The 512,951-nt window shown below is 37.6% G+C and overlaps 1 protein-coding gene and 1 non-coding gene across 4 annotated transcripts; one reads left to right on the plus strand and one right to left on the minus strand.

Annotated features, from left to right (window-relative positions):
* Positions 1 to 72,299: 72,299 nt before the first annotated feature.
* AGMO (alkylglycerol monooxygenase) lies at positions 72,300 to 464,390 on the minus strand. Of its 3 annotated transcripts, none has more exons than XM_025290925.2 (13): positions 464,067 to 464,388; positions 461,648 to 461,778; positions 449,280 to 449,431; positions 329,934 to 330,037; positions 300,539 to 300,634; positions 278,340 to 278,406; positions 277,885 to 277,950; positions 277,715 to 277,794; positions 273,264 to 273,398; positions 271,665 to 271,781; positions 260,072 to 260,154; positions 254,551 to 254,656; positions 72,300 to 73,041 (listed from the first exon to the last, which is right to left on the minus strand). In XM_025290925.2, exons 1-13 carry the CDS (start codon positions 464,190 to 464,192, stop codon positions 72,967 to 72,969), a joined length of 1,338 nt encoding a protein of 445 aa, XP_025146710.2. In that variant the 5' UTR covers positions 464,193 to 464,388; the 3' UTR covers positions 72,300 to 72,966. The 3 variants fall into 3 exon arrangements, with proteins under 3 accessions (XP_025146710.2, XP_006067057.3, XP_025146711.2); XM_006066995.3 differs by lacking the exon at positions 72,300 to 73,041 and adding an exon at positions 236,823 to 237,011 and having other exon boundaries at positions 464,067 to 464,389; XM_025290926.2 differs by lacking the exons at positions 72,300 to 73,041; positions 277,715 to 277,794; positions 277,885 to 277,950; positions 278,340 to 278,406 and adding an exon at positions 236,823 to 237,011 and having other exon boundaries at positions 464,067 to 464,390.
* Positions 464,391 to 511,862: 47,472 nt separating this feature from the next.
* TRNAG-CCC lies at positions 511,863 to 511,935 on the plus strand. The gene has a single exon. It is a non-coding gene; the product is annotated as a tRNA-Gly (tRNA).
* Positions 511,936 to 512,951: the final 1,016 nt, after the last annotated feature.

Consider the following 512,951-nt stretch of genomic DNA (forward strand, 5'->3'; position numbering starts at 1 on the left):
ATTGCAACACTCCAGGCCTCCCTGTCCATCACCATCTCCTGGAGTTCACTCAAACTCACGTCCATCGAGTTAGTGATGCCATCCAGCCATCTCATCCTCTGTCATCCCCTTTTCCTTCTGCCCCCAATCCCTCCCAGCATCAGAGTCTTTTCCAATGAGTCAACTCTTCACATGAGGTGGCCATTAAAATCCTGGAGGGTTTCAGAAGCCAGGTGGTAGCACTTAATTATCAAGGACATGGTGAACATAGTTAATTGGCTGACATGGAGTTAAGAAATTAATCGGAATAGTCTGATCCACAGAGATCTTTTTATTGAGGTATCCCTACAAGTGAAACAGATGGGCAGCCTATTAACATTGGATTTGATTCGTATAAGTGGAAAACTGTAGCCCAGATCTTCACCCCCACCCCCATCACTGCAAATATTTTGATTTGGTCTAAGACAGAGCCCAGGTGTCAGTCATTTTTAAAAGCTTACCAAGAGATTCTGTCATATATCTAACAATGGAAAACACCAAGTTAAGCTATTGATTTTTTTCATTTGACTGAATAAGTGGAAAAAATTGGCTGATATGAATGTCACTAGAGTGATTCCTTCCACCTGCTCTAAGATAAATGAATAAGAAATGAAAGAAATCTTGGGCATCTAAGATATAAGGATGAAATGTAGATATAGAGATAGATGGATAAAAACATTGATTTACATTTACGTAAAATTACACCTTACAACTTGAATACAGCCCCATGGATGAGGCAGTTGGTATCCCTGACTTGTATGGCTATATCCAACTACAGAGATGTTTTGATTATATACAAATAATGGGTACTATATGTATATAATTTTAAAATTTTACCTCATATATTATAGTATATATACATATATAATAATATAAATGTGGCCATGTTTAAAACCTTAGAAATGGTGACAAATGAAATTTAAAAATAGAAAACATGATGGCAAATGATTAAAATATAAGAATATAGTTGGCAAATTGGTTTGTGATGGTTACTAAACTTAAGACAAATTAGGAATAGTGCTACCTAACAATATATAAATAAATATACATATATTTTAAATTGATTTATAATAATTCCTGGCATGAGATGTTCTCACCCTGTCTTATAGAATATAATCACATCAAGTGAGGTATAGTTTTAATGATTATATCAAGAATGAATATTCTGATTCATATAAACAATTTTCTCTAACTTGATAGTTCTAATTTCTACAATGTTAAAACTGACCCCACCATCATTTCACTAACCCTGCTTTTTTCAATTTCTATCTGTCTTCCTTACCTACCTTAATTTCTAAGGTCAGTCAATATAAACACTCCCTTACATATGCCCTGAGTTTCTTTGCACCTCTCTGACATGGTCAAATTTACCTGGATTATTACACCCAATTTATGAACCCCTGAGCAGATGTAATTGAACATGGCTGGAGGGAGGCACATGACCTATTCATGATTCCACCTATAATAGAAGACTATTAACCTCAAATACACTGGCCCTTCATGCTTTCATACAATTATACTATACTTCCAAAGACAAATATCTCACGATTTCTTAATTCCCAATACTTCCCCACCAGCCTCAATCTAAGATATTAATTATTTTGTATCCTACAGAGAAAATTACTGGCAGCTGCGCAGTGCTAGAGCAATGCTGGAGCATTGCCTTTCTTTGGGGAATGCTCAAACTACCACACAATTGCACTCATCTCACACGCTTGTAAAGTAATGCTCAAAATTCTCCAAGCCAGGCCTCAACAATACATGAACCGTGAACTTCCAGATGTTCAAGCTGGTTTTAGAAAAGGCAGAGGAACCAGAGATCAAATTGCCAACATCCGCTGGATCATGGAAAAAGCAAGAGAGTTCCAGAAAAACATCTATTTCTGCTTTATTGACTATGCCAAAGCCTTTGACTGTGTGGATCACCACAAAATGTGGAAAATTCTGAAAGAGATGGAATTACCAGACCACCTGACCTGCCTCTTGAGAAATCTGTATGCAGGTCAGGAAGCAACAGTTACAATTGGACATGGAACCAAATAGGAAAAGGAGTACGTCAAGGCTGTATATTGTCACTGTGCTTATTTAACTTGTAAGCAGAGTGCATCATGAGAAATGCTGGGCTGGAAGAAGAACAAACTGGAATCAAGATTGCAGGGAGAAATATCAATAACCTCAGATATGCAGATGACACCACCCTTATGGCAGAAAGTGAAGAGGAATTAAAAAGCCTCTTGATGAAAGTGAAACAGGAGAGTGAAAAACCTGGCTTAAAGCTCAACATTCAGAAAACTAAGATCATGGCATCCGGTCCCATCACTTCATAGCAAATAGATGGGGAAACAGTGTCAGACTTTATTTTTCGGGGCTCCAAAATCACTGCAGATGGTGACTGCAGCCATGAAATTAAAAGACACATATTCCTTGGAAGAAAAGCTATGGTCAACCTAGACAGCATACTAAAAAGCAGAGATATTACTTTGCAAACAAAGGTCCATCTAATTAAATGGTTTTCCCAGTAGTCATGTACAGATGTGAGAGTTAGCCTATAAAGAAAGCTGAGTACCAAAGAATTGATGCTTTTGAACTGTGCTGTCAGAGAAGACCCTTGAGAGTCCCTTGGACTGCAAGGAGATCCAACCAGTCCATCCTAAAGGAAATTAGTTCTGAATATTCATTGGAAGGACTGATGTTGAAGCTAAAACTCCAATACTTTGGCTACCTGATGCTAAGGGCTTACTCATTTGAAAAGACCTGATGCTGGGAAAGATTGAAGGCAGGAGGAGAAGGGGATGACAGAGGATGAGATGGTTGTATAGAATCACGGACTCAATGGACATGAGTTTGAATAAATTCTGGGAGTTGGTGATGGACAGGGAGGCCTGGCGTGCTGCAGTCCATGGGGTTGCAAAGTGTTGGACACGACTGAGCAACTGAACTGAACTGAACAAAGAATATGGAAACAATCAGAAAAATAACTTCCACACATTACCAACACCACATCCCAGCATCTGCTCCCACATTCTCTGCTTTAATATCTTCTTCCATAGATGAATAATAATGGAACAGGTTAAACAAGGCCATTCTGCTTTTAAAAAAAATGGGTATTACTTCAGTACTGTTGAACTGGAAAAATAAGCTAACCAACTTAGATTTTAAAAACCTTCAATGAGTTCATTTAAAATCTGTGATGTAAGAAGTAGTAAAATCAAACAATTTATCATAATAAAGTAGATGTATCCTTTGCTAGGGGCTTCCTTGGTGGTACAGTGGTAAAGAATCTGCCTGCCAATGTAGGAGACATGGGTTCAATCCCTGGATTGGAAAGATCCCCTGGAGAAGAAAATGGCAACCCACTCCAGTATTCTTACCTGGGAAATGCCATGGACAGAAGAATCTGGTGGGCTATAGTCCACGGGGCTGGAAAGAGCCAGACATGACTTAATGGACTGAGCATGCCTACACATTCTTTGATAAGACACTTTTCTTACTTAGCTAACTTTTTGTAGCTTTTCTATTAAATCTGCATCTGATCCGACCTCAAATCTTCTTGTGAAATGTCTCAAATCAGTAACTCATAGTATAGTCTGAACTAAAAAGCTCAGAGTTTCAGTATATTTGTGATGAAGAGCTTCAGTGGAGATAGTATAACTGATTAGAACACTAACTGCACAACCATTGTTTCACACATATAGTTATGGGTGATGAGTGGCAGACAAAGCAAGATCAAAACCAACAAACCAAAAGTCCATTAACAGTATTGTCCTCTGCCTGCTGGTGGCTGATCAGCTTGCTCCCTACCTTTTTACCTGAGCCACTTATCTCTATGGTAGCTATGGAGTCTCCTTGGTAACGCTCTTCTTGTGTGACCCAAAAGGCACAGCTCAGATCTTTTTCCATAGCCTTTTGGGTTGTCAGTTTATCATGACAATAGAATTTTTCATCAGTCCATATTATGCTGCTTTTGGCCTAAATAATCTAGGATATAATCCTAGACAAAAGCTGGAGGAATTTAGTTTTGAGTCTAGTCACTTAACTTGAACCAGATAAAGCCTTTTCCTGTTTGTAAAATGTTTAATTCACTGATATATTCATCTGCTCTTAGGAAGGAAGCAAAAGATGGTATTGTACTCCTCTTCATCTCTTTTTCATATAATTTCTTACACAGAACTAAAGAGAGACATTTTTCAACAATGTGCTATAAGGAAGAATCAGTTCTGAGTCCATTTTGGATCTATTTCTTAGACTTGCTTTTTGTTGCTTTTGTTATTATAATCATACATACTGACCTGCCTCGAGGAACCCTGCCCCTCTACCTGAATATTAAACCAAAGTGCCTTTGTTCAGGATCCTGTCCACCTGTGGATGGCTACAGGAAGGAAGAAATTAACACACTCCTTCCCTAGGCTTGTCATTCTAGGAAACATTTGCAAGATTAATGCGCTTTTTACGTTGTTTCCCCACCTCCTTCCATCTTTGTTCTGTAAAGAAACTGGCATCCAGACCCCTATAAGATGGTTATTTCAAGACATTAATCTGCCATCTTCTCAGGAGTCCTTGTCTCAACATCTCTCAGATTTATTGGCCTGCTGTGCAACAAGCAGAGCAAGCTTGGACTCGGTAACAGTTGGAGTATAGCAGACTCAGGGGTAATAGCAGTTAACCATCTGCCAAGGTGTTAAAATGCTAGAATTGTTTGTAACTGGATTCAGATATTAAATGAATGTCCCTAAGGTCCGTCTAGTCAAGGCTATGGTTTTTCCAGTGGTCATGTATGGATGTGAGAGTTGGACTGTGAAGAAAGCTGAGCGCCAAAGAACTGATGCTTTTGAACTGTGGTGTTGGAGAAAACTCTTGAGAGTCCCTTGGACTGCAAGGAGATCCAACCAGTCCATTCTGAAGGAGATCAGCCCTGGGATTTCTTTGAAAGGAATGATGCTAAAGCTGAGACTCCAGTACTTTGGCCACCTCATGCAAAGAGTTGACTCATTGGAAAAGACTCTGATGCTGGGAGGGATTGGGGGCAGGAGGAGAAGGGGATGACAGAGGATGAGATGGCTGGATGGCATCACTGAGTCGATGGACGTGAGTCTGAGTGAGCTCCGGGAGTTGGTGATGGACAGGGAGGCCTGGCGTGCTGCGATTCATGAGGTCGCAAAGAGTCAGACACAGCTGAGCAACTGAACTGAACTGAAGAGTGGTGGATCCTACACAGCCTGAAGTCACCATCCCACTTAAACCATACAGGGTACCAGGGAGCTCCTGCCAAAGAGAACTTTAATGTAATAGCTGAGAATGAACAGAGAAGGACACAGAAATCAATCATGAGACTAGGGCTTGATATATTTTATAATAAAGTTATGAAGTACTATAGAAATTTAGAAAGTAGAAAGAAAACTATTTTTGGCGTATGATAGCCTCAGGAAACAAATGACCACTGAACTATGAACCACATAGTGGGAATATTTTTATTATGATGAAGACCAATATACTTTCACGTCCAAACTCAAATTTGCTTTCTAGTTCATAAGAACAGCATTCTACATTGTGTATAACTTTGTTGCTGTTGTTGTTTAGACGCTGAGTCATGCCCAACTCTTTGGCAACCTCATGGACTGTAGCCCACCAGGCTCCTCTGTCCACAGGATTTCCCAAGCAAGAATCTTCCCTAGTAGGGAGGTTGGGGATACAGTGAAAATGCATGAGTTTGTGTTCAGAACACAGGGGCTAGAACTGTGTTTTCCCTCTACCCTGCTTCCATGTCCTATTTACAAAGTGTTCAGTGAGGGAGGGGGGCTCTGAGGGGCTTCAGGTTAGGGTCAAAAACATGCTAGAGGTAGGTTTCTATTATCAGACTATTGTCAAGAGAGCCAGATGTTATTGCAAAGAAGTAATTTATTTTGATAATAAGAACTATACATAAAGGTGGGCCCTTAGATAAAAGGTTAATAGATCTTTCCCAACCATGTTTTATCTTTTGCCTCAGCCTCAACTCTAGAATACTTTAGCTATTATTAATCTCTTCTTTGCACAATGCTGCTTAAAAAAAAAAAAAAGAAAGAAAAAAACCTCCTATAATAATGTTTATGTTTGCTAGAGGTTTTACGTTTGTCTTTTAGACAGGGGGCATCTATATACATACAAACAACAGACTAGTCAGATCAGTTCAGTTCAGTCCATTCAGTCGTGTCCGACTCTTTGAGACCCCATCGATTGCTGCAGCATGCCCGGCTTCCCAATCACCAACTCCCAGAGTTTACCCAAACTCATGTCCATCAAGTCAGTGATGCTATCCAACCATCTCATCCTCTGCCTTCCCCTTTTCCTCCCACCTTCAGTCTTTGCCAGCATCTGGGTCTTTTCTAAGGAATCAGTCCTTCGCATCAGGTGGCCGGTATTGGAGTTCCAGCTCCAGCATCAGTCCTTCCAATGAATATCAAGGGCTGATTTCCTTTAGAATTGACTGATTGGGTCTCCTTGAAGTCCAAGGGACTCTCAAGGAGAGTCTCAAGAGAGTCTCAAGACTCTCAAGAGTCTTCTCCAACACCACAGTTCAAAAGCATCAATTCGTTGGCTCTCAGCTTTCTTTAAAGTCAGACTCTCACACCCATATATGACTACTGGAAAAATCAGAGCTCTGACTAGATGGACATTTGTCGGCAAAGTAATGTCTCTGCTTTTTAATATGCTGTCTAGGTTGGTCATAGCTTTTCTTTCGAGGAGCAAGCGTCTTTTAATTTCATGGCTGCAGTCACCATTATCAGTGATTTTGGAACCCAAGAAAATAAAGTCTGTCACTGTTTCCCCATCTATTTGCCATGAAGGGATGGGATTGGATGCCATGATTTTTGTTTGTTGAATGTTGAGCTTTAAGCCAGCTTTTTTACTCTCCTCTTTCACTTTCATCAAGAGGCTCTCTAGTTCTTCTTCACTTTCTGCCATGAGGGTGGTGTCATCTGCGTGTCTGTAGTTATTGATATTTCTCCCAGCAATCTTGATTCCAGCTGGTGCTTCATCCAGCCTTGCATTTCACATGATGTACTCTGCATATAAGCTAAATAAGCAGGTGATAATATACAACCATGACTTATTCCTTTCCCAATTTGGAACCAGTCTGTTGTTCCATGTCCAGTTCTAACTGTTGCTTCTTGACCTTGCATATAGATTTCTCAGGATGTAAGTCAGGTGGTCTGGTATTCCCATCTTTTGAAGAATTTTCCACAGTTTGTTGTGACCCACACAGTCAAAGGCTAGGCAAGTTAAACAAGTAAACCAATTGGTAGGTCCTTGGGGGAAGGACTGCAAATAAAAATACTTTACAAAAGAGTCACATAAAAAAAAAAAAAAAAGAGGTGTTCTGTCTCTTAAATATGCAGGAGATTCTGGAAGAAGCATAAAACTAAATAGACATGGGTATGAATTCTGTCAACCTGTGACCCTCAGACATGTTAGTTACTCACTGTGACTCTCAATTTTCTTATCTAAAAGTAGAGATAATATTAACTATTTTTAAAAATTATTGTAAGCATTAAAGACAATATCTATAAGTCATCAAAAACAGTACCTGGTATTGCCAAGATATTCTGTATATATTTTAATTTGCTATGTAAATGCTAGGATGCTAGGATTTCTTGTATTGATAACTAGGCTCAGGCATTCAGTGAAGTTGTATACTCTCTACTAAGAGCAAGCTGGGAACCAGCCACAAATTAAGCCCCCTTCTGGTGAGACACACAGCCTAACAGAAATTACACTGTTGAAAATTAGAGGACTTGGGCTTGGAATTAGAAATTACCACCTACTGATTATATATTTCCATAAAAACATGTAATTTCTTTGAATCTAAGTGTTTTCATATAAAACCAGTAGCATTCTACCTTGAACTGAAAGTGAAAATGTTAGTCACTTTATCGTGTCTGACTCTTTGCAACCCCATGGACTATGTAGCCTGCCAGGATCCTCTGCCCATGGAATCCTCCAGCATGAATACTGGAGTGGGTTACCATTCTCTTCTCCAGGGGATCTTTTTGACCCAGGGATCAAACCCATGTCTCCCGCATTGCAGGCGAAATCTCTACCATCTGAGCCACCAGGGAAGCCACACTATACCTTAGTAACACTGTAAAAAAAGAGACTTTTGTAAAACAGAATGTACACTGTATAGTGTATGAACTGTAATAATACCTAAATTTAACCAATCACAGAGCATGTATTTTGGCTAAATGGAAGTATAAAGGGCTTCCCAGGTGACTCAGCAGTATAGAAAGAGAAGCAGAAGATGCAGGTTTGATTTCTGGGTGGGGAAGATCCCCTGGAGGAGGAAATGGCAACCTACTCCAGTATTCCTGTCTGAAAAAATCCCATAGACAGTCGTGCCCGGTGGGCTATATATAGTTCATTATATTAAATTAATGAAAATTTTATAACAGCCCCTTATTGTAATCTGTTGCTGCTTGTAATCATGGGAAATAAAAGGATGTGTACTTTTGCTAGGTACCATGTAAAAATAAAACTCAAGTGACCAGATCTAAAAATGAAAGACCATCATGTAAATATATGATTCAAAGACTTTCCTTTCCCCAGACACCCTATCATAATGTAGCACTCTTATGGTCCCTTGTACTGAAATGACCAACATTTTCTCAACTTTGGAACTTACTATGAGTTAATATGTAAAAAAATTCTCAACAAATCTATTCTCTAGTAAAAGCATAAGGGTCTCCAGAATCTTTTCACATTGAGAAAAAGTTTAATTCCGCTTAATGGAAGATACTGAGAGAATCACGTTGCAAACTGATGAATGGAAACAAAATCCTCTCCTTTCAAAGACTGAGTGATGATAATCCAGTTTTGTTGGTCTAGAGACAATAATCCAAATGCTTCACAAAACCCTAAAGTAAAATTGAAGGCTTTAATCTAGAATTATTCCTAAGAATAGTGTACTTTAATATTCATAACTTGCTTTAATATTTATATTTTAAAGTCAATATTTTAATGAAATCACCCTTCTTTTATTCCCTACAGAATCTTTTAAACCTGATACTCTGTGGCTGTCAATCTACTGTTACTTAATTTTTCATTCTTGGAAATTAAGTTAAAGTGGTTGATCATAATTCATCTAATTTCTCTTCCTTCTTATGGTTTCTTTAGAAATTTAGAGTATTTTCTTCTTCACTCCCTCTTCCCCTGCTGACACTCCTGTGCTCAGCCTTCAGTTTTTGCCATTCATATTCTTATCTAAGTCCTCTTGTTCTAAATCACTGCTTGCAGTTTTGAGACACAACCATAGGGTTGAAAATGAATTTCTTGATTATTTTCTTCTCTCTGTTTTACAGCACAACTCCTGTCTTGCTTGCCCTGAATCGCAACAGGGCTAGCCAGTAATTTGCTTCTGGTTGGTAGGGCTTTTTTCCCTATGCACACCTTTTCAAAGGAGAAGATGGCTGGCAGCTACTCAAGCATGTGTGATAGTAGATATGCCTGGTTCCCTGGGCAGACAGAAGGAAAGCAGCCATGGACATATCTCCATGTACCTATCAGGGTGGAGGGGGAGTTTTCTAAGGGAAAGGAAAAAAAAAAAAGTAGCTTAGATTGATTGAAGCTCAAGAAATTACTCAGTTTTCAAAGAGAATATTCTTTGAATATTCTTTGAGATAACCCCTCCCTCCCTTTTTTTTTTACAGTTTTTATTTTATAATGTTATAAGTAGCTTGTGTTAAACTATGTGCCTACTATGAACTTTGTGATACTTCTTTTGAACATATGATTTGTCTTACTTTTTAAAATAAAATTTAGTTCTCGAATTAAAAAAAAAAAACTTATTTCTGATGATTTACAGTAATTTTAGACAAAGCTATGGTCCATGGGATCAGTTTGATTAGTTTTCTGTGATTGTGATTTTCATTCTGTCTGCCCTCGGACAGATAAGGATAAGAGGCTTATGGAAGCTTCCTGATGGGAGAGACAGACTGTGAGGGAAACTGGGTCTTGTTCTGATGGGCGGGGCCATGCTCAATAAATCTTTAATCCAATTTTCTGCCATTGCCTTCTCTAATGGACCGCATTTTGTCAGAATTCTCCACCATGACCCTTCCATTTTGGGTGGACCTACACAGCATAGTTCAAAGTTTCACTGAGTTAGACAAGGCTGTGGTCCATGTGATCAGTTTGATTAGTTTTCTGTGATTGTGGATATCATTCTGTCTGCCCTCTGAGGGATAAGGATAAGAGGCTTATAGAAGCTTCCTGATGGGAGAGACTGACTGGGGGAAACTGGGTCTTGTTTTGATGGGTAGGGCCATGCTCCATAAATCTTTAATCCAATTTTCTATGGATGGGCAGGGCTGGGTTCCCTCCCTGTTGTTTGACCTGAGACCAAACTATGGTAGAGGTAATAAAGAAAATGGCAACCACCTTCAAAAGGTCTATGCACACACTGCCACACTCAGTGCCCCTGACACTGCAGCAGGCCACTGCTAACCCATGCCTCTGACAGAGACTCCTAGACACTCATGGGCAAGTCTGGGTCAGTTTCTTGTGGGATCACTACTCCTTTCTCCTGGATCCTGGTGCATACAAGGTTTTGTTTGTGCCCTCCAAGACTCTGTTTCCCCAGTCCTGTGTAAGTTCTGGCAGTTCTGGAAGAGAGTTCCAGAAAAACATTTACTTCTGTTTTGACTATGCCAAAGCCTTTGACTGTTTGGATCACAACAAACTCTGGAAAATTCTTCAAAAGATGGGAATACCAGACCACCAAACCTGCCTCCTGAGAAATCAGTATGCAGGTCAAGAAGCAACAGTTAGAACTGGACATGGAACAACAGACTGGTTCCAAATTGGGAAAGGAGTAAGTCAAGGCTGTATATTGTTACCCTGCTTATTTAACTTATATGCAGAGTACATCATGTGAAATGCAAGGCTGGATGAAGCACCAGTTGGAATCAAGATCGCTGGGAGAAATATCAATAACTACAGACACGCAGATGTCACCACCCTTATGGCAGAAAGTGAAGAAGAACTAGAGAGCCTCTTGATAAAAGTGAAAGAGGAGAGTGAAAAATCTGGCTTAAAACTCAACATTCAACAAACAAAAATCATGGCATCCAGTCCCATCCCTTCATGGCAAATAGATGGGGAAACAGTGACAGACCTTATTTTCTTGGGTTCCAAAATCACTGATAATGGTGACTGCAGCCATGAAATTAAAAGACACTTGTTCCTCGGAAGAAGAGCTATCACCAACCTAGACAGCATATTAAAAAGCAGAGACATTACTTTGCTGACAAATATCCATCTAGTCAGAGCTCTGGTTTTTCCAGTAGTCATGTATGGATGTGAGAGTGGGACTTTAAAGAAAGCTGAAAGAAAGTGAAAGTGAAGTCGTTCAGTCATGTTTGACTCTTTGTTACCCCATGGACTGTAGCCTACCAGGCTCCTCAGTCCATGGAATTTTACAGGCAAGAGTCCTGGAATGGGTTGCCATTACCTTCTCCAGGGGATCTTCCCAACCCAGGGATCGAACCCAGGTCTCCCACACTGTAGGGAGACACTTTACCGTCTGAGCCACCACAGGATTAAGAATTGATGCTTTTGAACTGTGGTGTTGGAGAAGACTCTTGAAAGTCCCTTGGACTGCAATGAGATCCAAGCAGTCAATTCTAAAGGAAACCAGTTCTGAATATTCACTGGAAAGACTGATGCTTAAGCTGAAACTCCAATCCTTTGGCTACCTGGTGTGAAGAACTGACTCATTTGAAAAAACCCTGATTTGGGGAAAGACAGAAGGCAGGAGGAGAAGGGGACAGCAGAGCATGAGATGGTTGGATGGCATCACCACTGGATGGACATGGGTTGGAACAAGCTTGAGGAGTTGGTGATGGACAGGGAAGCCTGTTGTGCTGCAGTCCATGGGGTCACAAATAGTCAGACACAACTGAGCGACTGAACTGAAAGTAATTTTGGAATCAAAAAAGCCCTGTAAAAACGTATCCTTTGAAGAGACCAGTCCTCATAGGAATGTGAAGAGTGTCAGTAGCTCACCACCTGGGGCCAGCATGAGGAGTTTTTCCCTCAGGGGTATAGAATTACATATCCATCCAATTGCATTATGGGTGGTTTTGCCTTTTTTTGTAACCATCTGGTAGAGGCTACTTCACAGACAGGATATTGAGTAAGAGTTCTGTTCTGGTATGATAATAACCACAGGGGGGACCTGCAAATATTCATTTAGTGATAGTGTCTGCACTTAACTCAATATGGCCTTGTTGTCACTTGTCAAGGAAATCAAAGGCACATAGTGTGTATTGAATACCAGATAATATCTAAGTGTATCAGTCATGCTTCAGTAATCCCAATGGTTTAATTTAAAGAGAGAAATGGAAAACTTGTATTGTATAAAAGTTAAGGGTCTAGGACATATGTTCTAGAAATAGGAAATTATAAAATGCTACATATAATCCCCCCCCTTTTTGCAATTTTCTATGTTATTTCATTGGTGTATGAATTAAACTAGAAGTACGCTTTTGTTTTAACCAGCATAAAATATATTTACTTTGATATCTAACTATTTGGGTTTGTTTAGGGCAATAGTTCCCAAAATAATTATAATTATACTGTAGAAATTTTTTTTCTTTTTCTTTCCTCATGTTTAACATGAGATCTTACTCTTTTTCTTCCTGCATGTGGTCCAATATTTTCCTACTTTTATATACAATCTTTTATCCTTTTGTTTTTTTCTCTTACAATTGAAAATAATATTCTAGAACAATGGAACATTTTCATGAATGTTGGTATCATATTTTTAACATCGTTCCTCTACTCCTTCTCACCCTGCAAAAAATGATTGAGCCTGAAAGTCATTTTAAAAAATCCTCAAATATGAAAAAAAAAAATCTCTAGTTGCTGTGACTTGTGATCAAAGAAACTATAGTGCAAGGATTGAACAAGGAAAGGAATACTTTACCTGTGGCGGATTCATTTTGATATTTGGCAAAACTAATACAATTATGTAAAGTTTAAAAATAAAATAAAATAAAAAAAAAAAAGGAAAGGAATACTTGAAAACAAAGGAACAGGTTAGGATGCTAATATTTCAGTCATGCAATCCATGTAATTGTTGGCTGTTGGTTTTATATTGAAGGACATTCTGTGTATGCTTGAAGTATTGATTAAAAGATCAGAGAAATGAAAAAAAATAGTGTTAAAAATGACTTATCACTTAAATTTCAATGATATAACATCTGGCATATGTGTGTGCTATGAATATATATAATACATAGATTTATCAGGAGTGAGTAATGAGTGACAATGCTTTCCAGTCACATCTTGAGCATCACATCTGTCACGTTGTTAAAAATAATTGACTTCCTTGAACACAGAGCATTGGTTTATGAAAAATAATTCTAAAACATCAAAATAATTTAATGAGCTTAAAAACTCAAAATTCTCAATGACAATAGTCTCATCATTCTGTTTCAAATCTTTCTGCCTATAATTTTTTAACCACTTTGTTAAAGAGGAGGTAAGTGAAGAAAGAGACCAGGAGGAGAAGGTTCTTTCCATAGCTTCCTAAGAGTCTTGGTGTAAACACTGGTTCCATCAACCAATGGAAAACTGGTTATCCATAGAACAGTTTCTATCACTGGTGAACCAAACAGTGCTCCAGGAAGGGCAGAATATTGCTTAATTGCTTGCATAATGAAGTTAAGAGTTCTGCAATTTTTTGGATAAAAGGATATATGGTATTAGTCAACCCCTGGGCTCTAGAACTAGGTTAAGCTATATAAATTTATCACTGAGAATTTTTTATTACTTTCCCCAATTGGTTGATCCTTTTCCTACATTGAAAATTATTTTCTATTTGAATATGAAGGGCTTCTTCCACAGCCTTCAAATATGCAGAATTTCTTAACACTTTTTGTCCATTTGTCAATGACTTGTATCTCTGGAAATTTTTAGAATAAACTTTTCATCCACACTCTTCAGGAATTCCAAAATGCATGAAAAGTGAAAGTGTTAGTCGCCTAGTCATGTCTGACTCTTTGGGACCCCGTGTACTGCAGCTTTACAGTCTCCACAGACCATGGGATTCTCCAGGCAAGAATACTGGAGTGGGTTGCCATTCCCTTCTCCAGCAGATATTCCTGACCCAGGGATTGAGCCCTGATCTCCTACAGTGTAGGGAGATTCTTTACTGTCTGAGCCATCAGGGAATATACTGGAGCAATTATTTTTGATTCATTTTACTCGGAAAGCAGTTAGTACTTTTGATATGACAACCTATGTTTTTCAATTATGATTTTTTCCCCCCTGCCCATATTCTTTTATTAGTTAAATTGCTAAGTGTTTAGTGTATTCTAATTTTGAAGAGGAAATAATTCCCCAGGGATTTGGAGTGTGTTTTGTAGGACACAGGACTGGGTATATGTCCTGAAACAGATGGTAAAAGGCGTGAGGTCTTACTAGGGGTATAATCCTGTAGACATGTAGTGGGGACAGAAGGTAAAATCGAATGCAGGTCAGCATACAAATCAAAGATTGAGGACAGTGGACCGATTTGTTTTTCATGAAACAGTTTTACAGCAAGAGATTGATAGGAATGATAGTCCAAAAGAACTATTATGCTCACATTGAGGAGGTCATTCAGCTCAAGCTCCAGAAAATATTTTACCACCGGCAAGGGGAGGTCAGTGAATATTTTCGCTGGAGAGTAACATGACTTAAAGTATTTTTAAAAGAGTGATCTGATTGTGTTGAGGGGGAAAGATAGCAGAGAGATGAGGTAAGAGGCAGTAAAATGATACAGAAGACTTTTGCTGGAAAACTGTTGCTCTGCTTCACTGTTTTCTGAGAAGGACAGTCTCCTCATTTCTGAGTCCCCAAAACTCTTCTGCCCTTTGTTCAATGTGTAGCCTGGCCCTGTCAGGCTCTTACCCTCTGTATTCACCAAGTGTAATTTGACTTCCATTCCAAATCTGTTAGTGGCTCAGTCGTGCCCAACTCTTTGTGACCCCATGGGCTGCAGCCCACCAGGCTCCTCTGTCCATGAGATTTTCCAGGCAAGGATACTGGAGTGGTTGCCATTTCCTTCTTCAATTCTAGCTCAATTCTAAATTTGCCCACTTATTTCTCAGAGCCCCATCTCCTTCCTTCTCCCACTCCTTCCCCTTTGATCACATTTCTTTTTAAAAATATATCTATTATTGATACTTTATCTTGAATTGTTGTTGTTGTTTAGTTGCTCAGTCATTTCTGACTCTTTTTGACCCCCATGGACTGTATGTAGCCCGCCAGGCTCCTCTGTCCGTGGGATTCCTCAGGCAAGAATACTGGAGTGGACTACCATTTCCTTCTCCAGGGAGTCTTCCTAACCCAGGGATTGAACCGTATCTCCTGCAATGGCAAGTGGATTCTTTACCATTGAGCCTGTTACTTAATTCTGAACCTGTTTATCTAGACTGTCTTGAAGACAGGAAACTGTTTTAGTCACTTACAAACTCAGAAAAATTGCTTGTGAAATTTGAGTTAAATAGTAACGGCAAGGTACACGTTGTATGTCTGATGATTTTCCTTACTCCTGGCTGATTTAAGCAAAGAGTAACAGACACAGCATGTAATTAGATTCCACTGTACCACCTGCACGAGATAAATCATAATCATGACATCCTAAATACTGAAAATACTTTGAGGCAATGAGCTGCTGAATCAGTATTCATCAAGTTTAGGCATACAAAACAAAATTCCAATTATCTATGTGAGAAGTATATTCAATACAAAACTGCAGAGGCATAAATTAACATGAAAGCATTTAAAACAACATGGTTGTCTGGATGATACATTACAGCACATACAACCAAGCTTAGTTAAGCAGGGAGGAGCTGAACAGCCTGTTACCCAAATATTGACTTTTCAATACTTATCTATTCAGAAATAATGTACAGCTCGAGATAGTAAATTCTCAATTAACCTTAATGAAGCTGATCAACAGAAAATGAAACCTCTTCTAGTAAAGATAAAATATCCATGAAGGCAGAATTAATAAATGAAATGCACTACACATGCTGATTTCATAAATAAAACTCTTAAAAATTATAAAACAGCTTTTAAAATCAAGTTCTTTAAAATGTTACTAGGAAATATTTGCAGAGAAGGCAATGGCACCCCACTCCCCTGGAAAATTCCATGGATGGAGGAGCCTGGTAGGCTGCAGTCCATGGGGTTGCGAAGGGTGGGACACGACTGAGCGACTTCACTTTCACTTTTCCCTTTCATGCATTGGAGAAGGAAATGGCAACCTGTTCCAGTATTCTTGCCTGGAGAATCCCAGGGATGGGAGCCTGGTGGGCTGCTGTCTATGGGGTCACACAGAGTCGGACACGACTGACATGACTTAGAAGCAGCAGCAGCAGGTAATATTTGACATATAGAAATATTATACATGTATAATCTGTGAAGCTTAATAACAAAACAAACTTCCCTCTCAGAACTAACCACTCAAATCAAGATCTATAGCATTTCTAGCATCTCTTGCTTCGATCTATATCTTCCTACACTGTCCTCTGCATACTACCAAGGAGCCACTATATGCAATTTTATATTTATCATTCCCTTCTCATATATATTATCCTTATCATATATAATATGCAACTCTAGAATACGTACTTTTGACTTTATTTTTGAAGTCTCTGAAATATTATGGTATATGTCACTATCATTGACTTGCTTTTCACGCTTGTTTCTAAATTTCACACAAATTGGCAACTGTTACTATTGCTGCTCATTCATTTTTCACTGCTTACAATATTCATTCTCCTATAAGTGGGCTATTTAAATGCTTCCAGCTTTTTATTCTTGATAGCATTGCTATGAATATTTTCTGGACTGGTGTTGAGATACAGAATCTTTTGAGGGCAGGCAATGGGTGGAGGTTAGAAACAGAATTGTGGGATCATTTGGTGTATGAATAGTTGCTCTTACAAGACTGTGCCAAATTGATTTTCAGGGTATACCAACAATATGTAGGAGTTGCATTGATTCACATCTTTGCTATTAGTTCACATTTTGCCAAAATATATTCAAATATGGGCTATGCATTAAATATATTAGATCCTGGTCATGATAGAGAGCAGGAGGGAATAGATTAAAATTAGAGATTCAGGCTAAAAATCAGCAAAAATAAACTAACCAAAAGAGAGGTTGCACTTGACAATACTAAAAATGTAATATAACTTATATATTATGTTTAAGTAGATATACAAGTAGAAAAATATAGTACAGAAATAATAAAAATATGCCATGAAATGTAGAGAATAATTCATTAAATACTTGAAACTGACCTAGAAGGGATTAAAACAATAATGAATAAAAATTAATTTGGTTAGCTATAAGAAATTAGGTTTACACTTATTTTCTCTGCATTTTGAAGATATTCTAAGATCTGTCACATCCATATTGCTGTTGGCAAACACTGTCCATCAAATTGCTGAAATTTGTCCTCTAATATTTTTAAAGATCTGCTTTTATTTTTTTTCCCTTTTGTGTTTCCCTCTAATAGTTTTAAACATTAGTTACTTCTACTCTATCTTCAGCAGTAATAGAAACTGTCCAGTGGTCATTTTCTGAGATATTTCCTTTCTCTCATTTATTCTGTCCTTCTGGGATTTAAATTACATATATACTAGGATTTCTCTAAATAGCTAGAGCTCACTTTTGTTTTCAATCCCCTTGCTTCTTTGTGTCATACTGTAATTTCTTCAGATCTGTTTTTCAGTTTACCAGTCTCTCACTAGTTTTGTCTACTCTACAGTTAAAGCTATACATTGATTTTTAAAGTTATTTCAATAATTATATTTTTCTTTCTTAAAGCTTATTTTGGTTCTTCTAGATATCCCAATCATTTCAAAAAGTTTGTTGGTTTTTCCTTTTATTGCATGCATGCTCAGTTGTGTCCAATTCTTTGTGACTCCATGGACTGTAGCCTGCCAGTCTCCTCTGTCCATGGAATTTTCCAGGCAAGAATACTGGAATGGGTTGCCAATTCCTTCCCTAGGGGATCTTCCCAACACAGAGATTGAACCCGCATCTCTTGCATCTCCTGCACTGGCAGGAGGGTTCTTTAGCACTGAGCCACCTGGAAAGCCCTTCCTTCCTATTATGTTATGGTTTATGTTTTTATCTAAATATTTCATGTATAACTATTTTATATTTTATATATGATGATTCTGAAGGATGCATAACAAAATATGCCACTTTGGCACAAGGATTATTCTCAGTGAAAGGTACTTGAAAAACAGCACATGTAAGAAGAGCATTCTAATCTTCTCTCTTCTTGGTGGCGGGTGCGTGTATGTGTTCAGTCATTTCCAACCCTTGGTGACCCTATGGACTGTAGCCCATCCGGCTCCTCTGTCCATGGGATTCTCCGGGTAAGAACACTGGAGTGGGTTGCCATGCCCTTTTCCAGGGGATCGTCCCAACCCTGGGACTGAACCTGAGTCTCCTGTGTCTCCTGCATTGACGGGCGGATTCTTTATGAAGGAACCACCGAGGAAGCCCTTTCTTCCCAGAACAGGAGATAAAACCCTCATATAAAAATGTCTTCCCTGTACCAGGAGAAAAGAAACATTCTTTGATGGGTGCCAAAACCTAGAGAATTCTGTACAAACAGATCTTGCTAAAATAATTCTTACCTTCAATTAGCCTCCCTATATATCTTACTTTTTCATAATTGCCTCTTTTTGTTCAAACTAATATAAAAAATATTTAGGTTTTATTACTTCTTTGGATCTTCCTTTCATTCTGTCACATAAAACTGATATTTGTGTGTTTGTCTCTTGGTAATACACTTTATGTCAATTAAATTCTCCGGCCCATCTGAAAACCTGAACAAAGTAAAGGTTAAGATCTGCCTCTCATACAATTCTAATAGCTGAGGCAATGGGGGCTCCTGAAATAATGCTGATTTTTAACTCTCACTCCTGGTCCTTCATTTTCGTGTGTGTTTGGTGTTCCCTGATTATAGGCTTGTATTTAGTTGAATTAGGGATCTTTCAGAGTTGATATTTATTTCCTCCTCTCAGCAAACAGGGAGCTACCAACTGGAATTGATTTATTCACTGTTTAGTGTCCTGACCTTCATTTAAAGAGCCTAAGGACTCCTATCTTTGCACCAGCTTGCTGTGCAGTGACCTGAGTCCAGCAGTGACGGTGTTTATGTTGGGAGGAACCACACCTTTCGGGTATTAAACAGGCTCCAATCCCAATTTTGATCTTTTCTCTATCTGTGTTGCTTTTGTTTGCTCTCCTTGGAGATATCCTCAACTTTTGATTAACCCAATAATATAATAAAACCATGGGCTAGGCAAGATTTAGTTTATATTCCTAAAGGCCATTCAAAGCAATTACTGGGAATGAAATTTTACAAGTTGGACATTTTTTAGAGGTTAGTACACCTAATACATACTTCCAAGTAAACGTGCTGGCTACATTATTTGGGTTAATTTTCATAGTGATAACCATAGCACAAAATCATCTTGGTACATTAAACTGATTTTAGTGTCAAATAATACTGAATTTTTTGGTAAATTTTTAGAACTAAAATGGCAACCCACTCCAGTATTCTTGCCTGGAGAATCCCAGGGATGGAGGAGCCTGGTGGGCTGCCGTCTATGGGGTCGCACAGAGTCGGACACGACTGAAGCGACTTAGCAGCAGCAGCAGCACTTTTACTCCATCAAGTAACAGAGTTCCCTTAAAGCATGTGTTAAAAGACCTTGGACTTCCCTGGTGGTACAGTGGATAAGAATCTGTCTGCCAATACAGGGAACATGGATCTGGTTCCTGGTCCGGGAAGACCTCACCTGCTATGGAACAACAAAGAGTATGTGCCACCAGTACTGAGCCCTCACTCTAAGGCCTTCAAGCTGCAACTTCTGGGCCTGCGTGCTGCAACTCCTGAAGCCCACACACCCAGAGCCTGTGCTCCACAGCAAGACAAGCCACTACAATGAGAAGTCCACGCAGGGCACTAGAAGGTAGCCCCGCTCTCCATGGCTTGACAAAGCCAGCCAACAGCACCTAAGACCCAGTGCAATAAAAAACAAATAATTTTTTTAAAAGATCTTAGGAAGTCGGCATTTCTTTAGTTGGCATTTCTCCTCCTCTCAAAACATTGATTAGTGTGCTTTTGCCTGTGGACTTAGCCTTACGCTAATTTCCAAAATCAAAAATTATCTGGGCTACAGGGTATTCATTGAGTCCCAGCTGCTTATAATGTGAAAATGGAAAGGAAAGTGATAGTCGCTCAGTTGTGTCTGACTGTTTGCAACCCCATGGACTGTAGCCTGCCAGGCTCCTCTGTCCATGGAATTCTCCAGGCAAGAATACTGGAGTGGGTTGCCAATTCCTTCCCTAGGGGATCTTCCCAACAGAGATTGAACCCGCATCTTGCATCTGCACTGCAGGAGGTCTTTAAGCACCGAGCCACCTGAAGCCTTCTTCCTATTAGTATGTTATGTTTTATCAAATTTCATGTATAACATTTATATTTGATTATAGATTCTGAGGATGCTATAACAAAATATGAACCTATGTGGCACAAGGTTATCCAGTGAAAGGTACTGAAAAACAGCCACTGTAAGAAGTTTTAATTTCTCTCTTCTTGTGGGGGTGCGTGTATGTGTTCAGTCATTTCCAACCCTTGGTGACCCTATGGACTGTAGCCCATCCGGCTCCTCTGTCCATGGGATTCTCCAGGTAAGAACACTGGAGTGGGTTGCCATGCCCTTTTCCAGGGGATCGTCCCAACCCTGGGACTGAACCTGAGTCTCCTGTGTCTCCTGCATTGACAGGCGGATTCTTTATGAAGGAACCACCGAGGAAGCCCTTTCTTCCCAGAACAGGAGATAAAACCCTCATATAAAAATGTCTTCCCTGTACCAGGAGAAAAGAAACATTCTTTGATGGGTGCCAAAACCTAGAGAATTCTGTACAAACAGATCTTGCTAAAATAATTCTTACCTTCAATTAGCCTCCCTATATATCTTACTTTTTCATAATTGCCTCTTTTTGTTCAAACTAATATAAAAAATATTTAGGTTTTATTACTTCTTTGGATCTTCCTTTCATTCTGTCACATAAAACTGATATTTGTGTGTTTGTCTCTTGGTAATACACTTTATGTCAATTAAATTCTCCGGCCCATCTGAAAACCTGAACAAAGTAAAGGTTAAGATCTGCCTCTCATACAATTCTAATAGCTGAGGCAATGGGGGCTCCTGAAATAATGCTGATTTTTAACTCTCACTCCTGGTCCTTCATTTTCGTGTGTGTTTGGTGTTCCCTGATTATAGGCTTGTATTTAGTTGAATTAGGGATCTTTCAGAGTTGATATTTATTTCCTCCTCTCAGCAAACAGGGAGCTACCAACTGGAATTGATTTATTCACTGTTTAGTGTCCTGACCTTCATTTAAAGAGCCTAAGGACTCCTATCTTTGCACCAGCTTGCTGTGCAGTGACCTGAGTCCAGCAGTGACGGTGTTTATGTTGGGAGGAACCACACCTTTCGGGTATTAAACAGGCTCCAATCCCAATTTTGATCTTTTCTCTATCTGTGTTGCTTTTGTTTGCTCTCCTTGGAGATATCCTCAACTTTTGATTAACCCAATAATATAATAAAACCATGGGCTAGGCAAGATTTAGTTTATATTCCTAAAGGCCATTCAAGCAATTACTGGGAATGAAATTTTACAAGTTGGACATTTTTTAGAGGTTAGTACACCTAATACATACTTCCAAGTAAACGTGCTGGCTACATTATTTGGGTTAATTTTCATAGTGATAACCATAGCACAAAATCATCTTGGTACATTAAACTGATTTTAGTGTCAAATAATACTGAATTTTTTGGTAAATTTTTAGAACTAAAATGGCAACCCACTCCAGTATTCTTGCCTGGAGAATCCCAGGGATGGAGGAGCCTGGTGGGCTGCCGTCTATGGGGTCGCACAGAGTCGGACACGACTGAAGCGACTTAGCAGCAGCAGCAGCACTTTTACTCCATCAAGTAACAGAGTTCCCTTAAAGCATGTGTTAAAAGACCTTGGACTTCCCTGGTGGTACAGTGGATAAGAATCTGTCTGCCAATACAGGGAACATGGATCTGGTTCCTGGTCCGGGAAGACCTCACCTGCTATGGAACAACAAAGAGTATGTGCCACCAGTACTGAGCCCTCACTCTAAGGCCTTCAAGCTGCAACTTCTGGGCCTGCGTGCTGCAACTCCTGAAGCCCACACACCCAGAGCCTGTGCTCCACAGCAAGACAAGCCACTACAATGAGAAGTCCACGCAGGGCACTAGAAGGTAGCCCCGCTCTCCATGGCTTGACAAAGCCAGCCAACAGCACCTAAGACCCAGTGCAATAAAAAACAAATAATTTTTTTAAAAGATCTTAGGAAGTCGGCATTTCTTTAGTTGGCATTTCTCCTCCTCTCAAAACATTGATTAGTGTGCTTTTGCCTGTGGACTTAGCCTTACGCTAATTTCCAAAATCAAAAATTATCTGGGCTACAGGGTATTCATTGAGTCCCAGCTGCTTATAATGTGAAAATGGAAAGGAAAGTGATAGTCGCTCAGTTGTGTCTGACTGTTTGCAACCCCATGGACTGTAGCCTGCCAGGCTCCTCTGTCCATGGAATTCTCCAGGCAAGAATACTGGAGTGGGTAGCCATTCCTTTCTCCAGGGGATCTTGCCAAGCTAGGATTTGAACCCAATCTCCTGCACTGCAGGCAGATCATTTACCATCCGAGCCACCAGGAGGTTCAATATGAAGTTTCAGAACTCTCATAACATTCCTAATCCTTTGGTCCTTACTCACGTATGCATGCTAATGACAATAATGTAGAACATATGAGTCACAATCCACAAACCCAAGTACTCAGCAAATAGCCATCTTAAATATGTATTAAAATAATCAAATCAGAATGGATTCAAAGTCTCGGTACATGGCAGGTGGGAAATTCTAATTAAGCCATTATTAAGGCCCTGTTCTTGCTTAAAGTCCTGGTGAAATATGACCTGGAGAAGGAAGTCGGACCCACTAACACTTGAACCGTAGTACTCACAACTAAAACTGTGACCGGATAAGTGTGAAGAGAAAACTGTTTTAATGGTTTACTTGTAGTGCTCATGCTGTCCAGAGAAACTGGGAATTCTCATGTTCATTGTTCAGTATCCATAGTCTTTCTTTACAACCTTGGTTTTGATGTCTTCTCACCTACTGTCCAGAGAAGGCAATGGCACCCCACTCCAGTACTCTTGCCCGGAAAATCCCATGGATGGAGGAGCCTGGTAGGCTGCAGTCCATGGGGTCACTGAGGGTCGGACACGACTGAGCGACTTCACTTTCACTTTTCACTTTCATGCGTTGAAGAAGGAAATGGCAACCCACTCCAGTGTTCTTGCCTGGAGAATCCCAGGGACGGGGGAGCCTGGTGGGCTGCCGTCTATGGGGTTGCACAGAGTTGGACACGACTGAACGGACTTAGCAGCAGCAGCACCTACCGTCAGATAAGAGGAAATATTTCTCTCTTTTCTCGTGATGTTTCAAATTTTCCTTTTCTCCTCTACTTACATTCATAAACAACTCTCCAATTCCTTCATCCCAAGGCTTTTAGGCATCAAATGGGAAGAAAAGATGTATCTTTTAAATGACTTTTACTTTTGGCCTAGCAAGGCAATTTGTCCTGAGGCTTTGGTGCAACACCAAAGATCCCGCCTACGTCAAGGAAGGAGAGGGAGAGGGAGAAGGGCAGAGAGACAAGACCAAAGTATTATCTTGTCACAATAATTACTGCTAACATTTCTTGAATGCCTGATACGTGTAAGAGATGGAGCCAAGAAACTTACTGCCATCTCATCTCAAAATAATCTTATGAAATAGGTATTATTATTATCTTGGTTTCACAAAAGGCTAAAAAGAGTTTAAATCACAGGCCCTGATCTCACAGTTACTAAACTGAATAACCAGGATTTAAACCTCAACAATCTGACTATAAATTATACTGCCTTTGGTCATTGATTAGGCTCCTGCAATCTTGCTTGTTCCCTAGTTCTTCTTCTGTTGTTTTTTGGTCATTAAGTCATTTCTGACTCTTTGCAAACCCATGGACTGTAGCCTGCCAGGCTTTTCTGACCATGGGGTTTCCCAGGCAAGAATACTGGAGCAGGTTGTCATTTCCTTCTCCAAGGGATCTTCCCAACCCAGTGATTGAACTGCATTGGCAGGCAGATTCCTTACCACTGAGCCACCTGGGAAGCCCCAGTTCTTCTTTCAGTAACTACCTAGGTTATCCATCAGACAGGACCTAGCAACCAAACAACAACAAAGTTACCCATCTAGGAGTTTCAATTAGCCTTAGATGTCTGTCCGCCTTCTGACAGTTTTCTCCTAGGATTTGGAGTCCTTTTATTATTGAATCTCAGGCTGATGAATGGAAATCTCCTTGTCTGTTGACAGACATCTCTAACGTCAACTTCTGTTCATGGCCAGCCATTCCATAGAGTCCCCAAAAGTCATGCTTTGCAAATTTTTTGAAACAACTTGCTGCTACTGCCCTAAGGCCTTCTGTGACACACTGAGGAAGTAGCACAGGCTGCTCACCTTGTCTGTCCCATCGGTAGGGCTATGTTTTGTGCCTCTCTCTTTTCTCATTTTTCCCTTCACTAGACATCTGGTAGGACGCACTGGATGCCAATGTACAATGAATGAAGCATGTAGACTCCAGTCAACTGAGAGGTCCTTTAACAGTCAAAGTCATTTTGATCAATGAGTAAAATATTTACACTCTATATACATTTGGTCTTTGGTGTCATATTTATAATCAGAAGGAACTTTAAAATACACTTGTACTCAGTCAATTAAGTCTTACAGGGGAAAATAGCATGGAAACCTTCTAGTTAAAATATGTAAAACACACACCGTAAAACTTTCCACCACTATAAAATAGCTCGCCCACTGACATGTCATGTTTTCTTAGAATGGAAGGAGTGATGGGCAGATTTTGAGAATGACTTTAACTGTCCTGGCGAACACTATCCCAGTACTGCTCATTTTGCAAATGTTCAAATATGGTGATTAGGCAGAAATTAGAAAGCAAGAACATTTAAAAACAGATAAATAGCACATGGTAAATTATATAATAGAAAATTTCATAGTATAATCAAACTATGATAAAACGTGTATATACCACTGATCAACTGAAAAATCTCACATTTTTATTACTTGGCCAGTATAAAAAGATAAGTATCTGTGTCAAACTTGAATATCATATTTATAAATATTTCTCTTTCACATGCATAAACTGTTATCAGACCCAGAAAGAACACTGATTTTTTAAGGTCTGGAATCTTGGGCTAAAATTCGTGTCACTAGGCAGATGAGTATGCCACAAAAGTGCAGTCAAACTTTCTATAGGACAATCCAAAGAAACTAGCATCTGATTGACTTTCTCAGTACGTTCTATACCATATCTTTGATTTATAAGCAATAATTATGTTGTAGTTACTTAAATAACACTGGAGTACAGTACTTTATTCAAATGTTTCACAGAATAGAAATTAAAGGTTGAACATTTAATTAAATAAGCTCAAAAGGTCATTTATCTTTCACCCACGAAAGCACTATAAAATGCAAATAAGAAAAATAAACAAGTACATGACTCTTACAAATACCCTAACATTCTCAAGTGGTGTGTAAGTGTGGGGGGAGTGGTTCACACATATTTTTAGTAAGCAATAATAGATGTTTCCAAAATATATTATATTTACCTATAGCAGCACTTCCTCAATTATGATTATGTATTTACATACCTATCTATGCCTGCCTCTTTAAGACAGGCTACAAAGTTTTAGGAATCATTAGAATTTAAGTGCCAAGATGTTCTGAAGAGTCATTAGTGTTTGGAGAAATTTTAATGTCTTATTTGCAAGGGAACAGGACAGGTGGCATAATAACTTCATTTACATCAATAGGGTCAAAATATCACATGATTCCTGCACTAAAAATTTTAGAGATGAAATAAGATATTGAATAAATAATATTTCAAATGCCATCTTCAACTTGCTTCCTATTAATAATATTTGAAAAATAACTGCTTTCTGAATGCAAATGACTACAAAAACCTTATTAAATAAAGTTATTAAAAAGCCTACTCAAAAGAGAAAGGGGATATATATGTGTGTGTGTATATATATATAGCTGAATCACTTCATCATCGTATGGCAGAAACTAATGCAATATTGTAAAGCAACTATACCACAATAAAAAAAATTATGTAAAAGTAATAAGTCTAGGAAAGCATGAATACAATGAAATTTATTATTATAATAGTTTTAAGTTTGTTGTAGCTATATAAACTTATATATTCAGAACAAACAACAGAATAGAAATACATCAAGATATTAATGATGGTTATCTCTAGACAGTGGTATTATGGGTAACTGTCTTTTCTGTATTTTCCATGTTTTTTTAAAAAATAAATTGTAGTGTTTAAAAGAAAAATGAAATGCTGTCTTTTTTACCATATCTTAGATGAAACTATTCTCACCTTTCATGTTTATCCATGTACTTCACAATGTCAATTTCCATTATTCTCACAGTAGAAGATGCTAGGATTATTATCCGATGTCTCTTTAGGATATTCTGTAACAGAGAAATTTAATGATTATTACACGATAACACCATAGAGCAAATGCTATTATCTATATCTACTTTCTTCCAAAGCAGAGGAAATTGGAAAGCTCTGATTTCACCTTCAAATTTTAGGGATAGTATGATCTAAACTGTTGTTCATAAATACTGATTTAAAGGAAAATCTACATTAGAAAAGAAGGAAAGGTACTTTTCTTATTAAAATGTCTACAATTACATATTTCTTATGAAAACTAAAGTAAAGCATAGATCTAATCCTGTGCTCAAAACATAATGAAATCCTGATATACAATCATATAGTTAATTCTGACACACTTTATAATCTTTGAAACATAAACATTAAGTTGTGTCAAGTTAATGCTATAAAAATTTTAGATTTTTGGTAACTGACTCTTTTAAGTCTGCAAGATCAGTATTTTCTTATTGTAAATTTAACTTAAGTCACTAGTTTCTTAAAAGAAGCTGGAATCTAAATAATTTATATATGAAATGAAGCTTAACATGTGGCTCAAACATTGTAATCCCAAATGAATTACTAAAAGAAAGAAAGATAGAATTATTTAATATTGCATGAAAGGTAGGCTTACATACCATGCCTTTTAATAATCTCTTAATTTTTTAAAAAAAGGTTAGCTTTACGTTTTACAAAGTGATTTTGTCTAGACAAAGGAAATAATCAGCAATTTTTGTCAAAGTTCTTTTCATTCAAATGAAGTGATTAGATATATAAGTTGTCTTGGTTGTGAGAATGCATTACAATTTTATTAAAATTAAACCAAAAAAGACCATATCACATTGCCTTTATTGCTACTTAAAATGACCTATTTGAACAAGGTATAAAAATTCAGTGTTAAAGGCACAGTTTTTCTGGAGGGTGCATGCTTTATGGATAAAAGTATTACCACAGAACATCCCCTACAGTTTACTCTAGTGCTCTCATGATTTCAAAATTACTGAAGTATTTACAGCATATACTTGTTAATGTCTTCATAAAATATAAAGACAAAAGCTAGGTTTGCAGTAAAATTTCAGTGTGCTGGTAAATTTACATGCGCTTTTTAATAGTCACTCTATTATTTAGTTCATATTCTATAGTTCAATTAAGTATCACAGATATAAAATAGCAATGACTTAAACTTTAAAAGCATGGAAGTCCAGACTAATGAGCACTCTGCAGGCTCATTCCCTCTTGTTCCTCTGCTATCTCTAGGGTTGGATTCCTCTCCTCAGGGTCCAAGATTGCTCACTGCCACATTCACAATTTAGTCATTAAAAAACTGTGTGAGAGGCAGTCGACAGCACAGTCCTTCCTCTTATAAGTTTACATTTGGAACTTGCATTCATTACCTTTTAAGGTAGCTCATCGCTCATCATTTAATCTCAAAGCTGCAGCTGGCTACCAGGGAGACTGGAAATTGTAATCTCTACTCTGGATGGCTTTGTAATCAATTAACAATAAAGAACTCTGTCTCTATCAAAGGGAAGAATATATACCAGGAGCAAAGAAACAGCACTTGCTGTAGTCAGATTTGCATAAACTTTGAAAGTCTAGTCCCTCAAAACCACAATGAGATATGACCTTACACCTGGTTATTATGGAAAAGAAAAGAAATAGCAAGTTTTGGTGAGGATGTGGAAGAAAAGGTAATCCCTGTGCACCATTGGTGGAAATAAAAATTGGTGCATATCTGTGTAAAACAGTATGGAAGGTCCTCAAAAAATTAAAACTATCATATGACCCAGCAATTCCACTTTATGAGTATTTAGCTGAAGACAACGAAAACACTAACTCAAAGACATACATGCACCCCCATGTTCACTGCATTACAATTCACAATAGCCAGGATATGGGAGTAACCTGGGTGTCCATTGCTGTATGAATGAATAATGAATACATACAAACAGAATATTACCCAGTCATTAAAAAAGAATGAAAAAGAAGAAAGAAAAAACAGGCTTATAGAAGATTCACCGATCAGCTTGGAGGCTGCCAGAGCACTGTGGGGATCTAGTGGACATGAGTCTAGTCCCTGAAAAATTATAATGGTTAAAAGAATACTGAAACATAGAGTCCTTTCTTGATTTAGATATTATACTTGTCCTAGATCGATGATCATTATTTTGACTTTTATTCAATAATATGCCTGTCATAGGATCAAATTTAGGTGTCAATTTTGGAATCTTTCCCAACCCTGTAAGAGTGACGCCCCAACTAAAGCAAGACAGCTAAATTTGGGGGGTTTTTGCTATAGCAAAGATTCAAAACAAGTCACAGAAACTCAGGTGAGTCTTGTAAAGGCTACCAGAAGGAATCAGTTACTAAAGCTATTATAGTAACACTGTTTTTAGCAGTGTTTCTAATTTAACTTCAGTTACATTTTACATCTGTGCTTACCATTCATCTTACATTTCAGTTTTTCTTTCCAGAATTGTTTTCCTTTCATTTAAAGTACATATTTTGGAATTTCCATTATGAAAAGGTTCTCTAATGCCTCATTAAAAATAGTTTTAAAATTCAAAAAAAAGATTCTCTACTAGCAAATTTCTTGTATGAAATTTTGCTATATTCATGATAGTATTATGTTGACAGTTATTTTCTCTCAGCACATTACGACAATATTCCCTTGATTTCTATTGGCTTTCAAAGTTGCTGTTATAAACTCAGCCATCTAATGACTTTTTCTTTTAGTCTGAAGCCTCTCTCTGAGATTTAATTCTTAAGAAGTAACACTGTTATTTGACGTAGATTAAGACCTGTTTTCACAATTATATTAGAGTCACACACTTGAATTGTGGCCTACTTTATGAAGACAGATAATAGTTACGTTTATTTAGCACTTACCATGTGCCTAACGCTGCAGTGGAAACTTCTCACCATATTTGTCTAGTTCAGTTCTCACAATAAACCTTTTGCTGCACGCGCTCTTCTTGTCTCTGTTCCATGTTCGAAATGTGAGGCTCACGAAGTTTGGAGAATCTCTGCCATATCCCTCAGTTAGTGAGTGAGGCAGGAGCAGGGAAAAGACTGGATTCACCTGGACAACATAGCCCCGCTCCGGTGAAATTAATTCAACACTTGAAACTGATTCATCTTCTTAAGGTCAGAAGGTGCAGCGATTCGCAGCCCGTGGGGCTAAGCCAGAACTGCATTTCCCAGAATCCTTTTCTCAGAGGCCTCAGGTGAGTGGCCACAGGCGCGTTTTGCCTAAGGTTTGGAAGGCGTGAGGGAAGCGGTCGTTACCCATCATAGGGCATCCAGTTAGCTGTGGTCAGTGTCCCAAGTCCAGTGCCTACCAATGAATTCAAGATTGCCTCGCTGTTTCTTGCTCCATGTCCTACTCTTCCGCCAAGCAGCCAGCTGTGGTGGCAAAAGCAACCCCGTCCCCAGCCTCCTACCCCATAAGATGCAGAGGTCACAGCCCCGCAGAGGCTTCTCTGGGCTCGCGTGTCCTGCTTCCTCGGCTGCAAAAGGCTGCCTCCCGTAACCCCCGGCCAGTGTCCCCCTTGCCAGCCATGCTCGTCCTGAGGGGAGCTGGCCTCCAAACCCACTTTCCCGACCTTCTTTCTCCAGGCCTCCCACAACAGTGTGTGGTCCTACGCCTCCAATACATCCCTTATTCTATTATGCAGTAAGTAATCGCATATCCCTAACTGAACCCTGACTGAACCCAGAGGGAATATAGTATTGAAATACTGCTCAAGTACTGTTTCCAAAACCTTCTTGTGTGCTCTCCTTTAAGTACAGATATTCTGGTTGCTAAGTAAGGCCACGTTGTGACTTTTATGGGCCCAAACACTTTTGTCTTTGGGGTTCCTTTTCATCCATAAAAAAATATATTAAACATTATATTTTACAACTGTTGATATAAAGACAAATAGAATCCAAGTTGTTTTTTTCTTTTAACTGCCAATTTTGAAAGATATTAGAATACTCTTAAGATTCTAAAAGTACCCTACCTCCCCCAGTGGCTCAGCAGGTAAAGAATTCTCCTGCAATGCAGGAGACGGAAGTTTGATTCCTGGGTGGGGAAAATCCCCTGGAGGAGGGAATGGCAACCCACTCCAGTATTCTTGCTTGGGAAATCCCATGGACAGAGGAGCCTGGCGGGCGACAGTCCAAAGGGTCACAGGCAGTCAGACACAACTGAGCACACACATACACTAACACACCATGGACCCTAGGAATTGTGTCTACATGGCTAAAGGAGAAGCTAGTCCTGTTACTAGGTTTGACTAGGGACCAGGAATATGCATTTTAGTAACTCTCCCTTGGTGATTCTGCTCATTAGACAAGTTCCAGACATGCTACTAGAGGACTTGAGTGCCTCAGGACCTGAAGGAAACTGTGATCGTGTTGAAGGATAAACAACAAAACCAACCTTCATATGAAACCTTCATATTTGTGGGGAAGCGCTTTTTAAAAAGTATTTGTTATCTCGTCACTTAGTCGTGTTCAACTCTTTTGTGACCCCATGACTATAGCTTACCAGGCTCCTCTGTCCATGGGATTTTCCAGGCAAGAATTCTGGAGTGGTTTGCCATTTCCTTCTCTATTTAAAAAGTATATTGACAGCAAAATTTAGCTTTGAAAAATAGCAGACACCCCACCCTATGTCTTACGCTTATAACACATCTGATTTTCAAGTGTTGTTTCTTTCCCATGGATTGATCTTGCAATAGAATCACAATAGTGTTACTGCTGTAAGGAAATAGTTCTAGACCAATGAATTCATCTTACAAGCCCCCTCTGAGAATTAAAGTCCAAAAGCAAAAGAAAGTTATGATAAACTAGGCCTATTCATAAAGAAGAATTTCCCAGACTGCAGTGCTTATAAAGCTCCAGCATAAAATTGATTTGTTTTTATTCGTTTCCTGTCTCTGAATTAAATTTTAATCTCCTTCCTGCAGGGAAATAAACTGTATAATATATTCCAGGATTTAGGACAGTTCTTTAATCGATGGGGACTCCTTAAGAAATGCTAATGATGAAAACCAAGAAAACAAGCAAATTTAATATTTTATTCAACCATGAAAATAAATACAAAAGTGCTGAGCACAACTAAATATAGTACTCAGTACTACAAGTTGTTTTTGTGAAGCTATTCAGTATATTCTCTTAAGCCACTTATATGTGTATACATCTAATCTCGGTTATTAGATGCTTTCTTGATTATATATTTTTTTTGTATTTGATTCCCAATAGCACCTCTACATTACCATAAAAGTTGAGATCCCTCAAAGATAACTTTTTGTACTTAATTAAAGAAGAAATAATTTGAGACAGGTTACAAAAACATATTTCTAGTCATTCGTTGTGAGGGCTGGGAAATGGGATAAACTAGGATAAGGAACGTGCCTGCTAATTCAGGAGACGTAAGAGATGCGGGTTCAATCTCTATGTCAGGAAGATCCCTGGAGGAGGGCATGGCAACCCACTCCAGTACACATGCCTGGAGAATCCCATGGACAGGAGCCTGGTGGGCTACGGTCCATAGGGTGGCAAAGAGTCAGACACGACTGAAGTGACTTTGCATGCATGCAAAGTTTGCAAATATGAGGGAGCAAAATTTGCTGCCCCCACATGTGTCTTTTTGACATAAAGTTTATCTTCAGTTCAGTTCAGTTGCTCAGTCGTGTCCTACTCTTTGTGACCCCATGAACCACAGCACGCTTCTTTATAAGGGTGGTAGAAATACTAAAAATACTATTACGTATATTCAGATATCATTTTTCATAGAAACCTGAAAAGAGACAGAGGTTACTGGACATTTTTCTGATTCCTCAGGGAAATGGCAGTTGAGTTTTCCAAATATTTGAACTAGGCATACTTTGGGCTTCCCTGGTGGCACAGTGGTGTAGAATCCACTTGCCAACGCTGTAGACACAGGAGATACATGTTTGATCCCTGGGTCAGGAAGATCCCCTGGAGGAGGAAATGGCAATCCACTCCAGTATTCTTGCCTGGGACATCCAATGGACAGAGGAGCCTGGTGGGCTGTTGTCCATGGCATGACAAAGAGATCAACACCACTCAGTGACTGAATGCACGCACACGCGCGTGCACACACACACACACACATAATTTACTTCTTCCTTACATCTGCTTCCCAAGATGCTCTTGTAATGAAACATCAGAATACAAACAAGTTCATTAAAATAATATACAGGGTAGAGCACAAGTTGACAACTTTATGTGTAACTTAAACATTTATTTTGTAAATATGAATTACAAGAGTTATTTTGACTTTGAAATTATTTTAAATCTCAAAGTGATAAAACAAAATGGAATGACTTTTAACTTTTCTTTAGGAGGCTGCTTTTATTAAAATCGGTAGAAGGCAAGTTTTGATGTAGTTCCAACCTCACAAATAATGGTTTCCTGAGATCTCCATCTCCCATACCAAAGACCTCACTAGGAAGGGCCCTTAGGAGCCTTCTTTATACATGAGACTTACCATCTGTGTTGCACTGGTTATGCCAGGGGTAAATATTTTATTCAATTTTAACCAAATTCCCTCCAATAAAATGGAAATTGAGGTCAGCAGGTATTTTGCACCAGGTTAGGTTCCTGAAAGTGGTCAGGTCAGTATTGAAGTGAAGAACCTGTCTATTGAGAAACAAAAATGTTGAACTAGAGAAAGAACAATGTTGGAGATGTAAAAAAGCAGCCAGAATGAGATATATGGACTCAAAGATAGAAAAAGAGAAGAAATCAGAGAATGACTACCTGGATTCTCTAGTTTCGTCACTTCCATTATGAATTCCCAGTGTACATTTTTACTCTAAGTTTTCGTAAGATAGTTCCTTCCTCACAATAAATTCCCCCTTTTTGCACAAGCTTGTTCTAAGCATGTTTCCATAATATGAAGCCCAACTATCTCTAAGGCATCATCCTGTAATTATCACTTGCAAATATTGGCCAGAAAAGTATTTTATTTTCTTCCAACATTTTAATGCCCAATCAATTGCACATGTTTTTGTTTTCTCTATGCAATTTATCCAAGACACCAAATTGACCTGCATTCACAGGTATGAATAACAAACCATATGTTCAGAGGTACCATGATGGTTTTCTGATTCTGCTGCCTGTCCACATTTCCAAAACAAACAATAAACTAATAACCAAACATTAATTGAATATAATTATTTTAAAATATTGGAGCTGTGAAGAATGCAAAGAGAAAATAATGCAATTCACATGAGAAAACATAGTTTTTCAATAACAGACTGTCTTGACTATATGAAAAGGAGTGATCTATTCAGTATATGTGTAGAAAATGTTCCAAGTGGGGGTGGTTTAAACACAAAATTCGTTCCCTCTAATTTTCTGAAGGAGTCACATCATACAATAATTTAATCATCCTTTGGAGAGTTCATTATACAGTATTTGGATTTGAAAGTAATTTACAGTCAGTGGTTTGATTGAACTTTTCAAAATTATTTCTCTTCATATAAGGCAGAAATAATTGCTTGGTGTGGCACTCAGTAGTTTTACTTATACGTAAAATAAATTAGCTCTGACTGAACTAAGCAGAAAATGAATTTATCCAATACTGAGTAATATTCAGCCTAATGAGAAGGGCTGAAGAACTAAGATCGTAGGTGATGTACAGTGAATAATGCTTAAAGCTCTCCTGGAAAACTGATCTAGCCAGGACACTGTCTGCCCCCAGGCACTATTAACTGGAGCTCCCACAACCCAAAACTGGCTGCCGTGGATATTTTATAGGGCTCTCCACAGAGTCAGCACTTCACCTCAGGAACTTGGTTTCCCTGTACCTGACACTCTTTTGGAGAGAATTCTGTAGGTCCTGCTTCTTTGCATCATTAGGACACATTTCAGAGTCTAGCAGAGCAGACGATGCAAAGGATTCTGGGAAATAATAAGCATGCCATTTTCAACTTCAAAGGGACAGGTAGGCGCTACTCACTCAAAGGTCCAAGGAGTAGAAGATTCCCTGAACATAGAAAGGTGGTCACTATCCTGATTAGTCAGGAAGTGTGAGAACTGTCTGCTGTGCCAACGGCTAGTACAATTGATGGCAGTGTTGTTCCTTTTTCAGTGTTGTTCTTAGTGACTTTTCTCATCTGAAGTTGCTTTCTATGACAGTGATTTAGGGCAAGTGTAGCCAGAGGAATTCTCATCCCAAATAAAAGGTCACAAGTCAAAAGTATTTTTGTTTCATGGGTTTTACTGGTTTTCAGCACAACAAAAATATGAATTGGTAAAATAAAATATAGGGGCAATACTGAGGTGTAGCTGAAGTCATTTTTTCAAAGTGATCACATGTGTAATTCACAGTGACTGTGAGGATTTTCAGAATCTCTTTGGCCAATGTTTGAGCTTTGGATAGGCCACTTCCACTTTCTAACAGATGAAAAATGCATGCACTGATTTTCTGGTTTCCTTAATGTCTAAGGAAACAAAAAAAAACCCAGAAAAGTGGAAAAAAAAAATTCCTCAATAGGGGCTTCCCAGGTGGCACTAGTGTAAAGAACCCACAGGCCAATGCAGGAGAGATAAGAGGCAGGTTCAGTCCCTGAGTTGGGAAGATCCCCAGGAGGAGGAAATGGCACCCCACTCCAGTTCCTGCCTGGAAAAACCCCGTGGACAGAGAAGCCTGGTGGGCCACAGTCTATGGGGTCTTAAAGAGTCGGACAGGACTGAGCATCTTAAGCACATACAATATACACATTTGAAGACTTTATGGGAAACAACTATCGCGTCTGACGTACACCTGAAATGTGAAATGGTGACTGTAATTTGTTATTAAGAAGGAAAGATAAAAATTACTCCCAGGAACCTGGGGACATCAGTACAATGGCACAGAAGTGGATATAATCATATGAGAGGATTAAGCAATAGGTCCTTTGGAGAAGCGAGGGAATATATGGCCCCATAAGCGACCCTAGAGAGCCTTGCTGCTCAGACAAAAGGATTCCCTTATTCCTTACTCATGATTATGGTAAATTTGATTATTTTCATTAGTACTCTTCCTAAATTCCATACCAACTCTGGGCCAATGGAGTTGACTCTTTTCTAGGAGTTGCACTTTCGCTAGTGATAGAAAGAGTATCAAGCCAAATGAAGTGTGGTCATGAAATCACTGTTTGCTACTTTCCATTCACCTGTGTCCTCCAGCCCTTCCCAGAGATGTTCACACCAAGTGGCCAGAGCCCTTTAAACCAAAAGAAGAGCCATGAAGATACAGATGCCATGAGTATGAATTAATTATGATTTATTTACTGGTTTATGAAATGGTTTACTCCTAATTCTTACTGACATTTTTTTCTTCTACAAAAATAAAAAATAACCAGAAATCTCAGGAAATATATTGCAAGACAGTGTAACTTAATACACTAGGTGGTTAAAAAATCCAGAAACCAAAGATTTAATCTTGATTATGTCTCAGCTCATGATGAACTATGTGAAACAAGTACCTGAAATATCTCAGCTTTTCTGCTTCATTCTAGAAAAAGAATGATGTTTTCCTGCAAAGGTGGGGGGCAAATTTGCCACCACAAAATATATCTCTTTGGTAAAAGGATTATGCTTAAGAAATGGCAGACACAGGAGAAACTATGAAAACAGAGGTTTCCCTCTTATGAGTCATTTATTTTATTTTTTGACATCAAGGACAGCATTCTGCTTTATTGACTAAGCTAAAGCCTTCGAGTATGTGGATCACAAAAACTGGAAAGTTTTTAAAGAGGTGGGAATATCAGACCACCTTACATGTCTCCTGAGAAACCTGTATGCAGGTCAAGAAGCAACAGTTAGAACCAGACATGGAACAATTGACTGGCTCAAAATGGAAAAGAGTATGTCAAGGCTGTATACGTTTATCCTGCTTATTTAACTTCTATGAAGACTGCTGTTGTTGCTGCTGCTGCTAAGTCGCTTCAGTCATGCCTGACTGTGCGACCCCATAGATGGCAGCCCACTAGGCTCCTCTGTCTCTGGGATTCTCCAGGCAAGAATACTGGAGTGGGTTGCCATTTCCTTCTCCAATGCATGCATGCAGGCTAAGTTGCTTCAGTCGTGTCCGACTCTGTGTGACCCCATGGGCAGCACCCCACCAGGCTCCTCTGTCCTCGGGATTCTCTAGGCAAGAATACTGGAGTGGGTTGCCATTTCTTTCCCCATCTATAAAGACTACATCATGTAAAATCCTGGGCTGGATGAATCACAAGCTGGATTCAAGATTGCCAGGGGAAATACTAACAACCTCAGATATGCAGATGATACCACTCAAATGGCAGAAAGTGAAGAGGAACTAAGCCTGTTGATGAAAGTGAAAGAGGAGAGTGAAAAAGTTGGCTTGAAACTCAGTATTCAAAAAACAAAGATCATGACATCTGGTCCCATCACTTCATGAGAAATACATAAGGAAAAAGTGAAAACAGTGCCAAATTTTGTTTTCTTGGGCTCTATAATCACTGCACACAGTGACTGCAGCTGTGAAATGGAAAGATACTTGCTCCTTAGAAGGAAAGCTATGACAAATCTAGATAGCATTATTAAAAAGCAGAAACATCACTTTGCCAACAACGATCTGAATAGTTAAAGCTGTGGTTTTTCCAGTAGTCATGTATGGATGTGAGAGTTGTACCATAAAGAAGGCTGAGTGCCAAAGAATTAATGCTTTTGAATTGTGCTGCTGGAGAAGACTCTTGAGAGTCCCTTGGACTGCGAGGAGATCCAACCAGTCCATCTAAAGGAAATGAGTCCTGAATATTCATTGGAAGGACTGATGCTGAAGCTAAAACTCCAATACTTTGGCCACCTGATGCAAAGAACTGACTCCTTGGAAAAGACCCTGATTTGGGGAAAGGTTGAAGGCAGGAGGAGAAGGGGACAACAGAGGATGAAATGGTTGAATGGCATCACCAATTCAATGGACGTAAGTTTGAGCAAACTCTGGGATAGTGAAGGATAGGGAAGCCTGGTTTGCTGCAGTTCATGGGGTCACAGAGTCAAGCATGAACTGAGCACCTGAAAAACAGCAACATCAACAATCTGTCTTATACTACTTTACACACAGTCCCCATTCTTGAATTCTACTGCTTCTGTTTAGTTGCTAATTCATGTCTGACTCTTGTGACCCCAGAGACTGTAGCCTGCCAGGCTTCTCTGTCCAGGGATTTCCTCGGGCAAGAATACTGGAGTGGGTTGTCATTTCTTTCCCCAGGGGATCTTCCCGTCTCAGAGACTGAACCCACATCTCCTGCTTGGCAGGCAGATTCTTTACCACTGAGCCACCTGGGAAACCCCCATTCTTGAATAGCACAATTAAAAGCATACTATGCGTTTTATAATTGTTGTATTTAGAAAGCCATTAGAATCTCCAAACGTTAAAAAGGAAAGAAAAAACCAAAGAACATTTGAAAAGCAAAGCAATTTTAACACATTTGAACCGCTCACTGGGTTCTCAGATCTGACTGAAAACTGAAGTTCACATCTACCTGAAGTTACTTGACTAAGATCACTGTTCTGAGAGCTTGACAATCACTTCAGAAGCTTCTTCAAGGCCAATTCAACAAGAAATTTCCATCTACCATCAATATCTGTGTATGGCATCATGAACCTGTGTACCTTGTAACTGTGTAACAACAGGGATGTAAAATTCCCAGTCCTAGAGTTTTGCAAAATGTTTTAGCAATGCAAGTGTAACTGACTATTAAATGCTGTGTCCTAGGGGAACAGTTCTAAACCTTAATAAATATAATATGTAGACATTATGATTTATTGCTGCGTAAAGTGACCTTGGGGCTTCCCAGGTGGCTCAGTGGGTAAAGAATCCTCCTGCTACACAGGAGACATGGCTTCAATCCCTGGGTTGGGAAGATCCCCTGGGAGAGGAAATGACAACCCATTCCAGCGGGATTACTTGGAGAGTCCCATAAACAGAGGAGCCTGACAGGCTACAGTCCATAGGGTCACAAAGAGTCAGACACGACTCAAGTGACTTAGCATGCATGCAGGCAAAGTGACCTTGTCTACAGGTAACTGGTTATCTCTACGAAATTCAGTGAGCATACTGGGTCAAAGCAGGTCTCAGAAATGGTCCGGGGGCCAAACATATCTCAGCAAATACACACCTGTTAAGCATGCAGATATCCAAGGCAGATTCTGGTTGCACAGGGTCTAGCAAGCAATGCCAATTGCACTGACCTCAGTAGTCACAGGTCATCAGTGAGCATCGGTAGCCTCAGGGTACATATGCTCCATTTGATGATAGCTCTCCCTTTGCCTCCTGTGGCTACTGCAGGGAGAGGAGATAGCATACCCTGGCAAGTCTCAGGGGCTTTACTAAGCAGGTGCAACAGACGTAAGGATTCAAAAAAAAAAAAGGCAAAGAGAAAACAAAGGGAGTCTTGATAGTCCTTTTATATATTGATTGTTAGAGCAACGTGTCCTTTTTTTAAACTGTAAAGCATTAAAAGATCCTAGGTGTAAGAAATTGTGGTGCATATATACAATGGAATGTTACTCAGCTTTACAAAAAGAATGCATTTGAGTCAGCCCTAATGAGGTGGATGAACCTAGAGCCTACTGTGCAGAGTGAAGTAAGTCAGAAAGACAAATGTTGTATATTAACATATATATGGGATCTGGAAAAAATGGTACCGATGAACCTATTTGCAAGGCAGCAGTGGAAACGCAGACATAGAGAAGAGACTTGTGGACACAGTGTGGGAAGAACAAGGTGGGGCGAAAGAAGAGAGTGGTATGGAAGCATATATATTAAGATACATGAAATAGATAGCCAGTGGGAATTTGCTGTATGGCACAGGGAGCTCAACCAAGTGCTCTGACAACCTAGAGGGGTGGGAGATGGGAGGGAGGAGACATTTATATACCTATGGCTGATTCACGTTGATGTATGACAGAAAGGCACACAATATTGTAAAGCAAATATATTGCAATAAGAAATTTAAAAACAAAAAAAAAAAAAAAAAAACTGGTAGGACATTACCTGGTTAGCCAGCATCTGCTGTCAGAGATGTTAATATTCACAGAGCTAAGAAGGGATAGTGGAGGATGAGCTTTGGATTCAAGGGCTTGTCCATAGCATTGACTATCGCCCCCACCACGTGGTCTCCATTTGGTTCTTCAGTGGTTCATTATATGAGAGGAAGACTCTTTTTGGGCGCTTCTCAGGCAGGTCACAAGGAGTCAGACAGGACTGAGCACACACAGACAAGACTCTTTTCAAGGAAGTTGGCTATTTTTAAGCCTATGCATTTGCATAGAAAGAAGCAGTAGTGCGGGGGTCCAGCCCCGGTGGATCCAGGGAATTGGAAGCGGGGACGGCGTCGGCGAGGATCAGGAAATAACTGCTTAGTTAAACGTTAATTAAGGATATAAAAATTAATAGAATAAGGATAGCTCAGTGAGGAAATTCAGTGGAGAAAGAGGCTGAAATATGGATAGCTCAGTGAGGAAATTCAGTGGAGAAAAGAGGCTGAATAATTCAGCCAGAAGGTGACAGAAAGAACGACATGGGGAGACCAAGTTTCGGTGAACAAGGCCCGCACTTTATTTTCCAAAGTAGTTTTTATACCTTAAATTATGCATAGAGGATAATGGGGGAAGGGGTAGAGTCATGCAGTATGCCAGGCTTTCTTCCTGCAAACTTTTCATATGCAAACGTTTAGGTGATTTGCATCATCTTCTGGCCCGGAGGCCTGTTAACATTTTAAGACCCTTTCTTCAGAAAACTTATTTTTCTCTAAAGGTGATTAGTCAAGTGCCACCCTCCAAAAGCATTAGATAAAGTTGCATTCCTATAGGGCAAAGGTGTGGTGGGCTATAACAAGAAAAAGAATTAACTCAAGGGTCCAAGGCTGCAAACATTAAAGCTACTACTTACACCAATTATATTAATCAATACACTGCCAGGGACACAGCAGGTAAGGGATATGGAGACTTAACAGCAAACATTGGCCCAACAAGTGAAAAACCCTTCACCAATACAATTTCTAATCAATCTTTTAACTGCTCAAAGGAATCTGTATTTAGACAGTTTAGAACATCTCATGCATCTCACAGTTGGGAGGCTCTGAGCAATCACATGTGGCTGGAAAAACCTATTCAGGCAGGCTAGAGGACTTCCAAAGGAGTTTGTAAGTTGAAACACTATCACACCCAGGAACTTTATTAACTGGAGCTGTAAGTTAACTCTTTTTTTTTTTCAGAGAGAGGTAGTGGGGGACAGCCCCCCGTAAAGTCAGAGGTGTAGGTGAGAGCACAAAGCACAAAGTAGGCAGACTCTGGTTTTGGGGGTAGATGCTTGAGAATTTCCAGGGGAACTCCTGAGGCTCGATCCCGCCTTTGCGTATGCCGAGCCTCCTTCCTCATGACCTTTGCCACGAGTGGAGCTCCTCACCGCAGGCTCCCGGTATTGTAGAAACAGTTCCTAAAAGACAGAATGGAAAATACTCACAGGAGAGTATCCATGCTCAGTCACTAGATGGAGCCCACACTCAATTCAGTTTTGGGGTGTTAGAAACAAGACTCAAACCAACAGGAGAATTAGAATCCTTTAAAATCCTCCTGCCAATGAAGGAAACTCAGGAGACACAGGTTCAATCCCTGGGTTGGGAAGATCCCCTGGAGGAGGAAATGGCAACCCACTCCAGTATTCTTGCCTATCCTTGGACAAGATGTGCCTTGCAAATCCCATGGACAGAGGAGCCTGGTGGGCTACATTCCATGAGATTGCAAAGAGTCATAAATGACTGAGCATGCATGAAGATGCACAAATACAAAATATATTAGATGGGAAAGAAAGGTACTTAAAATAAACCCGGTGATTGGGGATGGCATTATACATATGTTGGAATTTTGCAAGAGGGTACTTTAGAAATTCCTGCTAGGCTATATGCAATAGCACAGTTGAAAATAATTTGGACTGGACCATGGGAAAAGATAATTTTTAGCCTTGGAGTTGCATTGATGAATATGCTGCTCTGACCTAGTTCAGAACCTTCTGAACTAGGAGTGTCGTTCTAGGGGTAAAATCCATCTGCTTATTACCCTTAGGAGGATAACCAGAAAAGCAGGGGTTGGTATTGGAGGAGCCCTCATGAAGGTAGATGCATTTTGACCAAGAGACTGCTGATGTACGCCGTTGAGAGAGGAAGTGAAGCCCCTGATTGACTCCAGGTCAGGGGCCAGCAAACCTTTCCTGTGAAGGCCAGACAGTATATATTTTTGGCTTTGCAGGCCAGATGGCCTTTGTCACAACTACTCAATTGTTCCAACATGTAGTGCAAATGTAGCCATAGGCAATATGTAAACAAGCAAGTGTGCCTATGGCCAGCGAAACTTTATTTATGCACACTGACATTTGAATTCCACTTAATTTTCATGTGTTACAAAAATTATTACTTTTTTGATTTTTTTAAAAACCATTTAAAGGGCTTCCCAGGCACTAGTGGCAAAGAACATGCCTGCCAATGCAGGAGACATAAGTGACTTGGGTTTGATCCTTGGGTTGGGAAGATCCCCTGGAGAAAGGCATGGCAACCCACTCCAGCATTCTTGCCTGGAGAATCCAATGGACAGAGGAGACTGGTGGCTACAGTCCATGGGATTGCAAAGAGCAGACATGACTGAAGTGACTTAGCAAACATAGCAATCATTAAAACACTGAAGTCCATTCTTTTTCTTAGATGTTATTTATTTATTTATTTTTGGCTGTGCTGAGTCTTTACTGCTGTGCTCGGGCTTTCTCTAGTTAGTTGCAGTGAGCAGAGACTACACTTCGTTGAGATCCGCAGGCTTCTCATTGCGGTGACTTCTCTCATTGCAGAGCACAGGCTTTAGGGTGAGGGCTTCCGTAGTTGCAACATATGGGCTCAGTAGTTGTGGCTCCTGGGCTCTAGAGCATAGGCTCAACCGTGCATGAGCTGAGTTGCTCTGGAGCATGTGGGGTCCTCTCAGACCAGGGATCAAACTTGTGTTCCCTGCATTTGCAGGTGGATTCTTAACTACTAGACCTCCAGGGAAGTCCCTGAAGCCTGTTCGTATCTCCTAGGCTATACAAAGACCGGCAGTAGGCTGGAATGGCCCATAGGCTGCTAGTGGCTGCTGATCCTTTTACTAAGTTGACAGGTAGCTTTAACTACTGCGTTAAAGTGGAGCTCTTTTTACCCACCATGATGTCTCCTTTTTTGATTTGAGCCATCTGTCAAAGCTATACTTCTGGTCTCTTGTTCTACCCTTTACTCCTTCTTGAGGATGTAGATTTACCAGATTGATGGATCATAGCATTAGTTCATATTTCTCAATTGTACAGGAGTAAACTATTGAAGGTCCTAAATGCAGGTAGACAGTGAATCACTGGTGTGTCTTCTCACTACTTCTCTGAGAGTCAGTGCAGAGGAAAGTGTGTCCCGTTTGTAGGCTTCGTCCCAAGGAGTTGTCTAACACACTTTGTTTCAGGCCTCTCCAGCCAGCCCATGTATCAGGGGAAATTGACTGGATCCTGATTAGACCTAAGCCTTCATTTCCAACTCCTCCAGCAGTAGCTGGTTCAAGAAACTTGGCTGAAGGCCATTGAGCATTTGTAACAAGTGATGGTAAATGTTACTACTTAGGGATGGGAACAGAGACCTGAGTTGACTCAAATCTTTTTTCAAAGTTGGAGGAGCTGTTTTTCTTTGTCACTGGGATATGAACAAGGGAAGTGTGTTGCCATGTAATTAATGCTGGCATTTATCTTGAGACCATAAAGGAAGCAAACCCAAGGACAAAGCTGGCAGGCTGAGGACACAGAGCTGAGAGATACAGAGAAAGCTTCTATAGCTGTGACTCATTCATGAGGACAGCCCATCTTACTGCTGGATGTCTTGTTTTGTAAGCAAATGCATTTATGTATTGTGTAAGACTTCTGTAGCTTATATATATATAATGAGCTAAGAAGAACGAAAGAGCCTCTTGATGAAAGTGAAAGAGGAGAGTGAAAAGGCTGGCTTAAAACTCAACATTCAGAAAACTAAGATCATGGCATTCTGTCCCATCACTTCATGGCAAATAGATGGGGAAACAATGGAAACAATGGCAGACTTTATTTTGGGGGGTGGTTTCTAAAATCACAGATGGTGACTGCAGCCATGAAATTAAAAGACGCTTGCTTCTTTGAAGAAAAGCTGTGACCAACCTAGACAGCATATTAAAAAGCAGAGACATTACTTTGCCAACAAAGGTCCAGCTAGCCAAAGCTATGGTTTTCCAGTAGTCATGTATGGATGTGAGAGTTGGACTATAAAGAAAGCTGAGCACAGAAGAATTGATGCTTTTGAACTGTGGTGTTGAAAGAGACTCTTGAAAGTCCCTTGGACTGCAAGGACTGATTTCCTTTAGGATTGACTGCAAGGAGATTCAACCAGTCAATCCTAAAGGAAATCACTCCTGAATATTCATTGGAAGGACTGATGCTGAAGCTGAAACTCCAATACTTTGGCCACCTGATGTGAAGAATTGACTGATTTGAAAAGACCCTGATGCTGGGAAAGACTGAAGGTGGGAGGAGAAGGGGATGACAGAGGATGAGATGGTTGGATGAGTTTGAGTAAATTCTAGGAGTTGGTGATGGACAGGGAGGCCTGGAGTGCTGCAGTTCATGGTGTCACAGCGAGTCAGACATGACTGAACAACTGAACTGAAGTGAATTAAAAGAGGATACAGTGATTTTACATTTGCTTTTCTTTTACACTGAATAAATAATAAATTATTAGTGAATAAAAAATGATGAAAATAGTCCACTTTCAAAAGACAACCAAAGTTAATATATTATCATGTCACTCCAGATGTTGCCCTAGGTATATATACATGGTTGGATGGCATCACTGACTCAATGGACATGAGTTTGAGTAAATTCTAGGAGTTGGTGATGGACAGGGAGGCCTGGCATGCTGCTGTCCATGGTGTCGCACAGAGTCAGACATGCATGTATTTTATGTTAACAAGGATATAAGATAAAATACATGCATGATGTTTACTTTTGTTTTTCAGCAACTTAAAAATTTTAAACAGTTTTAGATAAACAGAAAAGTACAGTCTTCCAGAGGCCTTCCCAAGTGGCTCAATGGTAAAGAATCTGCCTGACAATGCAGGAGACATGGCTTTGATCCCTGGGTTGAGAAGATCCCTTGGAGAAGTAAATGGCAACCCACTCCAATATTCTTGTCTGGAAAATCCCATAGAGAGAGGAGCCTGGCCGGCTGCAGTCCATGGGATTGCAAAAGAGTTGGACAGGACTTAGTGACTAAACAAGAACAGACTTTCCTTGTAACTTGTACCCAGTTTATTACATTAGTGTGGAATATCTATCACAACTAATAAACCAATATTGATGTATTGTTGTTACCTAAAGTCCGTACTAAATTCATATTCCATTAGTTTTTACCTAATGTCCTTTTTCTGTTCCAGATTTCTTTCAATGATACCACATTCTCAGACTCAGGAATGAGGAGGAAAGAGGTATAAATGGCTACCCTCTCAGCACAGAATGGCCAAGATCTCAGATAGAGATAAGAAGCTATCTATAGTGGATATCCCCCAAACACTAATAAGTGACTCTGATAAGGGAGTATCAATGGGTAGGGTTGAATCGGTTAAGTCATTCCAATTCATCTTTCTCCCACAGCCATCTCAGGACTCAGGTTGAAGATGGTACTTACTTTGTTACTTCTAGTCCACAGAGGTGGCCACAAGTGGGATTGCAGTAGTCATTCTGTAAGCCTCAGCAAAGTTGGAGGAGATTCATTGATATGTCTGGGTTGATGAAAGCATCATGACCTAAAGAAGACCTGATCTTTGACTTGGTTGTGGTGAAGAGCAGCATTTGTTGACAGACTGCAACCCTAAGACTTTCACTGGTGGTTGAACACATTCTCTTTTGAAAGTTAGAGTGGGAGAGACCCAAGAGAGTTCCTTGAACTCCAGTCCTAGTATTGTTGTAGCACTTGAAGGCTCAGTAAGCCAAGCTTGTTAGTGCCTCCACAGGCTGTAGACAAGAATGATACTTCTCCAGAATCCAAAAATAGGTGGAAAAGAACAAACAGGTGAGATGCTCGGAAACTGGGGAGTGCTCTTTTGCCTTTCTCTCCTTTGCATCCAAATACAAACTCCACCTAGTAAAGGTTTTATGTCTGAAACCTCTGACCAGCACAACTGATAGACACAAAAGCATAAGTGAGAAAATCTTAAAGATAACTACTTCTGAAATATCAAAATTATATCCCGTTACATCTACTTAAGAGGTAAAACATGTCTTTATATCTTCTCTTATCATATGTATTTTTTAAACTGAATTTGATTTTGCATTGAGTTCTGTTAAATAAAAGTCCTTATATCACAGCAGAAAGGCCAAATGCATGCAAAGGAACTCATTCAAAGGATAACCCTGTATAGATTTTTAAAAAACAAAAGTTAAAAACCAAGAAACATCATGGCACATTTTATTGAAAGAGAGAAAATATCTATTTTTATGAAATAAATTTTCCACCTCTTGGACTTTTATGTCATATTGATCCAAACATTTTAAAATCCACATTGATTTCTTTAGCAACATGCATAATATCAGTCCTCTGAAAACCAGGTTGAAATTAAGCTATATATCTAGTCCATTGATGATCTACCCAAGATTCAACATGAAACTATGACTGGAATGGGTAAAGGAATGAGTTTAATAAAATTAAATTTTATAAATGAAATATAAAACAGAGAAATATAAAATTACTAAATTGTACTACTTACAATTATAGACCTGTGATCATGTGAAATCAATGTGGCTATAAGAAAAAGGAATAAGAAATGAAAAAAGAAGCTGAGAGCTTAAGTTTGTGAAGTTTCTTATTTCATTTAACAAAGAGTCAATAAATAATGAAGGAATCTGGAAATGTAGCTTACAGAAAAAATGTTTTATTTATATTTCTTTAATATTACCTTCATATTTTCTCTTACGTTTAGAAGGATTTATCTTTAGGAATTAATATCTTTCAGTGTAAAGATACATTGATTTAAAGCACAGTAATTCCTTTGGCTTTATTTAAATTTCTTCTAGTTCTGTAAATGTCATATTAACTAAAATAACATGAAGAATATGATCACATTTTATCTTTCTTATTTATATCTCTGTTATTGATGCAAGAGTTCTGAACTGCTGTTTGTAAAAACTGAGGGCCAATATTTCTTGACAGTAGCATTTGGGGGATTCTGACTTCTTTTTTAGAATATTTACAATACTTCTATGTATTTTTGAATCGCTAGACTTGATGAAAAAAAAGTGAAAGTGGAAGTCACTCAGTCATGTCCAACTCTTTGTGACCACATGCACTAAACGGTCCATGAATTCTCCAGCCAGAAACCTGGAGTGGGTAGCCTTTCCCTTCTCCAGCGGATCTTCCCAACCCAGGATCAAATCCAGGTCTCCTGCATTGCATGTGGATTCTTTACCAGCTGAGCTGTGAGGGAAGCCCAAGAATACTGAAGTGGGTAGCTTATCCTTCTCCAGTGGATCTTCCCAATCCAGGAATTGAGCTAGACTTGATATTTGCCCCCAAGTACATAGATGCATATATGTATAAAATAAATAGATACTTATGCCATCCTTTTGTATATACACATTCATATATATGTAAATTTATGTAGTCTAGAAAAATAAAGGACAGTTTTTCTGGGCAGGAGAGGAGTGGTATTAAGGAAGGGAAAAAAGAAATGATCACTTTTTACTCTCTATATACTATATGCATTCAATCCTATATTACTTTTATAATTCTAAATGTCAAATTTTTAGTCAAGAAAAGAAAGAAGTTAAATTTTAAGAAGAGAACTTTTCTCCATCACATGCATGATTTTCTTATATTGATTAAAGCTCAAAGAAAAATGATGAGTTATTTGGTAAGGTCTGCAACCCAGTTCAGTGGAGAACCCAGTGGAGAAGATGTGTATCTTATAGGTTGTTTTACAAAACAAAACTCTGAGGTTCAACCTCAGAGTTTTGTGTTCTGTATTTCCATGGAAATGCCTGAGAATTAGTTCCTTTAGACACAAAATGCCCTTTGTAGAACTGGTATACCCATACCTACTTAATTGAAGAGAAGTTAAGTAGCAGTTATAGAATAACACGCATACTTTATTGAAAGTATTAGTTGCTCAGTCATGTCTAATTCTTTGCAACCCCAGGAACTGTAGCCTGCCAGTCACCTCTGTCCACGGAATTCTCAAGGAAAGAATACTGGAGCGGATTGCCATGCCTTCCTCCAGGGGATCTTCCTGACCCAGGGATCAAACCTGAGTCTCTTGCATTGCAGAAGGATCCTTTACTGTCTGAGCCACCAGGAAGCCCATGCTTTATTGGGCAAACATATTTTTGCTCAAGTGATGAACAGATTGGAAAAACCTAGCTAAACTATTTCCCAAATATTTTTAAAAGAATATTCACATGTTGAGTCAATGAAATTATTTCAAAACACTTCCTTTTTTATGTCATAGATTCATGATAGAAAAAAAAAATCTTTTTTTTAGAGCCTGATAGAGTACATTCTATTTTAAGTCAAACTTTCCTCTTTTCTTTCTCTGGGTAATGTTCAATTGTTAGTTTGAATCATGAACATATTACCTACAGTACAGGAATTTAAAGAGTATGTAATTATATTTGCAGTAACAACTACTGGCTTTTAAAAAAGGTCTATAATATTGAAAACTCATGTAAATGTGTTTTCAGGCAACTAGAAAATAATGTCGTTAAAATGATTAATCTATTTTACATTCTTAATTTTTAACTTAATTGGGATTTTAGATTTAATGAATCAGTTTGTATTTGCCTTCAAGAAACAAACATACACATATTCTCCTGTTTTCCAATAGATGTCAGTATCAAAAAAGAAAAGAGCTAGTCTAGTCATTTAATGTAACTGTCTTGCAGTACAAAGGAGAATATTCTTTTCCCTTCTTTATGGTTTCATGTACTCAGAATTGCCACGGCTGCTGCTGCTAAGTCACTTCAGTCATGTCCAACTCTGTGCAACCCCATAGACAGCAGCCCACCAGGCTCTGCTGTCCCTGGGATTCTCCAGGCAAGAACACTGGAGTGGGTTGCCATTTTAATTGCTAGAGTTGGTCTAAATGATTCAACAAGGGACAGTAGTTTTAAAACACACAATGGTTATTATTTTTTTGGGGGGTGATAGTAATTCATATAGTTAGTGTAGGTAGGAATTATGGTACTTCCAGTGAAGGAAAATATGAAGGAAACATCTAAGTGTTTTCTAAATAATCCCTAGTTCTTTCCTTGTGCCTCTTCTCTGTAGAAAGATCTAATTCCTCCTGGTTAGTTTCCATTTCCAAATGTTAATTCACAAATGGTTTTCTGTTCAAAAAAGGAGTTGACATATTTTTACATGGCCTTTGAAATGCACAGTGTTTTTTTTTTAAAAACAACAACACTAGTCCTTATCTCTGTTCTGTTTTTACTATCATAGAATTTTAATTTACCTTAAATGAGACATTATATTAAGAATAAATATTAGTTGCCAGAGTTTTCAAATTAATTCATCAACAACATATAGAATTCAAGGCTGAAGAAAATCAAGGATTTAGAATTTTGTCAAAAATGGGAAGGAATTTACTCTGAAATTTGTATTTAATCATATGTTATCAGAATAAATTAGGTCCCAACAGACTTTTTAAATTTATTTTTTTAATTGAAGGATAATTGCTTTACAAATTGTGGAATCAAGATTGCCAGGAGAAGTATCAATAACCTCAGATATGCAGATTACACCACCCTTATGGCAGAAAGTGAAGAAGATCTAAAGGGCCTCTTGATAAAAGTGAAAGAGGAGAGTGAAAAAGTTGGCTTAAAGCTCAACATTCAGAAAACTAAGATCATGGCATCCAGTCCCATCACTTCATGGCAAATAGATGGGGAAACAGTGGCAGACTTTATTCTTTTGGGCTGCAAAATCACTGCAGATGGTGACTGCAGTCATGAAATTAAAAGATGCTTACTCCTTGGAAGGAAAGTTATGACCAACCTAGACAGCATATTAAAAAGCAGAGACATTACTTTGCCAACAAAGGTCTGTCTAGTCAAAGCTATGGTTTTTCCAGTAGTCATGTATGGATGTGAGAGTCGGACTTTAAAGAAAGCTGAGCATTTCTAAGAATTGATGCTTTTGAACTGTGGTGTTGGGAAGACTCTTGAAAGTCCCTTGGACTTCAAGGAGATCCAACCAGTCTATCCTAAAGGAAATCAGTCCTGAATATTCTCTGGAAGGACTGATGCTGAAGCTGAAACTCCAATACTTTGACCACCTGATGTGAAGAACTGACTCATTGGAAAAGACCCTGATGCTGGGAGGGACTGGGGGCAGAAGGAGAAGGGAATAACAGAGGATGAGATGGCTGAATGGCATCACCGACTCAATGGACATGAGTTTGAGTAAACTCCAGGACTTGGTGATGGACAGGGAGGCCTGGCGTGCCGCACTCCATGCAGTTGCAAAGAGTCAGATACGACTCGGCGACTGAACTGAACTGAATAAGGACCTACTATATAGCACAGGGAACTCTATTCAGTACTCTGTAAAGACCCATATGGGAAAAGAATCCAAAAGACTGGACATATATATATATATGTATAACTAATTCACTTTGCTATACACCTAGAGTACAGGAATTTTAAAGAGTATTTAATTATATTTGTAATAATAACGCACCTGAAATTAACACAATGCTGTAAAACAAAACAAATAAACCCAAACAGCATAAGAAGGATTATAATGAAAAGAATAATACAAGATAATGAAAATGAATAGTGTCCTCCCAGTCAACTACAAGTTCTATCTCTTCAGAAGCAAATTCCCCTACTATTTTTTGGTTTCAGTTCCACTAGTATTTATTTTGATCTTTTAGTTTTCTTTTTTAACACTTTTTTTTGAAATCAGTAAAGATACACAATGTCTGGGCTTCCCAGGTGGTGCTAGTGGTAAAGAACCCACCTGCCAATGCAGGAAACTTAAGAGATGCAGGTTCGATCCCTGGGTTGGGAAGATCCCCTGGACGAGGGCATGGCAATCCACTCCAGTATTCTTCTCTGGAGAATCAAAGGAGCCTGGTGGGCTACAGTCCATAGGGTTGCATTGATTCGGACATGACGGAAGTGATTTAGCATGTATACATACAATGTCTATTAATAGAAATTAATTAGCTCACATATGTCATCTGCTACATCTCTCTCCCTTCTCTACATCAGAAAACTGTCTTAAACCTCCATTTTTCATCCATTTTCCATCATCAACAGCATCTTTTGATCCCTTTCTCTGTAAAATGGAAGACATTAGAGCTTCCACCAATACCTCCACTTTTCTCTCTTCCCCACTCTTTACTTTCTGTGTGATTCTCTTTTATAATTTTGATTTTAAAGATGTATAGATTCTCTTCAATAGCCAGTTATATTGTATACTATTTCCAAGAAGCATTCTAAGAATAAATATTGTTTATTTCTTTCTCCTGTTTGTGCCCATATTCTTTCCTGTGTCTCTCCATAGCAAAAATTCAGGGTAAAATTTATTTTATATTTATATCCCAAGAAATCCCCAATTATGCCCAAGATCATATTATCTACATGTCCCACTCCTTCCAGCCCTCCTGACTCTGCACATTTCCTTTCTGTTCCAATCTCTTGGTCCTCAGCTTCATCCTAAGAAATCCTCTTACTACCTTCTTGGCAATGTTGCATCTATTGTTTCCTGTATCATGTTTTTCTCTTTCTTGGTTTATTCCTTGTTTTGCCAGAGCACATTGTTGAAAAACTCACAAAGGAATTTTCCAGGGAAAATTTCTCTGAATGACTTAAAAGTCTTTATTCTATCTACCTACTTCACTGATATATTGCCTGATTTGGAATTCTAAGTTAAACCTCAATTTTCCCTCAGCCCTTTGAAGGCATTGTTACCTCATCTTTCCCCAGACTATTGCTATTGAGAAGGAAATCTGAAAAACATTTGGCCCATAACCTGGTCTTTCACTCTGGAAACACTTAAGACTGATCCTTAACTCACAGAAATTTCATGGTGATGTGTCTGATTATTAATCTTGTTCTGTTGTTTTGTTGTTCCTGCATGTATAAGTTGGTTGGTTTTTTGTTTGTTTTATGTGTTTTTTTGGGGGGGCGGGGGGGCTGGCTTTCCCCTTCTATCTAGTGTTTGTTAATGAGAATGAGGCTCTAATTAAAATGACTATGTACTTCATCCACAAGTAGAGATTTTTGTCTCTCCTACTTAGGTTGTAGGTGAATGGTCAAGGAGCCTTGTGTTAAGTTTTGAAACCATTAACAAAGGTCCGTCTAGTCAGGGCTATGGTTTTTCCAGTGGTCATGTATGGTTGTGAGAGCTGGACTATAAAGAAAGCTGAGCACAGAAGAATTGATGCTTTGAACTGTGGTGTTGGAGAAGATTCTTGCGAGTCCATTGGACTGCCAAGAGATCCAACCAGTCCATCCTAAAGGAGATCAGTCCTGGGTGTTCACTGGAGGGACTGATGTTGAAGCTGAAATTCCAATACTTTGGCCACCTGATGCGAAGAGCTGACTCATTGGAAAAGACCCTGATCCTGGGAAAGATTGAGGGCAGGAGGAGAAGGGGATGACAGAGGATGAGATGGTTGGATGGCATTACCAACTCGATGGACATGGGTTTAGGTGGTCTCCGGGATTTGGTGATGGACAGGGAGGCCTGGTGTGCTGCAATTCATCGGGTCACAAAGAGTCGGACATGACTGAGCGACTGAAGTGAACTGAACTGAAGGCCCAAATGAAGCAGACTTTGTTCTGGAGTACCAGTGCCTAACTTAATCAAAGTTCATTAGAGAAAAATGCTTATTTTCTTTTTTTCGGGCAGAATTACCCGGTGCTTGGCATTTTGTGCTAAATGCAGAGATGTCTTCCACATACAATTTTAATGGATTCTTATTTTAATTCTCACATTTCTTCCCTATCCATTTCTATCTATTGAAATTCTTCAGGGACAAATCGCCTTTTTTTCTGAGCGAGAGCCCCATATTCTTCACTGGATCCTATGCCTGACTACTTTGCCAGTCACTGCTCATCCATGAATAAGCTTTTGCCTCCCCAAAGCTTCTAGCTTTCTGATTCCTCCCTTACTATTCTCTTCTTTATTTGTAGATACATACTTTTTAATACCATTACACCTAACGGAATAGATTTTTAGAGGGAAGAAGATAGACTTTTTGGTTCAACATATCATCTGAAATTGGAATCCTTCCTTTTTTCTTTAATTTTAATATTCATTATAATGTAAAATTACTGGAGTTTTGGATAGCTATGTCCTGATTCTGTTGATTTTGTTTTATTTAAGAGGAAATTTTATTACTCTGTTAATAGTGAATTAGTAGAACTTAGTGACTTCCAAAGCTTCTGAGGGTGCTGTAGATCGATCTTTTAGTTATAGATGGACTTCTCAGGTGGCTCAGTGGTAAAGAATCTGCCTGCGATGCAGGAGATGCATTGGGTCGGACAGATCCCCAGGAGAAGGAAATAGCAACCTCTCCAGTAGTCTCACCTGGGAAATCCCATAGACCGAGAAGCTTGGCGGGTTACAGTTCATGGGGCAAAAGAGTCAGATATGACTTAGCAACTGAGCAAGCACACACACATAATTATAGATGAAAACATACATCATACAACCATGTTCATATCAGCATTGTCACAATAGCCCCAAAGTGGAAGCAACCCAAGTGCCCATCAATGAAGGAGGAACAAAATGTGTTATATACATATAATGGAATATTCACCCTTCAAAAGGAAGGAGATTCTGACACACAATACAACATGGATGAATCTTGAAAACATTATGCTAAGCGAAATAAACTTGTCACATAAGGACAAATATGGTATCAGTCCATTTTTATGAGGTGCCTAGAATACTCAAAATCATAGAAACAGAATATAGTATGGTGGTTTCCACGTATGGAGGAAGGAGGAGAGTTAGTGTTTAATGACCACAGACTTTCAGTTTTGGAAGATGAAAAGTTCTGGAGATGGATGGTGGGAAGAGTTACACAACAACATGAATATACTTAATGCCAGTGAACTGTACACTTAAAAATGGTTAAAATGGTCAGTTTTATGTTATATGTATTTTACCACAATAAACACTAGTAAAACATATTAAAGAATGTATTTCTTTGGTTCACATATGCTTTTCATTATTGATCATGATGGCATGTATTAGCAGTTGAGAATTCTGTATTTATATGTCTACTTTATCCTCTTTATATATTTTCCTTTCTCCTTCCTGACTTCAGAGAAAATAAAATTGCTCATATCCGAAACCCACACATTTGGAAGAAGATCCAAGTAAAGGGATCTCAGGGTCCCCATCCATCCTACAAGGTGAAAGAGAACAATAGACCAGGTGTTTGAAGTTTGCAAGTGTTAATTTTTTTTACCTCTCATGATAATCTGATGTTTCAATTTGCCACATATAAAATATTAATTTCATGTTTTAGATTATTCATTTTCCTGGGGAAAAAAAACAGGCTTAAACATCTTTATTTGTCTAGGTTTTGTTCTTGACTTTCAGTTCAGTGAGAGATGATGTAATATACCAGATTATAGATTCAAATGCTCCTGGTTCTCTTTTAGATCCTTCCATTTAACCACCATCATGGGCTTCCCTGGAGTAAGAAATGACAACCCACTCCAGTATTCTTGCCCGGAAAATTCCAGGGACAGAGGAGCTTGGTGGACTACAGTCTATAGGGTCACAAAGAGTCAGACACAACTGAAGTGACTTAGTACACACGTACATATGACTTTTAGCAAGTTGCTAACTCTCTCTCAAAGGTTCAGTGTTCTCAGGTACCAAATAGATAAAAATAACTACTTAATACTGTCAGTGTGAAGATTCAAGGAGTTAGCACAAAAGTCAAGAAATGGAGAACGTGTCAGCATCTGTGAATATTTGGGGGTCAAACTGAAGTTTGAGTGAATTAGGCCTTTTAGCGCCAAGGAATTATATTCAAGTAAAAACATGTATAAAACCAATCCTCTTTGATGCCACAGAGGCACAACAAAGACAACACAGGGATTTTTTTAGTTTATTAAACTCATAAAATTAGATACATGTTTCCTTTGAAAGTAGAGTTGTCTAAAACGTGATTGTCTTAGTCAAGTCCATATTAATTAGACAAAAAACAGTTGTTCTAATCATTCCTTTAAAAACACTCTTAAAAGTAATACCTCCTGGAGAAACAAGTTTTAATTTAATCTCTATCTCCACCAATCTGAATATTTTGACAATTTTCCTATATTTAATCTACATCTCAAATACCAGAATGCTCGCCTGAATTTGAATTTCTGGAGATTTAAAAGAAATAAAATGGCATTTCTCTTTGGAGAAAGGTGAAAGAAGGAAGGAAAGGAGGGAGTGAGGCAGGAACAAAGAGAGGGAGGGAGGGAGTAAGGAGAGAAGGAATGAAGGAATGAAGGAAAGAAGGAAGGAAGGATGGAGAGAATGAAGCCTATTTTTATAAGAAGAATCATGAGAGCTACTCACAAATTAATCTGACACTGGCATTAACAATAACATTTGAAGAATCTATTCTTCTAAACGTTCCCCAGAATACAAAGTAAAAAAAAATTCTATAAGATTAAAATTCATGACAGCATTTCTTTCATATCCATATTATAATTTACTGTAACATCTTTAAAAATACCTTCAGAGTGGTCATTATCTCACTTACTGTTAATCATGAATGCATGTTTTGGTTGCATATTGATTTTGTCTTTTTTTTTTTTTTTTTTTCAGAAAAATAAAAAAGACATGATACATGTAAGTCAGAAAATCTAAGGTCTTTTAGTTTGCTTGCCTGTTTTTTGGCAGTAAACACGTTGGGTCTCAACTTCATTCTAACTTTATGGTATTTTGTTGAAAAGGCTTCTTGTGAATACATTTCTGTTTTTGGTAGCTGAGTGAATGAGGCCTAGGATTTCTGAGTATGTTTGACATCTCCTAAACCACACATTTTGGCCATGTATGACATATGGCTCTAGGATAAGTAGTTCTTTCATGAAAGACAACAGGGCTTCTGCCTTCTGACGTCCAGTCTGCATCCCAGGAAGGCTCCCCTTCTCGTGGATGCCAGGTGTGAATGGTGAGGGGTGAAGGCAGAGGGTTTTCTGAAATGTAATCATCGCCAGGGCTAGAACTTTCTTCTTGAAGACTGGAATCCAGGAGCCTTGCTCACTAAGGCTCTGAACCAAACGTGAACAGTAAAAACCCATGCCATGGTCTCTAAAGAATGTGTATCTTGTTTTCTATGAGAAAAGTGTTAACAGAATTTCAATACCACCGCAACAGAGGCTTATTAAATTGGCCTAGAATCAAAATTAATTAAATAGGTTCCAAAAGTTCATGGTATGTATTTTTCTTGTCCAATTTTCTAAATATAGCTTTGTCCCACATAACTTTCAAAATTTTATATACTGAATTTTAATTGTCCTCATGCATAAGCTATTCAGTGGGCAAGCTATCAAGCCCCACATGCTGTAGACATAACCAAACCAACCCCTAAAACTCATCTGTGGGCATTTACATGTATGTCTATCAATATTCTTCTCGCTCTCAATACCTTGGTCATTACAGCTGAAGAGTCTCCCCTTTATCGGAAAAGTTCAGTCTAAGGCTTGTTGTCTCTTCACTCAAATTCTGTTGGTAATTTGCCACTTGGTGAAACTGGCTTCATGAGTTCCAGAAAACACTTGGCTCCCAACAAAACAAAGGCCCATTGCAAGCATTTTTGGTCAGTGGTGATTGAATGCAGATTGCAGGGTTGTTTTCCTAGACCACATTATGCTTTCAAATGTTTCTGCAGTAGTCGCATATTACTTTCATTATAATGATCATTATAATCATTTGCATTTTCAAGGCCCTTTTTGTCCCTGGTATCTTATGAGGAATTTACTCAGAGTTTAGCTTCCTTTTCACTGTGCCTGCCTCTGCTAAAAGCTTCTGGGCTTCCACCTAGCCATCTTCATTTGCGAATGTGCTAGGTTACTTCAGTTGTGTCCAGCTCTTTGTGACCCCATGGACTGTAGCCCACCAGGCTCTTCTGTCCATGGGATTCTCCAGGCAAGAATACTGGAGTGGGTTTCCATGCCCTCCTCCAGGGGATCTTTCCAACCCAGGGATCAAAATTGTGTTTCTTACCTCTGTCGCATTGGCAGGCGGGTTCTTTACCACTAGCGCCACCTGCCATCTTCATAAATGGCTGCAAAGGACGAACAGGAAGAAACCCATGAAAACCACCCAGCTTAGGTTCTATAGAGTGCATGTGTGTTCAGTCACTCAGTCGTGTCCAACTCTTTGTGACCCTATAGACCATAGCCTGCCAGAATCCTCTATCCATGGATTTCCCAGGCAAGAAGACTGGGGTGGGTTGCTATTTCCTTCTGCTGGTGGGGGGGTGGGGTGGAGGTGGGGTGGGGGATGGAATTTTTCCCAACCCAGGGATTGAATCCATGTCTCTTGCATAGGCAGGCAGATTCTTTACTGCTGAGCCATCACGGAAGCCCTGTATCCTTTCCCATACTCATAGGGGGAAAAATAAGAAATTGAAGGGCATGCTCTGATCTCTTTTTCACCAGCATTACTTAAAAGCTGTTTTTTACATGAATGTGACTGCTCTTAGATGTCTTATGTAACAGAAAAGGTAAACTGAAGGTTAGGCAAGTCAGGGGGATGCAGGGCCAAAGCAGCTCCCAGTTTTTCTCTTCAGTGTCTGCTGCCTCTACACCCACATGCTTCTTTCTCTCCACTTCTGGTGGTCCAAGGCCTAGTCTGCAGATGTTACTCCCACACAGTGGAAACATTCCCTCTTGTGTCTGCACACTTCCAGGCTTTGCTCATATGGGAAAAGGAAAAATTGGAGAGAAATAATGAATTTTCTGGATTGGTCTTATTTCCTTTTGTGCCTTTCAAAAGTGCTGAAACAGAAAAAAAATTACTTTAGACCTATTCACCTTTCCCACGCTGCTAGCAACAGAAATTGCTTTATAAAGTCATTTTTTTTTTTTTACTTTTAAAAAGTAGATAAATAATCTGATCACACCATCTTTCAGAAGTCTCAAGAGAGCTAGTCTACATTAAAAAAAACACTTTAATAATTTTATTTAAATTGTATTGTTTCTAAAATCAGAGTTATAAATGCTGCAGATTTGGAAAATGAGAGTGTCTGGGGTTTACTCTACCTAAAGCATATAGATTGCATCCTGCCTGTAATTTTCAAATAATTTTCATAAAGAGATGCTCTTCCTTGTTTGTGCAGCAGAGTATGAGACTAGTATGCTGAAAATGTAGCATACTCACAGCAAACAAAAGAAAACAGTTGCTTTAATTTTCTCCATTTCCCCTCCTTTCTCCCTGTAAAGCCAGCCATGTCTTTGCCCTTGAATGAAACTTGAGCAGCATCCATAAATGACCCAAGTCCTCTTTGAATCTATAATTTCTTTAGTCATTTTAGTCATACAAATATTCTCAGTTCAAAAATTAATATGTCAGTGTCCAGTTCTGAACTTTATCAGAGGTTCTTCCTCTCCTGTGACCTCTTCAATTCCAATTTGGCTTGCTGCAGGTGAGAAGTGTGTGATGAGTGTGTGAGTGAGTGTGTGTGTTGTGTAGGGGCGATACTAGGGGTTAGATCTTGGCTTCTTTTTAGTCTGTCACATTTTCCTCCTAAAGCCCAGAATTTAGTCATGGTTGAAGCAGAAGAGTAAGGAAAAAGCATTTCTGGCCACCATTGATTTCCTGCCATTTTCCCCACACCCTGGGGTGTTTAAGGCTAACTGTGTCCACTAGGATCTCTCAGGTCAATTCCTGACAAGAGTGATGACTCCCCAGCTGCTGCTCCTGGCTCCACCCTCACGCCAGCATCTGGCTGTACATTCCCAGGATCTCTCAGCCGGCATCCTGCCCCCCAACTGTCCTATGCCAGCTCTCACACTCACTGTGGTTCCTAGTTCATGGGAAAACTTGCGAATGAGATTCAGTGCCATGAATGTGGTTACTTCCCAAACGCAGTCACTGGCTGCTTGGCCAGACAGGGATGGGTCAGACCGGAGTCCACTGAAACATGCCACAAACTTCAGGGGATGAACAGGATGCACTTAACTGGACTTTCTGAAGCTTCACGTGCCAAAGTTGAGGGAAGGGGAAGGAAGCACCACCACCTTTCCCAACATGAAAGGAGGGACAGGTGGAATCTCCACCCCATCAAGCTCTCTCCAGAAATTCTTATATCCTCACTTCCTAAACTCATAAATCTTCTTTTGTGTGAGGAATCAAGAAACCGAGCCCTAATTTTAGATGATGGAGGTCTTTTCTAGTTTTCAATAATCTCACTTTGGAATTTAGGATTAGCTGGTCACTATTAATATTATCTTGTGTGCGTGTGTGCTCAGTCGCTTAGTCATGTCCTACTCTTTGTGACCTCATGAACTGCAGCCTGTTAGGCTCATCTGTCCATTGTATTCTCCAGGCAAGAATACTGGAGTGGGTTGCCATTTTCTCCTCCAGGGCATCTTCCTGGCCTAAGGATGAAACCCATGTATCCGGCATCTCTTGCATTGGCAGGCAGATTCTTTACCACTGTGTCACCTGTGAAGCCAACTATTATCTTGGGATTCAGCCAAAATGGAGGTTGAAGGAATATCAGTTTTACTTTGGGTTAATACATGGTCTTCAATAACTAGGGAGTTCACTAATTCATTCAGGACACATATTTATCATGTACCTCCTGTGTATCAACCACTATATCAGTAGTTGGGGAAGCAGCACTATGAAATAACCAGAAATCCCTGCTCTTGAGGACACAGTGGAAAGTACTAAGTATTTTCTGTTGATTTAAAGAAAATAAACAAGAAAAAGTAGGGAAACTAAGGCTTGCAAGTAATATGGAGAAAAATAAAGAGAAAAACTCTTTTGGGATGTTTATGAGACATTAGTGTGAGAAAACCTCAATCAGAAGGCATTTGATTAAAGACCTATTAAATTGAGAGGTCAAATTATACAAATAATATCACTTTGCTAGGGTTTCCATAACAATGTGCCTCAAACTGAGTGGCTGAAACAACAGAAATTTGTGATCTCACAGTTCTGGAGGCTAGAAGTCCAAAATTAAAGTGTCACTAGGGTTGGTTCCTTGCTAGGGTTGTGAAGGAATATATGCTGCACACCTCTTTCCCAGCTTCTGGTAGCTTGCTGGCAATCTTTGTATTCTTGACCAGTAGGGATATCACTCTGATCTCTGCCTTCATGTTTACTTGGCATTCTCCCTGTGTGTATGTTTGTCAAAATTTCCACATTATAAGGACACCAGTCATACTGGGTTAGGGTCCATGCTACTGCAGTATAACCTCATCTCAACCTAATTACTTCTGTTAACTATGATATTTCCAAATAAGGGCACATTCTCAGGTTTGCAGTAGGGGTGAAGACTCGAACACGTGAATTTTGAGTGGACACACTTCAACCAGTAATGCCTACAAGTGGAGGAACACATTTCAGTCAGATGAAAGCAAGAGTAAAAATTCCTAATGCAAGTTCAGGGAAACCTGAAAGATGAGGAGACCAGTATCGCTAGAGAGAAGTGAAGCAGGGGTGGGTGCCAGAGAAGATGGGTTCAGAGAAGTAGTATGAACTGGCAGGATTATGTAGGATCTTATAAGTCATAGTTTGCCGGTGCTTTTTACTCTGAGTAGATAAGTAGCTGTTGGAGGGTTTAAAGAAGAATGGCATTGTCTGACATATTTTAACAGAATCATTCTGGTTGCCTAGTGAGACTAAAGAGAAGAAAGTTAGAAACATGCAGACACATTAGAACAATACTGTAACACTAAGAAGAAAGGGTAATTGCTTGAACCAAAGTTGTGGCAGGTGGAAAGAACGTGAGAAGAGTAGTGTTCTGAATATATTTTGAGGTTTGTTGAACACATTTTGCGAGAGGTTTGTGGGTGGGTATGAGAAAAAAGAAGGTGGCTCAGATGGTAAAGAATCCACCTGCAATGCAAGAGACCCAGGTTCAAGGTGGGAAGATCCCCTGGAGAAGGGAATAGCCATTCCAGTATCCTTGCCTGGAGAATTCCATGGTTGAGGAGTCTGGTGGGCTATACAGTCCATGGGGTTGCAGAGAGTTGGACATGACTGAGCAGCTAGCATTTTCACTTTTATGACAATTCTAGAGTTTCTGGCCTGAGTAGTGAGAAGTGCTTACAACCAAGATACAAAGGACTGGAAAAGAGGCATAACAGGCAGAAACTGAACACAGTTTTCAATACCCGAAGGACACCTTTTAACTATCTAATTTAAGAGGTTCAGTGGCATAGTTACAGGGGATAACAGTGTAGATTCTATGGGTAAAAAATAAGGGCCTACTGTATAGCACAGACAACTTCATTCAATGTCTTGTGATAAATTATAATGAAAAAATATGAAAAAGAATGTGTATGTGTATAACTTAGTCACTGCTATACAGTAGAAATTAGCACAGCATTATAAATCAACTATAATTCAGTAACACACACACACACACACATTCTAGAATCAGACAGAATGCCTAGGGTCAAATCCTAGCAGTGCTATTACTGGTTGTTTGAACTTGTATAAAGTGCTTAATCTCATTCAGTTTTCTTAGGTGCAAGTGAGGATGACACCATCAACCTCAAAAGGCTGCTGTGAGAATCAAAGGAGTTAAAACTTGTAAAAAACTAACAGTAGTGTCTGGCACATATGAAGTGCCATACAAGATTTCTTTTTTCTCTTACTATGTTTGAAGAGGCAAAGACAATGGATAAGAGCCTATAACAAGAAGGGTAATTATGGGCTAAAGATACATATTTAGGGGTTTCAGTCTACGGATGATGTTAGCACTGTGATTGGGTGATGACACCTAGACAGTGAGTGCAGACATCAAGGAAACTCAAAGACTGAGTTCTAAGCCCTCAGCACTGAAAGGATTAGGGAAAAGAGAGATGAGAAAACCCAGAGAGAGGGGTCCGTGAGTTCAGAGAAAAACAAGGTGAGTGAGTTATTCTGTAAACTGAGGGAAGAAAGTATTTGAAGGTGGAGAGCATGGTAACTCGCAGTGCTTGCTGAGAAGTCCAGCAATGGAATGGCCTTGAACTGGTAATTGGACTTAACAATTGAGCATTGTGCTATTTCGGAAAGAGCAAATTCAGAGAGGCATTAAGGGTAGAAATTCCCAACGAGGGTGTGTCCATGGGAGAATGGGAAGAGAGAAATGAGAAACAAGGATTATAGATAACTCCTTGAAGGCAATTTGAGTACAGTCATGGAGATAAATGGGCTTCCCTGGAGGCTCAGAGGTTAAAGCATCTGCCTCCAATGCGGGAGACCGGGGTTTGATCCCTGGGTTGGGAAGATCCCCTGGAGAAGGAAATGGTAACCCACTCCAGTATTCTTGCCTCGAGAATTCCATGCACGGAGAAGCCTGTTAGGCTACAGTCCACGGGGTTGCAAAGACTCGGATACAACTGAGCGACTTCACCTTCACCATGGTGATAAATAGGGCTATCTAAAAGCAAAAGAGGAATAAACTAATATCTCTTTTAAAGTTGGGACAAATAACAGCATTTTTATACATTGACAGAAATAATACAGATAGAAGAAAAACTGAGAATTGCTAAAGCAGATGGAAACGGTGACTCGAGCACAGAGGTTAGCTTTATTTAAGAGCAGGAGTAGCTCATTAATAGACACAGGTTTGGGTGGTAGGTTAGATAGGTGAAGTTCTTTTTGTTTGTTTTGTTTTCAGTGAAAAAAGGAACAAGGTCATTAACCAATACTGAGGACATTTTGAAAGTTTGAGGTGTAGGAACCAGTCATCAAGGATTATGGAGGAGTGAACAGAGCTGAGGGAGGAGAGCATGATAGCTCAACAGAATTAAAAGCTCACTTGAGGTGTGCAGCCATGAATAGGTAAGGCCATTTTAATGGTTGTGTATTTATCCATTTTCAGCTACAAGAGGACAGACATGCAGAAGACCTATAGTTGGATTTAACCATTTTGGTGATGTATCAATACTAAGACCAAAAGAGCAGTTATAATGATCAACCATGAAATTCAACTATCTAGAAAATAAATACTGGCAACTCACTCCAGTTTGCTTGCCTGGAGAATTTCATGGACAGAAGAGCCTGGTGGGCTATAGTCCACAGGGTCGCAAAGAGTCGACACAACTGAAGCGACTTAGCACACACACACTTTATCTGTTTTAGATGTGTTCTCTTCATTATCCTATTTAATCCTGTGACCCACAGAGTCACAAAAAGTTGGACACGACTGAAGGGACTTCATGGACATACAAGAAAGTAAGTAAATACATGAGAAAGGGAGAGGAGGTGGAACGGCAGTAGAGATGCCTTGGTGGGGCAAAGGTTGCCATGGGGTACCCAAGGCAGTGAGCTGAAAAGAGAGAGCAGCGGTCAGAGATATGTTTGAACAAACTATGTGTGAATTACAGTTATTGTAATGACAACAACCTGATAGAAAGTGGACAACAAAATCACTGGGCCAAGGAGACCAAGGAATTGAGATGCTAGTATAATAGAGAGATCATTTACGTGATTGAATTACTGAGGATCACAGCAGGAGGGGAACCTGAGAAACAGTTGGTGAGCCGCCAGCAAAAGTCTTAGTGCTGCAGTCACTGCTGGTGAATTTGTCAAACAACAGAATTTTAAGGAGCAAACTCTTCTTTATATCAACAACATGTATATCACTTGTATATGTATGTATATATACATATATACAACATGTACATCACATATATACAACATGTATATCACTTTCCTCCCATACTCTCTGGGGTCTCACGAGATTGTGACAGTGATTTTGAATTATCCAGATGTCCAAATAAAGCCAAATTTTATATGGCCTTTGCCTCATATATTTCAGTACAGAGAGGTAAGTAGAGAAACAATTTCTTGTTGCATTTTTAAGCTGATAGGTTACATTTCTGAAAAAGTATAACAAATTCCTTAAATGAATATTGTTTACCATTTACATTTAATAATAACTTTAAAAGGTGCATGTTTTCCTGGTAGTCAGGAAGGAATTTCCTCCTGTGTTCTGGGACTTTCCCTACTGTTTCATGAGTCTGACTAGACTTATCAGTATCAAATGACCTGAATTTCCTGAGTTGTTTGTGTAGTGCCTGTACTCAAGGTTTCCCAGCGCTATTATGTAGTGGGCAATTATTTTTAATTTCAGAGGAAGTATTCAGTGAGGGACTACCTGAGATTTTTCTCTCCATAAGAATGAAAAGAAGGGCAAAGAAGTAATTTACCAACTAGTAAGTCAACATGTGACAATAAGTCTACAGAAGGTAAAGTAGACCAGACTTCATCTAAAACTGCTTTAACTTAACTAGTAGGAAAGATGAGAATAGGAGAAGAAATGGAAGGAACAGAAAAGAAAACACAAAGCAAAGAAAAGACAATAGGAATTAGAAAGGGAAGCATGTCTGAAAAATAAGAACAACAATTTGTAAATTGTTCTAGGATTCTTTAATCGATGAAGGAGGCTTTATTTTTAATGTTATAACTTTATAAAAAGACAAATACCATATGATATACTTAATATGTATAATCTAAAATATGGCTCAAATGAACCTATATACGAAACAAAAAACAGACTAATGGACATAGAGAATAGATTTTTGGCCAAGTGGGAGAGGAGAGGGTGGGGGATTGACTGGGATTTTGGGGTTAGTAGATGCAAACACTTACATTTAGAATGGATACATAACAAGGTCCTACTGTATAGCACAGGGAACTATATCAAATCCCCTGGGATAAATCATAATGGAAAAGAATATAAAAAAGAATGTATGTATGTATATATATATAAATTTGTGTGTGTGTGTATGTGTGTGTGTGTGTGTGTATGCCGCGTGCTCAGTTGTGTCTGACTCTTTGCAACCTCAAGGACCGACTGTAACCTGCCAGGTGCCTCTGTTCATGGAATTTTCCAGGCAAGAATACTGGAGGGGGTTGCCCTTTTCTCCTTCAGGGGATCTTCCTGACTCAGGGATCAAATTCACATCTCCCGTGTCTCTTGCATTGCAGGAAGCTTCTTTATCCACTGAGCCATCAGGGAAGCCCATAGTTACATTATATATATATACTTAGTCACTTTGCTATATGCAGAAATTAGCAGACTATTGTAAATCAATATTATAATAAATTTAAAAATTATAAAATTAAGGCATTTCTTTGGGGGAAAATTTATTTTTAAACTTAAAAGTTCTCCTGGATATTTTGTTGAAAACATTACATAGCATTCATATTTTAAAGGGACAGAAAAGGAACAATTTCTTTATGGAGAGTGGGAAAGAAAATTTCAAATTACTCAGGAACCAGTAATCATAAGCTCAAAAGGAAGCTTTTGAAATGTAAGAAATACTGCTGGGGCACAAAATCTCTTGCTAAATATCAGAGGATGTATTAATTTTATTTTTCCCATAGAAAAGAAATGTTTACATTTTAGGGTGCAAAGAACCACCCCCTATCTCTGAGGAGCTATTTATTTTTGTAGATGCTAGAATTCATCTCCTGAGGTCTGAATTCCTTAAGTCTGATAGGGAGCCCTGGGAGTAGCAGGTATTTTGATGCAGATAAACCTCAGCCCACAAATTAAAAAATACTACCCTATCAGACATCACAGATGAGACTGAACAACAAACCACTCAATATGAGTCCCTGTAAGAGAATTCTTCATGAATGAATACATTTAAGAGTTGTTTAATAAGTCTTCATCAGATTGAATGGACTCTTGAAACTGGTCAATGATTAACAAAAAAAAACAAACAAACAAAAAAACTACCCTTCAAGGATTTCAATATATTAGACCAAATTTGTATTAGTTAGTAAGGGTTTGTAAGGCACAACTGCTTTAATGCTTGTTATTTACTAAGTTAATATATTTAGAATTTAACTTCATTTGCAGCACTTCATCACAGGACACATCATGTTAGTGCTTAAGAACATGGAAGAATTTCCTGTCTTCAGAATATTATGAGCGGATTACACAGTGCTTACAGGTAGAGTAACTGTCTAAACTGTGCCAAACAAGATTTACCTCTCTAATTCATTTACACACACACAAATGTATGCATGTACACACACACGCACACACACACTTATTAATTAAATAAAAATCCATTCTATTACATTGCAGACTTATAGAAAAGTATATTTAAAACTATTTTCCAAATAAAATTCTTTCAAAAAATAAAAATAACTAACCATATGATCAAAACAAATTAAAAAAAAACCCTCCATACTGATTATCTAGATTCTAGATAGAGTTTTCTTAAAATGAGGACTGTCCTTTGAAATAAATGCTACTGCTTCATCAGCAAATTGATTTCTTCTAGCTTTCATACAATCAGTGGTCTCACTAAGCCTCTCTCCACCCTGTGAATAGTACAGACTGATAAACATTTTATACAAGCTATATACTTAGGATGAATTTTCTGGAAAAATTCAACACATCATTAAACATGCATTCATTTATTAAGTATTCTTTGACTTACTGATGCAAATTAGCAGCCTGATAATTTTGTTCCTGTATAGGATAAGGCACGGCTTCTTAGGATGTCACGTGGCCGCCGGATGCCATTGTTACACAGATTCCCCACATATCCTGTCTAGAAGGAATAGCCATCCTTAGACACTGATTGACTTGGCACACATCATTTTACTGGTGAAGCTGCACTTTGTCTGAATGGGGCAGAGCGGGAGGTACAGAAACCATGATATGTGAACATCTTTCATATGTAACTTTGTGTTGAAGTAAGAATTCTCTTTACAGCACATCTATCTTTCACATTATCACAAGAAGCCCTGGCTAAAGCCAAAAGTACAAAACTGATGTCTACCAAACCTAATCCAGCACATTTTAATTCTGCTATTAATAATATCTTATTAAATGAAATATCAGGAGCAAACATAGAGCTATGGCACCCATATTTGTTTGATCACATCTCTTTGCCTACTAGACTTCCCTCTTCTCCCCAATCTCAGGGATGCTTACCTAGGTTTTAAACTTTCAGTTTGTTTTTTTTCCCCCACAGGCTTGTAAGTATATCCAAAATAACCTTATACTAAAGTGATATTTTTCTCAGGGTGACATAGTGAAATATACATGCTTACTTAATTAATCATTATCATCCCAGTCTTTTAATTTTCTATATAAAAAATATTCCCTTACATTGTGCATTTCTCCTGCATATCTCTGAAACTCAAGGCTAGAATCTAGAGAAGTTTTCTTTCACTCTAGATTGCTTATAGCCTCTGTTGTTGTTGTTGTTTAGTCTCAGTTGTGTCTGACTCTTTGCGACCCCATGGATTGCAGAAAGGCAGGTTTCCCTATGTTTACTATCTCCCTGAGTTTGCTCAAACTTATGTCCATTGAGTCAGTGATGCCATCCAACGATCTCATTCTCTGTTGCCCCCGTCTTCTCCCCTGTAACTTTTTAATTAAAAGAATTTTGAAGAATATAGACTCTCTAGCAACACTTGAATCTTACTAAACCAGAATTCCAATGCTCTTACCAAGAGTTTTAATTTTAAAAAGATCCATGGATAATCCTGATACATAAAGACCAAGGCTGCTTCTTCCTGTTTTCTGTAATGTAAATCTATGCAAGTTAGAATTTTGGATATATTGCTGCTAAAACAAAAGGAGAACACACCCAAGGAATGAACTTATGATTGATGGATGCTGGCAAGACTGGAATGATTGGAAAATCTGACTAAAGAGATATTACACTTGCAGAATTCCGAAAAGAAAACACAACCCACAAGAGAAAACGATCAATGCTTGCTTATTTGCTTTCTTTTTGGCTAATGACTTTTCTAATTGAGCCTTTAGTGAAGGAGGAGTTATCTGTTATGCTGTTGAGAAGAAAAGGCAGCAGTCTGGAGCAAGATCTGAAAAAATATCCCAGTAACAGATGGAACATTGTTAATCTACTTTCCTTGAGGTATATTTAAGATGGGGCCTGACCCCTTCCACAATGCTGCTGAAAATCATGACATGGAAAGTATTTTTAGATTCTGAAAGCCAAACTAGCTCTGTGTTTTCTATCATTCCTTGGGATTCTGGATGGTCCAAACATAAAAATAAAAAAAGGAACATAAAAAGAGACCGCATTTTCTAGCTACTGTTGCTCTCCCTAATAAATCACATTACTATTCATCATAACATACACCATACTTTAAGAAATCCCACTCAGTGCTTCTGCTGAAGAGCGTACACTGAATTACTGAATTATGTGCGTGTGTCTGTGTCAGTCGTTCAGTTGTGTTCGACTCTTTGTGACCCCATTGGAGTATAGTCCGTCAGGCTCCTCTGTTCTTGGGATTCTCCAGGCAAGAGTACTAGAGTGCGTTGCCATTCTCCTCGCCAGGGGATCTTCCCAACCCAAGGATCGAACCCAGGTCTCCTGCATTGCAGGCAGATTCCTTACCATGTGAGCCACCAGGGAAGATTGAATTATACATAACCAGTAAAGTGAAGTGTGAGAACCTCCAATAAACCTTCATACAAGCTGATCATGTTAAATATAACAAAGTTTGCATATTTTGTGATTAACTGAACTTTGGATACCCAATGACAGATCCACATATGGCTGAATCTCATGGTCATGAGGTGATTAGCTTAAGATTAACCAAAATAACTAGAAAGCACAAGATGAAGGGAAAGTAAGTGACATAACAAATAGAGTGAGAGTAATGGGCAGTTTTATCAAATCAAGTATAGGAATGAATTTCTTTTAGACATATGGCAATCCTATTAAAAAAAACCCTGGGGTCTTATTGCTCTCAGATTATATGTTCTGTTCTCATTCATCTAGTCAACTAATTTGTCCTGTAACTAAACGGCTTATTTTCTGAACTTTGTTTTGTATCTTGGAGCATCAAATTGAATGAGAAATTTTCTGAACTTAAACTCCTGATACTGTATTCCAAAGGTTTACCTTGGGGATATGACATCATATAATGGTGAAACATGGCCTTCTATGTCAGAATTCAGAGGTTTTAAATTTTCTTCTGCCTATTGATTAAGCATGGTAAGCCTGAGCACATTTTTTAACTCTCCTCTTGCCTGGAAAATCCCATGGACGGAGGACCCTGGTGGGCCACAGTCCATGGGGTCGCTAAGAGTTGGACACGACTGAGCGACTTCACTTTCACTTTTCACTTTCATGCATTGGAGAAGGAAATGGCAACCCACTCCAGTGTTCTTGCCTGGAGAATCCCAGGGACGGGGGAGCCTGGTGGGCTGCCATCTATGGGGTTGCACAGAGTCGGACACGACTGAAGCGACTTAGCAGCAGCAGCAGCAGCCTTAGAATTCTCTTCTTTAAAATAGTTTCAACAGCACTTAATTACCAAGACAATAGAGAGTAAAAAAAAAAAAAAATTTGAGTATTACTCAATAAACCAGTGTATCTTTCCTCTCTCTACCTCTTCCTTTCAGTAGATTAGCAAACTTGAGAATACTCATAATTATTTCACAGTCAGTTGGCATTTCTCCAGTACAAGTGCTGAGTAATTGGTGAGTCCTATTTTTAGTGCTTTTCTCTTGAAAGAAAGAAGAGAGAGCGGTAAAGTGCTTCTAGTCAAGAGTAAGCTTAAATTACATGGCATCACTCAAGATTAATTTATAATATTAAAAATAGTTATATGATCTGTCATCATGTACTAGTGCTCAATAAGAGAAAACTAGACTGGAAAATTAACAAGGTGGAAATTAACAGGCCTTGGGCCTTGGGAACACTTTACCTGTCTGGGAATGGCTTCCGCTTTCAAAGGCCTGAAAACTCACTTGAAAATGTTTGCATCTTTAAGAAAAATCATTTTTAATCATAGTGAGAATAACTAAGAAAAGAAAATGGATAAATTTGAGTTCACTCAAAGAAAACTAAACTTCACCATAAAAATAACTTTTATCAATTTTGAATTCTTTATTTCCATTAACTACTCTTTATATATATATCCTAGGCCACTCCTATAAATTCATGTATATTCAGGTATATATACATATTTATACATAATTCATGGGGAAATCAGTAAACTGTCCTACCACATTAAAAACCTACTTAATGATTTGTGAAAGCTCTCTTTTCTTTGCTGTTCTTGAAGGCTGTAACCTATAGACTGAAGGGTATTTAGGATGTAGAATATGGGTATTCAGAGTTTTTGTGCTATGAAATTAGCAGTTTCAAGCCAGCAGATGGCTCCTTGATTTAATTGGATTCTAAATACACAAATTTCAGTAAGAACTGTTGGTAAGGGAAAAGGATAGAGCCTAATATTTGTTATGGGTTCAAGTATTTGCTCTAACTCTGTGTTAAATTAAGAAGTAAAAAAACGATGAATGAAGCAAAGCCAAATCCCTACTTCTAATGCTTGAGATATAATTTGTTAATTTTTCCATCATGCAAAATTTAACCTTCTTCTGTTTGTCCAGTTTTAAAATAAATGTGCTTCATGAATATGCACAGACACCTTGCAGTTCAATTCTTTTTACTACTTCCACAACTTTTCTCTATTCAAAACTTAAAAACCATATATTAAAAATAAGTCAGCCAACTGATCAGTATCTTTAAACCAGCAATGAGCAGAGGCAAAGCTCAGTGAAGGACAGTATTAACTGTTTTAGTGCTTATAGGTTTGGTAACTTAAACTGTGACTTTAAGAAATAAATGGGCAGAAGACCTGAATAGACATTTCTCCAAAGAAGACATTGTTGTTATTTGGTCTCTAAGTCATGTCCAACTCTTTTCTGACCTCATGGACTGTAGCTGCCAGGCTACTCCGCACATGGGATTTCCCAGGCAAGAATACTGGAGTAGGTTGCCATTTTCTTCTCCAGGGGATCTTCCTGACCAAGGGATTGAACTTGCATCTCCTGCATTGGCAGGCAGATTCTTTACCACTGAGTCACCAGGGAAGCCCAGAGAAGACATACAGATGGCCAAAGAACACAAGAAAAGATTCTCAACACTGCTTATTGTCAGAGAAATGCAAGCCAAGACTATAATGAGGTATCACCTCACATCAGTCAAAATGATCATCATCAAAAAATCTATAAAAATAAATGCTGGAGAGGATGCAGAGAAAAGGGAACTCTCTTACATTGTCAGTGGGAATTTAAAGTGTTACAGCCACTATGGAGAGTGGTATGAAATTCCTTTAAAAACTAGGAATAAAATTACCATATGACCCAGCAATTCCACTACTGTGCATGAACCCTGAAAAAACCATAATTCAAAAGGACACATGTACCCCAATATTCATAGAAGTACTATTCACAATAGTCAGGACATGGAAGCAAAGTATATGTCCACTGACAGATGAATGGATAAGAAAGTTGTGGTATATTTATACAATGGAATATTACTCAGCCATAAAAAGGAATGAATGTGAGTCAGTTGAGCTGAGTTGGATGAACCTAGAGCCTGTTATACAGAGTGAAATAAGTTTTAAAGAGAAAAACAAACATCATATATTGATGCATATATATGGAATCAGAAAAACAGCACTGATGAACATGTTTGCAGGGCAGGAATAGAGAGTCAGATGTAGAGAATGGACTTGTGGACACAGTAGGAGAAGGAGAGGGTGGGACGAATAGAAAGAGCAGCATCGACATATATACACTAGTGAAGTGAGTGAAGTTGCTCAGTGGTGTCCGACCCTTTGCGACCCCGTGGACTATAGCCCACCAGGCTCCTCCGTCCATGGGATTCTCCAGGCAAGAATACTGGAGAGGGTTGCTATTTCCTTCTCCAGGGGATCTTCCCAACCCAGGGATTGAAACTAGGTCTCCTGCATTGCAGGCAGACGTTTTAACCTCTGAGCCACCAGGGAAGCCCTATATATACACTATCATGTGTAAAACGGATAGCTGGTGGGAGGCTGCTGTATAACACAGGGGGCCCAGCCTGGCAATCTGTAAGGACCTAAAGGGGTGGGATGAGGAATGTGGGAGTGAGTTTCAAGAGAGAGAGCCGGTACACACATACTTAACAGTTGTTTTGCATTGCTGTACAGGGCTTCCCTGGTGGCTCAGAGGTTAAAGCATCTGACTCCAATGCAGGAGACCCAGGTTCGATCCCTGGGTCGGGAAGATCCCCTGGAGAAGGAAATGGTAACCCAACTCCAGTACTCTTGCCTAGAGAATCCCATGGACGGAGAAGCCTGGTAAGCTACAGTCCATGGGGTCTCAAAGAGTCAGACATGACTGAGCGACTTCACCTTCACAGCAAAACCAATACAACTTTGTAAAGAAATTATCCTTCAATATAAAAAAAGATTAAACAACAACAACAACAAACCTAAGAAATACTAGAAGAGGGAAAGTTGGTGAACCATTTCCTGTCAGCTCCATCCTAAAGAAACACATAGCAGATTTTTACAATTCCCATGAAAAATGTACACAGAATACCTGGGGTAATTTTATTTAAAGAGTATTATTAACATGATTGTGAGACAACTAAAAATAATGCAGAAATACTCCACACCCCTCAATTTGACAGAATTGGCCAAACATATTAGACATACGCATCACAAATAATCTGTTGAATAAATGAATTCTGACAAATCCTGTTCATTTTCATTTTAGTGATGTCATTTTGTGTAACGTTACTCCTTAGGTTATATGGCTTTCAAAGGTAAACCTAGCCTTAGGCAGACAACTCATGTAATACATTTTTATGACAACAAATATGTTTCCAAGCACAATTTTAGCAGACAGCAAGTGAAAAATTGTCAAACCAATGAAAATAAAATCTTCATTCTTTCAGCTGTTTTGAAGTTTTATTACTTCTTCTCATACTCATTGGCTTAGATGTTACCAGTGTACATAATATCATTCTATTTGACATCATTTTCTTTCCACCCTAGGAATAAAGTAACTGCAGCTGACTTTAATTTTAATAGAGAATGATAAATGTGAAAAGGAAGCAAGAGTATATAGATGTTATCTACCTTTCATTAGAAAAACTGTTCACACAATCATTATATAAGATAATTATATTTCCATAGAGAGTAGTAACATATTACAATTGTGGACAAATAATTAAAACAAGAGAATTGTATACAAACGTAAGTTATCTCCAAGGGTCTGAAACAAGTTGCTTCACACTCCTTACTCCCCAGAATGCAATGCAGATGGAAAAAAATATCTGAAGAAATAAAACACAGAGAGGAAGAACAATTAAAATGGATTCAACACTTCAGTTCAACTGAGTTAGAAATACTTTTCTAGGGGAAAGTGAATAAACGTATTTTAAGCAATTAAATTATTCAAATTTAACCTAGCAGTTGTTCAGTAATAGAATTTAGCCAATCCAGCTTAAAACACATTATATGAAGAGTAGGATTAAAAAGCTTTGTTTCTGCGGCTTAAAAAAAAAATACTGTCACAGATCTGGGTCATTTCTAGGGATAAGGCTATAAATTAGTGAATGAAACAGAACTGTCTTCTGGCACTTGGAAGATGTCTTCTGGCATTTGCAACATGCAACATACTGCATGTTGTTTGTATTGTACTAAATAACCTCATTATTTATATAGTTTAAGAAGCCTTTGGAAAAGGAGAAATAAAAATGTTATTAAGGAATCATTCCTCTCTGAGGCAATGTGACCTAGCATATCATGAACTTCACCCAATATGTATTAAATTTTAAAGACTGCTGACTTAACTTCTTAGTCTCTTGATCTTACCAGATATAAAACTGTAACTGCAAAATTCTCTTTAAAATTTAAGAAATTGCTGAATCATGATAGGCAGCCATAAGAGTTCACTGAGTTTATTCCTTTTGCTTTCAAGTGACACCACATAGTCCCAATAAATCATCAAAATTTAGCCAAATAAAATTGTTGAGTTCTTATAGTCATAACAAGAATAATTCAGCCATCCTCAGTAAGAGTTCACAGGTTGCAGAATTCCTCACTGTGTGTCATCTAAATGCCATAGTGACCCAAACACACACCTCTTTGACTCTTCTTGAGTTAACATCTAGGCACTAGTCATAGTCGTACACCTAGGAGGTTCCCAAAGTCAACCTTTCCCTTTATCTATGCATTAAATTAAGCTATATGATTACTTTCACGATCCCCATTTTAGGTGTTATTAGAGTGATGATGAAAAATGCTCAAACAGCTGAGGACATGTGGATAGCTGTGAAAGTTTCTCAATATTTTCTTTTATTGTGCAATCTTCTTCAAAAGATTAAAACAGGACCATGTGCCTCTTCCCTGAAAGATCACTATTACTGAGAGATCCAGTAAAATGTATACAAAGAAACATGTTTAAGTAAAAAGATGAAGGCATGGGAACAGTTTTGGGGTGACAGACTAAAATGAAGCCAAAGCCGTTGGCTGAAGCCAGTCATGCAGTCACAGAAAATACCTCGAACTACTGTGATTTTGCTATTAAAGCCTGGATATGAAAATAACAACAAGACCTTCTTAAACCTGGATATTTAGATTAGATGGATAATTAGATTATGGGTTGTTCAGTTTCATATGAACCTTCTTTTTCTACAGAACCATTATCCTTCATATTAACTAATGTGATAGTTTTATTCAAATCCATGTATTACTTCCAGCCTATAACATCGACAGTATAAAAAAAAGTAGCAAGAATAAAATAAAAAGTTATATTGAGGCAGGAGTTAAGAATAACATTAACATTCTGGAGTTGCCTCAGAAATCAAATACAGTTTATTTAAAGGCTGGTTTTGATTTTGTTTCTTTTGACTGTGATCCAAGTAAAATGACCTCATGGGATTTCTTATGGTGGTACCAAGCAAAGAAAAGGAAGTATTTGTGAAAGGTAGTAGACTGCACAGTGAATTACATTTATATATGAATATGGGTTACTGCTGACAGAGGGATAGCTGAGAAGACAGTTTTCAAATGGAACAGAGGTGATAAATCTATGATATCAGTGTAAATAGTTTAATTTAGGTCCCTAATATTAATTGAGCAACTTGTGCTGTGCAAGGCACTTGGATCTGAAATTTATTTGGCAGTAAAAGTTTTTATTGGTTTTGAATCTAATGCCTAGGGTCACATGGATTATTTCATTGGTTGAAGTCTAGGGAGTATGATTTCAGTGAAATCTGTAAAACTGTATGTACAATTTTGTGAGTCTGTCATAATTCTTCTCATCCCTACTCTCTACCTACTAGATGATCTGTACTTTCATCTTGGGTCTCTTAAATGTTAAGAACTTCTGATCTAACAAGAGAATAAAAAAGATTATAATTTAGTATATGCTTTTGCTGTTAATTCACTACTTCTCAACTGTATCTTTCTACTTTTGAAACTATAATTCCAGTCCTACTTTCTTAAGGATCTGTTCCTAACTGAAACACAGGGATCTTGTCTTTTCCAATTAACCAAAGTGCTTTTAGGGCTTTCCTGGTGGCTCAGATGGTAAAGAATCTGCTTGTAATGAGGGAGACCTGGGTTCGATCCCTGGGTTGGGAAGATCTCCTGGAGAAGAGAATGCCAACCCACTCCAGTATTCTTGTCTGGAGAATTCCATGGACAGAGGAGCTTGGCAGGCTACAGTCCAAGGGGTCACAAAGAGTTGGATACAATTGAGCTTCTTACCAAAAAATGCAATGTTGCACAGTTTGTGGTTTTGTTTTCTGTTTTTGGTTTCCTATTTTTTTCAGGCCCCTATGTGTTACCCCTCCAAATAGATGGAGAAGAAAAGCTAATGAAGAAAAGAGATCAGATTCACATTCAAGATGAATGTGCAATGAGACCCTTGCTTAGGCTGGGCACTGTCTTAGGTGCTTTTTACTAGATTATAATGTTTTATTTTCATGGCAAACTTGGAGAATTAGCAAACAGTTTGTTGGTGAGCAATGGGAACTCATAATTTATGTGTTTTACCAAGGAGTACATATTAAATATCAGAATATTAATCATGAAATATTAAATATCAGAACTGGCATGATGTTTTTTGTTTACTTAATGACCTCCAGAAAATCAAACTACACATCCTGGAAAATTAGTTCAGTGAATGTGTACATCAATAATGAATTCATTTTCTCTTTTAGTAATCACCTATATTTTTTGCCAGTAACTACTAGATTGCTAAGACCTTTTCACAATCAATATTTTAAGCATAAAGTGGATTTTTTTTATATATAATGAAATGCAAATTGGCACAGGATCATAGAAAGTAAACACAATGAATAGGACCTTCTCAAAATATTTATGACTGAACTAGACACCCTGTTTTACTAGAAAATAGTTAAGTAAGAAAACACTGATTTGCTTTTATATTTTTCAGTGTGTTTATGTATATAATAGATATAAACATGTATTTCATATATAATTTTAACATGGAAAATTACTTAACATAGACTCAGTATGATCACTTGATTACTACAGTCATTTCATTTAAAATTTTCCCTCATCCAACCTTTCTCTCAATTTTTGTATTAGGCTGTTCCTTTTAGTTCTCCATATTTGATCAGGTTAAATGTGTCATTCAAGTTTAAATATTCATTAAAATATTTCTCAATCAACAATTTGTACAATGAAGGCAGGAGAACCACTACTTAGGCTAGTGTAAGAGTAAATGGCAACCATAGCATTTTTTTTTTTTTTTACAATATTCTTCCTTAATCTCTAGATATGATGTTTCCGGATACATAAACAAACTCAATGAACACTTATTTTACTCTAGGTCTGGGCAAGTCCCATGATTTTAACAGCTGGATTCAAAATATGAAACAGAGGAAGTTCACTCTTGGTGTCAAGCCCTCCCCATGTAACACATCATTAGTGGCCCTTGTCTTCAGGCTATTTCCTTGACTTCCCAGAGCCCTGGACTCTGATGCTTGAACTTTGGCCTGTACAGATGCTCTCCACGTTTTCTCCACCCCTTTCCCCAAAGTTCATCATCTGGCAGGTAGGTGCCTAATCTGAGCCATTAATCTATAATAAAATGTCAGTGGGAACTGACATGTCATTGTGCTCCTCCCTGTTAGATAGAGACCTTATTAAAAATGGAGCAAATTTGGCATCTAATCTTTTTAAACTTTTAAAAATTGAAATATGGTTAATTTACAATGTTGTGCTAATTTCAGGTACACAGCAAAGTGATTCAGTAATACATATATATATATATATATATATATATATCTTCTTTTTCAGATTCTTTTCCATTATAGGTTATTATAAGATACTGAGTATAGTTCCCTGAGCTATATAGTTGGTCATTGTTGGTTATCTATTTTATATTCTGTAGTGTGTATATGTTAATCTTAAACTCCTAATTTATCTCTCATCCCTCCCCCTCTATCCTCTTTGGTAACCATACATTTGTTTTCTATGTCTGTGAGTCTATTTCTGTTTCATAAATAAGTTCATTTGTGTTTTATTTTTAGATTCCACATATAAGTGATATCATATAATAATATTTGTCTTACTTCCTTTAATAAGGTAATCTTTAGGTTCATCTATGTTGCAGCAAATAGTATGATTTCACTTTTTTATGGCAGAGTAATATTCTATTGCCTTCAAACTGTGGTACTGGAGAAGACTTCCAAGCCTCTTGGACAGCAAGGAGATCAAACTAGTCAATCTTAAGGGAAATCAACCCTGAATATTCATTGGAAGGACTGATGATGAAGCTGAAGCTCCAGTACTTTGGTCATCTGATACGAACACCTGACTCACTGGAAAGGTCCCTGATGCTGGGAAAGACTGAACGCAGGAGAAGAGGTGTCAGCGCATGGGATGGCTGGATGCCATCACCGATGCAATGGACATGAACTTGAGCAAATTTTTGCAGATGGTGAGGGCCAGGGAGGCCTGGCTTGCCGCAGTCCATGGAGTCACAAAGAGTTGGACACAACTGGGCGACTAAACAACAACAATATTCTATTGTATATATGTACCTCATCTTCCTTATCCATCAAGCTGTCAATGGAAATTCAGGTTGCTTCTGTATCTTGGCTACTGTAAACAGTGCTCCTGAAAATTGGCATGTATGTATCTTTTTGAATTATGGTTTTCTCTATGCTATGCTATGCTAAGTCACTTCAGCCGTGTCCGACTCTGTGCGACCCCATAGACAGCAGCCCACCAGGCTCCCCCATCCCTGGGATTCTACAGGCAAGAACACTGGAGTGGGTTGCCATTTCCTTCTCCAATGCATGAAAGTGAAAAGTGAAAGTGAAGTTGCTCAGTCATGTCCGACCCTCAGCGACCCCATGGACTGCAGCCTAACAGGCTCCTCCGTCCATGGGATTTTCCAAGCAAGAGTACTGGAGTGGGGTGCCATTTCCTTCTCCGATGGTTTTCTCTAGATATATGCGAAGAGTGGGACTGCAGGATCATATGGTAATACTATTTTTAGTTTTATAAAGGTACCTCCATACTGTTCTTCATAGTGGCTGCACCGATTTACCTTCTCACCAACTGTGTATAAAAGGAAATTGTTAGTTGCTCAGTCATTTCCAATGCTTTCCAATCCCATGGACTGTAGCCTACCAGTCTCCTCTGCCCATGGAATTCTCTAGGCAAGAATACTGCAGTGGGTTGCCATTCCCTTCTCCAGGAAATCTTCCCAATCCAGGAATCAAACCCAGGCAGATTCTTTACTGTCTGAGCCACCAGGGAAACCCAACAGTGAAGAAGGGTTCCTTTTTATCCACACCCTCTCCAACATCTATTATTTGTAGATATTTTAATGATAGCCATTCTCACTGGTGTAAAGTGATACCTCATTTTTGTTTTGATTTGTATTTTTCTAATAATTAGATATGTTGAGCATCTTTTCATGTGCTTGTTGTCTATCACTTTGCATTCTTTGGAAAAATGTCTGTTTAGGCCTTCTGTCCATTTTTTTTTTTTTGGTATTAAGCTATATGAGCTGTTTGTGTATTTTTTGAAATTAATCCCTTATCAGTAGCATTGTTTGTAAATATTTTCTTCCACTCCATATGCCATCTCTTCATTTTGTTTATAGACTAAATTTGTTGTGCAAAAGCTTTAAGTTTAATTAGGTCCCATTTATTTACTTTTGTTTTTATTTCTATTACTCTAGGGGATGGATCCTCCCAAAAATACTCCTGCAATTTATGTCAAAGAGTGTACTGCCTGTTTTCTCTAGGAGTTTTATAGTATCCAGTCTTACATGTATGTCTTTAATCCATTTTGAGTTTATTTTTATATAGGTGTAAAGGTATGTTCTAATTTTGTTATCTTACAAGTAGCTGCCCAGTTTTCCTAGCACCACTTTTTGAAGAGACAGTCTTTTCTCCATTGTATATTCTTGCTTCCTTTGTCATAGATTAATTGATCAGAAGTGCCTGGGTTTATTTCTGGGCTTTCTATCTTGTTCCATTAATCTATATGTCTATTTGGGTCATATATGTTTGGCCATATATAATTAATGGGTCTAGATTAACCCATTAATCTATATGTCTGTTTTTGTGTGAGTACCATACTGCTTTGATGACTGTAGCTTTGTAGTATGGTCTGAAATCTATATGGGATAATCTGTGTCAAATCTGCATGGAGCAAGTTTATAGGTGTTCTTTTTTTCCAACAACAATTGTTCACTTCCTATCTCTGTATCACATTTTGGTAATTCTCACAAATTTCACACTCATTATTGTTGTATTTGTTGCAGTGATCTGTGGTCTTTGATGGTACTCCTATAACTCACTAAAGGTTTAGGTTATGGTTAGTATTTTTAGCAATAAAGCATTTTTAATTAAGGTATGTAAAATTGTTAAAGACATGATTGAACTATACACTTAAGAGACTATAGTGTAAACATAATTTATATGCAGTAGGAAACCAAAGAAATTGTGTAACTCATTTAGTGCAGTATTCCTTTACTATGGTGTTCTGGAACCAAATCTTTAATATCTCCAAAGTATGACTGTACTTCACTGTGTACATTTTCAGCCAAATTTAGACTTCCATGTTGCTTTCCTAAAATTCTTCTGAAATGAATGTGCCTATTTAGTATCACTAACAAATCACACCCTACCTATAGAGTGAAGAGTATATTTTTATTTACAAATTCTTTGTCTGATATTGGTGAAGTCCATAAGATACAAGTTAACTGGCTATTTAACACAAGGGTAACAACCACAACAGCAGCATTTTTTTTAAGGGAAACACATTAAATATACAGAAGTTTTATTTGAATTATTTTCAAATAATTATTGAATTATTTGAAGAAAAATAAAACCAATTCTTTGTTAAGTATACTTTTGAACAATATATATTTTTTAAAGATGCCTACTGTCTACTATATAGATAGGAATTTAAAATTAGACCTGAATTGATAAAAAAAATCTCTATTTCCTATTAATGCAAGAGAATAAATAAACACAAACAGAACTAGAATAGAAAGTGAAGCCACATGTATTGAAGGTCCTTCTGAAATGAAAACATTTGACTATTGTTGTTGTTGGTTAGTCACTAAGTTGTATATGACTCTTTGCCACCCCATGGATGTAGCCTGCCAGGCTCCTCTGTCCATGGGATTTCCCAGGCAAGAATACTGGAGTAGGTTAGCATTTCCTTCTCCAGGGGATCTTCCTGACCCAGGGATCAAAACCTGGTCTCCTGTTTAGCAGGCATATTCTTTACTACTGAGCTGCCTGCAAAGCCCTAAAATATATTAGATAACAATATTTTTTTTCCCCTAGAATTTTGCAAGAACACAATTTGACAAATTCCAACTCAAAAGAAGTTGAGAACTATTGATTTTACTTCCAGTATATCCTATGTATGAACAAAATACTGAGTCATATGTAGACAAACAAAAGGCTTAAGAGAAATATTTCTAGACACTGCACCTTTTACTTGGAAGTCTTGTGTTCTCTTTTTTTATTTCTGTACCCTATGTAAGGGAAAGGATAATCACAGCTATGTTTAATATAAAGTCTTATAAAGATTCATTACTATTTAGACACTAAATCAAATAGTATAATTTTACATTTGCTTAAAAGTATATATTAATGTTACTAATTAAAGAAGAACAATATGAAAAGAAAATTCTTGTGAATGCCTATGTACTAACAGTGGCTTATTTGAAAAGAATATATGTTTTCCTCAATCATTAAATATTTTCTGAAATTAATGTTTAAACAACAGAATACAATAAACATACTACAATCATGTTTTTAAAAAGAAAACACAAAATAAACAAAGTTTTAAAATAATTCAGCTGAACTCCAAAACCAGAAAAATCAGGTATTTTATTATTTTTCTACTCAGTGCGGGGCAAAGATCCATGACAAAAAAAGTACTAAGTTAATTTAGACAACAAATGCAGAAGCTTTATTACAACCATTTCTTCAGTTCCCCAGAGATAACTAACTCCTATTGCATACAATAATTTATTCACTTCTTAAATCTAAATTGCTCAAGAACATGTTTTTCCTTTTCAGCAGTACTCCTATAGAATATCCTATTGTTTACTCAGACCACCTTGGAGATATCACAGTGACATTTGAAAGCCATAATATTAGTAAAAAGATTAGAGATCACTTCAGTTCAGTTCAGTTTAGTCACTCAGTCGTGTCCGACTCTTTGCAACTCCATGAATCGCTGCACACCAGGCCTCCCTGTCCATCACCAACTCCCAGAGTTCGCCCAAACTCATGTGCATTGAGTCGGTGATGCCATCCAGCCATCTCATCCTCTGTCGTCCCCTTCTCCTCCTGCCCCCAGTCCCTCCCAGCATCAGGGTCTTTTCCAATGAGTCAACTCTTCGCATGAGGTGGCCAAAGTACTGGAGTTTCAGCTTTAGCATCAGTCCTTCCAATGAACATCCAGGACTGGTCTCCTTTAGGATGGACTGGTTGGATCTCCTTGCAGTCCAAGGGACTCTCAAGAGTCTTCTCCAGCACCACAGTTCAAAAGCATCAATTCTTTGATGTTCAGCTTTCTTCACAGTCCAACTCTCACATCCATACATGACTACTGGAAAAACCATAGCCTTGACTAGACGGACCTTTGTTGGCAAAGTAATATCTCTGCTTTTGAATATGCTATCTAGGTTGGTCATAACTTTACTTCCAAGGAGTAAGGGTCTTTTAATTTCATGGCTGCAGTCACCATCTGCAGTGATTTGGAGCCCCCAAAATAAAGTCTGACACTGTTTCCACTGTTTCCCCATCTATTTGCCATGAAGTGATGGGACCGGATGCCATGATCTTCGTTTTCTGAATGTTGAGTTTTAAGCCAACTTTTTCACTCTCCTCTTTCACTTTCATCAAGTGGGATCCAAAACCTACCTACAATTCAGAGAATATACTGGAAGACAGTTGGCATGAACTAGCTACCGTGTATACAAAACCATCTGGTGGAAGCTGAATAAACCACAATTAGCATAAAGTGAAAATAGATGCTACATTTCTCAAAAACATCTGTGGACTCTTTCCTCTCTGAATTCAAAGTTATGAATAAAGTGTCTTTATAGATATATTATTTTAAATATTTCCAGTATTACCAACCATTCTCTATGAGTCCAGCCATCTGGTAACATGGACTTCTAAGTCCCTGGTGGCTCAGATGGTAGAGAATCTGCCTACAATGCAGGAGATCCAGGTTTGATCCCTGGGTCAGGAAGATCCCCTGGAGAAGTGAATAGCTACCCACTCCAGTATTCTGGCTTTGAGAATTCCATGGACAGAGGAACCTGGCCAGCTGCCTGTCCATGGGGTCACAAAGAGTGGGACATGACTGAGTGACTAACACTTTCACTTTCTTTGATTATTTAGTACATTCTTATCTTTCCTTATATGCAATGATGGATCTTCAATTTACACTGATTTCCTAAATATTTTCCCTAAATTTTCTAAATATTTTAATACGTATACTCTCAATATCCAGGCTTCCTTCTTCTCAGTTTTTTCCAGATTAGTTTTGTTGTTGAAGTTTTTCAAAAGGACAGGTACAAAGAAATACCCAACTTACCAGAAGTAACACATAGAGGAAAATTAGACAACCAAAGTTGATAAGACATGACTTATACTCAAAGTATGATCAGAATGCTTGCCTTGTCAAAACAGAAGCCTCACTTTATATTTTTCTAATTGTCCAATTTCTTAATGATAATGATGGAATTTTAGAAAATTTTCTTGAACTACAGTAAACAATATGGAGACATGAAGACAGAGTTATAATAAGGTCAAATTAATAACAGAACAGATATCACATGTGAGAATGATTACTCAGATGAATGATGACCATTCTTTTGGGAAAACATCTTAGGAAAGATATATTTTGTGGATACAGTCTTTTTACACTCATAGCCTTCCTCTTACACTTATTATGGAGCTACACATTTAAAAAATTTCTTTATGAATGTGAGAAGGGAAAAAATCAGGACAATGAAAAATGTTAAGGATAGTCTGTTTTGGTTTCTATAAAGTTGAGAATAAAACAAGAGTAGGAAAAATAAAGGAACTCAATGAACATTACCTAGTTTAACTCTGTGCTGAGACATTTTTATGTATTAAAATTAGCAATGGGTAAACCATTAAAAATAACCTGACTCCTTTAACTGTGCACTGACTTCACTTTTTTAAAAAGTATAATCCAATGAATTTAAAAATTACTTACTACTATAATTTTTACTTTTATATTTCTGCAAATAAGTCTAGTTATAACTAGAAATAAAATTTTATTTAGTTTTCCCAAATATCCCTCACATTGGCATAAACTTGTTTGCCTCATACCCAGTAAGTTTTGAAACTGAAGATTCTTGAATAAAATGTTGCTGGATTAATCATGGTCCTTAAGTGTCCTAACAGGACTCTCTGTAATGCTAAAAAAACATGATATTTAATCTAAAATTCAAAGTACCACACCTTTCTAGTGCCTTTTCTGACTACTAAAATGAAAAGCACTTACAGGTCAAAATCAGAGCTTTGCTTCAACAAAAATTATCAAGAAAATCATACAGTCCTAATCCATCAAAATGCCATTTTCCTGGTAAATGAGAATTCCCTGCCATATAACCCTACCACAATAGCACACTGATTCTCAGTGTATCCTACATAGCAGTGCTCCTGGCATGTCTCTGACATAAATCAACACAGAAATAACTTTTAAAACTTGATGTACAAAAATTTGTATCTGGAAGAGAATATATTTACGCCTGCAGAATATCATTCAACACTGCTCATCCAGGACTTTGACCCTACTGTTAAAAAAAAAAAAAAGTTCTTTGTACTTGTCTTCTATCTAGGAAACCAAACAAGTCTCTTAAAGAAATGAGATCATTTGTAGGGGGGTGGAGGGTTGGTGGGAAATGCCATGTTTACAGAAATAATAGTGATGTCTGGTTTTAAAAACAGGACAGTATATCTTGGAAGGATATGTTTTGCAAAGATCCTTTTGTATTGTTTTTGCTTGTGTCAAAGGAACGATTAGAGCCCCAGTAAATGGGAACTTCCCAGAGTAGGCTAAATAGAAGGCCAACAGCTCACATATGGCTTGCAGCTTGGGGGAGTTTCTCTCAATGTTCTGCCAGAGATGGGACTGCCCAAATGCTTTCTCGCGTAAGTCCTAAGTCATAAACCGCATCCTCCTAGTCCAGCCATGCCAAAACTGGACCCAAGGGGATACAGAGTCTTGGCTGATGGGAAACAATGACTGCTTCCTAAGGAAGCCACAGCTGCTTTCCTGCGAGACACCCAGATGCCTGAATTTTTCCTTACTTTCCATTTCTGACTACCTGTTCTGGCAACAGTTCCAACAAAGGGTGAGGCAGGCAGCAGGCACCCAGCTGTTTTCAATAAGCCTTGGCAATGTAGGAACTGATTACATAAACACTACAAGCATTCAAAGAGCATATTTTCTAGCTTTTAAGCTATAATAAAAATGGTGTGCGCCTGTACAAAAACCCTACATCTTCTCTGCTCCAGATAGTGATAATGACAACAGCAATGCTGATGATAAGGATAAACTAATAACGGCTTTAATTATGAAAGCAAGGATTATTAAAGGAAACATGATAACATGAGCTGCTGGGAACCAGTTCAAATTATACAGAGAGAATTGGAAAGATGTGAAATTTCCACATTACGGGGTTGGTCAATGTTTCTTTATGAAACAGCAAGGTCAAAATGTGCACTCAATTCACTTGATTTCTTAGTTTTTCCCACAACCCTGAGCAAAAAACAATCAGATGTTGCATTATCACATAGGGTTCTCTTTATTTTACTATTAGGTCCAAAGACCAAGAGAAGATGTTGATTTACATTTTAATTAAGATGAATTTTTTCTGGCTTAAAAAGTATAAATATAAATCTACTTCTTGGATTTGACAGTTGAAAACTGAAAGGTTTAAATAACTCACTCATGCCTATAGTTCACATATACAGGCTTATTATTTTTTAATTGTTTTCTATATTTGAAATATTAGATCAAGAATCTATATGAACAATGTAAGAAGTGAATTGGAGTTTCAGTAATCTATATTTCTACATGACTGCTCAATTTCCTTTACAACAAAGTGATAGCCCTGTTCCAAAGAACAGAATTGCATTATATTTTTTTACCTTACACATTACTCATTTATTCTTACCTCATTAACTCACAAAAATGAATGTTTGGCTAGGCCAATTCTCTTCAATATATCTATTGTTCTAGCCATAATTTTCTTACCTCCAAAATGCACTACATATTCTTTGATATGGATTTTAAATTGGACTCTTTCATAGAACAAATGCTACAAAATAAAAACAACAGAGGGAATGTTTTTCAAATTGTTCTAGAAAAAAGTTTTGGACAGAGTGATCAATTGCAAACCCAAAAACAAAGCTACTGACAGGAAATCTGAATATCAGGGATGAATGAGTGGAGGCTAAGAGTGATAAACCACATACACATTGGAAGTAACTTGGGACAAAAGTGACCTTAGTCAAACCGGAACTCTGGAAAAAGAATAAGAAGATTGGGTTGTCTCAACACAAATTATTTTACTCCAGAGATTACTTAGAATTTCAGTTTCTGCCTCTATAAAATGGGAAGAATAGTGTCCCTACTTTTCATAAGATTATGGTGAATATTGACTCATTTTCTCTAAATTTTAAAGCTATATAAAGATACAAGATAACTAAAGTATGTTACTTTTGTGCTAAAAAGATTCAATAAATTAAAAGTGAAAACCAAGTGAAAGATAAGGAGATATAAATAATAGGCAGAATTTGGAACATTAGAGATTTTATAAATGCCAGCTCTGGGTCATTGATGGTCATAGTTAAAATGATGCTTTTAAAACTTGCATATAATAACTGCAAGTAGAGTAGGATTTCAGTGGATTTAAGTACAATATAGATTGATCATTGTCTGGAGTATTTCCATTATGTTTCTCATCCTGTAAGAGCATGGAAGTTCTATGTTCCTGATGAATTTTCATAACGCCAACCTTCTGAACTATATCTTTTAATGTCTTAAAGTGTCCTTAATTCTTTATTTAAAAGTATGGAAAAGATAATAACTTTTAATCATCCTCCATCCCACACCTACTGCCAAACTACTGTTTTGATCTCTCATGTTACATTAAATTTCCTTTGCATAGCTAAAACTGTGTTAAAATAGTTGGCTTTTTATAGAGATGCTACCCAGAGGGATTCTGGGTAATATAATGGAAAATGTTTTTCTGAAAATTCTACAATAAATAAGTAATTCCATAATGGTGGTATTTCTTAAAATACTTATTTTTGAGAAATGTTAAAAGATTATTTATTTAGTGCTAGGTGTGGCATCCATAAGAAATAATAGCATGAGTCCTAGTTCAAAGGTGAATGTACATATAAAAAAATCACACTGACTCTGTCCCGATTGGGTACTATACAGTTCATGAATATTTATCACACTCTTGTTTTATGCCAGGCATATCACTGCTGACAGAACTCACTGGTGAGCAGTATAGTCCCTGAATTCATACAACATAGAACTTCATAGTTTTTCATGAACATACTTATTAAAGACTGGTGTATATATGTGTATATATATATATCCATATCCCTGGAGGAGAAAATGTTAACCCATTCCAGTGTTCTTGCATGGATAATCCCATGGACAGAGGAGCCTGGTACTACGGTCTGTAGGATCACAAAGAGTTGGACACAATTGACTGGCTGAGCATATATATATATATATATGGTGTGTGTGTGTGTGTGTATATCAGAGATCAAATTGCTAACATCTGCTGGATCATAGAAAAAGGAAGAGAGTTCCAGAAAAACATCTATTTCTGCTTTATTGACTATGCCAAAGCCTTTGACTGTGTGGATCACAATAAACTGTGGAAAATTCTTCAAGAGATGGGAATACCAGACCACCTGACCTGCCTCTTGAGAAACCTATATGCAGGTCAGGAAGCAACAGTTAGAACTGGACATGGAACAACAGACTGGTTCCAAATAGGAAAAGGAATTCGTCAAGGCTGTATATTGTCACCCTGTTTATTTAACTTCTATGCAGAGTACATCATGAGAAACGCTAGGCTGGAAAAAACACAAGCTGGAATCAAGATTCCCAGGAGAAATATCAATAACCTCAGATATGCAGATGACACCACCCTTATGGCAGAAAGTGAAGAGGAACTCAAAAGCCTCTTGATGAAAGTGAAAGTGGAGAGTGAAAAAGTTGGCCTAAAGCTCAACATTCAGAAAACGAAGATCATGGCATCCGGTCCCATCACTTCATGGGAAATAGATGGGGAAACAGTGGAAACAGTGTCAGACTTTAGTTTTCAGGGCTCCAAAATCACTACAGATGGTGACTGAAGCCATGAAATTAAAAGACACTTACTCCTTGGAAGGAAAGTTATGACCAACCTAGATAGCATATTCAAAAGCTGAGACATTACTTTGCCAACAAAGGTTCATCTAGTCAAGGCTATGGTTTTTCCTGTGGTCATGTATGGATGTGAGAGTTGGATTGTGAAGAAGACTGAGCACCGAAGAATTGATGCTTTTGAACTGTGGTGTTGGAGAAGACTCTTGAGAGTCCCTTGGACTGCAAGGAGTTCCAACCAGTCCATTCTGAAGGAGATCAGCCCTGGGATTTCTTTGGAGGGAATGATGCTGAAGCTGAAACTCCAGTACTTTGGCCAGCTCATGCAAAGAGTTGACTCATTGGAAAAGACTCTGATGCTGGGAGGGATTGGGGGCAGGAGGAGAAGGGGACGACAAAGGATGAGATGGCTGGATGGCATCACTGACTCGATGGACGTGAGTCTGGGTGAACTCTGGGAGTTGGTGAGGGACAGGGAGTCGGACATGACTGAGCAACTGATCTGATCTGATGTTATTTATAAATCTTTAGGTCAATTTTTCTTCACAATAATGAAGTTAAATATAAAATAAAAATGATTTACTAAAGCAAGGTCAATCACAGAGTTATGTTAACTCACTCACTGGACAAGTTTTTTAATGCTGGTATGCCTAAGTAGCTTCACCTGAAGAGTGTGGATAATCTTTCAGAGTTACTGGAGTAATTAAATTAATGTTCAGTTCAGTTCAGTTCAGTCGCTCAGTCGTGTCCGACTCTGCGACCCCATGAATTGCAGCACGCCAGGCCTCCCTGTCCATCACCAACTCCCGGAGTTCACTCAAACTCACGTCCATCGAGTCGGTGATGCCATCCAGCCATCTCATCCTCTGTCATCCCCTTCTCCTCCTGCCCCCAATCCCTCCCAGCATCAGAGTCTTTTCCAATGAGTCAACTCTTTGCATGAGGTGGCCAAAGTACTGGAGTTTCAGCTTTAGCATCATTCCTTCCAAAGAAATCCCAGGGCTGATCTCCTTCAAAATGGACTGGTTGGAACTCCTTGCAGTCCAAGGGACTCTCAAGAGTCTTCTTCAACACCACAGTTCAAAAGCATCAATTCTTCGGTGCTCAGCTTTCTTCACAGTCCAACTCTCACATCCATACATGACCACTGGAAAAACCATAGCCTTGAGTAGACGGACCTTTGTTGGCAAAGTAATGTCTCTACTTTTGACTATGCTATCTAGGTTGGTCATAACTTTCCTTCCAAGGAGTAAGTGTCTTTTAATTTCATGGCTGCAATCACCATCTGCAGTGATTCTGGAGCTCAAAAAATAAAGTCTGACACTGTTTCCACTGTTTCCCCATCTATTTCCCATGGAGTGATGGGACCAGATACCATGATCTTCGTTTTCTGAATGTTGAACTTTAAGCCAACCTTTTCACTCTCCTCTTTCACTTTCATCAAAAGGCTCTTTAGTTCTTCACTTTCTGCCATAAGGGTGGTGTCATCTTGATATCTGAGGTTATTGATATTTCTCCTGGCAATCTTGATTCCAGCTTGTGTTTCTTCCAGCCCAGCGTTTCTCATGATGTACTCTGCATAGAAGTTGACGTACTCCTTTTCCTATTTGGAACCAGTCTGTTGTTCCATGTCCAGTTCTAATTGTTGCTTCCTGACCTGCATATAGGTTTCTCAAGGGGCAGGTCAGGTGGTCTGGTATTGCCATTTCTTTCAGAATTTTCCACAGTTAATATAACATTATTACAATGTTTCATATGTGCAAATGCTTCAACAAATGTCAGTAGTTTAGTTGATGTTATTGATTTGTTATTGTCACTATTGATGTTTCTGCTGCTGCTCAGCCATGTCTGACTCTTTGCGACACCCTGGCAAGGCTCTTCTGTCCATGGAATATTCCAGGCAAGACTACTAGAGGTGGTTACTGTTTCCTCCTCCAGGTTGTCACTGTTTCCTCCTCCAGGGGGTCTTCCTGACCCAGGGACTGACCTGCATCTCCTGCATTGCAGGCAGATTAGTGTTTTCGAAAGTTTGTTTGAAAATACAGCATAATGGTTATTCCCCCCATTATATTTATCTTTATAATTTTTTACTTAAATCATTATCTGTGTATTCTAAGACATATAAAAACAAAATTTCTTTTCAAAGAAAAGATAAAACTATAAATTATAATTTTTACTTCTTTCATTCCAGTGGGTCTTCTTATCCATTCACCTTAGAAAACTCTATCATAAGGATAAAGAGTCTTCAAAGTAGCAAAGTTTGATGCCCTGGGAAAAACAAAGGTTTTTGAGAGCATTGAAACTTGGGTTCTTGTCCTTTCTGTCATAAAATGGTTGAGTCATTTTATTTTCTCAGGATATCTGTTTCTTTAGTTTCTTTTTCTGTTCAATGACAGAGTAAAAATAGAAAATTTCTAAAGTCTATTCTTAGTTCTATTATCTGAAAAATAATAGAATTAACCAAGACAATATTATAATGGTAGAAAGTTTCCAGAATAGTTCCCCCAAATATTTAAATTTATAATAAAAAGAACACAATATTTCTTCATCTTGCCCTAATTTACTGCCACAGTAAGGTAATGGAAATAACAGCAGAAATGACGGGGGGGGGGGGGGGGGGACTTAAAAAAAATCATTCTTTACACATGTGGAATATGTGAATAGACTGGCAAAGAATGGGAAACATGATTCCCAAATCGTGCATTTCTAAATATCAAGATCCCTAAGCTTCTTCCTGGATATAAGCTGACTTTCTGGCACTCTGATGCCTGAAATTTAGAAAGTTAAGACCTGCTATATTCATCTTTGAAAAAATAACTTAGCGGATATCATCAAAAAGGTACAGAGAAGTGGCCGCAGCAGTGATTCTTAGAAAAATTTGCAGAGGCATATACTGAAATAAAAACAAGTAACGGACAACTTTGAAAGCTATTGGCAAATGATGAGTTTTAAGGACAACAGTAATTTCAAAGGTAAAATACTTTGCCTGTTTGTGTGTATAGTCCAAGAAATAACAATCATATTTCAGGAAAGCTGAGGTGGGGGAAGAAATAAAGTTTCACCATTAATGGTGAAGTTAGTAAATGAAGCTTTCAAAACTTTTAGTTTTTACCTAGTCCATAATTCAGGGTCAATTTTTTCTCCAGTGAGAAAGAAAGATGAGAAGGGATAGGGGAAGAGAGATTATTACTTGAATTCGTTAAAACTGATGAATGGATACAGAAATTGTGGTACACATATACAATGGAATCTCAGCTATAAGAAAGAACACATTTAAGTCAGTCCTAATGAGGTGGATGAACCTAGAGTTTATTATAAAGAGTGAAGTAAGTCAGAAAGACAAATATTGTATATTAACACATGCATATAGAATCGAGAAGGATGGTACTGTTGAAGATATCTGCAGGGCAGCAATGGAGAAACAGACATAGAGAACAGATTTGTGGAAGGAGAAGGAGAGAGTGGGACAAATTGAGAGAGTAGCATGGAACCATATACATTATTATATGTGAAATAGATAGCAAGTGGAAATTTGCTGTGTGGGAACTAAACCCAGTGCTCTGACAACCTAGAGGGGTGGGATGGGGTGGGAAGGTTCAGGAGGGAGGGGACATATGTGTACTTGTGCCTAATTCATGTTGATGTATGGCAGAGATCAACACAATATTGTAAAGCAATTATCCTCCAATGAAAAAGAAAAGGAAAAAAAACACCAATATTATAAAAATTCTGGGGGAAATTTATAACCAATATAAGATATTGAATAAAGGAATAAATATACTCTAGTACAGGATGAGTTTTCAGAAAGAATCTTTGTAGCTATAAATGTGTTTATAATTATGCCAAAAGGTATATTTTCTGGATTCTGGGGAAATGTGTTAATAATTTTCATAAATAAGTAAAGGCAAATGGAACCTCTTTGGTTAGCTTCTGAAGTTAGCACATGCAACAAAAGTTGTACAGAGTTTAAAATTACCCTAGAAATTCCCTTAAATTACCCATAGAGTATAATACACATGGTTTTATGTAAACAAACCCTTTATGGTAATTCCTTCACGCACTCAAGTTTGAGAACCCTTGTGTTACTGAAGAGAGTAATCAAAGGAAAGTATGTAGATGTCTGATCATTTAAACCAATCTTGCCTTTTGATTAAGTGGAAAACTTAGCCAGAAAAAAAGAAAAGAAAAGAAAGGACAAGAGGGACGGAAGGAAAAAGGAAGGAAGGAAATGGATAATAAGCTGTAAATTGTTTCTGGTTATGTGTAGTTTATTCCTTTTTAACACTGAATCTCTACTACTCTAGTAATACATGTTACATGAATGTGTTTACTTTTGTGAGGGTCAAACAAATATATTGGAGTTCATCTAGGATTTAGCACTGAATTCCAAATTCTGAGAGCAGCACACATGCACATACGATGTTACTCATCTTTACCTTGATATGCAGGGGAATATTTAGCTTGACTTCTTTGCCATACAAAATTTTGTTTTAAAATGATGTTTTAACTCGTGGCTCAGATAGTAAAGAATCTGCCTGCAGTGCAAGAGGCCTGGGGGTGATCCCTGGGTCAGGAAGCTCCCTGGAGAAGGGAATGGAAACCCACCCCGGTATTCTTGCCTGGAGTATCCCATGGACAGAGGAGCCTGGTGGCTACAGTCACAAGGATTTGTACATAACTGAGCAACGAACACTTTAACTGCTCTCAACTGCCCTCAATTTCTACCTGCAGCTTTGACAGCAGTGATCATTTAAGACCTATGCAGGCAGAAGTTTTATTTCAAACATTCACATGAATAAATCCAATTCAAATTCTGTCACAGTGTGACATGTATCCACTCTGTTATGAGTTAACTGATTTTAGGATGGAATATTATCTTTTTCTTTACCTAATTATGATCGTCTACATTAAACCAGTCTATCACAGAGTATTTAGCACAGGGATTTCCCTTGTTATAAAGCTGGAATTATACAGAGAAACTTTACAGAAGCTCATGATGAGATGACTTCTCGTGACCCTTGAAAACTGCACCAGGATGAATATGGACGGAAGTGCATTATAATTGACTCAATTGTTCTATGTTGTTATCAGTAGAAAACAGGTATATTCAGAAATGTTACTTTGCTTTCTTTTTCCCTTTTTCTCTTTCTTTTTTTCTTTGCTGTGGTGACGTTGAGCTACAAGCTCCCACAGGACCTGAAGTCTCAACACAGCTTGGGTTGCGGACTGGATTTCTCCCACATGAGTTTGGTGGCCGGGTCAGTCAGAATGATATTAGTACATTTAATTTTCAAAACACACAGTGGAACAGATGTGTTTTATAGGGACTGCAAAATGAAGTTCAGAAATAAGGGGCCTGGGTAATGTTCCGGTACAATATGGTAAGAGATCATGGTATGAAACTAATTCCTGCCGATAATCATAACTCGTCTCTGTGAAAACTAGCTTATAATATTTGTGTATAGAACTGTGGAGAATATCAAAGCTACCAAGATTTAAAACAGTGCAGCAGGAGCTCCAGAACTTTATGTAAATTAACCCCACAACATGGAACACATTAACTTGAGGGTTTCAGGAATTTGGAACTCAGAATGCTTGGGATGTGGGTTTAATTGAAACACAGTCTTATGACAATCAGTTTTTCTCTGGAGACGGGATTTTTTTTAAGGTGCATGCAAACGTATAATTGAGCATTGACATATTACATCATAGTGATACATTTTAAACAACCCATATCTGCTTCACAGTATTTATTTCACTAAAATACCACTGGATATTTAAAGATTCCTCCTTTCGAGTCCAACCATCTGAATAAATGAACAGTACACGGAGGTGAGCCAGTCAACTCTCAGATGGGGCCAGGCCTCAAAGACTCACACATACACAAAGCAGTTCTTCTGGAAAAAATGTTTCTGGGTTTTCAACATAAATCAGGGTCAACACATAATACAATCATGCTCTAGTACATTTAGAAGCTGGAAAACAGTCTAACTAGGCCAGTGATGCTTCCAGCAAACCTTCAGGCCAAATAGCAATCAGAGAATTCATGGCTTTGTGCTCAAACCTCATCTCTGTTCAAGTCCATGAAGGGGTTGCCTGTTCTCATAGGGAAATTTTAAAGGGGAGTTAGAAAACTAAACTTTCTCCATAGCTATGATTTTAATGGATTTCTTTTTCTCTTATTCTTTTCCTTTCCTTTTCATTTCTTTTTTTCAAGTGTAGCCACAAATGTACAGATCTACTTGTGAGTAATACTAAATTCCAGCAGTCTTGATTTTCATACCATAACAATTATATTTTTTATGGTAAAGGAATAAGCCAAACTTTCTGAGTGAAATTCTATATGTATTACATATAAATAGGAATAAGATGAGATAAAATATAAAATTTAATAATTGTAAAAAGTTAGTCTAACAATATAAATTTGGTCAAATTGTACATTGGATTCAGAATATGTCAGATGAAATCAAGTATACTATTGTTTGCAGCTGCTCCGTCACTCAGTTGTGTCTGACTCTTTGTAATCCCGTGGACTGTAGCCCACCAGGCTCCCCTGTCCATGGGATTCTCCAGGCAAGAATACAGGAGTGGGTTGCCATTTCCTTCTCCAGGAGATCTTTCTGACCCAGGAATCGAACCCATGTCTCCTGCAGCTCCTACACTGCAGGCAGATACTTTACCACTGAGCCACCAGAGAAGCCCATAATATTGTTTATGTTCTTTTTATATAAAACATAAAACTAAGAGTTACTTATTGCATGGCAGAGTTGGAAATTCCAGGATCAACACACTAATACACATCTATAGAGCATGCATTACATCCCTAGTACCTACCTAGGAATGCAATGCATGCTCTATAGGTACTAGAACTAAAGTGAGAGTGAAATAAGATAAAACAACATGATCCAACAATCCCACTTCCAGTTATATATCATATCAAAGGAAATGAAATAATTATCTCAGAAAGATATCTGCACTCCCCTGTTCACTGTAGCCTCACAATAGCCAAGATAAGGAAATAATCTAAATGCTCATTGACAGAAGAATGGATAAAGAAAATATGATAAATTATTCAGCCAAAAATTTGAGAAACTCCTACTACTTGTGACAACATGTATGGATACATCCTGAAGGTATTACGCTAATTGAAATGTCAGACACAGAAAGACCAATATTGCATGATATCACTTACATGTGGAACCTGAGAAAAAGAAAGGAAGTTGAACTGAAAGAAAAATAGAATAGAAATATGGTTGCCAGTGGTAGGTGGGTCAGAGAATGAATGAACAAGGAGATGTTAGTGAAAGGGTACAAACTCACAGGTATAAGATGAATAAGATCTGAGGATCTAACGTGTAACTTAGTGAAAATAGTTGATAACTATGTAACCATATATACCAAATAACACTGTACTGTATAAACAAAATTGGTTAATAGAGTAGAACTCAACTATCCATGGGGATGGTTGTGGTAATGAATTTGATAGGGGACTTCTCTCACATTGCATACATACAGCAACTCTGTGTGTACACTTTAAATATCTTACAATGTTGTCAATATACCTCAAAATAACTGAAAAAATAAACTAAAATTTTTCGTTTTAAGTTTGGTTAGTGTTAAATCATGGATTTTTTTCATATTTCTGAAAAATTATAGCTTACAAGTATTTTTTAACTAAAAAGAGGGAGCTAATGAGACCCATGATTGTTCAGGATAAGTTCAAAGTAGAAATGATGTTCCCCTGGGCCTGAGCAGTGGACTGGACTCGGGGTGGAGAGAAAGAGAAGTAACACAATTGAAAGGAGGGGTCCATGGTCACCCTTGCTGTAGAGGGAGCTAGCCTCACTCTTCGAATTTATTTGAGAGTGAAAGAAAATTTGGAAAAGAAGTCCTTCTATAGGGGCTTTTCAAAACCAGACTGAAGAATAGATAACTCATTGATTGACTTTGTAGGAGAATACCATTACAGAAGTATGAGGTACATGAGATAAATTGAGTAGGAGATCATTCAAATCAGGAAAATCTGGTAGAATCGTGTGCAGTATGAGAAAGACTGATATAGGTTTATTAACTTTTGCTCAAGTTTGATTACATTCATGTATGGGTTATCAATGCAATATTAATCAACCTTCATCAGGCTATTTCTACTCATATGAGATTTGTATTGGACTAGTTAACACAGATCTCTGCACAGAAAATGACAATAGAGGATGCTGTGTGTACTGGGGCCACAAAACACAGTCTGGGAGATCAAGGCGTGTCTTGAAAGAAGGAAACGCCTGGAACATATTACTTCCTCAACTAACTCTTTATGAAGGAGTGATGGCACGATTAAACAAAATGCTCTTTAAACATCAGAGATACAGGGGAGTTTGCCAGTGGAAAAAAGAAGGGAAAACTGAGGGTCCAGAGACATGAATCCAGGGAGGAAAAAAGACCACTCCCTGAAAGAATTAAGAGACATTCAGGGAGGTCTAACCACCAAAGCACAGGAAAAGTGTAGAGAGAGGTAAGGTTTTCCTAAGACAGGGAAGGCAACTGAGGGATTTTCATCATGAAGTGATATGATTATCTTCGTTTTGCAGCCTCCGGCTGTGGTGTGGAGGGTAGTGCCTGGCACATTGTGGGAAAGACCTGTTAGGATGCTGTTGCCATAAAGCCGACGATGACAGTGGCCAGAACTAGGATAGTTTTGGCTGTGGGGATAGAGAGATAAAATATGGATTTAAAGGATTATATGGGATTTAACTATGAGAGTGAATGAGTTCCCCAAGGAATCTATACACAAGAAAATATTTTTATGCTCTCCTGATAATCCCTTGGCACGCTTTCAGAAAAACCAGACAGTTTATTACTTGTTTCCTAAATACACCCCAGATCTTTCCTGTTGTACTGCTCTCCTCATGCTCACTTCTAAGTCTCTTCTCCTCCAAGCCCATTTCTCTAAATCTCACCCATTCTTCAAGGTGTGCTTCAATGTGACTTCCTTCATGGAATCTTCCATAATCTCAGTTTTCAAAAATACAGAATCTGTAACTCCTCTAAACCTCTAGATTTTCCACTTTTGTTTCCTTTATTGCTTTTACTACACATTGCCTGCAGAGATGGCTATGGAATATCTTATGCAGCTACCCAGAAAAAAATATCCAACTCAATCTGTTTCCCTCTAAAGCTTCCTCCTTGGAAGAAAAGTTGTGACCAACCTAGATAGCATATTGAAAAGCAGAGATATTACTTTGCCAACAAACGTCCATCTAGTCAAGGCTATGGTTTTTCCAGTAGTCATGTATGGATGTGAGAGTTGGACTGTGAAGAAAACTGAGCACCGAAGAATTGATGCTTTTGAACTGTGGTGTTGGAGAAGACTCTTGCGAGTACCTTGGACTGCAAGGAGATCCATCCAGTCCATTTTGAAGGAGATCAGCCCTGGGATTTCTTTGGAGGGAATGATGCTGAAGCTGAAACTCCAGTACTTCGGCCACCTCATGCGAAGAGTTGACTCATTGGAAAAGACTCTGATGCTGGGAGGGACTGGGGGCAGGAGGAGAAGGGGATGACAGAGGATAAGATGGCTGGATGGCATCACTGACTCGATGGATATGAGTCTGAGTGAAGTCCGGGAGTTGGTGATGAACAGGGAGGCCTGGCGTGCTGCGATTCATGGGGTCGCAAAGAGTCGGACACGACTGAGTGACTGAACTGAACTGAACAGAAAGCACTTGATGTACTGTCTTAAGCATACCAAAGTTAGTCTTTACATGTAATACAATACAATTTATGTAATAAATAATACATTGTATCCATCTAGAAGGGCTTCCCTGGTGGCTCAGTCAGTAAACAATCGGCCTGCAATGCAGGAGACAAGGGATTCCATCCCTGGGTTGAGAAGATTCCCTGGAGGAGGGCATGGCAAACCCACCCTAGTATTCTTGCCTGGAGAATCCTCATGAACAGAGGAGCTTGGCGGCTACAGTCTATGGGGTTGCAAAGAGTTGGACATGACTGAGCGACTAAGAACATCAGTCTAGAAATATTATATTAAGTGTGGATTTGCAACTTATTTCTGTAGAAAATTAACCTCATTTTAAAACTTCAGCAATACGTGAACAGTGAACTTCCTGATGTTCAAGCTGGTTTTAGAAAAGTCAGAGGAACCAGAGATCAAATCGCAACATCCGCTGGATCATGGAAAAAGCAAGAGAGTTCCAGAAAAGCATCTATTTCTGCTTTATTGACTATGCCAAAGCCTTTGACTGTGTGGATCACAATAAACTGTGGAAAATTCTGAAAGAGATGGGAATAGCAGACTACCTGATCTGCCTCTTGAGAAACCTATATGCAGGTCAGGAAGCAACAGTTAGAACTGGACATGGAACAACAGACTGGTTCCAAACAGGAAAAGGAGTACTTCAAGGCTGTATATTGTCACCTTGCTTATTTAACTTATACGCAGAGTACATCATGAGAAACGCTGGACTGGAAGAAACACAAGCTGGAATCAAGATTGCCGGGAGAAATATCAATAACCTCAGATATGCAGATGACACCACCCTTATGGCAGAAAGTGATGAGGAACTCAAAAGCCTCTTGATGAAAGTGAAAGTGGAGAGTGAAAAAGTTGGCTTAAAGCTCAACGTTCAGAAAACGAAGATCATGGCATCCGGTCCCATCACTTCCTGGGAAATAGATGGGGAAACAGTGGAAACAGTGTCAGACTTTATTTTTTGAGCTCCAGAATCACTGCAGATGGTGATTGCAGCCATGAAATTAAAAGACGCTTACTCCTTGGAAGGAAAGTTATGACAAACCTAGATAGCATATTCAAAAGCAGAGACATTACTTTGCCAACAAAGGTCCATCTACTCAAGGCTATGGTTTTTCCAGTGGTCGTGTATGGATGTGAGAGTTGGACTGTGAAGAAAGCTGAGCACCGGAGAATTGATGCTTTTGAACTGTGGTGTTGGAGAAGACTCTTGAGAGTCCCTTGGACTGCAAGGAGTTCCAACCAGTCCATTTTGAAGGAGATCAGCCCTGGGATTTCTTTGGAGGGAATGATGCTGAAGCTGAAACTCCAGTACTTCGGCCACCTCATGCAAAGAGTTGACTCATTGGAAAAGACTCTGATGCTGGGAGGGATTGGGGGCAGGAGGAGAAGGGGATGACAGAGGATAAGATGGCTGGATGGCATCACTGACTCGATGGACATGAGTCTGAGTGAACTCCAGGAGTTGGTGATGGACAGGGAAGCCTGGCGTGTTGCGATTCACGGGGTCGCAAAGAGTCGGACACGACTGAGTGACTGAACTGAACTGAAGTTTTAGAAGTGATTGCAAAAACCAAGTCTAGAACTCATTATTAATTGATTTCAATGCATGCTTATTATTATTATTAACTTCATCATATATGGTCTTAATACATGTCCCTTAAAATAAACACAATTAATCTAATTTTCAATAAAGTAGGTTTCTAAAGTGATCGGTAGGCTTATAATGATGCTGTGTTTGTTAATGATAGTCATAAATTTTATAAAACAATGAAAACCATAAAAGTATTCAATAAATTTGGTAGAAGAGGAAAAATAAAATCAAGATATTCGAATTTTTCACAATTCAGTTTCCTTTTACATCACCCAAAGATTAGAGAGAGGCAAATTGGATAAACTTATTTTAAATTTTTCTGAATCAGTGTGCCTCCTTGGTACTGGGCCAATAGAAAATGTAGAAGAATCATTTGGCCCCTATCTGGCTTCTGGATATTGAGGACATGTGTGTCGGATCAGAGTTACAGGGTGATTTCCATGAATCTATTCCAACCCTTTTGGAATTAAAGTCCATCTGTCAGTTCCTTGAGCCAGAGCTCAGCTTTTTAAAGTCATCTATCAAAACTCTGGAAACTGGCTGATAATGCTGACTTCTGCAGAGGTGACTTTCATGAACTAACTCTACCTACATCATAATCACAGAAAGAGAGGGGAAAAAAATGACATGATTTTTTAAAAAATTGCTCCTGGCTTTTTTCTTTGAATTCTTTATTTCCCTCGCTGAGACAAAGGGCAAATAGTGGCAACCATATGCATAATTCTCTTTCCCCCTGAAAAATCAAATACAGAGTCTTGATTTCTCAGCAGTCAAGTCTGATATTTTTTCATCTTTCTGATGAGCTGGATATACTACTTTGCTTTTGTTTGCAGACATAATGGAAATAAACGTAGAATTCCTTTTAAAGAGAATAAACACATGGGAGCGCTTTTGAAAAAAACTATTGTGCGGTTGAATGCTAAACATGCCACTCATAAAATTAAATTTAAAATTTGCTTCCTTCAAGGAACACCCACTTACTCTCCTGGAGAAAAACTCAACATAAGGAACACAGTATTATCTCTCTTCCAATATCCATCAATTACCCTGTTATTGCTAGACACATGTTATGCAGTTTATCAATTTCGTAACAGTTTCTATCAATTTAAAAGTCAAAAATTCTTAATGTTCATATAGCATGACATTCTTTACCTTCAAATTATCTCAAAATTTACAAAGAAGATACAGAAAACTTAAATAATGATTTTCTGATTAGATATTGCATTCGGAGAATAAAATCTTTAATCTTCCCCATCATTGTTCTTTGAAATATTTCGGTCTGAAATGCTATCTTTGGAGGAGAAGGCTAGATGTAAGCTTCAAATTGGTCTACTTTGCTATGGTTCATTCACTCTATTAAAGCATTTTGGAATGAATAGTGTTTCTGTTATGAATACAATTATTCTGGGCAGTATCTGATAACAGTAGTTTTGGTGAGGTTACTCACAATTTGGTGATCAATTTAACCAACTAGTTTACAGATCTCTGAAATGTAGCCTCAATTTTGATTCTGAAATCAGACAACAAACTTAGACAAAGGCTAAAAATATTTAAAAAATAAAACAGAGGAAAAGAAAGAAAATGTGTGTGTGTATGAGAGAGAAACAGACAGAGAAACAGAGAGATAGTGTATGAATGAATGGAGATTTGGTGATTTTTAACATTCACCCAAATATTCCCTTAAAGCCAGAGCCTTTTTCTGTGTAAGCCCCCTTCTGCAACTTATTTGACTAATGATTAGAAATGTTCAGCAGTTACTAACAACCCTACTTGGATATTTGGTTACAGAGCAAATTGCTACATCTACCAACTTATCTTTTAATTTGTTTAAATAAATAATAAACTTTCCACATCTTCTTAATAATGAAAATTTAAACCTACAAAAATGGAAACAATATACCACAGGCATCTCTATATTTTACACTTAGCCATATATACTTTCTCTCCTGTCTATCCTCCTCCCTCTTTCTAAACACTTTTTACTATTTGAAATTACAATAGCAAGAAATCTTACACCTATACACTTTAGTATGTGTTTCCTAGAAACAAGGACTTTGTTCTACATAATTACAAAACAATCGCCACATGCAAAGAATTTAAACTGATGAAATAATTTACAATACGCATTATAGTTCTTCAAATATCTCCAAATATGCATGTGTGTATGTATGCATGTACATGGATTAATGTAAATCCAAGACATACTCAGAAAATCAAGCATTGTATTTATTTATTTTATTTATTTATTTATTTTAATTTTATTTTATTTTTAAACTTTACAGAATTGTATTAGTTTTGCCAAACATCAAAATGAATCCGCCACAGGTATACATGTGTTCCCCATCCTGAACCCTCCTCCCTCCTCCCTCCCCATACCATCCCTCTGGGTCGTCCCAGTGCACTAGCCCCAAGCATCCAGTATCGTGCATCGAACCTGGACTGGCAACTCGTTTCATACATGATATTTTACATGTTTCAATGCCATTCTCCCAAATCTTCCCACCCTCTCCCTCTCCCACAGAGTCCATAAGACTGTTCTATACATCAGTGTCTCTTTTGCTGTCTCGTACACAGGGTTATTGTTACCATCTTTCTAAATTCCATATATATGCGTTAGTATACTGTATTGGTGTTTTTCTTTCTGGCTTACTTCACTCTGTATAATAGGCTCCAGTTTCATCCACCTCATTAGAACTGATTCAAATGTATTCTTTTTAATGGCTGAGTAATACTCCATTGTGTATATGTACCACCGCTTTCTTATCCATTCATCTGCTGATGGGCATCTAGGTTGCTTCCATCTCCTGGCTATTATAAACAGTGCTGCGATGAACATTGGGGTACACGTGTCTCTTTCCCTTCTGGTTTCCTCAGTGTGTATGCCCAGCAGTGGGATTGCTGGATCATAAGGCATGTCTATTTCCAGTTTTTTAAGGAATCTCCACACTGTTCTCCATAGTGGCTGTACTAGTTTGCATTCCCACCAACAGTGTAAGAGGGTTCCCTTTTCTCCACACCCTCTCCAGCATTTATTATTTGTAGACTTTTGGATCGCAGCCATTCTGACTGGCGTAAAATGGTACCTCATAGTGGTTTTGATTTGCATTTCTCTGATAATGAGTGATGTTGAGCATCTTTTCATGTGTTTGTTAGCCATCTGTATGTCTTCTTTGGAGAAATGTCTATTTAGTTCTTTGGCCCATTTTTGGATTGGGTCATTTATTTTTCTGGAGTTGAGCTGCAGGAGTTGCTTGTATATTTTTGAGATTAGTTGTTTGTCAGTTGCTTCATTTGCTATTATCTTCTCCCCTTCTGAAGGCTGTCTTTTCACCTTGCTAATAGTTTCCTTTGATGTGCAGAAGCTTTTAAGGTTAATTAGGTCCCGTTTGTTTATTTTTGCTTTTATTTCCAATATTCTGGGAGGTGGTTCATAGAGGATCCTGCTGTGATGTATGTCAGAGAGTGTTTTGCCTATGTTCTCCTCTAGGAGTTTTATAGTTTCTGGTCTTACGTTGAGATCTTTAATCCATTTTGAGTTTATTTTTGTGTATGGTGTTAGAAAGTGTTCTAGTTTCATTCTTTTACAAGTGGTTGACCAGATTTCCCAGCACCACTTGTTAAAGAGATTGTCTTTAATCCATTGTATATTCTTGCCTCCTTTGTCAAAGATAAGGTGTCCATATGTGCGTGGATTTATCTCTGGGCTTTCTATTTTGTTCCAATGATCTGTATTTCTGTCTTTGTGCCAGTACCATATTGTCTTGATAACTGTGGCTTTGTAGTAGAGCCTGAAGTCAGGTAGGTTGATTCCTCCAGTTCCATTCTTCTTTCTCAAGATAGCTTTGGCTATTCGAGGTTTTTTGTATTTCCATACAAATTGTGAAATTATTTATTCTAGCTCTATTTAAATTTTATACTTCATTTAATCACCAACACCACTTTAAGATCTTATGGGCATAGGAGAAGCATAGCAGTTGGCATCTAATAACTTTGCAAACTTTAAATGAATGACCAAATTTTAAAGAAATCTTTGGCAAAACTAATACAATTATGTAAATTTTAAAAATAAAATAATATTAAAAAAATAAACTAAAAAAAAGAAATCATTGAAATTCAATTTCTGCTAAAGCCTAAAATATATGAAGAAAAGTCAAAATGGCACAGCAATTGGTATTTCTAATTTGATCACTGTTGTTGTTTGGTTGCCGACTCTTGGAATGCCACAGACTGTAACCCACCAGGCTCCTCTGTCCATGGGATTTTCCAGGCAAGAATACTAGAGTGGGAATCTTATCATTATCCCTTTCAATTTAGTACCAATATTAAATGTTACTAGAAATGCTGTTGTATGATATCCAAGACAAAATTCGCAGATAAAAATTTTGATCAAGTTATTGCAGTGATATCATTATACAGAAATTCCCCATCATATTTTCAAATAGAAATGACTGTTTTCTTTTAAAAAGATAATTTTCAGGAAAAAAAAAAGTGAATGTCATCTAGATATATGAATGAGCACTTGTTGGGGTTGAACTCTGAGGAAGCCAGGCAGATCTTATAACTGGATCAAAAAAGAAAATTAAAAGCAGGCACATTTACAAAATATCAAAATGAATGTGCAATAGTATCTAAAATTGATTTTTGTCATGTGAAAGAGGGAGCTAGACAGGACAGAATTTACAAGTCTACAAAAAGAGCCCTTTTACCTTGCTGTGAGTTATCTACAATTTATAGAGCTGTAAAATAGCTTCCCTAGAATAACAATCTGATACCTAAAAAATGTCTTTTCCAAGAGTCTAGACAATGTGTAGTTTTTATTTATGTTTTCTCTATATCTTTTCAAATACCTGCCCTTCCCTATTTAAAACTTATTATAACGATGACTACAATTGCCTGCAAAGAACAGCAATGTTATGGCAACTGAATTATTGAGGTCTGTACTATTAACTGAATCCTGACAAATAAATTATGAATATGCAATTAAACTTTTTATCAGCAGCTTTATAGGGAAATGTGCTAAAAATATGTGCTCTAAGTTACCAGTCCCAACCTTTTTGGCTCCAAGAACTAGTCTCATGGAAGACAAGTTTTCCATGGTACAAGTCCATGGCTCAGTGTTTGGGGACCCCTACTCTAAGCAACCCTGGCAGAAGAAATCATACCTTCATTGAAAAATAACTACTATTTGAAGTATTCTTTTGATGAACCTTTGAAATATAACATTTATTTTCAGACACGTGTCAGGGTTATTACATATGGTTAATAAGAAGGAAAGGGATCTAAGTCAGAGAGTCATTGTTTTTAAGGAGGTATGATGTTCCTTCTGATCTCCAGGCTTCCAAGGACTTCTAGAATAGGGGCATAGTAAACGAGAAAAGGATTTCACAGAGCCACACCGTTCTTTTGAACTATACCCCAGATCTTTGCCCTCTATCTTACATCCCTTCCTCATCACCCAATTCCCCTAGAAAAATATACTTGAAATTTCTCTTCTGCTGTTTGTCTGAGCACCGCTTTCCTAGTCTAACTTTAAGTGATTAGACAGGACTGTTGCTGGGCAATATGACACAGTGGTTGGGTCATGAATAGGCTCAAAGCAGTCAGCAAATTTGGCGGTATTAGAAGCAGGGTTCAATTATATCTTCAAAAGTCCTAAAAATTATTTTGCTTCATATTACATATCTAGTAATATTGGGGTTTATATTTAATTTTGTTTAATAAAAATATACACATGTAGAAATATTAAAAATAGGAATATTATAAAAAATATATATGCTAATCTGAATGATGGAAAAGGCAACCTAATGGTTTTTGTTGAACCTTTTTTTTTGAGGACAGTTGCTGAGGTTCAGTTAAGTTCAGTTCAATTCAGTTCAGTCGCTCAGTCGTGTCCGACTCTTTGTGACCCCATGAATTGTGGCATGCCAGGTCTCCCTGGCACCCCACTCCAGGAGTCTTGCCTGGAAAATCCCGTGGACGGAGGAGCCTGGTGGGCTGCAGTCCATGGGGTCGCTAAGAGTCGGACACGACTGAGCGACTTCACTTTCACTTTTCACTTTCATGCATTGGAGAAGGAAATGGCAACCCCGCCAGTGTTCTTGCCTGGAGAATCCCAGGGACGGGGGACCCTGGTGGACTGCCATCTATGGGGTTGCACAGAGTTGGACGCGACTGAAGCGACTTAGCAGCAGCAGCAGCAGGTCTCCCTGTCCATCACCAACTCCCAGAGTTCACTCAAACTCACATCCATCAAGTCGGTGATGCCATCCAGCCATCTCATCCTCTGTCGTCCCCTTCTCCTCCTGCCCCCAATCCCTCCAGCTTCTATTAGAATTGTTAGTCATACTTGCTCCCCCCAAAAAATCAACATATTCGTTCCTAAGGTCATTTATTATTCATATGAGTAAATAAATATGTCTTGGTTTATGAAATGTTAAGGAAAGACTAGCACAGACATAGTAAATATTTTAATGCATCTTCTCAAATATTTGAGTTCTGATTAAACTGATTGATATGGATTATAATATTCATCCTGAGCAATTTGCCTTTTTCTTGACAGTTTTTTTCCTACAGTTCTCCTCCTGCATGGGTATCTAGGCACCTAGCCTACTGTCTGAACTCATAGTACTTTCTCAATAAATATTTGATGAATGAATGAAAAGTCAGTTCCTAGTGTGATATACCTTTTCCCGTTGCATATTTCACATGTGTAAATGTGACCCAAGTTTGTCCTGGCTTTATTTGCCCCCGTCTTGTTCATCCTCTGCCCTAATAAAAACCAGCCCTTCTCACATCAGGTTTTATGGGCTAAAATCTTATCAAATCTGGGTCTGGACAATATCCAAAAAGCAGAACTTTGAGCTCAATGTTACTTGTTCATAACATCTGATAATGCACTGTTTACTTTAAGTATCACTGGCCTAGATCCAGATTTAAAGTCAGACTGGCACTCAAGGAGGTGACCTGCTCTAAAAATACCCAAAATAATTTACTCTTTGTTTATAGGGATTCTATAATATATTGTTTGTCCATTGTCAGATATGACCTAAGAAAAGTCAATTATGCTGTGAGATGTCAATTATTTTCTGACACCAGTTCTGAAAAGGATATTCTGAGTTGATTTCTAATGAGAAAACAGTAGATAAACAGTTAATCACAACAATCTTCTATAAGTCTTCTACAAGTTTGTTAACAAATCATCCTTGATGTTCCAGTCCATTTTACATAGCTCATTGAACCACACTACAACTTTTTTTCCCTTTTACACACACACACACACACACACACACACACACGTATATATTATTTTATGGGACTCCCCCAGTGGCTCAGGGGTAAACAACTCACCTGCCAATGCAGGAGACACAGGAGACCCAGATTCGATCCCTGGGTCAGGGAGATCCCCTGGAGAAGGAAATAGCAACCCACCCCGGTATTCTTGCCTGAGAAATCCCATGGATAGAAGAACCTGGCAGGCTACAGTCCGTGGGATTGCAAAGAACCAGACACAGTTGAGCCACTTAGCAGCAGCAGCATTTTATTTGACATTAGAGTGTAGCTGATTAACAATGTTGTGTTAGTTTCTGGTGCGGAGCAAAGTGATTCAGTTATACAAACACATCTATCCTGTTTCAAATTCTTTTCAAAGTATTTTTGTTATTAGAAAGTGAAAGTTGCTCAGTCATGTCCGACTCTTTGTGATCCCATGGACTGTACAGTCCATGGAATTCTTCAGGCCAGAATACTGGGGCGGGTCGCCTTTCCCTTCTCCAGGGGATCTTTGCAACCCAGGATTGAACCCAGGTCTCCTGCATTGCAGATGGATCCTTTACCAATTGAGCCACCAGAGAAGCCCAAGAATACTGGAGTGGATAGCCTATCCCTTCTCCAGTGGATCTTCCCAACCCAGGAATCAAACAGGGGTCTCCTACATTGCAGGTGGTTTCTTTACCAACTGAGCTATCAGGGAAGCCTTATTTTACTACAAGGTATGAGTAGAACTTTATGTGCTGTAACTGTAGGTCCTTGTTGGTTCTTTATTTTAAATATAGCAGTATGTACATGCTATACTTTTAAAGAATGGAAATATAGGGCCAAAATTTCTGTTTAGGTAGAGATGGCTTTTGAGAAATGAAAAATTCTCTCTGCATAGGCCATTCACTTTATTATTAGCCCTGGAGAAAACAGCCCAGTATAATGTCAGCTTGCTCACTGACCCACAGCAAATCATTCTGGCACCTAACTGCACACTAAATTACTCTCAAACTATTTTTAGGGCAAAAACATTGGATCCTCATCTCACAGATATAACTCATTATCAGAGTCACCTTCTGAAGAGTTTCATATCCATGAAAAATAATGCAGCAGAAGACACCATTATAAAAACAAAAAAAACAAACAAAAAAAAAAACAAGAAATGCCTTTTTCATACTATCTCCAACAACTTATCTAGCAGAAGAAAGGTAAAGATATTTAATTACAAAACTTTACAGGTGGTGCTAGGGGTAAAGAACCCACCTGCCAATGCAGAAGATGTTAAAAGCCAGTTCGATCTCTGGGTTGGGAAGATCCCCTGGAGGAGATCATAGCAACCCGCTCCAGTATTCTTGCCTGGAGAATCTCATGACAGAGGAGCCTGGCAGGGTACAGTCCATAGGGTAGCAAAAAGTTGGACATGACTTAAGCGACTTAGCATGCACGCATGCTGAATTAGTACCCGAGTAAAAATCCAAAGAAATGTGAAAACACTGCCTTATCTTCATCTATTTCCTTAGAACCATCTTACTTCTATTTTTACCCATTTTTCCTATTGTTTAAAATAAAACTCGTGTTTCTTCCCACAGGAAATTAAAGTCTATACTTTTCCAATATGTGATACTACAAGTCTCTACTTTGGTGGGCAAGTGATAAAATATATCTTAAATTAGCAGGGAGCTTGGGGCACATGTGGCCAAAACATGAGTTGAAGGTGCTCCAAATGTTGACAAAAAACACTTCACGACAGGCAGGGAATATCTCAAAAGCTCCACAGAGCTCAAGGAATGGTATTTAAAACCAACTCTGCAGGTTATTGGACAAGGCAATGGCACCCCACTCCACTACTCTTGCCTGGAAAATCCCATGGGCGGAGGAGCCTGCTAGGCTGGGGTCCATGGGATCGTGAAGAGTCAGACACGACTGAGCGACTTTCCTTTCACTTTTCACTTTCATGCATTGGAGAAGGAAATGGCAACCCACTCCAGTGTTCTTGCCTGGAGAATCCCAGGGATGGGGGAGCCTGGTGGGCTGCCGTCTATGGGGTAGCACAGAGTCGGACACGACTGAAGTGACTTAGCAGCTGCAGATTGTAAAACTGGAAAGGGGTTTAAAGGGAGGTTGAGGAAAGAGAGGCATGTTGTAGAAGAGGGGAGAAAGACAGGAAAAAAGGCTGGAAGGGGCTTGTGAAAGGGTCAACTAAAGGAGCCAAGAGACCCAACTCAAAATATGAAGAGTTAGGCAGAATGACATATTGGAAATGCATATAGGACAGCAAAGTGAAAGAGAACATCATTAAGAGACAAAGAAGAAGGGAAGACAATAACTAAAGGAAAATAAGTAAAAGATACCAAGAGATACAAATGATCATTAAAAAAAAAAAAACTATCTGGTATTCCTTTATGTTTTGCCATAGCAATTATCCGCCAAAGCTAAAATTACAGTATTCCTCTGTGATTCGCCTTAATAGACTCAGCCAGGTGCATTATCTGCAAGCATTTTCATTCAGGAGAAAAATTAGCCAATCATGAATCTGGATGTGAATTTTAGGGACAAAACTAAGTGAAAGCTCTCCAAATGATATTTATGCAGCGGGCCAATCAAAATTGCATAAATTACTGAATTCAATTGCCAGGAAAGGGGGTTAAATTTAATACAGCTAGACAGCTGAGCAGCTGCTTTCATGATTTAAATAAAAACAAGCTGAAACCTTTGCTGTCAACTCAGTGATATATGACTTGTAATGGGATGTTTCCAACCTTCACTTCCATATGGCTGCCTCCACTTTAGGTAATGCTCCTTGCCTTCAGTGCGACCAACTTCTCAGAAAACATCTGGGTCCCATTCCTGCTCTGTTAGCTGCAACGCTGCCTCCTACAAACACATATGATTCACTGGATAACATCTCTTCACTTGAGGATCAAATTAGGGCGTTCCATTGATAATTTTATCATGTTTACAACCAGAGATACTGCACAACATACAGATACTGCAAACACGGCACACATTCAATCCAGAAAATTCCTTCACATGGTGGCTGTTCATACTAGCGTAGATAGTATATATAAAATGAGAGGTGAACTTTAGTAGTTGGAATTAGAAAAACAAAGAAAGGCTAGCCCCAACAGAGTAGTCTAGTAGTCTTGTTACTGACCTACTCCTTTGTACTAGAAACTTCTCTTCATCTACACATTCCCCCTCTCCTTCCAAAAAATAAAGGGAAGGGAAGAAAAGAAGACAAACATTCTTCTGAAAGGTGGGTGTAGCACAAAAGAAAGATGAAATTTTCCAATTTCACAAAAGTTTCACTCAGGTCAAGGTCAAATCAAAAGGAATTTATCCTAAAATAAGAACAAAAATGCCAGAAATGACAATGGCTATGGACAAATGAAAAACTGAATATATGAAATATTCATGATTTGAACCAGGACATTTTGTGTCTTGCGAAGTGAAAGTGTGAGTCGCTCAGTTGTGTCCAACTCTTTTCGACCCCATGGACTGTAGCCGGCCAGGCTCCTCCATCTATGGGGATTCTCCAGGTAAGAATATTGGAGAGGGTTGCCAGGCTCTCCTCCAGGGGGTCTTCCCAACCCAGAGATCAAACCGAGGTCTCCCACATTGTGGGCAGATTCTTTACTGTCTGAGCCACCAGGGAAGCCTCTTGCAAAGCAAACCCCAAAGCCCACATTTCTGTGAAGATATTCACTACTGTAACATCCAAAACAAGGTAGATGTTATCCTGAAAAAGGGATTTGAAATAGTCACTTGATACATTAAGATCATGCCCCCAATAATTGGTTTGCAAGCTGTAACAATCACTAAAAACAAACCCTATGTCCCATTTTTAGTTCATGAAACGAATTCATATAACATACCATTTGCATGAATTTCTCGTTTTAATACAGCAAGTCTCTACAAGTAGGCACATACAAAAATTTAAATCAAATTTTCTAAGACGATTACTTTCCCCATTAAAAGTCAACAAAACGGAGGTAGAGAAGCAAGGGGAGGAGGAGGAAGAGAGGGGAAGAAAAAGAACAGAAGTAGAACCAGTGGCTGACTGGGGCTGACTGCAGAAACTGAGATTCTGTTTCAGGAAAGGAGAAAAAAAAAAAAAAAAAGCAGTAGCCGTTAAAGAAGAGGGTTTTTGTTTTGTTTTGTTTTTCTTGCAAAATTATACCAAGTTTCTTACCCTTCCCCCCAATAGTTAGTTAATTACAAGTTTTTCCTACTCTGAAAATTTTAAAGGTCAAAAAAGTTCACCAATGAAGACAACTGGGGAGTTCAGCTTCTGCCTAAGAACCAGCATGTAATTTTCTCGGCCTTACTGCAGGCCTTTCCAAAGACTCTTCCTGGCACCCCTCCAGTGGGAAAGCTGCCCTCCGCCACCAGCCTTGGTGCAGATGTTGGGGGCGTTGCAGTCCAGGACTCAGCCTTTCCCCTCCCCTCCCACTCACCTCCCCAACCCCAGCCCAGGTGGGACAAGCTCTTTCACATACTGAGGTTCAGAGCCCAGGCAACTTCATTCCCAGCTTTCTTGACCCCAGGTCTTGGGCAAAGGTCTTCTTTAGATGCCTCTGCTGAGACCTCCTGGTGGGGAAATGTCAGGGCAGCTTACAAGATTCCCTACTGTCTTAGAACCCTGGATTTTTTTTCCACTCTGAGCCCTTTCCCCTTGCTCTCTCTCCAACCCAGGGTGTCATAAAACTGCCAGAGCATTTTATTGGGGGCTCCGTCAGCACTGAGCCATGATCTACCCCCCAACTTCCATGTCTGTGCTGATCCACTTCACCCTCCACCTGTTCAAGGAGACTTCAGCACGGGGAGTCTGCGCCTCCTCTGGTTGTGGACGACTGCTCCTACCACTGTGGTTTGAAAGGCTTAATCAGCAATTCTGACACCTGGCAGCTCAGCACTCTCTCTTGCAGGTCAGCTGAGCCCCAGACAATAAGAATACACAAAATTCACTCATTTATAATTCAAAGCATCATCGGAAGAGGCTTTTCAGAGCATCACAAAATGCAAATTGATTTCTCATTAGTTCCTGAATATCTTAGTTTGATGGTTACAGTAGGGCAAACAGAGGTTACAGGAGAACAGGAATAGATCATTGCTGCCTTCTGTTTGGGCTTCCCACATGGTGCTAGTGGTAAAGAATCCCCCTGCCAATGCAGAAGATGTAAGAGACACTGGATTGACACCTGGGTAGGGAAGATCCCCTAGGGGAGGGCATGGCAACCCATTCCAGTATTCTTGCCTGGAGAATCCCATGGACAGACGGAGCCTGGCAGGCTATAGTCCACTGGGTTGCAAAGAGTCAGACATGACTGAAGCAACTTAGCAGGCATGCACCTTCTGTCACACTGAAAAACTTGCTCAGCTTCTAAGACACTTTTACGATTTTTTGTTTTACAATCAAAACCTATCAATAAGACACAGTGATGGATGCTTCTGCAATCATCTCTCACTTTCCCAGCAATGTGAGCCAATCTGTACCTGCTTGGTCTTCCACTTTCTCCACCTCATCATAAAGCATAGATCACATTGTCGTCTCTCACCCTTCATGAGCTTTCTTTGAAGTTCTAATTTATATTTAACATAATGCAAAATGTGCCGTGTATTTTATGATGTGATTATGTTTTAAGAGACAACTCACATGTTCAACATCATGCCCTTTAAGAAATTACATATTTGTGTTTATTCAATAGCTCTACATATTGTGACCGTAATCAACGGCTATACATATTTCATTTTGCAAAGCAAAACCTAGTGGAGCCAGTCAGACCTGGGTTAGGCTCCTAGCTCTTCTAGGCATTAGTGAATTGTCTATGGGGATAATATTACCATCTTGCTGGCTTGTGTGAGGGTAAAATGAAATAATGTGATATTCAACACCTATTTCTTCTCTTTCTTCTGCACCTCTTTTCATATGTAACTGGTTAAAAAGCTGCTCAACTTTGTGGCCCAGACATAGCATGGTGTCACAGCCAATGTAACACCAATCTGACAATCAAAAGTAACAGAGAGGTAGTTTATAATTCATTGCAAACTCTTCAAAAAATATCAAAGGGGGATTATGCACAGAAAATAAAAAGCTCAAAATCATTTTCACCATCTTTTCTTCCAAAGGCGTATTTGTCATATAAGTGTATCTGTTCTCTATCTCTCTCACAAAAATCTCCAAAGTGATTTAAAAAATTTTTTCATCCTCACATCTGCTGAATGTTTTCTTCTCTTTTCCTAAACTATCAAGCTGACCTCTTCAATGCAAAGCATTCGCCTCTCACCATTACTCCTTTGCTGACTTTGTCCGATGTCAGTCCAAGAATCTGGCTGCTAACATCTGCTCCTTACCAGGCACGGGACTTGGAGATGTGGAGTATCCACGTGCACAGGAGGGAATACGATTAGTGAAGCTAAGTGACTTGCACAAGGTCACACATTTGGTAAATGCAAGATTTAACATTCACTCTTAAAAATTTTATTTTTAAAGGAGAATAATTGCTTTCCAATGTTGTGTTGATTTCTGCTGTACAACATGAATCAGACGTAAGTATCTGTATGTCCTCTCCCTCTTGAGATCCCATCCCCACCGAGCCCTCTAGGTCATCAGAGAGCACCACTGAGCTCCCTGTGCCATACAGCGGCTTCCCACTACCCAACTATTTCATACGTGGTAGTGTACAGAGGTCAGGGCTACTCTCTCATTTTATCCCACCCTCTATTTCCCCCACTGTCTCCTCGTCCTTCCCTCCTCCTCCCCTTGGCTGTCCTAGTTCCAGTCCTTTCTTTTCATAACCCAAACAGCCTTAATCATGCATCAGCATGTCAGAATATGTGAGGCATAAAAATGTGAGTCTCGCACTCTTGCTAACTTGACTGACAACAGGATTCGGGAAGAGCTCAAAGTATTCAGTTAATTAACATCAACATAGTTTATGGAGAAAGGATTTCTGCCTTAAGAACTTAAAATGTCTGTGCTACACAATTTGAAGAATCTGTACTACGCAGCAGCGATTTAAAACAAAAGAAAAAATCGGCCAATTGGTAGAACCTGAATCAAAGGAAGTTTAGGCTAACAAAATTGCCCTAATTAACGTCCAGCACTTCAGTACTCTTATAAAAACACAATAATTACATCAAGATTTAACTTTAAATGTGCAAACCACACACACACACAAAAAGAAACAAAAAAATCCCATCTGGTTCAACCTATCATTTTAAGTAGGTAGTACTAGTGATAAGTGACTGCTGCTGCTGCTGGTGCTGCTAAGTCGCTTCAGTCGTGTCCAACTGTGTGCGACCCCATAGACGGCAGCCCACCAGGCACCCCCGTCCCTGGGATTCTCCAGGCAAGAACACTAGAGTGCGTTGCCATTTCCTTCTCCAATGCATGAAAGTGAAAAGTGAATGTGAAGTCGCTCAGTCATGTCCGACCCTCAGCGACCCCATGGACTGCAGCCTTCCAGGCTCCTCCATCCATGGGATTTTCCAGGCAAGAGTACTGGAGTGGGGTGCCATTGTCTTCTCCGGATAAGTGACTAGGAGGAAAAAACTTAAGATGCATTCAAAAGGAGACAAGAGGCTCAAAATGGCATCACTTACACTAAGTCCACATCACCAAAAACCCTGAGACTTAATAAGTAACCAAATAACAGTTTCAACACCCCCTCCCACCCCCCACAACATAATGTTAATAAGTCAGTCTGGAGTTTCCTGCCCAGCACCAGTGAGGGAATTTCCCTGATAGATCCCTTCCAACACTTAAGAAAGAAGTCCACCCCTTCCTTGTTCCTGCCACTTTCTGCCTACAAAAACCTTCCATTTAGTGCAGCTCCACAGAGGGAACTCCTATTTGTTAGACGGCTGCTGCGTCTGCGTCACTTCAGTCGTGTCTGACTCTGTGCAACCCCATAGATGGCAGCCCACCAGGCTCCTCTGTACCTGGGATTCTCCAGGCAAGAATACTGGAGTGGGTTGCCATTTCCTTCTCCATTTGTTAGATGGGATACTACCCAGTTCATGAATAACTCAATTAAACCAATAAGATCTTCCAATTTACTCAGTTGAATTCTGTCTTTTAAGAAGGAGAAGGAGGGGCTTCCCTGGCAGTCCAGTGATTAAGAGTTTCCTTCCAACACAGGAGGTGCAGGTTCCATCCCCGGTCAGGGAACTAAGATCCCACATGCCTCACAGCCAAAAAATCAAAACATAAAAAATAAACTATAAATATCAAAACATAAAACAGGAAGCAAAAAAAAATCAAGGCATAAAATTGTTACATTTTAATGTAACATTTGCTACATAAGATTGTAACAAATGCAATAAAGGCTTTAAAAAATAGTGCACATCAAAAAATATATCTTCATATAAAAACAAGAGAAAAGGAAAAGGACAGAAGAACTCCAAGAGAAATGAACAAACCATTTCAAAGAGGAAGCAGAGATTATAAAATATCAAATTGTGGCATAGGTGGAACTTTATATCATGTTTCTCTCCTAAAGTCACATTGTTCTAAAATAATTATCACTACTGTTTTTTGATTCATTATCAACTCTTAAAAAAAAATCCCAAGAATACAAAAAATTGAAGACATCAGAAAAAGAGAAAGGGGATTCAAAAACTCCAAATCTATAGATTTTTATATGAGCAGATTATTATTATTTTTGTTTTAAAACTCCATGAAAAAGTTTTATGACAAGTGTATTAAAAGGTGTGGGGAAAAACAAGTCCATCAAAAATGCTAGCCACTCCTGTGCACTCGTCTATCTGGGTGTAGGGAAACCCTAGGACTCACAATGTGTAGCAGGCAAAGTCCAGACAAGAAAACACAGCTCACTCCAGGGAGCATGATGGTGGTGGTGATTTAGTCGCTCAGTCATGTCTGACTCTTGCGACACCATGGACTGTAGCCTGCCAGGCTCCTCTGTCCATGAGATTCTCCAGGCAAGAATACTGGAGTGTGTTGCCATTTCCTTCTCCAGGGGATCTTCCTGACCCAGGGATTGAACCTGGGTCTCCTGTATTGCAGGCAGAGAAATCAAATATGGAAAACCAGTGACAAAAGTGATGGCAGAGAACAGAGCACCAGGGGTTGGGGAAAGGGGATTAGGCAATCATTGCTTCAGAGTTACAGCATTTTTGTTTTGGATGATGGAAAAGTTTGGAAATAGTGGGAATAGATATATAACATTGTGAGTATACCCAATGCCACTGAACCATACAACTGAAATGTTGACTTAAAACATGCTGAATTGTAGAATTAGAAATGGTCAAATTAATCAACTTTCTGTTGTGAAAATTTTACCACAGTTGAAAATAAAAGAATGAAAGAAGCAGACAATAAGTGACAGCAGAGAACAAAAGCCAAAGGAAATTGTGTGGCAAATTAACCACAGCAAGAAGACTTAGCTACCTAGGATGGAGGGCACCAAGGGAGTTACCAGAGTCTGGGAGACAAGGTCATAAGACTGCAACAACTGGAAAAGCTGTAACCGCCAAAGAGACACAACCACTGCTGAAGATGGTGTCCGGAGCAGTCAGAATTCTGAATTCTGCAGTCTTCCCAACTATCCGTTTCCCACTGCTGCCCTACAGCGGCCATGAAACTGTGTACAAGCCCCTGTGCCCTTGTCTTTTGAAGTAAAATGCTGACTCTCGAGTTAATGACTGGGAAACGTGAAGATGCAGAAACAAAGAACAGCTGTGGGGCTACAGAACTGGTAACAATTTAGACCATCATTCTGCAATACAGCAGAATCACTGAACTTTATCTGTACAGATAAAGGCCTGATACACATTCCTAAGTTGTTTTTATAGGAAGCAGCACTCTGCACCCCCTGCCAGATGAAAACTGCTGACCACAAGAATACAACCCATAAGGCTGGTTGGTGATGCTTGAAACTTCACCTTGAGGCAAACCAGTCCAAGAGTTGTCCATGAGCTGATCACACCCTGCTCCTTGAACACTATAAAACTCCTCACTAGCCCCTCCAGTGTGGATCACATGGTCTTCAGGGCATTAGCCCACTGTGGCCCCCTTTGCCTGGCAAAGCAATAAAAGCTACTCCTTTTCACTTCACCCAAAACTCTCTCTCTGTTTCTAGTTGGCATAGGTGAATAGAGGCCGAGTTTTGGCAACAGCCAGAACTCGGTGGAAGAGAGGCTAAGGAGCCCAGCAATGGACTCAGTGGGGTTCAGCCCCCTCAATCTAGAGCACAGCAAGGAAAAGGCAAGGAATGGATCTTGGAGAAACCAGCAAGTAAGCCTCAAGCCAACCTTCAAAGCTAGTGGGGTAAGTTTGGCATGTCCTAAAAACATCTCATCAAAAATAAGGATTTTGACCAAATTATAAAACACATTAAAGAAAGGAACATCAAAATAAATCTTCTACTAAAACTCAATGAGTAATAACAACTTTGGAAAGAGATTAAAAATAGTTCTTTCCATCCATTTACTTTTGGGACCACAAATGAATTTATGTTTACCAAATAGATTATAATGTCACTCTTCCAATGTGAGGCTCATAATTTCCTATTTCAAAGGAGACTTAGTTGTTCTCTTGCCATCTCTGCATGATGATGCTTTATTCTCTGTGAATGTCTCTCTCTCCCAAGGTTAGTGTCATATACTAATATCTGTTTCACCTGCCCACCACAGCAGGACCAAATATGTCTTGATTCACTTATCTGCTCATGATGCCTTCATTCACTTGGACACTGATCTTGCTTGCACTCAAACTATTTTCAAAATATGCCACCCAAGAAAGAGTTTACAAAACATCTCTTGGTGAGACACTTTCTTCCTTAAAAACCCACCCATGGCTTTTTTTTTTTTTTTTTTTTTACAGCATAAACTCTTAAAGTCTTTATTCTACAGTAAGGGTCAGCAAAATTTTTCTGGAAGGGAACACACAGCATATACTTTAGGTTTTGCAGGCCATAGGGTCTCTGTCACAACCATTCACTTCTACCATCCCAGTGTGAAAGCAGACTCAGACAATTTGTAAACAGAAGGGAGAGGCTATATTCCAATAAAACTTTATTTATGTACACTGACACCTGAATTCCACATAATTTATGTGTCATGAAATAGTCTTCTTTTGACTTTTATTCTACTATTTAAACATATAGGAACCATTCATAGCTTATTCAGTTCAGTTCAGTTCAGTCGCTCAGTCGTGTCCGACTCTTTGTGACCCCATGAATTGCAGCAGGCCAGGCCTCCCTGTCCATCACCAACTCCCGAAGTTCACTCAGACTCACATCCATCGAGTCGGTGATGCCATCCAGCCATCTCATCCTCTGTCGTCCCCTTCTCCTCCTGCCCCCAATCCCTCCCAGCATCAGAGTCTTTTTCAATGAGTCAACTCTTTGCATGAGCTGGCCAAACTACTGGAGTTTCAGCTTTAGCATCATTCCTTCCAAAGAACACCCAGGACTGATCTCCTTTAGAATGGACTGGTTGGATCTCCTTGCAGTCCAAGGGACTCTCAAGAGTCTTCTCCAACACCACAGTTCAAAAGCATCAATTCTTTGGCACTCAGCTTTCTTCACAGTCCAACTTTCACATCCATACATGACCACTGGAAAAACCATAGCCTTGACTAGATGGACCTTTGTTGGCAAAGTAATGTCTCTGCTTTTGAATATGCTGTCGAGGTTGGTCATAACTTTCCTTCCAAGGAGTAAGCGTCTTTTAATTTCATGGCTGCAATCACCATGTGCAGTGATTTTGGAGCCCAAAAGAATAAAGTCAGCCACTGTTCCCACTGTTTCCCCATCTATTTCCCATGAAGTGATGGGACCAGATGCCATTTCCTTTTCTGAATGTTGAGCTTTAGGCCAAGTTTTTCACTCTCCTCTTTCACTTTCATCAAGAGGCTCTTTAGTTCCTCTTCACTTTCTGCCATAAGGGTGGTGTCATCTGCATATCTGAGGTTATTGGTATTTCTCCCGGCAATCTTGATTCTAGCTTGTGCTTTTTCCAGCCCAGCGTTTCTCATGATGTACTCTGCATATAAGTTAAATAAGCAGGGTGATAATATACAGCCTTCACGAACTCCTTTTCCTATTTGGAACCAGTCTGTTGTTCCATGTCCAGTTCTAACTGTTGCTTCCTGACATGCATATAGGTGTCTCAAGAGGCAGGTCAGGTGGTCTGGTATTTCCATCTCTTTCAGAATTTTCCACAGTTTATTGTGATCCACACAATCAAAGGCCATAGCTTGTGGGCACCACCAAATTAAAAGGCAGACTACAGACCCTTCTTTACAATGTAACATTTCCTAAGGTCTGGCCCCTGCCCTCTTTTTAGTCATATGTCTTCCCATCCCCTATTCTTACCCTGTAGTTTAGTTATGCTGAGCTACATACCACTCTTTGAGCATATTATATATCGTCTTATTTGCTACAAGTTTCCTCTGCCTGGAATGACTCTTCTTTTTTCTACACATTCTGCAAATTGCTGTTCAAAGAGATCCTCCTCTGAGACTTCCATAGGCCATTGAGTCCTTTATCCAATATTTCTCATAACATCTCACTGCCTATAATAGTGTCTGTGCCCCAAACAAAGTTCTTACTATACTGAAGCCATCTGTGCATTTTCATTCCTATTACCCTTTAGCTTCATAGGGACAAAGAGTTTCCTTTTTTTGTTTGCGTTTTCATCCCTAGAATTTTGTAAAATACTCTAATGATTAATTGTGCTCTGAATGGAGTGCCAATTAAATAAAATTTCACTCTTCATCATAACAAGTAAAGTAACCACCATGAAGGTTGAGCTTAGCAGTATTTCCTCATCTAAGCACTGCGGATTAAATTATCACTAGAAAAGATCCTGATGCTGGGAAAGATTGAGGGCAGGAAAAGAAGAGGGTGACAGAGGAGGAGATGACTGGATGGCATCAACTCAACAGACATGTGTTTGAGCAAACTCCGGGGGACAGTGAAGGACAGGGAAGCCTGGAGTGCTCAGTTCATGGGGTCATAATTTAGTGGCTGAAGAACAACAACATCATAAGTAAAGAGTTCCTTCAAACCTGACTAGGCTCACAGACAACTACTACAATCCTTCCAGCATGCTGGCTCCTGTTGGTGTAGAAATAAGTTGTCATGTTTTGGCTTTATTTTGTCTTTGCTTTTCCCAGACATTAATTAATTATTGTTTTGGAAAACAGATCATAAAGGAGAAAAATAGAGATTGAGGTCACTATTGCCTCCAAGAGCCACAGAATCTTGGGAACATGCAGATTAAATGCCCAGAAACCATACTGGTGATGTTTAGTCAATTTTATTCTCTTTGGATAGAAGAAGGAAATAATTCAGTTGGGGAAGTAAATTAAAACATTGCTTTTTAAAAACAAGCTGGTAAACAAGGCAATATTGTGTTCCAGACCGCAAAATTGACATGATTTTTAAAGGAAAAACTGGGAGACTGGAGACGAAATTACACACCAAAAGTAATTTTTTCTTCTCTGCACTTTGATATCTTGTAGGAGAGGATTCCTAGAAACATTAGTGGGTGGGCAATCTGAGGAACAACTTTAAAACAGTGTTTCAAATATCTAAAGAAATATTAAATAAAGGAAATGAGATATTCTTTTCTATGTCTTGAGTAAGAGGAGCAAGTAAGAGGAAAGTAAGTTATAAGGAAAATAAGTTACACAGTTTTAAAACATTACCAGTGTATAACCAGTAGAGATTCAGAAAGGATTCCTTATTTGAAGACAATTTTTTCTGAAGGATTTTAAGGAAAACTCTATCTATGTCAGGTAGGTTGTTATTGTACAAGATGTTATTGTATTTTTCATAAATTTAGAGGGAAGTCATATTTATTAACAAAATATAGAACATCAAAAGACAACTTTTGATATGTAACTATGGTAAAAGAAGATAAGGATCTCTGTCTTGAAATATTTATATTAGATATTATATGTGAAAATACTGTGTTAAGATCACTGCTTTGAGTTAGACATAAGAGGTTATGTATAGAAACAATAACTGGCTCCAGAACTAAAGTGTGTAACTCAAAAGCTTAAAGTCACAGATGATATTATTGGCTAGTGTAATAAAGTGAAAGACAATCAACTAAGATGTGAACTATAAATACGTAATTTTAATACCAAGAGATTTGGGCATGCTGCCCTCCTTTTACCTATTAGAAGTTGTCCTAATTTAAAAGTTAGAGTCTAATTACTGGTTAGTGGCAAAAAGTTGGTCTGGGTCTTTTTTATACACCCTAGATTTTCATAGTACTTTTTATTCCAAAATCAAAATTCTCTTAAAAACTTTCCAAACACTGTAATTACATGAAAACAGACTGAAGGTCATGACAAGTGCAACCATTATCTAAAACCTGAACAACTAAGAAACAAGAAACAGCTATCTAAGAAATAGAAAATATTCAAACCCCAGTATAAAAAGTGAAGAGCTCTTCATGACGAAGGCAAAGAAAGAGCCACTGAATGCTTTTCTTCTAAAACCATTGTGTAACCAACCTCTAATTTGCCTTATAACTCTTGGAACTTCCTGAAAGATTATTTTGCTATGAAGCTCTGTCTCTGCACATATTCACACCAGACAATGGAGAGAAAACAAGGGCAAGTAGCTTCCAGAAGCAGCAGCTGAGCTCCAGAACATGTGGGTGGAGAAACTCTACCAATGTCGTCTGTTCTTTTCTTCTTGGGAGGGTCATGCTTATGTCAGAGTTTTCAGACATTTTCACCAGAAAAGATGAAAGAAACATTAAGGAAAAATAGAAGCTCATGCAGACAGCCTTATCCTTTGTGTCCCTTATATTCTTTGCATCTGTGAGAAGTAATATGTATACTTGGTATTTAAGATCCTGTCTACAGTTCTTGTGACAATGTCTACATAGCATACTTGAGTTAGATACAGAGATTTTTTTTTCCCTTGCCTATAGAACAATTTACATTTAAAATCTGACCACACAAAACTATGGAATTTCAAATCTGTTTCAGGATGTGGGATAAAAAATGTCAAGGAAACTAAAAGATATCCTTCTGTAAGAGTTCAGTGAAGATAAGAGTTCCTCTTGCAGGTGTAAAATATCCAACACTATCCTTTAAATAATAGTTATATACATACAGATTGACCAAGAGAACCTAAAGTGAAAGTCACTCAGTTGCATTTGACTCTTTGTGACCCCATGGACTATGCAATCCATGGAATTCTCCAGGCCAGAATACTGGAGTTGGTAGTCATTCTCTTCTGCAGGGAATCCACCTGCATTGCAGGTGGATTCTTTACCAGCTGAGCCACTAAAGATTCCCTCAGGCCCATCAGACTTTTGACAGTATTCATCCAGACTCCAGGCCCCTGATCTCCTTTTCAAAGTATTAGTTTAGAAAACTTGGAGTTGTAAAGTATTTCTCAGTGCCTTTGAGACGATAGTCTCATAGCCTCTCACCAGTCTTACTATGCAGACATGTCTTTCTCAGGGACCTGGAAGCCATTGTTCCGAAATGTAATCAACAAGACGGGAGCCTATCTCTAGTGTCTATGGGAAGGTAGCAGCCTAACTTCAGTAAGCGGCAATTATCAAACACAGATGGTCTTATTACACTGCCCAACCTCCCCACAAACATCCTCAGGTACTTTTCCTTAAACTCACTCCAGCATTTACAAACCCTCTCATGTTTGGTTTTAGGGGAAGTGAGTTCAATTTTGCTCCAGTATCTCAGTAGTCTCGAGCTCTATTGCAATATTTTTAAATCAAGACTTCCTTGCCATTTTTAACAAGTATTAAGTTATTCCCCTTCTACAATACACACGCCCATATACACACATGTATGCAGGCACACACGTATATTTTTAAAGCAAATTATATTTTAAATTATTCATAATTTTTAATGTTGTTAATAAAATTATTCTAAAGTTTAAAACATAATGTAAAATGATTATACATTCAAATTAATGTCTGAAAAATAAAGGAAATTCAAATGTATGCATTTCACAGAATTTGAGAAAATGAAAATTAGACAATTTGTTTTTAAAAATTTCCAATTTTTCATTCTATTATCATAAATAAAATATATCATAAAATACAATTAGTGGTCATGGAAAATTATAGGTGTAATTATTTTGAAAATAAAAATATTTTAAATGTCCTAAGGTATTTAATAATATTTTTAATTATACTAATTTAAGTAGAACAAACTCTTAATATTAATAATTTAATGACACATACCTCTATTACTACATGTCAGGTACTATTTAAAGTTGTTTTCATATGTATCAATTAATACAATGACTTTATGAAATAGGTCTTATTATATCCCGTTTTACAGACAAAGAAACTGGGGCACAGAGAGGTTAACTAACTTGCCCAAGGTTACACAGGTAGTGAGTAGCAGAAGTGAGATTTGAGTTTGGGAAATCTGGTTCTACATCTGTGCCCTTAGCCTGTGGAAGACCAACTCCCCAAATATCCGCAATACCACCTGTCAATAAGACATGGTAGAGTGGGCTGCTTATTGCCCTGCAGGGTAAAACACTTCCGGAGCTGTAGACAGAATCAAAGGTCAGAACATCAAATGAAAGTTAGGATTAAGGCTAGGCTTTTAGCTAGGGTTCGGAGAAGGCAATGGCACCCCACTCCAGTACTCTTGACTGGAAAATCCCACAGAAGGAGGAGCCTGGTAGGCTGCAGTCCATGGGGTTGCGAATAGTCAGACACGACTGAGCGACTTCCCTTTCACTTTTCTTTTTTTTTTTTTTTTTTAATTTGATTTTATTTAACTTTACAATATTGTATTGGTTTTGCCATATATCAAAATGAGTCCGCCACAGGTATACATGTGTTCCCCATCCTGAACCCTCCTCCCTCCTCCCTCCCCATACCATCCCTCTGGGTCATCCCAGTGCACCAGCCCCAAGCATCCAGTATCGTGCATCGAACCTGGACTGGCAACTTGTTTCATATATGATATTATACATATTTGAATGCCATTCTCCCAAATCATCCCACACTCTCCCTCTCCTACAGAGTCCAAAAGACTGTTCTATACATCAGTGTCTCTTTTGCTGTCTCGTATACAGGGTTATTGTTACCATCTTTCTAAATTCCATATATATGCGTTAGTATACCATATTGGTGTTTCTGGCTTACTTCACTCTGTATAATAGGCTCCAGTTTCATCCACCTCATTAGAACTGATTCAAATGTATTCTTTTTAATGGCTGAGTAATACTCCATTGTGTATATGTACCACAGCTTTCTTATCCATTCATCTGCTGATGGGCATCTAGGTTGCTTCCATGTCCTGGCTATTATAAACAGTGCTGTGATGAACATTGGGGTACACGTGTCTCTTTCCATTCTGGCTTCCTCAGTGTGTATGCCCAGCAGTGGGATTGCTGGATCATAAGGCACTAGTATGGCCACTATGGAGAACAGTGTGGAGATTCCTTAAAAAACTGGAAATAGAACTGCCTTTCACTTTTCACTTTCCTGCATTGGAGAAGGAAATGGCAGCCCACTCCAGTGTTCTTGCCTGGAGAGTCCCGGGACCGGGGAGCCTGATGGGCTGCTGTCTATGGGGTTGCACAGAGTCGGACAGGACTGAAGCGACTTAGCAGCAGCAGCAGCAAGGAGTGACTTGATTAGGATTGGCTGAAGATCCAGATACAATATAGTCTAGGATTGCTGGAAACAACAAACTAAAAATTTGAGGCAATTTGAGGCAAAAGATTTAAAGAATTGAGGGCACAAACTGTCTGTTGATGTTTTCTGTTAAAGACATCAGTCTGGACTTCTGTGAAATATCAAGCAATTTTCATGGGCTAACGTCATGCTAAAGAAGACAAGGGAATAGTAAAGTCACCCGGAAGTACATGCCAGGCTGTATGGAGGCCTGGCAATTTGGTCTTGCTGTCTAAGCTGGGTGCGGGAGTATATACTTTGGGTTCTTAATATCTCTTAAAAGACTACTATAGCAATTTATGTTTTTGTTGAAAGCAGTATGCCTGTTGAATAAATTAACTTTTTTAGGTTGATGCTTTAATATGTTTTTTAAAGCACCATTTATGTTAATAAACCAATCAGGATAAATGATAACTTAATCAATGTGTTTTATAAATAACTTAAGCTGCTGTAATTTGATTCTATGTAGATGTGTCTGCAAATTGACATATTTTGAACAACTTCCTGAATTTAATACAACTGTTTATGGACCTCAATGGCTTTTAGCCTTAAAAGCAAACCTTAGAGCTTAGTTTAGGACATGTTAGTACAGGCTGTTTTTCAAATGTGTATTTTCTTATCTGTACATTTTGCAACTAACATTTTCCCTTGTAATAATCTTTTTTCTTTTAGGGAGGGGTAGCACCACATAAGAGAAACAAAAGAATCTTAGGAGTGTCACCTTAGGAGGTTATGAAAAGGTTTGATGTTGTTTGGCCTGGGTGAGGTCATTTTAAAGTAAGTCTGTAGAGGCAGACAACTACTTGGAATTGGACAAAGGTCATGTGAAATGATAGTTTTGGGTTGGAAAACTCAGCTTTGGATTGGAAGTGAGACTTTGTGAATAAGTTAATAAATAAGTTATCTTAGTTGATTCACAATCTCATCACCAGGTGTGATTTTGGATTTTCTTTTTCTTTAGGTAGAGACTGCTGCTGCTGCTGCCAAGTCGCTTCAGTCATGTCCGACTCGGTGCGACCCCATGGACTGCAGCCTACCAGGCTTCTCTGTCCATGGGATTCTCCAGGCAAGAACACTGGAGTAGGTTGCCATTTCCTTCTCCAATGCATGAAAGTGGAAAGTGAAAGTGAAGTCACTCAGTCGTGTCTGACTCTTAGCGACCCTATGGACTGCAGCCCACCAGGCTCCTCCATCCATGGGATTTTTCCGGGCAACAGTACTGGAGTGGGGTGCCATCGCCTTCTTCTTTAGGTAGAGACAACTAGATTCAAATTCTCTTTCTGTTGATAGACCAGTAGTTTACATGAAAGGAAGTTCATAGGAATGAAATCAGATATCAAGTCAAATAAATTTTTAAATCACAATGTTTGGAATAAATTTTCATTTAGTAAGAAATAATATCAACAGTCTTAAGACTGAATGCTGGAGGAAAGAAGTCAAAGACCAATGAAGCTGGGCTGCTGACTTGTCATTATGAAAATCCAGTCCCTCATATGGACACATGTTAGTTCCAGAGACCAGGACAGAGAATTAAATTGTTCAATGAACAACTGATTTAAAAATTGCGTCATATAAAAGGGGTAAAGAATTTATATGATTAATCAATAAAATTGAAATTATATTAAAGAATGACCTAAGTATTTACATAATTACCACCATCCCCAGTGTATGGTTAAAAAAAAAGAAAAAAAAACTCTAGGAAAAGAAACATGATAAGCTAAATTATGTACAATATAAAATAAATATGTGAAATAAATGAATAGAAGCTATATTACCTGACAATTATAGTATCTTGATTACATTTAAAAAATAAAATGCTTTAATTTATTGAATTATAGAAATAAGGTAAGTAACCTTAAATGTAGATAATAGATACTACTACAGTATTTTATGAGATTCACTAATCTCAGATGGAGAAAAATTTTAAATCAGAAAACAAGCATTGTTGTTTGGACAGAGAGTATGGGACAGAATATGGGAATAGCTCAAAGGAATTTGTTATACTACTTTTAAGGCCCACTCTGTCATGATAGTTATAATTTTATAATACTTTAACAATTTAAATGAAAAAGGAACTCCTTAGTGTTAATACACACAGAATGGTCAGATCTCAAGGGACTGCTTTTACATCCTACTCACTAAATCCAAACCATCAGGAAAGTAATCTTCAATTTAAATGTAAGCAAAGTATCTTTTTTAGAGTTGGGTGGTAAACATTATTTGTTCTCCCAAGAAGCTACAGCATCATTATTTTCTAGACTACCCTATTATTGTGATATCATCTGGAGACCCAAAAGTGCATCTGGTTAAAATTGATGGACCCTTATTACACAGAAATCCTATGAACTAGAGTTTTACCCAGAAGACAGAGCAAAAAGTTAAATCAATGCAGATCCATTTTATTCTCTGTTGGGACTTGGAAGAATCTCTGTTTTTTTACTGTTGCCCCATGACCCATAGTTATGGATAGTGTCAACATCAGTTGACACTAAGCTGAGAAGAGTTTGTAGTGATCATGCTAGAGAGTTTCAAAGTAAGAAGCTACAAAGTGATCAAAACATAGGCCAATTAAGCCTTCAATTAGATTTTTAAATATTTTAAGTAGTAACATAAAAACCATTGAGTTGTTTGGTCAAAGGCAATTTTAGCAGTCATCTAAATCCAATTCCAGGAATGCAAAATCAGTATATTTTTCTCAAAGGATGGAAAATTTTGAGGCTACAATAGACAAAAATGCCCATAATTCCCCCAAACCATTTATTCAATTTCTCCCATTATTCTATTTATAGCTCAATTTCATATTTTCTAATCATTCCCTAAACTTCTACTTCCTGCCTCTGGGCTTTTGGTATTCTTCCTTATAGAATGTGCTTTCCCTGAATTACCATATTTAAGGATGTAAATCAAACAAAAAAACTCATCCTTGAAGTGAAGCGTTAGTCGCTCAGTCATGTCAAACTCTTTGTGACCCCATGGACTATAGCCTGCCAGGCTCCTCTGTCCATGGAATTCTCCAGGCAAGAATATTGGAATGGGTTGCCATTCCCTTCTCTGGGGGATCTTCCCAACCCAGGGATCAAACCCAGATCTCCTGCATTGCAGGCAGATTCTTTATTGTCTGAGCCGCTGGGGAGGCAGTCTTGAAACATCCCTCAATTCTTCTTAGCTATAAGTTATTTTCATCCTTTGTCCTTTCCTTATGTGTCTTGCTTATTTAACCTTGCACAAGGGGTAAAATGATGTGTCTATAGTAAATTATGTGTATAAGAAAGACACATATGCATAGAAACACATTTGCATAAAGAAATATAGATATACAAGCAATATCCATACTGAGAGGGAATAAATATTCTCAACATGGCACTCTATTTAACAACTTGATTTTTTGGATTATTTCTTCAAAGATGTATTCAAATATAAGAAAGAACATCTTGCATCACTATTTATGAACATTCTCTCCCTTATGTTTTTGTTAAGTTCTCCTAGAACAGGGGCCATACATTGTTCATCTTTTATATCCCTTACCTGATTGTGTAGTGTATGGATTGCATATATTACGGGTAATGCATGCCCCTCAATTTGCCCCCTGAGGGTATATTCTGAAATAAAACTAATGAAAATCAACACAAAGAGAGCAAATCTTCCCAATCTATAAAAGTGCTAATTTACATCATTAATGTGTTGATGATGAGACCAGGACTTCTTTCCCATCTTAATCCAAGACAATAAAGTATTGACAAATTCTGTAAGAGATAAAAATACAATGACTTTTGACTATCCTGAAAATAGTTGAGCTCTGAAGAATTGATGCTTTTGAACTGTGGAGTTGGAGAAGACTCTTCAGAGTCCCTTGAACTGCAAGGAGATCCAACCAGTCCATCCTAAAGGAAATCAGTCCTGAATATTCATTGGAAGGACTGATGCTGAAGCTGAAGGTCCAGTATTTTGGCCACCTGATGTGAAGAACTGACTCATTGGAAAAGACCCTGATGCTGGGAAAGATTGAAGGCAGGAGGAGAAGGGGCTGACAGAGAGTAAGATGGTTGAATGGCATCACCAACTCGACACACATGAGTTTGAGCAAGTGCTGGGAGTTTGGTGATGGACAGAGAGAGAAGCCTGGCATGCTGCAGTCCATGGGGTCGAAAAGAGTTGGACACAACTGAGTGACTAAACTGAACTGATCTTGAAAATAATAATACACACCACTGTTAGACTATAAAAAAGAAATCTGAGAATGTAGATAATGTAAAATAAAGGTTAGTCTGTGGATTATAAGGGTAACAGTGTCAATAGCAGATAATCAGAATATCCTAATGCTTTAATTGATCAGGTTATCATATATAATATGACATATTCCATTACAAATTCTTCATTTCCTTTTACTTTATTGCAATAAAAGATGTTTTCCCTCTCTATTGGTCTCCCACTTTACCAGATTCCGAATGTCATCACTGCCTAACTTTTTTTTTCCTTTTTTTCTTTAATACCTAGGACTTAAGAATATACTTCTCTTTTTCCTTTGACCTGAGGAAAAACTAAATACAGTCTAAATTAGAGCCTGAGCTAGACTAATTGACTGAGAGTGACTCTGAGGTTTGCAGGTTTCTACATAAGCCCTAGATTCTTAATTAGCTCAACAGGGAACAAAATAGCATTCAGTCTTTCTTTTCTCTTCTGATCCTCCCCCAACTTGGCAAGACAGTTTGCAGCCCATGAGGCTCAGTAAAAATAAATCACCATCACAGAGGTATGGTGCACCATAAATATTCAAAACCTAGAATCACAAACTTACAAATTGGAAGGGTTTCATAGATATGTCTAGAGTGCCCAGAGTTATGGACCATTTTCTCTACTGAAAAGGAGGAAAATGCCACAATGATTACTCATGACAATTTAACCACCTCTATTTTTAGTTAATTAAGAATATCTTTTAACCGTTAAGTACAAGTCTAATTTTCCAATCCAGAAATAACATAAATTCTTGTGTTTTCTCCCTAGGATTAGTACAGAAACCAGAGCTCAAAGGAATGATAGAGGAAGAGAAGGGAATCCCCAAAGCATTAAATAATAGGTCTGCATCTTATAGCTCATCATCCCTAGACAATCAGACACTACATAAATGTTTCCATTGTTCATTTCCTTTATTGCAGATACAATGAAACTGTCTAGTATGATTAAGAGATGTCTTACCATAAAAAATAGAGGCCTTTTCCTAGAATACATCATTGAAAGCATTTTTTTAAAAGCTGATTAAATGTCTCATCTGTTTCATCACAAACCCTCACTTACCAAAGATAAAGAAATCATGCAGTAATTCAAACTGTATTTTTAGAGATTAAGTTTTATGCCAAAATGATTACATATTCCAGCAATAGCTCTCTAAGGATGCTGGTTTTACAAAATAGCTTCCAGTGGTTAAAATAGATAAGCATTTCCAAACCAAATATGCTGCGTTTGGTACTCAGTAGGAATTTGTTGAACAAATGAATAAATTTGTAAACGCCACCTGCTATTAATTAAAACGGCCTAAAATATGTTTTACATGGTGACTTTTTGGGGGAAAGCTCACTAATAGAAACTTGTTTCTTTTTTCTGTTTTTTTTTTTTTAATTTAATTTATTTTTTAACTTTACAATATTGTATTGGTTTTGCCATATATCAAAATGAATCCACCACAGGTATACATGTGTTCCCCATCTTGAACCCTCCTCCCTCCTCCCTCCCCACACCATCCCTCTGGGTCGTCCCAGTGCACCAGCCCCAAGCATCCAGTATCGTGCATCGAACCTGGACTGGCGACTCGTTTCATATATGATATTATACATGTTTCAATGCCATTCTCCCAAATCATCCCACCCTCTCCCTCTCCCACAGAGTCCAAAAGACTGTTCTATACATCAGTTCTAATGAGGTGGATGAAACTGGAGCCTATTATACAGAGTGAAGTAAGCCAGAAAGAAAAACACCAATACAGTATACTAACGCACATATATGGAATTTAGAAAGATGGTAACAATAACCCTGTATGTGAGATAGCAAAAGAGACACTGATGTATAGAAACTTAAAGTTTCTTATATTTCTTAGCATATTAAAAAAAGGTGTCAGTTAACAGATGCTGACTTTGAAGTTTATGCACTCTCTGCAAATTAATGCTGCATTCTTTTCCAACAAGCTATCAAGCGAAGATTTCTCAAATTGTAATCATCCTCCTCCACCAATAACATATTTTTACATATTATATATTTTTATTTTCTTATCTCTTCTTACTTTCCATGATAAAGAGATCTCCAACTGGTGGGTTGTTCTCAATGCTCTGAACTCAATATCCAAACTCCTTCATTGTATACCTACTTGCATATCAAATACCTCATTGTTTTTCTTTTCAATCTAGAGTTTTTCATCTTCTATTCCACCTTTAAACAGGTTTAAGACTCCAAGTTTCCGTTTTTGCCCTCTTTCCCCTTGGTCCTTTCCCCCACTTTTGCCCTCCTTCTAAACCTAAGCTTCTGAAACGTGTATTCCATAGTCACTTGTTGTCCTTTCTGGCTTCTCATTCCCTGCCTTAACCCCAAAATGGGAATTTTTTTCTTACCCCTCCTCTCACCCTCTCCTGGACATGCCACCAATGCCACCTGGGCCTCTTGCAGTCTTTATCTTATGCAATTTCTATCAACACCTTTCTTGAAACTCTATCCCTTCGATTTCTGTGATACAATTCTCAGTTTTGCTCCAGATTCTTTGGTCCTGACTCAACCTCATTCTTCATCATGAGAAAATATACATTAAAAAAAAAAAAATGGAAAGCTCACTGGTAATTAAAGAGATGCAAATTAAAATATGATTTATAATGTGTTTCTGATGAAATTTACAAGGAAAAGAATTCATTTGCTAGCTGCAAATACAAATGGAAATAACCATTTCAGAAGGCATTTAGCTAAATGTTTTAAGAGCCTAAAAAAGGCATATATACCTTGACCTAAAATCATTCTATTGTTATGAATATGGCTTAAGGAAATAATTGTGACTATATGAAGAATTTTGTTTGTCAGGACATCGATCTCACAGCACTGGTTATACTAAGGAAATTGACAAATGACTAAAATGCTCAATAGTGGAGAAACAGATAAGTTATAGCTTATCAATACAAATAAATGCTAGACACCTTTTTAAAATAATGCAAATAATTATATGTACCTATGTTCTCACTACATTTTCAAGTTGAAAAGACAGGTTATAAAAATATATTTATTTATGAAAAGAGTATGTTTACAAATGTGTACGTGCAAATACATAAAATAGTGAAAGGTTTTGGATACAACTCTCTGCTGCCGTTTCACGTGATTGGTGGAAATACAGCTGATTTTTTTTTGAACTTTTTAATTAAAAAAAATTCTTAGAATAAACAAGTATTATTTTTGCCAGAGTGGAAAAAAATTAAAATATTTTCAAAGTGTTTGTATTTGAATAAACTAAACACAGTACTGAATTTTTAGTATGGAATTTTGAGCTTATAACTTGGATGAGTTTGTTTTTCTTTCTCTAAAGATATTCAGAGTTAATAAAATAAGTGAAGGTTTTTTCAAAATGTTCTTATTTTGCATATTGAATAGAATTGAAAAATAAAAGATTTGGCATGAAAAACTTGGAAAATTTTACACTGCAAAACAGTAGTGTCTAAGAGATGTTAGGGGAAACAAATCAATGCATTATGATTTCTGAGCTATTAGAGAAGGTAGTAAGTATATGCGGGCTTCCCTGGAGGCTCAGATGGTAAAGAATCTGCCTGCAATGTGGGAGAGCACTCTGAACTACATTTTTATTCCACCAACAACCAGCTACTAATGTTTATTGAGCAATATGTCCAAGCACCATGCTGAAGCCTTAATATAAATCATCTAGTAGGTCACTACACCATGTGAAATGCCGGGCTGGATGAAGCATAAACTGGAATCAAGATTGCCAGGAGAAATATCAATAACCTCAGATATGCAGATGACACCACCCTTAAAGAAGGAAGTGAAGAAGAACTAAGGAGCCTCTTGATGAAAGTGAAAGAGGAGAGTGAAAAAGTTGGCTTAAAACTCAACATTCAGAAAACTAAGATCATGGCATCCAGTCCCATCACTTCAAGGCAAATAGATGGTTAAACAGTAGAAACAGTGACAGACTTTATTTTGGGGGGCTCCAAAATCAGTGCAGATGGTGACTGCAGCCATGAAATTAAAAGACACTTGCTCCTTGGAAGAAAAGCTATGACCAACTTAGACAGCATATTAAAAAGCAGAGACATTACTTTGCCAACAAAAGCCTGTCTAGACAAAGCTATGGTTTTTCCAGTAGTCATGTATGGATGTGAGAGTGGGACTATAAAGAAAGCTAAGTGCCAAGAATTGATGCTTTTGAACTGTGGTGTTGGAGAAGACTCTTGAGAGTCCCTTGGACTGCAAGGAGATCTAACTAGTCCATCCTAAAGAAATCAGTCCTGAATATTCATTGGAAGGACTAATGCTGAAGCTGAAACTCCAATACTTTGGCCACCTGATGTGAAGAACTGACACATTTGAAAAGACCCTGATGCTTGGAAAGATTGAAGGCAGGAATAGAAGAGGACAACAGAGGACGAGATGGTTGGATGGCATGAGCCACTTGATGGACATGAGTTTGAGTAAGCTCTGGGAGTCGGTGATGGACAGGGAGGCCTGGTGTGCTGCAGTCCATGGGGTTGCAAAGAATTGCACACAACTGAATGACTGAACTGAACTGAGTTGGTCACTACAGCAAATTGATGAGGCAGGAGCCATTATGATTTCTATTTTAAAGATGATAAAAAGGAGATAATTGAATTTATTTTTGGTCATGAGGGTGAGTGATGGGGTTTGAACTTAATCTAACTCCAGAGTCTGAGTGTCCCATTACTTTGTGATATGCCCTCATATTTATCATATCAAAAGAGAAATTACCATTACCAGAATTTCTCATATATATATGATCCAGTTTTATAAATAGCATTATAAAGTTTAGATAGAATATTTTCCTGTCCATATCCTTTAATTAATTAAAGGATAATAACTTGGAGAAACACACATACATATATGTACCTACACATGAGTACATATATATAGATATATAAAACTTTTTATATATATGAATAGCTACTCTACTATTACCATTCACCATCAAAGCCATTTTCTAATTACCCTCAACATACACAGACACCTCACATTTTCAGAGTTCTAATGATAATGGAATATACTGTATACATAAGTAAAAGAAAATTGTGTGTAATGAAAAATAAAATATTTACCCCAACATGACCAAATGTTTTTACTTTATTACATTATATACTATCCGTTAAATATTTAATTATTCATTATTTCATTTTATAAAAATCAGGCATGCCAAACCATGCTCAGTTCAGTTCAGTTCAGTCACTCAGTTGTGTCTGACTCTTTGCGACCCCATGAATCACAGCACGCCAGGCCTCCCTGTCCATCACCAACTCCCGGAGTTTACCCAAACTCATGTGCATCAAGTTGGTGATGTCATCCAGCCATCTCCTCCTCTGTCATCCCCCTCTCCTCCTGCCCCCAATCCCTCCCAGCATCAGGGTCTTTTCCAATGAGTCAACTCTTTGCATGAGCTGGCCAAAGTATTGGAGTTTCAGCTTTAGCATTAGTCCTTCCAATGAACACCCAGGTCTGATCTCCTTTAGAATGGACTGGTTGGATCTCCTTGCAGTCCAAGGGACTCTCAAGAGCCTTCTCCAACACCACAGTTCAAAAGCATCAATTCTTTGGCACTCAGCTTTCTTCACAGTCCAACTCTCACATCCATACATGACCACTGGAAAAACCATAGCCTTGACTAGACGGACCTTTGTTGGCAAAATAATATCTCTGCTTTTGAATATGCCGTCTAGGTTTGTCATAACTTTCCTTCCAAGGAGTAAGCGTCTTTTAATTTCATGGCTGCAATCACCATGTGCAGTGATTTTGGAGCCCAAAACAAAAAAGTCTGACACTGTTTCCACTGTTTCCCCATCTATTTCCCATGAAGTAATGGGACCAGATGCCACGATCTTAGTTTTCTGAATGTTGAACTTTAGGCCAACTTTTTCACTCTCCTCTTTTACTTTCAACAAGAGGGTCTTTAGTTCCTCTAGACACAAACAATAAGAAATACAAATTGAGGTCAGTGGTAGAAGTCAAAGTATAAATGACAATTCAAAAAGTGTTTTGATAGAAGACTACATGAAGTAGTTAGAGGATGAATTCCCATCTTCACCAGAAAATGGATTGAGGGAACAGGGAGCTCAAGAAAGCTTCCTAGTGAAAGTAGGTCCAAACTCTTAACAAGAAGGAAGGGATTAGCAAAGGCAGGGAGTAAAAAGAATGTTCCAAACAGAAGAAATCCTGTGTATAAATGTAGCCCATGCAAAAGTAGACAGGAAAATCATTAGCTGCTATGGGGAGCTTAAATGTGTCAAAATTTGAGTCATAAAGTTCACAGTCTAGCACAATATGTAGTTCCCCCCACCCCCACCCCATTCTCAGTTCAGGTTCTAGTCAAGAAAGGAATCTTTTCTTCTGAGGATTATATGGATTAAACTTCTCTTGCCTTCAAAAGCTGGGATAGAATGAGAATCACACAGAACACAGAAAAGGCCTTTAGGAAATGACAGTCCCAAGGAGAGTGGAAAAACACAACAAGGGAGCATTTTAGAATAAGCTAGCTAGAATGGGGTGGAGAAAGCAGTAGCACCCCACTCCAGTACTGTTGCCTGGAAAATCCCATGGACGGAGGAGCCTGGTGGGCTGTAGTCCATGGGGTCGTGAAGAGTCGGACACGACTGAGAGACTTCACTTTCACTTTTCACTTTCATGTGTTGGAGAAAGAAATGGCAACCCACTCCAGTGTTCTTGCCTGGAGAATCCCAGGGGCGGGGGAGCCTGGTGGGCTGCCGTCTATGGGGTCGCACAGAGTCGGACACGACTGAAGTGACTTAGCAGCAGCAGCAGCTAGAATGGGGAGGGCAGAGAGTTTCATCTTGAAAGTGAACTTTTACTAATTGGAAATAGCTGTGCTAAGAAAAATTTCCATTCCCACTAGACTGTTGGAGCAGACAAGGGGTGCCTTGTGAGTCCTTAGTTCCTCCCTCTAAATGCAGAGATTTTTGTAGCTTCTCCTGATTCAGGTTCAGTGGTGATAAGTGCTGTAAGCAACTAACAACACTCATTGTGGACACTGAATTCGAGACTGGTGACACCTAAGACACATATTATCTTGTGGCTATTGCTGGTCCACAAAACAGACTGCATTTGGGGCAGTAGCAAGGAGTGATGCTGAACTGAGTAAGTAACTATTGTGGGACTGTTGTTCCACTATCTCAGGAGTCTTGAGTGTAGTACAGAGGCTTTACAAAATTATAACCAAGGAGACAACTTGATAATCCCATTCCTATAACGACAATCATCAGGTTGTGTTACAATGTCTTGTTTTATCGTCTGATTTCCTCACTAGACTCTAAGCCCTTTGATAACAAGGGAATACAAATTTCTGCACTTGCAGTGAAAAACTCTAAGCAAGTGAGTATCGATGAGGCATTTTTTTTTTCTTCCAGCATTTAAGTAACATTCAATACACTGAGAAACTTTCAAGACTATGAAGGATTGTCCAGAGAATTAAGAGCATTATGTGTCACAGAAACCAAAAGGTTTTTTTTTTTTTTTTTCAAAAAAGAGTTATTATTTCGTTGTGAGAAAAAGTCAGAATAGTCATGTAGAGAGCTGAATTAATGGCAACAGAATTCATCAATTGATGATCTTAATAGATATCAGTAAAGAAGGATAAGTACAAATTCAAAGTACAGTGGGTTTAGGAGTAAAGAAGTAAGAACAGAGAGCATGTTCTATTATAGGGGGAGGGTATAGAAGAGGAATAACAGTAACTAAAGCATGTATAAAGTTGGGATGTGAATAAAGATCTCCTTAAGATTAGACTGCCTAGAGAAAGATGCAAAAGTATTTAGTTATTTCAAGTGTGCAATAATCTAATTTGTCATGGTTTTCCTACCAGCCCCATGTCTGTTGTGTTGAAGAAATGATAGTTTTAATCAGGATAAAAGTTAATTTTTTAAAAAAAGCAATTTTGAAGTATGATACAGTTTTCCATGAAAAGCCATTGTCAGATAAAGGTGGACCCCCAAAAATGTGATAAAGCCAGGGTTAGGTTACTAGGAAGGCCATAGACATTTAGAAGAGTTATTTATAGAGAGACAAAGAGGAAAACAGAAAGCAGGTAATAAGATGTAAAAACTAAGGTATGTCTACCTTGCAAAAGTTCCGAGAGCCACACTCACACCTGGGTAATGGGTTAGAAATGTCCTCATTCAAAACTCTTTCACATCCCTAGATGTGAAATTAGGAAAGAATAATGACCTACTATCATGTTTAATGATTTCTAAAATTTAGCTCGAAAATTTTAGACTTATATAACATTTTCTCTTAGGGAAATGTCCAAAAAGTGTTTTAAATTCTGAATTATAATGTTTTTTGATTAACAACCTTTTCACAAGTTTGCATCTTTAGGTATTTATTGCAGGCTAAGAGACAGATGGCTGCATTCTACTCACAGATTTATGCTCAGTCTTTTAGTAACTGTGGTTCAAATCTTCAAAAATGTAACATAATCATGCTGAATTATCACATTTAAAAAATGATTATTAACTAAAATCCAATATTCATATTCTATGGCTGCACTAGGCTTTTCTAGATGATCTGGGAAACAAAGCCTGTGAAGATCTATTTTAAACCATCAAAATCCACTAATTTTTATTAATGACCATGTTAGTTGTCAAAAAGTATTTAGTAGGATATTCCCAGTATTATAGAAATAATCTTCAGACACTCAAGGAATGCTAGATTTTCTTCTTAAGGCATCACTTGAAAAAAAATTAAGGCTCACAATTTTAAAGAAAAGTTATTCTGCATGTGTGAAGCATTTACTAGATATAAAAATGATCTGTTTATTCTGTAAGAGGTAGCACCATAATCTGGTAGTGTTCAAGCATCATTCAGACTGTCTGATGCTTTGATAATATATTCCAGTAAGGGGAAGTCTCAGACGGAAATGAATCTAAAATCAAATTGAATCCCACACCTACAGTCTTATGTGCCTGAATTGACTTGAGTATATAAATCTGATGTTGAAGAAACTCCTGAGGTATCACTTGAAAACGTTTGAAAAGCTTCACCTCTGAATTTTATTGAAGGGTCAAACAGACAAAGTACAGTCCAATGAGGAAATGAAGAATTTATGTGTGAATGTCTAAGCCAGCAAGAATTGTTTCTGAACCAAAGTTTGCTCATATATACATCTATGTGCTTCTGATCCAAGCATGTTTTGTTTGAATATGCTATTTGACAGCTCAATAAGAACATTATGCATCCCAGTGTGGCTCAATATGCCTGTCTCTTTCTTTGAGACAGTCCTTTGATGTTCCCATCAGTCAGTCCCATACTACATGGCCTTGTTTCTTTGTCCATAGATGACAAATTCAAGGGTGGGCACCTGACCAAATATAAGCCAATTAGATCTTCTCTCAAAGAATGTTGGAATTTTGAGTTTAATCGGAGACTTTGGGTTTGTGCCAATCAGGTACTATCAAGGAAAATAAAAACTATTCTAGGTAATTAAATGCGTTTGAAATGCGCGGGGCATGAGCTTACCTGGGCCCTCAGCGGCATTTCCCAGCAGATGACTGTGGTCCCTGTGGCGGGTCCCTGAGGCCCGCCATTCTCATCAACCCCTGACCAAGTCCTGCATCCCCCGCGTGCGCTGTCTGGGCAGTTCGGAGCTTACTACCATGAAGGCGGTGAGGACTAAGGCACCCAGGAAACCACCAGTAACAAAGGATCCCAAACGAGTCTTAAAGACCCAGTTGCGGTGTACTGTAGGGTATGCCCACTGAGCCTTCCTGAGCAAGAGTGTTGCATAGAAGTAATCAATAATACAACAGTTCAGCTTCATACTCCTGAGAGTTACAGACTCAACAAAAATGGGGACTATAAGGAGACTCAGGATTCATTTAAACAAGTATTTGGCACTCATACCACCCAAAAGGAGCTCTTTGATGTTGTGGCTAATCCCTTGGTAGATGACCTCATTCATGGCAAAAATGGGGTTTTCTATATATGGGGTGGTGGCTGAGACAAGCTACCCCATGCCCGAGGTCAGGGGAGGAGGCTAAGAGGAGCTACCCCATGTCCGAGGTCAGGGGTACCAGCCAAGAGGAACAACCCCACGTCCAAGGAGCAGTGGCTGTGCTGGCCCAAGAGGGCAGAGAGGAGCTACTACACGTTCAAGGTCAGGAGGGGCAGCCATGAGGAGATACCCTTTGTCCAAGGTAAAGAGCAGTGGCTGCGCTTTGCTGGAGCAGCCGTGAAGAGATACCCCAAGTCCAAGGTAAGAGAAACCCAAGTAGGACAGTAGGTGTTGCAAGAGGGCATCAAAGGGCAGACACACTGAAACCATAATCACAGAAAACTAGCCAATCTGATCACACGGACCACAGCCTTGTCTAACTCAATGAAACTAAGCCATGCCGTGTGGGGCCACTGAAGATGGATGGGTCATGGTGGAGAGGTCTGACAGAACGTGGTCCATGGGAGAAGGGAAAGGCAAACCACCTCAGTATTCTTACCTTGAGAACCCCATGAACAGTATGAAAAGGCAAAATGATAGGATACTGAAAGAGGAACTCCCCAGGTCAGTAAGTGCCCAATATACTACTGGAGATCAATGGAGAAATAACTCCAGAAAGAATGATGGGATGGAGCCAAAGCAAAAAACAATACTCAATTGTGGATGTGACTGGTGATAGAAGCAAGGTCTGATGCTGTAAACAGCAATATTGCATAGGAACCTGGAATATTAGGTCCATGAATCGAGGCAATTTGGAAGTGATCAAACAGGAGATGGCAAGAGTCAGTGTTGACATTCTAGGAATCAGCGAACTAAAATGGACTGGAATGGGTGAATTTAACTCAGATGACCATTATATCTACTACTGTGGGCAGGAATCCCTTAGAAGAAATGGAGTAGCCATCATGGTCAACAAAACAGTCCAAAACGCAGTATTTGGATGCAATCTCAAAAATGACAGAGTGATCTCTGTTCATTTCCAAGGCAAACCATTCAATATCACAGTAATCCAAGTCTATGCCCCAAACAGTAATGCTGAAGAAGCTGAAGTTGAATGGTTCTATGAAGACCTACAAGACCTTTTAGAACTAACACCCAAAAAAGATGTCCTTTTAATTATAGGGGACTGGAATGCAAAAGTAGGAAGTCAAGAAACACCTGGAGTAACAGGCAAATTTGGCCTTGGAGTACAGAATGAAGCACGACAAAGACTAATAGAGTTTTGCCAGGAGAACGTACTGGTTATAGCAAACACCCTCTTCCAGCAACACAAGAGAAGACTCTATACATGGACATCACCAGATTATATTCTTTGCAGCCAAAGATGGAGAAGCTCTATACAGTCCGCAAAAACAAGACCGGGAGCTGACTGTGGCTCGGATCATGAACTCCTTATTGCCAAATTCTGACTTAAATTGAAGAACGTAGAGAAAACCACTAGACCATTCAGGTATGACCTAAGTCAAATCCCTTATGATTATACAGTGAGAAATAGATTTAAGGGACTAGATCTGATAGACAGAGTGCCTGATGAACTATGGACTGAGGTTTGTGAAATTGTACAGGAGACAGGGATCAAGACCATCCCAATGGAAAAGAAATGCAAAAAAGCAAAATGGCTGTCTGAGGAGGCCTTACAAATAGCTGTGAAAAGAAAAGTGAAAAAGCAAAGGAGAAAAGGAAAGATATAAGCATCTGAATGCAGAGTTCCAAAGAATATCAAGGAGAGATAAGAAAGCCTTCCTCAGTGATTAATGCAAAGAAATAGAGGAAAACAACAGAATGGGAAAGACTAGAGATCTCTTCTGGAGAAGGCAATGGCACCCCACTCCAGTACTCTTGCCTGGAAAATCCCATGGACAGAGGAGCCTGGTAGGCTGCAGTCCATTAGGTCGCTAGGAGTCGGACACGACTGAGCGACTTCACTTTCACTTTTCACTTTAATGCACTGGAGGAGGAAATGGCAACCCACTCCAGTATTCTTGCCTGGAGAATCCCAGGGACAGAGGAGCCTAGTGGGCTGCTGTCTATGGGGTCGCACAGAGTCGGACAGAACTGAAGAGACTCAGCAGCAGCAGCAGCAGAGATCTCTTCAAGAAAATTAGAGATACCAAGGGAACATTTCTTGCAAAGACGGGCTCAATAAATGACAGAAATGGTATGGACCTAACAGAAGCAGAAGATATTAAGAAGAGGTGGCAAGAATACACAGAAGAACTGTACAAAAAAGATCTTCACGACCCAGATAATCACAATGGTGTGATCACTCACCTAGAGCCAGACATACTGGAATGTGAAGTCAAGTGAGCCTTAGAAAGCATCACTACGAACAAAGCTAGTGGAGGTGATGGAATTCCAGTTGAGCTATTTCAAATCCTGAAAGATGATGCTGTGAAAGTGCTGCACTCAATATGCCAGCAAATTTGGAAAACTCATCAGTGGCCACAGGACTGGAAAAGGTCAGTTTTCATTCCAATCCCAAAGGAAGGCAATGCCAAAGAATGCTCAAAATACTGCACAATTGCACTCATCTCACATGCTAGGAAAGTAATGCTCAAAATTCTCCAAGCCAGGCTTCAGCAATACGTGAACCGTGAACTTCCTGATGTTCAAGCTGGTTTTAGAAAAGGCAGAGGAACCAGAGATCAAATTGCCAACATCTGCTGGATCATGGAAAAAGCAAGAGAGTTCCAGAAAAACATCTATTTCTGCTTTATTGACTATGCCAAAGTCTTTAGCTGTGTGGATCACAATCAACTGTGGAAAATTCTGAAAGAGATGGGAATACCAGACCACCTGACCTGCCTCTTGAGAAACCTATATGCAGGTCAGGAAGCAACAGTTAGAACTGGACATGGAACAACAGACTGGTTCCAAAGAGGAAAAGGAGTTCGTCAAGGCTGTATATTGTTACCCTGCTTATTTAACTTATATGCAGAGTACATCATGAGAAACGCTGGGCTGGAGGAATCACAAGCTGGAATCAAGACTGCCGGGAGAAATATCAATAACCTCGGGTATGCAGATGACACCACTCTTATGGCAGAAAGTGAAGAGGAACTAAAAAGTCTCTTGATGAAAGTGAAAGGGGAGAGTGAAAAAGTTAGCTTAAATCTCAACATTCAGAAAACGAAGATCATGGCATCTGGTCCCATCACTTCATGGGAAATAGATGGGGAAACAGTGGAAACAGTGTCAGACTTTATTTTTTGGGGCTCCAAAATCACTGTAGGTGGTGGTTGCAGCCATGAAATTAAAAGATGCTTACTCCTTGGAAGGAAAGTTATGACCAACCTAGATAGCATATTGAAAAGCAGAGACATTACTTTGGCAACAAAGGTCCATCTAGTCAAGGCTATGGTTTTTCCTGTGGTCATGTATGGATGTGAGAGTTGGACTGTGAAGAAGGCTGAGCGCCAAAGAATTGATGCTTTTGAACTGTGGTGTTGGAGAAGAGTCTTGAGAGTCCCTTGGACTGCAAGGAGATCCAACCAGTCCATTTTAAAGGAAATCTGTCCTGGTGTTCATTGGAAGGACTGATGCTAAAGCTGAAACTCCATTTCTTTGGCCACCTAATGCGAAGAGTTGACTCATTGGAAAAGATCATGTGGCTGGGAGGGATTGGGGGCAAGCGAGAAGGGGATGACAGAAGATGAGATGGCTGGATGGCATCACCGACTCGATGCACATGAGTTTGGGTGAACTCAGGGAGTTGGTGGTGGACAGGGAGGCCTAGCATGCTGCGATTCATGGGGTCGCAAAGAGTCGGACATGACTGAGAGATTGAACTGAACTGATGTAATTAAAACAGAGGATATTTCATGCAAGAAATGTGATATATGTGCAATGAAAGAGCTGTGAAACCAAATGGGGGGAGAATGAGTAAATGCACGATGGAAGTCACAGCAACCTGAGGTCAAGGGGACCTAAGAGAGGGAGTGGTATCACTAGAGTGCCTGGACAACAGTCAAAAGTCCTTGCTCTTATGGAGATAATACACTAGAATGTGAGGGAGAGAATAATTATCATGCCTATCAGGGGAACTTTTCAGTCTCTACTAAACATTCAGAATCAAAGGCCTATTCAGTCTACATAGCACAATGTAGGGCAAGAAATACTGCTTGCTGAAGGCCAGTGTCAGGCATTCCTCCCAGTGGGTCCTTGCAGCAGCCACACAGGAGACAGCTGACATATAAGGATATGAGTTCCCCATGGGGCAGATGTGGGTTTCCCTGGTGGCTCAGTTCGTAAAGAATATGCCTGCAATGCAGGAGACAGCCTGCAGGAGACATGGGTTCCTTTGCTGGGTCAGGAAGATCCCCTGGAGAAAGAAATGGCAACCTACTCTAGTATTCTTGCTTGAGAAGTCCCATGGACCAAGGAGCCTGGCGGGCAACAGTCTATAGGGTTGTAAGAGTCAGACATGACTTGGTGACTAAACCACCATGGGGCAGGTGCAGGAACATCCCACCAACACCACGCTGCCTCAGATCTCCATGCCTCACTCCTGTTAATGTGTCTTTAACAATTCCATGAGTGTAAACTTCAGTGTCCCTTGAAGGGATACCCTACTGACAAGACTCAAGACATTCAGAAAAGCTTAAAATATAATGTCCTTATTATGGCTCTATAGTTCATTCTTATTTTCTCCCAGTCCAATGGAATTTACCAATCAGGGGTAATAATTAGCAATAATGCTTCATGATATATGGACATCATATTTAAGTCTTCTCAGGAAAACAGAGTCAGGAGTTTGATGGAAGCTATGTGGATAAAAGAGTTTTGTTAACTCAACAATAAGCACAATGAAAACCTAAATTATATAGTATGTTAGAAGCTGTTAAGTATTATTGAGCAAAACAAAACAAAAAAAACTTGAAGAGGATAAGAAGTTCTTTAGAAGTTACAAATTCAAGGTGGTTACAATCTTGAATATGGTGGTAAAGTATGATGGACAGTCAAAAAAAGCAGTAATTCCCATCACTGTGAGAGTTATTAATTTTACAAATATTACCTCAAATACACATACACTGGCATCACAGTTTCTCTGATATGTTTTTATATTCTAAAAGCTAAATATTAAATATCATTTTTCCATTCAAATATTCACTTAAGTGTCTTTTTAGGAGAGGATGATTGTAATATTATTGTGATTTAGTTTTTCCAGTGTAGACTTGAAAATCATCTTCCCTGTCCCTTAAAGACCTATATATAAGAGAAAATGGAAAAATTTTTTAAAGTACAATGGACATACTTTAAACTGGACCACAGGATCTCTACCTTCTGATAGTCTTACAATTGTGATATCTTGTCTCCTTGACTGTGGATGGAGCCTGTGACTTATTTATAACAAAAAGTGGCAGAATATCAATTCGGGGATCACATTACAAATGATTATAATACCATTCCACTGTTAGCTCTGAGGAAGAAAGTGGCCATGTTGGGAAGGCCCATCCACAAAGGAGCTGAGGGCGGACTACAGGCCAAGACTCTGAATCTCTCACTCAACAGCCTGTGAATAACCGAATTTTGCCAACAACCATGTGAGCAGGGACATGAATAGAAAATCAAGATACATCATGAACCCTTAGATGTGACTTTAGTGTTGGGAGTTTGTAGCTGTGCAGAGGACACAGCTAAGCCATGACTAGACCGTGAGAAACTGTGAGAAAATAAATGACTGCTATTTGAAGCTGCTCAACTTGGGGTACTATGTTATCAATCAATAACTAATACCACAATGGACTTCATATCAACAAGCTGCTCCTTGTTGATAAAATAAGAAGTCAAGTACTTCTCAAGGGGAAGAGCATTGGGTGCTGCCAAGTGCCTCAGCTGTGTCTGACGCTTTGACCCCTATGGACTGTAGCCCACCAGGCTCCTCTGTCCATGGAATTCTCCAGGCAAGGATACTGGAGTGTGCTGCCATGCCCTCTTCCAGGGGATCTTCCTGACTCAGGGATCAAACCACGTCTCCTGAGTCTCCTGTGTCTCCTGAATTGGCAGGCGAATTCTTTACCCGTGAGCCACCTGGGAAGCAGAGGGAATAGAAAGCAAAAAATCCTTAAGTGGCAGAATGTTTTAAAAGTGAGTACATCTGAAATTTAATGAGCAAAGGAGAGAGTAAAAGGAGAAATTTATGTCAGAATTTATAAGCCATAGTAAGGCCTCTGAGATTGCAATTTTGAGTGAAATAGAGACACATTAATTAGAGGGTCTGAACAAAGTAGCATGTTATGAGTTAACATTTTAATAGCTTCATACTGACTGGTGTGCTGAGAATAGGCTGTAGGAGATCAAAATAGCAATAAAAGAGACCAGTTAGGAGGGTATTACAATAATATAGGTGAGAGATGATGGCGACTTGGATCAGAGTGAGTGATAGTATAAGTGGTGAGAAGTGATTCTGGTTATGTTCTGAAGCTACAGTCAACAGGAATTCCAGATGAACTGAATGTGGAGTGTAAGAAAAAGAAGACTCAAGGATGACTACAAAGGTTTGGGCGGAAATATATAAGACAGAGAAAACTAAGAGTGAGTAGGTATTTTGTATTTTTGTTTTTATTTTGTTTTCTTTTTCAGTAAGAGCATGATGAATATTAGAAGCTCAGGACATGCAAGCTTAAGGAACATGACATGTTAAGGTCTATTAAACATCCGTCTGGAAGTATTGTAGCAGTATTGTATCATTAATTCAAAGGGGAGCCACAGCCTTGTGGATAGATTTAGATATTTAAAATTGTGAGGCTGAATCAGCTTACTAGGGGGCTGAATGTAGAGAGAGAGTCACAGATTGAATGCTGGAGTACTCCAAGTGGATTTAGGAAAAGATGGAGCCAGCCACAGAGACTGAGAAAAGGGGGACCAATAAGTCAGAAGGCAAACCAAGGGACAGTAGCATTTGGAGAGCCAAGGAGAAAGAATGTTTCCAGGAAGAAGACATAATTGACTATGTCACATGATGCTGAGAGATCAAACAAATTGAGAACCATTGGATTCAGCAGAAGTTATTTATAAACTTCACAAACACAGGCTCAGAAGAGCAGCGAGATTACATTTGATAAATAGGTAGTAGCTAATGGTATAAAGAACAAAGATGAGTTTGTTACTACAGTTGTTTTGAGATGAGAGAAATAGCACAGGGTAATGGACAATGTGTAACAGAAATAAGAACTGCTGGAATGATCATTTATGTAGATGAGAAAGGATGTGGTTGGCTGAAAAGCAAAATCCTGGGTAGGAATAAAGAAAGTACATGTGTTGGAATAGGAGAGGTGGTATAAGATGGAGATATCAAGGCTGGTAGGTAGAAGTTTACCAACATTCTTTCATTACTGTTTCAATTTTGTCAGGTAAACAGGAAGTAAGACGATCAGCTAGGAATGATGACAGAGAATGGCTACTAACAGTTCACATAGAAACTCAATGATACATAATAATCATCTGGAAAAACAGGAAAGAGAATGGATGGAAAAGAAGGTCGCTTGAACCCAGCCCATTTTCCAAGGCACAGAACAGCAATATTTTCATACAGTAACTATGATTGTGGGGAACTTTTCTTTAACCTAATGGCTTTAGATTCCTCTGGATAAAGCCCAAACCCTACAGTATAAACAGCCCAGCATAATCTGACCCTCGCTTATACCTCAACCCTGGGTTCCTGTGCCCCTTCTATGCCGGGCACATTGAGCTAAGTTCTCTGAAAACCCTAGCCATGTTTATTTTGCCTTAGAATCTTCACAAATACCAGGTTGTTTCTTTCTCCCAAAATATTCTCTGAACCTCTCTGCTTCCATAGTCCTTATCATCCGTATCTTTAGCTAAGACTCCCTTCATTTCTTGGTTTTTAATACAATTTCCTCTAGCAAGTTTTCCCATAATCAATCCAGTCTACACTAGTGTCCCTCCTAGGCCCTTCCAGAACAATATTTACATCTTCATTCACATTACCACTCATAGCAAACTCTCAATTTCATGGGCAGGGGCCATGTCTATCAAGTTTATTCTTCTAAATTCAGTCTTGAGTACCATGCCCGTAAGTGACAGATGCTCAATAACCGATGGTTAAATGCATGCAAGAGTGGTGAAGTATACGTGAGTATTAATTTAAAAAGAGAAGGAATTCCCTGAAATAAAAGACATTTCAAAAAATAATAAAAAGAGAAATATCAGAAAAAGAAAAGCCATTCTTCAAATTTCCAACTTATTTACAAACACATAAGTCGTATGGAGAAATGTAGAGGAGTACGGGTCCCAATCTGTTACAAAAGTATGCTTATATTCACAGAAAAGGTCAGTCAAGTAATTCTATACATTCTTAAATTATATTGGAAAAGTAAAAACTGATTAACTACCCAAGAAATTATCATCAAGATACAAGAGAAACAGCAGAGAGATGCTCCATATGTTCTTCTAGTAAGTCTTTAAATAAAGAGGGACAATTCTCCATGAGGATCTTACATTTGTATTTCTACAAGATTCTATACATTTTAGATAAGAATGATAAAAGCAATTACCTCAACTTTTAATGCAGTTTTTTGGTTTGGTTTTAGTATGAATCATACTTAAAAAAAATTCTTTAAAGCACAACATGCATGATAATCCATGAACTCAAAAGAAGTGAAAATGTTTCCAATACGCTATTTACAGAAACCAGATGAACAAATATGGAATGTGTGTCATACAATGCACAGGACTCCTATCTCAGGCAGATTTCTACATAATTCAAGTATTAAAGTATGAGCTGGGTATTTGTTCTGGAAATATTATCATTGTTTAATGCTATCATTATAAAACAAAATTTGGGATTATTTTATTGAAATATCTATTCCTTTATCCTCATCTTATAACAAAGCAACATTTATTATTGTGATTGCATGTACATTTAAGCCACAGAAAAGAAGTTTAACTGAATTTCAATTCTCTTGATCGTAAAATAAAAAGAATATCTCTTTCTACTTAAGTCACAAAATGCTTTTTAACAATTTTCCCTCTGATTAAACATAAATACAATCTTCTTATGGCACAGAACTTCTTAGAAAATGTAAAGTAACAAGAAGAGTTGATCCAAAGGATGTGACATTTTACTTATAAACATAATTCACTTGAAATACTGTGCATTTGAGACATTATAGAAATATGAATGGCAGTTTGGCAATTAAAAGCCTGCCTGGCTGGAGCAGGGGTGGAAAGAGAGAAACACAGTGGAGAAAAGTTTCAATGGCTGCTCCACCTAAAGTGAAATCATATGCTTTCACCTTACTTTTTAAAATTTCTGTGTAAAACCAGTATGCACAGTGGAGATTACCAGCCATTTAACAATTTGTGCTAAAACATAAAGTTGCTGTTCAGCACCACACCCAATCACATATCCTAAAACGACTTATTTTATAGAGCTTTTCTTTGTAGTTAACCAAAGCTGCATTTTAAGTAATCTGTTTAGCATAATATGAAAACTCAGAATAATAAACTAAAAGCACATGAGTCTCCATTCCTCATTAAACATATAACATTCCTGATCCCAGTGCCATCCTATAACAGTGTGATGTACACTATCCATGTCAATGTCTGGTAGCAAGGTGTTATTTTAGGTTACAATTTTACAAAAGTTAACATATTATCTTCAGTTAATAATTGGTGTGTTTCTACTTTTTTATGGCTTCTAATTTTGAGGCACACAATCTGAAATGAATTTTTGAAGAAGGAATAGATTATGTGAGACCAAAGGTAATTTTTCCCATTAAAGGGTGTGAATACTATTGGGTTGGCCAAAAAGTTCGTTTGGGTTTTTTCATAAGATGTTACAAAAAATTTTTTTTGACCAACCCAATACTTTTCTTTAAACTTTTTTTGTCTCTCTCTTTTTAAAGGATCAAATGACCTAACTAGCACTGTCTACTGATTCATCATCTGCAGTTAAAAATACTGATTTTTACTGATGTTTTAGGTATGTTGCAAAATTCCTATGTACAGCTGGTATATCTTCTGCAATCTTTACTTACTTTTTTTTTTTTTTAAACAAAAGTGAGATCATGATGGATTTAACAGGAATACTTTCTGAAAATTCCTGTAGTCTTCACTGATAAGCACCAAGAAAATGCAGAGGTTGTTTGTGAATGAAATAATGAAATGATATATTGCCATGCAGGTTATTTCTATGCAGAAAAGAGTGAACATGAAACAGAATATCAATGGATAAAAAATGAACTAAATGGAGGTATGAAATATCAGAAAAGAGAAGAAAGCAACATATATTTTAGAGTTGTATTGGTTAACTATATGTATGCATCTTTAAATAATAATAGCTAAACACAACCTTTTTAAAAGATAGATAATTATCCATTTTCTTTTTCTTAATATATTTTCAAATGATAATTTTAGAAAAGCTCAAAAGATATTTAACTCCTTTCATCACACATCACAACTCAGTCCCAACTGGCAAAAATAAAAAGAATTTCTTCAAAGTAAAATAATTGGCATACACTCTATCTATCTTAAATATTCTGTAATAAAACCAAACCAAAACAAAACAAAACTGGATAGCCCCAGCCAAAAATTACCTTAAATTTTATTTGGGAGAAAAAGGTAAATTAGTTTAATTCATCATCTAGGCTTTTTTGTAGTATTAATTAGTATCTAATGCAATAAAGCAGATCTTCAAATAGATACTTTTATAAAATGATAATTTTTTTCGATCTTCACTTAAAAAGTAATTTTAATTAACTTCAAAGGGACTATTATTGTGGAAGCCTCTTTCTTTGTACTCTCTCATATAAAATTTTTATTGTGTAAAGTCTTTTCCTTTTGGACTGTGATTCATTTCTCTACCCATGTGGCTTATTGCTAATTCTACTTGTCCTCTGCTCACTGTTGCTTTCAGATTCTTTCCCAGTAGCTCACAGCTTCATAAAAAATGTTTTAGAGACATCTAAGAGAGAGATCCATTTTAAATATGGGGAGCCTTACTTCATGAGCTTTTATGAAATTATTCTTCTCACTAAAATAAATACTACAAATAAAATGCTTTCTATATTCTTCTTTCATATGTTTTCTCACCTGTGATAAACAGTCTTAAAAATTAGGAAAATATATGTACTTTAATAGTATAACAAATATATACAAACAGCATTAAAATATCTAGAGAAACAAAAAAAAAGGGCTCATTACAATCGATAATCTCAAACCAGATAAGATTTGAGATGGGTCGAAATTGTAACCATTTTCAAAAGTTCAAGGAAGGCACAATCTGATGTCTAAAACATTGAAATAACTAGACAATAAATATTTTCACTTTTTCTAAAACTATTATTTATGGAAGAGAAAATTTAGAGAAAATGGAAAATGTTCTTTCTTTGACCTCTTGGATAAAATCATTCCATTAGAGGTGCTTACTTTGTTTCGGAGAATTTTAGTAGGTGGGAGTTTGTTTCTCATTAAAGAGAAATCTCTTGAGATTTAGTTAAAAACATTTGCAAAAAATTGGCAAGTGTTTCTTGTGTAGCCAGTCCTCATTATTTTACTTAGAAAAAACCATTATTATAAAACTAATTTCTCTTTTGTTTCATGGAAAAATACACTACAGATAATTATAGTGAGATACATTGACTACACCAAAATGTGTTTTATACATTAAGCTAACGATAGTTGGACTTGTTCACTGAAAGAGACTTAGAAAATAAAGTCAAAGTATTTTTAAACATTTCATGAAAGAAAGTGAATTTCTTAAATCATAATAATTTTTAAAGCTAAAAAGACATCCAGATTATTATTTTGGGATGTCCCAACAGTGATTTCATTTAAACCAATCCATATTTGTTTTCATTCAATATTTTACTTATGGTCAAGACAGTTATTCAGGGACGAATTGGGTTATACAGTTTAGTACAACAGTTCACATTTTTCCACATCCACCCTTTGTTAGTGACTCATTATTGTACTATAGGCTCACCAAGGAGACCATTCAGCTTTCTATTTATCTATCTCAATTGGTAGAAGTTGGAGGATAAAAATGGGTGCACACATGCTGAGAAACATAAATTGACAATATCCAAGAGCAGTGATTAACAAATTGAAGGCAAAAATTTGTATCATAATGGAGGTCATAATTTCATCATACCTCAGGCAAAAAATGGTAACATTGTATTCCAAGATACTATAAATATAATGAAAGAAATATAATGAACTCTGAGATAATGCCAGAGGCAATAATATGTACTAGAGATAGTCAATATGTTAAAATTCACCCTAAATTAAATGTCTATATTATTCATCACAAAACCATAATCAAACATTTGTTGGACATTTATAATGGGTACCATACATAGGTACATGAGAATAAAGAAGGATTTTTTTCTTAATAGAAGCATTGATATGGTCATACCTAGAGAAATACTTATCTCTGGATCACTGTTTGACAACAGAAGCCCCATTAGTTTCCTTTTTTGTCTATTTTTATTAGACATTATTAATATAATGTTGAGAAAACAAAATCATTATAATCACAGGAAGTCTCAGTTGCCTTATACATATAGTGCTTATACATATATTTGCTTCCAGATTATCTTTTAAATTTTTTTAAGAAAATTAATGTTCTATTTTTTTATCTTTTCCTCACTATTTCTCAAGATCAATTGTTTCAAAATCAAACTTAATCTCTCACTGTCATTTTTGTCCTCCCCTCTATACATGTGATTGCTAACATGAAGTCAAAATTCCTTTTTAGGGTCTTTGAGGATTTGAATGAGTATCCACTGGCAATTATCAATGTTTCCAAAAGCTTAATGGAAATTTTATATGTCTTTTCCATAAAATGATACAGATATCCGGTCATTTTTGTTTATTCATTTGTTTGGTTTTAAAGGGGCCTGGAATTATACTAACTCAGGGTGTAACTATCAAATGATTAAAAAATATAAACAGATTACTTGATAAATATAGTCATTTAAGCTTTTCAAAATATAGAACCATGGGCAATAATTGATAATAAAGTATCAAAACATTGGGAACAATGTAACTCAGTCAACTATATCTCAGGACTTCCATTACTATTTGTCCCAATTTTATATTTCTACTGTATTCTCTGCCACCCATATTTCATCAGACAGAGTTGTATTTTCATTAAGTCATTTGCCCTGTTCAGGTATATACGATGTTGACTCTGAAGTCTTCTACTTGGCTCTCAAGACAACTCATGATTTGGTCCTATACCTGACACAAGATAGATTATTTTCCCTATCCTGTGTCATGACAGATTGTAGTCAATTTTTGAATAGGTGAGAACATTTATAAGTACAATGCTGAGGTCATATAGACTATTTTAAAAGTGAATTATATCAATTTGATCTAAAATACTCTGAGAACTTATCAATATGCACATATCTAAAAATACTTTCTTTAAATTTTTTTTTAAAAATTTATTTATTTAATTGGAGGCTAATTACTTTACAATATTGTAGGGGTTTTGCCATACATTTTCATGAATCTGTCATGGGTGTACATGTGTTCCCCATCCTGAACCCCCCTCCCACCTCCCTCCCCATCCCATCCCTCTGGGTCATCCCAGTGCACCAGCCCTGAGTACCCTGTCTCATGCATCGAACCTGGACTGGCGATCTGTTTCACATATGATAATATACATGTTTCAATGCTATTCTCACAAATCATCCCACCCTCGCCTTCTCCCACGGAGTCCAAAAGACTGTTCTATACATCTGTGTCTCTTTTGCTGTCTCGCATATAGGGTTATCATTACCATCTTTCTAAATTCCATATATATGTATCATTCCAATCCCAAAGAAAGGCAATGCCAAAGAATGCTCAACTGCTACTGCTAAGTCACTTCAGTCGTGTCCGACTCTATGTGACCCCATAGACGGCAGCCCACCAGGCTCCCCCGTCCCTGGGATTCTCCAGGCAAGAACACTGGAGTGGGTTGCCATTTCCTTCTCCAATGCATGAAAGTGAAAAGTGAAAGTGAAGTCGCTCAGTCGTGTCCAACCCTCAGTAACCCCATGGACTGCAGCCTACCAGGCTCCCCTGTCCATGGGATTTTCCAGGCAGGAGTACTGGAGTGGGGTGCCATTGCCTTCTCCAAAGAATGCTCAAACTACCGCACAATTACTCTCATCTCACACACTAGTAAAGTAATGCGCAAAATTCTCCAAGCCAGGCTTCAGCAATACGTGAACCATGAACTTCAAGATGTTCAAGCTGGTTTTAGAAAAGGCAGAGGAACCAGAGATCAAATTGCCAACATCCACTGGATCATGGAAAAAGCAAGAGAGTTCCAGAAAAACATCCATTTCTGCTTTATTGACTATGCCAAAGCCTTTGACTGTGTGGATCACAATAAACTGTGGAAAATTCTGAGAGAGATGGGAATACCAGACCACCTGATCTGCCTCTTGAGAAACCTATATGCAGGTCAGGAAGCAACAGTTCGAACTGGAAATGGAATAACAGACTAGTTTCAAATAGGAAAAGGAGTACGTCAAGGCTGTATATTGTCACCCTGCTTATTTAACTTATATGCAGAGTACATCATGAGAAACACTGGGCTGGAAGAAGCACAAGCTGGAATCAAGATTGCCAGGAGAAATATCAATAACCTCAGATATGCAGATGACACCACCCTTGTGGCAGAAAGTGAAGAGGAACTAAAAAGCCTCTTAATGAAAGTGAAAGAGGAGAGTGAAACAGTTGGCTTAAAGCTCTACATTCAGAAAACAAAGATCATGGCGTCTGATCCCATCACTTCCTGGGAAATAGATGGGGAAACAGTGGAAACAGTGTCAGACTTTATTTTTTGGGGCTCCAAAATCATTGCAGATGGTGATTGCAGCCACGAAATTAAAAGACGCTTACTCCTTGGAAGGTAAGTTATGACCAAACTAGATAGCATATTCAAAAACAGAGACATTACCTTGCCAACAAAGGTCTGTCTAGTCAAGGCTATGGTTTTTCCAGTGGTCATGTATGGATGTGAGAGTTGGACTGTGAAGAAAGCTGAGTGCCGAAGAATTGATGCTTTTGATCTGTGGTATTGGAGAAGACTCTTGAGAGTCCCTTGGACTGCAAGGAGATCCAACCATTCCATCCTAAAGGAGATCAGTCCTGGGTGTTCACTGGAAGGACCGATGCTAAAGCTGAAACTCCAATACTTTGGCCACCTCATGTGAAGAGTTGACTCATTGGAAAAGACCCTGATGCTGGGAGGGATTGGGGGCAGGAGGAGAAGGGGATGACAGAGGATGAGATGGCTGGATGGCATCACTGACTCGATGGACATGAGTTTGAGTGAACTCTGGGAGTTGGTGATGGACAGGAAGGCCTGGTGTGCTGCAATTCATGGGTCCCAAAGAGTCAGACAGGACTGAGTGGCTGAACTGAACTGAATACTGTATTGGTGTTTTTCTTTCTGGCTTACTTCACCAATGTTCATCACAGCACTGTTTATAATAGCCAGGACATGGAAGCAACCTAGACGCCCATCAGCAGATGAATGGATAAGAAAGCTGTGGTACATATACACAATGGAATATTACTCAGCCATTAAAAAGAATTCATTTGAATCAGTTCTAATGAGGTAGATGAAACTGGAACCTATTATACAGAGTCAAATAAAAATACTTATATGTAGGCATCAGAACTTTTCAAAATGTTTCACAAAACATATTGGCATCAGTGAATATTTTAGGTGCATTTGAACACAGGTAAAATAATTTTATCCATGTTAAATCTGATTCTTTGGAATGCATTACCAGATGAGTTTTCATTTAAAAAAGGTATTTGTCATAATTTATGCTTTTAATTATTTCACATTTTCAATCAACAGTTATATACACAATATTTTCTAGTGCTAGGAGAATCTTGAGTGACACTTAATACAACTAGAATGCTTATTGCCATTTCAAATAATAATTTCAAAAAAATCAATTTTGATTCAATTATTATGATTTGAGGTCCAGAAATATTGTACTAGTCTTTAAATATAATCCTTTCTAAACTTTGAGCTATGTTTCCCTAATTTAAACATGTAAAATATACAAATTTAAGCTAGAATTCTGCTCAGTCAAGCTTATATGGTAAATTGGAGTTGTGTTTATGGACTCATCTTATCATGAGGCATTTTTCCCCAACAGTAGCTTTTAATATAATAAATCTGATTGAAAACTATAAATTATATCTTATTTTCTTAAAATTTCCCATATTAAGGGATGAAGAACAATGATATACATTAAAAAAGGAAGAGGTTTTGCACCCAAATCTGTATATGCATTTACTTACTAGAAATTTAGACATACATGCATGCACGCATGCTAAGTTGCTTCAGTCATGTCCAGCTCTGTGTGACCCTATGGACTGTAGCCAGCCAGGCTCCTCTGTCCATAGGATTCTCCAGGCAAGGATACTGGAGTAGACATACATGGGGGAATAGAAATTCTACTTTCAACTTTATCTGAAATTTTCTTATGCTTTCATAAAGATTCTGGTCCACAGTTTTGTTTTTTAGTTTATTGCTGTGTTTACAATACTGCAAAATAAATTATTAAATGTGCTATAGTAACAGATTTTAGGAATTAAATCACCCTGGAGAAAAAGGAGAACTATGTATGGAGAAGAAGGAACATTTCCATCTTTATAAACAAAAGGCTTTTTTTTTTAAACATTCTTGGAGCTTCCATCAATTTTGGCAAATATCATACCAGCTGCATCCAACTTCTAAAGCTGGGAGCTTATCCAAAACTCTGGTAGTTAGAGGTCTGCTAAGTGTGTTGATGCTCTGTTACCTGACACTTTTGGCTAAATTTGAAACATTTTTTATTCATTCTTTATATTTTCTTTTCCTATTGTTGAATGTTAAGAGTAATGGAAGAGCTGCTTCTTCCTTCTTATTTACAAAAAAAAAAAAAAAAAAAAAAAAAACACAAAAAAACTGTCTTTTAAACTTCTATGTCCATACACAAACTAATTTACTGTACTTGAATTCAGAATTCAAATCATTAAAAACTTTCTGGTTCCTTGCTTTCCATTATATCAAAAAAGAAATTGCAGGTTTTTTTTAAAACTTCCAACCAGTTGCATATAGCAGATTTTTTAAGAATGTTGGCTGTATTCTTTTATAGGAACAAATGATGAATTATCATTTGTTATCCAGTTTAAAAACTTACAGTTGTCTCTACCATTAAGATTCTTATTTTTTTTTTAAACCATAGTAGTCACATTTTAAGAATAATATTTAATCATATATAGTTATAGACAAAAATCCAAAATATATCTAATAAGTATAGAGTTTTACTATAATAACTTTGGTTTAGTCATTATTTGGGTAATAAATGCTTCGTGGTTCACCAAGAGTACATACTCTCTGAAAAAGAAATTTACAAAACCATTTGATATATAGACTCCACTGAGACCCTATAACATTTCTTCAAGAATATATATTGCTTCATGAGTATATCTATGAAAAATTTGTTACTAGCTTCTACTGACTTCCTTGGGAAATACGTGTGCTTAAAAAGTAATTCAAAGAAAGGAAAGTAAGTATTATGCCTCAATTTACTGATCTGCTAAAATAGAGAAAATGATCTATGCTAAACTTTACTAAAGTACAAGGTGAATAACTGGGTACTCCTTCATTAGAAATCTACACAACTACTCTTTTTGACATTTTTACTTTTAAGTGTCTGTTATGCCATCACACGCAACAGTATAATTTTTTCAAGCATTTTCCAAAATTTGTTTTCTAAAGCCCTGTTTGCATAGAACATTAATAGCTGTTGAGGATGAAGGAGCTCAGAAAAAGTTTCTGAAATGTATTAACATAGGGAACTCTTGGGTTAAATAAAATCCATGAAGTTTTCTTTCTGTTGGACTGCTCAAAACCTAAGAGACAATAATAAAAAGCATTCATTATTATCTTCTGACAAGACTAAATTCAATGTCCCTCATGTGTTTTTCGTTGTTCTAGGTGTTGCCTAACCTGAATATATGGAGAAGGCAACGGCACCCCACTCCAGTACTCTTGCCTGGAGAATCCCAGGGACGGCAGAGCCTGGAGGGCTGCCATCTATGGAGTCGCACAGAGTCGAACACGACAGAAGCGACTTAGCAGCAGCAGCAACAGCAACCTGAATATAAGGAGAAGAAGTTGGGCTTACATGTGGTTATATGGAAGAATCAAGCCACTAGAAAACTGGTTCATATCATGAATTTGCATGTAAATAAGGTGAATTCTCTCTCTGTATTAGGTTATTATGTTCAGTGTTTTCAGAATAAGCATCTTAGCTGCAAGCACTTTTGCTGCAAATATTTTCAACCCATAACTAATTGGCCATAATGCAATTTTGCTCATGAAAGGTAAAATAACTGGTTGACAGTTTTGGGGTTGACAATTTGGTTTTAACTGGTTGAAATATTTGAGCACTTCCTACAGTTAGTGACAGTATTGATGGCTTTATCAAGCTGACAGATGACAATGACTTGCTCCAAGAGTTGGTTCCTTATTTTCAAGCACGCTACATTGAGGAGAAAGAGATCAAGAGCAAAAAATAACCCATTGGCCATAAGGCAATTTTGTCAGTGAAAGGTAAAAGAACTGGTTGAGAGGAGGGTATCAACTAGTTGAAATGAATGAGCGTTGCTTTCATTTAGTGACATTATTGATGGCTTTTTTGAGTGGACAGATGATAATGATTTGCCCAATGAATTTTGTTTTTTAATTTTTTTTTGAAATGCTATATTTGAGGAGAAAGAGGTCAAAGATGCTGAAGGCACAGAGTTGAACCCACATTTTCAATAGATCTATGAAACATTAATCACAGGATATGAGACAATATGCCAGGAGCAAACAAGTGTACAGAGGTCTTTACAAGGCAACATGAAGCTCAGTTACAAATATGCCTCCTGATGTGAAAGAGATGGGTATACCAGACCACCTGACCTGCCTCTTGAGAAACCTATATGCAGGTCAGGAAGCAACAGTTAGAACTGGACATGGAACAACAGACTGGTTCCAAATAGGAAAAGGAGTACGTCAAGGCTGTATATTGTCACCCTGCTTATTTAACTTATATGCAGAGTACATCATGAGAAATGCTGGGCTGGAAGAAGCACAAGCTGGAATCAAGATTGCAGGGAGAAATATCAATAACCTCAGATATGCAGATGACACCACCCTTATGGCAGAAAGTGAAGAGGAACTAAAAAGCCTATTGATGAAGGTGAAAGAGGAGACTGAAAAAGTTGGCTTAAAGCTCAACATTCAGAAAACAAAGATCATGGTATCTGGTCCCATCACTTCATGGCAAATAGATGAGAAAACAGTGGAAACAGTGTCAGACTTTATTTTTTGGGGGCTCCAAAATCTCTGCAGATGATGACTGCAGCCATGAAATTAAAAGACGCTTACTCCTTGAAAGGAAAGTTATGACCAACCTAGATAGCATATTGAAAAGTAGAGATATTATCTTGCCAACAAAGGTCCATCTAGTCAAGGCTATGGTCTTTCCAGTGGTCATGTATGGATGTGAGAGTTGGACTGTGAAGAAAGCTGAGCACCGAAGAATGGATGCTTTTGAACTGTGGTGTTGGAGAAGACTCTTGACAGTCCCTTGGACTGCAAAGAGATCCAACCAGTCCATCCTAAAGGAGACCAGTCCTGGGTGTTCTTTGGAAGGACTGATGCTAAAGCTGAAACTCCAATATTTTGGCCACCTCCTGTGAAGAGTTAACTCATTGGAAAAGACCCTGATGCTGGGAGGGATTGGGGGCAGGAGGAGAAGGGGACGACAGAGGATTAGATAGCTGGATGGCATCACCGACTCGATGGACATGAGTTTGAGTGAACTCCAGGAGTTGGTGATGCACAGGGAGGCCTGGCATGCTGCGATTTATGGGGTTGCAAAGAGTCAGACACAACTGAACAACTGAACTGAATTGAACTGAACTGAATATTTGGAAACTGATACATCTTGTAATGAAGAAAGAAATTTTAGTGAAAGTGTGGTGCTAAAAGAAAAGTTGAAGCAAGAAGCCAGAAAAACAAAATGCCAAAAAGAATGTATGAAATACCATGAACAAAAGACCTGGAAGACAAAGGCTTAGCACAGCCTCTAAATAAAATCTTTTGTTTGTATAGTATTGTCATGAGTCTATACATATTTTAAATGTATTCAAATATTTCATGTTTCACAATAAAGTCTTATTAATTTTGTTATTTATTTCTCATGTTTCTTTATGTCTTCTTTAATGTCTCATCTTACATTTTCACTGTTTTATCTTTATGGCAAAACTGCCTGATCGCCAATTTGTTATGAGTAAATGTTTGAGACAAAAATGATGAGGCAAAGATCTCTACTGCAAAGATGCTCACTGTGAAATTACCTAGAACCAAGGAAAGTCAGCATACTCACATTCTGTTACCAGATCATTTAAAGAAAACCAAACAAAAACCATTCAAATTTTACTTATGCAAGTATTTCCAAAACTTCTGTGATGATTTAAATAATTGGTTGAATGATGGTTAAGACAGAGATTTTTGATGCTCCATACTAGATATCTCAATTCATAATTTCTGGATGACTGGTCTAGGAATCTATAATTTTAATTTCCCCTCAATTTTTATTTAGAAAGAAGAGCTAGGAAATCACCTATTAGGACAGACAATGCAGGATGTTTAACCTAATTTAGCTCTTTTTACTGAGATAAATTTCACTCATTTTCACCCACAAAAAAATCAAACTTTATGAATTTTCTGGATCCCAGAAATTCCTCTAGTACTTGGAATACCACAAGATGTGCAAGTCAGATGATATTTACAAATCTGCCAGGTCCTTCGATGGTGCATGTTATATTTCTTAAGGTATTTGAATTTTTAGTTTATCTTGTTTAAAATGAAAATATTTAGAGTTTAACATAACTTCAAATAAGCTTATATACAAGTATAGAAGCTTATTTATAAGCATAGAAGAAGCTTATGTATAAGTATAGAAAAATGTAGACTAAACAAAAACTTTCTTTGACAATTATTATTTATTACACCTAAAAGGAAATCTTTAATACGTTCATCACCAATTATATATTCCAGAAACATGGAAATCTTTATAATACAGATGCTTTTGTCCAATCTATTACTTTTCACATTTTGTGCATTTAGAGACCTCTTAAGTATGACTCAATCTCTGTAACATGGAATTTTTTTCAAAAATATATAAAATATTCTCATTGCTTGACTATATATTAATGAAAAAGAAGCTCTTTATAAACCATGAAAAATATTATAACCTTTAAAGTTCACCTTTTGACTTTAAAAAAATCCATTGAACAGCTCTTAATAAGAACCATAGTAGGGCTACACAGTGAAGTAGATATAAATAATTTTAATACAAAGTCCCTCCCTTCAAAGGACAGAGTCTGGCAGAAGACAGCCATATAAACACATAATAAAGACATTATGTGAAAGTATCAGAGAAGCTGCAGGTCTATGAGCACCTAAGAAAACCTCAGAATGGATGCTACCCTAAAGGGGAGCAATAGATGGAAGGCAGGAGTTCACTGAATGAAGAAGAAGAAAAAAAATTATACAGAGGCAGTGGAGGAAGCACGGGGATTGTAAATAGGGAAGAAGGACTTGGGATGTAGATTGAGGCAACAGTGTGAGAAGCATGAACATGGCCACATGTTGAGATTTTAAGGTAGATGTAAATAAATTTATTTATGTAAATAAATAAAGGTAGTTGTAAATAACTGACTAAATGCCTTTCAGATGTATTTGGATCATCTCCCATAGACAATGAAGAGTCAAGGAATTTTCTTTTTTTTTGCTTTTTAAAAAATTTGTTTATTTTTTATAATTGCTTTATAGAATTTTGTTATTTTCTGTCAAACATGAATATGAATCAGCCATAGGTATACATATATCCCCTCCCTCTTGAACCTCCCTCCCATGCCTCCCCATCCCACCCCTCTAGGTTGATACAGAGCCCCATTTGAGTTTCCTGAGTCATACAGCAAATTCCCATTGGCCATCTATTTTACATATGGTAATATAAGTTTCCATGTTACTCTTTCCATACATCTCCCCTTCTCCTCCCCTCTCCCCATGTCCATAAGTCTGTTCTCTATATCTGTTTCTCCATTGCTGCCCTGTAAATAAATTCTTCAGAACCATCTTTCTAGATTCCATATATATTCGTTAGTATACAGTATTTATCTTTCTCTTTTTGACTTATTTCACTTTGTATAATAGGCTCTAGGTTTATCCACCTCATTAGAACTGACTCAAATGCATTCCTTTTTTAAGGCTAAGTAATATTCCATTGTGTATATGTACCACAACTTCTTTATCCATTCATCTGTTGATTGACATCTAAGTTGCTTCCATGTTCTAGCTATTGTAAATTGTGCTGCAAAGAACAATGGGATTCATGTGACTTTTTCACTTTTGGTTTCCTCAGGGCACGTGCCTAGGACTGGGATTGTTAGGTCATATGATGGTTTATTTCTAGATTTTTAAGGAATCATACCATCTTCCACAATGGCTGTATCAATTTATATTCCCACCAACAGTGCAAGAGCATTCCCTTTTCTCCACACCCTCTCCAGCATTTATTGTTTGTAGACTTTTGGATGATGGCCATTCTGCCAGTGTGAGGTGATATCTCATTGCAGTTTTGATTTGCATTTCTCTAAAAATGAGCAATGTTGAGCATCTTTTCATGTGTCTGTTAGCCATCTGTATGTCTTCTTTGAAGAAATGTTTGTTTAGGTCTTTTTCCCACTTTTTGACTGGGTTGTTTGTTTTTCTGGTATTGAGTTGTATGAGCTCAATTTGGAAATTAATCCTTTGTCAGTTGTTTCATTTACTGTTACTTTCTCCTATTCTGAGGATTATCTTTTCACCTTGTTTACAGTTTCCTTTGCTGTGCAAAAGCTTTTAAGTTTAATCAGGTCCCACTTGTTTACTTTTGTTTTTATATCCATTACTGTATGAGGTGGGTCATAGAGGATCTTGCTTTGATTTCTGTCATCGAATGTTCTGCTTATATTTTCCTCTAAGAGTTTTATAGTTTCTGGTCTTACATTTAGATCTTTAATCCATTTTGAGTTTATCTTTGTGTATGGTGTTAGGAAGTGTTCTAATTTAATTCTTTTACATGTAGCTGTCCAGTTTTCCAGCACCACTTATTGGCTGTCTTTGCCCCATTGTATATTCTTGCCTCCTTTGTCAAAAATAAGGTACCCATAGGTGAGTGGGTTTATTTTGGGGCTTTCTATCTTATTCCATTGGTCTATATTTCTGTTTTTGTTCCAGTACCATACTGTCTTGATGACTGTGGCTTTGTAGTACAATCTGAAGTCAGGAAAGTTGATTCTTCCAGCTCCATTCTTCTTTCTCAAGACTACCGTGGCTATTTGGGGTCTTTTGTGTTTCCACATGAATTGTGAAGTTTGTTGTTTTAGTTATGTGAAAAATGCCATTGGTAATTTGATAGGGATCACATTAAATCTGTAGATTGCATTTGGTAGTACAGTCATTTTCACAATATTGATTCTTCCTACCCAGGAATATGGAATATCTCTCATGTGACCCAGTAATCCCACTACTAGGCATATGCCCAGAGAAAACCATAATTCAAAAAGACACTTGCACCCCAGTGTTCACTGTAGCACTATTTACAATAGCCAAGACACAGAAGCAACCTAAATGTCCATCAACAGAGGAATGGATAAAGAAGTTGTGATACAAATATATAGTAGAGTATTACTCAGCCATGATAAGGCTGAAATTGAGTCATTTGTAGAGATGTGGATGGACCTAGATACTGTCATACAGACTGAAGTAAGTCAGAAAGAAAAAAAAATACCATTTATTAATGTATATATGTGGAATCTGAAAAAAAAAAGGTATAAATGATCATATTTACAAAGCAGAATTAGAGACACAGATAGAAAGAACATAAGTATCAATACCAAAGAGAAATTGGGAGAGAGGGATTAATAAATATATACTGCTGATACTATGTATAAAGTAGATAACTAATGAGAACCTACCATATAGCACAGGGAACTCTGCTCAGTGCTCCATGGTGACCTAGTGTTTTAGCTGCTCAGTTGTGTCTGACTCGTTGTGACCCCATTCTCCAAGCAATAATACTGGGGTGGGTTGCCATTCCCTTCTCCAGGGAATCTTCCCAGCCCAGGGATTGAACCTTGGTCTCCTGCATTGCAAGCAGATTCTTTGTCTGAGCCACCAGGGAAGACTGTTTACTTCCAACTTTACAAATAATGACATTTATTCTATGACTAGGTTTATAGTAAAGGTTCCTCAAAGAGACATATTGTCATCTTCATTTAAGATCCATCTTCCTTTCAGTCTCTGACCACTGGTATACCTGGCCTTGACTTAGTTAATGCCACTTAGGCTGGGCAAGTTTTACCCACTTCAAAGCTTGATGATTTTTTACAATGAAAAGCTAAGTAAGAAAAAGGAGAGACCTATAACTATAGGTCATTTTTCTGACAACACTGAAAGATTTCAGAGTATACCTAGCTAACCAGCTTAGGTAAAGTTTAAAAAGTTGGTAGACGAATTAGAGTAAGAGAAAGAGGCAGTTGTTCCTGAATGATTTCTATATAATCCTAATAAAGTGTGGATTATCCCATGATTTCTCCAAGCTATATAAAATTAAAAAAAACAAAAACACAAACCCAAGGTACTTGTTACAAAGGAGTGGTACATCACAGCCTGCAGTTTCGCTCCTCAAGCCAGTGATTAAAACCCATGCTTAGCTGTTCATAGAAAGACCGGTATTAACTGGTGAAAATCACATAAACTATGCCTGATTTTCTGCATTGTGTGCATGTTTAAGCCATGCTCAGCCTTTTATTCCAGTGAGCATTAAACTAATACTCTAGTCATTTTCTTTGTTTAAAAATAATGTCTCCCTCATTACCTTCAATTTCAAATATTTCCAGACTCTTAGAACTTTTACGTGGTAAACTGTTGTGTAATGACTAAAACATTCAGAATGCATGAAAATTCAATATCGCTTAAGGAATAGTGGTATTAACTAAAATCACATAATAAACTTTCAAGTACTGCAAAGATAAGCAGTCATTAGTACACAGGAGAAATGGTGCAGCTGAGGTATACATCAGGCAAAAAAAATAGCATACATCTAAATAGAACTGTTTTAAAAAGGAGAGTTAGTTGCTTAATATTGGTTAAAATGTATTAGTGAATAGGTATCTTAGTTTCAAGCATTTATATTTAATAATAAGCAAATAGTTCAAGTCTAAAATCTTGAACAGATTCAAGAAAATAAAGCATATTTTTCAAACTATGTAGCAAATCACCAGCAAACTCTACTAGATTAACAGTGTAACCAAGCTGGCATTTAATCATAGAGGAACAGATATAACATTTAAGAGTTATTTTTTCTTATATTATTAGAGCATATAGTATAAACTCACAACAGCTTGGTCATAACATGCTAGCATATTACATCATGCTGTAATACCTGTAATATTTTAATTACAATGAAACAAAAATAAAAACAGAAAAGCAAAAAAGTAAATTATCAAGTCTCATAATCCCAAAGTAATACATTAAAAAATTAGAATTAGTAATATTGCAAAATAAATATTCAGTTGCAATATAAATGTGAACTAATATTTTAATACATCAATAATATCAAAATATAACAAAATTTCATTTTCAATAACAAAAGTATAAACTACATGGGGATAATCCTAATAAAAAGTGCTATATACCTAAAGATAATCTGCTATATACATAAAGCAATATTAAAAATATTCCCTTAAAAATGTGTATAGTTTAAAAATATATAATGGGGGGATGGAAAAGCTGATTTTTTAAAGGTGTTGAATAGTTTCATATTTGTTTAGAGGCTTAAAATACTACTAAACATCACTGGAAGTTGTTTGAACTTTTACCAAATTAAACTAAAGTGTATCTGAAGTTTCATTATGATAAACAAAACATGACAAATGGAAAATAATTTATAGGCTGCATATAATAATTCAATATATGATAAAAAACATAAAAATAGAAAGTCAAGCTATTCATTCAAAAACTAGTACAACAATGATTATGAAACCATAATTTTAAGCCCATATCATAAATTTAATATCTAAATAAAATAATAAAAAATAATAGAAGAAACCATCATAAATTAAAATCTAATATAACTGAATTACTTTTTACAATCTCAAAAATAATAGCAAAAAATCTGATCTTGAAAGCTATGGACATAATTATAATTGCAAGAGAAAAGATGAACAGATGCTCACAAGTTTAAAATCTCTATTCTCCCATCTTTATTAAGATGTAACTGATGCACAACATTGTGTCTTCCCAGGTGGCCCTAGTGGTAAAGAACCTGCCTACCAATGCAGGAGGCATAAGAGATGTGGGTTCAACCCCTGAATCAGGAAGATCCCCTGGAGAAGGAAATGGAAATCCATTCCAGTTTTCTTGCCTGGAGAACCCCATAGACAGAGGAGTCTGGTGGGCTATATATAGTCCATAGGGTGGCAAAGAGTTGGACATGACTGAAGTCACTTAGCATGCATGCACACTGTGTCAGTTTAAGGTATACAAGTTGTTGATTTGACACATTTATATATTGCAAAATGATTACATCTACAGTGTTAGCTAATACCTCCATCACATCACATATCTACTGTCTTTGTGTGTGTGTGTGTGTGTGTGTGTGTGTGTGGTGAGAACATATAAGATCTGTTTTCTTAGTAACCTTCAGGGGCTTCCCAGGTGGTGCTAGGGGTAAAGTACGTGCCTGACAAGGAGGAGACTTAAGAGAAGCGGATTCGATCCTGGGGTCAGGAAGATCCCCTGGAGAAGGAAATGACAACCCACTCCAGTATTCTTGTCTGAAAAATCCCATGGACAGAGAGTCCAGGAGGGCCACAGTTCATGGGGTTGCAAAGAGTTGGACACGAGTGAATGACTAAGCATACAGCAACCTTCAAGTATAGAGTACACTATTATTAACCTAAAATCATCATGCTGTACATTAGATCCCCAGAACTTACTCATCTTAAAACTGTAAGTGTGAAAACTTTGACCAATATTTCTCCATTTCCTCTACTCTCCAATCTCTGGTAACTACCATTCCTGTCTTTATTTCTTTTATATTCCTGAAACATATATACTGATAGAAATATTGATAATATTTATGTCTATACTGTCATAAATAAATGAATGTATTTATTAATTAGATAATATATTTTTCCAGTATATATGTCAAACTACAAACTAGGAAAATATTTTCAGAGCATAATATGTTAATAAAAGGCTTGTATTACAATCTTGTATACAAAATATTTTCAGAGCATATGTTAATAAAAGACTTGTATACAATCTTGTATACAAAAGATAAAAGACTTGTATACAATCCTCATTAATATTTAGAAAACATACATCACTTAAAAGATAAATGGACTAAAAAACTGACCAAAATAAAAGTACTATAAATGTCCACTTATTCACTTAAATATTTACTAAGCATTTGCTATAGGGCTTCCCTGGTGGCTCAGTGGTAAAGAATGTGCCTGCAATATAGGAGAGGTGGATTCCATTCCTTGGTTGGGAAGATCCCATGGAGAAGAACATGGTGACCTACTCTAGTAATCCAGAATAGTCCAAAAGGGTCACAAAGAGTCGGACACAACTGAGTGACCGAACAATAACAACAAAGTACATGCTATATGACAAGCACTGTTTTAAATCTGAAGAAACAGCACCAAACAAATAGGCAAAAAGTGTTGCCCTTATTCAGGAAGGAGAGACACTAAAAAGATGAATAAGTGTGACATTATTGGCAGTAATTGCCACGGAGAACAATTTAGGGAGGAATGACAGGAGAGGTGGGAATGGGAAGGAGACTATAGCCTCCAACTCACAAAAATATGGTTAGAGAATGACAAGATGGTGTAAAATTTAATCCTCACTTTTAACACAATAACTTTGAATTAAAATAATATATAACTAAACCAATATTTCTACCATAGAGTAATGTATGATAAAGGAGGCAAAAACATACAATGAGGAAAAGAATCTCTTCAATAAAAGATGCTGGAAAATAGGACAACTACATGCAGAAGGATAAAACTGGACTAAATATATCAATATACAAGACCCTCAAGATGGATTAAAGATTTCAATGTCAGACCTGAAACTGTAAAGTTCCAGAAGAAAACACAGGCAGTATGCTCTGCTCTTTGACACCAGTCCTAGAAATATTTGGGGGGAATCTATCTCTTCAAACAAAGGCAACAAAAGCAAAAATAAACAAACGGGACTAAGTCAGCTAAAATGGTTTTGCATGGCAAAGGAAATCATCAACAAAACAAAAAGCAACTTACTGAATGGGAGAAGATATTTGTAGAGATTTATCTGAAAATGGTTGATATGCAAAATGTATAAAGTTACTCATATGACTCAATATAAAATAAAACAAACAAACAAACAAGCAACCCAATTAAAAAATGAGCAGAGGACCTGAATAGACATCTTTTGAAAGATGTACAGACGGCAAAGAGGCACATACAAGATGCTTAACAACATTAACCATCAGGAAAATGTGAATAAAAATTATAATAAGATATACCACCTCACATTTGTCAGAATGGCTATTATCAAAAAGACAAGAAATGACATGAGTTGGTGAGAATATGGAGAAAGGGGGAACTTGCACTGTTGGTGGGAATGGTGCTGTCAGTATGGAAAACAGTCAGAGGTTCCTCCAAAAATTAAAAATAGAACCCCATATGATCTAGCAATTCTACGCCTGGGATTCTTCCAAAAGAACCAAAAACTCTACTTAGAAAATATATATGCACCCCATGTTCATTGAAGTATTACTTACAATAACTAAGGTACAGAAGCAACGTGTTTCCTTTGACAGATAGATGAATAAAAATGATGTGGTATATATATATATGTATATTCTCAACTCTAAAACACAAAAATGAATCAAATGTTGCCATTTATGACAACATGAATGAACCTTTATTTTTCCAAGTAAAGTAAGTCAGAGAAAGACAAATGCCAGGTAACTGAACTTCTAAGTGGGATCCACAAAACAAAATAAAACAAATGAACAGACAAAACAAAAGAGAAAACAGGCTCATAGATTCAGAAAAGAAACTGGTGGTTGTTAGAGGGGAGGAGGGGGGAGGAAACATGAAAAAAAGGTGAAGAAGATTAAGAAGTATAAACTTTCAAGTATAAAATAAATAAATCAAGGGGATATAATGTACAACATAGAGTATGTTGTCAATAACACTGTAATAATTGTATGGTGACAGATGGTAACTAGACGTACTATGGTTATCATTTTCAATGCATAAAAAGTATTGCATCTTTATTTTGTACACCTAAAACTAGTATCGTATGTTACTAATAATACAGTAAAATAATAATGCACAGATGTGAAAACACAGAGGTGAGTGTCCATCTCTTATAGAAATGTATAATCTTATAATGCTTTCATAAAGTACAGTGTTATATTTATTACAATTCTTAAAAATGTTCATAAGATTTCATACAGAAATTCCAATTCTGGCAAGTTATTTGGAAGAAATAGTAAAGCCTATAAAAACAGCTCTTAGGAACCGCATACTCAGCACAGTTTAATGTATAACAATCAAAATTTGGAAGAAATTTTGCAAGTCCACATTCCATAAATAGGGGCTATTTACTCATAACATTATGGCATCATTATATGCATATTTTTGTGATCATTAAATAGTATGGTGTTGAGTTCTGAAAATATAAACAATACAATGTTAATTGAATATCAGAGTATTATACTGTATATAAAATTTTCTTAATTTGTCTTTCTTATATACAAACATTTATGAATGGAATAAAAATATTTCATGAAAAAATACACAGAAATAAACTGATTTAAGAGGATAATATTTTTACCCAGAATTAAAAAATTTTGTAGTGAATGAGACCATACAATGATCAAATTTAATCTCTCAACTAATAAAGTATTCTATATTGCGCCCAGATAATTTAGTTAATATCAGAGGATCACTCCCTACTAATATACACTTTTGTAGAGCTCACACTGTCCCAGCCTCTTGACCCTGCTCACAGTGAAACAGCTATCCATTTTCACCTTCTTTTTAAACTGTTCCTCATGTCTCAAGTCATGTCTTAAATTCCCCTTATTCAATAGTAAAATTAACTATTAACTATTGGCAATTAGTAATAATAAGCATAGTAACAACAGCAGTGAAAACACATCATAAAAGGACTGTAATTGAGAGATTTACTAGTAAAAGTATTTTAACAATATTAATTCGGTATTAGTCCTTCTCTACCCCAAACCACAGAGTAGTTTTATTTCTCTTTTCCAAATTAGGAAACCAGAGTCAGGAAGGCCAAATAACTTGCCACAGCAGCATGACTACGAAATTAGCTGAACTGAGATTTGTCCTTGGGCCTAAAAGAAGCCAAAACTAGGGTTTTGTGGTTTTTTCTCCATTTTTCCACATTACCATAGACTTCCTAAGATCTCTTAGATGGAAAAAACCTCTCCCTTCACTGTTTCTCAACTGTATTTTGATCCTGCATACAGCATTGAGTTTACAGGCAATCTTATACTTCAGATACCTATGTCTTATGGTCTCATACTGCCAAGCCATGTCTCTCTATCTCTATCTCTCAGACACACATACACAATGTATCACAGAGGAAAGGACTTCCTCAGTAAATACTTACTAAACTAACATAAAGCAAATCTCATTCTAACCTAACACTAGTCAGCTTTTGCTGTTGTTGCTGTCGTTCAGTTGCTAAGTCATGTCTAACTGTTTGCAACCCCAAGAACTGTAGCACACCAGGCTTCCCTGACCTTCAGTATCTCCTGGAGCTTGCTCAAACTCATGCCCATTGAGTTGGTGATGCTACCTAACTTTCTCATCCTCTGTTGCCCCCTTCTCCTCCTGCCCTTAACCTTTCCAGCATCAGGGGCTTTTTAAATGAGTCAGCTCTTTGCATTAGGTGGCCAAACTATTGGAGCTTCAGCATCAGTTCTTCCAGTGAATATTCAGTGTTGATTTTCTTTAGGATTGACTGGTTTGATCTCCTTGCAGTCCAAGAGACTCTCAAGAATCTTCTCCAGCCCCACAGGTCAAAAGCACCAATTCTTCTGCACTCAGCCTTCTGTATGCCCAACTCTCACATCCATACATGACTACTGGAAAAACCATAGCTTTGACTATACAGACTTTTATGGCAAAATGATGTCTCTGCTTTTTAATATACTGTCCAGGGTGTGTGACAGGTTTTCTTGTTAGCATTTCTAATTCCAGTGTTCAAGGTAACATGGGCATGAAATCCCTGGAATATACCATCAAAACCAACCACACTGACGCAGGGCTGTGAAGAATGTGGAGCAGTGAAAACGGAAAATACTTTTAATACTTCTAAAGGAATAGAGTATATAAATCCTAGGCAGTGCTACATTTTACTATTGTAGTTATTGGCAATATGGAATACAGTTTTAAATGGACTTTTTTCAAGTCAAATATCTTAATAGACATGGAGCTATAATTGTACAGTGCGGTAAATTTTCAGCATCTAATGACTCATGAAAGCTTGCCAAAACATGCAGATTTTGAAAGAAAAGGTTCACCTCTTTCCTGATTTACTACAGAGTGAATCACAGGCAAGCTAGTGTTGCTTTTGGCCAAGGACTTGAGGCTAAGACATATAAATGTGCAAAAGAGAAATATCTAACCAGCATATTCTCCTCCCTGGGCAACATTGATCTTATCATGTGAGAATGTACAAGATTTTCAGACAATTATGAAAGTATTTACTGCAGGAATATTTCCATGAAATCTTTTCAAGTATGAAGAGAGAATTATATGCATTTAATGAGTTGACAGGAAAGTAGGAAAACATCAGTGTGTGAGCTTTGTGTAAAGAATAAATGATTGTTGTTCAGTTGCTCGATCATGTCCAACTCTCTGTGACCCCATGGATTGCAGCAAGCCAGGTCTCCCTGTCCTTCACCATCTCCCAGAGCTTGCTCAGACTCATGTCCATTGAGTCTATGATGCCATCCAACCATCTCGTCCTCTGTTGTCCCCTTCTCCTCCTGCCTTCAATCTTTCCCAGCTTCAGGGTCTTTCCCAATGAGTCAATTCTTCACATCAGGTGGCCAAAGTACTGGAGTTTCAGTCTCAGCATCAGTCCTTCCAATGAATATTCAGGACTGATTTCCCTTAGGATTGACTCGGTTGATCTCCTTGCAGTCCAAGGGACTCTCAAGAGTCTTCTCCAACACCACAGTTCGAAAGCATCAATTCTTCTACACTCAGCCTTCTTTATAGTCCAACTCTCACATCCATACACAACAACTAGGAAAACATACCTTTGACTAATGGACATTTGTCGGCAGAGTATTGTCTCTGCTTTTTAATATGCTGTCTAGGTTTGTCATAGCTTTTCTTCTAAGGAGTAAGTGTCTTTTAATTTTATGGCTGCAGACACCATCCACAGTGATCTGAGAGACCAAGAAAATAAAGTCTGTCACTGTTGCCATTGTTTCCCCATTTATTTGCCATGGAGTGATGGGACCAGATATCATGATTTTAGCTTTTTGAATGTTGAGTTTTAAGCCAGCTTTTTCACTCTTCTCTTTAACGTTCCTCAAGAGACTTTTCAGTTCCTCTTAGCTTTCAGCCATAAGGGTGGTGTCATCTCTGTATCGGAGGTTACTGATATTTCTCCTGGCAATCTTGATTTGAGCTTGTGCTTTATCCAGCCTGGCATTTCTCATGAAGTACTCTGCATATAAGTTAAATAAGCAGGGTGACAATATACAGCCTTGATGTACTCCTTTCCCAATTTGGAACCAGTCCATTGTTCCATGTCTGGTTCTAAATGTTGCTTCTTGACCTGCAAATAGATTCTTCAGGAGGCAGGTAGTACGGCCTGGTATTCCTATTTCTTTAAGAATTTTCCACAGAGAATAAATTTTCCACCAAGAATAAATGCTAGACATTGAATTAACATGAAATTCAAATGAACAGGAAGGCTTTTCCCATTGGTTAAATATTTATTCTTAGGGGAGGTGCTAAATTCAATGTTGAAAGTAAATTTTTTAGTCCATTTTTAAATATGACTCTTTTCCAAAGGACCTAGCTTAACTCAAGACAAGTCAAGAAAACAGCCAAGTACATTTGATATGAAATATTTGGGTAAATCCATAAAAAGAGCATAAAGATTCATATCCTGTGAGCTTCTGAAGAATACCTGTTTAAAGCTAAGAAACAGACCTGCTACATATAAGAATTATTTTGGCAAACAATAAGCTAATTAATATTCCATATACGATGTGATTAATGTAATATACATTGTTGTTTGTTTGTTTAGTTGCTAAGTTTTGTCTGACTCTGCGACCCTATGGACCATAGCCCACCAGGCTCCTCTGTCCATGGGATTTCACAGGTAAGAATAATGAAGTGAGTTGCTATTTCCTTCTCCAATAAAATACATTAAGGATATTTAGTAAGTTCAACAAATAGTTTTTAACAAGCTAGCCCAGTTCAGTTCAGTTCAGTCGCTCAGTAGTGTCCGAATCTTTGTGACCCCATGGACTGCAGCATGCCAGGCCTCCCTGTCCATCAGCAACTCCCAGAGTTTACTCAAACTCATGTCCATTGAGTTGGTGAGGCCATCCAACCATCTCATCCTCTGTTGCCCTCTTCTCCCACCTTCAATGTTTCCCAGCATCAGGGTCTTTTCTAATGAGTCAGTTCTTTGCATCACGTAGTCAAAATATTGGAGTTTCACCTTCAGCATCAGTCCTTCCAATGAATATTCAGTACTGATTTCCTTTAGGAGGGACTGGATAGATCTCATTGCAGTCCAAGGGACTCTCAAGAGTCTTCTCTAACACCACAGTTCAAAAGCATCAATTCTTCCGCGCTCAGCTTTTTTTATAGTCTGACTCTCACATCTATACATGGCTACTGGAAAAACCATAGCTTTGACTAGATGGATCTTTGTTGGCAAAGTAATGTCTCTGGCTTTTTAAACAAGCTAGCCCACTGGCTTTAATTGTCCGCTGCAATGATTTTCCTTCACACTACTCTAGTTATTTAACATCTGATAAATTCTATCTTATAGTTGTTTCCTGTCTCTTTCACATTTTTCTGTTATCATTGCCACTTATTCCAAGCTATAGCCTCTTTTTGCTAATGAGAATTAAAGTATGTTACTACTTTTTTAATTGAAGTAGGGTTGATTTACAATATTATATTAATTTCAGATATATAACATAGTGATTCAATATTTTATAAAGTATACTTCATTTAAAATTACAAAACAATGTTTATATTTCTCTGTGCTGTAAAATATATCCTTTTTCTGCTTATTTCATTCATAGTAGTTTTTTTTGTCTCAATTCCCTACCCTTGTCCTGCCCCTCCCCAATCCCACTCCCCACTGGTAACCACTAATTTATCCTCTATAGCCTGTTAAATGTTATACTTGCCAGCCATCTAGTAGAGCAACACTAACATTTTAATTTTGGGCTTGAAACTCTTCATGACTATTGAGCTGAAATGCAAATGTGAACTTAGGGTTCACATCCACTATGACTTTATTCTTGTGCACTTATAAACTTCATCACTTTTGTCTCACTCAGATTGAACTATTTTCATTTCCCTTGACTTCCCATGATATTTCACACCTCATGTCTGCTTTTGTCATTGTCCTCCAGGCCTCCCTCCACTGCTATTTCTATTCATCTGCCAAGGCTCAAGTCAAGTGTTACCTCCTCCTCTTGTAATTGATCTCTAGCTATTTTCTCATCATCTCCCCAAATTGTTAGGTTCTTCTTCCCGTGTTTCTTTTTAAGATTAACCAGACCTGAAATTCAAAACCTGTTCCTTTTACTTGTGAGTTATTTATGTTGAGCAAGTTAATCTCACTAAGCTTTAGTTATCAGATTTATATAAAATCATACCATATGATATGTGTAGAATTGTTTTGATGAAAGAAAAGTACATGGTTTGGAGAATATCACTTCTTTTTCTCTTTGTTCTATACTCCCTGTTCATGATATTACTTTAAAAAGTACTTGTCCATTATTTTTCTTGGTGTCCTCAAATAGATGGAACTTTTTGAGAGAAGAAATGTGTATTTCTCAAATATGTATCTCAATATATAATCTAGGACTAATAATAGCTGACACCTATTTCTAATGTAAGCATCTACTAAGGGCTAATATTACACTAAGATTTTATGGATTAGAAGTATAAATTCAAGATATCCTTTGCCCTTGCTTACAGATAAGAACATGTCCAGAAAATATGGATAAACCATGCCATGAGGAAGAAAGCCATGAATATTATTAAATAAACACCGATAAACACTGGCAAATAATCCATCCTCATAGAGAGGAATGGGGGGAAAACAGAGGTGGAGGTAACTGAGTAGGAAATGAGGAAGATTTTAAGAAATTTGTAGCATTTGAATTTCTGGTTGGAGAGGTAGGATTTGAACATAGAGAAATCCAAGAGGTAATGGCAGAAACAATGTCAAATAGAAAGGAAAAACTAAAAGCACAGTGAGGAAATTCTGGGCACTTTTAGTTGCTAGCAAATAGGTACACTTGTTTAGAGTTCATGATAGTAAAACTAGTGAGTGTCTCTCATGGACACTAGATTGGCACCTAGATGGACAGTTCAACAGCTTAACCAGATTTGGATATGCTGAATGCATGGTGTATTCCCAGGCATAGCAGCTGCATGACAGGATTAATTTATCACAGTGGTTATTGACATTTCCAATGACATAAAACAGTGGCTGATACAGCCATTGTTCATTATTAATGGAGGTGAAGAAAATTTTTCAATGTCAAGAAAATAGTTTTGTACAGTTATCCTAAAATCCTTAGGGAGTAAAAGCACAGAAATCATCTTCAGAAGAAACAACTTATTTTATCTTGCTGGTATCATTTAAATATAACACTCACAGTGCCTTCAAGATTGAAGAGGAACAGAACATGACCTCATCTGATGAATGGAAGAAGCTATTTTTCTACCACTAACTGGCATGAGAAAGAGCAAAACTCCTGGAGGAAATTAGCAAATCTTAAAGGTGCGGATGACATTCTGTGCTACAGTGTTTGTCCAAAAAAAATGACACAAATTATGGCACTGAACTGTAAAGCCAAACAGCGGCAGACACTCTCTCTCTCCATGGCAAAATGCACATTTTTTCCCAGGGATTAATTGCTAAACATGCCAACGTTTAAGTGTAAGTTTGTAGTATATTCCAAATTACACTAAGGAGTCAGTTGAATCTCTCCTCTGATTTAAACACACACAAAGAGAAATTTTCCACTGGAGAACACAGGAAAACAAATTCTTATGTTCCCAGAAGCTATTGTATATTTAATAAGTCTTTCCCATATTTATATTATTTTAGTGATTGTATGTATTTGTGGGTGACATTAAAAGTTTCATTGATGGTAATTTGAATGCAGACAGTGAATGTAACCACAAAATAAAGGCAGATCATTTTTTTTTAAAATGCCAGAGTAGGAAACCAAAATCAAGTAATTCTCATAACATGATCTAAAAACAATCTAATAACTGGCAATTGAAGAATTTATCTTTCTCTCAACATCACTAATTATTAGAGAAATGCAAATCAAAACTACAATGAGGTATCACTTCACACCAGTCAGAATGGCCATCATCAAAAATTCTACAAACAATAATTGCTGGAGAGGGTGTGGGGGAAAGGAAAAACTTTTACACTGTTGGTACGAAGCTAAGTTAATAGAACCATTGTGGGGAAATGTATGGAGGTTCCTTAGAAACCTAAAATACAACTACTGTATGACCCAGTAATCCCACTATTGGGCATACACCCTGAGAAAACCATAATTCAAAAAGACACATGTACCGCAATGTTCATAGCAGCACTATTTACAATAGCCAGGACATGGAAGCAACCTAAATGTCCATCAACAAAGAAATGGATAAAAAGGATATAGTGGATATAATAATGGAATATTATGACTCAGTCATAAAAAGGAACAAAACTGTGTCATTTGTAGAGACGTGAATAGATTTAGACTCTGCCATACAGAGTGACTTCCCTCATTGCTCTCTGGGTAAAGAATCTGTCTGCAATGCAGGAGACCCAGGTTTGATACCTGGGTCAGGAAGATCCCCTGGAGAAGGAAATAGCAACCCACTCCCGTATTCTTGCCTGGAGAATCCCATGGACAGAGGAGCCTGGCAGGCTACAGTCCATGGGGTCACAAGAGTTGGACTTAACTTATCAACTAGCCCACATACAGAGTGAAGTAAGTCAGAAAGAGGAAAACCAATATCATATATTAATGCATATGTGTGGAATCTAGAAAAATTGTACAAATGAGCCTATTTGCAAAGCAGAAATAGAGACACAAATATAGAGAACAAGTGTATGGACACCAAGGGGGAAAGGAGGAGGTGGGGTGAACTGGGAGGTTGGGATTGACATATATACACTGCTGCTGCTGCTGCTGCTGCTGCTGCTGCTAAGTCGCTTCAGTCGTGTCTTACTCTGTGTGACCCCATAGACGGCAGCCCACCAGGCTCCCCTGTCCCTGGAATTCTCCAGGCAAGAACACTGGAGTGGGTTGCGTTTTCCTTCTCCAATGCATGAAAGTGAAAAGTGAAAGGGAAGTTGCTCAGTTGTGTCCAACTCTTAGCGACCCCATGGACTGTAGCCCACCAGGCTCCTCTGTCCATGGGATTTTCCAGGCAAGAGTGCTGGAGTGGGGTGCCATTGCCTTCTCCGCATATATACACTACTATGTATAAAATAGATAACTGATGAGAACCTCTTATATAGCACAGGGGACTCTACTCCAGGCTCTGTGGTGACAAACAGGGAATATCTGTATGCATATAACTGATTCGCTTTGCTGTACAGCAAAAAACTAACATAAGATTGTAGATCAACTAAACTTCAATTTTTGGAAAAGGATTTAATCTTTACAGATGAATATTTAAGCAAAACACAGAAATGAAATCAGAACTGACTTATCCACTAGGTATAAGAGCCACAATGCCAAGGGCCCAGGCTACTTTTAGGGGGTCAAACAAATGTTTTAATTTTAATGTTTTTAAGTCAGTAAAAATGAATATAATAACATTTAATATATAGCAATGAATCTATCCTAGATTATATTCATTTTACTATGAGCACAATTGTAAAATATAAATTTTAAAGAATTTTCTTATGGAAAAAGTGGTGCAAGAAGGCAAAAGAACCCATGAAAGTCAGAATGTAGTACTCCCTGAATTCTAGTACTGAAAGAAGGAAAATGATATTAAAGAAGAGGATACAGAGAGAGCTTCTCAACATTTCATGTAATATTTTATTTACCTAAAAATATTAAGCAGATGGGGCAGAATGAGATTTGATAAAACTCTTTGTTTACTTAAACACTTACTCTGTTTTCTCCATCATTTTTTAAAATAATTCATAATTAAAATGTTAATAAATGATCCTCTTGATTGAATGAATTATTTGCTACTTATCATTAGATTGTTTTAAGAGTAAAGTTTTAGAATGTCCCTTTAAGACAAGCTGTTAGTTTTGTCTCCATAAATATTTTTCATCTCTCAAACGAAAAAAATTTCTTTGGAAAGAAATATTTCATCTCAAGACAAATATGATTTTAAATTATAGAATTGTTCTTCTAAACCCCCAAAAAATGAAACAATGAATTTTTTGAAAATCATGTTGGTTATGGATTTTTTATAGAGTATTAATATTCCCTAATAAAATCAGTATGGTGACAAAAGGTATGGGGTATTTTTGCAAGATTTCCTCATTTTAAAATGTCTTATTTTGTTCCAACTTCAGAACTTAATAAAAACAAACTTAGGAATGTAAAAGAGATGGAAAATGTAAAAGTTATTTTAAAATTAAAATCACTGGAAATAAGAATAAAAAACACATAAATCAAGTTGACTGGTATAGGGCTTTCAGTTCAGCAGTAGTAACAGAAGAGATATTTATTTTCCAATATATTGGCTTATTTGAATTAGAGTCTATTTTTCATAGACTGTAAGCTCCATGAAAAGAAGCCTTTTTTGTTTTGTTTTGATCACTGCTGTACCTTCAGAATCTGAAGCAGTATCTGCCATGTAAATACTATGTTTTCAATTAATATATGTCAAATGAATCAATCAACTAGGATTGAGCTTCATAAAGAAGACAGGGTTCAAGCCATGAAATTGTTATTGACAGGAATAATTTTTTCTGCCCATATACATTCCTTCTTGACTGTTCTTATGAAAGATTAAAACAGGAGAATTATCTATATGTTTCTAATCAGTGCAAAACATCTGGCACCCTTGATTGTATTAGAAGTGAACATCTGAAGGACCTTAAAAGACAGACATTGGGGATATTCAGTGAAGAAACTGGAAGAACAAACCTCACAGGAAGAACAGAAGTAAGTACATTCTTAGAGCTACTTCTCAGAAGACAGCTCACAATGCAGATGGTTATGCGAAAAGTGCAGTCCACAGATGGTATTAAGGCCACAACACCAATGCAGAGAAACGGCTGGATAATATAGGCACTTTCAGAATTGGACATTCCAGTTAAAAAAAAAAAAAGAAAAATGAGTATCTGTGACCTACAGCATATTCTAAATATCAGTTGAGGTTTTTGTTTGTTTTGTATTTTCTTTTTGTATTTAAAATACATTAGATAGAAATAAAGATCAGTCTTTTCTCAACATTGTGCTAGATTAGTAGCAAGATGAATGATGCCTAAGTGTGTGTTTGGCAGTAAACGAGGAAGAGGCTGGAAAAAAAATAAAAAAGGAAGGGGTGGTGAACATCTGGGGTGGTTTCTTTTCTGTGAAAAGGAACAAGGTCATATCCCACCCAGTGAGAAGAAGTGACCCCCTCAAAAATGTAAGTGATCTTGCCTGACCTGTGACGCGAGCAAGAGGATGACCTCGGCTGCCTCACTTCAATGTGTGTTTCTTGTTAGGAAAAAAAAAAAAGCACGAGAGTTGTGCTCTGCCGTAAAAGAATGTGAGGGGTAGGAAGGTGCTGAAAAGCAGAAGAAAGAAGTGGAGCGTGGGGAACTTGATGCAAGCTATGGAAAAAATGGAATACGAAGTCAGATCCATCTTTTAAAAATATGAGGTAAAAAAGATAAAAGAAATGTGTGTATATGGCACTTCCCAATACTCAAAGAAATATGCACACAGGCACACACAGAGCTTATTTTTGTTCTTTGTTTAATTGTGGGAATCTATTCTTTTTCTGAGAATGTCTTCTGCTTCACATGAAAATAATGATCTTTTACCTGGAAGGGAACAAGGTCATGGGCATGTCCCTAATAGCTCAAAATATCTAACACTATTTTCTCTGAACTCCCAGAGTCCCAAGTCTAAAACATAAATACAGGTTCGTTCAACTTTCAGTCCTTTCACAAATAACAATACCAAGCCAACACCCATATCCAAGGCTTAACAGTACTATCCTCAGAATTTTTTTATTCTGTAAAACAAGTGGGCTCTTTGCTCAAAGTAGCTAAAAAATCCCTACAATATATACTAAAGGAAATTTAAATGGCTTGACTTACATAAACTCCTAACATTTGTTTCATCTTTTAAAGTTTCTTTCATCCCTTTCTCCTCTCTGGCCCTCTCTACTCCCTCAATCCCCTTGAGGACTTTTCCACTGAGTCCCATTTATTTAAGTAAGAATGCACCCAGCAAACAGCTGTGGAAGCGAAGTGCTGGACTGAGGCATATGGCCAAACCAGGACAGAAACACTGGGTACAATATTAAATCTACTGGTATAAGGACAGCCAAAGAATTTTGACTTCTCAATTAAACAGTGGTGATTCAGTGTTTGTAAATCCAGGGGAGATTTTACAATAGAAGGATTGGGGTTTTTTCCCAATTATTTTATAATAAAGATCTTACTTATTCAGATACTACTTATGAGGCAAAGATTCTGTTTATCTATTTCAAAAGCCCATGACTGAAACTTTACTGGGCCATGATGTTTAATAGTCCAGTGAATCCAAAGAAACAGAAATTTTCATTTTTTTAGGATGCTGCCTGCAGGAACTGAGATGAAACTCTTAATCAAGTTATTCAAACAGAGCTGAGAAGTGAGATGTCTTCCCCCATCTCCCCAAATATTCTTATGGAAATATGAGGCACTGTTCCTCTTCACTTACACAAAGCACCAACATTTAATAAGAAAGTCAACTCTGGCCAATGATTTAGCTAAACCCTGGGAAGCACACTGGATAACAATTTCCTCTCTCTTTCCCTTTTCCTCTGGGATTCCCTCCTGAAATCTTGAGGCAGACTGAGCCAGCTGACATTCAGTAGTGTAAAAGAAATGCAATATTAAAAGTAGGGAATTGTTTGGAAACACACACATTTTTACTAAGATGTTACTGTCCAGTGACACGTGGTTACACCTATCTTAAGTAATTACTCATCATCTCATCATGGATGTCCTGCCACATTCTTTCTTCCCCTTTCCTTTTTCTCCTTATGCTCCTGCTGTTCTCCACGAGAGGGCAGCCAGGGGCAAGGAGAAGGCAACTCTGTTAGCAACTCTGGTTTAGAAAAAGCAACTTGATAGGACAGGAAGTAAAAAATATTGTCTAAATCCAGATTTGAGGATTATCTGCAGATTTTTTTTTTCTATTCTTCCATAGCCCTAACTCTCTTTGATATCTCCCCCAATGGGGACTGACATTTATTGAAGTAAATTGACGTATTTTCTGTGTGTTTGGGTTCACTAGTGAAACATGAATGATCAAAGTTCAACATGTTGCATCAATTTCTTTTCACCTGGCAAGATGGGTGATTATGCCACTTTTTAAATCTTGTGATTTTATAGTTATTTCCTTTGACTCAGACTGTTACAGTAAATAATTCTTAATAATAATTCCCAATTTTATTCTCAGGAAAATTGCTTCAAAACTACATTCCTGTATACATGATCTGGACTATATATATATATGTGTGTGTGTGTGTGTGTGTGTGTGTGTGACTTAGAATTTGAAATGGTGATCTGGATTTTACTTTAGATATGTTAATTTACTGGCATACCTTAGTTATATATAATAACTTAATTTTTCCACCGTGCTATTGTAAAACAGTGACTGTAGTTCTAGAGAAATCATATAGAAGATTCTATGAATTACACTTGATTTCCTCTATAAAAAATACTAAAAATGCCTAATACGTGTATAATACCCCATCATGGTACTATGGGTACATGGATGGGCTGTAAATTTAAAGATTTTTTTTCACCTTAAAATTCTGAGTGACAAAATTTTAAAGCAGCAACAATCAAAAACCTGCAAGTATCTTATTTTTTTAGAAATTCCTAACAAAATAATCATTGTGAAAATTAGAAGAAAAAACTGTAACTTTTGATAAAACCAAGTTGTTAAAAATAATCAGAAAGCTACTTGAATTCATCCCTTAATATTGCTTTAATTAACTTACTTCCATTACTCATTCTACATTTTCTTTTACATCATATTATACTCATCTTAAATGGAACAAAAATCTTTTGATATGCACTGACATTGACTTCATTAAAATACAAAGTTTTGACAGAGAAGGATTTTCTTATTCCATACTAATAAATGGAGGGTTTTGAATTTCAATGGCTGAAAGGAAGTCAAATTTTAGTTATACGAATCCAGCGTAACTTCATTCATGGATCAAAAAAGACCTCTTGGGGCTTACAAAATCTTTATTATTTTCGAGCTACAAGAAATAGTTTGGTAGAGAGCTGGATAATGGAAAACATATTCTGTTCCGATCAGTCCACTTTGGGGTGCTTTCCAGCTGTGAGACAGTCTCTCAAACTTACAAGTTCTCCAAAATTCTCCTTGGCCAAGAGCCCAAATTTACTTATAACAGAATATGACTGTGTAAAAAAAGCATTACAAAATATAGCAATTTTTGTTACCTTGCTAAAAAGTTAAAATGATTTATGACACTGTTAAGAATTGTTAATGCTTCAAATGGTTAGATCTTAATGTTTAGAATTAGCACAATTTAAATTTTCACCTACTATTTTAGATCGTATTAATTCTTGTAGGCAGAAAAGTATGTTCCCAAACTACAACAGCACCACATTAGAAAAGGGCTAATGGAAATACATGTCGTACATTTGATGTGTAAAATATTATTAAGGTAAGTTATAATCACCATAACAAAGATAATGAATATTCTTTATATAAAATAGTTCACCATTTCTAAATGTATAAGTTACAATTATGAGAAATAAAAGGCACTAAAAAGCGCGTCAAATTTGGGAGAGTTTTGACATTAAAAGCTATATAGATGTCTACATTTAAACTTATTCAAACATCAAACAATGATAAAATAACTTCAAAGGAAAAATATAATAATTTTCAGTTTGTAATTACACACTTCTTTCATTCATTGCTAATAAGACAAATCAACCAGTAATGATGATGAAATACATATATTACACTATCTAAATCCTTGTCCCCTAACTCCAGTATTCTTGTGAAGAATAAAAACACAATTTATATTCCATCACAATGGATTGCTTTGGGATCCTAAAATTTAGGAATTCTTCTCTGACATGACTTGTCTTCAAACTGAACCCATTTATTTGGAGAAAACTGAATCACCCATTTTATCATATGGTAAAAAACTAAAACAGGTATATACTTTTGCTTATAGATACCATCGAAAATCTAAAAGTGATAGTGACAGTTTCTTATATAAGACTGTTTTCTTAGTTGGACAAAACAATTTAAAATCTAACACAATATGACTTTAATTTACTTGTTTTGAAAACTGATGCAGATGTTTTAAAATCACTAATTTATATTAGACTTTTTTTTTCTTATGACGCCTACAAGAAGGAGACATTGTAATTATCTAGTCATGTAATTGCATCAAACTGAGGGACAATAAAACATCTCCCAAGGTGATTGCTGCTATGCAGCTGGTTGCAATTACCACCTTCAAACTGACACCTAAATCTATACCTCCAGGCCTGACCTATTTTCTTGAGTTTCAGATTTGAAATTGTGATTCAGGTGTGTCATAGGTACCTCTGTATAAACATGCCAACAAGTAAACTCAGTATTTTTCCCTCCAAATCTTTGCCTTTTCCCAGGTCCCTATCTCAGTGATAGTAAGAACTTACCACTTCTAAAATTCAAGAGGCTATGCAAGACTCCTCATATATCCCCCACTTCTGACTAGTTAGTAAATGAGCCAGAGAGACTCTCTTTTAAAGCTGTCTCTAGTCAATACTATTTATTCTCAATGCCTAATGCTTCAGCCTACTTTAATTCCTACCTTCTAAATATCTAGAATTTTCCCACAAGACCTCACACCTCTAGGCTTGCTTGCTGCTTTTCTCACTGCTTCCCTCCTGCTCTCCATCCATCACGCACAAGATACCAGAAGAATCTTCCAAAAGAGCAAGTCCACTCACGTCACTTCTCCAGTTAAATTTCACTTCTTCTTGTTAACTACAGAGTAGGATAAATTCTGCTTCTCATGTTATGTATGTCCTCAACCCATCATATCCCATTCACTCCTCACACACACACACCCACCACTTCAACAGCTAGGACATGGAAGCAACCTAGATATCCATCAGCTGATGAATAGAGAAGGAAGTTGTGGTACATATACACAATGGAGTATTACTCAGCTACAAAAAGGAACACATTTGAGCCAGTTCTAATGAGGTGGATGAACCGAGGGCCTATTATACAGAGGGAAGTAGAAAGAAAAAGACAAATATTGTATATTATATACAATATATATGGGATATATATATGGGATCTAGAAAGGTGGTACCAAGGAAACTACATGTAAGGCAGCAAGTAGACACAGACATAAAGAGCAGACTTTGGGGCTCAGTGGGAGAAGCAGAGGGCAGGGTGATTTCAGAGAGTAACACTGAAACACATACATTAGCATATGTAAAATAGATAACCAGTGTGAGTGTGATATATGACACAGGGCACCCAAAGTTGGTGCTCTGTGACACCTTGGAGGGATGGAGTGGGGAGAGAGGTAGGAGGAGGATTCAGGATGGAGGGGAGACACATGTATGCCGATGGCAGATTCATACTCATGTATGACAAAAACCATCACAATATTGTAATTATCCCCCAATTAAAATTAATTAATTTAAAAAATGCATTACTCCCTAGATATACAAAAATTGCATAACTTTGCACATGCTTTCTTCCTATTTAAAAATGTGTTCTCTTTCACTTCTTCTGCTCAATTGATTCTCATTTTTCTTCTATAAGCCTTTGATCAAGTTTACCTCATTTGAGAAGTCTTTTCTGAACTACCAGTCAAGATTGGAAGGAAGGAAGGAAGTGAAGTAGCTCAGTCATGTCCAACTCTTTGCGACCCCATGGACTGTAGCCTTCCAGGCTCCTCTGTCCACGGGATTTTCCAGGCAAGAATAATGGAGTGGGTTGCCATTTCCTTCTCCAGTCAAGATTGAACATACCTTCTATTCCAATCCTGAAGCATCCTCTTAATATCTCCCTAAATCCTAGAGTTCGTCACCCTGCATAATAATTATTTTTTCATTTACATGTATCAATGTACCATAAGCTTCTTAAGGATAAAGTTAATATCTTTAAATGCATTTTCACCAGTGCTTTTTCTAACTCAATATATTATAAATCATAACTCAAAATGCTAAACAAAATCACAAAAGTACTTCTTGGCTAAGCAAAGCTCTTTGATATTCCTGTATCTGTTGATAATCATATTATTACATGACATATAATGAGAATATAATAAACATGATATGCTTTATTGTTTATAGAGGATTTCACATAACTCTTGGAAGCAGGAGATTCTTTCTATACACATTTTTCAGATAAAGAAACAAAGTTTCACATTATTTAAGTAATTTACCCAAAGTCCTTCAGTCAGTGTATCGTAAAATCTGTATTTAACCCAATTTTCATTCAATTTCAAAAATCACTGTCTTGCAGTTGGTCACAGAGAGTGACTGGCTTAAATGCACAACTTAAAAGCTTACCATTTCTTAATATTAAGCAGCTTTACTATGCATTCCATTATCCCAGACACTGGACTGGAGTACGGGCTGAAACAGCCACATCCAGCAAAATAGTCCATCAGCAGCATTCCCTTCAAGCAGTTATTTGTCAAATACTCAGGATAGAAGAGACACAGTCTCTTCTAGAAAGGCAAGCCTTGCTAAAAATCCTTAGGGGGAACATGTTAATTGCAACTGCAGGCACACGTTATAAAGAATTATCATTACCCTCCCTGAGCTGTTTTACAGCTCAGCAAGATGAGAAGAGCCAACATTTTTTCCATAGGAGAACATCTCCAAATTTTGGAGTAGGTACTAGCAAAAGATGATCAGCAGAGGGGAAATACTTGATATTCTCTTAACATCTCTGTAATAGTGATGATCTTCAACAATATCAAAGACCTATAAAATAAACTTTGTGGATTACAGGGAACAAAGACAACTTTAAGGGGCATTGTCCCAGCCACAATGAGAGGTACCTTTTTTTTACAGCTCCTCCTCCTCAGCATAAGATCTCATCTAGCCAATTTAAATCAGGTACTGTTTCTACTGAATTAAAAAAAAAATCATATTCAAAATGTTAGAGGAGGGTCTTTTCATTTACTATAAGTTATGATAATATTCTGTGAGCATATGCATGGGTATATAGGTTTGTGTGTATGTAGCCTCTCTAAAATAGAATGTTAAAGAGAGAAGGACCTTAGTTATTATATTTATTCTTTACCATTTTGGAGATAATATGAAGAAGACCAAGAAGGACTCACTGACTTGCCTGAGGCCCCTCAGCAAATGATCATCATTCTATTTAATAATCAGCCTTCCCTATATTTAATACCCATTGTCACACATTGGAAAGTATACTTGACTCCAGGATCAGTAATGAGGTTTAATTCTCCCAATCCCACTTTTGCAGGGTTCCAAATTAATGCTAAATAAATCTACATTCCTTCAACTTCATATAAATTTTATGATGAAACATATATATCATATGCTGTCTGGAAGGAAATCTTTGCTCATCATGACTTGTCATAGGATCCTGCCCTCAAGGTCCTCACATGGTCGGTGCCAGTCCTTTTAGGATTAGCAGCTGCTGTGAGCAAACACATAGCAGGAACACTGAGTAACTTGGCACACTTTAAATAGATCGAGTTTGGTTTGAATTTAAAGAATAATTTGATTCAGCAATGTTATTTAAACAAATGTAAAACCTCTCACAAAAATACATAGGAAGTAAGTGGTCAAAGCTGTGGTTATTTAGGTTTTTATTTGCTAAAAAATCAAGATAATATTTTTAGCAAAAATTTCCATTCCTTTCTTAGGTATAATTTTGGAGGAAGGGACCAGTTAAAATTTCAGTTTCTATCACTTTGCCAGAAATAAGCATATTTGGCAACCATTTGAAATATTTTTGTCTTTGAGCCTCAAACCAATAGGGGTTTAAGGTAGGGAGCATCAATCACTAATATTATAACAAACTGGTGTAGACAAAATGTCCTTATTTTCCTTAGTATCATGCTATTTCACTATAATATTGCTTTAATTAATTCATGTGTAAAGTAACCAGGAATATGGAGATAGTACCCTTGTTATTTGTAATATTTACACCGTTTATAAACAAAATTGAGAGCTTCTATTTCTGGGAAGATAGAGGATATTATTTTTCTATTACTGTTGTTATAAATTAGCACAAATCTAGTTGTTTAAAATAACACAGATTAATGATCTTACAGTTATGGAGGTCAGAGGTCTGAACTGGGTCTTGCTGTTCTAAAATCAAATATCTTGGCTGGGCTGCTTTCCTCTCTGGAGGCTCTAAGGGAGAATCCGTTTCCTTGCTTTTTCCAGCTTCTAGAGGCTGCCCACATTCTTTGGCTCAAGGCCCTCTTCCATCTTCAAAGCCAGTAACAACCAGTTGAGTGCTTCTCACATCACCTCACTCAGACTCCCCTGCCTCCTTTCACTTTATAAAGCCCCTGTGATTACACTGGGCCCACCCAGAGAACTCAGACTAATGTCCCCATTGCAAGGTCAAATAATTAACAACATTAATTCCATGTGCAATCTCAATTTCTCCTTGCCATAGCATATAGCTTAGTGTTTTCATAGGCTCATGAAATTGAAGGACTTGCTATCTTGGAAGGAAAGCTATGATATACCTACACAGTATATTAAAAAGCAGAGACATCACTTTTCCAACTAAGGTCTGTATAGTCAAAGCTATGGTTTTTCCAGTAGTTAAGTATGGATGTGAGAGTTGGACCATAAAGAAGGCTGAGTGCCAAAGAACTGATGCTTTCAAATTGTGGTGCTGGAGAAGATTCTTGAGAGTCCCTTGGACAGCTTGGAGATCAAATCAGTCAATCTTAAAGGAAATCAACCCTGAATTTCATTGGATGGACTGATGCTGAAGCTGAAGCACCAGTACTTTAGTCACCCAAGGCAAAGAGCCAACTCATTGGAAAAGACCCTGACGCTGGGAAAGATTGAAGGCAATAGGAGAAGAGGGTAGCAGAGGATGAGATGATTAGATAGCATCACTGACTCAATGGACATGAATGTGAGCAAACTCCAGGAGATAGTGCAGGACAGAGGAGCCTGGCATGCTGCGGTCTATGGGGTAGCAAAGAGTCAGACACAACTTAGTGACCAAACAACAACAACAATAATTCATAGGTTCTGGAAATTAGGACATGGTCATATTTAGGGAGCTATTATCCTGCCTACAACACAATGTTCGACAACCCTGCCACTAAAAGCAATTATGTGCTCTCTCTCCCTCTCTCTCTTTCTGTCTATTATATATATATATATATATATATATATATATACACACACATATGTACTTTTTTTTTATTCCTTGGTGGTTCAGATGGTAAAGAATCTGCCCACAATGTAGGAGACCTGGGTTCAATCCCTGTGTCAGGAAGATCCCCTGGAGAAATGAATGGCTACCTACTCCAGTATTCTTGCACAATAATTTTTTTAAGTATTGAAGAGTGAATGAAAGAAGTAGAGAACCTCAAATTCAAGAATTTGGGGCTGAAACATCTGTCATGTATGAAACATGACTGTTTTTTGACATCCTCATTTGGGTGAAAGGGAAATAAATGAAAATCCAACAACCATGCAAGGTGAGAAATCTAACATAAAACCAAGTGACCCCATCTACATTTCTACACCAAGACACCAGAAAGAAAATTGCTTAGGCCCTGAGCAGAGGTGAGAGGAAAAGTTTTTTTCTCCTTCTCTTTCAAGAAGGTGCAATCACAAGCCAACCTGTGCTCAGATAGGCAACAAAGTATGTATATAATATGGGACCAAAAAACTTGTCTGGTTGAAACTACAGACCTAGACAGACTAACCACTGTATAGTCAAAGCAGACACAAATTCTGCTATATATATATATATATATATATGTGTATATATATATATATACATACACATATATATATACACACACATACATATTTATAATTAAAGGTGGTGACCAACATATATGAAAAGCAATCAAGTTTGCAAGAAAACAAAGCATCATAAGTAGAAATAAACACAAATAATAGAAAGTTGAAACAGACCTGTTGAAATTACCAGACAGATACTCTAAAAGAATATCTCCTTTTGCCATATTGGAAAAAAATAAAAGATACATTTGGAAATATTTGCAGGAAATAAACTATACAGTAATACATTTTAAGATAACAATTCCTGATAATAAAAAAATACAATAACTAGAATTTTTAAGCTCAGCAGATGGGTTTAATATCATATTATAAAATCAAATTAGATACACATGGAGAAAGGGTTTATAAACTGTTAAGAACATTTTATCTAAATGTAGTGCTGAGAGAAAAAATAGATAATTTTTTTTTTTTGAGAGAGAGAGACAACTTAAAAGACGTGGAAAACTGTGAGAAGGCCTAACATATGTTTAATGAGAATTTCAAAAAGAAAGGAAGGGACAGTTGAGTAGAGGCAGTGTTTGAGTTGAAGGGATGAAGGCTGGAGATTTCCTATGTGCTCAGTTGCTCAGTTGTATTCAACTCTTTGACACCCCATGGATCTAGCCTGCGAGTCCTTCTGTCCATGGGATTTTTTAGGCAAGAATACTGACCCAGGGGATCTTCCTGACCCAGGGTTTGAACCCTCATCTCTTGTGTCTCTTGCATTGACAGGAAGATTCTTTATCGCTGGCACCACCTTTTCTAGCACCGATATAAAACACAATTTCTTAGTTTCATGAAGTCGATGAATACAAAGCACAATAAATAAAAAGAAAGCCAAGCTTAGACATATCACGCATACACTCAGTCGTGTCCGACTCTCTGCTTCCCCATAGACTGTAACCGCCAAACTACTCTGTCCATGGGATTTTCCTGGCAAGAATACTGGAGTGGGTTGCCATTTCCTCCTCCAGGGGCTCTTCCTGACCCACGTGTCAAACCCGAGTCTCCTAAAACTGTTGCCTTGGCAGGCAGATTCTTTACCACTGTGCTACCTGGGAAGCCCAGATAGATGTATTTTAATAGTTTTAAGATATATTAAAACTGTAAAATGCAAACTGTTTAAAGTTTCTAGGGCAGGTAAGAATAAAGGCACGTTGCCTTCAAATAATTGACAGTTTAAATGAGAACTGATCTCTCAAGAATAGTCACGGAAGTCCTAAGACATCCAAATATACCTTCAGTATACTGGAAGTAAACAGCTGCCAACCTAGAATTCTGTACTTGGGGGGAAGATTAGGAAAGATCTTTCAAGAATGGAGCTGTGAATTAAAATATTTTCAGACAAAAAAAATCTTGGAGAGTCCACTGCAGCCAACAGTCCCTGTAGGAAATTCTTTTGAAATTTATCAGAAGAAAAGCAATAGAGGTAGGTCAGAGATGCAGAAAAATCACAGAGAAGGAGATAGTTAATGTGTGGGAATGTCAACATGAACATTTACTATGTAACAAAATTATGATCGATGTCTTATGGGGTTAAGAAACAAAACAAGTTTTAGGTGAACAGAGAAAGCCCCTTTTGACATTTTTCATGGCAATAAAGGCATGTTTCTCACTCATCCCATGTAATAATAGTTTTAATAAAAATAAATCCTCCCTCACTGACTTTCTGTTCATTGTATTGCACACATATTGCTAAACATTTCACAGTTACCACCTCAGTCCTATGAGGTAACTACTATTAAACAAATTTATAAATAAGGAAACAAATAGGGAGTTTACATAGTATTTAAATATCCAAAACAACTAAGCAACTGTATCCAGATTTATCTTAGTTTTGTCAGTAAAAGTTTCAAGAAACCCATATCCTAACAGCCAGGTTTCCTGAAAAGAATGGGAAATTTTTACTAACAGATATGTCTATATTTTGGAGAGTGAAAGGATTTAAGGTTGTGATAAACACAAAATTTAGTTCAATAAAGCAACTCTTTCCTGAACTCAAACATAAAAAATAAAAATAAGAAAAAACAGTAATTTCATAGTAATATAGTGATATAATTCACAGAAAAAATAATTTATTTTGTTCAGCAACTTAGGAAAATAGGCAAAAAAAAAACCCCACCCTTGTAAAATATGCATGCTTAAAGTTTGTAAATGTTGATTTTATATACCTAAATCTAAAATTAAAATAGCTACATTGTACTATAAATCAAAATTTATCCTTCAAATATTTAATGAAATTTCTTTCATATTTAGATTAATCTGAGGGCTTTTCAACCAGTTCATTGGAATATAATTTAATTATTTTTATCCGTTTATTCTTTTTTTTAATCTTTTAATTTTATATTGAAGTATAGCTGATTAAAAATGTGATACTTCAGGTGGACAGCAAAGGGACTCTGCTCTACATATACATGTATCTATCTTGCCTTGGTTTATTCTTAAGATGTTGTTTATGATATCAAAAAACAGCATACAAATATTCAAAAAATATATTGCAGTATGTTGGGTAATGATCTGTACCTCACCAAAAAAAGAAAAGATGTCCATGCCCTAATCTCTGGGACTGTGAGTACATTGCCTGCCAGGGAAAAAGGGACTCTGCAGATATTATTTAATTATAAACCTTAAGATAGGAAAATCATCCTGAATTATCCAGAAAGACCCAATCTAATCACCCAAGTCCTTAAGCAGTGAAATTTCTCTGCTGCTGCTGCTAAGTCGCTTCAGTCGTGTCTGACTCTGTGCGACCCTATAGATGGCAGCCCACCAGGCTCCCCCATCCCTGAGATTCTCCAGGCAAGAACACTGGAGCAGGTTGCCATTTCCTTCTCCAATGCGTGAAAGTGAAGTTGCTCAGTTGTGTCCGACTCTCAGCGACCCCATGGACTGCAGCCTTCCTGGCTCCTCCGTCCATGGGATTTTCCAGGCAAGAGTTCTGGAGTGGGGTGCCATTGCCTTCTCCTGAAATTTCTCTGGTTAGAGAGAGGCAAAAGAGGAGAAAAATATGTAGCAGAAGAGGAAATCAGACATTTCAAGCTAGAGAAGGATTTGGTATGTCACTGCCATCTCTGCAAGGCAGAGGTCTTAAAGTAGAGGTTGGAGGGAAGTCTCTAGGCAATAATGACAGTGGATAGACAGCAAATAACCTAGTGGATAGAGAGCAAAAAGATGGGATATCAGTCCTACAACCGCTAGACTCTGGGTTCCACCAACAACCTAAATGAACTTTGCGTAAATTTTTCCTCGAGCTTCCCGATATGAACCCAGCGGAATGACACCTTGATTTTCCTGCTTGAAACCTGGAGTTGCAAGAGGAAAGAGTTAAGCCAGTCCAAGCTTCTGACACACAGAGCTGTGAAATAATAAATCTTAGTTGCATTACACCATTAAATTGTGGTCATTTGTTATTGCAACAAAAGATAACATACAAGAAGCAAAACACTTAAACTATAAATGAAGAACAACTGAAGAGAAAAGCAAAACTTATGTAGATATTTGCTCCATATTTGACTCTGAGCTATTCAGCAATCAACACAAGTAGAAAAATAAAACCTAGTTACAAAATTCACAGACATCAATACATAAGATAGATATAAATGAGTTTGTCAAGATTATATAACTATACCAGTAAACTTGGGTGCAATCTCAAAAACGACAGAATGAATTCTGTTCTCTTCCAAGGCAACCCATTCAATATCACAGTAATCCAAGTCTTTGCCCTGAACAGTAATGCTGAAGAAGCTGAAGAGTTCTACAAAGATCTATAAGACCGTCTAGAACTAACACCCCCAAAAGATGTCCTTTTCATTGTAAGGGACTAGAATGCAAAAGTGGAAAGTCAAGACATCCCTGGAGTAACAGGCAAATTTGGCCTTGGAGTACAAAAAGAAGCGGGTCAAAAGGCAAACAGAGTTTTGCCAAGAGAACGCACCGGTCATAGCAAACACCATCTTCCAACAACACAAAAGAAGACTCCACATATGGACATCACCAGATGGTCAATACTAAAATCAGATGGATTACATTCTGTGCAGCCACAGATGGAGAAGCTGTATTCAGTCAGCAAAAACAAGACTGGGAGTTAACTGTGGCTCAGATCATGAACTCCTTATTGCCAAATTCAGACTTACATTGAAGAAAGTAGGGAAAACCACTAGACCATTCAGGTATGACCTAAATCAAATCCCTTATGATTATACAGTGGGAGTAACAAATAGATTTAAGGGATTAGATCTGATAGATAGAGTCCATGAAGAACTTTGGACAGAGGTTCGTGACATTGTACAGGAGGCAGGGATCAAGACCATCCCCAAGAAAAAGAAAGGCAAAAGGGCAAAATAGTTGTCTGAGGAGGCCTTACAAATAGCTGAGAAGAGAAGAGAGGCAAAAGGCAAAGGAGAAAAGGAAAGATATTCCCATTTGAATGCAGAGTTCCAAAGAATAGCAAGGAGAGATAATAAAGCCCTCTTAAGTGATCAATGCAAAGAAATAGAGGAAAACAATAGAATGGGAAAGACTAGAGATCTCTTCAACAAAATTGGAGATACCAAGGGAATATTTCATGAAAAGATGGGCACAACAAAGGACAGAAATGGTATGGACCTAACAGAAGCAGAAGATATTAAGAAGAGGTGGCAAGAATACACAGAAGAACTAAACAAACAAGATCTTTATGACCCAGATAACCACGATGGTGTGATCACCCATGTAGAGCCAGACACTCCGGAATACAAAGTCAAGTGCGTCTTAGGAAGCATCGCTACGAACAAAGCTAGTGGAGGTGATGGAATTCCAGTTGAGCTATTCCAAATCCTAAAAGATGATGCTGTGAAAATGCTGCTCTCAATATGCCAGCAAATTTGGAAAACTCAGCAGTGGCCACAGGACAGGAAAAGGTCAGTTTTCATTCCAATCCCTAAGAAAGGCAATGCCAAAAATGTTCAAATTACTACACAACTGCACTCATCTCACATGCTAGCAAAGTAATGCTCAAAATTCTCCAAGCCAGGCTTCAACAGTACGTGAACTGTGAACTTTCAGTTGTTCAAGCTGGATTTAGAAAAGGCAGAGGAACCAAAGATCAAATTGCCAACATCCATTGGATCATCAAAAAAGCAGGAGAATTCCATGAAAACATCTATTTCTGCTTTATTGACTATGCCAAAGCCTTTGACTATGTTAACCACAACAAACTGGAAAATTCTGAAAGAGATGGTAATACCAGACCACCTTACCTGCCTCCTGAGAAATCTGTACGGAGGTCAAGAAGCAACAGTTAGAACTGGACATGGAACAACAGACTGGTTCCAAATCAGGAAAGGAGAACGTCAAGGCTGTATATTGTCACCCTGCTTATTTAACTTCTATGCAGAGTACATCATGTGAAATGCTGGGCTGGATAAATCCCAAGTTGGAATCAAGACTGCCAGGAGAAATATCAATAACCTCAGATATGCAGATGATGCCACCCTTATGGCAGAAAGCAAAGAACTAAAGAGCCTCTTGATGAAAGTGATGAAAGTTAAAGAGTAGTGTGAAAAAGTGGTCTTAAAACTCAATATTCATAAAACTAAGATCATGGCACCTGGTCCCATCACTTCATGGTAAATAGATGGGGAAATGATGGAAACAGTGAGAGACTTTATTTTGGAGGGCTCCAAAATCACTGATGATGGTGACTGCAGTCATAAAATTAAAAGACACTTCCTCCTTAAAAGAAAAGCTATGACCAACCTAGACAGCATATTAAAAAGCAGAGACATTATTTTGCCAACAAAGGTCCATCCAGTCAAAGCTATGGTTTTTCTAGTAATCATGTACGGATGTGAGAGTTGGACTATAAAGAAAGCTGAGCACTGAATAATCGATGTTTTTGAACTGTGGTGTTGGAGAAGACTCTTGAGAGTCCCTTGGACTGCAAGGAAATCCAACCAGTCCATCCTAAAGGAAATCAGTCTTGAATATTCATTGAAGGAGTGATGCTAAAGCTAAAACTCCAATACATGGCCACCTGATGTGAAGAACTGACTCACTGGAAAAGACCCTGATGCTGAGCAAGATTGAAGGCAGGAGGAGTCGGGGACGGCAGAGGACGATATGGTTGGATGGCATCAGCAACTCGACAGACATGAGTTTGAGCATGCTTCAGGAGTTGGTGATGGACAAGGAAGTCTGGTGTGCTGCAGTTTATGGGGTCACAAAGAGTCAGACATGACTGAGCTACTGAAATGAACCAAACCAGTTAACTTCCTAAAGAGGACCATAAGAAACAATGTCCTTTCTATATTCATAAAGAGAGTATAAAAGACCATCATAGCATTTTTCATAATTTTCTTAATTGTAGGGCAACTTCACAATACCTTAGCAGTTTGTGGTGGGTGATGCTGGTTTAGTTGCTAAGTTGTTTCCAATTCTTGTGACCCCATGGACTGTACCCTGATAGGCTTCTCTATCCATGAGTTTTCCCAAGCAAGAACACTGGACTATAAAGAAAGCTGAGCACCAAAGAATTGATGCTTTTGAACTGTGGTGTTGGAGATGACTCTGGAGAGTCGGTTGGACTGCAAGAGGTCAAACCAGTCAATCCTAAAGGAAATCATCCCTGAACATTCATTGAAGGGCTGATGCTAAAGCTGAAACTCCAAAACTTTGGCCACCTAATGCAAAGAACTGACTCACTGGAAAAGACCCTGATGCTGGACAAGATTGAAGGCAGGAAAAGAAGTTGGTTGTCATTTTCTTCTCCAGGGGATCTTCTGGACCCAGGGATCAAACCTGTGTCTCCTGCATTGCAAGCAGATTCTTTACGGCTGTGCTACAATGTCAATAAACACAAGACTTTTCTAATATCTGAAATTTCACTTATCTTTGAGAAATAATTTCTAAATCGTGTTCCAAGAAGCACTAATTTTGAGAGAGATTATTAAAAGCAGTACCATTGATTAGAACACCATGTACCAGTTACAGATGCCAGGGAAGGCTCCAACACGATGGAGGATAGCAAAGATATCACAATGCCAGCTACCAGAAAAGAGGTCCAAACACTTCTGCCCTTTGCATGTTAGTATAGGAGTTGCCAAGGAGAGCAGAACACAGTCAAATAACGCTTTAACAAGGAAGAGTCAGAGCAAGATCTGCACCAATAGAGGCATTAATTCCTACATGGCTGGTGGGTCCTCTTCGAAGTGGAAACAGAGTAATTAACCTAGCACCCCCTCTTTTGATGCAATAGAAGGACCTCTTCTCCTCCTCTATGGAATCTAAAATACTGAAGCCTGTCGAACATTGACACATATACTTAGGCATAACAAAGGAGTGCTAGTTGAGCCTGAAATAGGGCAAGACATTACTATTTCGGGTGAGAAAGTCTGCATAGGCTGTGTGGGCACTTTATCTCTAGTATAGAACTGTTTCAGGCCCAAGATCTATTCTTTTGTGGCTGCCTGGTGGCAGAGGGGGGAGGGCAGGGATAAAGACTGCCCATGCGAATGCTACCTTTCCCCAAAAATATCCAAAAACCTTTTTCATTAGTCAGATCCCTAGGTAAAGTGTATCTCAATTTAGTAAACATATTTTTTTGCTGTAAGACAAATTAAAGTCCTTAATAGGCTAAATATTTACTCTTTAACTTTGTTAGCAATATAATTTTCAGCAATAAAAAAAAATACAAGAAAAAAATTTCACAGTAAATTTCTGCATAACTTAATAAATCAGTCTATTTTAATGGTTTATTAACTGTCACTTAAATTATTTTTTTTAAATGTGGGCAGTATGTAGATAGCATAATTCACTGTCTGCCAATGCCATTCCAATTTCACGGCAGTAAAACCAAATTGCCTTCACATAAAGGCAACGTTTAGCTTTTTACTCTCTATAACTGGCAGGATGGACATAGGAAAAAAGAAATACATCAAGTAAATTCACATGTGGTATTGTTATTAAGCTATAAGTACTTTAAAAAGACTTTCAATTTACAGCTCTGTTTTTCCCCCAATAAGTCAAGTGAATCTTCCTTGTTACTGACCCTCAAAAGAGTAACTTTGACTTTCATTTTAGTAAATTCTGTCATTATTTAACATAAATAAGAGAAATATTCCATTATATTGAGGATCAATTTTAACTTAATCTTTGTCCTTTAATACTATTTTTGATTGGAACTGTAGATATACACTATACCTAACATATGTAAGATATAAATTTATGACCCTGAAAAGCAGTCAATTCCATAATCCTAGGACATTGTAAAAACTTATTTAACCAACTGCAACCCAACCACTGGCAGATGTCTAGATGAAACTAGAAGCTTGTATTTAGGGTTGGGACATAAAATAAATGCAGACTAGAATAAATCAATATGCACAAGCCAGTTTTCCTTATTAAATCAGCAGTGGGAATAGGCAGAAGGTTCAAATTCCACTCAAATTATTAGGTTCAATATCATCTTCTAATAAAAGAAATTTCCCAACCTACTGGTTGGTCAAACTTCCTCATCATTTAAAAAATCTGGTAAATCCTCTTAAAGATGAACTTGATTGGAGTGAACATAAACACATTATTACTAAAGCCACTAAAAGTAAATCACGGGCTTCCCTGGTGGCTCAGTGGTAAAGAACTTGCTTGCCAACGCAGGAGACACGGGTTCCATCCCAGAGTTGGTAAGAACCCCTGGGGGAGGGCACGGTAACCCACTCCAGTATTCTTGCCTGGGAGATCCCATAAATAGAGGAGCCTGGGGGGCTGCCGTCCACGGGGTTGCAAAAGTGTCAGACACAACTGAGCAACTAAATCACAAATAGCAAAGCAAAATATCTCAGAAGACTTTCATTCATTTATGAATTTCCAAATACAAAGTCAGAAGGATTTGATACAAGCATCTGGTATAGCAAGCAGGAAAAGAGAATATGCTACCCAAGAAGACAAAGATATTATTCAATGGATAGCACCATTTAATAATTTCCATGGGAAGGGATTCAGCAAGGTTTCCCTTTTGATATATACAAATAAAAAAAAGATTTAAAAGTCTCAGAATTGTCCACAATGTGAGGTTTATTCTAACACATGGCAATCAAGTTCAGGTTTTTGCTGTTAACAACAGAGCTTTGGATATACTGAATCTCTCAAAATGTTATTATTTAAAAATGGATCCATTTAAAGTTAAAAAATACCTGCTGCTCTTGAGTTCCTAATCCATATTTTCAGACAGGTAGAGATGTTTGCCTTAGACAAGTTCACAGAAATGGAATATTATAAAATTAAGAAAAATATGGAAAATCCAAAACTATCATTGTTCCAGCCTTAACAGAAATTTCTCTTATATGCCTTGTCAGGTTAATTTTAGGATTGGTTTGATAAGCATCATCCATAGAATCTGTTCACGAAGAACTTTAATTCCAATTTAATCATGGTATTGATTGAATTTAACACAAAGTGTTTTAAAATAGACTAGAATTATGTTCTACATTGCCTCAAAACACTTTTTCTTTTCTTGCCTTTACCCAGGTTCTTAAAGAAATTGATAAATATGCTTTTTACCTAACTAGTAATTCAGAAAACTATGAAATTAGTCTTCCTGAAGGTCTTCACATTAAATTCTCTAATGCTTTCCTAATTACCAAATTCAATTACCCTTTTCTCAGTACTTGTCCTATGTGGTTATCTTACAGTGTTAATCATTCTCTTCTTGAAACTCTTTATCCCTCTGACTTCCATGATCTTTTATTCCTACTTCCACCACTTGTTACCAAAATCTTTCAGTGGCTTTTTTTCTTAATCCCCCTTTTCCTCTACTAGCCTTGCCCTGATCTAAACTCCTACTAATCATTTCTATTCTATTTAAAATTGATTGTTGAAGTCTTTTCATGGAATTTCCTCTTTGAAGAATGGCAATCCTGGTAATCACTTTTCCAATGATGAAATTTAAAAAGTGAGACAAAATTGTTTTAAAAAATATGTTGGGGGAAATTAAAGAATGCTTTGTAGCATTATAAGAGCAATAAATGGGAGTAAATGGAAATCCAGGGAAGTGGGTCCAACATTCAGGATTCTCTTGCTCCTACAGAAGTTACCAACTGGAAGAGGATGGAGGAAGAACATCACAGTCTAAAGTCTCCCAAGTGACCCTGATAAATCAACTCTGAAACTGGACTGGGGATGAAAAGGATACATCCTAAGACTGACAGTGTAAACCAAGTAAGCCATGCTTTGCGTACTCTGAAGCCTGGTTTTGAGACAGGTATACAGAAAATACCATGCCTCAAGGTTGAATTAAGGCTATTAGGATTTTTAGAGAGTGATAATGGTAATTTAAGATCCTCTTTGGTGGATTTTCCTAGGACTCAAATTAATCTCTATAGGTTAAACTCTAAAATTTAATATCTATCACACACTTAAAAATCACCAGAAATACGAGAGAAGACTCCATGAGTGAGAAGCAAGATAAATGAAAGGCAACAGAATAGAATCTTAGGTGCTCAAAGATATTGCTATTATTTGACATAGATTATAGATACATATCTTTAAGGTTTTTAAGGAGATATATGCCAACAATAAACTGTGGAAAATTCTGAAAGAGATGGGAATACCAGACCACCTGATCTGCCTCTTGAGAAATTTGTATGCAGGTCAGGAAGCAACAGTTAGAACTGGACATGGAACAACAGACTGGTTCCAAATAGGAAAAGGAGTTTGTCAAGGCTGTATATTGTCACCCTGTTTATTTAACTTATATGCAGAGTACATCATGAGAAACGCTGGACTGGAAGAAGCACAAGCTGGAATCAAGATTGCCGGGAGAAATATCAATAACCTCAGATATGCAGATGACACCACCCTTATGGCAGAAAGTGAAGAGGAACTCAAAAGCCTCTTGATGAAAGTAAATGTGGAGAGTGAAAAAGTTGGCTTAAAGCTCAACATTCAGAAAATGAAGATCATTGCATCCGGTCCCACCACTTCATGGGAAATGGGGAAACAGTGGAAACAGTGTCAGACTTTATTTTTCTGGGCTCCAAAATCACTACAGATGGTGACTGCAGCCATGAAATTAAAAGACGCTTACTCCTTGGAAGGAAAGTTATGACCAATCTAGATGGCATATTCAAAAGCAGAGACATTACTTTGCCAATAAAGGTCCGTCTAGTCAAGGCTATGGTTTTTCCTGTGGTCATGTATGGATGTGAGAGTTGGACTGTGAAGAAGGTTGAGCGTCGAAGAAGTGATGCTTTTGAACTGTGGTGTTGGAGAAGACCCTTGAGAGTCCCTTGGACTGCAAGGAGATCCAACCAGTCCATTCTGAAGGAGATCAGCCCTGGGATTTCTTTGGAAGGAATGGTACTAAAGCTGAAACTCCAATACTTTGGCCACCTCATGCGAAGAGTTGACTCATTGGAAAAGACTCTGATGCTGGGAGGGATTGGGGGCAGGAGGAGAAGGGGACGACAGAGGATGAGATGGCTGGATGGCATCACTGACTTGATGGATGTGAGTCTGAATGAACTCCGGGAGTTGGTGATGGACAGGGAGGCCTGGCGTGCTGCGATTCATGGGGTCGCAAAGAGTCGGACACGACTGAGCCACTGATCTGATCTGATTGATCTGATGTCAACCTTGGGCTTCTCACGTGGCTCAGTGGTAAAGAATCTGCCTGTTAATGCAGGAGACACAAGAAATGTGGATTTGATCCTGGGTAGGGAAAAATCCCCTGGAGGAGGAAATGGCACCCCACTCCAGTATTCTTGCCCAGGAAATTCCATGGACAGAGGAGCCTGGAAGGCTACATACAGTCCATGTGGTCGCAAAGAATTGGACACAACTTAGCAACTGAGCACGCATAAAAAGACACATGCCAAACTTCAGTTTTGTGCTCGAAAATGGTTAAGTTACATTAAAAAATTGAAAAAGAACTAGCTAAATATAGAACTGAAAAATATAGTAATTCAGTGGTTTTTGTTTTGGAGCAAGTTAGACATGTGCGAAGCAAAATCAAATGAAGTAGAGTATAAACCTAAAAAAGTCAATCCAGACTAAAATTAAGGAGGTAGAGGACAGGAGTAGGGTGAGATGATGAGACAGTAGGGAGTGTAAAAGGATACAATAATGAAGTTTAAAATATGTTTAACTAAAGTTTCAAGATAAGGAGGCAGACAGAATGTATCAGAAGCAGAATTTAAAGGGATTAAAGGTAAACATTTCCTAATTGATGAAAGACATCAATACATAACTTTAAGAAACTCCAAGAATCCTAAGCAAATAAATAAAAAGAAATCTAAAAACAGATGTACTTTAATGAAACTGCAGAAAACCAAAGACAAAATCTTCAAAGCTGCCATAGAAGCTGTAACATTGTCACCTCTCTAGGAGAAAATACTAACATCTTGATTCTTTCCCAAGCCTTTTCAAACTAGAGAATTTGAGTACAATTGACTAGAGATTTTGCTTTTAAATATTGTAAGTGAATTGTAGCTAAGTTTATAAAAAGGATATTAAATCACTCAACCCTCTATTTACATATTAAAATGTTCACATTGCATTTTCATAAGTTGAAAATAATAAAGAGGAACATTAACTATAAACTTAGAGAGAATTTATTTCCTAAATGATTAGATTTTCTAGGTAGTTCAACATTCTTGTTTTCCTTGTCTTTACTGGGGAATGAACTAACAACCATTATTAAATGAGATGATAGATGTCACACAGTGTTATACGCGTCCTATTAAGTGAACTGATATAAATGAACTTGAAAAAACAATCTCCAAACTAGAACAGCAAGAAAAGCACAAACTTTCCCTTTCTGATCAAAGAAATCAAATTAAAAAAAAATGACTGTGTTTAACATCATTGTCAAATATATGTTACATTTGGGTTGTAGAGTAAATTTTGTTAGTCTTTAAAAACACAAAGTTTAAATGTTGTATGACTTACATTTTTTAACATGAAGCTAAATGTTATGGCAAATTGTCCAAAATAGCTGTGCTAGGAAATTCTCACTCCAGATCCACTCATTCCATTTCATTCAAGCCCCTATTCTGGCAGAATGATGGAGATTCCTCCAGGGAAGATTCTTTGTACAATATACAGTTCTTTTTTCTGAAATTCAAAAGCTCTGAAATTCAACTGTTGTATCTGGTGTATATGTGTATTTCTTATTTATCTGTTTACTTTTGCCATAGAATTTAACTAGAATCGACAGAAGACTGTTTATATTTTTCATTTAGACAAAAATTTGCTACAAAAAATATTGCTTGCTATAAAAAATCTTGATTGCTGGACTAAAGGATGCTGCCATAGACCCCCTTGGGGTGTTCCGTAATAAATGGTATATGTACCTTTTAAAAGCTCTAAAATATACCGATTCCAAAGACATAAAGCATTACGTTTCCAAGAGGGGTATGTAGCAGTGGGGAGGATTCGTTGTTGATAAATTTTTATGCAAACATCATCATCTCCAAGCAAGAGCAGGTATGTCCAAAATTAACTAAGAATAGAGCTCTGGAGAGTGCAGGGGCAGAAGACAATGGCATGATATAAAGAAAGGACTTTTGTCTCTACAGTTTGCATTTGCCCATAAGACAACTTGCTTAAAGTTTTGCATTTAACAGTGTAAGATAAATATATTTCTAAAAGACATACATCACTGCTATATTTAGAGGATATCTACTCAATAAAAACCATCTTCGGTAGAAAAAAAAAGACAAATAAGGCCTGAGATTTTGTTTCAGTACTTTTTTTTTCTTTAACTTGAACTCAGGGAGATTCCAAAAATATGGGTAGATTGGTTATTATTCTCCATAGGGTGCTAAGCTGGCTATTTTTCTCTACTTTAAACTTTCATACCAGACCCTCTCTTCAGAACTGAGAATCTTGGGCTATGACAATGGAAAATTACTATGTCTCTTTTTCCTACAGTGTTTTCTAAAGTAAAAAAGTTATTGAAAATGGAAATAAACTAAACAAAATAACTTAGACCTTTTTAAAAAAACAATCTAATTACTACAGGAAGCTTTATTTCCTTGTTAATAGAAATATAGGATTAGGAAGAAACATGCGATACCAAATCACATACTATCAAGTATCAATTGAAATATCAAACACACTTTATGAATCTTAAGGAAAATTGGCAGATATTTGTCATATCAATGAAGATAGACCAATAAAGTATGAATAGAATAAAAGCACAAGTTATCAAGACTGGTAAGTTCTGAATTAAATATATTAACTTTTTTCTGTATAAAGAAAATAGTAGGCTATATATACACAACTTTGAAAATAAACTTGTGTTACTAAAACAACAACAAAAACAGATAGCAATTGAGAATATCTAATGCTTAAATATGGAGAAGACAATGGAACCCCACTCCAGTACTCTTGCCTGGAAAATCCTATGGACGGAGGAGCCTGGGGGGCTGCAGTCCATGGGATTGCAAAGAGTCGGACACGACTGAGCGACTTCACTTTCACTTTTCACTTTCATGCACTGGAGAAGGAAATGGCAACCCACTCCAGTGTTCTTGCCTGGAGAATCCCAGGGATGGGGGAGCCTGGTGGGCTGCCATCTCCGGGGTCACACAGAGTCGGACACAACTGAAGTGACTTAGCAGCAGCAATGCTTAAATAAATAATTCATACTTCAAGAACACTGCAATCTTTGGAATAATAATTCTTTTAAATTTCCAATATAAAAAGACAATAAGCAAATGTATTAGTAAAAAATAATCTTGCTTTTCACGGTATAGTTAAGAGCAGGACAAAGTTATTAAATTATCTCCACAAAGAGATACAGGCAATTTACCTTGAGAAAAATGTTTGTTCCAAGTCAGAAATAAATTACTTCTGAATAGATATTGGGAGCATTAAGGTAAGTGAAATAAGTCAGACAGAGAAAGACAAATACTGTATGATTGCATTTATATATGGAACCTAAAAAAATGAACTCATAAAAACAGAGCAGATTGGTGGTTGCCACATGAATGGGGGTGGGGGAGAAGAAGTGAAGATTAAAGATATACACGTTCAGACAAAAGATAAATAAATTCTGGGGATCTAATGTCCAGTAATGATGACTACAGTTAACAGTGCTGTATTGTACACTTGAACATTATTCAGAGAGTAGATCTTAAAATTTCTTACTATAAAAAAAGATAACTCTGTGAAGTAATGGATGTGCTAACTAACCTAATGATTATGGTAGTCATTTCATATGTATGCTGTACATCTTAAAATTGCCCAATTTTATATGTAAATTGTCTCACAATAAAGCTGGAAAAAAATCTTGGCTCAAAAAAAGAAGCACGTTAATTCTGACCAAGTTTTTGTTTATATATTTGCACTGTCTTTTTAAAAATTATTTGATATGAAAGAACTGGGGCTTCTCTGGTGGCTCAGTGGTAAAGAATCCGCCTGCAATGCAGGAGACCTGAGTCAGGAAGATCCCCTGGAGGAGGAAATGGCTACCTACTCCAGTATTCTTGCCTGGGAAATCCGATGGAAAGAGGAGCCTGGAGAGCTACAGTCCATGGGGTCACAAGAGTCAGACATGAATGAGTGACTAAACAAACAGCATAAGAGAATTAGAGGAAAGCAGACTGGGAAAAAAGAACCATCAGAAGAAAAATCCCATTATCTTCCTTTTAAGGGGTTAAGAGAAAAATTGAAAGGAAATATACAGTGTATACAATATAAATATTTAATATGGAGATGGTAGGAGGGATGTTGTCAAATTATACTGATCCTTCCAGTTTTATTTTAAAATATTTTTCTTCATGGTTTCTTTCTTTAAACAATCAATATATCTCTGATTTCATGTTACAGAAACATACTGAAATATTTGGTAGGATATTGAAACACTTCCAATCTTTTATAATGTTTAGATAAAAAATAACTTAGATATTCACAGATCATTCAGGATAGGCCTATGCTACTGAACTGTTATGATGTTCTATTATGATGTACTATTATGATGCTATTTGTTGTTGGTGTTTTTGTTTAGTCATCCAGTCACGTATGATTTTTTGTAACCCCATGGATTGGGATTTTCCAGGCAAGAATACTGGAGTGGGTTGCCATTTCTTTTCTCCAGGGGATCTTCCTGACCCAGGGATCGAACCTGTGTCTCCTGCACTGCAGGTAGATTCTTTACTGCTGAGTGAGCCACTAGGGAAGCTTCATGATGTTATATTTATTTTAAAATGGTAATTATTTTCAAAACAGATATGAGATGTTTTCAAAAACTTTTTTACTATCTTTAAATTCATTTAACCATAGACAACAGCTTGAAAGTGAATATTTATTGATAAAGGCATAAAAAAAGAATGAAGATGGATTGTTTTTAGACTTTGAGAATACTTGATTAAAATGGAGTTGATCTTTGAAAAAAAAATGGGAAAAGTGGTTATTTACATAAGAGAAAATATCACCAAGACATTGAGCGCTAGGCACAAGCATTTAGAGTAGTTTGATGGGAAAACTTTGAATTATATTTACTTTCATCTTTCTCCCATGTCCCATATTCATAGACAAAGTATCAGATCAGATCAGATCAGCCGCTCAGTCGTGTCTGACTCTTTGCGACCCCATGAATCACAGCATGCCAGGCCTCCCTGTCCATCACCAACTCCTGGAGTTCACTCAGACTCATGTCCATCGAGTCAGTGATGCCATCCACCCATCTCATCCTCTGTCGTCCCCTTCTCCTCTTGCCCCCAATCCTTCCCAGCATCCGAGTCTTTTCTAATGAGTCAACTCTTCGCATGAGGTGGCCAAAGTACTGGAGTTTCAGCTTTAGCATCATTCCTTGCAAAGAAATCCCAGGGCTGATCTCCTTCAGACAAAGTATAGGATTTTATTTTTTTTTTTTTGGTGGGGGGGGGAAGACTGCTGCTACTGCTAAGTCGCTTTAGTCATGTCCGACTCTGTACGGCCCCATAGACGGCAGCCCACCAGGCTCCCTGGTCCCTGGGATTCTCCAGGCAAGAACGCTGGAGTGGGTGGCCATTTCCTTCTCCAATGCATGAAAATGAAAAGTGAAAGTGAAGTCGCTCAGTCGTGTCCGACTCTTAGCGACCCCATGGACTGCAGCTTACCAGGCTCCTCTGTCCATGGATTCTCCAGGCAAGAACACTGGAGTGGGTTGCCATTAGGCCAATGCTTCTATCAAATAATTATGCTTATCACCTTGCAGCAGTAACTTGGCACTAAGCTACCACCATCAGCCTTCTGCTCTGGGAAAGTCAATATCAAGGGAATGAGAATAGAAGTAAAGCCACAGCCTGGGCAATAATCCAAAAGAAACATCTAGAAAAGGAAAAATAATGGAGACAGTAAAAAGTATAATGGTTGCCAGGGATTAGGGAGGAAGGGATGGATAAATCCGGCACAGAGAATATTTTGAGCAGTGAAGATACTCTGGATGGTAATATAAAGATGGATACATGACATGTGTCCAAACTTATAGAATATACAACATCAAGTGAAAAGTGAAAGAAGTGTTAGTTGCTCAGTTGTGTCTGACTATTTGTGATCCCATGGACTGTAGACTGCCAGGCTTCTCTGTCCATGGGATTCTCCAGGCAAGAATACTGGAGTGGGTTGCCATTTCTTCCTCCAGGGGATTTTCCTGACCCAAGGATCGAACCTGGGTCTCTTGCATTGCAGGCAGATTTTTACCATCTGAGCCACCAGGGAAGCCAACATGAAGACTGGGCCCTAATGTAAACTATGAACTTGAGGTGATTTTGATGTGTCAACATGGGTTCATCAACTGTAACAAATGGACCACTCTGCTGGGAATGTTGATAATGGGGAGGCTTATGCTCGTGTGAAGGCAGAAGGCATATGGGAAATCTCTATACTTCTTAATTTTGCTGTGAACACAAATCTGCTCTTAAAAGATGAAGTTCCTTAATTTTTTAAAAAATCACTCTTGAGAAATATGGATATAGTTGATATAGTTGGTCTTGTGCAGAGATGTTTGAATTTTACATCCAAACCAAAATACATTTTAAATTAGAAATGACACATTTATTGTGAAGGTTAGAAGTAAATAAATTATATCAATTTTATCTAATATATCAGTATACTTTCAGATATACATAATTATAAATATTAACAAGTATACAGTTGATATTTATATATAAAATTTAATAAATACTTTTATCTGTAATAGCTTAATAAGTGAGGTATAAAGGCATCTCAGATTAAAATTTGCTATGAAAAGCTTATAAAATAGTTTAACTTCCTCCACAAAGTTCATAGCTGAACTGATACAATAGAGAGTAAACGATCCCACAAACACACACACACAATCATATGTATGGACACACAAGCAAATGGCAACACTTTAATTCATCAGGACTTTAAAATATATTTAGGAAAAAATTGTTAAAATAGAAAAAAATAACAAGACACTAAAACAAATATCATGTAAGAAGTAAAATGCTTAAATTGAAAATAGAGTTCAACTCAGTTTACTTCAGTTCCCATCTCAGTTTCAACTAGTCAACTTAGATTTTCATCCAATTCTTTCTTTGATTCTCTCATTGTTTCACTAGTTTGTTATTATTTTTTGTTCATAAGCTTTATCATTTCTGAACCATAAGATAACTTAATGACAGTTTGTGTCTGTCCTCTTTAATGACAAAAAATAAACCAAAAGAATAGAAACTTAAAAGAATGAATATTCACTGTAGGTTAAATTTTATAAAGCAGAAGAAATAAAATAGTCTCATGAGAAGTTGTACAAATTAAAATGTTGAAAACAAGTGTTTAACTTGGATATTACTATTTCTTAGGAAAAAATGTAAAACTTAATTCATAGTGTTCTCAAAATGCAAATTCTATTAAATAATTTTTTGAAGGCTCTTTGGGAAAATGGTAAAAACTTAGTTACCTTCTGCCACTAGATGGAGCCCGGGCATCTATATGGCAAAATTCTCACCAAATTTGCATTTGGCTGTATTTGACCACTTAGAACCTGACAAAGAGCAGTTTAATATGAATGGGGGAAGAGGAAATGGGTGTTTTTAGACTGTAGTATGTAGGCAAAATGTGAATTAAGTCCAATTTGATGTTACTTTGTCTCTTTAGAGTCCCTTTTCCTGAATATAGATTCTCCAACACAAAATCCACAGACCTCTTGTGTGCCTGCCTCTCAACATTCTATTTATTCTGCAAAGGTGTCTCTAGAGCTATCAACAATACTTTAAATGTTATTCTAACTCCATTTTTCTTCTTTTTTCTCTGAACCTGTTGATCACATGAAACATTTGTTCTTGATCATGGTCATATAATATCTCTTACATGTGGTTACAATGATTTCACTTAAAGAAGTGGCTTTCTCTCTTGTGAGGAGATGACAAAATTCTAGGATCACCTCTTTAGAATGGATATCAACTTCAAAAATGCAAATAGCCTACTTGAGACAAAGGGACATCGTCCATTTGTTGTGAATTGTGTTTTAGGCCTCTGGGAAGTAAGATAATCACAGAAGGGTTTCTATGTGCAAAAGGTATGGTGAAGAAGAAAATAAAAAAACAAAACAGAGTTTCGGTGCATCCTGTCTTCAATAATTAAGCTTGTCAGAATGCCAGGTATTACTTTGGAATAGATTCAAAAACTGTAGTCCCAGGACTAACATAGGAAAGATTTTGTGAACTGCCAGAAAGTTTGCAACTTTCCAGAGAATAAAATTGGTTTTTGTTGTCTCCATGCAAATTATTTCTATTCTTTTTGATCAATCCAGAAAGTTCACAATGTTTATATCTAGTATTTGTAATTTTGCTGAGGCAATGTATTGAACCTCCTGTTGTGTTATGAAACCCTTGTACAGGAATGAATCTCTTAGTTTAAGAGTAGGTCTAGTTAACAGCCTAGAACACACATGGAAACTCAGCTCTGTTCTCAACTTACTATGTATGGAAAAATGTTTTTTGACTTTCCTGACAAAGATCACCTAAATGATACTTTCTGTTTTATATCTGCAATTATAAGGACACCAGAAATGAAAAATGCCTGAGGCAAGAGTTCAGAGAAGAAGGGGAAACCAGTGTTGGAGGAGATAGCACCATGGGAAACGGAGACTATATCAGCCACTAAGAAGAGGACCTACACCTGGATTCCAGACAGAAAAGGAGCAAGTGTGGGGATGAGTAGACTGAGCCCCGGGTTTCTTCCTGGAGCCTCACTTGCTCACAAGGAAAGATCATTTGTTCAGCACCTACAACGTGTCAGCCACTGAGTTAAGGAGGCTGCATATCAATTAATGCACCTCGGTTATGGAACTTAGGAGTTCAATGGGGGGAAAAAAAGATTAGAAAAGAGACAACTATAGTACAGTGATAGAGGAAATATAAATTATAATGGGAGACTACAGGAAGGATATCTACCTTTGGGGTATGTATAGTGAATAGTTTGAAAGTAAAAAGACGAGAATCTTCCACAAGACAATGATAAGCGTATTTCTTAAGCTATTAAAAATTTCAGCAAATTAAGAAGAGAGAATTGTCATTGAAGAGCAAGGGAAGGGGACATTTCCTATTTCCCTCATGAGTAGCCTGTACTCAGGCTAGAGTAAACTATGAAAACTGCTTTCCTTCCAGGAGGAAGACACCAGGATAGCAACTGAAAGAAAAATCTGGTGTAGGAGAAACTAATCAAAAAGGATCTTACTATACTACACCTGATATCTACAGTCTCTGTGGACTTTAGAGAGGCAAAGGAAATTTACTATGTTTTTATTTCAAAATAGACAATCAATATTCCTTTTAACGCTAAGTTTTAGAGAGATTTGTTTCCCAGGAGGCACTAGAGATATGAGTTTGATCCCTGGGTTGGGAAGATCCCCCGAAGAAAAAAATGGGAACCCACTCCAGTATTCTTGCCTGGAGAATCCCATGGACAGAGGAGCCTGGTGGGCTACAGCCCATGGGGTCACAAAGAGTTGGACATAACTGAGCACACACAGATCCCCCCTTTGAGAGGTTAAGTCATATATCACCCTGCTCTTCTGCTCAAAAGTGTCCAATAGTTTGCCGCATATCCTTATCCTAGCCAACAAGTCCTGATGAACTCTGTTCCCATGTTACTTCTTTGATGCACCTTCTACTCCTCTCTTCTTCCACCAGTCCTTTCCATCCCAGTGCTCTTCTAGCTCTTCTTTGATTACACCACTCATTCTCCTATAACAGGGCTTAGAATCATCCTATTCTTTCTGCCTGGATTCCTGGTTCCTAAAATAACTGTATGGTTGTCCCAGTACCTCCTGAGAGTTTTCTGGAACACTTCATCTCTTGCTATCCTTTTACCCCCAGTTCCCTCTTCACTTCTCTTATTTTGCTATTCCTCATATCGCTATGTAACATACTATATATTTTATTATCCTATTTCTATATTCTTTCTTTATCTACTAAAATGGAAGCCCCTTGAGGGCACTGATTTTTTGTTTGTATTGTTTTTTACATATCTTTAGAACCTAAGGAAATTCCTGGCACATAGTATTCCCACTAAGATTTTTTTCAATGAATTAAATCATAGCTAATAAGACCAAGTTATTTAAAATCTCAGAAATATAAGAAGAGCAGTGCTGAGGACTTCCAGTTAAAGTTTGATAGTGCACAGGTAGAAAATTTCCACAGCTAACCAGAAGTTCCTAAAAGGTATGATGAGACACTGACTATAATCAACCAGCCTGGGGGCAGGTAAACAATGAATACTTGCTTCATGGAAAAATATTTGTTTCTGAAATGAGTATGACAAAACAAATATATGTTTACTTTCAGAGAAGAATAATCTAGCAGCTAGCTGATATCATTTTTATATAGTTACCATTTATTGACACTATGCTGCTGCTGCTGCTGCTAAGTCACTTCAGTCATGTCCGACTCTGTGCGACCCCATAGAGGGCAGCCCACCAGGCTCCCCCGTCCCTGGGATTCTCCAGCAAGAAAACTGGAGTGGGTTGCCATTTCCTTCTCCAATGCATGAAAGTCATCACTATTATCTGTTTTGGGGTCTTCCCAGGTGGCTCAGTGGTAAAGATCTGCCTACAATGCAGGAGTTGCAAGAGATGCAGGATCGACCTCTGGGTAGGGAAGATCCCCTGGAGGAGGGCATGGCCATCCAACTCCAGTATTCTTGCCCGGAGAATCCCATGGACAGAGGAGCCTGGCGGGCTACAGTCCATAAAGTCACAAAAAGTTGTACACGACTGAAGCAACTTAGCATGTATGTACACACTTTATCTGTTTTAGATATGTTCTCTTCACTATCCTGTTAATCCTCTCAAACCTAGTGTCCCCACATCCCCATTTTACAGAAAAGGGAAGAGTGATTATGGATAGGAAGTGGCAGCTTTGGATTCGAATCCACCTCTGGCAGTTAGGATGTTATCTGTTGCAGAAGCATAAGGGGGATTCATTTCCATGAATGTATTCTTCTAGTTGAGTTTGGTACAGAGTGAAGATGCAGCTTACTAAAGTTAATGGAGTATGAACCTTGTAGTTAATGTCAGAGACTGAAAATAAAACAGGACGTATATCTTGTGCTTAAGTGGTTTACAAACTGGTGGAGAGGGAATATCACTAATATATGGAATTACATAGCACCATTTATTTTTGCTACATTAAATTTAATGACAAATTATAGAACTTGTTTTTGAATCTATTAATTTTTAAACATCACATTCTTTTTACTGTAATCACAATGATAAACTGTATTATTTCACAGTGTTATAAAAGTAAAACATCCATCTGCCAACCTACTTACAAATAGTCTAAGAAAACAGAACCTTAGGCTCACAGCTTAATTGTGCTTCACTTAGAACCACTGATAAAAGTTAACTTCCTTTTGAGGAAGGAGAAAAAAATAGGAGCAACGGTCCTGGTTTCAGAAAGGGACTTTTGGTACTCGTTGAATTTCAACCCTAACAATAAGCCTCACGGAACCCCTCCTCTTCTGTTAATTTCAATACTCAAAAGAAACTGGTGACTCTGTAATAGAATCTGTATGTAAGAAATAATTTTGACAGTCATTTATGTTGCAATTTCTATATTGTGTAACTTCTAAATTAGGTCATAAAATGTATTACAGCTTCTCCTTTAACCTCTTAGATTGTTCACTCTGGGCAACCCAGAAGTCACATTTTAAAAACCTTTAGACAAACAAGATGAATTTGACAAGGAGAAACTGAATTACAAAGTCCATGACCAGTTTCATCTATTGAGCGTTGGAAGTGAGATCTCTGGTCCTAATCAAGCCTTTGGATAACTTCAACTTCACTCAACATATGACTGCTGCTGCAGGAGAGAGAGAGTCCAAGTAAGCACTGCCCAGCTATTTCTTTCCTGAATTCCTGACCAACAGGAGTGGTGAGAATACATATGATTATTATCATTAAGTCAGTAAGGTTTAGGATAACTTGTTATGTGACCAAAATAACTATAACACGAGTGATATATCATATGGAATTTATGAGGATAAAATGAAGAAACATAAATCAGGAGGCCAATATAGTGACCAGCACACAGTAGGCACTATGAAAGATTGTGATAGGTGCTATTATAATTTTGTGTTTTGAGGGGATGGTGCTTAAAAACAAAAAGAAAAAAAAGATAGAGAGGTCATGTCTCAGGACAGGCTGTGCTACCACAAGGATTTCTGAAACTTACAGTTAAGACTAAGCGCTTACTAAAACATATTGTCTCTTGTTGGGCAAGCTTGTGTTTTCAGCCCCCTGTTGAGGATGGTCATGTGATTAAGTCCTATCAATGAATGGGAGCACAGGTCATATGCGCTGCCTCCACCACGGCCCAAAGCCCTCTTGTGGACAATCGTCTCCTTTCCTTCCATTCTGCCTTCAGAATAGAGGGAAGTGAAACCATAAGATGTAAGGAGCCTGGAGTCCTGAAAGACCACATAAAAGACTATGCACCAAACAAAAAACTGACATCAGTCTTTTCATGAGCAAAAAACGGCCTTCTGTTGTAATCTGCTGATTCTCAGAGCTTATCTGTTGCAGTAGGTAATGTGATATTAATACATGCCTTCACTGGACACTGGTGTCTTCCTCCCTGTAAGGACTCCCCTGTCTATCACTAAGTTTACTCTGGGCCTGGCTGTGGTTTAATCATAGAAAGTCAACAATATATGAGGAAGTGGATGGATTTAGACTGTCAAAAGCATTGCCGAGGTCAAGATTTAGTTCACCAGGAACTCTCAATAAGTTACATCTTTAGGGACTGGATTTGGTATACTTCATTTACATTTTTCTCTAATGGATTCTCTCATTATATCCTCTTTCTGAAATTTCAACTTATTTTTTCTTGCCTGCTTTAGGTTCAGCTTCTGACTCATTTTAACCTGGTATCTTGATTTTTCCACTCACTAGTTGTATGACTCTGGGCAAGTAAAAATATGAAACAAAGCCATTCTGTATAACTCCAAGAATAATTAATACAAAATTAGATGAAGAAAATGAAGCCAATGTCCCAAGAGAGTGCCTAGTTCTTAGTAGAGGCTTAATAAATAATTATTACTATTCAAAATAAAATAACTTATCAAAATGACTTATATTTATATTCATTACCAAAATGAAAACATTTTAGTTTTTTGATACATAATGATAGAACTATATTTTCACATCTTGATTCTTTGGCAGATATTACAGAATAATATCAATGTCTCACATTATGGTCTAAATTACATGATGCTTTCTGGGCATATGAAAGATTAGTTCTGTATTCTTTTTCCCTTGGAATCTCTTTGGCAATTTCTCTGGAATCAATAGAAATTCTTGATGCATACTAGAAGGAAAAACTTATAGCCCAAACATACAACCAGAAAATTGAATTTATATTTTACCATAATATCTTGTACTAATGTGATGACACAGCTGACAAAATTTAACAAGCTTGCTGATATTTATTTCAGAGCACCACTTTGTGGCCTGAAATGGATACTTATCCCAGCAGGTGTCCAGGCTCAACAACAATCCACTTTCAAAGTTAAATGCAAATTACACACTGAAATTCTATAGAGAAAACAACTCTACTCCTTCCTCTCAAAAAACACCTTTTCTGCAATATTCTCTAATGAGAGAGCATTTAGCTGATACAGTGAATGAATTGGGGAAAAGATCCCTCTGGCTTAAAGGAACATCAAAGTCCATTTCATAAATGAGAAATAAAATGTAACTTCCTTTCAACAAAACACCTTGATGATGATTCCTTTACCACATTAACAAGGGGTTTAGAGCACACATTCTCTTTGAACTTGGTAGTAAGTTTCCATGTGTTTAGCATGTTGATGTGGCCCTGACAAGTGCTAATGTATACCCTTTGCGTTACTTGATACTCTCTGTTGAGATACACTACAAATTGAAAAAAAGAGAAGAAAAAACAAAGTTACTGCCATGGTTCAAACATTCACTTGTAAAGATAATAACTACAGAAAACCATCCATATTTAAAGCATACTGATTGGGCAAATTATTTTACACTAATCTAGACATCATAATCAACAGTTAAAAAATATAGCAGTTAAGTATCAGGAAAAGTGGTTAAAGTAATTCTAGTATGTCATTTAATAGTTATTTTTGGGGCAGAAATTCCAAATTGCAACTCTATTTATTCCTTAAATATCTCTTCCTCCAGTGATCTCAATAAATCAGCATATACTATGGACTCAATATTTTAAATGTCCCATAACAGTTTTTTGCTGTCAATGATAAGTAAGCCCAAGTGAGTGCAACGGAAGTAAGCAAGTGAACAACAGAGAGAATTAATTTCCCACAGCACGAAGAAGATTCCTGGGAACAGAAATGCTCCAAGAAATATAAAGGGAAGTTTCATAAGCACCTTTATTTTCTCTTTTTTTTTTTTCATGTAAAGAGCTATGAATAAATAAACTATTTTAAAAGTGGCCAAGGAAAAGGAGGAGAAAGAAAATCTCACAAAGCAAATCTGAAACTTGGAACATCATCTTGAAGCAATATATGAGAATGTAAAATTTCCCATTAAGTTTCTGATAACAAAAACACAGACAGTAAAATGTGTTTACACTCTTATTGACTAGTTTAAGGAATGTGTATGTGCTAGCTTGTATATTGACAAATGCAGTTATTTTCTTTCAAACAGTAGTCTCTTTGGGTTTTTCAGAAGAAAAAAAAAATCACTGCGTTCTATCCTCCTTTGGTGATATGAGACTGATTGAAAAGTAGGTGATTAGAAAATAGCAATCTGTTGTAACTTCAACTTTGCTCTCCCCTGGGGCAGTGGATTATTCCTACATCATAATATCTGTTAGCTAATACCAAAGGCTTCACCCAACTTCAAAGCAGAGATATTAAAGGCTCACTTTCCACTACGAGCAGGTGTATTTTTATTAGCTTTCTCTTTCAAAATTGCTATGACTTCACTTGCAGATATCCCGCCAACAGCCATTATTGAAAGCCTTACTATAATTGCTAAGTTACATGCAACGTCTGAAGCACAAAACCAATGTCACTTGCAGCCCTCTAACAATTGACTGAAACCAAGTGTTACATCATTAAAGCTGAATTACAACACACCCATGGCGTGTTTTCCATGTGTGCTATTTTAAACAATAGTAGAGAAAAATCTGGCTATAAATTCACAGATCCCCAATTTGTTCAGATTCATGAACAATAAGAGCTATCCTAGCCTTTTCTGGCTCTATTTTAGTCAGAAATGTCATGTACCAAAATTAAATGTCTGTTTGGATTTTATTGGAGATGGAAATGCTAGCTTTATGTTGTAAATTTAAACAACCTGCCACAAAGGGACCCTCACATTTGTATCGCTTGGACTTGCGAAGGCATATTCATCTCTAATTGCTTAGGGTAACACAAATAAACTAATATAAAGTGTTCACTTTCTCAACGGGTGCTGTGTAGAATAAATGAGATGAAGTGATGATGGCATGGGTTTTCGGTGGGTTCAGATTGGATTTCTTTTGTTTGATAGAGTTGGATGTGGAATCAATGTATTCAGTTGTTGCTAATGAGTAAGGGGTTTTTGGAAATTCATAAAAATTCAGTAAGACATTCATTAGTGTTGGTAAAAAGAAATAATTAGCTGCATACTTGTATAATCTTTTTTTTTTCTTATTAGGTTCAATTCATACCATCATTTGGTGATCTAAGTGGAAATATGTCTTCTGTCATAGTGGTACGCAAAGCTATTATAATTACTTTTTAGAAAGGTCGACAACTTTTTTATTTGGCTTCAGCGATTTTATGGTGCCTAGATTCCACCGGAAAATATTTAGTCACTCACTTACTTGGATAGAAATCCATCACCTGGAATAGAAATCATGGTTAACGTGCCAGCATCTTTGTGCAGACAGGCCTGAAAATATATACTAGGCAAGGCCACTGCCAAATGACTTGTGTCTGGCCAGGACTACCTTGCAAATGTTCTCTGCATACCAGTTCCTGTTAAGATTTATTGTAGCATGTGTAGATAAACATCCTTTAACTTTCATATCCATAACGTAGATGATACAGTAGCAGTCTACACTCACATTACCTGTCTTCAGTTTTAGTACAGTAGCCACTAGAATATTCAGATTCCTCACCAAAACGTAACAGTAGTCTTCATGTTACTTTAAATAGGTCACATTAAACCCAGTGTAGGAATTTCATATATACTTATATGACTAATTCTTAAAGACTTTAGCATCTTAAATCACTATCACGAGAAAATATTTATATATTATCATCAGCAGATCTGCTCTAGAATACATGAGAGAACTGGGGGCCTGGAAAAATATATACTAATCCCAAAGCTAAGTGCTTTATCAGGCAAAATGAACTACTCCTGTACTCCTTACTATTTAAATCCTTGCATTCACGTGAAAAGTAAATAACCTCTATTCACACATAAACACAAATACATACACATCAAACACTTGTATGGGCCATCACTTCTACCAAATTCAGTTCACATCACAAATTATGACAGTAAAAGAAATCCATCACACCTGCCAAAAGAACAACAACAACAAAAAACCCCAAACTATGCTCTCACCGCAAATATATGTCCACCCAGTTCTATTCCTTTATTTAGAAAACCTCAGTGCCAATTGAATCAAAGCAACCATACTATTTTGGGGTTTTTTTGTTTTCTTTAAATTTGGTGGGCACTGTTCTTTACTATAAAATTGGTTGACTCAATATGGAAAAAAATATCCACCATTAACTTTCAGCATCCCCTCTTGTTATTCTTCATCTTGAATCCCAGAATTAATCTTACTGATTCATGTTTAAGGATTGCTGTTGAACAAAATATATTTTATGAAGCTATCTGCTCTGAGTTAATGATTTGGGGGAAATTTGCCATTTCAGTGTGTGCCATATTAATCACATTCTTTAGATTCTAGGATCTGGGCTGTTATATTCATCTTCAAGTATTTGGAATCTGACTCCTTTGCATGTTTTGATACACATTGAGAAAGTCACAGAGAAACTAAATTATGACTTACTTCCAATTTAGACATATCTACCAAGTTCTAGGTTGTAGTATTTACATGATTAGAAAGGCATTTATTAAGTAATTTCTTAGTAAGCCCTAAATGTACTTCAGCAAATCAGGATGGCCTAGACTGTATTTGCATTTAGACTGTAATTTTCTGAAACCACATAAACAAAACCATTTTGACACCTGGTCCTTTGGAGTTCACGAACTTCAACATCTGAAAATATGTGCAGGATTGTCAAACATTCCAGTGCCCTCCCTGGGGGCAACCAACCATATGTATCCGTGTATATCACAATGTCATATGCCATCAAGTTTCCTTCAGAGAAAGCAACTGGGCCCTTTTATCGTGGGAGCAAAATGTCCCAGCTCTGAGTCTTGAGATAAGCAGCAAACACTCTTCAGGAGACAAGAGCAAAGGGCAACCATGGACTTTCTAAAGTTGGAGTCGAGTATACCCACTGTCTCTGTTTTCTTTCATTCGAAACCCATACACAGTACTGAATATTAAAGGCAGAAGTATACAAGAGGGAAGACCTTAAGCCAAAAGTCACATTCCAGTAACTGAACATATTTTCTAATTATATAAAATTGACATTCTCAATCATTCTGGCAGGAGGATAGGACAAATTAAAAAGGGGAGACAGTGGAGAAGGAAATGGCAACCCACTCCAGCATTCTTGCCTGGGATATCCCATGGACTTCCTGGTAGGCTATGGTCCACGGGGTTGCAGAGAGTCAGACACGACTGAGTGACCAAACAATAACAATGGCAGTTCTAACCAACATGTGAGAGCAAAAGTTGTGAGGAACTGGGAGTTGGGGCAGAAACAAAAATCTTGCTGTTTACAGATGTGATTGTCTATTTAGAAAAACCAAAATAAACTATAGGCGAGTATTTAAAGAAAAATAAATACAAGGTGGGGGAGACAGGCCATGAGAGGAGCCATTACCCATAAAACAAGAGAGTGTCCCCTCACTTACCAAGCTAAAGGGGACACGATAACATCCTCCCCACTGCTCACCTCTACATGTCAGAGATCTTCCAAACTGAGCAAAGGATTTTGGAAAAGGGGACAGATGGAAAGACTGATTAAATCCACCCTTACCTGCAAGACAGGCAGCCTCTCCCCAGAGAAGAGCTCTCTGTAATTCTGCCAGGGGATATGGAGGGTCAGGTGCAACCCACCTGCTCACCCTGCACATCTTAAAGCTCGCTAGCAACAGGTTCACAAAAGGCAGTCACTGCAGCGGCCGGCCGCCGTAGCACTCAGGGGTGAAATCTCTTTAGCAGTCTTTCGTCCACCTGTCTCTGAGGGGAGTGACTGGCTGTGTTCTGTCAGCTGTTTTTGACATTTACCAGATTGCTGGCCCTTTTGACCACGGGCAGATAAATTAAGGCACCTGGGCTCTACCTTCCCAACTTTGAACAGCACGAGGAAGCCGCTCTCCAGTGAATTCTTAGCTCCAGCAATTAACTGAAGAAAGCGATTAAAGGCTCCCAGGCAGACATAATAGAGGATCTGGGGTTTTAATTAAGAAGATTCCCTGGAAAAGGGAATGGCTACCCACTTCAGTATTCTTGCCTGGAAAATCCCATGGACAGAAGAGCTTGGTGGGCTGCAGGCCATGGGGTCACAAAGGTTGTACATGACTGAAGCAACTAATACTTTTAGCCTTCAGCCTTACGATGCTAGAGAGAGTATGTTCTGAAAATTTTATCTTTGGTGAAGAGGACCGCTTTGCAAGTACTTTAGAAACACTTTTCTGTATGTAATCGGGGGGGTTTTATTTTTGCTTTTTCTACGATCTAGAGATGTTTTGAAACATTGATTTCATCTTTTTTCCTCTTCATGACACTATTTTTCATTTTTTTTGTTGTTGCTGCGGACAAATTCACATAACATAAAATGAATCACTTTGATGGTGTACAATTCAGAGAATTTTAGTTGGGTAACCACCACCCCTGTCAAGTTTCAAAATATTTTCATCACCCCTCAAAAAAGGTAAAATTTCACATATTTACTTGATAGGCAATATTTAAAAGTTAATTTATTGGTAAATGTACATAAAAACAATATAATTTCACCTTAATCATTCAAATTATCATTACCCAAATATTTTGCTGCTATATCTCTGCTTTCATATTTGCTGGCTGTACATCTCTGTGAAGTTCTGATCTCTGATTATCTTTATCTACTTTGAAGGTCAGCACCTGACAGATAACTCGGTTGGTAAAGAATCCACCTGCAATGCAGGAGACCTGGGTTTGATCCCTGGATTGGGAAGATTGCCTGAAGAAGGGAAAGACTACCCACTCCAGTATTCTGGCCTGGAGAATTCCATGGACTTTATAGTCCATGGAGTCACAAAGAGTTGAACACAACTGAAAGACTTTCACTTTCATGAGACTGATGTACTGCCTACTGCACTAAAGAGGCAGATGAAGATGCACCTTTAAAACTTCCATGGGTGTACCTCCACAGGCCTCCTCCCTCCCTCCCTGCAGTCTCTACTCAGAAACCATACTTTTTATGCACCCTAAAAAGTAAACTAACATAAATGTATTTTGTGGATTATAAATGAGTGAACATATAAAGGGATGAATGAAAGTATATTTCAAAAAAGGGTAGATTTCATGAGTACCTACTCTGAATCTTTCATTAAAAATGTAGTGTAGGGACTTCCCTGGTGGTCCAGTGGCTAAGACTCTGAGTTCCCAATACAGAGGACCCAGGTTCAATTCCCGGTCTGGGGACTAGCTCCCACGTGCCACAACTTAAGAGTTCCTATCCTGCAACTAAAACAAAGAGACTGCATGCTACAACTAAAGATGCCACATGCTGCAATGAAGATCACAGATCTTGCATGCTGCAACTAAAACCTGGTGCACTCAAATAGTTTAAAAGACTGAAAAATACATAAATAAAATAAAAATGGAGTAATAAATAAAATAAAAATGGAGTATAGAAAACAAATCACCTTCACCAAATCACATTGCCTGCAAGTATTTGCATTTGTTAGATCTTAACACAGATCAGTGTTTGGCATAAGAGGTTGAATTTCAGCTTCATACAGAAATGCTGCTGCCGCTGCTGCCAAGTCACTTCAGTCGTGTCTGACCCTGTGCGACCCCATGGACTGCATGCAGCCTACCAGGCTCCTCCATCCATGGGATTCTCCAGGTAAGAACACTGGAGTGGGTTTCCATTTCCTTCTCCAATGCATGAGAGTAAAAAGTGAAAGTGAAGTCGCTCAGTTGTGCCTGACTCTTAGCAACCCCATGGACTGCAGCCTACCAGGCTCCTCCGTCCATGGGATTTTCTAGGCAAGAGTACTGGAGGGGGTTGCCATTGCTTTCTCTGCATACAGAAATGAAGAACTGGCAATAATACCAACTTGTAATTTTATCTCTTCCCTCATGTACAAGTTGGTTAGAATGCTAACTGGTGTTTCTAAAACAAACCAAACATTTGTTTCAGTTGGGAATAATCATTACATAGCTTAATTAGATTTACATGTATTCAAATAAAGTAATATGAAATTGTTTTATGTCTGCATTTTTGTAGTTAGAATAATATAAGAAACCTAATTTGCCTCTCCAACTCATCAGTTCCCATGGATCTTTAAATAGCTATCTCCTAAATTTGCATCTTCAGCTTAGACAACTCCTATTATTTCCAAACTTATGCTTCTCCAGTTAGATATAGAGTAGGCAATTAAATATATATCTGAAATTCAATGGAGAAACCAGGAAGCAGTACATAAAATTTAACATCAGTAGCTTTTAGAAGGCACTGAAATCCATGAAACTAGGGTAAATTGCCCTGGGTTGGAAGTAGATAACATACTGTAAAAGTTAGCCAACTGAGCCTGAGACCCTATGAAAAAAGATGGTCAGAAAAGTCAGTTCTTGCAGCTAAAAAGGAAGGGCTAGTAGGCCAGGAATAAAACTCACAGGAGGGCATTGCTGTGGAAACCTGAGCAATAAAACTCACAAGGGGGCATTGCTATGGAAATCTGAGCAAAAGGAAAGAGGGAAAGGTCAAAGTTGTTTCTCCAAAATTAAACTGAAGTAAATTCATGAATGTCTTCCAAAGCCTTTCCCACCTAAGGAGAGTTAACTTGTTTTTAAAATCCAGTGTTAATGACTTTACTGCTAAACCTCCCACTACCAACTTCCATCATTCCCCACCACTTCTGCCATTAGTTACACCAGAGTTCATATCATGACCTCCCAAGGTTTCAGGCAGATACATCAATAAAATTTCTCAGAATAGGAATATTTTTAGGAGGTCAAGGGATTTGAGCTTACTGTCCTGATCAGACTTTTTAAAAATATCTTATTTCATTAATGTATATATTTATAAAGGAATTATATATGTATAAATAGTCTCATCAACATAGTCATTATTATTCTTTGGGAGAGAGAATAATATAATATTATTACGTGGGAATATACTATAATAGCAAACACACAGAGAGCAAAAAGGTTTGAATTCTACCATTATAACTTATAATCATATGGCCTTGGACAAAATTAACTAACTTTCTGGGTTTCAAATTCCCCATCTGAAAAGCGTGGATAATAATATGTACTAAATGATGCTGTTCAAGTGTTGAAACTATTAGTCACTCAGTCGTGTCAGATTCTTTGCGACCCCAAGGACTGTAACCCGCCAGTCTCCTCTGTCCTTGGAATTCTCCAAAAATACTAGGGTGGGTACCCATTCCCTTCTCCAGGGGAATCTTCCCAACTCAGGGATCGAACTCTGGTCTCCTGCATTGAAGGTGGATTCTTTACCATCTGAGTCACCAAGGAAGCCCAAATGATGCTGTGAGTAAATGAAAATGCATACTTAGAATGGAATAGACACTAGGCAAACATCAGTGGCTTTCATGCATGTTTTTGCATGTTTTGAATGCATGTTTTGCCTTTCTGGAATCTGAGATGGTACTTAATAATAATTATACACATGAAAATCTTTCAGAAATTTTATATTTTTCTATAGCAATTTATTAAAACCTAAATTATATTTGATATTGTTACATTCTGAGGAACCCCTTGTAGTAGTATACTAACATAATAGTATATGGTGTATTTCACAACTCTCTGCTATAAAATGATCAACTCTATTTATTACTATGTATCTTTTATACCTTTTTCTCTTAATATATTCAATATAAAATTGCCTGCCAATGAGCACTTGAGATTCTACTGGTTAACTCACCTTTATTTCATATATAAACTTTAAATATCAAATTACAATAACTATAGGCAATGTTGTATCAAATATTTAATTCATTTCCTAAGTTACATACCTCTAAGTCACCAGCATACCTCTAAGTCAGTGGTCCCCAATCTTTTCAGTAACAGGCATGGGTTTCATGGAAGATAGTTTTTCCATGAACTGGGGTGAAAGTGAAAGTTGCTCAGTCGTGTCCGACTCTTTAAAACCCCATGGATATACAGTCCATGAAATTTCCCAGGCCAGAATACTGGAGTGGGTAGCCATTCCCTTCTCCAGGGTATCTTCCCAACCCAGGGACTGAATCCAGGTCTCCCGCACTGAAGGCGGATTCTTTACCAGCTGAGCCACCAGGGAAGCCCTATGGACTGGGTTGGGGAATGATTTTGGGATGATTCAAACCCATTACCATATTGTGTACTTTATTTCTATCGTTATTACATTAGCTCCACCTGAGATTATTAGGTATTAGGTCCTGGAGGTTGGGGAACTGTGTTTTCAGTGATATGAAAAGTAAGGCCAAGAGCCCTGAATATTTGGTTTATAAGGTTTTTGAATAATTGGAGTTAGGGAAAGCACTAACAGAATTTTTAGCAGGTCCAGGTTCACTTTTTGGCATTTAAGATATCTTATCATCTTTCAGGACTGGTTACTATCAAGGAAAAAAATATAACTCGAAGGATCAGATTATGAAAGTAACACACACACACAAAAACTATCACATGCACAACACCTTACAAACACCCTTAAGTCACCGCACTACCGTTGTTTTCGTATCTGTAGATGTTTGAAAATGACATGAGCTTTATAGTTTCCACTTACATTTTGCTGTAATATTGACCACAAAATCTCTGCAAACCTATGATATTAGTGTTGGCCTTCAAAAAATGATTCTGAATCATGGAAAGGTGAAGAGAGAGATCCATTTATCACTTAGTACTGAAATAGTGGACAAAATTTTCCCTCTGGTAGTATGTCTTCAAACATGGCTTAAAACGTGAAATTTGTACTCACTCCTGCACACATGTGAATCAAGATTTATAAAATAACATTTCTCCTTTAACTATCCGTAAAATCACTGGAGGATGCTGGCTATCATTCTCCTCTTTTAGATTAGGGAATTAAAAAAAAAAGAAAAAAATTTGTAATCACTAGGGCTGATAAGAATAAAAAGATACAATTCTAAGATTAAGAGTTAATCATTAATTTCTTGGTTACTCATTTTAAAAATGGCACATATTTTTCATTACTGATATATCTGAACTGTGAAAGTTTAGTTGCTCAGTTGTGTCCAACTCTTTTTGACCCCATGGACCATAGCCTGCCAGGCACCTCTGCCACGGAATTCTCCAGGCAACAATACTGGAGTGGGTAGTCATTTCCTTCTCCAGGGGATCCTCCCAACCCAAGGATCGAACCCAGGTCTCCTGCATTGAAAGTGGATTCTTTGCCAGCTGAGCCATAGGGAAGCCCAAGAATACTGGAATTAGTGGCCTATCCCTTCTCCCAGGGACTTTTCTCACCCAGGAATCGAACAGGGGTCTCCTGCATTGTAGGAGGATTCTTTACCAACTGACCTATCAGGGAATCCCAATGCTAGTTCAAGTCGCTGTCATATCTCACCAGAATTACTGCAATTAGTCCCAGATATACTACTTGCCCCTTACTTGTTCCCTACCAGTTCCTTCTTTACAGAATCTTTTCAGTGATCATATTAAAATATAAATCTAAGCAAATTCTTCAGTGGTATAGGTACTAGTGCCCTGAGGACAAAAGCCCTAGCTCCTATTGTGGACTCTATACTTCTTTTTCTACGATTGTCCTTTTCATTTTTCAAATACTATTCCTTGGGTTCTTCCACTCTCACTCCACTGTAGCCATAAAGAACTACTGTCAATTCTCCAACATGACAGGCATTTTCTCACCTACTGGCCTCGGCCCCAGCTTTTTGGTCTGCTTGACATGTCCCCCCTCATAACTCTTCAGTTGGTAAGTTTCTACTCATGCCCAAGATACATATCATCACCTCGGGAAATCTTATCACACACCAGCACTGTTTTATTTGTTTTTCTTCTTTATTTCTCTCAGAGCACACTGTGTATAACTTTAACAGAGCATTTATCAAACCCTACTCGAAGTACTGGTTTATTCAATCGTCTCCTCCACATTCTTAAAGGCTGGGATAAGGTCTCATTTGCCATTTCTCATAGAATCAGTCTCAGTACCTGATTCTGGTGATGTCGTCGTTGTTTTCATCATCAATAACAAGACAAGTTATGACTTGTTAAATATGCACCACGCAGTGAAACTACTTTAAGGGCTTCACATGCAATATTGGACTTAATTCTTGCAAAAATTCTATCATTATCCCTAGGAAGGTTGAAAACTTCCTAACGTTCATATAGTTTGTAAATATTAATATCAAAGCCAGAACCCAAATCAAACTTTGTGCATTCTTACTCTCTGCTCCTAAACTCTATGATAAATATCCCAGTGCAAAGTTGGTACTTCATATTTCATGAGTATGTGATTCTTGGATATATTAAAATCAAAGTAAGTTGAATTAAACATCAATGTTTTAATAAAATACTAATTCTTTAATAAAAGTGATGTTTGGCAAAACTAAAACAGTGTTTCAGGTTTAAAAATAAAATAAAATTAAAAAAAAATTTTTTTAAAGTGCTAACATTATTATTCAATATAACTTACCGTTTTCCTTATAAATCAAAGAGAGGATCATTTAAACAGATTTTATTGTTAATAGTAAGAAAAATACTATTCTTTCTTGGTAGGAATAATAAAAAAAAGATGTATTATATTCAGGTAAATTTCAAAGCCCATTGATAGTATTCTTTGTCCTATAAAAACTATACCCTTTAAACTGGAAACAGGCATCTCAAACTGCATATATTGTATATTAGCTTTCAATCAGCAATGTAAACAATGTAATATAAGCATTACATGGACTTTACATTAAGATAAACCAATCCACTTTTGCCAAGACAGATGTAATCACTCAAATCCCATTGGGAAAGAAGTAACAGCATTATTTGGTTTAGGTCTCAAGTACTTTATTTAGTAAATAACTTGGGCTTTGTATATTCATTTCTTCATAACACCTATTTCCCACATTTAAACATTACAAAGTGTTTCAAGAGTTCTGGGCTTAGGATCCAATGGTAAAGCATGACATTTGTTAATATTACCTCATCAAGCAATTTTTATTTGACAGTTATGGGGATAATTTACTTTAACTGCGCTTTCTTGCATAACACCTAAATAATAAGAGGAATATTGTTTTGTTATACCTTCCTTATATTTCAAGCTCCCTCATTTTTCTAAATCACAGATATAGAAGTAAAACATAAAGCAATTTTTAATGTTATACTCAAAAAAATTCAACAATTTGATTTTAGTCAAGATGTTAGACTTTAAAAATTACTCAAGGGTTAAAATCAGACAATGAGTATATTCAACACATGACGGAAAAAATGTGATTTCAGTATTGATTACAGGAAAAATCAAAGCTGTCTAAATTGAAGTACACCTGGTTATTTTTTAAATTAGATCTATTTGTTTGAATTTATAAGTAACCATTTTATATATCTAAATTTATATGCTTTAGTGTATTATATTTATTTCCTATACATTCATGGAAAAAATTACTCTTTGGTGTATCAATAAGGTCATAAAAATTGGTAGTACATTCACATGAATCAAACTTTAAAGATTCTGTGAAAAGGTCCCTTCCACATCTATTCTTTTGTGATGCAATTCCTCTCCCCAGAGCATTCTAATGTTGTTGTGTGTGTGTGTGTGTGTGTGTGTGTGTACCTCCTGACAAATTTTATGCACATACAAACCATAAATAATACAAATACCAAAAGACTTAGATCTTTGTCTGGGCTCCACACTAACCATGTAACTCTGGACAAGACACTGAATCTCTTAGATGTAGGGCACACCTCTAAAGTGCCAAAAAGGATGATTTGGTTTCTTCCAATTCTAAAATACCTCAAATGATGAAAGCTGACAATAGTGGTTTATCCCTTCATTTATTTTTGCCTCAAAGTCGAAATATTGTCCTTTAATCTATAAAAGGTAATCTACTCATTTTCTCCCATGGCACAAATTACAAGTATGCACATGCTGTCTGTAACTTCTATTTGCCTGTCCTTCCTGACATCTATGACCTGAAGGAATCAAAACCTTGCCTAGAGGAGCATTCATGGACTCAAAACCATTCTTTGGCTTTAACTCATTGATGTTCAAATGTTATGCCAGTTCGGTGTTGCCAGATTGTCAAATTTTTAAAGAGATATTATTAATCTGGGTTCTTAAGAGTGTCCTGATTTTAAATGTTGGTAAAATATCAAAAACCTTTACAGTTTTATTGAAAAATAAGTGACATATATCACTGAGTAGGTTTAAGGCATACAGCACAATAATTTAATTTACATGTATTATGAAGTAATTACCCATGGTCTTCGCCAGATGATCAATACCAAAATCTGATTGATTATATTCTTTGCAGCTGAAAATGGAAAAACTCTATACAGTCAGCAAAAACAAGACTGGGAGCTGACTGTGGCTCAGATCATGCACTCCTTATTGCCCAATTCAGACTTAAATTGAAGAAAGCAGGGAAAACCACTAGGCCATTTAGTATGACCTAAATCAAATCTCTTATGATTATACAATGGAAATGACAAATAGATTTAAGGGTTAGATCTGATATAGTGCCAGAAGAACTATGAATGGAGGTTTATAACATTGTACAGGAGGCAGTGACCAAAACCTTCCCAAGAAAAAGAAATGCAAGAAGGCAAAGTGGTTGGCTGAGGAGGCCTTACAAATAGCTAAGAAGAGAAGAGAAGCAAAAGGCAGAGAGAAAGGGAAAGATATACACAACTGAATGCAGAGCTCTAGAGAAGAGCAAGGAGAGACAAGAAAACCTTCTTAGGTGAACAAAGCAAAGAAATAGAGGAAAACAATAGAATGGCAAAGACTAGAGATTTCTTCAAGAAAATTGAAGATATCAAGGGAACATTTCATTGAAAGATGGGCACAATAAGGGAAAGAAATGGCAAAGACCTAAGAAAAGCAAAAGAGATTAAGAAGAGGTGGCAAGAATACATAGAAAAACTATACAGATAACCATGATGGTTTTGTTACTCAACTAGAACCAGACATCCTAGAGTATGAAGTCAAGTGGGCCTTAGGAAGCATTACCAAGAACAAAGCTAATGGAAATGGTAGAATTCTGGCTGAGCTATTAAAAATCCTAAAAGATGAGGCTGTTAAAGTGTTGTACTCAATATGCCAGCAAATTTGGAAAACTCAGCAGTGGCCATAGGACTGGGGAAGATCAGATTTTTTTTTTTCCAATCCCAAATACGGGCAATACCAAAAATGTTCAAACTACTATACAAACACATGCTAGCAAAGTAATGCTCAAAATCCTTCAAGCTAGGCTTCAGCAGTACATGAACCAAGAAGGTCCAGATAAACAAGCTGGATTTAGGAATGATAGAGGAACCAGAGATCAAGTTGCCAACATCTATTGGATGCTGAAAAAGAATGAGAATTCCAGATAAAAAAGAAAGAGAAAAATCAAGAGAATTCCAGAAAAACCTCTTCTGCTTCATTGAGTTCACCAAAGCCTTTGACTACATGGACAACATCAAACTGTGGAAAATTCTTAAAGAGATGGGAATACCAGACCACCTTACCTGTCTCCTGAGAAACCTATATGCAGGTCAAGAAGCACCAGTTAGAACCAGACATGGAGCAATGGACTGGTTTAAAATTGAGAAAGGAGTACATCAAGGCTGTATATTGTCACCCTGGTCATTTAACTTCTATGCAGAGAACATCATGTAGAACACTGGACTGGATGAATCACAAGCTGGCATCAATTGCTGGGAGAAATATCAATAACCTCAGATATGCAGATGATACCACTCTAATGGCAGAAAGCAAAGAGGAACTATACAGCCTCTTGATGAGGGTGAAAGAAGACAGTGCAGGCTTAAAATCAACATTTAGAAAACAAAGATCATGGCATCCATTCCCATCAACTCATAGCAAATAGCAGAGGAAAAAGCGGAAACACTGACTGACCAATTTTATTTTCTTGGTCTCCCAAGTAACTGCTTATGTTGACTGCAGCCATGAAATTAAAAGACACTTGTTCCTTTGAAGCAAATCCAAGACAAACCCAGATAGCATACTAAAAAGCAGAGACATCACTTTGCCCACAAAGGTCCATATAATCAAAGCTATGGTTTTTCCAGTAGTTATGTATGGATGTGAGAGTTATATTATAAAGAAAGCTGAGTGTCAAAGAATTATGCTCTTGAGTTGTGGTGCTGGAGAAGACTCTTGGGCATCCCTTGGACAGCAAGGGTATCAAACCAGACAATCCTAAAGGAAATAAACTGTGAACTTTCATTGGAAGGACTGATGCTGAAGCTGAAGCTCCAATACTTTCTCCACCTGAAGTGAAGAGCTGACTCCTTGGAAAAGATCCAATGATGGGAAAGATTAAGGGCAGGAGGAGAAGGAGGCAATAGAGGATGAGATGGCTGGATAACATCATAAATTCAATGGACATGAGTTTGAGCAAACTCCGTGAGAGAGTGAAGGACAGGGAAGCCTGGCATGCTGCAGTCCAAGGGGTCACAAACAGTCAGACATGACTTAGCAACTGAACAACAATTACCACATTAGATTTAGCTAACATCCATCTTTTCATATCGTTTTTGTTGTTTAGCCACTAAGTTGCATTAGACTCTCTTGCCTCTTCATGGACTGCAGCCCACTAGACTCCTCCGTCCACGGGATATCCCCGGCAATAATACTGGAGTGGGTTGACATTTTCTTCTTCACGGGATTATCCTGATCCAGGGATCAAACTCATATTTCTTGCATTGGCAAGAATTCTTAGCACTGAGTCACTTGGGAAGGCCATATCTTTCATATAGATACAATAAAAAGAAAAGAAAGAAAAAAAGGAAAATAACTTCTTATAACAAGAACTCTTAGGATTTATTTTCTTAAGTTTTCTATATGTCATACAGCAGTGTTGGCTATAGTCATCATCCTATACATTATATCCCTAGTACTTATTTAACATAACTATTTACATCTTTTGTCTATTAATAGGGATATTTGAAAGGGTTTCTACTGAGTTGTATGAGTTCATGTATTTTAGCTATTGGTCCCTTATCAGATGTACAGTTTGGAAATACCTTCCCCATTCCATAGGTTGTCTTTTTACTTTTTTGATGATTTCCTTTGATGTGTAGAAACTTTTTAGTTTGATGTAGTCCCACTTATTTAATTTTGATTTTGTTGCTTCTATCATATCCAAAAAAATCATTATGAAAACCCATATCAAGGAGCTTTATTCCTGTTTTCTTCTAGGGGTTTTATGGTGTCATACATTTACATTTTTAACATATTTCAAATTAATTTTGGTAAGCAGCATAAGGCATGAATCTGGTTTCATTCTTTTATATGTGAATATCCAATTATTTCAGTACCATTCATTGAAGAGATTGTTCTCTCTCCATTGAGTATTCTTATCTCCCTTATCAAATATTAATTGATTGTATATATCGGAGTTTATTTCTGGGCTCTTGATACTGTTCATCTGGTCTATTTGCCATATCATACCATACCATATAGTTTTGATGACTATAGCTTTATAGCATCTCAGGAAGTATGATATCACCTGCTTTATTCTTTCCTGGAATTTCTTTGGCTATTTGGGTTTTTGTTTTGTGGTTAGATATAAATTTTAGGTCTATTTTTTCTACTTCTTTAAAATATACCATTGGAATCTTGATAGGGATTGCATTATATCTGTAGAAGACTTATGGTAGTATTGCAAAGTTAATAATATTAATAATTTCAATCCATGAACATGTCTGCTGCTGCTGCTAAGTCACTTCAGTCATGTCCGACTCTGTGTGACCCACAGACAGCCCACCAGGCTCCCCCGTCCCTGGGATTCTCCAGGCAAGAACACTGGAGTGGGTTGCCATTTCCTTCTCCAATGCATGAAAGTGAAAAGTGAAAGTGAAGTCGCTCAGTCGTGTCAGACCCTCAGTGGCCCCATGGACTGCAGCCTACCAGGCCCCTCCATCCATGGGAGTTTCCAGGCAGGAGTACTGGAGTGGGGTGCCATTGCCTTCTCCTATGAACATGTATACCTTTCCATTTATTTATGTCTTCAATTCCTTTTAATATTCTTTGGTTTTCAGCATAAAAATTTCACCTCTTAGTTAAATTTATTCCTAAGAATTTTGTTTTTGAACACTTTATAAATGAGATCAATTTTTTAAAAATTTTTCTTCAGAAATTTTGTTCTTAGTGTATAGAAATACTACTGATTTTTGTATGTTAATTTTGTACCCAGGAATTTTCCTGAATTCTTTACTGTCTGTTTTGTGTATGTTTTCTTAGGTTCTTTTAATCTATAGTGTTGTTCAGATCACTGTTTCCTTGTTGATTCTCTGTCTATATAATCTATTCATTGTTTAGAGTGGGGACGAAAGTTCCCAACTATTATTGTATTACTGCTTACTTCTCCCTTTAATTATGTTAGATTTTGCTTTACATATTTAGGTACTCTACCATTGGGTACATATATATTTATCAATGCTATATCTTCTTGAAGGATTGGCCTCCTCATTACATAGTGACATTCTTTGTTTCTTTTTATCATTTTTAGTTTAAAGTATATTTTGTCTGATATAAGTATGGCTATATATGCTTTTATTTTGGTAACCATTGATTGAAATGTGTTTAAGGCTACAGTAATTATCTTGTAGGCATGCCATTATTGAATTTGTTCTTTTATCCACTGAGCTATATAACTTTTGGTCAGGGAATTTAATCCACTTACATATATATATATATATGTAATTATTGATAGATAAGGACTCACAGGCCAGTAAAGTAATGCTGAAAATTCTGCAAGCCAGGCTGCAGCAATACGTCAACCATGAACTTCCAGATGTTCAAGCTGGTTTTAGAAAAGGCAGAGGCACCAGAGATCAAATTGCCAACATCTGCTGTATCATGGAAAAAGCAAGAGAGTTGCAGAAAAACATCTATTTCTGCTTTATTGACTATGCCAAAGCCTTTGACTGTGTGGATCACAATAAACTGTGGAAAATTCGGAAAGAGATGGGAATACCAGACCACCTGACCTGCCTCTTGAGAAACTCAAGAGAGTTCCAGAAAAACATCTATTTCTGCTTTATTGACTATGCCAAAGCCTTTGACTGTGTGGATCACAATAAACTGTGGAAAATTCTGAAAAAGATGGGAATACCAGACCACCTGACCTGCCTCTTGAGAAACCTATATTTCAGGAAGCAACAGTTAGAACTGGACATGGAACAACAGACTGGTTCCAAATAGGAAAAGGAGTACATCAAGGCTGTATATCATTACCCTGCTTATTTAACTTATATGCAGAGTACATCATGAGAAACGCTGGGCTGGAAGAAGCACAAGCTGGAATAAAGATTGCCGGGAGAAATATCAATGATCTCAGATATGCAGATGACACCACCCTTATGGCAGAAAGTGAAGAGGAACTAAAAAGCCTATTGATGAAAGTGAAAGAGGAGAGTGAAAAAGTTGGCTTAAAACTCAACATTCAAAAAACTAAGATCATGGCATCTGGTCCCATCACTTCATGGCAAATAGATGGGGAAATAGTGGATACAGTGTCAGACTTTATTTTTTGGGGCTCCAAAATCACTGCAGATGGTGATTGCAGCCACGAAATTAAAAGACGCTTACTCCTTGGAAGTAAAGTCATGACCAACCTAGATAGCATATTCAAAAGCAGAGACATTACTTTGCCAACAAAGGTCCATCTAGTCAAGGCTATGGTTTTTCCAGTGGTCATGTATGGATGTGAGAGTTGGACTGTGACGAAAGCTGAGTGCCAAAGAATTGATGCTTTTGAACTGTGGTGTTGGAGAAGACTCTTGAGAGTCCCTCGGATTGCAAGGAGATCCAACCAGTCCATTCTAAAGGAGATTGGTCCTGGGTGTTCACTGGAAGAACTGATGCTAAAGCTGAAACTCCAATACTTTGGCCACCTCATGTGAAGAGTTACTTATTGGAAAAGACTCTGATGCCGGGAGGGATTGGGGACAGGAGGAGAAGGGGACAACAGAGGATGAGATGGCTGGATGGCATCACAGACTCGATGAATATGAGTTTGTGTGAACTCTGGGAGTTGGTGATGGACAGGGAGGCCTGGTGTGCTGCAATTCATGGGGTTGCAAAGAGTTGGACACAACTGAGGGACTGAACTAAACCCTCCTATGCTGCCCGCTAGACCAAATTCCTTACAAATATCTAATTAAGTACTTAATTTTGGAAGAAATAATGTAAAATACAGTGTAAACTCTTGAAAATTCATATTAGTTTTTAATCTGTATCAGCTAATTTCTAGATCCTTAATGTAAGCATAAAGAGAAGATGTGATACCACTGAGAAAGCAAACAGGAACCATAAGCAAGGGTGTCAGGTGATAATCCTCCATCAGCTAGAGTGCTTTTCTCTGAGATTGAATGTCCAAATGGTTATTACCAGGTTTGTAGTCTTATCTGATCTCTTCAAGCAGGCCTTCTATTTGAAAGTTTTCTTCCTCCCTGAAGAGACTGTTTCTACTGTCAATGTGTTTACTACCAAATAGCTGGATTTTGCTCTTAGATTTGAACATATTTAAGAAAAAGGTTGGAGAAGGCAATGGCACCCCACTCCAGTACTCTCACCTGGAAAATCCCATGGTTGGAGGAGCCTGGTAGGCTGCAGTCCATGGGGTCGCTAAGAGTCAGACATGATTGAGAGACTTCACTTTCACTTTTCACTTTCATGCATTGGAGAAGGAAATGGCAACCCACTCCAGTGTTCTTGCCTGGAGAATCCCAGGGACAGGGGAGCCTGGTGGGCTGCTGTCTATGGGGTCTCACAGAGTCGGACGCGACTGAAGCGACTTAGCAGTAGCAGAAAAAGGTGGGGAGAAGGCAATGGCACCCCACTCCAGTACTCTTGCCTGGAAAATCCCATGGATGGAGGAGCCTGGTGGGCTGCAGTCCATGGGGTAGATAGAGTCTGACAGGGCTGAGCAACTTCACTTTCACTTTCATCCATTGCAGAAGGAAATAGCAGCCCACTCCAGTATTCTTGCCTGGAAAATCCCAGGGACAGGGGAGCCTGGTGGGCTGCCGTCAATGGGGTCGCACAGAGTAGGACACGACTGAAGCAACTTAGCAGAAGCAGCAGAAAAAGGTGGCACATGGGACATTTCATCTCAGATAAAAGGAATAAGCTAATGTCACCTTTTCCTTTCTGTAACAATTTGATCATAGGGAAGTAACTTTTAGAACATTGTTAAAGGCTACATATAGGATTTTTGTTTTATTTTATTTTGCTCAATACAAGGAAGTTTGGCTTACCAATTACATGAAGAGCACATGGAGGATATTGAGAAGGAATGAGGCATTGTTTTTGAAAGATGGTAATTAAGTTGTTCAGCCTTGTTTCGTTTTGATCTTGTTGTTGATATGCTAATTTACCCAGGAAACTACTAGGCAAAATATAGGTATCTTTTTTACCTTCCTTACATTGTGTTATACACGTGACATTAGGTATTCTATGTAACTGTTTTTCAGCCTACTGAAGAACTAAAGTTATTCTATGAATATAATAAAATTGTATCATATTTTAGGTACACTTGATAATTCAGTCATTTAGTTCTACTAATATATTTCAACCTAGAAACTGCACTGATTGGTAGGCAGATGTCTGCACATGTGGAGAGAGTTCTCATAAAAATTCAAATTTAAACTTATCTCTAAAAAAATAAATAAATAAACTTATCTCTATGGCCTTTAAATATGATGATACTATCAGAGAAATAGACATAAAATTCCTTCCACATACCCACGATCATTATATAAATAGAAACCACATTACTTTAAGAGGAAGTAGCAGATGCTTACAGTTCCATTTAACTACAGACTAGGTTTTTCTCAGGAGAAGGCAATGGTACCCCACTCCAGTGCTCTTGCCTGGAAAATCCCATGGATGGAGGAGCCTGGTAGGCTGCAGTCCATGGGGTCTCTAAGAGTCAGACACGACTGAGTGACTTCCCTTTCACTTTTCACTTTCATGCATTGGAGAAGGAAATGGCAGCCCACTCCAGTGTTCTTGCCTGGAGAATCCCATGGAGTGGGGAGCCTGGTGGGCTGCCATCTATGGAGTCGCAGAGAGTCGGACACAACAACTGAAGTGACTTAGCAGCAGCAGCAGCAGGTTTTTCTGGGAACTAAAATTCTGTATTTAATGGTGATTCTCTAGAAAAATGAAATGGCAACCCATTCCACTATTGCTGCCTGGGAAATCCCATGAACAGAGGAACCTGGAGGGCTATAGTCCATGGGGTTGCAAAGAGTCGGACTTAACCTAGTAACTAAATTACCACCACCACCACCACCATCAGTTCAGTTCAGTTCAGTCGCTCAGTCGTGTCCGACTCTTTGCAACTCCATGAATCGTTGCACACCAGGCCCCCTTGTCCATCACCAACTCCCAGAGTTCACTAGACTCATGTCCATCAGGTCAGTGATGCCATTCAGCCAGCTCATCCTCTGTCGTCCCCTTCTCCTCCTGCCCCAAATCCCTCCCAGCATTGGAGTCTTTTCCAGTGAGTCAGCTCTTTGCATGAGGTGGCCACAGTACTGGAGTTTCAGCTTTAGCATCATTCCTTCCAAAGAAATCCCAGGGCTGATCTCCTTCAGAATGGACTGGTTGGATCTCCTTGCAGTTTAAAAGCATCAATTATTCGGCACTCAGCCTTCTTCACAGTCCAACTCTCACAACCATACATGACCACAGGAAAAACCATAGCCTTGACTAGACGGACCTTTGTTGGCAAAGTAATGTCGCTGCTTCAAGGAGTAAGCGTCTTTTAATTTCATGGCTGCAGTCACCATCTGCAGTGATTTTGGAGCCCCCAAAAATAAAGTCTGACAAAGTTTCCACTGTTTCCCTATCTATTTCCCATGAAGTGATGGGGCCACCACCATAGAGGAAAACAAAAGTCTGATAGCATTTCTTAAAGGCATGATTGAAAATTTTAGTGCCTGAAATTTTTTCTGCTTTTTAGCCAGTGGGAGAAACAAAAGCAGGCTTCCAGTAAGCATATCATGTACTCAAGGAAGGAAAACGACTTGTGCCAGGTGATAATTTGGATACCTGTGTTACTATGCCTTTTAGTTTGGCTTTAGAAAAATCACTTCATTTTCATGCTCAAATAGCTGATGTGATTTAGTTAAACACATAAATAAAAAAAAGAAGCTGATCGTATCTTATCAAATAAGAACTAACAAAGACTTACCAAATAACTATATTTATAAAGGAAAAAGTTCTTATTGCAGTTATTTTTATTAAAAATTTATATACACATATAGCTAGAGAGAAAAATTGTAGGCAAATGTATTACACTAACTCACCTTATATTCATAAGGTGAGTTCTGATTTCCGTTAACCTCAGCTATCTTTACTTTTCAAACAATTAATTTGACAGAAGAAATAACAGATGTTCTTTGGCTATTACCTTCAGAAAGGAGATCCCCATCGCCAGAATTTATAATCATTTGGCACAATCTATTAAAGGAATGAAAAGATACCCCCTATCGGAGCTCCAGCTTGCTCATTGTGGATAAAACAAATACAAGATCCAAATTTAACTTCACTTTCAAAGGCATAGGAGTCGGTCTCTTAACGTGTCTTGCCTATTTTTAAAATTTTTATGATGGTAAATAAACCCTGGAAAATTCCTTCTTAGATTTTACCACCTGAAACTGCAGCTGTTGGCTGCCGCTATCAAAGCCTCACAACTCCAAACTCACGTGCAAACCTCATCAAGGGCAGACATTTCTAATTGATTCCAGAAGTATTTCTTTTGCTGAGATCAGGGGGCAAAGGAAGAATAATGAGCAGCTTTTTAGAGGGAATTGGGGGTTAGGGTGTTGAGGGGAGGGGGAGGGGAGTTTTTAAAATCTCAGGTTTGGCCAGAAATGCATAGCAATTTTACGGTCAATTGGCAAGAGCATCTGGAACCAGGCATTCTGGCCTCATAGTTGATGGTAGTGAAACCAGCTCACAGGCAACAGCAAGCCCATAATGAGTCTCTGTCATGTTCTAGTGGAAACCATGTTGACATTCTGCCAAATATCCCTGCACCTTTTTCTTGGGGTCAGGATTCCCCTTAGAGCCCTCATCTAGTATATGAAATCCTGTTCACCCATGGATCTTATTTTAGCCATTTTTAAAGGCAATGCCAAAAGAAGACTAAAAATTAGAACTCATGTGTGTTTAATTCCTTGAATGCAGACAAGGCTTTATAACACAAGGCTGTGTTTGCTTTCATTGGCGGGGGGTGGGGGGGTATATTTCAAACACAGCGGGCAATCTTGTTAGTGCATGGAGGGTGTTGGATGCTCAGGTCATAAATCATAGCACAGCGCATGGCACACTCAGGCTAGAGAAGGCAGAATTCGAGGCTCTTTGTTATTTCAAATGTATGACAGGTGATTATAAAAAGGGACGGGATTTCTTCTTTTTTTTCTTTTTTCTTAATGCCAAGTCAAAAACCAAGGTGATGTGGAAATAATTTCTTATGAGTAAATGATGTTTACCTTAAGCTGCTGCTCGTAATTCACTATGCTGACATTGGTAGATTACGCCCACAAATAAGGCAGGTAAAAGGATAGCCATGAAAAATGTAGAGTTATGTGACTCACCAGGACGGAAACTGGTTCCACTGAACCAGGGAGGGGCTATGCAGAATGCTAGACTTCTAACATTCCTATACTTCTGTTTTTATCTAAGCAATATGATTAAGAGAGATGGTATCAATTTTAGAAGTCACTCGGAATTCCAAAGTTTGTGATACTGAAAAAAATTCAACATATTTGCTCTTGTGGTTAATCTATTCTGGGCACTCCTATTTTCAAACAAGAAAAGTTAAGCAGGCAGAAAATCAAGACCAAGTAAAGAAACAAAAACTATACAGAGAGAAATGCATTGTAAAATATAGTTTATAAAAAACAATATATTCTTAGATAAAATTCTCCTCGAATCACCTATGCTCTGATAATTTGAGTATAAGTTAACAGAAATATATAAAATTATTAATAGTGTTCTTCATAATATACATAATATTAAAAGATGGGTAAAAAGTGCTTGATGGTGAAAATGACCTTGAAGTTATAGTATTTGCAAAAGCAACCATACTTGTTAGATGTCCATGCTTATACTTTTTAAATAAAAGCCTAAGGGAAAAGGGACGGGTGGGTAAAATATAAGATATCTATACCTCTTAATTTTGGGGCTTCCCTGGTGGCTCAGACGGTAAAGTGTCTGCTTGCAATGCGGGAGACCTGGGTTCGATTCCTGGGTCAGGAAGATCCCCTGGAGAAGGAAATGGCAACCCATTGCAGTATTCTTGCCTGGAGAATCCCATGGACGGGGGAGCCTGGTGAGCTACAGTCCAGGGGTCATGAAGAGTTGGATACGACTGAGCAACTTCACTTCAAAGGGGCCTCATATAAATCATCCTAATTAGTTTATTTTCACTTGCTACTTAGCCTGCTCTGCATTCAATGCATTAAATATTTTTTAAGTACTCTTATAAAACTGTAAATGAATGGACATGAGAGATACATATGCACTATGAATGAGTTTACACACATAAAGCTCTCTGCACAGGACCTGGAGCAGAGTATTTGCTATTTGTGTGTCATAATATACCTTCAAATATGCATATCTTTAGATACTAAATATACAAGGACTATAAGGGAAAGTTTTTGACATAAAAACATGTCAAAAGAAAAGGATGGGGAACACATGTATACCTGTGGCGGATTCATTTTGATATTTGGCAAAACTAATACAATTATGTAAAGTTTAAAAATAAAATAAAATTAAAAAAATAAAATAAAATAGCAAAAAAAAAAAAGAAAAGAAAGTGGCAGTAATACTTAATCTGAATTAGAGGTGAAGACAGAAAAATGGAAAAGTTTATTATCAGTTCAGTTCAGTTGGTCAGTTGTGTCTGACTCTTTGCAACCTCATGGACTGCAGCACACCAGGCCTCCCTGTCCATCACCAACTCCAGGAGCTTACTCAAACTCATGTCCATTGAGTCGGTGATGCCATCTAACCATCTCATCCTCTGTTGTCCCTTTTTCCTCCCACCTTTAATCTTTCCCAGAATCAAGGTCTTTTCAGTTCTTCGCATCAGGTGGCCAAGGTATTGGAGTTTCAGCTTCAGCATCAGTCCTTCCAATGAATATTCAGGACTAATTTCCTTTAGGATGGACTGGTTAGATCTCCTTGCAATCCAAGGGACTCTCGAGAGTCTTCTCCAACACCACAGTTCAAAATCATCAACTCTTCGGCACTCAGCTTTCTTTATGGTCCAACTCTCACATCCATATGTGACTACTGGAAAAACCATAGCTTTGACTAGGTAGACCTTGGTTGGCAAATAATGTCTCTGCTTTTTAATATGCTGTCTAGGTTAGTCATAGCTTTTTTCCCAAGGAGCGAGCATCTTTTAATTTCATGGCAGCAGTCACCATCGGTAGTGATTTTGGAGCCCTCCAAAATAAAGTCTGTCACTGTTTCCATTGCTTCCCCATATATTTGCCATCAAGTGATGGGACTGGACGCCATGATCTTAGTTTTTTGAATGTTGAGTTTTAAGCCAACTTTTTGACTTTCTTCTTTCACTTTCATCAAGAGGCTCTTTAGTTCTTTGCTTTCTGCAGTAAGGGTGGTGTCATCCAACTGCATGCCTGAGGTTATTGCTATTTCTCCTGGAAATCTTGATTCCAGCTTGTGCTTCATCCAGCCCAGTGTTTCTCATGATGTACTCTGCATAGAAGTTAAACATGCAGGGTGACAATATACAGCCTTGACGTATTTCTTTCCTGATTTGGAACCAGTCTGTTGTTCCATGTCCAGTTCTAACTGTTGCTTCCTGGCCTACATAGAGATTTCTCAGGAGGCAGGTCAGATGGTCTGGTATTCCCATCTCTTTAATAATTTTCCACAGTTTGTTGTGAACCACAAAGTCCAAGTTTATTATATGAAGACACAAAAAAATCTAAAGGAAATTTGCTAATAATATCAAAGTGTGTTTACTCTATTCTATTCTGTGGCTGTCTCATATTTTCCTCAACATAAAACTCTCTTATGTCCTATAAAACATATTCTCTTGTATGTCACATGTAAGTAGTTTTCAAATTTCTTAATGCACAGAGTACACAAGGTTTTACTTTCTGGAACTGTGATCTGGTTGGTGAAGTGGCTTACATTCACCTTCTGGATAAATAGCTAGTGGTGGTTTAGTCACTAAGTTGTGTCCAACTCTTGGAACCCTCCAGGCTACTCTGTCCATAGGATTTTCCAGGCAAGTACACTTGAGTGCATTGTTGTTTCCTTCTCCAGGGCATCTTCCTGACCCAGGGATAGAACTCGGGTTTCCTGCACTGCAGGCAGATTCTTTACTGACTGAGCTACCAGGGAAGCTCAGAGATAAATAGCTACTGAACAGAAAGTAATGGCTAATAATTGCATTGTTTAATAGAAGCCACATATTCTCTGTAACATAGCATCATAGATACAGAAGCTTTCCAGTACATTTTAGCAGTTTTGCTATGATGTAAAGCTTTTGAATTAATTTTAAGTTTGAGTACTGTCTCCTAAAATAGGATACAAGAAATTCTGATAGATGTATTTAAAACTTAGATAGGCAATAAGTGTTGATAAATAAGTCATGCTTGTGGAATTAAAGTTCACATTATATGTTAGTTTTATATTTTTTCATAATTATAGATAAGATTCACATAGACTTATGCTAGTAGTTACAAGAACTGTAGCTGGATACATTTAGCACTATGTATGGGGAAAAAAGTATATATTTATCTGAATTAGTAATAATGAATGATTTAGTAGTACCATCTTTATGTGTGGAGGTAGTATACAATTATATGGGCAACCAACTTCCTTATTCTTGCCTGGGGAATCCCATGGAGGGAGGAGCCTGGCAGACTACAGTCCGTGGGGTAGCAATGAGTTGGACACACCTTGAGTGACTTCACTTTCACTCTATGGAAATAAAATCCATCTGAGTTCAAAACAGGGGCAGCGAGACAAACTACAAGCTAGGGAAAGCTTTTTAACAAATGTGATGAAGGAATGGTATCCTACATAGAATTTCTTAAAAGAAGAACTAAATAACAACTGAATAGGGAAATGGGTAATGACATACACGTGCATATCACTGGAAAAGAAAACATAAATAACCAATAAAGATGGAATAATGGCCATCCTCAGTAATAAGCAAGAGAATAGTAATTAGGAATATAATGAGAAATCATTTAATGTCCAAAATGAACAAAAGTTAAGATATCTGACAATTTCAGTTTTGGAGAGGGAATGTATACTCTTTCAGTGGTAAATTTTAAAATCACTTTGGAAAACAAATTTGCATTCTCTTAAGAATGTAATCAGGCTACATTTCCTATAATCCAGCAATTCCATATCCAGCTGTATAACCCTAGAGAAACTCTATATATTTCACATTCACTAGATGTGTGCATGGATTTTCACTGTAGCATTGTAAAAGCTGGAAGCAAACACTGGAAAATGGGTACTGGATATAGTTATATAACATGTATATAATCTACAACCAATGCAACTAAAAGGATACATTTTAGAAAGAAGATGTTCAGTAAATTAAAGGAAATTGCAGGAAACTATGTATAATATGGTATCATTGTATTATGCTCAAAAAGTTTTTAAATAAATTAAATATTCTTTAGTTAATAAATTCAAGAATATATGAAAAAATTGGGGTTTGTATAGAAAAAACCATGGCAACATAAACGCACCATACAGAACAATGGCAGTATGTGTGGGAGTGTGAACTAGAGCAGGATCACCCAGGCAGCAGGTCATGGTGTTAATAATACCTCACTGGTATTGTAACATTTAGTTTTAAGGTGGGTGGCTTTAATTTTATTGTCTTTTAAAAGCTACTTTATATGATTTAGTGTATAATAAATACTATATAATGGGAAAAGTTATGAGTTGATATGAAGAAAATATTATTTAAAACAGAGCTATAATTCACAAATGCAAACTCTGTATAGTTGATATCATATTTGAGGCTTGAATAATATTAAAATAGATTAGTCAAAACTGTATACTATGAACGTTCATAAGTCAGTGTGTGTGTGTATGCATGTGTGTTATTTTCCCCCTTAAATCAATAAGTTAAGTTTATGGTAGACTAGCATGTATTTCCAGAGAAGGCAATGGCACCCCCACTCCAGTAGTCTTGCCTGGAAAATCCCATGGATGGAGGAGCCTGGTGGGCTGCAGTCCATAGAGTTGCTAAGAGTTGGACAGGACTGAAGCAACTTAGCAGCAGCAGCAGCAGCAGCAGCAGCATGTATTTCATGATTAAAAGTTGGGTGCAGTCTATTCTTTATATTCATTATGAGGCCAGGTGTATAGCTGAAAAAAAATCAACTAAGATGTCTTCAGACAAACATGTCTATGTCCTGTGATATACCAATCATCATTGTGAGATAAATTTAAATAATATAAAATCCATGTGTGGTAGACTGGACAATGGCCATAAATCCATGCTTACTCTTTTATAATTGACTATTCTTCTAATCAAGAGATGGAGTCTATTTTTCCACTCCTTGAACAGTGAGTAACTGGCCTAGTGATGTTCTTTGACCAATGGAATATGGCAGGAATGACACTTTTTGAGTTTCAGAGCCTGGGCTCCAAGAAGTGTGGCAGATTCCATTGTCACGAAACTGAAACTGCCACGTTAAAAACCTGGTCTGGTCTACTAGAGTGAGAGGTCTCACGGAGTGAAAATAAAGGTGTTCCCACTAACAGCCAGAATGGAGCCCCCTCATGTGACCTTTGTGTATGTCCAGCACAGCTGACCCCTAAGCCGCATATAATCTGATGAATGAGTTTGCATTAAAGCAGCAGTGGAAATACCACACAACTGTGAGAAATAAATCTTCATCATTTTAAGCCATTAAGTTTTGGGTTCTTTTTTATATAGAAGTAGATACCTTAAACACCAAAGAAGAAACTTAAAAGCTTCTGCACAACAAAGGAAACTCTAAGCAAGGTGAAAAGACAGCCTTCAGAATGGGACAAAATAATAGCAAATGAAGCAACTGACAAACAACTAATCTCAAAAATATACAAGCAACTCCTGCAGCTCAATTCCAGAAAAATAAACGACCCAATCAAAAAATGGGCCAAAGAACTAAATAGACATTTCTCCAAAGAAGACATCCAGATGGCTAACAAACACATGAAAAGATGCTCAACATCACTCATTATCAGAGAAATGCACATCAAACCCACTATGAGGTACCATTTCACGCCAGTCAGAATGGCTGCCATCCAAAAGTCTACAAGTAATAAATGCTGGAGAGGGTGTGGAGAAAAGGGAACCCTCTTCCACTGTTGGTGGGAATGCAAACTAGTACAGCCACTATGGAGAACAGTGTGGAGAGTCCTTAAAAAACTGGAAATAGAACTGCCTTATGATCCAGCAATCCCACTGCTGGGCATACACACTGAGGAAACCAGAAGGGAAAGAGACACGTGTACCCCAATGTTCATCGCAGCACTGTTTATAATAGCCAGGACATGGAAGCAACCTAGGTATCCATCAGCAGATGAATGGATAAGCAAGCTTTGGTACATATACACAATGGAGTATTACTCAGCCATTAAAAAGAATACATTTGAATCAGTTCTAATGAGGTGGATGAAACTGGAGCCTATTATACAGAGTGAAGTAAGCCAGAAAGAAAAACACCAATACAGTATACTAACGCATATATATGGAATTTAGAAAGATGATAACAATAACCCTGTATACGAGACAGCAAAAGAGACACTGATGTATAGAACAGTCTTTTAGACTCTGTGGGAGAGGGAGAGGGTGGGATGATTTGGGAGAATGGCATTGAAATATGTATAATATCATATATGAAACGAGTTGCCATTTCAGGTTCAATGCACGATACTGGATGCTTGGGGCTTGTGCACTGGGATGACCCAGAGGGATGGTATGGGGAGGGAGGAAGGAGGAGGGTTCAGGATGGGCAACACGTGTATGCCTGTGGCAGATCCATTTCGATATATGGCAGAACCAATACAATATTGTAAAGTTTAAAAAAAAAATAAAATTAAAAAAAAAAAAAAGGATTGCATGAGCCATGGAAATTTGCAGAAATGTGGAGGCACGGTGACTCCCAGGGGCTCATGATCTACTTGGGAAAGTTACACTTACAGATATATACAGAGCCCACATTCACTGAGTCATTGTGTTCCAGGAACTATGGTGAATGATTTCATACATATATCATTTAAAAATGCACACATATTTATAAATAAAGGACAACACAATAAAAAAAAAAGAAGAAGAAAGGAAGATCTACGAAATGTGATACCAAGAACTGCTAAGCCTCTCTTCACTTTCTGATGCATGTATTTTAATCAACCATTTGGATAACAAGGGACTTCTGACTACCTATGACTTGTCATTTGCAGTCACTCAAAATTCAGAATTCTACGTCAGGTGAAAATTCCAGCAACTTGCTCTCCTCCATTTTGGTGAGTAACAGCTATCAAGTAGGGAATGTCAGTGTCCACTCAATAGTTACTGAATCAATAAATAGGTGTTAAAGAGTCTTGACTATATTGTCTTGACCATATTCTATTGGCCAGAAGCATCCATAAGTCTCACCCACACTCTGGGGAAGGGAGTACACAGGCTGACAGGTCATAAACAGCAGTGGCAGGAATCATGGGGCCACTCAAGGTTCTGAGTGTCACAGTTAGAGAAGGTACAGACAAGAACTCACATAAATACATACATATATATATATATATTTATATGTGTGTGTTAATATTATACACATTTATATATTTAAATGGGAGAAGGCAATGGCACCCCACTCCAGTACTCTTGCCTGGAAAATCCCATGGATGGAGGAGCCTGGTAGGCTGCAGTCCATGGGGTTGCACAGAGTCGGACACGACTGAAGTGACTTAGCAGCATATATTTAAATATATATATATTTCCACTACTTTCCTTCTTGTTTGCTGTATTTTATAAACATATATATTTATAAAACATGTATATATATATATATTAGATAATGATAGATAGTAAAGTGAAAAACAAGTCAGGAGCAGAGGAGGCAAAATTAGAAAATAACAACAAAAATGATGCCCAAGGAAGGCTGGTGGCATTTCAGTTCAGACCTGATATAAGGGGAATGACAGGTGGATTTCTGGGAAAGAACAGGTAAAGGCAAAATCAAAAGCAAAGTTTCAAGACAGGTTAGAGTGAGCACATTTGTAGAGCACTGCACATGCCTGGAATTCAACAAGCAAGAAGGCAAGTAGTGGAAATATTTTTGGAGGCTCCAAAATCACTGATGATGGTGACCACAGCCATAAAATTAAAAGACACTTCCTCCTTAAAAGAAAAGCTATGACCAAAAAGCTAGACAACATATTAAAAAGCAGAGACATTACTTTACCAACAAAGGTCCATCTAGTCAAAGCTATGGTTTTTCCAGTAGTCACATATGGATGTGAGAGTTGGACTACAAATAAAGCTGAGCACCTAAGAAATTGATGCTTTTGAAATGTGGTGTTGGAGAAGACTCTTGAGAGTCCCTTGGACTGCAAGGAGATCCAACCAGTCCATCCTAAAGGAAATCAGTCCTCAGTATTCAGTGGAAGGACTGATGCTGAAGCTGAAACTCCAATACCTTGGCCACCTGATGCAAAGAACCGACTCATTGAAAAAGACCCTGATGCTGGGAACTATTGAAGGCAGGAGGAAAAGGGTACAACAGAGGATGAGATGGTTGTATGGCATCACCAACTCAATGGACATGAGTTTGAGTAAGCTCTGGGAGTTGCTGATGGACAGGGAAGGCTGGTATGCTGCAGTCCATGAGGTCACAAAGAGTCGGACATGACTGAGCAACGGAACTGAACTGATCCTAGATGAGCCCAGCTGTAACAGGTAAAAGCCTTTAAAAGAGGGTCTGAGCCTTCCCTGAAGTGCGAGTTTCTCCTTGGAGCCTGATGAAGCAGACTGTCATGCGGAGGAAGCCCACATGGCCAGGACCCACAGGTGGCCTCGGGGACCTCAAGGGCAGCCTCCAGTCAAAAGCACCAGAAAGTGAGGTCCTAAGCCATATGACTGTAAAGCAATGAATTCTGTCAACAACCTGAGAGAGCTGGAAGTGGATTTTTCCAAAGGTAAATCTCAAGATGAAAACACAATCTAACCAACACCTGCAATGCAGCCTTTGAGACCCAGAGCAGAGAGATGAGTATGAAGTTTAAACAGTGCCTGACCTCCCAATCTCTGGAAACTGTTAGACAGCGAATGTGTTTAGTACTAAGTGATTACATTTGTGTAAGTTTTTCCAGAAATCAAAAATTAACACTACACTTATTAAAATCAAGCTCCACATAGACAAGGCTTTTGCTGTGCTTTTGCCCAGCCCAGGCAATCAGTGAATACTGAACAAACGTTTCTTTTTGTCATTTAGAGCATTAGGCAAGCTGGTTCTGTCTTCTGCAAGGATTTATTTATCTAGGCTTTTGTTACTAGGTTCATCTCACCACTCAGACTGTTCATGGTCACCCCTGCTTCCAGACCTTTCCCTGTAATCTCCCTTCAGTCAGTCAAATGCTCTTCACCTTCCCCTCTGCTTGTTCAAGTCCTACCCACCTCTTGTGTGCATCTTCAGCAGACACAAATTTGTTTACCATTTAAAAATGATGGGGCTTCCCTCGTGGCTCAGATGGTAAAGGATCTGCTCCAGGTTCTGTCCCTGTGTCATAAAAATCCTCTGGAGAAGAGAATGGCTACCCAGTCCAATATTCTTGCCTGGAGAATGGCATGAACAAGGCTACAGTCCATGGGGTTGCAAAGAATCGGACATGACTGAGCCAGTAACACTTTTTACAGTGATATGCTTCCATCTGAATGATTTCAACAAAAAGTGTAAATCAGATTAAAAAAATTTTTGCCATCTAAATTTATAGACATGGCATGTTCTTTTGGAATCAACTAATAAGCAGATATTCTCAGGTTCATGTTTTCATTGCTTTAAATGACCTGGTCCTCCAAGTATTATTTTATTACATTATTTTTTTAAACATGCTAAATAAAAATAATACATAAATAAGAGTGATTGCTTTTGAGATGGCTAAATTATGCTTAATGATTGAAACTAAAATTATAACCTACTAAATGTGATTCTAAATGTACGTGGAGAAAATATTTTAACAATTATGTTACAAATATGGGAGGATAAAGTGACATAAATGGTAATAAGATGTCTACATTGTATTTTAGCTAGTTAAAATGATGACACAGATTGTGAAAAGTTATGTACATGTGAAATAAAAACTATAGCACATATGTAAAAAGCTACTAGGAAACACTATGTAAAGAACAAAATAAAATCTTAAAAGAGATTCCAGTATTCCAGAAGACAGATAATGGAGCAGAATAGATAACTTGGAAATAGATCCACACTAATATGCCCAACTGCTTTTTAACAAAGTGCAAAAGCACTTTGACGAAGAGTAAAACAACTGTCCGTTACCTTATTACCAATAAAAGCTTTAACTTTTTAATCAAAATTTGTAATTTTTCATATTTTACCTTCTTAATGTTAAAACTTCATTATGTCAATCAATTGGTTTTCTATCTTTCAAAATAAGGTGTATTTGAAAGCCTAAAACATTGAACATCATTTAAAATCTACAAATATATATGTGTATATGCTTCATTGCACTTTACTATAGATAAACAAAGGTCTTTGTAAAACAAAAATTGTCTCAGAATAATAATTTTTTGACAGCTAGGTATATTTTTCATTTTCTGTTTGATGCCTTTTTCTAGATTAGGATCCTTTAGTTTATTTTTTTAATTTAAATTGATTTATTTTAATTGGAGGCTAATTACTTTACAATATTGTATTGGTTTTGCCATACATCAACATGAATCCGCCACGGGTGTACACATGTTCCCCATCCTGAACCCCCCTCCCACCTCCCTCCCCATACCATCCCTCTGGTTTATCCCAGTGCACCAGCCCCAAGCATCCCGTATCCTGTATCAAAACTGGACTGGCAATTCGTTTCTTATTTGGTATTATACTTGTTTCAATGCCATGCTCCCAAATCATCCCCCACCCCATCTCCCACAGAGTCCAAAAGACTGTTCTATACATCTGTGTCTCAATTGTTCACTCGCATACAGGGTTATCATTACCGTTCTTTCTAAATTTCATATATATGCGTTAGTATACTGTACTGGTGTTTTCCTTTCTGGCTTACTTCACTCTGTATAATAGGCTCCAGTTTCATCCACCTCATTAGAACTGATTCAACTGTATTCTTTTTAATGGCTGAGTAATACTCCATTGTGTATATGTACCACCGCTTTCTTATCCATTCATCTGCTGATGGATACCTAGGTTGCTTCCATGTCCTGGCTATTATCAATAGTGCTGCGATGAACATTGGGGTACACGTGTCTCTTTCAATTCTGGTTTCCTCAGTGTGTATGCTCAGCTGTGGGATTGCTGGGTCATAACGCAGTTCTATTTCCAGTTTTTTAAGGAATCTCCACACTGTTCTCCATAGCGGCTGTACTAGTTTGCATTCCCACCAACAGTGTAAGAGGGTTCCCTTTTCTCCACACCCTCTCCAGCATTTATTGCTTGTAGACTTTTGGATGGCAGCCATTCTGACTGGCGTGAAATGGTACCTCATTGTGGGTTTGATTTGCATTTCTCTGATAATGAGTGATGTTGAGCATCTTTTCATGTGTTTGTTAGCCATCTGGATGTCTTCTTTGGAGAAATGTCTATTTAGTTCTTTGGCCCATTTTTTGATTGGGTCGTTTATTTTTCTGGAATTGAGCTGCAGGAGTTGCTTGTATATTTTTGAGATTAGTTGTTTGTCAGTTGCTTCATTTGCTATTATTTTGTCCCATTCTGAAGGCTGTCTTTTCACCTTGCTTAGAGTTTCCTTTGTTGTGCAGAAGCTTTTCATTTTAATTAGGTCCCATTTGTTTATTTTTGCTTTTATTTCCAGTATTCTGGGAGGTGGGTCATAGAGGATCCTGCTGTGATGTATGTTGGAGAGTGTTTTGCCTATGTTTTCCTCTAGGAGTTTTATAGTTTCTGGTCTTACATTTAGATCTTTAATCCATTTTGAGTTTATTTTTGTGTATGGTGTTAGAAAGTGTTCTAGTTTCATTGTTTTACAATTGGTTGACCAGTTTTCCCAGCACCACTTGTTAAACAGATTGTCTTTTCTCCATTGTATATTCTTGCCTCCTTTGTCAAAGATAAGGTGTCCATAGGTGTGTGGATTTATCTCTGGGCTTTCTATTTTGTTCCATTGATCTATATTTCTGTCTTTGTGCCAGTACCATACAGTCTTGATTACTGTGGCTTTGTAGTATAGCCTGAAGTCAGGCAGGTTGATTCCTCCAGTTCCATTCTTCTTTCTCAAGATTGCTTTGGCTATTCGAGGGTTTTTGTATTTCCATACAAATTGTGAAATTATTTGTTCTAGCTCTGTGAAAAATACCATTGGTAGCTTGATAGGGATAGCATTGAATCTATAGATTGCTTTGGGTAGTATACTCATTTTCACTATATTGATTCTTCCGATCCATAAACATGGTGTATTTCTCCATCTATTAGTGTCCTCTTTGATTTCTTTCACCAGTGTTTTATAATTTTCTATATATAGGTCTTTAGTTTCTTTAGGTAGATATATTCCTAAGTATCTTGTTCTTTTCATTGCAATGGTGAATGGAACTGTTTGCTTAATTTATCTTTCTATTTTCTCATTATTAGTATATAGGAATGCAAGGGATTTCTGTGTGTTGATTTTATATCCTGCAACTTTACTATATTCATTGATTAGCTCTAGTAATTTACTAGTGGAGTCTTTAGGGTTTTCTATGTAGAGGATCATGTCATCTGCAAACAGTGAGAGTTTTACTTCTTCTTTTCCAATTTGGATTCCTTTTATTTCTTTTTCTGCTCCGCTGTTCAAAATATTATTTTAAATGTATGTATATAGTTTGTATTCAGAAGGCAATGGCACCCAACTCCAGTACTCTTGCCTGGAAAATCCCATGGATGGAGGAGCCTGGAAGGCTGCAGTCAATGGGGTCGCTGAGGGTTGGACACAACTGAGTGACTTCATTTTCACTTTTCACTTTCATGCATTGGAGAAGGAAATGGCAACCCAGTCCACTGTTATTTCCTGGAGAATCCCAGGGACGGGGTAGCCTGGTGGGCTGCTGTCTATGGGGTTGCACAGAGTCGGACACAACTGAAGTGACTTAGTAGTAGTATGTAGTTTGTATGTGTATATGATATAGATAAGTTGATACAATTATTACTTACATGCCAGATATTATGGTAGGTTTTACAGACTATCTTCTTACTCCTTTGAATATAAAAATCAACTTTAATATGTTTTTTATCCTCCTTTTTCATGGAGGGAACTAAGATGTGGTTATTTTAGATAATCACTAAAGGTCATAAAACCAATTGGCAGAGCTGGAGATGACACTTACTTAGAGTTGTGTGACTTCAATGTTGTTTTTTTTTTTTTCCCTCCAGTATTCTCAACTATCTCCTTCATTAAATAAAAAGTTACATGAAACAAAATATATGCAAACAAGTATTTCTCATTATCTTATATACCTATATACTTATCAAAATATCTACTCATCTTTCACTTTGCTACCTTCTGTTTATGTGTCTACAAGGTTAGACACCTTTAAGCCTACTGATAAAATTTATCACAAATCCACAGGTGATTTTAGAACAAATTATACCTGAGTCAACAGAAAAGAAAAATGTGTGTGTTTATGTGAGTGAGAAATGAAGGAACAAAAGAATGAAGGGATTGCTTTTGTGTCAAATTTTGTATCCATAAAACAGCAAGTTTTGAAGAAAAAATTATGTGAGTCAGTCAAGATACTGATTGATCTATCCAAAGAGAAATGTACAAGGGCACGGACTCATCATTGCACAAACTAGACAGACAACTGTGTACTGGTATAGCAGTAAATTTTATTTATAAATACCAAGAGAACCACACCCTTACTTAATGTTCTGTGGATCCAAGCTAAAGAGGACAAAAACTTCCAGAGGAAGTCATAGGATCAGATTCAAAATTTCCTTTGTATTTCTGACTTGTAATTACCTAAGAGCTCTTTTACAATCCAAGTGAAAAATAATTTAAGGCCAATTCTCCAGTCTGTGCATGCTTGTGTACATGAGTTTTTAGCTCTAAGTGTGACCAGCAGTATGCCTGTTCAGTATAGAACTGTTGTTATGCACACCTACGAAATTTGGCTTACATAATAAAGCAATATAACAACCTGCCACCAGTCGTTGAGATAAATATAGAAGTCATAGAGCTACTAGCTGATGTTGCCAACATATACAACACTGATTTATAAAAGAAAGAGAGGATTAATTACTTCAATGTCAGTTATTCTAGTGATAGATTCAAGGAAAATTGATGAGAACACTGTGTCCTTGTAGGATAATCACTCCTGTCACTCATTCTTAATTTATACTGAATGGAGTCACTGAAGCCATGCATTAGGTTTTTGTACAGTTTGTGGGTGCAAAGAACTGGTTTAGTAAAACTCTGATAAATTGCAAAGATGTACATAAATTTCTAAGATATAAAAGTGTGAGGAAAACACAAATTTCAAATTCACAGTTAAGAAATAAGAATTGCTAACTGTTTCTAATTTTTTGAAATTTAAAACAGATCCCCAGGTACAAAATGTTGATAACAAAATACTTGTCTAGTCTTTACCATCTAGTTATTGACCTCTAGTCACAGAAGACTTATTCAGGTTTAATCTTGGAAATTCAGTGGTTAAATATATATTTTAATGATGATACCAGTAGTGCAAATACTTTTTATAACAATAATAGCAATATGAATAATGATAACTAAAATGTATCAAGTGCTTCCTATGTTCTCTGTGTCATTCAATTTTTCCGCTGAGCCACATGGTGTAGATATCATTATTACACCACTTTAAGGACATGTTTTAGTGCCAAATCGCAGGCAATACCGGCTCTTGAAGAAATGGCCAGGTGTGTGCCTTTCTAGAAATATTTTGCCATGGTTCTCCCTTCCTTGAATCATAAACCAAAAATAATTCAGGGGCAACTTTTTCACATTATGAGTCTTTTCAAAACACTTTGCAGTTAAATCAATAAGACCTTTTAGCTCTCCACATTTTTCAAGGTTCTGTTGCTACCTTGCATCTGAAATTTCATCTAAACCCCTTCAGGTAGCTGAGTACTGCTGTCCATACACAGAAGAAAGCATTGCTCAGTGGTTAAGAGCTGTGGTGTCAGACTGCCTGCGTTGTATCCTGACTTCTTTGCATACTACCTATGTGAATTCAACCTGTTACTCCATTTGCCATTATAAAAATTATAAAATTATATTATAAAAATTATAAATTTATATTATAAAAATAAATAATAGTTACCACATCAAGAGTTTGATATGAGGACTAAATGGAATAATGCAAATATGCCGTTTAGAACATAGTACAAGTTCCATGCACATTAGTTCTCATTAAAACTATCTTACAGGTAAACAATCTGAGGCACAAAATCCAATGTCCAACAAAGTGAGTATCAAGCTAAGAACTCATAACCATAATTTTATGGTCAACATTGTTGCTTCTTCCAAACCCCATGTCAGTTGTTCCCAAACTTGATTTTGGATCTTGTGACAAACAAAAGAATTATTTCAAGGGATCCTTAGGTTCATATAAAATAATAATAATAGCGCCTAACATTAGCATGTTAAAAAGCAGAGACATTACTTTGCCAGCAAAGGTCCATCTACTCAAAGTTACAGTTTTTCCAGTAGTCATGTATGCATGTGAGAGTTGGACTATAAAGAAAGCTGAGTGCTGAAGAACTGATGCTTTTGAACTCTGGAGTTGGTGAAGACTCTTGAGAGTCCCTTGGACTTCAAGGAGATCCAACCAGTCCATCCTAAACAAAATCAGTCCTGAATATTCACTGGAAGGACTGATGCTGAAGCTAAAACTCCAGTACTTTGGCCACCTGATGTGAAAAATTGGCTTACTGGAAAAGACCCTGATACTGCGAAAGATTGAGGGCAGGAGGAGAAGGGGATGACCGAGGATGAGATGGTTGGGTGGCATCACCGACACGATGGACATAAATTTGAGTAAACTCCAGGAGTTGGTGATGGACAAGGAGGCCTGGTGTGCTGCAGTCCATGGCATCACAAAGAGTCAGACACAACTGAGTGACTGAACTGAACTGAGCTGAACGTTTATTAAGCAAACGTACTATGTGTTAAGCACTGTACTAAATTTCTTACATAGATTGTCACATTAATTCTCAAAACCCTATTTGATAGACATTATTAGTTTCTCCCTTTACAGATGAGGAAGTTAAGGCTAAGAATCTTTAAGTGATCAAGTAACTGTGCAGGGACACACACAGCCAGTAAGTTCCTGAGCCAGGAATCAAATTTAGACAATGTGGCTCAAGTCTTAACATTCACTTTCACCTACTGACTAACTTAAGTGAAGAGATAGCATTTCAACCCTAGATTTCATCCCAGTCAAAAGTTGGATCTTTCACCATCCCACCATCAAAAACCCCAGTGTTTTTGTAATCATATATTTTCACATTTACAACATGGATGACTTAAGAACCTACATTCTCTCATTCTTTTGGAGCATTTAAGATAAACTATCACAATATACCCAAGAGTAGGTTTATTAAGTGGAATTACTCTGCTTCATCCCTACAATTAGAATATCTTCCCTTCTACAGGATGTGAAAATGCTATGATTTTAGATTTTAAGGTTTTTTGGCATTTATATTTCTAAACTTCATTAAACATGTACAGTTTATGCTTTTTCATTTCAATTTTGGGTTGTAACCTCAAGAAACAAAATATATGTAGATGTATAAATTTTATTTAACACCTATTTAAATATATAGATTAGATGATATCTAATATACCGATTCTAAGATTTAATGCTTCATCATTTTTAATTCAGATACTTTTAGAAATAGAAATATATTTACATGGTTCAGAAAGTTTAAGGTACCAAAAATATTAACTTAATGAATAATCTTTCCTCTAGTACTTTCTTCAAGCCACACAGTTCACTTTCCCACAGGCAACCATTTATTAGAATCTTGACTATATTTCTGGAAATATTTGCAAACATAAAAATATTTATATGCATATTACTCCCCTTCCTCATTTTTATACAATGCACTTTGTATGGCAGCACGCTTCACATACTTCACAGACTCTCCTGTATCCTGTTTTATTCTCTCTCTTTTCTCTCTCTCCATTTTATATATATATATATATATTTACACACACACACACACACACACACACACCTGTTGTTATTGTTGTTTAGTCGCTAAGTCATGTCTGACTCTGCGATCCCATGGACTGTAGCCCTCCAGGCTCCTCTGTCCATGGGATTTCCCAGGCAAGAATCCTGGAGTGGGTTGCCATCTTCTTCTCTATGGGATCTTCCTGACTCAGGGATCAAACCTGAATCTCTTGCATTGCAGACAGATACTTTACTGCTGAGCCAGTATGGAAGGCCATACATATGATGGAGCAAGCTCAAATATATATGTATTTTTAATAAATGCTCCATACTGGTATTAAAGACTTCCCTGTTTCCACTGCTAAATGCATATTCTTCATTACGTTAACCATAATTTTTAAGCAGTTTCCTATTAATGGCTTAATAGGACATTAATGATTGGTAATGACTGTTTTCAGCATTCCATTACAAATGACTAATATTCCATATACATTAATTCACACACGTATATCATTTGTGTAGCATAAATTCCTAGGAGTGAAGTGTTGGATCAAAGGGTAAGAGTATTTGCAATTTGACACATATCACTGAATTCTCTTCCAAACAGGTGGTCCAAACTTATAACTGTTACTCAGTTATGAAATTGTCTACTTCAATTTTTCCATGAACATTGGAGAAAATGTTTGCATTTATGTTTCATGCTTAAATAAGGTTACACAACACACATTCCAGGGATGTTGGCAGGTTTCTTAGCACCAAAGTTAAATGATATAACCTTAAATTTAAAAGACTAAAACCTTGTCCATTAAAGCATTAGTGATAAAAGTAACATTTTAAACAGACACCTAAGATCTGAAGTCATAAATATGGATTCAAAGTTTCTATGTAGTTCTTAGAAGACAAGTTTTATTCCTAAAAACACAAGGTCAAATTAAACATATTTTCAGTTGTAGAAAGATCTCAATGACATTAATGATATTATTTCTAAGGAATTTTTATTCTGCAGGTACTTGACAAAATGTCTCTCTTTTTTTTTGGACAAAATATCTTAATCACAATTTTCACTTAAGAGCCTAAAAAAGAAAAGTCTCAAATGGCACAGTCTCTGCCAAGAACTTTTTTGTAAAAATCACTTTTACTACTTGTTGAGAAAAAACTATATGGCCTAATTTCTTTATAAACATCATGTGACGCAATTTGTCCAACCGCTTTATGAAGGTTAATGATATCAATCCAAATTTAGAGAACAAAAAAACTGAGACTCAACAATATTAAATAGCTTGAGGAACACAACAAGTAAGTACTGTAAGTGAATGGATAAAAATCTCCCACATGTAACAGTCACAGAATAAACAGACAACAACATTGTTGAATGGATGAGTGAAATATGCAACCAATTTTTAATCCTGCCACAGCTATCTAAAGCAAACATCTTACCTCAAAAACAAATGACGAAGAAGAGAGGCAAGGCTTCAGATGACCTGATCTACGCAGCATTAGGAACACCAAGCAACGGAAAGTTTCCAGAACAGCTGCCTTAGGTCTGAAATAAAATGTCATTTACATGCATTACCTTTGAATGTTCTTTATTTTCCTGTTATATAATAAAATGTATTGGTTTATTAATATATTTATTTTAATAATTATAAATTGTTAATAATTCACTGATTATTTTAATAATTATAACTTGTTTTACCTAGTATTTTAATATATTTGAGTAGTATGTACCTCTGAAGCTGTTTGTAAACAGGCATTAAACTAAGATAGAACATGCATCTTTTTAAAGAAAATCTATTATTGATCAATGTATTACTTAGTTTGAGCACTGATGAATTGGGGTGAAACATTTTCAACTAATAAATAAAATATTAGACAACTAAATTTCTAGGGTTTAGAGACTAGACTCCCCTCACTCACCCAATATCTTAATACTTCATTCATTTAATAAATGACTTCTTAGGAGGGCTGATATAGTTAACTACTCTAAAACAATGAATGCTTGAATAGTGAAATATCGGGAACATGATAATATGTTGTTAATTCTGATATTATAGGTAGCATGAATATAGATCTTTGTCAATAATTTTGTGATGAATGTTTTCTTTATAATACAGAATTCTTGAAACTCAAACTCTGACATACATAAAATAGGTATGTGTATTTAAAACAAAGTTGAGGGTCATATACAGGCATTTAAAAATATAATAGCAGTAGTGAACAGCTGCTTTATCAGATTCAAATAAGCTTCACAATGAATTCAACCAACTTTTATTGTATAATTAAATATTTTCATAAAAGGCAAATGGTATTTTTATGACAGGTACATTTTCTAATAAAATATTATTGAACTAATATAATTATAATATAGCAATATTTTATTTAGTAATTTAGAATACAGTAGTATGATTTTTCAGAGAAGGCACTGGCAACCCACTAAGTACTCTCGCCTGGAGAATCCCATGGACAGAGGAGCCTGGTAGGCTGCAGTCCATGGGGTCGCTAAGAGTTGGACACGACTGAACAATTTCACTTTCACTTTTCCCTTTCATGCATTGGAGAAGGAAATGGCAACCCACTCCAGTGTTCTTGCCTGGAGAATCCCAGGGATGGGGGAGCCTGAGGCTGCCGTCTATGGGGTCGCACAGAGTCAGACACGACTGAAGCGATTTAGCAGCAGCATGATTTTGTGTATGTGCAAAAAGTCAAGAAATTTTTCCCTTTGTAAAACAATTTTGTATTATCACTGTAAACTATTTTCTAATTGGTATTTGGGTAATTTTCAATGATAAAACAGAAAATAAAATTTCTATTTTAAAACAATTTATTTTTTATTAATTGTGTTCTATGGCCTTTTTTGAACTGTGGTGTTGGAGAAGACTCTTGAGAGTCCCTTGGACTGCAAGGAGATCCAACCAGTCCATTTTGAAGGAGATCAGCCCTGGGATTTCTTTGGAGGGAATGATGCTGAAGCTGAAACTCCAGTACTTTGGCCACCTCATGCGAAGAGTTGAGTCATTGGAAAAGACTCTGATGCTGGGAGGGATTTGGGGCAGGAGGAGAAGGGGACGACAGAGGATGAGATGGCTGGATGGCATCACTGATTCGATGGACATGAGTCTGCGTGAACTCCGGGAGTTGGTGATGGACAGGGAGGCCTGGTGTGCTGCGATTCATGGGGTCACAAAGAATCGGACACGACTGAGCGACTGAACTGAACTGAACTAATGGTCTTTTTTAAAAATTTAAATTTATTTATTTTAATTGGAGGCTAATTACTTTATAATATTGTATTCGTTTTGCCATACATCAACATGAATCCGCCACGGGTGTACATGTGTTCCCCACCCTGAACCCCCCTCCCACCTCCCTCCCCGTACCATCCCTCTGGGTCATCCCAGTGCACCAGCCCCAAGCATCCTGTATCCTGCATCGAACCTGGACTGGTGATATTGTGAATTAAAACATACATAGGAAGAAGCACACAAAACAGAAATATACAGCTCAATGACTCTCAACAAATAAACAACCATATAAACACCACTCAGTATCAGCACCCTAGGCACATCTCACCCCCTCAGTGTTCCACCCTCCCTCTGTTGCAGAAAGAATCACTAGCTGTTGTTTACCGTTTATGGTACTCATACCATCTCCTACCTTTTTATTTACATTTTTATTGATTTAGCATAAATTCCTAAAAACTATTTTTTACTTTTATCTTTTTTTCTATTTTTTGTAAACAGAATCATGTGCACTTTTTTTGTATTAGTATCTTTTAATCAGTATTGTTAGTGAGACACATCTACATTTCTGCATATAGCAGCAGCTCATTCTTCACTTGTGCATAGTATTCTGTTGTGTGAACAGACCAATATTCACACATCCATTCACCTCGGGAAGGACATTTAGATTGTTGGCCACATTTTTTATTAAGAACAATGCTTTCTGAACATTCTTTTATATGCCTTTGGGTGTATTGGTTAGTATACGCCTGGGATTGAACAGCCAAATTTAATGAAATACTCAAACATTCTTCAAGTTAAGTATCCCAATATAAACCACCTTCTGCAGAGTATAAGCATTTCACAGCTTGTATTGTCAATACTTTTAATTTTAGACATTTTTGACGTAAGATCTTTGAAGTTTATAAAAAATTGCAAACAGCTTTTCCTACCTCAAAAATTTATTTTTTTTAATGCCTTGCTGCTGCTGCTGCTAAGTTGCTTCAGTCGTGTCTGACTCTGTGCGACCCCATAGACAGCGGCCCACCAGGCTCCCCGGCCCCTGGGATTCTCCAGGCAAGAACACTGGAGTGGGTTGCCATTTCCTTCTCCATTTTACTGCCTTATTAAGGGTTAATTTTTGAAGAACTGACATTCATAATATTATTATAACCTAATTCACCAATTTTATCTATATTATGGATTGTTGTGGACCATTCAATATTTTTACCTACTCCAAGGTAATAGACATATACCTACTATGCTATCTGCTGGAATATGTACTGACTTTCCTCACTTTAAAGTCTACAATCCCCTGAAACCAGAATTAATTTTTATGGAGTGAATTATTTGTTAAGTTTATTTTTCTTATTCCTATGTGGAAATCCAATTTTTCTAAGACCATGTGCTGAAAAGACAGCATTTTCCTTTTCCCATAGCTCTTCAGGGATGACTTTGTCAGAAATCAAGTCTTTATATATGCATAGATCTGTTTCTAGATTCTCTGTTCTAACCTTTATGCCAATAAAACATGTTTAATTACTATAGATTTATAATATATCTTGATAGCCAGTAGCTCAGCTCCTGCCACTAAAAAAAAATCTCAAGACTGTGTTGGCTATTATTAGGCCTTTGCATTTCCATATACATATATTTTAGAAAGAGTCTGTCAAATTCTATAGGAAAGAAACCTTTTATAATTTTAATTCAAATTGCACTGAGTATGTAAACCAACTGCTATGAATGTAATCTTCATAAAATTGAGTACTCCAATCTATGAATATAGTATCTCTCCATTTTTTAATTATTTTTCATAATATTCAGTAGTTTTATAGTATGGTTTAGAGATATACTACTCATTTTTTAGGACTGTTTTTTTCTTGTATATGATATATTTGATCTTTTGCATAAACTTTTTATATTTTCTAGTATGTAAAAATATAGTTGATAATTTATTTAAAACTTTCCCTAAATTCATCCATTAATTTGAATACATTCCTGATAGATTCCTTCGATTTTCTAATTAATTCACTATTCAGATTTCTAGATTAATTAATATAAATTAATTTTCCAATTAGTTTATTAATTCCTTTCAAATCTCTATGCCTTTTCTTTCTTTCTCTTTCATTTCTCCACTGACAGTTTCCAGCCCAGCATTAAATAACAGACATATCTAACTGGTTCTTAGTTTCAAAGGAAAATTTTCAACATTTCACTTCCTTTCCACTATGACATACCTATATCCAGTATAAGTTCCTAAATAAGGCCAAAGGCAGTGGAGACATTTATATAAACATATACCATAACTTACTATACCCTAGGATACATTGCAATAAAATCTATAGCCTGCTATTCAGCTTATTTATTTGTATCCATGGAAATAAAAAAGTCTATATTAAAAAGCAGTATTCTGTTGATATTGCTGATTGATCATTTTAGTAAGTATATGCAAACAATAGAATTGTGATCCTTAAAATGTGATCCTGATGCTTTGGATCTGGTTATTATTTCAGATTGTCTTCTGACTCAGTTTTTCTATTTTTCTTTTCTGTGGCTCAGTATGTATTTTATTTCTAGTATAACAAAGTAGGGATGAAAAGTCAAATAAAATAAATGATAAAAATAAATACATATTTCATACTGTACTGTATGAGGGTAAGAACATCAACTTTAAATACACTGGTGGCCCTCCATAATCATGGGTTTTGGATCTCAGATTCAACCAATCTAAGATGAAAAAATATTTTTTAAAAATTTCAGAAAGTTTCAAAACACAAAACTTGGATTTGCCACTGCCAGCAACTATTTACATAGCATTTATACTGCATTTATAATACAGTATACATTGTATTAGGTATTATAAGTGATCTAGAGATGATTTCACTTATAATACCTAATACAATGTATACTGTATTATAAATGCAGTATAAATGCTATTATAAGTGATCTAGAGATGATTTTGGAGAAAGCAATGGCACCCCACTCCAGTACTTTTGCCTGGAAAATCCCATGGATGGAGGAGCCTGGAAGGCTGCAGTCCATAGGGTCGCTGAGAGTCGGACACGACTGAGCGACTTGACTTTCACTTTTCACTTTCATGCATTGGAGAAGGAAATGGTAACTCACTCCACTGTTCTTGCCTGGAGAATCCCAGGGATGGGGAGCCTGGTGGGCTGCCGTCTATGGGGTCGCACAGAGTCAGACACGACTGAAGTGACTTAGCAGTAGCAGTAGAAATGATTTAAATTTATGGCAGCCTGTGCATAGGTTCTGTGCATAAATACATCATTTTATATGAGGGACTTGAACATCTGCAAATTTTGGTATGAGGGGCTAGGTTCTGGAACCAATCTCTAATGGATACCGAGAAACAACTATACATACATTTAGGCATATATTGTGAACTATTCAACAGCAAAGGAAAATAATCAAATCTTTTTTATATTTTATTAAGTACTCAGAGTTATACTCTATGCTTTGCCAAATTAATCATTTTATTTTATGGGCTTTCTTAATATATTTGAAAAAATTAAATTTCATCTAAAAGGCTTAGATTTATAATTAACCCTTGATATAAAATCAGACAAACCACTAGTCTGTTGCATTTAAAATGAAAGTGTGAATTTGCAGTTTCAGCTATACTCTTTTGATAACAAATGTTTGCTGAATTTCAAAATTTCACAAATATTTTAAAAATCACATTACAAAGTCACATAAGATGAAAGAATTTCACTTTTTACCTTTGATCCAAAAGAAATCCAATGGAGGTCAAGGTCAGGATAATGAAGCAAACCCTCAGAAGGACAGTGACCTGAGCTAGTACCTGTCAAACAAACACAGAGACCAATGGATTCTTTAGGTGGGTCAGCCAAGTGAGCATTAGAATTTAAAGCTGACAGGAATAACAGCCCCCATTTTATTTTATGTTGCAACATTTGTTACTGACATTTTTCAAGAAGGTTGAATATACAAGGAATATTTTGTATATTATATACATTGTATATGAATATACAAGGAATATTTTGGTTTTCCTAATATCATTTAGTTATCTTGTTGGGCACTTGGAGAATGAATTAGACAATTCTAATGATTGCAGCCATGAAATTAAAAGACACTTAAAATTCATATGGAAGGGAGAAATGATTTGTGCCTCACACCTGTAGCATGATTTTAAATGCTCTAAAAGAATGCAGGGTTTGAAATCATTTGAACCTATTAGCCATGTAAACATGGTCAGATTTTTCAGCATTTCTAACCTGTGTTAAGTGATCAGTACATTTCAAACAAAATATGAGTTTGGACGAGTGCTTGGCATAAAGTAAGAAGTCAACTAATGGTCATGATAAGTATCAATGCTATTATACTTAAGCTTTACTAATTTTCCAAATAGCACTCAAGCTAATCTTAATTAATTACAGTATGATAAGGAAGCACAAATAAAAGGTTAATCAGCTCTTCCAAATATCACAGGAAATTAAGAGACAGGACAAAATATATTTTTTGTTTTGTTAAGGGAATTTATGATCCCTGAGCCAAAAAATGATAAAGAACTCCTCTTTTTGTAAATTGCATCCTGGCTAATGGTGTTGGTGTGAAACCCAACGTAATATGACTATCTGCCTGCCTTGTCAAGCCTCTACTGGCTTCTAAGTACCTGAAATTTAGCCTGATTACAACCCTGTATTTGAGTTCCTCTTCCATTCCACACTCTCCCTGCTTCTCTTCGTTTGAGGGTGGCATCTCCAGTTTTTCATTCGCTCATACACACAATTAAAACACCCTCCTGACTGGCCTCTCTAATTCTAAGTGTGTGTCCACCTATCCCGGCTTCCCACTCTGAGTATGTAGCCAGAGTTATCTCTTCAAACATGTAAGTCATGTTATATCATTCTTATATTCTAAATCCCCCACGAGCTTCAAATCTCACTCTGAATAAAGCTCAGTCTTTACTCTCGCGTCTATACAACATACCCACTATTATCATATCACCCCTGAATAATTCTGTCTTTCACTCTTAAGCTATATCAGAAATTCTGCTCTTCCTTGAATATGATAGACTTCCCACTCAAATCTATTTCCTCTACAGTTTCTTAGGCTTAAAATGACTTCCTCCAGTGATCCTTAAGGTTTATTCCTTTATTTCATTCAGGTAACTATCACATATCCTTGTTCACCCTATGTAAAATAGTAATTCTCCATATTGATCTATAACTTTATTCTGTTGTATTTTCCATATAACATCAATAATATGTTTGTTGAGTGACTGACCAAATGATTGAATATTTTACATATGTGTTTATTATTCATAACTTTAATATAATTCTAACTGCCCTAATAAGTACTTTATTATTAAAACATTAAATATTTAACTTAATATAAATATATTAGTTCCTTAAAATTAAAAAATTCAGTTTTTTGATGAACAATATTAATTTAAAACACTGACTGCTTTAATATTTATATATTTAATTTCATAAGGAAAAAAACCATCCTGAATCTAAATTTAAAGGAAACAGATTACTCAAAAAAGGAATTCAATATAGAGCATATGTTTCCTTAAAGAGTCCATTTTTCTATGGAACTTTTACATTTTTCCATATAATATCCTTTGTTGGGGCTTCCCAGGTAGCACTAGTGGAGAGAACCCACCTGCCAATGCAGGAGACATTCTCTGATTTCTACAGATTCATTGTATGAATATGTATTGAGCCCTTGCTAGACACTGTGGTAAACGGGCGTTTACGAGAGTGAGCAGGAAAGTCAGAATCCCAGCCCCAGAAACCTTAGTGCTTTAATGCCTGCTGGTTGGACAACAGTCCAGCTACACTAAAGCAAAAAAAAACAGAATAGACTTTATAGACTTTGATCACTGTAAATACTTAGCCTCCTGTGTTTTAAACAAGAGGTGAAACGACATGAAGCTTGTTAATTTTTTTAGAACAGTACAGTTTCATTTTTCATTGGGCTTACCACCATCTCACACCATTTACTGCTAGTATATCTTTCATGTAGAATATCACACTCATCGAGTGCTAAAATGGAATTAAAATTAAGCATTGAATATAAGTCTTTATCACAAAAATGAGGAAGTCCATAACTATAAAAAGCTTATGAAGCAAGGAATTAATTTTTCTCCTTTAAAATTATCTTTCAAATCCAAAGCAGTTTGGTAGCTCTTATTTCCTTAGGTTTCCTGGTATAGGAATCACCATCCATGCATTTGTGCCTGAAGAACATTATTTCCCTTCTACTTTAAGTAGATGAGAAAAAAAATACTCATAAGGCAACATTAACTACATAGGAATGCAAAAATTACATGCTTGTTGCTTTAACAATTAATGAAAGTGTGAGAGTCCTTCCTTGCCCATAGGGATATAAGGAAGAAAGACGTTTTCTTCTTGAATGGAGATATCACTGTCTTACTCGTTCACGGAAAAAATTCTGGTGATCAACACAAGGACCTTTTATATTTTCCCACACAACAAACCTCACAAAGGGAGATATCAGACCCACACAGTACATCTTCAAATAATAGTAATCTTATATATAAATTCTTTTTTTAGAAGTTTATTGTCAAAGATAATTTGATAATATTTTCCATAATCCTATGGATTTAGAGATGAAAATGTCTTCATTTTATTATATCACGGTGTATATTTTTAGGAGTTTCACTGTAAGGTGTCTGAAAAAGTCTACTAAAATCATTATTTTGATCCAGAGTGCTCATCTTCCCAAACATCTGTAAAAATAAGGTAAAAAATTCCCTAATATTTAAATGTCCATTACCTCTGATGTGAAGGAAGAAAATTTGGTTGGAGGCATACCTGTTCCACTACCTCATCATCCCCGTGACTCTAATGGCTTCTTTTAGACTGAAGTTGTTGTTCTGTCACTAAGTCATGTCTGACTCTTTGCAACCCCATGGGCTGCAACATGCCTGGCTTCCCTCCCCATCCTTCACTATCTCCCGTAGTTTGCTCAGACCATTGAGTTGGTGATGACATTCAACCATCTCACCCTCATCCTGTTAGATACCCTGAGCTGAAACCTGAAGGCTTGAAGATGCTTCCCAGAATTACAGCATAGACACAGGAGCAGAACTCAAGGTGATGCCATAAAGCAATTTGTAGTTCTACATGAATCTAAATAATCTATATCAAAATAAAATCCTGTTTTATTTTTAAAAAATCAATACATGTGTATACCCATGGCAGATTCATTTTGATATATGGCAAAACCAATACAATATTGTAAAGTTAAAAAACAAAATAAAATAAATATATATATAAAAAATCAATACTGACCATATTGTTTTCTTCTACATTTTCAGAACTTTTGGTTACTATTGAAGTATACATAAAGATAATAGATTAGAATGAACATTTTCTATAATTTCAAACTAGAAGCAAGCAAAATAAATATATATCAAAGGTGAAAATATATTGCCTAAAATGTATAACAAATGCACACTTAAGAAGCAATTAATTTATATGGAGTTAGTGACTTTCTACAAAAACATGTAAGAAGTAAAAGCAAAAATTTTATTTAAAAACTTTTACATAACTTGAATAATTATTTTCAATTATATATTAAGCTATGATTCTACTCTGTTAAGAAACAATGAATGTGCGCTGAACTAAATAGAGAAACAAGGATGGATTTTCCCTTCCACTTGAAAACAAAATAAACAATATATCAACAAAGCAATCATTTTCAAGACCCTGGATATTAGGCAACAAAGATCAGCGATTCCAGGGAAATGGGATACAAAAGACATGAATCTCTACTATTGCCCCAGTTTACTACCTTGAGAGAGCTTCTAGGCTGCAGCCCAGAGGGAACTCAGAGGGACCTGGTAGACTTCCTGATTTGAGGAGAGAGAGCTGGGGTTTTGGAGCAGCCCACAGAGGCTATTGTTTGGAAGAAAAAGTTAGTCACTCAGTCGTGTCTGACTCTTTGCGACCCCATGGACTACAGCCCTCCAGGCTCCTCTATCTATAGGACTTTACAGGCAAGAGAACTTGAATGGGTAGCCATTCTCTTCCCCAGGGAATCTTCCCGATCCCTACTGAAACTGTGTCACCTGCACTGCAGGCAGACTCTTTACCGCCTGAGCCATGAGGGACTGTTTGGTAGATAGGACCAAAGAGGAGACAGCTGCATAGTCAGAACTCTCTTCATCTGCAGAGGGTGCACATCAGGTCTCGTATATCAGCTCATGCATATATGAGGAGACTATCAAAGGCTAAAAGAGAACTAGAGTCCACAACACCCAGGGCTCACAGCAGGGCCAGCTCTAGTACAGGTTGCCACCAGCAGAATGAACCACCTCATGATTCACGGGGAAGTGGGTAGAGAACATGGAAGGGTCTTGCCTCAGTAACGAATAGCAATTAGTCCAAGGGTGAGCAAACTAAGCAATGAAAGTGACATTTGCTTAGGAAGACATTCACATTGATTTTATCACTATCATTTTTGGATGTTCACTAGAACTATTCCAGGGGTCACTGGAATCTTTCTAAGTTATCAGTATTTGTTTTAAGATTGCACTAAACTCAGTATGCCAACTTTTTCTATACTCTTGATAGGATACTTTTATTTTTTCACTAAGAAATAAATAGAAATATCAGTTATACACCTTTTAGTTCTTCCCCAAAATACAAAAGATAACAAAGACTTTAAAAGACAGTCTCAGAGAGGCAAACTTCCTTTCAGGATGCTCAGTCACTCAGTTGCGTCCAACTGTTTGCAACCCCATAGACTGTAGCCTGCCAGGCCTCAGAGTCCATGGGATTTCCCAGGCAAGGACACTGAAGTGGGTTTCTATACCATCCTCCAGGGGATTTCCCTGACCAAGGGATCAACCCATGTCTCTTGCATCCCAGGCAAATTCTTTACCATTGATCCACCTGGGAAGCCCGCCTTTTCAGGAGGATGACTTTTATTAACTAAGACCCTCAAAATCTGTGCACTGAGATTTTGAGTTTCCAATACTGGATAGGTTTAATAAATCAAAATGAGATACTAATTCAAATTATAAGCAGTTTATGGTTGGTTGTGTTTATTATATGAAAGCTTTTACAGGAGTTGCCTGATTCTGACCAAAGTTTAAGACAGTACTAATAGTATGAAGATGTATTTAATTTCAGTTAATATTCCATTACTTGATGCAAAAGGCATTTTAAACTTTCAATTTTCCACTCTATCATATTTCAATACAACGGACAAAACTATATTTTTCATTGGCATTCACAGGAATCACTTTTCTAAGTTCCTGAAATCTATGCTTATTGGACAAGTAGCTTTGGTAATATCCTCCCTTTACTAATACACATTTATTGCATTCACTTCATGGCTTTAAGTTATAATTGATACTCAATTTAGCTCACATTTCTTTTTTCATGTTACTTCAGTTACCACCTAAAAACTTTAGGAAATTAAATTAAATCCCAGTAGGCTGCCCTGGAGGAAAACAGTATGCATGGAATATTGACTGGAGAGGTTTCACATAGGTCCTAAATTAGATCTAATCTGAGCAAGTGACACTCTCTGTTATGACAGTACAACTAGATATATTGATTTTTTTTTTCTAAGGATCTGTTAAAACTTGTCAATAGGAAAGTACTGGTTGCAAAATTTTAGTGCCCATAATGCTTTACAGAGTACAGCATTCAGGGGAATTGAAGACTATAAAAACCCGTTTCCAAACTTATGTGAATAATCTCAAATGCCTCATTAACTTGAAATGTATCACTAAATAATCCGTGTTAGACATATCTGCACTAACTTTACTATACATTCTATTATGTGAAAGTGTTCGTTGCTCAGTCCTGTCCAACTCTTTGCAACTCATGAACTGCCACCCACTAGGCTCCTCTGTCCATGGGATTCTCCAGGCAAGAATAGTGGAGTAAGTAGCCATTTCCTTCTCCAAGGGATCTTCCCAATCCAGGGGATGAACCTGGGTCTCCTGCACTACAGGCGGATTCTTTACCATCTGAGCCACCAGGGAAGCCCATATTCTGTTATAAAACCTTATTAAATAGTCAAACTGTTTTGAGTCTATTATTTGAAAAGGATAGCATTGCCTTTAAAGTTTTACTTTGGAAACATGCTAGTGCATCCATATTTCCATTTCAAACCCATATTCATGACATCACCCTGGCAGCTTAGGAATTGATTTCCCAAGCATTACTAAAGTAAAATCAACATGAAAGATTGTGGGTCATATCACTAAACTAAACAATATATATTTAAATGTATGCACTGCAAATTTCAGTGAGAAAGGAATGTGCCTTTTTACATCTTTCTGGCGGCCATCAAACTGCTTTTTTGACTCTCAGAGTTATTTATGCAGAACTTGCGTACATTAAACAAGTAAGTATTTATCTACTCTGGTATATGCATAAACAGAAAGGGCTGTCAGACTACAGCAGGGTCCGCAATTACAAGTCAGCCACAACTTTTTCTGTGTGATTATTGGCTACAGTCAATCTGGAAAAAAAATATTTCTGTTGGATTTTAACGTCTTCAGATGCTTTTAAACATCCCTGAGACTACAAAGGCACTATAGAATTTTGCAAATAAGCAAACTTTTTCCCCCTCGTTGCACAGCATGTTTTTAGCAAAGGAAAACATGTGTGGGAAATACGCAAATGCACTTTTCAAAATTAATTTGTGTCAAGGATGAAGCTGTCTCCAACTCTAATTTCAATCTGAAAGGATTTCATCACTTGATATTTCTATTTGTCAACATATCTACATCAATTTCTGATACAGTTTTTTACGACAGCGGAAAAATCTTGCAAATACCATGCTATGAGTTACACATTGTAATATACACCCTGTCTGGCTACATTTTAACCTAAGTAGCACTCATGCACGCCTAGACATTCAAATTCTCTTGGTGAACTTAATATTAAGGCCTCTCTTGCAAAGTCAAAATGAATAAATCTTCATTTTTATTTCTGTGAATTAGGTTAATTTATTTTGAGACTATATTTAGTCTAAAAATTCAATAATGCCAACTGTACTCAGTATTGATCAGTATATCAAAAGTTAGATAGATATTTAGATATAGATGATGCAGCTTTTTTTCTGGTGTTACTCAATTATCTAACCTCCATTAATGCACATATATTTTAATCATAATGTAGGTGAACAAGTTAAAATTACAAAGTAATCAGTGATGGGATAATTATTAATACTTGAAGACATGATTATGAGGCCCTAGGTGAAGCAATTAATAAGCCTAACCATTATGGTAGTTTGACATCAACACACGCATTGCTCCGAGTCATGTTAATTCATGCTGCTTTTAAGAAACCTTTGCTCCTGAAAGAAATTGTTGGCTTCAAATTTTGTTTCTTTGGAAGCTAAAGACAAATGAACTTGCTACAGTGTGGAACTGGTTTCATTACTGTAGCAAAGAGTAAACCAGTATATTTCCTATCATGGTATTTCCAAAGCATTTCTGGTCACACTGTATCCTATTTCTTCTTTTAAGTTAATAGAATGGAAACTAGAAATGAAATCATTGTTTTCTGCTAAAATCAGGGAAGTCTTTTCTGTAGTTTTTTTTTTTTTTTTAAGTTATACATGGAGTGAGAGTGCAAGTTAACTTGTCTGTTGTCCAAAATTGGAGTCACTGTGTATAGGAATATCGGGTTATTAATTTTAAATGCAAAAAACACACAAACATACATGGATCATTAAAGTCTTTAAATAATGTTTAAAATTAAAATGGCTTTCTTCAAGGTTATCCAATAGTCTCTGTGATAACTTTCTGTAAATATATTTTATTTAGCAAGATACACTGTGACATACAGTTATTTGTCCAATCAGAAAATATCCCCCATTTCTTCTGTATTAATACTATGCTGATTTTATCCAGGTATAAAGCAGGGATATGCTCAGTAAGAAAGTGAACCCTTTATCCCCAGGGCTTGAATTACAATATGATTTAATATGATTTATTCATATGATATATTCATGGTTAATTCATGACCTGGTGTTGGATATTGTTTCAGTGTGGGCATATGAATTCATCCTGAACAAAGAGACATGAAAGGACATTTACTGAGAAATACTCTGGAATTTTTCTCCTCTCTTTCTTAAAAGAAATTTCTAAGAAACTACTTGCTGCCTTTGGTGTCACTGTCAGGACAGGATGCCCAGAACTGCTCTAATTGTGAGTCCAGAGAACTGTAGAGAAGCCTTTTGGAAACTCTGCATGTTTGAACTGCTAAACTAATCAATCCTCGAAATACTCGACTCTGAATTTTCAGTTTTATTTACGCTGCATTTAATTGGATATTCTGTTCCTTAGAACAGACTCTTTGTGACCCTGTGAACTGTAGCTTGCCAGACTCCTCTGTCTATAGAATTCTCCAGGCAAGAATACTAGAGTGGGTTTCCATACCATCCTCCAGGGGATCTTTCCAAGTCAGGGATCGAACCCAGGTCTCCTGCATTGCAGGCAGATTCTTTACCATCTGAGCCACCAGGGAAGCCTTTATATATTAAAGTTATTTTAACATAGCCTTATACTAGACTAATTTTTCTGCATATCTTATTTATCAACTTCTACTATGGAGCTTTCATGAATAGACTGATATCTGTCAATAATCTTTGAAAAAAGTGATTTATCTTGCCTGAATTCACTGCCCACTAATCCCATTTGTATTCATATGCAAATTTGAATTCATATTTCTTGATTTTTACATTTTCTTAGACTTTTTCACACTAGTTTTTTATGTCTAAAGTTAATTTCTATTAGTTATTTTTATATCATTGTCTGTTAGCACTGTATTTTATATATATATATATTTTTTTTTTTCCTCTTTTAATGCACTAATTCTCTCTTTAGTAGTCTTCAGGTGATGTTATGGTAAAGTGGGGTTTCCCTAGTAGCTCAGCTGGTAAAGAATCCACCTGCAATGCAGGAGACCCTGGTTTGACTCCTGGGTCAGGAAGATCCCCTGGAGAAGGCTACTCACTTCAGTATTTGTGGACTTCCCTGGTGGCTCAGAAGGTTAAAAAAATCCACCTACAGTGCGGGAGACCTGGGTTCGATTCCTGGGTTGGGAAGATTCCCTGGAGGAGGGCATGGCAATCCAGTATTCTTGCCTGGAGGATCCCATGAACAGAGGAGACTTGGTGGGCTATTGTCCACAGGTCGCAGGGTCAGACACAACTGAAGCAATTTACGAGCAGCAGGAAACCATCAGTGAAGTCGTTGACCTCCTCATGTCCACTGTATGTTTGTGTTCTAGAAGTTTAATTTGATTATTTCTAAATGTGCTTCATCATTGCATCTTGATTTTCCATAATTTCTAATTTCTTTTTAATTTCAACTTTGCATCTTCAAACATATTAAATTTGCTTAATTCATGTTTTAATTGATTTTATTTTCAAAATCTATTAACCCCTTTGTTATTTCTGCTAAGTACTTTGTCATGATGGCTTTCTCCTCGTGTGTTTCTGTGCTTTTTATCTCTATGTTCATCATCATTGAGATATTACTTGGGGACTACGCTGAGACTTGTGTTTGAGAGGACTGCTCTAAGCATGATTTGAACATGAACCTTTTAAACATGAGTCCTCATCTGACACCAAACTATGTATTCAGTTTAGGTTTATAAACTACTGATTAGTGTAAATCCTGAATGTATATCTGAGTGAGAGATGGTTTGTAGCTAAACAATCACAGGGAAGACTTTTTTTTGCCTCCTCAAAGCCAAGTCCAGTAAGGGCAAGTTTCTGTCTTATGTTTCTTTTCCTCATTGTCCTCTCCATCCCTTCACTAAGAGTATTTCTTTTGCTTTCAGCTGTTTTACTTGAAATTCTATAACTTATTTTCTACCCATGTAGACTCTCAGCTTTGTTTCGGGTCCCTTAAGGAACTGACCAACAGTGACTATTCAGTGCCCGGGACAGCGGTCAGGTCAGAAACAGAACCTCACTGAATTTGCATTTTCTCAACATTTTCAGCCTCTAAGGAGTACCTCAATCTTTTTGCTAACTCTTCTATGTAGTGTAAAGAGTTTTCTTAAAAATTACATTTTGTCAGCAATTTTAGGTGTTCGATATACCTTAAAAAGATGTCTGTGTATTTAACCCACTTTGCTGAAAATGGAAATCCCCTTTTCCTTGTTTCTTTAGAGCCTAACTAACCATTATTCATACAGAGCTATGAATGAGTCCTCACTGAGTCCTCAACATTCTTAACTCAGTGAGGTTCTTTTCTGAGGTATGTATTTACTTGGTAACAAAGTCAAAAACACCGATTTTCCATTCTTCTGTCATTCTACTTTCAGTTTCACCTGTTTCCAACCTAGCTGTGCGTGCGTGCTCAGTCGCTTCAGTTGTATCCGACTCTTTGTGACCCCATGGACTGTGGCCCACCAGGCTCCTCTGTCCATGGGCCTCTCCAAGCAAGAATATTGGAGTGGGTTGCCATGCCATCTTCCAGGGGATCTTACCCACCCAGGGATCGAACCTGTGTCTCCTGTGTCTTCTGCATTAAAGGCAGATTCTTTACCTCTAAGTCATGGGGGAAGTCTCCAACCTAGTTACTTTATTATAATTTATGTACTTCTTTGAAATATTTTAAATTTTTTTTAAAAAACATACTGTGAATATATCTATGATACAAAACAAATATTTAAAAATACTTCTGTTTTTATCTTTTTATAGTTTACAGGGCATTGTTATGTACATTACGCTATTTTTGTTTTCTTCAAGATGTAGGCAGTGAGGGTGCTCTTATGTGGCCAAAAAATGATTCCCCAGGTGGTAATGCCTGAATCAGAATCCAGATACTAAATCCTGGTCCAGTGCTCTTAAGCTTGAGTAAGACAAACTGAATATTTTGAATATTTAGAAAGGACACAATAAATAAACTTCATCATATATTGCAAATCCCCTAAATTCAAGTTATCAGGGTATTCTCTAACTGAAGATAAGCATGTTGAAATTGATGTAAAGTCCACTTTCCCCAAAACGTTTAATTTTAACTTCTGAAATACTTTCTTTATAATTGTTGAAGAATTTATTTCTGGCAAACCATTTCCTACTTGCCATTTAGATTAATAATTTACTATTTGATGGACACTTTATACAGAAATGTTTTGGATACAATTAACTTATAATTGGCTCAATTAATTAAATTGATTGTAGATGAATTAATTTACCTGTTTAAATGTGAGATACTGCAAAAATTCAAAAAAAACTACAGAAAAGAATAGAGCACGGGGAGAAAAGAGAGCTTATTTTCATTTTCAGAGTGACAGACAATTTTTTCACACTCTATTTAAAATTAATACTACTTACAGCTTTATCTGCAAAGGTATCTTCATAAAATGCCAGCATCAGAGCAAACTGTACCACTACATATATCTTCAATAGCTGAGAGGCTGATGATGAGAAAGGAACTTCTTTCCCCTCGACCTAGGAAGATAGAAAAAAACTTTTCCATGATATTGCTTCATTGTCTCTCTCACTGAAATTCACACTAAGTGAAGAGGAGATATGAAAAAAGAAATGAAAGATTTTGCTTTTTTTTTCAGACCCTTGAAACGACTCATGTTTATTACTTCAGATAGGAAAAAATGTAAAAATTAGGAGACTTGTGTCTCATTTCAGAAACATGAGTCTAATCTTGTCTGCTTTATATAGTTCAATGTAAGAATTGATACTGATGATTAACATAAAAAATGAACATGTTATATGAAATATTAAAATATGTCCATGATTATACATCGAAGTTTAGCAAAAGATGAAAATGGAAGGTGATCTGGAGTAGTGGAGATAATCTTGCTTCAAAGAGAAACACTGTCTTATTGAAAACAACTTTCCCAGACTACAGTTTCCCAGAAACACTATGTTCCTATCCTTATAATGCAGATTTAGGCATCAATATGACTTTAAAATATTCACTTAGAATTATCTATTGAAAAAAAGGAAAATAATAAATAAAAAATAATAAAAAAATAGCTGACTAGACTCTCTGGAGCTGAAATAAGCAAACTATTTTCACCTATATCAATTCAGAATGTTGTTGTATAACTAGCTGTGAACTTAACCAGGTGTCTGGGAAATTTCAACACAGCAGCTTTTGTAACTATAAGAGAAAACATCTTTATTTAAATCGAGATTTTTGAAAAATAACATATTCAAATAAAACATATGATTTTCATTTCCTCGAAATACTGGCTAACTCTTATAATTATCTCTGAAATTGAGTAGCTTATTGTTTTTTTATTACTATTAATGACAGTTACCTTGATAAGCAATCGCAATATATATGCTAAATGATGGAAAGAAATTCCTTTTTCATCAGAGGAATTCCATATTGAAACTGAATTTTTCATTTGGATTTCTATGTTTTACATCTCCACTTTGCTTAATGTTTTAGTTTTAATGGATTTCTGCATTTAATGCTACTACTCCACTATGGAATGAATAAAGTTGTAGTCCAATCCAATAACCGCATCATTTTGGTGTGGCTTTAGACCTTCAATTCTGGAGATCTCAATTTTTCATGGACAAATGAAGACTGGACAGAATCATCCAAAAGGCTCCCTCCATCTCTCACATTCTAGGTTCTGTGATAGACCCAAAAGTGTCTGTGTGGTTTCTGCAGTACACAAAGGCTCTTGGCTGTGGGTTTGAGCCAAGAAAACCAGTCTCTGGTGCTCTGCCCCAAACCATGCTCCCTAGGAAGAGGCAGCATCAGTCTGGGAGACGGCACCCCTCTTATTGGCCCCTAGGTGGTGTCCACTCATTAAGTTACACATTGCGTGACTGCATCTGCCTCAGGAAACATCTTTTTTCAGATTTGCATGAAGTCAGCATGAATTACAGGCTGGCTGAAGACCTGACAATAGGAAATTAATCTTTGCCATCGTTAAATTCATGAACACTATTTACCTCTGGGATTTCTTCAATCAGTCCAAGTCTTGGTTTACCTGGACTCCATCCTGGTCCTTTAAATATGACAGAAAACTTATTGAAGAACCCAGGAGTGGCCCAGAATGTAGTCCATATGTTAACTAAATGATGGAACTAGAAGAATAAAAATATAATTCATTTGAAATAAGGAAAACCTATAACAAAAAGGTTACATATGTTAAGTCATGTGTTTTATTTTATTGTATAATGCAATTTATAAATTATTCTTTAATATATAGTTATATATAATTTGCTAATGATGATTAATATGCAATTGTGTTATAAATTGAAATTTATTCTATGCATTCTGTATACCTTTATGCTTAAATGTATTCTTATCAATATTTCTGAAACTCCACAAAATCTGAAATTTTAAAATATGGCAAAGGTTTAGAAAATCAACAAAGAATACAAAAATGAGTTCAGAGACTTTACTTCCAATGGTATTAACTAGCAGTCTGTGCACTCAACAAGCCATGTCGAATGACATCTTTTCTAGACTTGCTAACAGTTGTTAAAGTTGAACTAGAATCATATAAATATGCGTATCCACTATATATTTTTAAAAGAATTTTATTTACTATATTGAATTATAGGTGAACATATCACATTAAGAAAAAAATTTCAGTGCCATTTCTGAGGGTAGATTTGTAAGTATTTTTCGTATTCTGTAATAAGAAAAAAGTTTACTGAGTCAAAAGTTTACCTTGAGCTTTATAGCAGCAATTCACATTCTTTAAATAAAATACACTTGATAGGTATAAAGTTAAAGTATGCAAATGCATGACAAGTACTCATGATAATTAGCTATATATACCACACATGTTATAATAATGTATTATAGAATTAAAGATAGTCCTAGATATTGGGCATCAGCTATAAACTCTAAAAATGAGTTCTAAGTGTAGTAATAAATTAATGCAGAAAGAAGTTTTGGTTCTATCAGACTTTGTGGTCTCATGTGTATTTTCATGATCTCTTACAGACTTTAAACTGCTAACATTATAAAAACGGATTTTAAAATTACTTGAAATATTACAATAAGGAATCTAAAGCAATTAAGGAACAATGCAGGATTTAGTTGAGGCTTTGTAATAAAATAATAATAATACAGAAAATTAATGGCATGACACACATTAATACACTTACCTGTTTTGCTATTTTAAAAACTGACTGCAATTGTATTACTATCATTCTAGACACAAGCCATGAGAAATACATGGTAATGTTTTTAAATAAGGAGCACTTTGTCACTTATTTCTTTGCCAATGGCCTGAAATACCTGGACCCCAAAGGAAAGCAAAATGAATGATCTACACTTAAAAATAAAGGAGGGAAAAAAAGCCCTCTCTATCTAACAGGGGCCATTCTAAGTTGCTTTTGAATCCTCTGATGGGAAGGTGAGAAAATTAGCTAAACATAGAGCAATACAAGTGAAAGTAGATACGCAATTTTGTAAGTTGAGGAACACCTAATTATTACAATTTCCTGATTTGATATTTCTGACAATATAAGGGAGTATGAGAAGACTAAGCCTTAGACACAGTTCTGACAATTATTATGCTAAAGGAAATTTTATTTGAGGGCAGAAGCCTGGATTATTGAACACAGATTCAGCAGCAGCTCATAAAGACCTGTGATTGTCTGAATATTGTGTCTTCAAAACCTAATCATCCAATTCCTTGTGCAGCTCATACCATGCAGTTTTCAACCTCTTATTGTATCTCGAGTAAGAGCCCTTTTTCCTCCACGTGTACACTCCCCAAGTCTTGCTAGTTAAAGGATCACCATCAACCAGCAGTGTCTGCATCTCCTGGGAGCTTGTTAGAAACACAGGGTCTTGGATGGAATTCAGGTCTACTGAACCCATCCTTTAATCAGACCCTCCCATGATTCGTATGCACATTAGGTTTGAAAGGCTCTCTCGTAGAGGACGGAGACTAAGTTGTATTTCCTTTTTAATTTCTACATTATGAAGAGAAGACCACACCCAAAGAAGAAGTGTCTCTAAGTCTATTATCTTGAAACTTGACTTCAGTTCTATAAAGAAAGTACCTAGAAATATTTCTTAAAAGTTACCTGGAAATATTTGCTAATATCTTCCTGAAAAAAAAAAAAATCTATCACATTCTTAGTAGCATGTAAGAGTGAGAAAGTGAGAGATAGAAAAAATACAATTAGTTGAGAAGAAGGAAGAGAAATAATCAACTTTTCTCTTCTGAAAGGTGACATAAAAATGCCTTTCATTTGAAAAGTGAAGTCAATTTATGACAGCCTTTTCCATAAAATTGAGTTGATCAAGTTTGGAACTGGGCTTTCAACCCACCCACTCTACTTTTAGGTTTGAATCAGACAAACTGTGAACAGTTGGAGGAATTATTTAAATCCTGGAAATCTGTTTTATCCACCAAAAAACAAAACAAAACAACAACAACAAAAAAACTGAGGCTAACAGAAGATACGAGGGATACCAGAAGATATGAAAGAGATGGGAATACCAGACCGCCTGGCCTACCTCTTGAGAAACCTGTATGCAGGTCAGGAAGCAACAGTTAGAACTGGACATGGAACAACAGACTGGTTCCAAAGAGGAAAAGGAGTACATCAAGGCTGTATATTGTCACCCTGCTTATTTAACTTATATGCAGAGTACATCATGAGAAACCCTGGGCTGGATGAAGCACAAGCTGGAATCAAGATTGCCGGGAAAAATATCAATAACCTCAGGTATGCAGATGACACCAGCCTTATGGCAGAAAGTGAAGAAGAACTAAAGAGCCTCTTGATGAAAGTGAAAGAGGAGAGTGAAAAGGTTGGCTTAAAGCTCAACATTCAGAAAACTAAGATCATGGCATCTGGTCCCATCACTTCATGGGAAATAGATGGGAAATAATGGAAACAATGACAGATTTTATTTTGGGAGGGCTCCAAAATCATTGCAGATGGTGATTGCAGCCATGAAATTAAAAGACACTTACTCCTTGGAAGGAAGGCTCTGACCAACCTACACAGCATATTAAAAAGCAGAGACACCACTGCGCAAACAAAGATCCATCTAGTCAAGGCTATGGTTTTTCCAGTAGTCATGTATGGATGTGAGAGTTCGACTATAAAGAAAGCTGAGCGCTAAAGAATTGATGATTTTGAACTGTGGTGTTGGAGAAGACTCTTGAGAGTCCCTTGGACTGCAAGGAGATCCAACCAGTCCATCCTAAAAGAAATCAGTCCTGAATATTCATTGGAAGGACTGATGCTGAAGCTCAAACTCCAAGACTTTGTCCTCCTCATGTGAAGAACTGACTCATTTGAAAAGACCCTGATGCTGGGAAAGATTGAAGGCAGGAGGAGAAGGGGACGGCGGAGGATGAGATGGTTGGATGGCATCACCGACTCAATGGACATGAGTCTGGTAAACTCTGGTAGTTGGTGATGGACAGGGAGGCCTGGCGTGCTGCAGTCCATGGGGTCGCAAAGAGTCCGACACAACTGAGTCTGATCTGATCTGACTGACTGATCCGACTGAGCTGATCTGAACAGAAGATAAACCTTAGTAAGTTTTAACAATGGTTAAATATTTGTGCTGTTAGTAATGCCCTGCATATAGTCAAAGCCCAATAAATGTCAATTTTCTTACTTTAACTTTCTTTAAAAACTTGGAGGACGTAGGTTTGTAAAGCAGACCCAACATGAACCTGCACTTTCTCCCTTTCTAAATGCTGTATATCCAGTCCCCTGGACACAGCTGTCATTGACTGACCTCTTCAGGTTTTCAAGTATTCTTATCTTTTTCTCATTTATTAGTCCTGACCCCAGGGAGTGTTTGCGGTGGTCTGCTGCTGACGGATCAGAGCTTCACAGACATTCCTCATCTCTCTAGTGCCAACCATTGAGACCAGCGAACAACCAATACCACATGTCTGACAGAAAACTGGTCCAGGGCAAAGAGTCTTAGCAGGTGAGGTAATGTGCAGACCTAACCCACCCATAATAGCTCTTGACACCTCAGTCCAAGAAGAGGAGGGCAAAGGCCTCACCTTGAATTTCTAACCAGAGTCATGTAGCCTTGAAACAAATATTTTTCTTACTCTGGGATCAGTCTTAATTACACATTTTACTACCACTCCTTCTGAATACACGAATATATTTCAGGTCTATTCTGAGAGGTATGGTGCTAAAGAACTATTTCTTTTAATTCTAGGTAACAGACATCTTTAAAAATTGTGGCAATGAATTGTTTTCAAATTTATTTGGCCTAATTTGATTCAAGTCTTGGAGTGCCAGAGTTATTTTCAAATTCTTCTACAGCTTAAGTAATTTTTTTTCAGGTCAATGTAATGTACTTTTACCTTTAAGCAACTAAATTTTCTTTGAAATATAAAATTTATAAGAAGATGTAATCATTTCAGAAAGAATAAAATCAGTAACATTACCTGCACCTTGAAAGGTTCAAATGTATTAATGGGATGTGTTAGACCATATACAACTTTTTCATTTTCTGCCTCAAATGTCCCTGGAAGACAAACAATAATGATATGATCTTTGACTTTCTGTGAATTAAGGAGTTAATTTAATTTTTTAAATGCTTGTACTTTTTACTTACCAAAAATTCTATCCCATATAATAAGAGTTCCAGCAAAATTTTTGTCTATACAATAACGGTTTCTGCCTGTGAGACAAAATATTAAGTTTTTTTTTTAAAAAAAGGAAGTTATACTTTTGAAACAATGATATTCCTAAAAATATCTTTTCACTGACAACACTAGATTCTATGAAGTGTGTACTCCAGCGTCTGGTTAACTCTTTTTCCCACTACATCTGAGGAGATCTAAGGAAAGAGGAAAATCTAAAAGCCAGACATATAAAGGTTTTTTGGTTGTTTTGTTTCCTTTTTTTCTCCAATCCTTGCTTTGAAGATGAGGTTTGTCCAGCTACAAAAGAAGAAGCAAATGCCTATTTATAAAATATGTGGTGACTAGGTTGGGTAATTGTGATGAAATGATACAAAATAATACCATTTTTTTAAGAAATGAAGAAGAAAAGATCAAATTTCCTCACCGTGATGAACTCTATGATGGCTAGGAGTATTAAGAATCAGTTCCAAAGGACCAAGGTTATCGATGACCTTTTTAAAATAAAAGGAACATAGTTATTATTAAATCATATGTAATATTTAAGTACTCAAATTAAAATTCTACGTGGGTTATAAAATGTTGCAATTTTTAGAGTCAGAAGAAATTTCTCTATCTTCTATTGTTTACATAAAGATAGCAATAAGCTCATCATATATTCAAAGAGATAATACAGCATAGCAGTGAGGTTAAGAGCTTGATTGCCTCAGTTCAGTTCCTGAATCCTCTATTTATTATTATGTGATACTGGGGAAATTACTTAAAGTTTTTGTAACTCAGTTTCCTTACCTTTAAAATGGGAATAATAATAGTACCTGGCTTCCCTGGTGGCTCAGACAGTAAAGAATCTGTCTGCAATGCAGGAGAGCCAGGTTTGATCCCTGGGTTGGGAAGATCTTCAGGAGAACGAAATGGCAACCCACCCCAATATTCTTGCCTGAATTCCATGGGCAGAGGAGCCTAGCAGGCTATAGTCTGTGGGGTCACAAAGAGTGGGACACAACTGAGAACTAACACTTCCACTTTAGTAGCCACATAATAGTGTTCTGAGGATTACAAATGCTACTGTGTTTAGATGCTACTATTGCCAAGGCACGCTTTCAGGTTTTATGTCTTTTATGCTATTCACTATCCACTATTCTTTGTTGACTAATAATAACAAAGCATAACCAGGGGAAAGAAAACCAAGTATTACATTCATTTTCTGGAGTTTTCACCAAATAATCATGCAACCAATAATGTAGCAACTTACTATTGCAGTAGCAAGGGTGGTCCTTGCTTATTCAAGTAGTTGCCTAAATGTTCTCTGACTGTAGACGCCTCATTTTGCAGTCCGTTTTTGAGGCATATTTCAAAGTCAAATATGTAAAGGGGCCTTTTCTTTTTAAATTAAAGACTCTGAAATTTGGTCTAGAATTCTCTAATGTTCTCTCCCAACATTTCTCAGTAAGAATCCCTTGTGCCAGAGTCTTCAAGAAATGTAGAAACCAGACAAGTAGCATTAAAAAGAGCAGGCCATATATAAAACATTTGTTATGGTATATGATTAATATTAAACAATGTGGCAACTCTTTTAATCTCGATCACATTATTCTTTCTTCCATCAATGATGGGAGATAACAGTCTTTTACTTTTCTTGAATCATAATCTAAATGATCTGTTAGAATCTACATATTACAAAATCAGTACACTGTAATGATATTTTAAGAGGTTGCTCACCTCCAAAGTTAATGTCCCTTTAAAGGATATCTTAATATAAGGAATAAAGTAACATGTTAAATACTTCTTAAGGGGAAAAAACATCACTGACAATAACGACACCGGCATAGATTTGGCAACAAGTCAATGGTACAAGAAAAAAATAGGGAAATGGGACTGCTCCAAACACAAAGATATTTAAGATCCATAACACCCAAATGTATTGTGGGGAATCCTGTTTAGATAACAAACCAAATATAAAATATATTTTATAGGCAAGGAGAGAAAATTGATTATAAACATGGTATGACATAATAAAAATACGTTTATTAAGAGTTATGATGTCATTGTCACTACATAAGAAAATGCAGTTGCTTTCTGAGTTGTATAACTAAAGCATACATGACATGAAATCTAGTTTTGCTGCATTATATTTGGCAATTAGAAGGAAAAAAATAACTAATGAAAACGAATCAAAATCATTGTTTTCATTGAAATATAGTTGATTCACAATGTTGTGTTAGTTTCAGATGTACAGCACAGTGATTCAGGTAGACATATCCTTTTTCATATTCTTTTCCACTATAGGTTAATATAAGATATCATAATGATTTTTAAACTGAAGTGATAGAGCTAAGAAGATTCAGTGTATTATTCTCTCTCGTTTTCTGAATGCTTGAAAATTTTTAATAAAAGAAATCACTGCTCTGGTATTATACAGTCATGCTCATTTAACCAGTTGAAAATATTAATAGATCCCTACAGTTCCAAACAAAACGTCTAGATTATAACTCTTCGTGTAGCAGAGTTTAATCACATTTTGGCAACCTCTGATATTGAAACATCCAATTTACAATTTAAAATTGCAAATGTGGACTGTGGCAGCAGCCACACAGTCCTCAGCTTGTGGGGTTCTGAAGGTTCCTAATGTAGAAGAAACAGCAGCACGGCCTCATAACAGTGCCGCAACTCTCCATGAGGCAGGTGCAACCAGCATCTCCTTATGAGACTCACTGTTTACACACCTGAAAGAAACAGTCCTTGCCCCGTACCCTGCTGACCAGCTTCTAAGGGCTTCTTGGTTTCCATTACGGAACAGACATGCAAAGAATACAAATGTTTGCAATGCAAAGGATGTATAATGTTATGTAGTGTATGTTGATTTAGGCTCCTCTCTCTCTTCTTGTCTCTCTTTTCTAATCTATAGTTCTAGTGTCATTTTCAAAGTTATTTCCATAAGAAATGTATTATGAGGTCCAAACAACAGACTTTGGTTGATTCATAGACAAGAACTCACTTATATATGAAAAACTCTGTAATTTTTAGTTTCAGGAGTTCAAAATGTTGTGGATATATAGCCCTTATATCAGACCACAGTTCTATGAAATAAGGTGCAAAAATATTATCCTACAAATGCATTATTAATGACCAGGAATTGGGAGGGGAGTTAGTGGAAACAACCCTGGATTTTATTGGACTCCATTGCTTTGTACTTGATGGAAAAATATTTGTTGAGAAGAAGAATGGTGATGGATAGAGAACAAAAAAGTGGGATTTCTCAGCAGTCGAGACATTGAAATCTGATGCTTTGCACAGGCCCTGTATCTCTGGCAGAGAACCAGATGGGAAAGGAGAAAAGCATTTATCCTTGTTTGTCTCTTTGGTGGCTAACATATGTTACAAAAACAGACAACAAAAGGGGGTGGAGGAGGCCACACTATCCGGCTTCTGCTACCCAGATGCATTTCTGATCCCTGGTCCTGGTGTGTGTGCAGCCACATTTAAAGCCACACAAATGGTGAGTGAATTCACATGATGAGAGCCTTGGCTGAGGGCATTGTTTTTTTTAATGTCAAGCACTTTTCCTCAAAGAAAATCTTTTGCTTCTGCAGGCTAAAGCATGGTGATATCAATACTGAAAGCGAATTTTTTTTTTTTTTTAAGTAAAATGCCAAGTACAACACAGGCAACCACAGTCAAATTTCCTGGTAGTTCCTATGAGTACCTTGGAGCTGGGGAAGACCACCTCGGTGTGGGAGATGATTCATCATTCAGACAGCTCAGTCAGAACCTCTCCTGAAAAAAACCCTTCTGATTCAAAGTCATGGAAAAGTCATTAATAATTAATTAGGACTGAGTGTAACAACTTAATTATCGCCCACTTCTGCAAATTCAGTCGTTTAGCAATTCAACTATGTCCAGCTTTGAATCACTTCCTGATAATATGTTACTGTGAAAATAATTGGAGCTCTTCTCATTTTTTAGAAGTTATTTATTTATCTTGTCTTTTTAGATGTAGATGAGTTAATTTAAATTGTGAAATTTTAGACCATATAGAGGACTTAAAAATAAGATAGTACAAGACTGTATTATCACAAAGCATAAAACTGAAGCTCAGCGAAGCTAAATTACTAGTCCAAGTTTAAATGTCTTGGAAGGAGCCCTAAAGTCTTCTCAGTTTCAACTCTAATCCTTCTATTGCTCTCTCATGTTGCTTTTAAAAGATACAGCACTTTTCCCATCAAATAAAAGTAATCTACATTTTTATAATGGGAAATGCTAACTAAATGCTTTCTGACTACATTTCAAGATGAAATCCAGGTATTTATAAAGAGCCCAGGAATTTCAGCTTCTAAATTGTGCTTATGGTTGTTTTAGGCACTTCTAAAGTTTCTGCAGTCCATGGGGTCACTAAGAGTCGGACACGACTGAGCGACTTCACTTTCACTTTTCACTTTCATGCATTGGAGAAGGAAATGGCAACCCACTCCAGTGTTCTTGCCTGGAGAATCCCAGGGACGGGGGAGCCTGGTGGGCTGCAGTCTATGGGGTCGCACAGAGTCGGACAATACTGAAGTGACTTAGCATAGCATAGCATAGCATAAAGTTTCTTAGATCTCTGAAACAATGGTCTGCGTTTTGTAGCTGCAGTTTGCTGTCAGGATTTTTTATAACCCGAGGGCCATGGATGCCTAGAAAGGCCATGTATGGGCTTCAGAAGGCCAAGAACACCCTCAAGTGTGTTACCAGATTTTATGAGTATGTGACTATTGGTATTTTTCTTGGGGAAACTATCACTTTCATAGTATACTCAAAGGGATCCTTTAGTCCCCAGAGGTTAAGAATCAATGTCTTAAACAGACAGCTTTAGATTATATCCTTTGCCTTTCTTATTTATATTGTGCTTTTAGTTTCAATATTATAAAACTTGGATGCTAATTTCCCATCCAATCTTCAAAGATAGTAACTTTAATATATTTCTGCCTATTTCTTGATATCATTGTTTTCCAACAAGATTATTTCTTAAGCTATTGTACTTGTTTCATAATAAACTATTAAAAATGAATAAATAATAAAAATAACGATTTTATAAGTTCCATCCATTCTATCAATCGGAGAAGGCAATGGCACCCCACTCCAGTACTCTTGCCTGGAAAATCCCATGGATGGAGGAGCCTGGAAGGCTGCAGTCCATGGGGTCGCTGAGGGTCAGACACGACTGAGCGACTTCACTTTTACTTTTCACTTTCATGTATTGGAGAAGGAAATGGCAACCCACTCCAGTGTTCTTGCCTGGAGAATCCCAGGGACGGGGGAGCCTGCTGTGCTGCCATATATGGGGTCGCACAGAGTCGAACACGACTGAAGTGACTTAGCAGCAGCAGCAGCAGCATTCTATCAATTAACATTTACCCAGCAGAAGTACTCTGGACTGGATTTGTTGAACTGGTCACAAACTCCTTATTTTTCTACCCACAATTTATGGTGGGTGTAGAAAAGAGTTGAATGTAAAAGTAAGAGAACAGGGGCCATGAGTTTCATCATGTCATTTCCCTTCATCAAAAATAAAACAAACTTAAATGAAAGTATCTTCATAATGAACAAAAGTCCAAACATCTGGAATTCAAAGCTGTTCACAATTCTTCCTCAACACCTTCATGTTCCATTCTGATCCACAGCAATCATGTTCCACCTCCAGTGTGTTAGTCGCTCAGTCATGTCCGACTCTGTGAGACCCCAGGGACCCAGGGATCTCTGTGAGACCCAGGGATCGAATCTGGGTCTTCTGCACTGAAGGTAGGTTCTTTACTGTCTGAGCCACCAGGAAAACCTTTACCTCCAAGACCTACCTACATTTTCCAAGCACTCTTTTTTATTTTTCCAAAGGGAATTTCATTTTCCTCTTTCTGAATACACATCAAGAGATTACTACTTTTATGTGAGGTTGTCCTATGTTCTCGTTATTTGTATTCATTTCCTATATATTCCAGAAGTTCTGTGAAGACAGAAACTGGACTTCTCATTTCTCAAATTTTTTCACAGTACATAACAATAGTGCCTTACACATTGTGGTTGCTCAGCAGGATTGTACTAGGGAGATAAATCTGCCTCCACACTGTTTCATTTAGGTGGGAGTGATTCTTCTTAAAAGGGGGTGATTATGCTCCCAAGGGATGTGTGGCAATGTCTGGAGATACACTTGACTGTCTCAACTGGGGAAATAGTATTGTATCTAATGATTAGTGCACTTCATGGGCTTTGCAGGTGGTGCAGTGGTAAAGAACCCATCTGCCAATGCAGGACACACAGACTCAGGAAGAAATGGCAACACACTCCAGGATTCTTGCCTGGAGAATCCCATAGACAGAGGAACCTGGTAGGCTACAGTCCATGGGGTCCCAAAGAGTCAGATATGACTGAGCACACACACACATGTACACACACAACGGGTTTTAGTGCTGCTAAATATCCCAGAGGGCACAGTCCCCCAAAATAAAAGTTATCTGGTTCAAAATGTCAATAGTTTAAGGCTGAGAACCTCTACACCACGAGTGTCTTTCTGAGCTCCAGTCTTGTGTAGTTCAGAAGGGAAGCTCTATATAATTTCTGCCTTCTAACTGGGAGATCAGAGGGGAAGAGGTACATTAAGGAATGAGCCTGGTAGTCACTCCCAAGGGTGGAGGCAAAAAATAAGTCTAAAATGTCCTCAGAGAGTAAAGCCAGGGAAGTGAGTCCAAACATAATGTTCATTCTGGTGAAGTCAAAAATTAAGATAAATAACTAAAATAAAGGGGCTAAAAACAACAACAAAAAGAAATACAAAATCACAGGGTAGATGATGGGATGGTTGAATTATGGTAACCATTGGCAGATGACTTTCTTGAATTATCTTTATGCTCTCTTAGAACAGGTTTGTCTGGACTTCAGTTTTAATGAAAAGAATTAGAAACAGAAAATACAGTTTCCTTGTCATCAAGTGCTTTGAAATTTTTTGAGAATTCTCATAATACCTCCCACGCTGTCCCATCCACCCTCCAGTTGCACTCCGAGTAAGCTGAATAGATTAGAGGCCTAAAAAATGATGAAATTTCCATAGTATGTGGGTTACCAAACTGAAATAATTTTGCTTTGTAAATTGATAAGCTAAGCAAACTAAGTACATGTGGTAAATTAAATATTTAACTGTTTACTAAGAACTGGCTGCAATTAATTCTTTCCATGATATACTTCTCAGAAGTTTCTCTCATTACTATACATTACATAAAAAATGTATCTCCTTTTGAAATAGAAAAATCACTTAGACTTAAACTCTAAAAGCACTAAAATAAATGTTCGAAATTAGTGTCTTGTCTAAAATTATTTCTTATAAAAATAACAGTCCATTTAATACATTTCTTAATTAATTTCACTGACTCTTCTGATTCTTAAATCTTGGTTAGATTTTTATAATTAAGCATACAGAAATAATTAATGGTTGCTCAAGTTGGATGACAAGACTTCCTTTCAACAAAAGTAATTAATTCAAGAGAAAAGTATTTCATTTGTCCATATTGCTTAGAAAATTGCCCCCTCTCAGCTCACTCTGACGTTTGAGGTTAGGGAAGATAACTTTCTAAATCTAATTTTTAAAACTCTTAATTCTATTTTTTTTCCAATTTTAGAATATGAGAATATCATATTGCATGTCTACCCTGCAGTTTTTCTGTCTGCAAACTGGCACTAAAATGCTGAAACATATTATTAAAAGGTGATAGATATACTTTTAACAACTTACTTTTTAGGAAGAAGGCATGAGTTTATAGTTATTTGTAAAGTTCTTTGCAAATAAGAGATGCACAAATATCCATGCTTCCTGTCTGAGAGGAAAAAATTATAATAGGGAAAATGTGTCCTAAAAAGCATGTGTTTTACAGAATTCTCATTATAAAAATGAATGTGTTAACAATATGATAAATGCTGAGGAGCGACTGGGTTGAGGGTGAAGTGAAATAAAATCTCCACAGTAGAAAAATACCTGCATTCAGATGAGCGTAGGTTCCAGTGACGACATTGAGTCTAACTCGCCAAGACTTCTTACAGCATCGTACATGATTGATGTTCCAGAGGGACCCATACCACTGAGGGGCTCTGGCTTTTACTGCATCAGTATTTAAGGGAAAAACTAAGCCAGCTTCTAATACATTTATCATCTGATATAAAAATTATTGTCATATTATATTTAACTGAGAAATAAATGTGTGAAGTGCAGTCTAAAAGTGGCAAAACTTTTCAGGTTAATTAGTGGCAAGATTCAGTACAAATCCAAATTAAATAAGAGACTAATAGTTACACTATGATTATTTGCCTTTTTTCTATCCAATTTTCTTTCATTCTTTCTTCCTTTCTTCCCCTCTCTATTTTTCACTTTATCCTTTTTTCTTTCAGCTATCTCTCCACGGGTGTTTTTGTAGAAAAGAATGTGATGAATCTCTTATTTGGAAAGATCTTTACAATTATCTATAGGTTTACCCATATCTTTCTGAAAAGCAATTGGTTATAAATATTTCTATGACCTTTCAATAATATATTCCAGTATATTAGTCCCACTTACAGATTACACATGTGAAGGGCAAAATTATTAATGCATATACATAGATCTATTCCTATTAAGGATATTTATTATATGCACTAAACATTAAATCTAAAGTCAAATGTCAATCAACAATTTTAGTTACCAAAGTACTGATAAGGGTTTTATATTAGTGTTGGAAATAATCTGTTTCAGCAGATTAAAACCTGCATTTATAGGTCATTATCGAAGACATTTACAGGTCATTATCAAAGTCATTTATAGGTCATTATCGAAGTCTACTATTAAAAGCTACTTACAGATAATCAGAGCAAGAAGTCTCTTGTCAGTAATTCCATTCATTCTGTAAACTTTTATTGCATTTCTATGAAGTATGCTAGGTTTTAGAAGTAAAAAGAAATAAAGTACTTCCCACAGGAAGCATATTACAGATACTTCCCATAGGAAGCTTATTTACAGTCCATTTCTTCAATGGAAATGTACAGTTATTTCAGAAATAAAATTTTTCCAAAAAGTTATCTTTCTCATAAAATTTTGAGTTTTGGGGGAAATGATGAGAAAATCAGTCTTTTTGTTTGTCATCGATTGCAATGCCCGATACAGATATTACATTTGAGCTTATAATCAATTTGAATGTATAATTGGCACAAAAATTATTTAATAAGAAGCAGATTGAGTTCCTTTTCCAGGTCTCAAGCTGAAAATCACCTTTAGTAAAGATTTATGCTTTTATTTAGTTTCCCTTAGTTCAACTTTGCAAATAGTCCCATTGCTTATTGCTGGAAAACACTGCAGAGAATTCTCCCTTGTTCATGAACTTCATCTGATTAGACGGAAATTAAAATAACCTACGTGGGTTTCATTTATTAAATAGACATTTACTGAGGGTGTATTTTATGGAAAGCACCATGTTAAGATCTTTTAAAAGGTCACAAAAGAACAATAGAAATTAATACAATTTAGTAGCAGGTAAATTAACTATTGATGTAGAGGAAGTGTAAGTGACAATGTTAGATTTTATTATCGCATAAATATATATATATATAGTCATATGTTTTTCACTTTCAAGAAAATCTGTACCAACTCCTCATAGAACAAAGGATAAAATACATAAACACTACAAGTCAACATATTAAAATAACTTTAATTCTTGATCTGAATTAGTTGATCTTTAAACACTCATTGTTTTCCTTAGGAATATTTAATCAATTTGCATATTAATGCATAAATTTATATTGTAGAGCACCTGGTGGTGAAATGTAAAAATAAAATCTTAATTACACCCTCCACTAGATCTGTTGTGTTAATTCAAGACAACACATTCAAGTATTTAGACAGATGGCAGTGGAGGTCATATTAGCCTCTGATTTCTCTACAGGGAAGCAAGAGAGAGCAGAGCTCTTAGGATCTATGCTTGTCTGCCTAACTTCACACTTTGAAATCCTCGACAAATGCTGATTTATTCACAGCCAAATGTTTTCCTATCTGATTAGGCAGTTTTCTACTTCAGTAAGCATGTAATATGGAGGTAGCCAAATTTCCACACTAAGGAGTGAAAAAAAAATATTTATAGTTTGGAAATAAAACAATCTGGAGGAATCAGGACTGTTGGGATCATAAAGAGCTTCATAGGGAGTAAATTTTTTGATGAATCCATACTGTAGGGTTAAAGAGTTAAAAGCTTAGTTTTAAGAAGAATGAGACTAGGCTATGTTTATACAATAAACAATGGTTTTAAAGGACCACATTTATAATAAATTAGTTTGAAGGCTGATTCCTATCGTTTACGATTGTATTATTTCTCAAACAAAAGGACAAGAGATGGATAAGTTAGCATTGTATTTTAATTCATCTCAGTTTACATTTTGATTATGACTTTTAACTTTTCCTTAAAAAAAATGAATGTAAGTAGCTGCTGAAAGTGTTCCGTCAAAGGGACATGGGTTCCAAGTGCCTTTTTTTAACAACACCAATTAATTTGACGTGGGGAAAATGAAAAATATTCATAAGCACAACTATATAAAACTTCATTCTCGTGTAATATCATTTTATATTTACAATTTGGGCACTCAGTGAGAAAAGAAACCATCTAATTAGTATTAGTAGTAGTAGTAACCCAATGTTAAAAGAAAATAACTGATAAACTGAGAGGTTAGGCAAATGTTTCACTCATTCTAAGACTCAGTACATTGTGACTGTCATGATCATATTCCCAATTTCAGTGTTACTTTGACATTCATTAATCAACAAATATCAGTGATTACCAACCTTGTACCTGGCCCTAAGCGTTAGATGCTTTCATGAGACAATGGGAAAACAAAGAGGAATAAAATATTGTCCTTGTCTTCAAGAAGTTGACTGTCAGTTCCTACAGTCCTTGTGCTCAAATGTCATCACATCAATGTTCAATCTAATCTCTAAAGGTCTTGTTCAAAATGAAGTTTTCCTACACTAACTCTCCAAAGACTTAGACTCTGGAGTTCTTAGAAGGGGACCATGATTCCACATCTTAAATAAGCACAAATAATTCTCATGCATGTGAGTGATGCACAACAGTTACACTAGATTCTATTTGCTCTGTCTCTGTCTCACCAATTCCAATAGGTAGTTTAGTATTTTTTTGCTCTTTCATAATTGCCATTCATTGAAAACATATTATTTTCCAGACTATGTACTTAACACATGCTATTTCATTAATCCTAATAACATTCCTAAAGGATAGATAAGTCTATTTTCACTTAACAGATTTGGAAACAAGGTCAGAGATTTTAAATAACTTTACTAAATATCTATACCCACCCCTTCAACAAAGGGTATAGAACTACTACTAAGTAAGTACTTTTAGATTCTGGGATCACACTAGTGAAGAAGTTGTTTAAACCTCTAATAGAGGATAGACTTCTCTTTGACTATAAAACCTATATTCTTAGCCATTAAGTTTATTACTCTCTTTCATCTGAAATGTCTTCCTCTTCAGTTCTGGTAATAGAGTCCTATCTCATGTCTTGTGTCTGAAGGCCTCCATTTAATTCCAGCCCTAAACAGACACTTTTTCAATGATGATATATGAATTTTAAAATAATCTATTGACAATCTTCAGGAAATTCAATAAAAGTCTTAAAATTTCACCAAGTTTTTCCTTTGGGAAAGATTCACCAGAATCCAACAGTTTCTGGAAGGGGGCTGTGATTCTCAAAATGTAATAATAAGGGGTACCAAATCAGGTCAAAAAATTGGAATCACTTTTTGGCCCTAGAATAGGTAATTAAGAAATGTTTTTAAATATATGAGCTTCAAAGAGATTTATATATTCAATACATGTGGAAAACACTATTAATACATACATGAATAAGCAGGATGAGGGTGTTATCTTAAAAGGTAACTAGAACAGAACAAAAGATTCTTTCTAAAGAGAACATGCATAGAACTTAAAGACTGGCTACAAGAGAGATCAAGGAGTCAAAGATGACACCAAGATTTCATCTTGACATTGTCTTCAAGGAACAATGGAAGCAAAAAAGCACAGATGATCCAAGGTGGGAGGAGCTGTAATGAAACATGTTTCAGACCTGTTGACTCAGAGTGGTATTAAGTATTCCTATCAATAAGTTATATCAAACATTAGAAACATTGATTTGAAACCCATAAGAAAATTTGTACTAGAGCTATAGACTAAGTATGCAATTACTTACAGAGAACCTAAAAATGGTGAAGTAAATTAAATACTAAGGAGAAAGAATACTGAAAGAAGAAAAGAGATTTGGAACCAGAAATTCAGCAAGAAGTTAAACAGAGTAAGGGAGTAAGGAGAGCACAAGTGCTGAGAAATGTCTCAACTTATTTCAAGAACAAAAGGTTTATTATATTAGGTACTATTGGAATAAGCATTAGGTAGAAAAATAGCATGATTTTTGTTAAAGTAAGCATTTTTCAAAAGCATACACTTTGAAATACAACTTACTTCTTTTCAAAAATTCCTTAAAATTTCAAAAGATAAGGAATCCCTACCCTCAAAAATTCATATTCTATTAGGGGAGATATGGAATAAGTATATTCTACCTATAAATATAAATATGTACACACCATATATTTACTAATATCTAACACTAATAAGTATTATCAATGTTACAACTAGCTGTTTATTTAAGTACTGTTAGTTATTTTTATTCAGTTTTATATGTATATAATATATGAACATATACATGTACATAGATGTTCACACAAGAGATTAGGGGCATTTGGTGCCATCAAAGAACTCAGACAATAATTGGAGAAACAGAGCTAAGCAATAAATACAACACAGTGATATAAAAATTAAACCACCATTATTAATTGAATGCTTCCTATGTGCAGGAACTGATAAGTCATCTCTTTTATGCCACATAACAGAGCCCATGCTCTTAATCATTAACTGTCAATATGGAAACGGATTAAAAAAACATACACAGGGGTACTGTCAAGAAAAGTGCACTTAACATTAAGAGGTGAAAAAGAGACATTTCAGAGTAACTGGTAATTGAGCTGCATCATGGAGAATGTTTGGGGAAAGGCAAAGAAAAAGCCTGTGCAAGTACAGAGGAAAAAAATGTGTTCGATGTGGTTAGGGAGCAAAAACCCGTGTATTCAGCTGATCCGGCTGACTAATGGGATGGGATTGGAGAGGTAAGTAGGGTCATATTACATGGTTGCTGAAACCTGTAGATGTATGTAAGGTGTTTGATTCTATCTTGGAGGCAGTCGAGAGCCATTTATTATGAAAATGTCTGTTGTTAATGTTGGCTGTGTCCTGATATTATTTGGGCTCTAAAAAGACCATCACAGCTGTATACAAGTATATAGGAGACAAAGGAATCTGTATGAATAAAGGAAAAAAAAAACAGAATTTTGTTGTAACCATCTATGTAACAGATGATAAGGGTATAAACTAAGGTGAGGCAGTTAGAAAGGAAAAGGAAAAGAGAGAGAAAAGCGCTGTTTAGGAGGAAAACTCAACAAGTATACCATGAACACTTGAAGACAGTGAAAGGGCGTGCTAGTAACAGCTATGCCAGAAACACAGATATATATTGGGGGTGGACCAGACAAACTGGGACATCACTGAGAGATGTGAACTCAATGATACAAGATTTCAAAGGAGGAAAAAACAGATAATTGTTTACTAGGATTTGAATCGCACATCTCCTACTAACAGCGGCAACGACACTAGTTTCTTCATCTCGATATAGCTCAATTTCCTCATTCTGAATAGAGACAATAGGGTTGCATTAATAAATACATTGTATAATCAAATAAATACATCTTGTGAAATACTTCGCATAGTGACTGACACATGGTGTGAGCTACATAGGTGCAGCAGTGCGTGAGAAACCGGAAATGCAAGAAATTAGACTTGACTCAGCAAGCAGTGGGGCTTCCCAGGTGTCGCTACTGGTCAAGAACCCGCTTGTGAATGCAGGAGACATGGTTCGATCACTGGGTCAGGAAGATTCTTTGGAGAAGGGCATGGCAAGCCACTCCAATATTCTTGCCTGGAGAAGCCCATCTACAGAGAAGCCGGGCAGGCTACGGTCCATGGGGTTGCAAAGAGTCAGACAGAACTGAAGCGACTTGGCATGCAGGCACAGCAAGCAACAGAACATCACCAGAGAACTTCCAGCAGACGTAGCCTCTGAGAATAGATTAAATTTCAGGAGGGCCAAGTAGATATGTGTAAAGGTCACACAACTGTTTGTTACAGGCAAGATTACAACTGAGTTCTGTCTTAACCAATTGCTGCTGTTGTTCAGTCGCTGTTATGTCTGACTCTAACTCCATAGACTATAGCCCGCCAGGCTCCCCTGTCCAAGGGGATTCTCCAGGCAATACTGGAGTGGCTTGCTGTTCCCTACTCTAGGGGATCTTCCTAACCCAGGGATTGAACCTGTGTCTCCTGCATTGCAAGCAGATTCTTTACCACTGACTCACCAGGGAACCCTCTAAGTAATCAATGAGCCTTGATCTTTTCAGTGTATCATACTGGTTCTTTATGAACTCTGTTATCAGCCATGGTATGCTGAGACATAACCGAATGCAAATTTTGTTTGAAGAAGAAGTGTGATATGTGAGTACTGGCATAAGATTAGTTCTGAACCAGCCACATAACCTTATATAAACCATAGAGTCTCACCATTACTAGCTTTAAAGCTATGCTGTTTGCTCAGGGCTGGTGAATATAAAAATTCCAGTTTTCTAAAATTATCTATTAAATTTCTGGTATGGTTTCCTGCTGCACGTACTTCTCCATGTCCCCTTAAAATAAAGCCCCCTTAACTGAAGTTACTTGAATGAATATCCATTTTTTACAAACTGTAAAAGTTTAATATGCCTTTGGTGACTCAAATTATTTTATGGGAATTAAATGAAAGATTTTTGCTTGGCACATACTGGATGCTTAATTCACAGTGGCTATTTTATTACATTAAGATGAGAAATGAACCATCTATGGAGAAGCTGTACAGTGTGTTGAATGAGAACAAGGAATCTGCATCCTGATGACTTGTAAAAGCTGAGCTTTGACATTTACTAATTATGTGACCCAGAATAAGTTACTTAGTATATTTAATTGAAGGAAATAGTATTACCTAATTCATAGAGTTGTTATGAAGATTTAATGAGATAATATTTGTTAAGATGCTTAAAGTTTAATATTTTATATACTTTTATAATTTAATAAAATAACAAAATTAATTTTAAAATGAATGATAAATTGAATTATCTAATAATTTAATAAAATGCTAAAAAGGGAGTGCTATACATGTATATGATACTTAAAATGAAATAAGTAAACAAACAGAAACATCATCTAATCACATTTTCCTTGTGGTATCTCAGAAATAACAGCTATCAGTAATGGAAAGTTATTGGTCTGGGATGACTGTAACTGTTTATCTTTCTAAACTTGTCTTACTTTTTTTTTTTTCCCAGAACTTTCAAGCTCAGATAATTTTCCTTCTTCCAGAATACTGCACTTCTTTATTCCAGTCTTTAACCCTATGCTGGTGTTTTGTTATGTGAAAGGCTAGGAATGTTATAGGTGCTCAGTGAATGTCTGTGGTGTACAAAAATTAAGATGTTTAAAAAGATACAACGGGGCAAATTTCATAATTTTGTATATTGATTAGTTTCTAAGTCACACAAAAAGGTTTATTTAGTAAACCTGAACAATGCACTCATAATAATGATCTCAAACTCTCATAGTTAAGAAAGAATTTTTTTTCTAAAGTAAATTTGTACATTAATTAATTAATCAAGTCTAAAATCCAACTGCATTTATTCTAATTAGTAATTCATATTAAATGAAGTATACATTATATCAAAATTATGTCCTAAAATATAGACAAATGACCGTATTTATGGCTAAGTATGAAAAGTAAGTGATGTACAATACAATAGATATCTAGAGTGTAAAAGTAGAAATAAAAATAATAAATGCACTGAATAAAATTTTAGTATTTTTATGCCACATGTTCTAATAAGCAGATTGTAACATAAACTATTGGAGAAGGCACTGGCGACCCACTCCAGTACTCTTGCCTGGAAAATCCCATGGACGGAGGAGCCTGGTGGGCTGCAGTCCATGGGGTCGCTAAGAGTCGGACATGACTGAGCGACTTTACTTTCACTTTTCACTTGCATGCACTGGAAAAGGAAATGGCAACCCACTCCAGTGTTCTTGCCTGGAGAATTCCAGGGACGCGGAGCCTGGTGGGCTGCCGTCTATGGGGTCGCACAGAGTCGGACACGACTGAAGTGACTTAGCAGCAACAGCAGCAACATAAACTATCTTTCATAATCGTCACAACAATGCTATGTATTTTTATTATTTTTCTTTTACGTATGAAGAAACTGAAGCACAGAAAGGTAAACGGTTCAAATTTGCAGTGATGATTCACAATAAACAAAATATGGAAACAACCCAAATGTCCATGGACATTTGAATGGATAAAGAAGATGTGATACATATATATAATGGAATGCTACTTATCCATAAAAAAGAATAAAAAATTTCATTTGCAGAAACAGAATTTAAATGCAATTAGTATAACTAAGACTTAGACAAAGATAGTCATAATAGGTGACAATTTCAGCAAAGAAACAATTCTAAAGCTTAAAGCATAATATCTGATGTGAGAAATCCACTGAGCAGGCTTAAAAAAAAAAGGATTGGTGAGAGCAAATAAAGGGTAAGTGAACTTGAAGACAAATTAATCAAAATTATACAATCTAGATTTTGAAAAGTGAAATGTTAAAAATTATGGAGTACTACTAATTTGACTGTGTGGATCACAATAAACTGTGGAAAATTCTGAAAGAGATGGGAATACCAGACCACTGACCTGCCTCTTGAGAAACCTGTATGCAGGTCAGGAAGCAACAGTTAGAACTGGACATGGAACAACAGACTGGTTCCAAATAGGAAAAGGAGTATGTCAAGGCTGTATATTGTCACCCTGCTTATTTAACTTATATGCAGAGTACATTATGAGAAACGCTGGGCTGGAAGAAGCACAAGCTGAAATAAAGATTGCTGGGAGAAATATCAATAATCTCAGATAAGCAGATGACACCACCCTTATGGCAGAAAGTGAAGAGGAACTAAAAAGCCTCTTGATGAAAATGAAAAAGGAGAATGAAAAACTTGGCTTAAAGCTCAACATTCAGAAAACTAACATCATGGAATCTGGTCCCATCACTTCATGGGAAATAGATGGGGAAACAGTGGAAATAGTGTCAGACTTTATTTTTCTGGGCTCCAAAATCACTGCAGATGATGACTGCAGCCATGAAATTAAAAGACGCTTACTCCTTGGAAGGAACGTTATGACCAACCTAGATAGCATACTCAAAAGCAGAGACATTACTTTGCCAACAAAGGTCCATCTAGTCAAAGCTATGGTTTTTCCAGTGGTCATGTATGGATGTGAGAGTTGGACTATGAAGAAAGCTGTGCTCCGAAGAATTGATGCTTTTGAACTGTGGTGTTGGAGAAGACTCTTGAGAGTCCCTTGGACTGCAAGGAGATCCAACCAGTCCATTCTGAAGGAGATCAGTCCTGGGTGTTCTTGGGAAGGACTGATGCTAAAGCTGAAACTCCAGTACTTTGGCCACCTCATGCGAAGAGTTGAGTCATTGGAAAAGACCCTGATGCTGGAAGGGATTAAGAGCAGGAGGAGAAGGAGACGACAGAGAATGAGATGGCTGGATGGCATCACCGACTTGATGGACATGAGTTTGAGTAAACTCCAGGAGTTGGTGATGGACAGGGAGGCCTGGTGTGCTGTGATTCATGGGGTCACAAAGAGTCAGATGTGATTGAGCAACTGAACTGGAACTGGAACTAATTTATGAGTCAATATCAAATAGTCTAATAAACATGTATTTGGAGTCCCAAGAGAGGACAGTGAGAATGGTATAGATATAATATTTAAGGAAATAACATGCAGATCCCCCCCCCAATTTGATTTAAAATATACTGTCTGTGAACTCTAACCAATAAGGCAAGGAAAATAAATAACATAAACACAGGAAAGAAAGAAATAAAAGGCCATAAGTCATACATAGTAAATATTTCTTGTTGTTGTTTATTTGCTAAGTCATGTCTAACTCTGGCAGCCCCATGGACTGTAGCCTGCCAGGATCCATTGTCCATGAGATTTCCCAGGCAAGAATACTGGAGTGGGTTGCCATTTCCTGCTCCAGGGGATCTTTCCAACTCAGGAATTGAACCCATGTCTCCTGCATTGGCAGGCAGATTCTCTATCACTGGGCCATCTGGGAAGCCCCCAAAACATCCCAGAGAATCTTAAAACAAATTAGTTTAAACTCATACAAACAATTCTTCCTATGAAGATATAGTAATCAATAAAGTAAGGGATTCATATAAGAGGAGACAAATCAATGAAAAAGAAGTTTAAAATTGGATCTAACCACATATGGTCAATTTCTTTTCAAAAAAGGACTCCGATAATCCAATGGATAAAATAAAGTATCCACAATAAATAATGCTGGAGTAAGTGGATGTGTGCATAGAAATAATAAATTTTGACCCTTACCAAATACTATTCACAAAAATTTATTCTAGTGTTACATACCCAAAGGTAAAATTCAAACTCAAAAATTTCTGAAAGTAATCCTAGTATAATTTCTCTAAGAGTTTATTAAAGCAAATATTTCTTAGAGAAAATATGACTAAACTAAATAACTAAAGTTTTAATGACAAATTAATCTTCAAAATTTAATATTCATTTTCATGAAAAGTCATGAAGAAGAAAATTGAAAGGTATGCTGAGGGAATAAAAAGGAATGTATTTAAAATACAAATATAAAATACATATACTTAAAAATGATTTATATCTAGAATCTATAACAAATTTCAACAAATCAATTAGGCAAACAAAAAGAGTCTGAACAGTCATACATGTATTTAGTGGACATTGCGTTAATGTAACAATGCCCAATAAATACATATAATACTGCTAAAGATCATTAGTTACTAGGGGAGTATTATCACAAAATGATAACTCTTAATCCACATTAGAATGGGTAGAACTAATGTTAACATTTCATTTTTATCCTATCTCCCAGCCATTCCAAATACCCCACTCCTGGGAAAACAGTCAGTATCCAAGTATATTTCTAGAGGCATTTTAGGTACATGTGAACATGTAAAACAGAGTTGTTTTTTAGCATACAAATATTAGTATATACTAGACTCTGTTGTGTTGGAGAAGGCAATGGCACCCCACTCCAGTACTCTTGCCTGGAAAATCCCATGGATGGAGGAGCCTGGAAGGCTGCAGTCCATGGGGTCGCTGAGGGTCAGACACAACTGAGCGACTTCACTTTCACTTTTCACTTTCATGCATTGGAGAAGAAAATGGCAGCCCACTCCAGTGTTCTTGCCTGGAGAATCCCAGGACAGGGGAGCCTGGTGGGCTGCCGTCTATGGGGTCACACAGAGCCGAACACGACTGAAGCGACTTAGCAGCAGCAGCAGCAGACTCTGTTGTGTAACTTGGTGTATTTGGAGATCTATCCATATTAGTACATAGAGATCACTCATATTTATAACTGAAAATAATGTTCCATATAGAAGCTCCAGTTCAGCACTATTAAAATCATGAAATCATACAGTTCAAATCTTCAATATCAAATAATTATTTTCTCTATTTCTTTGTTCAACCATCCCTGATATGTATATAAACAATATGCTAACCCAAATTTAAGTGAAATCAAAAGCATGATAAAGTTACTACTATTACTGTATTGTCTAAATCAGTTAACCCTTATCATATGAGAGTTAGTTGCTCAGTGTCTGACTTTTTTTGACTCCATGGACTTTAGCCCACCAGGCTCCTCTGTCCTTGGAATTCTCCAAGCAAGAATACCGGAGTAGGTTGCTATTTCCTTCTCCAGGGGCTATTTCCAACCTAGGGATCAAACCCAGGTCTCCCGTATTACAAGCAGATTCTTTACTGTTTGAGCCAACAGGGAGTCTAATATCTTAAAAAAATAATTCCAATATTCCAGAGTTACTAAGTTTAAAACAAGTATTAAATATTGTTTTTTTTCTATTAGATGTATAAAACTATATATTGCAGACACTAGATGAATGAATAAACAAAAATGTAGTCATAAAAATTAAGCAGCAGTGTATACTTTGAATCAGAATGTTTTGTAACTTTTCCCCCAAAAAGGAAGGAGAGAGATGCTATTGTTTTCACTGTAGTAACTCGAAACTAAGCAAAAAATTTCATTATAAACTCTTTAAACTCATTATAAACTCTATATGACCTATTTTATCTCTCATTTACAGTTTTTCAAAAACATGTTAGTTTGCTTTTTTTCCTTCCTCTTATCCTATCTGATTAAAAGGAATAAACTTCTCTTCACTTTTAGAAAATCAGTCCTTCCTTAAGGCCAGATTCCCCTCCGTTTAAGAAGTGATTTTATGGTTGTCAGCAGAAGTGAAATAACTGTAAGATATCAACTCTCCATCCAGGTATGGACAATGCTCTTTGGTCAACATGGCCGTATCTATGTCTTATATACTGCTTCTGCGAATGGAGCCCCAAGGATTATGTCTGAAGTTAAACAGTGCCAAAGTGGCCTAAAGGGGCTAATATATTTTAAAGTCATGAAGTGGCTATATTTCTCTAGGCTAAAGCCCATTGTTTTCAGCTTTTGTTTCTTAATCTAATACGTATTCATCTTTAAAAAGTAGGGTTTTCTCCTTCCAGTTCTCTGTATCACTTGGTACAGTTTCTGCATCAATTCTCTATATCACTCTCTAAAAGCAGCCACTGCTATGAATCTCTTGGCTCTACTTCCTGAGTGGTCCTGTTATTAGCAAAAATTATAGTATGATGTCTATAATAATCAATGTAATTAAGTACACAGGTGCAAAAAATCTTAGAAATGTACTCACAGCTAATGTATAATTTAAAATTCCAGGAACTTTAATTTCAGAAGGTACGCTCTTACTTCTGTGCAGCTCAACTGTAGTGACTACATGACACAGTACTTGCAAAAGGACAAAGTACAACCCAAGTGAGAGGCTCTAATGCACTGCTCTCAAGTTAGAAGTGAAGCTACATGGAGCTTCTGAGCCTAAATGTCTGACTACTGACTTTCCTCCACTCTCCACTTTCTTCCTAGGATGGAACTCAAGCCCTGGGCTCGTGGACTTTTCGGATGGCTATAGGAAAAGGCGGAAGTTGCTTAGGCACCATTGTTCTGTATCCAGACTAACACTAGACCCAACACATGGCATGACCTGGAGCAGAGCTGCTATAAAAATGTAATTCTCCTTTAACCCCTCTGTGTAAATCATCGGAAAGTTTCCCTCCACTGATTTAAACAAATTTGGTCTTTGACCTCTGGAGTCAGAATTGGTCTCAACCACTCTTTCAGATGGTTGTAGTACTGACTGTTTGATGTATGTCACCTACCATAAAATGCAATACTATTTCATGACAGATCTTCACATAATGCCACATATGTCCAAAGTCATGGTAACAGTCTCTATTCCAAGTAAATCAGTAGCATGAAATACTGCAGATTAATGAAATAATGCACTTTGTTGTATCAAGCTTTGGCATCTACTGCAGCTGTGATTTGTGGTATTGTTCAACCAGTTGCAACACCTGTCAACATGCTTCCTCTAGGACTTCAAAAGGCTTCCGATAAATACCAAATGCTTGAAAGGGTTCTCATGTGTATAAGTAAGAATTTTTCTGGGTCTGTGATTTTGGGTATTTAACAACCAGATCAGTATGATAGTTCATAAAACAATCGGTTTTTTAATGATCTATCTGCAAACATTCAAGTCTGACAATTTGAAATACCACAGAGGACCCAAGAAATTATACTTGTCCACTTTTTCTGCAGGAAAAAAAAAACTTAATATACTGAATACTCTTTAAGTAAAACCTAAACTCTAAAATTAGAGCAAGATTTCCAATCAAAACATATTTTGATAAATTCCTTTAACATTGACCTTCACAAGGACTTTTCAAGCAGTGTCTCCCAACTGATAAATATATATATATATATAAATGTATAACTATCATATATCTTATATAATTAAATATTGCTTATTATATAACAATAAGTTATATTACAAATATAAATTATTATACTAACATATTAAACATATAAACAAAGTATTCACAAATATATACTTTATATATATATATTTAGAGATAAGTTTATATCTCTAAATTGAAATGAATTTCAACATCTTTGGTGAACAATGTTTAATAAAGTGTAACACAGGAAGATATTGTATTGAATACAGTATTAAAATGTTTTGGTACTTAATAGTTCAAAAAATTGTTTTATTTAATTGAGACCAACTGGCCTCATTGGTTCTTATAAACTTTGCAATATATATTCAGTAAAAAGGAATAAAAATGAACAGATGTTTCTCCTTAAAGAAGGCAGACAAAGATTTTTCTTACACAATAAATCAGTTGCTAGTGGATTTCCAGGACATTGCTTTAGGCTATTTAGGTAGAAAACTTGAAGAAAAAAATTACCTCTGTATGGATCCAAAACTGGTAGAGGAGATTGAACTGAAGATGAACAGCATATACTGAAGGTGGTATGAAGAGGGCCAGGGGAATGTAGAATATCTGCAGGATTAAAACATTATACATTTGTACATAGGATTTCTCAACATAACATATACTATTACTAATGGTTCAACATTCTGAGTCTATACTTCAGGGAATACGCCTTATTCTTTAACAAATACATCTTATTCTGTATATTTTATTGTCATGCTTGACTTTGCAACATTAATTTTCCACATGATGATAAAGTTATAGACATGTTGAAGCTAAGTCCACTGGACTTCTGTTTCACATTTAATAATGTCTGGCTAAAACAGCATACACAGTAGATTATTTCCTTAATTTTGAAAAGGTTGGATGTATTTCCTAGAAGTAAAGAGGTTTTTTAATATACACAAAAATATTTTTTTAAAGTAAAAAAAATGTAGGACCATGTTCCTTTATATCTTGACAGCTCCTAAACACTGTATTATTAAGACATTCTGAGTAATAAAATGGAATTATAATAAAAGAAAGTAACTTCATATGAGAAGAGGATAGAATATGTGTTCCCTTTAATTATTTTTTTTTCTTTTTTTGTGGTTTACAATATCTCTTGATGTTTTCAAAGTTATTAAGGAAAGGGCTATGATATTGTGCCATCGTGGAAAAAGTTTTGAAGGTGCCTATTTCCTAACAGACGGAAATGTCTCTGCCTTGGAAAAACAACTTGTGCTTAAACCACAGAACTGGTTAGAATCAACTAACAAGCACAATCTGCTGTGTTCTCCCAATGACTTTGATCCCCAAGAGTGGATTCATGTTGTGAGAAAACATTTTGTTAAATGAAAAACTAAACAGACAAATAGGAAGAAAAAGAAGCTGACTTCCACTTACATTTTGGGATTCATACAATTAATATTTCCAAAATATGAGATATTTTTTTAAAAAATATGTTTTTGGAATATTACAATTTTATTTCTGAATCATTTTAAAGCTTTTGTTCTCAATTAGACCAAATATTATTTCAACAATGTTTAGTAATGATGATATATTTGAAATAAGACATTTATGTAAACTCTTCTAGTTTTTGTTTCAAATTTTAAGTCATGAAAAATCTTAACTGTCATCACAACAGGATCAGTTTCATTATTTATAAATTAATTATTAAGCATTGGATTAGATTAGTGAGCAACAAAAGAACACTGGGCTCTTATTCAAGACATTCCCTTTTAAGTCTTCATTCCACTACAGAATCACTCTGTAATATTTACAAATTTCTTAAACTTCTCTAGGCTCCAGTTTCCAGTTCAAATGAATGGTGAAGGAGAAGATCATTTGAAATCTAGCCATCTTTTTGGCTCCAAAAGATCTCTAGTATTTTGATTTGATTTGATTATAGTAATATATTAAAATAGTTCTCTTACAATAGGTTAATAAAAATATTTGAAAAACATGCATGACCTATAATTTAACTATTTTGTTTAATAAGGAATATTTTAGAAAGTTTGAGATATAAATGAAAATGTAGAACATGCTTACTAAATAGTTCCATTTGGAAAGACAGTGCATTCAAGATGTACATTTAAAGTTCATCATAATTCCTTAAAGTGTGAAAAAATAGTCCTTTGAGATAACAACAGTTCTTATGGGAAAGGGTGTTCTGTCATCAGAAAAACTGTGAAGAGATGAGTTAGGCAAGTGAAGTTCTTTACCATAGAACTTCTCAGAGTCTTTATTGTGCGAGTACAAACCACAAGTCTGTAAACCCAAAGAACACAGGAATTTTCCATAAGATTAGATTTCCTAAACCTGTATTTGTTGAACCATGCTCTTGAATTGGAAGAATCAATATTCTAAAATGAACATATTACTCAAGAAAATATGCAGATTCATTACAATCTCTATCAAATTACCAATGGCATTTTTCTCAGGACTGGAACCAAGAGAAAAAAACAAAATTAAATTTGCATGGAAACACAAAAGACCCAAAATAGCCAAAGCAAGCTTGAGAAAGAAGAATGAAACTGGAGGGATAACTTTCCTTGACTTCAGACTGTACTACAAAACTACAATACTCAAAACAGTATGGTACTGACACAAAGCCAGACACATAGGTCAATGTAAAAGGACAGAAAGACCAGAAATAAACCCATGCATTCATGGTCAATTAATCTATGACAAAGGAAGACAGAATATATACCGGAGAAAAAAAACTGTCTCTTCAATAAGTGATTCTGGGAAAATTGGACAGCTATATGTAAACGAATAAAATCAGAACATTTTCTAATACCATATGCAAAAATAATCTCAAAATGGATTAACAACCTAAATGTAGGATGGGATATGATAAAATACCTAGAGTAAAACACAGATAGAACACTCTTTGACATAAATTGTAGCAATCATGTTTTTGGAATCCATTTCCTACAGCAATGGAAACAAAAGTAAAAATAAACAAATGGGGCCTAATTAAATATAAAAAGCTTTCACAGAGCAAAGGAAACCATAAACAAAAACACAACACATGGAATGGGAGAAACTATTTGCAAAGAATGCAACTGACAAGGGCTGAATTTCAAAAATATACAAACAACAAATACATCCTAATATAAAAATCAAATAATCCAATAAAAAAATGAGCAGAAACAGAGATTTCTCCAAAGAAGATGCACAGATGGTAAATAGGCACATGAAAAGATGCTCAACATTGCTAATCATTACAGAAACACAAATGAAAAATACACTGAGATACTGCCTTACACCAGTCAGAATGGCCATCATAAACAACAACATAAAAAATTAAAAATAATAAATGTTAGAAAGGATATGGAGAATTACTCTTGGTGGGTATTAAATTGGTGCAGTCACTATGAAGAACAGTATGGAGGTTCCTTAAAAAACTAAAAATAGAGTTACCATGCAATCCTGCAATCCCACTCCTGGCAATATATATGAGGAAAAATCCAATTTGAAAAAATACATGCACCTCAATGTTCATAGCAGCACTCTTTTCAATAGTAAGGATACAGAAGCAACCTAAATATCCAATGACAGATGAATGGATAAAGAAGATGTGGTAATACATACAATGGAATATTACTCAGCCATTCAAAAACAAGGAAATAATGCCAGTGGCTTCAACATGCATGGATCTAGACATTATAATGCTAAGGGAAGTAAGTCAGAGAAAGACAAATATCATATGATATCACTTATATGTGAAATTAAACTATGATAAAAATAAATTTATTTATAAAACAGAAACAGACTCCCAGGCATAGAAAGCAAATTTATGGATATCCATGGGGAAAGAGGGTTTCCCAGGTGGTGCTAGAGGTGAAGAATCTGCCTGTCAATGCAGGAGATATAAGAGAGGTGGGTTCGATCCCTGGACAGGAAGATCACCTGCATGAGGGCATGTCAACCCACTCCAATACTCTTGCCTAGAGAATCCCACAGACAGAGGAGCCTGGTAGGCTATGGTCCATAGGGTCCATATGCATAGTCAGACACGACTGAAGGGACTTAGCACAAGCACACAAGGGGAAAGAAAGGAGGGGGTTGGGATAAATTAGAAATTTGGGATTAATAGATACATATTACTATACATAAACTAGATAAACAACAAGGATCTACTAAAGCACAGGGAAGTAAAAACCAGATAAACAAGGATCTACTATAGCATAGGAACTTATAGTTTAGTTCCCTATAAGATAGGTTATATCTTATAATAACCTATAATGGGAAAGCAAAAGAGACACTGATGTATGGAACAGTCTTATGGACTCTGTGGGAGAGGGAGAGGGTGGGAAGATTTGGGAGAATGGCATTGAAACATGTAAAATATCATGTATGAAATGAGTTGCCAGTCCAGGTTCGATGCACGATACTGGATGCTTGGGGCTGGTGCACTGGGACGACCCAGAGGGATGGAATGGGAAGGGAGGAGGGAAGAGGGTTCAGGATGGGGAACACATGTATACCTGTGGCGGATTCATTTTGATATTTGGCAAATCTAATACAGTTATGTAAAGTTTAAAAATAAAATAAAATTAAAAAAAAAGAAAAAGAAAATGAATAAACTTTTCATATATTTATAAATGTATTTTATAAACATTAATATATTTTATAAATATATTCATATTTATACATATATATATGTAACAATCATTTTATCCAAATTAAAAGATGCTTGCTCCTTGCAAGAAAAGTTATGACAAACCTAGACAGCATATTAAAAAGCAGTGATATTACTTTGCCAACAGAAGTCCATATAGTCAAAGCTATGGTTTTTCAAGTAGTCATGTATGGATGTGAGAGTTGGACCATAAAGAAGGCTGAGTGCTGAAGAAGTCATGCATTTGAACTGTGATGTTGGAGAAGACTCTCGAGAGTCCCTTGGACTGCAAGAAGATCAAACCAGTTCATCCTAAAGGAAATCAATCCTGAATATTCATTGGAAGGATTGATTTTAAAGTGGTAGCTCCAATATTTTGGTCACCTGATGCAAACAGCTGACTCTTTAGAAAAGCCCCTGATGCTGTGAAAGACTGAAGGCAGAAGAAGGGGATGACAAGGGATGAGATGGTTGGATGGCTGGACCCTATGGACATGAGTTTGAGCAAGCTCCAGGAGATGGTGAAGGACAGGAAAGCCTGGCATGCTGCAGTCTATTGGGTCACAAAGAATAGGACATGACTGAGCAACTGAAAAACAATATATGTAACTGAATCACTATGCTGTATATCAGACACATTATAAATCAACTATATTTCAATTAAAAAAGTGATGAAACAATGTCTCAAATCTTACAAATCAGTAAATATAATGATGAACTGACAATTAGAGAAATGAACTCAAACTGAATTCCAAAAAATTAAATTTCTAATAAAAAATGAAAATATATGTCAGGGAATAAATCACATGAATCATAGTAAAAGTAATTTCTTGTGATTCATATAATACTGTAAAAAGACATTAATGATTCATCTAAGTTCCAATTTCTAAAACTGAAAACAATTTAGTAAATGACATCCCATTCTGAGAATTCTTCTTATCTATTCTATTTCCAAATCCTATACAGTTTTTAAAATCAGTTTAAATGCACTTTCATCATAATGCTTCCAATGGTACTAATTTGTCAGAAGAAATTTATTCTTCCTCAAACTTAAACTCTCAGTACCTAGGCCAGATGATATGATACTGTTTTCCAAATATATCCATTTCAGCCATGCGTTCAAAACCATGTTATTCAGACTCCAAGACTCTTTAGCTTTAAATTACACTATTGAAAATGAAAATGAAAGTTGCTCAGTTATGTCCAACTCTTTGCAACCCCTATGGCCTGTAGCCCGCCAGGCTCCTCTATCCATGGAATTCTCCAGGCAACAATACTGAAGTGAGTAGCTATTCCCTTCTCCCGGGCATCTTCCCAACCAGGGATCAAACACAGATCTCCTGCACTGCAGGCAGATTCTGTTCCATCTGAACCACCAGGGAAGCCTAGCCTAGGTTATTTCTCTTATCCTTTTATAAATGTCATATATAATGGGGTTATAAAGGAAAGAAATTACACAAATCTGTAAATGTGAGGAAAGAATGAGAATAAGTCTTGGGGTGACCTTATGGCAGTGGTGAGATGAGTGGGTTTTATTCTGTTCATCAAGTAAATGAGGCAGGCAGGGGTGATATGAGGAACATCATGAGGAAGAAACAACATGGCCCTGAGGGGGACCATAAATATTCTGGCATTGCTGAAGTTGTTGGGAGAATGTGGCAAGAGATTGGATGGAACCATGGAGTCTCAAGGATTCTGTGAACTCCCTTGATAGGACTACAATAAAGTGTGAGCTTGTGTGCATGGGGAAATGTGTGATTTCTAAAGAAACAATCAATATGAGATGAGATGGTTGGATGGCATCACTTACTCGATGGACATGAGTTTGAGCAAGCGCCGGGAGTTGGTGATGGACAGGGAAGACTGGTGTGCAGCAGTCCATGGGGTTGCAAAAACTGGACATGACTAAGCAACTTAACTGAACTGAACTGAAAGGCTAACAAGAGTTTTGAGAAGAGAACACACTGATCACAGCAAACATCCTTTTCCAACAACACAGGAGATGACTCTATGGACATCACCAGATTGTCATTACCAAAATCGGACTGCTTATATTCTTTGCAATTGAAGAGGAAAAACTCTATACAGTCAGGAAAAAAATGACCTGGAGCTGACTGTGACTCAGACCATCAGCTCCTTATTGCAAAATTGAAGCTTAAGTTAAAGAAACTATGAAAAACCACTAGACCGTTCAGGTATGACCTAAATCAAATCCCTTATGACTATTCAATGGAGGTGATGAATAGATTCAAGGGCTTAGGTCTCGTACACAGAGTGCCTGAAGAACTATGGATGAAGTTTCATAATACAGGAGGCAGTGAACAAAACCATCCCAAAGAAAAGGAAATGCAAGAGGGCAGTGGGATTGTCTGAGGAGGATTTTCAAATAGCTGAGGAAAGAAGAGAAACAAAAGAAAAGGGAGAAAGGGAAAGATATACCCAATTGCATGCAGAGAGAGTTCCACAGAAGAGCAAGGAGAGATAAGAAGGCCTTCTTAAATGAACAATGCAAAGAAATAGAGGAAAACAATAGAATGAAAATGACTAGAGATCTCTCCAAGAAAATTGCCCAGTTCAAAGGAGTATTTCAAGCAAGGATGGGCATGATAAAGGATAAAAAAAGAAAGGACTGAAATGAATCAGAAGAGGTTAATAAGAGGTGGCAAGAATAGAGATACTTTACAAGAAAGATCTTAATAATTGGGATAACCACAATGGTGTGGTTACTCAACTAGAACCATACATCTTGGAGTATGAGGTGAAGTGGGTCTTACAAAGAATTACTACCAAAAAAGCTAGTGGAGATAATGGAAATCCAGCTGTGCTATTTCAAATCCTAAAAGATGATGCTGTTAAAGTATTGCACTCAGCATACCAGTAAATTTGGAAAACTCAGCATGGCTGAGGGCTGTAAAAGGTCAGTTTTCATTCCAATCCAAAGAAAGGCAATGTCAAAGAATGTTCCAACTACCATACGGTTGCACTCATTTCATATGCTAGTAAGGTTATGCTCAAAATTCTTCAAGCTAGGCTTCAGTGGTATGTGAATTGAGAAATTCTAGATGTACAAGGTGGGTTTAGAAAAGGCAGAGGAACCAGAGATCAAATTACCAACATTAGCTGGATCATAGAAAAGGCAAGAAGATTCCAGAAAAACATCTATTTTGCTTCACTGACTATGCTAAAGCCTTTGACTCTGTGCATCACAACAAACTGTGGAAAATTCTTAAAGAAATAGGAATACCAGGCCACCTGGCCTGTTTTCTGAGAAACCTGTATGCAGGTCTAGAAGCAACAGTTAGAATCGGACATGGAACCACACACTGGTTCAAAATTGGGAAAGCAGTAGTATAAGGCTGTATATTGTCACCCTGTTTATGAACTTTTGTGAAGAGTACATCGTGTAGAATGCCAGGCTGGATGAATCACAAGGATATCAACGCTGAATATGCACTGGAAGGACTGATGCTGAAGCTGAAGCTCCAATATTCTGGCCACCAGATGTGAAGAGCCTACTCATTGGAAAAGAACCTGATGCTGAGATAGATTGAGGTCAAGAGGAGAAAGGGGAAGCAGACAGGGAGATGGTTAGAAAGCATCACTGACCGAATGGACATGAAGCTGACCAAACTCTGGGAGATAGTGAAGGACAGGGGAGTGTGGAGTGCTGTAGTCCATGGGGTCCAAACAGCCAGACTCAACTTAGTGAATGAACAACCAGCGACAGCAACAGACACTGGTTAAACCAGAGAGGGAGTCTTTTAATGTGATTACAAGGAGACTGAGTTTATCCTAGACCAGGAGAGAGTAGTTAATGTACGTGGTTTTTTACGCTTGTAAGAAATTTTAAAATGGCATGAAATCCTATTTCTATAATCCAGTGAAAAATCATATACATTTAACCACAGCAGTATCTGTAGGGATGGAGAAGCAGAATACATGCAAGAGATCTGTGAGTTTGGTAACTATTTAAACATAGGAGATGAGAGAAACAGAGGAGAATCAGAAGACACCTAGATTTCTGGCTTGTGTGAAGAATGATATTTCATCAAGATGGTATACAGGAGGAAGACTAGATATATAAATTTTAACCTAGGGGATATTGTGTTGAAGAGCTTGAGGAATATTCAAAGAAAGCTGCTAAGTAAGCAAATATGTCCTACAAATATAAATTAAACTAAAAAATTACCTTGGATTTGCAGCCATGGATCAGTGGAGCAGTAGACCTACAATCCAAACCTCAGTGGGTTTAAGAATTGTTCAAAGGGAGTGATGAAATAGAGGTAGGTTTGATTTACTTCTCTTTTTCTCTGAGAACAAGAAAGAAAAGAGCTAGAAGTATTTCTCCAATATAAGATATGGATGAGGAAGGAGACTGTGTAGATGTATGTATGGTGTGTGGGTATAGGGGTGTGTGTGTGTGTATAGGTGTGTGTATGTATAGAGGTGTGCGTGTGTGTATAGGTGTGTGTGTGTGTGTGTGTGTGTGTGTGTGTGTATAGGTGTCTGTGTATGTATGGTGCATGTGTATGTATAGGTGTGTGTGTGTGGGTATGTATGTATGCATAGGTGTGTATGTGTGTATGCAGAGGTGTGTGTGTATGTTTTAATGTGAGAAACTTCAGTATATTTATGGTGTATTCAGAGAGTCAGTTGAAACGAAGAAGAATAAATGCCAAGAGTTGTTGATAAGACAAAGTTCAAGAGAGGAACAAAGTAGAAGCAATGTCACCAATCTAAGGATGGTTCTCATTGTTCTTTTAGTCGCTAAGTTGTGTCTGACTTTTTTTGTGACCCCATGGACTATAGCCCACCAGGCTCCTCTGTCTATGGGATTTCCCAGGCAAGAATACTGAAGTGGGTTGCCATTTCCTTCACCAGGGGATTTTTCTGACCCAGAGATAGAACCCACATCTCCTGTATTGGCAGGTGAATTCTTTACCACTGAACCACCAGAGAAGCTCTAATCTAAGGGTTGGATCTCTTGAAGAGGGGTAAACATTTTCTACAAAACTGGAGGTTAAAATGTATATGTACTTGTGAATTCACAATCTTAATGAAAATATCTGAGCAGAGGAAAAAAGAGGGAAAACCAGAAAAACTCTCAATTCTCTGTGAAGTTTTAAATTCATATATTGGCTGATTAAAAAAAAAAGAGAAAAGAGGCAACAGTAGAGACGAGATCTTGAGAAGGGTGCAGAATTCTAGAAAGGCTTCTCCCAGGTAGGGGAAGGCTCATGTTTATATTTTGGCAAACATCACTGACAGCTCATCTGCATCTGGAAGCCATTCATGGAGGGACACCAAGCTCCCTACTGGGACTGGAGGACTTCATGGTGCTTGATAAGCTGAGAATAGGGGTGATGTAGGGTGACCACATTCAAGCAAGGCTAGGGGACCTACAGGCAGATGTAACAGAACAAGGTAGCCTGTACTTGCCAGAGTGTAGGTGTTAGTCACTCAATCATGTCCAACTCTTTGTGACTCCATGGACTATAGACCACCAGGTTCCTCAGTCCATGGTATTCTCTAGGTAAGAATAATGGACTGGGTTGCCATTCCCTTCTCCAGGGGATCTTCCTGACACAGGGATTGAACCTAAGTCTCCTGCATTGCAGGTAGGTTCTTTACCATCTGATCCACCAGGGAAGCCTTTGAAGTCCTTGCCAGAGTCCTTGGAATTAAGCATCTTAGACTAGATGTAAGAGGACGCATATGCTGAGAGTATGTGCTTGTGTTTGTACTTCAGTTCAGTTCATTTGCTCAGTCACGTCCAACTCTTTGCTACCCCATGGACTGCAGAATGTCAGGCCTCCCTGTCCATCACCACTCCCAGAGTTTATTCAAACTCATGTCCATTGAGTCGGTGATGCCATCCAACCATCTCATCCTCTGTCATCTCCTTCTCCTCCAGCCTTCAATCTTTCCCATCATCAGGGTCTTTTCAAATGAGTCAGTTCTTTGAATCAGGGGGCCAAAGTATTGGATTTTCAGCTTCAGCATCAGTCCTTCCAATGAATATTTAGGATTTATTTCCTTTAGGATAGACTGGTTGGGTATCCTTGCAGTCTAAGGGACTCTCAAGAGTCTTCTCCAACATCACAGTTCAAAAGCATCAATTCTTTGGTGCTCATCTTTCTTTATAGTCCAACTCTCATATCCATACATATTTACTGGAAAAATCATAGCTTTGACTAAATGGACTTTTGTTGGTTAAGTAATGTCTCTGCTTTTCAATATGCTGTCTAGATTGGTCATAACTTTCCTCACAAAGAGTAAACGTCTTTTAATTTCATGGCTGCAATCACCATCTGCAGTGATTTTGGAGCCCCCAAAATAAATTCTGTCACTGTTTCCACTGTTTTTCCATTTATTTGCCATGAAGTGATGGGACAAGATCCAGTGGTCATGTATGGATGTGAGAGTTGGACTGTGAAGAAAGCTGAGTGCCAAAGAATTGATGCTTTTGAACTGTGGTGTTGGAGAATACTCTTGAAAGTCCCTTGGACTGCAAGAAGATGCAACCAGTCCATCCTAAAGGAGATCAGTCCTGGGTGTTCACTGGAAAGACTGATGCTGAAGCTGAAACTCCAATATTTGGCCACCTCATGCGAAATGTTGACTCATTGGAAAAGAAGACCCTAATGCTGGGAGGGATTGGGGGCAGGAGGAGAAAGGGACAACAGAGGATAAGATGGCTGGATAGTATCACTTACTCTATGGGCATGAGTTTGGGTAAACTCTGAGAGTTGGTGATGGACAGGGAGGCCTGGCGTGCTGCGATTCATGGGGTCGCAAAGAGTCAGACACCACTGAGTGACTGAACTGAACTGATGGGACCAGATGACATGATCTTAGTTTTCTGAATGTTGAGCTTGAAGCCAACTTTTTCACTGTCCTCCTTCACTTTCATCAAGAGGCTCTTTAGTTCTTCTTCACTTTCTGCCATAAGGGTGGTGTCATCTGCATATCTGAGGTTATTGATATTTCTCCCAGCAATCCTGACTCCAGCTTGTGCTTCTTCCAGCCCAGCGTTTCTCATGATGTACTCTGCATATAAGTTAAATAAGCAGGGTGACAATATACAACCTTGACGTACTCCTTTCCCTATTTGGAACCAGTCTGTTGTTCCCTGCCCAGTTTTAACTGTTGCTTCCTGATCTGCCTACAGATTTCTCAAGAGGCAGGTCAGGTGGTCTGGTATTCCCATCTCTTTAAGATTTTTCCACAGTCTCTTTAACAATTTTCCAAGTGTTTCTACTTAGAAAGTCTTTATTTTTCTGACTTACTTCATTCTGTATAATAGGCTCTAGATTCATCTTCCTCATTACAACTGAATCAAGTGAAGTAAGTCAGAAAGAGAAAGACAAATACTATATATTAACATGTATATATAGAATCTAGAAATATGGTGCTGATGATCCCATATGCAGGGCAGCAAAGGAGACGCAGATGTAAAGAACAGAATTTTGGACTCAGCGGGAGAAACAGAAGGCGGGATGCTTTGAGAAAATAACACTGAAACATATACATTACCATATGTAAAATAGATAACTAGTGCAAGTTTGATGTCTGAAGCAGGGCACCCAAAGCCAGAGCTCTGTGACAACCTGGAGGGATGGGGTAGGGAGGGCAGTAGGGGGCAAGTTCAGGATGGCAGTGACATATGTATTCCTATGGCCAATTCATATTGATGTATAGCAAAACCCGTCACAATAGTGTAAAGTAATTATCCTCCAATTAAAATTAATTAATAAAAAATAAAACAGGAAAAAATTCTTTATCTTTAAGAAATCTAGGCCCACCTTTCTTTTCTCATTTCTGTGCTCTTAGCCATTTCCCCCTTTCCTCATTCCACCTTTTTATATATCCTATATTCTCACCATAATCATGCTGTGAAGGGTTGAGTTATGTCTCTTACAAAGGGAGATTTGGACATGGACATAAACAGAGGAAGAATTCCATGTGAAGAGGAAGGCAGAGATCAGAGTGATAACATCTAGCATCCAAAGAATACCAAAAGCTGCCAGCAAACCACCAGAAGGAAACAACCTTGCTGATATTTTGATTTTCAATTTCTAGTCTCCAGAACTATGAAACAATGCATTTCAGTTGTTCCAAGTCACAGAGCTTTGGCTTCTTTGTTAGGGCAGTTCTAAGAAAATAATAAGCGTACCATGTATTGTATGCATATCCCCTAAATTTGCCATCCCCTAAATTTATCATTTATGTGCTAAATCACTTCAGTTGTGTTTGACTCTCTGCAATCCCATAGACTGTAGCCCACCAGGCTCCTCTGTCCATGGGGATTCTCTAGGCAAGACTACTGGAGTGGGTTGCCATGCCCTCCTCCAGGGGATTTTCCCAACCCAGGGATTGAACTCCAGTCTCTTATGTCTCCTGCATTGGCAGGCAAGTTTTTTACCATCAGTGCCTCCTGGGAGGCCCCAATAATTTTGTACTTTCATGGACATTCTCCTTCCACATAATGTTCTACTTAAAACCATAAAAACCATATTCATGGCAAAATTTTTATTCTTCTTACAGATTGGGCTCAAGCCTCAACTGTTTTGCCATGCTTCCCTTGACCCTCCATGGTTCTCAGAGCAGATATAACTTTCTACAGTCTCAACAACTTGTATTACCATGGTTGTAGGGTTGCTTCAATCCTTCAAAGGAAAAAAAATCACCTTAAGAATAGAAGTATCTTACTTCTCTTCATATCCCCAACCTCTGCCACCATGAAGAATTCTACCAGTCAAAAGTGTATATGCAAAAAAAAAAAAAAAACAAACCATGAGTGGATACACTTCTCAAAACAACAATGTGTAAAGGGAATTGAGTATTTTATCCACTTGTACCTGTTTTTCTAAAGTGCCAGTAGGTTGATACTGTTTTATGTAGAGTACCTCACTATGACAGAGGCTTCCCTGGCAGCTCAGACTATAAAGAATCCACGTGCAATGCAGGAGACCTGGCCAGGAAGTTCCCCTGGAGAAGAACTGACACCCCACTCCAGTATTCTTGCCTGGGAAATCCCATGGACAGAGGAGCCTGGCAGGCTACCCTCCATGGCATTAAAAAGAGTCAGACATAACTGAACGACTGAGCACACATGTATGCTTCAATTTGACCCCTTTATTTATCCTTCATTATAAGGACTACAAACGACTATTGTAAAGAAAAGTGTCAAACATCAAGAAAAATTTTTATTCTTACCCAATTTCAAAGCAAGTCAGTAAACAGCAAAATAGTTCCATTTTGCTGGTGTATGCTATACTCAAGGATCTGAAACAGGTCATGACACAAACTGGCAGAGAGCTTCATTTATTTAATGTCTGGACACAAACTTTGCTTTAGTAGCTGTCTCTGAGTGGAGGTTGAAGGTAGTGAAGGAAGACCATGGAGTTCTGAGGCAAGGTCTTGAGAGAGGTTTTGTTTTTTCACTTCATGGGGGGCTCAAGGCATGCTTTCCTTCCATGACATAAGAGTTATGAGAATTTTATCCCCAGTGAATTTGACTGCATTACATCAAAGTTGTTAGTTTCTTGGGTCTATTTGTTCACATTTATCTTTACAGAATTCCAACTCCCCTCATATTGAAAAATAGTCTTTGCTTATGTAGTTTGGCAGGGAGTACATTGTAATAAAAAGACCTGAGATTTTGTCGAAAGTTTCTCTGCAGTTTTATGTGTAATATAAACACAATATTATACATGTGAATCATACTTGATATAGTTCAAAGAATTTACACATTCATTATTTAAGGTGATCCTCAAATAACAATATGAGAAGGCAGAGCAAATATTAATTGCCTAATTTCATGTACAAAATCACTGAGATTCAAACATTACTTAATTGGTTCAGGGTGGCAAATCTAGCTAGTAATGTATCTAAGGCTGGGACCCAAACCTCTTTCTTCCTAGTGAAGTGTTCTCTTCTGTTTTCTAAATGAAATTAACATTTATTTTGAAATTACTATGCTCAAAAATAATATCATCAGTTCAGTTCAGTTCAGTTCAGTCACTCAGTTATGTCCGACTCTTTAAGACCCCATGAATTGCAGCACGCCAGGCCTCCTTGTCCATCACCAACTCCCGGAGTTCACCCAGACCCACGTCCATCGAGTCAGTGATGCCATCCAGCCATCTCAGCCTCTGTCGTCCCCTTCTCCTCCTGACCCCAATCCCTCCCAGCACCAGAGTGTTTTCCAATGAGTCAGCTCTTCGCATGAGGTGGCCAAAGTATTGGAGTTTCAACTTTAGCATCAGTCCTTCAAAAGAACACCCAGGACTGGTCTCCTTTAGAATGGACTGGTTGGATCTCCTTGCAGTCCAAGGGACTCTCAAGAGTCTTCTCCAACACCACAGTTCCAAAGCATCAATTCTTCGGTGCTCAGCTTTCTTCACAGTCCAACTCTCACATCCATACATGACCACTGGAAAAACCATAGCCTTGACTAGATGGACCTTTGTTGGCATTAGCATATTCTCTAACTTACAACGGTTTTCACAAATTGATGTTATAACTACATGTCTTTCCTTTGATGCTAGTTAAAATTTACTTCTTTTTAGAGTTTTTTAATGTGTTCTAAACATATTTAACTAATTCTTATAATATTGGTAATATTAATCTAAAAACAAGTACCTCTGAGAAATACTACAGAACCTAAAAAGAAATTATGTAACCCAGTCATTCAAATTAAGTGTTTATCATTTTTACTAAGCTTTTAAAAGAAATACTCAGCTTATTGAAATGTGGATAGCTTACTGCTTCCCATTTAATAGCTTCATATGTTATGTAAATATGTTAAAATATCTTTTATTCCAAAAAATAAATAACTTACTTACCCTGTACTAAGTTTTTGAGAATCCATCTATTAGAACACAAACATTTAAATGAATGACAGGCTTAAATTATTTCACACAATGGCCTTTTCATTTCGACAACTTAAAACTTTCACTTCCTTCATTCATGTTATATGCATTTATTAAGCACTGACTGCATTGGGCACTTTATATATGCTAGTATAACAGAAGTGAAAAAATAGAAGTAGATTCATTTCTTTTAAAGTATATATCCTGGCGTGAAAGTCAACAATGCATATGATAATTATTTACAATAGAGATATACAAGGCTGGTAGCTCAGTTGGTAAAGAATCTGCCTGCAATGCAATAGACTTCAGAGTTGGTAAAGAATCTGCCTGCAATGCAGGATATCTTGGTTAGATTCCTGGGAATCTAACAGGAAGCTTCCCTGGAGAAGAGATAGGCTACTCACTCCAGTAGCAAAGAGACGGTAAAGTACCTGCCTGCAATGCAGGAGAACTGGGTTTGATCCCTGGGTTGGGAAGATCCCCTGGAGGTAAGCATGGCAACCCACTTCAACATTCTTGCCTGGAGAATCTCATGGGTAGAGGAGCCTGGCGAGCTAAAGTCCATGGGATCGCAAAGAGTCGGACACGATTGAATGACTAACCATAAGCATACAGGACAAAAAGAAAAGCGACCTGGGAAAGCTATGTAGAAAGGAACTGAATCTTGAAGGAGATAATAATCAAAGGTAATTAAGAAATAACTTTCTAGGCAGAGATACACGCATGTTCAATAAAATACCAGGGCATTATGTCACAACAGATTTAGAGAATTGAAAACTAATTGTTCAGCTGGACATAGAGTGACAATGGGAGAGGGATAAAGATGAGCTCAGAAAGACAGGCTGGATCAGGTTTAGACCAGCTCTGCCTTTGATAACGACTCTATGATGTTCCTTTCTAACAACTATAAAGGAGTTTAGTGTGTTCCGAGCAGGCATATTGGAAAGGTAACCGTGAGTGATGGATTGAGGGATTAAGAATGGAAACATGGTTACTTTAGTGCTAGTGCACGTGAAGTCACATCATTGGTATATGACTCTTAGCCACCCTGTGGACTGTAGCCTGCCAGGTTCCTCTGTCCATGGATTCTCTAGGCAGGAATACTGGAGTGTGGATTGCCATGCCTTCTTCCAGGGGATCTTCTTGACCCAGGAATCAAACCCATTTCTCTTAGGTCTCCTGCATTGGCTTGCAGGTTCTTTATCACTGAGCCACCTGGGAAGCCTGGTTACTATAGAATAACAGCTGATTCAAAATAGCATGGAGGACAGCCTCAGAGACCTCTGGGACAATGTTAAACCCCCCAACATTGGAATCATAGGAGTCCCAGAAAAAGAAGACAAAAAGAAAGGCCATTAGAAAATACTTGAGGAGATAATGATTGAAAACTTCCCTTGAATGGGGAAGGAAATAGCCATCCAAGTCCAAGAAACCCAGAGAGTCCCAAACAGGATAAACCCAAGGCGAAAAACCCTAAGACACATATTAATCAAATTAACAAGATCAAACACAAAGAACAAATATTAAAAGCAGCAAGGGAAAAACAACAAATAACACACAAAGGGATCCCCATAAGGATAACAGCTGATCTTTCAATAGAAATTCTTCAAGCCAGAAGGGAATGGCAGGACATACTTAAAGTAATGAAAAAGAAAACACTACAACACAGATTACTGTACCCAGCAAGAATCTCATTCAAATATTAAAAAGAAATCAAAAGCTTTACAGACAAGCAAAAGCTCAGAGAATTCAGCACCACCAAACCAGCTCTTCAACAAATGCTAAAGGATCATCTCTAGACAGGAAACACAGAAAAGGTTTATAAACTCGAACCCAAAACAACAAACTAAATACCAATGGGATCATATTTACCAATAATTACCTTAAATGTAAATGGGTTGAATGACTCAACCAAAGGACGAAGACTGGCTGAATGGATACAAAAACAAGACCCCTATATATGCTCTCTACAAGAGACACACCTCAAACCTAGGGACACATACAGATTGAAAGTGAAGGGCTGGAGAAAGATACTTCACACAAATGGAGACCAAAATAAAGCAGGAGCAGCAATACTCATATCAGATAAAATAGACTTTGAAATAAAGGCCGTGAAAAGAGACAAAGACAGACACTATGTAATGATCAAAGGATCAATCCAAGAAGGAGACATCACAATTATATACGCACCCAACATAGGAGCACTGCAATATGTAGGGCAAATGCTAACAAATATGAAAGGGGAAATTAACAGTAACACAATAATAGAGGGAGACGTTAATACCCCACTCACACCTATGGATAGATCAACTAAACAGAAAATTAGCAAGGAAACACAAACTTTAAATGATACAATGGACCAGTTAGACATAATTTATATCTATAGGATATTTCACCCTAAAACAATGAATTTCACCTCTTTTTCAAGTGTACATGGAACCTTCCCCAGGATAGATCACATCCTGGGCCATAAATCTATCCTTGGTAAATTCAAAAAAACTGAAATCATCTCAAGCATCTTTTCTGATCACATGTGGTAAGATTAGATGTCAACTACAGGAAAAAAAAAAAACTATTAAAAATACAAACATGGAAGCTAAACAACACGCTTCTGAATAACCAGCAAATCACAAAAGAAATTTAAAAAAGAAATCAAAATATGTATAGAAACAAATGAAAATGCAACAACCCAAAACCTATGGGATTCAGTAAAAGCAGCACTAAGGGGAAGGTTCATAGCAATACAAGCTGATCTCAATAAACAGGAGAGAAATCAAATAATAACCTAACTCTACACCTAAAGCAACTAGAAAAGGAAGAAACGAAGAACTCCAGGGTTAGTAGAAGGAAAGAAATCATAAAAATTAGGGCAGAAATAAGTGCAAAGGAAACAAAAGAGACCATAGCAAAAATCAACAAAACGAAAAGCTGGTGGCTCTTTGAGAAGATAAATAAAATAGACAAACCATTAGCTATACTCATAAAGAAAAAATGGGAGAAGAATCAAATCAACAAAATTAGAAATGAAAATGCAGAAATCACAACAGACAACACAGAAATACAAAGGATCATAAGGGACTACTATCAGCAACTATATGCCAATAAAATGGACAACTTGGAAGAAATGGACAAATTCTTAGAAAAGTATAACTTTCCAAAACTGAACCAAGAAGAAATAGAAAATCTTAACAGACCCATCACAAGCACAGAAATTGAAACCGTAATTAGAAATCTTCCAACAAACAAAATCCCAGGACCAGATGGCTTCACAGGTGAATTCTACCAAAAATTTAGAGAAGAGCTAACACCTATCCTACTCAAACTCTTCCAGAAAATTGCAGAGGAAGGTAACTTCCAAACTTATTCTCTGAGGCCACCATCACCCTAATACCAAAACCAGACAAAGATGCCACAAAAAAAGAAAACTACAGGCCAATATCACTGATGAACATAGATGCAAAAATCCTCAACAAAATTCTAGCAAACAGAATCCAACAATATATTAAAAAGATCATACATCATGACCAAGTGGGCTTTATCCCAGGGATGCAAGGATTCGTCAATATCCACAAAATCAATCAATGTAATATGCCACATTAGCAAATTGAAAGATAAAGACCATATGATTATCTCACTATATGCAGAGAAAGCCTTGGACAAAATTCAACATCCATTTATGATAAAAAAAAAAAAAAACCCTCCAGAAAGCAGGCATAGAAGGAACATACCTCAACATAATAAAAGCCATATATGATAAACCCACAGCAAACATTATCCTCAATGGTGAAAAATTGAAAGCGTTTCCCCTAAAGTCAGGAACAAGACAATGGTGCCCACTCTCACCACTACTATTTAACATAGTTTTGAAAGTTTTGGCCACAGCAATCAGAGCATAAAAAGAAATAAAAGGAATCCAAATGGGAAAAGAATAAATAAAAATCTCACTGCAAATGACATGATCCTCTACATAGAAAACCCAAAAGACTTCACCAGAAAATTACTAAAGCTAATCAATGAACACAGTAAAGTTGCATGATATAAAATTAACACAGAAATCCCTTGCATTCCTGTACACTAACAATGAGAAAACAGAAAGAGAAATTAAGGAAACAATTCCATTCACATTGCAATGAAAATAATAAAATACTTAGGAATAGATCTACCTAAAGAAACAAAAGACATATATATAGAAAACTATAAAACACTGCTGAAAGAAATTAAAGACGACACAAATAGATGGAGAAATATAGCATGTTCATGGATCAGAAGAATCAATATAGTGAAAATGAGTATACTACCCAAAGCAATCAATAGATTTAATTCAATCCCTATCAAGCTACCAATGGTATTTTTCAGAGAATTAGAACAAATAATTTAACAATTTTATGGAATTACAAATAAACCTCGAATAGCCAAAGCAATCTGGAGGAAGAAGAATGGAACTGGAGGAATCAACCTGCCTGAGTTCAGGCTATACAACATCAAGCAACAGTCATCAAGACAGTATAGTACTGGCACAAAGACAGAAATGTAAATCAGTGGAACAAAATAGAAAGCCCAGAGATAAATCCACACACCTATGGACACCTTATCTTCGACAAAGGAGGCAAGAACATACAATTCTTGGAGAAAAGACAATCTCTTTAACAAGTGGTGCTGGGAAAACTGGTCAACCACATGTAAAAGAATGAAACTAGAACGCTTTCTAACAGCATACACAAAAATAAACTCAAAATGGATTAAAGATTTAAATGTAAGACCAGAAACTATAAAACTAGAGGAAAACATAGGCAAAACACTCTCTGACATAAATCATAGCAGGATTCTCTATGATCCACCTCCCAGAGTAATGGAAATAAAAGCAAAAATAAACAAGTGGGACCTAATTAAACTTAAAAGCTTTTTCACAACAAAGGAAACTATAAGCAAGCTGAAAAGACAGCCTTCAGAATGGGAGAAAAGAATAGCAAATGAAGCAACTGACAACTAATATCAAAAATATACAAGCAACTCCTGCAGCTCAATTCCAGAAAAATATGCAACCCAATCAAAAAATGGGCCAAAGAACTAGACAGACATTTCTCTGAAGAAGAAATACAGATGGCTAACAAACACATGAAAAGATGTTCAACATCACTCATTATCAGAGAAATGCAAATCAAAACCACAGTGAGGTACCATCTCATGCTGGTCAGAATGGCTGCTGTCAAAAAATTTACAAACAATAAACGCTGGAGAGGGTGCAGAGGAAAAGGAACCCTCTTACACTGTTGGTGGGAATGCAAACTAGTACAGCCACTATAGAGAACACTGTGGAGATTCCTTAAAAAACTGGAAATAGAACTGCCATACAACCCCGCAGTCCCACTGCTGGGCATACACACTGAGGAAACCAGAATTGAAAGAGACATGCATAACCCCAATGTTCATCGCAGCACTGTTTAAAATAGCCAGGACATGGAAGCAACCTAGATGTCCATTTGCAGATGAACGGATAAGAAAGCTGTGGTACATATACACAATGGAATATTACTCAGCTATTAAAACGAATGCATTTGAAGAAGTTCTAATGAGGTGGATTAAGCTCGAGCCTATTATACTGAAGTAAGCCAGAAAGAAAAACACCAATACAGTATATTAACATATATATATATATATATATATATATATATATATGGAATTTTGAAAGATGGTAACGATGACCCTATATACAAGACAGCAAAAGAGACACAGATGTAAAGAACAGATTGTTGGACTCTGTGGAAGAAGGCGAAGGTGGGATGATTTGAGAGAATAGCATTGAAACATGAATATTATCATATTTGAAATAGATCACCAGTCCAGGTTTGATCCACGAGGCAGGGTGCTCAGGGCTAGTGTACTGAGATGACCTTGAGGGATGGGATTGGGAGGGAGATGAGAGGGAGGGTCAGGATGGGGAATGCATGTACACCCATGGCTGATTCATGTGAATGTATGGCCAAAACCACCACAATATTGTAAAGTAATTAACTTCCAATTAAAATAAAATAAAATAGCATGGCTGAATCAGTGCTCTTCATGATATTCTAGGGGGTCCTAGGAATCAATGACTATTGGTAATGACTAGGTCTAAGTTGCTTTTTTCTTGAGTCAGTATATGATCTATCATGCCCCTGAGTTTGAAAATGTAGGTATGGAAATGTGGTTCTATCTTTTTATAAACTGTTTGTTTTATAATAGCTTTATGCTTGCAAAAGGGTTGCAAAGATAGGAAGTTGCCACATATTCTCACCCCAATCTTTCTATTGTTAATATATTACTAAACTGCATCAAAACAATTAAGGAACTGACAGCCATTCATTACTTCTAACTAAACTCCACACCTTAATTTAAGCTTCACTAGTTCTGTTTCTCCCCACCAATATGCTTTTTCTACTTTAGGATCCATCTAAGATAAAACATTACATTTAGTTTTTATCTTATAGCCTCCTCTGATCTGTGATTGTTTCTCAGACATTCTTTGTGCTTCATAACCTTTACCCTTTCAAATACTGGCTAGGTATTTTTGTAGAATGTCACTCAATTTGAGATTGACACATGTCTTTTCTTATGGTTAGACTGGGATTATGGGCTTTGGTGACAGAGACCATGGGGGTAAATACTCATTCCTCTGTATCTTGTCATAGGGTACATACTGTCACCAGCATATATTTCTTATCACATCTTATCAAATGGTACCTGCTACTAAGATGTCACTGCTGTTAACTTTGGTCTTTGATTGATTGATTGCTAAGTTTCTCCACTGTAAAGTTAAATTCCCAACCCAAATTTTGTCCCCTTTCCATACTCTATTCTTTGTAAAGGTGTTTTTAAAGTAGAGCCCAGGGACTTCCTGGGTGATCCAGTGATTAGGACTCCGTACTCCCACTGCAGCGGGGACAGTTTCCATCCCTGGTTGTGGAACTAAGATCCCACACGCTGTACTCCACAGCATAAAAATAAATATATGAATAGAGTGAAGTCCAAGGGTAAAAGGGGTAAATTAGGCATTAATCCCAGTTTCCTGGAAGGGGGCATTATCTACAGATATCATTTCAAATTCTTTAGGGTATTTCATTTTCTGTTTGTTTGTTCCTATTTATTTATGTATTCAATCATTGATCTATGTCATTGTGGACTGATTTCAAATGTATTTGAAATTATAGGGGCTTCCCTGGTGGCTCAGATGGTAAAGAATCTGTATACATTGCAGGAGACAGAGGTTTGATCCTGAGTTGGGAAGATCCCCTGGAGGAGAGCATGGCAACCCATTCCAGTGTTCTTGCCTGGAAAATTCCATGAACAGAGGAGCCTGGTGGGCTACAGTCCATGGGGTCACAAAAAGTCAGATACAACTGAGCAACAGATACCTTCACTTTCACATGTCAGTACAGACTGATTTCAAATGTATTTATTTTTTACTTTGGATTATGACTTCACACTATGTTATATATTAAATTGTTGCGCATTATGGCCATTGGGAGCTCCTTCAAGTTGGCTCCTGTATCCCCCTGACTGATCCCATTCTTTTATTTTTTGAGCACTTCTAAAACTAAGTTTTCAATATAAAGCTGTAGCTTTCAGATTATTTTATTTATAAACTGGGAATTAAATGAGATGTTAATCCTGACCCTAGTACATATTACACAATATTCATGAGTCTAGACACATTTTACTATTTGCAAAGTGAAGAGACTATCATATTTAAGGCATTATATTAAGATATATAATAAAAGACTGAATAGCAAGTAAAACCATATATTTAATTACATAATAAATAAGCCTCACTTAAACTGCAGAAGGGGCAACATAGGGATAGGGGATTAAGAGGTATAAACTATAATGTACAAAATAAACTACACAGATATATTCTACAATACAAGAAATATAGCCAATATTTTACAGCAACTATAAATTGATTATAAATTTTACAATTGTGAATCACTATTTTGTATACTTGTAACATATTGTTTTATACTTCAATAAAAATGAATCAATAATTTGAGGGAGGGAAAGGTACTCCACTAATTGTAGCTCTTTGGGGATGAGTAATGTTAAATTAGCCAAAACTGGGTTTTAAAAATGCAAAAAGAATGTTATAAATTCTTGAATTTTCAATTCTCATCTTAAACTACTTTAAATGACAGGCCTACCACCCTAATTTTCATAGTAATATGAAAGAAAATACTCTGAGCTTAATCTTGCCTTTCACTTCACAAATCAGTTTATTATGTGCTCTAAAATACCTTGTTACCTTAGTACCCACCAAATTATATGCCTTATGTAGCTGTGTCAATGGAGACAATCCTACAAAAGACTCAAAGAAAATGAAGAGAGCTGACAGCTCTTTTTGATTTTAATGTGTAGAAAGACCTATCGTAGAGTGACAACCATCACAGACCATCTAAGTTATCTTCAAACACACCTACAAATATTAACCAAGAATCCAGGCTGATTTACAATCCCTTCCTTTCATGTCTTATACTGCACATCCTTTCTTCCTCCCCATCTCCACCCCAGATTAGCAGCTTGTGATGCATTCCCAATGCTAGTTTATTTGTTCAGCATATTTTCTGTGTCTGTAGCAAAGTGATATGAGGTTATAAAGGGAATATAGTCTGGCAATAAATAAATGTGAACGTGCATTTCACTTAGATTTTTAATAATCTGTATTTTTGGATGTTTTAGCTTAATAGGGGAAAGGACACAAGCTAAGCCAGGATAAAGATGGGAGTCAGATGCCTGAATTCAAATTCCAAATGACAGTGTTCAATATTGTATGATACAGTGGGCTCCCCTGAGATTCATTCTGAGGCTATAAAAAATGGATTATTTAAATATATGTATTATGTTTAAATATAATATATTTAAATAGATGGTTTAAATATAAATCTCCCAGGTTTCTTCTACTTCTGAAATCTACGATGCTCAGATAAAAATTTTCCTCTGACAATTGCTCAGGTAATTAACTCACTAATAACATGTTTCCCTGGAGCAACTTCCAACACAGCTACATCATTTCTTGGAGACTTCCTCCTCCAAAATGCAAATACTGGAGGTTTGAGCTATCATTATGTAAAGAGTAATATATACATCAGGAGAGAATAAGTATCTTTGAAGTTAGTATTTTAATCAGTCATATATTCAACCTATTTTGTACAGGTTAATAGAAGTTTGCATTAATGCAGCTATTCCCTAAGAAAGGAGGGTGGACACTATTTCCCTCCCTAGTCAAAGGCCTGTCCTTCCCTCCATTCACTGAAGCCCTGAACAACTCTTGAGCTATATACAGCTGTGTAAGAGAGAGTATTTTCTTCTACATTTAACCATCTAGAGTTCCAGAACAAGTTATAGAAGATACGAGAGGGGAATTGCCTATTTATCTTTTTCATCTATATTGCTTAGAGCTGTGTTATAGATGGAATCATTTCTCTATAAAGTCCATGTGTTGAAATTCTATTCCCTAAATACCTCAGAATGTGACCTTATTTGGAAATAGGATCACTGCAGATGTGATTAGTTAAGAGGTCCTCATAATGGAGTAGGGTGAGCTCCTAATTGAGTATGACTAGTATCTTTATTAAAAAAAGAGAAATTTGAACCCAGATGCAGGGAGACCCCCATGTGAAATCGGACCCCCATGATTTCCCCAAGATTGGGGAACCTAGGAGAAAGGACTGGAACAGCCTCTCCCCTAGGAGCTGACCCTGCAAACACTGGTTTCAAACTTCTGGCCTCCAGAATGGTGGGGCAGTAGAATTCTGCTGTTCTAAATCACCCAGTTTGTGGTACTTGGTTACAACAGGCTTAAGAAATTATAGGCTATAACATAGGTGCACTGCTGTGGGGAGGAGGGGGTTGATTTCTTTCAATATCCATTTCAGGACACGTATTAGTACCATCATTGGCTTATCCATTTGTATGGCCTATGCATCTGTCTGGGTCAGAACACATGCCAGTATATCTTTCTACAGACTATGTGAGGCATGTGATTACAAATACGAGGCTTTGTCACTTACTAGCTGTGTAATTAACCTCATTGATCTAAAGGTCTTGATAATAGTAATACTTAATCTAGTACAGCATGGGGCTTATTTGTGAGGATCAAAGGAGATGACAAAAGTGAAAGGTGATACACAGGAACACAGAGAGGATTCAGCGTAGAGGTCAAGATCGTTGTAGCCAGGGTGAATGAGTTCAAATTCTACTCCACCCTTTACTAGTTTTGAGACTGAATTGTGGAGTCAGCTATAATTTTGAAATGAGAGCTATAATAGTATCTGTGCCAGAAAGATCAAACAAATATATAAAGAGGTCTTTGAAGATTGCCTGGCACATCGAAAATATTCAATAAATGGTGTCTTTCGTACAAGCTATTGAGAACCATACAAATATTAGATCATTATAATTTATAGTTAGTAAAAGCTATTGATGAATACCCTTGTACATTGATAGTTTTGACATTCCAGCTCAAGGTGCATTTGTAGCAGTATTTTAGACAGCTATTAATGCAAGAGTTAAAGAGTAAATCACAGATGTCTGATAGCTGGTAGAACAGGTTTGTCCAGTGTCTCAAAACCTTAGAACTAGAGGCAAATTCTGATATTCATTAGTCTTGTCATTTCCTTGTTTCAAAATATTTTGGAGTCAAATTTTCTGTTGAGCATTATACTAACTGCTCTAATATGTAAATAAAAAGCAGAAGATTTACTTGGATTTTACTTCAGCATGCAGAATTGGGAATTGATTTTTTTAACAACTGTTTTTTAAAGTTTCTAATGAAATCTTTGCATATATTTGAATTGAGATACACTGTCAGTATATCATGCTCCTTGTCCTTGTTGTTGTTCAGTTGCTAGATCATGTAAGACTCCCTGTGACCCTGTGGACTGCAGCACACCAGGCCTCCCTATCCATCACCAACTCCTGGAGCTTGCTCAAACTCATGTCCATTGACTTGGTGATTCCATCCAACCATCTCATCTTCTGTTGCCCTCTTCTTCTCCTGCTCTAAATCTTTCCCAGCATCAGGGTCTTTTCCAATGAGCTGGCTATTTACATCAGGTGGCCAAAATATTGGAGTTTCAGCTTCAGCATCAGTCCTTCCGATATTGATTTCCTTTAGGATTAACTAGACTTCCCTGGTGACTCAGACAGTAAAGCGTCTTCCTACAATGCGGGAGACCGGGGTTCAATCCCTGGGTTGGGAAGATCTCCTGGAGAAGGAAATGGCAACCCACTCCAGTATTCTTGCTTGGAAAATCCCATGGATGGAGGAGCCTGGTAGGCTACAGTGCATGGGGTCGCAAAGAGTCTGACACGACTGAGCGACTTCATTTTATGATTAACTGGTTTGATCTTCTTGCAGTCTAAGGGACTCTCAAGAGTCTTCTCCAGCATCACAATTCAAAAGAGTCAGTTCTATGGTGCTCAGTCTTCTTTATGATCCAACTCTCACATCCATACATGCTGGAAAAACCATAGCTTTGACTATATGGACCTTTGTTGGTAAAGTGATGTCTCTCTTTTTAATAGGCTGGCTAGGTTTGTCATAGCTTCCCTTACAAGGAGCAAGCATCTTTCAATTTCATGGCTTCAGTCATTGTCCACAGTGATTTTGGAGCCCAAGGAATGAAAATCTCTCATTACTTCCACTTTTGTCCCATCTATTTCTCATGAAGTGATGGGACAGGATGCTATGATCTTAGTTTTTTGAATGTTGAGTTTTAGGCCAGCTTTTTCACTCTTGTCTTTTACTCTCATCAAGAGGCTCTTTAGTTCCTTTTCATTTTCTGCTATTAGAGTGGTATCATCTGTGTATATGAGGTTGTTGATATTTCTCCCAGCAATCTTGATTCCAGCTTGTAATTCATCCAGCCCTGCCTTTTGCCAGATGTACTCTGCATACAGTTAAATAAACAAGAAGACAATACACAACCTTGTCATATTCCTTTCTAAAGTTTAAACCAGTCAGGTGTTTCATGCAAGAGTCTAACTGTTTCTTCTTGACCTGCATGCAGGTTTCTCAGGAGACAGGGAGAGTGGTCTGGTATTTCCTTCTCCTTAAGAATTTCCCACTAATTGTTGTGATCCACTAAGTCAAAGGCTTTCATGTAATCAGTGAAGGAAAAGCAGATGTTTTTCTGGAATTCCCTTGCTTTCTCTATGATTCAGTGAATGTTGGCAATTTGATCTCTGGCTCCTCTGCCTTTTCTAAATTGAGCTTGAACATCTGGATGTTTTTGGTTCACATACAGCTGAAAGCCTAGCTTGAAGGATTTTGAGCATAACTTTACTAGCATGTGAAATGAGCACAACTGCACCATAGTTTGAACATTCTTTGGCATTGCCCTTCTTTGGGATGGGAATGAAAACTGACCTATTCCAATCCTGTGGTCACTGCTGAGTTTTTGAAATTTGCTGGCATATTGGCATATTGAGTGCAGCACTCTAACAACATCATCCTTGAGAACTTGAAATAGCTCTGCTGGAATTCCATCACCTCCACTAACTTTGTTCATAATGATGCTTTCTAAAGTCCACTTGACTTCACACTCCAGGGTATCTGGCTCTAGATAAGTGACCACACCATCATGGTTATCCTGGTCATTAAGACCTTTTTGGTATAGTTCTTCTATGTATTCTTGCCACCTGTTCTTAATCTCTTCTGCTTCTGTTAGTTCCTTACCATTTCTGTCCCTTATTATGCCCATCCTTGCATGAAATGTACCCTTGATATCTCCATTTTTCTTGTAGAAATCTCTAGTCTTTCCCATTCTATTGTTTTCCTCTATTTCTTTGCATTGTACATTTAAAAAGGCCTTCTTATCTCCCCTTGCTGTTCTCTGTAACTCTGAATTCTGTTGGATATATCTCTCCTTTTCCCCCTTACGTTTTGCTTCTCTTCTTTTTTCAGCTATATGTAAAGCCTTCTCAAACAACCACTTTGTTTTCTTGCATTTCTTTTTCTCTGGCATGGTTTTGGTCACTGACTCATGTACAACATCATGAACCTCTTCCATAGTTTTTCAGGCATTCTGTCTACCAGATCTAAACCCTTGAATCTATTCATCACCTCCACTGTATAATCAAGAGGGATTTGATTTAGGTCATACCTGAATAGTCTAGTGGTTTTCCCCACTTTCTTCAATTTAATTCTGAATTTTGCAATAAGGAGCTCATGATCTGAGCCATAGACAGCTCCAAGTCTTGTTTTTGCTGACTGTATAGAGCTTCTCCAGCTTCAGCTGCAAAGAATATAATCAGTTTGATATCAGTATTGGCCATCTGATGAGGTCCATGTATAGAGTTGTCTCTTTTGTTGTTGGACAAGGGTGTTTGCTATGACCAGTGGGTTCTCTTGGCAAAACTCTGTTAGCATTTTCCCTGCTTCATTTTGTACTCCAAGGCCAAACTTGCCTGTTACTCCAAGTATCCTGACTTCCTACTTTTCCATTCCAATCCCCTATAATGAAAAGGACATCTTTTTTGGTGTTAGATCTAGAAGGTCTTATAGGTCTTCATAGAACTAGTCAACTTCAGCTTTTTCACCATCAGTGGTTGGGGCATAGATAGATTATTGTGTTGTTGAATGGCTTGCATTGGAAATGAACCAAGATCATTCTGTTGTTTTCAAGATTGCACCCAAGTACTGCATTTTGGACTCTTTTGTCTACTATTAGGGCTACTCTATTTCTTCTAAGGGATTCTTGCCCACATTAGTATATATAATGGTTATTTGAATTAAATTTGCCCATTCCCATTCATTTTAGTTCAGTGATTCCTAAGGTGTCAATGTTCACTCTTTTCATCTCCTTCTTGACCACTACCAATTTACCTTGATTCATGGACCTAACATTCCAGGTTCCTATGCAATACTGTTCTTTACAGTATCGGATTTTACTTTCACCACCAGACACATCCACAACTGAGTATTGTTTCCACTTTGGCCCAGTTGCTTCATTCTTTCTGGAGCTACTAGTACTCTATTACTAATTGTTACTAATTAGTACTATTGCCTCGGACACGACTGAAGTGACGCAGCAGCAACAGCAATATACTGTTGCTATTAGCTTCTTTGCTGTCAGTAAATAAGGATCAGCCAGACACTTTCTCACCTTTCTGAACACCTCAGAGTGACTTTTGGGCTGTCAAAAAAAAAGAGTACCTTTGGACAATACCACTTGCTTCTTATGTGTCTGGCTTCACAGAGGAGAAAGAAACACTTCAGTCTCTGGCCTTATAGAGGAGAAAGAAGTGTTTTAGCAAAACACCTTCCATTCATTTACTCAGAATAAGAAATAGGAACAGCTGTGACTGAATGAAATTATATTATCACATGAATTCAGTTTTGTAAACTTACCCAGGAAGTGTAAATTTGGAGGACGGATTGTCTCAGTGCTGTGGATAAGTTATAGCCTTCAGAACTGTGGTGTGTTTGGTGACCAGCCCACATAATGTTAACCTCTGCAAAACACATAATTTGAAATGAGCCATGAGAATAAGAACAAAGCAATTTCCATTTTCAGTTGTGTGTGCTGCTCTATTGAATGAGAAAGAAAAGTCTGGACTATCTCTGGAAAAGCAGGCCAATATAATTAAAATGAGCTGCCTTGAATCATTTTTGGAAGCAGAGAGGAAATGAATTATAAACAAAACTGAAACATAGCCAATAAATATGTATAGTGTATATGATATAATTAAATGCCTCCAGCAAACTGAAATGACTTCCAAAATTTACACTTTGCTAACATATTACAATATAACAGATCATAAAATCTAACTTGTAATGTTCGAACAAAACAGTTAATGCACTGCGATAATTTTTCAGCATGTGTTAACATATTTCTAATTAAAGAAGAATACTCTGATGGGAGAAATGGTGTGTAAACTTAAAAATGAAATATTATACCATTTTCTTCTCTAATGGCTTTTTAATAAATGTCAAAATCTGTCTATTGGAGTAAGAGACAACGGAGAATAATATTTGGCCATAAGATTTAATGTTTCAGTTTCATTTATAGATATATATATTAGTAACTAATAGTTACATATATTTCTTCCCATATCTCACCAAACACTAACATTTCTAAAACTGTCCCACATAACTGCTGTTTATCCTCAAAAAAAAAAAAGTAAACTGTTAATTTTCATTAAGCATTATTCAAATTGCCCTCATACTGTCTTGAAATTCATATGAACCCAAAAGATAGTTGTCTGTTTTTTCTGCAGCAACATGCCTCTCTAATGACCATCTAAATGTATAGAATTTAAAAAACAAGCCCATATTTTTCATTCTGCCCTCATTATTTCATTTTCTACCAGAATTACATATATTCTATATTATTATAAGAAAGTATGTTCTTAGCTAAATAATTTAAATTTTGTCCTTTGCTACAAATATAGAAGATAGAATTAATCATATGATATGACAGTTATCCCTGCTGGTATATATTGAAATTTTATTTTTTTTTAATTTTATTTTATTTTTAAACTTTACATAACTGTATTAGATTTGCCAAATATCATAATGAGTCTGCCACAGGTATACATGTGTTCCCCATCCTGAACCCTCCTCCCTCCTCCCTCCCCATACCATCCCTCTGGGTCGTCCCAGTGCACTAGCCCCAAGTATCCAGTATCGTGCATCGAACCTGGACTGGAAACTCGTTTCATACATGATATTTTACATGTTTCAATGCCATTCTCCCAAATCTTCCCACCCTCTCCCTCTCCCACAGAGTCCATAAGACTGTTCTATACATCAGTGTCTCTTTTGCTGTCTTGTACACAGGGTTATTGTTACCATCTTTCTAAATTCCATATATATGCGTTAGTATACTGTATTGGTGTTTTTCTTTCTGGCTTACTTCACTCTGTATAATAGGCCCCAGTTTCATCCACCTCATTAGAACTGATTCAAATGTATTCTTTTTAATGGCTGAGTAATACTCCATTGTGTATATGTACCATAGCTTTCTTATCCATTCATCTGCTGATGGGCATCTAGGTTGCTTCCATGTCCTGGCTATTATAAACAGTGCTGCGATGAACATTGGGGTACACGTGTCTCTTTCCCTCAGTGTGTATGCCCAGCAGTGGGATTGCTGGATCATATTTAAAAAAAAATAGGTTTGGATACATGGGAACTTAACAGTGAACCTAAGAGTGGCAAGTTATGACCAACCTAGATGGCATATTCAAAAGCAGAGACATTACTTTGCCAACAAAGGTCTGTCTAGTCAAGGCTATGGTTTTTCCTGTGGTCATGTATGGATGTGAGAGTTGGACTATAAAGAAAGCTGAGCGCCGAAGAATTGATGCTTTTGAACTGTGGTGTTGGAGAAGACTCTTGAGAGTCCTTTGGACTGCAAGGAGATCCAACCAGTCCATCCTGAAGAAAATCAGTCCTGGATATTCACTGGAAGGACTGATGCTGAAGTTGAAACTCCAATACTTTGGCCATCTGATGCGAAGAACTGACTCATTTGAAAAGACCCTGATGCTGGGAAAGATTGAGGGCAGGAAGAGAAGGGGGCGACAGAAGATGAGATGGTTGGATGGCATCACCAAGTCAATGGACATGGGTTTTGGTGGACTCCAGGAGTTGGTGATGGACAGGGAGGCCTGGCGTGCTTCAATTCATGGGGTTGCAAAGAGTCGGACACAACTGAGCTACTGAACTGAAGTGAAGAGTGGAAATACTGAGTTATTAGTCTTTGCAATTGCCACATAATCAGAGTTATAAAGAACCCATCGGCTAATGCAGGAGACATGGAGATGCATAATAATATGTATTGGGACTACCTTCTTATAACCTCTACAGACCTAGGGTAAGATCCCTAGGTCGGGAATATCCCCTGGGGTAGGGCATGGCAACCCACTCAAGTATTCTTGCCTGGAGAATCCCATGGACAGAGGAGCCTGGTGGGCTATGGTCCATAGGTTCACAAAGAGTTGGATAAGATTGAAGCAACTTAGCATGGACACACACACACACACATTAAAATACATGGCACATGACAGAATAATTTGTTAGAGTTTTAATGAAAAACATGGATATATGGAGAGATAGACATAAATATAGTCAATGCTGGTGGACTTTTCTTAGACAAGAAAAAGATTTCATTTAGCCAATGAAAGCTCTGTGAGCAATCTATATAAAGTGAAAGTGGCTCAGTTGTCTCTTTGTGACCCCATGGACTATACAGTCCATGGAATTCTCCAGGCCAGAATACTGGAGTGGGTAGCCTTCCCCTTCTCAGGGGATCTTCACAACCCAGGGATAGAACTGGGGTCTCCTGCATTGCAGGCAGATTTTTTTACCAACTGAGCTATCAGGGAAGCCACAATCTATATAGTTCAGTTCAGTTCAGTCGCTCAGTCGTGTCCGACTCTTTGAGACCCCATGAACCGCAGCATGCCAGGCCTCCCTGTATATCACCAACTCCCAGAATGTACTCAAACTCATGTCCACTGAGTCGGTGATGCCATCCAACCATCTCATCTTCTGTCGTCCCCTTCTCCTCCTGCCCTCAATCTTTCCCAGCATCAGGGTCTTTTCAAATGAGTCAGTTCTTCGCATCAGGTGGCCAAAGTATTGGAGTTTCAGCTTCAAAATCAGTCCTTCCAATGAATAATCAGGACTTATTTCATTTAGGATGGACTGGTTGGATCTCCTTGCAGTCCAAGGGACTCTCAGGAGTCTTCTCCAACACCCCAACACCACAGTTCAAAAGCATCAATTCTTCGGCGCTCAGCTTTCTTTATAGTCCAACTCTCACATCCATACATGACCACTGGAAAAACCATAGCCTTGACTAGACGGACCTTTGTTGACAAAGTAATGTCTATGCTTTTTAATATGCTGTCTACGTTGGTCATAACTTTCATTCCAAGGAGTAAAGTGAAAGTGAAGTCACTCAGTTGTGTCCGACTCTTTGTAACCCCATGGACTGTAGTCTACCTATGGCTGCAATCACCATCTGCAGTGATTTTGGAGCCCCCCAGAAATAAAGTCAGCCACTATTTCCACTGTTTCCCCATCTATTTGCCATAAAGTTATGGGACCAGATGCTATGATCTTTGTTTTCTGAATCTTGAGCTTTAAGCCAACTTTTTCACTGTCCTCTTTCACTTTCAAGAGATTCTTTAGTTCTTCATTTTCTGCCATAAGGGTGGTATCATCTGCATATCTGAGGTTATTGATATTTCTCCCGGCAAATTTGATTCCAGGTTGTGCTTCTTCCAGCCCAGCATTTCTCCTGATGTACTCTGCATATAAGTTAAAGAAGCAGGGTGACAATATACAGCCTTGATGGACTCCTTTTCCTATTTGAAACCAGTCTGTTGTTCCATGTCCAGTTCTAACTGTTGCTTCCTGACCCGCATACAGGTTTCTCAAGAGGCAGGTCAGGTGGTCTGGTATTCCCATCTCTTTCAGGATTTTCTACATTTTATTGTAATCCACACAATCTATATAGGGAGTTATCAAACAAAATGTGCAAAAAGAGTTTTGGAAAACAAATGAAATATAAGAAAGATTTAATTCTGTGAGAATGAAATTATGAACAGGATTATGAATAGATAGGCTTATCAGAAGTCATTTCTATTTAAGTCATATATTTTCAAGTGAGGCAAGTATTTTCACAAGACATCAGTTTATATCTAATGTAGATTCTAATCGGTCCACAATTTTTTAATCATTCCTAGTCATGACCCTGGAGAAGGCAATGGCAACCCACTTCAGTACTTTGGCCTGGAAAATCCCATGGATGGAGGAGCCTGGGGTCGCGAAGAGTTGGACACGACTGAGCAACTTCACTTTCACTTTTCACTTTCATGCATTGGAGAAGGAAATGGCAACCCACTCCAGTGTTCTTGCCTGGAGAATCCCAGGGATGGGGGAGCCTGGTGGGCTGCCGTCTATGGGGTCGCACAGAGTCGGACACGACTGAAGCGACTTAGCAGCAGCAGCAGCAGCAGTAATGACCCTGTATTCCTACTCAAGTAATGAAGGAAACTATTCCTACACAAATAAGAAGTACTTCACCATAATGACCTCAAACTTCCCAGGCATTATCCCTGAAATAACCTAGAACCTAAATCTGCGGTTTATTGATTAACCTGTATAACTATGAATAAGAGAGTTACAAAGAATCCCATCACACTCAAAATCTTCAGATGTTGTATGGGATACTATTAAGAAATAATAAATCTAATGAACATACTAAATCTTTTAAAGCTTCTTGTTTTTTGCTATTAGTTTTATTTTTATTTATTTATTTTTTTAATTTTATTTTTAAACTTTACATAACTGTATTAGTTTTGCCAAATATCAAAATGAATCCGCCACAGGTATACATGTGTTCCCCATCCTGAACCCTCCTCCATCCTCCCTCCCCATTCCATCCCTCTGGGTCGTCCCAGTGCACCAGCCCCAAGCATCCAGTATCGTGCATTGAACCTGGACTGGCAACTCGTTTCATACATGATATTTTTATAGATTCAACATTTGAAGGCATCTAAACACCATTTTCTCTTTAGAACATACTCATTATTGAACATTTCAGAATGTATCACAAAGAAACTTCACTACGAATCAAAATTATTTCATTGGACCTTTCAGAATTTGTGTAAAAAATTCATCATAATATATCTATGCTTCAAGTTCATAAGTGGATGAGCTAAGTAGATGATTTGATTAGATGGCAATAATATATATTGAAACTACCTTCTTATAACCTCCACAGAAGCTAAATGGTAGAACAAAGAATCCACCAGGGTGGAGGTTAAAGACCTGTCTCTATAGTTGTTTTAAAAGCATTGACTTCCTATCAAAAACTGTGTGTAACACAAGCCTTCATTCAATGAAGTACAGCTGTATAAACAGGGTACAGTAACTGGATCCCACTGTCTTACCTCTGTTACTTTTCAGAATTGGGGAAAACAAGAAATACAGGAAGTAAATTATTTTCAAGGGTGGCTTTAAAAATACATTTTTAGAAAATTGTTCCAACAGTACTTTGGTAAATAAGATACATTTAACAGTACATTTACAAATAGGTTCATCTTCCCTAATATTTGAATTGATGAGTTGTCTGTTCTAAGGAAGAAAAACAAATGTTAAAGAGAAAAACTGATATGATCACAATAACCTTCTTCCAGTGAAAAATTCATATAAGTTGCCATCAATAATAATTTTCTTTTTCTATAAGAAAATTATTGATTGTAAAACTTATGGTATATTATTATGGCTTTTCAATGATATTAGAAATAATGTTATTAATACTTTCCATTGCCAAAATATAGATTTCTTTACATATATTTTATTTATACATTAACTATTCATTCAATTTGGCCAAAATTTAATGTAGTATATGTGTGTATGTATGTTATATTCTTGAGTTTGCTATCTGTTTCTTTTTTATTAAAGTTCAACTTACTTACAATGAAGTATATCCCTTTTGATATTTAGTTCTATGAGTTTTTATCAAACAAATACAACTGTGCAATCACTGTCAATATCAAGATATGGAATAGTCTTTATTATCCCAATAGACACGGAATAGTTATGATCACCCCAAAGTTCTCTCTTCCATTTTGTGTATGGCAGGCTAACTCTAACACGGCTCCCAGGTTCAGATGATGAGATTCCCAGGGAACTTGGGAGAGTTTAATGTGTTTTGGGTGTGAAATAAGAATCCATGGGATCCAGAGGGCTTCCTATGGGAGGCAGTCTCTAGGTGGTCCCCAGTGATTCTAGTCTACTGGTACTGAACCCCCTGTATAAACTCTTCCCTTGAATGTAGTTGGATTTGACTTCCTGCAAGTAAATGTAGGGCTTTCCTGGTGGCTCAGTGGTGAAGAATCTGCCTGCAATGCAGAAGACCCAGATTCAATCCCTAGATCAGGAAGATCCCCTGGAGAATGGAATGGCTACCCACTCCAGTATTCTCGCCTGGAAAATTCCATGGACAGAGGACCCTGGTGGGTTCATGGGGTCACAAAGAGTTGGACACAACTGAGAGATCCATAAGTGTCAGACACAACTGAGTGACTAATGCTTTTCTGCTAAATATACTTCTGGCAAAGGTGACAGGATATCATTTCTGATATCAGGTGATAAAAAGACTGAGGCTGACATGTTGGGTGCTTTCTCTTACATCGTCACATGCTCTGTCCGAGGAAAGTCGGCTGCCATGTTGCAAGCTGCCTTTTGGAGAAGCACATACGACAGGGAACTAGGGAAGGCCTCAGGCTAGCCAGCTAGCAAGAAACTAAGCTCCTTAACCCAAATTCCACGAGAAATTCAATCGTGCCAAAAACCATGTATGTGAGTTCGGAAGCAGATCTTCTCCAATTTGAGTCTTCAGATAACACTGCAGCCAGGAACTAGCTTACTGCTTAACTGCAACCTCATGAAAGACTGGGGACCAGAAGCACTCATCGAAGCTGCCTGCTGATTTCTGACCGACAGAAGTCTCAAGAGAAGCCATGGATATATTACAAAGCAAAGGACCATTAATACAGTGGTCAGTCCTCCCTGATCTTATACTCTGTCCCTAGCATCTTCTCATACGGTTTTTTTTGCTTGTTGTTGGTGTTTAGCTAAGTCGTGTTGAACTCTTTTGCAACCCTGTTGGCTGTAGCCTGCCAGGCTCCTCTGTCCGTGGGATTATCCAGGCGAGAATACTGGAGTGGGTTGCCATTACCTCCTCCAGGGGATCTTCCCCACCCAGGGACTGAACTTGTGACACCTGTATTGGCAGGACGATACTTTACCACTGAGCCACCAGGAAAGCCCTTCCTTCCCCTAGTTTTGCTTTTCTAAGGATGTCATATCAGTGAATTATTGTGTATTAGGCCTTTGAGTTTGCTTTCTTGCACTTAGCATAATGTATCACAGATTCCTCCATTTTGCTGTGTTTATCAGTAGTTTGTTCCCTTTTTTTGCTGAGTAGTATTCCATTTGTACCATCAGTTTTTGTTTTGTTTTGATCCACTTAGTAGTTGAACATTTCAAGTGTTTCTAGTATTTGGCAATTACAAATGAAGCATCTATAAATTCTCTAGAATTTTTTTTCAGGTGGACATAGTTTCATTTTTCTTTGGTACAAACTCAAGAGTGAGATTACTGAACTGTATGGGATGTTTACATTAGGTTGCAAAAAAATTCAAATCATTTTCCAAAGTGACCATGCCTTTTTGTATTATCACTAGCAGTAAATGAGAGTTGAAGGCCCTCCACATTTTTAATGGTACTTGACACTATTAATTTTATTTTTATTTATATTTAATAACATTCTAATAAGTGTATATTGTTATCACATTGAAATTTTAATCTACACTGCTGCGGTGGCAAATGACAATAGTTACTTCTCCATGTGCATTTTTGCCATTGATATGTCTTTTTGGTCTATTCAATACTAGTGCCTTCAGTTTAATTGGCTTGCTTTTATATTATTGAGTTTTGAGATTTCTTTACATATACTGTACACAAACATTTTCTCCTTATGAAGTGTCTTATGAAGAACACTGTGTTTTAATTTTGATGAAACCCAATTTATATACTTGAGAGTTTTATTAAAATATACTTATAGTATATGTAAGAACAGAGATTACTTTGAAGAAACTTACCAGAATGATGAGAAATTTGCAAACAAAGTAAACTTGTAATCTAGAGGCTAACAAATTCTATATGCATTACACATCTAAAGTATATCTAAATAAGTCTCCTATCTCATAATTGTCACCTATAAAGTGGACAGAAATAATTCTCTAGGTTAATCTGAGCCATAAACATAGGTCTACAAGGAATGTTCACAGCTATATGATAACAATTTAATCTTCAGGAGTGACAGGCCAGGAAGTCTTGGGGCACCCTGGGGGTGATGATGTTGCCTTCACTAATAATGTGAGAAACCTTCAAGTTATAAGGGAAAAAATGTTAGGCCTATTTGTAATATGTTAGTGATGTTTAGCACCAAGAAAGTCATGTTAGTAATATTTTATGGAACATTTAGCATATTGTGTAGCAGAACATGGAACATGAGAACTGAACTACAAGGAGCCTTATGAAGTTACTTAGTTCAATTCCTTATTTTATAACTAATAAAAATGAAATTGAAATGAAGAAGGGAAAAACTTACATTAGAGGAAAAGAAAGCTTTTTAAAATTTTCTCTCTCTCAACAGTGATTTATTTGGAGCATTCACCCCCATCTTGGATTTTTCTTTCTCCTTCAGAAATGGAGGTGAATGGGACCAAGTGTTCTGTGGGCCCCAGCACATATTTGGTGATGTTCAGGAAGTAAAGGACAATAGGAGCTCAAAACACATTATTGAATGATGGTGCTAAGCTTCTTGAATTAGCACAACTGCCTATAGCTTTTTACACAAAATCTAACACTATAAAACACTGAACTTATCAATTTTTGAATGATAACAATTATCACTTGGAATTTGAAATACTGAATATAAGTGAACCCTTCAAAATTTGTTCTATCTCTTCCCAACAGATAAACATGATAAGTGATTTCAAAAAATTAAGTTAACTAAGTAATCAAAATAATAGTAACAGACTCAAACTACCAAACTGAAGTCTAAATGGGAAATATAAGCAGATGCATAACAATAAATAGATCCTCATTTATTTTTCTATTCTTTACTCAATGAACTGATGGTGATGTCATCAATTTTACCATTACACTTTCATTCACTTCCTATAGCAGAAAATCAAATTGATGAGAAAACTGATGATTCAATGAATGGAGATTGATACTCAGTTCAGTTGCTCAGTAGTGTCTGACTTTTTGCAATCCCATGGACTGCAGCATGCAAGCTTCCCTGTTCACAACCAACTCTTAGAGCATGCTCAAATTCATGTCCATCGAGTCAGTGATACCATCCAACCATCTCATTCTCTGTCGTCCTCTTCTCCTCCTGCCCTCAATCTTGCCCAGCATCAGGGTCTTTTCCAATGAGTCAGTTCTTTGCATTAGGTGGCCAAAGTATTGGAGTTTCAGCTTCAGCATCAGTCCTTCCAATGAATATTTAGGACTGATTTCCTTTAGGATGGACTAGTTGGATCTCCCTGCACTCCAAGAGACTCTCAAGAATCTTCTCCAATAGCATAGTTCAAAAGCATCAATTTTTGGTCCTCAAGCTTTCTTGGTAGTCCAACTCTCACATCCATACATGACTACTAGAAAAATCCCAGCTTTAACTAGATGGACCTTTGTCAGCAAAGTAATGTCTCTGCTTTTTAATATGCTATCTAGGTTGGTCATAACTTTCCTTCCAAGAAGCAAGCATCTTTTAATTTCATGGCTGCATTCACCATCTGCAGTGATTTTGGAGTCCAAGAAAATAAAGTCTGTAGTTGTTTCCATTGTTTCCCCATCTATTTGCCATGAAGTGATTGGGACCAGATGCCATGATCTTCGTTTTCTGAATGTTGAGTTTTAAGCTGACTTTTCCTCTTTCACTTTCATCAAGAAGCTCTTTAGTTCTTCTTCGCTTTCTGCCATAAAGATGGTGTCATCTGTGTATCTGAGGTTATTGATATTTCTCCCAGAAACCTTGATTCCAGCTTGTGCTTCATCCAGCCCAGCATTTCACTGATATATTCTGCATATAAGTTAAATAAGCAGGGTGACAATATACAGCCTTGTCGTACTCCTTTTCCAATTTGGAACCAGTCTGCTGTTTCACGTGCAGTTCTAACTTTTGTTTCCTGACATGCGTAGAGATTTCTCAGGAGGCAGGTAACGTGGTCTGGTATTCCTATCTCTTTAAGAATTTTCCAGTTTTTCTTTGTGATCCACATAGACAAAGGCTTTGGAATAGCCAATAAAGAAGAAGTAGATGTTTTTGTGGAAACTCTCTTGCTTTTTTGATGATCCAACAGATATTGGCAATTTGATCTCTGGTTCCTCTGCCTTTTCTAAAACCAGTTGGAACATCTGGAAGTTCATGCTTCACATAGTCCTGAAGCCTGGCTAGGAGAATTTTGAGTATTTTTTTGCTAGCGTATGAAATGAGTGCAAATGTGTGGTAGTTTGAACATTCTTTGGCATTGCCTTTCTTAGGGATTAGAATGAAAACTGACCTTTTCCAGTCCTGTAGCCACTGCTGTGTTTTCCAAATTTGCTGACATATTGAGTGAAGCACTTTCACATCATCATCTTTTAGGATTTGAAGTAGCTCAACTGGAATTCCATCACCTCCACTAGCTTTGTTCGTAGTGATGCTTCCTAGGGCCCACTTGACTTCACATTCCAGGATGTCTGGCTCTAGGTGAGTGATCACATCCTTATGTTTATTTGGGTCATGAAGATCTTTTTTGTATAGTGCTTATGAGGAAATGGCAACCCACTCCAGTATTCTTGCCTGGGAAATCCCATGGAAAGAGGAAGCTGGTGGGCTACAGTCCATGGGGTCACAAAGAGTCGGACATGACTGAGCGACTTCACTTTCACTTCACTTTCACTTTATGTGTATTCTTGCCACCTCTTCTTAATATTGTCTTCTTCTGTTAGGTCCATAACTTTTCTGTTCTTTATCATGCCCATCTTTGCATGAAATGTTCCCTTGGTATCACTAATTTTCTTTAAGAGATCTCGTCTTTCCCATTCTATTGTTTTCCTCTATTTCTTTGCATTGATCACTGAGGAAGGCTTTGTTATCTCTCCTTGCTGTGCTTTGGAACTTTGCATTCAAATGGGTATATCTTTCCTATTCTCTTTTGCCTTTCACTTCTCTTCTTTTCTCAGTGATTTGTAAAGCCTCCTCAGACAACCATTTTGCCTTTTTTCATTTCTTTTTCTTGGGGATGGTCTTGATCACAGACTACTGTACAACGTCACAAACCTCCATCCATAGTTCTTCAGGCACTCTGTCTATAAGATCTGATCCCTTGAGTCTATTTGTCACTTCTACTGTATAATCGTAAAGGATTTGATTTAGGTCATACCTGAATGGTCTAGTGGTTTTCCCCACTTTCTTCAATTTAAGTCTGAACTTGGCAAGAAGGAGTTCATGATCTGAGCCACAGTCAGCTCCTGGTCTTCTTTTTGCTGACTGTATAGAGCTTCTCCATCTTTGGCTGCAAATAATATAATCAATCTGATTTTGGTATTGACCATCTGGTGATGTCCATGTGTAGAGTCTTCTCTTGTGTTGTTGGAAGAGGGTGTTTGGTATGACCGGTGTGTTCCCTTGGCAAAACTCTGCTTGCCTTTGGCCTGCTTCATTTTGTACTCCAAGGCCAAATTTGCCTATTATCCAGGTATCTCTTAACTTTCTACTTTTGCATTCCAGTCCCCTATAATGAAAATGACATCTTTTTTAGGTGTTAGTTCTAGAAGGTCTTGTAGGTCTTTAGAGAATTGTTCAACTTCAGCTTCTTCAGCATTACTGGTTGGGGCTTAGACTTGGAATACTGTGTTGTTGAATGGTTTGCCTTGGAAACAGAGATTATTCTGTCCTTTTTGAGACTATACCTAAGAACTATATTTCAGACTCTTTCATTGATTATTAGGGCTACTCCATTTCTTCTAAGGAATTCTTGCCCACAGTAGTAGATATAATGGTCATCTGAGTTAAATTCACCCATTCCAGTCCATCTTAGTTCACTGATTCCTAAAACATCAATCTTCATTCTTGCCATCTCCTGTCATGCACACACTTCCTCAGCATAAAAACTGAGAGCACTTTGAAAACAACACAGCTTTCCTGTAAACTGGGAGAGAAGTTTGAAGAGACCACAGCTGATGGCAGAAAGACTCAAACTGTCTGCAACTTTACAGATGGCACATTGGTTCAACATCAGGAATGAGATGGAAAGGAAAGCACAATAACAAGAAAACTCAAAGATGGGAAATTAGTGGTGGTATGCATCATGAACAATGTTACCTTTACTCAGGTCTATGAAAAAGTAGAGTAAAAATTCCATCATCATTTTGCACAGAAATTAGTTGTAAGGATGAACAAGTAATGAGAAAATCTCCATACTGCTGTTTTTTTTCATTATTGTGTTCAATTATCTTTATCAAAAACAATTAAACTATTTCAAAATGTTGGTGTAATTAGGGTCATCTCTTTGGTTAGCAAATAAATCTGTTTGTGCTTTAAAAAAAAGCTTCTGTAAGTTTCATCATTCTCCATGTACATCCCTCTGCTCCTAGTCATTTTGTGTGCTGAGATTTGCCAAGTCTAAATATTAACCTAGATTTCTCTTCTTTCTGTTGATATTACCTCAGCTCTAGGCCATGGGCCAAGTGATCTGCTAGAAGATCCTGATTCCATCTCTGGTGATACATGGAAGGAGCTCTTCCCCACTCACAGGAAAAAGTATTATTGTACTAAAGTACTACGTGGCCTGAAAACGGGTATCTCTAGGAATATAATAGATGAGCAAAGAGAGATTTTTTGGTTAAGGGAGATTCCCATACCTTTCAACTGTTGAAAATTAGCTGTGTTTATAGAAAAGCAAGGGCTCCCCTTGTGGCTCAGCTGCTTAAGAAACCGCCTGCCATGTGGGAGACCAGGGTTTGATCCCTGGGTCGGGAAGATCCCCTGGAGGAGGGCATGACAACTCACTCCAGTATTCTTGCCTGGAGAAGCCCATGGACAGAGGAGCCTGGTGGGCTACAGTTCATGGGGTTGCAAGAGTTGGACACAACTGAGCAACTAACACACACACATACACACACACATACAGAAAACCTATCCCCTCTCTCCAAAAGTTGGCAGAATTAGATAAAAATCCTTTGAAATCAAAGTTATCAGTATTACATTTTAAAAGAATTATGAAGCTGACAGTTATTATATCTCACAAAGGCCACTTATCTATTGAATGAAACCAAATTCTAGTGCATGTGGGTGCGGATTAGCAGCAGCAACAGTAGCATCATGGCTTTAGGTTTGGGGACTGTTAGTCATTTCATCATGGGACTTACCATATATCCAGATCCAAAAGGAATCCATATGGTCTGCATAGAATAAAAATCAAGAAATCGTCCAGAGGATTTAATGACATCCATTTGGCACTCATAATGACCTAAACTAGCACAATCCAAAGACAGAAACCATGGGAGAAGAACTGTCTTTATGTCAATAGATTTAGCTATGATTGGCAAGCACTCCTACAACACTCCTTCTGTGCGGTGTGCTCGCCTGTGGTGAGACACAATGAACTTCTGCTGTATTATGTTTGGAATAATGACTGCTATAATTTATCTCCACAAGCCACAGACTCCAAGAACACATTAGCCTCCAAAGTTTGAAAGGAGAGCAATGTTAAGGAAATGAACGGGAAAGCAAAACAACCAGGGATTGTCAGGACAAGACAGGAAAGCAGGAAAAAAAAGGCATTAAAACCACAGTTAGAAAGTGGCTGCAATGTGTCTTTATTCTCCCTCTTATGAGTGGATGGAGATTATCCTTGTCAATGGCATCAAAAACCTACTGGGATCTCTTTGCCAATAATAAGGGCTTTCTATTGGTCTTACCGTTTGCCTTTGTGTTCTGAAACTAATTTTTACTGTTTCATTGCAAATGAGTAAGAAGTCTGTAAGATTACTAAATCTGCAAGAAATGTGATGGTGTCCACGGAAGGTGCCAGAGTGAATCAGGATTGGATGTCCCAGTTGGAACAGGTCAGCGTATCCTTTGGTTTCATCTTGACATAGATTAGCATGGTCACTGGTCTTTGAGAAACTAATCTGCATCTGATAGATTTTTGTTCTACATGTTTGGGAACTGTTGTTCCTCACTATGTTATTATTGCTTGTTGACACCTCATAGAACTGAATGTTCTTTGTTACTCTGTTGAGTTACTTTGCCCTTTCATCTGTTACCTGCAAAGTAAATGTATGTCTGAAATCTGAATATATATCTGATTTTAAAAGGAGGCTATCAATGACTATAAGTCTCACTACTACCGGAGGAAGAGGTCTCATGGAATATTCTTTGACCATTGAAAGATGGAAGTGGTTATGCAGGAACATAGCTTCCATTACTCTAATAGAAGTAACCTCATATTCTACGCTCTAAGTCTCTAACAATGACTCCATTGCTATATGACCTCCAAACCCAAATGTTATTTGTTAAATGAATTCATCATTTTCTGCCCATGCTTCCTTTTTCTGTTTCTGATCTTGTAATATGACAATTATGCCTTTGATCACTTCCTTTTAAGATTTCACAACTGGCTTCAATCAATCCATTGAGTTACCTGATGCTTTCCTTTCCTATCCATACCTGGTGTGCTAGGTGAAGGCCTCACTGCCTCGGGACAGTCAGTCAGTATCCACTGTGCACTATCTATGCGTAAGAGACTGCCCTTCTATCACTCACAGTCTAGTGAAGGTTAGCAAACTGACATCACACGCCAAAGTCCAGCCCACCAACATTCCATACAGCCAACAAGCTAAAACAGCGTTCACATTTTTAAATGACTGAAGTAGAATCAGAAGAGTAACAGTTTGTGACACATGAATAGTATAAACTCTTACTCTTCTGATTCATTACACTGATACCAAAACCTGACAAGGACACCACAAGAAAAGAAAATTACAGGTCAATATCCCTGAAAATGGGGCTTCCCAGGTGGCTCAGTGGTAAAGAATCCACCTGCCAATACAGAAGATGCAAGAGACGCAGGTTTAATTCTTGGGATGGGAAGATCCCCTGAAGCAGGAAATGGCAACCTGCTCCCATATTCTTGCCTGGAAAATTCCACGGACAGAGGAGCCTAGAGGCCTGCAGTCCATAGGGTCGCAGAGTTGGACATGAGTGAGCTACTGAACAACAGCAACAACACCATGATTGAGTGGGATTTATTCCATGGATACAGGGATGGTTCAACATCTGCAAATCAGTCAATATGATATACCACATTAACAAAACAAAAGATGAAAAACATGATCATCTCAATGCATACAAAAACATTTTTTACAAAATTCAATTAATTATATTTTAAAAGGACTAGATGAAAATAAAATGAGTGTGTTAAAACATGAAAAAAAAAAAGAAGAGTAACAGTTTGTGACACATGAATAGTATATTAAAAAAAAAGAAATATGTATCTTCATTTTTTTTTCTCACATACCCTCCATTTTCTGGGCATCTTGAACACCCTGAACACTTTCCTGGTCACCTGTATCTGTGTGACCTGTCAAAATATTCTCCATCTTTCAAAGAATGTCATTTTCTCTAAGCAATCATACTTGGTAGCTGGGAGAAGCAGCTACAATTATTACACAATCCTTATTACTCCTAGGCCTCTAATACCACAAATACTAGGTTATTTTCCTCCCCTATTTTATGAATTTCTTTAAAAAGAATATTGATTTATTTGGCCATGCTGGGTCTAGTTGTGGCGTGTGGGATCTTTAGTGAGGCATGTGAACTCTTAGTTGTGGTGTGTGGGATCCAGTTCCCTGACCAGGGATCAAACCTGGGTCCCCTGAATTAGAAGCTCATGTCGTAGCCACTGGACTATGAGGGAAGTCCCATAAGCTTCTTAATTAGAGAAAATTTATCTATTTTGTACTTTTTACAACACCTACTATTAACTTTGCATAGTAGATCACTAATATATTGTCTTGATTAAACTTATGCTTACCAAATAAAACTGTTTCATTTGAATAATCAATTGTCCAAATAAATAACTATTGATTTTATCTGTGAAATACACGTATTGCCACTAGTGAAATTAATGCTTTTATAATTTTTCTTTTTCCTTCATACTGGTTTCATCTCCCTAATTTCAGTCATATCTAAACATTCCACTTTGTAAAACATAAACCATTAGCCTTCCTTTCCTTAATTTGTTTTTATCTCAAACATCTTAAAAGAGCAATTTATTGACTTATTTACCTCAAATTCATTCTTAAACTTGTTGTCAATATCACTTAGTGAAAGTGAAAGTGAAGTTGCTCAGTCGTGCCTGACTCTTTGCGACCCCATGGATAGTAGCCTGCACCAACCTCCTCCGTCCATGGGATTTTCTTTTTTCTTTTTTTTTTTTTTTAATTTTATTTTATTTTTAAATTTTACATAATTGTATTAGTTTTGCCATGGGATTTTCAAGGCAAGAGTACTGGAGTGGGTTGCCATTTCCTTCTCCACAATATCACTTAGTTCTCTCCAAAATCATAATTGGTCCTTTTTTTTCTTGTCCAAACTGAAGATCTCATTCTAGATGTCATCTTATTTGAACTTTCTGAAACACTGCTTCCGTCTTGAAAATCTTTTCCTTTGGCTTCAGTAACCCCCTTGCTCCCAGTATTCTCTTTATTCATTCAGGTGTAATTCCCTGACTTCTTCCCTGATTTGCTTGGGACCAACTCTTGTTTTCTTTGCTCCTCATTCGCACTATTTTTCATGGTGTGAAATGACTTCAATAATCACTTAAACAAAAGTTGACAGCTCCCAAATACTTCAGTCTACAGGTTTCCATTGACTCTGGGTCTGAATTCCTTTTAGGAAATTCTACACATGGATGTGAGAGTTGGACCATAAAAAAAGCTCAGAGAAGAAGAATTGATGCTTTTGAATTGTGGTGTTGGAGAAGACTCTTGAGAGTCCCTTGGACTGCAAGGAGATCCACCAGTCCATCCTAAGGGAGATCAGTCCTGGGTGTTCATTGGAGGGACCGATGTTGAAGCCGAAACTCCAATACTTTGGCCACCTGATGCGAAGAGTTGACTCATTTGAAAAGACCCTGATGCTGGGAAAGATTGAGGGCAGGAGGAGAAGGGGACAACAGAAGATGAGATGATTGGATGGCATCACTGACTCAATGGACATGGGTTTAGGTGGACTCTGGGAGTTGGTGATAGACAGGGAGGCCTGGCGTGCTGCGGTTAATGGGGTCACAAAGAGTCGGACATGACTGAGCGACTGAACTGAACTGAGCACATATTGTGCCCTGAGCTTGTGTTATGGTCTTATTTTCTGTCCCCTGTCATCCTTCTTTCTCAATGGGATTACTATCATGTTGGCCACCCAGGTAAGGGAGATGACAGCCAGGGAAGGTCTCAAGGCAGAACTAGATCTCAGTGCTTTTTGTACCCTTCTGACCCCTCTTTTGATATTTATGCACTGCTTAGTATATAATCAGGAAAAAAAACCAGAATCGCTAAATGAATATTTTTTAATAAATGACTTTATATTAGCTTGTGATGTTGTCTTCTAATACACTGTAGCAAACAGGCCCAAAAATTGGTTTTATTACTAATAGGAACAACAATATATAAGAGAAAATATAAAGAGAAAAGTAGAGTGGCAAAGGCAACATGGAAAAACATTATTTGTGAAAGTCAGTAATAAATTATGAGATTTTTTTCCCACAAAGAATTGACGTTTTAGGAATATCAGTAAGGAAGGGTATGTGAAGAAACTCAAAAACTATTTGACACAAACTAAAATAATGAGCTTCCCAGGTGGCATTAGTGGTAAAGAATCCCCCCTGCCAAGGTAGTAGACATGAGATGCAGGTTCGATCCCTGGGTCAGGAAAATCCCCTGGAGGACACCACAACAACCCACTCCAGTGTTCTTGCCTGGAGAAGCCCATGGACAGAGGAGCCTGGTGGGCTACAGTTCATAGAGCTGCAAAGAGTCAGACTGAGCACACCCACGTGCACACTGAAATAGTGAGACAGCTTTTACACTAAAGAAAGATTTCCTCTAATTCCTCAACGTATGTTAAATATTATTAAATTGTGTGTTACTTTCCCTCTAGTCCTCAAGTTAGAACATCAAACTTGGAGCCTGTGCCCCTGGTGCTGTTTATAAATTTCTTAACAATTTGCAAGGAGTCATGACTACAGTTATCTCACCTGCTTTACCTATACCTTACCTTTACCTGAACATATATATCTTGATACGCTTAGGCTGGAAGAATATGAATGTGATATAGAACTTCAGTATTATTATTATACTATATAATAGTATTATTATTATATACTATATTATACTATAATATAATATAGTATTATACTATATAATAGTATATTAGTACTATTATAATAGTATATAGTACTATTAGCATTATTTTTTACAAGCCTCAAACATTAAAAAAAATAAAAAAATAAGACTACCCAAAGTTCCCTAAAAATTCTTAAGTTCCCAAATGGAAAACAAAGAAATTGTCAACACACAAAAATCTATCCCCATAGTTCTGTTGCTATGTAACCCCCACTTACTCATGACATCCAAAGAAAGTTGGGGATTTGCTGCACCCCCTTATCCCTCTCTTCTGCCATCCCAAATATGGGTGGCTATTCTGTGAACTAAACTTAAAGTTATCCCATCAAAGACAGAGTGCCAGATTTTTTACTGAAAAAATACTCTTCCCTAGGAGGACCATTGTATTGATATTTCAATATAATTTTGAAAACGAGTTGTTGGAAATGTTTTATAATGTCATCAGTATCCAGAATTGTTATTTTTAAAGTTATTTTGCAAGCAATGAAGATCAATTAAATAGGCTGCCAGTGGTGGCTCAGCAGTAAAGAATCTGCCTGCCAGTGCAGGAGAGGCGGGTTCTATCCCTGGGTCCAGAAGATCACCTGGAAAAGGAAATGGCAACTCACTCCAGTGTTCTTGCCTGAGAAATCCCTTGGGCAGAGGAGCCTCATGGGCTACATTCCAGGAGGTCACAAGGAGTCAGACACAACTTAGAGACTAAATAACAACAAAAAAGTCACAAAGCAAAATATTATCCAGGTTTAAGGCATACACTGAACATTCCTCTGCACAATCTAACATCCAGGAGTCCACAATAACTTCCCTTTTGATCCTTGAGCTTTGCAGTACAGCAGCCACAAATCTATTAACAGTAATGCAACAAATTTGTGTAAGTCAAAACAATGATTTGAACACATTTCACCTAGTAATTCCCTCTTTCCTTGTGATCAACCTGTGTGAAACCTTGTCCAATGACCAAAAAACCCTGGTGTTGCATAATGTGATTTCCTATAATTATGTCACGTTTGATGCCACAGACCATGCAAAACAGATTAACTGTGACCGAATTAGCTTTCTAAGGCCAGCTGATATGCACATGTAAAACATGAAACATACTCATACATTGAGAGGCAATTAAATGACTCTCAAACACTATGCCATAAATAATTTAAACCTCATAAATATCTACCTTATAAAGTAGTGATTGTTTTTTATTTGTTTCTTTAAATATCCATCATGATGACCTAAGTCATTTCAGTGCATTTTCATCTTGGGGAAACTTATAAACTTATTAGGAAAATGCTTTGGTGGATTTTTTTTTTTTGGTTGGATAATGTCTCGTTTGTTCTTTTTAAAGAGTTCTTATTTTCATAGGTTCTTGGTTGTCTTTTGGAAAGATTGATGTCTGGTGTCACTGCTAGGAAGTGCAAACTGTTCAGCCTCACTGCAACCTATGTCCTCACCCTCTTGCTCCACAGGATACCACATACTTTTGCAGCCAATGTTCAGAAGGGAAGTGTTTTAATGGTAATAAGTGATGCCAGTGAAACCTTTACCCCAGTCCTCAAAACTCAGGGACTGGAGCCTGAGGAACCAAATAGCGGAACTGAAGGGAATAAATGACCATGTTAGCTGAAAGGGACCAATGCTGTTTATCTAGCCAATGCTAAAAGAGATTCAAAACTTCCTCTGTCATTAAATTTTTCACCAAAATATCATCCTCAGGGTAACCTGGGAGAATCTGGATCTATTTAAGGATGCCTTGACCCTTTTCTTCCAGACATAAGGGTTTAGTGATCAATTGTGTTAATAATAGCAATTGTCAGATTGCTTTTTAGAATTTCCACAGTATAACATGTTCCAGTTATACCTCCACCCCTATGGAGAGTCAAGCAATAGGAGGGAACCCCTTGCACGCTAAGTAAAATGAAAAGAATTTATATAAGATGACATGAAGCAGGTGTTTGAGACACATTGAGATCCTTAGTGGGGGGAAAAAAGTGCTATTCTGGAAGCAGTATGTTGAGAAGCTGTGTGATGGTGGCAAAGTCATTTAATTTAAAGTCTGCAATGTTCTCATCTCAATGAGTGAGTGAAGGTATTGTTTTTCATGAAGAACGATATGCCTACCTTTACAATAGCAAGCAGAAATAGAATAGGAACTTTTCTTTCGAATAGATGAGTTGGAATTTGATTGATAGAAATGAGTTATTCACTTGATTGCCTCAGTCAAAATTACCAAATCCAGTGAAAACAGCTAACTACACAGGGACCTCATCTACCATGTTGGTCTATTTCCATGCTTTAATCAAATTACCTAGTTCTTTGAACCATCCAATGATATTGACATCTAGTTGTTCGCAAGCAAAACTATTAAGGAGGAAAACTCAACTTAATCTTAACAGCCATGAGTAATTTCTCTAATGGTTTAGATTGGTTCTTGTTTGTTTCTTTTAGTTTTTGCCTAAGTCACTGCCGAAACTATATCAAATATAAATATTAATAAAATTTTAATATTGCTTTTGAATTAGAGACACCAAAAAGCAATTATAAAGGAGGGGGGGCAGTAAAGACTTAAAAAATGATTCTTACAAGCAATTGTGAGGCAACGTGAAGGTAGTTTGAAAGAGAAATGAAACATACACTGAAGAGAGAAAATGTAGAGTTCTAGGCAGATACTCAACAGTGAGTTAACTCTTATTTTCTTGCTGATTTAAAGAAGAGGAAATTGAGGAGACAACTCTTCAAGGTCACAGCTAGAAAGATGCAGAGCCAGAGTCTGAATCCAAGCCTATCTGGCCCCAGGGACCACACTTTTTCCTGAGTTCTTAATGTAGGTACCTGCCCACAGCTCTGCAGGAGATAAAACATACAGTGAGTGATGCATGGTGTCTATTTTTAAACGTTTTTTTGTTTAGACAGAAAGAGAAGATAAAGACTTTCATACGAAAAAACAAATGTTATAAAAGTGTAAACCGAAACCGCTGGTGCCAGATTAGTTGTGTAAGAACTACACATAATGGAGATCAGGGAAAGACGATACAGCTGAGACTTGATTACTTAGGTTATATCCTCAGAAAAGGTTCGAGTCAAAGCTCGGCCTGAATGTTAATCATTTCTAGAAGACTGAAGTTTAGCATATTAAGAGAGTAACTTTCATTTAAAATATACAGAATTTTACACTTAAAAATGATTAAGATGTAAGCTTTGTGTTATATGCATTTTACTGCGATTAGAAAAAAATCCGAATTTTTCTAATTACTGAATTAAAAAAAGAGGACTGAGTTAACTTTCTAAAAACAGCTAAGTTCACTAATAGTTTATTTATATCCCTCAGAGAGATAGAAAGTGTAACATGTTTTTCAAAGATAAGTCTTATTATACAGTATCAATGTTTAGCTTAGAGTATATACATTTATCTATAAGAAAAACTCTAAAAACACAAAACAAAATTTAAAAACTATGTACAGTTGTAGAAATCAACAAAATACCTACTGATATGAAAACAGCTATATAAACTGTGAAATATCTGTGTTGTGGAATATTATGCAGTTGTTAAAAATGATTTTTATAAATACTTTTATAACCTGAGAGAATCCTTGTGCTGCAATTCTGAGTCAAGAAACAAGATACCAAATTTGAAATACAACGAGAACTTAAGCTGGAAATAAAACAAAACAAAACCCTATTTCATCAACGTCAAGGCACAGATTTCCCCCCACCCAATATTTTAACTCCTCTGAAAAAGGATGCATCTCACTCCTTCTGCAAAGAAGCATTGTGAAAGTGTAACTGCACAGAAAGTAATGATGTACTTCCCAGTGATGAGGAGACTAAAAGTAACATGCCAAAATGTTAACAGTAATTATGTGTATGTTTCTTTGTAACTTTTCCACATTAAAAAATCTTATAATGAAAAAATAAATAAATAAAATATACAGAATGCAAAATAATTGTTATAGTATGCACTTAGTCACTCAGTCTTGTCCAACTCTTTGTGACCCCATGGGCTATATAGCCCATCAGGCTCTTCTGTTCATAGGATTTTTCAGGCAAGAAATACTGGAGTGGTTTGCCATTTCGTTCTCTAGGGGTTCTTCTGAACCCAGGGATTGAACCCACATCTCCTCTATCTCCTGCATTGCAGGCATATTCTTTACCCCCTGATCCATCTATGAAGTTCTTTTGTTATAGTATGCCTTCCTTTAAAACAAATTCAAAACACCGACATTGAGATTAACTCTATTTATGTATTTTTTTTTTTTTTTACTTTTATAAAGTATTACTTGGTTTAACAAAGGTAAAGTACTACTCGGTTTAGTACTTTAAAAAATCACTTTATGTGTATTTTTAGAAACTATTACTAATGTTCAAAGTGAAGAATACAAACATAAACAATTTAATAATGTTCCATTTAGGGAAAGGAAAAATGGAATTCAAACATCTCTTGTTTTAAATAAAGAAGGACCACTTAACACTTCATCACATCTTAAAAGCCCCTTTTCTCAAATTTTACAATAAAAGTTTTATGACACAGACACTTAAATGAATTTCTGCTCAACTTTTTTTTTTCCAATTTAGTTTACATAATCATGAAGCTTAAATTTTCTTTAAAAGCCTCAGTGAAGTTTTAGCAAAATACCATAAATGATTTCTATTGGAGCAGCTAAATATTTTAAATTTCTATTTCAGTTCACTAAATTTACTGAAAAAATCTTTTTTCCTCAGAATTTTTGGGCTAATATTTTCAAACATCAACAAAAATATCTACTTAAGTGTATTTACTTTTCAAAAGAAAGAACGGAACAAGTCCTCCGACAGATTTCAGAATGAATATTTACATAAATAGGGCTTGCTCAGTGGCTCAGTGGTAAAGAATCTGCCTGCAGTGCAGAAGACCTGCGGGATACATGGTTTGATCCCTGGATGAGAATATCCTCAGGAGAAGGAAATGGCAACCTATTCCAGTATTCTTGCATGGAAATCTGCAAGGACAGAAGAGCCTGGTGGGCCACAGTCCATGTGGTCACCAAGAGCCAGACACGACTAAGTGACAAAACAATAACACACTTACATAAATGAGATTATTCATCTTCGGTAGTATATTCACAGTTATATACATGCACACAGACACAAATGCAAAGAGCCTGATATTATCAATACATAAAGCTATTGGATTCTATACCTTTTTAGCAATAAAATGTGATCCTAGCAATTAAATGCACATGAGCATATGCTACTCTCTTTGGTTTTACTAAAAGGCCTGCTGCTAGCCAATTCACAATGTATGCATCTGAAATATTTTTAACTTATCTTGGAGAAATAGATTTAGGAATCAAAACATGAAATGCTGACAAGAAAATTAAATTGTTTTATGCAATACTTTGGAAGGGGCAAAAATAAAATTTGAACTAAAATACAAAAGTTTTCAAAAGATAATATTTATTATTATGTAAACAAAAGACCTGGAGCTGACTGTGACTAAAATCATCAGTTCCTTATTGCAAAATACAAGTTCAATTTGAAGAAAGTAGGGAAAACCACTGGGCCATTCAGAGATGACCTAAATCAAATCCCTTATGATTATACAGTTGAGGTGATGAATAGATTCTATGGACTAGATCTGGTAGACAGACAGACTGAAGATCTTTGGACAGAAGTTCATAGCATTGTATAGGAGGTGGTGACTAAAACCATCCCCAAGAAAAGAAATGCAAGAAGACAAAGTGGTTGTCTGAGGAGGCCTTACAAATAGTTGAGAAAAGAAGAGAAATGAAAGGCAAGGTAGAAAGGGCAAGATATTCCTAACTGAATGAAGAGTTCCAGAGAATAGCAAGGAGAGATTAGAAAGCCATCCTAAGTGATCAATGCAAAGAAATAGAGGAAAACAGCAGAAGAGGAAAGATCAGAGATCTCTTTAAGAAAACTGAAAATACCAATGGAACATTTCATGCAAAGATAGGCACAATAAAGGACAAAAACGGCAAGAAACTAACAGAAAAAGAAGAGATTAAGAAAAGGAGGCAAGAATAAACAGAATAAACAAAAAAGCTCTTAATGATCCACATAGCCATGATGGTGAGGTCACTGATCTAGAGACAGATATCCTGGAGTGTGAAGTCAAGTGGGCCTTAGAAAGCTTTACTATGAACAAAGCTAGTGAAAGTGATGGAATTTCAGATGAGCTACTTCAAATTCTAAAAGATGATGCTGTTAAAGTACTGCACTCATTATGCCAGCAAATTTAGAAAACTCAGCAGTGGCCACACACTGGAATGTTAAGTTTTCATTTCAGTCCCAAAGAAGGGCAATGCCAAACAATGTTCAAGTTCAGTTCAGTCGCACAGTGGTGTCTGACACTTTGTGACTCCATGGACTGAAGCACGCCAGACTCCCCTGTCCATCACCAGCCCCTGAAGATCACAAACTCATGTCCATCGAGTCAGTGATGACATCCACCTGTGGTCCCCTTCTCCTCTTGCCTTCAATCTTTCCCAGCATCAGGGTCCTTTCAAATGAGTCAGTTCTTCCCGTCAGGTGGCCAAAGTATTGGAGTTTCAGATTCAACATCAGTCTTTCCAATGTCTATTCAGAACTGATTTCCTTTAGGATGGACTGTTTGGATTTCCTTGCTGTCCAAAGGACTCTCAAGAATCTTCTCTAACACCACAGTTCAAAAGCATCAATTCTTCAGCATTCAGCTTCCTTTATGGTCCAACTCTCACATCCATACATGACAACTGGAAAATCATAGCTTTGATTAGATGAACCTTTGTTGGTAAAGTAATGTCTCTGCTTTTTAATATGCTCTCTAGGTTGGTCATAGCTTTTCTTCCAAGGAGCAAGCATCTTTTAATTTCATGGCTGCAGTCACTATCTGCAGTGATTTTGGAGCCCAAGAAAATAAAGTCTGTCACTGTTTCCACCGTTTCCCCATCTATTTGCCATGAAGTTTTGGGACTGGAAGCCGTGATCTTAGTTTTTTGAATGTTGAGTTTTAAGCCAGTTTTTTTGTTTGTTTGTTTGTTTTCACTTTCTTCTTCCACTTTCATCAAGAGGTTCTTTAGTTCCTCTTTGCTTTCTTCAGTAAGGGTGGTGTCATCTGCATATCGGAGGTTACTGATATTTTTCCCATCAATCTTGATTCCAGTTTGTTCTTTATCCAATCCAGCATTTCTCATGATGTACTCTGCATTTACATTAAATAAGCAAAGTAACAATACACAGCCTTGATGAACTAGTTTCCCAATTTGGAACCAGTCCGCAGTTCATGTCTGATTCTAACTGGTGTTTCTTGACCTGCATTGAGGTTTCTCTGGAGCCAGGTAAAGTGATCTGGTATTCCCATCTCTTGAAGAATTTTCCATAGTTTGCTGTGATCCGCACAAAGCCTGCAGAGTAGTCAATGAAACAGAAGCTGATGTTTTTCTGGAATTCACTTGCTTTTTCTACGATTCAGAGGATGTTGGCAATTTAATCTCTGGATCCTCTGCCTTTTCTAAATCCAGCTTGAACATCTGGTAGTTCATGGTTCACGTACTGTTGTAGCTTACTTGGATAATTCGAGCGTTACTTTGTTAGCCTGTGAGATGAGTACAACTGTGTGGTAGTTTGAACATTCTTTGGCTTTGCGTTTTTGGACTGGAATGAAAACTGACCTTTACCCGTCTTGTAGCTTCTACTGAGTTTTCCAAATTTGCTGACATATTGAGTGCAGCACTTTCACAGCATCATCTTTTAGGATTTGCAGTAACTCAGCTGGAATTCCATCATCTCCACGAACTTTGTTCATAGTGAAGTTTCCTATGGCCCACTTGACTTTGTACTCCAGGATGTCTACCTCTAGGTGAGTGATCACACCTTCATGGTTTTCTGTGTCATTAAGATCTTTTTTGTAAGTTCTTCGGTGTATTCTTGCCACCTCTTCTTAATATCTTCTGCTTCTGTTAGTTCCATACTATTTTAGTTCTTTACTGTGCCCATCTTTACATGAAATGTTCCCTTGGTATCTCTAATTGTCTTGAAGAGATCTCTACTCTTTCCCATTCTATGGCTTTCCTCTATTTCTTTGCATTATCAGAGTAATCCAAGTCTATGTCCTAACCACTAATGCCAAAGAAGCTGAGGTTGCATGTTTTTATTAACACCTACAAGACCTTCTAGAACTAACACCACTAAATGATGAACTTTTCATCATAGTGGACTGGAATGCAAAAGTAGGAAGTCAAGAGATACCTGGAGTAACAGGCAAGTCTGGCTTGGAGAACAAAATGAAGCAGGGTAAAAGCTAACTGAGTTTTTCCAAGAGAACACATTGATCATAGCAAAAACCCTCTTCCAACAACACAAGAGACAAATCTACACATGGACATCACCAGATGGTCAATATCAAAATGAGATTGATTATATTCTTTCAGCCGAAGATGGAGAAGCTCTACTCAGTCAGCAAAAATAAGACCTGGAGCTGACTGTGGCTCAGATCATGAACTCCTTATTGCAAAATTCAGAGGTAAGTTGAAGAAAGTAGGGAAAACCACTAGATCATTCAGTTCAGTTTAGTTCAGTTGCTCAGTAGTGTCCGACTCTTGCAACCCAATGAACCACAGCATGCCAGGGCTCCCTGTCCATTACCAACTCCCAAGCACACCCAAATTCATGTCCATTGAGTCAGTGATGCCATCCAACCATTTCATCCTCTGTCATGCCCTTCTCCTCCTGCCCTCAATCTTTCCCAGCATCAGGGTCTTTTCAAATGAGTCAGCTCTTCACATTAGGTGGCCAAAGTACTGGAGTTTCAGCTTCAGTATTAGTCCTTCCAATGAATACCCAGGACTGATCTCCTCTAGGATGGACTGGTTGGATCTCTTTGCAGTCCAAGGGACTGTTTAGAGTCTTCTCCAACACCACAGTTCAAAAGCATCAATTCTTAGTGCTCAGTTTTCTTTACAGTCCAACTCTCACATCCATACATGACCACTGGAAAAACCATAGCCTTGACTGGACGGACCTTTGTGGACAAACTAATGTCTCTGCTTTTTAATATGCTGTCTAGGTTGGTCATAACTTTTCTTCCAAGGAGTGTCTTTTAATTTCATGGCTGCAATCACCATCTTCAGTGATTTTGGAGCCCCCCAAAAAAATAAAGTCTGACACTGTTTCCACTGTTTCCCCATCTATTTGTCATGAAGTCATAGGACTGGGTACCATCATCATAGTTTTCTAAAGTTGCGCTTTAAGCCAACTTTTTCACTCTCCTCTTTCACTTTCATCAAGAGGCTCTTTAGTTCTTCACTTTCTGCCATAAGGCTGGTGTCATCTGCATATCTGAGGTTATTGATATTTCTCTCAGCAATCTTGATTCCAGCTTGTGCTTCTTCCAGCCCAGTGTTTCTCATGATGTACTCTGCATAGAAGTTAAATAAGCAGGGTGACAATATACAGCCTTGACGAACTCCTTTTCCTATTTGGAACCAGTCTGTTGTTCCATGCCCAGTTCCAGCTGTTGCTTCCTGACCTGCATGCAGGTTTCTTAAGAGGCAGATCAGGTGGTCTGGTATTCCCATCTCTTTCAGAATTTTCCACAGTTTATTGTGATCCACACAGTCAAAGGCTTTGACATAGTCAATAAAGCAGAAATAGATGTTTTTCTGGAACTCTCTTGTTTTTTCCCTGATCCAGCAGATGTTGGCAATTTGATCTCTGGTTCCTCTGCCTTTTCTAAAACCAGCTTGAACCTCTAGAATTTCATGGTTCATTATTGCTGACCCCTGGCTAGGAGAATTTTGAGTATTATTTACTAGCGTGTGAGATGAGTGCAATTGTGTGGTAGTTTGAGCATTCTTTGGCATTGACTTTCTTTGGGATTGGAATGAAAACTGACCTTTTCCAGTCCTGTGGCCACTGCTGAGTTTTCCATATTTGCTGGCATTTTGAGTGCAATAATTTCACAGCATCATATTTTGGATTTGAAGTAGCTCAACTGGAATTCCATCACCTCTACTAGTTTTGTTTGTAAGTGATGCTTCCTAAGGTCCACTTGACTTCACATTCCAGGATGTCTGGCTCTAGGTGAGTGATCACACCATCATGATTATCTGGGTCGTGAAGATCTTTTTTGTACAGTTCTTCTGTGTATTCTTCCCACCTCTTCTTAATATCTTCTGCTTCTGTTAGGGCCATACCTTTTCTGTCCTTTGCTGAGCCCATCTTTGAATGAAATGTTCCCTTGGTATCTCTAATTTTCTTGAAGAGAGCTCTAGTCTTTCCCATTCTGTTGTTTTCCTCTATTTCTTTGCATTGATCACTAAAGGCTTTCTTATCTCTCCTTGCTATGCTTTGGAACTCTTCATTCAAATGGGTATATCTTTCCTTTTCTCCTTTGTTTTTCGCTTCTCTTCTTTTCTCAGCTTTTTGTAAGGCCTCCTCAGACAGCCATTTTGCTTTTTTGCATTTCTTTTTCTTGGGGATGGTCTTGATCCCTGTCTCATGTACAATGTCATGAACCTCCATCCATAGTTCATCCGGCACTCTGTCTATCAGATGTAATTCCTTAAATCTATCTCTCACTTCCACTGTATAATCGTAAGGGATTTGATTTAGGGCATACCTGAATGGTCTAGTGTTTTTCCCCACTTTCTTCAATTTAAGTCTGAATTTGGCAATAAGAAGTTCTTGATCTGAGTCACAGTCATCTCCGGGTCTTGTTTTTGCCGACTGTATAGAGCTTCTCCATCTTTGGCTGCAAAGAATATAATCAATCTGATTTCGGTTTTGGCCATTTGGTGATGTCCATGTGTAGAGTTTTCTCTTGCGTCATTGGAAGAGGGTGTTTGCTATGACCAATGCATTCTCTTGGCAAAATGCTATTAGCCTTTGTCCTGTTTCATACAGCCAAATTTGCGTGTTACTCCAGGTGTTTCTTGACTTCCTACTTTTCCATTCCAATCCCCTATAATGAAAAGGACATCTTTCTTGGGTGTTAGTTCTAAAAGGTCTTGTAAGTCTTCATAAATCCATTCAACTTCAGCTTTTTCAGCATTACTAGTCAGGGCATAAACTTGGATTACCGTGATATTGAATGATTTGCCTTGGAAACGAACAGAGATCATTCTGTCGTTTCCAAGATTGCATCCAAGTACTGCATTTTGGATTCTTTTGTTGACCGTGATGGCTACTCCATTTCTTCTAAGGGATTCCTGCTCACAGTAGTAGACATAATGGTCATCTGAGTTAAATTCACCCATTCCAGTCCATCTTAGTTTGCTCATTCCTAGAATGTCGATGTTCACTCTTGCCATCTCGTTTGACCACTTCCAATTTGCCTTTATTCATGGACCTAACATTCCAGGTTCTTACGCAATATTGCTCTTTACAGCATGGGACCTTGCTTCTATCACCAGTCACATCCACAACTGGGTGTTTTTTGTTTTTTTTTTGGCTCCATCCCTTCATTCTTTCTGGAGTTATTTCTCCACTGATTTCCAGTAGCATATTGGGCATCTGCCAACCTGGGGAGTTCATCTTTCAGTGTCCTATCTTTTTGCCTTTTCATACTGTTAATGGGGTTCTCAAGGCAAGAATACTGAGGTGGTTTGCCATCCCCTTCTCCAGTGGACCACATTCTGTCAGACCTCTCCACCATGACCCATCCATCTTCGGTGGCCCCACATGGCATGGCTTAGTTTCATTGAGTTAGACAAGGCTGTGGTCCGTGTGATCAGATTGGCTAGTTTCCTGTGATTGTGGTTTCAGTCTGTCTGCCCTCTGATCCCCTCTCTCATCCCTACCTTCTTACTTGGGTTTCTCTTACCTTGGACATGGGGTATCTTTTCACAGCTGCTCTAGCAAAGCATAGCCACCGCTCCTTACCTTGGATGTTGGCTATCTCCTCATAGCCGCCGCTCCTGACCTTGGACGTGTGGTATCTCCTGTTGGCCACTCCTGCGCCTCGCAGCCGCTATCCAGCTTTTACATTTGGATGTTCTCAGTGCATGTACTACTGAAGCCTAGCTTGAAGGATTATGAGCATAACATTACTAGCACATGAAATGAGTGCAACTGTGTGGTAGTTTGAACATTCTTTCCCATTCTATTTTTTTCCTCTATTTCTTTGCATTGATCATTTAGGAAGGCTTTCTTATCTCTCCTTGCTAGTCTTTGGATCTCTGCGCTCAGATGCATATATCTCTTCTTTGCTCCTTTGCCTTTCGCTTCTCTTCTTTTCTCAGCTATTTGTAAGGCCTCCTCGGACATCCATTTTCCCTTTTTGCATTTGTTCCTCTTGGGTATGGTTTTGATCACTGCCTCCTGTACAGTGTTATGAAACCCACCCATGGTTCTTCAGGCACTCTATCAGATCTAATCCCTTGGATCTATTTGTCACTCTCACTGTATAATCGTACGGTTCGATCTAGACCATTCAGGTATGACCTAAATCAAACCCGTACAATTATACAGTAGAAGTGACAAATAGATTCAAGGAATTAGATCTGATAATATATTCAAATAGCAATGTATCTGGTGGATTATGAAAGTTCCCTGTTCTTTTTCTTTTGGATATAGTTTGTGTAGACTTTGTGTAATCAACTTCTCAATCTAGATTGACTATTCTTAGGTTGGCTTCAGAGTTTTTGTCCAAAGACAATAAATTAGGAGTTTTCTTTAATGTCTCTTTCATTTGATTTCCTATTTCCTAAATGCCACTTCTTTTTCCTCTTTCTTTAATTATTCTTTTCTCTTGATAAATACCTCTTCTAATCCAGAGGAGGTAAGATTTTTTGATATCAGGCACATCTGAATATACTTTTATTCTAGTCACATACATGACTGAGTGTTTGCTTGGGTATATGATTTCAGGTTGGGAATGATTTTCCTTCATATTTTGAACACTTTGATATACTGGCCCATAGCATCTAGATGCTGGTGAGAAATAGACTGCTTTTATCCCTTCAGCATTAGATATTTGACTGGATTTGTTCACCTTTCTGGAAGATGTTAGTGTATATTTTTTCCCTAATTTTTTGAAATTTCATGATGAAGTATTTAAGCATGACTGTTATTTTCATTTGCTTAATTGGAACATGCTAAATTTCATAACTGTCATCGTTAAGCCTCAAAAAAATTTTTATTTCTTTGATAAGTTTCTTTCCATTTTCTCTATTCTTTCTTTTTGGAGGAAAAAAAAGTTGGTTAACCAAAACCATACAAAGTCAATACAGGAAAAGACAACTATAGACTGATGTCTGTCATTAACAAAGGTGCAAAATCCTCAAAATATTAGCAAATTGAATCCAACAACATATAAAAAATAATATATTACAATCAAGTGGGATTTATCCTAGGTATGCAACTGTGGTTAAATGTTGGGGTCCTTTAATGGACCGGGACCTGGCGGTCCAGAGGCGATGATAAGAAAGTAAAAGAGAGAAAGAGGCTGATACTCCCTGGTTTACGCAGAGAACCAATAAAGTCCTTGACACAGGACTTGCGTCTCTCACGAAAGCACCAGAAGCCCTCTTGAGAGGGTGGGTGAAGGCACAGGGCACCTTCTCCAGAGTCTTAGAAGCCCAGGAAGGAGAGTGAGCGAGCTGGGTTTCTGTGCTCCAGAGAATCAGCTGAGGAGAGAGAGAGTGAGAGCAAGCAAGCAAGCAAGAAAGACATGGGGATCCAAGCTATGATGGAGTAAAGATGCTTTATTAGCAGGAATGCAGGCTTATATATCTTTAGTAAGATGATTACTCAGCTATTACACAGGATGAAGTTTTATCCATAGCCACAATATGGATAGTCTAATACATACAAGGTCTCTGATGCTGAAAAGAGTCACTGCATGTCTCATCCCATGACCTCAGTCCTGAGAACTGCATGCAGCTTTACTCATTCTTGGAATAGGAACTGATAAGGAACAGAGAATCCTTGAGAAATAGAAAACAGCATGCAGGAATCCTCCTGTTAAATGTTCCCTGACAATTCCCCCTTATTTATTATATTTGTAAAAAGGGGTCTTGATTAATTGAGTTTGTCGTAAAGAAAATGTTTACTAAAGGAGATTCAAGCCTGTCTCACACAATGACCTCAGTTCCTGGGAGCAGCCTGCTGTTCTGCTTAAAAAGAAACAAAGGACTTGTGAGAAACAGCACGTAGGAATCCTCCTGTTAAACACTCCCCTACAGTTAAATATTCAAAAAATAATGTAACCTATCATATCAATAGGCTAAAAGAGAAAAAGTCACATAATCATATCAATAGATGCAGAAAAAGCATTTGTTAGAATCCAACACCCACTGATGGTTATAAATGGAAATAAATGGTACACAGATTGGGAAGAAAGATATTAAAAAATTTGTTCAGACAAGATGTGATTGTATGGGTGAAAAATCCCAAATAATTGATTTAAAGTTCCTGGAAATAATAAAAGATCACAGCAAGTTACAAGAAACAAGGTTAACATACAAAAGTCAATTGCTTTTAAATAAATCAACAATAAACAAGTGGAAGTTAAAATTAAAGATACACAAAGATGCAGAAAACAAACCTATGACTATCAGATGGGGGGAAGTAGGGGAGAGGGATAAATTGGGAGACTGGGATTGATGTATACACACTACTATATTTAAAGTAAATAACTAATAAGGATGTACTGAATAGCACAGGTTACTCTTCTTAATACCTGTAATGACCAATATAGGAAAATAATTTCTAGAAGTGTGGATATGTGTATATGTATAACTGATTTACTTCATAGCAGAAACTACCAAGACATTTTAAATCAACTATATTCCAATAAAAATTAAAATAAAATAAACTTGGTGGCTTAAAACAAAAACAAAACAAAAAATAAAGACATGATACCATTTCCATTAGCACCCTCAGAAATGAAATACTTATGTATAAATCTCACAAATTATGTGTAAGACATATATAAGGAACACTAAATAACTCTACTGAATAAAATTCAAGAACTAAATAAATGGAGTGACATTCCATATTCATGAATAGAAAGACTCAACATGGTCAAGATGTCAGTCCTTTTAAAAATTGATTTATAGATTCAAATGCAATCCCCATAAATCTATTAGCAAGTTATACTATGGATATTAACACATTGATTCTAAAGTTTTGCAGAGAAGCAAAGGACCCAGAATAGCCAACACATTATTAAAGTATTGAATAACTGACACTACCTGATTTCAAGACTTACTATAAACTACAGTATTAAAGACAGCATGCCACTGGTGAAAGAATAGACGGGTCAATGAATCGAGCAGAATAGAGAACCCAGAAAAAACTCACATAAATATAGCCAATTAATCTCTGACAAAGGAGAAGAGGAAATACAATGAAAGAAAGATGGTGTTTTCAACAAATAGTGCTAGAATACTGGACATCTATATACCAAAAACAGTGGAAACAGTGACAGACTTTACTTTTGGGGGCTCCAAAATCACTGCAGATGGTGACTGCAGCCATGAAATGAAAAGACGCTTACTCCTTGGAAGGAAAGTTATAACCAACCTAGACAGCATATTAAAAAGCTTTTACTTTGCTAACAAAGGTCCATCTAGTCAAGGCTATGGTTTTTCCAGTGGTCATGTATGGATGTGAGAGCTGGACTGTGAAGAAAGCTGAGCGCTGAAGAATTGATGCTTGAACTGTGGTGTTGGAGAAGACTCTTGAGAGTCCCTTGGACTGGAAGGAGATCCAACCAGTCCATCCTAAAGGAGATCAGTCCTGAGTATTCATTGGAAGGACTGATGTTGAAGCTGAAACTCCAGCACTTTGGCCACCTGATGCAAAGAGCTGACTCATTGGAAAAGACCCTGATGCTGGGAAAGATTGAAGGCAGGAGGAGAAGGGGACAACAGAGGATGAGATGGCTGGATGGCATCACCAACTCAATGGACATGGGATGGGTGGACTCCAGGAGCTGGTGATGGACAGGGAGTCCTGGCGTGCTGCGGTCCATGGGGTTGCAAAGAGTCGGACATGACTGAGTGACTGAACTGAACTGAACATACCAAAAAATAAAAATAAAAAAACCTAGAATGTACAGTCCTTCACAAACATTAACTCAAAACACATCACAGACCTACATGTAAAACACAAAACTCTAAAACTCCTAGAAGATAACATAGTAGAAAATCTAGATGCCCTTTGGTATTACAATAACTTTTAAGAACTGATGAGATAGGCTTCATTAAAATTAAAAAATTATCTGTGAAAGATGTTGAGAGGATGAGAATACAAGCCAGAATGAGAGAAAATACTTCCAAAAGACACAACTGATAAAGCACACTTATCCAAAATTTAGAAAGAACTTTTAAAACTCCATAATAAGAAAACAAACACTCTGATTAAAAAATTGACCAAAGGCCTGAACAGACTCCTCACCACAGAATAAATATAGATGACAACTAGCATATGAAAAGATTCTTAATTTTATATATCCTTCAGTTCAGCTCAGTTGCTCAGTCGTGCCCAACTCTTTGAGACCCCATGAATCGCAGCACGCCAGGCCTCCCTGTCCGTCACCAACTCCCGGAGTTCACTCAGACTCACGTCCATCAAGTCAGTGATGCCATCCAGCCATCTCATCCTCTGTCATCCCCTTCTCCTCCTGCCCTCAATCCCTCCCAGCATCAGAGTCTTTTCCAATGAGTCAACTCTTCGCATGAGGTGGCCAAAGTATTGGAGTTTCAGCTTTAGCATCATTCCTTCCAAAGAACACCCAGGGCTGATCTCCTTTAGAATGGACTGGTTAGATCTCCTTGCAGTACAAGGGACTCTCAAGAGTCTTCTCCAACACCACAGTTCAAAAGCATCAATTCTTCGGCACTCAGCTTTCTTCACAGTCCAACTCTCACATCCATACATGACCACTGGAAAAACCATAGCCTTGACTAGACGGCCCTTTGTTGGCAAAGTAATGTCTCTGCTTTTCAATGTGATATTTCCTTAGGGAAATGCAAATTCAAATGATGAGATATCACTATACACCTATGAGAACAGTCATAATTTGGAACACTGCCAACATCTAACTCTTGATAAGGATGTGGAACAATAGGAACTTTCATTATTGCTAATGGGAATGCAAAATGGTATCACCACTTTAGAAGACAGTTAGGTGGTTTCTTACAAAACATACACTTACCATATAATCCAGCAACTGCACAACTTGGTATTTACTCAGAGGAGTTGAAAACTTATATACACAAAAACCTATACACAGATGTTCATTCATACTTGGCAGCTTCATTCATACTTGTGAAAACTTGGTACAACCAAAATGTCTTTCAGTAGGTGAATGGATAAACAGTAGTGCATCCAAACAAACAGAATATTAAGCAATTCTAAAAAGAAATGATCTAGAAAGCCACAAAGACATTTGTAGGAACTTTAAATATGCATATTAGTAAGTGAAATAAGCCAATCTAAAAAGCCACATAATATATTATTCCATTTATATGACTTTCTGGAAAGGGGAAAACCATGGAGAGAGTAAAAAAATTAAAAAGATCAGTGGTGCTAATGGTTGGAGTGGTGAGAGGGATGAATAGGTAGAGCTCAGAAGATTATTAAGACAATGAAAATACACTACATGACCATAATGGTAAATACATGTCACTATAGATCTGTCCAAATCCATAGAATACACTAGACTAAACACTAAAGTAAATACACTAAAGTAAACTAGAATGTTAACTATGGACTTTGGTTCATTACGATGCATCAGTGTGGGTTCATCAATTTTAACAAATGTACCATGTTGTGGGCGATATTGCTAATAGAGCAGCTACCATGGGTGGGGGCGAGTATATTGAAAATTTCTGTATGAACTTTTCTCTCAATTTTTTTATGAACTTAAAACTGCTCTATAAAGTCTTAGATTTAAAAAGCGGATTTGTTACACAAACTTATACCTCCTGTGCTGCTGCTGCTACTAAGTCACTTCAGTCGTGTCTGACTCGGTGCGACCCCATAGAGGGCAGCCCACCAAGCTCTGCCGTCCCTGGGATTCTCCAGGCAAGAACACTGGAGTGGGCTGCCATTTCCTTCTCCAATAGACGAAAGTGAAAAGTGAAAGTGAAGTCGCTCAGTCATGTCTGACTCTTAGCGACCCCATGGACTGCAGCCCACCATGCTCCTCCGTCCATGGGATTTTCCAGGCAAGAGTGCTGGAGTGGGGTGCCATATACCTCCTGTACTAATCCTCTAATTTTTTAAAAACTTAATTCTAGTTTTATTTTTTTGTTTTTTTCCTCTCCAGAAGACTTTCTCAAATTTATGTCTCAGTCCTTTTTTTGAGTATTTTATCTCTGTTTTCATATAGCTAATTTGCAAGAATTCACTTTGGTTCTTGCATATTCTTTTATTTAGCATTCTATTCTTATTTCATAAATACAGTGTTTACTCTTCTCTAAAGACATAATTATAATTTAGTTATAATAGGATTTAAAAACTATTGCTTTTGCTCTTTGTATTGTCTTTATTTCTCTCAATTTTCTTTTGTAGCTATTGCTGTTGCTATGTTTTTAATTTATATTTCTCTGACACTAAATATCCATGAGTCAGGGAGAAATTCCCCTATTGTGGACATGAAGAATTTTCCAGATATTTTTGAAGCCAGTAGGGAAATATTTCCTCAGTTTTCCTGTGTTCAGTTTAGTTATTGTACCTTCAGCTCTGTCTGCTATTCCCAAGTGCAAGGACCTTCTATTTCACTCCAATCAAAAAGTAAGTTCCTTATCTTTTCCTAAATAAAAAAATAAAGTTTGCCCAGCTGTTCTGGGGACCTGGGGACCACTAATGTTGATAAGGAAAATCAACTTATCCTCTAGTTTTCAACTCCAACTATATATCCTCTTCAGATACACCTACTGATCCACTTGAGACTTTCTAGGATCGTCTTTATTCTTAGCTTTATAATCAGGAAGTTTGGGTTTCAGCCTTCTTGATTCCATTAATTAGTTTAACCTTGTCCATCAACTCAGCTTTCAAGATTGAGTTGCAGCGCACTCCACTTGTTGCTTGACGTTCTTGAGGTTTATACCTTTATTTGTCTGTCTCTTATTGTAAGTTTCATGAAGCTTTTCAAAGTAGTAGAGATGAATGCAAGTAGTCAATCAACCACGTTTAAGTGGAAGCATTATCCATGATTCTGTACTTTAAACTACTATCTGTGTGCATGCATGGTAAGTCACTTCAGTCATGTCCAACTCTTTACAACCCTATGGACCCGCCAGACTCCTCTGCTCATGGGATTTCCCAGGGAAGAATACTGGAGTGGGTTGCCATTCCTTTTCCAGGGGATCTTCCTGACCCACAGATCAAACCTGACCCTCTGAGTCTCCAGTGTCTCCTGCATTGACAGATTTTTTACCACTGAGCCACCTTGGAAGCCCATCATGAAGTAAACTAAAATTAAAATATTAAGAACAAGAAAGTAAAAAAAAGAAAAAAAAATAGAAAGGTCATATAACTCATAGGACTATTTCTATTTATTCTCTCACTTGCCTACAAAAAGCATCACTTGAATTACCCAAGTAGCTATTTTTCTGCTGTTAGCTCTTAACCAAATATTGGCACCTAAGAACACCGTCTCTCCTTCTGTGGATCAAGCCAAGCACAACTACAGCCCAGAAAAGACATCCTGTCCCTCCTTCAACAGCCAGCAGTCTCCTCGCACAGTTCCAAAGAAAAACAAGAAAAAATATTTGCAAAGATTTTTGTCTTGTACCGAAAATGAGCATTAATTAAATCATGCTTGGAAGGAAGTGCTGAGAGACTATATAAAAACGATATTGTAATGTCAAAGTGGAAAGCATTAATTCATAATGTGCAGGAGTATTTTTAGATGGTACTGACAGTTTGCGTGAAGCTTGGGAGTGGTGTGACTTGCTTTCATAGGAAAGGAATGGCCTAGCCTGGGAATTTTACTGGCAGATATCATAGCTCAAAAATGCACATGGGATGTCTGTCTTATAAAGCAACAAGTATAATATTTTACAGTTTTTTCATTTTATGATAGCAATCAGTTATTATACAAGAAAAAAGTTTTCTTGCTTTTCTCATTATTCACTGTATTTTTGCTAGACAGTATTAAACAGAAGACTGCATCTTATCTTGGATTTTATTACTGTCTATGGTTTGTAAAGTACTTTCACATTCATTGCACCCTTTTAATCCTTGCAACAACTGTTGAGGGTGTTATTAAAGTATCTTCTTTATCAAAGAAAAAATGGAAGATCAAAAGGGTTTAGTGAGTTGTCTAAGACTACACAACCACTAAATAATAGAATCAAGTGTGGAACCTTGAACTTCTGCTCCCAAATCCAAAGAGGACAATCCCCTCTCCCACCCCTGTGACACGTTCTTCCTTGTCTTAATTAGCTTACCATGACTCAGGACTTTACAAAATGCCGGGCTACATTAGGGAGTTATTTTCCATTATATGTCAGATTGAAGCACACATAATTACCATTTTTTCAAGGTCAAGAAGCAGGTGAATATCAGCATTTTACACAGTACAGTCTAATAGATACAGAACCGTTGTGAAGGTATTTGATCATTTGCAACACTGCTCATACATAAATGTCCTATTTTAAACCTATATCATAAAGTTTAATGACTCAAAAAAAAAAAAATCAGCTCTAGCACTTTAAGCTGTGCCCATAGACACACACTTGTTTAATCAGTTTGACTGACTTCATTAAGCCAAGGCAAATAAAATCATCCAAGGGGTTGTTTGGACTTAAAATTTTTCGTTTCTGTTTTGTAATGAATCGATCAATAAAGTTAGTTTAACAGGGGTCATGTGTGTAGAAACAACGTAAGTGGTGCAGTGAGAAAGGTGCTTGTGGGCAGGGGTTCGAGGGAGTTCTCAGATGACAGAGGCCCTTGTGCAAGGCCTCAGGATGCTGAGAGGGAGGGAAGAGTGGTCGTGTTCAGAATGCTCTCATTTCCTGCCCTCTCCCCAGGGAGGCATAGATATCATGAAAGGTCCTGGAATGAACTCTTCTGAATCTTAAAATAATTCATTTTCAACTTTTAAAGGATGGATAAAATTTAAGTTTGATCTTTCTTTGAAAAAGACATGATTTTCAGTCATTAAAAAAAAAAAGAAATACTGCCCAAACCATGAATAACTTGTGTTCACAGAATTTTATGATAGTTTTCAAAGTGTATATTTTAAGAAGCTTAAATTTTCACTCAGTTTAAACTGAGAGAGAAAAATAAGAACAAGAAGAGCAAGATATCCATACATCAAAATATTTGACCAGGCAAACTGTAACAATTATTGCTTCAGATATAGGTATTCTCCTTCATGTTAATAGATTCTATCAGAAGGGTAGTATGTTTTATAGGACATAATCAATATTGAATTTTAAGTTATACTATGATTAATATTTATTAGAATTGTCCTTCACTGTTTCATTCATTCCTTGATTAAATTTTATTTGTTCAAATACCTAATGAGTGCTTAACATGAATATAGCAAGATTACTAGGGTACTCTGCGGTCCTGGGGGTGCAACAGTAAACATGATACAATAGATACATGAGGTTTCAAAGTGGCTATTTATCCAATTTCACATTTTTTTCTAATGAAATCTGTTTGCCAAACCTTAGATACAAGTCCCCATTTTTCAATTTTTCATAGATACAATATCAATAACCACACAGGTTTCAGTAATGCATTCTTTATTATGAGCCTCAGGAAAGTCCATTCATTATCATTTTGGAAAATATTTTATCTCATTTAAATATAAAGAAAGTGAAAGTGATAGTCGCTCAGTCAAGTCCAGCTGTTTGCAGCTCATGGAATGTAGTCGACTCACCAGGCTCCCTCTGTCCATAAAACTCTCCAGGCAAGAATACTGGGGTGGGTTTCCATTTGCTTCCTCAGGGGACCTTTACAACCCAGGGATCAAATCTAAATAGGGTTGTGTTCAATTATACTTACTGTATTACCAATGCATATGACTATTAAATGATAGCTGGAAAGAAAGAATATTAATAAGCTCTTCAGCACAAACTGAGAAATTAAATATGGATCAGGCTATCTGCCATTTAGAAATAAGATTTTCAACTCACACGGACATGATTTCAAAATATGACAGTAGTAAAAAAGTAGCAAACATATGTAATTAGGAACTTTTATAAGCAGCTGATCAGAAAAAAGCTGGGACAAAAATAACTTCTATTTAAAGCCGCATTTAAGGTAAAATATGAAATGAAAGGAAATAATTTATAACTTCTGAATTGGAAATTAAACTGAGTTATTTTTATTAACAACATAAAGGCTGTGATATATTAGTGGGTGATTCCTTCACTGAATTATAATCTTAGTGTTCTAATAATCGGAGAGTCAATGGCACCCCACTCCAGTACTCTTGCCTGGAAAATCCATGGACAGACGAGCCTGGTAGGCTGCAGTCCATGGGGTCGCTAAGAGTCCGACAAGACTGAGCAACTTCACTTTCACTTTTCATTTTCATGCATTGGAGAAGGAAATGGCAACCCACTCCAGTGTTCTTGCTTGGAGAGTCCCAGGGACAGGGGAGCCTGGTGGGCTGCCGTCTATGGGGTCGCACAAAGTCGGACACGACTGAAGCGACTTAGCAGCAACAGCAGCAGCAGTTCTAATAATTCATGCAACAGACATTTATTGTGGGTGTAGTATGTATAACACAGCCAATGTTGAAGGAGAAAGAGTTAGTCCCTGCTTCAGTGGGGCCTGTTATTGAACAAAGGAAATGAAAGTTGTATAAGGTCCAGAGATGAGGCAACATGTCTAGCTAAAGCATGGGTCATCCAACAACAAGTCATTGCTTCAAAGTAGTTAGAAATTTCTACCCGCCTGTTAACTGTCTCATTATTACAAAGCGGTATGCTTTTGAGACTGGCATAGCATTTCTTTAAAATAATTACAAATATCCCATGTAATCATAAATAAATGAGTAAATAAATATAAATCATATAATTATAAATATCCCATATTAAACCCCATGTATAAAAATAATTTGATCACCCTATTTTCAAAAAACACATGGATGGAAATACATGTTAAATAACGACTGTGGAAAAGCAGAATAATTCATATTTCCCTTCAGTGTTATAACTTGATCTTCACCACTTCTAAGTAATAGCAACCATAATGGGTCATACTTAAGGTCATGCATAGAGAGCTTCAGTAAGAAAACTATAGGACATGGTGATCTACTCAGATATTAGCATAACCACCAAGGACCTATTTTACCAGAGTTTCAACTTGTCTATTTCTGAGCAGTAGGGGTTTTCATTAACATTCATCAAATCCTCCTGCAGAGAGACCTGGGCTGCTGGTCTCTCTAGAATGAGCATGTCTTTTGGCACTTTGTTGATCAGACCCCTGGGAGATCAGAAGGCAAGCATACTCAGTAAATGATTCAGGATTGTAGAATTCATTTCCCTTGCCAAGAGAGGAAAACCAGGGTCTTTGGGGGGCTGAGAAGCATACATATTTACACATGTATTTACTCGAAGAAGTGTGTGCAAATTCCCAGGACTCCTAGTGAAATAAGAATACTATTTTGTGGTTATATTTGGCAAAAGGGACCAGGGATTCAATGTCATGATAGACAAATATTACAAACACTGAAGTAAATGAAAGAAGACCTTTTCTCTATTTATGCAGCACAAATGTTTCAAATAATTCATATTAGTTCTGCAAATGACCACAGGTCCACAAGCTTAAGGTTGAATGATATTAAGTTGGACCCAGAAAAATCTTACATTGAAAAGGTAAAAAATTTTTTCAAACACAAGACACAAAATATGTGGGATAGCATAGGCCCATTTTATCACCTATATCAACTTAGAATTTTAAATTAAGATATGTTTTAGAGAATATCAGAAAGCTAATTTCATTGTGCATATTTCCAGTACTCCAAATAATGCCTAACATACTATATGGTCTCGATAAATATCAGTTGAAATTGATGTATTATAAAATTTTTCTAAAATAAAATTATTCTATCCTAATTTATTGGATATTCTAAAAAACATGGAAGGTTTCAAGCCTGTAAAAATTAAATGTCCTTATGTAATTGTTCCATTAAATGTAAGTCACTGAGATTACTTATTAATCTGCTGGAAATCAATTCTACTAATGTCATAGAAGTTTTTCTTTCTGTACTGTGCAATCACTGGCAGAATCCTACTATTTCAAATACCCAATTATGAGCTAAAATATACTAAGAAAAAAATGTAAAAAAATAAAAGCACATTTCCTGTAGCAAAATGATGCACCATGACTGCTGCTGCTGCTGCTAAGTTGCATCAGTCACGTCCAACTCTGTGCGACCCCATATACAGCAGCCCACTAGGTTCCCTGATCCTTGGGCTTCTCCAGGCAAGAATACTGGAGTGAGTTGCCATTTCCTTCTCCAATGCATGAAAGTGAAAAGTGAAAGTGAAGTGGCTCAGTTGTGTCTGACTCTTTGCAACTACGGAGCACTGAAAACTTAACAGGCATAACTAAATCACAGTCACTCAAATTGCAAGACATGTCAGAACCCTAGGTCCATATTAACTCTCTCAAAACCTGTCTACGTTTCTGATTCACTAACTGCAAAAGGTATAAATTCTTCTTTACAGAACTCTATCACAGGAGCCAAGGACATGCTAAGCTCTATCATGTGACTGGCCAAAATGTCCTATATAAACATGTGACATATCTGATCCACAATGGTAGGATAATAGTGATTTATATATGAATCCACGTAAAACAGGGAGAGAAAAAATGAATTATTGTACAAAGCATAGTCAGTCCTGTCTCCTAAGATTCATAGAGCCACATTTCCTGGAGGGTTGGGGACGTTGGCAGGATAAATTGTGTTACAGGATGACAGGCTGTCAGATTCCCTGTAGAGATCTCCTTTCACAGAGTTTTACTATAAAGTGTGAACAAATTAACTGGATGGAAATACATGGGTTGTAAGATTATTATGAATTAGATAACTGGGATAAATTATAAATAAGTGTATTCTACTCACTTTTACATCTCAATCACCAGATAAAAGATTGATATGCATATCGGGTATACAACAATTAATCAGTACAGAGTGAATAAAACTAAAAAAAGAGTATAAAAAATTATGAGTAAAGGCATTTTGTTGTTGTTGCTGTTAGTAAGCAGAGGCAATGGACAGAGACCTTAATAAGGAAGCATACTGAAAGCAGTGAGAACATCCCAGAAATCTGTTCACTGTTGGCAAAGTACATAATCTGACTTTACATTCCTTCTCTCCCTTTCCTACTGTAGTCCAGTAAGTTGAACTGTATTTATTTTAAAATAGTTGCTTGAAGAGAAAGACCAGTGTTTCCTCTACCAACAAGCTTCTATACCCACTTCTACTTGAAACACACACACACAAATAATAATAATAAATTGGGTTGTCCTTAAGATTCTGTAATAGTACTTTCTTTCTGTTTACTTTCAAGAGAAAAACAAGCATTTGTTAAACACATGATAGATTCAATACTAGAGATCCAAGGAAAAAATTAGATAGGATCTCTTCTCATTCTTAAAAAGTTTACATGGGTATATTTTCAATGGGCTGCCTAAGCCAATGTCTCTATCTGTGAAAACTGGATAATGCAATAACCTTCTACTAGAGTTTTTATCAGGTAGAAAAGGAAGGTGGGAATTCCAGATGGGGAGTAAAATAAACAGGTGAGGAAAATTTTAAGACAAACAAGAATAATTAGATTCGTCTCAAGTGTAAAGTGGAGAAGGCAATGGCACCCCACTCCAGTACTCTTGCCTGGAAAATCCCATGGACGGCGGAGCCTGGTAGGCTGCAGTCCATGGGGTCGCCAAGAGTCGGACACGACTGAGCAACTTCCCTTTCGCTTTTCACTTTCACGCATTGGAGAAGGAAATGGCAACCCACTCCAGTGTTCTTGCCTGGAGAATCCCAGGGACGGGGGAGCCTGGTGGGCTTCCGTCTATGGGGTCGCACAGAGTCGGACACAACTGAAGCAACTTAGCAGCAGCAGCAGCAGCAAGTGTAAAGAAATGTTATAGTAATGGAGAAATTGTAATTTGAGCAGTCAGATACAGGACTACAATAATCATTTCAAATATTTGTGACTATAAAAATAACAGCCTTTAAGTTATATTTGATTATTTTCATCTAGACTTGATGAAGCTCTATAAAACAAAATTGGAAAAACGTCCTCAGAGTATTTCATCAGGCTGACTGAAATTTAGAATATAATTTGGTATACTGAGCTGTGAGAAAGATTTTAACTAATGTCTTGTAATAATATGCTTCATTAATAATCAAGGGGATTCCTTACTTGTTGACTTGGATAAGATAGAACTATGATCATTTAATGAAGGTTTTCTTCATAAATTACCCAAGCAAAACTGATATAAATGCACACTCTCTAGAGTTCTTTTCTGTGTGCTATTCTGGTGGAATTAGGGTTTCCCTGGTGGCTCAGATGATAAAGAATCTGCCTGCAATGCAGGAGACCCTGGGTTTCTCTCCTGGGTTGGGAAGATCTCCTGGAGAAGGGAATGGCAACCCACTCCAGTATTCTTGGCTGGAGAATTCCATGGACAGAGGAGCCAGGTGGGCTACAGCCCATGGGGTCGCAAAGAGTCAGACACAACTGAGCGACTAACACTGATGGAATTGGATGGGACCAGAAATTTACCAGATTTTTTAGCTCCTCCCTCCATAAAAACATGTAATTTTAGTCAGAGCTACTTGGTCATTTGACAGAAACAAACAAAGCCCTTGTCTGTTGACTGTCTTTTAGACATTAAAAAAAATTCTACAGCTTAAAACATAGACTTGAGCTAATCATTTTAGGCAAAATTAATTTCCAGTGCTACATGGTACCACTGACAATAAAAAATTTCTCATAAGATTTTTTTAAACAGACAAGTCATACCCATGTTCATGAATGACTTAATTCCTCTGGTAGTTTCTTTATTATTATACTTTCTTCACAACTCTTGAAAGACACTGGCCAATAAAGTCTCAAAGTAGTCAGTTCATTAACCTAAGAAGAATGTCTTCTAATACAGAAGCATTCAGCCAAATAAGCCTAGACAAATCTAGGGTGAGGTTTGTGGTTGTTTCAGAATATCATATGATGGTGTTACTTGTACACAAGACACCAGTTATAAGCATCACACATTATATTGTAATAATAAGCAAGGCTTTTGTTTTCTTATAAAGGAAGCGCCAAGTATAATTACAAAAGAAGCAACATTAGAACTTGCTGACCTCAGGACAAAAACTCTTGAACAGAAAATAACAACTTGATATTTTGTAATTAATAACACAAACTGAGACAACTTTGATAAGAAGCACAATTGGCAAGCACAGACCAAAAGTCCATGTCGCCTTGACACATCACTGGCTCCACAATGCCACAGCATGACAGAAAAATCGAATCTGTTTGTTAAATGTAAACCTCTGATCATGATTTAAACGCTTGTGGAAAAGTCATACTCAAAAAAGGGCACAATGGTTAATCTCAAAAATTTACTGTGTGGCTTAGGGGTAAATGATACAGCATTAACCTAACATTATAATGGCATATATATATAAAATTGCATATATTGGAAAATACATGCTTCAATTTATATGAACCTCTATTCAGAAAGAACAGAAGTTATTTTCCCTTTATTAATCCAAAGGAGGAAGCTCCATAACCCTAAACTTAATAATTTGCTCTAAAGCATCAATTTTAGTACAGGAAATAGCCTCATATATTTAGGAGTTAATCTATGCTACTACTATTATCTACCTTTCTTTACTTAAAGCTGTGGCCTCAAGGTCACCCAAGACAAGTACAACAAACAATTTATTACTGTAAAAACTACTCTGCACTGTAAATGAAAGTGAAGTCACTCAGTCGTGTCCGACTCTTTGGGGCCCCATGGACTGTAAACTGCCATGCCCCTCTGTCCGTGGGATTTTCCAGGCAAGAGTACTGGAGTGGATTGCCATTTCCTTCTCCACTGTTGTAAAGCCCCCTCTAAATCAGTGTAGAAAGCTGAGTGCCGAAGAATTGATGCTTTTGAACTGTGGTGTTGGAGAAGGCTCTTGAGAGTCCCTTGGACTGCAAGGAGATCCAACCAGTCCATTCTGAAGGAGATCAGCCCTGGGATTTCTTTGGAAGGAATGATGCTGAAGCTGAAACTCCAGTACTTTGGCCACCTCATGCGAAGAGTTGACTCATTGGAAAAGACTCTGATGCTGGGAGGGATTGGGGGCAGGAGGAGAAGGGGTCGACAGAGCATGAGATGGCTGGATGGCATCACCGACTCGATGGACGTGAGTTTGGGTGAACTCGGGGAGTTGGTGATGGACAGGGAGGCCTGGCGTGCTGCGATTCATGGGGTCGCAAAGAGTCGGACACGATTGAGTGATTGAACTGAACTGACCCGAAATCAGTGTAAGGTTCACTTTCCAGACCACAAATAAAACAAACATATTGGGGTTAATTGACTCATTTATCTAATCATTCTGAACATTCTTCTTAAACTACCTAGTACATTTTAAATTCTCTCTTATAAGTTGGAGCTCCAAAAAGGAACAGAGAAGACCAAAACCTCAGTCCTCACAGATTCCATGCTTTATTACTCCAGAGCCTGTTCTGCAGGCAGCAAAGTGCTAACTGCTACAGGAACAAGGATAATGATGGTGGTGATGAGAATGACAATAGCTAATATTAACCGGGTGCCTCTCCTTTAATGGGCTTCCCCGGTGGCTCAGATGGTAAAGAATCCACCTGCACGCAGGAGACCTGGGTTTGATCCCTGGGTTGGGAAGATCCCCTGGAGAAGGAAATAGCAATCCACTCTAGTATTCTTGTCTGGGAAATCCATGGACAGAGAAGCCTGACGGGCTACAGTCCATGGGGTCACAAAGAGTTGAACATGACTGAGTGACTAACACACGCTTTCTCCTTTAATATTCATAGTGGTTCTATCTTTACCCTGATTAGTGCAGAAATGGAGCACAGAGCAATGAGGTAATTTTCCCAAAGACACCGAGTTAGCAATTAGTGGAGCCAGGATTCAATCTAGGCAATCTGAACTTGATGCTGCCTTCCTATCTTTAAGGATTCTTTCAGTCTAGAAAGAAAATAAGAATTAAAGTAAATGAACTTACAAATAAATATGTTATTGCAAACTATGAAAAATGCTATAAAAGAAAAGAGACCTGGGTTTATAAATGTGTATAACAGAGCATACCGGTCTGAATTCTGCATGTCTTCTACTCATTTTGTGTACTCGACCTGCTTTATAACCTGAAATATCCTACCTGTGCTCTTTCTGAAATCATGAGGCCAACTGCTGATGCTGCAGTCACCTACAGTCCCCACTACACCCCCAGACGACCTGCAGTCGTGGCCTCTTCAGTCTTCATGTGATGGTGCACGTGGACTTGTGTCTTAAATCTAGGCTTTGCAAAGAACCTCTAGCCTTTCACCTTGTGTATCTGAAGTTGCCTTTGAAGCAAGAACCACGGTCGATCTGCTTGGCACCCAAGGTATGCACGGAAATACATAAAGGCCTTAAAACCTCATGGACCACCTTTGAGTAATGGAAACAAGAACCGGAAGAAATAATTATTGTCCCTTCCTAACCCTGATGGACCACTTAGTGGGGCTAATCGGGACTCTTGGAAGATGCGATAGGTGAAGGAGCAATCGGCTTGTCAAGAAGCTGGGCCATCTGAGAAATGTTCTCCATTGCATTGACTATCTCTCCCTTTTAATGCCTGGCTTTCATTTTCCTCACTCCTGCTTCCCTGGGATTGTACTTCCCAAGAAAGTGTCCAGCCAAATGGAAAAAACATATGCCTTTGCCTCGGGCTCTTTTTCCCAGGAAGCCAAAGCTAAGGGGAGGGGAGCGCTCACCCCATATAAGGGTTAGGAAAGGCTTCCCTGAGGAAGGCGCATTTGTGCAGGTCTTCTGAGTGTACAGGCTCATTGGAGATGAAGGTCAGGAGGGTCAGAGGTAGACACAGGGAGAACTGCAGCTTGCCGGTGCAAAGCTCTGACGGGGTAGGAGCACAGTGCTTCGAAAGAAATTAAAGGAGGTCAGTAGGGAAAACAATATCCAAAATAACAAAACTTAACACTACATACTATGCGCTGCTCTAAGCATTTCATGGCCTTTATCACATCTGATTTTCACAAATCTCTGAATCAAGTATCATTAGCAGTCCTATTTTATAGATGAAGAAAGGTTGAGAAAGTTTAAGGAAATTGCCCAAGGTTGTATACACAGAGAGGCAGCACAGAACAATTTAAGAGTCCAGACTTTAGAACTAAACTACCTGCGTTTGAATAACTGCTCTACTATTTGTGAACTGTATGACTCTGAATTCTCTGTGATATAATTTATTCATCTATTTAAGGATCTAATCATATCTTTCTCATAATATTGCGATAGAATTAAACAAGTTAATATTTGTAAAGCATTTCAAGCAATTTTAAGTACTCTCAGTTTAAAGACTGTTTGATAAGTAGTCAAGTTGATTTCAAGTAAATGCCAGGTCTAAATCCCATACTTCATAGGCACTATACTGTTTTTCACTATATTAACAGTAATAGATAAGGTTAACCAGAAAAACGGAAAGGATAAAAATGCTTAGTAATGACTTAGCATGGTAAGTACAAAGTAGAGGTATAAAACCGTATTTGCCAGTGTGGACCTGCTGATTCTCAAATACTTTTGCCATAACATTCTCAAATATGGATCATACAGTTTCACAGTCCTGTTAAATTTAAAAATACAGAACAAAGAGTGGAAGAATGTAAATCTTTTTCAGTATAATAGCCTCTGGGCATTTTACAGGGAAAGCACGTCCCAGACAACAATGAAATGTTGTATCCTTACTTGCCTAATAGATGTGTTGAATTTACTATGGCTCCCCCGATTTCGTGTAGACACATGAAATATATTGAGCAGGAAAAGGGGACAATGAGGGAACGTAAAGGCCTATGAAGAGCAAAGGGATTCTGTTGTTGGAGGAAAAGTTGGCCAGACACATCAGGCTTAATTCATGGGAAAGGAATGGCAGCTACAATATTTGTCCTGACAATGTAAATGGTTACACTATTTTTACTTATTTGGACATAGGTGTTTCTTAAGGAAGCTTGTTTTAATTGAAGATATTGTGGTGTTCTCCCTTTACCATAAAACAAACAATAAAAAAACAGAATCAAAGGCATTTAAATATTTACAAAAGGACTAAAACTTCACAACGGTGCATGGAAATTTAATAATAGCAGGATTCCTGAAAATATTTACACCCCAACACTGAGTCTATAATGGCTCTTGCAGGCAAATAGAAAATCCAGAATTTTACACAGGGTATTTGCACCATATTAAATAACAGGTATCTGTAGTTTTAGATATTATTTCTGAGGCCGTTATGGGATTTGTTAAATAAATCTATATTTGAATTCACTGTCATATTCATAATTCTATAATTTTAAGGAAATATAATTAGAGATTAATATCTTTAATTTAGAGGAGTGGTTTTATATGTTCATGCTTTATGAAGATGCTCATTGTTCGCTATAGTACAGTCCTGAGATGCTGTAAGGCATCTGTCCTATTCCTGACCCCTATGAGGCCCCTGCCACCTCCCACACAAACTCAACTTCTCCTTTGACCTCAGCAAGCCTAATAATCTGTTTCTCATTTGTAACTCTTCCTCTACCTCATTTAACAAGCTATTCTAACAGATCTGTTCACAAACAGCTCTCCTACCCCTTCCTGACTGAATAGGTAAGCAATTTATTCAATTCTCATATGTTTGTGAGATAACTCATCAAGAAGATAATGAATTTAAATGCTGGCTCTAAATTGCTAATTCAAAATGGTGATGGCAACAGTATCATTGCAACTGTTATATCTACTGTCATTATTCTTACAAGTGTGGCAACACACCCAATGCAAAGTTTGCCTTTACTTCTGTTTTTATCTTTGCCCTGAATTATTACACTAACAGACATTGGTACCAAGATGTCTCTGCCAAGGATATATTTTCTACAAGTACAAGAATTATTTTTTCTGAATATTCAAAGGCAAGATCATTATGTTTGAAATTTCCTATGCTGCTTAATGATTTCACTGCAGGAAAAAACGTGTAGTCCTATGAATTGTATAATAATATGTACATGTATAATATATATATATGTGTGGGCACTAAACATAGGTAATAATTATACATATGCATTAAATATTTATGCATACATACAAGTGTGTATGTGCTTATATACAGAAATTATATATACATATATATAATTTACATACAAGTGTATATATATATGTGTATGTATGTGTGTGATATTTTTTCTATACTTGGTAAGATCATGTCTCAGAGGTATAGACTCAGATTATCCCCAAAGATATATATTTATATGTATTTTGGGTTCCTGGGCTCAATTGCATCCTGTGTGAGGGGAGGGGGCTTTTCACACACACTTGGAAGTTCTTGGTCACCAGCAGGGTGTCTGAAAAGCCAACTCAATTCTAACACCATCTATCCAGGAATGGCACCAGAGTCCACAGGTTAAGGCAGGGTTCAGCCCCACAAGACTGCCCTGTCCCACTTCAAACTACAGAGGCAAACTGAGGTAGGTGCCTGTGCTTCTGACCCACCAGCTACAGATTGGAAGTTCTCACGATCCTCTCCTTGGACTTCAGACTCCAGCCTCAAGTTCAAGGTGTTAGCTGTACTCATGACAAACTGGCTGTACATCAGTTTCCCACACCTCTCTCCTCAGGTTCAATTAATTTGCTAAAGTAGCTCAAAAGAACTTGGAAAAACATTTTACTGACTGAATCAGTAAAAGGATGTTATAAAAGGATGTAACTCAGAAATAGCCAAATGGAAGACATGCCCTGGGCAAGGCATAGGGAAAGAACACAGAACTTCCTTGCCCTCCCGGAGCTCACTATTTCTCCCCAAACCTCCACAGTATCAGCAACACAGAAGCACTCTGAACTCTCTCCTTTTAGTTTCTTTTTCCATATACAAGTTATTTTTAATTATGATGTATTTATACAGCATTTAAATACACACACTCCTCTCATGCAATTTAATCAGATTCATGTATTCACAATATTTAGCAAGATTTTAACTTCAGCAAAATGCCAACAATATCATATATGCTAAACATGTAGTCTATAAAGTTTACACAAACCTATAAAATATTACATCCAAATTCATGTTTGAATTAAAATGCTATGAATTGATTTGCATGCATTAAAATATACTAGATGTGTATTATCAAGCAAGCATTCTGCAAATATTCAGAATATTTTGCAAATATTCAGAATATTTTGCAAATATTATAATTTTGGATTCCTTAATATTATGAGGAAAGAAATCTCATCGCACCAAATAAAACACTGTGATTTATCTGCATTTTCAGAATTATATACTGGTTGATTTGACAGTATCATCAATGTCATCTTATTAACAGAAGCTTCATTACAAGGGTATTTAATGAATGTTGTAGGTATGTAATAGCAACTGAATTCAATCTCCAGTCCCTTCCCTTCTAGAAGTTCTGGGGGTGGACTGGAAATCCTCTAAACAGAAGCAAAGACCAAATATATATATTTATTATAAAACACAATATCACAGCATATATTTATATATCATATATATAGACACTATAAATTTATATATATATTATTAATATATATGCATATGTGAGTGTACTTATTTATGTATTTGATAATATTAATTCTTATCAGCAAGAGTTTATATTTGACTTGCTTTTCAAATAATGCCTGAAGCTTACACAAGTTTGTGGATTGGAGTAAAGAAGGCAGAGATGAGTGACCTTAATATTCAGTTTTTCTTCTAAAACTCAATACTATTACTGCAAACTGAGAAAATTTGCTAAAATAATGACTTTCTTGCTATATTCAATATTTCTATATCAGGCCATGCGCTGGTTCCAGCAGAAGTATGATGGGATCATCCTTCCTGGCAAATAAATTCCCGTTTCTATCCAAAAGGCCAATAAAACATTTTCAATGAAATGTACAAAAAAAAATTTCTATATCAATAAAATATCACAACAATAACTGAGTAAACTAAAATTCTATTTGCCTTGAAGGCTAACTTCTGTTTCCCTTCACTTCTCAATTTGTGTAAATGTATACTCAGAACATGGTTAGGGATTCAACGTTTCAAATGGGAATTTATGAGTTGTTTTCTCTTTATGTTACAAAGTAAGGACACAATAACTTGGTTGGCTTGATAAATTACCACAGTATAAAATCATGAGGGAAGTTTTAAACACTCTCCACAGCTTCTCTTTACTCTTGGAAAGTAGCCTGGGTAGTAATAGGACTCTCATTGCTATGCAAAATAATGTTTTCTTTCAGCTTTTATCTACTTCTCATTTTGGAAATGAGAACTTTTAGAACTCCTTATTTTTAAACTATTTTAATATATTACAACTTTTGACTATTTGACGGCTATTGTAAAAATTTCATCATGAATGTATAGTTTATTCATCTGGTCAAAAGCTACAGAGATGAAACTTCAGATGAAATAAATCATTTGATATCACATTTGAACTATGGTGTTGGAGAAAACTCTTGAGAGTCCCTTGGACTGCAAGGAGATCCAACCAGTCCATCCTAAAGGAGATCAGTCCTGGGTGTTCATTGGAAGGACTGATGCTAAAGCTGAAACTCCAATACTTTGGCCACCTCACGTGAAGAGCTGACTCATTGGAAAAGACCCTGATGCTGGGAGGGATTGGGGGCAGGAGGAGAAGGGGATAACAGAAGATGAGATGGCTGGATGGCATCACCGACTTGATGGACATGAGTATGAGTGAACTCCAGGAGTTGGTGATGCACAGGGAGGCCTGGCGTGCTGCAATTCATGGGGTCACAAAGAGTCGGACACGACTGAGTGTCTGAACTGAATTGAACTGAACTAGCTTCATGTATATAACTGAGGAAAGTCAGTTAATATTTTATCCATACCCATCCAACACATTTTTAATCAAGTAAAAGGTCATGTAAAAGCAATAATAACTACAACATCTATAAAACCAGTTTTAACAAAATGAATGGATTGAACCATTCATGATCTGACTAAAGAACAAGGAGTCAGAGAACTCACTGACATTCAGCCACTGGCTGACGCAGTTAACTGACTGTGTAACCTTGGATGATCAACTGAGCTCCTCAAGAATTATGGGATACAGCCTGATCTAGGACCATAAGAATGTAAAGAGATGGGCAGACTCAAGAAGTTCTTGTAGTTAATTGACAGGATTTTGTGATTGGCTGAATATGAAAGAGAATTAAAGAGGCGACAGCTTAACCTGTGAGATGGCTTTCACATGGCAAGATAGTTTATAGAAATATAAAATACCTATGGAGAATCTGGACGGAATAAGGTTTCATCCTGTCATGCTTAATTTTGAAGTGGCTAGAGGATATCAAAGAAATAATGTATTGGATATACAGTTGATAATAGAAATCTAGATCTCAGGAGAGAGGGGTCACATGAGGATTTGGATAACTGTATGTTTAGCACACTTGGAAAGGCATCTAGAGAAAATCAATACAATGGAAGATCTCCTTCAGGAATAGCTGACTTAATGGTAAATGGACCAAATAACAAAAACTCAATGGAAACAATGTTTAAGGATTCTATTAACAAAAAAAAAAAAAAGGAATGGTGAATGACTAGAAAGGGTAGTGAAGATGTAGAAGACTCAGAAGTGTCATGAAATAGAAGGCAGACATGCCGGAAAGAGGGAGTAGTATGGAAAGAGATCAAATAAAATAAGGTCTGGATATATGGCATGCAATTTAATCTTTTAACTTTTATAGGAAGACTCTGGTAGAGTGTTGGAAAGAGAACCTAGATGGGACAGCTTTGAGGAGCATATTGCAAGAAATTTGAAAGTGAAGAGATATAACATTAATAGTCAAAACAGTCATATTAGCATGACTTCAGTTTTTTCAACACATTAAAAAGTTTTACCTATTACAGGGGCTTATAAAGCTTCCAACAGTAAGAAATAATAGACTCTATCTGTTTCTCTAATCTTACAGCTTCAAGTATCCATAATCAGGATGCTAGCAGATTGACTTTCACAAATTAAAATATCAATTTGAAGTCTTATTAAAGATGGGAATAGTTCTGAATACTATAATGTGACCTAAGTGAAACTGCTCCTCTCAAACCTATGTAACACCAAAACTAAACTTTGAGTAACCTTAGATCACTTAAAAATCTTTGCTATTTTTTCACTGTTATTATTTTTTAATTTTTAATTCCCTAGGACAGAAACTAAAAGAACATAAATATTTAATCTTATATACATACAGAGCTTTTTAGGATACTCATACATACAAATATTTATTTCAAATGTACCCTTTTTTTGAGGGAGTGAATGAATAGGTAACATTTCTTTTTATTATATATGGCATGCATATATTTTTATGAATAACTAAATACATTCATAATCTTCGACCCAAACTGTATATATTTTAAAAGAATAACCAGATCCTTCGGGGACAAACAGCTGTCTCTGAGTAAAAATTAAGTGCTTGTGGGGATATATCTGCCCTCTGGATTTCGTGATATATTGCAACTCCAACACATTCAGATGAACACATTTCCCTAAGTGGCTTATTTATACCTCTAGACTAGTGTGCACATAAATCAGAATCATACCCAATTGTCATCATTATCATTTCCCCATTTCCTCTATAATTCTTCGTATTGATATTGCACACTGGTATGATCTCACAACTTTGCAAGCTGGAGATGAGATATTAAATACCATGACCATTAGTGGACAGAGGTAATACACTGAAGTACAGGACTTTAAACTTAATATTCTCTGACTTCATCATATTTCTAGTCATAAACTATGATACTAATAGTACCCCCCCAAAAAAATAAGATAATAATTATGGGTCTACATGGAACCTCTTATGAGCCTATTCCATTCTGTATAAAAATGAGATCATGGCCCAGGATACTTCTTTCTGCTTTAATTATCAATGAATAATGTCATGATTGTCATGTCTCAGCCATACTTGGCAGGGCATGAAGGCGAATCTTCACTCTTGAATGTTGTTTAGTAGCTTAACTATAAATGAGGATTACCTCTACACTATAGCAGCATTGTTTCAGAGACAATGTTAACTTTGTGATTAATGAGGTGATGGATGAGGCACATATGACTGTTTCCAGGTTCATTCCAGCATTTTTCTCAACTGCAACCCCAGCCAACACTGTCAGCACTAATGACAAGATGACCAGATAATGTTTCACCTGCAAGTGGGGATCTTGACTGCAATTTTAAATTTCCAAAACTTCCACAAGGCACAGCTCTTATGCAAAGCCAAAAATTTTTTCTTTTCTTTCAGAAAGCTTAAAAACAAATGGGACAGCAAATCTCCGAGGAGGAAAAGCAGCAGTTCAGTTTGCACTTTTGGAAGTCATGTAAGTGTAGACTGATTAGCGGGGTGATTCAGCTGCACAGAGGCTGGAACATCCAAACAAGGAATTTTGTATTAAAAAAAATGATAGAAACGAACTTATACACAAAACAGAAATAGACTCACTTACGGCTACCAAAGGGGAAAGGTGCACAGAGACGGATTGTAGCCCGCCAGGCTCCACTGTTCATGGGATTTTCCAAGCAAGAATACTGGAGTGGATAGTCATTCCCTTCTCCATAACATATACACACTGTTCAGTTCAGTTCAGTTCAGTCTCTCAGTCGTGTCCAACTCTTTGCGACCCCATGACGCCAGGCCTCCCTGTCCATCACCAACTCCCAGAGTTCACTCAGACTCACGTCCATCGAGTCAGTGATGCCACCCAGCCATCTCATCCTCTGTCGTCCCCTTCTCCTCCTGACCCCAATCCCTCCCAGCATCAGAGTCTTTTCCAATGAGTCAACTCTTCACGTGAGGTGGCCAAAGTACTGGAGTTTCAGCTTTAGCATCATTCCTTCCAAAGAAATCCCAGGGCTGATCTCCTTCAGAATGGACTGGTTGGATCTCCTTGCAGTCCAAGGGACTCTCAAGGGTCTTCTCCAACACCACAGTTCAAAAGCATCAATTCTTCAGCGCTCAGCCTTCTTCAGAGTCCAACTCTCACATCCATACATGACCACTGGAAAAACCATAGCCTTGACTAGACACTACCATAAATAAAAGAGATAACCAACATGATCTATAAGCACAAGGAACATATACTCAATATGTGTAATAACATATAATGGAAAATAATCTGAAAAACAATCTGTATAACTGAATCACTTTGCTGTACACCTGAAACTAACACAGTATTGTATATCAATACTTCAATAAAAAAATAAAATAAAGTACCAAAAAAAAATAATTCTAACAATAAAGATGACCCTGAATCTGAATGACCTATGTATTCAAAATGCTTGAGCCCACAGATGTTGATGAAAAGTTTTTGAAAGACATATTGAATTTTAGCATCTTGCAGTATGCTTTCAAGTCTTTGAAGTTAAGGACTGTGATGATTCAAACCTCTAACCTTCACAGCACCTGTATACAGTGCTCTGGACCACTCAGACGTATGCACGTAGACAATTATTTTAACCTATTCCCCTTCTATAAAATGACAATACAGAACTAAATCTGGAATATCTTCAGCGTGCCGAAACACGATCGAATCATAATGTTTCAGAATTGAGACTAGACCTTAGATGTCATCCAGACCTTCAATTTTACACATAAGAAAGTGAAATAAAGCACTGATTTGAAAATTGTCACACAGTCCTGTGGTAAAATCACAGGAAGAACCTGATGTCACAATTATAAAATATTTTTATTTTGTAAATGTATTTGTTTTATGTTTTAATAACATTAATATGATCATATATCTTGACAATATTTAAAGGAATTTTGTCATGGTGATATTGACAAGTAGGTTGTACCAATCGCTATTGGCATACATTATAAATATACATTATGAAACCAAAATATTCCATCTTTCTATGTGAATGAATTCTTTTATAAGCTAACTGAGCATGTGCAATGTGATTAAGAGTAGACCTGAAAGTAACGTATGAATGCCCATTTAGAACATACCTGAGTAGGGAACCAGGCAATAGGAGATCTGGCGTCCTACTTTTACATTTCCAAACTATTGACTGAACTCGCTACGTTTATCACATATTTCACTAGCAGAGGCAAACCTAACTGCCCTCAGTGCAATATATTAAGATCTGTAAATCTACAAATAAACTTGCTAAGAAGGAATTTAGGTGTGAAAGTGAAGTCACTCAGTCGAGTCCAACTCTTTGCGACCCCACGGACTGTAGCCTACCATGCTCCTCCATCCATGGGATTTTCCAGACAAGACTACTGGAGTGGGTTGCCATTTCCTTCTCCAGAGGATCTTCTCCACCCAAAGATCAAGCCCAGGTCTCCTGCATTGTAGGCAGACACTTTACTGTCTGAGCCACCAGGGAAGTCCTTTTAAGTGTATTAAATGTAAATCAAATAATGCTTCTCCGTCTCATTTAGAATCTCTAATGTTGTAACTCAGCTAGACACGACTGTAGGCTAAAGAAGAAAGAAGGAAAATGATTTGAGAGGCAGTACTTAAAGAGAATTTAACTGAGCTGTAAGTATAAATAGTTATATTTTCCATATGAGATCTAAAATAAAACAAACAAAAATTCATTTCTGTGAGCCCTGATTTTCAAACCCTGGGATAGAAATACTCACAAATCATCACTTAGTAGAGCATCAGCAATGAACTGGAGTTTAATAATCAAAGCAAGTGAGATGTTGGGTCTGGTTCAAATTGGACTGAGGCAAAATTTCTAGGCAAGCCATAGAACTGTCACTTTAAGAGGAAGCTTATGTAAATATGTACAAAGTGGGAATGCATTTCAAAGTAGAAATCTAATTTCACTTCTGGTTTGTTTTTAATCCTAAAGGACTAGAAGATGACCTCAATTACCAAGAATCACTGCTGTCTGAATAAGGAGAGGATATTAAGAAGGAATTGTAGAAACCAAGGTAACAGTTTTCCAAAACGGGGTCTCACATTACAAAGATTTTCTACGAGAGTACATTAATCCACACATGAACTGTATCACTCTTGACTTTTTACTGAAAGTAGTAAATTATAACACTCATGAAAAATTCAGTCTCTAAAGACAGTCTTTCCACGGAATGCTTCTTCAGAAGATCCATGGAGGGCAGGGACATGAAGAAAGGATACTGTTGTTTCATCTTCATCTTTCTATGGGTATAAAGTGTATTATTTATGGGCTTTCCTGGTGGCTCAGTAGTAAAGAATCCACCTATCAATGCAGGTGACACGGATTCTCTCCCTGATCCAGGAAGATTCCCACAAGCTGTGGAGCAATTAAAACCTGTGTGCCACAACTAGAGAGCCAGTTCTCTAGAGCCTGGACGCTGCAACTTCTGAGCCCATGTGCCACAACTACCAAACTCTGTGCACTGAAAGCCCCTGCTCCACAACAAGAGAAACCACCACAGAGAGATGCCCGCACATCACAACTAGAGAAAAACCCATGCAGCCACGAAGACCCAACACAGCCAACAACAACAACAAAAAATTTGTTTTAAGTATTTTATTTTCTCTATAACTTTCTCCTTCCAACTTTATTCTTTTCAAAAACTCGGAGAAAAATTATGAATCTGTGTTTGTGATGGTAGTGGTTTTAATCTTTTTTTGTTTTTCTTTTCTTGCAAAGAGTTCTTTCTGACTAGGTCCTGGGTTTGTGTTCTCTGAGAGGAGAATGAAATGCTGAAGAACCAAAGAGCCTTTGAAAACTGTTGAGAAGGCTATGTCTGCTGGACTTGATATTTGGCAAAACTAATACAATTATGTAAAGTTTAAAAATAAAATAAAATTTAAAAAATTTAAAAATAAATAAAATAAAATATTTGACAGCCATTTCCAAATACTGTATTGCAGGCAGATGAAAATAGCATAGGTTTGTGTCAAATAATGTGCTACATACACATTCACTCCATCTTCTTGTATAATCCTACCATTATATACCATGATATAACTAAATTCAGCAAAGTAGTACATCAGTGAATGTAAATGAGTAAGAAGTTAGGGCACGGAATGAGAAAACATTGTCTATTTGCCAGTAGAATATAAAGTTTCATAATTTATAGACTTTGAAAGGAAAAAACAGGCAATTCTTGGAGGCCACCTAATATTTTAGGTGGCTGGTATCTAAAATGCCAATGAAGTATGACCAGTTCCCAGTGAGTCAGTAAAATAACTTTTTTTCCTTATTGGATTCCAAATTTCTTACCATTAACTATCACAAGAAATAGTATTACCTTGATACTAGACCCTCAAAAGTGATATTTCCTTTATTTTTAAATTTTATGTCTCTTCTTCAGAATCACTGCTATGAAATTTTTCTCATACATGAAAGCAGTAGAAAGATTGAGTCAATTTCAGATTTTTGAGTCAAAAGTCTAACAGAATAAAAAGGCCAGTATACTTAGCAAGCAATTTTAAGTTATTTACCTAAATGTCAACATTCTCCCACAGTCATTCCATTTTTAAAATAATGCACACATCAGCTCACTCCTTCCCTGCCTCTGCTTTGAAAGCTGTAATTTTGACTTGGAGTTCATGCTTGAAACTTTGACAAAATGTAGGAATCATCATGAATAATCCATAAAGACAACTTTTATAGATGATAACCTAAAGCTTTGTTGCCCCAGAATTTCTGTGTGGTATTATTCAACGTTTAAAATCATCTTCTACACATCCATTTAAAAATGTTACAACTGTTCCAAGTGATGTCAGTGCCCCTCAGGTTAGGGCAAGGAGACCAGTAGAGAAAAAGAGATATTCTATACTTCTCAGGCATAATTCTGTCCAAAATTACACACGTCCATTCCTGATGGCTATTTAGCTGCATATTATGGAGAAAATAATATCTTATGAAAAGACCAGGAAGGCATTATTGTCTAAAGGTATGGACTTGTCAATGTGAAGCAAACTTTCCAAACTTTATTCAAAGGTGTTACATGACCTAAACATTTCCAGTTGTAGCGCATAGCTGCACGGCGTTACAGCAGCTTATGCTACAGCTGAAAACCAAAAACAGCTGAGTCCTCTTTCCACAAAGGCTGTGAATCCAAAAACTGCCTGCAAGTCAGAATCACCTCAGAACATTAAACCAGTACAGATTCCTTGATCTTGTACAGATGCAAGATTCCCTAACAACAGAGGTTATCATTCTGCTGTTCCTTCATGACTCTTGAGAATCTATATGAAAATATAAGTAAATAAAAACATGGCAGATGAATAAATACATAATCACAGATTCTGATTCCTAGCCAAATTTGAGAAAGACTTCTGTGCTGGACATCTGTTAAATGTGAGTCGCCTTGCAACCACTTTTTTATATTTTGAAGGAAATCCCAAAATATAAGATGGTGAACCCTTGAACCCTTCCCCCATATGTATTAAAGAGACATATAACCTCCAGAGAAATGTTTCATCTTTTACCAGCTACCATCCACTCATGGGAAAAATAAAGCCTGTTTGTAGGGATAGTTTAATCGTATGTATGAATTAAATACAGCTCTAACCTTAATTGGAAAATAAGCATAGACAAATGGAAAACCCTGAACTTTTAAGTTAGGAGAAATTGAATTCATATACCTAATGCATTCCCTAATTTGATATATGACCTTAAGCACGTCACTTAATCCCTCTAGCCCTTTAATTCCTTCCCTATGAAATGTGAAGGTATGGTTTGGTCGTCTCCAAGGGTCCTTCTATAAGAGGAGGGACCACTTCTCTCAAGTATCCTTGAGGACACACTGAAGCACAAGGAAACCATTTCACTTTTTTTTTTTTTTTTTTTCCTTTCCAGACTCAGCGTGGAGCAGACTGTAAAGTGATCACTGAAGCAAACCAGCCAATACATTCTACAAAAGCCAGAAGAGTGAATCCAACACATGCTCACAACAGGCTGTGACTTTCCTGTCTGCTGACAGACATCAGATCTTGTCACTAGCACAGTCAATGGGGTGCAAAATCCTCCGGAATTTGCCGAACTGAACGGGACGCCACACAGAACGATGGGAACCTCAGACACTGGCCATGGCAGATGTTGTCAACGCTGATCCTGTTCCTGTTCTCACTCCAGGGCCAGCCAGAGAGTCTGTTACTTACATTAAAGACAAGGCTCTTCAGATCAGATCAAATCTCAAGTCATTCTTTTGACTTAATCAAGACCTCCTCTTTCATTTGTGAGTTAATGATTCAGTTTTTGAAAAATATATACCCCAGATAACCAACTTTATCTGAAATTTAGGGCCCAAGAACTTTAATCCATCAGGCGGTTCAACATCTGGGCTAAGTACTGGAAATGTAACTCTGTGCAATAACTTTACATCCTGTGATGTCAGACAAATGAGCTAATAACTTTGCGCCTGTGAGCAATGCAGCTCTGAGACTGGGGAAGTTAGACACACAATTGCTCATGCACACTTTTCATTAGAATCAATATGCATATCTATAGAGACAAAGCAAAGATGCATTGTTTTACACAACCATTTGCTCTGCAGAAATGACAGCCATTAAAAAACCTTTAATTTGTATGGAAACAAGGGGCCAATCCAAAATAAGAGGCCCTTTTATGTTAGTGCTACCAGAGTTTAAAATGACAAAAGTGAAATGAGGTAAGATCAGGAAAGGGAAGAAGCCCATCAGAGCCCAGAAAAACAGAAGGACCCTAATACAAACATGCGTGATGTGAGGCTCAGCCTGAATTCATAGAATTCTAAAGCTGGAAGGGACCAAGAAAGACCTAGGAGAAAATGAGTCGCTGGGACTTTAGGTGATTTTCTTAAATTCATAGGACTAAAACCAGGAGCCATGGACTCCTGAGTCCATGTTCTTTCCACTCCAGTCCATAGCTACAGTTTTAGCTTATTAAGTAGCTCCACAGAATATGCACGGCTCAAAACAGAAAGAGGTTACCGTTTTTGTTTTTGTTTTTTTCATGGACTACCACAGGATGAAAACAAAGAAGCGATGGGTGGTGGTTTAGGTTGGAACACTGGCAGACATAATTTTGTGGGAGTCATTCAAATGAAAATTGACCTTTCCTCTCAGGCATCTTGCATTCCTGCATTCCATCTGCACTGAGGGCTTACCTTGTGCCTGGGTATTTCCTGCCTATAAAGAGGACAGGAATATAAATAGACGGCTGCAAAAAGTAGATGCTAGGAGTGGTGATAAGAAGTTAGTAAAAGGGCTGGAATTGTAAGAAGGACCAGATTACGAAGAAGTTGTCCTTGATAGAAATTTTCAACAGCCAAGAGTCAGTGAATGACTTTAAGCAAAAAGTGATTTGAACAGGTTTATTTAGGAAAATTACTCTGGCTCCTTGACAAGTTAAGTGGAAAAAAGAAGGGAAGAGAGCAAGGTGACCAAATCAGAAGCAGTTACCATAGCCTGAGAAGATAGTGAGCTCGGAAGAAAACAGATACAGAAATGTTTTCATCAGTAGTTATTTCTGAGATGGAAACATTAGTCTCGTGTAATAATTAGAAAGTGATTATAAATTGCTCATGCATGTAATAAAGGAAAGTTCTTTTTTCCAGATTAAAGAATGAGTAATTCAGTCATGTGGAAGAAAGTACAGGTTTATGAGCACAGAGAAGCTCTGGTCAAGGCATCTTTACTTTAAAGTTCTGAGAGAAAAATAGCTAAGTCAGTTGAAGATAACTTCCTAAAGTTTGTAGTGGGGGATGAAGTAGGAATTGGAATTGGGTAGCCTTGAGCATGTAGCTAATGTCATGGATGGGTAAAGGACAGTTACAGATATGGAGAAAATCATATCATTGCATAGAATAAAGAATCATACCATTTTCTATCACTAAGTCACAAATTAATAACCAGATATTACAAGCAGGGTAAGATCAGATTAAAAATTTTAGTTGCCCTTATTTGGCTGGAACTCTCCTGCTAAGTCACTTCAGTCGTGTCCAGCTCTGTGCGACCCGAGACGGCAGCCCACCAGGCTCCTCCGTCCCTGGGATTCTCCAGGCAAGAACACTGGAGTGGGTTGCCATTTCCTTCTCCAATGCATGATAGTGAAAAGTGAAAGTGAAGTCGCTCAGTCATGTCTGACTCTTAGCGACCCCATGGACTGCAGCCTACCAGGCTCCTCCATCCATGGGATTTTCTAGGCAAGAGTACTGGAGTGGGGTGCCATTGCCTTCTCCGGGAACTCTCCTGGGTCCATACTAATTCAAACACTCCTTCAAATTAGTTGATTCATTAGGATCATACTATAAAACACTTTTAGATGGGAATTTTTTATTTTCCATTTTATAAGAAAAGTTTATAGTTTGAATCTTATAATTCATATTTTTGAGTCTTTACTACTACATATATATATATATATATATATATATATATATATATATATTAGAAAAGTCACCAGCTATTGCCACAAGAAGGTGCTGGTAATTGTTTGAAGCCTCAATCAAGTCCCACCTAAGGTTAAAGTGAGAACTAAGTGTGTTGGTCATGATGACAAAATTATTGAATTATTCATTAATACGAAATCCTCCCAGCCAAAGGCTCTCAGGTGTCAGAGACAAATGGAAGCAGAGATAGCATTAATATATACTGTTACATCATCACAAGACTGTGGACTCGAAGGAAAATTACTTCTAGACTTTAATAGTTTCTCTTCACTGCTTTAAAAGGAAATATTGGCGTATAAAAGAGAAAGGAAATAAGGGAGAAAATATGATGGTTCTGAGTATAAAATATTTTATTGCAGAGATCCTATCCATAGTTTCTAATAATGGGAAGGTCTGGAAAAGTGCTGTGGAAAAGTCAGTAGGAAAAGACCTTGAGAACACTTTGAGAGTGACATAAGTGTTGGGAGTTACCACCAAGTCCTTGAACTGCTGCCAAAGAGATGAAAGCCTAACGTGAAGAAGAACTAGATAGTTTCCTTGAATCTAGAAAGTCGTAAGGCATCTCTAACAATAAAGAGGAACATTTCATAATGAAAAGAAGATCAATCCATAAAGAAACTATAACTGTCTTAATTGTATATACCTAATAATATAGCTTTCACTGACAGAGTGGCAGTGACATATAAATTACCATGTGTAAAATAGATAGCTAATGGGAAGCTGCTATACAGCTTAGGGAGTTCAGGTCAGTACTCCGTGGTGACCTGAGGGGTGGGACTCCGGTGGGGTGGGAGGGAAGCTCCGGAGGGAGGGGATATATATGCACATATAGTTGATTCACTTTGTTGTACAGAAAAAACTGACACAGCATTGTAAAGCAACTATGCTCCAATTTAGAAAAAAACACTTTACCAGACCAATCAAAAAAAAAGGAAAGAAAGAATATGACAGAAACAAAAGATAAAATCAATCTGTATTCAGACTTGGATATTTAACATACCTTTCAATAACTGATAAGACATGTAGACAAAAAAAAATCTTACTAAGAATACAGAAATTAGATCAATTTTGTGCATTTTGTTGTTTAGGATCCACTAGTACAGAATTCAATTCTTTTTGATAACTCTTTGGGGGCTAAATGCTGGACCATAACCAAGTTAAATAATTTTCAAAAGACTGACATAGTACAGAGCATGTTCTTTGAACACAGTGATTAATCTTAGAAATCAGTAAGAAAAATCTAACTAGAAAACTACCAACTGGAAATTAAGCAATACACTTATAAGTAACACAATGATGCAAGAAGTCACAACAAACTGAATGACAATAAAACATATATCATACATTGTGAGATAAATAAAAAGCTGTCTTTTGAGCATAATTTATAGTTTTAGTGCACAAAAAAGGTTAAAAATCAATGATATAAATATTTATATTAAAAGTTAAAAAATAAAATTAAGCTGAGAGGAAAAAGAAGAAAATAATAAAAGTAAGAGCAGAAATAAAGGAAACATAAAATAAACATACAGAAGAATTTAAAGCAACAGATATTCCTATGGAAAAAACTGAGGAAGTGGTACACCAGCAGTGAGACTGATCAAGAAAATTATAAGGAAGGCACACATTACCTACATAGGAAATAAAAAGAAGATACTCTAAAGTCTACAGTTTTCAAAACAATGTCAATAGGATGAAACTATAAATAGTTTCATTGCAACATATTTTGAAAGTTTAGATAAACTGAACAAATACCTAGAAGCAAAAATCTATGGGAAAGAAAACAATAATTAGAACATCTTCAGTTCAGTTCAGTTGCTCAGTCATGTCCAACTCTTTGCAACCCCATGAATCGCAGGCCTCCCTGTCCATCACCATCTCCCAGAGTTCACACAAACTCACGTCCATTGAGTCCGTGATGCCATCCAGCCATCTCATCCTCTGTCATCCCCTTCTCCTCCTGCCCCCAACCCTCCCAGCATCAGAGTCTTTTCCAATGAGTCAACTCTTCACATGAGATGGCCAAAGTATTGGAGTTTCAGCTTTAGCATCAGTCCTTCCAAAGAACACCCAGGACTGATGTCCTTTACAATGGACTGGTTGGATCTCCTTGCAGTCCAAGGGACTCTCAAGAGTCTTCTCCAACACCACGGTTCAAAAGCATCAATTCTTTGGCGCTCAGCCTTCTTCACAGTCCAACTCTCACATCCATACATGACCACTGGAAAAACCATAGCCTTGACTAGACAGACCTTTGTTGGCAAAGTAATGTCTCTGCTTTTCAATATGCTATCTAGGTTGGTCATAACTTTCCTTCCAAGGAGTAAGCATCTTTTAATTTCATGGCTGCAATCATCATCTGCAGTGATTCTGGAGCCCCCAAAAATAAAGTCTGACAGTGTTTCCACTGTTTCCCCATCTATTTCCCATGAAGTGATGGGACCAGATGCCATGATCTTAGTTTTCTGAAGGTTGAGCTTTAAGCCAACTTTTTCACTCTCCTCTTTCACTTTCATCAAGAGGCTTTTTAGTTCCTCTTCACTTTCTCCCATAAGGGTGGTGTCATCTGCATATCTGAGGTTATTGATATTTCTCCCAGCAATCTTGATTCCAGCTTGTGCTTCTTCCAGCCCAGTGTTTCTCATGATGTACTCTGCATATAAGTTAAATAAGCAGGGTGACAATATACAGCCTTGACGTACTCCTTTTCCTATTTGGAATGAGTCTGTTGCTCCATGTCCAGTTGTAACTGTTGCTTCCTGACCTGCATATAGTTGTATATTTCCTAAGGAAATTAAATCTATAGTTAGAAACTGCCTCAAACTAAATATCCAGCCCCAGATGTTTTCATGAATGAATTCTATCAATCAGTAAGGATGAAACAGTGCCCAATTTAAACACTAGAACTCTATATACTACAAAAAGCAGGAATACTTCCCATTTTTATTTTGTGGTAGCATTTCTTCTGTACCAAATTCTAAAAATAAAATTGTAAAAAAGGAAAATAATAGGGCAAAATCCACAAAAATAGATGAAAAAACATTAAAATATGAGATGTATCAGAGCTGGAGAAAAAAGGTAATATCACATACCTAAAAACATTACTGAGGACCAATTTGTTCAATAGGTCTTCTGATTTCTATTCAGCTATGTCTACACATGAATGAAATGTATATGAGGTGGATGAGAAGTATTAGACACCAGAAGCTACCAGAAGTAAATGAGAGAATTTATAGGACAAAGTGATATGAGTACAGAGAGAGACGAGAAAGGTGGTGATCAGAAGATGATGCTTTGTATGGGAAAACATGAGAAGATTTAAAAGAGAGAGAAAGACAGTGATATAAGACTCATGGCCAACAATGTCAGCTCAGAGAATAAAAACAAACCCAAGAAACCCATACATTTTTGTTTACTAAGCTTTTGACTGTGTTTAAGTGAAAACTGATCAGACCAACAGAATGTGGCACAAAAAATAGTAGGCGGAGGCTTGGGGATGCTGGGGATCAGGTCCCTGGCACATCTGCGTAGTGTTCCTGTTCTCATCCCAAGTCTTCCTCTTGCTCCTCAGTGCTCGTAGGGACAGCCAGATCAGATCTCCCCAGAGCAGTGAGTTATTACAGCGACCAAAGGGTGAAGAGATAGGTCTGTATACAATGACCTGTATCTGTGGCCAGGTGCTTTTAGCAGGCTTCATCAATTTTCTCATGTTCCACTGGGGTTTCTGGGGTGGTTTATGCTGTGGTGACCAGGGAACCCTGCACAGTGTTAACAAATGCACATTGTAGCTCACATCTTAAAGAACAACACAGATATTTCTCCAACTTTGATGGGAGGTACGGGAAAAATTGGAGTCTGATGGAGATTGATGACAGCCTTGGAAGACAACTGAGATGATAAATTACTGGCTTCATACTCCTCACAAGGTACCCTCTGGATCACTACCAGGATTGTGTTACTCCTTTTTTTTTTTTTTTTTAATTGAGGTATAGATGATTGTAACATTGTTTTAGTTTCTGGTGTACAGTAAATTCATATATATGCATATTCTTTTTCATATTATTTACCATTATGGTTTATTACAGGACAGAGAATATAATTTCTTGGATTATTCAGCAGGACTTCTATTTTATATATAGTAGTTTATATCTGCTAATCCCAAACTCTTATTTCATCCCTTCCCTCTCCCCTTTCTTCTTTGGTAGCCACAAGTTTGTTTTCTGTCTGTGAGTCTGTTTCTGTTTCATAAATAAGCTTATCTGTATTACATTTTAGATTCCATGTATAAGTGATACCATGATATTTGTCTTTCTCTATATGATTTACTTCACTTAGCATGATGTTCTCCAGGTCCGTCCATGTTGCATCATTTCATTCTTTCTTTTTTTTTTATGGCTGAGTAGTAATCCATATATATGTACACGCACACAGGCTTCCCTGGTGGCTCAGACAGTAAAGAATCGGCCTGCAATGCAAGAGACCAGGGTTCCATCCCTGGGTCAGGAAGATCCCCTGGAGAAGTGAATAGTGACCCACTCCAGTATATTTGCCTGGAGAATCCCATAGACAGAGGAGCCAAGCAGGCTGTAATCCACAGGATTTCAGAGTTGGGCATGACTTAGCAACTAACACTTTCACTTTCATCCACACACAGATAACCACAACTTCTCCATTCATTTGTCAATGGACATTTAGGTTGCTTTCGTGCTTTGCCTACTTTAAATAGCGCTCCTATGAACTTAGGGGACTTACCTGGTGGCTCAGACGCTAAAGCATCTGTCTACAATGTGGGAGGTCAGGTTCAAGCCCTGGATTGGGAAGATCCCCTGGAGAAGGAAATTGGAATCCACCCCAGTACTATTGCCTGGAAAATCCCATGGACAGAGGAGCCTGGTAGGCTACAGTCTATGGGGTCGCAAAGAGTCGGACACGACTGAGCGAAGGAGTGCATGTATCTTTTCAAATTAGAGTTTTTCTCTGGATATATGCCCAGGAATGAGATTGCTGGATCACATATCAACTCTATTTTTAGTTTTTTTAAGGTACCTCCATACTGTTTTCCATAGTGGCTACATCAATTTATATTCCCACCAACAGTGTAAGTCCTTTTTACAGTTCTTATAATCAAGGAAGAGTAAAATTTTTTTTTTAATTTACAAACAAGGCTACATTCTCAGTGAAGCATGTTTCATCTCCTTGTATCAAACTTTCTGTGTGTTTGTGTGTGTGTGTAGGACTTATTTGTGACTCTAAGGAATGAAATATTCCAAGGTTATTGGTTTGGTACAGAGACATTTTTTTGGGTAGTCTTCTTAAGAGGAATTCAATTTTACTTAACTACATTTTTGCAATTTCTCTGTTTTGTAGGGTTAAAAAATGCTTATTGAAAGGAATTATAAATTTAACATTCAGAATGATATTACTGCAACACAACTGTTTTTCCTACTGTACCACGCAATCCATGCATTTGATTCTTGCTGTATCATTTGCAGAGAAATAAGCCACCTTTCATAGGTACAGAAGTGTTGCTACTCAATGTTTGCAAGCTTGGACTGTAAAATTGCTGGTTCAGTATCTAGACTCCATCGCCCCACCTCAGTGGTCTCTAGGAACACCTCAACACATGGTCTTCAGACACTCAGGAATGTAATTTGGATTTAGGAGGCAGAATGCTGTTTCTAGAAAGTGATGTGGCCTATGTAGTTTCATCCTGTGATACTGGGTTTATGAAAAACACTTTCTCAGGAACTGAATTTAAAAAGTTTGAAAATGTGACAACATCTACTAAATATGAACACATGGAGATTTTGCTTGACGGAGCAAAACATGCAAATGAGTCTTGAATTTTTGTAAACCATTCTAAAGCAACACATAAGAGAAAAAAATAAAGTTGAGTTTGTGAAAAGGAAAATAGAGACTGACAATATGTGGCAGTTAAAAAGAAATTGTGCTGTAACTAATTTAAGAAAAATGTAGCAACATTATAAGAACCCAAGTATAAATACACCCTGCATGTTAACAGTGATTTTATTGTCATGGCAAATAAAATGAACCATGCTCACTTTAGATTTTTGAGAAAAAAATATAGTATTTTTTAATTTATATCTTATATCAAAAAACCAAGATGATTTTGATTAAAACATATCCTTCATGGGGAAAATGTCTTACTGGGGAAGAAAATAGACAAAATCATTTTTCATGAAGTAACCTGCTTGCTCTACATTCTGCTTTACAAAAATATACGCAAGCAAGACAAAAACAAAGAACCACTGACGAGAGTGTCTTTCTTTGCTGCCCTGTTTTCTTGACAACCACCAGGTACTTCCTCCATCCCTCCCATCCTCTGTGGAAGATCTGTCAAATCTCATTCAGCATAAATATATTAAGAAAAGTTAAGAATTAATGAAAAGAACATGGAATTACTTTATTAGTAATTGCTCTAAAATTTATTCTAATCTATTATATTTAAAATAATAGTAGATTAAAGTTTTTTAATAAAGAATTTAAATAAAGTGTATTTTATGCTCCAATTTAGTTAAGACTTAAAATGATTGTAAAAAATAATAAAAATGGAAAAATATAAATAAGAAACAAAACAGAATCACTGACAATGAAATTATAAAAGGAGTTAAGAGACTAGCCATGGAATGGAACACAGATAAGTTAAAAGCCATATATGATCATACAAGCCTTTGACAAGAGCATTTAATGACCCCCTGTGCTGGCAAATTTAATTCAAGGGTAAGTGAATATATTAAATTAAATAATGTACTTAAATTTGTAGAACTGAAAAGTATATATTTACTTTTATAATAAGTTTGGTATTTGATCAACTGGACAATGGTTCTGTTTATATGGCATCTTCTTTGGGCAATTTACTTAGATATACAATTACTTTTAAAAATATATTTTAGAAATACAAATTTCCCAAACACACAAGAATCAGTTCTCTCCTGAAATTCTATGAAAAACAATGAGAAAATTTACTATTCTATTTAAACATGTTTCTTAATCACAGCTTTTATTTTATATGTAAACTGTTTTTGCCAAATAATGTCAGATTCTTGAAGGGAAAAAGTATATAAAATGGGCATAGCTTTCAAAAGTAATTAAAACTATAATCAGAGCTTTAAAAAATATTTGAAAACATTTTATAAATTCTTGGGAAGTCAATTCCAGTTAAAATATATTTTTCACCTACAATGTGATTAGAACAGACACAGAATAGTACATTAGCTTCTGAGGATAATGACCTAACAAATTAAAACTCTTAAAAAAAAAAAAAAGTAAAGAGCAAGAATTAAAATGCTAAGTCATCAGTGGTTTCTTCCCTTGATGATATACTTATAATTTCCCCCAAGATCTGCTTAGAATGAAGCTCTGTTTCTAACAAGGGAAGGAAGCGGCATTTATTGATGGCCCATACACAGGGAACAAGGCATAAAGCCACTAAGCTTATTGAAATGTGGAACACATTTATCCCAACTTCCAAAGGCTATTCAACTTCAGCTTCAGCTAAACAAAAGGTAGAAAATGGTTTTTGAATATCATACTCCTAGTGAATCCATTTAGCCTAGATTATTAAGGATGCTCTTTGGAATTGTAGTTTCCCAGGCAATTATTTTTTTAGTAGTTTGACTCGTTGATCATTCCCAACAGGTACATATAGCCAGATATCTATTACAAAAGAGGAGGGCTTTTGTTTGTTTCCATTTTGTTTTGCAGGGAAACATACTAAAAGGGAACCTGACATTTGTCATGCTCTCCATCTTCACAATAATATATTTTGGTAATATCTGAAAATGACTTTAAGCAACCAGACTCAACAAATTTTAAACAAGCCCATTCTTGACGTTATTATATAACATAAACCTTGCTTTATCATCTATTTGGCAAAGCATGGGAAATTACTGGGCTTGGATCTAACCTTAGAAAATCAAGAATCACATCACATACTTCATCTAAAGTGCAAAGCTCCTTAGTAGGTACATAATAAATATTTAAAAATTATTGAATTTGGATTCTCACTAGCTTTTTCTGGGATAGCTGAAACTGCCAGCAGGAAATATTACATCTTGACTTTCTTATGCCCAACTACAGGTATATAAAAACACCTTCTGTTGTGACCGTTACACTATCTGTAAACAATAACAGAAATATAATTTGTGCTGCTAAGTCGCTTCAGTCATGTCCGACTCTGTGTGACCCCATAGACGGAAGCCCACCAGGCTCCCCTGTCCCTGGGATTCTCCAGGCAAGAACACTGGAGTGGGTTGCCATTTCCTTCTCCAAAGCATGAAAGTGAAAAGTGAAAGGGAAATCGCTGAGTCGTGTCCAACTCCTAGCAACCCCGTGGACTACAGCCTACCAGGCTCCTCCATCCATGGGATTTTCCAGGCAAGAGTACTGGAGTGCGGTGCCATTGCCTTCTCCGAATAATATTTAAAAATGGATGGAAACAAATGACAATATTTGATAAACTGTGTGGTAAGTTAGTTTATTAAAACTAAAGATTTCTAATCAAATAGAAGGGTTTGGGAAATAGTTACAATGTAACATTATCAGTTTATCCTTGCTTTCATTTGTAATAATTGATAAAATATAAAGATTTCAACAAATTGTATACTGCGTCTTCAAACTGTGACCACTACTATAAAAAAGGTGAAGTGTGTAGTTTGTCATGATTATCTTTGAATTTAGGAAAAGTTCTGGAACATGTTCAACATAAATAAGTGAGAAACATTATTTTCATAATGGCCATAAAATAACCAAAAATAATCAATATTTATTATAAGATTGTGTAGAATTTTAGGAAGCCTTTCATTAGGGAAAGAAAACTCCAAATGACAATAAAAAAATGGTATAACTTTAAGAATTTTCCTTACTGCAGAAGAAAAAGAAGAACCTAAAATTAAAACTGTTATTAGAAGCAGTTGAAAGCAGGCAGGAACTGAAGCTGTGCCTTGCAGTCTTGGCTATTGTTGTATTATTGCAGAGTCCCATAGGCAATCCTCACGTGTACAGTACATCCTGGATCTTTCGGTTCTTTTGTCCGCCCTCCAACCTGCACGGCCAGGAACCTTCAGCCAGGAAAGATTTATGGAGCTCCCACTAACGGGGTCAACCCTGTTTTATCACCAGTGGCCTTCTTCGTAAGAATAATAACATCCATCTACAGCTCTGTTGGGCCGGTTCTCTTGGCACCCACATTTTGTGTTTATCTTAACAACCAGTGTACACTCAAAGGCCCTGGTTGCAATGAGCACGGTCATCAATTCTGCTGGGCACAGTAGCCCTGGCTCCTGTGGTTTGTCAACCCAATGTCACCTAAGGTAATGAATAGTTCAGAGTGTGTGTCCACTTCAAAAGGTTGATAGGGTTTGCAGTTTGAGGTGAAGATCATGAGTTTTAGGAAGAAGAATTTGCAACAAAGAAAGCAAACCTACTCCAGTATAATCATGAGTAAATGACCTCAGTTACAATGGTGACAATTTAAAATATTACAGAAAACTAACTGGAAGAAATCTAAAATATTAAAAAAAAATCATTTTAAAACTGCTGCTACTCCATGCACGTGGCACTCAGAATTGAAAGATGTCTAATTTGAGGGTATTATCAACAAGTTATTTCAATGTAATCTTTGTTCTACCTTTAGAAGGCTTCCCTAAGCTATTTTAAAATATTAGATTTATATAAAAATAGTCTCCTGAGTTGTAAACATTACATACTTTTAGAGGAGCAAAACTCACTTTTAGCAATTTAGTACTTGGGATATTTTATGGATCAACTAAATTATTGTTTCTGAAATGTTGATAATTTATTTAAATCATTCCTTTTACTTGCTGGTAGTATAAATTTGTGAGATTTTACAAAATGTTTTGGGATTTCCTCTTGGAAAGGAATGTGCATAAAATCCAAAGAAATGCTCAATATTTTATTATAATTGCATAAAGTAGTTCTCTCAGAAAGATCGTTCTTAACAATCTTAATCCCCTGTGTTATGATGAGAGAGGCTTTTCATGGGTATTTGGCCAAAGGTTTTTTTCTAGAGTTAATACTCCCACTCTTCTTCCCTAAGTGTCTTGGGATTTTTAACATCCGCAACACAGACAGGAACTTGGTTTTATGCCTCAAGAAAAGAATGGATCTTTTTTCATATAATAATCTGCAGTGCAATTACCAATGAAAAAGTAATATTGTGCACCATAAACTGAACAATCTGCAAGGAACATTTTAGTAACAGACAATTCTAAATGCAGGGAGCATACGGAATTTAAATCAAGTAAAGAAGGAAACCAATACAAGAAAATAAAAAAGAATCCCACCATTTCTTATACGAAATGAATTAGGGAGAGGGGAATGGAAGACGGTTGTCTGCCCCAGACTTTGAGCTCATCAGAAACTCAAGACTTAAAAAAAAAAAAAGTCTTAGAATCGAAAAATCAAAATTTATAAGATGCTTAAAGACAGTTAAGTAAACACCTATATTGATGAAAGGAGTTATTAACGCTAGCTTAGTTCAGGAATCAATACTTTGGTAAGAATGTAAAATCCTGTACCAACAGGATTTTATGCCAGGAGGAGGGATAAAGGAGAATCCTGATGGTTCAGTGTCCCATCTGAAAACTCTAATTTGCTCAGTCTTATGGTTAGGTAGGATTACATGTATTTACTCTTTCATTTCTCAGTCTGTTAATCAACAAAGATGAATCAAATAACGACTCTATGTCCAGGCCCTGGAATACACAGAAATAATGGAGAAAAAGTCCCTACCAACCAGAATCTCTTGATATAGCTAGGGGACAAACATATGAGCAAGTAATAATTTTTCAATGTCATGTGTGTGAAATAGAAAAATAAACTAAAGTGGGTATTATGAGATAAACAGTGCTAGGAACAGTCTCAATCCCACAGTGATCTTAACATCACTTGCTGAAGTGGTCTCACTGGTATTTATTCTATTTGCTTCCCATTAGTTATGAGACTGAAAATAAGTAAATTCACCCATGTCTGCTATTAAACACTTAAATATAATCCTTATTATGTGTCACATCACAAAGTAAGCACTATATATAATGTTCTAAGGAGCTGAAAATATTAACTTATTTTACTTCATCACACTAGTAACAAAAAATGAAGTACCATGTCTCAAGGCTACATTTAAACAGCACAGCCTAGGATGACATCTCAGAGGCAAATGGATTCCCTTATGACATGTTTTAAAGACAAGGCATTCATTCACTGATGCAAAAGTCACACTTCTGTATTTATAAGAACCGAAGAGCACACCACAGGAAATCTAGAAGATGGAAACAAAAGAAGACTTCTCTCTTGGTGCTTTTTTTATATTTGGAGTAAATAAAAAATGTAAATCTTAAGAGAGGGATTAAATGGTCATTTTCCGAATCTTAGAATCAGAAAGACTAAATAAAATATATCATCTTTTTTGGGGGGGCGGGGGAGGGGGCTATGCCATGAAGCTTGTGGGATCGTTGTTCTTCAACCAAATATTGAACCCAGACCCTTAGCAGTGAAAGCACAGTCCTAACCACTGGACCACCAGGGATGTTTCCAGTCTATTATCTTTCAGCTGGTTTGGGGAAGCAGAGATATTGTCCTGGCTTAATGCCAATTACTCTAGTTAGCCAAAGCTATGAATATTCGCACTACAGCTCTAGAACACATGATCTAGTCACTAAGACCTTTCATGGTGGCAACACTTGCCGGGAGCCAGCATATTGCATATTGAGTGAGGATCTGGAATAGCTCAACTGGAATTCTATCTCTGCCGGGAGCCAGCGTGAGGCACTCCGCCCGTGGCAAAGGTCATGAGGCAGGAGGCTCAGCATACGCAAAGGCAGGATGGAGCCTCAGGAGTCCCCCTGGAAATTCTCGAGCATCTACCCCCAAAACCAGAGTCTGCCTACTTTCTGCTTTGTGCTTTCACCTACACCTCTGACTTTACGGGGGGCTGTCCCCCACTACCTCTCTCTGAAAAGAGAGTTAGCTTACAGCTCCAGTTAATAATTCCTGGGTGTGACAGTGTTTCAACCTACAAACTCCTTTGGAAATCCTATAGCCTGCCTGAATGGGTTTTTCCGGCCACATGTGATTGTTCAGAGCCTCCCAACAGTGAGAGGCAAGAGATGTTCTAAACTGTCTAAACACAGATTCTTTTGAGTAGTTAAAAGATTGATTAGAAATTGTATTGGTGAAGGGTTTTTCACTTGTTGAGCCAATGTTTGCTGCTAAGTCTCCATACTCCTTACCTACTGTGTCCTTGGCAGTGTATTGATTGATATAATGGGTGTATAGAAATGTAAAATGCAGCTTTGCCCAGTGCTTTTTTGGAGGCTGGTGCCTGACTTTGGAATAATCACCTTTAGAGAAAAATAAGTTTCTTAAAATGTTAACAGGCCTCCAGGCCAGAAGATGATGTCAATCACCTGAACTTTTGCATATGATAAGTTTGAAAGCCTGGCTTCAATTAGAACCAGGAACTGCTGTCCTTGCATGACTCCACCCCTTCCCCCATTATCCTTTATGCACAACTTAAGGTATAAAACTACTTTGGAAAATAAAGTATGCCCCTTTTTTTGTTCACCGAAATTTGGTCTCCCCATGTCGTTCTTTCTTTCACCTTCTGGCTGAATTTTTCCTCTGAGGCGGGGAAGCTCATCAAGCCTACTAATTTTGCCTGGGCTTCTAAGATCCGACCGGGGAGGCCTTAGTGTCTCCTCTCCTTCGGGAGAACGGGAGGACGCCTGCGGCCTTCGTAGGTGATGTTAATTCCCTGTTTTGGAATTTTATTCAGCCTCTTTTCTTCACTGAATTTTCCTACTGAGCTATCCTTATTTCAGCTGCTTTTCTCCACTGAATTTCCTCACTGAGCTATCCTCATTCTATTACTCTTTATATCCTTAATTAACGTTTAATTAAGCAGTTGTTTCCTGACCCTCGCCTACGCCGTCTCTCCTTCGAATACCCTGGATCAGCTGGGGCGGGGGGGAACAGTGATGGTCCTAAAACATCATACTTTACTTTGCTGTACAATGAAAACTAACACAACATTGTAAAGCAACTCAACTCCAATACAAATTAATAAAAATAAATAAAAAACGAAACATCATATTCTGAAGCATTTCCTGCATTCTAAAGTGCTTTCAAAGACAACATTTTATTTGATATTCATTCCAGGATTGTAAATAGAGCCAGATGTGTCTATCACTTGGGGAAACTGAATCTCTGTGAAGTAAAATGACTGAATCTCTGTGAAGTGAGTGACTGTGAGGTGAAATACTCAGCAAGAACTCGACTGTCAAAGACTAGTCCTTTTTCACACTCTGCTCCACACCAGGGTACTCTAGCTCCTCTCTAGAGATAAAATGGTTCTTCTACTGAGCTAACAAGATAGATAAATGCTACTTATGGACACTTGTAGAAGGTCCTTTTGAGGCCTGATCCAAGTAATAATTATTATGATGATGATGATCATTATTCACTCACTAGCAATGGAAATGTTCTGATTTTCTACAGATCTACAAAAGTTCTGTGGAGGCCAGAAATGGAATCATCCAGAATTGCAGTTTCCAAATTATTCCTTAGGTAACCCAGGCCCCTCACAGCTATACTTAATGTCTGTCTGATATCATACAAATTACTAACTCTGAAGGAGGAAACAGACAGAACAGGCTCCATCTTGAAAGCAGGACTCCATCTTGGGCCAGACTATGGACTTTGAGCTATATGCCCAGTATCTATGGAAATGACATACCAACCGGAAAACCAGACCCCCGGCAGGAAGAGCCCCAGGGCTCATACCGAGACTCTCTGTTGCCTAAAAGGATACCCTAATCATCTGTGTAACTGAATAGAATCACACATTCTATTATGCTTATTGGCGTTATGACCACAGGCCTATTGATAATTGTCCGCTCACGGGTTAACTTTGATTGTATCTTTCTTTTCCTTTGTTCAGACTAGTTTCAGGGAATTTGGGGTGGTAGGTTTGGGCAGGTACACTTACGGTATATAAGGTTTTCACAAAAACTGGTCGGGGTCCTTGGCTAAGAGGAGACTCTGCCTTGGGCCCGCCGATGTAATAAACTGCTCTCCACTCTCTGCCTTGTCCTTCTGAGTGAGTTTGTTTCCTGGAATGCGTGGCTACAACAACTCAAACCATTCTCAGTTCCAAAGTTACATTGCACTACGTTTCTTTCTAAGACATCCTGTCTTCGTGAAGTGGGATTTTCATAAAACATAAGTACCATGCCTAATGCAATATAGGAAAGGAAATGAGAGCGTTGGTGTACAATCTGATTCCCAGATCTGAGAAACTGTGCAGTGCCCAATAGACACACATATCCCATTAGGAAGTAATTGTGGTTGTTTAAGAATGAAATAAATGTCTTCCATTCACTTTTTCAAACAGCTACTAAGTTGTTAGGACATAAATACGTTTCAGTTGATTTGACCTAACTGCCTAATAAACAGAATGGCTGGCTATTTCTCCTAGCCTAGGGATGGTGTGAGAAAGAAACTGAGACACTAACATCATCTTAAGCCAAGAACTTTGGGAACTTCTGTTTAGAAGTTCAGAATGACTCTAAATTTCTTAGTAAATGGCTTCTTCAGGTTCCTCTATTAAGGAAAAGGAATAGCTTTGTAAAATGGAGAAAGTAAGTGTATTATATTCAACTGTCTCACAAAGTAGTGGAGGCTGATCTTATGATAACCTAAGCTATTTTTCTTTTAACAAAAATGGAATACGTTCACATAGTAAAAATTCAAATAATCCAAATGTACTTACATTAAAGAATATCCATTTTACTCCCAATGCTCCCTGAATGGGTTTGAACACAAATATTTCTGACGTTCTTTATGTTTTTTCTTACTTAAATTTTTTATAACATTAAACACTTAATTGTTTTCTCCTTTTGTTATTATTTTACTAGATCATTGGTTCAATAAAGGAAAGGAACTTCTTTACCTAGTTCATTGTTTTCCCAATATCAGTAAAGTGTTTGGGACCTAGTAGGCATGAAATACATACATATTGAATTAATAGAAGAAAGAGCAAGGAAGGGAGGAAGACTGCTTCCAAAATCCTCCCTTGATTCTGCTCCTCTTAAACCTTTATCGTCCAGTCCTGCTTTGGGTTTGGTTTTGTGTTTTGTTTTTCTGCCCGACCTTTGGCCTTCTACAAATGAAACTTGCCATTTCTGACTTCATCACTTTCTTCTCTTATTATGAGATAATTAGGATGTTTCTCAAGTGTTAGGTACTATAACCAATGCTGCATAACAAAATTCCAATTATTTCCTTAGTATAGATGTCTGAGTAGAAATTTTCTTTTAAACCTCATATATAAACATGTTAGACATGCTGACTTGCTCTAGCAAAGGTTTATATCAGAGCTTTATTTATTCTTGTTTCTATAAAATCTTAACCTTAGTGAAAAATTGCAAACAAGGTACAAGGAAGTCCCATATAATTATTACCCATACTCATCAATTTGTTTTTCACTTGCCTCATTTATTATCCTCTCCTTTTCTCTCTCTCTTCTGCACATGCACACATACACACACACACACTATAGATTGTTTTCTGACCATTTGTTAGTAAGTTGGAGGCCTCATGTTTCTTTACCCCTAAATCTTTCCATGTATATTTCCTAAACCAGTATATTTACTTACATAATCCCTGTACAAAGACCAAAATCGGGACATGATTTTACAGATATTTATTTGTAATGCATGTTTCTTATTTCCTCCTTAACACTAAATTAAGGCTCTTAAGTTCAATGACTGAATCCCACAGCACACATACCTTCAGAATCTGGCAGAGTCTATTACTCATAGCTGGGACCAAATAAATGCGTCCTGATTACTTTCTTAAAGCAAAGAGAAAAGGGCTTTCCTGAGGCACTGCTTGATCAGGTTTTTTGAAAGCAAAGGCTCATCAAAATTAAAACGTAAGGAGTTCTGGGTATTTGAGCACAGCTATTCACAGGCTGAAGCACACGAGAAAACTGAACTTTGTATCAGATCTAGAGCATTACGGTTGATTATATTCATGCTACAATTAAGACAATTACTTCATTTAAAAATTAATGCTCTCTAAATATGTTTAATGACTGAAATGAAAATGGGCAATTATAGAATAAATATATGAAATGATGTGGGAGTATGTTTATACTAATTATCACGAATCAGCTGAAACAGCTGTAATGAACACTTTAAGTCAGGCTCCAGTGAAGTTATTCACAGCCCATCTAGCAAAGGTGCTTCTGGACCAAGCTCCAGGTGGACAAAGCACGCTCATAGTGACTGGAGGTCTGAGCAGAGAAAATGTTGCTTTCTTCCTCAACAGTCTTGACAACTATGCAGAAAGTAGCTAGTTTACAGAAAATACCAAAGGCATAGTAGTATCGCAGCGGCAGTATAGGAGGCCACCACACAAACATCAGTGAATGTTTGCTCGGTTGTGTCTGACTCTTTGTGACTCCATGGACCGGAGCCCAGTAGGTGCCTCTGCCCATGCGATTTTCCAGGCAAGAACGTTGGAACAGGTTGCCTTTGCCTACTCCAGGGGATCTTCCTGACTCAGGGATAGAACCAGGGTCTCTTGCGTCTCCTGCATTGGCAGGCAGAGACTTTACTACTAGCATCATTGCCAAACGCATGAACATCCTCAAATAAGATGTAAAAGATCTTGAATCGAGAGTTCCATTTTATAGGAGCTTAGAAATACAGTCACAACCTACCAGACTAAATACAATGTCTTAAAAAATATTATAATACTGATGCACAGCCCCTTCCCTCTTGTGACTCTATTAACCAATTTTTATAAATTGGATGTAAAGGCAGCTGTCACTAATTATAAATACATTCTAAATAATGTTGCCTTCCATTCAATGCTTCTAGGACTTCAGAAATTTTAGCATGGCAGTAGAATCGGAAGTATGACTTTTTCTTTTGTTTACATTAGTAAATGAAACTTTGGCAAATACACTCTCATAATCAAAAATAAAATCCCCCACTATTGATGCATCGATGCCCTTTGCTAGCACACACTTTATTTTTATAGCATTTTGCCCCATGATTCAAATTTTTAGGTTTCTTGCACCTTAAATTCCAGGACACAGAAGGCTCTGGTTGCTCCTCTAAGCTGTAAAACTCCCCCTCTGCTTCTCAAGCTAACTTGAGTGCCCCATAGGATTTGGTATTCTTCCAAACACTGCCCCTTCCCCTTTAAGTTTATGCTCAAAAGTATTTCAAAGATCATTTCGTCCATATGTTTCTGATTCATTTACCCTTATGTCATCAAAATACTGTTTGCTTAGAATTACTTGATGCCCAAGTAGTCTTACCAAATTAGCTCATACACCATTTTTTTTTCTTTAACAGAGGAGGGATTTTGTAAGTTTTACTCAGTAACTAAAGGGGGAAAGTGGTTTTGATTTTAAATTCCTATAGCCCAGAGCTTCCTATACCTCTATTTTTTTTAGCACATCTGTTGTCTAGGGCTGCTCAGGCTGCTATAACAAAATACAATAGACTGGACATCTTGATAAATGAGATATTTCTCAGAGTTCTAGAGTCTGGGAAAGTTCCAGGTCAAGTGCTGGCGGATTTGGTTCTTGGTGAGAGCCCTCCTCCTGGCAGGTAGATAGCTGCCTTACTACTGTGTGCTCATGCCACCTTTCCTAGGTGCAAGCACATGGGTCTCTTCCTCTTTTTATGGCTCCAGTCCCATAATAAAGTTCCTACTCTCATGACCTAAAATAAACTTAATTTTCTCCCCGAGGCTCCACCTCCAAATACTAGCATATTAGGGGTTAGAGCTTCAACATGTGAATTTTGGAAGAATACCAACATTGAGTTCTTAACATCTACACAACACATCTAAACCCATTAAAGAAGCAATATCGTTGAATACTGTCTCACACAGCCTGGGCTACATGCAAATATCATCGCACTTATCCTTAAGGTAAGTGGTAAGACTCCAACTTCCACAGGAGCAGACTCCCATCTTTATAGGGTAATGACTCAGGCAATGAATAACAAATGACTACATTTCAGATAGAGATCTCTCTAGCACAAGGGAAAAGTATGTTTACTGTCTCTTATAAAAGACTTGGGTTCCCTAAGATTAAAGTCCCTCTCTTGCAGTGTAACTCACTCTATTCTGATGTCACCTGACACTCTCTTCCTGGCTTGTAGGAATCAGGGCTGGAGGATCCAGTGGAAATGCTGATACCCAACCTAGTGCAATTACTGTGAGATGGTTGGACAAACTGGAAGATGTGTGATAAAGCAAATATAACAAAAGGGAATTGTAGGATCTGGGTCAGTTCAGACAGTCAGTTCAGCCACTCAGTCATGTCTGACTCTTTGCAACCCCATGGCCTGCAGCATGCCAGGCCTCCCTGTCCATCACCAACTCCTGGAGTTTGCTCTAACTCATGTCCATTGAGTCAATGATGCCATCCAACCATCTCATCCTCTGTCATCCCCTTCTCCTCCTGCCCTCAATGTTTCCCAGCATCAAGGTCTTTTCCAATGAGTCAGTTCTTCACATCAGGTGGCCAAAATATTGGACTTTCAGCTTCAGCATCAGTCCTTCCAATGAATAGTCAGGATTAATTTCCTTTAGGATTGACTGATTGGATCTCCCAGGTGTCAAAGGGACTCTCAAGAGTCTTCTCCAACACTACAGTTCAAAAGCATCAACTCTTCAGAATTCAACTTTCTTTATAGTACAACTCTCACATCCATACATGACTACTGGAAAAACCATAGCTTTGACTAGACGGACCTTTGTTGGCAAAGTTATGCCTCTGCTTTTTAATAAGCTTTCTAGGTTGGTCATAACTTTTCTTCCAAAGACACGCGTCTTTTAATTTCATGGCTGCAGTCGCCATCTGCCATGATTTTGGAACCCCCCCCCCAAAATAAAATCTGTCTCTGTTTCCATTGTCTCCCCATCTATTTGCCATGAAGTGATGGGACCAGATGCCATGATCTTAGTTTTCTGAATGTTGAGCTTTAAGCCAACTTTTTCACTCTCCTCTTTCACTTTCATCAAGTGGCTCTTTAGTTCCTCTTCACTTTCTGCCATAAGGGTTGTATAATCTGCATATCTGAGGTTATTGATATTTCTCCCAGCAATCTTGATTCAAGCTTGTGATTCATCCAGTCCAGCATTTCTCATGATGTACTCTGCATATATGTTAAATAAGCAGGATGACAGTATACAACCTTGATGTACTCCTTTCCTGAGTATACTAGATGGTTATATGGGTGTTCACTGGCAATTCTTTCAACCTTTCTACATGATTGAAATATGAACAATAAAATATTAAATGTTTCAAAGTCCTACTTCAAAACTGGTAGTTTAGGATCTTAATGAAGTTACAAGTCCCATTTGAGTTACCTCAGCCCTTGTGCAGTATTCATTTATTTACAGTCACTAATTTTTTAATTATAGATTATGTTCCCATTTATCCCAAAATTTAGTGGTACTTCATTTAGGCCTGCTGTTCCTCACAGTGCCTCTAGCCTTGAACCTATTTCTCTATTCTCAAAACTACTCTACGCTGTACTGTATTCTTGCACAACTCTCTGCTAGCTGTAACATCTGAAACAGATCTGACAACAAGCAACTAAGGTGTGCTTCAGAGGAAAGAACAATGAACTCTAAGTCAGAGAACTGGAATATTCACCCTCATTGCCCCATTTATTTGTGCAAATAGCTTTTGATTATTGAGCTCTGAGGTATTCATTAAAATCATTTTAACACATTTAATCATCACAACACTATTTTTACTATTTTTCAGATGAGAAGAGGTGAGTCATAGTAGTAAAATATTTTGCTCAAAGATCCATGATGTAGCCAAAATCTGGACATGGCCCGTCAGGCTCCAGAAAGCCTCAGACCATAATCACTTGTTTGTATTGTCTCCAGGCAACATTACCTCTTTGAGTCTTCATTTCTGCAATAAAAGCATCTTATTTAACATGGGTTTGTTTTTTAATATCAAATAAAAAACAGTCAAGAAAGTGTTACAAATTGTAAAGGGCTCTATAATTTCAGGTATAAATTTTAGCAAGGAGTAAGAAGCTCTGAGCTGGTTTTGACAAGTGAAGTAATTATATCTCATAAGAGGAAAGCTGTAAAAAGTATCTCCTTATTTAATCGTTAGACCTCCACTCCTTTGGTAATTCCAAACAGTGGGGCTGAACACACATTCAGAGAAATCAACTCTAAAACACAACTCTGAATATGATCATTAGATTCTTTTTTAAAACCATGTCTTGATAAGGGAAAAAAAAACACATAAAGAGACAGGACACCTCTAGAAATATAGAGAAGCCAGAGAATTGCAATAAACGGGTCTTTGCCACACTGATATTAACACTGCCGGGACTTGCCTGACTTGTGAATCCCAGTACAGTCTGTTTCCACTCACAGGGCAAATACAATTTGACAGAGGAAGATAAAGATTACAGTTCCTTAACTCAGTGGTTCCCCAAACTGAAAGCCTATAAACATCAACATTAAAAAAAAAAAAGCATTAAGTTTTGTGTCAATCTCTAAGAGATTCTTAATAGTTTAGGGGGACTTGAGAAATGAAATTTTTAGAAACCTTACTAAGAGATTTTGATAAACAGCTTGTTTAGAGAGCAATGCCTTAAGCAAAAGAAATATACTTGGAACTATACACTTTGAGGGAATCACATCATGCTTAACAGGAAAAAGATTCAATAGCAAGAAGTCAAATTATACTGTGTAGGCTGCCTCTCCACATACTTAGTATATGTGGAAAGTTAGGTCATTTCCCCCCAGTGAACTAGAAGACACTGATTAAACATAATTTGTCCCCAAATTTATAGAGACTAGTAATTTGGCTGTCTAAATGTTAAGTATATCTACTATTACAGAACAACAACAACAAAAACAATACAAGCTGTCCAGAAAAATGGTGTTAAGAAAAAAAAATATTTAAGATTTTTTAGCACTCAAAAAGTAAGTGGATATAACACGTTGTAAAAGTTTTTCCTGGGGAAAAATGTGATAGTAATCATTGATTTGTATATTAACACAAAAGGGTAATTTATAATGGTTCTGAGGGTAATTCCAATTTTTGCATCAGAAAACTGAAAAATGCCTTTTTGGGAGATATTGTTCTTATTTATAATTTTTAGTCACTTATACACATAGAGGAAGCAAAGAATGACTTTTCCATGCTTATGTTTCCACAGTTTGTTACAGATGAAAAATAGTTTAATTTTGTGTGCTCAGAATAAAAGAGGTTAGAAGGTTACAAATCATGTTTGTATAAGGTATTACAGCATCTCTCTAGTCAATTGGAAAATTAAACTTACTGATGCATTGACCAAATCAAAACAATGTGCTTATTTTTTTTTTTTCTCTAGAAAGTCTCCAGCCCAAATAGCAATTTGGCTTCCTATTCCTTCACTTACAAAATACGGTCTGATTTACCACAAGTGTCTAATTTAATCAGAGGTACAAACATATAAAGGGTGTCTGGTTCTTGTTTCACTCTGATTCTAGAATATAAATGAGAAACAGTGAGAAATGTACTTTCTGAAGACATTTATTGTATATTCTCCCAGCAGTGTTTATAAACTTCAAACTCTTTTGCAGCAGTTTCTAAACTGTATGAACATTTTATTTGATACCTATATATGAAAAGAAAATCTATGTCTGATAGATAAGTCATGTCATCCTCAAAGAACATTTGAACTTGCATGAGTCATGAGTGTTTAGAGAAGAAAATATGAAGATTCACAGATTCGTAAGTGTTCACCTATTTTTGTTCTTAGTGTAACGCTTAAAGTTTTAAATCATGGTTCTCAGATCTTTTCAGAGAAGATCACTATTAAGTGACCGTCAGGAAGTAATAAACAAATACTTCAGTGAGGTACACGTGGACCCTTCATCTTCTATGGTGGTATGTTTGAGAACAATGCTGATGATGTTTTCATTCCGCTGCAGCCATCTATCTATAAAATTGTTTACCCCACCTTCTCCCCTCATGTGTGCCCTCTGCCTTGCACAGAACTGAACAGAGTTTTGAAGCAAATTCTTACCTCCAAAAGGGTTTATTGGGAGGTACACGTACATGAAAACTCATAATATTCATGATCACTTATTCTATTAATCATATGTGCTCCAAATGCATTTCAATGCCATTAAAATTACTCTGAGATGCTATTTACACCTATCAGATTGACCCATATTTAGAAGTTAGACAATATATTCATTTTGGAGAGGCTATGAGGAAACTGGCAAGACTGATGTGTATACGAAATGGATCAATGCCACTGGCAGGGAAATGCAATAACTTGATAGTTACTGCATATTCATTTTCACTTTGTGGTCTCCTTTAAAAAAACCTATGTTAGATATACACTGCCAAGAAATAATAAAGAATATATAGACAAAGCTATTTATTGCTGCCAAAGACTGAGATAATCCAAATAATCAACAACAGTGAGCAGCCTGAATAAACTATGATACATCCTGCAATGTATTATGCAACGGTAATTGAACAAGGCAGATTTCTTTGAGCTTTTTCAAAATGATCTCAACATATATTACTAAGTGAAAAAGCAATGTAAGCAATGTACAGAGTTATACTTAACCATAATCAAGCAATTTTTGTGAAGCAAGAGTAGAGAATACAATTATGTGTATATAGATATACACACACATATATATATATACACATATATATTGAGAAGGAAATGGCAACCACTCCAGTACTCTTGTCTGGAAAATTCCATGGACGGAGGAGCCTGGTAGGCTACAGTCCATAGCGTTGCAGAGAGGTGGACATGAGAGTGACTTCACTATCACTATATACATATAGACTTCCCCAGTGGCTCAGCAGTAAAGAAACAGCCTGCAATACAGGAGACCTGGGTTTGATCCGTGTGCTGGGAAGATCCCCTGGAGAAGGAAATGGCAACCCACTCCAGTATTCTTTCCTGGGAAATCCCATGGTTAGAGAACCCTGGTGAGCTACAGTCCAGGGGGTCACAAGAGTTGGACATGACTTAGTGACTAAACTACCACCACCATATATTTTGTGTGTGTGTGTATTCATATATACACACATATATACATACATATACAAATTCCTCTCTCTAAAAGGAAGCATTTGAATTTTGAAATAATAATTAGTAAAAAAAAATATGTAAGCAAATAGGAAAGGACAGAACTAGGTGTTTTTACACGTCTTATATTAAAGTAAATTCTTTCTAAATATATGCTATAGTTTTGACTTTGGATACAAATGTTTTATCTAGTTAAGAAACAAGATTAAAATTTTTATAAAACAAAGTTTAGAAATTGAAAATGATTAATAAGTGGGCTTAACTGAATACCCTGTCGATGGAATACCAAACAAACACTATATCAAGTGATTTTAAACAGAGTATTTTAAGCATTTATCCCTAATGAGTTATATCCAAAGGATAATAAGAGCTATAAAGTAATCTAACACTTCATTAAGTCACCTGGCTTTTAAAGAGAATAGGATACAGTAGATAAGTAATTACATTACTTATACTAGGAAGCAAAAATTTTAAGTGAAAAAGATTTTTTTAATTCAAGAAGCAAAACCTTACAATATTTATTTTTATTTGCAAATATTAGTATAAATTCACATGTTCCTGTGTTACTTTTTATTTTGATATTATACTAACCTTACAGGAAAGTTTCAAGTGTAGTGTAAAGAAACTCTGCAAACTCTTTCTAATTTATCATATTTCTTTTTTTAAAGAAAGAAAAGTATTTCATAGCTCTGTTTATTAAAATGGCCTCTAAGTAGTGACAATCTCCTTGAAACAAACATCACAGCACCTGGACTGCAAACTCTATCTACTATCTACCTTTTAAATGAAATGAAAATTTTTTGGAAAAATAACCACCTCCAGATGTGGGTCATAAAATCTACACAATGAACCTAAGTCAGCTTATCATGCCTGAAAGCAAAAGGTTATCAAAAACTATTAAGGTCATATTAAAAGGTCATAGAGGTACTCCAGTATGAACACAAGCACTGTCTCTCTAAGATTTAAAACAGCAGATATATTTTTACAAGCTCATAAAGGCAGAATTTTGTTATCATATTCCAAAAGATAGCTATGCTTATGGATCATCTTTGCTAGTCTGTGAATTCATGAATATGAAATTTAACAGGAAAAAAAAAAGCATTTACCCGCCCTTTCCTGAACTAAGTAACCAACTGGTTAACTAACTAAATATATAGTAAGGGGAAGCTTTTCTTTGGAATTATCTAATGCAGGAGAAATAATATACTTGGAAAATTGCCATTTAACAAGTCTTGATGAGATCGTGAATTAAGAAAGTCCTAAAAAAGAAAAAAAAAAGTCATGTCAGAGTGTTATAATCCCTAGATTGATAGCTGATGGGGACCTTCATAAAGGTGAAACTAGAGGTGATGTGTTAACCTAAGTGTATATATCACCATCTCGGAAATATCTTTGTCCTTTTCACCTTCAACTTAAACCTAATCAATTCTCTAGATCTAATTAGGGCTTTCATGAAATATTAGAGTGAAGGAAAATAAAGGTTCAATGGTATCAAGAGAATTAAATGTGGGGAAATCTTGGAAAATAAGATGACTCACACTTTTTATTTTTAAAAAAATGGCAAGAAAAAAGGTAGATGGCTATAACAATTTTTGGCTTCCTTTGGTGGCTCAGATGGTAAACATTTGATGTCAATGCACTGTTTGACCTTCTCTGTGTCTCCTGTGTCTCTGTGTCTCCTGCATTGGCAGGCAGATTCTTTACTAGCTGAGCCACCTTATTTAGATTCTAATTTAAATAACCAATTTTTAAAAACAAACACAAACTGTTCACTAGATGCTGTTTACAGAATTATGAAAAATTATGCCATATGATAACGGCATTGTTATTATTTAAAACAAAAGTGTTGTTATAGAGTAAACTGAAATATTCATAGGTTAAATACATTGTTTTGGATTATTTTTATATTTCAGGCAAAAATGTATGTATTTGTGATGGATGAAATAAGAAGGCTGCATGTTAATAGCTTTGTAACTGGGTAAGGAATACCTTAGTGTTTATTGTACTATTCTTTCCACTTTTGTATACATTTGAAATTTCCAGAAAAATTTAAAGAATAATAATAAAGTACGTGACTAAAGGCTTCCCAGGTATCACAGTGGTAAAGAATCTGTCTGCCAGTGCAGGAGATGCAAGAGACTCCAACTTGATCCATCGGTGGGGAAGATGCTGTAAAGTAGGAAATGGCAACCCGGTCCGGTATTCTCACCTGGGAAATTCCATGGACAGAAGAGACTGCAGGGATACAGTTCATGGGGTCCCAAAGAGTCTCACACCACTGAGAGATTGACACACACACATGTGACTAACTGACTCATTCACTGTAATGACTGGTTTTAGGTCAAGAACTTCACTACTGCATTCAACAGAGGAAGGAGATGAAATAAAGGGGAACACCATGACAAGAGCATTAAGTGGCGGACCTGTGATAACAGTAGGGAAAGAGGAGCAGTGGTATATGAGTTTTTAAAATGAATAGACTCAAGACAGTAATTTGAAGTTTGATAGGAAGGTGAGTGTAATTGAACAAAAAAGTGGAAAACAAAATGAAGAAGGACAGGAAATCTCTGTGAAAAGCAGAGTCTATTAAAATGCCATAATCCAAGAGTAAATAATCCCAAGGGAAAACACGAAAATGAACTGCAGAGGAATCTAACTGATTTCCAGGAGCGTTCCTGTTAGGGTTGTTAAATTAACTCTATAGTTAGTTAATATTGCAACTTCACTGGGCATTTAAAATAAATTTTACCAAAACTACTCAGCAAGTATAAATAAAAAGAACAACTTGGAGGCAGGAAGGTTTTTCCAGTCTCTCAGTTCACAAACCTATGCACAAATCTCAGATTTTGGACAACAGATTAATCCATTTATCCTCTCTGGTCATGTATTTTCTCAGCTTCTAAAGGAGGCTTTTTTGTCAAATGATACCTTGAGTGCTGTAGAACTGACATTCTGTAATTATTCATAGATGACTCAAATTTCTTTTTTTTTTTTTCCCAAACTTTCCAAAATTCCCTGATCCATCACACCTTTTCAGATCAAAGGAGAGCAACTGTATGCAGCCCTGCCTGCCCCCCTCCTCTCTCATTTCTAAACATTCTTTCACTACCCAGCCCTGCCCAGCCCCCTACCCACACACCTCCTGGCAGCCTGCGTGAGTGTCAGAGACTGGATGCCCGGAAGTGATTTATAATCATATATACCACTTCTGTCACCTCGGACAGGGAGACGATTTATAATAAACAATGGACCTCTTACAATTATCAAAGCAGTGGTCCTCAGCTCGCAGGGTCAGCTCTCCAGAGAGACACTGATGGTTTCAAGGGCCTGGCTAATGTTTGCATCCTGTGCTGCCTCCGCATGTAGCTCCCTCTCATCTCTTCTCCTGGATTCTGTAAGGGCCACCCTAGGAAATGCCAGGACAGATCATTCTAAGGAATAAACGATGAACTGCAGAAAGGAAGACTTCAGTTTGGCTACTAAGATGAAAAATAATGCCTGAGTTAAGTATATGGTAGGTAGAAACAAAAAAGTAGAGAATAAATAAGACTTATTTCACTTAGTCGCCAGTGGGCAAGACAGTGCAAGTGTGATAGAAACAAGAATACGGAATTTGATGACTGAAGGTCGGTGTGACAATTCCGTCATGGTACTGGATTTCTGCTAGGAAGAGAGGGTTAAATTTAGGCACACAGAATAACACACACACCTTCCCTCACACACCTTCCTTTACCTGTCCATGCCACTGCCCTAAGCCAACATCATTGGTGGCATTTTTGGAATTGAGGCAGTGATTCAGAAAACAAAGACAAATCAGAGTCAAACTGGCCCATAACTTCTAAGTCATCCAATTAGTCTCTGAATTTATTTATTCATTCTGTTTTTTGAGGCATGTTTGCTAATCTGGGATAGAGATTATCATCAAACAAATTGCCGGTGTTAAACATTTACTGCTCCCAATCACCTAGATAAGGAGGTTTTTTATTATCACAATTTTACAGATAAATATACTAGGATAAAAAAACGTTAAATAAATCATCCTTTTGCATCCAATTGCTAAATGACAGAGCAGTGAGTTGGCACCAATTTTGCCTCTTCTATCTAGTATTTATTGATTGAACAATTAATGTGTTTTTCCAGAATGGTATCACTCAAATATTGCATTTGAATATCACTGAAATAGACAAAATTATAATAAAAGCTTTTTTGACTTGTACAACATGAACCATGGTGTGGAAGAAATATAAACATTGATTAGTATTTTCTGACAATATTACAAAACATTTCTCTAAAAGCAATGATAGGAAGTAAATCCTATTTATTGCCCCCCATTTCAAAAAATTAATAAAAAATATTACATTTATGTAATAAGTAAAATAAGCTTCTATTTTTCAAAAGATGTCTCTGTGTAGTTTTAAAACTCATTCTTTCCTCTTCAGTTATCCCCAAAGCAATCATAAATTGGGCAATCCCACTCAATTTATGTAAAAGCCCTCCAGTTCTTCCAGAAGAAATGTAGACATCTATCTGAATACCAGTAGAGGGAGTGGAGAGCTCTAAGGAGACATTTTTTGATGGAATATAAGGAAATATTTTAAAAGGCAACAATGTTTTTCTGACCCAGCACATCAATTGCAAAACACATGCTTTTAATGCATGGATTCTATTGTAAACATCCTATCTTCTCCTTCTATCTTCAGTTGAATGAATCAAAATTTACAGCTGCAAAGTTTATAATGATAAATGTGAGGGGGGAAAAATTAGTACCACTACTTTCCAAAAAACATTTGATATGTTCCAATCCTGGGCTTCTCTGATGGTTTCTACAGCGCCATGTGTTAAGAAGGAAGGCTTTAATCTGTAAAGATGAATTTCAACCTCAAAACCCCCACTGGTTTTAATGGGAGTGACACAGCTAACATGTCACAACAGACTTTGGAAAGGTACCCCTGAGTGTCCAATTATTTTAAGTGCTTTTCCTATTCACTGTCGCTCAATTGATCACGGTAGATTTATTTGGCAATAACATTCTTCTGACATGAACTTCCGGAGGAACTGCTCCATAATTCAGCCTGAGTTAATGCTGCCTTAGAAATTAAGTGTTTCCGTAAGTTTTAAATAGATAACAGTACTTTCTAACAACTACATTTTTGGATACAAGCTTATTACTCATACAGGGTTAAAAAAAATCTGGCAAGAAAGATTTTTCCTTTATAGCTAAAATGGAAAAAAAAATTAAAAAAGGTTAAGAGAAAACATCCTGTCATAGGTTCCAGAAAAAATATCCCCAACCAGGAACTGGAGATTCAATTATTTTCTAATATTCCTCAACAAATGTAAAACATTCAGTTCAATATTCATCTCTTTTTTAAAAAATTATTGTTTTTAGTATTATTAGTACACACTTCTCCATCTCTGATGTGTTTTTCTAGGATTATGATGTACCCTAAGTCTTCAATTTTATAATGTCAATACTAATATCATGTTTCTTATAAAGAGGCATTAATCCAGTTAGCCAAGTATGATCTCCAGTAGGTACAGACCTATAGCTCTGGGTTTATCCATGCTTCAGTCAAATTCCCTATTGCTAAATTTCTACCTTTACTACATAACAATGAAAATACAAATGAATGGAATATTTTCATTCTACTTAAAATAAGAGAGACAGTGTCTATTTAAAATAACAGGAGAAAAGGGTGTTTGCTTTTCCTTCAAAGCAGTATAGATGATGGACCATACAATCCAGCTAGAGTGAGGCACAGACCTAGTATTCACAGATGATAATATAAAGCTAATAAGTGCCTATCTGGTTGAAAGACAGTCAGTAGTTTAACAGGATTTATAGGTATCTGTGCTAACTCAAGTCCACAGCTAAAACTACTCTCTGCCACTTCAACCAAGGAGGTAGATATTTCCATATAATCCAAATGACAGCAAGGACTATGACATTCTTCTTTCTAATTAGTTTCTTGTGTTAATAAAGTAAAACAAGCACAGGGTATCTATGTGTTACAGAGTTGTAAGAAGTCTTGAATTTTTATTTTTCAAGACAAAGAGAAGTTGATATGAACACAATAAAAATTAATACTTCTTTAAAAATTAATTGATATTAAATCTCCATGCAGTTGAAACTTTAAAACATTTTGTTTCATTCCTCTCTTTAGAATTTTGGAGATATTTTCCTTCTTTAAATTATTAATAACAGTAAGTCTAAGAAATTCAAATAGACTTTCTGTTTTTAAAGAAGAAAAGTAAAACAAAAAATGACTATTAGATGAGTAGTCTGATGATTTTTAAAGCTTAATAGCTTCAGCATGATTTAAAATTCAGTATTTTAAAATGAAGTGTCCACCAAATTGCCAATATCTTAATATCACAATGGCAAATTTAGAAAAGATCAGGAAAACAAAATTTTAATCTTATAAAGATCAAAGCTACCTAGAAGGAACACGCATTTTTCACTTGAATGATAATTTGTCTGATTTAAATTAAATTCAAGTAAAGTCAAATTACTAAATTTACATGGAAATACATGTTGAGCTCAGTAACTTGAATTTTTCTCCAAGCCTCTGAAGATGAACCAGTGAAGTTCTAGTAACCAAGTATTTACTATACACCAGGAACTACATATAAAAGACATAAGGGTAGTTAATTACTATTAGTTTCTTTTTATAAATGAGGAAACTGAGACAAAAAGAAGGCAATAAACTGGCCCAAGTTGCAGACATTTGAAATGATAGGGCTGAGATTCAAATGCCAGGAGTCAGATTCCGGAGTCTGTGCTCAGAAACAGTGCCACACTTGCCCTCTAGGACAGCACTTTTATGACCCTGCTGTGCTCCGTGGCCATATGTCTGCATTCTAGCCATCTGCATTACTCCCTGGGCATTGATAGATAATTCCAGCGTACTGTGCTTCTGCCTGCTTTTGTTCTGAACCTTAGTTCACTATTTCCTCCTGTAATGTTGCTTGTGGAACAAAAACAAAAAATAAAGACGTTTCTCCAATAATATTTGGCATGAATATTTTATGTGAAAGATGTTAATATGTCTGCATATTAACTTTAATACTACCGAAGGTATAGAAACTGTTACAGAGTATCAGAAATGGGAAATTCATATAAGAAAGGGGAGTAAATAGAGACAGATCTCAGAAAGCATGAGGTGCTATTGTCTATAGATGTGTAGTACATATATAACAAAAACATATGTAATATGTATGAAATATATATATTGAAGTTTCAGAAAAATAACAAAAGAGAGTGCTAGTGCTATGAGGTTTCAAGACCTATAGCAGCACACCCTTTCTCCTAAAGTTAAGGAAAACTAAACTCCCATAAGATGAGTAAAAGGATCTTGGTCTCACATACCAGAGATTAGATTTGGTCACTAAAGAAGGAAAGGAAATCAAATTTCTGTCAGGTTTATTAAAAATAATTTTTTATTTTTAAAAAAGGAAATGAGAAAGGAATAACATATTTAAGATACTTAAGGAAAGAAAATGGGAGCCAAGGATTTTATATGCAGCTAAACTGGCTTCCAAGTAGGAAAGCCAAGGACAAGCTGTTATCAACATAGAAAAAGTCAAGAAATATGGTTCCCAGAGGAATCTACTGAAGAACAAACTTCAGAAAACCATAATGAATGGAGAGACATTGATAAAAGGGTCAGTTGCAAGAATCTCAGTACTGATCTTACGAAAAGAGAGAAAACAAAACAGTATGCTCCTCTTGAAAAAAGAAAATACCATTTATAAGGTGATCTTTTCCTCACAAATCAAACTGGAATCTTACCCAGATCCTACCAATAATTCACAGGACTCACAGAAGACAGTATGTTAAGCTACACTGCTGCTGCTGCTAAGACGCTTCAGTCCTGTCCGACTCCGTGCGACCCCATAGACACTACAATCTGCAAAACCCAAATAGGTGTACACATGGGGAAAAAAAGGTACAATTCCTTCAACAAATAAATTACAAGGGAAAAAGAAAAAGAAAATGGAAGTGAAATTTATAATTAAAAGAGATTTAACAAATTAAGCAACCATTGCAATAAAGGAGTTTATTGCCCTCCTTATGAAAAAACCAAGCTGCAAAATGTTGACATTCATGAGACAACGAGAAATTTGAACACTGAATGGATAGCACATGACATGAAGCAATTCTTTTTTAACCATTTGTATACATGATGTTCATCGGGTAAATATATAAAAGAAGGGGAAATGGCTTATTCTCCAGGTAGTAAACTAAATCAACAGGTCAAACAAATGCACAAATGCAGTGTTCCAGTCTTGCTCCATCCTCATTTGGACGTGGTGGACGTGAAAGCAGTAGGATCAGTCATGGGGTGACGGCTGTTGAGTGGATGATGGATCCTAGGTGACTATTTTTGTCTGCGTTAAGAATTCACCATAGTAAAAATTAAAATGGAAATGAAATAAAGACTCTTTCCAACAAACAGAAGTTAGGAGCAGTCATTACCTAGAGATCTGTGTTATATAAAAGTGAGCAAGTGAAAGTCACTCAGGCGTGTCCAACTCTTTGCAACCCCATGGACTATATAACCTGCTAGGCTCCTCTGTCCATGGAATTCCCCAGGCAAGAATACTGGAGTGGGTTGCCATTCCCTTCTCCAGGGGATGTTCCCAACCCAGGGATGGAACCCAGGTCTCCACATTGCAGGCAGATTCTTTACTGTCTGAGCCACTGTGAAGCCCCAGTGTTATATAAAACTAGCACTACAAAAGGGGTTTGCAGGAAGAAAAATTATTCAGATGAGTACACACACTAATACAGGAAGGAAATAAAGTCCTTGGAAAAGCCAAATAAGTGAGTAAATCTAAATGAATACTCACTGTGTGAGACAATAGATCTTCTGTGGAGTTGAAATATGTAAAAATTAATATACCTGACAAAAATTGAACCAAAGATAGGAGAAAGATTAATGGAAGGATTCTGTGATCCCTGCATTGTCCGGGAAGTAGTAAAAGCACTAATTTACAATCAGCTGTAATGAATCAAAGATGCAGGTTGCCATCTGTAGAGCAACCTCCTCTTTGCTTGGGAAGATTAAAGACTATAGTGGTTTATTTATTTGTTTATTTTTATAAACAGTGGAACTATTGAAATGCATTTGTTTGGCGCAGCTGCTCCACGCAATAAAAATCCTCTTTTGTCTTGCTTACATACCCCACTAGGAAATAAGTGATAAACATATGTTGGGAACTAAATATGGATGAAGAGATAAAGAACATGACAGCAAGACTGAACTCAACAGGCTCCACAAGTGAAGAGACACGAACGCCAGGGAAAGCCCACCGACAAGAACGCCAACACGAGACACAGCTGTGCACATCAAACTCAACAACAGATTATTTTCTCTCTTCACTCCTCACCCATGCTAACCTTGACCGAGTGTGGAAAAGCATGTTTTTAGAATAAGAGAACAAATGAAATGTAGCCATATTTTTGGCATATTTCTGTTTTTTATGTCACATAAATAATAATGTATGAAAATTTAAAACAGTGATATATCTTAATACATTCCATTCAGGTAAATGCAATTAGATGTAGGAAACACCTTCTAGATAACTCAGCTTCTCTTAAGGAATAGGGATGAATAACATAAAGAAACAATCAATCATGCTAAAAATTGACCGAGCAATCTTGTTTCTATGGGAGCTGCAGAAGTTCTGCTCTGCTTGTGACCACTACTTAGAATTGGGGAGCCCTTAGCAATCTAACACAAATCACCTCAAATAAGTCTCATAGCAATCTAATCAAAAGGTGAGAGCTTTATTATTTCTAATTTTTTGTTAAGAGGAGGGAGGTTTTGAAACAGTAAGTAGTTTACTTAAGGGCAAAGAATTACTGATTGAGAAAATGAACAAAATAATTTAAATAAGCTACATAGAACTCATTTGGTGCAGTATCCATCATTTCATCTAAATGTTGCATACTCAGAATCACATAACATTTGATTTTTGAAATTATTAATCTCTTCTATTTGAGCAGACTCCGGGAGATGGTGAAGGACAGAAAAGCCTGGCATGATGGAGTCCATGGGGTCACAAAAAGTCAGACATAATTTAGTGACTAAATAACAACAATCTCTTGTACTGGTTTTAAAAATAACTTCAGCAGATAACATTGATTTATCTCATTATAATTCACCCACGATTGGGACTTCCCTGGTGACCCAGTGGTTAAGAATCTGCCTTCCAATGCAGTGGACACAGGTTCAATCCCTGGTGGGGGTACTGAGGTCCACAACTAAGCCCCCACAGCACAACTAGAGAAGCCTGTAGCACCACAACTAAGACCCAACATAGCCTAAAATAAATAAATATATATTTAAAAAAAATAATAATTCACATACAATGAAGTTTGATATTTCTTTTTCAACTGAGAAATATGTAAATGAGAGTCCTGTCTACACCTTTAATAAGATCGATTATTTGAGGTCACTCTTTTATAAGACAGTGTCCTCAGACAATATTTTCTAAGGCTTTCTCCATTTCAATAACATTGTCATTTATTCTCAATTTTTAGAGTAATGCTAGGATTAGCTCCACAATCTATGAAGTTCTAGAGAAACAGTCCACTTCAGCATACGAGACATCATTCTGTTCTCTTTTTGATACACTTTCTTCCAGTTTTTGCCTCCCCTCCTTTTTTTTCTCTAGGCTACATGCATTGTAGTTTCTTTTGATTTACTATAGAAAAATATTCTCTTCTGCTTCAGTCGTGTCCGACTCTGTGTGGCCCCATAGACGGCAGCCCACCAGGTTCCACCGTCCCTGGGACTCTCCAGGCAAGAACACTGGAGTGGGTTGCCATTTCCTTCTCCAATGCATGAAAGTGAAAAGTGAAAGGGAAGTCGCTCAGTCGTGTCCGACTCTTGACGACCCCATGGACTGCAGCCCACCAGGCTCCTCCATCCATGGGATTTTCCAGACAAGAGTGCTGGAGTGGGGTGCCACTGCCTTCTCTATTAAACCTGAGTACACAGTATTTAATTTCAAATTTTACTCTTCATTTTTACAAATTCTATTTATTTTTTCAAATTTGCAATCCCATTTAAAATTGTTTTCCTAATATTATCTATTTGCAAGATTTTTAAAAATCTCTTTAAACACAAATGTATTTGCTAGAAACAGCATCTGATACTATTGGTGTCTAAAATCTCTGCAAGTGTGTTTCATTTGTTTGTTGTTTTTGCTGGTTGTCAAATATAACTGCTTGTTTCCTTGTGTGCCTGAGTTTCTGTAATATGTGCCAGTCATTGCTGTTGAAAGGTTGAAAAAATAACAGGCATAAGTAAGCATCACTATTTTTCCAGAGGAGTTTGCTTTTTGCTTTTGTTGTCAGGTACCTGGAGGACCACTTTAAGTTAAGGGCCTGAAGTGTCTTGCATAAGTCTGGCAGTGTACATTTTGACTATAATTACATTTGGACTGGTGTTTGATTTACAAACTCTCAGGAACCAGTTTCGTTTTTATCTTTCTTTATTTCCTCTTTTCCCAGCAACAAGACAATTTCCCCCACATTCTAGTGGGAGTGTAAGTGAAGGAGTGGCTTCATGTCTGTTCACTTCTTAGCTTTTGAGGTCTCAGCTTAACTGATAGAGTCCCCACCTCTGGAGCCTCTATCCCCTTGCCCCCAAAGACAACAAACATCACCACACATTTTAACAGCTGTTTTCTGGGAAAGAAAGCTAACTGAAGCCCACACAATAAAAGTAGATTGGAGTACTTTTTAAGTATTTATTTATGTATTTGGCTGCACCAGGGTCTTGAATGCAGCAGGCAGGATCTTCCTTGTAGCATGCTGGATCTTTCACTGTGGAGCACAGGCTCTAGAGCTCATGGGCTCAGTGGTTGAGGTGCATGGGCTTTGTTGTCCCGTGGCATGTGGGATCTTAGTTCCCTGATCAGGGATCAAACTTGTGTTCCCTACGCTGGAAGGCAGATTCTTAACCACTGAACCGCCAAGGAAGTCCCTGGAGTGCTACCTTATTTTTGGTGTCCTGTCTATCTTCAGTATGTGACCTGGTGATTCCTTACTATTTGGACACGTCTCTGAATCTGTTAAGACAGTTTTTATACTTCATCCAGCAGTTTTAGTTGCCCTCAGAGAGGAAGTTAGTCCCAGCAACCTGCCTTACTTTTCCTAAATCAGGAATCTCTCAGCAGTACTTGATGCAGTTCATCATGACCTGTGTATGTGTGTGTGTGTGTGTGTGTGTGTGTGTGTATACACATAAATATATATAATACACACAGGTATAATTGAAGAACATATATATATATATTTCCAGCCTAGACATCTTCCCTGAATATTAGTCTTATATAAAATATCCTCTTGGCATTTCCATTTGTTTTGTTTTTTTTTTAATTTTATTTTATTTTTAAACTTTACAAAATTGTATTAGTTTTGCCAAATATCAAAATGAATCCGCCACAGGTATACAAAGTCAACATGTCCAATACCTGAACTTCAACATGTCCAAAATGGAACTCATGAATTTCTGGCTCACTAAATCAACTAAACTAACTCTGTTTTTCAGGACTAGAGGATCAGAAGTAAAAATATATTCATTTTTTTCATTATCATGAAGATCACATTCCTTTAAATTATTTTTAAAATGTGTGTATTATTTGGTTTAAATAATCTCCTAAGCCAAACAATTCAAGACTAAAAGACATAAGGGAAGGTATTATTTTAACTTTTTAAAAAAAGATAAAGTGTAAATGCAGAGTAAGAATGGTACTCATCTAGAATATTAATTCAGAAAGCATTTGTATGTATTTGATGTTGAAATTTTTAAAATGAGTAAGACAAGATCCCTGCTCTGACCATCTCATATTCCTTTACCACAAAGCTATGGAACATAAGTTTCATCCTTAGAACTAGTTGTTTAGAGCACTCTGCTAAGAAAGATTCTGAGATTGTATGCTATGAGTGAGACAAAGTAAAACAATCAATTAGCACACTCTCTTACAGCCTGGAATTCTGGAATTCCTGGAATAATGATCACATACTTAGTGTGTGTGTATATATATATATACACACACACATACACTGTGGTACACACACATATACTGTGTGTGCCAGTCATCAAACACATAAGTATTTCATTGAGCCTCAAAGCACTTTGAGAGGTATATAATATTAATGCCTATTTTAGAAACAATAGACTCAGAAAAATTGAGTAATGCGTACCAGCTCATAGTAATTAACAGATGATGGAGTTAGGATTTGAAATCATGTCAATCTGATTTTAAAAGCCTCTTCACATGAAAAAATAGAAATCTAAAAAATGACACAAATGAACTTATTTACAAAACAGACTCACAGATATAGAAAACAAATTATGATTACCAAAGGGGAAAGGAAGGTGAAGGGATAAATTAGGAGCTTGGGATTCAGTTCAGTTCAGTTCAGTCACTCAGTCGTGTCCGACTCTTTGTGACCCCATGAATTGCAGCACACCAGGCCTCCCTGTCCATCACCGACTCCTGGAGTTCACTCAGACTCACGTCCATCGAGTCAGTGATGCCATCCAGCCATCTCATCCTCTGTCGTCCCCTTCTCCTCCTGCCCCCAATCCCTCCCAGCATCAGAGTCTTTTTCAATGAGTCAACTCTTCCATGAGGTGGCCAAAGTACTGGAGTTTCAGCTTCAGCATCATTCCTTCCAAATAAATCCCAGGGCTGATCTCCTTCAGAATGGACTGGTTGGATCTCCTTGCAGTCCAAGGGACTCTCAAGAGTCTTCTCCAACACCACAGTTCAAAAGCATCAATTCTTCGGCGCTCAGCTTTCTTCACAGTTCAACTCTCACATCCATACATGACTACTGGGATTAGCAGGTATAAACTACCACATTTAAGAAAGATAAACAAGGTCCTATGGTATACCACAGGGAACTATATTCAATATCTTATACAAAACTGTAATAGGAAAGAATCTGAAAAGGAATATAGCTATAAATGCATACATGTGTATAACTGAATCACTTAACTGTATACCAGAATCTAACAGAATCTTCACTGTATTCACTTTACTGTATACCAGAATCTAACACAACATTGTAAATCAATTATACTTCAATTAAAAAATAAATACATAAATAACCTCTCCTCTTATCCTCTGCATGAAACTGTATGAAAATGAAGGGCACTTGAAAACTAAGAAAGCACATTAATGAAAGTCTTAAAAGAGACATTCGTTTAAGGATGAAAAACATATGACATGTAAATGCATATGAAACGTACAAGCATATGAAAATGCTTTTACATCTTGATAAAAGAACTGTCATTTGCATTGTTACTTAATGTCATTGAGGAAAAGAAAAGAAACAGTTTCATTGGTATATTTCATGAGAATAACTAAATTAACCCTTCCATCCAACATCTCTCCCTTACAGTGTTTAGAGGTATTGATTAAGGTGTGGATGCTTTCCCAGAGACAGGTCCACATTTGGGCAGCTTGCTCACTACCTGCTCTCACCTCTGCACTCAAACACAAGTAAGGGAAGTGGGGAGGTGAAATCTCCCTTGGTTTGGGAGGCTGTTTTGGGAGAGGGAAGGCACTCTGTGATGCTGGAACACCTTCTCCAGAGTTTGACTCCTCTTTCTGTAGTTTCCCCCTCTCTTCTTCCTCCCACCAGCTGCCCATAACAGGAGGAGGTTAAACCTCAGAGAAAGTAGCTCCTCCCTTGGATGCAGTTACAAAGGATGAAAAGGAAGTGCTGTGACTTTTTAAATTTCTTTTCTGATGTGAGGAGTCACTACCTGTCTGCTTATGCTCTGAGATGACTACAAGGTTTCACCTTAGTCCAAGTCACTAGTGAATTTTCACTGACAGATTTCACTTTATTGAAAGTTGCCTATTTCATTTCCAATTACCTTCCTACTATCTAAATCAAGTTATCAAAGTTTTACTTTGGATGTCATTGTTCTCTCCAAAACTACATGCAATTTAGGGACATGTGGAACCCAACTTGCTTCTTTCTTCTCCCTAGGTGTGGGTTGGAGCTCAGCCAAAGATGTGTCAGCTTCAAATCCCAGAGCCCTTTAAAATTTCGAATTCAGATGTGTTTTGTTGACATTCCCATGGATGTCTGTTTGGATTCCAAGCAGCACGTGATGCACAGTAACAATGTAGAGCAAAAATAGTATTTTGTTGTGCATAAATGAATATTTGAATGAGGGCAGTACCTATCCTAGTGTGTGCATGCTCAGTCGTGTCTGCCTCTTTGCAACCCCATGGAATGTAGCCTACCAGGCTCCTCTGTCCATGGATTTCTCCTGGCAAGAATACTGGAATGGGTTGCCATTTCCTCCTTCCAGCAGATCTCTTTCCAACCCAGAGATCGAACCCACGTCTCTTGTGTCTGCTGCATTGGCAGGCCGATTCTTTACCACTGAGCCACCTGGGAAGCCCCTATTGTACATGTGAACAATAGCTTTCTCATGTAGAAAATACTCCATTTTTTATACTATATATTTTAAGATATTATTCAGACAAGTTCATAGGAGAATTAAGAAATATACCACTAAAGAATGACATTGTTCTGTAGGATTTAGACGCAATGGAGTAATTTTGTTATTTGTCTTTAACAGTTTGCCCTAGCCTGAAGTAACTCAGAACATTTTGGCAGGTGTTTGTGAAGATATTTAGAATTGTCTAAGAACTGGACATGGAACAACAGACTGGTTCCAAATAGGAAAAGGAGTACGTCAAGGCTGGATATTGTCACCCTGCTTAATTAACTTATATGCAGAGTACATCATGAGAAAAGCTGGACTGGAAGAAACACAAGCTGGAATCAAGATTGCCGGGAGAAATATCAACAACCTCAGATATGCAGATGACACCACACTTATGGCAGAAAGTGAAGAGGAACTAAAAAGCCTCTTGATGAAAGTGAAAGAGGAGAGTGAAAATGTTGGCTTAAAGCTCAACATTCAGAAAACAAATATAATGACATCCGGTCCCATCACTTCATGGGAAATAGAATGGGAAACAGTGGAAACAGTGTCAGACTTGATTTTTGGGGCTCCAAAATCACTGCAGATAGTGACTGCAGCCATGAAATTAAAAGATGCTTACTCCTTGGAAGGAAAGTTGTGTCCAACCTAGATAGCATATTGAAAAGCAGAGACATTACTTTGCCAACAAAGGTCCATCTAGTCAAGGCTATGGTTTTTCCTGTGGTCATGTATGGATGTGAGAGTTGGACTGTGAAGAAGGCTGAGTGCCGAAGAATTGATGCTTTTGAACTGTGGTGTTGGAGAAGACTCTTGAGAGTCCCTTGGACTGCAAGGAGATCCAACCAGTCCATTCTGAAGGAGATCAGCCCTGGGATTTCTTTGGAAGGAATGATGCTAAAGCTGAAACTCCAGTGCTTTGGCCACCTCATGCAAAGAGTTGACTCATTGGAAAAGACTCTGATGCTGGGAGGGATTGGGGGCAGGAGGAGAAGGGGACGACAGAGGATGAGATGGCTGGATGGCATCACCGACTCGACGGAGGTGAGTCTGAGTGAACTCCAGGAGTTGGTGATGGACAGGGAGGCCTGGCATGCTGCAATTCATGGGGTCACAAAGAGTCGGACACGACTGAGCGACTGAACTGAACTGAACTGAAGAAAGAAGTGCAAGAAATCTGTAGGTATAGATGAGGAAAGAATAAAAAAGGAGTCTACTTTAATTTTGGTTGTTGTTTAGTCACTAAATTGTGTCCAACGCTTTTGTGACACCGTGGACTGCAGGGTCCTCTATCCAAGGGATTTCCCAGGCAAGAATACTAGAATGGGTTGCCATTCCTTCTCCAGCAGATCTTCTAGCCCCAGGGATCAAACCCACATGAATAGCATTGGCAGGTGGGTTCTTTACAACTGACCAAGAAGGAATCCCCCTACTTTTATTTTACAGTAAAAACAAATTCATCAAAAATGTACAACCACATATTAAAGATAATAAAACAAGAATGATCATATTTTAATTCCTCATTTAATTCAATCCAGCAATGGCAACCCACTCCAGTACTCTTGCCTGGAAAATCCCATGGACTGAGGAGCCTGGTGCGCTGCAGTACATGGGGTCGCGAAGAGTCGGACACGACTGAAGCGACTTAGCAGCAGCAGCAGCAGTATGATCTTTTTTGATCTGGTTTTACTTATATAAGGACTTTTTTAAGCACTGCTAAATACTGTAGAGATGAAAAAAAGTATTTGTTACTTTAAGATCTTTAAGGGTTGGACTACAATTAACAGAAGCTATGTATTTACTATTTATAACTTCCTCTCTAAAAATACAGGTATTGCATTTCTTGTCTTTTAAGATGTAACCTTATACGTCTGTTGAACACACATCTGGACATTTAGCCTAACTCATCATTTCCTTCTGTATGTCCAAAAACTGTCAGTTATTTCAGCCGAGATTTAGCCCTTGGGACAACTGAAAGAGTTACATCCTTTTTCTGTCGAGGTTTTATAAACTCTCCTTTACCTTTTTCCCCGGGATATCAGTAAGTATAAAAACAAGCAATCTGAATTCTTATCTGGCTCTGGAGAAAGGAATATAAGAGGATGAAGGCATATGCTCCATTTGCTTCCATACAGTAAAAGAACAAAGCTTTTATCTGAAAGAACAGACACTGACTGTCTACACGGGTGACTGAGAACATCACAGCATGCATATGTACATATATGTATATGTGTGTGTGTATACATATATATATATATATATATATGTTCTAGATCTGTCCACTAATAGAGACAGACAACTGCAGACTGAATTGTAGGACAAGTAATAAATTTTTTTTAAAAAAACATCATAAAACCCTCAAAATAAAACCCTCATAATGATAACTGACCCAAACCATTTTTAAAAGTGGAAGCTGAAATCATTATATGACAGGTTTATTGGCAACAGGACAGATCCATTGTGTCAAAGCTATAGTTTTTCCAGCAGTCATATGGATGTCAGAGTTGGACCATAAAGAAAGCTCAGCACCAAAGAATTGATGCTTTTGAACTATGGTGTTAGAGAAGATTTTTGAGAGTCCCTTGGACTATAAAGAGATCAAACAAGTCAACCCTAAAGGAAATCAGTCCTGAAGATTCATCAGAAGGACTGATGCTGAAGCTGAAGATTCAATAATTTGGCCACCTGATGTGAAGAACTGACTCATTGGAAAAGACTCTGATGCTGGGAAAGATTGAAGTCAGGAATAAAAGGGGGTGACAAAGGTTGGATGGCATCACTTACTTGATGGACATGAGTTTGAGCAAACTCCTGAAGTTGGTGATGGACAGGGAAGCCTGGCCTGTTGCAGTCCATGGGGTCACAAAGAGTCAGACATGTCTGAGTGACTGAAGTGGACTGATGTGTCAAAGTATAGACTAACTGCTAACTGCTTTTAAAACAATGCTAATTTTTGAAAACTGATTAAATTCTCAAAGGTCAATAGGAAAATCTGTTTTTCCTCAGCTTACTGAATCAAAGTGGCTATGCAACAATTTTTCTAGAAATTTGTCATAAGTTTATCTCACACACAGCTATATGAAAAAATTACAGATATGCATTTATGTATTGATTTCTTACTAACTACAAAGGAAAATGTGTAACTTCACATGTTTTGACTAAAGCAATCATAATCTTTCACAATCTTACCTAATGGTCTGTGGCAACTTGTTTTACAGGCATCTGATCTGAAGCACCTAATGTCATTTATGAACTATTCTTGCCACAAATATTGACCCTGGCTCTAATCAATCTAGAGTCCAAAGCTAACATCCATCAGATTACTCAGGACAGATGGTAAAGTTAAGCAACACTGAAAGAAAACAGATATATCTAGAATGTGGACCATTTTACAAGACAACTGACTTGGACATTTCAGATAAAAATTGCATTTAAAAATGGAGTTTTAATATGATATCGCTTATATGTAGAAACTGAAAAAAAGGTACAAATGAACTTATCTATAAAAACAGAAAGAGAGTCACAGATGTACAAAACCAATTTTTGGATACCAACAGTTACAAGGGGTTGATAAACTGGGAGATTGGGATTTATGTATACATTGTTGTTTAGTCACTCAGTTGTGTCCAACTCTTTTGAGAACCCATGAAATGTAGCTTTCCAGGCTCCTCTGTCCATGGGTTTCTCCAGGCAAGAATACTGGAGTAGGTTGCCATTTCTTACTCCAGAGATATATATACTACTATATTTAAAATAAATAACTAACAAGGATCTACTGTATGGCACAGGAAACTCTACTGAATACTCTATAATGGCCTATATGGGAACAGAATTTTTAAAAAGAGTGGAAATATGTATAACTGATTCGTTTTGCTGTATATCTGACACTAACACAACATTGTGAATCAACTATTTTCAATAAAAAGTTTTATAAACTCTTGCATGATATGGAGTGACAATTCTACTTTGAAAGTGAAAGTCACTCAGTTGTGTCTAACTCTTTGTAACCCCATGGACCATAGAGTCCATGGAATTCTCCAGGCCAGAATACTGGACGGGGTAGCCTTTCCCTTCTCGAGGGCATCTTCCCAACCCAGGGATTGAACCCAGGTCTCCCACATTGCGGATGGATTCTTTACCAGCTGAGTCACAAGGGAAGCCCAAGAAGACTGGAGTGGGTATCCTTTCCCTTCTCCAGCAGATCTTCCTGACCCAGGAATTGAACCTGGGTCTCCTGAATTGCAGGTGGATTCTTTACCAACTGAGCTATCAAGGAAGCCCAAACTCTACTTTAAGAGGTACAAGTTAGACAAAGAAACGTATTCAATAAGTATTGATTTGATCTAATGAAAAATTTAATAAAAGACATCCTTGGCATAATTAGGAGAATTAAAAATGGACTATTATATAATTGCTTCATTGTGTCTTAGGGATAATAAATTTCAATATTCTTACAATGAATAACTGTTGAAGTATCTGGGGGTAGAGTTATATTTCAACATGTATGAAAATTGTTCAGTTATACACATACAACTTTATTTAAATATATATAATCGTCAATTCATCTTTAAAAGAGCTAGCATGTTGCTTGTCCCATCTGTCAAGATCTTCAATGAGTAATCAATGTTAATCAATTTAGGCTACACATTAAAATAACTGGGCTGCTTAAAACAACATTGACAACAAACACAACTAAACCCAAGGCCCTCCCGCAGAGATTCTAATTTCAGTGGTTTCATTTCTAGGCTAGGTATCAATATGTTTTTAAAGCCTTTAAGGCGATTCTAACATGAACCCACAAAAAGCATCCCAGCACAATCAGTCAGCTAACAATGTGCTCAAGGCCTGACGGGACAACACAATGAGTGCAATACTAATTGCATAAGGACAGAAAGAAAGTGAGCCCTGCAGTATTCTATTGGAGGTTAAGTCTTATTTTCTATAAATTTTTTGACACGTCAACCACCAAGTAACTAGATTTTCTTTCCTACCAATATAACTGAGGATTTTAAATACACCAACAACAAAGTAGATTGGACAGATGATGATATTAGTATATGTCTTCTTTAATTAAAATTAATTTAAAAAAGATAGCCAGTGGAAAGCTGCTGTATAGGCACAGGGAGCTCAACCCGGTGCTCTGTGACAACCTCGAGGGGTGGGACAAGGTTGGGGGGGGTGGAGGTTCAAGAGGGAGGGGACATACGCATATTTTGACCAATTCACATTGCTATATGGCAGAAACCAACACAACATTGAAAAGCAGTTATCCTCCAATTAAAATAAATTTAAAAAATAATTTTATTAAGAGCTTAGAGTAATGATAAACCTAAGAGACTCTGTTCAATAAAATATCCAGGCTGTGGTGTCTCAACACTGAGAGTAGGGCAAGTTACTTAAATAATATTGGTTTTAGTTTCCTCTTTCATACAAGTACTATGATAGAACTCATCACCTAGTTGTTCTAATTAAATATGAAAATGTATATGAAGCAATGGAAACAATGAAAAAGAACTCAGTAAATTTTACACGGTATTAGTATTATATCATAAAGTGACAGGTTTTCAATACCTAACAGGATGAGATGTTCTGATACTTACTTGGCCTTAATATATTCAATATATTCACTGATATTTTTGTTTACTATACCTAATTCAAGTGTAGAAGATTCAGACTCTGGAGTCCCATAGCATTTGAAAATGGCAAGAAGACTTCTTGTCACCTGCAGAACATCCTAATTATATTTAAATTTTAGTGAAGTTCAGTGTTTATCCTTTAGTCACAAACTTTTGGTAAAACAATTCAGAGTGATTGATACCTTTTAGTTCTCCCTGTTGAAGTTATTGATCTGTGTATATGCCAAACTATCCATATAGAGTCACTAAAAAGATGGTGGGTAGTTAAGATCTAAAGAAGTATGTATTCTCATTCCAAGTAGTTCATATTATGTTGTGGTTACATATTTCTTTACAATGCAATAGTCATATCCATCTCCATTTTCATAAAATATTAATCAACTTCTTTTCTTGACATTACTAATTATATCTATCCCTGTTCATATTCCAGTTTCCCACTGATCTTTATGTAGTAAAAAAAAAAAAAATAAGCTATGATGATAACCTGGGCTTCCCTGGTGGCTCAATGGTAAAGAATCCACCTGCCAATGCAGGAGAAGCAGGAGATGCGGGTTCGATCCCCAGGTCAGGAAGATCCCCTGGAGGAGAGCATGGCAACCCACTCCAGTACTCTTGCCTCAAAAATCCCATGGACAGAGGAGCCTGGCAGGCTACAGTCCATGGGGTTGCAAAGAGTCAGACACAACTTAGTGACTGAGCACATGAAGATAGCTTCAGGTGCCTATATAACATTATCCAGTTTTAGTCTTATATTATTGCTTTCATTGCTTCTTTTTAGTAAATTTTTAAACTACAAATTATTGTTATAAACATGATTTATACATATGGCCTGCATTAAATATCTTCTACTCAAACTCATTTTATTTTCTACATTTTATGCTTTATTTGTAGTGTACTCTGTTCTTTAACTCTGAGTCAGTTTATTTCCTAAGCAATATTATTATTATGGTGGAGGCTTTAAAATTTTGCATAATGACTTATTTTCCCACTATATTTCACAATTTCTAAAGAAAAAGAGAGCACTGCTAAATAAATCTGATACAATTAAATGAGATGCATTTTTTGTTGATTTGACTACCACCTGTACATCTGGTGCGTTTTTCTGGGGCTTGCCTGTACTATTTAACTCATGGTATAAGCACTTCACGTGAGAGGACGGTACCCTTCAACGCTTCAAATAGCTCCAAGGCACAGAGCCACACTAAACATTTGTTTTAAAAAATGATGCAGCAGAAGCTACATACTGCAAAACCCTATTGCTGAAGGGCTTTTTGCATTATCAAGATGTGTGTGAATTTGGAGAGGAAAGCAATTTATACACATACTTTTGAAATGCCTATAACACAAAGTTACATTTCAGAAGGCATCCTAAGAAATACAAGCCATTAAACTGTAAGAAAAAGGACAAAGTCAAATTACCTATTTGTGTAAGGGAAGAAAGAACACGTCTGTTTTAGAGATTTTTTTTTTCAAGTCATTTTCTAGGTCCTGGAAAAAGAGATTTCAGTCTCTAAGCTGGAAAAATCTTTTAATAAATTAAAATTTAATTAAGCTGAGAAGGCAACAGAAGCAACTTTAAAATCTAAATAATAAATACAAATTCTAGTAGATTTTGTTTCTTCCAAAAGAGCAAGGTAAAAACAGTGATGTTTAAAGTAAAAGGGAATATGGACAAGTTTGATCTATCAAAAAAAATTTCAAATTACCTAATATTAACTTGAGAAAAAAACAATTTTAAAATAAAAGGACACTAATTTTATTATTATAGTTGACACCAATCATTTAGGGAAAGATTGTTAATATCATATCTTTATCACTGGAAACCTAAAAAACTGTCTTGCAGTGCTCCGTATTGTGTATATATCCAACCTAGGGGTGAGGCCTGAAATGTTCGTTTTCTAATATATACATATTATTAAATACAGAGGCAATTTTTTTAACATTGATAAATCAAAATCCACATGACCTGTTCGATCAACTAGAATTCTCTAGTGTTAGTGTTATAGGCTTCCCAGGTGGCGCTATTGGTAAAGAATCTGCCTGCCAGTGCAAGAGACCTAAGAGACTGGGGTTTGATCCCTGGTTTGGGAAGATCTCCTGGAGGAGGACATGGTGACCCACTCCAGGAGTCTTGCCTGAAGAATCCCATGGGCAGAGGAGCCTGGCAGGGCACAGCCCATAGGGTGGCAAAGAGTTAGACAACACTGAAGCGATTTAGCATGCATACACGCAGTGTATGTTATATAATACATTTTGTACATATACCCTACAAATATATGGCACATCTTTACAAGAGCCTTCGTAAAGTATTGTTATTAACTCCATATAACAATAAGAAAAAATGACTCTGTATGACAATAAGTAAACTTCAATACGCAATGTAAAACGATAAATATTTTCACAACAACTATGTATTAACTGTCATTTAAGGGAAACATGACAGTTTTCAGGATATTATTATATATAACATATTACATAAAAAGAGAGACCAGACAACATGAGTTTATATTTAGTTTTTTACTTATTATGTATCAGTCTCTGCCCTTAGCGTTTCTCAACTGTAATTCATTTATACCACACAACAATCTTATGTGGGTTACACTATTGTTATTTGCATCTTACAAATAAGGATAAATAAGAGGAGGCATAACTTGCTCAATATTACACTGTAAGTTGTAGAGCCAAAGTCTGAACCCAGGCAGTCCAGCTCCACAGAGTCTGTAATAGTTTTTTGTACATTTTGGATAATAATTTATTATCAGATGTGTCTTTTGCCAATACTTTCTCCCATCTGGCTTGTCTTCTCATCCTCTTGACATTGTCTCTCATAGAGTAAAAGTTTTTAATTTTAATGAAGTCCAGTTTATCAATTTTTTAATGGATCATGCCTTTGATGTTGTACCTAAAAGGTTATCTCAACACCCAAAATCTTACTTATACATTTACTCCCATGTTATCTTCAAAGAGTTTTATAGTTTTATGTTTAAGACTCTGGTTAACTTTTGTGAAGGGTTGTAAAGTCTGTGCCTAGGTTTACTTCTTACATGTAAATGTCCTGTTGTTTCAGCACTATTTGTTGAAAAGACTGTTCTTGGTTTAATTGAATTGCCTTTGCTCTTTTTTGCCAACCACAATTATGCCGATCTATTTGAGGGTCTCTAATCTGTTCCACTGATCTATATTTGTCTGTCTTTTGACAATACCACATGGTCTTGACCACTGTATCTTCATAGGCTCATAAGTCTTGAAGTTGGGTGGCATCAATCTTCCAAGTTTCTTCTTTTCCTCCAATGTTTTGTTGGCTATCGTCTTCTTCAACATTCTGTGTTAAGTCTTTTTGCCTCTCCAGGTAAACTTTATAATAAATTTGTCAATATCCACAAAATAACTTGCAAGATTTTGATTAGGGATTAATAGAATCTATGGGACAAGTTGGAAAGAATTCATATCTGGAGAATACTGAATCTTCCATTGTTTTGGCTCTAGAATCGATGTGTTTCTACCACTCCATTTGTTGCTTTTCCAATGGCTTTCAATAATACTTGAATTTTAGTTATTAATCCTGATACTAGCATCATCATTTCAGGAATATGAATTTTTAACAGGATTCCATTTGGTTTTTATGTAAGTACTTTGAGAAAGGTTAATCAGCACATTCAGAGATTTGGAAATTTAAGAATCAGTGCCAAAGAAATAGGTGAGGGAGACTACGAGGTACAAACTTACAGTTTCAAATCAATAAGTCATGGGTATGAAGTATACAGTCTGGGGAATATAGGAAGGAAATAAAATCTATCTCAGAGAGGTTAATCTCAAGGTCATGTGGATAGTACATAGTTGCACACCTAAACTTCACTCAAATTCCATTGCTCTGCTATGTAACATGCAAGAGTACTAGGCTCAGCAGGAAAAGAAAATTAGCATATTCTCTGTCTTAAATCTCCTGGAAGATCCCAGGGAGAAGGGAATGGCAGCCCAGTCCAGTACTCTTGCCTGGAAAATCCCATGGATGGAGGAGCCTGGTAGGCTGCAGTCCATGGGGTCGCTAAGAGTCGGACACGACTGAGCGACTTCACTTTTCACTTTCATGCATCGGAGAAGGTAATGGCAACCTGCTCCAGTGTTCTTGCCTGGAGAATCCCAGGGACGGTGGAGCTTGATGGGCTGCCATCTATGGGGTCGCACAGAGTCAGACATGACTGAAGCGACTTAGTAGCAGCAGCAGCTGTCTTAAATAGAGTCAGTCACGTCAGATAATGCTGATAAATTAATCTTTATCTCTGTCTTTCAGTTTCATTCTGAATACTCATTTCAGAGCTTTATTAATTCTGTAAAATATTACTAAAGTCATCCTCAAATACTTCCAACTATTCCCAGACATATATCTATATTTTAGTTACCAGTGTTCAGAAATAGGCTAATTAAGATTTCTGAAAGTTTTATCCTTTATTAGCAAGTGTATGAATTCTCTATTTGAAAGGATCTTTACTTTCAACCCTCTGATCATGGCTAGATACTTTGTATCAAGTGTGCTTTTCATACATTATCTACATACAGAATATAAAAACAACAAAGGAAATTTAGACTGTGGCTTTAAGGGTGACTGCAGCTGTCAGTAATAAAATAAGTTATTTCTAGAGGAAATTTCCTTCAAATGGTGCTCTCTGTGGGGAAATAATGATAATATTTCAGTGCATACACATTAGAAGTGCTCCTGTGGATAAATGTTTAATATTAGTCATAAGATAGTCCTTGTCATGGAAATGAAAATGTGAAAGTGTTAGTTGTCCAGTCGTGTCAGACTCTTTGTGATCCCTTGGAACTCACCAGGCTCCTCTGTCCATGAAATTCTCCAGGTAAGAATACTGGACTGGGCTGCCATTCCCTTCTCCCGGGGATCTTCCCCACCCAGGGACTGAATCTGGGTCTTCCAAATTGCAGGCAGATTATTTACTGCCTGAGACACCAGGGAAGCTCAGAGGAAATGGTTAGCATAGGTGCCAGGCTCCTTATCAGAAAGTAATGATGAGAAATTGGAGGTCATAGGCACGGTGATGGGAATTCCAAGGCTTCCTTTATACATACTCTGAAGGATGACTCCTCCAAGAACTGAGAGAAGGTGAGAAATCACTGGGAAAAAGCTAGAGGAATAGCAATACACAAGGCAAATAAAGAGAGGACTTCACCTCAGTGATTCAATAAAAATACAGCCACATATTTTTGTAAGTGAGGCATAATATGTGGCAAAGACTTACAAAAATACTGGTTGCTAAAAAAAAAAGACAGAAAGACAAGAATGCTTAAGTAACTGCTTTTTCAATATAGACTACATTTCTGCCACTATCTCCCAACCAAAAAAAAAAAAAAAATTCTGTTCAATATATCTGCTTATGCTTTGTTTAAACAATAATGAAAATTAGAATTATCTAAATTTAACCCCCTTAAAATTCAATTAGGGATGAAAAGCTTAATTAATCATATACAAATGCTCACTAAGTGACAATAAACTTGTGGGAATAAAAGTTTAATTACACAAAAATTGTGAACACTCACCTTATTTAGGTAAAGGAATAAATAAATAGAAAATGAATTAAGTAGTTTACTTGTTGAGTAAAAGTAAAGGCAGCTTACTTGTTGAGTAAAAGAACTAGAATTTGAGGAAATTGTATAGGTTTCTCTTTATAACAATTTTACATATCAATGTCTTGTCTTTCAGAACTGGGCTCAAGTGTTAACAGTCTAAATGTATGATTAATGCCTCAAAAGGAAATGGTAAAGGTTATAGCCAGCTGAACTCTAATTTATAACCCTATATAATGCGCGGGAAGGCTCACTGCATCAGTCAGGGTCCAATCACGAAACAAAAAGCATACAATCATTGTAATAAGTAAAGTTAATGCACTGAATTATTAACTAGTAAAAAGGTCGTTAACTAAAAGAGTTAAACAAGGTATAGGTCAGTAGCACAGAAGTAGAATCTGTAGAACACAAACATTACCCATAGATCTTAAGCAGAGTGAATGAGGCAAACACAAGTTTCAAAGAGCCCTTTACCATGACCAACACCAAGTCTAAGAGTCTGCATCTCTGTACAGGTTGTGCTCCCATAGGGACTCTACTGGGAACAAAGAGATTTCGAGAGGGTGTAGACCCCAGAGGGAGTGGGATACACCCAGTCCACTGGCCACCTAGAGGGCGGGGGTCCATCAGATGCTAAAGGCTACATCTTAACCACGAGATGAACACCACGAGGTTCCCCACATATTCATCTGTTAAGGGCTGATAGAAAACGGCACTTCAGAAAACAGAAACAAAGCCCCTCCCTCTTGTCCTGCCTTTGCTGTGTCCTACCAGACCTTTGAATTGGCAGAACCTAACAACAAGTCACTCGCAAAAGAGGAGCATCTCTGAGGTCTACCTCTGATAAGACAAGAAATAGCAAAGAAGAATGTGGGGAAGAGAGGCAATACAATGAAGGACTGGCAAGCTGATACTTGCACCATCTTTAGTTACGGAAACTGATGCAGTAAAATCTGTGTAAGGTCATGTGTTTATGCTTACTGTCAAAAAAGATAACTTCTTGATTCCTATTTTTAAATTTATTTACTCATTGTATCATTCTGACTATTCAGCAGAAAGTACATTGGTGGCATTATTTACTAGCTTAACATTTTATTGAGGTGTAGATAAAGTACATACAAATTAATACATTTTTACAAGTATATCAGTTCAGTCACTCAGTCGTGTCTGACTCTTTGCGACCCCATGAATCACAGCACACCAGGCCTCCCTGTCCATCACCAACTCCCAGAGTTCACTCAGACTCACGTCCATTGAGTCAGTGATGCCATCCAGCCATCTCATCCTCTGTCGTCCCCTTCTCCTCCTGCCCCCAATCCCTCCCAGCATCAGAGTCTTTTCCAATGAGTCAACTCTGCACATGAGGTGGCCAAAGTACTGGAGTTCCAGCTTTAGCATCATCCCTTCCAAAGAAATCCGAGGGCTGATCTCCTTCAGAATGGACTGGTTGGATCTCCTTGCAGTCCAAGGGACTCTCAAGAGTCTTCTCCAACACCACAGTTTAAAAGCATCAATTCTTCGGTGCTCAGCCTTCTTCACAGTCCAACTCTCACATCCATACATGACCACAGGAAAAACCATAGCCTTGACTAGACGGACCATTGTTGGCAGAGTAATGTCTCTGCTTTTTAATATGCTGTCTAGGTTGGTCATAACTTTCCTTCCAAGGAGTAAGCGTCTTTTAATTTCATGGCTGCAGTCACCATCTGCAGTGATTTTGGAGCCCAAATAAAACTACATGTCTATGGTCTATACAGTCCATGGAATTCTCCAGGCCAGAATACTGAAGTACGTAGCTTTCCCTTCTTCAGGGGATCTTCCCAACCCACGAATCAAACAAGGGTCTCCTGCATTGCAGGCAGATGCTTTACCAACTGAGCTATCAGGGAAGTCCAGTGATAAAGTACATAAACTTTAAATGTACAAACTGATAAATTTTTACAAGAATATATACTCATATAACTACAAGGGTATTATCACACTCAAGTCTATTACCAGCACCCTGGAAGGCTCATTCTGGCTGCCCTTCAGGAAATAATCATTTATATTTTAAAAGTTCCCTTAAAAATCTTTACTCTTTTTCTTATTACATGTTTAGTACAACTAATAGGAAGTACAAAGAAAAATAATGTAGCTTTCTGTAAAGGAGACTAAGCATGCAAGAAGTTACTTTGAAACCTACTTAATGTTATCATTCCATCTTTCTAAAGTAGTCAAAGCACTGTAGGATAATTATTGCACTACTCTTGTTTCTGTGTAAATTGATAAGTTATCAATTTCTTTCTCATTTTTTCCAGGGGAAAAGGAAATGACATATAAAGAATACATATAGCCTCAAATAATCCTCTGCCATTTTTCATAGAGACAGAGATGGAATTCAAGGTTTTTTAAACTTTCCCACAAATACAAAAAGTGAAAGTCACTCACTCATTGTCCAATTCTTTGCAACCACATGGAATGTAGCCTGTCAGGCTCCCTGGTCCATGGAATTCTATAGGCAAGAATATTGCAGTGGGTAGCCTGGTCCCTTCTCCAGGGGATTTTCCCAGCCCAGGGATAAAACCCAGGTCTGTCCCACCTGCAGGCAGATTCTTTATCATCTGAGCCACCTGGGAAGCCCAATAATACTGGAGTGAGTAGCCTATCCCTTCTCCAGAGGATCTTCCCAACTCAGGAACTGAACTGGGTCTCCTGTATTTCAGGTGGATTCATTACTATCTTTATAATCTGAGCCCAATAATACTGGAGTGGGTAGCCTATCCCTTCTCCAGAGGATCTTCCCAACCCAGGAATCAAATCAGGGTCTCCTGCGTAGGTGGATTCTTTATCAGCTGAGCTACCAGGGAAGGAAACTCTCTCTTTAATGTAAGAAAATTCTGCTGCTGCTGCTGCTGCTAAGTCGCTTCAGTCGTGTCCGACTCTGTGCGACCCCATAGACAGCAGCCCACCAGGCTCCCCCGTCCCTGGGATTCTCCAAGCAAGAACACTGGAGTGGGTTGCCATTCCCTTCTCCAATGCATGAAAGTGAAAAGTGAAAGTGAAGTTGCTCAGTCGTATCCGACTCTTAGCGACCCCATGGACTGCAGCCCACCAGGCTCCTCCGTCCATGGGATTTTCCAGGCAAGCGTACTGGAGTGGGGTGCCATTGAAGAAAATTCTGCATGTATGCAAAACAAACTAGTAAAGCAGCAATAACAACAAACACTTAGCAATAATGTAGCTTATTAAAGAAGTGATTTAAATGCATGCAAAAAATATAGTAAACTGTTTCTTCAAAAGTCATAGCATTTAACATTCAGCAAATGTGGAGTATACTTTTATTATGTCATTTTATTGCAAACAGTGAAAGGAAAGTAACACATTAAGTAGAAAAATCAGGGTCTTAAAAAATATTTTAAGACAACATTAAGACTTTAGAACTGTTCAACTTTTCAGTTGAAATAAATTTAACCAATTAATTGCTCAGTAATCCAATAGACTAAAAAAATTTGATATTACTGGCTTTATCTTCTCACTCTGTATGTCTACAGATTTAGATTTCTAAAACCCCATTTTAATATTTTGCATTATCATATAAAATTTAAAAATTGATTGTTTCATTGAAATTTGACACATTTAACTGCATAGTTTTGTTTTTTTTTTTCCAACTAGCTTTCAATCACAAGTCAAAAGTCTTTGAACTTATGATTAAGCTTCATGGCCTGAAAGTGGTGAGTGTTTTTCCAGAAGGTTTCAGATTTTTTTAATGGCTGCCTTTACTGGATTTGATTCAAAATTTTCTAATGGGAAGCATACTTTAAACAACTTTGATTCCATGTTTTTAACATATTATTTTATTTTATTGCTCTTCCCTGAGAGCACTTACAATCAACATATTTCTAAACATTTTATATTTGGTTATATTTTGTTGGTTCTTTGTTTTCTGTTATAATGGACTTTCAAAGATTAAGCGAATTTGCAGATTTTCCAAACAAACACATCTATACAGGACAGTGTGATATTAGAAAGTTCCTGAAATTAACTAATACAATGTAAATGCTTTCTGCATTACCCATTTGCTACAACAGAAAGTGAAGGAAATTGCCATTGGGCTTGCTTTAGGGAGAAAACTACTGTTTTGAAATGAAATACAAAGTTTACTGCGTAGACCCTATTTTATTCTTAATCATGTTCAATTTGGGAGTATCCTCTTTCATTTATATACAAGGAAATGATGTCAGGAGATGATCTACTATTTTCAAAGGCAAAGGTTATCACACACAAAACAAACAACTTTTTCTAGTTTATCTGTTCACTCCAAATTGTTTTACTGAATTAACACTCTTTACAGTGTCATTAAATGTCACATTTAAAGTGCTTAACAAAATAACACCGTGTTTAAAGTTTAGCTGCCTTTAGCCTGATGCTGTCTGTGCTACTCCTATTTCCTTCATCCTTGCTTGGCAAGGACATTTAGTCACACATACTCCCACACACATACCTCAGTTATTCACTCTGATCTCCGGGGCTCTCCTTTCCATCCCCCGTCTATTTTGTATTATTATTCCAGGTTTCTTCCTCTTCCTTCCTTCCTCCCCACCCACTCAACCCAACTACCCACTGAAATCCTGAGTTCAATTCCTCAGTAGATTGCCCAAATTAGCACTTTGCTCCATTTCCTTGTAGAAATACTTTTGCATGCCTCCTTCCTCCTTACAGACCACTAGCTCACCTTACCTCTACAATCATTCTTCAACCCCGGCTTATTCCAATAGAGATTTAGACAGCTCCATGCTCCTCCATTTTCCTTTCCATAACAAAACATTTCTTTGGAAACTGCAGCCAAGAATCCGCACAAGCAAACTCAGTGAACCAGTACAATATGAAGGTTTTATACCAGATGAGAAATTGTGCAAAGCTGTGGTCACACTCAAGTGCATTATGGCTAGTGCCTTAGCTGATTGCATTTTCATTTGTAACATGGCAACACAGCCAAGAACTTGAATCAGGCTTACATGACAGCACGTTAGCTAGGATTCCATGCTGTTACAAAGCTCTTCTGAATGACCCTAGATAACTGGGATGTGAAGTGATGCAATAGCCAGGACTTTCTAAAGGGTTTAACAAAAATATATTATATACAAGAAGTGTGAAATATGTACCTCTAGTAATTTCACATTTTTCAACAATGACTTCAGATTGTTTCCATTTAAAACGCAAAGTAAATTTTCATTGTTAATCTTTAGATACTGTAAATAAGTTATTCATTTAGTCATTCATTCAATACATATTTACTGAATACCAACTACGTGGCAAACACAGTTCAACGTAAGTTCAGTAGCAATAAAGCCTTGGTTTGGAACTTACCATGAGCCATACGATGGAACCAGTAGTAACCAAAGTCAACTCCCAAGAAAGTTAAATACCAAGTCCATGGAGAATCCCAAGGCAAACTAATGAGACTGTAGTTCTCCCAGATATAAACATAACTAGTCAGCTCAATGCTCCTGGAAAACAACCTGGAAAGATAAAATCTATCAGTAATGATTATACTATATTTTAGAGATTAACTTATGCTAAAACATTTTAGATTATACACAAAAGTGAATCTGTTCACATGTAAAAATAAAATCCTTTCCCTCTTCTTCTTGGTTTCTTACTGTTCTATCTGGCTTTTGAAGAGGCTCAGTTCCCTTGGTATCCAAGTGATTCATACCATGTTTCCTTTTGTTTCACAGGCATCACGGATGCCAACTGTTTCTCTATTTCATGGAACTTAGCAGGACGTTCTTTTTATGTGTCTCTTAAAAATACTTTTCACAGAACCCATATAACATAAATATGACAAAACTATGACTGTTTGCTGTGATTGCCATTTCTAAACTTTAATAAAGAACACAAGAAGGGTGCTTTTTAAAGGAAATGTAAAAAGTAGAAAATTATAAACAGCATGTTTTTAAAGAGGACTGAAAAATGCCTACTAAGTTAACATGTGTTAATCCAATAAAGTTTAAGTTGCTGCTGCCTAACTCCATCCTCTCTACTCTCTCCTTCCTTTCACACACACACACACACCCCCCCACACCCACACACGCTTCAAGCTCTTTAGATATTTTTATTAGCATCTCAAACTGGATCCTCATAGCACTCCAGTATTCCTTGTAGTAACAATCTGTTGATCTCAAAATATAAAAGAATATTTTTCCTAGAAGTAAACAATTGTTTTTAAAACTCATATAAAGTATCTCTTACCACCTATTCAATCAAGCGTCTGCAAATTCTATTTCAAGAACTTTCAAAAATATACATAATATATTTCAATTTTATGAACAGGAGTATTTTTCCTTTTAAGTTTTCTGTGAGCAAATTTAAGATCAGACTCAAGCTAATCATTGCTTTTATCACTTTTATAGATAAGATTGAACTGACTTTTCACTTATATTTATCATTCATATATAAAATGAATGATACTACTGAATAAAGATTTATTTATAAACCATGAACTGAGGAAGTTCTTAAATATACTAATTTAAAATAAAAGTCAAAGAAGCAGATCTTTAGTTTTCTCTTTATATTTATTCTTTTACTAATATTTCCCTTTATACAGTCAGCCTCTATGAATGAACATGTTACTGGGTTTGCTGGATACCCAGGTATTTACTTTTAATCTACTTTTGACTTTAATTATGATACGATTTTAACTGTGATTTATGGATAAGAACTTTAAAATAGCCCCATATTTCGAATTCTTCAAGTTATTTAATCAGTAACACAAAACACTAGTCCTCTTCCCAATTGCACTAATAAAATAATCAACAGAAATGACAAATGCCTATACTTTCAAAAAGGATTATGCATCATTAGATCTTAAAACTCAAATTTCAATTTAAGATTATTCTCAGTTTATAAATTGGTGGTCATACAGGGAGAGTCAGAAGAGACTAAAGAATAAGATGGAACACTCTAGATTGGGAGGTGGCAGTTTTTATAAACAAAGGAACTTACAGAGCTGGTTTGTCGGGTGGCTATAGGAAACATAAATCTCCATACTCTCCCTCCAGAATCTTGAGAGTTTCCAGAAAGGTCCTCACTGGGTTAATTCATTTATTCAGGCAAGATGGCCTCAACCACACCTTACTCTCTCAAGGATTCATCCTTGAAACAGCTGCCAATAGCATGGGACTGTGGGTGGAACTTACATTCCACAGACAGGGGAGAGTGCAGAAGAGAGGGGAAGGGTAAGAAAGGTTCAGCTTATAGGTCAACCAGCGTCACCTCCTCTCCATGACCTCCTCCAACAATTACATGATTGGAAAGAGCCATTTTGTCCTTAAATGTGAGTCCCTGACCCAATTGGACTGCCTACCCAGCACTCCTGTCACAACTCAGTCCAAGCCCTGGACACTCCAGAACCCTTCCTGTCAGGCGGCCTTCAATCTGCCTTCAGGACCTGCATGAGTCCCTTTCCTGGTCCAGACCTCCAGAGGGCCCACCTGTGGGTGTGGAAGAGTTTCAACATGACAAGGTAGATAAAAGTGGCTTTTTTGGACATGTAGACAGAGATGGGATGAGCAATCTGGGTGTCCACACACAGGTATGTGAGGTCCCTCATGGGACAGGACAGACAATGGGCCAGGGGCTCTCACCCTGTTCTGGAACTCTGAGGCATTCAAGAACTTGAGATTTGAAATGTGTCTTCCAGTTTGCCATCCAGGTGATCAGGGTGAAAGTGTTAGTAGCTCATTGTGTCCAACTCTTTGTGACCCCATGGACTGTAGCCCCCGAGGCTCCTCTATCCATGAAACTCTGCAGGCAAGAATACTGGAGTGGGCCACCGTTCCATTCTCCAGGGGATCTTCCCAATCCAGGGATTGAACCCACAGTCTCCTCCATTGCAGGCAGACTCTTTACTGTCTGAACAATGATCATGGTGGGGGGTGGGTAGAACAAATTTTATTGTAAAGTAAGTTAGCTTGGTTGCTAACTCATATCTAGACTATGACTTCTGAACAATGTCATTCATTACTGACATCTGGACAAGATAATTCTCAGTTGTAGGGGTCTGTTTTGTGAAAAGAATTACCCAAATTACGAAACTTAACATTGTTCCCTAGGACTCAGTGGTAGAGGACTGACCAAATAAAATTCAAGTTCTAGGTAAAAAATGGTGAATAATATGAATTTTAAATGGTCTAACTTAAGTTTTCTTAAAGATTCTAAAGTTTGACACTATTGCCTTTGGGGCCAGATAATTCTTTGTTGTAGGGGTTGGTCATGTGCATTGTAGGAGGGTGAGCAGCATCCCCAGTCTCTACTGACTGGATACAGGAACACAGCCTTCCACTTCTGTTGTGAAAACAAACTGTCCAAATGTCTCCTAGGAGCAAAACTGTCCCAGTTGATAACCCTAAATACAAAAGACTGATCCAGAAAGAAAAAAAAAAATTAAGACTTAGAAAATGCAATGAAAAGTTGAAATAATCTGCAGTCTTTTGACATTTGTTTTGGTACCTAGTGTCACAGCAGGTCAACTCATGAATTCATTCAATCTTTCAATGAATTTGCATTAAGAATCTACTGGGTGTCAGGCACAGAACAAAAAAGGGAAGACACATCAGTGAAGAGGGCAAATACAGCCACCTGCCTCATCCGTGTCCCACCAGCTCAGTATCTCTTTTCAAAGTTGCTGTCTTTCTTGGCAAGTTTTCCAATGACAGTTAAAAGAGGCTGTCAGATACCAAGATTTCAGTAAAAGAAATGGGGGATCCCTGGAAAACTTCCATTTGTAAAACAAAAAGAACCTGCCTGCAATTGAAATGTTTCTTTATTTCCTGTACAGGTGCCAGGTCTTGAGCAGGCACTCAATTTATTATTCTGTCAACTTACTTATTAGGGTTGACACAAATCGAGCTGAAATATGCCTGACATACTACAGTCAAGACTTTTTCTTTTTTTTTTCACACCTTAGCACAAAGCTAAACTTTTTCAAGGTGAAGAGGAAGAGAGGAGAAGCTGTGGGAATTAAATCCCCAGCTCTCTATCAGCAAGATGGATATGATCCTCTTCCATCATAAATGGGGAAAAACGGCCATGGAGTACTCACAACTAGAAACAATTCAGCAAGGGATACAGCTGGGAAATGATTATCAAGCTCTGCAAAGCTCTTGATGGCAGGAAATAGCACCTACATTTTCAAAAATATCCCCACCAGACCCAGAATTGTAAAGCTAAACCTTTTCCTCTTTCTATTCCCAATTCCACCATTCTCCCCTGCTTATGACTTTGCACACTGGCATTCAAATAATTCTAACCCCATTCTGAGGGAAGAGACATATGCAATTTGCATACGTAGTGAGCTTACTTTATCATACAGAGATGGAAATGAGGTAGCACAGGGGCTTGGAATAACCAAATGCTAGAAGCACAAGCTGGAATCAAGATTGTTGGGAGAAATATCAATAACCTCAGATATGCAGATGACACCACCCTTATGGCAGAAAGTGAAGAGGAACTAAAAAGCCTCTTGATGAAAGTGAAAGTGGAGAGTGAAAAAGTTGGCTTAAAGCTCAACATTCAGAAAACGAAGATCATGGCATCTGGTCCCATCATTTCATGGGAAATAGATGGGGAAACAGTGGAAACAGTGTCAGACTTTATTTTTGGGGGCTCCAAAATCACTGCAGATGGTGAGTGCAAAAAAAAAAAAAAAAAAAGACGCTTACTCCTTGGAAGGAAAGTTATGACCAACCTAGATAGCATATTCAAATGCAGACATTACTTTGCCAACAAAGGTCCATCTAGTCAAGGCTATGGTTTTTCCAATGGTCATGTATGGATATGAGAGTTGGACTATGAAGAAAGCTGAGTGCCGAAGAATTGATGCTTTTGAACTGTGGTGTTGGAGAAGACTCTTGAGAGTCCCTTGGACTGCAAGGAGATCCAACCAGCCCATTCTGAAGGAGATCAGCCCTGGGATTTCTTTGGAAGGAATGATGCTAAAGCTGAAACTCCAGTACTCGGGCCACCTCATGGGAAGAGTTGACTCATTGGAAAAGACTCTGATGCTGGGAGGGATTGGGGGCAGGAGGAGAAGGGGACGACAGAGGATGAGATGGCTGGATGGCATCACCGACTCGATAGACGTGAGTTTGAGTGAACTCCGGGAATTGGTGATGGACAGGGATGCCTGGCGTGCTGCGATTCATGGGGCCGCAAAGAGTCGGACATGACTGAGCAACTGAACTGAACTGAACTGAGTGAGATCCCTTTCTCATGAAGTTTGAGTGCAAGAGCGAGAACATGATCTAAATAGGAGGCATTAGACAGCTCATCAACAGCCTGTATACCTAGAGGCTCCCCTCCCATTGTCCTATATTTTTTATACATTCTTTCCAAATAGCTATTTCTCTTAGGCCTAAGGCATATCTGTTGGCAAATGAAAGACAGCTAATTTTTAATATGTTTTATTTAACATTTTCTGTTCACACTAGAAATTTGTCCAGTCAGACTGGTGGTTGCCAAGGGGTCGGGGGTTGGGAGAGAGATGGAGCAGAAGGTTGGGGTTAGCAGAGAAAAGCTTTTATATTGTTGTTGTTCAGTCACTAAGTCGTGTCCAACTCTTTGCGACCACATGGACTGTGGCTCACTAGGTTCCTCTGTCCATGAGATTTCCCAGGCAAAAATACTGGAGTGGGTTGACACTTTCTTCTTCAGGGAATCTTCCTGGACCAGGGATCAAACCTACATCTACTGCATTGGCAGGCAGATTCTTTACCACTGAGCCACCAGGGAAGCCCAAGCTTTTATATACAGAATGGATGACAATAAGGCCCTACTGTATAGCACAGAGAACTATATTCAATATCCTATGATAAACTATAATGGAAGAGAATAATTTAAAAAGAATTATATATATATAGATATATTACTGAATCACCTTTCTATGCAGCAATAATTAACATATTATAAATCAACGTACCTCAATAAAAATCTCTATCTTGTCAAAGTTTAGTGACTATAAAATCTGGTAAGATATCAAAGTACTGTTCCAGTACTGATGCTGGGTTTTAAAAAAATATAATTTATTATGTTGAGATTTTCCAATAATCAATCAGATCAGATAGATCAGTCGCTCAGTCGTGTATGACTCTTTGCGACTCTATGGACTGCAGCCCGCCAGCCTCCTCTGTCCTTGGGATTCTTCAGGCAAGAATACTGGAGTGGATTGCCATGCCGTTCTCCAGGGAATCTTCCCAACCCAGGAATCAAACCTGCATCTCGTACGTCTCCTGCGTTGACAGGCATATTCTTTACCACTAGTGCCACCTGGGAAGCCCATTTTTTTTATATCAGATCAGATTAGATCAGTCGCTCAGTCATGTCCGACTCTTTGCGACCCCATGAATCGCAGCACGCCAGGCCTCCCTGTCCATCACCAATCCCCAGAGTTCACTGAGACTCACGTCCATCGAGTCAGTGATGCCATCCAGCCATCTCATCCTCTGTCGTCCCCTTCTCCTCCTGCCCCCAATCCCTCCCAGCATCAGAGTCTTTTCCAATGAGTCAACTCTTCGCATGAGGTGGCCAAATAATCAATAAGTGAGAACAAATATCATTTGGGGATTGAGAATTACAAAGCTAGTTTTTTATCAAAATCATCTCAGTTTGAACATTCCATTATCAAAGGTAGAGAAAGGTAACACTGGAGAGATTGTTTACTTTCTCACTATCTAATTTCAGATATGAGAGCATTAGGCTGAACGGATCCTAAAATTATCTAGCTCTCAAATACTTGCGTGCTCTAATCATCAATCAAGCAACTGAAATTTGATGTAATGCTCTCACTGCAAACTGTAAACTTTTCAAACCAACTTTCAGAGTCAGTAGAATTATGTACCCAGTGTTCACAGACATCTGCGAACTTGTACTATTTCATGACTATCATTAGGGCAATGTGTACTGTTTAATTTGTCCAGATGATACAAAACTGAAAAAAAATAAATCAGGCATCTTTATTTCTAACAATCTTGTCATAGACTAAAAAATAAACCAATATTTAAATGAGATCACTCAAAATGCCCTGACAAGTTTCAGGAAGTTATAAATAAATAAATACATATTTGAAATATATATGTATTTATATTGATTTTTTCCAAGAAATTAAATTATTTATTTACTTCAAAATCTCTTACACCTGGCCCAGGAACTTGCACTGTCTGCAAAGCTACTGCCACTTTTGCTCCATCTAGTGGAATACTGATTTTTGCTTAGTAATAACAAAATATATAACAACAAGCTCTACCTTCTGCAGGCAGACAACATTCGTACTGCTGTTTCCTACCGTGAGATGACATTTACAAATCAATCATTTAACTTAATTTCTTTTTTAAACAACCACAAAACCAGAGTCTTCTGTAAACACAATGTGGTGGATCTGAAAGAACTAAATGTGCTACATTTTTTACTTTGCAACAAGTAAATTACTTCAAGAAATTCAATAACTCTATTGAATAAGCACACAAACACAGACTTAATAAGCACAAGGAAGCCTCCTTCATTCAGGAAGGACAGTGTAAGAGCAATATCTGAAGTTACACCATTAAGAAAAACAAAGTCTACTGATGAGGTTTCTAAGGTAAAAGTTAAGAGGACATGAGGCATTCTCTCTAGCAAAAATAACTAACATAGCAGCAGGTTTTTAAAATGTATTTTGTTTGCCTGGGATGTTCTTTTCATAACTTTCTCAGTTAATAGGACTATATTAATATTCACAATAAAATGCCATTATTAATATTACATAAATGAATGTATCTCTTATTTAGGACAATGAATAAATACTTACTAAATTTCATCACCCCAAATGGCAGACACTCATTTGTTAGAAGTCTGATGTTGCCAAAAACAGTATCAACTCTGCTACTCAAGTCTAGTATAAAAATGCAGTACACAATTTTCCTTTATTCGCTAGTCCTACCTCCAGGAGTCAAAAGAATCTCAAAGAAGTTTAACTTCCTTTTAAGTTTTGCTTTTTATTTATTAATTTTTTTTGATGAATTGAAACTTTCTTGTCAGGAGTGGACAATGCCATGGCAGCCATGGCCAGTGAAACTGTAGATACATTTGGTGCAACATCGCAGACATAGTTCCATAGTAAAAACTGGCAATGACTCATATGTATTAAAAGTGGAGTGTCCCCAGCTCATTTGAAAATTTACCTACTTAAATTATACCTCCAACTATTGCAATTTGATTTATAATCTGCTGTTTCAACAGAATAAATGAACCCATTAAAAACAAACATACTGTAGATATTTATATCAGGAATAAAATTTCTCTGGGGAGGATGCAATTTATGGAAGCAGAAACAGTGGAAGGAAGTAACAAATTGAAGTCCCAGTTTTTTAATGAAGGATTGGAAATTGAGTTCTGCTTCAACAAGCAAGGAAAAAAAAAAAAGATGTGATTATTTTTCACTCGTTAGCATTTCAGTCAGTAGCATGATGTTTCACAAGTTTTAGCGAGATTTTAAAAAATTGATTTAGTCAATATTTCATTTTATTTTGTATAGTCATATATGCAATTAACCAATAGAAAGGCATATTATCTGCAGATTGTACACTGCATTTAAGTACGATAAATACACATGCTTGTCTATAACTTCAGGACAAGACTCTTACTAAGAAGTCTGCCTACTGGATTCTAGAAGAGGAAAACAGATGCAAGCCTGCTCAGAATCTGGTTCTTAGGACAGATGGACATTTATTACACATTGCAGTCTGTCTGACAGGCTTGTAAACAAGATACAATCTTGTCTCTGTTGAATAATTTTCCTTACATAAAGATTTGAAAGATACACATAGATCTTTTCCATCAATATGGTAAGTACGCTACTGATCTTCAAGCTACTTTGACTTTTATGTTATAATGAAACTGAGATCCTCAAATAAACATTTTCCTCAAAGTCTGCACACAGCATTTCCATTACATGAATGGCAAAGTGGAAAAATATGTTCAGGGTTTCACTTTGATTTCCCCAACTTTTTGTCAGAGGCCACATGCCTGTTTGGAATTACTATCCAAACTATAATTCCTCACAAAGGGATTAACAAATAGTATACTACCATTTTTCTTGCAATTATGAATTTTAAGGACATGGCAAGCCCCTGTTGCTGGTGTAGAAAATGAAATTAGTCCCTCGGAGAGGGTATGATCAATGTCGTGATAATCTACCCTTCAGCTGTTAACGATTTGCACAAGGATTCCCCTTGATGCTGTGGTTTCAACTGAAATATTGTTCTAAGAGTTTCGGTCAAATCCCCCTTCTCATCTTGTGCTGAAACAGGATTGCGAAGAGTGGATCCTAAGGATCAGCTTTCCTTCTCTGCTTATGTCTGGGAATTTTTGTGATAGAAACAAAATAAATGAAAACATTGGGAAATTTCATTTCCAGATAATTTGCTTTGCTGAGATCTTTCAGACAAAAGCCTGTGAAAGATAAAATTATTTGTAAAATGTACAAAGTTATCCGTATTTCATAATTTAAAACTGAGAACAAAAAAAAGAAGTAAGGTGCTGTTCTGATTCAAAATACAACTATAAAAAATAGGCTCCAAATTCAAGTTCACAACCTTTTCCCTTTCTTTCAAAGGGCACCAGAGTTCACAGCTTGTGCTAGATTAAGGAGTGTTATGAGTAGTGGGATGTGAAGAAAAAGAACTCCAGGCTTATCCCTGAAGGGCTGGTTTGTTTTATTTTCTCTTTCTCTCTCCCCATTTCCCTTATATTTGGGGGTTTCTTTTTTAGCAGAAATATTACTCCTTGGGTATCTTATTAGAATTCTATACCTTTTCTTTTAATCACGGTGTTGAAGAGAAATAGAGTACTGAGGATACAGTTTACACTTCTAGTTGTTACAATATAATAAGAGAACAATCTAATCTGACTTGTGACCAAAGTCAAACTTAAAACAGTGAAAGAAATACTGACGCATTTATCCGACTTGATGTCTCCCTGAGTTCTTTATAAATTCATTCCAGCTCAACAAAATATGTGATGCGTAATTGTTCCTGCAGGGCACTTCTCAGTTATCAGGTTATGTTGACAATTCATCAATTGTTCCATTTCCATAAAACTATACACTCAAGTTTCTCAGAATAAACTATTATTACCGAGTATTTTTCAACAGTCAAATATACTTGTCCCTTGAGTATGCTGAATATATTTTTTGTTCACTTCTGTTTAGAGGGAGGCACGAAATAAAGGAAATTATGTATAATTGTAAATTCCCAATTAGAGTATTCTGGAAATTGAAAATAATTTGAGATATTATTCTCTGATTCTGACAGCAGCATGAAACCATATGAGTAGTTTTTCAGAGAATCACTGTTCTGATTACCATTACTATTATTTTATAACTATTAACCTATCTTTTTCATAGTAACATGTATGAAATAAATTTTACCTTTAGGTTTACTTTCTATCTAAATAATTTTACTCAATCATAGGAAATGATTTTACGTTTTCTCAGCTATCTTTAAGTTCTTATTTTATTTTTAAAAAATCCACCTTGGTTTCCCACTGGGCGGTTCATGCAAACATTCCAAAGCAGTGAGCACCGGTCAGAAGTGAAACTCTTAAAACAGTAAAAGAAGCAATGGGTGGGAAGCAGGAATGAGAACATTCACCAGGAATACAAGGCACAGACTTCTGAGGGACTCTTCCCTCACCCTCTCCTCTTGGGAAAACTCGCATACGTCGAAGAGCCCTCCATTCACTGGTACCTCCTCTAAACACATTATAATGTATTCTTTCTAAAAAGTAGCACAGCATTCATTATTTTGGGGTCCCCAGGTGGTACAGTGGTAAAGAATCTGCCTGCCAATGCAGTAGACGCAGGAGACAAGGGTTCAATCCCTGGGCCAGGAAGATCCTCTGGAAAAGGAAATGGCAACCCCAGTATTCTTGCTGGGAGAATGCCATGAACAGAGAAGACTGGTGGGTTACAGTTTATGAGGTCTCAAAGAGTCAGACACAACCGAGTGAGCACACTAATGCAGGAGATGCAAGAGACTTGGGTTCAATCCCTGGGTTGGGAAGACCTCCTGGAGGATGAGGAAATGCCAACCCACTCCAGTATGCATTGTTTAATCCCTTCATCCTCAGACTTCACCCTCAACATAAAACTATAAGAATGTGAGATTTAAAATAAAGTCTGCCATATCTATACAAATGACCCAATTTCATTCCTATACCTAGAGTCTATCATACAGAGCGAAGTAAGTTAGAAGGAGAAAAACAAATACCGTATATTAACAGATGAACGGAATCTAGAAAAATGGAACAGATAAACCTGGTCCCGGGGCACAGTCCTAGAGACACAGACATAGAGAATGGACATGTATACATGGAAGGGAAGGGGAGGGTGGGAGGAACCGGGAGATTAGGACTGACATATATACAGTAACATCTATAAAATAGATAGCCAATGGGAGCCTACTGTATTGCACAGGGAGCTCAGCTTTGTGCTCTGTGATGACCTAGAGCAGTGGGATGGGGGCAAGGGAGGCTCAAGAGCAAGGAGATATCTGTATACATATAGCTGATTCACTTCATTATACAGCAGAAATTAGCATTGTAAACCATACTCCATTAAAACACACACACACCATTATTTTGTACATCATTATAGGCATAGGAGTTAAAACTATGAAGAAAGAACACCTCTTTTTCTCAAGTTACATGCAACCTAGCGGGAAGGGCCGGCGGTGGGGGTGGGGACAGGTGGAGGGCAAACAGGTGAGCTTAATACCATGTGACAATTCTATTATGGTGTAGGCACAATACTCCACAGTGATTTCAGCCTGCAGTGAAGTGATGCCTAAAGTAGGGCTGGAAAACAGACAAGACTTGCTGAAGAGTATGACTCTTCATGAGAAGTCTATATTTAGACTGAAGAAATGAATGGGAGCTGGCCACTTGGATGACCACAAGAGACATCTGGGTGACGGCAAATATGGAGCAAATGGCTATTGCAATGGGGGAAGAAGAATCAAAGGACCAGAAGGCAGGCTGGATAGACAGAGGCCTCCATAGATTAGGGAAGAAATTATCCTCAGGCCATAAGGAACCTATGAGGGAGTTTCCACCAGATTCACGTTATGGAAATATTTGGCTGCAAGTGAAATAGGACTGCTGCTGCTGCTGCTGCTAAGTCGCTTCAGTCGTGTCCGACTCTGTGCGACCCCATAGACAGCAGCCCACCAGGTCCTCCGTCCCTGGGATTCTCCAGGTGAGAACACTGGAGTGGAAAATAGGACTAGAGACAGAGATACCACTTAGGAGACCATGGTAGAAATCTAGAGCTTTGTGTGACATTGATTAGGGAGATTGCTGCTGCAGGTGGATTTGCCTGAGGCAAAATTAATTTCCCAGTAGATAAGTCGGACAAAACTCAGGCCTGGGACTAGGCTAAAACAAGCAATTGCCTTGGGCACAAAATTTAAGGAGGCAACAATAAATTCAGTAATCACAATAAATAATACTTAGAGCAGTATTTTCAGTAACAGATGTAAAACATCCGTGATGAACAAAACATCGAACATTTAAACAATGACCGTAACTGAGTTCTCTGGGGATGTGTGTAAAAACAGACCAATTCCCCATACAATGGGTTTATTCTTCATCTTACCTGGAGAATTTAAGTTTATTCACTCACCGCAGCTAACCAGCTAACTCACCTCGGAAGCCGAGACATAATGCCGGCTGACAAAGAGGCTAAGGCATCATCCAAGCCGCCTGATGGCTTCCCTTTGCGAATCCAGCTGACAACCAGCTCAAGCAGCATCAAGGAAATGAAATATGGAGTTGCCTGGAAAGGAAATCGCAGAAGAGAGATGCTATTGTGCTTGGTATGAAATTCTTCCAAGTTTCCTGATTAGTCATTCCCGAAGTGGGAGGCCCAGAGTGACAGTTCATAGCAGAAAAGGTATGAACCTATCCTCGGGGATTATTTCCTCCCAACAGGCAAAGAAATCTGTTTATTTCAGACACACACTAACAAGGTGCTCCAATGCTATCATCCGATTTGGATACAAAATAGAACCATAGAGGCTTCCCTGGCAGCTCAGTGGTGGAGAATCCATCTGCCAATGTGGGAGACATGGGATCGATCCCTGGTCCAGGAAGTGTCCACATGCTGCAGAGCAACTAGGCCTATGTGCCACAACTACTGAGCCTGTGTTCAAGAGCCCGGGAGCCGCAACTACTGAGCCCAGTTGCCAAAACTACTGAAGCCTGTGTGCCCTGAAACCTGTACTCCCCAGCAAAAGAAGTCACTGCAATGAGAAGCCTTCACACCACAGCTAGAGAGTAGCCCCTACTTGCAACAACGAGAGAAAAGCCCGTACAACAATGAAAACCCAGCACAGCCAAAATAAATAAATATATTTTTAAAAGAAAGAAATATAACCATAGATGTAACCACAATAATTCTGCCAAGAAAATAAAAAAGATTAGGCAGGACATGTTTCAAGGTCTAAAAAATACTTTTTAAAATAAGGGCAATAATCAGAAATCTATCAATACACTACAAAGATAAGGTCCACTTTAAATCACTTTCCTTAAATATGTGCATGATTTTTTTCATATTAGAATGACAGGAATCACAAAATTGAAATTGTAGGAATACACACTACTATATCGGAGAAGGCAATGGCACCCCACTCCAGTACTCTTGCCTGGAAAATCCCATGGGCGGAGGAGCCTGATAGACTGCAGTCCATGGGGTGCCTAGAGTCGGACACGACTGAGCGACTTCACTTTCACTTTTCACTTTCACGCATTGGAGAAGGAAATGGCAGCCCACTCCAGTGTTCTTGCCTGGAGAATCCCAGGGACGGGGGAGCCTGGTGGGCTGCCGTCTATGGGGTCGCACAGAGTTGGACACGACTGAAGCGACTTAGCAGCAGCAGCACCACACTACTATATATAAAATATACAGCTAATAAGGACCTACTGTATAGCATATGGAGAATTCTTCTCAGTACTGTGTAAGATCTATATGGGAAAAGAATCTTTAAAAAAATGGATATATGTATGTATAACTGATACACTTTGTGGTACAGCAGAAACTAATCAACACTGTAAATCAATTATACTCTAATAAAATTTTGAAAAAAATTGAAACTATAGGAACAAAAAATTTTGCTTCTGAGTATTTCAGAGAATGAGATCATTTTAAACATTTTAGACATCATTCAAGTTTTATTCATTCAGTTTTTTCTTATAGAAAAAAAGTCATCTATAATTGATGACAAATATCAGGCTAGGTTTGATGTCATAATATAAAATAATGATTTATAAAGATGTGAGTACCACATTCTTTCCTTAAAAAATCAGAAAGGGATAATATAAAATCCTGAAAAAATTAAGGCATTCTCTCATTTGAAAGTTGATCATGAGTACTGAAATTTTCTAAACCCAAAGCCTAAGAACATATTTTCTGATGTCATTTTATTTTCTATTTCTGGTCTGAACTAGTAAGTGTTTTAGGAACAACTCTGACAGGGTGGGGAACTTCAGTATTCAAGTTCTAATTCTGGATATTTCCACTTCCAATCGTGGCCAGTAACCAGAAGTGAAAAGTGCCTCTGAACACTTAAGAGTTTCAAAGAAAACTTGGTTTAAGTTCAAACTTAGGAAATCAGGGTTGAATTCTCAGCTGTGTATCCATCCTGCAGAACCACCCTGCTTAAAACAACAACAACAACAAAACAGGAAATCATTTCCTGGGAGGAGGTAGACAAGCTTTCCTTTAGAAACAAAATTGTTAACAAAGTTTACTGATACCACATAACCATTGGATACTGAGCTTCTAACAGCTAAACCTGTAATGTCACTGTGTCCCGGAAAACTTTTTAGTTTTATCAGATTCTGAAGTGACATTTCAGGGAAGAAAAATTTAACAGCAAGAGATGGTTATGGATATTGTACAGAAATTCAATTCAAGTGGAAATTCTACTTTTCCCCCATGCTTTGTTTTGAAACTGTTTTTATTAGAATTATTTGAAGAATGGACATGAATGAAACCCCACACTGTGTTTAAGTTACTTCTTATTAAGAGGAAAGCAAGAGCAGCCTCTTCCCAGAGAGCCTCACCTTCTGTACATAATCAGGCACCTCTTCCAGGGTTTGGAATGACGTTTCACTGGGCTTCATCACATAAAACATCATGCGAATCCCCTGGGAAACCGAAACATCCTGTTGGGCTTCTGGGTTCTTCATCTCTGCCCTTGTCTGACTCCCAGCTGGAGAGTATTTGTGCTCCAGTGGTTGAAGCCAGAGGCTGAACACAGAGAACGAGCTGTGCTGCACGGATCAAGCCCTCTGTCAGAGAGAGACCCGTGAGGAACAAAGCCCCACGGAGCAGAGCCAACAGCAGAGTCTGTGTGCAGACGGGGTGTGACGAGACAGGAAAGAACAAGGATCAATCAGGAACGAGTTCAGAGTTCAGAGGGCGCTGACCCAGAAGCCGCCCCACGGTCGGGAGGGGAAGAGGAGGAAGGGCTTCTGCCCAGATCACAGATAAACAATGGAGTTTAGCTGCAGGTGGAGTAATTTATCACTAAAAAACGAGAAACAAAAAACCCACATGATACCTCCTTGGAGAGAAGGAACAAAGTGATGGCAAGTGAAAGTTCGCTCTGAAAAAGTGGGTGGAAATTCAAGATGCAAATCACATGAAGAAAATATTATACCTGTTTTTCTCTCCCTTTGGACATTAACATTGGGCTCAGGTTTGTAGTCTCCCAACAGTGTCACATTTTCTGAGAGACAAGGTATTCTGATCTCAGGTAATCAGACTAACCTCAAAAGCCAATAAGCACCAAATATATCTTACTGGTGACTGCCTATGTATTCCTGCATCTGTATCATGTTCACATCTGAATGTTTGCAAACCAATTTAAGGGCATGCCAACTATTCACATCTGTATTCTTCTTAGTGCTAATGGGGATTTGGATTGAAGCAGCAGTTAAGGTGTTGCTGAGAGACCTTATCTCTGTTTTCCAGGAGGAACATGGGTTGTTTGTGCCACTTAGGTAGGCTAAAAGGCACTTAACTGACTGCATCAACAATGAGTAAGTGAAGCTTTCCAAATCAGTCAAAGGCTATGGACATCCTTTGATTCCCACCTCATCTTTCAAAAATGTTTATGTAGATGTAATTAGGTTATTGACACATGACTGTCCTCAGAGAAATAAACAGACATTATATATAAGCAACAAATAAATTGCTACCCAGAGACACTATTAACATTTTGATGTATGTATAATTAGTTCCACTATCATATGACATGCTTATTACTAAAAATCACTACACTATGCAAGTCTGTACAATAAAAAACCATGGGGCTAATGAGAAAAATGGGATTACAATGCAATACTCAAAAACTTCTTAAAGGTCAACAAGGAGAAAAAAATCAGAACCTAATAAAAATGGTAGCACACTTTTATACATGTATGTATTGACTTAAAATATGTAACATGAAAGCTGCAAGTTAAATTTTATTTGGGGCAAAATGAGGACAATAGCCCGGGACACAGCATTTCAGATAGCTCTAAGAAGCTTCTCCAAAGAGGTAGGGGGAAAGGTCAGTGTATGTGTGATTTTGTTGAGGGCTACTACATGCAATCAAGCATATATTTTTTGCAGAAAGTTTCTGCTACTTTTTAGAAGCTCGCTGCTAGTCACAAGGAGCAGATGTAATCAAGGAGTTTAGTGTTTTTCTAGTATGAGGATATACAAGAATTGGGCTTCTAAAAATATCTCACTATCTGAAGACCTGTTCTGCCAGTTTTCCCAGAGCACAAAGTGCCTCATTTCTGTTCTCCACCTTGAATTCCTTTCAGGGGGTGATGAAAATCATCAGCTGCAGCAGCACATTATTTAATCCTTACAGAGGTACATGCCAAGTGCCAGTTTGTAGCTGGGCACATGTTATATGATGAAGAAATGCATAAAAACTACAATATGGTATTTCATCTTGAAAAAGATCTGACCTGACCTTTGTTTGTGGAAGCTAGTCTTGGAAGATTTGTCCATTGTACTATGGAGTATGAAGGAGGCTTATCTGAAACCATATGGCAAGCTGTAAAACCAGGGATCTGGATACAATGGCTCACAACACTGAGTCAGACTTGTGGACAGTGGCAGATGTTTAAGGCACATGCATTAAACATGTGTGTGCATTTTGTGTCTCCCTAAGCTTTTCTGTTCTTCCGTATATTCTTGCCACCCGTTTTTAATCTCTTCTGCCTCTGTTAGGTCCTTACCATTTCTGTCCTTTATCATGCCCATCCTTGCATGAAATGTTCCCTTGATATCTGTGGCAGGAATACACATTGGAACTATACCAAAAAGATCTTACTGACCTGGATAACCATGATGGTGTAGTCACCCACCTAGAACCAGACATCCTGGAGTGGAGTGTGAAGTCAAGTAACGTTTCTTATGATTCTTATGAAGCATTACTACAAACAAAGCTAGTGGAAGTGACAGAATTCCAGCTGAGCTATTTAAAATCCTCAAAGATGATGCTGTGAAATTGCTGCACTCAATATGTCAGCAGATTTGGAAAACTCAGCAGTAGCCACAGGACTGGAAAAGATCAATTTTCATTCCAATCCCAAAGAAGGGCAATGGCAAAGAATGTTCAGCCTATCAGATAATTGTGCTCATTTCACATGCTTGCAAGGTAATGCTCAAAATTCTCCAAGCCAGGCTACAAAACGTCATGAACCAAGAACTTCCAGATGTTCAAGCTGGATTTATAAAAGGCAGAGGAACCAGAGATCAAATTGCCAGCATCCACTGAAATATAGAAAAAGCAAGGGAATTACAGAAAAACATCTACTTCTACTTCATTGACTACACTAAAGCCTTTGACTGTGTGGATCACAACAAACTGTGGAATATTCTTAAAGAGATGGGAGTACCAAACCACCTTATCTGACTCCTGAGAAACTTGTAGGCGGGTCAAGAAGCAATAATTATAACCTTCCATGGAACAACAGACTGGTTCAAAATTGGGAAAGAAGTATGTCAAGGCTGTATTTTGCCACCCTGTTTCTTAACTTATATGCAGATGATATCATGTAAAATGTCATGCTGGATCAATCACAAGCTTGAATCAAGCTGGGAAAAACATCAATAACCTCATATACGCAGATAATACCATTCTAACGGCAGACAGTGAAGAGGAACTAAAGAGCCTCTTGATTAGGGTGAAAGAGGAGAGTGAAAAGCTGTCTTAAAACTCAACATTCAAAAAACTAAGATCATGGCATCCAGTCCCATCACTTCGTGGCAAATAGGTAGGGAAAAAGTTGGAAACAGTGACAGATTTAATTTTCTTAGGCCCCAAAATCACTGTAGGCCATGACTATAGTCATGAAATGAAAGGACACTTGCTCTTTGGAAGGAAAGCTATGACAAATGTAGACAGCATATTAAAAAGCAAAGACATCACTTTGATGACAAAGGTCCATATAGTCAAAGCTATGATTTTTTTTTTCAGTACTTATGTATGGATGTGATATTTAGACCGTAAAGAGGACCAGTGCCGAAGAACTGATGCTTCTGAATGATGATGCTGGAGAAAACTCTTGTGAGTCCTTTGGACAGCAAGAAGATCAATCCAGTCGATGCTAAAGGAACCAGCCCTAAATATTCATCAGAAGGCACTGGAAGGACTGATGCTGAAGCTGAAATTCCAGCACTTTGACACATGATGCAAAGAGCCAACTCATTGGAAAAGACCCTGTTGTTGGGAAATATTGAGGCCAGGAGGAGAAGGAGATGACAGAAGATGAAATCTTTGGATGGCATCACCAATTCAAAGGATATGAGTTTGAGCCAGCTCCAGAAGATAGTGAAGGGCAGGGAAGTCTGGTGTGTTCCAGTCCATGGGGTCACAAAGAGTCGGACACAACTTAGCAATTCAACAACAACAACAACAACAACAAGCCTTTGGGTTCAGTTAGGTACTACCTTTAGCATTCACCTGGAACTCTCCCTGACAAAATCACTTACACACACATAGAAGGCATGTTCAAATTATTCCATTATATATTAATCCTTTTGGAGCAAATTCACACTTCCAAAATATTGCAGAACTGACTGTATTTTCAGGAGGATTCCCATTACAAATGAACACATACAGAAATATGTATTTAAGAAAAGTGATCATATTAGACACAATGCTTTACTACCTGCTTTAAGAATGTTTTGAAATTACAAATGTTATGCATCATGGGAAAAATCCAAGCATTTAGGTATATAAAGTTAAAAGACTTTTAAAAATAAATGAATAAAGTCAAAAGTAGGTGCAGCCCTTCCCCTCAAAAGATTCACATACATGCCTCCCTTCTACTTCACACTAACAACCTATCCTGATGGGCATTTGTCATATCTGTTTTTCCCTACAAAGGTTAATTATTATCACCATTATTATCATTTAATATTTAAACATACACATTGTTTTGTTTAAAAAAAACTGATCATACTAAACAAAGGTATAGGTAAAGTATTTTAAAATTAAAAAAATGATACAGTAACTTTGCTTCTTGGAGTCAGCAACTTATCAGGAACATTCTTCCACTCGGTATATGTTAATACAGCTTTTTTTTTTTTTTTTTACTAGCTGCACAGTTGTATGTGCATTCCAAGCAGGCAATCAAAATAATTTAAAGTATATAAAGTAGAGAATTTTAATTCAAAGACTTAATTACAGAGATAATGAAAGAAGTAAAAAAAGCCAAATGGGAATAAAGAGAATCTAAAGATTAATATCAATAGGAAACCACTCCTCCAAGCCCTTCTCCAGGGGATCTTCCCAACCCAGGGATTGAACCCAGGTTTCCCACGTTGCGGGTAGATTCTTTACTGACTGAATCACCAGGGAAGCCCAAGAAACCACTAGTACTCTTAAATTATAGGCACAAAATAGGGAGGTCAGGTGAATAGAGCTTGGGGACTGTGGTCACCCAGGGAAAAAGCACCATGATGGGCCTGTCAAGTAAGAGCAGAGAGGGAACAAAAGTAGGTTCTGCGGCTTCTCAGTTCTTCCTGCAAACCAACCTTTCAGCAGTACTTCCCCTTAACCTAAAGGAGCCCAAAGCCAGGTGAGGAAGGATCCTAGGAAAAGAAGTCTGCAGGAGCAGGACCTGGAGAGCACAGCAGAGAAGGAGAAGGGGAGGACTGGATCTAAGGGAAAAGTCAACCAAGGACTAGCATACCATCGCAACTTAACTGTTTCTCCATCGTCGTGCAGTTATGTGTAGTCTTGCGGTTAGGCCAATAAATTTAATGCAGCAACGAACATCACAGTATAAATACTTTGAACATTTGTGCACATTTTTGAATTAAGTAGATTTCTAGCAGTGGAATTATGTTGTTGAAGGCTTTATAAAATTTATATCTTGCTAGCCACTGCCAAATTCACTGCCAAAATTGCATTTCCCTCTTGCTTAACACTGGCTACTATCAATCTTTTACAGTTTTCAGCCAATTGATTGGTGAAAAATGACATCTTGTTTTAATTTGCATTTCCCCAGGAACGTGGAAAATCTTTTCAATACATTAGCCATTTGTTTTCCTTTGTGTGTGCTTTATTTTTTAATATATGTTGCACATGATTTTATTATATTGTCTTTCTGTATTGATTTATAGGCTATGTCTATTCTATATATGTATATATGTCTCATATATGTGGCAAATATTCTCTCAGTTTTTGTGTTTATTTTAACTTTTCTATAACTATGTTGTCAAATAGCAATTGTAACTTTCTCTGTGCTATTATCTTATCTTTTATTACCTCTGCTTTTGGCTCTTGCTCATAATTTTTTTTTTTAACTAGAATTCTATAAAAATGATCATTTACATTTCAGGTGCTATTTCTTTAGTTAACTGGAATTTGGTTTTGTATATGTCATCAAGTTGTTGTTATTTCATATTATATCCTCCCTAACTGCCTTTGGTGGATCCCAGTTCTTCCCATATCAAGAATTAGAGTCAATATTTTTCATATATTTGTCTGCTTAGCAGGACTCTTTTCAGGCTCTCTACTCAGTTCCACTGATGTATCTATTCTCACATTGATACCCAGCTCTCTTAACTATTGCATTATCATAATAAATTCTGGTAACCGGTAGAACAATTGCTCATTTATTAATTTTGTTTTTCGGAAATTTAAAATGACTTTTTTCATATTTGCTCTTGTGACCCTATTAAGACAAAACTTGACAGAATTCTATCAGTATTTTAACTCACTGCATCTGATTGATTTGGAAGCACTTACATCACAGGAACTCAGTCAGCTTGCCTAGAACAAGTGAACCTATCTACTACAATCATTTGAACATAGCTCGCTATTTAAATGATGCCAATGCTCACTGCCAATCTTTGTATTCCTTATTTTCTGGATTCTTATTCTTTTGTACTGGCTTAGATTCAAAAGTTGTCTTTCTTTTTTTCCCGAAGTTTACACATATGATTGTATGTTTTACTAAATATATTTTCTTACCTATATATGTGAGGAATAGCACAGCTAAATATAAATCTCTAATTCAAAAATTTGGTCGCCTCTCAAAATTCAACAGAGGTAGGCACTTTCACTGCAAATCTGTTAGGTAGAGCAAAGGCATGTAGAACAAAGAATGTTAACACTTTACCTGAACCAAAAAACGGAAGTGCAAGATATCTCCAGGTGCCTTTCTGTCCAAATATCTTGGTCAGAACTTCCTAGTCAATGGGGCCTTAGTGACAGTCCCTTCTTCAATCCAATTAAAATGAAAATGGTTGGAAAGTGCCTGATATGAGTAACAAATGTCTCATGAGAATGTAAGGCATGAAAATATGCTGCTCTTTTGTGCCCAAATTTGCCACTTGCAAATAATTCAGTACAAAAAGACATCAGAAACTTTCTGTCAAGAAAAAAAAAAAGTCATTTAAAGGACTTATCTGGTGGTCCAGTGGCTAAGACTCTGTAATCTCACTGCAGAGGTGGCCAGGTTCAATCCCTCATCAGAAAACTAGATCCCACATGCTGCAACTAAGAGTTCTCATGCCACAACTAAAGATTCCGCATGCTGCAAATGAGACCTAGTACAGCCAAAATAAACAAATAAATCAAAAGTCATTTTTAAAACTGATTAGGAACCTCTCACGGAGAAGGGCACCCCACTCCAGTACTCTTGCCTGGGAAATCCCATGGACAGAGGAGCATGGTAGGCTGCAGTCCATGGGGTTGCTACGAGTCGGGCATGACTGAGCGACTTCACTTTCACTTTTCACTTTCACGCATTGGAGAAGGAAATGGCAACCCACTCCAGTTTTCTTGCCTGGAGAATCCCAGGGATGGGGGAGCCTGATGGGCTGCTGTCTATGGGGTCGCACAGAGTCGGACACGACTGAAGTGACTTAGCAGCAGCAGCAGCATCAGGAACCTCTCATATTGTCCATTGATAATGCCCATTCAGTTCAGTTCAGTTCAGCCGCTCAGTCGTGTCTGACTGTTTGTGACCCCATGAATCGCAGCACGCCAGGCCTCCCTATCCATCACCAACTCCCAGAGTTCACTCAAACCTATGTCCATTGAGTCAGTGATGCCATCCAACCATCTCATCCTCTGTCATCCCCTTCTCCTCCTGCCTCAATCTTTCCCAGCATCAGGGTCTTTTCAAATGAGTCAGCTCTTCACATCAGGTGACCAAAGTATTGGAGTTTCAGCTTCAGCATCAGTCCTTCCAATGAATAACCAGGACTGATCTCCTTTAAAATGGACTGGTTGGATCTCCTTGCAGTCCAAGGGACTCTCAAGAGTCTTCTCCAACACCACAGTTCAAAAGCATTAATTCTTCAGTGCTCAGCTTTCTTCACAGTCCAACTCTCACATCCATACATGACCACTTGAAAAACCTTAGCCTTGACTAGACAGACCATTGTTGGCAGAGTAATGTCTCTGCTTTTTAATATTCTGTCTAGGTTGGTCATAACTTTCCTTCCAAGGAGTAAGTGTCTTTTAATTTCATGGCTGCAATCACCATCTGCAGTGATTTTGGAGCCCCCAAAAATAAAGTCTGACACTGTTTCCACTATTTCCCCATCTATTTCCCATGAAGTGATGGGACCAGATGCCATGATCTTCGTTTTCTGAATGTTGAGCTTTAAGCCAACTTTTTCACTCTCCACTTTCACTTTCATCAAGACGCTTTTGAGTTCCTCTTCACTTTCTGCCATAAGGGTGGTGTCATCTGCATATCTGAGGTTATTGATATTTCTCCCAACAATCTTGATTCCAGCTTGTGCTTCCTCCAGCCCAGCATTTCTCCTGGTGTACTCTGCATATAAGTTAAAGAAGCAGGGTGACAATATACAGCCTTGACGTACTGCTTTTCCTATTTGGAACCAGTCTGTTGGTCCATGTCCAGTTCTAACTGTTGCTTCCTGACCTGCATACAGAAATTACAATAACTTGTGCAGGGAAAGTATAATATAAATAATTGTCAGCTATAATGGGGAATTGGAGTAATGATGGAGTGACCAATAAAATTTGAGGGAACTCTAAAGATTGTAGGAAGAGCATATGAAAGGAGCAGCCACAACCTCTAGGACTGGACTAAGGGACTTGCTGGAAATTATGTTCAAAGATGGGACTGCAGAGTGATTTACTAGCTTGGACCCAGTTGGAGGCAATCGGAATCTCCTCACCCCCTCCCCTGTCCTTGGTGTATATATATATATATATATATATATATATAACTTCTGCCCACCCTTCCCAAAGCCAGAGTCATTTTCAAGGACACAGTCTTGAGAGAGCAATGTGTTGTTGGTACATCTGGACTGACTAATGACTGAACCAATTAAAGATCTCATAAAAACTTTAAAAGACTCTGGAATATGGGTGCAGAGATCTACTTGCTCTGTGGCTGCTGAAAATAAGCCTTGTATGGAAGTTTTCTTGCCTGTTGCACCTGCCACCTCCCAATCTGGAATGGTCTCTCTCTTTGGTCTCGTCTTGGCCTCCATATATAGGGGACAGTTTCAGATTTCATCCAGGAAGCTTCCAAGGTTTCAAAACACAAATCTGCCCTCTTGGATGATGAAGAAAGCTCTTTACCAAGTATTTCACCAAGGCACTTCCCTACAAAACCTCCTGAGTGAGTAAAGCTGCTGGTTGCCAAGCATTGCAGGAATTGGGCACTGGAGAATCCTCCTCTCCCCACCCAGTGCTGTGGGGCACTGCCAACTGAGTACAGGGCACTTTCCTTCAAAATAATGGTCCAGGGCCTATCCCCCAGCAAAGCCTAACATCATGTTGGATAGTACAGGGCTCAGATTCATTTTCACAGATCAGACAGTGTGGTATCAATTTTGAAAGACAAGAAGCAATACATTTATAACATAATAAATTTATAACCTAACACTTTTTAGTAATTATAAAATGTTTTCTTCATCATAACCTCTTATTCCTGTTGTACTTAGTCTCAATGTTCTTGAAATTATAAATCATGTAAAAATAATTTCCTAGGTGCTCACTGAACGAGAAGATTGGAGAGTTTCTATTTGTAGTTCTGTATTTTCTTTTAGTATGGAACATTTCAGATTAATGTGAAGTTTGAGTACAACTTTTTTCCCCCTAGTTATTTCTGCTACTTGGATGCTCATAGAATATTTATATGCCCTTGAAATCAAATCATTTTGGTGTATTGTTTCTTTGGTTGGAATATTTTAAAGTGGCAAGCCTCCCTAAACCTTAGATTCTAATCTTCCTTTCCTTTAAGGAAACTTTCTGTTCTTATATTGTTGTCTATTATTTATGCTCCATTTCTCTTTTTACACTTCTTCACAAATGTAATTCACCTGCTTTGCAGATCTCATTTGTCTTTCACATTCACATATTGTATCTGACCATTTTCATCTGTTTTCTGATGCTCTCTGATTTGCTCAAGCTTATGCTTTAGGTTTATTTTTCTTCACTGTTTCTTTTTTCCTTCTGGTTCTACTTTAAATTCTACAATAACATCATTTGTTTTCTTAAATCCTTTCCTGAACTCTCTTAGCACTACTATTTCTTATCATGCTAAGTGGCTTCAGTCGTGTCCGACTCTGTGCGACGCCATAGACGGCAGCCCACCAGGCTCCCCCGTCCCTGGGATGCTCCAGGCAGGAACACTGGAGTGGGTTGCCATTTCCTTCTCCAATGCATGAAAGTGAAAAGTGAAAGTGAAGTCACTCAGTCGTATCTGACTCTTAGCGACCCCATGGACCGCAGCCTACCAGGCTCCTCCATCCATGGGATTTTCCAAGCCAGAGTACTGGAGTGGGGTGCCATTGCCTTCTCCAATTTCTTATCATATAATCTCTTTTTTCTTCAAATTGATTTCCTATTTATATTCTTCAAGTGCTTAAAACAGTGCTGTCTAAAATTCTTCTTTATTTCCTGGGGCTGGTAATACTCAGGATATTTAAACAGATGCCCTCCATCTACTTTTGTCGATCTCATTCCCTGGCCTCAACCTCAATTTATTTATCCTTGAATCCATATAGGTCTTTTGGGGCTTCCCCCTTCTCCCACCCTCCGCAAAACACACACACACACACACACACACACACACACACACACACGTGAAGGACTATATCTTCAGGTCTACTGTCACTTTGGAGTTTAGTTTTATCTTATCAATTCAACCTGAGGGGGTGGAGGAGGAGCTCTGAACATGACCAGTCTGTACCAGTCTCTTCCTGGTTTTTCAGCCAGTTGGAACTGTTGTAGTGTTAGCCAGCTTTTTGAATCTTCTCTTTGACCTATTTTACTCATACAAAAAGACCATTTAAGATATCCTTCTTGTAATTTCTCTTTCTTGAGACTGGAGTGTCCATGGCCCATCACGGAGGGCTTCGTTTCTAGTCAACTAACCTTGTCCTTTGGTTTTAGGACTACTAGGGAAAATGAGAATTTGTTTATGGAACAGGTTCTCAGCCTTTGGGCTTTCTCTTCTGTGAGAAATTCTGTACTCCCCTCCAATCTGGGTGATAGCGTCCTCCTCTGCTGTCTTTGGCAACAAAAGCCAAAATGACTCCAACTCAACCAAGTCCATCTTAGCCATAGTTCTCACCACCAGTCCTAACCACATGCAGATTACATGTATTAATCCCCCCCACTGCTGTGGAGGGATCAAACTCTGCTTTTGCAAACCTGGCTTGGAGAAGTAGCTCATTGCCTAGTCTTCCTTCTGTTAAGTATTAAGAATCACACATACAGTTGAGCTTCAGGGTGGCTGCAAGAAAGGTGACCCTCATTTTTTTTCTTTTTTCTTGGTGCTACCACAATTTTATCCCTCTGAATAAGGGGATATTTAGCTTGCCATTTACTCCAGAACTCATGAAGTCCTTTCTCTTCTATATTAACTTGCTAAAACTGTCTTAGCAAAATGTCATAGACATGCTGACTTAAAACTCAATTTATTTTCTCACAGTTCTGGAGGCTGGAAGTCCAAGATCCAAGTGGTGGCAGGTTTGGTATCTTCCCATGCCTCTCTCTTTGGCCTTTGACTGGTGTCTTTTCACCCTGTCCTCATATGACCTTTCCTTTGTGTACATATATACTTGTTGCCTCTCCTATTTTTGTAAAGCCACCAGGCCTATCAGATTAGGGCTCCACCCATAGGACATCATTTAATCATAGTTACTGATGTAAAGACCCTATCTCTACCTACAGTCATACTGGGGAGGAGGGAAGATTTCAACATATGAATTTGGTGGCGTCATCACTCATAACACCTCTTCATACATCCTTTTTAGTCATTTGAGTGAAATTTCTGGGGATTAGACTGGAAACCTGCTCTAATATCACCATCTTTAAAAGTTCATTTTTCTAAGATTATAAAAACAATGTATGTTTGCTGTGGAAATATAGAAAATGGCAGAACATGAGAAAAAAAAGTAAACCAGTATAATCCCACCAATCAGTTTAGAGCCTTGTCAATATTTTAACATACATTTTACGTTTAAGGTATTTTTCAGGGACATTATTTTACATAGATGAGTTCACACGATGTATAAATTTAGGTCCATCTTTAGAAGTTACATGATGAATGACAAAGTCTGTAAATGGAAGATGTCTTGCTCTTTGCATCACTACTGAGAGGAGAACTATTCATCAATCAGAGCATTATGTAAGGAAAATTTATACTTACAATGTGCTTAAAAAAGCTTTGTTATTATTTGAGGCTGCTGCTAAGTCGCTTCAGTCGTGTCTGACTCTGTGTGACCCCACAGACCGTGGCCCACCAGGCTCCCCGTCCCTGGAACTCTCCAGGCAAGAACACTGGAGTAGGTTGCCATTTCCCTCTCCAATGCATGAAAGGGAAAAGTGAAAGTGAAGTCGCTCAGTTGTGTCCAACTCTCCGTGACCCCATGGTCTGCAGCCTACCAGGCTCCTCCATCCATGGGGTTTTCCAGGCAAGAGTACTGGATTGGGGTGCCATTGCCTTCTCCATATTTGAGGCTGCTGCTGCTGCTAAGTCACTTCAGTTGTGTCTGACTCTGTGTGACCCCAAAGACGGCAGCCCACCAGGCTCCCCCATCCCTGGGATTCTCCAGGCAAGAACACTGCAGTGGGTTGCCATTTCCTTCTCCAATGCATGAAAGGGAAAAGTGAAAGTGAAGTCGCTCAGTCGTGTCCGACTCTTAGTGACCCCATGGATTGCAGCCTACCAGGCTCCTCCATCCATGGGGTTTTCCAGGCAAGAGTACTGGATTGGGGTGCCATTGCCTTCTCCAATATTTGAGGCTAACAGTGTCCTAATATAGCAAACTGGCATTGGAGGGTTTTGATCAGAAGAATCACATAATCTATAATAGGTATTTTAAAACCATCAATCTGGTTTCTATGTGAAGGATGGACTTTAGAAGAGGAGAATGAAAGCAAGGGAGTGTTCAGAAGTCACTGATCCTGTAGAGGCACTACACGTGGGTGACTTCCACTAGGAAGGCTTCAGTGGAAGTAGTGAGGAGTGGAAAGATTCTGGATACATTTTGATGATAAAGCTAACAAGGTTTACTAACAGAAAGGATAAAGGAAGAGGCATAGTTTCAAAAATTTGGTTTAAGCAGATGAAAGAAGGCTGAGTGCCAAAGAACTGAGGCTTTCAAATTGCAGTGCTGAAGAAGGCTCTTGAGTGTTCCTTGGACTGCAAGATCAAACCAGTCAATCCCAAAGGAAATCAACGCTGAATATTCACTGGAAGGACTGATGCTGAAGCTGAAACTCCAATACTTTAGCTATCTGATATGAAGAGCAGACTCATTGGAAAAGACCCTGATGCTGAGAAAGATTGAGGCAAGAGGAGAAGGGGACAACAGACGATGAGATGATTGGATGGCATCACTGACTCAATGGACATGAGTCTGAGCAAACTCCAGGAGATAGTGAAAGACAGTGAAGCCTGGTGTGCTTCCGTCCGTAGAGTGTCAAAAAGTCCAACATGACAGGGACTGAACAACAGCAAGAATGGAGTGGCTATTGACTATGATAGACAAACTGGGGGATTTGGCTTTACATATGATATGATCGCTATAGATATCTCAGTGGAGAAAGTTGTAGCAGCTGGATATATATATCTGCAGTTTAAAGCTCAAAATAGGGGAATTAGTTATGAATAGAAAGAAAAAACACCAGCAAGAGCAGAATAGCTACAAACAAAACGTAAGAATGATTTCCATATACAGATTCTTCAACCATGTTCATATGCATGAACAATGTTCATTTTTATTTGAAAATCATGCCTAGTAGATTTCTTTTGTGTAATAAATTTATTTTATTTCTAATACAGAAAACAAAATATTATAATTGGTATATTATTATGAATAATCTCATTATGGGAGTAATCAAAAAGCTATAACTTATTCCTATATTATTAGTAATCATATACTTTTAATAGTAAGAAACTGCCAAACTGTTTTCCCAAGTGTTTAGCATTCTCACCAGTATAAGAGTTCCAGTCGCTCTGCATGCTTTATAGCACTTGGTATATCCAGGATTATTTGGATTTTTCATTCTCTTTCTTGGATCTGTATGGCTGCAAAATTTGTGTAGACTATGTAAGCTGTCCTAATGCAAAGTTTATTATCTTCATTCCTATTTTATTCCTATATATTTGGAAAACATTTTTTTAGACTATAGCTATATGTTGCCCAATTTTCAATATTGTTTCTAAGAGTCTTTGAGGGCATCTCTGGTGGCTTAGATGGTAAAGAACCTGCCTGCCAATGCAGGTAGACATAAGAGACGTGGGTCAATCCCTGGGTCAGGAAGATCCCCTGGAGCAGGGAATGGCAACCCACCCCAGTATTCCTGCTTGGAGAATTTCATGGACAGAGAAGTCTGGCATGCTATGGTCCATGGGGTCACAAAGATTGGAACACAACTGAAGCGACTTAGCATGCATGCACAAGAGTCTTTGAATCCTTTTGTATTAAAATGGCACCGTATGAAACTTAGATCAACCTCTTTATTTTCTTAGATCAGATTTTATTACTTTTGGCCAAAGTCCTTTCCACGACTTAGAAGGCAAAGATCAGGTAGAACATGATCTTTAAAGAAATTTATGGCATGCACTTGAGTTCAGAGCATAAAAAACAAATAGTATTTCAGAAGTTATTTCTTTAAAATCCCATCAAGCTAATACATCTCATTGTTATTTTAACAGTAGTCAGTGCCAAAAGAGCAACTCAAAGTTCTGCACTCGTATCAGTGTCCGAATGCGTGTAACTCGTTCTTTATAGGATTGATTTTCAGTCAATGTTGGAATTAATCCAAATGCACAATACAGAATAAAAGAATGCGGAAGATCTCAAGAGTATTTCTTGAAATAGCTCAGGAGAGTCTCTGCAAAGAGAAGGCTTTTTTTTGGGGGGGTGGGGATTAAGTTTGGGAAACAAAGTATTATATATATGTACTACTTAAAGGTTAATTTTGTATGTAGTAAGTATTTTAAAACTTCCAACAAAACCAGCAACAAAGAAATTTATTTTAATTTGTTCAACTTGCAGATTCTCAATTGTAATTCCCTAGAGAATGACTGTTAATCTAACACTTTCAAACACCTCTGGGAATGTGTATGATAGTGCATGGTTTGGGAACTGCTGTCTTCCTTAGGGTGTCTTTGGGGCTGTTACTCTTGCAGGGTAAGAATGGCCACCCATCTTTGGTAACAGTAATTAATGCCCCCTGATTTGAAGCAAAAATCATGATAAAAGATGTATATTTCTGAAAATAAGTAAAAAGGCGACTTTAGTGTTCTACACTACATACAAAAGTGTGTTTCTCATAACAGCAGATCAGACAGAGTGCTTTACCTAAATATCCATCACAGGAATTGCTGCATGCTGATGAGAGGAGCTATGAACCTTCTTTTATGAAACAGAGTTGAAGCAATTCATCACAAACATAAATCCAGTTCTTATCATTCTCTATGACATATGGTTAAGAATTTCTCTCTTGTTTCAGTACCCCGAAATAATGTATTTCTCCTGAACAGCATCTGCATTATTTAACTTTATGGATGTTATCCATCACCTACCTAATCATGTTTCCCACTTCAGATGGTTTAATATGTAGCTTAGTGCCAAATTCACAATATAAATTCAGCAAGTGTGTAGAATCCAAGTGGGGGCATACGAAACTCACCCCTGGAGCCACACTGATTCTGCCTACATTTTTCTTGCTTAGTTTTTATCACCTGTTTCACTTGTGTTTTATTAAGCTTTAGTGAGTGTACTTGTGTAAGATGTTTTCATTTCTTCTTGTCATGAAGTAAATAATTGTTTAATGATAATAGATTATTTAATTCATAAACAGATACTGTCTCATTAGATGGTGCCGCCATTTTGACAGGCGTTCTCGGGAGGCAACTGTAAATTTTTATTGTCCACACAAACGCACAGATTGCAATTAAGAAGACCCAGAATCGAATGGGATGCTGATGATGCCAATGGAAAAAACTGACATCTAAGGACACCAATTTACGATCCAAGCAAACTGATATATTTTTCATGTACTTTTAATTTTTACTTCAAGCAGCATCTCCCCAAATAAAGAGATCACTACTTTTTGAATCATAGTTGACTTTTACTTCAGACTTTTTCTTGGGAGAAAGGGATTAAACCTAGTCAAGATTTTGTATAAAGACCTGTGCTGCTTTAAACTTCAAATATGTAACTGTGATGTCTGGAACTTCATTTGAGAGTAGAGCAAATAAAGGTTTACACGAGCATCAGAAAAAACAATTCTCAGTCACACCTGCCTCTGTGCTACTTCCCGATGCCCTCCTTCTCCAGGAGGTTCAGAAATCTTACTTGGGGTCAGGGTTCCTGGTTGGAAAAGGACAGGTCCATGTTGCTCATGTACCCTGCATGTAAAACTCTGCCCTTAAGGCTGCATGACACCCCATACTACCAGAAGGTGTTTGCCTCATAATTAATCACTGTGCTGTGTTGTTGCCATCAGCTGGTCAAGAATTCTTCTGTGTCAGCTGAAATCAGAGATTTCTCAAAGATAATTTCTCTTCATTTTTGCTGCCCCCTCTGGAACACTCCTGCACATGACTGTCACCTGCCCTGCTCAAAGGAATACATTTTATGCCTCATGATCTGCTTGCTGCTTTCTTTATTCACTCGTGAAAGAAACTCTGGTGTTATAGGGACTATTTAAGTAAAAGAAGATACTTCACACAAATGTATCTGAAGCCACATACCATCTCCACCTTTCCCACTCCCTCAGAACTACGTCAAAACTTAAAACTTTCCCTCTTCAAAAGACACCATTAAGAAAAATAACAGCATAACCCCAGACTGGGAAAAATGTTTAAAAATCCTATATTTAATGTGAGGCCTGGATCCAGAATAAACAAATAACCAAGTAACTCAGAAAGTCAAAACTCAAAAGCAACCTAACTAAAAAAAAAAAAAAAAGGGCAAGAGATTTGAAGAGTCACTTCCTCAGACATCTTTCAAATGGCAAATCAGTACTTAAATAATGGTCAATATCATTAGTCATTAGAGAAATGAAAATTAAAACCATTAACACCAATTAATATCAATAAAATCTGTAAGACTGGTGACAGCAAGCATTTGTGAGGATGTAGAAGAATTGATGCTTTCATATACTACTGGTGTGTATGGAACATGGAACAAATAACTATGGAAGGCTGCTTGGCAGATTCTTTAAAAATTCAACATAGATTTACCTTATGACCTACCCATTTAACTCTTAAAAACATAATGGGAAAAAAAGGAAACCATATATCAATGCAAATATTTATATACACAGTCATAGCTTATGAATGTTGGTATTTATAACACAAAAAACACATTAATCCATAGGCTCATTATATAGCTCACAGGATGCTCCCATTTCCACAGTGGCTTTCTGGGGATTATTCAGTTATTTTGTCAAATTTAACAATACAGCATATATCTGGGGATTTACCTTGATGCTTCCATTTTTCTTACTTCCCATGTCTAGTTTACTTGCTGTCAAGCCTGACCAGCAAATCAGTGTAGGATCACAACCAACTAGTGGGCTGTGAAATCGATATGGTGGGATGTGAGTAGAATTTTAAAAAGACTAAAACTGAACCAAAAAATGATAATAAAACTATTGTAAAATGTCAGTATTCCTGACCAGTGATAAAATCAAGCATCATTTCATAAAATTTTGTTTCAGTCACATACATACCACTCACAGACACACACATCTCACGAGCTGAAAATTGATTTCTATTTAAGTAGCCTATCCTCAGTTCAGTTCAGTTGCTCAGTTATGTCCAAATCTTTGTGACCCCATGAATTGTAGCACGCCAGGCCTCCCTGTCCATCACCAACTCCCGGAGTTCGCTCAGACTCACGTCCATCGAATCAGTGATGCCATGCAGCCATCTCATCCTCTGTCGTCCCCTTTTCCTCCTGCCCCCAATCCCTCCCAGCATCAGAGTCTTTTCCAATGAGTCAACTCTTTGCATGAGGTGGCCAAAGTACTAGAGTTTCAGCTTTAGCATCATTCCTTCCAAAGAACACCCAGGATTGATCTCCTTTAGAATGGACTGGTTGGATCTCCTTGCAGTCCATGGGACTCTCAAGAGTCTTCTCCAACCCAGGAATTGAACTGGGGTCTCCTGCATTGCAGGCAGATTCTTTACCAGCTGAGCTACCATGGAAGCCCTCTATTTGAGTACAAATTATAATAAAAAATTGAATACCACTGCTCTGGTTCTGACACTTTCCATTTTTCCCCAGCAAGCTTTGCATCCACTGCTCACACAACAAGTAGAAAAATCTTTCTAGCATGCTAATCATAGCAATACTTTTTCCACCTTAAAATTTTATATCCCATTTCCTTGCTTTTCGATCATAATGAGGACACAGCCCCATGCCCACCTTACCTAGATTTGAGTGGAGAACGTGAACAGATCCCAGCAATAACCTCCCTGTGTCTCGTCCCTTTCTCTTTACTCCTTGTGGTCCTTATGTCAGTATTTCAAACACACCTCAGCCTCCCTGAGCTTATTTTTGCCTCAACCTGGAATGCTTTGCCCAGCCTCCTAAAATCACTGGATCCTTCTCATCCTTTACGAATAGTATAAATATGCCCTTCTTCAACTAGTCTTCTTTGACTATACACTGACTCCTGGAAATCCCTACTTCGATACTATAGACATATTTAGAACCTGAGATGTTAATATGGAGCTCATCATTGTTTTGCCCCACTCTCCCCGTATATCACTATTGTCAAGGCTGCTTATCTTTCCTGTATGCTATGTCTGTGAATGTTGCCACTTTTTAAGTGTAGATATTTCTCTACAGATCCATTCTGAGTCCTCCCACTCTCACATCCATCTTACCTCCAGGTTGTGTCAATTCTGCTTCTCCTGGCACCGGCCAGGTAGATGTCTGTTCTCAACCACAGAGCTCAGTATGTCAGCTTTTCACGCATAACCAAAACAGGGACAGCAATAGAGAGACTGGGAGGCAGGCACAGAGAGACAGAAAGAGAGACAGAGAGAGACAGAAAGACAGTGTTTGAGGCACACAACTTCCCAGGATTTTCCAACTTGATAGGTATTATTATTACACTATGACCTGGTTTGCGAATAGCCATGCCCATCTCTAGGACTGTACAATGCCCTATGCTGTGCACCCACGGCTTGGGTAGTAGGTTAAGAACCTAGATCATGCCTGCTTTAGGTAGAGGCCTCTAAGCCCAACAGCAAACGGGGCACGCCTGGCAAGTTCCAGCTCCATGCTAGCTCCAACCTGCAGCAGAGTCTCCTCCAACTAGGCAGCAATAAGGGCTTTTCCTTTTTAAAAGTCCTTTAATACATTATTTGGGCTAGTCTTTTTTTCTTGTGTTATCATTATCTCTTTCAGTATTCTTTCAAGATAAACGTTCGACAGTTTTGTCTAAACCCTCTGCCAGGTTAAATATATTTTTTGTTAAATTTACTTGTAATATTCCTAAAAAAAAATCAACTTTTCTTAGAAGTTTCATAAGAAAGCATATTTGCTAGTTTACATACTTAACATTTCACCTATGATGCACTGAATATTCCTCAAAGAATCTTCAGATGTGTAGTGTCTCTTTGTTAATTCAACATATCTTGAGATAAACTGACAAACATCTGCACCTCTCCTGTACAGACAGTAAGGTTGCCCACCTCTATTAAAATTTTAAATGACAACCCAAGTAGTATACAATATTTATTCCTGTTGCACACATATCATTTGGTATTCCTATGCTGCTGCTGCTGTTGCTGCTGCTGCTGCTAAGTCGCTTCAGTCGTGTCCGACTCTGTGCGACCCCCATAGATGGCAGCCCACCAGGCTCCCCTGTCCCTGGGATTCTCCAGGCAAGAACACTGCAGTGGGTTGCCATTTCCTTCTCCAATGCATGAAAGTGAAAAGTGAAAGTGAAGTCGCTCAGTCGTGTCCGACTCTTAGCAACCCCATGGACTGCAGCCTAACAGGGTCCTCCATCCATGGGATTTTCCAAACAAGAGTACTGGAGTGGGTTGCCATTGCCTTCTCTGATTCCTATGCTAACTGATATCAAAAGAACGAACACAGAAATGTCTTAAAGAATCTCATCTTCGTCTTAGACAGCATTATGGAGTTCAATGCTGAGTTCATCACCAAATATTTTTTAAGAGTTCTCTTTATTCATTCAAGAACTTTCTTCATTTATAAAGCATTTTATAAATTAAAATTTTATTATTCATATTGATTTGCATATGTTAAATATTTAATGATGTTTAATTTTGTTGTTTTTCTAAGACTGCCATCTATAGAAAGTATTCCTGAGTATGCAGTCATGTTTCTTCTTTAAGTAGTTGTATTTTTTTTAAATAATTTCATTTTATTCATTTATTTATTTTTGGCTGTGCTCGGTCTTTGTTCCTGCCTGGGCTTTTCTCTAGTTGCAGCAGGTAGGGGCTACTCCTCATTGTGGTGCGTGGGCTTCTCATTGCAGAGGCTTCTCTTGTTGCAGAGCACAGGGCATGTGAGCTTCAGTAGTTGTGGTATATGGGCTCAGTAATTGCAGCCCCTGAGCTCTAGAACTCAGGCTCAAAAGTTGTGGGGCACAAGCTTAGTTGCTCTGAAGCATGTGGAATCTTCCCAGACCAGGGATCAAACCCATGTCTTCTATATTGGGAGGCAAGTCTTCACCACTGAGCCGCCAGGGAAGCCCTAGTTGTATCATTTTTAAGTGCAATTAATTTAAAGACATCTGATATGCTGTACAACACAGGGAGCTCAAACTGGTGCTCTGTGACAACCTAGAGGGGTGGAATGGGATGGGAGGTGGAAGGGAGGTTCAACAGGGAGGGGACATATGTATACTTATGACTGATTCATAATGATATATGACAGAAACCAACACAATATTGTAAAGCAATTATCCTCCAATTAAAAATAAAGAAATCTGAAAAATAAGGATCAAAAAAGAAGCATTTAATAAATGACTAGGCTGGAAGAATTTTCAAATTTGACACTCACCTGACTAAGGTTGAACTAATATTGTATTACACTGTTTAATCCTTAACTTCTGATGTCTATATTTGTATTCCATTTTACAAATGAGAAAACTGGGGGTCCAAAAGAGTGCTTAAATTATTCAAGGTCATATTTATAATTTCAAAAGCAACCAAAGTAGAAGAGAACTATGATGAAGGTAAATACAACATTTTTTTGACCATCAGAAAATTAACACCAGAGATATTAATTTTGTTTATTAATAAAAATTAAAAATTAATTTTATGCTTCACTTTTATGTTTCACATTCCTACAACCTCCAGGAATGAAAGGTGCAAAGATAAAGAGCCTAACTTTGAGGAGCTTGCAGTGTTGTTATTGACAACCACTGGAGCCCAGGCTGAGGATACAATGTTCTCAGTGCCTTAGCAGGAAGAACTGGAAAGGTGGCAACAAAAAGGAGGCAGAAAATAGTCACATTGACCCTCCTGGGAGGTGAAAACGGAAATATTGATGCCTGATTCTAACAACAGCCATAATTTAAAAACCAGTATAAATTAAAAAGTTAAAAAAAAAAAAAAACCTTGGAATTTCTCCACCTACTAACTTCAGAATGCCTCACATTAAAACTATTTAGTTATGGAAATATCTAGAAGATGTAATGAAATCCATCAAACTTGAGTGGGATCAGAAATGTAGCCCACCTGGAAAGCAAGCGGTGTTCTCACTTCTCCAGGTTATTTCTAACTCATGCACACTTGAAAGCAGAGAATTCCCAGATGCTTCCTGCTTGAGTTTCTGAACCCTGGACCTCAACTAAACACAACTCGTGAAGTGCAAGTTGGAAAGAAGCTACAGACAGAACAACGTGAAATAAGCAGACACTTATTAGATTTGCAATCCTATTCAGAGCTGAGCCAGTACAATTTACTTTTGTTGTTTAACCTTATCATGGAATATTAAGCTAACAAAAAAAGAGAACATCCTTGAAAAAGTGACTCATACTGTTTTCCCAACTCTTTGCAGACTATCAAAATTGGCAGTGGTCTATTTTTAGAGATTTATAGGACATTTACTATTAGTCTGGCTACCAAGGGTAGCATGGACTCAGTACAGAGAACGCTAAATCAAAAGCTTCATTTTTGGCCAGCATCTATAGGTTAGGGGTACGTGCATTATACTTAAAATTTTATGTATGTGGCACTGACATATCTACCAGAAAATGGAATACACGCGGTTTAGACCTTCATGACTAAGCCAGGTTGTCTGGGGAAGCTTCAAAGGCGATGCTAAATCAAGGCCTGGTTGAATCTTACTCCCTAACAGGCTACATGATAAAATTCAGGCAGCCAGATTCCTGGAGGTTGTAAGAATGTGAAACATAACAGCTACTATCCCTGGTATCAATTTCCTGCAAGCTTTTTTAGGGGATATTTGGACCCTCAGATGGGCTTTCCATGTAGCTCAGCTGGTAAAGCATCTGCCTGCAATGCAGGAGACCCTGGTTCCATTCCTGGGTGGGGAAGATCTGCTGGAGAAGGGATAGGCTACCCACTCCGGTATTGGGCTTCCCTGGTAGCTCAGCTGGTAAAGGATCTGCATACAATGTGGGAGACCTGGGTTCAATCCCTGGATTGGGAAGATACCCTGGAGAAGGGAATGGCTACCCACTTCAGTATTCTGGCTTGGAGAATTCCATGAACTGTATAGTCCATGGGGTCACAAAGAGTCAGACACAACTGAGTGACTCTCACTTTTACTTGGGCCCTCGAAGTCCATAGCATGCCTTTTGCAGAGCTGTAGCATCCTCCAGGAAAGAGCTGTGGAGAATCGGCCAGTAGTTAATCAGAGATGAAACAGACATTGCCATTATTATTCTGGAAGACTGTTCAAGGATCAGACATAAAGACCTTTCCTTGAAAACAAATAGAAGCAGACTAATTTAGAAAACAAAAGTCATAATGCTGAGCTGTCACACAGAGTTGACAGGTACCACACCTGGGCAGGACATGAATTCCCAGGCTCTGGGCTTGGCCGGAGCCTTTGGTACATTTCAAACCATTTAGCGATTCTAATGCAACTCTGAAAAAGCTGCTTAGAGTTTCTGATGCTTTGCTTCCTCTATTTCTCAACTAAAATCATTTTATTTCAATGGTATTTATTTCTTCAGTGACTCTTCACTGAGGCTCTTCTACTTGCCTGGCACTCTATCAGGAGGCGCCCCCAAGTGGCTCAGGGACAAAGAATTGCCTGCCAATGCAGGAGACAGGAGATGCAGTTTCGATCCCTGGGTTAGGAAGATCCCCTAGAGGAGGAAATGACAATCCACTCCAGTATTCTTGCTTGGGAAATCCCATGGACAGAGGAGCCTGGCGGGTTACAGTCCATTGGGTCATGGAGTCAGACGTGACTGAGCACACTGCACCTATAAGCAGGGCATGCAGGATGAATACAATGGTCTTATTATCATAATTCATACATACGATTAGTATAAAGATTAAATCAATGGTGCATGAGGCAAAGAGTAGGCACTCAACAAGTATTAATTTCCTTCCTTCCCTTTCTTGAAAAAGGGCACTTACCACCAGACTGTAATTTTATTTACACTAGAATAGGTAGAGAAAAGTGAAGTTGTATCAGATAAAATCATTTAAAGGATATCACAGACCCACAACAATAGCATGGCAGCCATGCATTTACTTAGGAGTTATTAAGAACCTAGCATATGCCAGACCTTGTACTAAACATTAGACTATAAAGAATAAACAGCGCATACAAACTCAAGGGGATCAAATTTAAAGACACATTACCATGAGAGCAGTGCATATGAGTTAAACCACAACTCATATAAGATAATATTTTTCTGTAATTTATAGAATAAACTACATAAAGATTTAAATTAAAATGATTTTATAATTAATATGTATATGCAATATATTCAATACAATATATATTTCAAAACCTAATTTTATTTTTAAAAAACTACAGAAGATGCAATGTTGAAAAGCATCATTCTCCCTCCTTACATCAGTCCTATTCCCTAGAAACAGAATTCTATTATTTATACTTTAAATTCTGCCAGAAGCTATTTCCATGACACTCTTACTCTATTATTGATTTTTCAGTTTCCACAAGGTGGTCAGTGGCCACCTTGTCTTGGAAACTGAAGATTTTGCTAAAATTCATGACATCACACTTCTCTCCATCTTCTTCTTCAAATGTCACTCTTTGTAGGATTATTTATACTTTTGTTACAATTGTAACTTTAAATGTTTTATTTAAATCTGAGTGCCATGTTCAATCGGATGTCCAGTGGTATCTTTTGCTTCCCTTATTTTTTTTTTTTAGCAGCAAGTTTAGCCTTGCTCTTTATTCCACCTTTCCTCCCTTCCATATCCACAGCCCATCCTTTGAAGGTTGAAAATAAATAAACAACATTTGAATTATATGACTATGTAAATATTGTTCACTACTGGCCAAAGAATAGACAAGGACTGTATTTCTTTTTCCTATGTTCCAATGTCACGAACCATGAACGACGCAATGAAAATATTAGTAGCAATCATGTTTAAGACACTCTCTGAACTGTCTAAAAATTGCACCACATGTTAGTTTGCTTTATATTTGGAACAGAATTTACTTGTTTAGTCTTTTTCCCAGGTGTTTTTAATTGCTTTGTTTCCACTACTTGCCTTTATGATATTTCAACATTTTTTTCTATCTTGCAATTATGTCATCATTTCCAGTGGTTCTCAAAGTGTGGTCTGCAACACCCTGTGGTTCCTCAAGACTCTTTTAGGGGCTTACAAGTCACACTGTTTTCATAATGGCACTAAGACAGTATTTGCCTTTTTCACTGTGTGCAAAAGCAACAGGTGGGTGAAACCCCTGACACCAAACTATACTAGGAATCAGTGTACTCTTCACCCCTGCACACTGGCCGGGCAAAACACAAACAAAGAGACAGTGACAGTTAAACATGTCCTTGGGCTTCCCTGGTGGCATGGCGGGTAAGAATCCACCTGCCAATGCAGGTGACACTGGATTCTGGTCTGGAAAGATTCCACATGCCCAGGAGCAACTAAGCTCGTGTGCCACGACTACTGAAGCCAGCGCACTCTAGGACCCGGAACTACAACTCCAGAGCCCGCACGCTGCAACTACAGGAGCCGAAGCCTAGGGCCTGTGCTCTGCAACCAGAGAAGCCACCTCAGTGAGAAGCCCGTGCACCGCAGTGCAGAGTAGCCCCCGCTCGCTGCAACTAGAGAAAGCCTGTGCAAAGCAACGAAGATCCAGTACAGCGAAAAATAAATCAATGAATTAAAAAAAAATAATAAACATGTCCTTGCTGATGCAATTAAACTTGTTAATTTCATTAAACCTCAACCCTGAGTGCACATCTTTTTAATATTCTGTGTGACAGGATGGGCGTGCTCTTCAAGCCTCACCTTTGAATTATAAAGAACAAGGGAAATCTTAAGAAAAAGCACTTTCATGATTGAGTTGTGAGCTTCACTGTCCACTTTTTTCATGGAAGTCATTTTGACATAAAAGAACAACCAACTATGGCTGCTCTAACTGTAGTACTTAGAGATATTTTCAAGAAACTGAAGTAAGTCTGCCAATTCAACAAAACATCTAGCTTTTGAATGAAAAATATCATCTTGGAAAATTTGTATAGGTCATCATTAGCTTAACAACATAATTCAATGACAGTTATTTTCCAAATTACCACTGTATATTCTTCCAAAATCATACAAGGATAAAAGATTCATTCCAAGTGCAACCTGGATCAAAGTATTTTCAAACAACTTTTTCAAGGTATAATTGACATACAACAAACTGTACATATTTAAAGTCCATTATTCACATATGTATGTATACATCCATGAAACCATCACCATAATCAAGATGATGAACATATTTGTCACAATCGAAATTTCCTCACAGCCTTTGTAATAATGCATACAGATGGTCCCCAACTTAACGAGGATTCAACTCATGATTTTTCAACTTTATAATGATTCAAAAAAGATATGCATCAATAGGAATGCTACTTCCAATTTTGAAGTTTGCTCTTTTTCCATGCTTATGATATTGAAACTGCATGCCACTAAAACTGAGTACCTCTGCTGAGTTTATGATTAACTGTCTATCCAAAACTTCACTTCTTTTCTTTCCCTAAACCCAATCCCCTCAAGATTGAGGAATATCGAAGAAAAGGGGGTATTGAAACCATGTACAAGCCCCTGTGGCCCTGTCCTTTTAAGAGGCTTTTGCTTTAGTCTCTCAGCCCTCTCTTGAAACATTCTGACTCAAGAGCTAATGAGTTAATGACATAACTCAAGAGTTAATGCTTAAGAAATGTGAAGATGTAGAATCAAAGAATAGTTGGGCTGGGATCAGATCAGATCAGATCAGTCGCTCAGTCATGTCCGACTCTTTGCGACCCCATGAATCGCAGCACGCTAGGCCTCCCTGTCCATCACCAACTCCCAGAGTTCACTCAAACTCACGTCCATCGAGTCAGTGATGCCATGCAGCCATCTCATCCTCTGTCATCCCCTTCTCCTCCTGCTCCCAATCCCTCCCAGCATCAGAGTCTTTTCCAATGAGTCAACTCTTCGCATGAGGTGGCCAAAATACTGGAGTTTCAGCTTCAGCATCATTCCTTCCAAAGAAATCCCAGGGCTGATCTCCTTCAGAATGGACTGGTTGGACCTCCTTGCAGTCCAAGGGACTCTCAAGAGTCTTCTCCAACACCACAGTTCAAAAGCATCAATTCTTCGGCGCTCAGCCTTCTTCACAGTCCAACTCTCACATCCACATGACGACAGAAAAAACCATAGCAAACTGGCAACAATTTAGACTATCAATCCATCACATAGTAGAATCACCCAATTCCTGGTTCCTTGAAAGATATAAAGACCTGGCAAACATTCCTAAGTAGCTCTTACAGGAAGCAGATCCCCACCAGATGAAAACTACCAACAACAAGAACACAGACCCTATTGTGTTTATGATCTCAGAGGGACAGCAGTGAGCAGGCCTGAAGAGATATCTTAGTTCCCTTCCCAGGGATTGAACATGGGTAGCCTGGATGAAAACCCAGGAGTCCTAGCCACCAGACCACCAGGGGCTAGAGTCTAGAAGCAAAGTGGCCCTAGTTCTCTCGCTCATTTGAAAGCAAGAATGTTTCAAGGAAGCAAAAACTGTAAAATAGGTGCAAAGCTTATCATTAGAGATGTATGGGAGAGCACACAGCAAAAGAGGTTGTTTATTTAAGACAGATGCAAGGCAGATGAACACCTCCAGAGAGAGAAAGGGTATGGGCCTCCTCTCTAATGAGGAGAAGTGCAGTTAAGTCAGAAGCTAGGCAGAGAAACACATCTGGAGAGGAATGTGGGTGTCCTAAGTGAGGAGGAGCACAGCAAAAAAGTAACGTAAATCACTTACATAGGGTAGTCCTTCCGGGTCTTTGTGTACCTTTAGCCAATTGTTTCTTTCCTCACACCTGACTAGTCCATGGACCCTCTCCAAGATGCATGCACAAATTGTTTCTAAGACGGATCCCACTGCAGAGGCCAATGGGTGCACATACACACTTCCCTTTTCAACCCCCAAGAAGCCTTTCTGCACATGTGTAGACAGGGAAGTATTCCTTGACCTCAGGAGTGGGCACCTTATCTCTTTGCTTTAGCAGAGCCCAGTGTTTGCCACTTGATTAGTCCTTGGAGTCTCTGGGTGAGAACAGAGCTGGAATTTTACTCCCCTTGACAAACAGCAGTGTCTAGCCCAGAGGCACACTATATCCTATGCCGGCTATAACTTCAAAGTTGATGATGCTTGAAACTTCACCATGATGCCAATCCAAGAGTTGAGTCCAAGCTGATCACATACCCTACAGCCTCCTCCCTCATACTGTCTTTAAAACTACTTCCCTAAAGCCATCAAAGAGTTTGGGTCTTCTGAGCATGAGCTGCCCATTTTCCTTGCTTGATACTCTATGATTAATTATGTACTTTCCTTCAGTATAATCCAGTGTTAGTAGATTGGCTTTACTGTACATGGGTGAGTAGACTCGAGTTTGGGTTATTTTTCTTCTTTTTCTCCCTAATCATGTATTGGTGGAGAATTCTTAACATAAATACAGCTTCAAAAGGAAGTAAAACTTTTGACGTAATTATGGTTCTAATAATTATTAGCAGAGGTTGCTATTACCATCTTTGTAAAGACATTTAATCATCCCATATAATTAATAAGGGTGCCAGTGAATTCATTCTAAATTTTCTGCAGTCCTTATTAAATTGCCAGAGTACAGATACTGATGTGAAAAAAATTTCAAGTGAACTCATTTCTAATTTCCAACAAAAATCTAAAGAGCATGCTTTTAATAACTCTTGCTGCAAACAAGTATTACATAACAGGTTTCTTGTTGATATAAAAATATAAATATCCCGAGAAACTTTGGATGAACTGAGATCCAACAGAATATGACTTTCTGACTTTTACAGAATTTACTAATTTTTAAGAATCACCAGAAAGTGCAAACCTATTTCAAAGCAAGTTAGAGGAAGCTGAAATAAATACTGACATTATGAACTCTGAAAATGGAGATACTGGATGATTTCTGTTTTCAAGGCTTATGAGTTCTTAAAATAGGAAGGCCTGCTCCATAGATTTCACTGAGGCAAATTTGGCATAAACCCTGGCCTGCCTGGAAAAACTCCACTGTGCTAATGTATAAAGCAGAGTTAAAGGCCTGTCTCCTTGGCATAATACGGTCACATAGAAAAGGATGCATATGGCTCTAGTTTAAACAGTTCTTTTCCCTCAAAGAGTTTCCTTGCTGCTTTGAGTACTAGAATTTTTCTCTGTAACTTTGCAAATACTTATTTAGAATAAGATGGATAATTTTTCTTTAATAGGAATAGGCCCTAGAAGGTTTCGAAGGCAAATTCAATATGCCTAGAAAAATAATTAATAAAAATGCTGAAGTGTTTTCTTCATTGTTGGTATCCTAGAGCCTAATCCAGGTTCTTACAAAAAATAAGATTTTCAATAAGTATTCTTGAATAAATAAAAGTCAAAACATGCCACCTTGCCTTCAGAAGAGAAAACTCTTCTGTACTATTTTGTCTCCTGGACTTTCTCTGACTGCAAGGTTACTATTCAGTGCAGGACACATCACATCTCAATGTATAAACTATGGCCATTATCTGAGCTGGAGACAGTAAATTCCCTTCATACCGACAAGAAATTGCAATGGTGTTGTGGAAACAGGATATAAAAAGATTACTTAGGGGAAAATGTAATAGTAAAGTCAATAAGGGCTACAGGAATTGAAAAGAGGGAGAAGGTGGGAGATGAATCAGTTCAGTTCATTCACTCAATTGTGTCCAACTCTTTGCGACCCTGTGGACTACAGCATGCCAGGTTTCCCTGTTCATCACCAACTCCTGGAACTTGCTCAAACTCATGTCCGTAGACTCTGTGATGCCATCCAACCATCTCATCCTCTGCCATCAGCTTCTCCTCCTGCCTTCAATCATTCCCAGCTTCAGGGTCTTTTCCAGTGAGTCAGTTCTTCGCATCAGGTGGCCAAAGTATTGGAGTTTGAGCTTCAGCATCAGTTCTTCCGATGAATATTCAGGACTGACTTCCTTTAGGATGGACTGGTTGGATCTCCTTGCAGTCCAAGGGACTCGCAAGAGTCTTCTCCAACACCACAGTTCAAAAGCATCAATTCTTCGGCACTCAGCCTTCTTCACAGTCCAACTCTCACATCCATACATAACTACTGGAAACCATAGGTTTGACTAGATGGACCTTTGTTGGCAAAGTAATGTCTCTGCTATTTAATATGCTGTCTAGGTTGCTCATAGCTTTTCTTCCAAGGAGCAAGCGTCTTTCAATTCTATGACTGCAGTCACCAACTGCAGTGACTTTGCAGCCCCCCAAAATAAAGTTTCTGTTTCCCCATATATTTGCTATGAAGTGATGGGACTGGATACCATGATCTAAGTTTCCTGAATGTTCAGTTTTAAGCCAACTTTTTCACTCTACACTTTTACTTTCATCAAGAGGCTCTTTAGTTCTTCACTTTCTGCCATAAGCCTGGTGTCATCTGCATATCTGAGGTTATGGATATTTCTTCCAGCAATCTTGATTCCAGCTTGTGCTTCATCCAGCCCAGCATTTTGCATGATGTACTCTGCACATAAGTTAAATAAGCAGGGTGACAGTATACAGCCTTGATGTACTCCTTTCCCGATTTGGAACCAGCCTGTTGTTCCATGTCCAGTTCTAACTGTTGCTTCTTGACCTGCATACAGATTTCTCAGGAGGCAGGTCAGGTGGTCTAGTATTCCCATCTCTTTAAGAATTTTCCACAGTTTGCTGTGATCCGCACAACAAAGTCAGAGGCTTTGGCATAGTCAATAAAGCAGAAGTAGACGTTTTTCTGGTATTCTTTTGGTTTTTCAATGATCAAACAGATATTGGCAATAGAAGATTGATATTTTGGTGAGAATACAAAGGGAATAAAATATGCTAATTGGGACTATGTGTCTGGAGACACACTCCTTTTGACAACCACTGCTCACTTTACTACTGTTTTGCTTTTTTCAGAATGTCATACATTTGTAATCATACATTACATAGCCTTTCAGATCAATTCACCAATATGAATTTAAACTTCCTTTATATCTTTTTAGGACTTCACAGTTCATTTATTCTTATAATTGAATAACATTTTATTGTATGTATATACAACAGTTGATTTATCCATTAACCTATCAAAGTAACCTCTTTAACTTCTAAGTTTTGGTACCTGTGAATAAAGCTGCCATAAACATTTATGTGCAGGTTTTTATGTAGACTTAAAATTTCATGTAAGTTGGGTACACACTGAGGAGTTTGTGTTTGGATCATATGGTAACATTGTCTTCATAAGAAATTACCAAACTCTCTTTCAAAATGGTTATACTTTTGCATTCTCACCAGCAATAAATAACAACTATTGTCCTGCACTCTTGCCAAAATTTGGTATTCCCTTTTTAAAAATCTAATATGTATATTCTAAATCTAATGGTAGATAATATTGATACTATCTCATTATTTTGCTTTTAAATTTCCTAATGACTTATGGTGCTGGAGAAGACTCTTGAAAGTCCCTTGGATAGCAAAGAGACCAAACCAGTCAATCCTAAAGGAAATCAACCCTGAATATTCATTAGAAGGACTGATGTTGGAACTGAAGCTCCAATACTTTGGCCACCTGATGCAAGAGCTGACTCATTGGAAAAGACCCTGATGCTGGGAAAGACTGAGGGCAGGAGGAGAAGGGGCTGACAGAGGAGGAGATGGTTGAATGGCATCACTGATTCAATGGACATGAATTTGAGGAAACTCCAGGAGGCTGTGAAGGACAAGGAAGTCGGGTGTGTTACAGTCCATGGGGTTGCAAAGAATCAGACGGGACTTAGCAACGGAATAACAACAACAATGATTTATGATGTTGAACATCTTTTTATATTCTTATTTGTCATCTGTATATCTTGTCAAGGGTCTTGCAATATATTTTACCCATTTTTTAAAAATTCAGATGCTTGCTTTCTTACTGTTAAATTTTATGATTTCTTTGTATGTTTTGGATAACAATCATTAACAGAAAAAAAGTCTTATCAACTATATGTTTTGCAAATATTTTCTCCCAGGCTTTGACTTGTATTTTCTGCTTTAAAGGTATCTTTCACAGAGCATAATTTATAATTTTAAAAATACCGACATATCACATTTCTCTTTAATGGAGTACATTTTTGGTGTTCCATTTAAAAAGTTATTGCCAAACCCAACATTAAACAGATATTCTCTGAGCTTATCTTCTATAAAATTTACAGTTTTGCATTTTATATTTAGGCCTATGACTTATTTTGAGTTAATCTTTGTGAAAGGTATAGGTCTATCTACACCTAGATTAATTTTTATTAAATTGTACATAGATATCGAGTTGTCAGATTGAACCCAGGTCTCCTGCATTGCAGGCAGACTCTCTACCTTCTGAGCCACCAGGGAAGGCCACATGAGGGGATTAACGGAAAATAAGTGCTTAATGGTTATGGGTTTTTTTTTAGGGTGATAAAATGTTTTGGAAGTAGACAGAAATAGTGGCTGTACAACATTGTGAATGTATTAAATGCCGCTGGATTGGTCATGTTTGAAAAGGTTAATTTTATGTTATGTGAACTTCACCTCAAACATTTTTTTTTGAGCATCACTGTTTAAAGACATTAGGGAATGATCCAGGCAGGACTTGAAAAGGCCTTGTCCTGGGGAGAAAGGAGGTGAACTTTAGTTATTCTGACATTTAGCACTGTTTCTGCATTAAACCATTTTGCTGACTCTAAGCATCAGCCCAGAGGCTAAATAGTTTAAAAAATGACTGACATAGAATCTCAGCAGAATTTTCAATAATTTGATGGGACTAAGAATGGCTGTAGCATGTGGGACAAAAGTTATAGTTCAGTTTCCAAAAATGAAGACAGGATCGAACAACCTAGGATAAGGATGAATTAGGAACAAACCAGCCTCCATTTGCAGAGACGTGGATGGACCTAGAGACGATTAGACACAGTCAAGTAAGTCAAAAAGAGAAAAAACAAGTGCCGTATATGAATGCATATGTATGGAATCTAGAAAAATGGTATAGATGAGCTTATTTACAAAGGATAAATGGAGAAGACATACAGAATAAAATATGGATAACAAGGGTGGAAAGGGGAAGACAGGAGGAAGTGGGAGATTGGGATTGACCGATATACACTAGTCACACTATGTATCAATTCAGTTCAGTTCAGTCGCTCAGTTGTGTCCGACTCTTTGCGACCCCATGAATCGCAGCACGCCAGGCCTCCCTGTCCATCACCAACTCCCGGAGTATAACTAATGAGAACCTACTGTATAGCACAGGGAGCTCTACTCAATGTTCTGTGGTGACCTAAATGGGAAGGAAATCCAAAATAGAAAGGATGTATATATATATACATATATATATATATATATATATATATACACACACACATACATACACACAGACATGTAACTGATTCCGTTTGCTGTACAGCAGAAGGTAACACCACATTGTAAAGCAACTATATTCATATAAAAATAATTAATTTCAAAAAAGAGAAACAGACCAGCTCAAACAGACAAATTCAGCTAAAAAAATACTTCATTCACAATTGAGTAAAGTTACGTGCTCCTACCCAAAAGAATGCCGGAAGCAAACCTGAATGAATCCCTTTTGGAAGAAGGTAAAATCATCTGGGTCTCTAATGAGTGTCTTGGTCAAGGTGATGAGAGTAAAGATGGAGTGACAGGGCTGGCTATAACATGAAGTTAACTGAAGTATCGACCATCACACTGAGTTTGAGGGCAGAGAAGGAATCAGAAGGAAGAGGCAGTTTTGATTCAGAATTACAATTTGACCATCTAGGAGGATGATAGTGGTATCAGCTGAGTAGGACATAAGATAGGAGTAGGTTTAGGAAATTAAAGAGCTAATAAGTTTGGATGGCGATTGACTATGCTTTGAAATATCTGTGGATTTGTTCCAGGTGGAGATGTGTCCTGTAATAGGAAAAGTGTCTAGGAAAACAGTATTTTTTACGCATCTGGACCTAACTCTTTGTATTTCCCATCACTGGGCAGCCTGAATATACATGATGTGAATGCCACCTGTCAAAGTTCAACTGAAATAGCATTGTGGTGAAAATCTAAGAAGTACAGATTGTCATGTTGCTAATGAACTGCTAAGAGCACAAAATAAAAGTCAATTTATGAAAATGAAATGAAAGTATTACTTCACACATTTGAAATAGAATTCATAAACTTAGTCAATTTTTAAAACCTTTTATCTCAATGTGTTTTTTTTTTTTCAATCAGCTGAGAACCTGATGCTACTGAAACATCAGTGCATGCTGGAAATATATTCTCCTCTTCAGTCTGCAACTTTACAAAAGACATTCTTGTCTCAATTCTGGGTTATACACAAAATTTTAATTATAGTATAAAACTGTATAACTAAAAGATGATTTACATTTTCAGTTGTTTGCAAATTTTCATCAAATTTATATTTATTTGAACACACTAAATTCTGTTAGTTTCTTTCTCTCTTTCTTTCCCTGTCAGCATACTTCACATAAAACTTCCTTTCCAAGGACTTTTACTTCTTTCCATTGAGAAAAGTGGTTTGTAAATCAGTTCTGGGCCTTAAAAGGAAACAACCAATGAATCTTGATTAATCCATTTAGAAACATTATTAAAAGTAAAATATGAAATTATTGCATTCAATATAAACATATAAATGTTTTATTTCACTAAAGAAAGAGTAACAGAGATCTAAAAAGAATGTATATATTGGATACACATGAAGAATGAATAAGAGGGGTTACAAAGCATTTCATGAGAGGAAAATTTTATCCCTTTGTTTTGATAGAGAAAATTGTTGTAAGATAAAATCAGCTAATACAGATAGTGCTTGGCACAGTGCATGATATACAGTGGAGAAGGCAATGGCACCCCACTCCAGTGTTCTTGCCTGGAAAGTCCCATGGACGGAGGAGCCTGGTGGGCTGCAGTCCATGGGGTCGCGAAGAGTCGGACACGACTTCACTTTCACTTTTCACTTTCATGCATGGGAGAAGGAAAAGGCAACCCACTCCAGTGTTCTTGCCTGGAGAATCCCAGGGACGGGGGAGCCTGGTGGGCTGCCGTCTGGGGTCACACAGAGTCGGACACGACTGAAGCGACAGCAGCAGCAGCAGCATGATATACAGTAAGCTGAATAAAAGCTGAGGGGAGGGTAGGAAGTGAGCAAAATATCTTATTATCATTACTTTTGAGTTGCTATATAACCAGTTGGTCTTTGTTCCATTAATACAGTACTCCCCAAACCTTACTTATTTGTGGTTTTCCAAGATTCATATACCATCCATGCTATTACTTACTATTTTCTTTATCTCTATTTGCCTTTTTTTGAGGTATAGCTGGTGTGAGATATTATATAAGCTTCAGATGGACAAGATAGAGAAATCACCTTGACTTTTAAACTTAAATGTAAGTAAACCATTTCTATAAATAGGAAACCAATATTCTCCTACTAAAAAGAATAACTGTTATAAAAATGTTCATTTGGGATATTCCCTAAAACCATCTCATGTGCCACATTTCAGAAAACATTTCCCTACTGAATTCTCTGAAATAAATGACTTTTGTGATTGATTGCAAAAAAAAAGAAAAAAATCAAATAGTTGATTTGGGTAATTTTTAAAATTTGAATTATATCAATTTTCAGAAAAGTGGTAAAAGAAGATAAGAGCCAACCAATAATAATTGATCCAGGGTATCAGTTCATCTGCTTAAAGTTCAGCTCACACTCATGCCCTGCTCTCAGAGAGCTCCTTATGGCAGAGCTCATATAAAGGTACTCCAAGACATTAAATGTCTATGATTACTCAAAGTACTCCCTGAAACTGCTTGCTGTAATGTCATAGGCAGGGATGCTCCTGAGTCATCCACTCAGATGGAAGCCTGGTTTAATCCATTGGCAATGAAAAGGACTGGGGCCAATAAAAGGAGGACGTGGGGTATTCTATCTATCTGATCTAAACCTCTAGAAAAAAAATTTTTTTACAAACTTTTGTTTATCAATGAGCAAAGATAGATAATATGAATAATAGCAAAATCCAAACAGATGGGAAAACAGTGGAAACAGTGACAGACTCTATTTTCTTGGGCTCCAAAATCACTGCAGAGGGTGACTGCAGCCATGAAATTGAAAGAGGCTTGCTCCTTGGAAGAAAAGTTATGACCAACCTAGACAGCATATTAAAAAGCAAAGACATTACTTTGCCAACAAAGGTCCATCTAGTCAAAGCTACGGTATTTCCAGTAGTCATGTATGGGTGTGAGAGATGGACTATAAAGAAAGCTGAGCACCGAAGAATTGATGCTTTTGAATTGTGGTGTTGGAGAAGACTCTTGAGAGTCCCTTGGACTGCAAGGAGATCCAACCAGTTCATCCTAAAGGAAATCAGTCCTGAATATTCATTAGAAGGACTGATGCTGAAGCTGAAACTCCAATCCTTTGGCCAGTCAGTTTAAGTTCAGTTCAGTTCAGTTGCTCAGTTGTGTCCCACTCTTTGCCACCCCACAGACTGCAGCACTCCAGGCTTCCCTGTTCATCACCAACTCCCCAAGCTTGCTCAAACTCATGTCCACTGAGTCAATGATGCCATCCAACCATCTCATCTTCTGTTGTCCCCTTCTCCTCCTGCCCTCAATCTTTCCCAGCATCAGGGTCTTTTTCAATGAGTCAGTTCTTCCCACAGGTGGCCAAAGTATTGGAGTTTAAGCTTCAGCATCAGTCCTTCTAATGAATATTCAGGACTGATTTCCTTTAGGATGGACTGGTTGGATCTTCTGCAGTCCAAGGGACTCTCAAGAGTCTTCTCCAACACTGCAGTTCAAAAGCATCAATTCTTCTGTGCTCAGCTTTCTTTATAGTCCAACTCTCACATCCATACATGACTACTGGAAAATACCATAGCTTTGACTAGATGGACCTTTGTTGGCAAAATAATGTCTCTGCTTTTTAATATGTTGTCTAGGTTGGTCATACCTTTTCTTCCAAGAAGCAAGCCTCTTTCAATTTCATGGCTGCAGTCACCCTCTGCAGTGATTTTGGAACCCAAGAATGTAAAGTCTGTCACTGTTTCTACTGTTTCCCTATCTATTTGCCATGAAGTGATGGGACCAAATGTCATGATCTTAGTTTTCTGAATGTTGAGTTTTAAGCCAACTTTTTCACTCTACACTTTTACTTTTATCAAGAGGCTCTTTAGTTTTTCCTCGCTTTCTGCCATAAGGATGGTGTCATCCATCTACATATCTGAGGTTATTGATATTTCTTCCAGCAATCTTGATTCCAGCTTGTGCTTCATACAGCACAGCATTTTGCATGATGTACTCTGCATAGTAGTTCAATAAGCAGTGTGACCATATACAGCCTTGATGTACTCCTTTCCCAATCTGGAAACTGTCTGCTGTTCCATGTCCAGTTCTAACTGTTGCTTCCTGACCTGTATACAGATTTTTCAGGAGGTAGGTCAGGTGGTCTGGTATTCCCATCTCTTGAAGAATTTTCCAGTTTGTTGTGATTCACACAGTCAAAGGCTTTGGCATAGTCAATAAAGCAGAAATAGATGTTTTTCTGGAACTCTCTTGCTTTTTCCATGATCCAGTGGATGTTGGCAATTTGATCTCTGGTTCCTCTGCCTTTTCTAAAAGCAGCTTGAACATCTGGAAGTTCACGGTTCACGTATTGCTGCAGCCTGGCTTGGAGAATTTTGAGCATTACTTTACTAGCGTGTGAGATGAGTGCAATTGTGTGGTAGTTTGAGCATTCTTTGGCATTGCCTTACTTTGGGATTGGAATGAAAACTGACCTTTTCCAGTCCTGTGGCCACTGCTGAGTTGTCCAAATTTGCTGGCATATTGAGTGCAGCACTTTCACAGCATCATCTTTCAGGATTTGACATAGCTCAACTGGAATTCTATCACCTCCACTAGCTTTGTTTGTAGTGATGCTTTCTAAGGCCCACTTGACTTCACATTCTAGGATGTCTGGCTCTAGGTGAGTGATCACACCATCATGATAATCTGAGTCGTGAAGATCTTTTTTGTACAGTTCTTCTGTGTATTCTGGCCACCTCTTCTTAATATCTTCTGCTTCTGTTAGCTCCATACCAGAAGGAGGTTTGCTGCTGCTGCTATGTCACCTCAGTCGTGTCCGACTCTGTGCAATCCCATAGATGGCAGCCCACCAGGCTCCACCGTCTCTTGGATTCTCCAGGCAAGAACACTGGAGTGGGTTGCCATTTCCTTCTCCACTGCATGCAAGTGAAAAGTGAAAGTGAAGTCGCTCAGTCATATCTGACTCTTAGCGACCCCATGGACTGCAGCCTACCAGGCTCCTCTGTCCATGGGATTCTCCAGGCGAGGAGGTGGTTTAGGGACTGGTTAAAAGGATGGGTGGGCTTTGAATTGTTTCTGGAGCTGCATTTCCACTCTTTTCTCATTTGTTTCTAATCCCTCAAAGAATTGGGCTGCAACCTGAATGACATCAAGAGAGTGACCCAGCCATCCAACTACATTATCTTCCATTGCTTCTTTGTATCAGGGAGAAGACCTTCAACTAAGATAGAAATAAAAACTTTCTATGTTCTAGATTTAGAACTATGTATCTTTGGAATGTTTAAATACATCCTTCCACAAAAGTCTCAGAATCTTAGCTTAGGGAAGAGGACCTAAAAAAACATTTCTATTGGGCTCTGAATATCAGCTTTCAATCTCACCAATTTCTTTCTTTTTTTTTTTTTCCCTCCAACTTGAGGATTTTTTATTTTCCCTTGTGGGTCTTAAAATTAATAAGAGCAATATGAAAACACATTGACAGTTTAGTACAGCAATCAAAACTATTATATAGTAACAATAGAAAAGAACTCATCATTCATAATCGTTTCCATTTTTAAAGTTGAAAATTTCAGAGTTTGAAAAAAATTGCATCAGTTTTTTCCTGTCATCTAAAATATCCTTCCTTGAACAAGTAGAACTATTGTATACCACTAAATTAACAGTAATCAGAAAAATCATTTGTTTCAGATAAACATCAGACTATGTAATTTCAAATATCTCCACGAATGCAATGATTAAAAAGATAATTTTGTCTTTCTAAGGCAATGACTATCAGAATAAGAGGTGGCAATTCAGACAAACCCCATTTTTCAGACCTCCATTTCTGTCCCCCCACCTTCATTTAGCTAAGGCCTTTAGTCTTTTTTTTTTTTTTTAAACTTTACATAATTGTATTAGTTTTGCCAAATATCAAAATGAATCCACCACAGGTATACATGTGTTCCCCATCTCACCAATTTCTGACTATAGAGCTACTAAGAAAAAAAAAATCTTTTAGAAAAACTTATCGAGTTTCAGCTGAGAATGGTAAATATTCCTGGCAGCACTGAACAATCCCATGAATGTAAGAAGCACCTTCAAAGAAAGTGAAGAGAATACTACTTTCCTAAGATCCAGTGAAGGGAAAAGTATTAGTCATTCAACCACATCCAACACTTTGCAACTCCATGGACTGTAGCCCACCAGGCTCCTCTGTCCATGTGATTTCTCCAGGCAAGAGTACTGGAGTGGGTATCCCTTCCTTTTCCAGGGGATCGTCCCAACCCAGGGATCGAACCCAGGTCTCCCGCATTGTAGGCAGATTCTTTACCATCTGAGCCACTGGGGATCCCCCTGAGATCCAGAGCCACTCTCAAAAAAAAAAAAAAAAAAAAAAGAAAAGAAAGACTTAGACGATTTCCCTGAAAGTTGCCAACAGTTGGTAGGACCCTAGCCACAAATGCAGTGAAATTCAAATTTCTGTTCAGCCATTTGGGAGGGGGGGGCGCATTCAACCTGAGAGTTAAGCTGCCTGAAGACGCAGAAACATGTATGCCCCAGTCAGGCAAAAATTCAGATTCTTAGGACACAGACCAAGAAGCCAAATGGGAGACAATAGCTGTCCCTGGAACGATCAATAACTGAAGAGTACTTGAGAGCAACTGACAAGTCACAATTCAGAGATCCAATTTTACAAATGTTTTTTCTGGCCAACATGAAAGAAAGGGGCAATGTAAAATTTTGCCTTCCTTTCTCAGCCAGGCAAGAGGAGTAGAGATCTGGGAGAGCTTTGATAGTAATTCTCACCCTTTGCCATCTTCTGTCAGTTTTCCCATTATCTTGTCTACAGGCTCTGGAACAAGTAAGGTGTCCCAGAAAGCCTCTTCCTGTTCACTAGAAACTGCTGAAGAGGAAAAAATCATGTCCCTCTATCCTTTATGGTGAATGTTTGGCCACAACCCCTTTCTCTCTGGGCTTCCAGGTGGCTTAGCTGTAAAGAATCCACCTGCCAATGCAGGAGATGTGGGTGCCATCCTGAGTTGGGAAGATTCCCTGGAGTAAGAAATGGTAACCCACTCCAGTATTCTTGCCTGAAAAGTCCCATGGACAGAGGATCCTGGCAGGCTACAATCCACGGGGTTGCAGAGTCAGGCAGGACCTAGTGACTGAACATGTCCATGTACACACACGCCTTTTTCTCTGGAGCACCTGGTAAATAGATAAACTAATCTAGGTTAAAAGTTTTCTGCTGTGGCTGCTCTAATTCAAGATGGTCTTTGGTAAAGTTAACCTACTCATTCAGCTTTAAAGCAAAATTTTACCTACATGAGACCTCACACTGGCTCCATCAGACGCAGTCCTACCCCAGACTCAGAAATGCTCAGATAAAGTCTGAAAGCTCATGATGTAAAAGCTGCACTGTTACGTTCAGAGAGGGGCTTGTCCACCACCTCCAGAGGCAGTGAGAAAACAGTAAACCCAAGGGACTTGACAGGTACCGTCGTCTGCTCTTCATTGCTTCTGGGGCCATTGGCGGTCTCTTTCAGTTCCCTCTTCTGACACAAGGACTATTAAAAGATAAACTGAGGCATATTAAACTTAAGCATTTATTTTAGCAAAAAATGAATTCCAATCTGAGTTTTGAGGACTTGTGCCAAATGAAAGACTTTTATAGGCAGAAAGGAGCAGGAACAAAGGAGTTATATTGACAAAGAAGTGGGTCCATTATTGCAAAGTTACTTTCTATAAGGGGATGGCAAAGATATATTATGAATTAACTGTCTACCTAAGAAGTGCAGATTAAGTGCTTCCTGATTGACTGACAATTCCATCTCTGGGACAGCAAAAATTATAGTTAAGTCTTGGTTTGAACATGGCACAACATTCTTTGAAATGAATCACAGCAAGATCCTGTATGACCCACCTCCTAGGGTAAAGGAAATAAAAACAAAAATAAACAAATGGGACCTAATTAAACTTAAAAGCTTTTGCACAGCAAAGGAAACGATAAACAAACTGAAAAGATAACCCTCAGAATGGGAGAAAATAATAGCAAATGAAACAACTGACAAAAAAGTTAATCTCCAAATATACAAGCAGTTCATGCAGCTCAATATCAGAAAAACAAACAACCCAATCAAAAAGCGGGCAGAAGACCTAAACAGATATTTCTCCAAAGAAGACAAACAGATGACTAATAAACACATGAAAAGAGGCACATCACTCATCATTATAAAACTGCAAATCCAAACTACAGTAAGGTATCACCCCTGATATCTTACTGTATTACACTGATGAGAATGGCCATCATCAAAAAATCTACAAACAATAAATGCTGGAGAGTGTGTGGAGAAAAGGGAACCCTTTGGCACTGTTGATGGGAATGCAAGTTGATACAGCCACTATGGAAAACAGTATGGAGAGTCCCTAAAAAACTAGGAATAAAACTACCATATGACTCAGCATACCCACTACTGGACATATACCCTGGTTGGTTTAGTCACTAAGTTGTGTCCAACTCCTGCGACCCCATGGACTGTAGCCTGCCAGGCTCCTCTGTCCATGGCATTCTCCAGGCAAGAATATTGGGGTGGGTTTCCATTTCCTTCTCCAGGGGTCTTTCCCACCCAGGAATTGAACCTGGGTGTCCTGCAATGCAGGCAGATTCTTTACCCACTGAACTACAAAGGAATCTGAATATACCCTGAGGAAACCATAACTGAAAAAGACACATGTGCCCCTGTGTTAATCACAGCACTATTTACAATAGCTAGAACAAGGAAATAACCTAGATGTCCCTCAACAGAATAATGGATAAAGAAGCTATGGTACATATATACAATGGAATATTACTCAGATATAAAAAGGAACACATCTGAGTCATTTCTAATGAGGCAGATCAATCTAGAGCCTATTATACAGAGTTAAGTAAGTGAGAAAGAAAAAACAAATATCCTATATTAATGCATATATATGGAATCTAGAAAGATGGTGCTGATGAACCTATCTACAGGGCAGGAATAGAGACACAGACAAAGAGAACAGACTTGTGGACACATTCGGGGTGGGAGAAGGTGGGATGATTTGAGAGAGTAGCACTGAAAAATATACGTTACCATATGTAAGACAGATAGCCAGAGGGAATTTGCTGTATGAACAGGGAGCTCAGCCCAGTGCTCTTTGACCATCTAGAGGGGTAGGATGGGGTGGGACGTGGGAGGGAAGTTCAAGAGGGAGGGGACATATGTGTACCAATGGCTGATTCATGTTGATGTATGGCAGAAACCCACACAATACCGTAAAGCAATTATCCTCCAATTAAAAATAAATTTAAAGTCTTGTGTTGACATGGGATTTAGCATATACAAAGCTCAATTTAGGGCCTAGTCTCCTGTTTTTGACACATATTAATGAACTTAATCCTGCTATAATACAGACATTTATTATGTAAAGGTAATTAGCAGTGAGGTGGCTCTAATGCAATGGCAAGTGATGTAGGCACACCAAAATCTAAGCCTATAAATGCCTCAAGGGAATGAAATTAAGGACAACCAATCCCAAACAGCCAATTAGGCTGTAAGCTATAATTTTCAATAATTTTCTTACTTTACTTCCAAACTTTTCCTGTGTAAGTCTCTCCCCAAGCTCCTGTCCAGAGAAGGCAATGGCAACCCACTCCAGTACTCTTGCCTGGAAAAACCCATGGATGGAGGAGCCTGGTAGGCTGCAGTCCATGGGGTCTCGAAGAGTCGGACACGACTGAGCAACTTCACTTTCATTTTTCACTTTCATGCATTGGATAAAGAAATGGCAACCCACTCCAGTGTTCTTGCCTGGAGAATCCCAGGGGCGGAGGAGCTGGGTGGGCTGCCGTCTATGGGGTCTCACAGAGTCGGACAGGACTCAAGTGACCTAGCAGCAGCAGCAGCAGGCTCCTGTCAGCAGAGTATTCCTAATCACTTCTGATTTGACACTGCTCAGCTGAATCACATTTTGCTCAAATAAACTCCTTACAAGTTTTAATGCACCTTGATTTATCTTTAAGCAGCTCCAAACTACTTTTTATTGTTTTTCTGGGTTCTCCTGTGATATGTAAGCTTCTAACTCTATGCACAGCCCAGCATCTGGCAGTAACAACTTTCCAAGTTTTATTTGATAATTATAATCCACTGTAGGATGCTAAGTCGCTTCAGTTATGTCCAACTCTTTGTGACCCTATGGACTGTAACCTGCCAGGCTCCTCTGTCTTCTCCAGGCAAGAATACTAAAGTGGGCTGCCATACCCTCCTCCAGGGGATCTTCCCGACCCAGGGTTCAAACTCACATCTCTTAAGTCTCTTGCACTGGCAGGCCTCTTTACCACTAGCACCACCCGAGAAACTGTAACAGAGAAAAACAAATACGACTCCATATTGGATCTGTTCCTTCAGCTCTAACTCTTGTGTTCCGTGGCCTGTACTTAGTTATGGTGGCTCTGTGCCTCCAGAAGACTGCTGCCTAAAATATACATGATAGCCTACTCTCAAGGCACTGAGCTTTATGAGAATCCCCAGAACAGAAAATAATACTTGTCTCATTTCAGGTTTATAGGAACATTGTTGTTGTGACCAGACCCTCATGGACAGCCACCATAACAAATGATTCCTACACCAAGAAGCCTGCAACGACCAGCCACTCCTCTCTCCATTCAGTATAAAAGAAGCCTGAACTGTAACTCAGGTAAAATGGTTCTTTGGGACTAATCTACCACCTTGTCTGCTGACTTTCTGAATAAAGCTTCTATCAGTTCAGTTGTTGCTCAATCATGTCCAATTCTTTGCGACCCCATGGACTGAGGCACGCCAAGCCTCTGTGTCCATCGCCAACTCCTGGAGTTTACTCGAACTCATGCCCATTGAGTCAGTGATGCCATCCAACTATCTCATCCTCTGTCGTCCCCTTCTCCTCCTGCCCCCAATCCCTCCCAGCATCAGGGTCTTTTCAAATGAGTCAGTTCTTCACATCAGGTGGCCAAAGTATTGGAGTTTCAGCTTCAGCATCAGTCCTTCCAACGAATATTCCGGACTGATTTCTCTTAGGATGGACTGGTTGGATCTCCTTGCAGTCCAAGGAACTCTCAAGAGTCTTCTCCAACACCACATGCTAAGTTGCTTCAGTTGTGTCCGACTCTTTGCAGCCTCGTGGACTGTAATCCACCAAGCTCCACAATCCATGGGATTTTCCAGGCAAGAATACTGGAGTATGGGATCTTCCAGGCAAGAATACTGGAGTGGGTTGCCATTTCCTACTCCAGGGTATCTTCCCATCCCAGAGACGGAACCCACATCTCTTATGTCTCCTGCATTGGCAGGTGGGTTCTTTTATCACTAGCACCACCTGGGAAGTCCTCAAGTTGCTATTCTTCATCCAAACAACTTGTCTCTGTATTTAGTGGCCTGTCCTGTGGTGAGCAATTTGAGCTTGATGCATGCACTCCAAGTCGCTTCGTCCTGTCGGACTCTTTGGGACCCCATGGACTGTAGCCTGCCAGGCTCCCTCTGTCCATGGGATTCTCTAGGCAAGAATACTGGAGTGAGTGGCCATGCCTCCTCCAGGAGATCTTCCCAACCCAGGGGTCGAATCTGCATCTCCTGCAATTCCTGTATTACAGGCTGATTCTTTATCTCTCAGCCACCAGGAAAGCCCTTGGAGCTGGGACTCTGTAACAAAACAAGATAACTAAGCTAACTGGAATTGGATATAAGAAGAAGCTTCCTGCTTTAAGTCTCTAGACTCTTAAGAGACCCACTAGATTCATGGTAAAGGAAAGGCCTTTTAAACTTCCTGTTTGTATCTCTATTTGATTTGGCTATAGTGACTGTGGCTGGAATTCTAGCTGAGATCTATTGGTATGTAAATTTCAGTATTTTGCTACACAGGTGACATTTCCTCTGCGATTAGTTGAGCTGATTTGGGAAATCCTTCTACTTAATATATCTGTTTTGTTGTTGTTGTTTAGTTGCTATGCCCGTAGGAAGAGGCTATTTTTGGAGTGGTCAAAGCACAAGTTTTGGGGTTCAACAGATTTGACTATAAAACCCACTTAGTGGCATGTGTGTTTAGGCAAGATGCTTTAACTGGCTAAGCTTCAATGATCTCATCTGTAGCCTAAGACAATACTGGACTCTAATAGGGTTGCTATCAGGATTAAATGATATAATGCATTAGTACAGTTCAGTATTAACCATATTGCAAAAGGGAAATAGATCACACATCATAAGCAATGACAAAGTTAGATTCTTATAATGATGATGACATTTTTTTTTTGTATTAGATACATTTATACCCAAACTTGAAGAAGGCAATGGCACCCCACTCCAGTACTCTTGCCTGGAAAATCCCATGGATGGCGGAGCCTGGTAGGCTGCAGTCCATGGGGTCGCTAAGAGTCAGACACAACTGAGTGACTTCACTTTCACTTTTCCCTTTCACGCATTGGAGAAGGAAATGGCGGCCCACTCCAGTGTTCTTGCCTGGAGAATCCCAGGGACGGGGAAGCCTGGTGGGCTTCCGTCTATGGGGTTGCACAGAGCTGGACACGACTGAAGCGACTTAGCAGCAGCAGCAGCATACCCAAACTTCAAAATTTGAGATGTTTTTCTATCTTGCTTAGCACTCTATCAAATGAGTATGTCATTGTAATTCTGTAGTCTAACTGTGAAAGCCTATAATAATTCTACTTAATTAATATATTTAAGAAAAATAAATTGGTTATTTTGCCCTGCAGGGGCCTAAAACATGCCACTGGGTCTATTTATTCTGATAATATAATGGGTTCAATTTAATTACCATAAAATTTTAATTTCGACTGATTTTCCAAAATGTGTTTACTTTGGAATTGGTAGTCATACTCTTCAGCTCACTGTTCCTCCTTCATATATTTTTCATAAAAAAATATAATTGGGAGGTATTTCAGTGAGGAAATGTGTAACTTTGATGTACTCTATATCATTTATTTAAATTAAAGCTTTATGCCATTGTTGATGGTGGAAGTAATTTGAAAGTTTTACAGCTTTGCTCTGCAATCTGACCTTTGCAACACCCCAAAAATGGAACACTTGCATGTTATGCTTAAATTCCATTTTACAATATGGTTTGCCATTCTTTTTCAATATAGCATAGTCATTTTAGACAATTGTAAGCTTGACACCTGATTTCACTTTAACAGCACCTGCCTGGAGTATAATTAGCAGTCCATTTTTAAAAAAGGATTTCCATAGAGCACAGATGGCATTCCTCATACCAGACAAGCAATGATGTATGTTTGGAAACCAGCCAAAATGTCTGCAAAAAAATTGTGAGAATTTCAAGACAGGCATCTGAGCAAAAGGAAAATTTTCCCTTTTCTGTCCAAATGAACATCTGCTAAAGCCTATTCTCCTTAACTATTCTTTCTATTTTTTTCTCATCCGACTTCATATATTTTTAGTACAATTTCAAAGACTATAACTACATTTTTGTTTTGAATTATGACACCCACAGACTGCCCAGTAAGAAAGTGTTCCTGAGCGACATTTTAAACAAATTTAGATCTACAGGTATATCTTTGAATGGACGTCATGTCATTTCACTCATGAATTAATTCAACCAATATTCTTGCTACAACTGAACCCTGCCCCACAGATTTAACAGAAGCTGATGGCTAACAGGAATTCTTGAGCTTGTCCTGCAGAATAACAGATATAGTAACCACCCGTAAAAACCCCTCTGCTTTTAAGGAGCCGGTGTTAGCTATTTTTCCTTTCTCTTTTCCTCTAACTGCCTACCTGCTCAGCTTCACGTAGCCCAGCTGTTCTATAGGAACTCGGAGTCAGCTCTTCTCCACTGCGAGCTGGATAAGACTAATTGGGACTGCTGATCCTAAAACTGACCTGAGTGGTGTCTCATGAATGGCCTTTGAAAGGCAGAGGACTAGAAAACTCCACCCTCAGATCCTTCTGGGCATCTCCATTTAAAATATGCAGAGGTGAGCAACCCAATGCGCCTGCGCAGATGACCTCACCTCTTTTCTGCACGAATCACCTTTCCCCAATACTTTGGCCACCTCATGCGAAGAGTTGACTCATTGGAAAATACCCTGATGCTGGGAGGGAGTGGCGGCAGGAGGAGAAGGAGACAACAGAGGATGAGATGGCTGGATGACATCACAAACTCAATTGACGTGAGTTTGAGTAGACTCCGGGAGTTGGTGATGGACAGGGAGGCCTGGCGTGCTGCGATTCACGGGTTCGCAAAGAATCGGGCAAGACTGAGCCACTGAACTGAACTGAGGACCACCCTCCTCATCCCTGCTCATTCCATAAACACTGCAACCCTCTTGGCTTCAGGGAAGCAGAGCTAAGTCTTGTTTTCCGTTTCCTTGTTTGACTGCCTTGTGCATAAACTTTGTTGTAAACCTTGGTTTCTCAGCATTTGGCTTGTTGCGTGTAGGGCAAAGGAAACTAGTAACAACCTTGTCAGCTCAGGGGCAATGTTTATATAATAGAGCAAATCATGCTCCCAGGTTGCCTGCCACCCGAGGATGTCACTTACTTCACAATTACCAAGCAGTTTTACAAGGAACTCTCTGGTCACAGGTGGTGACGTTCTAATAATTTGAGGCAGGAGTGTCCTTTCTTTCTAATTCACGTGGATTCAGGGTATGGGCTGGTACTGGGGCTTCCAAGGACAGTTCAAGGTGCTAGAGACAGAGTAATGACTCCAAGACATAGTCCTTGCTCTCAGGAAGCCTGTAATCAATAAGGGTAAAAAATCAGTAGATACTTACCTAACAGCTGAAAAGCAAACAAACCGAACAAAACCTGGGGACTTCCCTGGCAGTTCAATGGCTAAAACTCTGCACTCCCAATGCAGAGGGCCCGGGTTCGATCCCTGGTCAGGGAGCTAGAGCCCACATGCTGCAACTAAGAGTTCACATTGCCAGAACTAAAGAACGGGCCTGTTGCAAGGAAGATCCTGTGTGATGCAACTGTGATCCATCACAGACAGATAAATAAATAAATATTTTTAAAATAAAGAAAAAAATAATACTATTTAAAGGGGTAGAATGTGAGGGGTGGTGCCATTTTATTTAAGATCAGGGATTGCCTATATGAGGAAGTGGAGGTCTAAAGGAAGTGAGGGAGTAAGTCCAAGACATATGTGGTCAGAGCATTCCAGGCAGAGGGATTAGGAAATGCAGGCCTGAATGGGAGAAGCAAGAACTCAGCGTGGTCAAGGGTAGGCAGGTAGCCAAGAGTGCTTGGAGCTGAGGCCGTGCAGAAAAAGTATTGGCAGACAAGTCACCAGTTTGTAGTCAGATTTGACTGTCTGGAGCCCAGGTAGAGGTTTTAGTATTGTATGCAAAAGGGGGACGTGATCTGATTTGCCTTTTAAAAACATCTGCAAAGGTTTCATTAGGGACTGCGGCTTTCACTTGCAATTTTATATTTGCAAGAGTCACCATGAGCCACTTATTAATCTTATTTGCATTTTAAAAGGACTGCAGTGTGGAGAATTGAATATAGCAAAAGAATACAAATGAGGAGGACAACTATTTTCATGTGTTTAATTTCCCTAAACAATTTGTAATTGACTTCAGCATAGGACCACTGCATTCTTCTGTCTTTCTGCCCAGAGAAACACCTGTAACTTCAAACGCTGTTTGGAAAAGAGTAACTATTTCATAGGAATTTACTATTGAAATGATTTTTTTTTAATTGTGAGTAAACTTTCTTTAACTTTAAATATGTTCATCAAAATTACTTTGAATATCTTTAAAAGTCACTTTTAAATTATTTTTTATAATTTGGTTATTCATTGGAAAGAATGATAAAGAAAACTGTAGCTATCCTCAAATATCAAAAAGAAGTACAAGGAACAAATTTTTTGTGTGCTCTAATAAAGTTCCATGTAATGGT

This window comes from Bubalus bubalis, chromosome 8 (assembly GCF_019923935.1).
Source record: "Bubalus bubalis isolate 160015118507 breed Murrah chromosome 8, NDDB_SH_1, whole genome shotgun sequence".
In the NCBI taxonomy this organism is placed as follows: domain Eukaryota; kingdom Metazoa; phylum Chordata; class Mammalia; order Artiodactyla; family Bovidae; genus Bubalus; species Bubalus bubalis.

Coding starts and splice junctions, on each gene's coding strand:
- AGMO (XM_006066995.3), bottom strand. CDS start 464,192: ATGAAGAACCCAGAAGCCCAACAGGATGTTTCGGTTTCCCAGGGGATT. Junction 300,635..329,933: donor TCCAAATTTACACTTCCTGG/GTAAGTTTACAA, acceptor TTAATCCTGCAG/ATATTCTACATTCCCCTGGC. Junction 277,795..277,884: donor TATATGGGATAGAATTTTTG/GTAAGTAAAAAG, acceptor TTTGTCTTCCAG/GGACATTTGAGGCAGAAAAT.